Below are 522,982 nucleotides of genomic sequence, written 5' to 3' on the forward strand. Positions count from 1 at the left end.
GCTACTGGAAAATGGTCATACAGCCTTTTTTTGAAATATTTTTTTATTTTATTTAAAGTAATAAGGGAAAAGGAAAGTGTTTAGAATTCCATGTAAAGTGGGAGAACATGGTAAGAGAAAGTAGGAAGGGAGGGAGGGAGGGGGTGCAAACTAGTGAAACCGAATATAAGCAGGAAATGAAGGAAAGAAAAAAATAATATATATATAAAAAGAAAAGAAAAAAGAAAAAAAAGAAGAAAAGAAAAAAGAGATGAAGAGTAAAAATAAAATATACTGTAAAAATAAAAATGAAATGGTGACTTCCATTTAATCCTTTGGGGCATAAAGTTTGTTTCAACCATGATCTTCAAAGTAATAGCTAATAATACTAAAAAAAAATGGGGAAAAAATATACAAAAACAGAAGACTTTAAAAAATCAGATTTTTCATAATAAGTTTATATTAGTTCTGCTTCTTCATTTCTAAGGCACGATGAACCCCTAGATGTTCATCATTCCCAGACAACACAATAGTAAGGATGATGAGAGTCATAGTCCAACAGCCTAGGAAGATTACAGATTGTCCACATTTTTTCTAAGATTATCTACAAATGATGGGGTTTGAAAAGCACAAATGCCCTAAGTTGGCATGAATATAGTTAGTGACATAGTGGCTTGAAATTGGACCAGGACGGTGGCAGACTATGGATGCAATATCTTCTAGTCCATAGAAATGCACTGGGTGACATTTCAGTGTAAGGCAATAACAAATCTCCTCAGAACAAATACAACGATGAGTTTCCCATGGGGTCACCAAAAGTTAGGGAGCCCCCAGTGATGCAATGGGTTAAACCCTTGTGCCAGCAGGACTGCCGACTGAAAGGTCGCGATTCAAATCTGGGGAGCAGGGTGAGCTCCCATCTGTCAGCTCCAGCTTCTCATGCTGGGGACATAAGAGAAGCCTCCCACAGGATGGTAAAACAGCCAGGCATCCCCTGGGTGACGTCCTTGCAGACAGCCAATTCTCTCACACCAGAAGCGACTTGCAGTTTCTCAAAGTAGCTCCTGACATGAAAAAAACAAACAAACAAACAAAACAAAAGTTGGAAAGGCTTGAAACACAGAGGAATAACAAATTGGTGTATCTGTCCTGAGGCTTAAGCAATCCAATTCCAAATAGCTAGTAATTCATCATAGGCAATTACTCATGGCTGACTATGGTTACCTTGCATGGATAGAATCTTGGTGGTGGGTCTGTAAATTATTGTGAAGATCTATTATGGATCTACATGGTATTCTGCAGTGACAACATAGATTTCCAGGTAGAAGGTAGTCGTGATAAGGGTTTGCTTGACGCACCTCCCTCTTGATACATTTCTTCCTTTCATATTCACACCTCTTCAAAATTCTTAGCACTGTTGGGAACAGCTGACCTCCAGTTACAATGCTCGAGTGCCAGGGCTTCTAGCACTACACCATTAAGCTGTAACTAGTAATTCATATGAATCAGCTGAATTAGGAGACCCCAGTGGCACAATGGAGTGAACTCTTGTGCTGGCAGGACTGCTGACCAAAAGGTCGGTGGTTTGAATCCAGGGAGTGGGGTGAGCTCCCATCTGTCAGCTCCAGCTCCCCATGCGAGGACATGAGAGAAGCCTCCCACAAGGATGGTAAAACATCCGAGCATCCCTTGGGCAATATCCTTGCAGTTGGCCAATTCTCTCACACCAGAAGCGACTTGCAGTTTCTCAAGACATGGGAAAAAACAGCTGTATAGTACAGTAAAACGATGTTACATGAATTTTGTCTTTATTCATCAATCCGGCAAGAGCAGGTTGAGCTCCCATTTGTCAGCTCCAGCTTCCCATGTGGGGACATGAGAGAAGCCTCCCATAGGATGGTAAAACATGTGTTTCTTTGGACATAGGAGTCCCAACACCTGCTGTTTACAGCTGCAGCTGCTGGGGAAAACTGCTGCATGACAGACCCTCATCTTTTGCCTGGTTTATTGGGAGAATGGGGAGGAGTACTTAAAATTGTAAACACTGACTGCCCTCCATTTCAGAAATATGAGAAGGGATGTGATACAGAAATGAAAGCTTTATAGATACTTTGAACTGTTAGTCTTTGTGGATAAAAGGTTACAGTTTCTTTCATTTTAAAAATGTATGGATGCCATTTTTAGTGAGTATCCCATTCCTACTGCTTAGTTCCTCCAGGGAATAGCTTAGATTCTCTTTTACACTCAATATTCTGTTTCAGAGATCTATTTTAAGTGTATGGATGGGGACCCCACCTCCCATCTATGCATTATCCATTGCATTCTGCTAGCATAATCTCCTACTATAAGATCAAAGCAACACAGTCAAGCTATGAAAAGACATGCCTTTAGATTCTTCCTTACTCATGTATATAAAAATTGAAATAAAACAGCATTTGGCAAGAAATAATGCCAAACAGGATGTACATAGAATATTGTAGACAGAAAAAATACGTTAGAATCACACCCCACAACTCTGATGCTCCTTTTTTTTTACATCATGGTCTATGCTGAAGTCAACTGGACTTTTCGGAAGCTTTTTGTCAGTCTCCCGTTGTTCTATAAATATACGTATACATGCCATGTGAACCAGCTGAGCCTCTGAAAGCTTATACAATATATAAACTTGAGAAGTGTCAGATAAGTTTCTTTCTTCTTTTTTTGGAAGCACTGGCTTAGCTACTAGGCTTTGCTTCTCATGTTCAGTTTGAAGAGATGATGACATTTAATATACCACTTAGGGCAGCACTTTTTGAACTTTCTCCTTATTGGAAAGTTTTCCCACCTTGTCTTGCCTGTACAGATTTGGTATATTCAATTGGCACAAATCAAGCTAGTAAAGATGCTGGCTAGGTGGACTGAACTTTGCCATTGTCCTTGTGTATAAAATGTGCACTGCACAACTCGCAGTCGACACTGCAAGAAAATATATATGTATGTATGTATGTATGTATTTCATTTATATCCCGCTCTTCTCACCCCGTAGGGAGACTCACAGAGGTGTACACCATATATTTAGGCAAACATTCAATGTCTTACTTATACAACTGTTAAAACAAAACATAAAATCATTAAAACAGTAGACATTAATTACAATTTAAAACCAATAACATTAAGCATGATAAATTCAATACACAAATACCACATTGCACCGATCCTTAGTCATAATTCAGTCATAATTCAGCTGCTTCATTTCTAACCGTGTTGTGACAGGATGTTAGATTGCATTTCTGTCACTCTCCAAAAGCCTGTTTGAATAGCCAAGTATTAACTAGTTTCGTAAATGACAGGAGGAAGGGGGCTGATTTGATCTCAATTGGAAAAGAGTTTCACAGCTGAGGGGCCACCACTGAGAAGGCCCTGTCTCTTGCCCCCACCAATCGTGTTTATGACGGTAATGGGACCAAGAGCAGGACCTCCCCGGCAGATCTAAGTGCTCGAACTGGTTCATAAAGGGAGATATGTTTGGATAAGTAAGCTGGCTAAAGCCTATATTCATAGTTGTGGGCTTCTAGTGGAAATCATCAGGGCTTAGCTTGGCTGATGACTAACTGTATTGGACTGTTTAATCAGGGCTGGTTAAACTTTTCCCACTCATGACACCTTTTCATTTGAGAAATTTTTTTACATAATCTTGGGTATATAAAATAGCCATCATGCAAAATCAGCACTTTCAAGGAATGCTAAATAAGGGAGACTGATTTTCCTTTTTTATGAAGTATAGCTTCAGCATTCATTTCAAGTGGTTGCTAACAGAATTACATAAATGTCTGAAACAGTCACTAGATGACAAGGTACACAATTTTGTGACCCCAACATTCAGTTGGGGGACCTTAAATGAGGTTATGGCACACAGTTTAAGAGGCTTTGATCTAAATCACTATTCCCTTAAAACACTAAGTAAGGGTGGCCAGTTTGTGACCTTCATAAGGTGTTTGATTGCAACTTTGTTAGCCATAGCCATCTCAGCCAAGGGTAATGATTGGTGGGAGTTGCAATCCAACATTTGGAAGCCACAGATTGACCACCCCTTGTCTTTAGGAGTCCAAATGTGGTTGGCATATCCTTCAAATATCATGTCAATGATTTAGAAAGGACTTCTGATTGGAAAGCAAATATTTGTTCTATATCTTCCTCCCTGTCCCTGGGTAATGTGTAATTCAGAGATCTGAATGTAAGCATGGAACAAAGGGCTTATCTAGACAAGCCAAAAACACATCTGGGCTCATTTCAGATGGAAGGCTAGGTGTCTTCATGATGCACACCTACTTTCCGTGAGTATCCAGGGGTTTTTAGCTTTAAAATCTAGGAGTGGCAACAACATGGAGGAGGTAAGGTGAGTGTTCCTCCAGAGGACTGGCTGTGTAAACAACAGCTGTAGATTCAAACAGACATTCCAAATCTGTGGCTGCTCTGGAACATATTTACACCAGGCTAAATTTCCTGGTTAAAGAGACCCCCAAAAACAATGGCAGACAGTGGTGTTAAAGTCATTGAGATAGCAAATCTACTGTGGTTTTCATTTTGAACTTAAAACTGCCTACTCAATGTGTTGAACCATTCTCTGGAATTGTTTCAGCATCTTGAATAACTCCTTTGATGTTCAGACTAAAGCCTAGAGCAGATACACTGCCCAAGTGACAGAGAAGATACCAGTTCTCACTGCCAAAGAAAGGATGACGGTTCTGGATTTGTGAACATCTGAAAGAGGGAGAGGGCCTTTGTGAGAATTCTATGGATTGTAACTAATAATTCACCAATCATCAGTTTCTGGGTTACCTGTTGAACAGCAAATGTTCCAAATCTCTATCCCACTGGAAACCTAGCTCATAAATGAATATGTTGTCCAAAAAAGGGACCCCAAAAAGGGCTGAAGTTCCAGAATGACTGTGAGTTACCCTGCTCAGTTTGAAAGGTCAGGAGAATGATTCATAACTGGCTTCACTGAGAACTCCTCATTCACTGGCAACTCCTCATCCCTTTCTCAATAATTAAGGAATTCTGAGAAGGGTGCAGAATGCCACAATCCCACTACTCTCCACACAACAGACTTCTCCCTTGAGACCTTAAACTCATGAGGTTGGAAATATCACCTATGTCATACCATGGGAATCTTTCTCTTCGCAAGCCAATAGGAATCAACAATTTGATTATCAAGATAATCCCACCCTGGACTGATGTGCTCCCTGGGAGTAGAAAGGGGGATGTGGATACAGGAGATAGACTTCAGAATTCTTCCAATAAGAACTTTATTAGGTTTCCTGCTATACTATGTAGAAATCAAATTCTGTAAATGAATGTACTTTTGAACCAATAAGATTGTAATTGAACCAATAAGATTGTAATTTACACCAATCACAGCAAATTTCTGTGAAATGTCTATAAAAATCCATGCTTGTAACTGTGATTTATGTTAGATTTGGGAGATTTCCCCTGATATTATGCCTTGGCCAATGGAACAATACATCGACTTGGTCTCTATTGGAAGCAGATGTGAGCCAATACACTGGGAAAACCGAACACTGAGATTTGAGACATCAAATGCACAAACAAATACATTTGCCTGGATGTGAACCTCAGTAATTTCCACACAACTTTTTCTAGAATTGTTCTAGGATTGTTGTTGTTGTTGCTGCTGCATGCCTTAAAATCATTTCTGATTTATGGCAACCTTAAAGGGGTTAATTGACAAGATACGTTGGCAGGAGCAGTGGTTGATTCTTTCTCCCTCTGAGGCTTAGAGAATGTGATTTGCCCAAGATCATTAAGTAGGTTCTATAGCTGACCAGAAATTTTAACCCTGGTCAATGGGGGATGTAGTCCAAATCTCAAACCACTACATTATGTGGCTCTTACAGAGTATTGTCCCACAGTCTGAGTCACACACTGTCTGAAAATATATAGAATGTGTTTTAATATACAAACGTGTAATTGAATTCAGTGGATCCAACAATGTCAGTTTATGCTATGCATAAATTTGTGATGTACTGTAACAACTAAAATTGGATGGATATGAGAATGAGGAAACATGCAAACAGCTGGAGGAATCATTTTTCTGTTTTCCTATTCTCAAGGTTTCACAGGAATGACTCACCCTAGTATCTTTAAAAGGTTACATAAGATTCAGTGACAGAGGTATATTCACAATGGCTTCATTCAATTTTCCCTTGTGTGTGATGTTATCTTAATTGCTCTTATTCTCTCTTGCAAAGCTCAAGTTACTCAACTGAGAGTTAAATGTGAAAGAAATCACAGGGATTTATTTCTCAGCACACCAGGACTTTTGTTTTCCCTCTAGAATACTGGAGCGGTTTAGGTGTGGGATGGGACATATTGGCAAAAGTTCTGCAAGGCAGTCACAAGATGGGTATAAAAATAAATTGTTTTGTTGTCTCTTCTGACTTATGGCAACTCTAAGGTGAACCTTAGGAGTTTCTTAGTAAGATTTATTCAGACAGGGTTTGCTTTCCTCTAAGACTGAGAATATGATATCCAAGGTTACCCAGTGGCTTCCATGGTTGAAGGGCATTTGAACCCTAGGCTGGATCTACACTGCCCTATATCCCAGGATCCAATCCCATATTATCTGTTTATCCCAGATTACCTGGCAGTGTAGACTCCTATAATTCAGTTCAGATCAGATCCTGGGATATAGGGCACTATAGATCCAGCCCTAGTCTCCACAGTTGTGGTGGTTTGATTGTTGATAACATCAAATCACTACACCATGTATATTGCTGAAGGCAACCACTACATCATGTTGTCTTCATATAAAAATAAGTGCATCCTGTGTTAAAATTACAGTGTTCTGGAGCTGTTTTTCCATAATGGAATGTAACACAAAGATGACCAACCTTTTCAACTTGATCTCTCAGTCAGCTGCCCACCTTGTTCCATGACACTTAGAAAGTTAATCCTCAAATATTTCGTCTTCATATGGAGGGGTGTATTAACTATAATAATTTCTTCAAATTGCAGGATAAACTATTGTCCCTCCACTGTGTTCTCCACATTTTCAAATGTTCTAAAGCAGGGGTTTTCAAACTAAGGCCCAGGGGCCATATACGGCCCTCCAAGGTCATTTATCCGGCCCTCACTCAGGGTCAACCTAAGTCTGAAATGACTTGAAAGTACACAACAACAACAACAACAATCCTATCTCATCAGCCAAAAGCAGGTCCACACTTCCCATTGAAATACTAATACGTTCAGATTTGCTAAAATTGTCCTTCATTTTAATTATTGTATTGTTTTTAAGTGTTTTTTTGCGCTACAAATAAGATATGTGCAGTGTGCATAGGAATTTTTTTTTTTTAATTATAATCCAGCCCTCCAACAGTTTGGGGGACTGTGACCTGGCCCTTTGTTTAAAAAGTGTGTAGACTCCTGTTCTAAAGTGTTGCAGTGGAATCTTTCTGCATCAAGCCCATAGCCAAGAGGAGTGAATGGTGGGTTACGGGTTTGACCCCCCCCCCCCCCCCCAATTTCAGGGTAAAATAACCTCTGTGGTTTACTCAAGAATTTTAACTGGTGAACCAAAACCTCATGCTAAGTCTATGAGAAGCAAAGATTAGAGTTCCTCCAAAACCACAAGAACTATCTCAACCAAGTTTTGATCATTTATTCACACGATCATTGCCTACCTTTCTGCCAATTTACTTTGCAATAACAGCAATGGCCGACACAGTGGAAGCAACCACCTTGTTGACAGTCTTTTAGAAAAAGCCAGGGAGATGTGTATATAATCTGTGAAAGAATTACATGGGATCTTTGACACAGCAAGATCAGTGGTGGAGTCTATGGGTGGAGAAGTTAGAATTCTTGCATCTGTTCAAGGCAGACTTACAAAAGCAACATCCAGGCAACTTCATCAACACCAATTGAATACTATAGGCTAAATATGTACATCACATTTCTGCCATTTTTCTGCAGTCATTTTGAAGAAAGGTTTACAAGGAACAGGGAAGTAGTTCAGGAACTGCAAGGTTCCTCCCTATTAATTGTGGCCGTTTAAAAACCAACAAGTGCACATAACTTTATAATGAATGCTTTCAAGATACTGACATACTGATGGAAGAGTCTGACCTGTGGTGTAGAAAATGGAAAAAGATTACAGCAACCCAGAAAAAGATTATGTCTGCAGAAAAACCATCTAATGCACTGAAAGCACATCTTGTCTATAACAGATAATTTTTTTTAACGTGAAGAAACTTCTTCAGGTTTCTGCAACATAGTCAATGTCAACAGCTACAAATGAAAGGTTGTTTTCAACGCTGAAACATTTGAAAACACACATAAGAAGCACAATGGGGCAAGAAAGACTAACCGGACTTGTACTCTTTGTGTGTCCACCAAAGTTTATTAATGGAGCCTAATTTCTGTCAGTGTATTAACACTGTTTTCAGGTGTTTCCAACAGGCGTTTTGGTATTCTTGTGTAACCATAAAATTGCCAATTAAGAGTCATTTTCATTTTTTTTTTAGAATTGAACTTTGGATTTATTTATTTAATGTATATCCTACCCTTCTCACTCCGAAGGGGACTCAGAGCGGACTTGTAGCTAAAATAGAAATTTGATTTAATTAAGTCTCTATAAAAATATAGAATGAGTCATGCAATATAAATTATTTTGTGTTTGGGACATATTCTCCATAATTTGCTAACAAATAAAAAACGATTAGCCCAACCCCCCCCCCCCCATTTTTTCTGACTATGGGCCTGCCTCTGTCTAACTCTATCTGGCATTCCACAGCCCTGATATATGCTGCACATGTATTTTCAGATATTGTTTCAGATATGGTAAGTGGCATGTAAATCAGGATGTGAATGTGTGGTCCAGAAGTAGGAATCGTATGACCCTCCAGATATTGTGAGACTGCAGTTCTCGGTATTGATCACCATTGATTATGTTGGGTAGGGCTGATGGGCATTGTAGCCCAACAATATTTGTAAGGGTGCAATATGTTCATGGGTAAGTATATGAATGTATATCATGGTTCAAGGGACAAGTACCGATTTTGTGAAGACACCACTTATTTGGAGCTATGGTTCATGTGCATATCCAGATTCAGTCAAAGGTGTTTGTAGGGATTTTTCTGAGGAGAGAAAGCTGCAGGTGTCATCAAAATTGGGTGTATTGCTACAATATACCTGTGCAACTTTTTCTTTTTCTACACTATACATTTATATCAGTTGCACACCTCTTTAACTGCCATGGCTTCATCCTAAGGAACCCCAGAAGTTTTGGTTTGATTAGGTGCATAACATTCATAATCAGAGACTTCTAGGCATTAGCTTGAACTACACAGATGGAAAGATGAACATTAAATTGATGTTACAGGATAGTATAAGTTTATTGTTGCTGACATGTCCTGTGAACCTGATTTACGGTGAGATTATCATAGGGCAGAGGAGGTTTACTATTGCATTCCTCTAAGGCTGAAAGTGACTTGGCCAAAACAACACAATGGATTTCCATGGCTGAGTGGGAATTTGAATCCTGGTTCCTAGAGGGCTGGTTACACATTCATACCATGCTTGCTCTCTCAGAGCAACTACACCTAAGGTATAATATCATGATATAAGCTTGATTCCATTTTAATTATTAGCATCACATTCAATGACATTTATATGGTTCAGACAGTGGGAGGAAAATCCTCAAGACAGCACTAATGCAGAATCCCAGGGGTATTATGAACTCCGGCAAGAAATTATGTGGAAAGAGAAATATTTTAAATTTTAAGGTGTGTGTGTGTGAGAGAGAGAGAGAGAAGGAGGGAGAGAGAGGGAATGAGAGAACAGACAACCCCAGTTAATTAACATGGCATTGATTATAAAATTGCCTTTATCATAAAACTGATGGCTCCATGATCTTTCAAGAATAATTTATTTTATCTGAAAACATTGGAGAAATATATCTATGAGGAACATCTTTGGCAGGGATAGAAAAATGGTCAGACTTAGAGATTCTGAAAAAGCCTGGATTTTTCATATTACTGTCAAACACTTTTTACAATAATGAAAATAAAAAGGAATCTTTTAACACCTTAGTTCTAATCATACTAATACTTTAGTACAGATGTTATGCTGGAACTGCACATTTTGTGTATGAAAAGAGGACTGGTGATTTCAGAGGAAAGAGCAAGGTGGGCCAACACAGTAAATCCCAACAATAGCTTCATTAAACTCTTGGGTTTCTGAGTTTTTAAAAACTAGGACAGTAATCAATTCCAACCAAAACAATAGGTTTTGAATTAATTAGGATTTTTAAGCGTATCTAATCATTGCTATGACTTAGTTTTTTAAAAAACAAACAAACAAACCCAAACCCCTAAGGTCTGGCACCAGGACTGTCAAGAGAAGAGGTTATTATCCACTTCATGATTGCAACATACTTTTTCATCAACCAACCAACTAACCTTGGGGCAAATTTAAGTGTCCATTCCTAATACATAGGAGGTATGTATTACAGGCAGGGTTATCTTACAGGCAGGGTTATCTTATTCTGAAAAGTTGATGTACTAGCATATTATAGGAATTTACTGTTATAACAGGTCAATGAGCTAGTTGTGAAAGTTTATGCAGTATTTTATTCTCTCTATATAAAGGTCAAAGCACGTATGTATGCATGTTTGTTCGATCTACAAAGGCTTCTACATGACTTGACGGATCTGGCATACAAACCCTTCATTGTCCAACTTGAAATAATTGAGTGGTTTGAATACCCCCCATCCACATTTTTCAGACCTAGAGCTGAAGGAAAGAAAAGGAATGAAACAGATTGACTGTTGCTAGGTGAAGTGCCCCTCTATCTTGTGACTGGGAAAGAAAGGGAGCAAAGCAGATTGGCTGTTGCTAGGTGATGTGTGTATGAAGGAAAAAATAGAGGGAAAGGGGAAAAAATGAAAGGGGAAGTGAAGAAAGGAAGGGGAAGAAAGAAAAAGGGGAAAAGGAAGAAAAAAAGGGGAAAGATATGGGGGAGGGAAAGAAGGGAAGAGAAAGGAAGGGAAGAAAGAAGGGATAATAATAATAATAATAATAATAATAATAATAATAATAATAACAACAACAACAACAACAACAACACTTTATTTCTACCCCACTACCATCTCCCCAAGGGACACGGTGCGGCTTACATGAGGCCGAGCCCAAATACAACAATACAAGCAATAATAACAACAATACAAGCAATTAAAATAAAAAAACATAGACAATAAAATATACAACATTATCAATAAGACAACACACAATTAAAAACAGTGGGAAGGCCAAATGTAAAGTTAAAATTGGAAGTAATGCTGGGACATGGACGAAAAGGTGATAGTGGTGATAGTGGATGAAGGAAGGGAGGAAAGAAAAAAGGGAAGAGAAAAGAAAGAGAAAGGAAAAAGAAAAAGGGAGAAGGTGTATGAAGGAAAGCAAGGAAAGAAGGAAGGAAAGGAAATGAAGATGTATGAGTGAAAGGGAGAAAGGAGGGAAAGAATCACAATGAAAATGCCTACCCTGTATATATGTTAGTATAGGTCTGAGAGTATTTAATGATGGTGTTTTTTAATGAGTTAAACAAGAGGAAATTATATTATATGTACACCATGTAAAAAGATGCTTATACATATGTGATTCCCGCTCCGGCAGGAAGGTAACGGCGCTCCATGCAGTCATGCCGGCCACATGACCTTGGAGGTGTCTATGGACAACGCTGGCTCTTCGGCTTAGAAATGGAGATGAGCACCACACCCCAGAGTCATACATGACTGGACTTAATGTCAGGGGACTACCTCTACCTTTACCTTTTACATACGTTATTATCCCTCATCAATGTTAAGGACTTCCCTTTAACAATGGGAGCTTGTTTAGTACATTCCAGTATTATTCCATTTAATTCAACTGGGGCATACTTGTAGAACATTAAGCATAGATTGCAATTGTAACATTTTCATTTATATCTTGCCTTTTTGTCTGTATTACAGCCAATATTTAAAATTAAAGCTTGAACTAAAAGTAAATAAATTAAAATGTCCCACTTTTTCCAGATGGGTTTATTTCTGAGATTATTGCAAATTTATTGGTAGTGCTTTCAAGTGTGTTTTATCATATTTCAAAAGAGCCCATATCTTCACTCCATCTTTAAGTTGTGTTTCGGGTTGTTCATGCAGAAGTAAATTATGAAGTTTATTTGCATGACCCTTGCATGGGTAAAGAAAACATTTCCATCATAGTAATATCTGTATTTTTCTTTTGTCTTTGAAGACTTGTGGCTTGTTTTGGTTTGATCTGGTTCAGTGCTACAGTACAATTTTCTTGTCTTTGAGTTTTGCTTTGAAATAACTGCAGGTGAATCATTTTGGTGCATTACTGCCTTACCATTAATGCTATATTACCTTGGGAAAAAGGCTGCAATCTAGTTTCAAATTCAAACCTGTTTTTGAAATAATCATACATTCACTGTTCAATTTTACTGATGTTTACTCAAAAGGAACATACATTAGCATTAATAGTGTTTATTTACAAGAAAATTGATATAAGAATCCCAGTCTCAGGGGTACTTGTGGATTTCACATGCTAATTTCTACTAAAATAATGAGAATACACCCTACAAAATAAGAAGGCAAAAGCCTTAATACCCTTGTTACCTAGGTGTCAGATGTCTTGAAATGATAGGCAAGAATAAGAGGAAAGTGTGAGTGTTTTATAGTCAGCTAAAATAATATATGTTTCATAATATAATGTTTCAAATAAATAATAGGTTCAGTTTTGTCTACCATCAGTGGTTGATGGTGCCCAGCTCTATTTTTACTCCTGATGCGCCAGTGAAATCTCAGAATTTATGCCTTTGATGTGAAGTGGATTGGATGGGGCTGAATAAGAACCACAAGTTTAGTCCAAATAAGACATAGTTGATGATATTAGTATCTCAGTGGACTGGATGACTAAGGCCATGTCTACATGACCCAATTAATTCAGGGTCAGTCCAGACTGTTATGGACCCTGGATTGTGATAGTGGTCATATGAACTGTGCCAAACCCTCTGTGGTGCCAATCTAATTGAATAAGGCCAAGACTGCATTGGGCTTGCTGGCCTGTGAACTTGTCCTCATGTTGATGGCAACACTCTTCACTTGCTAAAGAGCTCTCTGTGAGAGCCTGGCCACTGTGGTTATGTCTGCTAATATCATACCCACATGATCAATAAGGAAGGGTAGAGTGACCCTCTCCTTCTTGTTGATTGTATGAGCACTCCATCCTGACCTCAGCAGATGCAACTGTGACAGTCAGGTTCTCACAGAGAGCTCTGTGGCAAATGAGGAATGGTGGTGTTGCCACAACGACAAATCATCAGTGTTGATCCGCACAGAGAAGGGGTGATGGTGGTGCTGTGTGTATGGACAATGCACCAGGCAACACAAATCCCAAGGACATGGAGATTCCAGTAAACTTCAGAGTATCTCCAGACTTTGCTTACTTAGTTAACGATTATAAGATATGGATTTTAAGTGTGTTGTGAATATTGCAGCACCAGTTTTGGATGAGTATGAGAATTTTTATTCATGTAAATATGACCTTGATTATTCTGAAAGGGGCTACATGCAAGTGTCCTACAAGTAACAGATTTCTGCTATTTCTCCTGCTTTCCTAGCTCGCATTGCTAACTTTGCTTCACAACTGACAATGGAAAGGAAATCTACTGGGTTGAGTTTCCTCAGTGAAGATAACCATTTTACATCTTCTAAGACAAACAATGGTATGAAGAAAAGCTTGCGCAAGAAATCTGTGCATGGCATTGCAGTAATACATGATTAAAGACTCTGAAAGATGCACATTCAACTGCTGTTTAAAGACCTCCAAAGAAGCAAAGTCCACCATTTTCTAAGGAAACCTGTTGTACTGTTGAACACTCTTACAATCGAAAGGTTATCCTGCCGTTTAGGTGGAATCTTTTTTCTTATCATTTCAGTTCACTGATTTGTGTTCAAGTCTCTGGAGCAGAAGGCAATTTGGGGAAAAAAATTCAGAACTACATACTAGTTTCAACAGAGAAAGAAGAAAATAACAGCTTTGCATTTTAATGGGATGAACTGAGATGAAATGAAAATGTTGGAAAGATTCTGACAAACAAGACCCCCCCCCCTCCCCCAAAATAACTCTGCTTCTAGAAGAGAGATGGTTGGTGCCATTTATGTTTTGGTGGTTTTTATAGTTGACTACCTACATGAGGCTACCTCTGAAAACAGTTTAGAAACTGCAATGAGTGAAGAATGAGCCAGCCAACTACACAACTGTGTGATTTTAACCTGAGGCTAATGTTGCAGGGGGTGGCAAGCTTTTGACAACTGGATGGTTTACTTTAGCTGTGAAGCACACAATGAACATTTCTCTTTATCCCTCAAACACTAGCTGTCTGCTGCCATAAATGAAAAATACCTCTCTAGATTTAGGGTACCAGTTGATATTGTACTAGTGTAAAGCCTCCTACAAACCTCCAAGAACTTTACAAAGATGATATTGGAAGAAATATAAACCTGCAAGTAGGAAAACTCTGAACTATTAAGGTTAAATAAATGAACTATTAAGGTTAAATAAATGGGCTGCAACCATCCTGAGAAATCTACACTGACAACTCCAAGTATGTAAGACTACTTCTTCTAAATCAGAGTTTTTCAACCTGAGGGTTGGGACCCCTTGGGGAGGGTCATCAGGGGATGTCAGAAGGGTCACCAAAGACCATCAGAAGACACAGTATTTTCTGTTGTTCATGGGGAGTTCTGTGTGGGAAGTTTGGCCCAGTTCAGTCCTTGATGGGTTCAGATTGTAGGTGAACTATAAATCCCAGCAACTACAACTCCCAAATGTCAATCCCCCCCCCCCCCCCAAATTCCACTGATGTTCACATTTGGGCACATTGAGTATTCGTGCCTAGTTTGGTCCAGATCCATCATTGCTTGAGTGCTCTCTGGATGTAGGTGAACTACAACTCCAAAACTCAAGGTCAATGCTCACCTAACCCTTCCAGTATTTCCTGTTGGTCATGGGAGTTCTGTGTTTCAGGTTTGGTTCAATTCCATCATTGGTGGAGTTCAAAATGCTCTTTGATTGTAGGTGAACTATAACTCCCGGTATCTACAACTCCCAAATAACAAAATCAACCCCCCCCCCAAACCCCACCAGTATTCAAATTTGTGCGTATTGAATATTTGTGCCAAATTTGGCCCAGGGAATGAAAATACATCCTGCAAATCAGATATTTACATTAAGATTCACAACAGTAGCAAAATTACAGTTATGAAGTAGCAACAAAAATAATTTTATGGTTGGGGGTCACCACAACATGGGGAACTGTATTAAGTGGTAGCAGCATTAGGAAGGTTGAGAAACACTGTTTCAAATCAAGCGTCAATAAATGCTTTGCTACTTTTGTTAAGTTACAACACATGGTGTGTTTCACTGACAATGCAAGTCACACAAGATTTGCTTACATTGACTTATGCCAAGATTAATGGAACTCAAGTGCACGAGAAATAGCAATTTCTATAGATTATGGTGTAGATAGGAAGTGGAGGCAAAAGTATTTCCCTTTCCCCATCAGTCTCTATGGAGACTACTATTTCCCCACAGCGGTTAATGAGAGGAGAACAGTGATCTCTTCTGCAGCATCTCTGGAGGCCGAGAAGCTTCCAGCGCTCTTACTCTGCAACAATCCCATGGGCTCCAATTGTTCCAATTTGGCAGGGACAGTCATGATTAATGCTGTGTTGTCCTACTTTTTTCGGCTGTTTTTAGAAATATCTCCTACGCCCACTTTCTTCCTTTGTCCTTACTTGCTTCAGTTGCTGCAAATAAAGTTTGAAGTGAGAAAGTAGTTCACACTCAATTAACTCAGCAGGAAAGAGAGGAAGGGAGGGGAAATTTGCCCTTCAGAGTAGCCTTGGACAGCTTTTCTTCATTAATCCATTCAGTCATCTTGATCACACTTTGGCCCCATCTACACTGACCATTTACAGGCAGTTCCTGAGTTACAAACAATCGACTTCCGAATGACTCATAGTTACAACAGGAAGTGAGAGAAATTTACCCCTCAAAAGAGAAAAAGTGTCTCCACTGAAACTTTCTCACCAATCCTTGTTTCCACAACAAGCCAAATTTGTCAAAATCCAATTATCAAATAGGCAGGAAGTGAGGTAAAATCTTTGGAATAGGGACACAGACAGCAAAACGAATATTGCAGGTGTTAACCCTTTTCTGTGCTATCCAAAGCTTGCTGATGGCTGAAGTTATACTTAACAAATGTACAAATGTACCTGTTCTGACTTACAAACAAATTAAACTTGCAAACAAACCTATAGAACCTATCTAGTTTGTAACTTGGTGTTTTGCTATGCAGATAATTACATAGGATATCCAGGAACCAGTTTGAGGGCTCGTGGTGATTACATATACCACAGAGCGCTGATGCACATTGAGGACTTTCTTTAGTGGGAGTTTGATGTCTGACCCTAGAGTTTCAAGCTAGCATTAAGCTGATTACATGGTCAGTGTAGACGGGACCTTTGATATCACTTGGTCCCATGTGTCTACGATTTCATGTGTGAGATGTTGGACAGTTGGAGAGAATGTGGTCTTCCTGAATTATTTCTGCCTGCTAATAGAAATACATGGACAACATTTTCCCTGCACCAACCATAGCATTAGCTGGGTGACAGGAGAAAGGGGAAGGGTTACACCTCAAAGAAACAAGGGTCCTTGAATCCTGGGCTGTATATACATCTATTAGCAGCTGCTTTTGAAGACCAATTACTCAGTATGTTTTTACATATCCTTCTCTCCACAAAATAAAAGCTCGTCTCCATGGTATCTTTTTTAACCTGTAGCAATCCTTTCCAAATTATAAAAGATACCTTAAGAAATGTTCAATCCCCCTTAAATTAGATTTTGATCAGTAGAGAATTCAGGCATCATAGTTTGGTTTTTTTATTTTAAAAAACCCTCAAGAGATTATGATTATGCAATTCAATGAAGAATTTCAAAGAGTGTGCAGTTGATTCTGATTATTAACTGAAAACAATGACACCATAGCAACAAAACAGCAGGCCCATCTTTCCAGCATGAAAATATCCCATATGATTTTTAAATTGAAGATATGTTATCAGCAAATGGCACTGCTTTTAAAATGCAAATAAACTGGAATCTAATCAACGAATACATGAAATAAAGTGAAACGTAATTAAACAAACATGGTTTGTTGACTCCTACATTGTATTTGAACTTTTTATCTTCTGTGTTTCCTTTAAGCAAATAATCTGTACTCTTCAACATAAGTCATTTGAGAAGGGCATGGCAGCAAAATACATGTAGGAGGCTGCCATAGCGTTAATAAAAAGGAACAACCATAAAACATCCTGTAAAATTCTCACTTATTTTATGACAACCAGTTGCATGGGTGTTTTGATAAGACTTATATAGTTTCCATGCCACAAAACAAATACAATCTTTCTTTTTGCTAATCAGTTGGTGCTGGCAGGAAAAAATATTATTATCCACTGAAGCAGCTTCTTTGACCAGTGGGCTTCTGGGAACAACGAGGTGGGAGGACATTTTCAAGCTCAAAGTCTAGTACAGGTGTAAGATGCCTGCTTGGGTAGCTCTTATGGAGCTTTAGATGGAATTAAAAACTCACAAAGATTTCAAGTTACTTTAGTAGCTACTGCAGAAAATCTCACAAGTGCTTTTGTGTGAGAGAAATACAATAATAATAAATCTAATTATTCCCCTGTTGAAACAGCTTTGTGGGCTATTGATTTGTTTCTAAGCACAAATAAAAGTGCTTTTTATGACCCATAGAGCACTCTATGACTTAGGTTCTAATTCTCTGAAAGGTTGTACAGTGGGCCCTTTGACTTTTGTGAATTTGATTATTTGCATATTTGCTTAATATGTTATTTCTAGGAATCTCTACAACCTCCAGTGCAATTCTATGGTCACCTTCCACCTTGCTAGAGAACCTAGGGAGTCCTGGAGAGAACACTTCTCTAAGGGTGGTTTCAGACAGCCTTTATCCCAGAACCATCCGTGTTTAAAATATGTGGATGTTCCTAACTTCAGTAAAGATGGAGGACTGACTATGAACTTAATAATATCCTAAGATCTGTGGTGGTCCATGCCTTAGTTACATCCCAGATAGATGTCTACACACACCCCAGAAAGTGAGCGCTTTCTGAGGTGGGTGTCCAGATGCTCTCACGGGACTGGCCCGCAAGAACATCTGGAGGCCCTACAACCCTTCCCCAAAGCCCCCAAACCCCTTTGAAATGTAAGGAAAACTTATCCAGCCTCCAGTAGACTGTAGCCAGAGCTCTCCCAGCATGTAGAAATGATGGGTCTGGAGAGGGGTGGGGAGAAGGAAAATTGCTCCCCCTCCCGCTCTCCTGGTGCGTCATTTCTATGTGCTGGGAGAGCTCTGGCTACAGTCTACTGGAGGCTTGTTCTGTCTTCCAGGAGCATAGTTTGCATTACCTTTTAGTTGCATGGGATAGCATTCTTTTGCATTTCCCCAGGGTTGCTACAATCTTAGCTGCACTCTGAAAGTTAACATTATCAGAGGCTGGAAAGCCAGTCTACAGGCCTCCTTTGCAGCTATTGGTTCAGAAAGGTATCTCTTTGTGTCTAGGGACCGCCTTTTCTCCTGGATTGAGGAAGGGAGGGGAAATTTGCCCTCCATTTTGTAATCTCCCCTGCCTTGTTCAGTTGAAAAAGAAAGCTTCAGGTGTGCTGTGGCCAGGCAGGTACTCCGAGAAAACCATTAGTAACAGGTGGAAAGGAGTGACAGATTTGGACGTCATCTGCGTACAGATAACACCTTACTCCAAAACTCCGGATGATCTCCCCCAGTGGCTTCATATAGATGTTACATAACATCGGGGACAGTACTGAACCCTGAGGGACTCCACAAGACTACGGTTGTGGAGTTGAACAGGTGTCACCCAGTAACACCTTCTGAGACCGACCCTCCAGAAAGGACCGAAGCCACTGCAGAGCTGATTGTGTTTCAATATTTAATTATCACAACTTTTTTTTTTGCTTCAGCATTTTTATAAGCTGTCTTGAATCTCATGCAGAAAGGCTTGATAAAAATGAAATAAAATAAATATAAATTTGCTCCTCTTTTATGTAGCCTCAAATCCGTAGGTGGCTGCCTCACTTTGTCTCATTATAGGGTTAGCCCCATGAAAAGATTAACTATACAGAATAATTCAGTAATTACTCTCACAAAGGTTAATGCATGGACAATGCAATTAATCAAGAATTGTTCAATTGGTCATCCCCTCTGAGTGCAAAATGAAAAGCTTACTTGAAAACGTTGTAATCTGTTTGTCCAAATGTTCATCAGTGCTGAATATTTTGGAGCTTCTTCTCTTCAGATAGGGTTGGTTCCAAAAGCAAAAGGACAACCAGCAGCAAATGGCAAATTTATCTTGAAGGACATAGCCCAGCAATGAGATAACAAATATCAGAGATACAACAATTGATTTCCTGTCAACTGCTAAGCAAGCAGGCACATATATAACTTCAATTTACCATATCAAAGATGACAAGAGTCCAATATAATTCTGATCCACAGCTGTATAAAAGCATCTATTTCACTTAGTCCTTTCTGGAGTGACAACCACCTGACATCTTGACTCTGCGAGGCTAAAAGAAAGACTCAATGCAAAAAAAAAAAAGTGAGCTAGATATCTGGATTTTGTTTATTTCCTAATGGAACAATAAAACAGACATTTATGTTTGCCTCTCCAAGTGAATACTTTCTGGATGTTGTCAGAATTTTAACAGAGTCCTCTGAAATCCCATCCAAAAGGCTCCACAAAGTCCAAAGAGTCTAATAAGAACTTCAGGTGAAAAGTTTCTCAGTCAAAGCTGATTGTTGATTTGGCCAAATCAAGCAAATGGGCTTTGGTTAGAGGTGTTTTGCTTTCTGCATTCTTTTGTGTGTGTCAGGAGCAACTTGAGAAACTGCAAGTCGCTTCTGGTGTGAGAGAATTCGCTGTCGGCAAGGACGTTGCCCAGGGGACGCCCGGATATTTGATTTTTACCATCCTTATGGGAGGCTTATGTCATGTCCCCGCATGGGGAGCTGGAGTTGACAGAGGGAGCTCAACCTGCTCTCCCAGGATTTAAACCGCTGACCTGTTGGTCAGCAGTCCTGCTGGCACAAGGCGTTAACCCATTGCGCCACAGGGCAACAGGAGCACAGCAGTCACCTATGTTAATGTTGCTTTGCTACCAGAAAGTCTGAACTCAGAACTTAGCACTGGAGGATGCACAAAAGCCTTAACACAACAGCAATCTTTATCTTAACTTTCAAATATTTTTAGTTATATGAACTTTAATCTGTTCTGTTTTAAGTTTTGTAAGTTGCCAGGACTCCCAGTACTGGGGGAAAGTGGGTATAAATAAAGTAATTAAAACAATAGCAATAATAATGCATGGAGGTGATTAAATCTAATATTCTAAACATGTGTATTATTCATATGCACGTTCTGCTAAATTCAGCAGGACATCCTCCCACATGAGTGTAGGACTGGAATCTGAGGTTTCAGTCCTGTACAAATGTAACTGGCATAAACAGAATAAACATATACCACATACTCTGCTAAATATTTTCCCATCAGCAGTATAGGTGTATTTAAAGAATACAGAAAGAAATAAGGTACAGTTGAGTTTTTGTGTGTGTGTCAGGAGCACAAGTCGCTTCTGGTGTGAGAAAATTAGCCATCTGCAAGGATGTCACCCAGGGGGCACCCAGATGTTTGATGCTTTACCATCCTGTGGGAGGCTTCTCTCATGTCCCCACATGGGAAACTAGAGCTCGACAGATGGGAACTTACCCCGCTCCCCAGATTCGAAATGATAACCTTTCAGTCGACCACAAGGGTTTAACCCACTGCACCACTGGGGGCTCATGAGATGAGTTGAGATGGAAGGTATTCCTTTATGACAATAGAGAATATTGTGAGAAACTGTTTTTATCACAATTTTAGGAAATATTTTAGCTCAATTCCTGAACATGTTTACTTGAGAGGATGCCCCACTAACCTCAATGGCATAGCTTCTAAGCAGGTCAAATTGAATGAATACTGCTGCATAGGAACATAGGAACTCTAAGAAGCTATTAGAAATCTACTGTGTGTTGCAGTGATGCCTTTTCATTCCAGAGAACCATTGCAAATTGAACTGTATTAAGAGAATATTTCTCTTTTATTATCCCTTCATATTTTCTGGTAGAAACATTTCCTCACAAAGGGATTTCAGATATAGAAAAATATACTTGGAAATACATTCACTTTTTAGTAACAATATAGACCAATGTTTTCTGCACATAGAATAGATGTAAAACACAAAAGCAAATACATCTGAATATTGCTTGACAGAGTATACATAACAGCAAGTATTACTGCTCACATTCTGTTGGCTTCACTGACTTCTGCAAATAGATACAAATTCTTTCTTAGTGTGCTTTACCACATGGTGATAGATGAAAAGATTACTTTGATCAGCCCATTCATTTAGTAATAGTGGAACATATGGCAGTGTTCAAGGTTTTGTTTAGAGCTAATCATTAAGTACATGGTTGAGTTGGGATATAATAAAATGGTATTTATATTTGCTGGCTTGTGTGATGCATTTGCCTACCTTTGTGTTTGCTGTCTTTCCCATCTATGTCTTGAAAGAGCTGTCCTCTAAGCACCTGTGCACTCACGCTGTGCTCCCTTGAGAAAAATATGATGTGTTCCCATCCCATGAGAAATAGATCACTGATGGTTTGTTGCTTTCTAAGAGACAGAGGAAGGTGTTTACAAGGGAGAGGATGCAAGAGAAATTTGTGAGTGAAGAATTAAGGATGGCATTGATTGGTGTACATGACACAGTTTGGAGATAAGGACTTGTCTATGCATTTTGGAATTGAGCAAAAAGCTATCGATGTGCCACTGGCACTTTCTGTGCCCTTGACGATATGGTGCTCCAGAGAAATGACAAGAGTAAATTGTGTTGGACTGTACCCCCAGGCGTGGTCATTTTTTGTCTAACTCAGTATTGTCATATTTGGATGCCTATGCATTTTGACAACATCTCCTATCACAACTCTTTTACAGGTAATGCCAGGGGGTTGAACACAGGATATTTTGCACGTAAAGCACATGCACTATGATAGGACTATAGAGTCCAGAGATCTCTATGACCTTTAGTATGATGAGTATTTGAACGGACATGTCAATAATACACATAAGAAAGCCCAATACTATTACACCAGCATTTAGATAGCTATTTGCCAGTAGCACATAGCAGTGGCAGCAGGTAGCTTCCATACCAGCAGGGCAATGAACCAACACTTTAAAGCAGGCCTGGGCAACTTGGCTGAAATTAAATACGCTAAACCTCTTGGGGTGACAGATAGGTTTTTAGCACCTCACTTCCCAAGTAAAGGCATAATTAATGATAAATTAGAATTGTTGTTTTGTGTCTTCAAGTTGTTTCAAATTCAATGGACTCTACACCTTCCCAGTTCTTGCAAACACAGGGTTATGGTTTCCTTGACCTAGTCCATGTGAAGTGCAGTCTATCTCTTTTTCTACTGTCTTCAACCTAACCTAACAAGATCCTTGACCAGATCACCTGCATTATTACTGCTGTGTGGTAGCTGTTTGGCACATTTATTTTGGGTCCCCAGAAAATGTGACATGCAGCCCCTACCTTAGAAGTATTACAGCCTTCAGCATGACCTTTTGCCTCTCAGGAGCACACAACCCCACTGCCATGGAAGGGTAGGAAGACTACATGACTTGTTAGAAAATACAATAACACTAGGTAAAGTGGAAAATAGTAGGAAAAGAGGAAGACCGAAACAAAGGTGGATCGACTTAAGCAAGCAAGCCATGGCTTTGAGTTTGCAAGACTTGAACAGGACTATTAATACTGTAATAGGGAATTTTTCATCCATGTCGACTTAGGACAACCCTATGAATTTCATAGGGGTTTCTTAGGCAAGGAATGCTCAGTGTGCCGTCGCGCTTGGGGGCTATTAGTCTTAATGAAGGATGGATAGACGTGGCACCTTTACCCCAAGGGATTGCTTCTTGCCCTCCTTTAGGAAACTGGAACTCCCAAAAACCCAAAACGCTGTAAATAGCTCAAGATAAGTTTTATTTATCACAAAGTCATTTCTTCAAAGCAATGAGCTGGAAAATTTTAGAGGGGTGAAGAAAAACATACGTTACAGTCTCAATTAGTCCTGGGTCCAAGGGGTTTGAAACTGAGAAGCCTCACCAAGTTTCCTCTTTCCTCAATGGCTGTGAATGCCGGAGCAAACCACAACCCCAGTTCAGATGGCCTATGTTTTGAAGATTCAGGATCTTCCTTTGGTGCCAAAGGAACTGGCTTGAAGGCGCCTGGGTCTCCTAAATAATTGTCCAGGACGATCTGGACATAAAGCATGAGTCCCAGGGGTAAAAAAACCTCAGAACTGATGCTAAGAGGTAACTTAAATCAGGGTCTTTTAGAATCAAGTCTCTTACTCACGTCCATCTTGCAGGAACTCTGATGGCAAAATGAAAGGAAAAAGGAAGTTCTCCCCTCTTGCAGGAAGAGGTGGAGCCAAACAGTACTGATTGACAGCTACAAGCAACCAATCCATACAACTATACATAAACAGGGTAAAAGGGGCAGGATTAAGTATGATACAACAGTTTAAATCTTACAACTAACAGTTCTATACATAGGTGATGCCACTTGCGCCGTCACACTCAGAAGTTATCTTTCCAATTCCTTTCTTGGAAATATAGCCTATAGCATTATTGGGTTAATGCAAATTCAACTGACTTTTCCTGGGTAATCTATCAAAATGCCTTGACAAATCTGCTGTATAATGTAACAAATGTTCTTTGTACAAGAACATTAAAACAACAGATTATAAATGATTGCAGATGTTTTAAACAATACCTTAAAGCTATGCTGATATATCTCCAGGGAGCTTAATCTCTGGAGCACCAAAAATAGTGACTCAACTAACTTTTCCTGCCTGCTTTACAGCACAGGTGAAAAGGTAAACATTTTAATAATGTGGATAACTCTGGAACTGGCATTAAACTAGCTCATCTAGAAATAAAGAATTGTGATTTCAAAGGAAACAATGTTTTCTGTATCAAAAGTAGTCGTTCAGGTTTTTTTTAAGGTGAGGCTTATGTGTTCCCATAGTAACCTTGCCTGTTTGAAAAGTTTTCTAAGCAATTATCACAGTTGGAGACTTGTTAGAAATGCCTATTGTGAAATGCTTTCTAGAACACTTAGTATTAACCGTTAAGAAATGTGATTCTAGAAGAGATGAAGGAATACATGTAACCAAGACAGCATTTTAAAGCACTTTTGATTTTCATAAAATTTTATTTTCCAGCCCTTCCAGCCTTTGTAACTGCCTTCAGGGGATGCATTCCTCTCCTAGGAAACTGAAACACAACTCTAAAATCCTTGAAAATACAGCTGGCCCCGGAGTTAAAAAAATATGACACAAACAACTCATAGTTATGAACAAGGATGAGACAAAAAGTGAGAGAAATCTATCCCTCGGAAGGGAAATTCATTCCTGAAAGTTATCATGGGGAAAAGGTGTCTCCACTGAAGTTTTCTCACCAATTCTTGTTTCCACAACAAGTCAACTTTTTCACAATGCAATTATCACAGGGACAGAAAGTGAGGTGAAATCTTCTGAACAGGAGCACAAACAGCAAAACAAATATCACAGGAGTGTTAACCCTTCCCAAAGCTTATAGGTAAAGGTAAAGGTTTCCCGATATTAAGTCCAGTTGTGTCCGGCTTTGGGGGTTGGTGCTCATCTCCATTTCTTAAGCCAAAGAGTCGGCGTTGTCCATAGTCACCTCCAAGGTCATGCGGCCAGCATGACTGCATGGAGCACCGTTACCTTCCCGCAGAAGTGGTACCTGTTGATCTACTCACATTTGCAGGTTTTCGAACTGCTAAATTGGCAGAAGCTGGGACTAACAGCAGGAGCTCATCCCGCTCCCTGGAATCGAACCACCAACCTTTCAGTCAGCAGGTTCAACAGCTCAGTGGTTTAACTTGCTGCATCACTGGGGTGTGTGTGTATATATATGTGTGTGTGTGTGTGGCTGGAGTTACACTTAACTAAAATACCTGTTTGAATTTATGTACAAATTCAACTTTCTGGAAGGGTCCATGGTTGTCATCTGTAATGAAACTTTTACAAAGGGTTTCATTCCAGATATCTGAAGTGCCAGATGACTTTTCCAAAATACCTTCCTTGTTGCTGCTTTGCATCTAAAGGCCCTTCCAGGCAGGCCCTATATCCCAGGATCTGATCCCGGGTTTTCTGCTTTAAATTGGATTACATGAGCCTGCACTGCCAGATAATCTGGGATAATCTGGGTTATATGGCTGTGTGGAAGGACCCTGGGTTCTCTGAGTCCACACTGCCGTGTATCCCAGTTCAAGGCAGGTAATGTTGGACTTTATTCAGCTGTATGGAAGGGGCCCCAGACAGGCTCTATATCCTAGGATCAGATCCCAGGTTTTCTGTATATCAGGGCAAAAAATTCCCACAATATCTGCTTTGAACTGGGTTGTCTGAGTCCACACTGCCATATATATTACAGCTCAAAGCAGATAATCTGGATTTTATATAGCAGTTTAGTTGGGGTCTTTAACAGCACCAAAAGTAACATTTTCAAGGGCTCTGTGGAAGGGCCCTGGGTTATCTGCTTCTCTGCTTTCATTCCCCCTGTTTATAAGCCTTCCTAATAGTATTGATAACTTCCTTTGCATTAGTTTTTGGGTGGAGCATAAAAACCCCTAGAGGCCAGCCTTATTTGGTCTATTCGATTTCGTGTATAGAGCTCATTTTCTGGACTCCTCCTTTTTCTTTTCTACAGCAGAGCTACTGTGATTTAGGCTTGAGATTGTCTGGTAATCCTAGGCCCAAGCAATTCAAACAGACATTCTTAGCAGCTGCATTTTTATACCAACAGTCCAATGGACAACAGAAACTTTTGGCAAGCCTAAGCTTCACAGGAGAGAAGATCAAGACAGTTTGCAAGCAACACCTTATAAACCATCGCTTTGCACCAGAGACAAAAGATTTTCAAAGATTCCAGAAAGATGACTACAACCAGCAAATGTATTGTTTTAAGTTATCTTATGATAGTCCCGGGTGGAGATAACTCTTTATTCACCCTGTTTTCAGTAAACTCTTTTGGTTATCTTTTCACTTTGCCTACAGTGCCTCTGTGTTAAAGGGTCTTAATCTTAACAGAAGGTATACAGATGGTCCCTGACTAAAGCCAGACAATATAGTAGAGGGAATGTGGTTTTAAAAAGGGAATTTTTGGAGATGTTCCCAATGCCTATAGGTCATGATTTACTGCCATATTGGCCTATTTCTGCAGTAGGCCTATGTTTACAGAAAATGCTGATTGTTTGCGAAATCAGTGCTCCAGAGAAGAAGTTACTATTCAAGGATAACAGAACTTCCAGACAAAACCAGCTAGCTGGTGGCTAGTTAGAACCCCCAAGTTTCCCAGTCGCTCTGAAGTCATGTTTGCAACAGACTAACAGATAAGATTGATTCATTGAGACAGTCATGGTCAAAGAACAATATAGCTGTGTTATAGTTGTGCCATTGTTAGGATCCCACGTGTGCTATAATGTCAATCAAAATCATAAACCACCAATGAGCAACTGTTTAGCTAGCTTAGACCAATGAAATGATTTGTCTTTGGAAGCCAATGAGAATATGTATTCGATTTACTACCAAAGTGACAAAAGCTCTGAAGCCCCATTGGGGTTTGCGACAAACCCTTTGATTGCATTCCTATATGCTTGTTTGTCGTTATTGCTGTGGCCATGCAATAAATAGGGTGGGTTTTTTTTTGCAGTTTAAAAGATTCAACTTCTGTGGTGTCCTTCATTGCCCTCCCTATTGGAAAGGGGGCTCTTGCTTTTTGGGAAATATTTTCGTTTCTTTGCTCCCTACAATAGTTTCTCCAAAGGCTCGGGAGTGCCATCACATCCATAATGCCATATATATTACTTACTTAGGCGATCTCTCATAGTCCGAGGATGATGGTCCTCCAATAGTGAAAGGTTGGTGTTCTGGCGGTAGGTCTGTAGGTGACTGTGGAGCCGTATTCTTGATCTACATCTTCTCCCACAGTGAGGGCATTGGTTTCTAGGTGGAAGGCGGTCCTGGTCTGAGTTGGCTTGATGTGCCTTCCTCTTGGCACGTTTCTCTCTTTCGCTCTCTATTCATGCCTCTTCAAATTCTACAGCACTGCTGGTCACAGCTGACCTCCAGCTGGAGCACTCAAGGGCCAGGGCTTCCTATTCCCAGTGTCTATGCCAGAGTTTTTAAGGTTGGCTTTGAGCCCATCTTTAAATCTCTTTTCCTGCCCATCAACATTCCGTTTTCTGTTCTTGAGTTCAGAGTAGAGCAACTGCTTTGGGAGACGGTGGTCAGGCATCCGGACGTGGCCGGTCCAGTGGAGCTGTTGGCAGAGGACCATTGCTTCAGTGTTGGTGGTCTTTGCTTCTAGCATGCTGACATTTGTCTGCTTGTCTTCCCAGGAGATTTGCAGGATTTTTCGGAGACAGCGCTGATGGAATCGTTCCAGGAGTTGCATGTGACATCTCTAGACTGTCCACGTCTCGCAAGCATATAACAGGGTTGGGAGGACAATAGCTTTATAAACAAGCACCTTGGTATCCCTATGGATGTCCTGGTCCTCAAACACTCTCTGCTTCATTTGGAAAAATGCTGCACTCACAGAGCTCAGGCGGTGTTAAATTTCAGTGTCAATGTTTACTTTGGTGGAGAGGTGGCTGCCAAGGTAGTGGAAATGGTCAACATTTTGTAATGTTCCACCTTTAAGCTGGATATCTGGCATAGGAGAGGGATTGGTTGGTGACTGCTGGAAGAGCACTTTGGTTTTCTTGATGTTTAATGACAAGCCGAGCTGCTCGTATGCTTCTGCAAAGGTGTTTAGAGTGGCTTGTAGGTCATCTTCTGAATGTGCACAGACAACATTGTCATCAGCATACTGGAGTTCTATAACAGATGTTGTTGGAACCTTGGTTCTGCCTTTCAGTCTGCTGAGGTTAAAAAACTTGCCATCTGTCCGATAGATGATTTCCACTCCGGTGGGAAGCTTCCTGTCAATCAGGTAAAGTATCATAGTGATTTATTTATTTATTTATCATGTCAGGAGCAACCAGGCATTTGTATTACATTTTTAACAAAAACAAACAAACAAACAAACAGACAAAACACAAAGTTTGCAACTTGGTAGTTGATTAAATGTCCTTTGACCAGTAGCTGGCCACTTGGAATGCCTCTGGTGTTGCCGCAAGGATATCCTCCATTGTGCATGTGGCAGGGCTCAGGTTGCATTGCTGCAGGTGGTCAGTGGTTTGCTCTTCTCCTCACTCGCATGTCGTGGATTCCACCTTGTAGCCCCATTTCTTAAGATTGGCTCTGCATCTTGTGGTGCCAGAGCGCAGTCTGTTCAGCACCTTCCAAGTCACCCAGTTTTCTGTGTACCCAGGAGAGAGTCTCTCATTTGGTATCAGCCATTGATTGAGGTTCTGGGTTTGAGCCTGCCACTTTTGGACTCTTGCTTGCTGGGGTGTTCTAGCAAGTCTCTGTAGATCTTAGAAAACTATTTCTAGATTTAAGTCATTGATGTGCTGGCTGATACCCAAACAAGGGATGAGCTGGAGATGTCACTGCCTTGGTCCTTTCACTATTGGCTGCTACTTCCCGGCGGATGTCAGTTGGTGCATCATCATAGTGATAAAGATGGAAAATAAGGTTGGGGCAATAACACATCCCTGTTTGACACCTGATTCCACCTTCAATGGGTCACTTTGGAGCCACTGCTATCCAGGACTGTTGCCATCATGGAGGAGCCGCAGGATGTTCACAAATTTGTTAGGGCACCTGTATATATATTCCAATTCAAAGCAGATAATGTGGTTTTTTATTCAGCTGTGTGGAAAGGCCCCCAGTTCAAAGCAGATATTGTGGGATTTTCTGCCTTGATAATCTGGATTATAGGGCTGTGTGGAAGAGTCCTAAGAGGCGCCTGAGGAAGTGTAAAGGCCAAGTTATGCAACCTTGAATGGCCCTTGTGCCATTGACTTGACCTTTGGGCTGGAGCCGCGCAGACGCAAAGCCAAGCAGCAGGAGCAGGGCTTTAATTTGGCTCTTTACTCAGGAATCCAGCCAGGTTCTCTTCGCAGAAACTTCAGTCCTGTAGGCGTGGGAGGCCCCTTGGTTTCCCTCTCTTCCATTGGCCCCTCCTCCTCCTCCTTTCCCTGCCCTCCTCGCCTATTTCTCGGGCCGCGACCAGCCGGGGCTTCCTCGCCAACAAACACCATGAGCGGCGCCCTGCTGCTGAGGAGCCCCCTCTTTGTGGGCCTGAGGCGCTTCCTGAGGCCCTGCGGTGCCAAGAAGCCCTCTTTCTCTTGCTCTTCCTTCTCCCCTGGAGGCGACTATGAGGCCTTCTTCAAGAGGTCGGTGGAGCAGCCCCAGGAGCTGTGGGCAGAAGCGGCGGCGGGCATCGACTGGCACAAGCCCTGGGCCAAAACCATGGAGAGGAGAGACCCCTGCAGCACCGCCTGGTGAGTGAGGGAGGTAGGGAGGGAGAGGCCCGCCAAAGCCTGCCAAAGCCTCGCCACGCTGCTCAACTTTAAAGACTGTGAAAAGTTACTGTCTGGGGTGTTACTGTTCTTCCCTGCTTTCCTCTCTTGATTGAAACTACAGTTCCCAGCTGGTTGGGAAATTCTGGGTGCTACAATACAAACATAAGTCAGAGGTAAAGGTTGCCTCAGGTCCCAACCTCAATCCTCTCAGGCCCCTTCCACACAGCTGAGTAAAATCCCACATTGTCAGCTTTGGACTGGGATATATGGCAGTGTGGACTCAGATAACCCAGTTAATTATTATTATTATTATTATTATAATTATATATTATAATTATTATACATCACATAGTCCTAGACGCTTGGGAAGTGTTCGACTTGTGATACAAAATCCAGCATATAGATCTCATTTGCTGTGACATACTGTGGCTTTGTATCAGTAAAATAATAATAATAATAATAATAATAAAGGCTCTGGCATAAACCAGTACAGGTGGTCCCAGTGGTGATTGGCGCACTGGGTGCCATGCCAAAAGATCTCAGCCGGCATTTAGAAACAATAAACCGACAAAATCTGTCAATTGCAAAAGGCCACCTTACTTAGATCTGTGCGCATCATTCAAAAATACATCACACAGTCCTAGACGTTGGGAAATGTTCGACTTGTGATTTTTTGATACAAAATCCAGCATATAGATCTCGTTTGCTGATACTGTGGCTTTGTGTCAGTAAAATAATAATAATTATTATTCTGCCTGTGACAAAGAACTGGTGGGATTACAAGCCGGAAAAAGTTACCGAAAATGAACACGTCAAACTCCTCTGGGACTTCCGAATTCAGACAGTGAGTTTTAGAGCACAAAACTCCTGACCTCACAATCATGTTAAACAAAGTATGGATCGTTGATGTTGCAATCCCAGGTAATAGCAGGATTGAAGAGAAACAACGGGAAAAGCTGACACGATGTGAGGATTTAAAGATCAAACTGCAAAGACTGTGGCACAAGCCAGTAAAGGTGGTTGCATTGGTGATTGGCACACTGGGTGCAGTGCCTAAAGACGTTGGCCTGCACTTAAACACAGTTGGCACTGACAAAATTAACATCTGCCAGCTGCAAAAGGCCAACTTACTGGGATCTGCACACATTATTCGCCGATACATCACACAGTCCTAGACACTTGGGAAGTGTCCGACATGTGATCCAATACAAAAGCCAGCAGAGTGGTCTTGTCTGCTGTGGACTCATCTTGTTGTGTTTCTAATAATAATAATAATAATAATAATAATAATAATAATAATAACAACAACTTTATTTATATACCACTCTATCTCCCCATGGGAACTCAAGGCAGTTTACACAAGCAAACATAAAACATACAAAGTAGCCATTAAAATATAAACATAACATATAAACAATCCAATAAACAAGTGCTTCAAGCAGACATATAGCTTGAAGCACTAAAAATCTGAAATAATTGACACAACCACATTCTTCAATTTTGCACAATGAATTACCAATGGCCCTACTTACAAGTGTTGCTGGACAGTTTAAAAAGGCTGGTTGGGGCTCATGTAGTGATAATATAGGCCAGGGAATAAATAAAGTGCAATAAGTGGACCTAATTAATGGCCAGGGTAGGGCCTGGGTCTTCTTATTTCCAGGGCTACTTGGCAATTTTGAGGAAAGGTCTGGGCCAGGGACGATACCACGAAGTTGGGGAGGAACAGGTAAGGTGCTGGCTGGGTCCTCACTGATGAGGACCCAGTCTAAGACTAATAATCTTAGCTAAAAGCATATATTGTGGGATTTTGTGCATTGATATTCTGGGGACCCTTCCACACAGCCACATAACCCAGAAAATCAAGGCAGAAAACCCCACAATATCTGCTTTGAACTGGTTTTTTTGAGTTCACACTGCCATATATTCCAGTCCAAAGCAGAAAATGTGGGATTTTATTCAACTGTGTGGAAGGGCCCTTAACTGCTTGGAAAAGTTACTGTTTGTGGTGGAGTTCTTATTTCCCCCACTGTTCTCTCTTGATTGAAAGCACAGTTCTCAGCTGGTTAGGGGATTATGGGTATTAGGATCCAGAAATGACTCTCAACCTGAGGCCTTGCACAGTTGAAGGGCCCTTCTTCACAGTGATATGACCCAGAATATCAAGGCAGGAAAATCCCACATTATTTGCGGTGAACTGGAATATATGGCAGCGTGGACTCAGATAACCCAGTTCAAAGCAGATAATGTGGGATTTTCTGCCATGATATTCTGGGATCTAAGACTGCATGGAAGGACCCTGGGTTATCTGAGGGTGCATCCAGACAGCACCTTTATTGTGGTAACTCCCGCAATAAAGAAGAGGCTGTCCAGATGACATCCTGGACAATCCCGAATTAACTGCCACAAACCAGGAAAACCCTGGTTTGTAGCAAATGAATTAGATAGTGGATTTATTCTGCACCTTCTTGGAAGGCGCGGGATAAACCCACTATTTCCAGTTCTGGACTGCAGAATAGTGCAGTTCAGACACTAAATTAGTCCAGAAAACTGTGGGAATACCCACCCCCCTCCCCACAGCCCCAAAACCCCTTTGAAAAGTAAGGTTGAGAACCCATAGTGGAAACTTAAACATATTTAGTGTGAAACAGATTCCTGAGAAGTGGTCCGTAGAGCTGCATGCACGCCCATCTAATATCAAATTTCTAGAGTCATTGTAGCTGCCAATAAAAATAGGTTCTCTCAAAGCTTTCATCATTTTAATCGCAGTCAAGGACGGACTCAGACAATGATTAACCTCAATCAATATTTCAGCCATCCTGGAATGTTACCCTTATTGTGACAAATTAGATAGGAAAATTGCTTGTTTTAACTGCCAGCTGACATTTTGTCTTTTTATTAATTACATTTATTTTTGATCTTTTCTTTTTTAAAGAGACTGAGTCTGGGCTGATTTGCATAATACACGTGGCTTTTGGCTTGAGTGTTCCAGGAAATATGTTGGAATGTTGTAAGGGAGGCATTACTGAGGAGAGATATCAGGAAATTTTGCATTGGCAGAGGTGGACAAGGTGTAGTTGCTCACATGGGAATTAGTGATGATCCTATCTGATGGTTAAAGGTCTTTTAACACTTTCGTTTTGTCTCCTGAACATGTATTGATGAAGATCAGGCCTTTTGGGGAATCATGTGAAACAAATACATTTGAAAATTACAGTGGTCAGGAGTCCCCCAGCTAAAAAATTAGTGTTTCAACCTTCTGTCTTTTATTGTGCACAGCAAGACATACCTTCCAGTTGTTCTGATTTGACAGGGATTAACACTCTGTTGCCCTGTTTTCTCAGCTGTTTGTAAAATGTTCTAGCTTCTCTTCCTTTCACTTCCCTTTTTGTCTCCAACTTACTTCAACTGCTGCAAACTGAGTTCAAAGTGTAAAAGGAGTTTACATGCAATTGTCAGCAGTGAGAAGACGAGCAGAGAAGATGGATCTTGACCCCTTCTACACTGCTATACAATCCAGATTATCCAAGCAAACAATTATCTGCTTTGAACTGGATTATATGAGGGCCATTCCAGACAGGCCAAAAATCCAAGAGAAATTGGGATTTTAAATCCCACTTTCTCTCAGGATGGGGGCCACACAGCTGGCCTAAACCCTGTGCTTTTGCATGGGTGGTGTCTAGATACTCATCCCTGCTGATCCGAGGCACTGCCAGCCTCCCTTTCCCTGTCCTTCGTTTTCCCATGCATTTACTAGGAGAAGACTCCCATGGATCAGCAGGAATGAGTATCTAGCCACCACCAATGAAAACGTTTCCCCTCCTTCCCCCCTTCCTTGGAAGAGCTGAAAGAGGATGTAGGGTAGGTGGGATTTCTCCTCCAATGCCAAGGCTCCTTTCTGGTTGGTTATTCCAGGGAGAAGGAAGGGAGGTAAAGGCTCCAGGCCAGTATGGAAGCCTTCCTCCAGTAAGTTGAGTGGGAAATGGGAGGCAGGAGGGAGGGAAGGAAAACATGTGTTTTCCATGCTTGCAGGTTTACACAGTCATTGAAAGGTACGTTATTCTCAGGAGGAATCAAGGTTAAAGGACAACTTTTAAACATACATTTTTCCGCATTTAACCTGATCCTTCCTGATTCCTCCCATATTTTGGCTAAACATCGTTTAGTCACCCCCCCCCCTTAACTCGATTTAACCCTGGACTTTAGATGGCAGTGTAGAAGGGGCCCATATCCTTCCCAGTAGACTCAAGGAAAAGTTAACCATGGCAGCCTCCTCTCGTTTATGTGGTTTTCCTCATTAATAAGTTTTGCCATTTCATCCACAATCGAATGTTGCTTAAGCAGACATGCTCTGGTTTTTATCTGAAATGTTGGAGGCTACAGGGCCCCCCTGGTGGCACAATGGATTAAACCACTGAGCTGCTGAATTTGCTGACCCAAAGATTGGCGGTTTGAATCGGGGGGAGTGGGGTGAGCTCCCACTTTTAGTCCCAGCTTCTGCCAACCTAGCAGTTCGGAAACATGCAAATGGCAGTAGATCAATAGGTACTGCCTCTGCAAGAAGGTAATGGTGCTCCATGCAGTCATGCTGGGCACATGATCTTGGAGGTGCCTACAGACAACGCTGGCTCTTTTGCTTAAAAATGGAGATTGGCTCCACCCCCCCCCCCCCCCCCCCCCCCCAGAGTTGGATATGACTAGACTTAATGTCATGGGAAATCTTTACTTTATCTTTGTCTAAGAACCAGGAATCAAAGATCTTGGGCCAGAATTGTTGTTGTTTATTTCTTGGGCTCTATTTTGTAGTTGAACTTGTGGTGATAAAGTTTCCAAAGCTGAGATAGTATGGAGGCACAGGACTTGCTCAAAACACAAATGTTTATAGTCCTGCTTCCATGAGTGAAGGGGGAATTACTTTTAAACTTGTTTTTACATTTTTCTTTCTTTTTAGGTTTGTTGGGGGAGAGCTGAATATTTGTTATAATGCTGTAGATCGACATGTTAAAAATGGGCGAGGAGATCAGATTGCTATCATACATGACAGCCCTGTAACAAATACCAAAGAGTTGATAACATACAAAGAAGTTCTTCAGCAGGTGCGTTTAATATTTTTTTTAACATAGCAAGATGGTATAATGATTTTTTTTCAAAATTACTATATTGTCCACTATGTAATGGCATTATTGCATTAGTAAACTCTGTAATGCTAGTTGCAACCTGGTTATAGATTATGTGTATAGACACCGTATATGTTGGAAAAACCTAACAGAAAACACTCCTATCTACTTTAAATGCACAGAGACTATCACTATTAAATAAAACTCTCACTTTTGATTCAGTTTGTATTGGTTCAGGTTTGTTCAGTATAATTGCATTTATTTATATACCATGCTCTTAGTTGCTATTGATCTTATTGTAATAACATATCTTCCCATCCATTTTGTTAATATCTTCTATCATGGTAATTTCAAGTTCGCCAACAGAGCCAATCTTCTCTCATATCAATTAATTTTTTCTTGTAGGAGTGTACTTGGACAGTACTATACAAATATCTGGGTCACAATGGAAAGAACTACTAGGAGATTATCTGTAATTAACTTTATTGAACTTTAAGAAAGAAGAGATTTTGTAATTAATTTGCACTGAATAGTCAGGAAAGCAAAAGCTTAGCTCACATCTAAAGCTTTGTATATGACACGTGATAATTGTATGATCGGTGGAAAATCATGTAGATCAAACAACACAGCTGTGTTACGGTTTCTCTTTGTATCTGTTTAATGGAATAGTGTGTGGCTTTGTCCCTTGATGTATTTTTACATGCAATTTTATCAGTATTTCCAGCCAACATTTGGAATATATTGCAGTTCTGTTAATGTTTCAATGGAGATAGGCTTCCAACTTCAGGCCAAGATTCAGAGATCCATGGGGTTATTCTTTGCACCCAAGGAAGGTTCAGACACACATATTATTTGAAAACCTGATGTGCCTTCACAATTATGCAAAGTGCTTTTGAAGTGAATGTGCTTTTGAAAGCAGTATGTGACATGTCATGGGAATATGCTACTGCTTAGATGAAAGAAACAAAATTTTCTGATATGAATGAACTGGCCTTCTGCAGTACCTCAACAATTATTTGAATTCTAGCTTTAGATCCGGAATCAAATGTAGCTTTGTGGCTTCTGCTTCCTGGACGGTTAAACGTATCTTTGTCTTTTTATTAACTTGATAACAGTGCTATTTGCTTTCTATGCAACAACTTTTTTTTAACAAAAAAGGAGCCCGTAAGTCTAGAAATAGCTGCTAATTTGACAAAGATACAAGTGTCTAGTATCACACATTCATAATAGCACAGCTTGCATTGCGTCCTACGTCTTAGAGCTATTATTATGTAATTTACACTTTACAGCATGTGTCTTCTACATATCGAGTACACTTTGTGAGTGTGCAAGTCTCCTGTAAAACCAAAGCATGGTTTGTGATTGTTATAGTTTAGGACCAAGCCATGACTTGAACTTTGAAATACAGGTAAATCATGTATGCTGCTTTGTTGGTTGTTATTTTCTGTCAGCACTGAGTATGATTTGTCAGTTAATTGAAGCATCATATAAGTTCTTTGTAACCTGCTTCCTTCAACTTGGTTTGTTGTAATGCCTAAATTGGTAATGCATTTGCACGTGGCAGTTCTAATTCAGCTCTTTATTCTTAGGTGAAATAATTTATTGAAGAAGATGAATTACTTCTTAAAGTTATATGCAAGGGGTTTGTTTTTTTCTCCCTCTGGATTTCATAAAAGTGAAGGTTGTCAGGACACAGTTATACCTTCATAGGATATGCTAACTCAGGAACATGCTACAACTGAAAGGTCGTTTTTGTGATTTTTGAAAATTGGTTCCTTATGAAAGCATTGATTACTGGTTAAATGAGATTTTGGATTGAGATGGACATTTTGATGGTTCTTCTATGTATTGCTTTGAGTGACTCATTGCTAATCAGATAATGAAGTTCAGAAATCTTACCATCCAATGAAGTCACTCAGTATGTTCCTCTTTTTTATTGAATAAAGTGAATCTTTGCCTAATGTAATATGAAGAATGATAACTCTGAATTGTTTATTATTATACATATCCTGATTTGTTTATGGAACAGCATTTCAGGTTACACTCAACTCTGAAATTGTGCTGATGTTCATTATAAATACTGTTTTCCTTACAGAATTTTGAACTGTGTACATTTATATATTTTTAATGATTTGAGTTTTCAGGAGAAAGTGTCATGGAGCACCAAACTGAGAAAAACTTTTCACTTTTAATTACATGCTCTTTAGGAATGTCAGCCACAAGAATGATTTAAAGGTTAACTGTCAAAGTGTGGCATCATGCCAAATCTTTTGAGTATTGAAAATAACCTTAACTGTTACAGAAAAAGCAAGAGATTTTGTTAGATAACAATATTTGACAGGAATATATTTTAAAATCTCAACATTAAACACCAAGCTATTTGAAATTTGTTTTCCTTTTTTAAACATTTTAATGCATTAGTAGTATATTTAACATTTTCAGTTATGAAAGATAAGTCTTCAACAGATAATTATTTCTTTATTAGGCTTTGCCTTTCAAAAGTCAGACTCAAGGTAGATCATAGCGGTAATAAATAAAAGAAGCGTGTAAATGTGTGCCTTCGAGTCACAGCGACCCCGTGGATTTCATAGGGTCTTCTTAGACAAGCAATACTCAGGCAGTTTTGCCAGTTCTTTTCTCTGGGCTATAGCCTTTATCATCCAAGTACTATCAAGAGCTGACCCCGCATAGCTTCCAAGGTCAGGCAGGATCTGGTGTTTTTAAACATTTAGCTAGTCATCCATATTTTCTGTTTTTCCAACAGAGCTCTAGCTTGTAAGAAATACTTTTATGTATCATATAAAATAGCTGTTTTTTAACCTATAATGTCTTTAATAAACAGATTTTGTAACAAAATAGTATCATATTACTGATTTCTTTCTTGTATATTTATAGTTTTCACAAACAGTAATATAAAATGGGGAAAACTATTGCTTGTGAGGAAACTCATTAAAATCAATAATGCAGTCTTAGTCATAGTTACTTGAGTGTAACTTTTAAGCAACTGAGTGAGGTTTACAGTAATTTCAGAACAAATGTACACTGGATTGTTCTCCAGTGCTGCAGTTACATGCCCTCGTATTCTGAGCAGACGTGTGGAGTGTTGCAGTTTAAGTAGCTTTTTAAGTTTTTTTTGCTTTTTTAGGCTGATACCCTTCAAAAAGAAGAAGGCTTTCTTGCTTTCTCGTTGGCTGCTTCCAAGTTTTGAGGGAGGCTCCTTCACTGTTGTTTGTTTGACAGGTGAAAGTTTTTGTTTTTGTGACAGCATTTTAGAAATTTATTGCCAGGGCTTTTAGTAGTGGGCTCTTTTGCTGATCTTAATGGATTTAATCCTAAGGGGTTTTAATTGCATTTTAATATTTTTTAAAATTATGACTTCATAAGTTTGTTTTAACTTTTGAAAGCTACCTGAACTCCCACCATAGGGATATGAATGAGTGAATAATAATACTCTAAGGTATTCTCTTACGGCCTATAGGATAAAGAGGATTTCTATCTCACTGTCCATGAGGGGAGAGGTCTGGGTAGAGAAGTCAAACAATGATTTGCAAATTGTCATGATGGTAATAAGAACAAAAAGAGTGCCAGAAGATCAGAGGAGGCTTGGGAGTTACAAAGCCCATTGCGGGTTGAATTTTCCAATTCCCCAAAACTGAAATCTCTGGAATCTGAAATGTTTTGCTACAAGTCTTTTGTCTTAGAGGAAACAGTAGTGGTTCTTTTACTTGTTTGTTCGAAAGGGAGAAACAGAGAACTGGTGGACTCCTTGGGAATCTCATGTGCAGTATTGTATTCCCCCTAAATATGAAATCCCTTATATCTCCAGTCTCTCAGGTCCTCTCTCTCTCTCCAGACTTACATAAAACTAGTAAATGAAAAAGAGAAAGAAATGCAAGGATCTATGAAATGGTGGGAGGTGTATTAAATTCTGAATTATGTCATTTTATAGATAGAAAACCCTCTGGGTGATCTTATTTAAGTCACATGTTTCATCCTTAGAGAAAAGCAAAGGTTTTCACCCTCTGAACAAAGAAAATTCTGTGATAGGTTTGCTTTAGGGTGGCTATAAGAGGGGGATGACTTGAAGGTGAACAACGATAATACATGCTTCTGTTTCTAAAGGGGTGTGTGTGTGTGTGTGTGTGTATGTAAATGGTTCCCAACCTTTTTTGACCAGGGACCACTTTGATCAGAGCCACTTGAACAGGGGCCACTCTCCAGCATTAGTACCAAAAGGGTTATGCATCAGTTTTTGGTCAACTTTAGCTTTGGTTTGGTTATTAGGATGCTGATTCAGAAAATTGCATTGGATAGACCACATGAACAATGGCTTCAGACTACAAGAAAGGAGATTCCATCTGAACATTAGAAAGAACTTCCTGACTGTGAGAGCTGTTCAGCAGTGGAACTTGCTGCTACGGAGTGTGGTGGAGGTTCCTTCTTTGGAGGCTTTTAAACAGAGGGTGGATGGCCATTTGTCGAGTCTGTTTTGATTCAGGAATGTAGTAGCGCTCCTACAGACCTTAACTCAGATTTTTAAAAGCTGTATAGGAAGGAGAAAGTACATAATTAGCTTGAAATAGGAAATCCTTATTGCAGGCTTGAGCAGCAAAACTACAATCCTTGAGATTTTATTCAACTTTATTAGCACTCTGCTTCTCACCTTGTTTTATGATTTGGGGGGGGGGGGGGGGGGGAGGGGAGAGGAGATTATATGCTTTTTAAATCCACATAAATGAGATGGAAAGAAATAAACAAGAGTTAATTACTTACCCAGGAGCTTTTTTTTCATACTCTAGTCATAATTTTCAAGGACTTGCGTGTTTTCCAGCAGGTAGTTTATGAACCATAGTTTATAATGAAAGTACTTCTGCTAGCTGCTTTAATGATGATCACAAGTAAACATTGAGTCACTTTGTCTTACTGTGTATCTTAATATTTCCTGTTCTAAACTCTGACTGGTTAATAAAACAAAAAACCCCACTATTTATAAAACATAAATTGTGTAATTTGTACCATTTCTTCTTCATTTTAAAATTTCTTTCATGTTTCCAGTATTCATACTGATGTATTATAATGTGATGATCCATGCTTATATTTTTTTAAAATGTCCAATGAACAAATATTCTTATTTTTACAGTTGAATTCCAGTTTTACTAGGCTAGAAATATCTATGCAGCAGTGTTTTTATCTTGATTTGTTCAAAATACTAGAATTACCCTGTTTTCTGAGTATTGTTCCTCAACCTGGCTACCACTATTAAAAACTCTAACATCAGGACAGTAAATAAAGAACAATACTCAGAAAACGGGAATTCCAGACAGGAAACAATCAGGACCAGCTAACACCTCCTAACAAAGGATTTGCCCAGGCAGGAAGCAGCCAGGCTCTGAAGCTGCAAGGCTATTCAGTGCTAATCAAGGTAGCCAATTGCAACAGTCACACATGCCCCCAACAGACAAGCGTTCTTTCTCCCAGCCTGGATATTCCACTAGGAAACTCCACTTGCCTAGTTTCCAACAGATCTCATAACCTCTGAGGATGTGGGTGAAGCGTCAGGAGAGAATGCTTCTAAAAGATGGCCATACAACCTGAAATACAGCAACCCATTCAAAATGATGGTTGAAGTATTTTGACCAAATCAAGATAAAAACACTGCTGCATAGATATGTTTAGCCTAGAAAAACAGGAATTTATCTGTAAAAATAAGGATATTTGTTCATTGGACATTTTAAAAATATAAACATGGACCATCATGTTACAGTACCAACAGTATTGGAATTTCCCTGTTTTCAAGTGTTGCTCCAACAAAGGATTCCCCCAGGCAGTAAGAAGCCAGACCTTGAAACTGCCAGGCCATTAAATGCTAATCAAGGTGGCCAACTGAAACATTCACACCTACGTCAAACAGACAAAAGTTATTTTGCCCACCCTGGACATTCCACAGATATATAATTCCTACTTGCCTCGTTTCTAACAGAGCTCACAACCTCTGATGATGCCTGCCATAGATATGGGTGAAACGTCAGGAGCGAATGCTACTGGAACATGGCCGTACAGCTCTGAAAAGTCACAGCAACACAGTGATTCCGGCCATGAAAGCCTTTGACCACACGTCATTTTGAATCTTTAAAAAATTGTAATAATAATTTGTGTCATGTGAATAACTTCTACATTTTGCCTGTTCAGGTCTCCAAGTTAGCTGGTGTCATGAGAAGCCATGGAGTAAAAAAGGGAGACTGTGTGGTCATCTACATGCCTATGATTCCACAGACTATGTACACTATGCTAGCATGTGCAAGAATAGGAGCTATACATAGTCTCATTTTTGGTGGATTTGCTTCAAAAGAGCTTTCTACGCGCATTGATCATGCCAAGGTAACATTTTTGATCCGATTTGGGGGAAATTAAGTAGCTTTTATATCTAGTATCTTCTATTCAGGGAAAGATGTGAAGAGATTTTTTAAAGTGACTAGCCAGTGTGACACAATGGTTTGAACAGTGGCTTTAAAATTTTGGTAGTCCTTGTGTTTTGGACTTCAGTTTCCAAAAGCCACAGCCAGCTTGGCCAGAAGTTAGGAATTCTGGGAGCTGAAGTCCAAAACACCCGGAGGACGAACATTTGGGAACCACTGGGTTTGAGTGTTGGACTACAATCTGGAGACCATGGTTTGTTTGAAGTCTTCTCTGGCCATGAAAACCCTATGGATTTGCAGGACAAAATTAACATTGGTTCTATGAGGTTCTCTCTTAACCCTGTCCCTGTAATATCTTCCTTTCACTATTCAAATTCCTAATTCAGGAAGTACTTTTAAAATGCAAGTATACAGTCACTGTTATCCATGGAAAATAATTGCTTTCATATCCTATTTTGGAAAATGTGCAATGTATCAGTTGAAGTGTAAGCTGAATTTTAAATAGCTTGGGGAATACTGCATAACCCTGCCATTGATGATTGTTAGTTTTTCCTGGTTAGGTGAACAGTGGTTGAAGATCCCCACTGTAATTAGTTTGCTTAATCATATGACAAGTTGCCATACACCAAATAGTGTTGTCTCTAGCTTTATATCCCTCACTTTGTAAAATGAATCCCTAGAGTAATATGTTCTAGTGCTTTAAAAGTGCTTGAAATTTTATATTCAATGGTGATAATGCAGTTTTGACAATAAAATTTGAGTAGCGGGAACCATTTAGTCTTTGTGAATTATCATTAGAAGTTTTGTTTTCCTAAGTGCTTTTCACCCATGCTAGATCCCTTTTTTTTCAAATGGAAATTGCTTTGGAATGAACTATTAGTTTGCCCATGTATTTTTATAGACCAAACACATACTTTAAAGATTTGGAATATATTCCAGTTTCACAAAAAGTTTATAGTCCCTATTTCTTTATTTAGAGCTTTCATCTTTAATAAGTTTCTCTTAAAAAGCCATGGCTTATATTAATGAGGGTTGTACCCATGGTTACCACTTGGAAAATGTAAGTTTATTTAAAAAATAAAGTAAGCACTATTTTGGCTAATTTCAGTATGGAAATACAAAAATCAGAACAGCATTCAAATCAGAAATAGAGAACACATATCCCTCCAGATGTTACTCAATTTAAATTCCCATCAGTCCCAGCCAGCTTAGCCAGTGGTGATGGGTGATAAAACATTCAGTCCAACAATATCTGGAGGCCACACATTTCCCACCCCTGATTTAAAGAGATATTCACATTTTATTATCCAGTTAATGAGTGGCATTTGTTCATTCATTCGTTCACTCAACTATAATTGCATAAAAATTATTTTCTCTCCAAAGGAGAAATATACTTACATTTGGTGTATGAATAATCTACATATGATTGGGCAGTTGGGCAATTTTTCTTGTTATAAGTTGGGGTATTAGGTACAGGAATAACAGATATATGACTAGCACTGAATTCTAGTTTTCATTAATATTTTTGGGAGCTGATTTACTTATGTTGATATATGTGACCTTGATGTAGGATTTTTCATTTAGCATCTTAATCTTAAAGAAACCACCAGTATAGTACTTGAAAGACCTGTCATGTTGCATGTTTCGGAAGTAGTGTTTGAATTTATAATTTTTGAAACATTTTTTTTAGCCCAAACTGATTGTAACATCAACCTTTGGAATAGAACCTGGAAGAAAAGTTGAATATCTACCACTTTTAGAAAAAGCCCTGGAGATGATAAAGCACCAACCTGAAAAAGTTCTAATTTACAGCCGCCCTAATATGGTAGAGTTACAGCATACTATTTTACACTTATACTTGAACTAATTTTTCTTTTGATTTATATTTTCTCTGAACATTTTAACTGGAGTATTTCATTTTGTGCAACTTAAATTGCATGTCATAATCTCTTTGGTGACCTCCTGCTGCTTTGCTCATTTGAAGTGTATAATCCTGTACATTTCAATATAGCGCCTGAAATTCTTTTGGATGAGGTAAAAGATATAGTTGATGTCTCTGCAAGAAAAGCTTGTTTTTTATTTTGCTTTGTGAAGTGCAATTTAAATGGTCACATTTTTATTCCTCCTCTGGTGTCCAGGAGCCTGCCCCTCTCAGACCAGGACGTGATCTGGATTGGCATGAGGAAATGGCAAAAGCAAAGCCGTGTGATTGCATTCCTGTTCTTTCAGACCATCCTCTTTATATTCTTTATACATCAGGAACAACTGGCACACCCAAGGTAGACAGTGTCTTTCAGTTTAAGGGTCTGTGACCAAATTATTTTCTATTCCACATGAAGGATTTAATTAAAAGGCAGAAAATGTTTTCCTTGCTTAGTGCTCATAAAAGATTGAGTATTACTGAAGCTGATTTTATTTCATTGCCCCACGTAATTTATAGTGTTTGAAATATATCATCTGTGGATGTTTGATTTGGGTTTCCTCCCTCCCATGGAATTGTTCACTGCCTAAAGTTGCATTTTTATGGTATATACTCTGAGGTGTCTAACTAGTTGCATTCTGTCTCTGATTTAGATTTTAGGTATTCTCATGGCTTTTTAAAAATTTTGTACTTTGGAGATCAAATAATTTGTAGAATATTAGTGCTATATGGAAGAACTCAATGAAATATGCTGTATGAAGAAATAATAGTAAACATTAGAATCTCACAAATAAATATGAAGCAGAAGGAATGCCCAAAACAACACAGATGAGTTGGATTTGGTAGGCAAGAATGAGCATGAAAAGACATAGTTTCCATTCCCTGAAGAAATATGTAGAGTATCCACAGATGCTAATAAGTGCAAGTAATTAAGTGTGCAAGTTAATTGCGTCGTTGATTGGTGAAAATTCAGAGGGAGAGCTCATGCTCACTTTTATGTTTTACAATCTTATTTAAAACCTTAAAAAAACAAAACAAAACAAAACCTTTCTTTCAGGAAGGCCAACCTCAGGCACTTAGTTTTTTCAGTGTGTCAGGGATTAGCACTTTATTTTTACCTCTTGATTGTAATTGTTTATGGTAATTAGCATCTGGGAAAAACTGGGTAGAAGTGAGGTAACCATTGAGAGACTGATACCAAATGGGTTCACTTCAAGGCCTGTTTCCTGCTCTTTGGAAACACCAGAATACGGTTTATATTTTTAACAAATAAAAAGAAAGGCATTGCATGCTGATTATGTGTTGTTGAAGAAAGGGCGGGTGGGCTGGGAGATGGTGGGACCCATGAAGCAGCCACCATTACAATTAAATCGGTCACAGGAAGCTATGACAAGGAAAAACATTTAAGTTATTTCAGAAGTCCAAAATAGTGCATTGGTTGTTTCCAGGCTTGGTTCAGTTAATTCAGATAACTCTGACAACAAACACTCTGGGTTGAAAATGCTGCTAGTGAATACCATGTCAATGAATGGTAATGGATGAGGCTGCTGATCCTAGTATTTATCACAGGGTCCTGGATGAATGTGACTAAGGGCCCATTGGTTGGTGAATTATCTGCCCTTCTGCCCAACAGTCTTCCTTCTTGAACTAGCTGGGTTGATCTTAGAGTTGAAGTCGGCTTGTAGTATTGGGGACTTCAACATCCATGCTGAGACTGCCGTTTCAGAAGTGACTTAGGGTTTCATGTCTCCATATTTCTGTCCTATATGGTATATGATCCCTCTCATGCCAGTGGGTGCTTTCTAGGTCTTGTTTTCTGAGCTTTGTGTGGTGTTGGGGTTCTTGGTGTGCAGGAAGTGTATAGACCTCTTATTTTCATGAATAGATCACTGCCTGATTGGGTTTAGATGGATCTGCAGGGGTAGGGTACCAATTAAGTTGGTCTCCACCAGGAGGATTATGCATCTGGTTGAATTCCTGATGGCTCTTGATTGGTTTCCTATTCCCTTGGTACTGTAAATGATTCTCTGGGATGGAATTTGGGAGTAGCAAATCGATAAGGTGATGCTTGACCATTGGTCTGTGGGGTTCTGTTTTGTTGCCCATGCAATTTAACACATGCATGAAACTGATTTTGTTCATTGGCTACCAGTATTGAGAAACACCAGAACCAAGACAGTAACTAAGAAACACCACCCAGGCACAGGAAGCCGCCAGGCAGCAAGCAATCAAGAGCCAGTGAACACCACCTGTGCAAAGAATGCCTCCAGGCAATAAACACTCCAAAGGAACAAAGGTGTGGCTATTTCTGGACAGATGCCCTCACTATTGACTATGCAATCTTCTCAGTTACATGCTAATAGATGGATCCCACCGAAACACTTGCAAATCAGGCTTGCTAATTACACCTTTCACATTTTATTAATAGACATTGATCCTTTCTCCAACCCTGGACATTCTACAGGTATATATACTCCATTTGCTTTACCATCATTAGATCCCTTGAAAATGCCAGCCACAGATGCAGGCAAAATGTCAGGGGAAAATGCTGCTAGAACAGGGACACACAGCTCGGAAACCATACAACACCTCAATAATGGATTGGCTGGGGATGAAGAAATTGAAGCTTAGTTGAGATAAGACAGAGGTGCTCCTGATTAGTCGTAAAGCAGATGACAGAATGCGAATTTAGTCTATGTTGGATGGGATTACAAATTCCTGTGAAGACACAGTTTGAATATACTCTTGGATCCAGCCATGAACCTGAATGCTCAGGTTTTTGCGGTGGCCAGGAGCACATTGTGTAATTAAAGCTAGTGCCACATCTCTGCCTGTTCCTTGGAATGTCTGTTCGCCACAGTAACTCATGCCCCAGTTACATCATTATTGAATTCCTGTAATACATTCTAAATAGGGCTGCCTTTGCAGAGTGTTTGGAATCTCAAGTGGCCACAAAACCTGCAGAGATTGCTTATAGGGCTGATTCCTTGTTGCAGCAGGTTCACTAACTGTCAGTCTGTTTCTAGGAAATATTCAAAGTGCTAGTTATGGCCTGTAAAGCCTTACATGGCTTGAGTCCAGGATATCCAAAGGACCATATTCTCTCATATGAGCTTGCCTGTTCTGTAATACATTTGTTTTGATTCTACCACTTTCATAGGAATGTTTGGTGGGAACATGGGGGAATGCTTTCTTGGTTGTTGGGCCCAGAGTATGGCTACTCCTGTTTTAGTCTAGTGATTTTTTGGGAATTGACTGATTTACAAGAGAAAGGCTTTTAATTTTCTTGTAAATTTAATACAATGTGGACATTTAAAATCCTATGTTTTGGTTGTAATTTTCTATTTTCAGTTTGATGCATTGAGTCCCAGTTTGGGAGAAGGTTGGTGTTTGAATAAAGGGATTTTTTTTTACAAAGGTTACTCATGTTTTTAAAGCAAGTTAAAGAGATCTAAAAAGATGACAGAATTACCACTCTGTTGCCCATCGGGACATGGTGCGGGTGGGTTTTTTTCCTTTTAAAACAAATTCAAAGGATTTAATGATTGTGCATATATGTCTCCAACATTTCATAGGAGGTCACTGTGCCTCCCAGTTGGCTTCCCAGTTGGCTCTCAGTTGGCTTCTGAATGAGTTATGAAGATACTGAGGAATAACAACAACAACAACAACAACAACAACAACACTTTATTTATATTCTGCCCTTCTCACTCAGGGCAGATCACAGTACACATACACTGCAAACATTCAATGCCGCTTTGTATAGACAGTACACAGACAGATGGAACAGAATGAGGTGCCATGGAAGGTTGGGGTCGAGTCCAGGGGGTGCTGTTGTGCTTTCCTCTATGACGAAGAGCTGTCAGGACTTCCTCCTTCCTTTTGGTCGCCTAGCATTTTCTGATCTTCTTTCTTTATGGCGTCATAAAACATCTCCCCTGCTATTTGGCAGTACCTAATTTCTCTAATCACAGCTAAAGTTGTTTTCGATTTGCTTAGGTAAACAATGAGCTAGGCTGACAGTTGGCAGCTCATGCCAACCCGGGGCTTTGAACTTGCGATCTTTTGGTTTATAGATCTTAGAATTGCTGATGATTTGCCAGCTGTGCTAAACCTCTGGCCCGTGCTTAACCTCTGGCCCATGGAAGTAACACGCATGTGTTTCTTGCATAGTTTCTGAGTCAGAGATGCCGGTAGCAGTCACTAATGTATATGGATTTATACCCTGTAATATCTAAAACCACCCAATCTAGTCAAATTCTGGTTGCACATGACCAGAAACATTATCAACACTTCTAAGAAATATAAATTCTTTGTCGTCTTCTCTTGGAGACATCCCAAAAGGTGACCATGACAAGCAGATGTGCCTCAGTGACTGTTCTGAACCGTGTCAGCACTGAACTGTAAGCACTTGAAAAGCTGAGGTTGTACTCTCAGAAATCAATACTTGGCTGTCTCGGTCCCCTATAGCAATGGTTTTCAGCCTGTGGGTCCCCGGATGTTTTGGCCTACAACTCCCAGAAATCCCAGCTGGTTTACCAGCTGCTTTGATTTCTGGAGTTGAAGGCCAAAACAACTGGGGACCAACAGGTTGAGAACCACTGCTCTATAGAATTTAGAAAGGAATCAATTTTACTATAGATTCCTAGAATTACTCATGAATCTCTTATGCTTTTTGAAAAATGCATTAGCCTCAGAAATCTTAGTTTAGTGGAGTGTCCCAATTTGTGTCATTAAGTGACTTTCTGTACATTATTTAGAGCATCAACCCCATTCTAAAGCATAAGAACTTTTATTTTAAAGTAACAGTTTTCCACACATCTTCATTACAGAGAGAAATTGGAGTAGTGAAGCTTCATCTGCAGTTGTTAAGGATTCTAGGAGCTAGTGGAAAATATGCTAATTTTTTCTGCAAGTTAAATGATGGAAATGCTAATTTTCCTTATGGGAGATAATTTCAGCTTGTCTTTTATTTGCAAATGATCTTAATTTTAAATTGCTTCTCACTTAGGGTGTTGTTCGACCAACAGGTGGCTACGCAGTTATGCTAAACTGGACCATGTCAGCTGTATACGGCCTTCATTCTCAAGAGGTAATTTCCATTTATATTCTAGTTCATAATTATGAAAAATGTTGTTTATACCATTTCTTTACTTGTTTCTGTTTCTGTTTTAGGTGTGGTGGGCAGCATCTGATTTAGGCTGGGTAGTAGGTCATTCTTACATTTGCTATGGACCTCTTCTGCATGGGAATACAACAGTTTTGTATGAGGTAACGGCTAATTTTAATGTTAGTTGCTTAATTATTTAGTACATTTGGTAACTGAAGAAGCTCTCAAAACAACTGTAAAATACACCACAAAATACATACATATGCTCTTTTCCAAGATTTTACTATTACTTCTCTTTGGAAGTCTTACATAGATACTGAAGCTTGGTTTCTCTCCTCCAGTGTTTAGAGCAAGTGAAAGGAATCTTAGGGTCATTGTTTGTATAATTGAGAATACACACACACATTATACATTTGTTAGATTTGATGTTTTTTATTTGAAAGATATTCTCAGTATAATTTAGGTTAATTTGTAATTGACATCATCCTGGGATGTCTCTTATAAAATGATCATAACATCTTCAGGGCCTGCCCTCTGAGACTTCACAATGGGTTGGCCTTAGATCTTAGGTTTTAACTCAGAAATTTCAGGAGGTATTTATGTGGAACAGCTGCTTGTTAAATTGGCAAAAGGAAAAACCACATGGACACCACCTAGTAACTTTATATTATATGAATAATTGGTCTCCCAATTTCCAAAATTATCTCACAATAAATCTATTTCCTATTTCTTCCTCCTCTCTGTTCTTGTTTTGTGTGTCAGGAGAGTAGACTGAACGTTTTACTTTTGATTTTAAACAGATTTCAATTTGCATTGCAAATTGGTGTCTGGTGAAGTTTGGTTCTAGAACCACCCATGGATACCAAAATCTATGGATACTCAAGCTCCAGTATATAATGGCACAGTAAAATGTTGTCTCTTGTATAAAATGACAAAATCAGTGTTTGATTTTGGGAATAATTTTTGGGGAAGGGGGATATTTTCAAGTAATAGATGAGTTCAAATTAGTTTCAGCACTTTGGATAAGCATACTCAAGGTTCTAGAGTGCATTAACTGATGTTAGAGCTATCAGCTGCATCTGGTGTTTACATGCTGTCTTGATTTAGGCTTTGTGAAAGTAGGTAGGCCTCAGCAATCTTTTGTAATTATTGCCCCCTTCTTCCATAGTATAGTAACCAAACTTCTTTGTGATCTCTGTGAAATCACACATATGGGTCTCGTGTGCAGGTGCAAGGCATGTCAGAATTCTCTAGAACTCTTAAAAATCCTGCTTACTCCCCTTGAGTATATAGACAGCTGCAGGGGCTAACACCTCAGTTCCCTTTTGTCCGCAACAGTAGCAGCAGCAAAGGAATTGCTCTTCGCTCTTACTCTAACTAAAGCAGTTATTTCACTTGGTGATCTTCCTTGAACAATTTACCTCCTTTTGGTGTTGATGTTGGACTGTTTAATAACTCTCTTCTTAATCTCTTGGACTCTTGACTCGTGGTTTGACCTGGACTCTTTGACAATGCTTTCTCCTTATCCATTGACATTATTTTAACTCTCCTGCCCTGACTACCCTTCAGGGCTTGTTTGTTCTTGTCGGTTTCTTCTGATGCTTTTTCAGTAGTTGTGAAATGGGACCTTTGTTTAAATTCCAGTTTAATGATTAAATGATGATTAAATAGTGGGTTAAATAGGTTTACATTATTACCTTTTCTATCTAAAAAGATAAATTGGATATAAATGTAGCAAATGTAGATTTTTTTTAAGAGAGCATATTAATCAGATCTGCAAACAAGCAAATCTGCCAAAGTTAAAACCATAAATCTTCAGGGCCAACTGTATTTGTATGTGTGTGTAATAATACTGAGCCATGAGAAATTTAACATTTTAGATTTACTCCTTATCTACATTTTCCAAATATACCCTGGGATATAAATGAAACAGAAATGATTTAGCAAATAATTTCCTTATTTGTAGAAAGGCTTTATGCTAGTTGCTTGTGCAGTCTGCTGATTAAGTGGAGAATACTTCTGCATTCAGGAACTGAGCTATGAAAGAATTACGGAATACTTTTTACCCAATTTCAGTTTTAAAACTAACCTCTTCATAGGGGAAACCTGTAGGGACTCCAGATGCGGGTGCTTTTTTCCGTGTGCTGGCAGAGCATGGAGTGGCTGCTTTCTTTACTGCACCAACTGCAATTAGAGCAATCCGTCAGCAGGATCCTGAGGCTACCCTGGGGAAACAGTACAATCTGACAAGGTGAGCTCAGGTTATACCAGAAGCTTGTTTTATTTACTATTGGAAATTGGAAATAAGCTTGAGATGTATGTATTCTCTTGGGTACAGTCAGTTACACTGATGCTACAACAAATAGGATACACGTGTGTGTACATGGCTACCTTCATTAAGTCATGCCTTGGACTTGCACACTTCTCCCCCCCCTTGCTCTGATTCCTTCTGTTGCTGACTGGTGTGAGCAAAACATGATTTGTCATAGTGTATATGAATTGAGTGGGAAATGCAGATTGAACCAGCCAGCTTCATGGGAGTTTAAGTTCACGCTCTTCCAAAGTGCTATCTCTTAAAACCCACCCACTCTAGATGTATTCATCAAATTATCGTTTCCAGTTTGGAAATGCTTAATTATGAATTCTGGGCATGCCATTCTGTTACTACAAAACTCAACAAAGAACCTTGCCACCTATAAAGGTTAAAGTTAGAATGTTTTATACTTTTGTTGGAGAACAGATCCCATTAAACTCAGTCTTGTGTATCACTAATTACAATTGTATAGGATGGTGTTATTTTGGAATACACATTTGTTGACAGTACTGTGCATTTGAAGAAATGTGATGTTAAGAATCCTGTGTTAGGTTAAGGTATTATGGTGTCTTGGGACATTTTAGCTATCTAGATATTCCAGAATTCAGATAATGTGAGATTTAGGACAACAGGCAGTCCCCGAGTTACAAATATCTGACTTACAGATGACTCATAGTTAAGAACGGAGGTGAGACAACAGGAAGTGAGAGAAATCTACCCTTAGGAAGGAAAATATACACCTGAAAGAGTGTTATCATGGGGAAAAGGTATCTCCACTGAAGCTTTATCACCAATCCTTGTTTCTACAGCAAGGCAATTTTTTTCAAAATCTAATTCTCACAGAGACAGAAAGTGCAGTGAAAGCTTCTGAAAAGGGGTACAAACAGCAAAACAAACACCATAGAGGTATTAACCCTTCCCTATGCTATAAAGAGCTTCCTCCCTCTCTCTCTCCCTCACTCCCCCCCCCCCTCTCTCTCTATATATGTTTGGCTGGAATTACACTTAAAGAATGTACCTGTTCTGACTTACAAACAAATTCAACTTAAGAACAAATCTACAGAACCTGTCTTGTTCGTAACTCGGAGACTGCCTGTATGCTTAATCCACAACATTAATGCATTTCTATTCCTGATTGAGCTTTATATGATTGATGCCATAGTATCTCCACGTGTCGAACTGTAAAAGAAAGTGTGGTCTTATAGAGCTTTTTTATACAGGCAGACAAAAGTGACCCTGTTCTAATTCTTAGATGTGTATAGTGGCAAAATTACCATAGTAAAGAGAGATAGTTATATATAGGTAATGTAAATGACCAAGAGGAATGTGGTTCATAAACTAAGGTTAATATGCTGAACAAACTACAGGAGCTGCATCAACACCGTATGAACACATAATTAATCACAATAAACCTTTCATATAGTCTTCTGCAAAACAAATCTGTATTTTATAGGAGTGCCTCTAAATAATTCATGTAGAATTATTGTGGCTGTTACATTGCATAACTAACTCCCACTCTCATCTGTTTTATTAAACTATTTTATTTGACAGATTTCCCCCACGTATTATTCAGATTGTCCATTAACTCTGCTCTTTTTATGGCTTTCAACTGCCCTCTTACACATATTTCTTTTTTATATGTTGTGGGTCTATTCATATTGTTTAGTTCTCTAGAATCTGTCATGGTGATTCTTTGAGGAATCCCCTGTGTACACTTCTGTTTTCTAGAGCTTGGACAATCCCAGACTCCTAAACACCTCCCCCCGCCCCCCAAAAAAGCAGCCAGAGTGGACATTAGCTTTGCTAACTGGGAGATATGGAAGTTGCAGCCAAAAACAAAAATAAAAAACTAACCTTGCCAGGCTCTCCTGTCCTAATAGTGGATAACTGAAATGGGGAGATTTGACTAAAATCCTGTTGTTATAGTATACAAATGGTTGCCCTTTTTCTAGAGTTCCACAATTATGGTAATGGAAAATATATAACAATCTGCCTTATCTGAGTAGCTTTTCTCCTTGGTGTCTTACATTCTTTATGGATGCTGCACTTTTAAACTTTTCCCTCTGAAATGACTGGTAAAGGGGATAGAAGAAATGAACTGCGAGAATTCACCCACAGAGCTAAAGTGTTACTGTGTGGAGTGGGAAAAGTTAATACTTTATTTACTCGAATCTAATGCTCACCTTTTTTTGGCTAAATTATCTTTCCAAAATTAGGGGGGGGGGGGGCATGTTATATTCACTTAATATGGTAATCTTAGTGCCGAACCAAAGCCAAAGGGAAGATGCTTCAGGAGCACCTGGAACTCCTATTTGAGGGACCTCATTTCTAATTTAATTGCCATGGCTCAATGCTATACAGGGCTGGAATTTGTAGTTTGATGAGGCATCAGCATTTTTTGGCAGCCCCCATGATCCCAATATACAGCCCCCATTGACCCTATGGCATTGAGCCATGGCAGTTAAAAAGGATTCATTCTACAGAAATTAGTGTTTAACTCATCGCACAGCTGTCTGCCATATATCTTCATAAATAAAGGGGTGGTTGTACTTCAGCAGTGGTTAAAAGGGGTAGAAATGTTGTTTCTCTTTATGTATGGATGAATAAGCTCCATAATTTTTAGGAACAAGCATGTAGCAGTGTCCTCCTAGGTTGTGTATTTCTTTTCTTTTAGTGGAAAATTATGCTAAAAATAATCCAATTGAATGTAGGTTCCGAACATTGTTTGTAGCTGGTGAACGTTGTGATGTGGATACATTGCAGTGGTGCAAAGAAATCTTCAAGGTGCCTGTTTTGGATCATTGGTGGCAAACTGGTGAGTTCTTTGCGATCAGCATATTCTATCTCACTTGAAGTTTGTTTTTCAGTCTGCCCTATACTATATTGACCATTCTCTTCAGCCCTGCAAAAGGTTTACACTTAACATGTCTTTGTTTAATTAGTTCTAAGGAGCGGTCATAACCCAGTAGTAGAAGTCATGTTTTCAGGCAGATGATCACATGAACACCACAGATTCATGGTGTATTCAAGTAGGATTGGGAAAGATCATTATCTGAAATGCTAAAGAACTGTTGCCATGCAGTGGAGATGATAATAGGCTGACCTAACTAGTTTGGTCTGATTTAATACAGTTTATAACATTCTTCACAGTGTGGGTGGTTTGCTTTCTTCTGTAAAGATTTTTGAAATGGAAGGCATGTAAAGAGCTGATCTTAACAACATTCTGACTGCATCGTCAGATTTCAGTTTTTAATAATGTTTGTAGTGACTAAATTTGTACTAAGCTGTCAACGTTGTGCCACAATGAGTTAGTTATTCAAAAGTGTGTATATATACATACGTACAAACGTACACTTATAGAGAAAGCACGAGAGCTATATGTTAACCCATTCATAACTTTCTGATGTTTTCCTCCTGCTCATTGACCCTCATGTTTCATAATTTTGAGACCACATTTTTGAATCCGTTCCATCTCAGTTTCCAGTGATGGTTGATGCGAGTTAATCGTGTATCTGGCATTTTTACAGTTTAAGCTCAGTCTCTGTCTTTTGCTTCTGTCCCTGTTAGTATCTTCTCTCTGCAGTTACACTGATTGAAGAGAAGGGAATAGTAAAATCGTGTTCAGGCATGATTGTGACCTCAGAATTTCTTTAAGATGCCCTGGAAGTATGACACTGGGAGTGCTTTTAAAATGTTATTTGCATAAGTGAGAGAAGCTGTGACAGCCGCTAGTTTTATAGATTTCTATGAAAATGTTACAAGTTGCTGATGTCATTCATGTTGCCTAGCAACGGGGTTTTTTTTCCTAGTTCAGAGACTAGGGTCCTCATTAGAGGAAAGTAAATGGTTTTACTGATGATTTGAGAATAGAGAACAGAGTTAAGCTCCGTGAGTCTCTTTTATAGAAAGAATAATCCTTTGCAAGATTTAAGGCAGCCATGATGGAGCTTTTCCTGGAGAAAGAGAAAGAAGCAGTTTATAAAACACTAATCCTTGATGCAGATATATGTATTTTGAGAAACTAAAATAGGAACAATCTAATCAGTCTCTTCCATCTTTATAGTATTAGTACGAGGAAGGGTTCTGGAAATGATTAAATTGTAAATGGATAGCAATGAAAGACGCAATTACTGTTTATGTAACATCTATTTGTGTTTATTCTCCATTGTGCATGAGTCATGCATGTTAGTAGAGGAAACAAATAGATTTGTTTGTGGCTTATAAAGCTGGGAAATACATTTGTTTATCATGGGCATTTAAAAGGGTTATAACTGCTATACAGTGCTGGATTCATATTGGCTAGGGTGACGTTTGTTAGAATTAATTTCCAAGGTACATCTTTCCCCCTTTGGCATCTTTGGCTTAGGACCAGTATTTATTTATTTATTTATTTATTTATTACTGGCCATCATCATTTTGGGATTCTGGAAATTATAGTATAACCCCTATATTTATGGAGATACTGGAGGGGGGGGGAGGGTATCGTGGAAACAGTAAACCATGCATAATAGCTAACCCCATTGAAATCCATAACTTTTGCTGAAAGTGACCACATCGTTGCCCTGGAAGATCTAGAGAATTCCCATAGAGGTGTCGTCTGTGCTAACTTCTGGCGAAAGCATTCCATAGAATCATTTGGAGAATCCAGAAAATTCCTAAGTATACAGGCTTACTTAGCTTATTTAATAGATGTATACACAGATTTCACTAATTGATACTTTGAAGTATCCTTCTGGATTAGTTAACCATAAGGAACAGACTCAGTAATCCAGGTAACAGATGTTCCATTGCTTTGCTGTATGAATCAGCTTTGAGTTTGTGTTTGGCTCTCTAATTCTTCCTAATGCTTTGTTCACTTCAACTGTACTCAGACTCCTTCCCTCCTTCCTTCCTTCCTTCCTTTTAAATACATTATTGGGCTGTTGGATCTTATGGGTACAGGAAGACATAGTGTACACAGGGCAATTTAATTCAAAATGGACAACTTGTAGCCTTCTGGGTCATGTTTGGACTTCACTGCCCACCATTCCTCACTATTAGAGATCGTGGCTGATTCTGATGGAAATTGATGCCCTATGGCAGTGTTCCTCAACCTTCCTCATGCCACGACCCCTTAACCCAGTTCCTCATGTTGTGATGACCCCCAACCATAACATTATTTTTATTACTACTTCATAACTATCATTTGGCTACTGTTATGAATCGTAATGTCAGTATCTGATATGCAGTGTGTATTTTCATTCACTGGACGAAATTTGGGACAAATGCCGATATGCCCAAATTTGAATACAGGTGGGGTTGGGGGGATTGATTTTGTCATTTGGGAGTTGTAGTTGCTGGGAGTTATAGTTCACCTACAATCAAAGAGCATTCTGAACTCCACCAGTGATGGAATTGAACTAAACTTGGCACACAGAACTCCCAATACCAAAAGAAAATACCGGAAGGGTTTGATGTGCATTGACCTTGAGTTTTGGAGTTGTAGCTCATCTACATCCAGAGTTCACTGTGGACTCTGTGAAGATCCCTTACCTTGCCAGCCTGGGTGGCAGGGCCTAGGAGAGGCAGGCTAGTTAGTTTCAGCCTTAGAAGGCCTGGCAGAGGGCAGCAGGAGCCATCTTAGTTTAGGGAAAACTCCATTCCAGAGAGGGGGAGTGGCCTAGGCCTGAGCCAGCCTTGGAGCAGCCAGGATTGGTTTGTAAAAGGGGGGCGGAGTTTGACTGTTTGGAGGGAAAGAAAGAAGCTGTTTTAGTGTTTCAGTGAGTCTGTTGATGTTAGAGTTAGAGCAGGATTATAGAATTAGGAGTTCGTGATTAGAATAGGCAGTTTGCCTGAAGTTTGCCAGCCAAGTGAGCTGTGGCAAACTGGTTACAGCTATTTAGGAAAGAAATAGCTGGGTTTTATACTTGTAACAAAGAAAGAACCATTCTCATGCAACCGTTACGCTTTTAAGAACAAGAACATTTTATCTGTAACAGCCAAGCTTAGTAAACTGCATTCACTTCATTCTGTACCTCTATCAATAAATGTTACTTGATTATTTTTGAAACTTAAGCCTGAGTCCAGTGTACATTTGTGGATTTAGTCCATTTTCCTTTTCATTCAACCTCAACTTGTTTTCCTTCACAGAAGCCTTTTAAAAGACACAGTACTAGGTGGTCTAAAAAGCCTTTTAATAGTTTAACTAGCTAGAGGGTTCCTGTTCATTTAGTTTATGGTGGCAGCGAAAGTTTAACTAGAGAGACATCCCCTCAAACGCTATATAGGTGCCAGTGAATTCTTTATTAAAGGAGGGACAGTGGTGGGATCTGTTTACCCCCCTGCCCAGACAGCCGTAAAGCAGGTCTTTATAGACTCAAACAATGATAGATCTGAACCGAACTTGGCACGAATACTCAATATGCCTAAATGTGAACACTGGTGGATTTTTGGGAAAATAGACCTTGACATTTGGGAGTTGTAGTTGCTGGGATTTATAGTTCACCTACAATCAGCGAGCATTCTGAACCATATAAATGATAGAATTGGGCCAAATTTCCCACACAGAACCTATGACCAATAGAAAATACTGTGTTTTCTGATAATCTTTGGCGAACCCTCTGCCACCACCTTGCAACCCCCCTCCCCCGGGGTCCCGACCCCCAGGTTGAGAAATGCTGCCCTATGACACTTGATGGGCCACAGTGACTCACCCTGATATAACTTTTGAAGCTGTGAAAATTATATGGATACCTTCGCAGATTAAATGAAGATGGAATTGTGTGTTTTTTATACTGGGAATGATGCAGTACAACATGAGTGCTTTTGTGCACTCTGAGTATAGTGGAAATTACAATTGATATAATCTGTCTTTTAAACCTATGTCAGAGACCCATTTGTGCTTTCTTCTATATACTGTGATGCGAAAGTATTTCACTATACAAAATATTACGGTAAGATACTTACATGTACAGTATTAGCAGGACTCCCAATGGAGACATTATTTCCAATAGTTAACAGTATTGTATTCCGGCTAGCCTGTTTCGTTTTAAGTATTTCAGAGCAGCAATCTTCTGTTGTGCAATATATTTATATATATTGATAGAGTATATGATAAAATGGTTAAATCTACTCAAAAATAAACACTTTTGAGTGTTAGAGACTTCTGGGACCATTGCAAAAGTAGACAGGGTCAAAGCAGTATTAGTTTTACTGTAGGAACTATTCAGGAGTGGCATAGACTACCTCCCTGAGCAGTAGACCTTTTTTTTAAAGTCTTTAAACAGAGGTTGGACAGTCATCTTTCAGAAGTACTGTAGTTGTATATTGTTGTATGGTAAGGTTTATATGACCTTTGTGTCCCTTGTGTCTGATTCTTACGATTCTATGCTCTTTTATTCTCTCTCTTCTTTTGCTCCTGTGTTTCCTCTTATCTGTTTCTTCCCTCGAGTGTCTGGGTAGACAATGAGCCCCATAATATTAATTCAAACAGGGCCCCTTTACTAAGGTTAATATCTGGGAGTCTGGACAGATGCTGAGAATGAAAGTCATGGGTTACATCCAAGTGCTCTGTAGATTACATACAGTATGTCTAGGTTCCTCCTGCCCTTATAAATAAATAAATAAATAAATAAAACACTTCATTTATATATCTCCCCATGGGGTCTCAGGGTGGCTTCATTTTATCTGTTTGTATAGCAGTCTTGTATTGGAAATATAATCCTCCATAAGATGAAACATACATGCTACCTGTCGAATGCTTTCATGGCCGGAATCACTCAGTTCTTGTGGGTTTTTTCGGGCTATATGGCCATGTTCTAGAGGCATTTCTCCTTAGAAATGCCTCTAGAACATGGCCATATAGCCCGAAAAAACCCACAAGAACTGAGGGATACATGCTACCTATTTATTAATTTAGAACATTTATGCCCCGTTCTTCTCGACCTCCAAGGAGGGACTCAGGATGGCTTCCAACAGGCAACAATTCAATGCCGACACAATATAGAACACTTAATGAAAAAAACAGCCAAGTACATAAAAATAGTTATAAATATACTTTACAACAGTTTGCCATTTTAAAAACATCATCCAAATCAGTCAAAATTGCGTCAAATAAAATCTTATCTTCACCAGCAAAATCAGTCTAGTCTGCAAATGCTTGATCCCATAGCCAGGATTTAAGTTTCTTCTGGAAGGTCAGGAGGGAGGGGGCAGATCTAACCTCCTCAGGGAGGGAGTTCCACAGCCGAGGGGCCACCACGGAGAAGGCCCTGTCTCTCATCCCCACCAAACGTGACTGCGAAGGCAGTGGGACCAAGTGCAGGGCCTCCCCGGATGAACTTATGGTCCTTGATGGTTTGTAGAGGGAGACACGTTCGGACAGGTAAACTGGGCTGGAACTGTTTACGGCTTTATTGCTTAAAACCAGCACTTTGTTGTGTTTGGAAGCTAATAGGCAGCCAGTGAAGCTGGTGTAACAAGGGAGTTGTACGCTCCCTGTCCCCCCTCCCGTGAATAACCTGGCTGCTGAGTGTTGGATTAGCTGGAGCTTCCAAGCAGTCTTCTGAGGCAACCCCACGTAGAGTGCGTTGCAGTAATCTATTCAGGATGTAACCAGAGCACGGACCACCGTAGCCAAGTCAGACCTCCCAAGATACGGGCGCAGGTGGCGCACAAGTCTTAATTGTGTGAAAGTTGACCCTGGCACCGCCGAGATCCTGGACTCACTGATGAGTTCAGGATCACCCCCAAGCTGCGAACCTGCTGTAAGCCTATACCCTGTTCAGCCTTCCGACTGACCAGGAGGACCTCTATCTTGTCTGGATTCAATTTCAATTTGTTCACTCTCATCCAGTCCGTTACAGCCATCAATTGCCAGTTCAGGACCTGAAAAACAACATATTCTTGGGTTTTTTTCACCTGACGAGTTTATGAGTGCGTTGCAGTAGTCTATTTAAACTGATTTGCATAAAGTTCAGTCTCATGAAAAAATGAGCCCATTCAAACAACCACTTAAATTTGTGGTATTTACTGTGAAATCATGGCTGCAACAAAAACATTTCCTGTTTTTGCTAGCTTTCCATTGATTTTCATACAGTTCACAGCAGTAGATTAGAAAATAGAGTTGGAACTCTTGGGCATCATTGCTGATAAAAAAACACATTTTAGCAGCTTCTTTTAAATATTCTTATAGCCAAGAGGATGTGTATTTTGTGAAAGAAAATTAAACAAAATCTGTTGGGATACATATCATGCATAGATATGCAAAATAATGTAAAGTTACCAGGTGAATTTAACCCAAGAGACTTCACTAATTTTCTTGTCTTCAAGATATTTTGATCATTGATCTGAGAAAAGCCTATGAGATTTCTAAAGTCTTAAATTTAGGGATTTCAATAACATATTCTTGTCTTTGCCACCAGATATTGTTTTTCAGTTGGAAGAGAGTGGGCCTTTGATCTTTTCTGGAGTTTGGTTCCAGGATACTCTGTGGGTAACGAAGTCTTTTGATGCATTATATACAATGGTGTAATAGAAGTGTGTCATTTGTATAAAATGGCAAACAACTTAAATGAGTGTTGGAGAGAGCTTGAGGATTTGTGAAATGGTGAGAGGCTTCAGCTGAGTATGTCTACATATCAGCATATTATGTAAATACTATGGCGCTTTTAATCCCTACCCCCTAAATATTTTTCAGCCAAGGTTGGTTGAATATGTGAACGCAGAACCCATGGATGTGGAGGGATGAGTGTCGTTTTCTTTGTTGTCCGCTTCTCCTGTTTCTGTCAAGCTGTCCATGTAACAAAATTGGCTGAAGTCCATGAGGTATTATGCCAATAATGATAGCTGTTCCATCAATATTTCTACTCTTAGCAATATTTTTGGAGTCAAGGTAGATTTCACTTTTCATGAAAGGAAGATGACAGCTGTCCCTAGTCCTGCTATTGGCAAAGTTAAATTTCACAGAGATATTCTCAGGTAGGCAAGACCTAACCTTGGATAGTACATATTTTAGGAAGTATTCCTTTCCATATATACTGAAAATATTTCATTACTTTGTTTTAAATTTTGTGCAAAATAGCAATATATTCCATTACAACGTATATTGGAATCTAGGCATGTCTGGGCAGCTTTATGTGCTTCTTTTCCCTCTTCCGTTTTCGGATGAATCCATGCCAAAAAAAGTAGAAACAGTCAATATCTCTTTATAAACATTTATTGTCAGTCAGCAAATTAGATATGCCATTTTGAGTTATAGGAACAAAAAGTGTTTTCGCTTAACCAACTTTGGTTCCCATACAGACTATTTTCTATGGATTTTCAACTTCCATTACAGTAAAAATGATTTTGCTTATATTGGACGGCACAATCTTTATTTAGTAAAGATCTGAGTACATCATCTGGCTGCTTGCATTCTAATTCTCAGGAGCCACTCATACATGACTTGGCTATAGATTTTCTTTTGGAGAAAGGTCATTAATTGAATTAATTTTGTTTTGGAGCAGTATTTAAATTTCACAGATTTAAGCTAGTTGTCCTCAAATTGGAAATTAACTTTGATAAATGGAAACGGGTTCTATGACCCTTCACTGACTAAAAGACTTACATTACAAGACTAGAAAGACAAATTCGCACTCTGTTTTTCAGAGAATCAAGAATCTCTTAATCCTCTCAACTTTTGACTGTATGTCAACTCTCCGTGGACACTTACTTGGATATTTTGTCATCTTTTAAATTTTTTTGGTTTCTCACTACTGTAGTCTTGTTTATTACCTGCACGTTTATTCTTATTTTTCTCACTGTTGCCCCTCCTTCAGTATGTTTTTTATACATAAAAAAACACAAAGGAAAGAAAATGAATCGCATCCTTTGGAGTGTAAGGGTTACCACTTTGTAACAGATAATGAAGCAGTTTTAGCTTATATTGAGCCTGCTTTGTTGACCCAACACTGGTGAGCTAACTTGTCTGCCTAGTTTGGAAGTTATAAATGATATGCATTAGGCAAAACAGTTTTTTCTTCATGGTATCTGTGAATACACACATATGGATTAACTGTGCCTGCGCAAGCTCCAACGGAAAGCTTTCCAACCTGTCAGCTTTCAAATTTTGGTTGTAACCCTGCTCACTCCTCCCAGAGCATAAAAGGTGCACTGGCTCCGCACTCCCCAGTTCCTTTTTTCCCACCATGCAGCTCTCTTCGGAACTTCGTAGAGATGTCAGTGACTCATTTCAAGCATTGCACCCAGTGTATGTAGAAGATCCCTGACTCTGACAGGCACGCAAAGTGCCTGCTCTGCCTTGGAGAAAGCCTTGTGATTGGCTCCTGGTGCCATTTCCAAGCTTTCATGGCCCAAGCCAGAAAAAACAGGGTGGCAAGACTGAAGGTGCTGTCAGAAATAGGAGTATTGTACTGTCCCATAGCGTGCATGATTTCCCCTGTTTTCTTATAAGTACACATGGCTTAGGCACAGTTGGGAATGGCAATAGTTGTGGAGGTGGTCACAATACGTCCAAGAATATTCCTAGTGCTAAATATTTTTTTCTCCCTGAAAATTCAGTGTAATCAACAGAATTACTCCCAATTCCTTTTCCTGTCTTTAATAATTCCAGCATCTCTTGTTCTGTTCCCCATATATAAAGTGGGCAGGTGGGAGTTGGCTTTTGGACCCTGTCTTTTGATATATCAGAAAACTGACTTTCCATTTTTTAGTTGCCTCTTGAAGAAAACAAATTCACGAGGTATAACTGCAGTATCATGTTTGCTTGAGATGTAACTAGATCCACTTATGTAGTTATTTTAAAAATAAAAAACTGGAAAGCTGAATAGTTTATGAGTACATCTAATGGAAAATCCATCTCCTTGTTTGCGGTGTGTTCAATTGTTGCATGGTTTGATGGAGGCTGCTGCTGTTTTTTTCCCTCCAGTTTCATGTTGTTAAGAAATTTATTAGGGATGGTTTCATCCATTATCATCTTTTGGAATGGAATAATGGTATATTTTTCAGCCTACATATTATCCTTGCATCTTGTGTAACTCAACCTTCAGTTCTGCTTCATTGACACAGATTGCTTTTATCAAACATCTTAACTAAAATGTTCATCCTGTTTCCCCTCTCAGCATCCACCTGGAGCATTTTAACAGTGAAATTCATTTTTAAAGGAATTTTGAAAATAATATACTATACATGTTTCAAACAAAACACACAACTTTTTCTATTTTAGGTCAGATTAAATTGGAAGAGTATCCCTTCCTGCTGTGGGAAGTAATCCCTTACGCCGCACCCTTCTCGTGCAACCCCATAGCTGTACAGCAAACTTCTGTTTGCTGTATGAGGAGACATGCATATTCCCGTATTTACTCGAGTCTAATGCACATTTGAATCTAATGTGTAGCTCAGTTTTTAAAACTCTGAAACCCAAAAAGTACCTAATATGCACCCTAATTTTGGGAAGGCAATTTAGTAAGAAAAAGTGAGCATTAGAATCGAGTAAATACGGTATTAAATTTCTCAGTGTAAGCTTGCATTTCCCTTGCTTGTAGATTTTAATTCCTTTTCATCTTTTATTCTTACCTCTCCATCCCTTCTCATGTTTTTGTGCCATTCATTCCTCTTTTCATCATTTCAAGTGTCCTTTTCAGGGCTCTCCCAAATTTTCTTAGCATAGCCCTTTCCCACTTAATCTCTTTAAGCTGTGGCATTAGCAGATTCGACTGCTCTTATCTTTCTCGTTTGAGTTGGTTACCCCTTGGGCAGCTTCTCAAGTATTACAGCTGCCCCTTGAAGTAGCCTCTAGTATAGATTGCCTAAAGGAAGGATTTGGTTTTTGATTCTCAGCTTGTCCTTGGCGCATATTCAAGGTTTTTACTTCTCATTTTCTGTGGAAACAAGAAAACAGAACAATATTCAGAAAGAACTGTAAATATGACCTCAAAACTTGAGATATGTCTCTAAATTAATATGGATGTGTGGAAATTCTCAACTTTTGGTGTCTTTTTTTTACAATTGCATAAGTGGCCATTTTCATTACTTTGGATTAATTCAGTAGTGGTTAGGGGGGGGAAATATCCCTGCCCCCTAATTTACAACATTTTAATGGATAATACAAATTATAGACTAGCTGATTTTCAGCTTGCGTTTCAATGGCAGTATTTTGACCTGTTTTTGCAATCTGGCCCTGAGAAAATTGTAGATTTTAATCTGTGCACTTTGCAGCCTTAAAATCCATTATTCACACTTCACTTTGAACAGTAGCTTCAATCCTTCTCAAAGCTTTTTAAAGCAAACATAAAGAGTCTTTTTGAAAATACCCCTTGTAACTTTAGAAATGAAATTTAAGGGCAATTTCCCCCATGAACATGCTCCATAATGCAGTAGCCATCTAGAACTAGGCTTCTTAAACTTTTTCTACTTGTGACCCCTTTCTGCCTGAGAAATTTCTATGTGACCCCAGGTATATAGGTATATAAAATAGATATATAAATCAAATATTGATAATAAATCAGCATTTGCAAGGCTTACTAAACAAACTGATTTTTTTTTTATGAACTACAGCTGAAGCCTTTTCAGAGTCCATTTGTTGCTGATGGATTTGTGAAAATGTCTATGGTGCTCAGAAACTTTTAGTGTTGCTGATTTTTCCAACCCCCTATTTTCTCTTACGGGACCCCTTTTGGGGTCGGGACACATCATTTTAGAAGTAGCTTTGATCTTTACTTTCTTTGGCAAACTTGTATACAGTTACCTGAGGAGCTGCAGTGGTGCAATTGGTTAAACCCTTGTGCCAGCTGAACTGCTGACCTGAAGGTTGGCAGTTCAAATCTGTGAGACAGATTGAGCTTCTGTCTGTCAGCTCCAGCATCCCATACAGGAACATGAGAGAAGTCTCCCATAGGATGGTAAAAACATCTAGGCATCCCCTGGGCAACGTCCTTGCTGACAACCAATTTTCTCACACCAGAAGTGACTTGCGGTTTCTCAAGTTGCTTCTGACACAAAAAAATTACCTGTAAGTGTAGCTTAGTATAGTGCATCTGATGCTACAATATACCTTTCTGTAATAATAACTGATTAGTGTAGCTGTTTCTTTGATGGTAACTAATACTGTGTTTAAGTTATTAGCAGTTCATTTACTTTGAACAGAGTAGGCTGATATTGAAGTGAATAATTTCTTTGAAGTTGTCTTTAGTAATTAGATAGAATTGGTACTATGATTTGATGCACTTTCCTGGCTGTGATGGCTGGTTGAGATGCAATCTGACATGACTGCCCAATTGTGTTTTGTTTAGATCCTTTAGATTGGTAGGTCAGGTTCAGTTAGACATTTCTTAAAATATAGTTGTCATTGGAGGGATGCCTGTTGTCTTATTTTAAACAACATGCTATTTTCTCCCTGTTTTAGTTTTACAGATAAAAACTGTTGCAGCAGTGTTAGATTTTGAGTTTTGGAAAAGATTATTAGATCTCAATGCTAGGATAGATTTCTGCAGAGCCAGTTTTTGGATCCGTATATTGAAAGGATCTAAAGAAAACCTAATGTCTTATGTTATGTATCAAAAGAACTTTTCTGTAGTCTCTAAGCTGCTTGCGTTGAAGACAATAACTGTAGAGATCTCATAAAACTCTCTCTTCTCTTGTCTTATAGAAACAGGATCTTCAATAACAGCTTCCTGCATTGGCTTGGGAAACTCTTTAAAACCTCCCCCAGGACAGGCAGGAAAACCGGTGCCAGGATACAATGGTAAAGTTATTCAGTACATGTTACTAAGATACAGTACAAGCCTATCCTCTTTTAGATCTGGGTTTATCACAAGGCGAAATAAGAAGAGTGTATTTAAAATGGAAATCTTGCTATATTTAACAACTGGTGATCAAGACATGGTTGGTTTATTGTTTCTGTTCTCCAACAACTTAATTAGATGATAGGATAAACGTTGCAGGATTATCAATTTTTCATATACGTCACTAAAGGTGCAATAACATATTTACTTCCAGCAGGCACAACATAATGTAGCACAGATTGAAGTTGTGCTATACATAGCACATTAGAATTTCATAGCAGGAGTGGGAACTTTTATTGGTGTAGAATCAGTCTTGCCTTTGAAGGAGGTGTGAGAGAGGATTGGAGGAAACAGTGGGAGATTCCCTTCCATTCTGCTCTCTGATGATGTTTGTGGTTGCCAACTGAACTTTAGGATAGCTGAGACTTGGGACTCAGCTGCTTCTGCAGACACCCTCCTGCATGGAGAAGAGACAGGACCACTAGCATTTAAAGTGATAACTCAGTGACATCAATTGTGTTGTCATGTGCCTGTTACCATCTGTAACACATAAGATTTCATGGTCCCCCACTCTTTGTTTCTGCCATGCAGGTCTCCACACTGAACTGTTTGTTCTGTGTGCATAGAAGTCAAAGAAATTTAATCAATTGTCTGGGTGCAGGAGAGAAGAGAACAAGCTACACATCTACTGTATCTTGTTTATTAACTTTCATAGGAGACAGACTGAATCTGCCTGTAGACCAGGAAAAATTGAACTATGTGTGTTACATAACCCTAAAATTTCATCAGTATCTTTCTGTGTGCAAAAAACAGTTGTCATGAATTTTCTCTCCATTGGCTAAGTCAAAGTAACTCTTGCACAAAATGGAGATGAATGTGCAGGCCTGTGCTGCATTAGACATCTTGTGTTTATGGGGATTGCCTGCACAAACAAATACAAGGAGTCTCAATATCAAGGAGCATTTGTCTGTATCAAGAGCTACATGTATTTTCTAAAGCCTACGATATAAGCGCTGAAAAACTATGCATATTTCAATTTCCTCACTTGGAATCTTTATACATTAAATAGCATTTGTGTATTTATAGCTTATAAAGATGATGCTGAATGTCCATTGTGATCAGTGAATGAACAATCATATTTCAGTTAAACTTATCTGCTATCTCCTTATATCAGAAAGGCTGTTTTCTGCAGAAGCTGATGTTTGAAAGGAATGTTAAGCACATTATCTTCTAACATTCAACATTTTTATTTTAGCTGTAGGAAATGTAGGCTTTGAACTAGCATGAAAGGCAGTAGCTGCCTCTGGTATGGAAGACATCTGAACGCAGAACTGAACGTGTGCAGTTGTAAGATTAAGAATACTGTAATATTTTCATAATTTAGAGATAAGGTTTAACTAAGAATACTAGGGATTAGATATTAGGGTTATCTTAAGGCTACTTGACTTAAATGAGAAATATTCTGTTATTTGGAAAACAGAATTGAGTGCTTTGATTAAAAATAATCTTTGGAAGGAAAATCTATGTTTTTATGGATTTAATCTGAATTGTTTTTAATGCTAATTATGTTTAATACAGTTTAAATATTTGTATGTTTGTACATTTTAAACTGTATTGTAATGATTTTAATGTTAACCACTTACGGAAAGACAAAGTGGGATATATATACAATAACAACAACAATAACAACAACAACACATCTATTTTCAAAACCAAGACAATAAATACAGAGCAGAGTCAGTTTAGACATTTGTTGTGTGCTTTCAAGTCATTTCTTACTTAATAGTGTCCCAAGGGTGAATATATTATGAGGTTTTCTTGGCAACATTTGTTCAGTGACTACTTGCAGTTGCTCTCCTTTGAGACTCAGAGTGTGTAGCTTGCTCAAGTTCATCCAGTGATTTTTCATAGCTGAGTGGGGATTCAAACCTGGTCTCTTGGAGTCAGTCCAACACCCAAACCGCTTTGGACATGACTACTTGTTAGGTTTGTCTATGCCTTGCTTTCATTTCTGCCTTTGTTGTGTCTGGTTACATTTGAACGGGTGAATGAGAAGCTCTCATTTAAACTAACCATGATCAAAGCTCCATAGCAGTATAAGGTGGAAAGAGGTGAACATAGGGGATAGTGTGTGGGTTCTGTGCTACTTCTCATTTTGATAAACTGTAGTTTTATTAACCTGAAATTGTTATGTCTAAAAGAGCCCTGTGCTGTGGGGAAAGTGTTTGGGAAGAATAGTTAGAGTCTTTCTCTCTGGTGGTGACAAACTTGTGTTCTGCACATTGGTTAGAAGTAGGATGCCATTCGCTTACTGTTTCTGACCCCATCTTTCCCTATATTCCCTGACCATGGGTCAAAATCCTGTCGAAATCTTGTCTAACTCTTGCATTAAAATCACCCAGGGGAGTCTTCCTTAGGTATTTCTGATAGGATGGTTTCCAGCTGACATAATTTTTTCCTTGGTCTCTTTGTTAGCACTTAGTGTTGGTGCATAGTCACTTATGGTAGTTCTCTGCTGGTTTTTGGCAAGATTAATTTGAAGGGTTGAAAGTCATGTTTAAAGGTGCTTCAGACAGATGTTTCACCAGGTTGTTTCTGATAGCAAAGACAATTCCATGTATTCTTCGTTCCTGTTCAGGCACTCCTTAGCAGAAAATGGTGTAGCCTCCTTTTTCTTCCTTCAGCTGTCCCTCTCCTGCTCCCATGGTCTCTTGGCGTGCTGCTACATCAATTTTAAAGCACCTCAGCACCCTTGCAATAATAGCAGTCCTGTGTTCAGAGCATTCATTATCTGTGTTATCCAACAGTGTCTGTATATTCCAAAATTCATTTGTCTTTTTTGACCGCAAGGTGATGACCCTTCTAGATGCAGCAAACTAGTAAAGGATAAGAGACTGGGACTATGTTTAGGCATCTTTTCTAGCCCTTTCCCCATATGGAGTTAGCAAAATGGTTCTTGGCCGATGCCTGTGCATGAATTTCTTTTATGTGTGGAGATCAGTGCACTGCTGATCAATACACAGTCTACACAGAAAGAGGTTCAGACCCAGTGGCATAGTTAACCTTACAACTGGTGGCCCCTCATTTATTGCAGCTTTCTTCTGCCTTCACAGCCATTGTAACATGTATCATGCCATCATCTGCCCGCTCTGCCTTGAGGAGTTTAGATTGTCCTTGATCTGGTTCCTCCCCTGTGACCTTGCTGCCTGGGAGCACATGACTATGGCTACAACTGCAGGTTCATTGGAACACACAACCGCCTCATCACGATGAGGTGATATTCCATTGAGGGGCAGGGGGCGGCTAAAGCAGTATGCTGGTTCTTCTTCACCAGAAGTTTGAGAAGTGTTGAGGTTTCAGTTCTGGTTTTTCTAAGGCAAAGCTGCATTGAGCAAAGAAATTTCAGATAAGATAAGGCCTATTAATCAAGCAGTAATTCAGGATACAGTTAGCACTGTAGATAGGTGTATGGGGAGCTGAAGCAGGAGACTCATAGGAGCAAGTGATGCTCATGTCATGCTTCGTTGTTGTTGTTCATTCGTTCAGTCGCTTTCGACTCTTCGTGACCTCATGGACCAGCCCACGCCAGAGCTCCCTGTCGGGCGTCACCACTCCCAGCTCCTTCAAGGTCAAGCCAGTTGCTTCAAGGATACCATCCATCCATCTTGTCATGCTTCAACAATGTGTAAACTGAGCCTTGAAGGGACTCTCTGCTCAGCATGTCGATCTCTACCAAATGGCGCTTGATTGTTTCAGGAGCAATGCAAGACAAGCATGTCGTAGTGGTTTGAATGTTGGACTATGACTCTGGAAAATAGAGTTTGAATCCCTGTTCAACCATAAAAACCCACTAAGTGACTTTGGGCAAGTGATATACCTTTCCTTCAGAAAACCTCATGATAGGTTCACCTTAGGGGCACCATGAGTTGGAAAGGACTTCAAGGCACACAGTAACAACAGCAGCAATAACAATGCCAGGTAAAGCATACAATTCTGTTATGTAATCAGCTGGAATCAGATGATAACCATACCAACCTCCCCTGGATTGATGTTTCATAGCCAGTGTTAGTTCTGAGGTAACTGCTTCTCTCCCACAATCTCCTCCCAAAATGAGGAGCTGGACCCCTTTCTGTCTGCTACAAAGAAAACAAGAGTAGTGTACAACGATTGAAGGTGTAGTAAAATAGCAAGTACAGCAGCTCCTTTGGGTTGTACAAAGCTTTTTAAAACAGAGCTGAAACCAATGAAAATCTGGCATTGTACACTGTTGCTTTATAAAAGCTAAGTGATGCTTAAAATATCTCAGCTGCTGTTTAGCTATTTGTATTTGTTGGTATTCATTTTCATTTTTCATCTTACATGAACACTGAAAAATCCCTTTAGGCTGTAGTATCTATATCATTTTACTTTAGATAGATAGATAGATAGATAGACAGACAGACAGACAGACACACACACACACACACACACACACATACACAACAGCTTTATATTACAACTTTGTTCAACTTTCTTCTGTTTCTGCAATTTGAAATCCAGACAGGCAATGCAAGTATCTATAATTTCTTTCCACGTGTGTGTTAAGTTCAAGGTTATATTTTTTTTTGAATGGTCTAATTAGATCTAGTGGGGCTGCACTTATTTTTGTGACTTCTTGTTATGTCCTTTTATTGCAGTGATGATTCTGGATGACAACAAGCAAATTGTAAAAGCAAAGACTTTGGGAAACATTGTGGTGAAGTAAGCAGTCAATAAGTTTGTAAGAAATATGTAAGAAATAAGTTAAAAAAATAGAGATTGAGCATTTGGGAGTTCATCCGAACATACAGATGTGATTGAATAATTGTGAATATATTGTCGAAGGCTTTCATGGCCGGAATCACTGGGTTGTTGTAGGTTTATCAGGCTGTATGGGCATGTTCTAGAAGCATATTCTCTTGACGTTTTGTCTGCATCTATGGCAGGCATCCACTGAGGATGCCTGACATAGATGCAGGTGAAATGTCAGGAGAGAATGCTTCTAGAACATGGCCATACAACCTGAAAAACCTACAACATTGTGAATATTATTGCTGTGCTAGCTAAATAAATCACCTCTAGCCAGAGTTTGGAAAAGTTACTTTCTGGACTATTACTCCCACAGTCTCCCAGCCATGCTGGATGGGGATTCTTGGAGTTGTCATTTTATAAAAAGTGTTTTTTCGAGTTGTGTATCTACTCCCTAACATGGGAAACCCAGACTTCCTAAGAGGACAAGTAAAGTAAGTCTACCCTTACAACTTACAGTTTTCTTTATTGTGCCCTGTTTAATGATGAAATGTTCTGCTTGCCAATTTACAGCTTACATGGAAAGGCATGTTTGGTTCATTAGGGAATATTGCAAAACCTACTTTCCGCTTCATTGATCTGCTGCAGTGTTTGTAACCATTCTACCGAAAGATACTCAGAAGTCAATACTTGCTTAAGGAAAATTCCCCATTGGGCTTAAGCAAAATTAAAGTAAGGGCCTATGATTTCAAAGGTTATAGATCAATGTAATTTCTTTTTGTAAAAAGCTGATGATTTAGTAATTATTAAAAAGTGAAGAAACAAATGCAAGTAATAAGTACTTGATATGCTGTCTCAATGTTTCTGAATCCTGTAGTACAGAACTAAAGTGTTTATTAGGTTCTTTCCTGTTTGCTTCTGAGAACTGTGCAGGCTGTGCAATTGTTAACAGCTAATAGCTTTAAAATAGAGGAGGTGTTCTATAATCTAACATGGTATTCTGTGTTCCACTCTCAGTACACACTTGGGATTCTCCTATGTTACTGTCTTGATGCAGCCACTTCTTCCATCTCCTACATTCATTTTATCCATGTGATTATGAGGAAATAATGGCATTGCCTTGAAGATTTATAGCTTCCTCATCTACGATGTCTACACATTGGACATAGACATCTGACAAGAGAAACATAACACCTATGTTTCTCTTCTAGACTTCTAGAACCTCCTCTCCCTGGAAACTCAGGTGTATAGAGGCCAATGAACCAAAGCTTCCCCACCATAATAACTATACTTGACATGTTGAAAGGTGGGATGGAGAGGGGGAAGACATGTGGCATTGCTGTGGTTTAGTGGCATAACCTTGCTGCCCCTTTCAATAAATGGACCTCCTTCATGTGTATAATATATGGTCAGTTGAAACATTCACACCTAGCTCCAACAGACAAGAGTTCTTTGTCCCACCCTGTTCATTCCACAGATATATAAACCCAATTTTCCTAGTTCCAACAGACCTCACTCTGAGGATGCTTGCCATAGATGCAGGTGAAACGTTAGGAGAAAATGCCTCTAGAATAAGGCCATATAGACCGAAAAAACCTACAACGACCCAATATATGAAGTTTTAGTATTTTAGGAACTTTTGCAACATGTCAGCCTTTTAACCCACTTCAAACTGGCTTCAGAGCAGGATACGGAGTTGGGACTGCTATGGTCACCTTAGTGTCCATTTCTTAAAATAACACATAGATTACACTATGTAACACAATTTTTGATCCTGGATTTTAAATGTCATTTCCTAATTAATTCTATGATAAAAACATAGGAAAGTTTATTAAACTGCAAAATTTTGTTTTTGTGGGACATCCTGCTCTATATATTGCTATAGTTTTTCAATGAATAGCTCATAGAGGCTGGATCTACACAGGTTTATATACCAGGATCTGATCCCAGATTATCCGCTTTGAACTGGCTTATCTGGCAGTGTAGACTCATATAATCCAGTTCCAAGCAGATAATGTCAATTATCTGCTTTCAAAATCTGGATTACATGGCTTTAGAGAAGGGGCCTGAATCTCCACTGGGATAAGCAGATAATCTGGGATCAGATCCAGCGATACAGAGCAATGTAGAAGGGGTCAAACTCTCAACCAGTTTCAAAGTAATTACCACATAATGATACAGGAAATAACACTTTCAACCCAGCAATAGAAAATGTTTTGGGAATTTTTCACTTTCTCCTCCATTTTTTTATAATTATGATTTATCATTTTTATAATCCCACACTTGTAATGCAAATGGTTCAGCGGGTTAAACTGCTGAGCTTGTTGAACATGCTAACTGAAAGGTCAGCGGTTCGAATCTGGGGAGCTGGGTGAGCTCCAGCTGTTAACCCCAGCTTCTGCCAACCAGCTTCTGCCAACCTAGCAGTTCGAAAACATGCAAATGTGAGTAGAGCAATAGATACCACCCCAGTGGGAAGGTAATGGAGCTCCATGCAGTCATGCTGGCCACATGATCTTTGAGGTGTCTGTGGATAATGCCAGCTCTCCGGCTTAGAAATGGAGATGAGCACCACCAACCAGAGTCGGACACGACTAGACTTAATATCAGTCTACCTTTACCTTTAATGCAAGCAAACTTTATTTAAGTATTAGCTCGTTATTTTCACATTGTTCCATATTAGCATGTGGTATTCTGATCTTGGCATCTAGACATCCACGTAGGCAAACTACCATTTCATATAACTTCTTAAGTGCTACTGGAGCACTGACCTGATTTTTTGTCTTTTTCTGCTTTCCTACTCTTCAGTTTCCACTGCTTCTGCTTAAGATCTTAAGACTAACCTTCTGCTACTGTGGTTTATGCCAATTGCATTTTTGGCTGCCTTACAGGTAATACCCAAGTTGACTGTTATTTTACTCAGCTGATTATAACTGTTTTAGCTTTAGTCCTTCCTATTTTCTGCATTCCTATGGAACTTAGCCATGACTGAGATGTTAATTCCTTTCATACAAGCTGTGAAGATAGTGCTGGATCAAAACCTGCATATACATCACCTGTTACATTTTGTACTTGAGTGCAAATAAACAACACATATTTTCACGTGCAAATAGAATTTGTGAATGTGATGCAAACTTGTTGCCTGCTTAATGATGATTCATATATTTTGCTTCATGACATATTCTGCTTCTAGCTTTGTTTATATTTGATTATACCTGGCAGTGTTTATTTTCAGTTTTGTCATCTTAAAAGCTTATGCAATGTTTGCAACAGGGAGCTTCAAATGTATTTAAAAAGTTGTTTAAAGATTGCAGAATATTAAGGCTAGAAAAAGTATCATTTCCATGCCTCACTAGGGATTTGGAGTCCTAGGACCTGTCCAAACAGTACCTTTATTCCAGGAGCTTCTGCAGCAGACAGGTGGCCAGATGCCATTCCCTGTAAACATGGAAGCAGTTGCTACAAAAGGCAAAATACATTTCCAGGTGCTGGAATGTCATGGTTTTGAGCCAAAGATCTTCGCATGTCTGTATGTTCCTGCAATTGGAAATCATGGGATTTCTTTTAACTGGGTTTGTTCCCAAATTTTATATGTTTGTTCCAGATTAGTCATTTCCTAAAAAGAAGGTGACACTTGAGTAGAAGGCAAAAACTTTGTTTATGTACCAGAAACTTCGTGAAACTTGTGGAGGGCACAGTTTCTCTGGCCAGGACAAAAACCGGAACTTTTGCAGTGATTCACTGCAGTGATTCTCCACATATCCACATCTTGAGGGTTTTTTAAAAAACGGCCAAAGTTTCCAATGGAAGTCCCATGGTGGCCAGCTTGGGAGCCTCTAAATCTCACAACAAAGCATCAAATCTGGACAACAGAGGCAGAAATCCCAGGACAACACGTCTGTATGTGGGCCTCTTCTGAAGTTCCAGGACTTTTTGCTCCTGTTTAAAACCCGTGATTTAGTGCTGTCTGGAAGCGCCCCTAGTCCAACACTCAAACTGCTACTCTCTTCTGGCCCACTATCTTTTACTCTAGCATTTCCAGTGAGGCAGGCAGAACAATCCAGTGAATGGTGAAAATTAGTAGAGGAACAATTCTCCAATATGTTGCTGTCTTTGAGCAGTTCTGTCCCTGAATGTTTTTCCTTACCAGTCAGTGCACTTTGTGTGCACTAATAGTAGAGAATCAGCAGTTTTTTGTACATTTTTGTCATTACACAGTTCTTGAGGATGACTTCCTTCTGCACATGGACAGGGAATTTTGTAAAACCCATGTCCTCCAGAATACACTCTAAGAGCCGTAGCAAACTAGGATTTTGCGAGAGCAAACTAAGCCAGCACGAACGATGCTCCGCCTCTTTCTCTGCCTATTTCCCTTTGCTAGGGTAGCGTTGCGAGCATACGCTCGTGGCGCAGCAAACTACAGGAAGCTTGCGCTCGGGCTTGCTCTGAAGCCCCGCCTCCCCCCCCCCCCCAGGCTGCTCTCTCTCTTGCTAGCGTGCCTGTTTTCCATTGCAGAGGGCAGGGATGCGAGCGTACGCTCACAGTTGAATTCTGCCAACTGCGAGAGTACACTCGCATCGCTTCCCTAGCAAGGGAAAACAGGCACACTAGCAAGAGAGAGAGCAGCCTCGGGGGGAAAAAGGCGGGGCTTCGGAGTGAGCTCGAGCACAAGCTCGCTCTCGCTTCCAGTAGTTTGCTACGGCTCTTAGAAACAGTAAGATTATACCCAATTCTGTGAATTCCATGCTTTTTTGTTAAAAGAAAAGAAAATGGATTTGCTAGGTAGTTCCATATCTCTGAAAGTCGCAGATGTTTGCAGTGCCTGTTACGTTAGAGCAACATGTTTGTTTAACACTCAGAAGGCATCAAATGCTTTGAATCTTTTCCCCTGTGCATTTAACTGGCCGTAAAACATGTTGCTTTTCCGGTATTGTTTGTTTTAGAGTATGGAAAATCTATTCCCTTTTATTGTAAAGCTTGAAATAGGTCAAGCTGCAGAATGAATAATCCCTGTTTCTTGGCTTTTTGCTAAGAAATGCTTAATGCAGCTTCAGCCTTTAAGACTGTTAATTTTCAGTTGTTCCATAAGAGATCTAAATGTCTTCATTTCAGCCTAGCAGCCATGTTAGTTTGTGGAAGGAAAAGGGCAATATGTGCAGAGAGCCAGCATATTCATTCCTCAGTAAGCAAATCAATTACTGCCACAGGAACTTTTGGCTTTGAGGTAGCTTCAAATGTTCAGTGATAGAACATTGGAGGCAGAGTGGAGACACCACTGAAGTGGAAGGAGAGACTGCATTTGAAAAATCTGTACATTTGTATGTAATTCATTATTAAAAACATTTAGTACACGTGATGCGCTAAGTACTAAACAAACCCCTTTAAATAGAAACATTTCTTTAAAGGTTTGCATTTTAAATTATTGTCAACAGTGGATGTTTATTCCTGTTGTGAGTGATGTAACCCGTGTCCAAATCACCAGATGGAATTAACTTGGCACCTTTTGTGTTGTTGTTCTCTTGCATATTAAGTGTTTCTGTTTTAGAATAGATACAGGTAAAAGCATACATTGTGTTACAATATGTGCTGGTTGCTTTTTATGGTTAACCTGAAAGAAAAACCACCATGAAGGTCTAAGAAAATCATAAATGCCTGTGTCACTGAGCATTGTCTTTTCTCTCTGTTATGAAAACGTTTTAGACAGTTGAATAAATCAGAAGTGCAGCTATGTTATGCATTGTAATATGCTAAATACACGAAAATACATAGGATAAATCCTGCTTCTTTGAGTTTTCTATTATTATTAATAATAATATTATTGTTATTATTATTATTAGATACACAACAATATTAGTACACAGCAAACAAGACCACTATGCTGGCTTTTGTATTCGATCACACGTCGGACGCTTCCTAAGTGTCTAGTACTGTGTGATGTATCAGCAAATAGTGCATGCAGATCTGAGTAGGGTGGCCTTTTGCAGCTGACAGATAGTAATTTTGTCATCACCTGTTGTTTTTAAGTGCAGGCCAAAGTCTTTAGGCACTGCACCTAGTATGGCAATCACTACTGGGACCACCTTTACTGGCTTGTGCCAGAGTCTTTGCAGTTCTATCTTTAAATCCTCATATCATGTAAGCTTTTCCAGTTGCTTCTCATCAATTGTGCTGTCACCTGGAATTGCAACATTGACAATCTATACTTTGTTTTTCCTCACAATCATGAGGTCAGGAGTATTGTGCTCCAAAACTCTATCAGTCTGAATTCAGAAGTCTCAGAGTGGGTTGACGTGTCCATATTATATTATATTATATTATATTATTTATTTATTTATTTATTTATTTATTTATTTATTTATTATTTGCACTTGTTAACCGCCGCTCTCAGCCCTAGGGCGACTCGTGGCGGTGTACAAAACATAGAAAAAACAACAATTTACAAAGAGTCAAGACCACAACACAACATCTTACCAATACAAACATCTAATTAAGCTAAAAATCCGCTTCGTCTTATTTTGGGGTCATAATCAATCTCATAGTCGTAGTCCATTCCGGTCGTCATTCCGATAACATAGCACTCAATTAAAGGCCTAACTATTATTATTATTAGTAGTAGTAAATTATTATTACTATTCTCATATTAGTTAAAGCCATGCAAATTATTTTCCTATTCGAACTGTGTATTGAATGTGTTTGAGAGAAAATTTAAACCAAGGTTTTATACAGCTATTGTGGTTTATATCCTCCATAAGCTATTGGTTATGATTGATATGGCTGAACCAAGACATTTTGCTGCCTAAGTCCAAGGAGAAAATAGTACTCTAATTTTATGGAGAATCCAACAGGCTGCTGGTTGAACACTGGTAAAAGCAGATTGTTGTGTGCTGTCCCTGAGGCTATTTTAGCAAGCCCAGAAGGAATGTGGGAGCACAGTGTATGCATATGTGTGCTTGCATGTATTTACACCACCATTGTCTGTTGCCCTTATTATTCCTAGTGGCAGAGTCAACCCTTAGAATATTCTTCCTATTGGCAAGGTCAACCTTTTGTATAATGTAAAGAATTAGAAATATCTTTGAGATGTACTCATACATGAAAGCTAGTTTTCTTCTCTTGGAACAGGAAATAGTAGCAGATAATGGTATTGTTGATGAGCAGAGGGATTTTGAGATGGTGATTGCAATTGGTTGTGGTGGCATGAACATATAATGTTCATAAATATCATAACTTTTCAACTTATTCACAACATAATGCCCACAAAGTATTCTGTGAAGAATGGAACAGCTGAACCGGTTGTATAGGGCAAATTGAGAACTAATGTGATGGGGGGAAAGAAGGAGGGAAGGAACAAGGAGGCCAGAGAAGGACGATGTTACAAGGGCTCAGGGAATGAGACAAGCTGTGTAACAGATTGAGGGGCAAGGGCCCAAGGTGAAGAAACTGGGGAAGTGTCCATTAGAAAATATAATAGAGATCAAATGGGTGTGAACTGTTAACAGGAAGAAGTTAGAAAAATAAGCTGGAAAAAAACTGCTGGATCATGACCATGGAAATAAAGAAAGCATGCCAAATTAACTTCTAGGATGGTTGATATTGGTGTGATATGTTAGTTTGCCATATTTGCTGTGCATTATCCTGGATACTTTTGTGAATATGGAAAGAATGCATATTTGAAACATCTCTCTGGTAGTACTGTAAATGAGATGGATCCAGAGGAAGCCTTCGCTCATAATAATTTAGGGATGGTTGATGTGCTCTTTAGTGCTTTGGGTTTTTTTTTTTTTTTTGCTACTTTCCATGCAAGTTCAGCCACATGTTATTGTAACAATGTTGAGAATAAGCGTTGTTCTTCTTTTTCTCGCCTCTGAGGGGGTGGCTGGCGAGGCAGATTGGGTTGGGCAATAAATTCTATAGACATGAAAGCTACTGTGGAGGCAAGTTAAAAGAATATTGATGAGATATCTGGAAGATCTTCTGAGACTTCTAGTCATTGATTTATGACAGGGCCTTAACAGTAAGGTGGATTCAAGGTGAGCAGTTTTTGTTATTGTTGAGATAGATGGGATCCTGTGTGATGCTTTCTCCTACAGACTACTAAGCAGAAACAGTGTTACTTGCTACTCAGCTATGGAAGCATGACCATTCTGTTTCATACTATGTTAAAATCTTTTATATTGTGAAGTTTGACACCCTCCCATCGTAGTGGCTTTTTTCAAACCAACATTTTGGGAATTAGGTCATGAAAGTTGGAGTTCTAATAGCATAAAATTTGACTGTGAAATCCCTGGAAGATTTCATATTGACACACTTGCAACATTGGTTCATCAATATGTTTTGATAGCTTTCCTATCTGACTGCAGCTTTGTTTTGGATGTTGCAGGGTAAAATTAAATGCTTTCCAGTGACCTCAATCTAATTATTATTCCTAGCTAGTGTAGACCCATTGGATTAAGTCAAACCAACATTTCTACGATCGAAGAGGACTATTCTAACTGGGATTAGCCATTGGATTGAGGCCTACATCTGCAGAGCATATTATGGCCATATTCTGAATTACGCATAAGATTTTTTGAAGTATTGAGGATGGAATCTGATAGACAGTTGTTTGTAATGTTTAACATTTACTATTCTTGCATAATGTAAGAGAATTTCAATCTATTGCCAGCTCTAGCACACAAATAAGGAAAGGTTACGGCCCTTCAAATAAAGTTCATTTACTGACTTCTAAGTTATTTTAACCTTGTCCTTATGATGGACTATTGACTAATAACCTTGAAAAGTGGCTCCTTAACACAAACAACTCTTGGTAATTTTGCATTTTTTTCTGTAGCAAAACTGGATTTTAAATCAAAACATCACCACTGTTGAATGTACTTCTTAGTTTTGTAGCATTTGTCATTCATCGGTAACTATGACAATCTTGAACTGCATATTTTGTTTAACAGGTTGCCTTTGCCTCCAGGAGCCTTTTTGGGTCTTTGGAAAAATGAGGAGATTTACAAGGAATTATATTTTCAAAAATTTCCGGTGAGAACTAAAAATATAATTAAATACCTCTGGTACTTTGGATTAATTCAACAGACGAGGTGGTCTATGAACTAGTGCAAGTCTATGAGCTTGGCTGTTAGTTTTCAGTGAATTTTCAGAAAAGAAAGAAACAAATGTAGCCACTATGCAAAAATATGGTACCCGTCCCTGGAAATATTTGGGAAAAATTGCAAGTACCCATGTCATAAAGCCCAAGAAGCATTTCTGAAGATTATGGAATGCTGTACTCTCCTTAGCTTTTTAGCCTAGTACCCCTGAAATTTCTTTGTTTAGTGCACCTTTGTAGCATTTAAGTTTATTTTTCCATAGATGTTTGTGAAGTGTTTTCAGTGTTGAATCTTTGTGTTTCTAGAATGGTTATATATTTAAACCATTATCATTTGGTGATTTCCCTTTGCCCACCTCTCCTTACAGCTCAGACGAGTTATAGCATTACTAAAACATAAACACATATTCATTTTGAAACATTCCGTAAAATACACATATTAAAACATACCTCCATATTATAGTAGAAAACATGTTTGTCTTGGAAAAAAAAAACAGTCTTATTTTCTTTATCTTCTTGGGGGCGGTATCTGTATAGCACTTGGGAACCCCAAATCCCCCATCAGGAAGAAAAAAAAACTACAAAATATTTTTGGTGCGAAAATATATTGGAATGTTATTTTGCTCCATCCCTATTCCTCAAAATCATTTCAAATGGCTTTTGGAAATGATTGCAATATTACTTTTGGTTCTGGGTAATGAGAGATGTGTGGGAATGGGGGAATGCAAAGAGAAAGATCTCTGGCCCTCTCTTTGTACTTGTCCATATCAGAATTGGGGATTATAACACCTATATTAAAAAAGAACATTGGGATGAGTAAAGATTATGACAAAAGGGATACTTTGGGATACTTGTACTGATAATAAATGATGAAATAAGATTCTACATTTAATGCTCTGACAATACCATTTCATTTTCCTGCTTTTATTTTCAGGGATACTATGATACTATGGATGCAGGTTACATGGATGAAGAGGGCTATTTGTATGTCATGTCTCGAGTGGATGATGTGATCAATGTTGCAGGCCACAGAATTTCGGCAGGTGCACTTGAGGAGGTAAGTACAATGGTAATACAAATGCCAATAAAATGAAAACTCTGATGAAGATTTTAAATCTTCAGTGCAATCTCCATCTTGTGACTTCTTAGAAATCTTTTTAAGGTAGATATGATGGTCAAGATTTTATTGCTGGATTTTAATTTTGAATACAACAAAATTTGTGGAAAGCTGTTTAAGCTTCTCCATATAGTGTTTCCTTAAATATAAAATCAAGATTAAATCAGCAAAAACTCACAGTGAACCTATTTAGAAAGACGCTGGTTATTTCAGTAGATGCTTTCAGATTAATAGGGATAATACTTCTTTGATACATATGATGTGGTCATATCTTGAAGTGGCCTCTCTTTGGTTGGAAGCTACAACACATATTCATTTTTATTTTAGAGAATTGGTTCAAAGTTTGCAGATATTTAAGCATGGTTAAAACTATTTTCTTGTGACATGGATAGTGTAAATGAATTGTTCATACCCTCATACCCTTTCAGTTATAGGATTCAGCCATACACAGCTTAACCGGTTGTTGTTTGATCATCAGTGACATTAGGAACGGCGCTCATTTCTGGTTCTCTCTCCCCCCCCCCCCCATTTTATTCTTGTTGTATTAGCATTAAAATTAAAATAACAAAAGGCACAAAGGACAAAAGATTCACATAAACCAAGGCAAAAAGGAAGAAAAAGGAATGAGCAGCACTGTCAAATGCAAAGGAAAGATCAAGAACAGCAAGGAAGATATTTAGAAAGGGAAAAAAATAATGAGAAAGGCTGAACCAAATGAATCAACATTTTAAAGGGAAATTAGCATCAAAATAGTCATGAAAACAGAGTTGGAAGTAGACTTAATCATGCTTTGGATAAACCCTGTGGCACAGATCAAACTGTTGGCATTGCATGAAACTATGTGAGGAGAGCCAAGAGGAAGTGATTCCTCACTTTGCAGCTCCCAAACACCCTTAATATCTTCTCCTGGAATCAGGGACACCATTCAGAGCAGACCATTGGGTGTTATAGAGAACTGGAAAAAGAAACAGTCCTGCCACAAATGTGAGGGGGCTGCTTGGGGAATCAGCTCCTTACACCTTTTCCCCCCATCAGTGTATGTACACTTATTGGATCTCGGCTATCAGAGTCAAGGGAACATTTGAGGACAAACTTATATAGTTTCCCTATTCTGGCAATCTTATTATTCACCCTATTTATACCCCGCTTTTCTTAACTCAAGGCGGCTTACATATTGGCCATTATTCAATGCCTTAGAGCTACAAACGATTTTAATGACATTAAAATTAAAATTAATACATATTAAAGAGTGAAAAATATTACATTCAATATTAAAATCATGCCATTCATCATAGTCTTAGTTTTTTAGAGAAAAATAATGCAAAGTTATAAAGTTTTAAATAAATTATATTTAACTATAAGCACTAGAAAGAGTTCTCAGACCTTGTCTCTTCTGCTTCAGGGAAAATATGTCTTAATTTTTTACAGCCTCTTAATTTTTACAGCATAATTGTGTCTTCATTTTGACAAACAGGTGGTAAATTGCTGTCAATTCAAATGTTTCAGTGAAAAGACCTTGAATCATTTCTGTATGTCACTGGCCTTAATTTTGGAATCTCACAAAATGAAAGGTGTAAAATTGCAGGTCACAAATGTAACACCATCTAACTTTGACAGTTGGTTTTTGGTAATCAATAGTACTGTGTTATGTATGGAAACTGAATCACCATAGGCACATCATAGTATGGATATATGCAAGCTGCCATGCAAACCCAACTGCAATATTAGAGCCTTTCAAATCACAGGATTTCTGCATTGTGGCTAGTTTCTTGGCTAATTTCATTGTAATTCTGAAAGCTTTCCATGGCATTGAAATTGGAAACAGGATATAACTTCTGGATTTTAAGATCCTTTTTACTGACAATGTGTTCACTATAATATGTTCATTCAGGGCTTTCTTTCTCTGTTTTTACACCAGGCCGTCTTGACCCATCGTGATGTAGCAGATTGTGCGGTTGTTGGCCAGGAAGACTCTTTAAAGGGCCATGTACCATTGGCGTTGTGTGTCTTGAGAAATGGTGAGACAGTCTGTTAATGGAGGCAAAATCCAGCTGTGTGATTGGTGTTCAAGCTCATACCTTGACATGTCTATGACCTTGAGGTGGCTAATAGAATTGTAACCATAGGAACAGACAAAACCACTTAGGAAAACTACACTCTTATATTTCTTATCAGGTGTGAAGGCTGAAGAAGAAAAGCTCTTGGAAGAAATTGTTAAGAGAGTTAGAAAAAATATTGGCCCCGTGGCAGCATTTCGGAAAGCAGTATTTGTGAAACAGCTACCGAAGACCCGTTCTGGCAAGATCCCGCGGTCAGCTCTTTCTTCTCTAGTGAATGGAAAACCATACAAGGTGAAAAGCAGCATTCAGCTACTGCAGTGATCATAGATAATACTTTTACTTAATATTGTTCTTCTGCACAGTGCTCTTTGTAAGTTTGTAGTCTTAACACCATGCTCCTAAAGTTATGTCTAACTTTTGTGGTACATTCACATGACTCCTTGTGAAGCAAAACCATTGCATTGACTCATTCAGCGATTAAAAATGTACCTTTCCATAGCGGAGGACCCTTCCACACAGCCATATAACCCAGAATCTCAAGGCAGAAAATCCTACAATATCTGTTTTGAACTGGGTTGTCTGAGTCCACACTGCCATATATTCCAGTTCAAAGTAGAAAATGTGGAGTTTTATTCAGCTCGGTGGAAGGGGCCTGACTTAATAAAGCTTAGTTGAACAACTTTGCTATTTCAGGTGGCTCATAACTTTCTCACACTATTGTACTCATCACATTAGTCTGAAATCATATTTGTATTAAAAACAATGAAGTGATGATTGCAGCCCATCGCAAGAAGGTATTTTGTGGCTTTTAAATACTATTTTTTGAAGCACAAATAGTTTGATTTCAGCAAAGCAGTTAAAATCCTAATGTCTTGATTTCTTATTTCCTCAGATAAGTCCAACCATTGAGGACCCTGCTGTGTTTAAGCATGTTGAAGAAGTGCTGAAGACTAAGCTGAAGTAACAGCTTTTCAAATGTGAGTAATACCTGGTATATCAGGTAAGTCTAATAACTGCAAAAATTATTAGACTTAGTATAATGCTACAGTGATACATACAAATGTAACTTCGTAGTGATTTTTAAATGAAGGATCTTTTTTATATTAAGGCAGTAGTGTAAATGGAAAGTTTATAGCTTGCACACAGTTTGAAACCTACGATAAATTTTAAAGCAGGAGGTGATGCCATGGGGCATGTTGTGCCAAAATTAAACACTTTTAAGTCCCATCAATCTTACTGTGTGTTTAATTATACTGCCATATTGTTATAGTCATTCCCCAAAAGAAGCCTTTTCAGTAGCTCAGTTCTGAGAAGTAAAATTACTTCCGGTGTTAGGAAAACACAAACATTTTCTATTACTGCAAAAAAAAAAAAAAAAAGACAAGAGAATATTTAAAAGGAAGACCCCTCTGCTCACTATTGGGCACAGAAATACAGCAGGATAAAGCTTTTCTAAGTTTGATTGTCATACTTTGTTCCTTGAAACCAGAGACTGGGAGGATTTTCAAAGCCTCGTAATTCCAGACTACAGATGGATAACAGCTCTGATTGGATTGGCTTTCTAGAGTTGCCATTTATATGCTAGATCACAGCTGTGCCATTTGCCTGTGATTTAGGATGATGATAATAGGAGCGGTCATTGGCTGCATTGGTTTGGCAGCAGCTTGAGTTTGTACTCCTATGTGAGCCTCAGGACCTCCTATCTTGTAAATAATTACTGCCATTGTGATTTTTCACTTTTTTATTAAAGGAGCTCATACTGTTCCTTTCCCTTCTATAGGTAGATTGTATTTTTTCGGTGCAGATGATCACCTTATGTAGTTAGAGAATGGTGAAAAAATCCCAACCATAGTATATTCACTGAATCCCTGTTAATTACATAGATACTGATTCACCAATCAAGATTGATTCAAAGAGTTTGCTGTCATTGGGACTAGCAGTAAGGTCAGGCCAGAGTTGAGACTCTTTCAAAAGGGAAATTTGCCATAGCATATGGGAACTAATTAATTCCCCATATCAACATCTTTCTACACATCAGTGGAAATATTTCCTCATGTAGCCATGCTTGGTTGTTGTCCATCTCACTTACATAATGAGTACATTTTAAAAACTATATCCCCTCTACTTATCAGAGGTCTGGGAAACAAGAACGTGATAAACACTCTCCTCAAGTGACAGGTATCCAGTTGTAAAATTCTTCCCCTTTGTAAATCACAAATTTGTAGCCAACTACTTCTTAGATATTCCGTTTGGAAACACATTACAAGAAAGAGAGAATGCTAGGCTTTTCCAGGTAATGAAACTAGATGGTGATGCTGAACACACACACCCACACACACACATGGACACACATATACACACGCCAGTTAAAATAATTCCAGTTTTGAACGTCACTTTTTAAGTTCCTTGTGTAATTTTTTGGGTGAATATGGCTGTCAGTGCTGACATTTAATGATAAAATAGTGATCTTTTCCTTTGCCTTAAAGCCACTGTGCAGTCTTGAGAAAGACCCTGTATCTTTCTGGTCTTTTTGCTGAATTAAAAAAGATGTATTATGTTTCTTGTCATTGGCTATGCTAATTAGGGCTACTGGGAGTTGTCTCTTCCAACTCTGTGCTTCTACATATTGAGGCTGATGGTTTCTTAAGCACATGTAGTTGGAGAAATAGTGCGTGGGCAGGGGTATGTATAAAAATTAACATCTGATCTTGAGGAGGTGGGAATGTCTTCCAGTGCAAATTTCAAAAGCATGTGTGTCTAAAAGGTCATTGGAACAGAAATCTCACCAGAATGCTGCTTCCCAAAATCTTTTACAGCTATGCCTAAAACTTTTGCTTTATAACTATTTGACTATTACTAAGGCTTCAATGATTACATCATTATACTGTGCAGTAATCACTGGGTGAATCCAGTGTCCTGGTGGCCATTTCTAAAATCCATTTGCACAAAAATATGCACTGGAGGATTTTTGCTGCATCTAAAGCGGCACATTCATTCTGCCACCTTGTGGCAAACTGCAACAGTGTCTTTCAGAGCACATTCTCCCTTTTTAATCAAAAATGTTATGTTTAGCATTGCTTCAGGGATGAATATAATCTCTAAAGTTCTACTTGAAACGATGGCACATGCAGCCCTATCACAGACCGAACACATAAAACAGCACTGAATTTCTTTTATTGACAACAGGGGAGAAAATCTGTCACTGTTTGGTTAACCGAAGTCTGCTTTAAATAAATAAAAAATACGCAATAAAACAAATGTACGTGCAGATGTTCAGATCAGCCTGCTGAAAGGAATAACCAAAAGACAGGCGTTAGGCTAAATCAGGCAGCAGGAGTTTAGCAAATAGTAGATAAATGACATACTTAACTAGGTCTTACTTTGGAACTTCCCATATAAACAAAGAATAAACATCAATAACACCACCAAAGAAAGCCACATCAGATAATAAGTTTCTCCTCTAAACTTTTCTACATTATACATTAACCGTTCTGTCTTTCAGTTATTTCCTCTGTTAAGTTTGACTTCAGAGAAGTCTCAGCAAGGCCATTAGATAAAATCATAAGATTAGACAAGTAACTGCCTAATACCCCTATTACAAGGAAGAAATGGAGGGCATATTTTTAAATAACAGAACAGCTGAAGATCAGATTTATTTTCCCTTGATGTTTTGTCTCATGCCAGTGCTGGCTAGCCTGTGAAGGATTTGGAAGGAAAAAAGGTGATTTATAGCAAAGCTAAATTGCTTCTTGGTCCACAAGTAGCCAATGGCAAGAATGTCTCTTGTTAATTCCCTGTCATAGTATTGGACTTATGCAAACAGTTTTTCTTCATCTTGAGTTTAAAAAGAAGAGCCGTCACAGTGCTTTTCTACAGGTAAATGGAACAATTTTGTTTGTCCTTTATAGGTCCAGGGTTTGGTTTTTTTTGGCTCAAGTTCCACGTTTTGATCTTTCTGTTAGAAATTGTCAGAGGCAGGTGTTAAGCTTCAAATATTGACAGATTCGTTAAAAAGTAGGAAGGTGTTGAAGCATCGGATAACTTTGCTAAAGATATCGAATGTACTTTGCTACAATTCAAAACTGTAAAAATGGTGGAATGGAAAGATACAAACAGCATTGTTTGACACTCTCATGTCAAGTTTTTGCACTAGGACCCCATGTACTATAGATTTAATTCTTTAAAAAATCATATTTATATCCATTTACATGAGACTTACACATATTAAAAGAAATGCATACACGGTAAATACATAAATTCTAGTATATTACAATGAAACAGATGAGACGAGTTTAAAAATGAGTGCCTCTTTTTGGTAAAAGTGAGATTTATGCACTTTGGCCAAATTTAAAATGAGACATTGGGGTTTATTTTTAAAAACTAATCAGTAGCTATTGTTTTATTGAACTATCTAATGGGTGCATTCTGTCCAGTACTGTCACTACACTTTTATTCTGTCGTTTCAGTGGGGTTTGTATCCAAAACCTACATTAGCCCCATGGAAACAAATATGAGCTGTGTGACCATAATACTTGACAGGTTGCATGTTATAACTTAATATGTAACAAGATCACCACACATTTTTATCTGATAAACATCTATGTTTTCTTCCCTATTACCCTGTTCTTGGAATAAAAAGCTTCTTTTCTTAAGATGGTGGTAGTGCACTTCAGGTAAAGTAGAAGAAAAAGGTGGCATCTAGAGAGGGAAAACATAGTACAGTCGGTTAATAAATCTCTTGGCAACATTCAATTACACACACTTATTTACTTGTAAGATTAATAATTATGGCAGAAAAACTGGAACCATTAAGAGAAGAGGACTGGTGACCAATGGAAGCATGGGCCAGAAAAGATGCACTGTGTTTTGTCTAGAGACTTATAATTGTTGATGATGATGCTATGGGACATTAAAAGTGTATGGAGCAGAATCATGTATGGCAATTACGAATGTGTAACCCTAAGGCAGTGGCTCTCCTGTGGGTCCCCAGGTTTACAACTCCCAGAATTCTCAGCCTGTTTACCAGCTGTTGGGATTTCTGGGAGTTGAAGGCCAAAACATCTGGGGATCTAGGTTGAGAACCACTTCCCTAAGGACTACAGAGGGACAAAGAATTCCCTGAACTCCACATACCAGGAAGCAGCTGCTGCAATTGACACAGAGCCTATTTATTTCCCTATTTATTGGAAAGCAGCTGGCTGCCGTCTCAGCCTCCCCCTCTCTCTAAACACACACGTGATTTCCAGTACAAGGGGGATTGTGACAAGGACCCTATTTCTGTCTCTTGCAATGCCTTTGCTCACAGGAAGCCAACTGTTTTTCAAGCAATAAAGGAACAGGTTCCTGTTGACTGCAGTAGCTGCCGCCCAGTAAGTGGAGATTTGGTGGGAGGAGCTACATGGCACCCTAATGTTGGTGCTTACACATACGAAAAGTCCATATAGGATTCTGGCCATAGGAACAACCCCTTAAGCTATCTCTGCCAACTTATTTAGATCTTTTTTATCATTCAGAGCAATAGTGTACATATTAGGAAATATAATGTTATTTAACTATCAGATCAAGACATTCTGAAGTCTATCCTTCGTATAATGTAAAACTCTAAAGCAAAGGTGTTACTGGATTCAGGGTGCAGTCCTCTTGTGTAGAATCCCAATTGAAAGAAGGTAAAATGAGACACAGGTTGAGCATCACTTATCCAGAATTCTGAAATCCTCCAAAATAGTCCACATTAGTGATTAGATAGAAACAGCTTTGCTTTCTGATGTTTCAGTATAGTTTAATATGGTTTTGTGTACAACGTTTTTAAAGACATTGTGTATACAATTACTTTCCAGTTATATTTATAAGGCATCCATGAAACAAATTAATTTCATGTTTAGATTTGGGTCCCATATGCAAATATGGTCATTCCAAAATTGAAACACTTCTGATTTCAAGCACTTTAGATAAGGGATACTCAGCTTGTATTTAGCAGGGCTGTTAATTAAGAGCTTTGGCTAATTAGTGTAAGGTTTGGGGCACAATCCAACATTTAGCAGTTGGTGTAATATTGTGTCTGTGAGGATAGGCTGCTTCCAAGGGAAAATTGTCACACAAAAAATCAACATTTGATGGCAGTAGTATTGAGTTGCAAATTACTGTCTTTGCCATTGTATTGAACTTATGGGGCCACCCATAGAACTACTCCCGTCTCATTTATAACTTGAGTCATCCTAATTCTAGCAAATTGGTATCCTGGTGGCCAGCGGACCTGCCCCTGGGTTGCCTTTAATATATTATTTTGGCCTACAGAGTGCAGTTGGGATGTTCTATTTTTGTTTTCAGATTCCCATGCAATCACGGAGTCCTTGTAATAACAGCAGATTAGGTAATCATAGGTTTGATGCCTACAGACTTGGCCTCTTTTCCTTTCTGAACCTTTAAATCCTCTAGAGACATAGAGCCTTGCACCCTTTTTGTGTTAAACAACTGCCTGTGTAGTTCTGTTTGCATGACATTCTAACCCGGTGTATTGTCTTTCTGATTTTGTTTAGTATTTCTGAAGGAAAGAAAAGCAATGATTTTAATTAGTTTGAAACTGACTCCAAACTACACATTGACATTAGTGACCTGTTTAAACAAGTGCCTTTAATCTCCCCCCTCTTGGTTTGGAGGAAAAGCAGCCATACCAGTTTTCTGTATAATTTCCCCCACTTCCTCCTAATAGCATTGGTCTCCCAGAGTACTACTGCCTGCAATGTTTCTAGGGGAAATGTGAGCCAGGCAGGAAGCAATCGTCATGCAAAAACTAGAATAAGAATGATTTGAGTAAGTCCGTGTTCTAGATGGAAACCCTGGTTGTTGTTGGTTTCCTTCATAATTATACTGGTAGAGTTGAACCACCGTTAGTTTAATATCCCAGCAAGTAGCTTTTTTTAAAATAAAAAATCTCTATTTGACAGAGACAATCCACAATCCAGATATGCTTTGAGAAGAGAAATCATGCCAGCTGTTGCCTAAAAGAAAAGGCAGGTGCTTAAAATAGCAGGAAGATAGGTCTCATTGAGAAGAAATCATGGTGAAAAACAAAACTGCTATGAATCCTGTGTTCTCAGAAATTGGATGGACAAAAGCAATCACTCTAACAAAGGTTGTGTGGAAACTCAGGCATTTGGAGAAAGAAAGGAAATGAGTTTAGAGGGAATGCATCACAGAGGCAGAACCATTTCCATAACTATTTAAACTGCAAGAGAAAATTCTCCATTGCCTTTTAAAGATGCTGTGGGGAGCTGTGATAGCATCTTTAACTCCTTTAGGAAAACCTGAGATATGCAAAATATCTGCTTTATGGATTGATTGATTGATTTATTTTATGTCAAAAGCATTGCACAAATAAATTAGTTTAAAAATGATCAAATAAAGGGATCACAGGCAGCTAAATAATTTTAGACCAAAAATGGGCAACTGCGACTGCATTGTCTGTAGCTTTAAACAGTTCTTCCTCTATGCGTGAGGCAGGGCATTGTGGGCAAGCATACAGATGCTGAGTTGTTTGTTCTGCTCCACAGTCGCAAAAGGCGGAGGATCCTTCTAGGTAGTGCCATTTTGCTAGGTTATCTTTTGATCTGCCAACTTCACTTCTGAGTCTGTTCAGAAACTTCCAAGTTGTCCATTCTTGGTTTGCCCCTGGAGGAAGACCTTCTTGGGCGCCATCCAGTTGGAATTGCCTGATTTTGCTGCCCACAGGGATATTCTTGCTGTTGCTGGAGGAACATTTAGAGGAGTGGTGGTTCTCATGAAATTTTTCCATGATTTAAGTCTACTGGGAGGAGGCTGATAGCCATTCAGTGGGTGGCTTTCACAGTGCTTTTTGGATTATTTGTTAACTTGAAATCCTGATCAGAGGTAGCCAAATTCATTTAACTCTCTGCTTAAATTAGCAGTTGAAGTTGCTGGAATAAAATAGAATAATTAGCACCATTTGAGTTGCTATGCTGAAATGTTAATGTGATTCCGGAATGCCAGCAATATTGTGTGAATAGACAGGTTTTAACATTTACTGCCTCCAACCAGCTCCCACTATAAATTATAAAATAAAGTTTAGAGCTCTAACATATCCTACAAATCAGTTGTGCTAGACCTGGTCATAGAGGTGGCAAATGTGTGGGTGCAGCTGTACTGCTTTGGACTGCCGATAAGGGCTCATGTTCCATTGTAGATTTTAAAAGTCTAAGAAGTTGCAGGCTTTGTCAAAAATTCTCAGCGGGCTGAAGATTTCCCAGTTGTTTTAGTTTCCATACAAAATTATTCATCTTCCTTAACAGAAACATGATGAATAGTAGAACATCCTTAAAACACTGAAGTGTTAGACATTTAACCTTTGGTAAACCTGTAGAAATTGAAGCAGTGCACTTTTCATGCATGTTGCAAATGGTTGCATGGAATTCAGCTATGAATTTTATGGGCTTTTGCGTAAACTAAAATGTGCCATTTCTATGCTTGATGTGAACAGTTCCAAATTGGTAGGGACAGCATTTCTCTACGCCCGTTTCACATTGATTCTATCAGCTCCTTGAATGAAGTCTTCAAATATTCCCCAATGGGAGTTTATACATATGTATGGAGGCATATTTGCTTTTGGAAGTGGTGTAGATCACAGGACTTTATCACCACAAGAAGACTTAGTCTTAAAAATCACAAAGTTCCCCGCCTTTCAGCAGAATCTGTCACTACCTGATGTACATTAGATGTTCGTTATACAGTCTCCCAATTTTCATCTTTGAATACTTACATTAGTTCAGCTCAAAGTTCTTTTTCCATGCTAGTCTTGTCAGCATGAATATGTGCGAACTGTAGAACTGTCTAACCTCTGCAACCGTGCCGAAGCAACTGAAATTACACATCAAAACATCAGTAAGTGTCTTGCAACCTGGACTCGGAGAAGCCTCCTTAATTAACTTTCCCCAGTATAGGTTTTCTGATAAAATATGTAGCTTACTGAGATATTTTAATACCTAAGCTTATTTAATATTAATTACCTGCTCCTCTTTTATATGCTGATATGCTAAAATAGTAATACATACAGTATTATTCAATCTTAAATATGAACAAACGGGTGAGTGCCAGCATGGTGCGGTGCATTGAAATACAGTATCACTCTGGAGACAAGGGTACAAATCTCCACTCGACTAGAGTAACCCACTGGGTGATGTTGGACAAGTCATATTCTAAAGAAGGCAGAGGCAAAATCTTGCCAAAAACCCCAGGATAGTTGTGCTTGTGCATTTGGGTCCCTAAAAGTTAGAAACAACTTGAAGGCATGTAATCTAACAAGTGAGGGGGATTGGGTTTTTTTCTTGGTTCTCTCTCCACTCTGAGTCAAACAATATACAATGTGTAGTGAGAGGTGGTGGCAGTAATCCTTTTATATGCTAACCATCATCTACACAAACGTCCAGAATTCAAAGGAGTCCATGGACACATGGGCCAGATTCCCTTGCCCCATGCCTTAGAACAAATCTGGAACAAGACCATTCAGGCATGTTCAACATATGGCTGTCAGACTGTTACAGCCACCCATAGACATCTAATGGGGTTGAAGGTAGGGACATGTTTGTTTAAATTATTCATTCACACAAAGGGTTATCCCCCCAACCCCATCCCCATTGACACACCATATAATTTTTGATGGAGGGAGCAAGCTAGTACAACACACTTTTGGATCTTTGTGACATCTGTGCAAAGATCCTACAGGATATTACTGAAGTGTGTGCGCTGCTCTGGCTGGTGCTTCTCCTTGTCTGCCTGCACTCTTCTGCAATCCACTACATGGCTGAGCCAGGGGACTGAGAAAAGGGTGAGCTTGGCCTTCATATGGTGGGAATTCAGTTCTCAAGTCTAGTTGGAGGATTGAGAAAAAAATGAAAGATTCTCCTCACCAGGGTTTTCAGACACTCAAGAATTTTCTCTCTCATTTCTTGTTGAGTTGTTGAATATTTTCCATTGCTAGTTGAAGGTAGGGCAGGCATATTACTCTGATGGGGAAGGAAGATGTTTTCTGGCTCCCAACCATGGCACTGGTGTGTGGAGTCAGAGCTTTTCAATATCTGATGTTGTGGTACACTTCTGGAAAGGGTGGTGTGTATCTCCTATAGCCCAGTTCATTGAATTTTTTAGAATGCATGTATTAACCACAACAACTAAAACATGGTAAAACCAAAACAAAGTGGTGTTTTTGTGACATGTAATACATAGATACATATAAATGTTTAGATAGAGCAGTGGTTCTCAACTTGTGGGTCCCCAAATATTTTGGCCTTCAGTTTCCAGAAATCCTAACAGCTGGTAAACTGGCTGGGATTACTGGGAATTGTAGGCCAAAACACTTGGGGACCCACAGGTTGAGTTGATTGTGCTTTCCATCCATGAAGGCAAGGGGGTTGGACTAGATGGTCTGTAGAAGTCCCTTCCAGCACTATTATTACTATTAATATTATTAAGACTGGATGGCCATCATCTGTTGCAGGTGCTTTGATTGTGCTTTCCCTCCATGAAGGCAGAAGGGGTTAGATGGCTTTTAGAGGTCCCTTACAACTCTAGGATTCTATGAAAGAAGTCTTAGTCACCCTGAGCCAAACATGAGCCAAGAGTATGGGATGCTGCACCTGAAAAGGCCAATGCCATTTTAGGCTGCATCAATAGGAGAAGCCTGAGAGAAAGCAAAAGGGAACTGATATGACACTTTCCCACCCTCGGCTTATACTCGAGTCAATGCGTTTTCCCAGTTTTGTGGTAAAATTAGGTGCCTCGGCTTATATTCGGGTCAGCTTATACTCGAGTATATACGGTATTCTTCTGTATTTTCCCCAGCTCCTAAAAAAGATATTTGCTGTCTATACCTATTATGACTTAATTTAATGTGCTTTCTTCCAGATATTATCTTCCAGATATTAACTCCCAGTGTGCAAATATTTTTACATGAAATGAAACCAGAAACTAAGCTGGATTTGCTATACAAAACTGAAAGGTTCTCTTGTACTGAGCAATGGAACTTTTGTTTTCAAAGTGTTAATGTCATACCATCAGTTGCCATTTTCCGTGACTGTCCTGATGTTGTAGTTAACCTGAATCCAGCTGGCAGTGTTTCTGAAGAACCAGGCATCATGCTGATCCCATGGACTTCACGTGGAGGAAATTGTCTTCGCCAGGAAGAACCGCGCCTATAATTCTTGTCATCACTCTGTTGATGCACAAGTGTTTGGATTTTACTAAAACAGACAACTGTTACAAACTCTAACAAGGCCACCAAAGTAGGCAAATGCTGACTGGAATGTTGTGGGGGAATCTACAATTGCCCATTGCTAATCTAGATCATCATTATATTATCATTTTTCTTTCTGTATATTTTTAAAGGCACTGTTTTGCTTGTCAGTAATCCAAGATTCTTATTTCTAGTACTGCTTGCATGTTAGCATTTTCATGTATGCATATGGATGGTTATATGTTGGCTGCCTAGAACTGCTGAAATCACTAACAAAAGGCACTAGAGTATACATAGATTAGCACAAGCAGTCCATTAACATCCGTTTATCGTAAGTTCTCCTTCATCTGTTCCAAATCAGTTTTGCTATATATTCTATTCTACAGTAAAGTTTGGGACCACCATAATGGTTAATTCCATCCCATATATCCTTAGTTTGATAAAACATTTATAGTTAATACTGATAGTATGCCACTCTAGTGAATAAATTATGGACATATTGGGGGGAAAAGATCTGCAGTCCCATGTGAAGACATATAATTGTTTTGGAAGCGTCAAGTTTACTAACTGTGAGCATTTTAATACTTTTTCCATACTACAGGCACATCTTTTCTAATGCAAATTGTTAATAGTCAGCACTTATTGTTATTTGCTGTTCAGAACCTGATATGTATGAGTAATGCTACTTACTTCATCAAGTCGCCTATCTGTTCCTAGTGCCAACAGGTTGTTGTATTCTCTTTCGAGGATCTGTCGTGCCTAATATTAACCAAATCAAACAACAAAAGTAAATAAATGAACAAAATGGACAAAAAATCTGCAGGGATTAATTACAATAACTTGTTAATCTGCCTACCTGTGTATTCTGTGTTGGAATCTGCAATAATAAAGCTAAACTGCTATAATCAAAGTTATCATCCAGTCCTATGAGTGATCCATGAACACCACTTTCTAGGACATTGTTTGCATATTCTCGTAGCCCAATTGCTTGTATCCAGCGTATCACCCTGTCATTACTCCACACTAGCACATCTGCAAGAAGAAAGAGAAACATTTCATAATGACTGAACTTTCGGAAGTGTGTGGCTGTAGGGAGATGTAGGAGAATAGTCAGTTCTCTATCACTTTGAGAGACAACACTGTGTAAGAAAAATGGGGTTCCATGTGGGGAAAACATTTACTGCTTATGTAATTAATTCAAACCTTTCCGTGTGGGCCTCTATAATTGCAATGAGAGGAATGCAGTGGCATTGCAATCTATACCCTGATTTAATCCACAAAATAGCCACATAACTAGTGAGAATTATGGGGGAACTATACTAACTGTCCTACTGGATTATTTGTTCCATTTTAGAGTGTAAAATACCAGCATGTTTATGGCCTAAACTCTCAGTTACATTTTGTCTTCCCTGTTAATTGGCCATAGGCCAACAAGATGATATGTCTCAGGAAATAGGTTAAACAAATGCAAACGATTTATTAACAGGTGCAGTGAATCAACAAATCAAACATCTCAACCAAAAACATAAACAGGGAAGGAGAAAGGGTGAAACCTTATGTTTTATTGATACTGTCTAATATCGTTTGCACTGAAAATACCTTTAGTCTGACTCCTGAGGCTTAAAGGGAGAGAGTTTCAGCCATTGCAGAGGCCTTCCAGAAACCATCCACTTAATATAATTTGTTTTAGCAATCTCATTTGGAATGATATCTGAGAACACTTGTACATCATACTCAGGTGTTGAACCTACAAGGATGCTGAATCCAACAGAGGGAAATTTCAGAAAATAAGCAACAGAAGACAAAATCTGTTAGCAATGCCTTACCTTTTATTTCATGCTGACTTGCTTCTCTTCTCCTTTCAAGCTCTTTTCTGTCATAATTCAGCTTCTTTAAACACATGATTCCATACTGCAGACTTGTTCTGTTATTTAAGAAAAATAAGACATTACTCAGCAGGTAAAAATAAAACAATTTTGAAAATAAGAAAAGTTTTGCCTAACATGTTTCATAAAGATTGAATATTTTCTATCTTGGTATTAACATGAAACAAAAGAAAGAACAATGAACAAGTGTGTGCGTGTATGTACACATGCATATCTCTTTCAAAAACAGTATTTAGATTTAAACATTTGGCTTCATAATTTTAGCATTTTGTCTTACGCTATAAATATACAATGCTAGCATACCGATGAAAACTGTCCACCATTTTTAAGTGAACACGGAGATCCTTTTTTGTCAAGTGGTCTAACATCCTTGCATCTACCAAGCACTCCATAAAGTAACTTCTATATTGCGGTAATCCCAGGCTGGGAAGCCATTCATTACCAATCCATTCATGGTTCATGTCACCATAAGCCAGAGTCTGTTTGGGGAGAAAAAAAAGCAAAATATAACTTCTGGCATCAAATATAACAATAAAAACAAACTTGGTTCTCTTAATTTTTATGATCCCTCACTTATATTATATAATATCCTTTATGTAATGTCTATGAAGAGAACAGTTCCAATCAATGTCTAATTTAACAAATGACAAGGAACTGGAATGAAAATACATTATAAACACATTATATGGAGAGATCTTTTGTCATGGACAGAAACACATTGTGTGAACAGAGATAAGACTGGTGGCAAAACCTCCAAGAAAAATACTGCCAAAGTACACTCAGTAGTTGCATCCAATGTAACACCAACTGAGAAACTGACATTCAAGTAACTACTGCACAAGAGCCAATAAAAAGCAAATCCAGTTTGCATGAGCATATAATGAAAGCTGTAACAATTTGTGAAAATGATAGTGCAAGGGCTGCACATTCATTAATATAAGTAGAATTGAAATATCAGATTTAGTACTTACATAAGAACAAAATCCAGTTTTAAAAGGTGATAGAAGTTTTGTGTAAAAGGATTGCAGGCTGGAAAAGTATTTATAGTTGGTCTCTCTGTAGCTGATTGATTTTGGAGACTGGCTTTCAGATATATAGTAATATAGGCATGTTGAAAATTTTAATTACAGATTAGAGCCAAACCCAGACAAAAGGAAAAGGCACAGTAAAAGCTGAAGTGTCCCCTGGGTTTCTAAGTAAAGTTATGAGCTGTTGAGCTGCCCAATCTCACTGCTTGAAACTAGATAGTACTTAAAATTACTATTCCTGCTACACCAAGCCTTCTCATTCTAATTATTGCAATTATTGGCATAATGCAATGCTATTCCATAATCTAGCACTAAAGTTGCATGCTACAAGTTGCTTCTGGTCACTTCTGTGTGACACATTGAAGACATCTGCCCTTTTGCTTTGCTATTCTGCTGCTGAGTACGCATACCCAGTATGGAACACACATTTCACTATGCTAAAACAGTGGATATGGCTCTTAATAAGACATGCCACATTATCACAGGATGTCTATGTCCTACACCACTGGAGAAATTATACTGTTTAGCTGGTATTGCACCACCTGACATCTGCCGGGAAGTAGCAGCCAATAATGAAAGGACCAAGGCAGCGACATCTCCGGCCCATCCCCTGTTCAGATATCAGCCAGCATGCCAACGCCTTAAATCAAGAAATAGTTTTCTAAGATCTGCAGAGATGCTCGAAGGAGCACCACAGCAAGAGAGTCCAAAAGCGGCTGACTAAAACCCGGAACCTCAATCCATGGCTGATACCGGATGAGAGACAGAAGGCTGGGAGACTTGGAAGGTGCTGAACAGACTGTCCTCTGGCACCATGAAATGCAGAGCTAACCTTAAGAAATGGGGCTACAAAGTGGAGTCCACAACATGTGAGTGTGGTGAAGAGCAAACCACCACAGACTACCTATTACAATGTAGTCTGTGCCCTGCCACATGCACAATGGAGGACCTTCTCACAGTGACACCAGGGGCACTACAAGTGGCCAGTCACTGGTCAAAGGGCATTTAATATAAAGCCAAAATTTTAAACTTTGTGCTTTCTAAATACATTACAACTGTACCCTCGGTTCACTTCTGATATGATAAATAAATAAATCTAGCACTAAGAATAAGTTAAGTCAATCTGGAGAATTTAATTCTATGTTAACTGCCACTGTGGTAGGGAAAAAATATCCGACCACATTCTCCAAAAGTCAATGGAGTCACATCACTGGACTGTGTCTTTTAAAACTACTTGTAGAGAATTTTTTTGGCAGGGGGAGAGAGTGACGAAGGTGATTGTGGAGCAGTAGCTCCAAGCTATGTGTGTTAATGAAACAGACAGGTCTCAGTGCCTGTTAATCCATGAAGTCGTGGGGAAATTCTGGCAGAGCCTAAGATATAACTAAAAGGATAAAGCCATTTATTCTTTAAAACATATAAATTTCTCATTTTAAGAAAGCATATTAAATCAAGCACTGTATTCACAACTGGCATATCCATAGAACAAGACACTTCACTATAGTTATATACACTAGAAAAGTGTTAAATTGGGAAAGAGTCATACCTGAGCCCAACTGCCTTCCTCGTTCTCTTTCTGGAATATAGAACACAAAAAATACAGTATGAAGAAAACAGCATTACTCAAAATTCAGGATAAAACTAGATAGAAAAGGAAATATCTTATAATCTTGTTTGTCTTTGAACAATGATATTTCCTCAGAGTTACGCTATGCAGGAATCAGGCTCTTTCAAAGTAAACAAACAATTACCCTTTAATGACCAAGCAGAAAAGAAAGCATACAAAATGGGTCTCCTTGTGGAGAGAAAAAGCAGGGTATAAATAAACATAAACTTAATAATAATGTGTAATACACAGATGAAGACAATCAGATGCAATAGTGGAGGAAAAACCTCTTCTAAAAACTAGAGTGCATTCTGAGCCTCAGTTTCATTCAGAAAGGTAACAGAATCCACCTACAAGGGTGTAATTGTTAAATAAGGTATGCCATTAATAAAACCGGGCAGATTTTAAGAAGTGTACCTTACTCCACATACATTTTCCTTCTTGGTTAATCTAACCCATGAAACAGGGACATGCAGGGCCCTGGCAGAACTGTTCCAAATGCCATTGCTGTTGTCTGCCTTCAAGTCACTTCTGATTTATAGACACCATAATGCAATCTTATAACAGGGCTTTGAGAGGCAATTTTTGTTCAAAGAGGACTTGCCATTACCGTTCTCGGATGTCAAGAGAGTGTGACTTGTCTAAGGCCACCCTAGAGCTGAGGGGATTGTGAACCTTGGTTTTCCAGAGTTTTAGTCAAACACTCAAATTACTCCTCCAGTAGTTCAACTCTCAGGCCAGCTTACCAGCTATTAGAAATTGTGGGAACTGAAGTCTAAAACATCTGGAGGAACAAAGATTGGGAACCACTGCACTACATAATGACTCTGAATTTTAAAATATATAAAAGTCCGAGTATGTATGTATGTCACAAAGGCTCCTACGTGGTCTGGTGGATCTGGACCAAACTTGGCATATATACCCTTCATTATCCAACTTAAAAGAATGGAAGACTTGCAACTGAAAAAAAAACCCCAACATCCAGAAAAAGAATAAAGTGGATTGGCTGCAGCTAGGTGAAGTGACCCTTTGTCACTTCACCTAGCTGCAGAATACCTTCATGAAAGCTGGAAAGTTAAATAGGCTCTGTGTGTCTGTCTATATATGTTGTGTGTCTATGGCATTGAATGTTTGCCATGTATAAGTACATTGTAATCCACCCTGAGTCCCCTGCATGGTGAGAAAGGCGGAATATAAATACTGTAAGTAAATAAATTTGTCATGTGACTGGGAAATAAAGGGAGTGAAGTAGATTGTCTGTTGCTAGATTATGTATATAGGGTAAGAGAGGGAGGAATGACTGAAAGAAAAAAGGAAGAGAAGGAAGGAAGGGGGAGAAAATGAAAATAAAGGAAAGGGGAAGAGCAAGGAAGGGAGAAGGAAGAGAAAGAGGAAGAAAAAGGAAAGGAAGAAGAGGAAAGGGCATGAGCGGATGGGAGGAAAGAAAGAAAAAGAAGAGAATGGAAGGGGGAAAAGAAGGGACAAAGGAAGGAAAGAAGGAATGAAGGAAGAACAGGGAGGAGGTGTATGAGGGAAAGCAAGGGAAGAAGGAAAGAAAGGAAGAAAAGAGAGAGAGGGAGAAATTGAGTGGAAAGGAGAAAGGAAAAAAAGAACCATAAAGAGAGCCTGCTACTTAGAGTTGCCAGAATGTTGCCATGATAACATTGTGATGTAGGCCTTCTCAAAGCTGGAGAAGGGAGAAAGCAGACAGGTAATTGCTCCTCTGACACCTGGGCAATGCCAGGTATATATGCTAGTTCTTTTATACATGCTTTGTCTATTATGCTAACCAGGTACATAGAACATTTTATATAGTAACAGTTTGAAGTCTAGAAAATGTTTAAACAAGATAAAGTTACACTAGAATAAGTAAAAAAATACATTGGAGAGGTAGATTGCTGACAAAATTGAACAATTCCCTGTAGAAGCACGTCCCTCTGTACGCAATGTGATTTTTTACCAGTTAAATGTGTGTAAAATTAAATGCTTTAAAAACATTTTTGTATTCGGTTTTTTTAAAAAGAACTTTGTTCACATAGCTCAAGTTATTTTGTTGGCACTGTCTATTCAGTTTGATAGACTAGGAATAATGCTCTGTAGTGCTACATATCAATTTCATCTGGCATCATGGACATGGACATTGATAACTGTGTGCACTGACATTATCATGTCCTTGTATTTCCAATACAATAAGCCTGCCTTATGGCTTGGAGCTCAGAGAGGCATGTAATACAACTCCCCCTCCATCTGATCTTAGAGGTCTGATGGCTGACTGTCTTTATGAAAACATGGGTCTCAGAGGACAGCTTCTTTATATTTCATCATTACCGTTTTACGTGGCCTTGACAAGACATTGAACACAGACTCCTTAGGAAGGCATGGTATTATATAGCCTATGCCCTGGATCAACAAAGACCTGTCAAAATTTATAAACGCAGGAAGCAACAAAATAATCAATTTGGGTTTCAGGAAACAAATACAGGAGTGTCAGACTAAGCAAAAAATATAATGGAGTCTCTTGATATTTTTAGTATCAATATTATTAAAATACAGTCCATGTATTTTTTCACAGTGAATTTTCTTAGAAAACCCATCCCAGAAGATTGTTCTCAAAGATTTTAGATATCATCATGAAGTTCCCAAATTTATTTGTGTCTGTTTTTCTTGCGGACATTTTCATGGCATAAATGAACTGTCTCACTTTATTGCATTTATAGAAAATTCTTGTTCAACCAAAACTTGTGAGCAATTGCTTTTTCAAAACCAATTATTTTGCAGCAAGATTCAGACTACTTGCATACTGGCTGTTTTATAAGATTTTATATACCTGTTTTATAAGATTTATATATACCCAGATGTCAGAGGGGCTGCTGCCTGTCTGCTTTCTCTCTTTTTCACTTTGTTTCTATGCATTTTTAGGTGGAACTTCAGCCAAATTAGGGGTGTGTGTATATGTGTGTGTGTGTGTGTGTGTGTGTGTGTGTGTGTGTGTATATATATATATATATATATATATATATATATATAGAGAGAGAGAGAGAGAGAGAGGGATAGTAGGCTTGTTTGATCCAAAAAAAATGGTTCAAAACTTGTTTCAGATGGCGGTTCGGATCAAAAGTCAATTCCAATTTTCACAGAGAAAAATGTTCAAAACTTTTCGAAACTTTCGAGACTTACGAATCCTTCGGTAATGGTTTCAAAGTGTTATTTCCTGTTTTTTTAAACACTAATCTATATTTGCACAAAATAGAAAATTTTCTCAATAAAGATGATTTTTTAAAAAAGTGTAATTTCCTGTTTCACTGGGTTGTCTTTACTTTGAAAGTAGTTGTTTTACTCCAGAAGCGGCAGGGGGAGGAGAGCAAAGGGAATAAATCCATCCACTCTGGTTTAAACCACTTCTCTCACTTAAGACTGAATGGGAGAGAAAGGAAAGGAAGGGAATCCACCCACACTGGTTTAAACCACTTCTCTGGAGGGAAAAGAAAGGAAGGGAATCCATTCACACTGTTTAAACTTCTTCTCTCACTTAAGACTGATGCGGGAGGGAAAGGAAAGGATGAGAATCCATCCACACTGGTTTGAACCACTTCTCTGGAGGGAAAGGAAAGGAAGGGAATTCATCCACACTGTTTAAACTTCTTCTCTCACTTAAGACTAATGTGAGAGGGAAAGGAAATGAAGGGAATTCATCCATACTGGATTAAACTGCTTCTCTCGCTTAAGACTGATGCTGGAGGGAAAGGAAGCGAAGGAAATCCATCCACACTGGTTTAAATCACTTCTCTCGCTTAAGACTGACATGGGAGGGAAAGGAAGGGAATCCATCCACACTGGTTTAAACCGCTTCTCTCACTTAAGACTGACGCAGGAGGGAATGGAAGTGAAGGAAATCCATCCACACTGGTTTAAACCACTTCTCTCATTTAAGACTGACACGGGAGGGAAAGGAAAGGGAGGGAATCCATCCACTCTGGTTTAAAACGCTTCTCTGGCTTGAACCGAGGCCAGGGAACAGAAGCAGGGGAAAAGCTGAATCATTTCTGACTCACTTACTGATTCGTAAGAGAAATGGCGGAAAAAGCTTCGGAAGGGCAAAGGGACTTCTGGTTTCCTTAAAAACTTCGAAATTGCTTCAAAAAGGAACTCTTTCCAAATTTATTCTGAACTAGCTGTGCCCTGCCACGCGTTGCTGTGGCCTATAGTAAAACTTATCAAAGTTGAGGTAGATATCTGGACTATTATGAAAGAGAGGTACCTACCTATTCCTTCCCCCTTTCTCTCCTTTCTTCCTTCTCTACCTCTTTCTTTCTTTCCTTCTTTCACTACTTGGTTTCATCCTTCTCTCTTTCCTTCATTCCCTCCCCCTTTCTTCCTTTGCCTTTCTTCCCTCCCTGTTTGCTTCCTTCTTTCGCTTTTTATTTCCTTTTATTTCACCACCATCATAACAATAACAATAATGCAATGCATTGCCTCTGGGACCTGACACCTCTCCCATTCCTCCTAAAAGGGTCTCATAGGAATAATAGCATCATAATAATCATAGAAATAACAACCTTTACCCGCCACGCATTGCTGTGACCAACCTTCCCTCTTTCTCTCCTTCTTTCCCTCCTTCCTTCCTTCCCTCCCATCTTTCCTTCTCCTCTTCCTTCTCTACCTCATTCCTTCCCCCTTTTTCTTTCTCTTCTGGCCTCTTTCCTTCCTTCTCTCTTTCCTTCTTTCCTTCCCTCCCTCTTTCTCTACATCTTCCCCCTTCCTTCATTCCCTCTTTCCTTCCTTCATTCCCTTTTTTCTTTCCTTCTCTCCTTCCTTCCTTCCCCCTTTTTCTTTCTCTTCTGGTCTCTTTTCTTCCTTCTCTCTTTCCTTCTTTCCTTCCCTCCCTCTTTCTCTACATCTTCCCCCTTCCTTCACTCCCTCTTTCCTTCTTTCATTCCCTTTTTTCTTTCCTTCTCTCCTTCCTTCCTTCCCCCTTTTTCTTTCCCTCCCTGTCTCTCATTTCTTCCTTCTCTACCTCTTTCCTTCCTTCCCCCTTTTTCTTTCTCTTCTGCTGTCTCTCTTTTCTTTCCTTCCATCTTTCCTTTTCTTTCCTTTTCTTCTTCCTTCTTTCTCTAACTTTCCTTCCTTCCCCCTTTTCTTTATCTCCCTTTCTCTTTCTTCCTTCTTTCCTTCCTTCCTGTCTTTCCTGGATTTTGACAGGGCGGGAAGGGGTGCGGTGGGGTTTGGAGGTGGCGTGAAGTAAAAGGAGGTAAGATTGGGGCAGGCGAGTGATGGAGCGTGAGGTTGTGTGTGTGTGTGCGGCAGCGGGGGGAGTGATGGAGCGTGGGGTTGCGTGTGTGTGTGCGGCAGCGGGGGGAGTGATGGAGCGTGGGGTTGCGTGTGTGTGTGCGGCGGGGGGAGTGATGGAGCGTGGGGTTGTGTGTGTGCGTGCGGCGGGGGGGGGGGTGTGTGCGGGAAGCGGCGCGGCGGGGCTTGGAGTGGGCATGGCTTCCGCAGAGGGAACTGTGTGCGCGCGCCAGGGAACTTGCGGCTGGGCACCAATGCGCATGCTCAGTTGTTTTGCCGTTTTGTGAGTGTGTTGTTGTGTTGTTTTTCATTTTGAGTAGATATGTTTGTACCTTATGGGTTGTGTTATGGGCATGGCAATTTTGGTTAAGTTTCGTTGGGGGGTTTGTGAGTTTTGTTGATTTGCCATTTTGTGAGTGTGTTGTTGTGTTGTTTTTCATTTTGAGTAGATATGTTTGTACCTTGTGGGTTGTGTTATGGGCATGGCAATTTTGGTTAAGTTTCGTTGGGGTTTTTTGAGTTTTGTTGTTTTGCCGTTTTGTGAGTGTGTTGTTGTGTTGTTTTTCATTTTGAGTAGATATGTTTGTACCTTGTGGGTTGTGTTATGGGCATGGCAATTTTGGTTAAGTTTCGTTGGTTTTTTTTAGTTTTGTTGTTTTGCCGTTTTGTGAGTGTGTTGTTGTGTTGTTTTTCATTTTGAGTAGATATGTTTGTACCTTGTGGGTTGTGTTATGGGCATGGCAATTTTGGTTAAGTTTCGTTGGAGTTTTTTGAGTTTTGTTGTTTTGCCGTTTTGTGAGTGTGCTGTTGTGTTGTTTTTCATTTTGAGTAGATATGTTTGTACCTTGTGGGTTGTGTTATGAGCATGGCAATTTTGGTTAAGTTTCGTTGGTTTTTTTTAGTTTTGTTGTTTTGCCGTTTTGTGAGTGTGTTGTTGTGTTGTTTTTCATTTTGAGTAGATATGTTTGTACCTTGTGGGTTGTGTTATGGGCATGGCAATTTTGGTACAGTTTCGTTGGGGGTTTTTTGAGTTTTGTTTCCTCGTTGGATGCCCCTAACAAATTTATATATATAGATTACAAAGATTCCAACCGAACCTAACCATGCATACTAGCTAGCTTCAGATAGCATAGAAAATGATGAATACCCCTGTGGTGTTTGTTTCGCTAACTGTGTCACTGTTCAGTAGATTTCACCTCACTTTCTGTCCCTGTAACAATTGGATTTTGAAAAAAAAGTCTTGTTGTGGAAATAAGGATTGGTGATAAAGCTTCAGTGGAGACACTTTTCCCCTATGATAACTCTTTCAGGAGTGGTTTCTCCTCCTAGGTGTAAATTTCTCTCGCTTCCTGTTGCCTCATCTTCATTCTTAACTTTGAGTAATTTGTAAGTCAGATGTTTGTAACACAGGGACTGCCTATCTATCTGTGTGTGTGTGTGTGTGTGTGTGTGTACTTTTGCTACACTGCTATTTTATCTTCAGGCACTTGTCTACATTTTTGCACTAAAGGAAATGTGGAAGTTGCTATTAATACTTACCGTTTTAGTTGGAGCAGCAAGAGTTTCCATTTCTTCATGGGTCACCCAAACGTTGCCTGAGGGCTATTGCCAATGCCCACAGGAAGGCAGGTAGAATCCGCATTAGGTAAGCAGTGTTAAAGAAGAAAGGCAGCAACACTGTAAGTTAACAGCATACACCATCACAATGAGCACTACCATGTCCTTGCCTCAGTTGCACTGCAGCTTGAAACAACTACAGACAACTCTTTGCATCTTCTTCCTCTTTGAAAACATGATAATTAGATTCTCAAGAAATAACTGGCCAGAAAATAATTTCTATGTACTTCTATTAGAACCATCATCTCCAGTCTTCTCACCACACACCTGAATGTGGAACGTCTCCAAGGAAATTTGCTTGGTGCCACCATAGTTTAGTTTCCATTCCCAGGTTGTTCTCCCAAGTATTTTAAATCTCTGTATATTCTGGATGGTATCGCCTCTGTATACTAAATAGTAACTAGTAGGCCTGGGTAACAACGCAAAAAATTGTTTCTAAAATCGATTTGTATTTGGGTTTTTTTTTTGTTTTGATATTTAAAATAATTACAAAATTTTCCTTTTAAAAAGATATTTACGAAATTTTGTAAATGGTAAAAAAATAACGAATTGATTTCCGAAACAATAACGAATCGATTCGTTAATGGCGGACGCGACTGCGAAATACGCTAAAAAACCTCCAAAAACTTCTGAAGCTTCCCTCTGTTCCTGACTGTTGGTGTGATATTATAATTTTTTTTCACTAATTAAACCATAAAACTGGCCCAGACATGCGGAAATAATAACGAAACGACCTCTGAACAATAACGAAATACGAAGCATTTACAAAACGTGTTTAAAAATTCGTTTTTTTAAATGATTGCTCCAGAATGGTTTGTTATCGTTTTGTAATTGGAAAAATTAACGAATTATTAACGAATTACGAATTAACGAAACGAAACCTCCCGGGCCTAGTAACTAGTTGTGGTCCTTAGAGTGAAAGCATCTCACTTTGTTTCTCAAGTAGGGCTGTGCAATCCATTTGGCCAAACTGGGGCAACGAAAATACTGTAGAGCCACTTCAGGTTCATCTTTATCAGCTCCAAATTTGGTCAGATTTGTCTTTTAAAAGATCCTGAGTGGAATGACATAGCCTTATGGGGAGGGTATTAAATGTTTTATAGTCAATCATCTGTTGCATCTGTTTTTTAATTAGCTGGATGTAGCTCTCGGTAGGCAATCAAACAGCTCTTTTTGTTTTCTTGAGCATCCCACATCAATCCTGTTTGCCTTTCTTGTGAATTTGACTAGTAATCTCTGCACTTTGTATGAATCTGGATGTCAACCCTTAAATGGCTTGTGTTATCATTAAGTATCTGATTAGAATGTCTCCATGTATTTTTAAGTGGTGTAAAAAGAGAAAATATGCTGATATAGGTCTGAATTCTGGAGGCAGTAATGTTGTGCTTGCTTCAGGGAATAAGCACTAATAAGTCTTCTTACCCTGCTTCTATTTCTATTTCGGGAAAATTTAAAAAACCTCATGAAACGGCAAGTGATGTTATATTAAAGTCAGCAGATCTAGGCTGTGGAAGTAATTAAGAATGACAACCTTAAGAAACACACAGAGGAAAAATTAGGTCATCAAATGGGTACTTCATTTTAAGGTGGAAGAAAAGAAGGCATTACCTGTTTAAGAAAGGGCTGGGTTGGGATTGGTTATTTTTAGATCTCTCAAAATAGATCTCAAAAATAGATATGTGGGCTAAGCCCAACATTGTGTGACTGGATGTCTACTTTCACAATGTAACTGGGTGTCTCCCTTTGTAACCCCTACTTCCCGCCCATCCAGGTGTACTGTGTTCTAGATCTGCGAGAGCACTGTTGATTAGAAATGCAGCTAGTGTAAAATGTTGAAGCCAGACTAATGTCAGGTGTGCATTTTAGAGACCATATAGCACTCTTGTCCAAGAACTGCACTGACTTCCAATCTCAATTCAGGGGGCTGGTGCTGATCTATAAAGCCCTAGATAACTTGAGTCTAAGTAATTGGAAAGATTGCTTTCTAACATGTGAGCCTACCAGAAATTTTGAGATCTTCAGAAGAAGCCTGTTGCAAGTCCCAAAACCTTGTGAATCTAGGTTGGTGGGTACACATAATAGAGCTTTTTCTGTAGCAGTGACTTCACTGTTATTCATTAATGGAATAGAGTAGACATGGGCAAACTTTTTAACTTGGGGGCCACTTGGTGGGCCAGGGTGGGATGGGTGGGCTGGGAGGGAGGGGGTTCTCCCCGAGTCCCCTCCCTGCCCTTTCCTCCTCTTCCTCTTCTCTTTCAGAGGCAGGAAGTAAAGGAAAGATGGGAAACGTTTGGATCCCAAAAAGGGTTAGCCTTCATGAGATGGTGGATGGGAGAGAAAAAGTGTATCCCTTAGACCCTGCATTGCTCACTCCTGGTATAGAATCCTAGAGTTGGAAGAAACCTTCAAGGGCCATCCAGTCCAATCCCCAGTCACACAAGAAGGCACAATCAAAGCACTCCTGATAAACAGCCTCTGTATGCAGAAAAGCCTCTAGAGAAAGAGACTCCACCACACTCCGAGGTTGCCTATGCCACTCTCCAGGAGGTTCTTCCTATTTTTTTTAGTCGAATCCCTTTCCCTGCCATTTGACCCCATTGCTCCCTTGTGCCTCGGTCTCTAGAGCAGCAGAAAGTCAGTTTCCCCCTCCTTTTCCTCAGTGGGACACCCTTTAAAATTTGAAATATGGTTCTCATGTTCCCTCTCTTCTCCCAGCTAAACATCCTCCAGGAGGAAGGAAAAAGGGAAGGAAGGAAGGAAGGAAGGAAGGAAGGCAGAAAGAGAAGGTTGGAAGGAAGGGTGGAAGGGAATGGAGAGAGGGATAAAGAGGGAGGGAAGGGAGAGAGGAAAGACAGAAGGAAGGAAAGAAATGGGAAGGAAGGAAGGTAGAAAGGAGAAAGAGAGAGGGAAGGAGGGAGGGGGAGGGAGGGAGGGAAGGAAGGGAGGAATGGAGGAATGGGGGAAGAGAATGAAGGGAGGGAAGGGAGAAGGAAGGAGAGACAAAAGAGAAGTAAGGAGAAAGGGGGAGAGAGGGAAGGAGGAAAGAGTGATGGAAGGAAGGATGAATGGGTGGAAGAGAAGGAGAAAGAGGGAGGTAAGGAAGGGAGGAATAGAAGGAGGAAGGAAAGGATGGTGAGAGGTAGGAGGACCTGAGAAAAGAGCTCAAGGGGCCACATCCGGCTCCTCGGCCTGGGTTTGCCCATGCCTGCAAAAGAGGAACCACATTTATGTCATGCTCCTAATGAAGCTCTACTGAGTATTAGGTGCCAGACAAGGCCTATTTTTGGCTACCTCTTCTGCTTTTCCTCTTTTCCTCTTCTTGCCTTTCCTCATGGACCACACAGTATATCTGGGATATCATGACATTGTGTATGATTCTTTTACCCACCTGTGACTGTGAAGTGTCTCTCTTCAAATGTGGATGCTCCAGCAAACAGTTCACCTTCTTGCACTTATATGGATTCTAGAAACACACCTGAACATATTCTAATTACATATACCTCTTTTGGTGTCATGCTGGCATCCATGGATACCAAACGGCTGAGGTACATCTATACAAGCTGTGTTTTTTCGTCTGCCCATATGCCGCTGTCCAGTTTAATGAGCGAACAAAGGCCACTGCTTCTGCCCACCTCCATAATAAGAAGGTCTGTGCCCATATACCAACCATAAAGAGAAAAATCTTGTGCCTTCATACTTCTACTTCTGTTTGCCTCACTAACAGACTTTTTGTCAACTGCTTGAGTGAGAGAGAAACTGAGCAATGTGCCCATGATGCTAAGGTTGCTCACTTAAAGAAATTGACCACTGTGACCTCATGCTGACATTGTCTGCCTGAAGAAAGAGTGGTCCTTGTGACCTCATGCTGATGTTGCCTGCCAGACTCCTAGGGCTGGAATAGCTTACCGTATTTATATTTCTAATTTATCCAGTGTCAGCTGTCCACAAAGCATGCTACAAACTGGGTGGGTATAGGACTAGCCTCGTGTGTCTAACAATGCTTATCAAATATTATGAGAACCTTCATGATCTCAAGTAATAAATCCATGGGGTACCCAGGGCTGTAGAGCAGTAGTACACAACAGCTTCTACCTTCTTTGCTAACGTGCTTGTGGGCTTTCCAGAAGCATCTGGTTGGCCAATGAGAGAAACAAAATGATAAACTGAAAGTATCTTCTACCCGATCCATAAAGATTCTTCATTAGTTTTTCTAAGACAGACAAATATCACTCACCGTTCTAGATGTTGGAGGGGCAGAGGGACTTGTGAGTGAAACCATCTCCTGGATTGCTAAGCGCAGCTTTAAGCGATGGAGAGGATTGCTGATTCCAATTTCTCTCTGAATTTCAGTATCTGACAATGCAGACATAATGGCTCCACTTTTCACATTTGCCCGGCAGGCAGCAACATACCATGCAGGCATTCCCAGCCACAACTGTTGAGAGAAAAGGAGAAGTAAATGACAAAATCAAACACTGCAAAGTTGCTCTTCTGGGCTAGGGACCTCATCATATTTGGAAATTTACCTATCCTAGAACACTTTGCCTACGCAGCCAGATCGGAGTCCGGCAAATCTCATCACATGATGCACAGCTACTTCTAGCAGGGCTCTGTGCTGATTGTGTTGGTGAAGTGTTCTAAGAAGGAGACTGCCCATGTTCAGATTGGAGATGTTGGGGATAGCATGGGAGCATGCTGGAAAGGTACACTTTCCAGCATGTGATGGGCAAGCAGGTGATGCAAGTGATGTGGGGAGTTAGGCGATTTTGCCCTGCCTCCTCACAATTTGCCCCACTGCCCTATGAATTCCCACGGTGTCCCCCACATCAAAAACCTTCATGTGATGAGATCCTAACTCTCTGACATCTCCTGCCAGCATGGTCCAACTGTAATAATAATATCTATGTATTAATTTACTAAATTCACATTGATTCAATGGGTCTGCTATAACTAATTAGCATTTGGATTTTGTTAATTGTTCACAAAAGAATTTTTTCCAAGTTCTGTACTAGCCCCAGTTTCTGACAATCAATGTAATTCCTCAACATTCTTAATATTCATAATTTCCCCAGTCACAGTGACATCACAATGACACTATGGTGTCATTATGATGTCCCCATCACTAGGATGACAAAGAGTTATTTGTATTATAGTAGGGTATGAACTTTAATATGGGCTATCAAGGGTTGGGTTAAACGATTCTCACTACCTATTGTGGCTCTTTAATTCTAACAATGCATATACAAAGATGGACAGTTGTCTCTCTTAGTGGCATAGTTATTTTATACATTCTATGAGAAACTACAGGCAACTGGTTGCTTATCAAAGTCTTTATCCAAAATTTGCAGGCATTGCTGGTCTGGCCTGGCCAAACATGCACATTCACCTCTTAACTGGTCCACTGGCTAAATGCAACTTCAAGCAAGATGACTCCTGGTGAAAACTAAGAACCACTAGCAAAATGGTTTGCTATGCTTTCAAAATTTACAGGTGAGACTTAATTTGCTACAAGCATTTAGAAAGGTTTTGCCATGTTTTTATCACTCCAGTTCTATAAAGCGCAGAGAGGAGAGAACTTGCTGATTTGAGCTACAGTACGTACATCATAAACAATTATGGGAAGTTTTTGGGAACACAGGCAAACTTCACTTTTCTTCCTGGACAGAAAATGTTATATTGCTGTTAAAATTATTTGCTACCTGTTTTAATCATGAATTTCAAATTTATGTGTTATGTCTACTATATTTTAATCATTTTTCTATGTATTTTAATATATGTATTTTATAGAAATGTGTTTTATACGTGTATTTTATATAATGATTATGTGTTTTAAGATATAATGTAACCCACCTTGAGCCATGAGGAGAGGCAGGTAAAAAATAAAATTATTATTATTATTATTATTATTATTAGATACATTACAAAATTAGTACACAGTAAACAGGATCACCATGCTGGCTTTTGTATTTGATCACTTTAGGACTGTGTGATGTATTGGCAAATAATGTGTGCAGATCCGAGTAGGGTGGCCTTTTGCAGCTGACAGATGGTAATTTTTTCAGCGCCGATTGTTTTTAAGTACAGGCCAAGGTCTTTAGGCACTGCACCCAGTGTGCTGATAACCACTGGGACCACCTTTACTGGCTATTATTATTATTATTATTATTATTATTATTATTATTATCGTTTTACCAAATATCCCCACACATTCAGAAGGTCTTTCTAAGACTTACCTCTAACCAAGCAACCACTGTAGGCCCATCCCATTGTGCAAAAGGCAACCCCTTCCTCCGAGCCTCCTCCAGAAGTTCATGCCTAAAAGTATGTCACAAATTATTAAAACATGCAGTGGTGTCTAGAAATGTTCTACAATTACATTGTAGAATAATGCATCAATGATATTGAAGATCAGCCATTTTCAATCATCCATCAACGTTGCTAACCATTCAGGATTTAGAAAGAGTATGACTTGATTTGTTGAGAATATTTTTCTTCTTTGGTCAAACATTCTTCTTATACTGCAATCCAACAATTAACTATCACACGTCGTTTATTACAACTTTTTTTCAAACAAGATGAAGAAGACTACATATTGAAATAAATGGTTATTAAAATGTGAGAAAGATAGGATACTTGTTTTTCTCCAAACTCTCAATTGTGGGCATGAAACCGGAAGGGGCGGGGGGCGGGGGGCTTGAGGAAATATGGACTCCATATCCCTTCTGCTGGATAGAATTAATTTTCACAGCTTGTCCAACAAGTGACAGCTTTGAGGTTCACCTTTCAAAAAAAATTAAGCTCTGGTTGTTTCACATTACTGTGAAGGCAATGGATAGAGAAGTGGCAAAAGTATTTTAATACACCATACAGTTTTGTCAAATCAATAGCTTGAAGATTTGAACCAAGCTAGAATGTACAGGCAAGTTTCAACAAAGTTACACATTTTTTGTGGATGGCTGTTGTGCAGATTTAAAAAAGAAAACATTTCAGCTTGCTGGAACAGAGAACAGCTTCACTATTTCTTTCTGAAACCAAGTTCCTGACCCTACCTATCAAACTGCTTCAGGGTATTTCTCCAAAATATAACTGGCTGAGCGTTTTCAAGTCTTTTTCTTTGTACCCAGGTTTACTGATTTGTACATGCTAACAATAATTTTAAAATATTTGATACGATTGATAATATTATCCATTAATACAAAAACATGACAGCTTTCAAAATCTGGTCTTCTATACACATGTTAAGAAATTGCAAAATGTATATATAATCACTCACTGACATGGCTTAATCTTCAGCCTGTGAAGCTATATTTGATCCCCCCACAACTCAGTGGGCCAGCTCTTTACCCTTAAAACAGAATACCTGAATATCAAAGCTGAATCTCTTGGTGATAATATTTTTCAACAAAATTTGCTAAACTAGATGGATTAATGAGCTTGTTATATAGAAACACTCTAAAGCTATTGAAGTTTACAAAAATCCCATGCTCTGCTTTTGTATGAATTTTAGTAAGCAAAAGGCTCAGAAGTTAATGCTTTGCTACAGACTATTGCCTTTATCCCCCCACTCCTCCTAAGTAATATATATTTAATAATAAATAATTGTAATAATAAATAATTTAATAATAAATAATAATTGAAATCCACAATCCTCCATTGTGTGCCATACAAATAATTAAGAGTGCCATTTTAATCTCTTTACAGGCTTCATTTGCATGAGCTTTTCCCATTTTACAAGCCTTCACCATTTTTAAAAAGTCCTGTTAATATTCCAGATGTTCTACTTCTCACATTTTATTATAATGTTCCAAACTGTAGTAAGATTGCATGGTAAAAATAAAACAGACCCACGGAAAGATCAGCATTTAACTTCAAGTGGCATAATTTCATCTCTGAAACTGAATTAACAAGTTTGTGGAGAAATGATCACATTTATGGCATTTTAGCCCCAATTTATATGCCATCAGTAGTTGTAGAGAACAAGACCTGTCCAGTGGGTTTTCATGGTTGAGTGAGTTAGCCAAAAAGATAACATGGCTGTGCTTTAAGACTACTACTGTTTCATAGTTGATCTAAATCTTTTCAATGACAGATGAAGGACAGCCAAGGACCTGTATAAATTTAATTTACATGCGCTGGTTTCTCAATAGTTTTTTAAAAGAACCCACCAGCTCCCATCGCATGATGTAAAACTACTTTCTGCAGGGCTCCATCATAAAACTATTGAGGAACGGGTGCATGCTGCCATGGCAGCAACACAGGAAGCTTCCCATGCTCAACAGGAGTCAATTGGGGGGGGGGGGATCTGGGCAGTGGATTCTTCCCCCCATGGAATGAAGTTGGGGGGAAGCTGGACAATGTGGGTCGTGGGGCGATGGGTTCCCCCCACCAGGCACCACCAGATTCACCATGATGCGTGGCAATTCAGGCAGCAAGTCTGATGAGGGTGTAACAAGTGGGTGTAATTCCCAATCAAATTAGTCAATTGCACAAAGAGCTAATTAATTATACTTTTAAATATGAAATCAAAAGAAGGATGTAATCCAGTTTAAGGTCCCCACTGAATTGACCTAAAACTTTGAATTGACAAAAACTAGTGTTTTCATTTATTTTTATTCTTTTTCTACCAGAAGGATTGTGAATTATAGAACAAGAGTAATTCTTCAGTTGCTCAATATATTTTTTCTGCATTATTTTATGGCAAAGTAAAGACATTGCCCAAAAAATAAATTTAAACCTTTTTAAATTGCAAAACTGGGGATGTTTACTCACAGCTTGCTTAAATAATGTCTGAATGCGCTTGTTAAAGAGCATGGGCTTCCAGGTGGTGAACATTAATGCTTTCACTAAAACAGTGGATTTCAACCTGTGGGTCCCCAGATGTTTTGGCCTTCAACACCCAGAAATCCTAACAACTGGTAAACTGACTGATTTCTGGGAGTTGTTGGCCAAAACGCCTGGGGACCCACAGGTTGAGAACCACTGCACTAAAAGCTTATATTAAGTCAATGGAAACAGCATTTGGAATGCTGAGCAGCCACTAGAAATAGGAAACATAACCTTAAATTATAAAAGGAAATGAGTAGTGTTAAAAATATGCTACCATCATGGCAATAAATCAACCAATCTGCATAACACATAGGCCCACAATTCACGAAAAGTTTCCTAGATACAATCACAGACCCCCCTGGAATTTTCTGGTATATTAAGCTGTATTAAGTCCATAAGTGATGGTAGCTTTTTAGTTAAACATTCTAACATAAAATCCAAAGTTCCCATGCCTAAGAAAAAGGCTTCTCAAAATTCTCCCTTTTTAATTATGAAGGTGCTAAAGTTGATAGATTTATATTTAAAAATTCTTTACTTGAAAGTGTTTGTGTGAGGGATCACAAGGAAACATTTTCCTGCTATATTTTATTTGACACAACAATACTATAAACATTTAATGAGAAATAAATCCATTTTATTTCAGTAAGATTTATTCCCATGTAAACTGGTACAGGATTGCAGCCTGAATCATTTTAGCAAAACACAGAAGAGCAATAAAATATATTTGTAAATTTGCAACTTAAGTGAATCGGTAAGAAATGTAACTAAAAGTGGAAAAATCAATACAAAACCCTGTTCTATATATATGGTTCATATAGAACAAGTGAATGAATGAATGAGTGGAACACTAGATCATACTACAAAGGCACAAGGTTTTTTGTAATTTATTTCTGTAGATCGAGAGTTTCACTCACTTCATTAAAAAAATATTAGTATACCCGTAGGCTAAGAATAAACAAAATGTTTGTCAAATTCAGAATAATGTAAAGTCCAGTTTTGGTTCAATTTTCAGCACAGATCTGCAAATCAAAGTGGTTATATATAAATAAAAATAAAGAGGAGAAAATAAATAAGAAATCCAAACATGGTGCTGAAAATGGGTATGATCAGCAACCATTATGGTTTAACTTACCCAGATGTGCTTTTCATGAGATGAAGAGAGATGAATGGAAAAGAAAAGCACACAAATATTAATGAATATATGTTAATTCATAAAAGAAATCATATGATAGAGTAAAAAATTAAAGAAGCAGCACAGCATGTATTTTATTCTTCCACAAAAATCAAACTCTCTCTCTCTTTCTCTCTCTCTCTCTGGACAAACCAAATCTATAACCCAGTGGTTCTCAACCTATAGGTCCCCAGATGTTTTGGCCTTCAACTCCCAGAAATCAGCTGGTAAACAGGCTGGGATTTCTGGGAGTTGTAGGGCAAAACACCTGAGGATCAACAGGTTGAGAACCACTGCTATAACCCCTTTTGCACAGCACTGATGTCTCATTAAATGTATGTCCTTGACAGTGTGAATTATTCAGGTCTGATCTTGAACCAAAAACTGCACACTGAATGTTGAAGGCACAAAGGGTTACAATTACAACACAACAAATATCAGGCAACATATAAGACAACATATTCTCACTATCTTCATTACTAATTGCCACACCAGCTCTCTAAAAGATTATGTTAAAAAAAATAGCAATGGGGCTATTTCCTATTTTAAATTTTTTCATATCCTCTTGAAGTCATCCCAGGTATTCAATCGTTTTCTATTTTTTTAAAATCTACCCAGTACTTCTTCAGGAATAGTGATTTAACTGGTGTAGAAGCCATGAAATATTCACAGTAATCTGGAAAACATAATATACATGGCCAAGAGCAACTTTCTAGTGCACATTTCCAGCATTAGCTACCAGCAGCACACTTTTCTGATACAATTGTGAATATCAACATCTAGAGAAATCCAATCAGTGCCATGGTGCAGCAAAAAGTTAAATCTTAGACTTCCACATATCAGAATCCTCTCCACCTTCAATGCAAACTATTCTTTTAAAATTAGCCATATCAGTTCAGACCAAGTTTGGTCCTAGGTCAAATTTGATGGTCTTCAATGTGAAGGACTCACTGCATATGAAGGAAAGGTCTGAACAAACTGTTATTTAGAGATGTGGGGATGGTTATTAACTGAGTATTGGATCATAACAGACACTTTACACATTTCAACATTCAGGGACAATAAATAGGGCAACAGAATAATGAGATGGGCAAGGTGTAGCCTGAACCTGCCAAGGCCTTTCTTGCAACTCACTGCTACTCTTTAAAGCCTCCTCTAACTCTGCCTATTTGTTTTATGCTAAAGAAAGCTGTTTTGCTATCTCTAAATGCTTCCAGGAGTGGTGAATTCATGTGTTTGGTGGTCAGTCTGCCTTAACTTTCTCAAAAGTTGTCCAAGTACAAAGGAAGAGAAAGAGAAGAAACTGGAAGCTACTTTGTTTTCATTTCTTTGGGCTGATATTTTCCTTCAAGACATATGGACTTAGTGGTGGAAAGCTAGTCCTTGAGCCTTCCTTACTTCAGTTGTCTACATTTATAAAAACACCTTCATAGCACTGAACTATCATGACTGAGGGCAGATATCTCTGTTCTTCCTTCTTAGGAGCTCTTGGCTGCACACTGAGATAGAGTGATATTGTGAAATTAGCTAAACCTCTGATATGCTACTGTTGTTCATAGGTTCCTTTTAGCAGGTCATAGGGATTACTCAAATGCAGCCTTCACCAATATGATGCCTTTATAAGTGGTGGCTAGGAGATTATGGTAACTCTGCTTGTTCGGAGGATACTATGGTGTGCCTTCAAGTCACCTGTCAACTTAAGGCAAGCCCCATGAATTTCATAGGATTGTTTTACACAAGGAATACTCCTCTGAAAAATAGGCCACAGAACCTGGTATTCACTGGCAATTTGCCATCCAAGTACTAGCCAGGGCTGGCCTTGCTTAGCTTCCAAGAGAAGAGTGGATTTGATGTTTTTTTGGTTATTTAAGTCATCTGGGCCAGACTACTCTAATGGAACTTTATCTTGTGAAAAGATTGAGCCACCATTGTTTGTTCTTAAAAGATGTGCAAGCGACCGACATTTTCCTTTTAGCTAAGGAACAAAGCTCTGATCTTGCATTGGCAACAATTACTTGAGTACAAACTGGATTCATGTTTACCCCATCTCATAGCACTTTATAGTGCCCCCTAGCTTCATTAAGAGTGTGCTTACACTCCAGAGTTATAGAAGTTATGGAAGTTTTATGCTACTTTAATTGTTGTATTTCCATCTTATGAAATCCTGGGACTTATAGAGAACTCAAGTCCCCTGTAACAGTTCTCATGGAATTCTGATTAAAGGTATGAAAGGTTATATCAGTTTAATTCTATATATTATAGAGAGGCACTAAGATAATGAAATTGTTTTCCCTGGGAGGTAAGATGGAAGTGCGTTGTTATGAGAGCTGCACTATCTTCTAATAAGTTTACTAGAGAGGGTTTAGTGTGTCAAAGCAGGAAAGCTCTTAACATTTCTTAAGAGTCTTTATGCAAATGCGAAGCAAACAGAAATTTCAAGTCATAACAGGCAGTGGCCAATAAAAATAATGAAAAATCAACAAATAATTAAGTATTTAAATGAGTTAAATAAAAATGTACCAGTTTATTGGCTATTGTAATGGATTATTTCATATAAGACAAAGAGAAAATGTATGTGGTTAGTAATTATTCATAGGTTATTGCTACTGATTCAATTTAATTTTTTTTAAAAATGTACTTAATTGCTAGACTCATTAAAACCAATACTTTATATATGACAACTGTATTTTTTAAACAACTATGAAAAAGACAAACCACTATAAGTAAACACTCAACTAAAATATAAAAAAGTATGATAGAGTTTAGGAAAAATGCATCGCCCCTTACATTTAGACTGCTTCATACAATCACATATTTAATAGTAATAATAATCACATATTTCATAATAATAATAATAATAATCTTTATCTATATTCTGCCCTATCTCCCTAAGGGGACTCAAGCACAGGAGGCATTAAAACAGAAATGGTTGCTGTAATGCCTACCCCTTATAAAATGTAGGCTGAACTCTTTCTAAAACATGGAAAGTTATTAGCTGTCATTATCCTTCCTTTCCCACTCACAAGTAGTTAGCAACACTCATAATTCACAAAAAGTATTTCATAGTCTACACTGCTGCTTTGAAATGTAATGTACATAATATTCTTTTAGTTACTTTCCAAAAAATTGAATGCTTCATCGACACAATTTCCAAAACAAATTAACACTTAAACCATATGAAAAATTCCCTCCTCTATTCAGCTACTATAAAAGGAACAAATGACTCTTGTAGACAAATTGCTGTGGTGGAGAAGCAATGTCATCAAAAGTTCAAATTTATGTTTATCATAAATTAGCATGCTAAGCCATTAGAGATTTCATGAGTTGAAAAAGCATTCACAATGATAATAATAGAAATAGCAAATGCATCACATGACAACTTTGTACCACAAGATGAATGTAACATTCAAACTAGGCTTAAATTACATATGTATCTCCAAGGAAACAAGAACAACAGCATCAATAATTAATATAAAAACACATGCAAATAATACAGAACCCATCTCAAATCTCAGCCATTTTAAGCATGCATACATGCATGCACATTTATTCCCTGGTTATTTGATTATTGCAAAATATAATTCAAAAGCAGATGCCTGAATAACTTTTACGAATTCTATATTTTGTTTTCTTAATTCAGATGAACTCAATGATAAAAGCAAAGAAAGTTGGTAGGAATTTTCTCAGTGGAGCCACCTTCAGAGAAATGTATGGGACACAGGAGGAAGCCTTTTATTGCACCCAGGTTTGGAACTCTCTCGCTAGGGAAATTTGGATGGCTTTCCTTCCAATGTCCTCCATTGAAAAGGAATTTAGGAACTGACTTTTATCATTTTAACGAGTTTGTTTTAATTTTTTTAATTTTGTAGCTGAATTAGTTATGTTTTAAAAACAACTTCTTAATGTTTTAAAACTTATGATTTTATTTGTGTTTTATTTTTATCTCTGTAAGCCATCTTGAATCCCAGTTGTTGTTATCAAGACTCACTGTTGTATCAAGGCGCACTACAGTAGAGCCTTGTAAAGAGAAAACAAGGGATTTGAGCCCCACTACAGAGCTTCAATTTAGTTTCAGGTCAGGAATGCCATTAGACAAATTGAGGTAACAAAAGCTGAGAAGTAAAAGTCACTTCAGAAGAAAGGAAAATAGAGAACATTTAAGGGAACATTACTTCCCAGATGCCTCAAAACAAAAGTGAACTTTCAAAGAACTTTGCCAAACTGGTTGTATAATGTCTTCAAAACTCTTCAAAAATGCCACAAATGAACTCTGTAATGAGATAGGAAGCTGACACAGAAATGTGAATACACTGAACCAGAAATCGCTTCATTTGGATTCTCCACAAAAATCCATTGAATTCTCTATTTTGGTGTAAATGGTTAGTTTAAAACAATCAGGATTAACTGAATTTTGACACGCATGACAGCATTGTTACTCTGCATTAAATTTGATCCTTTTACTACTTCCCATTTTATTTGTCTCAGCATTGTTTTTAAACTAAGTTTACATGCTTGCTCCTTTAAGGTAAGAGACAACACACCACACCTTGGTCACAGAACTGCTTATGCAGAAAATGACAAGTTGCTACTTATCAACTAAACAAGATATAAAACCTCTTTGAAACACCATTTACACAGGCATGAACCATGGTTTCACTTTCAATTAGTATTAAGCAAAACTGTAGTCAGAGTATATAGGTGACACAAAAGCTTATCTCAGCTCTTTGTCATCTATCACTTCTACCAGTGGAAATCCATATTGACTGATCACATGGAAAAGAACTAAATACCAATGCTGAACAGAGACCATCACTGCTTGCAAACACATGAAGTAGATATGAAAAATTGCCAACCAATCTGGGAGACATATGGATACATCAAAGTTTTCTTTCTTTTAGTATGGCTGTGAGACCATGAATAGTTATAGATACATGAGAAAAAGTTAGTGGCTCTTTCTTTCTGCTATTTATGCCAGATTTTCTGCAATTCACTGCAGCAGCAGCAGTGCAAATAAAGCTTTCCTTGTGTAACTCTCTGGCACTCTGGTTCTAAAGCAATAGTTCTTAGTGCATTTGCAAGGCGGGCCTTTGCAAATGAAAGCTATGGACCTTCCCCACGAAAATGCATGGAAAAATAAGGTATCAGAGAAAAGCCAAGGGTGAGAAATCTTAAAATAGAACATGTCTGGCTTATCTAGGGAATGCACCAAAAATTCAAGAGAAATCCACATCAAAGGACATGCCTTATAAGAAAAAGAGCATTATTGAAGAATAGGTCACCCAAGTAAACTGAGACTTTAATATAACTTTAACAATCTTTATGACTTGAGTATATAGAGAAATCAAATCTCGTTTTGTGGAGACAGAGGGTAAAGGTCTTTCAAACTAAATGAAAAAGCATTTCTATATATATTTCCACATTTTCTGAAAGATTCCACAAAAGGCAGAGAGGTTGAGTTCTCCATGCATCAGCATTTAAAATGAAGCATATATATGTTGTGCATAAATGCTACTTTAGAGAATCTTCCACAAAAATGTTATTTTTTGTCTTGCAGGTGGAGAAGAGCAGACTTAGGAAAAGATTCTTGGACCATGTAGCTCCTAAAATCCTTACAGTCAGCATGGTCATACTGAGATTTTGAGAATTACATAGGGAAGATCTAGATAAAGACTTTTGAAGTCTTTTGTCCAGTTCTTCATCCTCCAAGTAGAATTACATGATAGCATAGAACTGTCATAACCTCTTTTTATAGCTTAGTGACAACTCTTCATGTGACTAGAAAGTCCCATTCCACCTGTCATGTATTATAAGTTTCTCTATGTGGAAGGAAGCACAAAATGACTGCCTGGAGACACAAAATTAGACCTTATTTGGAACCATATGGCAAACTATTTGAAAACAGGCATGCCAAATTAGGGAGATTTTGTACTTTAACATTGCATTTTATATTCAGCAAAGCCAAGCCAAGCATTAGAGCTGTCAGTTCTCCCCTCCAGTAACTACACTGTGTCAACACACCAATGATACCATGTCAGCACTAGATTAGATGCAAACTGTTTCAGAATTAGTTAACGATGTTCACAAAAACAATTGGTTACTGTCAGTATGATAAATTTGCAAGGGATGAAATACTTCATACATATGATGTTGCTAATTTGTGGGATAACCAGTCTTTAGGAACTGATGATGAAATATCAGATTAAATTTGTTTCAATCCTTAGGCCACTTACAGTAAATGACAGAACAAGTTCAGGACACCACAGCTGACTCACAGAAGGACTTTGGTCCTCATAACGGCTGATATCATTGCTCTATGAGCTTAGAATTTGTTAATGTGGCATGATGGCTGAAGAAGTTCAGAAGATTTAATTTTCATTCCATTTTTCCAGAACTGAAAATCTATGGAATTATTGGAAATAGCAGCATACATGCTGAATTCTTTCAGAGATAAAATTGGATTGTGGAAATATTCCTGATGTCTTTCTGGCCCAATGCCAACTTGAATATGCCATGATAGCTATGTAGGTGAGCTAAGGAATGTGAAATCGTATCAGGAAAATAAAGTAAAATCAATATTCACTATCCTGGAGATGGAGAGAAAAAGTCAACGGTACTCTACAATAATAGGCAAATTAAATGCTTTAAATTATGATGACTGAAGATAGCTCCTGTTACAAAGTATGGCATTTGTGTATCACAAGCCAAGGTCTGATGAAATTAAACAATTATCCAAATTAAACTAGTATTTGCTAGATTTGAACAATATATTTCTCCATTAAAAATTCATAATTTTGTAAAACACTCTGCATAAACTTTAACAACTAGCTGTGACTACGGAAGCTCTGTACTTACGTGGGTATAGTATGATCACCAGAATAATTTCATGATGAAATATAAATGATCTAGTTTGAAATCACTTGCTTTTAACTGTATTTTTGAAAGTCAAACCTATGCCAACCTTGGCAACTAGACATGAATCTAACAAGACTTGTAAAATCAGCTATAAATGTGTTTAATTTATAAACCATGAAACCACTGAAACTGTAAATGTGTCCATATTTAAATAGCAGCTGAATATATTATTTGCATTCTCTACATTTGAGTGAGCATACACAAAAGCATTATTCAGTTATGTTTCCACAGAAGCAATACAACTTGACATAAATGCTTCAGGAAAATTATATCCTTCTTAAAGAGAAACAAGTCCCAAAGGCATGATATTACTCTGGTCTACTATACAGTTATAGCACCTGGTGCCTTTAGGTCACCAATACCCTAGAAAAAACTTTCAGTCTTAATACTTTAATCCTCAGAGTAATATCTAGTAAAAGTCCATTTGCCTTGGCCTTAAAAGCAGAACTCCATGCAGATGACAATGAAAGAACAAAGAAATGATGGAAGGTTCACTGGTTTCACATGGATCCCTGCAAATCTGCCCCCTATTTATGCATTCAATCTAATCTTCTTGTTTCTACAAACTGGCCCATACAGGATATTTAGCTTGCAAAAATGCAAAGTACCAAGAATCTGTGTCCACATATGTAGGTTCTTCCAGAAGAACGGATAAATAAACTGAGCATCAAAAGGAAGGACCAATAGATTTAATCCATACATTCTTTAATACACAGGCAGTCCTGAGTTACAAACATCCAACTTACAAATGAGTCATAGTTAAGAACAACAGAAAGTGAGAGGAATCTGCCCCTCAGAAGGGAAATTCACTCCTGAAAGTTATTTTGGTGAAAGGAATGTCTCAACTGAAGCTTTATCACCCATGCTTGTTTCCACAACAAGCCAATTTTTTCAATATCCAGTTATCACAGACAGAAGCCCTGGCCCTCGAGCGTTCTAACTAGAGGTCAGCTGTTACTAACAGTGCTGTGGATTTTTAAAGAGGCACAATTGGAGGGCAAAAGGGAGAAATGTGTCAAGAGGAAGGCGCATCAAGCCAACCCTTGTTGGGACTGAAATACAATCAGAGCATGCTAAACTGAGAACCTCATATACTTCCTGCACTGCCAAGCAAGGTATTTTTCTACTTGTACTCATTCATATAGGTATTTATCATTCAACAGTAAATTTATACTTTAGTTAAAATAGATAGACTGTCACTAAAACTGACATCTCTAGCACATGACTGGGAATCTTTTTTTGTTTTTGCAAGAAGTCCTAGGTGGCACATAAAATTATGAGCTGAATAGCTGGGGATGGAAAAATGTAAGGACACAATGTCAAATCTACACCAGGATAAACAGAAGCCAATAACCTGCCTCTCTAACTTCAACATTTCCGTTTTTTTCCAAGTGTCATGTAATTCCCATGGTTCCTTCCAGTAAGGAACAGTAAGCAAAATTTTCCTGAAGGGTTCTGCCATACTTATGGTAAACAGTAGGCGAATCTTTATAGTATTTAGTCTTCTGTTTCAAATGCTAACTAGAAGCTAAAAGAAATCCAGCAAATGCCTAAAAATACACACATTGTCTATACCTGCATCACAGCAAATGTATTTTCACGACAACTAACCTCCTATTGGAAAGACCACACTGTCTGCAGAAACAAGCATCGAAGGTGCCATACAGGATATATTTATCAAACCAAAGTTAACATTTCTCTCTTATAAAAGTCTTCAAAGCCATGCCACTTGACTTCAACATAAAAATGAAAAAGACTGAGTTAGAAGAAGGGCTGATTAATTATCAAACTGATTCAAGGTAGTGCTAGATGAATTCTCCTCGCCATGCCTTTCCTTTTTATCTCCAAATGTGTTATATTTTAATCTAGAATGAAGTGTGGATTGTTAAAAGTGGGTCTCATGAGACAAAACTTCCTTCAGTTTTAAATTTCTCAAGACGTGACTTCTTTGAACGTGGAACCATTAGATACAGCTCTTAGCCAAGTTGAAGATACTTTCCAGTGAAATGTTCTACAATTGTGTGAATTCAAGATTTCACCATTACCAGTATTTTCAGGGCATATCCTGGAGTTTTTGTAGTCTTTCTAAGAAGCCGCACATCTTCTTTGCAGCTTAGACTTTGATTATAAGAAAGAAGAGGTTTAAGAAAGATGAAAAAGGAAGATCAGGTTTAAAGGGCAGCTTAGAATGATTAATGTAGGAAATCCCTATTTTCATTCTTACTGAGGGGAGAGGAACATCTGGAGGTCTTTTTATTTGAGAAAGAAGAGGATCTAGTGATATAACACATTGCATTATAATGTGTGCTATTTTCAAAGCTGGGGGTGTTCAGGTGTCGAGTTTCTGTAAAAAAATGAAGGAAGATTGGAATCATAATTTCTGCTGAAAAGCCACTAGCTGACCACTGAGAAGACCTTCTGGGATGCTTGCAATTCTCTTTTAATGTGCTTTGTCATCCTAGAAACTGTATAAGGAGACCATTGTATTATCAAAAGTATTATGAACGGTTCAAGTAAATGTATGTGTATCTATCTACCTTCATATTCAGTCCAAGAAAATGCTCCCTAGTGTTTGCAGGATACCATTAAAGGCGATTTAAGCCTCTTATTAAAACCTTTGGAGTCTAATGTATTTCCTCTAAAATTAAAATGTACAGTTGAGTCTCCCTTATCCAATATAAACAGGCTGGTAGAATGTTGGATAAGTGAAAATGTTGGATAATAAGGAGGGATTAAGGAAAAGTCTATTAAATATCAAATTATGTTATGATTTTACAAATTAAGCACCAAAACATCATGTTTCACAACAAACCGACAGAAAATGCAGTTCAATACATGGTAACATTATGAAGTAATTACTGTATTTACAAATTTAGCACCAAACTATCAGCTGTGGATCCAAGCGAGAGGCAGACTGCGTTGGATAATACAGAACGTTGGGTGAGCGAAGGTTGGGTAAGCGAGACTCTACTATATATGCATTTAAAGAACTTTGGCACTGTGAGCCATTTTAATGTATTAACTCATTAAATATGTTTTATTTGGCTTAAATTATTTTATAGATTTATATTTTCAATTTTGTAATTCATTTTATGTCTCCCCCATCCCATGATATAGAGCAGGGCATACAGTAACTATTTAAAATGTGTAGATAAATAAATAATAGAGAGAAGACACTTTAAGCATTTTTCTGACATCTTTGTTGTCAAAAGGATCATAAGAGCTCATCATTGAGGCACTATAAATTTTGTTTTGTATGGTATGAATCAGTGAATTCTCATGGACTGAACATGAGAAAAGTGAAGGGCCACCTGAGTCTGGGCTGGAAACAGATGGGATATGAATAAATACAATATTCATGATAATTGGATAAAGTCTTGGCAGCATGATACAATTGTGATCTGTTTCTCTGGTGACTTTTATATAGTTCTAGCTCAATTCACAAACTAGCTGCCAATTTAAGTCTACTCAGTGAAAAGGAAGCCAACCAATTGCTTTGTAGATTAGAACTGCTACTTCAGGAATTTTACAAGCTGAACAATGAACAGTGAAAATACAGTTTCTTGCAGGCACACATGGTACAGAACATCAAGGCTCATACATACACTACGAAAAGAAAATGGCCAAATGTTGGAACACACCTATGGAGAAGCTGACAGTATCAAGCAGGAGACATTCCAGATAGCACCAAACAATGAAAAGAATTAGGAGAAGGAAAGTACGTGAAAACACTTTCAAGGGAAATCTTCAAAATATACCAATAAAACACAAAGAAGACTTTTAAAACATCATCCAGTATAGCTGCCCTTTGTTTATTAAATATATGCATCTCTGCATTTTTTTAAAAAAGTATTTTTTCTATGAGCATGACTTAGAATAGGAAGTACAAATACTTATATTTTATCATAGGCTATGTGCCCTGAATGAGAGCAGCTGCTGAATTTGGTTTCTAAGTATACGCAGTGGGAGAAATAATATAATTATCCTATAATTCATATACACAGAACTCCAGCTTGTCACCTTTATGGCTGACTGAAAAGAAAACAGAGTAAATGGTGCCAATGGGGAACATCTGCAATTTATAATACGCCACTAAACACAAACAGCCTTCCCTCCTGTTTCATTTACTGTAAGCACTAAAAGTGGCAACAATGCTTCATTGTGATTAGGTTTTAAAAATGCAGCTGACACTAATACTTTTTTTTGCAAGCAAATATGTATTTGTTCTTTAGTCTCATATTTATGCCATTTTACCAGTTATGCTAAATTATATGTGTATAAAATGTAAAATCACTTTGTAAATCAAATATATGTTAAAAGAGAGAAACAGCTACTGGGTATATCAAGTAAATGCAAAACCCAAGACCAAATGAATGTCCTAACAAAATAGGGCATGATATGAATGTGACCAAACAACCTACTTTTTCTTTAGTCTTCGGTCTTTCTCTGCCTGTGTTCCAAGTTTGCCTAATCCCAGAGATTCCTGTGCTGCAGCTTCTGTTTCTATGTAACCTCCTGTGTTAAAACAGCAAAGAGATTTTTCTCCCTTGTCATTATTTTCAATGGAAATAATTCTATTCATTTACCATATTGTTTGTAAAATCTTCAGATTTGCTTCCTGAAACACACACATAGTTGTGGACTTTGCAGTTAGTTTTCTGATTGTAGTAGGACGGACAGATCTGCAAATAAACCTTTTGCAGGATTATTTCACTGCCTTTTAAAATCATACTATATAGGTGTCTCACAACAATCCTTACAGCATCAAAGGAAACATTTCATTCAGCATATTTTCTTAAGAGAATAGGATACAAAGGGAAGGTGCTTTCTAATTGTCTGAGTCAATATTGAGGAACACAGCATTCCACTTACAGACAAGTTGGCTTTCTGAAAAGAAAGTCCTACAGTGATTTAAAAGTTCTGCTTAGTACTTAGTAAAACTAATCTTCGGAAGCATGCAAAAAAGTGCTTTCATCAAGGTTTTTCCTTGCTCTTTAAAGACTACCATAAAAGTTACTGACCCTTTCAAGTTATATGGAAGTACATATTATCCTGATAGATAGCAACGGTTTCATGAAAACTGATGTCCCCGTGTGTGGGAAATTTATATTTCTTGATACTTTAGAGAAAGTGTGAAATTGGCTAGATCTATTCCTAGAGCAGCCACTAGCAAAATGGAAATAAACAATGTGTTGCATTCAAAAGTTATATGAGGAGAATGTCAGTCATGCAATGGGGCTTTCTCACACTATGCTTCCTCATAAAACATCCTGTGCCTTCAGGAAAATATTCGCTAGAGAGTGTTGTACTGACACTGCTATAAGAGTAAGGAATAGCTCAAGGAAATGGAGTGACCTAAGAAAACCCAATTGTGTCTTCTGCTCATACCGCTGTAAAACCAAAGCTAGGAAAATTAATTTTTCACACTACAACCCCATGAAAGCCCCATCCAACAAGAGGATTCAGGGAGTCATAGTTTGACAAATGGAGTCCCCGGAGGCGCAGTGGGTTAAAGCCCTGGGCTGGCAGGACTGAAGACCGACAGGTCACAGGTTCAAATCCAGGGAGAGGCGGTTGAGCTCCCTCTATCAGCTCCAGCTCCTCAGGCGGGGACATGTGAGAAGCCTCCCACAAGGATGATAAAACATCAAAAATCATCCAGGCGTCCCCTGGGCAACGTCCTCGCAGACGGCCAATTCTCTCACAACAGGATGCTCCTGACATGACAAAAAAAAGTTTGACAAATAATAATAATAATAATAATAATAATAATAATAATACTTTATTTATACCCCGCCACCATCTCCCCAATGGGACTCGGGGCGGCTTACATGAGGCCAAGCCCAACAACACATCAGTAAAACAAACTATTTTTTGAAGCAGTGGATACAATCTAACAAACAGCATGGATATGTATTGCCTCCACAACCTCATCATTCTTGAAACAATGAAAAAAAAAGAATTAAAAGAACCAGAGGTGATATGGTTATACACACAAAACACAGTGGTTGCCCTCTCAAACAACTTTAATGCTCAGGAAAAAAAATGCTAGCCTTTTATAACATGGCTTTCAGCCATGAAGAAGATATTTGCTATATCATTATAATAAAGACTGAATATACAAAATTAAGCAGATCAGACACTGGCTTGTAGTCCATTTAGGAATCATCACATTTCCACCTGAATCATGAAGTGACCATATACATTTAGAACATGTATTGTGCTATAGTAATGCATCATATTTAAACATCTGTGAATCTGAAGCATTAGAAATTAGCTATAATGTTACATTTTTATTTGAAAAAAATCACAATATAAGTTGCTCACATATGTAATATTCTGTTCAACGACGAACATTACAAATGAAACAATGCAAGGGAGGCAAGAAAGTAATTTTCAAAAGCATGCTGGAAGACTGTAAAAGAGAAGCTCAGATGGGAGAACAAAAGAATAGTAAGTTCAAAGGATGGAAAAAGGGGAAAAAGAACAGAGAGAGCATGATAAAAGAATCCCATTGTTGTGTTAAATGATGCACAGAGAAAATTTACTTTCAGCCTTATTGTAAGTCATTCTGCATGAAAGAAAAGAAGCATGCCAACACAGGGCTATTCTCTGTTAACATACTAGCTGGGTTTTCCCTAGCTAGTAGCTATCCATTTGGAACACCTTTAGAGTAAAAGTGAAGGACTATATAAAGTGAGACTATTGAAGGCATCTTGCTCTATTAAGCTCTTTATGCTCTTCTGGGAAAGAACACTTTTACTAGTGATCATGGCCAAGAACACTAGCATATTTTGGCTGAAATAACTTTTCATATTCAAAGATCAAGAAAGAAGGAAAATAATGCTTGCTGTGATACAAGAAAATAAAAATAAAGCAAATGATGCTCAGTCTTAATTTTGATGGCTATGCATAAGAACTTAAATATTTAACATAAAAGAGTACCCTAAGGGATCAAATGAAAGACCAGTCTTGTTCAGTATCCCAATAGCAGCCAACCACATGCCTCATGGAAACTCAAACAAATAGATTATATCTGTAGTTTTCTCATGCTGTTGGTATGCTAGACTGGGGTGTGGGGGCATGTGGTGCTGGCTTGTTTTCTGCTGCCCTGGAGACTAGGATGCAGAACAATGGCTTCAAACTACAAGAAAGGAGATTCCATCTAAACATTAGGAAGAACTTCCTGACTGTGAGAGCTGTTCAGCAGTGAAACTCTCTGCCCCAGAGTGTGGTGGAGGCTCCTTCTTTTGAAGCTTTTAAACAGAGGCTGGATGGCCATCAGTCGAGGGTGCTTTGAATGCAATTTCCCTGCTTCTTGGCAGGAGGTTGGACTGGATGGCCCATGAGGTCTCTTCCAACTCTATGATTCTATGATTCTAGGAGAACCGAAATGAAATGTGAGGGTCTTAAAAGCAGCCATTTAACAGTTATTGCACCACGCTGGCTCCAATGCAAGTAAAAAATATTGTATTTAACCTCCTAGTAGGGTCAGAGGGAACAGAGGAGTTAAATGCTATCTCTCATAGAAAGCATTTATCTATTTAATCTGCTTATCCATGCTAGAATGTCCTTCTCACCCCCCAGTGTTAACATGCTGCCATTAAAATAATTGCTTCCTGGAACCTTGCATTCTTCTTCACCCTTTTGGGCGTATGTATAGGTACTGTCTATCAATGAGGCAAACATCTGATGCAGGCCATAAAACTGAATAAAACTTGTATTTAAGATGCCACAGGGTTCTATTTTTGGAGCAAAATTGACATAGCTACTCTCTTCAAAGTTTTTCAACTGCTATTAAATATAAAAAGAAATAAAAATATGAAGTGCATCTTTCTGTAGCACTATTACTAGTCTAAATGTTTTGCAAATAACTTTATAACATTGCTTATGTTTTTTCCATAAGTACACATTATTATTATTATTATTATTATTATTATTATTACACATTCGATTAAACTAAGAAGGATGAAGAAATTCATCATTTTACTGAAACACTTCCTAATCAGTTATTCAGCATATGTCTTTCCAAATTTTATCTAGAGTTTTTTTTCCAACACTATCCACAATGTCAAAACATCCACATATTTTGGCTGCCCATGTCAAATAAGAGCTATATTAGTGGCCGCAGTGGCACAGTGGGTTAAACCCTTGTGCTGCTGAACTGCTGACTTGAAGGTTGTCAGTTCAAATCCACATGATGAGGTGAGCTCCCGGTGTTAGCCCTTGTTAGAAAACATGCAAATGTGAGTAGAGCAGAAAAGGCAAAAAGATGCTCCAAGCAGTCATGCCAGCCACATGACCAGGTATCTATGAATGCAGGCTCCTTGGCTTGGAAATGGAGAAAGAGCACCTCCCCCAGAGCCAGGGATGAGCACTGCCTCCAGAACTGGAAATGAAAGGAGAAGCCTTTGCCTCTGTCTCTGTGTTTGTGTCTCATTGTATGTCATTGTAATAAGGCACTGAAAGTTTGCCTGTTGCTTACAGCTTATATACTGTAATCCACTCTGAGTCCCCTCAGGAAGAAGGGTGGAATATAAATAAAGTGTTATTATATTATTATTACGATATTATTTTTTGTTCACTGATATTTTCTAATTGGAAGCCAGGCATTGTGCTTAAATGTCATAATGTTATGAAATATTCACAGTAATCCATTTTTAGAAATTGCTTATGTACAAAATATATTTAGAATAAATAGTTTTTAGGAATCAATATTTTTGAAGATCAACAAGTCTACTGTAGTAGTGAACAAACATTTTATGGGAGAAGTATGATATTTCACTATAAATTAAAGGCAGAAGACACTAAGCGGTATATTAATAATAGAGATATACTGTATACTAAGACAATTGTAAAATGAAACAGAGAATTTTTTTTGCCAAATAAGTTGTGAATTAAAAGCTACTGACATGTTAGTTTTTAAAAAAACGAACCAATGTTTTGATGTTCTAGCTACCCAAGTGCATATTAAAGATCTTGAGTGTCAAACAAGATGAAGAAATAAAGTAATGGTTTGATGTGGGACCTTTCAAACCAGTTGACAGATTCATATATTTGCCACCCAAAATTTTAATTTGTGTAACGTTTAAGTATTCATGGGCAGGTAAAATATTCCATAAAAGATGCTAGCTACAAGTTAAAGTATCTTGGCCTAATCTCCTTTTCCTCATTTGAATTTTGTGACAGTCAGTAACTAGTTATGTTAACAGACATGTGGAAAATATTTCCACTGTGTTAAAAGAGAAATGAATGTTTGGAAGAGCAAAACAAAAATTAAAAAGAAGTCAAGCCACCAACCAAAAATAAATAATAAAAATAAGGGGAAAAGATATATAAATGGCTGGAAAACAGATATATAAATGGCTGGAGCCTGGTACAACTAATGTCTTACTGAGCTGTCCAAGTCGAGCCTTCTCTTTTTTACCGAACAAACGTCCTATTGAAGACTTGATTCCTTTCTTCTTGGGAGCTTTGTGTAGGGAATCCTGGCTGCTACTGATACTGCCAAACCCAATGCTTTCTGGCTCCAAGGATGCAGGCAAGCTACTACAAAATACACACAAAAATAGATAATACATTATTGTCCTTATGAGGTCTCATCCTTTCCTAGGCAGCTGTGCAAATAAATTATCTGTGATCTAATAAGAGTGTCTTCATAATTGAAAGCATTAATCATGTTACTGATAGCTTCTTTCTTGCATATTTAGAGTAGGACAATGGCTAATTTTATGCCCCACAAATGTTGATCATGATGATTCAAATCAAGAAAAAGTGACAGAAAGGAGACATAATTAATCAAAGCCTTCCAAAAATAATTTCTGATAGAAAGATAGGTTGATAAGAGCCAGACAAACTTGATTTGCAATAGGCATTGTTTTAACCCCACAAAAGGAAGACTTTTGGTTTTACCTGAGACGTTTTTATCTTGAATGGAAGCAGAATTGAAAACTTAATGAAAGATTATTTCCTCCCACCAACCTTGAATGTGACATCTATGTCCTACATTGAAGTAGCTTGGAAAAAAATATTAATGCCTTTGGAATAATTCTTGCCAAGCTCTAAAAAAAAACCTGCTCACTCTGCACAATCTGAATTATAATCTGTGACAACCATATCTAAAAGAATGATCTCAGCCAAAAATATGTTCATAGTCCTGAAATTTTTGAAAATCCAGGGCTATGGTGTTCAAAATGGTTGATAGTAGTATCAAACATTGCATTGTTACACAGTTATCTCCATAAAGTTAATTAGAAGCCAAAGGTCAAAAGCTTGTATCACACACACTTAAGTTCGCCAATATTAAACTCTATTACTGAACCGTCCTTAGATGCACCATACCTTGCATCTCAAGTAATGTTAGTCATCATTGTGAGTGCTAGAATTTACATTTATGTTTATAAAAGGAACTCACATAGCAAGGTAGTCAAAACAAAACAAAACAAAACAAAAAGTGTATTGTTTCCCTTAATATATCTTGAAATGAAAAAAAAAATCCAGACATACAAATCAGGTTAGAATTCAAGGTGATGAGGTATACAGATAAACTCACAGTTCAGATACAATGTATACATTGTTACAAGTTAACATACAGTTACCCTTGGAAAGCTCCTTATCAGAGCTTATCATGAATGGCATTCATGGCATATTGGTAGTACCTATTGGTTTCAGGATCCCCATGGATACCAAAAGTGGTAGATGCTCAAGCTACATTAAAATACAAATAGAGTAGTAAAATAATATCCCCTAGATAAAGTGGCAAACCCAAGTTTTGCCTTTTGGGTTTTTTTTAAAGTGGTGGATGGTTGAATCTATGGATATGGTGGGTTCCCTGTGCTATTAATTGGATCCTAGTATTACCCAAGCTGAAATTGTAGTTGGTAGTGTTTATAGCATGGCATGCGTGCAGCTTTAAAATTACTATTGAATGGAGTTTAAATATGTGTAATATGCTGAAGCATATTTTTCAAAGTAATATAATATAATTTTTGAAATGTTACAGTACCTTAAAATTGTGAAATTAGAATGGTTCTAGAGAAATTTGCTTCAAGCGATGTGTGCATCAACCCAACATACCTGATACTTGCAAGTCATCATCAAAAATCTCTGTGATGATTCTCCCAACTTCAAACAGGTGATTAAGTACTAATAAAAAGCACAAGTTTCACAATATAAAAGCAACTATTGCACAAAAACACAAGTTGCGTTCTCACACTCCTTGGCTCCAATATCTCCTTCAGATGCTACTCTTAAGTGAGAAAAACCAACAACCCCTTATGATTAAAAAGTGGCTCACTTTTAACTTGAGGCAATCAGACTTAACTAGCATGCAGTAAAGTTCATGTGGAAGTTAATCTGTAAGTGTCCATTCAAAGTGCTGGATTTGGCCTATAAAGCCCTAAAGGTCTCTGATCCAACTTACCTTTCTGAACGCATCTCTCTTTAGGAACCAACAAGAGCTTTAAGATCGGCTGGGGAGGCCCTGCTCTCAGCCCCACTCTTTTCACAAGAGCGATTGGTGGGGATGAAAGACAGGGCTTTCTCAGTGGTGATCCCTCAACTGTGGAACTCCCTCCCTAGTGACATCAAGCAGGTCCCATCCCTACTGGTCTTTAGAAAAAAGCTTAAGACCTGGTTTTGTACACAGCCGGAATAATAACTATGGATTTTGGAAAATGACTATAGATAAATATGAGATCAAGACTTGACACTTTATGTGGTTTATAATCTGTTTTATTGTTTATGTGTTTTAATCATTGATATGTTTTAACCTTTTTATATTTTGATGGAGTGTGTTTTATTGTTATGTCCATGTGACATTGAATTTTGCTGGAGTTTGTAAACTGCCTTGAGTCCCCTGCAGGGTGAGAAAGGCCAGGCAAAAATGAAGTAAAATAAATATATATAACCTACTGCTTACGAAAATTGTGAAATACAATGTCAAAAATAAGCTTCTTACCTTCTGGCATCATTGTGATATGAAGAAGGCAGAGTATGAGTCATTCTAATGGCTCTAGGTGTTGAAGGAGGGGAGGTTTCACACTTTATTGTGGCTTTGTCTTCATGTCCATCTTCATCAACCACTGCAATCTACAGAGAAATAATTTCCATAAAATTCAGATTATCAACTAACTTTGTAAATAGTTTTGGAAGTAATATGAACAGTATAAATTTATCAGACCTCCAAAGCAAATATAAGACTTCATGTAAATAATCTTCTACTATCAAGACGTTGAAGACAGAGAACATGTGAAAAGAATCATGGTCCTACAATGGAAAAATTCCAATCCCACCATATAATTGTTGAAGACCAAACTTGACATCCCATTAAGCATTTTCAGAAGAAGCTGCCCTGTTAGTCTGTTGCAGTAAAGGCAAGAAAAAAATTGTGGACTTTATACATTTTTTTAGCATAAACTTTCATGGACAACAATGTGGCTCATACCGCTGAAGAAGTGGGCAGCTACAAATGACAGTTTATGCCCAATAAAACCTAGGATTTAAGGTGGTGTAAAATTCTTTAATAATTTAGCATTACTACTCACATCCTCGTAAACTTGGTTTTGTGTGTGTGTAGCTTAAACAGCAAGTATCTATATGTGAATGAAGGTGCTCAATCTGAATAGGCGCAGTAGTTAAATACCCTCTCACCTACTCCATGTTTTGGAACCACCCACACCAATTCTTGCCATATCCTAAATCTTAAAGTAGTCTTAATCTTAAAGCAGTTGTGTCTACATATCCAGGTAGCTGCCATAGATTCTGGTGGTGTATACTTGTACAAGGACCCCCAGTTGGCACCGCGAGTTAAATCGCTGAGATGCTGAACTTGCTGAACGAAAGGTTCACAGTTCAAAATCAGGAAGCAGGGTGAGCTCCCACTGTTAGTCCCAGCTTCTGCCAACCTAGCAGTTCAAAAACATGCAAATGTTAGATCAATGGGTACCACAATGGCAGGAAGGTAACAGCACTCCATGCAGTTGTGTTAGCCACATGACCTTGGAGGCATCTATGGACAACGCCGGCTTTTCAGCTTAGAAATGGAGATAAGCACCAACCCCCAGAATCTGACATGACAATGTCAGGGGAAAGCTTTACCTTCTACTATATTTGTAAAGACTTTAGATTCTTTTACTAAATAGTCCCTCTAGGCCGGTCTGAGTCCCTCTACGGAGGTAGAGAAGATTGGGATACAAAAGTTTTAAATAAATAAATAAGTAAAGAATGACCAAGGCTTGTAAGAATCTAGAGTAATGTTTCTGTTTCTGTATATACTAATAAGAAAGGCTATGAGCCTATCTGTATTAGCAGCAAATATAAAAAAACGACATAACATAATTTCTTCTGGATGATTTTAAGAGTTAAAAGTCTTGCCTTGGCTTTTAGTTGGTCATAAATGTTTTGAAGAATTATAACAGCAGGAATGTGTTTATTAACATTATTTAGAAAAAGTTTTTCAAAAATTCTGACTGTGCAAGAAGCTGAACTAAGTCATGTTTCAGGTGAAAACTTGGAAGAGCAGGGGTAGCATTTATACCTTTCTCCGATGCTTCCTGAGATCACTTGGCTGGAGTTGGTCACCAAAAAGGAAAACAAAATGAAAAGAGAATTGTCAAAACATTTTATGAAAAATAAACATAGCAATTCATTTTCATTTCACAAAGCAGCATAAAATGGTACTTGCTTTAATAACAATTACATTTCATACGGTCCTTCTTTCAAAAATCTCTGGGTATCATATAAGACCTTCTTCACTCTTATATATCTTATCTTAGTATACAGAAAAATGAAGAGAAAAAGAAAAAAGTAATGATTTTTTAAAAAGGAGCATTAGTTACTGTAATACCAAGGAGCACAAAACTGTATTTGTACACTTTTTTACCAGTGTCATGATGCCCATCCGATCCATCTCCCTGGCTGGGCTACGGGGAGTGAGTTTAGGAGTTGAATGGCCACTGGGAGGAGAAGAGCTTGCAAGTGAAGAAGCTGTGATGGAGGCTGTAATAGATGTACCAGGATGCATTCTGGCCAGATTTAAGCCTTCTAGACTCACACTGGCTACTCTGTTCTCAATTTCTTCAGCACGTAATTCTGTTGATTCTTTCTCCTCCTGGATTAGCCTATCAATATGAATGAGTAGTTTAGCAGAAGGAAACAGACTATGCAGAGAGAAAAATGTTCTAAGAGTTTAAAGAGTGTGTTTATTCCTCTCCATCACATTCTCACAAAGTTGAAGTACTTCATCAGATGAAGGCAGAGAAGTGTTTTCTCCTTGCTTCTCTGTGTCCTGGCACAGAGTCCCATTAAGCCCATCACATGATGCAGGGCTACTTCCATTGGTTCTCCTTGGGCCACTGTGCTAGCAGCATTGTGGTAGTGGAGAGAAACAGAGCCCAGAGGAGTCAGGTGTTCATCTGACTCCTCATAGAAAAAACACAGAGGAGCCAAAAAGGAAATTGGGGACAGTGGAGAAATGTCATGGGAAGAGATACCACTAACTACTAGACACAGCGTGACAGTTTCCTACACTGCTTCACAATTTCCCCCCACTGTCCCGCGCTTTACAAAGGGCCATCTGATGAGGTCCGTACATGTGGCTCTTCAGATGCTGCTAAACTTCATGAGGGGAAAGAAGAGGATTGTGGTGAAACAGAAGTACCTGATTTCTTTATTGATTGCATCTAGTTGCTCTTGAAGCATCATGGCAAGTGTTTGGGCATCAGAATGTCCACTTGGTGAGAGGAGATCCATGGAGCTAAAAATTGTATCTCTATCATCATCATCAATATCTGACATTTCAGTGTCACTCTCAAATGGATGACTGCTGAGAACTGCCATTGGTTGACTTCTGTTCCACTCATGATCACCAAGGGATTTCACCTAATCAAATATTGTACAAATGCATAATCATCAACTTAATTTAAAATGTTAAATTTCACAGAAATTAAAAACCAAAGAGTTGTCTTTTGTAACAATTAACACATTTCAGCTTCTTCTCTCAGTTCAATTATACAAGAGACACTTAAACTCCCCCTCCCCTCAGCTTTATCATGACATTCTTAATATTCTGCCTTTCATGTTAACAATTGTATTCTGTAACATAGCTTTTCTTCACCTGGTGACACCCAGGTCAAGAAAGCCAAAAACTGCATTCATCTGTGTGGGGATGATAGCAATTGTGAACGGCACATCTTGAAGGGTTGGGTTGGGAAGTCTGCTGTGAAAATGTGAGAGCCTAAAATGGTTTGGACAGACTAGGGGACCTTGTCACATTAACCTCAATTTCGTAACATTTCACCTGGACACCCTTTTTCCTTCCCCCATCATACAGGAGGAACAGGACAAGTCACATTGGCCTTTCCCCCATCGGATGGGGAAAATGATAGGAAAATGTGAGTAATGCCATCAGAGCTACCCAAAACCCATTTACGTTTCCATTGTGGCAGAGGAAGTGTCTTGTGATGCTTCCTCACCACTTTGGGATAAATGGGGGCTGGACCAAGCCAGCATCATCTGATGGCGCTTGGTAGGTCCCCTCCCTGAAGAGCAGCCAGGGGCAAATTTACTCCTTTGTGATGAGGTAAAGAAGATGACCTGTCATCTTTATTGTACATTCCTGGAGGGCTTCTCTTAATAGAAACAGGATATTGGACATAATTTCAAGAAGCTGAAGGTGAAAGCAACATTTTTAAAAGGAAGATTCTTTTAATTTTAACAAGTTGTTTCAAGAATTATGAACTATACTAGAAGCTTAAACCTGTCACTGTGACACATCTGTGGCATGTAGTATAGAAAGAGGAAGGAACCTGAGGGAAGACATTGGCTGTCACAAGGACCCCCCTAGTTTTATTAGAGTCCGGCAGTTGGTGTGCTTCAAAAAGTTACAATATAGCAAAACCCATGAGAATACTACAGAGAAGGTTCAGCAATTTCTATTGCTAAAATAAGGTCCTACTTTTGTTTTGATGGTACAATTGGCTATATTTATTCATACATAATTCCTTGTGAGTTTAATAGACTTTCCAGGCAAGTATTCATATGGTTGCAACTGAACTAAGGATAAGAACAATAACATAAAAAGATAAACCTTTGGTTCATCTCTCCGGATTCCCATGCGGCCTCTTCTAGGTCTTCTTATCACTTTAGTAGACCTATAGTCTGGTTGACTATCAACTAGTGAGCCCACAGAGTATCTGAGTTCTGCTGATGAATCAAGATGGGGTCTGAAAAATAATTGTGGCTCATAAGTAAGAAAAAAGAAAAGAGCTGCAAAAGCAAAAACGTAAAAATGATTTATGTAAAGGTAGAGGTCTTGTTAGTTCTATAATCTTATTCTACAAACAATAATGAAAGCTGGGTTGTTGTAGGTTTTTTTCGGGTTATATGGCCATGTTCTAGAGGCATTCTCTCCTGATGTTCCGCCTGCATCTATGGCAAGCATCCTCAGAGGTAGTGAGGTCTGTTGGAACTAGGAAAATGGGTTTATATATCTGTGTAATGACCAGGGTGGGACAAAGAACTCTTGTCTGCTGGAGCTAGGTGTGACCACCTTGATTAGCATTTGATGGCCTGGCAGTGCCTGGGGCAATCTTTTGTTGAGAGGTGATTAGATGTCCCTGATTGTTTTCCCTCTGTTGTTTTGCTGTTGTAATTTTAGAGTTTTTAATACTGGTAGCCAGATTTGTTCATTTTCATGGTTTCCTCCTTTCTGTTGAAATTGTCCACATGCTTATGGATTTCAATGGCTTCTCTGTGTAGTCTGACATGGTGTTTGTTAGAGTGGCCCAGCATTTCTGTGTTCTCAAATAATATGCAGGCGAAACGTCAGGAGAGAATGCCTCTAGAACATGGCCATATAGCCCGAGAAAACCTACAACAACCCAGTGATTCCGGCCATGAAAGCCTTTGACAATACAATAATGAAAGCTCTACAGTTGATTTTAGAAAATACTGTGAGGGAAACAAAGCTCTGATTTATTGTAATAAAAACAGAATTATGAGTAAAACTTCAAATAAAAGGCAATTGTTTTGAAAACCAGTGTGGTGTAGGGTGGATAGAACATTAAGAAACGAAATAGAGAAGCTAGGGTTTAACCCCCAAATCAGCTATGAGGCTTTTCAAGGATTTAGAGAAAGTCCCTTACATCTCCTACTGAACTATCAGAGAAAAGTGATGGAAGGATGAAAATTGGATCACCTTAACACAATCTATGGATGCTTTAGAAATTTCATCTTCTAGAACATGGCCATATAGCCCAAAAAACCTACAACAAACCAGTGATTCCTGTAAATTCCAGCGTGAACTGCCCGGAACTACACCTCCTAGGATAATATGCATAATGAAACATAGGAATCTTTCAAGTGTTGCATCTCTCAGAATTTTGCAGTGCCATTCTTGGGTTTGTAAGGTTTGTTTTAGGAAGATACACTAAGGATTTGCTTTGTTAAATTATTCATTCCCACAAGAGAGAATGAATAGTGGGATCAATCTTTCCCCACGGTCAGACATCTTTGAAAATGATGTAATTTTTGAAGAGGTATTGTGTGGGTAGAATGTCTCTGGCAGTGGTGAAGGGGAGGTCAATGGGGTGTGTGTGTGTGGGGGGGGGGGAGGATTCAGCCAGTCAGCCAATGATCAGGAGGCTGTAAACTCATACACCCTCCCATTGTGCAATATTAAGACATGAGCTTTTTTGAGACAAGCGGAAAACTGAGAAAGAATTTGAGAAAGATATTCCTTGTTGAGTTTTTCAGATGCTTGACTCTTGTTTGTTTGCCTAGGAGCATATGAATATTCTTTACACATCTATTGTACACATTTCAAAATGCATAATTTGAAAGAAAATACATTTAGATATGTGCACTGTATTTTAAAAACTCATCTTTTAAAATTGAATTTAAAAACGATTAATGTAGAAACTGTCTTTGGAATCAATGCATGTGAAGTGATGAAGATTATAAATTGACAGATCATCCCAATATATATATAATAATTAAAATCAGCTATAGACAATAAAATTAACTAAGCAACACAAAATAATGAGTAGTACAACAATTAACACACTTTTAAAAGTCTTCCACAAACCATATGATTCTAGAAAAGTGCCATACAGTTTTATAACTGCAATTAGCTGATAGTTGTTCATTTTTAAACATGCATACAACATCTGTGCAGAGATGTAATTATAAAATCTTAACCATAACTTTAATGGCCCTTGCAAATCCACATAAACGTTTTATTGATAACTCAGTGTACACTTTCCCCAGTATTTTTAAAAAGAGACAAAAATAATTTATTTTGATATCAATTACACAGTTCACATTTTTGCAAGTTGTGTAGTTTTCCCTTTGACTGTCCCACCATTTCCACACATCATAGAGAAAATCCAGGATAGACTATCTATACTTCATTCAGGAAGTGCAAACAAACCTGATCTATATCAATGGTTTTCAACCTGTGGGTCCCCAGGTGTTTTGGCCTACAACTCCTAGAAATTCCTGCCAGTTTACCAGCTGTTAGGATTTCTGGGAGTTGAAGGCCAAAACATCTGGGGACCCACAGGTTGAGAACCACTGGTCTATATTAATCCCAATTTGAGTTAGACCCATTGTTAACAATGGGATTTTGGTAAGTATGAATTTAAAAGTTCCATTTATTTCAATGGATAAGGTTTCACTTGGGCAAACAATAGATGTAGCCTCGTGACTTCAACACATTATGATTAAAACATGTCTAAGAAAATGAAATCGGTTTACAGTATTACCTTGACAATGTGGGATCAATTAAAGAACCTGTTCTTATTTTCAGCTGATCCATTTCAACCCTTAGCTTGTCAATTTCATCTGCCAATCTTTCCTATAAAAAAACCCCAACAGATCCCACCATTTGACTTTAGATCAAGATTCATGATGTTTAAGCTCTTGACAAGAAATAATAAAATTATTATACCCTTTACAGAGTTGTAAAGGTGAACAATACATATTATTCCAATAGAAAGTATCTGGCTCAAGACAACTAAAACAATTATGCAGACTAAGAAAATATTTTTTACAATACTGGAAACTATTAATGAGAGATTTGAGGAAATTGTTTCTTTCTCAGTTAAACTAACTTTACAGATGATTCTGGTAATTCCAGCTATTCTGGTAATTCCAGCTACAATGGGATTTTGGTAAGTATGAATTTAAAAGATTGTTGAGTCTTTTTCACATTTTTTTCATATTTTCATTTTGAGGACTTAAATTTTGTTTGTAGTAGATTTTTCAAGTGAGTCAGACATAATAACCAGGAGCAAAGACAAAGTTGGTTTCCCTCCAATAAATAAATTGGCCTAGTGTAGCCTAGTATCATAACATTTTTGAATTATGATAGAATAGCAACTGCAGTTAACATATATGAAGTAGATTGGATGAAAAAACAGAAGAATAGGAATCAAGTTATGAATCTCCTATGTCTCTCACATTATAGCTCCCATATTCCTGAAGATGTTGTGCTTGAGTATCCAAGGATTTACTGAAATAGCATGTGATGAGTAATGGGGGTAAGGGCTTTACCAGGAATAATAAGATGGGAGAATTACAGAAGTCTCCCTGCTTTGGCAAGACATCTTTGGATCCAAAAATATATGAGTATGGTATATTTGCTAAATTCGGTAAGAATGTATAAGATAAGATTGTGATTTTCTGACAACAAGAAAAGACACAAATGTTGAGATAAGTATAATTGGAAAGATATACACTCTGGGAAAGATATACGCTCTGGGTACTTTTAAAAAAAGAGAGATTGTGTTTTTTAAAATATTGAAATAAACAAACCATATAATGAGAAATTTGTGAGTCATTTGTCTGTTGTCTAACCTCATCCACTCCTGCTAAAAATATCATTTTAGCAACAAAATAACAACTAAGTTAAGATATATTTGCCTACAATTTGTTCCAATCCTGTTGAGTTCTGATATCACATATTATATCACTAATTTGGCCTCTGGTCTCAGGGTTTGGCTGCGTTTTTCTCCCAGTCCTTTCCTATTGCATCTACTTCATCTGATATACCCAGTAAATTATTTTATGTTAAAGTATAAAGTAGTTAGCTCAATTTATGTTTACTACTGGCTTTAAGGCAATAAAATATTTTAAAAACAAAAAAATGACATTTGTTAGAAATGCTTATGATGAATTTGACTCGTTCATTAAAACAACGAGAAAAGAATTAAATTGTGTTGAGCAGAAAAGTGCAATTTTAAACAATTTTAGTATAGCTGTCAAGAGCCAGTGTGGTATGAGCATTGGACTGCAATTCTGGAGACCACAGTTCAACTTCCTATTCAGCCATGGAAACCCACTGGGTGACTGTGGACAAGTCACACAGTCCCAGAAAACCACATGACAGCTCATGTTTTGGCCCTGAAAAAGGAAAAGATTCTGACCACCAACAACTGAGAACTAAATGTTGCATGGGAATACATTCCCAAAGGGACTAGTATCGCCTAAGAGTTCAGAACAGGATAGCTGCATTAGAATGCAGTAGCTTAGAGAAAATTCATGTTACAAAGGAATATGCTGACCACCACAGATTTTGGTGCCTCAAATGTTACACCTGTTTCTGGGTATATTTGGTCTGCTAATTCCAAAAATGGTACCGGTTTTCCTCTATCTATTCTAGCTTTTGAGACACAGAACATATGCCATATATCAGTCTTCATCTGCTCACATATGCCATATAGCAGTCTTCATTTACCCATAGAAAACAGTGATAACCTTATTTAAGAAATTGGAGTCTATCTAATGCAATTTTCTAGATCAGTACCCCAAAATAACCTCAGGAACAGGTCTAAAAACTAAGATATGAAGAAATGTTATTGTTGCTGGATTGTGATAGTCAGTCAGCTCAAATGTATGAATCAGTCAATGTTTTGAAGGGATATGCCATGTTTATAATGGGGCTTATACATCTTAATAAGATGAAGAGCTCTCAAATCTTTTATACATTTACTTTGGAATAAATTCTACTTGGTGTCTCTTTTACCCTACAAGATTTATAATGTGAGATATTTAAATTTTCTTTCCAGGGAGCTCTAGTGTCTCACCAAACTGCAAATCTCAGGATTCCACAGAATGCAGCCATGCAATTGTTTGCGTGACATGACATAACACCCAGAGAAATGTACATAAGACTGGAGTCTATAGCTGATTACTTGGATGGAGCTGTCCTGTAGGTGTTTAAAAATACCTTATCATGTAACGATTCTTCTAGGTTTTTTCTAAAGTTTTCTGATTCTTGTATCAAAACATTCTAGAAGAGAGAAGAAATTAAAAGTTAAAATCAGAGATAGCAAAAATAATTCATCAAGGTAAGCAAAAGAACCTATAGTTACATTTGTGACTTCTCCTCATGTAATCGGAGTATCCAAAATTTGCCATTTCAAACAAATAAGTCTGCTGGTAATAGTCTTTTCTGAAATTATTACTGACTGGCATTAATATGTTGAAGTTCATAAAGCAACACAATTATATGCTAAAGGAAGCACCAGGCAACTCAACAATTTGGGTACAGCCACATGAGCAAGTTGTGCTGGTAAAAGCAGTAACATTAAAAATAGAGCTTATTATCTTCTTGAACAAATGACAGAAACTTTAAAAGATAAAAAGCATCAGCTAGCCTGAATTCTGCAGGCACAGTTGGGCATCTACAATCAGGGCTGATATTGGAAGTTGCTTTAGTTGGGTTGCTTTAGAAAGGGAAGGAGGAGAAAAGAAGAGGGGAGAAGAGAAGGACAAAAAATAGAAGGAGTGGGAGATGAAGAAAGAGAGAGAAAGAAAGGGGGGAAAAAGAGAGGAAGGAAGAAGCAGGAAAGAAGGCTGTTAAGGAGGCTGAGACATACTAATAATCAGTACTGGCCATTCAAGCAGTCACCTACTTGTACTTTCAAATTCAATGCCCCTGCCCATTGTGGTACTATTTGCTCACTAGAAATTTGATCTTGAGGAATCTACCATGACAATTGCCAACTCACAAAAGAACACTCTATGGTTGGGATAAACATGATAAAGGGCAGTGAGGATGACAGCAGAAACTTGCACCCACATCACATTCTCATAGAGCTCTTTTGGCCAAACTGATAAGGGAACACCAGTATCACTGGTAAGTCTGGCCATGAACATAGGCCCATCAACAGTACCATACTGAGGGCCTAATAGTCTTATGCCATTCCACTGTACAACTCTTCAGTTGCGTATGAGGAAAGACATCAGAGAAAGAAAGGTCAATGTGAAGTGGAATTGCACTCCCAGAAAGAGAAAAGGAGATTATGGTGTATAGTAGAACAAACTATTTAATAGAAAAGAAGTGGAAAAAATCATAAATCAAAGTCAATGTAAATATGGCAATAATATTGCTGTGTATTTGTTTTGCTGGTGCTGTCATACCTTTTCTTCTAGTGCTGCCATTCTCTCTTTTAGGTGTAGCTGTAGGCGCTCGTTAGATTCTGTCAAAAGTCTGTCCACTGTATCTGATAATCTCTTGTTGTGCTCTTCATTCATTTTTTCTCGTTGCCTAGCCTTCAGAAACAAAATGGACAATCCCTCAATTAACAACATTTTAATCAAAGACAGATGCTGCTGGTGCCGCATTACAGCAGCAAAACATATACTCCTGGAGCATAAAATGTATGAGCACTACTGCTGAAAAAGGAAACTGCATAAACGTGACAAACCTACACGTTTTTTACACTCACAGCACATATTATGTATGTATGTAAGTGAAGGAAAATGCATGAAAACTCTTAAACTCCTGGCCTCATCTCAATTTTCAGATACAATCTGTAACTACAATAAACCAAGGGTTTAGAACAATAGGCTCTTCCAGATTAAAGAAAGAATTTCCACATCAGAACTTCACAATTATTAAACTCTACCCAGGAAAACTACAATATAAGTCATCTTCATGCACATACTCTTTGGAGTTCCTGATTCTTCTCTTCCAACTGAGCCTCCAAATGCCTCATACGTTCTTCAATGTTGCCATGTCTTTCTTCTGCCTATTAAAAAAATAATATGCATTGGTCTGAAACCTATAGAACTATGTGAGTCAAAATTCTAATTTTGTTTCAAAGAAAACATAAAGCAAGCTACTACTAACTGCAAACTTAGTTTTTTAAAATAAATATTATTCAAACAGGCAGCTGAACAGCATTGCTTGAAATGTGTCAGCTACAAGGGCCTGTTACATCCAAGCATCCAGCAAAATGTTGGAGATATTTATGAGCAATGAAATCAGCCAAATGTAACATGCAAACTGTGCATGGTTTGAACACAAACCTGCCATCATAAAATTGTAAGCTCTTTAAGCACTGTACTGCACAATGGTTGATTATCAATAAAATAAATACACAAATTAAACAAAACAAGTTCTTTAAAATATGAAACAAAATCAGATGGATTCTATTTAGCAATAGAAAGTAAAGTCCAGTAGGACTACCTTCCTACGTATGGAGATCATTTCTTGGAGTTTAGCTTCCATAACATATTGATAATCATCAGATGAGGTAGAAGAGGTTGGATCAGACTAACAAGTCAAGGAAAACGAGAGGGACAAAATTGAAAAATCAGAACTAAAGACACCAACACTTAACAGAACACAGCACAGAATGCTCAAAAGAAAAGTGTGATTGCAAATTTAATACTAACTGACAAAATTTTATGTAGAAGAAACCACACTTACAGGAGGATGACATGAGGCAGTTGATGTGGATGAACTAAAACATGGAATGCTAAAAAAGCTAACAACCTAAGTATGGAAATTCCAGGTTAGTGATGGCTGGCTGATGAGAAATCACTCTTCCTCAGTAGAGGAATATTGAAATCAATTACGGAAAAAGGAAAGATCCAATTGGAATTTTGGTAAACTTAGCACCAAAGTCTCACTTTTAAAAGCCAGTGCCAGAATGTGTGTGTTTTTAAATAATCAGTCCTGTAATCTTATAATAATGAAAACAATGTGTATTATGCTACAAAATACACTAAATCATGTTAATTAAAGATCCATATCAAGATAGGTTCCTGTACAGACAGAAAATCAAACACCTTAGGGGCACGTACTACAACTATTCCAATTGACTATGGCCCCTTCTATACTGCCATATAACCCAGATTATCAATTTGAACTGGATTATATTAGTCTATACTTTCATATGATCCAGTTCAAAGAAGATAATCTGGATTTTATATGGCAGTGTAGACCTATGACAAAAGTTACTGAGTTTGCATATATCCAATGGCTACTTTAGTGCTTAATCTCATTGTGGCAGGATGAACCACAATTGAGGCAAACAAGTAATCAAGCAAGTATATCAGCATGGATTCAATGACCAAGAATGAAGCTACATAAGGGAAGAGGGAGGGCATCCCCCCCTCCCCTAAGAATACTGTCCACAATGAAATGTTTTTTCAGTCTCCAATTTCTAATATATTTACTGTTTTCACAATCACTTGGTAACTCTGTCTTCTCTTTTCTTGAAATGCCAAAACTGTATTTCAGTTTAATCAAGCCAAATCTAGTCTATTAATTTCATGCTAGGATAGCTTTACCCAATATGCCAATCGGGGATTGTAAAAGTTGTAGTCCAAAGGAAGGAGAAACCTGGGAGCTCTCAGTATAATCAAAAGAAGAAACTGAAGACACAACTCAAGATGCTCATAAAATTGGTTGTTTTTACTGGTTTTAAAGAAAGTGCCCAGGACTTATTACCAATTAAATAACCTATGTATCTTGATATATATCTCCACTTTGTTCTATGGATGATGCAGCCTGAGGGGATCAGATTGGGGAAACTTGTCCCAGGAGTAAAAAGGTACTTGTCAAAGATTTCTGCAATTGCAGGTAACAAACCCAAATGTTTATCATATATCTGGGAGGCCATCATCAATCATTTGAAGGCTTAAAAGACCAATTTGCAACAAAGAGAAGATACTGTCAATAACATATCAATAAACAGGTTTTAGAAAGCATTCAGAACAACATTAATATTTCATATAAAATATAGCTGCCTAACTAATTCAGTATTTTACAGAGCATAAGACAAAGTGACAATTTGTTTACAAGGGAACTATTTATCTTACTTGTAACTCTCGATTTCCCCATATCCACAGATATGCAGTAAGATCACATACATGTAAGATTGCAGCATGGAAAGTTACTTTTCAGAAGTAACTTGTTTATATTTGCAGTTCCAAGGATGGAACATCTCCCCAAATATCTGCCACTTAGCTATTTAAAAAGTACAGTAGCTCTTTAATATTTAGCGGTAACGAAAACAGCTACTTTCAGTTACTTTTTGAATGTAAAGCACAGCTGAATTCAACAAACTACTGCTTTGTAAATGTAAATGTGTCAAAATAGCTTTCATCTGAGTCTTTCATCATCTTTCCTATTTTCAAGAAGGGCAGTTTTTCATAAGAAGAAAGTTGCTTTTAAAACCAAACAAACACCAAACATGGGCAGAATTCAAACATTAGGATTTTCACCTGCACTGAGGTGGAACAGCTTTTCAATTCCCCATACATCAAACAGAGGTCACAGAGGATTTTCCCCTTCCATCATTTAAATGTGTGGCTCCTTCCTAGTTTAGAAACTCCTTTTCCCCAGAGCTTTCTGCAAATCTCAGTGTACTTTAAAAAATACACCAAGAATAATTTTAATTTGTTCAGAATTTGAGAGGGTAAACTAGGTCTGCTATAGGTGAATGAATTTGGTCATTCTTATAACTCTCAATTATAAGCACACACAAGTGCAGAATATAAGATTACAGTGAGGTATTAGATTAAGAAATGTTAGACCATATTGCCAACACAGCACAGTACAAGAAGTTCTTACATGAATGTGCAGTCAACAATTCTCATTTAGCTTGCTGTCTACTGATTTTTGAAGTATGCCCATCTCAATGTATCTCTCAATGACATTCATGGAGAAGTATGCTCATTCGGGAACATTTCTATGTTTTTCAGGGCCCCTTACACTCTCCATTTGTGTTATACCTGTTTCTGTTGCTACATTATGTACATCTGAAAGCTTATACTTACCCATGAACAGAAAACTGTTTATCATAAAGCAATACTGAATTTTACAATCAAATAGATTAGACTTCCATGAGTTCCTGTGAATGTTTCAAACTATATGGCCATGATTAGATTTCTGATTAAAAGAGTGCACTGGGGGATGTGTTTTATACTACCTCATCAGATGGGCCGATTTGCCCATCATATGCTGCTTCCCCTCCATTTTTGGCACAGAGCCCTTCACATGCTGTACACGCACTTCCAGTCAGGCTCCATGCTGAAAAGGGAGAGGAAGCAGTGCACACCGCTTTCACCACAATATGGGAACCTTCCTGTGTTGCCTTCCCAGCAATGGGGGAAAGCCGGGTAGTGACATGGTAAGGTGGACGATGTGGCCTGTGGAGTGGCAGCTTCTTCATGTCCTTGCCAGGAGCCTATGGATTTGGCCCAATGTGGGGAGAATTCATGGACCCTTTTGATGAGTTTTCCAAAATCTTGACTGAGCTGAAAAATATGTATGTAAATATCTACAGAAATAGCAGTTATCATTTTGCATAAAAGAAAAAAAACCCTAAGAATCAATTTTTTGTGTGCGTGGAAGTATGGAGTTTTTCATCATGGGCGATTACTTGTGGCCATGTATTATTGTCTTCCGAAGGTAGAGTCTTGGCGATGGATCTGCAAATGACGCTCTTAAGTTGAGGAAAGATTCCATCACCATTGCATTTGAAAAATCATGCAAATCTTTTGGGAAGACAAACGTCAGCATTCTGGAAGAAGCAAAGACCACCAGCATTGATGCAATGATTCTCTATCATCAACTTCACTGGACTGGCCACATTGTCCAAATGTCCGATTGCTGTCTCCCAAAGCAGTTATAGCGTTTTTATGTTTGAAGTAAAAGGGATTATTTTGATCTATCAACACAATTGTTGCTCTGCACTACCAGCTCCAGGAACATGGGTTTACATCCACAAAAGCTCATGTGAAAATAAAAACCAGTTAAAGGTGCTGCCAGAATTATTTTTCTCTTCCCTCCCCATCTTTTCTGAAATAAGGAATGTGTCTCTATTTTTAGCGTATGCCATCAAATGAGTTATTTCTGAACACATTCTATTTCTATGCATGCTCATTCAGAAATCAGTAGAGGGACTGAGTGCCAATGATGTATAGATAGGAATGCAAAGGTATGCCTAGATTAAAAAGTTATAATCATTTGATACCACTTTAACTGCCATTGCATTCTAGGCTTTATAGTAATTATAGACACCATATTTAAGAGACCTTGCTACAGTAATTTGACAGAGAATTTTAAATTCCTCATTCAACTGCAAAGCCTAGGATTCTGCAAGAAAGAACCACAACTGTTAAAGTGGAATTACAATATTTTAATGATTCAGTGAAGATACACTCTAAATTCTATGGGGAGAAAAGGAAGTACCATAAAGTGCTTTGAAATAGGCTTCTGCATGGATCTGTTTTTTTTTTTTTTTAAAAAAAAAAACTCTTTGGTTGGTTCGGTTGGTAATGGCATGAGCTCTGCTGCCAATTTTTTTGGCCACAACAGAACAGCATCTGTTGAAAACCCGGCTGGTTTCCATTTCTTTTGGTTATGGGTAGAGAAGCAGCTGCTAGAAGGGAAAGCATCCCAGAAAGAGTTATTTCTTCATCCCTTTTCTTAAGCCCAGGTCCCTCTAAATACAGAAAGGAAAGGATCACAAGAAGCAGGGTTTCTTAAGCCCTTACCTTAAACTGGGGACTCCTCTAAATACAGAGGGAAAAGGATCACAGGAAGGGGCATTTTTAAGCCCTTACCTTAAACCTGAGTCTCCTCTAAAGAGAGACTCAGGAAAGGGGGCTTCTTAAGCCCTTGCCTTAAATCTAGGAAGCCTCCCCCCCACCCACCCACCCATTGCTGCCAATGGGCTGGATTGAAAATGAATATTTCAGTTCCCTGGATCAAAAATGGATTTCTATCCTTCCGAATTTGGATAGGGTCCCCATTGAAATCCGGGGCACCGAAATGGATCAAGGTTTACCTGGAATGTACAAGTCTAGTTTGAAACATCATTATGTGTATTCTGCAGAGGAAGTAGGCATGACCCGTGTCTGTCCCCTTTTTGCTTCTCGGATAACACCCAAGCTGAAAATTTACATATTTCACAAGAGAGGAGATATGCAAGATCCAGATGTGTATCTACATCAGAGCTTATAAAAGCTACTTTTTTGGACCACAACTTTCAGAATTATTTAAACACGATGGTATTTGTGCTCTATGACAGCTTGTGGACCGAGTATCTTGGTAGGTGTACTTTATACTGAAATAGTAGGGGCAACGCACTATGTTCAATCCACAAGCCACCCACAGCTGTAGCATAAAACAGGAACATCTCAAAGCTTTATGCACAATCCATAAGCTGCTTGTTACACTATCGTGCAACACTGATTCATCTGAGCAGAGCTAAGAAAAGAAAATAGGTTGAGCTTTGTTGCTTATTTTTTTCATGAAAAGTGATCACTGTGTTTCTCTGAAATAATGTGATGTAGAAAATCATGGGAAAAAATCCAATGGCAAATAAAGTTCATGATTTTTAGCAGAACTGGATTAATCATAATTCTTTTATAATACCAAGTATTATAAAATAAACTTCTTCATAATATTGGAGAAATGTACTCAAGCCAGACAATAAATACAAAGCAATACCTCTGCCATCAAAATAAGCTAAAGCAAATAATGTTGTATGTGAAATTACTATTTATTTACGGTGCCATTAAGTAGAAGCATCTTGTCCACTCCAAAAGAGGCTTTAATTGCTGATGGTGATGCTGAAGGAAGGAAAAAGGGATGAAAATCAATGTTAAAGGAAAACATTTTTCTGAAATTAACCTGTTCCTAACTGCAAGTTACCTTTGTGAGGGCTGCAATTCTCTGAGCCAATTCTGCTTCCACTTCAGGCAAAGTTTCTGCTTTTCGCATTGTTTGTTGCAGCTTTTGCTCAGCTAGCTCAAGGCGTTCTTGCAGCTGTCTGTTTTTTTCTTCCATCTGAAATCCAGAAATTGTTTGATAATGAATACAAACAGTCTCAGAAAGAATGGAATGAAGGGGGGGGGGGGACCAGTTTGCTAAACAAGATGTAATACTAATCATCAGCTTTATTCATATGCAGTGGTCCAGTAGCCAAGCTGGATAAGAATGTTTGGAGTTATAGAGAAAAAGTAACTTTTCCAAACTTTGGCTTGATAAATGTGTGAATTTTGGCACATATTTAATCGTGGGTGCATAGACAAAGGATTGGCACAGAAGCAGGTATGGTGTTTTTTTAATTGAAGCCGGGTAAAAGCAATGCATGTCTAAAACACATGAAGACAAATAAAAAGCAAGCAAGTTCAGGACAAAATTGCAAAAAATCCCAGGCAAAGGTTTTTTTTAAAGGCAGGGAAATAAGTATTACTTCCTGCAATTAAAACATTTTTTTTCATGTCAGGAACAACTTGAGAAACTGCAAGTTGCTTCTGGTGTGAGAGAACTGGCTGCCAGAAAGGACATTGCTCAGAGGATGCCCAGATGTTTTGATGTTTTTTGCCATCCTTGTGGGAGGCTTCTCTCATGTCCCTGCATGAGGAGCTGGAGCTGACAGAGGGAGCTCATTCGGCTCTCCCTGGATTCGAACCTCTGGCCTGTCAGTCTTCAGTCCTCCCAGCACAAGGGTTTAACCCACTGTGCCACCAGGGGATTCATATTAAAACATATTCATTTATGTAAATGGAATACTAAATAAACCACGTGAAATTATGATTGTAACAGGAGAAAAGTGAACAAATGGTTTGGGTTGATAGAAATACTGAACACTAGTATCAGGAAAAATGTTAGTGGCTATTGATGTCAGATATTGCTATAATGGTGAAGATGAAAAACTACTAAGCCATCTTAGTCAAGGGCAAGAAGAGTTTCAAGTTTGTCTCTTAGCAGTATCACAAGTATGATTTTTTTAATATGCCCAACAACTCAAATATGCTATAATAAGAAAGGTCATATTGTCTGTGGCTATCATGACTTTAGAAATTCTTATCTCCATGTTTTATGGGCAGAAGTTCTATATCTCTGCAAAATATATTGTTGGCATTCTGACTGATGGCGCAGTGGGTAAAAGCGCTGAGCTGCTGTACTTTCTGACCGAAAGGTCACAGGTTTGAATCTGGGGAGTGGGGTGAGCTCCTGCTGTCAGGTCCAGCTTCTGCCACCCTAGCAGTTTGAAAACATGCAGATGTGAGTAGATCAACAGGTACCGCTTTGGCGGGAAGGTAGCATCACTCCATGTAGTCATGCTGGCCACATGACTTCAGAGGTGTCAATGGACAACACCAGCTTTTCGGCTTAGAAACCAACCCCCAGAGTCGGACACAACTGGACTTACCATCAGGGGAAAACCTTTACCTTAAACTATTTCATGTTAGTTAACAATACTTGCACTCAACAAGAATAAATCTTTTCCTGACTGTCAGTGCATATCCTCATTCTTTTAACTGATAGATGGTCTAATTTTGGGATACTGAAAATCCCAAAGCTTTCTATTACATTTCATGGGTGGCTTTTTTTTTTTGCTGTGACAAGGGTTTTTTTTCTTTTCAGGCTATCTTGCCATTGTTCTGCCACAAAGCTTGGAAATATTATTATTAGAATATAAATTCCAAAATATTTATGGCAGTTGGGAGATTGGAGTGTATGTGTATGATATTAAATCAAAACTTTCTTAATATCTGCTGTTTTGATTTCACCAAATCTGAGTATACGATCTGACTAGGAGGGTACCAAGTATATTTCTATAACCTTCTATGTCCCAACCCTCTTATGAAAATGTTCTGGGATTTAGATCTGGATAAATTAAACCTAGCCTAAATCTGATACACTGTAGTCTCATTTTTTGCTTGAAAAACATAGTAATTCTCTCAATAAGATTTTTTTTTCTGGGTATCCTCTCACAGAGTTCATTTCTGGTCTAACAATGTAGATACTGAACCTGTCTCAGGAGGGCTTCCTTGTTTGCCAGCTCATTTTCCAGTTTATCATTCATGTCATGTATCGAGGTTGATTCCCTCTGTGCACTCAGATAACGCTTCTCAAGGGTGGTAATTCTTTCTTCCATGTCTTCTTTCTGTGCCATAGCCTTTAAAGAAGAAGAAGAATATCAAACACCAAAATCACCAATTGTTACATTATTATTATTATTATTATTATTATTATTATTATTATTAACACTAATGAAGTTGCACTCCATGAGAGAATTTTGCAACAATTAGTTGGTCAAGGCAGAATCTCAGGAAAAGCTGGACATATTGATTTTAGGCTGATATCTCACAGAATTCCACAGCCAAGATGGTTGCTGGCAAAAATGGCTGTGGGAAATCTGGGAAACAGTCTAAAAAGTATTTTTATTACTTTTATTTAGCTATGCTTCCCACACCCCTGTCATTTAATATTAAATTTAACCCTATATTTTGTATTGCATGTATTGCATGCATTTTACACTAGTTCACAATGTAATAAGTATGGTTAGAGTTTGATGTCCTTCGGTATCATATCAAGCAGTGGTTCTTAACCTGTGGGTCCCCAGGTGTTTTGGCCTACAACCCCCAGAAATCCTAGCCAGTTTACCAGCTGTTAGGATTTCTGGGAGTTGAAGGCCAAAACATCTGGGGACCCACAGGTTGAGAACCACTGATATAAAGAAAACATTCTCTTTACCGACCAGTAAGTTGCCTGGACATGCAGGGACATAGGAAGCATAAATAATTTGCTCTCCTCCTTTGGAAACTTGGAATAAAAACATATGCAGCTTTATAATAAATTGATGGATGTATTTGTCACTAGTTTCTAACACACTGCTTTATAATATTCCAGATCAGGATACTGATGTGGGGTAAAATTCTCTTTGTACATTTTGAATAAGTATACAATAATTTTATATTCTGACAAATTCTAATATTTTTCTTCTTTTCCCCCATATTTCCTTTTCTCATCAACTTCCCATAATGTGGCAATAAGAACATCCACAAACAAAAACAAATGTTAAATCTACTATTATCCTAAATTTCAAAATAAATTCTACTACTTTTTTATAATGAATATTGTTGCTAAAAGGGTATGAAAGATATGATTTAAAATCTGAACTAAAGATCCAATTATGTCAGAATGGCAATGATGAAACAGAATCATGGAGAGGCATTTCTCCCATTCCCTGTAATCCTCAAATCACATGGTCTCAACATTTGTTTTTGTTTTGAAAGATAGGGGAATTCTTGCCAGCGTGACATTTGGTTTCAGCCTGAATTTCAGCACAAATATATTCAAAAGTTGCTCAATGGATCATATATTTTGTGTGGAATATAGCCTCAGAAACTGGAAATTATCTTGCTCTTTTCCCATGTCATGTCACAATTCAGTTTCCATGAAACAGCCACTGTGTGCAGACTTCTTTAGTGGCTGCCCCAAGATCTTAAATTGTTCATTTGTATTGCTTTTCAGAAGAAACCCACAGCACCACAAATCTATTTGTCTCTCTTTTTATACCTCTCGTTTTTTCTATAGATACATGAATTACTCTTCAGTTCATTTGGTACTAAAGTTATTAAACTAGTGTTGACAAATGCTAGTCTTTCAAAGACTGGTGCTAGCATGTTCATCTATTTAGCACAGTGGTCCCCAACCTTTTTTTGACCAGGGAGCACTTGACCAGGGAGCACTTTGACCAGAGACAACTCTCCAACATTAGTACCACAAGGGTTACGAATCAGCTTTTGGTCAACTTTAGATTTGGTTTGGTTACTTGGGGTGCTGATTCATAAAACTGCATTGGATAAACCACATCAGCTCTAGTTTCTGATACAGAACATATGCTATCCAGTTGTCACCTGCTCGTCCACAGAAAACTGTATTTAATAAGCCTCAGCACCATAAGAGGGTTTTGCGAGACCAGTCGCTCTTGTTGCAATGGTGTAGTAATGGTGAGGCTGTGGACCATATTTTAGTTCTACTGGTGGTCCATGGACCACAGGTTGGGAACCACTGATTTAACACATTTTGAGGATATATACAATAATATGAAAAATGAACTTTTCAAAAAAAATTGCTTAACTATATTAATAGTACACTGAATTGCTATTGTTTAGACAAGGAAATATTCTAGAACACATGTGTTAAATGCAAGACCTGCTGGCTGTATCTGGCCTGCCATATCATTCTTCATGGCACATGAAGCTTTCAATGCCAGGGCAACATAATTATATTTATACAGTTTTACATTTTCAAGTAGCCCTTTGAAGGCTGATGTGGCCCATGGCGAATGTGCTTGACACCCCTGTTCTAGAGCTTGGATTAATAATATATGCCGCTTTATAATGAATGGATGAGTAGGGAAAAGGATAGGTATGGTGTAAATACTTTACCTCTCTAATGTCTCTCTGATATTTGCTGTTCAGTTCTTCAGTTTTAATGAGGTCCTTCCTAGCTGTTTCTGCATCTTGTTCTACCTCCCCAACTCTAGAAGACAATGCAGCCAAACGGTCCTTCATCTGAGCCATTTCATAATTTTGCTTTTCAAGAAGTTCCTGCAGTTCCATCAACTGGCTGTTTTCATCAGTCGAGTCTATAGAGCCATTAGACAGACGCTGCAAACATAGCATTAAATTTCTGTTACTAACATACTGAAGAAATAGAGGGAAAAGGCTTATGAAAGTACAATGTTTATTCTGTTAGTAATTCTCCTTACAATCTTGTTTTCTGCATGATTAAACATTCCAAAATAAATCGTCAGCCCCTAGAGAAATTTATACAAAACTATCAGGTGTTTCAACAGCAACAGACCAAACAATCATTATCACAACAATGGCTTGAATCCAACTGTTATTCCCAAAAGAACTAGGGCCATTAAATCAATGAGAACATAGTAAGCCAACACTCATGTATATTTACTTGCTTCAACAAGTCTCCTCTTCAGAGCAATAAAAAGAGATTTACATCAAAAACACTTAACAATGATGTTCAAAGTCTACTGTCAGCAATGATTGTGTACATCTGATCAATGTTTCCTTGAAGAAAGACAGCACAGAAACAGGGTTCTCAGAACACATTGCCTGATCTTGAGTCTCAGGGCCTAGGTCATGTTGTCTAGGCCTGGAATGAAGGTAAAAGAATCTTAGTTTGCTACCTTTATAAAATACATTTACTGTATATTTAAATATGGTATGTGCGTCCATGTAATGTCATCTGTTAGACTTGCTGTTGTTGTGACCATCCTAGCGACATCACTAAGGGACACTCTCTGTGATATTAGAAGGGGTTGATTTTGTAGGTTTAAAATCTTAGGGTTTAGGATAGTCTTGACATGGTAACTCTACACAGAAGATTGGTTTCTATGTGCGTATGCATGTGTACATAAATACAATCCCTTCAAAAATTAATCCTTTCAAATTTTAAGTAGCAAAGAAATATGTTACTTTTTCTAGCATCCTTGGAATAACCAATGGGGCCACCATGACAGGATCTAGGGACTCCACTTGCCAGAATGATTCTTCCTAATATGGCCTTTCTTATTAATTGTTTCATAACTCAGTATTTTGGTAGTGCTATAATTCATTAGGATGACTACAGAAATCTTTTTATATACCTTGCTTTATTTCTGATGTAATTTTCTTTGACGTATTAATATTTTTCAATTTCAAAAACAGAGATACATTTACTTGCATTTAGTGAGCATATCAATGTAATTGTTTTCAGGACTGCTTGATCTCATTCTCTTTAATTTCCTTTCCCAAAACTTTCTAATGCTAACTAGGCCAAATATATATTATTGGTATGGACAATGATTTTATTATTAGGTCTGAGATTCATTAGGTCAGACACCAAAGCAGTGGAATTACATTATGTAAACTACAGAATTGAACTATACTGAATTTGTATGTTGATACAATAAAGTCCTAGCTACTCTCACGGGAATATAACTCTGGAACAATAATAACTGAAGATGAAAATGCGATTGGTTGGTTGTCTTGCCTTGGAGCAAATTCATACATTATGCTCATCAGCTCATTTTTACAAATAAGAACTTATATGAGTGGTTGACTTGTGTGAGTAATAACAGGATCTGATTATATAGTATTAGCTTTGTTAAATTAAATTTTTGTTTTAATATAAAAAAACCCGAATCTTTGCAAACATTTTCTTTAATAATTTGGTATCCCATCAAGCATACATCCTGAAAACAATTGATTAATAGATAGCTTTATTGTCATTTACCATCATTCTGCATTGAATTTCCATAATATGAAGTAGCAAAGAGAATCAGATTTAAGTTTTCATCTCAACAAGGCATTTTGGCTGTAAACAGAGATGCTGAATTGAGCCTCACCCAATTAGAAAGAATAAAAAAGTAAAAATAAGCTGGATTGAAACCTCATATTTGTCATAGTCTTTGTGTTTTCCAGTCAGTAATGACACTTTCTGAACATGTAGTCTGCTTTATGATCATCACGCACTATTTCTTAGAAGAGGAAAAGGCTAAACATGATGATGGATTTTGAGTTCAGGCATTTCTTTATGCAACCATTGACTGTAGACCTACAATATGTGGAGATTGTTTTCTTTCTGCTGCCAAGTCTAAATATGGGTTTTTGTGAGTCTAAGTTGCTTTTAAACATACATGTATACAGACTATCATCACCCCAGAACAGTTTATAGCATATTGTTTCACAAGCAACACCACCAACCAAAATGCTGCCAGAGTCAACCAAAGAGAAATACCTCAAGCCATTTTAAAGCAGCCAAAAAGGCTTTCATAGGTTTCATGACATGTAGAAAAAACATACAGGAATCCAATATCTTCATCAAAAGACAAATATTTGGCTGGTTTAAAAGGAGTATGGAAAAAAAATGTGAGCCACTGTTTCAGTATATTGCTTGAACAACTAAACTTTTCTTTCCAGGTCATTGCTATTTTTAAAAATAGCAATGTCATATCTATGATCAAGCCCAAAAATCAACAACTCCACACATGGTAGAACCATAGCAAAAGTTTTCTTTTTGTAGGAAGAGTCTTAATAGTTGTCTAAATATAGAATCAGTAGCCCAGAGGAGAAAACAGAAGAAAGATGAAAGTGCCATCAAGTAAATCTGATCTCAGGGATGGTATTAGCTACAAAAAAAGGAGGCATGCCATAGAGAAAAATAAAATTTTCAAAAATGTCCTGTGGAAAAACTGTCACAGAGAGCAGCAGAGATTAAATGTGGAAGAATTTCATAAAGGGGGAAAACTACAAATGGTTCATTGTTTGCAAGGTAGGAGAAGTCAAAAGTATGCTCATTGCTTTTCTTTCTAAAGTCTATGAAAATGAACACAAACAACTTGTTACTTGGCTACCTTCACTCTCCATAATAAAGTATAGCAGCAACAGCAATCCACTCTTTGGGTTGGCAGTGTATCAATACTGGGAAAGAGGCAAACATCTGGGATCATGCAACTAAACCATCATCAAAATACATGTAAGAAACACTAATACTGATGCTGACATACCATGTACAGGGCATGAACTGATTTACCTATTTATATTGCCTTGTATATCATGGCTTTCCAAATTTATTGCATAGTCATATTTATGACTTGATAATACATAACATTTTAATAAAAATAATAAAGTTCTCCTTCCTAATTAAGGCCTCAACTCTGTATTTACTTAGAAATAAATTCCACTGAACACAGACGGGTTTACTTGTTAATAAAATGTGGATACAAAATTTGAGTGCACATTTTGTACCCAGTTCTTCATAGATTTTAGATAGTTTTGAGAAGCTTGGCTTAATTGATATTTCCTAGACCGATCTTGCTAACCTAATATTCTCATATCACAAGACATACAGTTATCATATATAGCAAGAGAAACTATATTTATAATCTTCCCACATTTTCTCTATCATGCAATTACTCTTTAAATATACATTTCATTTTGACAGCCTAGCATTTGACTATCAGAATATTTAAACTTCATGATCATTAAATCTAAAGAGCTATACCTGTCATGGCTCCCTCTGCTGTACTCAACACTACCATGCAGAATTTTTCCCCTTCACTTTTTTTTATTTTTCCTAATTGAAAAGTTCAACAATAAAAACATTATCAGCAATCACAGTAAAATAAAGTATCATCTTATCTGTTCATACAGAGAAATCAACACAGGTAGTTTTACATATGGAAAGTTGCAGATGGTAAAACATCAAATATGCTGATTTTATAGTTGAAGAAACCATTCTCTATACTCCAGTATGAATCGTAAGCTTAAAGATGTGCTACTCTGTCATACAGTATCAGTTTCTTGTCACAATTTACAAGGTACAAATTCAGTCAGCTATATGCAACTTATCTTATTCTCACACAAATGCCTCTATCAGTCTTGTGGACCTTTTAAATTCTTGCTTAAAATGCTTAGTAACACAGCACACACCAACTTCTTCTTATCTACATTCATCTTCCTTTCCCAAACGCCTATTACATTTGGAGTTTCTTACCTCTCCTTTGTCCATTTTGCATTCCTTGTAAATCCTTTTGCCCCTTTTATGTACCAAAAAAGCAGATGTTCTGTTCTGATCAAGTTCAATGCACACATAGTTTTTCAATAAAATCTTTCCGTCATTATCCAATGACTGAAGCAAATAATTTGCAGATGAATACACTATGCACATTGTTTCCTAGATTCAAAGTATATTGTTGTGGACAGCTGTGTTTTGAGCTAGGATTATATTAATTTTCTAATTGAGAATATGAATCCTTTGAAGCCAAAGATCATGCCTTAACCTATGTTTCATATATCAAGCATAACGGGTGTATTTAATAAACCGAAAAATTGTGGCATCCAGTTCCTCAAAGCAAATTTTCTCCAAGCTACATTCAACCTCTGAAGGTCAGTAATAGCTCACTACATGTCCTTTTCATGAACTGCTTCACTTTATTTTTTCAAAGACAAACACCACATTTTTTTATTCTTTATGTCATATTCGCATTGAACGTGAAGGCACAACAGCAGGAAACATTGCCATGTGCACTGAAGCATAAACACGGGAAACATGAAGAAGAAAAAGAAACCCATTTTGATGATATCTACCTTAAGTTGATTAAAAGTCCCTTTATTAGCTTCTCTTAGCAAGGTTTATTCATAGTAAGTTTACCATTGCCTTCCTCTAAGGCTAATAGAGTGTCATATGCACAAAGCCAACCAGTAGTTCCTATGGCCGAGTAGGAATTCGAATACCGATCTCTTGTAATCCTAGTCAAGTATTCAAAGCATTGCATGACATTGGTTCCAAAACCTTTATTGAAGTGCAACTGGATAGTCACATAATATGGCAGGTATTGCTAAGATGATAAAACCCATCATGTATGCTATGTTGTCAGCAACCTTTGACATAATTGCTGAACCAAATATAATTAGTAAGGTGGTGTAAATAATTCACCTGAATCCTGAATAACAAAGTGGATGGGGCCACTTTATATGAGCTCTAGTCAGAAATGGAACAGCTATTTTCAGTTCTGAAAGTAAACTGAGTACAGGCTGAAACTTTTGAGCCAATCAAGATATCTGTACAACAAAAATAAGTAGGGGGAAAGGCAGGTTAGTTGACCTCTAACATGAACATCTAGGAAGACACAGAAGGTAGTTTGATGCAGGCAGGATGGGAGCTGAGGTTTGATCATTGACAGATCTATTGAGTAATCTTGGCTACAGAACATACCAACATTTTTTATTCTCAGGATCACATGAGGACACTGCAGTCACATAATCCATTGTTATCTTTTCCAAGCATCTCTTTGTTCTGAGAGGGCAGATTCTGATAGTGGCAAAAAGTGTTTAATTAAATTCCTTAAAGACATCAAATCCCATATTGGAAGTGAAGCAGGGTCAGCCCTAGTTAGCACTAGAATGGGAGATCACAAACAAACCTTTACTGATGTAGGTTATATTTCAGAGGAAGGAACTGGTAAAAACACCATTTTTGCCTAAGAAATTTATGGAGTCATCATAGCTTGATAGGTGGATTGAAGGCTCTGTAGCAGTTTATGAAGAATCTGATGGTTCAGAGGATGAGGAAGGGGATTTTGTGGTATCTCAGGAGGAGGTTTGGGGGGATAGAAATGGCATGGAGAAATGGGTAGTTCTCGGATGTTAGATAAAGTTAAATCTCTTCCCATGAGAATCTGCCAGAGCTTGCTCCTGAGAGGAATGTTGCGGATTGTGAGTTTTTCCCTAGGTCACAATGGCTGCAGCTGCACTGAGAGTGTGAAAGAGAGTCAGACTCGCTTTTATCAGGGGCTTTGAGAAAAGCAGCAAGGAGGGATATGGGGCTTTTAAGTGGGCTCCAAGTGGACCATTCCTTGCATTTGACAATGTTGCATTTGAGTGGAAAAAACTCGTAAGTTCTATGGTCTTGCTTTAAGTGTTCAAGTTTCTGGGTTTTAATTCCTCTTCATGTCCTCATGGTTTTTGGGCTGGTTTATTCTCTGTTTTGTTCTCAAGTTCTAGATATAACTTTGATCCAGTGTATGGAGTTTGCCTTGTTTCACTGTATTGACTCAAGTGAAGTTCCAAGTTTTTGAATTCCTGTGGTTTGATTCCTGAAACTGATTGTCACCTATACTCAACAAATTTGGAATCTCTTGATTTGTCTTTTGGATTTTTGATTCTTTTCTTTTATATTTTTATTAATAAACTTTACAGCGTGGATTCTCTCATCCCTGTGTGATGTTTGGGTGAAAAGGCGTTCCACAGCTGGGGCACAACAGGCACATGCACAATTGAATCTTCTATTTATAGTACCCATCAGTCCTATTTAATGAGTTTTGAATGTGTTTTAGGTAGAAAAACTTATTTTGTTCTCCCGTACCAACTGCTCCAGTTATTGTGATCACTTATGTCGGAATTGATAATGTGTAATCTAAGTAAAAAAAGATGAAGAAATTGTCACCCATGCACTTACACATATGGGTTATTCAGTGCCTGTGCAGAGTTTGTCAGAAGCTTCTACAGCCAAGCTAAAGCATCTTGGCAGCAGTCCTTTCCACAACGCATGTACGTGTGCATACTCAGAAACAGATTAAAAACAAGTGAAAACAACCAATATGGTTGCTAGTGAGACAGATATACTTCATTATTAGAACCTCAAAATAAATGCAAGGGTGGCAAATCAATATTTATATAGGTTTGATTGATTCAATGGGTCAAACCTAGATGGAATTAGCAGTTGGATTTTGGCTTTAATTCTATATTTTATATTGATGACAAACCTCCTTGCAGAGTAATGTGATATTGGGTTTTAGCCTTTCTCAGATGTAGTGTTGCCATTTCAATAATAAGAGGCTAGTTCTGTAGCTTAATCTGGCTATGAATTTTATATATTTCTACAGGGAAGTATTTTAGCTTGATGCATAACTGAAGCTTCTTTACAACTACATTAGATGGAGAAAATAGAGTGGTCAAGGCTATCTGGCAACTACTTAAATATACTGGTGGTACTTGGATATGTGATGGGCTGTTTTAGTCAGGCTATGATTTTCTGAAAGGCAAAAATGAACTTGGAATTTTAATAAGAACAATGAGATTTGATGTGACCTTTTCAAATGATAACGACTCTCAAAGGGTGGCTGTGAGATACCTTTTCATGAATCTTTTGCCCATGCTCCATTCCTTTGATAAGTTCCGAATCAAGAGGGACTTCTCCTGTAGCCATTTTCCTCTGAATGTGTGCATTTTGTTCACGCAAAGCTAAAATCTAGAACAGAATAAAGACCAGAAGGTTAATGTCAAAACTAACCATAAGTGGGTAAGCATTTAATGCATTTAGCACAAATCCACTCAACTCAGCTGATCTTAAATTGAGTATTTTAAATGAAAAAAACATATTTACTAGCCTTATAAATGTATTACAACAGATGTCAATGAAGCTCAACATCATGTGACTGGAAAATACAAATTCATACATGCATGTACGCAACAAGAGAGAGGGAGCGAACAGGCAAAATTCACTTTAGCACCACAATTACCATTCATAAATCCAGCATTGGATAGAGGTAGGAAAATAAAATTTACATACACTGAAGTAATTTGGTCTCATTGACCCCTGAATTAGCAAAAGGACACATGAATTTATGTTATTTTTATCCTACCTTTCTCTCAAGATGAATCACAATATAGATTAAAATAAAGTATGGCTATAAATGTATTAATAAAACATGTTTAAACATTTAAATAAGCAATTCTATTATCTGTTAAAACATGGATTCAAAACAGTTTGAATTACATTGAAAACACAGTAAAAGATAAAGGTACCACCCATTTTATTAAAAAATATTTCTGCTAAAACCAGAACAGCTGAAGGCCTCTCTAAACAAAAAGGTCTTTTCTACTGGTAGGATTAAGGGAAAATTCTTCCCTGACAATCTTAGAACTAAGTCAGGCTCATATTCTTCCACATATAATGGATGCCTTGTTGGCTGAGAAATGGAGAATTCAGGGTATCAAACTTGACTGTTTTGGGACTGTCAAATCAGTACAGGTCAAGGATGGGAGCCAGGTTCAACCTTGCCTTTGTTGGGTTTTCAACCAAGTCTGTGCCTGTGTACCACTGCTGACCTGAGACATGACACATTATGTGAGCTTCTTCCATTCTTGATCAATATTCCAACCAGGTAGGGACATTTCTCATTAATTCTCTGCCATCCCACTTTTCTAGCTGCTATACATTCATGGATAAGCTGACCTCATATATGTCAAGGGAGTCAAAATTATGACATTTGATATGACCCTTGGATAAATCAAAGATCATCCTGCTAAAAAGGGAAAGCTCCAATGCAGCCTCAGGGGAGGTACCTGCTCCTGCCAACCACTGCCATTTCCCTACCCAGTTATTTAAAAAGGCCAGAGGCAGCACCATGGAAGAGACAAAAGAGGAGGTTGGTGTTTCTTTTAGGTTCTCCAGGAATGGACTAAGCCTTGCCTTATTCCATTTTACTCAAAGAAAATAATGGTTCCTTTAAAAAAAAAGATATTGTACTCAAACTGACCTATAGATAAGATGGACCAGTTTTTTGGGCTGCCTTATACATTGGTATATAGGGTAAGTAACTCAGAGAGAGGAAAGGATGAGTCAGAATCGTGTGGTCTGCTCTTCCTCATTAATAACTTTTGCCACCTTGACCAAAATCTCATTCTGCTTGGCTATATTTTATCTTTGAAATTTTGGTGGCTAGGATTATTTATCTAAGTTAGGCAAATGTTGTGACATCATTTCTTGATCCAATGGGTGCATGAGAATAAAGCTGAGTGGGCACATGAAAATACTGAATACTTTGATATCACAGCACATTCAGCAATTTTAGAAATGGTGTGTGTATGGGTGAGAGATGATAGCTATACAGGCCTTGTAATGTAGATTGGTAAGTTTCAATAGAAGTAATCTCTTTTATTACATTTGTCTCTTCTGCATAAGAAAATATTAATATTACAAATGATAAAGGAAAAATTACAAGGAGTCCAAATTTAGCTTTGTAGGACAGCTGCTTTCCTGCTTATTACAAAGTCTTCTGAAGGAACAACAAGCCATAAAGATCTGGGAAGTAATAAAACATACTCTTATTCATGTTTTAACTTTAAGCTAGCAATATATATATATTTGCTATCAATACATACACATATATAAACACATACACACAGAGAGACAACTATTACATACATACTGAAGAGACATAGGCTGGAATAATTGAAATCTATGATATTTGCTTAACAATATTTACTAATAATAACTTCTGTGACATTTGCTAATGATAACTGGTTAACAAGTTTACTTAGCAATTGCAAATGTGTATCAACCTCCACTGCTTTGATTTGTAAACAACATTGTGTGTATATTGATAATTGCCGAATCGTTTAACAGTAATGCTGTTTGATATTGATCACTGCTCTACTCTGTACCTCACTAGGAAGTTAGTTGCTACCTCACTTGTAAGTTAGTTAGCCAGCATGAGACTTCAAAGGCACAGATTTAATTATTTGTTTCCTAAGACTTCAAAGTTTTAACACAGTGATGAGGTAGTGGGGAGAAAACTGGTTGACACAGCAAGGCCATAAATCTTCTGATATACTGATGGGAAAAAAAGAGGAGACTAATTAGCTAACACTGACACAATGGGTCTGAATATGCATGCTCACAGCAATAAAATAATGATATAATGGCAAATGGTTCTGGGGGCCTATGTACAAAAGGGAAAAGTTTCTGAGGAAATGAAAGTTAAAAATTGGCTATAAACATAGAAGCTGGATTGAGGTGTGGTGTGGTGTGGTGCTCCCCTTTTGTGTAAGTTCACCGTGTATTTTATCTGATCAATAAACTCACTATAATGGGGATCTCCTGTCTCTAGTGACTATTTGGGACTTGGAAACATGAAATTTATTATCGGCTGGCTATCTGGAAGATGTGAAACAGGGTCTGGGTAACCAAATTATTTTTCAAAGATTAAATTGATCTCTCCCAAAGTGTGCTTTGTTTTAAAAAATGTTCAGTATTTACATTTACATATTTAACTTCATGAAGCAGAAACAAAATGAATAAATGTTCAGACTTCTAAAAGTATACATGCAAATATTTATAGTTTTACATAGGGTATATCCAGTGCTACTGCACTGAGTAAAACAGTTGCAAGATTATTTTCTCCTCACTGGATTTCCTTAATGATCTTTCCATTTAAATTATAATCAAGTATTTCATTATGTCTGTCTAATTATCTTGATTGGAATTTGCTTCCAATTAAATAAATTGCCTAGTGTATATTAAAATGATTTTATTTAATTAACATTATAGCAAAAACCGAAAGAAATCAAGACTCTGTTTTAGAGTTTGTTAATGTTCACACCATTTTAAAAGCCTCTTGCACTCAATGTATAAAACACCTGCCTTTTTCCAGTCTTAGAGTTAGTTGCATCCATTTTTTACTTGGGATAATAGTTTCATTTTTGTCAGTGGCCTTATTCTACCTCCATCCACAAATGTTCTCCATCTTTAGCTAGCAAGCTCTTTTTTCTGTTGGACTGCAAAAACTTCAAGATTTTCTATACAGATGTTCAACAGCCCATTAGTAACTTAGTGGGAAACTATATTTTTAACTGCAATTAACAATTCTCAGAATCAGACTTTTTTTACCCTGTTTAGCATGGATTTTCTCTAAACAGATGCTCATGTTAAATAAAATGTCTTATGTCAGCCTTCCATCCTGCATTAAAAAAGCCTTTAATATTGAAGTAATTGAGAAAACAGTGTGATCTATCCACATATGGTCGTCTCAAGAATATTCAAAAAGTAACCTGTGAGGATGCTGAGACAGGGCAGGTACTTTTGCTTTTGTTTTGAAAACACTGGTGTAATAAATCCCTTACCTTGGCAAGCTAGCTTAGGCCTAAAGAGAGTGGGCCTGGCCAAGCTACGGCATCCATTTTAGAGAAGGGAGACAGGGAGACGCCATCTTAGGTTAGGTTTGCCTTAAGGGGGCATGTTCTAGTCTTGGAGGGAAAGTTAGACCACTAGGATTGGTTAGAATGATGGGGGCAGAGCCTAAGTGATCTGAAGGAAAAAGTGACTTTTAAACTGAGGCTTGAGTTCCCAGATTGCCAGTTGAGAGTTGGAGCTTAGAAAGGGTGTTAGTGAGAACAGTTTGGGGTTTTGGAGAAGAACTTTGGGTCAGTCTTTTGTTTAGTATTCAGGATAGCTATAGAGAAATATAGCTAGAATACTGTGGGGAGCAGCACCCCGTTAGTGGTCTGTTCTTTTCCTTAAGGAAGGCTAGTTCAGGTTTTGGCTAGATTCCTAAGGGGGACTTTTGTCGGAGTTACTTTCAACGATTCATTTCCTGAAGTAATTTTCTATGTGGCAACTTTAAGACTTGTATCCTGGAAGTTTTTAAGATCTCTTCTCAAACGTAACCACAAGTTTTGTATGCCAGATTTTTACTGAAACTATCAAGCATTTGTACCTGAAATATCCAAGTCGCTTCAATAAAAGTTCTTGTTATTTTTACCAACTTATACCAGCCTCAGTGTGAATACCTTTGTGGTAAAAGTGTTATTCAGGCCAGCTTTTTACCAGCCTCATAGAAACCTATAGTGACATAGAGTGTGTCACTGAGCAACCTCTCAATAGTACCTCAGCCTGTTCTTTAGTAATATGGTGGCAGCGGAAACCTTTTAAAGAATCATTTTTAAGCCTCTCAGTTCCAGTGGTTCCCAGTTCCTAACTTCTAAATATACAGTTGGTTTCAACAACCATTACTCCCTCTATATGTTGATGAGCTAATCTGTAAGAGTGGTGTCATTGTTATAATTTGGTAGGCTGTTGTGTGATCTTTATAATTTGGTGGTACAGCAGTATGGATCGTTATAATTGGCTTCTGTAAAAGTAAAATAAAATTACTTGCTTTGTGCTCATCAACCACTAAACAAACAACACACAATGGTAGGAAAGCCAAGATATCCTATAGTGATATAATCAGGAATGCTACCAAAGCCTATACCAAGTTCTTAGTCCTAACTCAAAGATGCTCAGTGAATAAATGGAACGTATAGAAGTTTAGAATTACAAAGTTCTCATTGATTCAGTTTATTTACTCTCACTGAGATGTAGGCATTGGAGGCCTTCATTCTTCTCTTGTTTCATTCCAATTGCTGTGATCATCAAGTAATAGTAGATGACTGAGAAGTTTTTTGGCTATGAAATGTCCCAGATGAAGTCAATTTGGCCTCCAGCCCTGGGTGAAGGTGTTATCTTTTCCTCTCCTATCAACCTCATAGCTCTATTCATGCATCCCTTTATTTCCATGAAAGGAGAAGATGTCCCTTCCAAGGGAAGTTAAGGGTTGAAATACTATGCAGAAGCTTGTTTCATGCTGTCTACTAGTCCCTGGAGCAGAATAAAATTTGCCATAACAAAATCTTTCACCTTGGGGGACGGAGCTTACCTCGGATTTTTATGCTCCAGCACTTGAAATGTGATGCCCTATTCTGTACACCAATAATGTGTGATGTCCAGTATTGCAAGTTAAATATGATATCTTGCATTATCTTTTCAATCCATATATTTATTGATTGATTTCGGGTATTTCTATGTTAATATATAATTCAATTAACATAGAGTACTTAGCTGCCTTGTTCCAACTCCCCCCCCCCCCCCCGCCCCGCCCCAATAAAATAAAGATGAAACTTTTCTTGAGCTCATGAAAAGTCAGGAAAATAAACTTGTGGTTCTAAGTTGGGCTCCAGTCCTTACGGGAATAAACCAAATAGTCTTAAACACTTCTTTTGATTACCTCATTGTATCTATTTACAATGTATTCAAATAAAAATGCACCAATATAATAAAAGAAATATTTAATTTTATTAATTCTTTATTTCTTGTTCTGTAATAATACTATTTCAAAAAAAGTAGGAAATAAAACAGTAACAGCAACACATTCTAGAAACCCCTGGAACCCTAGATAATTAAAACAGATTATCTTTATCTCCTAAAAATACTGGAATTTGTAAGTATTGTTATGGCTACCTATTATGTAGCCTGAGGCTACCAAGCATATCAACAAAAATGAAGGCACAGGAGTGGGGTGAACTCCCGCTGTCAGCCCCAGCTTCTGCCAACTTAGTTAAAAAAACATGCAAATGTGAGTAGATCAATAAGTACCGCTCCTTTGGGAAAGTAATTGTGCTCCATGCAGTCATGTTGGCCACATGACATTGGAGGCGTCTACGCACCACACCAGCTCTTTGGCTTAGAAATGGGGATGAGCACCAATCCTCAGAGTCGGATATGACTGGACTTATGTCAGGGAAAACCTTTACCTTTACCTATCTAGTGCCCAAGATTCAAAATAGAGATCTGTATGCATTTATTATCTTGCTGGGTTCTAGTTTGAAGTCATATTAAAGTCTGAAATAACAAGAGTTTCCAGCACTCAGTGGGAAAACACATAATCAAGGTATATTGCTTAAAAATACGATGCCCAAAACATATCAAATTTAAAGGTTACACAGTTGGAACTTGTTGCCTCTTTAAAGACAACTTTAAATGTCTAATCTTGATATTTAAATATATGTGCAGGAAACTTTGTTTAAAGATATCTGCATTTTTATTTGAAGATATATGCAGAGAATTCTATGTGAAAGTATTCCATATCCGTTTGGAATAAGAAAGGTATCCATGAGAATTGTCAAAGGATATTGTCTATAGTGGGGCTCTTTCTTGATCAAGCATTCATAATGTTTCCCCTGGCCTTTGCTTTGTGCCTAGGGTTAATGTGCAATGGCTCGAGGCCATGGCGTCTTGTGGACAAAATTAGTATAGACACACTTGAAAGAAATAAAGATACTTATCACAGCAATCAGTTTTTTTGTATGTGTTTCTCCATTTAAAAACTACTTCTCCTGTACTTGGAAATGAAGTGCGATAGCAGTGTGCTTTTTCATACCATCGCTGCATTTGAGTTTCACTTGCATAGGTGCTTTCTTGAAATACAGTTGAACCATTTACATCATCCTGTTTGTGCCTCTTCCTTCTCCAGGACTGGGGCTTTCTAAAAAAACTGAGATGCTATAATAGTGCAATTCACAACTATGTAATAATGCTGTTATGGAATGATCACAAACTCGCTGCTTAGACTTGGGATCAGGAATACATACAGTTTGATTTCTACCGATTTTCCCCTACTTTTTTCTCTCTGCAAACCAATATTTGCCCAGTTCTGCACTTGTTTATCATCCTCTGGTTGCATATTTGATTTTTGTTTACTCTATAAACCATGTTTGAACCTTGTGGTATCTCTTGGCATCAGTACTAAATAGTATTACATTGCAATTGTGCCATTTCACTGTCCTGCATATTAAAAAGGTAACTGAAAATAATTGTATGTGGGAGGGGACACATACAACAGTTATCTTGGGAACCCCAGTATCTACTCAGTCCAATGAACAGAAGAAATCTGGAGTTTCTTTTCTGGGAGTCTCTGGGGAATCCCCAATGAAACTACATCTATATGGCACCAATTTCACAATGAAGCAGAAATTATTTACAGCCAAAGTGGTTGCTAAAATACAAGAAGATAGGAGGGTCCTTAATGGATTATTTCAAATGGAAAAGAATAAATTTCCAAGAGGAGGGCAGCATGGTACAGCACTGGGAGACCCGTAACTTTATATGATAAACGCCAGGCAAAGGCAGACCTAACACTATGCAATTGCAGTATAATGTTATCATGTGATAAGTTTGTGAGATGGGGTGAGCTCCCATCTGTCAGCTCCAGCTTCCCATTCTGGGACATGAGAGAAGCCTCCCACAGGATGGTAACACACCCAGATGTCCCCTGGGGCAATGTCTCTGCAGATAGCCAATTCTCTCACACCAGACGCAACTTGCAATTTCTCAAGTGGCTTTTGACATAATAAAAAAGTGATAAGTTGCAAAGCAGTTATCTGCAAATGTTAGTGTCATGGGTACTAACTCACTGGTAGATCTTATTTATTTATTCATGATGCTAAATGTGTTTGCAATTCAAGGGGGGCATTTCAATTGCAAACATAAAGGAATCAATAGCAAGACCCCAATAAACAAGTCAGGAAATTCAGTTTTGTAGCAATGAAAATACCTGGATACGAATAGCCAGAAATACAGTGGGTGGTAGTACTCATAGAATGCTCTCTGAAAATTAAAATTGAGCAAGGAGGTATTGGAGAATGGCAGGAAGCACCCCTTCAGGTAAACTACCTCTGACCTAAATTCAAATGCAAGTGATAGACTGTAAGCGGACAACTTTTCTGAGAAATAATGAATATCTGGCATCACAGAAGACTGTGAAACCAGCCCAGTGGATTATATTTCTTTACAAATCACTGCCTCTCCCATATTTTAAGAATTTACAATCAAGCTTGATCTCCCATCTCTTGTTCATTTACAACTACAGTGTAAATTAATGCACTGTTAATGTGAACCTGAAATCAGATATGTGCTGTTTCAATGTGATAGGATGTACTGTTAAAACAAGCAACCTTTCTAAAGAGTATATTGATCCAAACATGTAGTTGAGATGAAATGCCATTGTTAAAAAAAATTCTCTAATGCCGAAATACTCTTATATTTCCCTTTCATGTCTCCAGGTCTCTTCACTTTCAACCTAGTATGCCTTTAATGACATAAATGCAGTATTTGAGTTATGAAAAGTCATCAAAATGTTTTCAACTATAGTCAGACACTACACTGCAGTTATGATGGCTTATACTGCCTTTATCACAACTGCAAGATTTACTTTAAGAGAACAAAAGATGGAAGAAGAAAGGGCTTTTCAGATTTTCAAAAAATTGTTACTTTCAGCAACTGCAAAACCTTGCCACACTCACTTTGGGTACAAGGGGTATATAAAACACCCACTTTTCCCCAAATGGGTTTCTCCATCTCCCATTAAGGTCTTTAAAAACAAAATACTGGTAGTCCATTTCAGGCACAGTACCGTGAAAGGCCTTTCCTAGCAGAACAGTGAAATAAAGTCCTATTTTAAACAAGACAATGTACACAAAGAGACAATTCCATCAAAGAGGAATAGCGTGTTCCTTTTAGAAAGTATAGCAGCTTTGAAATATTGTTTCATACAAAACAAAACAAAATCTTTGAATTTTCCTACTGCTTTTGCTGTGAAGGGAGAGTTCTGTAAAAAATATTTTCTGAACACTTTGTTTCTTGTGCAAGAAAATTGAATTGAGCATAAAATCATACACTTACGCAATAAACAATATGCAGATCAAAGTATTATTTGTATAAGCATGTACTAATATTTCATGGTTATTGGAATACTACTGAAAATTCTTCAAAGTTCTTGAAGTTATCCCTTCATGAGAACAGGAACTTTCAAATGTGGTTTGAAATTCCCCTGATATCCAGAAATCCAGGAAACACTGCCTATGTTCAGTAGCTTCCATCAACTAAGGGAATCATACTGGAAAGCAAGGAATTCCTTTACAGCTTCTGATGAGTAAGTCAAATAAGGTAGAAATGGCAATAAGTGGCTATTTGGAAAATAAGTACCCATTAGTTCACTATACAATCAACTTAAATGGCCAATTTGTAATTTTCTTGGGAAAGATGGATTAATTTTCAGACATACAAAGGACAGCCAGTTTAATCAGAGAGTTCTGGGCTGATTTCAAAATCCCAATCACTCAACTAGAAGGTATTACTATTTTCTGTATCTAGTGTAATTTTCCTAGTCAGGATTTTAAAACTCACTGGGGAAATTTGTGGCTTCTGGAAGACATTTCAATATTTACTCCTCTTTCCAAAGATGCAAATTTTGGGTTCATTGCTATTATAGTTGCACTTTTTTTGTAAAAAAAAGTACAATATGTAATGATCAGAGTGATCCAGGAAGAAGAAATGAAAATCCCATATGAAGAATTATGCTGAGGCAGTTATGGGGGGATCAAGACTGCATGAGGATAAAACCCATTACTACACAAAAAGACAGATCATTTAGCTTTGCAAAAATAGACTTCAAACACTGGATTGTCAGCAGGATGCTATTTTGACATTCATTTCAAACCACTGGTACACTGCAAGGTAGAGGAATATAAAAATAGTAAACCAGGTAAGCCACATGTTTATGACTTCCCTCCACTCCTGTATCTTTAGTCTCTGTTGTGCCTTTATAGCTGGATTTTACCCTTTGCTAAGAAAATCTGCAGTTCCACTGGAACAATGGAAGCAATGTTTTGAGACTGGGATTATCAAAGATAAAGAGAAGCTCCCAGAAAAAGGTTGCACTATTTTATTTCTCCCCACAGGAGTACTCTAAGCAATCATTGTAGTTTTCTGTCCCTCTGCCCCCAACTGACATATAATAGTCTATAAATATTAAGTATGCCTACTTCTCCAGCTTTTTGCTTTGGGGGAAGAGTTTGTGTGTGTGTGTGTGGGGGGGGGGGGGGGGGGAGAATTGCCCCTTAGATATTTCTTGTTAGAAGTTAACTTTTGCAAATCTTGAAATTTCTGATTCTCAGCAGCCCCCTTATTGGCACTCAACAACTTAGAATCATAGAGTTAGCTAACTTAATTGGTTAACAGGTAGATATGATGTGCATATTCATCAGATATAAGGAAGAAAGGTGGCAAAATCTGACAAAGGAGAGATTTGGAAAAAAGGAGGGAAAACGCTGTAAAACAATATTCTAGCTCACATTCATGTATTTTCAAACAATTGTTCTCAATGACAGTAACTTACTTGCCCCATCCCTTCTACAATGAAAATGCTTGGAGCCATGATTTATGTGATTTTTTAAAAAGAATACCACATTTTTGTTATTTATTTGTTCAGTTGCTTCCGACTCTGTGTGACCTCATGGACCAACCTATGCCAGAGCTTCCTGTTGGCTGTCGCTACCTCCCAGTTCCTTCAAGGTTGAGTCAGTCACTTCAAGGATAACATTCATCCGTCTTGCCCTTGGTTGGCCCCTCTTTCCTTTTCCTTCTATTTTCCCCAGCATTGTTATCTTCTCCAAGCTTTCCTGTCTTCTCATTATGTGGACAAAGTACTTCATTTTTGCCTCTAATATCCTTCCCTCCAATGAGCAGTCAGGCTTTCTTTCCTGAAGTATGGGCTTGTTTGATCCTCTTGTGGTCCAAGGCACTCAGAATTTTCCTCCAGCACCACAGTTCAAAAGTGTCTATCTTCCTTTGCTCAGCTCTTGCATCCATAGGTTACTACGGGGAATACCACTGCTTTAACTATGCAGGCCTTCATTGCCAGTGTGATGTCTCTACTCTTAACAATTTTATTGAGATTGGTCATTACTCTCCTCTCATGAAGCAAATGTCTTCTGATTTCCTGGCTGCAGTCTGCATCTGCAGTAATCTTCTCACCTATGAATACAAAGTTTGTCATGGTCTCTATGTTTTCTCCCTCTATTTGCCAGTGACCAATCATTCTGGTTGCTATAACCTTGGTTTTTTGATATTTAACTGTAATCCACCTTTTGCACTTTCTTCTTTTACCTTAGTCATAAGGCTCTTCAGCTCCTCCTATCTTTCAGCCATCAAAATGGTATCAACTGCATATCTGAGACTGTCAATGTTTCTTCCAGCAATCTTAACGCCTTGGATTCATCAAGCCCTGCATGTCACATGACACCATATTTAACTGCATAATAATCACACCTTTTCCTCTTGAAGGGAGGGGGTGTGACTATTATATGGTGGCAACTATTATATGGTAAAAAGTCCCACAAAGTGGGGCTTTCTTCACCATGTAATAGTCCATTTGAGGGCACAGCTGAGCAGGCAGGTGAGACTTCACCTGCCCCTGTGACTTTCCCTATTGAGGGCAGAGCCATGTGGCCTGGGAGCCGGGTCAAGCCCCATAACAGCAAAATTCACTCCCCCACCCGCCTGCCCTCATTCTTTGGCACTGTAGGGCTTGACTTGGCTAGGAGCTGACTTAAGCCCCATAGTGCCAAAAGGGTAGTCACACCCTTAATTCATCTTTCTGGGTGCGTGAAGTAAGGCTGACACAATTATGTGGTGAAAGCAATTCACCAATGTTGCCTTCCCCAAAGTGTGTGTGTGTGCACAACAATTATATGATGGCAACTATTTTCCAATAAAATACAGTAGGTCGGAATTGCGTGACTCATGCAAAAAATCGGCAAAAATCGTTTAACTTAATTCTTTAAAATGTCATCTCAACAGCAGTTGTGGTGGTGTGTGAAAACTCAAAGTATGAGTGAAGATGATACTACGGTGAAAGAAAGCATAAAAACAGGAACTATTTAAATTCATGGTCTTGAAATGTAACATTAGTTTCAAAATTCAGTTTTTTCAGTTTCTCTGTCATTGAAGGCAATCCCTTCAATCACTACTCCCTCCCCTCCCTACCCCCCAAATCAAAGGCTACTAGTATTTCTACAAAATTAAGCATGGATTATTACACATAAATGTAGCAAATGTCACTATATATATTAAACAAGCTTTAATCCATAAAATGGTCTTATCTTTAAAAAATCTGCAGGATAAAAAGTTCACTATGTTACCTCTTGATTTGTAGCTGTGAGTTCCTCTTCAAGTGCCGAGACTCTTTCTAAAGAAACCCTCAGTCTTTCCCTCACCTAGAAGAAGAAACATAAACATAAATTGTGCAGCAGTATATTTATAAAAATGGTATAGAACTACAGAGTATTATAGACATGTTTACTATAGACATGTTGCTTCGACTTAGTCTTCCATGATCATGCTTCTAGTGTCAATGCTGCTAAAAAATACTTGCAGCTATATAAATGATAAGAGAGAAAAGGGGCTGGGCATGTACTTTGCAAAAATGAGCTTTTCTGGGTGCATGTACAATGTCAAATCAATGCAGTTTAACATCACTTTAACTGCTCAATGCTATGGAATCATTGAAGTAGTACTTTTACAAGTCCTTTAGCCTATTCGGCAAAAGAGTGCTGGTGCCTCACCAAACTACACCGTCCACGATTCCATAGCATGGCACCATGGCAATATATTGTATAGGCACCCTTTGTGAGAAGCTTTATTAACTTTGCTGTGTGGACCCATTTTGCGGTTCCTCCATCAAGCAGGAGGACTTTTTAAAATTCAGACTCTATTTTACAACTGAAAACTGTTAATAAAGGGGTTAAAAGTACTGTATTATAGCACAGTACAGTATATCCCCAGTGATGCAATGGGCCAACAGGACTGCTGATAGACAGTTCAGCAGTTTGAATCCGGGGAGAGTGGGTTGAGCTCCCTCTATCAGCTCCAGCTTCCCATGCGGGGACGTGAGAGAAATCTCCTACAAGGATGGTAAAAGCATCAAACATCCGTCCATCCCATGGGCAACATCCTTGCAAACAGTCAATTCTCTCACACCAGAAGAGTCCTCTAGTTTCTCACGTCACTCCTGACATGAAAAAAAATTGTTTTAAAAGTTTATTGTTTATTTTTTTAAAATCTTTTAAAATATTTGATCCTAATATTGACCCTGTTTGCTTTAAATTGTTATATTTTGCATATATAAGCCTTGAGTCCCAGTACTAGAATCATAGAATCATAGAATCAAAGAGTTGGAAGAGACCTCATGGGCCATCCAGTCCAACCCCCTGCCAAGAAGCAGGAATATTGTATTCAAATCACCCCTGACAGATGGCCATCCAGCCTCTGTTTAAAAGCTTCCAAAGAAGGAGCCTCCACCACACTCCGGGGCAGAGAGTTCCACTGCTGAACGGCTCTCACAGTCAGGAAGTTCTTCCTCATGTTCAGATGGAATCTCCTCTCTTGTAGTTTGAAGCCGTTGTTCCGCATCCTAGTCTCCAGGGAAGCAGAAAACAAGCTTGCTCCCTCCTCCCTGTGGCTTCCTCTCACGTATTTATACATGGCTATCATATCCCCTCTCAGCCTTCTCTTCTTCAGGCTAAACATGCCCAGCTCCTTAAGCCGCTCCTCATAGGGCTTGTTCTCCAGACCCTTTATCATTTTAGTCGCTCTCCTCTGGACACATTCCAGCTTGTCAATATCTCTCTTGAATTGTGGTGCCCAGAATTGGACACAATATTCCAGATGTGGTCTAACCAAAACAGAATAGAGGGGTAGCATTACTTCCTTAGATCTAGACACTATGCTCCTATTGATGCAGGCCAAAATCCCATTGGCTTTTTTTGCCGCCACATCACATTGTTGGCTCATGTTTAACTTGTTGTCCACGAGGACTCCAAGATCTTTTTCACACGTACTGCTCTCAAGCCAGGCACCCCCCCCCCCATTCTGTATCTTTGCATTTCGTTTTTCCTGCCAAAGTGGAGTGTCTTGCTAGGAGAAAGGCAACATATAAATAAAAGTAATAATCATAATACTTTCTATTAATGCAGTATTATGTAAGATCTGTTATCTGAATCCACAAAAGCAAGCTAAAACTTTCAGGTACCATTTAGAAATTGGAAGGTGTAACTTCAAATAGCATTTATCTCAATAGCACATGACTCATCTCTTGCTGAATGCAGTCCAAATTCTAAGTTTCTTTTCAAATCAAATTGAAGTCAGTGGTTTTCACATCAAATAGAACAAACATTTCAAAATGTTATCTCATAATGATTCAGGAATAATAGGTGCCACCACACTTTTCTCAAAACAGCCCAGGAGTCTATTCAATAAAGCTGTTGCTAATCCCTTGGTGAGATTTTCTTTAAAAAGCAATATAATTTCTCTCAGAATTTAGAATCCTTGCTCTTTGAACAGTGTCAAGAATCTCCTAGTTAATATGCTCAGGTTTCCTCCACATTAACTTTGAGCAATTGACTTCTATTGCAACCTGTCAGACCTCAGCATTTGTGGGTTTGACTTTTATGGATTTGATTAAAATTTTCTTGCTGCGAATTTCTAGGTTCTCTAGGGTATTTTGCATTCTTTCAAGTTTTGTTCACTTTTGTGAGGATCCTACAACCCCATCCTCAGCAAATGTGGAGGGCTGATATTATTCTGGAAGTTTAATCCAGAAAACGTAAGACACACATGGAAGTGTGTGGTACATATGGAAATAGAGGTTTTTGTCCTATCTAGCAGTATAATGGTTATGGACATGGGACTCCATATGCCAATAGTCTCTAGTGATCGCAAATGCTGATTATTTTATGGTATCCTGATACATCCCTCTGTTTCTTTTTTAAAAATCTGTTTGTGGATAATATATTATTTTGCTACTTTCTGGACAGCCCCAGAAGTTCCTTTGCATGATACCTGGAAAAAACACATTTTTTCCTCCAAGGAACTAGTTTTAACCATGTTTATCTCTACTACTCAAATCAGAGCCATCCTAAAATATGTTTTATTGAGGCAACAAGTGTAAGGGGGACAAAGACATTTGATGTATATACTTAAGATTAAGGTATATTTGGTTACAAGTTGTCCACCCCACTTTTTCTCTCTGTACTTATACTTGAATATTTATATTTTTACACAGACTAGATGTATACTGTATGTTGTGTTTATATTGTGTATTTTGATAAGGCCAATTGGCTGATCAATAAAAATTGTTTTCTTTTATATTGACACGACAGCTCAAAACATTGTACTGCCAAGAAAATCCACTGCATGCACACACATACACGTGCCCTTCTTTAAGTAATCTGCTAAAACTCAGGAGGAAAAGGGGAAATCTGATGGAGGTGGCATATGATACCTTCCTCTCCACTATGCAAATTTTTTTCTTGCTCCTTGAGTTGTAACTATGGTACTAAATACCCATTTGTAGCCAAAATGGGAATCCTTTCTGAATCGTCACAGTTCTGCTGATCAACTGTTTGGATGAAACATAACTAATTAATTTAAGTTTAATCTATTTTACAGGGATTCACAAGTGTTTTACTGGATCAGGAGAAGACTGCTCAGGGAGAGAATGTATAATTTAACTTGGAGATGTAAAAATAATTTCATATTTTGAAAAAAAAATCTTGGTGCTACCATAGCATCAGAAACTTCTAGTGCAAAAATTGAATATAAACCCATTGTGTGTGTCTGCGCGTGTTTTAAAGTGCCCCATGCAAGCTACAGTTACACTGCTTACCCTTGAATGATCTGAGATTTACTTCTTGGAAGGGTCTCTTCTCATCAGTCTGGCTGGTTGTGATGAACATAAAACTTATGCATATGGTCTGTGTCATATGGAATCTGCCACTATTCAGTTCTTGAGATTTAGTGCATCTGTAATTACCTTGACAGAATGGACAACAACATTCTGGAAAGATGATGAGGACATATGCTAAAAGGAAGGATGAATTGCTCTCATACAGAGTAAAGAAGAAGAAAGAACATACTGAATACATAAGCTTTAAATGGTCAGACTGTACCTTTTCATCCAAAGCTTTGTGATGTTCAAACAAAGATTTCAGTGCCTTCAGAACCTCAACTTCACTTGAAACCCCTGAAGGGGACTGTGCTTGACGTTTCACCACTGTCATTCTCAGTGACCTTTCATGTCTTGAAACAAGGCACTCCAAATGTTCCAGCAACAGCTATTGGGTTTAACATAAAAGAACATTAGCTCATTTGTACCTAAATATCACTTCCACTATAATCCTCAATTGCAAAGTAAAAAATAACAATATTGGAAGCCTTTGCTGTTTTTGAAGTTTTGTGATGACTCTATTTACCAAAGCTGTGCAAAAATTCAGCCATAGGCCATAAGTCGTAAGTATTTCAGCAAATTTATACTCTTGATGCAACTTATGAACCAAAAGCTCCCCCTTCCTCCACTGCTGAACACAGATGAATCAAAACATCCATGTCTGAAAATTTCAGAAGAAGATCACTTGTTTTCTTATGTCCCCATGAATCAGCTTGTTTTTTGAGCACAAGCAAACTCTCCTTGAAGGTGCAGCCAAATTTGCTCCGTCACATACTCTTCTCAACCTATCAGGGCTGAGGGAGGGGAGAGGAGGTGGAACCCTGGCTGCAGGTGTTTTTCCTAAATTGCAGCAGCAGTCAGCAGACCAGCAATTATGCTGCCTACTCTCTTGTCATTCTGAGGGAGATCAATTGAGTTATTAGAAGCTTAATTCCCCCCCCCCCCCCAAAAAAAAAAAAATCAATGGATGAGTGAAACATTCAGAAACTTGGGAAGTTTACAGTAGTAAATGTATCCTACAAGTGTAGCAAGTTCCATTCTGATAGCCATAAAAATGATGGAGAAATTTTCCCATTGGTGCAAATTAATGAAACAAAATATCAACAAATTTTTGGTGTTTCGAATTGGAAACAAAACGAACGCCTCAAGATAGTTTGGAAACACTTTCAAAACAAAACAGGGGACATGCTAAGTTCATATTTTGTAACAAATGGATTTTGGCATTTTGCACAACTCTACTTGAGGTCTGCTGGTAGAGGGGGGAGGGGGAGAGGTCCTTTGGTCCTTTGGGTCTCACCAGAGAGATCAATACACTGTATATTGGTTTCATTTAGGCAGTGCGTGTTGTTTGGTTTTCAAAATGGCAACAGAGGACTGTTAATTTTAATGACATGTGGGGCTGACAGTTAGGAAGTAGAAGTATTAACAAGTTTGATTTCTATTAAAATACCAAATGGAAATATTGGATTCATTTAACATTAGCTATATATTTCTCTGTGAAATTAACATATTCTCTGCATTCAAAATGTACATATTTCTGTCTTTATGAAGAACCCAAATCCCCAGATTCTAAAAAGCATCTTCTTTCTATAAAATGAAAGGGTTTTCAACTCTGAATTAGAGGGCATCCCTCATAATAAGGAATACTTGTCAAACCTATGAGGGGCAAACTTTACATCCCACAAATAAGAGGCATTTTTTATAATAAGGGATGCCTGGCAACCATATTACTGAATGACTTGGCTGCTCATGAGAAACTATGGGTCATATTGACAATCTCAAATACCAATACACATGCATTCAAATATGATTTAATTCGTTAAGAATAATGACTTTTTATCATTTAAAACTGTTCTAACTCTTTTGTATTAATTTATGATGCAGAGTAAAGTAGAAATACTTGAAATGAATGAATAATTAAATGAACAAACTGATAAATATTTGGCTCCCCTTGACCTTGTTAGAGTGAATACAGCAAGAATTAAAACATAAACAATTAATATCTGCCTTCCCATGTGCAACATTTTTGTTATATTCCAGTAAATGGAACTAAGGAGTCCAACTAAGCCACCAAACCACACATCGCAGCTTGTAGATGATATGAAATTAAGCACATAACATGACTAAAAATTTAATACCAAAATAAACATATTTACAAAGACATTCTGAGTTACTATATTTTATTAACATTGATTGTTGACAAAATTAACACTAGAACAGCTTTATCCATCAATGAAAACGTGAATTACACCAACAGATGAAATACAGAGCAGGACGGACACAGATAAGCATGGGCAAAGACACTATTAACCTGCTGAAATGCTCTTTGTTAGCCTTATGTGATAAAATCTTACATTGGCAAGGCTGCTTCTTTTCTTGCGTATCCTTTCATCATCACATGATGGCCTTCCTATTTGAGCACATATTTGGGAACTGATTGTTTTGTATAATGGATTTTATCATACTTTTAAAATTTATGCTTTTTAAATATTTTATATGGTTTTAATTCTACAGTTCTCAACTTTTGGTCCTCCAGGTGTTTTGGACTTCAGCTCCCGCAATTCTTAACAGATGGTAATCTGAGTGGGATTTCTGGGAGCTGAAAAACAAAGTTTTGGGGAGTTGAAGTCCTAAACACCTGGAGGACCAAAGGCTGAGAACCACTGCTATAGACGTTTTAATATTTTATTTTGGGCTAAATATGGTTTCTTTCTTTTTTTTCTTTTTACTTTGCAGCGCACCTTGACATCCATTCTAGAGGGAAAGGTAGGATATAAATAAACCAATTTACTGGCTGACTGGCACTGCCTCCTTTCCTTTCCATACCAAATGAACCATAATGGATCATAATATTTGGGGCAGGCCCACATCCTGACCACAAGTGTTGATTACTTTCCCTTTCCTTAAGCCAATCCTTGAAAAATCTTCCCTACTTCTCCAACAGTGGAGCCACTTTCAGGAGAGAGCAGAGCGACTCCATACATCTTAACAATATTTCTTTCTGCTCATACTGGGCAGCTTTATTACAAAGAAGTATAATATCCAACAAGAATGACTGGCTTTTAAAGCCTTCAGCCACATTTAAATCTGGTCTGAATAACTTGTCTGCACTAAATCTTATTAACCAGATCTCTTCAATTATTGCTAATGAGCATGGAAATGGCTTAAGTAGTTATCTCAATTAAACATGGAATTGTATGTGTAGAGAGCATTGCATCTGCCCAACTGCGCATTTTGAATAACATAACAGACTTTAAGACAGCCTCATTTATTTATTATTATTTCAGGGAAAGAAAAACACTTCACCTTAAGTCTTTGAGGAGGAGAGAAGTGACCCTTTAGTTCTCCCATACTGAAATATTTGCTGAGAAGAGAGAATCTGAATGAAGGTTTTCTGGTCCACAGGATATGTGGGTCAATAAGCCCAACCCGAAAGCTGAAGCGGGGGGCGGGGGGGGGTTGGACCTCTACACAAAAGCAATTTCAACTTGATGAGAATAGCCTTCCCCCAACACATGATGAGGGACATCAGTCTACTATATATTGAGGCTGCCCCTCATACCTACCTCTCTTTAACATTTTGCTGTTACCCACTCACCCTTAGCTCAGTCTGAGATCATGTCTTGGCTAGGTAGGAATTTTTCATGCTAAGGAATTTTCTATGGGTTTTTTTGCCCATGCCATACTGTACTGCTGGGTTGTGGTAGCTGGCATTTGGGGGTGTCACTTAAACAAGTTGTCCTTGGCATGGTAAAAATCTTAAAATAGATTTGGTAAGCACCATGACACCTTCTTGTGTGTGAAGGGTGGGCTTCTGGAATGTACTTTTTGAGTTATAAGGCTTTGATCACTGGGAATGGGGCTCCCCTTTGGGCTATAATGAGGTTTTCTCACTCTTAAAAAAACCCCATGGTTTGGGAGGGAGAGCTCCCAGGATGGCCTTCCATCAAGATAGTTGGGGTGAACAACCACAATAATTTGGATTGCCTTTGGAGTTTAGGTTCTGGCCCAAGGGTGGTCTGAGAAGATAGCCTCAGGAGTGACACCTAAGCCTTCAGTTATACTCATTAGGTGAATTTAATCCCCTCTTTCTCTGTAGGTCATGGCAGTTAAAATAAATAATGAAATAAATAGCTCAAGCACTGAGCCTTTTATATCATTTTTTGTTGTTGGGTCTTTTTATTTAGTGCTGAGCATACAAATGCTCTATGGTCCAAAGCTGTGGCATGCTATTGGTCTTGGTGGCTGAGAGATCTGGAGGATTGTAGACCAAAAAAGGAGCTGTTCCAAGGTCTGAGGTGTACTGGAATTTAGTTTTGCTGAAGAAAATAGAATGTTTCACTGGCTGATTGACAAAATTGAATCAACGGATAATATTTAGAATATCATTTATCTAAAGCTTTTCTATTGATTCTGATGTCCCATCATTTAACAGTTTGAAGATAGATAATCAGAGAAGGAAATAGTGAACTGCTCAGATATTTCTTAGTAAATTCTATGGCTCAGACCTAGTAGTCCATCTATTGCTTTACTTTCCTGCTTATGTTAGCATTCTAGCATGCAATCACAGCAGGAGTTGGGGATAAGGATGTAAATATTCTCAGCTATTTTATCCTTGCAATAATTATTGTCATTTTCTCCCAGCTGTGGGAGTTAAAAAGTTGTTTCTGCACATGATTTTTCCTCTATTTGAGCATCCTAAACCCAGAGGATTATTCTGCTTTAGAATTTCACCTGGGGTTGACATTCACAGAAACCACCTTTCCCCCAAAATATGCTTTTTCACACAAAACTACTCTGTGTCATTCTGCACAGAAAAATAATGTAGAATACTTTTGAATATTTGAGTACTAGTGAAAAACTATCAGTATAGCTGTTCAATCATTCTTCTCAATAGGGTTTCCATACTAAGGTGGCCCTCCAGGGTCTTTTACCCCCTCTCGCCCTAAACGTTAAACTTAAGGTCACCCTAAGTCTGAAACAATGTGAAGGCACACAACAACATTCCTAATTAACTTGAATATCTCATCAGCCAAAAGCAGGCCCACTTTTCCCATTGAAATACTGGTAAGTTTATGTTGTTTAACATTGCTCTTCATTTTAAATATTGTATTGTTCTTTTGTGGGTTTTTGTTTTGTACTACAAATAAGATATGTCCAGTGTGCATAGGAATTTGCCCATTTTTTCTTTAAAATATAGTCCAGCCCCCCAACAGCTTGAGGAACCATGAACCTGCCATCTGTTTAAAATTATCTGTTGGGGAAGCTATTTTTCTAATAGGTGATGAATAATAGAGATCTTCTTTCAAATGAAAGTCTGCAGATCCCAGTTTTAATGGTTTGAGCTACAGAGTGTATTTATGTTAAGCATAAAAAGAATCTATATTATATTTTATTTACTGAAATAATACACGTTGCTAAATGTGTACAAAAGATGAACCTTTTCCTCTTTTTAAAAATAGAGAGGGGGAGAGAGAGGAAAAGAGAGCGAGAGAGATAAAAGGAAGGAGAGCATTGCTGGGATTTAATGGGATTTAAGCAAAGCTGAAGCTGCATAACAGAAAATAGATTTCAAAAAGCATGAGGTGGAATTTTAGAAGATATTGTACAGTTGTGAAAGTTGATTTGGAGGTCAGAGCACTGCTCTGAATAAATATAATCAGTTCAGCAAGACATGTATTGAAATTGAACAGCTAGGCTTGCTAAATATCTGCCGTTATCATGTAATATGACACATATTCTCTTCTATTTAATCTCAGATAGCTTTTGTAATGTAATGCTCACATGGCTTAGGAGTCCAACAATCAGGCCCCAGGAATTTATTTTGCAGGCAGTTTGGACCACCATCTTGGAAGCCTTCTCAAAGTGTTTACTTTTGATGACATTCTGTTTGATGCACCCAACATTAAAAACTCAGGTGAGCAATGGAGGTGCTTTTTTGCCCTCTCTACTTTTATTGTTAGCTTCTCTTGTATGCCCTATCTTTCCCCAAACTGGCCACTGTATGGCAAAATAAAAGGTAAGCCAGAAATCCCAGTTTCTGGATTTTGTGGGAATCTTTCTATGCTTTTGAAGTTTTAGTATTTTTAGTAAGTAAGACTAATAAAATTGTTCAATTGACAACAAGACCACAAGTAACAAAAACTCACACTTAATCAAGTAAGAACTCATGTTAGCAATTTCAATCTGTTTGTGATAACAATGAGAAAAGCTTATTTCTCTGCTATCATTTCATCTGCACATTAAACATTTTAAATGTATCCCCTGAAGATATGGGAGTTTTACTGTTGAGGCACCAGTACTTCTTGGAGTGTCAGATTCAGAACGTGGTATCTGGAAAGTCTTGTTCCACTACATTACTTTTGGAGTTGTGTCTCAAGTTTCTGCTTCATCTTGCCCTATGCTCTATAATATCTATGTCAGGAGTTGCAATTAGGGCTAGTCTAATTGACCTAAGAGGATGATGGATGAAGCTAAACAGACTTTTAAAAAGCAACAGATACAATTAACAAAAATCAATGAAAAATATGAAAAATTTAAATGTTGAAACTGGAAATTATATTGTATATGTTTACAACGGAATAAGCATATATTCGATCATAGACATATAAAATACATTTTCTTAGTATTATATATGGATTTAATATTAATAAATAAAAAGTATTGGATGCTTATTTTAACATACTGATTCATTTTAATCCATTAAATATTATTGTACCTATTACGATCCATTTAGAATTAAAACTAATTTATTAGGGAAACATTCAATTCATTATGGAGTGATACTGTACTGATTCATTACATAATTTTAGTCAACTTAGGAAGCCATGAATTTTAATTTATTATGGAAGAGGAATATTGACGGTAGCAAGAAGAGCAGAAACAGCAAATGAATGCATCCTGTCAATTTCACACTTGATTTTAGATTAGTTTTTAAAATATATTTTTTCATTTGATAGGGGGAGATGGGACGCACACAAACTTTGGCTCACATTTTGTCTACTCTTCATCTATGTGAAGCAACTGGGACAAACCATCTATAGGGCACTAGAGACCAAAATCGTGGCAATTCGGAGAAAGAATAAGCTCACCAACTAAAACTTACTGACTATGTGCATGTTATGTGACATTGTTTCAATGCCCTGAAATATCTGCTCCTGATAAAAATAAAAATGTTACAGCCTCAGGCACCTTCAATCTCCACAAATAGTTTTAGCTTAAAACTGGTTAACTGCCTTACCAGAAGCTCTGAGTACTTATGTCTGGCTATTTAAGGCCTATTTTTTTCCTCATTTCACCCATCCTAGTTCATCTCTGTATTAGTTGGTTTTCATGGGGTGTTGTATGGGGGGGGGGGGTTAAAATGGCGATGATTAACTAGTAATATTAGATTATTGCCCACAAAAAGAACTGTGTATATAAGGTAATAGCAGGGGGTTGCTCTCTTGCATGCCTGCATTTAAGAAATTGGGTATTTCATTTAAACTGCTATGCAACCAATTCCAACCAACTACTGGTCATTACTAAAAATCCTTCCATCTTGCTTCAATCCATTGGTGGCATCACCAGTGTTAGTTGAAAAAAAGGATATAAAAACTCCCAATAACTTTTTTTCTCTATTATATTTCCTTTTTTTACTGAAGTGCTTTTTTCCACCCCTTTCATTCAGCAATACAAACCTTTCTGCATTAGTGATACTTGTATTCCCAGGAAGCTGTCTTAATATGGGTCAGAATATGTAACCTAGTTCTATCAACCTGGACTGGTGGCAGCCTTCATGATTTTCAGACAGAATTCCCTCTTAGCTTTGCCAGGAAACCGTTTGGCGTTCATCTACCCAAGTACTAACCAACCAGGTCTAAGCCACAACAGCTTCCAACATTTGACGAGTTTGGATTTGGTTCAAGGTGCTATGTTTTTATTTCCCTATTTATACATTGGATATGTGCAAAACAAACTCTGTTAGATCCATAAGATATAAATAAGGTTTGAACATTGGGCTATGACTCTGGAGACAAGGGTTCAAATCCCCACTTGGCCATGAAAACCCACTGAGTGACCTTGGGTAAGTCATACACTTAGTCCCCAAAATACTGGGATAGGTTCCCATCAGGGTTGTCATCAGTCAGAAGTGACTGGAAAGCATATAAAAGCAACAGTCACTTAAGGCTATGACAAGAAAAGCTTGTGATGTGTGTTGGGGAAAGCATTTAATTTTGTTGTACAATGTATAATGACAATAAAGTTATTCAAAGTTATTCAAATTCAATTAAATATGCGACTAAAATAATCTTGAAGAATAAAAAGATTTAATAAAAAAAGATTTATGCAATCAACAGATTAGAAGCCAAAATTCCTCTATCAGTCTTTTGATGTTGGCTACTGTTCATGGGTCAAAAGCCAAACCAAGTGATATCCATGAAGTTAATAAGGGCCAGATGCATCCGAATTTGCATATTGAGCATCTCTTTGATACACAAAGCAGTATAAATATCTTAAGGCATTCAGTGCCAAATTTGATGTTATAACCAAACAATAGATTTGAACTTTCTGAAAGTGATTACAAAATAAAGCTGCTGATGTAAATGTATGTAGGATGTATTCTGGGTTCTGGCAACACTTGCAAAACATTTCTTCTCAATCAGAAAAACTACTGATCAACTGTATCTGATATAATGCTATGTCATTCAGAATGCTTTTAAACTTACTCTTGTGTTATTTCTTTCAGCCTTCAGTTCAGAAATTTCTTCTTCTTTTTCCAGTAGTTGTTCCCTGCATGCATTTAGTTCTTTTGTAAGTGCAGCAAATTCCTGCAACATCAGAGAATATATATAAGAAATGAAAATGAAGTATTATATTAGAACACTTTATCATTTTGATTTAATTTCCTGTTACAGAAACTCTTGATAGAATTAAAATCTGGTCATAGAACACACACAGCAAAACAAACTACACATGCAAACAATGATTTGGAAGTATATAGATTTGTTAAGGTTACAGCTATGCAAGTGGACTTGACAAGAGAAACAGATCTAGTGAACAAATCACTTGATTGAATTGGTTGATCAAATAAAACCATTTGACCCCATGCCAGGGAATTGGACTAGGCCTTAAGAAACCAATCAGGTGCACAACCCTGTCTCCTTACTATTTGGGGGTGAGACAGACCCATGCCTTTGCACTAGGTGTGACTCTGTATGTCTTCTGCCATGGCTGAATGGGACCGTTATTCAACCTTTTCCTTCCAAAACGTGAAATTGTCCATGTCACACCACACCAAGAGATGATGAAAAGAAGACTGAGATTTATAATTACTGGTCTATGTTGCTGCCAAATAATAAATGATGTTATCCAATGCAGCATTTCAATGTCACAAAAAACTACTATTATAGATCCAATTAAATGATCCTACTAAAATTAATAATAACCATAGATACAGAGGAAGCCACCACAACAAAGTAAACCATATAAAGGAAAGCTCTCTTACCAATGGATCCAATATACACTCAAGTATAGTCAAAATATATTATTCAGGGTTTACTAAAGATTTCAGAAATCTATAGTAAGTATGTGTGTGTGCACTTGGAACATATTTCTCATGGGTACTCTTTGTGTGTGTAGTTTAACCAATTAATTATTTTATTGCATTATAAACACTTATTAAATCATTGCATATTAATAATGTAGTTGCTTACTGGTACATCAATTAAACCACATTAAACCAATTAATGTGGCCTGCAGAGAATATTAGTAGTTCATGTATATTTTTTGGAGTTGTTTTTAAAGGAAGGTTAGGCTTTCATCAAACTAATAAACTATAGGTTTAATTTTTTACATTTTTGAGAGAGGGAAATTGTTTATCACTCTGATGCACTGGACATTTAAACAAGAACATTCTGGGTTTCTGCCAACCTCATCTCATAAAAGAACTAAATTAGTGTTTGGCTTAAGTGCTTTTAGTTGATGACCAGCTCATTATTATTATTAGAAAAGAACATGATTTGCATTATCATCAAATTACACTATTATATTTTGTTTGAAAATCATAAGAGCTCGAATGTGCATTTTTCTCCCTGGGATTACATAATGCACCAAAACCCTGTGTGAAAGAGCTGTGGAGGAACATTTATTTTATACTGATTGGGTTGTAATGAGTGATCTCCAATGTACCTTTCAACCTTCATTTTGCAGATACATTATTAGTTGCTGCAATAAAGAGGAGACGGCCGATAGGCCAGGGAAGGCCATGAGGGACAAGGGGCACACACAAGGCAGGGCAGTGCGATGCTACCACTGTACATTATATATTTTTTGCTGTCCCCAATTAATTATTAAGGTTTCTTATGCCACCATCTTTTATTGATTCATAGACCACCTCTTTCACTAGAATGCTCACAAAGACACATAAGCTCATCAGGTGAAATAAAATAAGAATATGTTGTTGTTCAGGCACTGAACTGGTGTTTGACGGCCGTAACTGACTGGATGAGAGTGAACAAATTGAAATTGAATCCAGACAAGACAGAGGTCCTCCTGGTCAGTTGGAAGGCCGAACAGGGTATAGAGCTACAGCAGGTATGCAGCTTGGGAGTGATCCTGGACTCATCAGTGAGCCTGGAACCCCAGGTCTCAGCGGTGGCCAAGGGAGCTTTCGCACAATTAAAACTTGTGTGCCAACTGCACCCGTTATCTTGGGAGGTCTGACTTGGCCACAGTGGTCCATCCTCTGGTTACATCCCAAATAGTGCAACGCACTCTATGTTGAGTTGCCTCTGAAGACTGCTTAAAAGCTTCAGCTAGTCCAATGCTCGGCGTCCAGGTTGCTCACGGGAGCGTACAACTCCCTTGTTATGCCAGCTCCACTGAGTCCCAATATTTTAATTTCGTTATTCCCTTTTCTTTAAAATTTCTTTCTAACCCCTTTTTAAGATTTATAGGAAAATTATTTGTTATTAACACCAGAGTTAACGGGGAGATTGGTGGTATTAGTTTTTCTTCATACTTAGACCATATTTCCAATATGTTTTTTAAGAAAAGGATTCTCTATTTTGTTATACCATTTCTTCTCCAAATTCCTAGTTTTCCCTATGAAGAAAATATATTCTAGTTTCATGTCCATGTCTTCACTCTCTTCTTCTAACCATTATAAATAATTCTGATACATAATCCCTTCAGCAATATACCTTAACTGGTTTGCTATATAATATAATTTTAAGTTTGGTATTCTTTTGTATTTTATACCACTTTTCCTTATTTATTTTAGCTCTTTTTTCCCATTACAGAAGGTGTTTATCATGTTCTGCCAGTTTTTAATTTCGCCTGCTGAGATTTTAATAGGTAGCATCCTTTAAAAAAAGTTTATTTTAGGTAATATTTTCATTTTTATTAATGCTATTCTGCCAAATTTAGCTAGAATATCCTGAATGTTTTTTCTTAATTTGATTAAATTCTCTCCTTCTAGGTTGTCAATTTCTTTAGATATATTAATTTCTATATATTTTATTGAGTTCTTTATTTGTATTCTGCCCAATCTCCCTTCTCTTAATTTCTCTTCCTCTCCTTTAGTGTAATTAAATAATAAGATTTCTGATTTATTCCAATTAACTTTAAGGCCTGTAATTTCCCCAAAGTCTGTTAGATGTGCCTCTATTCTTTTAACTGTTCTAATGGCTTTTCAAAGGTTAGTAGTGTGTCATCTGCAAATAAACATATATTATATCTTTCCTCCCTCTCCCCTTTATATTTACATCCTCTCGTATCATATTTGGGAAGGCTGAGCGAAGGAAGATAGATGCTTTTGAACTGTGGTGCTGGAGGAAAGTTCTGAGAGTGCCTTGGACAGTGAGAAGATCCAACCAGTCCATACTTCAATAAATAAAGCCTGACTGCTTATTGAAGGGAAGAATAGTAGAAGCCAAGATGAAGTACTTTGGCCACATCATGAGAAGAAAGTAAAGCTTAGAAAAGAGTATGATGCTGGGGAAAATGAAAGGAAAAGGGAAGAGGGGCCGACCAAGGGCAAGCTGGATGGTATCTTTGAAGTGACTGGATTGACCTTGAGGGAGCTGGGGGTGGAACAACAACAACAATCATATTTGCTAACATTTCTATAACTATTGTGAATAGGGTAGGTAAAAGGGGGCATCACTGTCTTGTTCCTGAAGTTAATCTTATTTTCCCAGTAAGGCCATCATTTACTTGTATAGCAGCATAGTTTGTTGAGTATAGTTTCTCAATCAGTCCTCTAAATCTCTCTCCTAATCCAAATTTTTCTTTTTTAAAAAAAAATGCTGGCTATGAAACACAATCAAATGCTTCGAATATATCTCAGGCCAGTATCCCTGCCAGCTTGTTTACTGCCTCTACACCAACCCTGTAAGGTAGGCTAATCCATTACAGTTGCCAACTGGGAGCCTGTAATGTTTAGATGTATGATGACTGCACAAGTGCATAGACTTCATAGATTCCATGCACCACTTCAAGGATACACACATATCAGACTTAAGCCTATTATTATTATTATTATTATTATTATTATTATTATTATGTTTATTTATACCCTGCTTTTTTTCTCCACCGGGAAACTAATTTTCTCTCCACTGAGAGCAATCCAATATGGAAGCTAGAATTTACCACATTATAGGATCCCACACTCTATCCAGTTCAATAATGCATATGCTAGGCAGTAGTCTAGTGACATGTTTTGAAGTGTAGACATCCAGGGCAGCAAGCAGATCTGTTACTGTGATTTTACATTTACTCTGATTTTACACCTACACTTCCCATAGCTACTTTAAATAGTAGGGATATGTGATCCATAAAAAATGGTTCAAAGCCCTTTTAGCTTTGCTTTGCTTCCTTGCACTGAATATGAAACTGGCTGTGGGGGCTTTCTGAGATTTATACAACTAAAACAAAAAAAGCATGGGGTCAGTTTCAATTCTTTTTTTTTTTTGCATGGGGCATGCCCACAAATCAGGTATTACCTCATAAGTATGAATTTAACAAATTTGATCTGAATTACAAGGACAAATGAAAAAATGCGCACCTCTATTAAATAGCATACAAGGTCACTCTGTGCTGAATCCCGGAGAACCTTGAGTGATGAGCAGTAATAAAACCAAAAGGAAATTGGACACTCTGCAGCAGCAGATATATTGGATAATAATAATCATAATCATAATAATAATCATAATAACAACAACAACTTTATTTATATTCCAACCTTCTCCCCTAGGGGACTCAGAGTGTTAACCCCCAACAAGTGTTTGGTCATAATAGTTTATGTATCTGTACTCCCAAGAAAACTTAAAAAATGCAAGCAGTGTGGAGATCCATATCAATATCTTACTTTTAGCAGTTTTTATTTCTACCAAGAGCAAGCATTTGGTAATTCCAGTACACAAATGCTTTGAATTATAATGAGGACAACATATAATGAGGATAGCTCACAATAATCACTGGGATAATAACTCTTTCCCTACCCCACAACTGTGGGGATTTGCATCTAAGCTCAGATGGAAGAGGAAAGCTTGAAGTGGGTAGCAGATGTCATCATCATTGCTGTCTGGCACTTCAACCCACAAGCCCTGGCTTCATTACATGACTTCCACCATCAGTTTCCTAGCATTCTGTAGCTTCAGTGAACATAAGAAGATTCAATCACAGCTTGGTAAACTGGGAGGATTGGGGGGATTCAGGGATAACCCAATATATGATATGTTTTGGTCATAGGAAAATAAAAGAATATAGAGAAATCAATCAATGTGTAGTAAGACAACAAGCAAAATTGCATAGGTGTCAAATGGAATTATTCCCTAGTGGCAATTAAATCAATGTAGTAATTTAGAGCACCATGTATTAAAGAGAACAAAAGCATCATTTTGATGTTTATTTTGGGCAAAATTCATAATGGGGGCGGGGTACAATGGCTGTGTTCCTTTAACAAAATCTTGTTCCTACTTGACAGTTAACAAAGGTCAGCACATCCAGGTGAATGAGCTCAATTAAGTATGTTATACCCTCTAAAACTATGCCATACAAATGTACATAGTTTGAAATCTATATTATATAATTTTATATTAAATGTAATATTACTAATAATATTACAGTATAATGTTATAGTACAATGTAATATATAATATTAATATTGTGCTATGGTAATAATATAATATATTGTATTTACTTGTAAGCCGCTCTGAGTCCCCTTCGGGATGAGAAGGGCGGCATATAAATGTCGTAAATAAATAAATAAATCTAGTAATTTATTACAGTTAGCCCTTGTAAGTTATATTTAAGTGGATAATAGCTAGCTACAATGATTTCATTGCTTGATTTTAACATCACTCTCTTTAGATTTTCGTTGTTGCTGATATATTTGGTCTATAGAATGGACCTAGTTATATCTCCTCTGTTTTGAAAATGAACAGACAAGATCTTTTGCAAGGGTATATCAGCAGGCCTTCTCCAGAAAATATCTTACTGGAAAACTGCATTTTCCTTTCATCATTACAATGAGATTATTTCTGTAATGTTTTGCTTTTGAAGGATGAGTTAATAAAAAGATAAGAGATCAGTTTATCAGTTTTGAATTCATGCTTTATAAAAACACAGCTAAATGTCAATTTCCGCTGTTAAATTTATGTCCAAGTCCGTTATGTCACTTAATGCTTATATGCACTCTGCAGTAACAGAATTTCTAATAAAATAAAATAAATGTTTCTTCACAAAAATAAACCATATAAATAGAGGATTTTGTTTCACCCAATTACGTAACAGTTTGTGATGATAATGACCTCTGCTCTGTATTTGCCTCATAGATGCACAGAAACCAAAGATATACTGTCATATAGAATTATTGTTTGCTTCAGAAATGTTACATGGTCAGTCATAGTTTAGGAGGCCTGAAGGTAGAAACAACGGCAGAATTAATACAGTTTGACAGATCTATACTCTTAAAGTTTATATAGAACCTGTCAGGTTATGACACCAATTAAAATTAATTCCTCTTTTATATTGAAATTTGAAAACTAAATGTGTACTACACATAACATCTATTTTAACCTTTTGGTCTAATGTATTTTGACTTTTGGAAATGGCCCTGAATATTTCAAATTAAATAAATACACAGATGAAAGGGGAACATCAATTAGTTTATGGATGGAGCACAGAATTCCATAGATTTTGTAACACAGGGTTTCATACCAATGTCCATGTGTCAGGAGTAGAAGAGATCAGATAGAGATGGTAAGTTCAGATAAGAGACATTGGACAAGATGATCATGCCAAATGACCTAGCTCATTTTTTCTCAGATTTGGGTGTATACATTCATTTGTCACTGTGCTGTCACACTCTGGACCTATAGCAATTGGCTTTGGAACAGAATGTGCTCTTTGTGCCCAGCGGGGAGATGAGAGGCCCTATGGATTTTTCTCTAGAGAGTCTTTAGAAACTTAAAAGTTTAACAAAGTCCTTTATTATTGCTTAAGTCTTCAACAAACAATCAAATACTTCTTAGATCTTCAACAAATTAAACAAATGCTTCAAGGCTTTGTATCAACTGGTGGCTTTCTTAATCTTGTCCACAAGGGACAGGCAACTGGCTTCGTGAACTCTTTCTTTTCTTTAAGAGGAAAACCCTTTTTAACCCCTCCTTGGGCAACCTATTTTCTAAACTTTGCTGGTGTGGGCTCTACTTCCGGCTCCAAACCGCTTCTTGGGTCCCGAGTAGACCTACCAGTCAAGGCTTTTGTAGATTCTCCAGCTGGAGTCCTTTGGAACTGTTTTCCCACGGAATTTTTCCTGGATGCTGTGAGAAACGAAGCTTCTCTACAGGTGGAGCTAATCCACGTCCTGTAGCTGAGCTTTCCAATGCAAGACTGACCTAAAATGGCTCCCTCTCCTCCCAGAGCCCTGGGGAAAGGGGCGGAACCAAAACTTAACAATGATTGATGGGTCATAGGCCCTATGATTGCAAACCAAGGGAAGCCACCTTATTGCAAAATGCATGGAACTTTGGAATACATGCAAACACTCAAATAAAGAAAAGGAAGTTGGAGTTTTTGGTACAGCTGTACCAGCACAGTCACTACTATTGAAGCAAGATTTAGCTGCCAATCTAGTCAGCTTCAAAAATGAGGGAATGCCATTTCATTTGTTGTCTAAGGCAGTAGAATGTCATGGAAACACATAACTGAAAGATGCATGGAGATCCTTTCCATTTGTGTTCTACCAACTTTCTAAAGGATTAGTAAATTGTGAAATTAAAAACTCATAAAATTACTTGAAAAATAATTTCATTTGTAAACCTACTGCAACAATTACAGTTACTTCTATGCTTCACCAAATTATATATTTTGGAATACAGTAAACTTCTGTGATACAAAAGCTGTTTCCTGTCTTCTACTCATAGGGCCCATATCCAAACAAAGCCTCAGGTAAAGTTGAAATAATTCAAGACAAAACAGGTAAACCCTGCTTTGTCCTGAATTATTTAGATACGCTATTAGATCCAGGCCTTCCTGAAAGGACCCATGTTTCATTTATTTCATACCTTATAGAGTCAGATGCCATTATAGGGACTAGGTGACTTTTAAATTATATCACCCTTAAAACAAAGGTATGACTTATCATTTATGCCTTTCTTTAACCTGCAGCATTTATTCTTCCAGATATTCTTGCCACTTGCACCAAATTATGTAAACACTTTTATGACAGGCCAAAGCCTGAGTCACCCTTAATATGACTTGAGAGTCACAGAGTGTCACCTTAGCTATTCTCTTAGATGTAAAAATAGATCCTTTCTCAGTTGTGTTATTCATACTTATTGTGTATGGACATTCAAAGTTCACGTTTTTTTTTAAAAAAAATGAAGCTACCCCAGCAGGTCCAATTTGAATTATTTTTCATCTCACAAGAACCTGTGATTCCTTGCGCTCATTAAACTTTTTAAAGTTGTAAGGAAGGGAAGGGCTGGGTGGGACAGGGAAGCCCTTAAAGGAGTCATTCTGTGACACTAGAACAGTAGTGCTCAACCTGGGGTCCCCAGATATTTTTGGCCTTCAACTCCCAGATATCATAGCGGCTGATAAACTGGTTGAGATTTCTGGGAGTTGTAGGCCAAAAACATCTGGGGACCCACAGGTTGAGAACCACTGCACTAGAAGGAGGCAATGGTAAAATCAGTCCTGTGAAAAACAACCCAAAAAAAACTACACCTATTAGTTGGTGGATAATGTATCCTTTCCTGGACAGTCTTTTTCTGAGTGACTTCACATGCCCTTTGATGAGATAGATTATCTGGATGTTTTTCTGGAGATCAGAAGACAACTAATATTCTAAGGAAAATGATTTTAAGATATGTCTACCACAGAAAACATCTATTTTTGTTAGTGTATAACTATAATAGCAAACAAATAAAATAAACAATATGTGTAAATAATACATTATTTAAAATATTTTAGCCATTAGAATGGAGGGAATTAGGTCACAAGTGTAATGGAAACAAAAGAACATAGTAGCCTGTGGACAGATTCTAATAGAAACAAATTATTCATTGGTAGTCCTGTCACTCTGCAGAAATGAAGGATGGCAAAGGAAAACAATTCAATCATATAATCCAATAAAACAAAGGGAAGGTCAAAACACAGACTGTCAATACTGTTGCTATTTTGATTTATTTAGCACGACTAACCCAGGCCATAGATTAAATCAGTTTTGGCCTGTATACAATAAATTAGGGAATGGAAGTTGAAATGTGCATAATATTTTTAAAGCAAAAAGTAATTTTCTGTTCATTGTCATATTCTGATCTAGATATTTATTTATTTATTTATTTGATGCATTTATTAACCGCCATTCTCAGCCCTTTAGGGCGACTCATGGCGGTGTACACACATATAAAAGACAATTTACAAAGAGGCAATTACAACAACATATAAACTACATAACAATTACAAAAACTACACTAAAAATCCGCTTCTTCTCATAGTGGAATCATAACCAATCTCATATTCCTTGTTCCATTCCAGTCATCTTTACCACATTGTTATAGCACTTAATTAAATGCCTTCTCGAACAGCCATGTCTTGAGGCTTTTTCGGAAGGACATGAGGGAGGGCGCCTGTCTGATGTCTGCAGGGAGAGTGTTCCACAGCCGGGGGGCCACCACCGAGAAGGCCCTCTCCCTCGTCCCCGCCAAACGTGCCTGTGAGGCAGGCGGGATCGAGAGAAGGGCCTCCCCAGACGATCTCAAGGTCCTCGTGGGCTCGTAGGCCAAGATGCGGTCCGAAAGATATCCCTCAAAATAAAGTATTGGTAAGAACACCAGTAAAGCTGTCTTTCAGCACACAAAAAGATTTGAATCTATGGAGTAATCTATATGAATATTATTGAAAAAATACATCACAGTTTATTTGACCAATTTCTTTAAGGGTTTGGGGGAATGGGGTTAGGTGAGGATTACATATGGACTTTTCTAACACAATCATAGGAAGCTTTATGGAAGGGATGGTGGATGTGTGATGCTCCTGAAGGCATTGGACTGTCAATTTATATGTCAATCAGAACTGAAGGGTGCTACAGTCCAGTAATACCTATAGAGCCACAGGTTAAACTCTTGTCTAAATAGTTCCGAAGATGCCTCAGGCCTTCTAGATAATTTGAACTGTAAATATGCAGAACTTTGTCGGTGGAACCATGTCCACAAAAAACCAGGTTGATACCATTCTTGTGGGGTTTCTGGTGGGTAGCCCAAACTGTATTATTCTTTGGTGTTTAAAACTGGGTGGGAATTTTTGTTTGTTTTAATTGGCCTCTAAAATTGTTTTGGTCTCTTTTTAAAGAATAGTTTAACAACATTCTTATAATAATAACTTTATTTTTATACCCCACTTCCATCTTTCTGAAGGGACTTGGGATGGCTTACATGGTGCCAAGCCCAACAGTGTAGTTAAAACATAACACATTAAAAAGGATATCAACAAAATAATAACAAAAATCAGTATAACAAGATAAAAACAACAACATTAAGCAATATATAAAAAATAATCAGAGCCAAAAACCAATAGCAAAATTCAATGTCTCGTTGTGGGTGGGCGGACTGGTACCACAACAATAGAGGATAGAGTTAGTGAGTAAAGTGCATATATCATATAGCAGCAATAAGGATAAGAATGATTTATCATTAAAGATTTGGATACAGCAATAGTAAAGTGCCTGAGGGCAATATTTTTGTGTCCCTGGCTATCACTTTGGAGGTTTTGCTGGGCAAAGCAAAACAAAACAAAAATACATAACAAGTAAATAAGAGCAAAATGTCCTAACATTTTTCTGAAAACAGATGTTGTATTCCAATACATCTGAATACCTTCTTAAGCTATCTGATGTGAGTGGTAGCAAGGTTTCCTCACAGTGTGTCATATCTGTACCCACTAATTACAACTGTTTCTTCCTTTCCTGGAAATTTGCTGTGGAAAAGCAGCCAACAGTTCACAGACCAGTGCTGGTCAATGGGCCACCATTTTGAGAAGCACTGCCCTAAAAGATTTTCACCAAATGAGCTCATATGTGTGCCTGAATATGGTATATGTTTTTATTGGGAAATGTTCAATTTCTGGGAGTTACTTCCAAGCTATGAATTTAATCCCCATTTTCTTCCTACAAGTCCATAAATTAATTCAACAGTGGACAAGTGCCACTGTAATTAATTACAGTGATAAAGAGAGAGAGAGAGAGAGAGAGAGAGAGAGAGAGAGAGAGTTTATAGTGTGTATATATATATGGCTTGTTTGATAAAAAATGATTCAAAACTCGTTTCGGCTGTAAGGGGCGCTGGTGGTTCAATTCTAAAGTCACTTCCTTTAAAAATATATTTTTTTTCAAAACTTTCCAAAACTTCTGAAACAGCTTCATTAACGGCAGATACAAGGCAGGGTGGGAAATGTCGTTTAACAACAGGGCCTTTTGCAATCTCTACCATTGGGGGCCTTCCCTTCACAAACTACAACAATGGCTGTGCTTAGACACAGCCACCTCATCCCTCCTTTGCATTGCCCGGGAGGAGAAGCCAAACTTTACAAAAGTTGCTTAATGCTTGTGAAAATTGAAATAATCTTGGGAGAGTTCTGAACATTACAAAATATTTATGGATAAAAAGGTAAATGGTTCAAATCGTAATTACGCCTCTTACTTTTCCTGCATGGTTCAAAATTGATTCAAAAGTCCAAATTCAATAGGTTTTAGTGAATTTAAGGTTTTAACAAAGCGAACTTAACCAACTCTGATACACACACACACACGCACACGCACACACACACGCACACACACATATACATACATATACATAGTTTCCTGCAGTAATTGTATTTTCTACAAAATGCCACAGTTCTCCATCATTTAAGTAACCTGTATTTTGCATTTAGATCCTACCAGCTGTCATAAGAAATGAGATTGTAAACTTTGGTGGCTGAACTTTGATCAAAATGAATATTTATAAAAATTAATAAAGGAGATTATGACCACCAGCACAGGCTCCACTGCTGCTAAAAAGTCGGCGCAAGCAGGGCAGCTGTATTAGCTTATACTTAGGGTTCAATGAAAAGCTACGGGAGGACACAGCCAGACTGCTGTACTAATATGTTCCATCTCATTGTGTTTTAGACGGATATAACAAATACGAACAGTCATAAATCAGGAGTAATTCACAATACAGCATGGCATGAAACATTTGTTTCATGTTTATAGAAATTCTTTAACACAGGGGATACAATAAAAAGACAAAAATTGTTAGCTATACAAAGAAAGGAAGAGCAAGGCTCAAATACTGCTACTAGCCATGTCTTTCTTCTCCTGATTTCCTGCTTTTACCATTGAATCTGGTAGTGTGTCAAAAGACTAGCAAAAAATACCTCATGTTATTGGTAAAATGAGATGCACGTTTTTTATAAACTTAGTTTCTGGGATTTAGGAAGCTAACTACAGTGTTGCTTTTGGAAGTCTTGTATTAAACCTGACTCCTTTTCTTATACTAAAGAGGAAAATTAATGTATTGAATTAAAGTCGTGCAATCATTCGTTCCATTGAAACACAGTGGAAAAGACAAAAAAAAGTAATTATTTTATACCTATGTCTTAGAAATACTAATGGTGAGCCCTAGAAGGTACAAATTTTATGGGGTAGTTCTACTGGATGGAGTAATTGAGCTGTCAATGGAAAATGGAACATAAAACAGGCAATCCTAACTTTGACATTCAGGTTGGTGCCATAGGAAAGGCAGGAAGGCAAGTTGTAGGAAGGGGCAAAAAGCAGTACAGAAACTGTAACCGATTTATAGGAACAGACAGGAAGCATTCTCACAAAGAACTTCTATTTGTATGCTTATGATAGGGCTAGCTCATGGTCCTTTGGTTTGTAAGCAAAGCCATGCTACCTCCACAAGTTCAGGAATAGGCTAGTTTATTAACTAAGGCTTGCAGAGTCAAGTTAAATACAAATGAAAAAAATCTGGCAAAATGAAGGGCATTTAAGCAGGATCCAAAAATTCCACTATTCATTTGATGGTACACAAGTTGCTAAGTATTTTGCAAACCTACATTGTAAAATATTCTTTGTCCAAGGGAAGTCTGTTGTTGAAAATACAGCATATTATATACTTTCTAAAACTATTGTGTGTGTGGGGGGGGGGGGGGAGGGGGTATTATTTTGTATATGATTCTACAATTTGGCTCCACAACAAAGTGCATTCAGCTTGTTCCCCATGAATAAATGGGTTGTTGTGGAAAACGAAGACACAGCAGTAGTACAGTCTCAGCTGTTCCCAGATCTCTGACCTCAAGAAGAAAGGAGAACCAGTTGCTGGCCTCAATTAAGGCCTCTGCAAGGGGACAGGAGCTTAAAAGGACACCAGCAAATTTTGGAGATAGGTTGGATAGAAGAAGTTGCATGATAGGATAGGTGATACAAGTATCTCCTTTGGATCTAAGCACTGGGAGTGTAATGAATGTCATGGAAAAGTGTGAACAGAGGCTTTTCAGTGCTGCCTTAGTGGGAAGGTCCTTTGAGAGGGTTGAGAGACTTGGAATGGGTAAGCCTGACTCCTAATAGGAAGGACCATCTAAGGAAACAGGTTCCTCCTCCTGCAACAATTAGCAGAATTTTGTCAAAGCTTGTATCCAGTTCTTTTAGTTCACTGAAAATTGTTGGGCTTAAATAATGTCATTTCCCCTTATTCAAAAGGTTCTGGCTATGTTTGAGAGGTCATCCAACACCTCTTACCATGGAGGCTATAGACCCTGTGAGTTGTACAAGTTATTTCTTCCACTGTTTATTGACTTAAGACCTCTTTAAATGGCCTTTTCAGGCCGTGTTGTTTTGCTGGCAGTCGCCAGCAAAAGGAAGGTGTGTGGAGTGACATGTGGCACCCTGTATACTCTCCCTCCGTCCCCTCATACTGTGGGGGCGGGACAGGGTGCGTTGGCACCCTGTACCCATCAGATGGAAGAACAGATGGCAACGCGCATTGCCCCGCTTCTCTTTTCCCTATCATATGGGAAAAAGGGGAGGAAACACAGTCCCCCCTCTGTAGTGGTGGAGGAAGCCCCCGTGATGGATTGTCACCTTGTTGTGGTGAGGGGGCTTGTAGAACTACTTAAAATAGCACACTTATGATTCATGTAAGCTTCTGTTACTTTCCGTCATATAACCAACTATTCCCTTTAATAGTGGCAAAACCTAAGAAAAAATTCTGGGTGGTAGTGAAATATTTACAAATGGACATGATAGTGGCAAGAATCAGAAGCAAAGAAGCTTTTATAAAGCAAGACAGACAGGAACTATAAATGTGAAATCCCTTCCTTGTCATCATTCATGTTATGTTACAAAGATCAAGATCAAGAATGATTTGACAGCATTCACTGAGTAGAAGTTTAAAGTTAACGGTTATAAAAATATCACTTACACAACAAAATGTTTTCAGTAGCCATACCAAGTCAGATATATCGAGGGCTGCTTGGGGAGAGGAGCGCAGCAATTTGCAAATTACAAATGTGACTTTATAAAATGTGAAATTTGAGTATATATTTGAAAATCAGACACTATCAGTGATTCCCAAAGTGGGCATTACCGCCCCCTGGTGGGTGCTGCAGCGATCTGGGGGAGGGGTGCGTAATGGTCACAGGTGCATTTGGGGGCAGTTAATAACTGTAAGCATAACTGTAAGCATAAAAGAAAGAAGGGGAGATTTAGAAAAAAATGATTTCCAGGGGGTAGGCCAAATAAGTTTGGGAACCACTGCACTAAATCTTTCATTGTGACTCTATGATCAGTTTCCCATGGAAGTGGAGGGCAGAGTCAAGTTGGAGGACCTAGAGATACCTAGAGAAAACACTTCTCATGTAATGTGATTGTGTTGGAGGACCTAGATTAATAAAGTGAGTTTTTAATTTTTCACTTCCACATCAGTCCTAAACCCTGTGAATTTGGAGGGCAGGCAGTTCCTGTGCATGAATTGTTTGCTATATACGGATAATTAGTTCCCTGTTAGAATATTGGATACAAGGTTTAAAAACAGGATAGGTATGGAATTCAAAAGCATACAGACATGCTCATTATTTAGTAAAATACTGCAAAAGGATATTTACAGTAAAATCAATATTCTGTTCCTTTATAATTTAATGTATATGCATATCTAAGTGATGGGGTAGGTTTAAACATTTGAAAATGAGCAGCATTAGCTCTAAATAATATCGTTACATATTTGACCCCCAACCACCTCTATATGCAAATAAAGCATTACAACCATAACTGAATAGTGATGTTAAATATTTAAATTATCCAGTTGTGTGGGTTTTTTCGGGCTATAGGGCCATGTTCTAGAGGCATTTCTCCTGACGTTTCGCCTGCATCTATGGCAAGCACCACTTTTTCGTATATCAATAATGCAGTTCTTGTGCAAACCATCAAACCATATATGACTATTTTTGAAATTTATTGATTCTTTTTTAATGGCCCTGTAATGACAGCAATAAAAGTAATATTTATTTCAGGAGAAAATAGTCACATGCTCTTCTGAATGTCCCTGTAATTTATTTTATTTATTTATTGAATGCATTTCTACTCTGCCCTTCTCCCCCTGAAGGGGGACTCAGGGCGGCCTCACACAAGCATCATATGTTGCTATCAGCATATAAACAATCAAAAAATTACATTTAAAACATTAAAAATAATTAAAACCACAGTATACAATTCATTAAAAAATAACTTAAACATGCCAATTAAAACCAAATCCAAGTCGTGTAAATCCAAAGTATTTGTATTTTTTTTACATATACTTAAAAGCAAATTACAACAGCATTTTAAAACAATTTAAAACAAAACACAAAATACTACCCCTTGCGATAAAAGCAAAAACTTTAAATAAAAATATGATTATGTGCTGGTGGAAAGATAGCAAGGAGAGGGCCAATGGTCCTCTTTGGAAAGGAGATCCTTAACTTGGGAGCAGCCATTGAGAAGGTTGTCTTTCGTATTCACACCAAATGTGCCTGAGATGACAGAGGGACTGAGAGAAAGCCTTCCCTTGAGGATCTTAGAGCATGGAAAGCTTCACATAGAGAGATAACAATTTGTTTACATATGCATTCTGTCTATTTCCCAAATATCTGTTCTTTGTGGTTATCCCTCCAGTGTCTCAGGCATGCTGGAGGCATACTGGGGGTATACTGGCATACTGATCACTTTTATATATTTCATAGCTATACTATATTTTTTCTGCCACAAGCCATGAACTTGTATGCCTTTAGAAGAGATTAGATAAATTCATTTTTATAAATATCTGGCACCCCCGGTGGTGCAGTGGGTTAAACCCCTGTGCCACCAGGACTGAAGACCTACAGGTCATAGGTTCGAATCCGGGGAGAGGCGGATGAGCTCCCTCTACGTGCTCCAGCTCCTCATGCGGGGACATGAGAGAAGCCTCCCACAAGGATGATAAAACATCAAATTATCCGGGCGTCCCCTGAGCAAAGTCCTTGCAGACGGCCAATTCTCTCACACCAGAACGACTTGCAGTTTCTCAAGTCTCTCCTGACACAATATATATATCTGGCAGTCAAGATGACCATATATTACTTCCAGGATCAAAGGCAGTATACCCTAGTAGCATTTGCTTAGGAGTATGTTTAAGATTGTAGAATGCTACAGCACTTATGTTTTGCTTATGGGATTCCCAGAAGCGTCTACCTACTATAAAAGCATAATTCCTGATTAATCCAGGATGATTCTTTCATGTTCTTAATTGCAGAAATCATGTATTGAATCTGCATGCAAAACATGTACTTTACCAATGAGACATAAGTTGCTTTCATAAAGCTTATGGTAAATGTCTCCAATATGATGTCACTGAACTATTTTTTAAATGTATATGTTCATTTCCTGTTAACAGAAGTATAATCTATAAAAATATCTTCCCATTTATATGGCATCTTGTTTGCCATTTGTTCCCTTAGTAAAGGAATGATGCATTTGACATTAGGCTCAGATCTTGGCTTGGTTTCTTTAGTATCGCTTATAGTCAAGCATAAGTGTGATTGAAATAACAGACAGAATTGGATAGTTGATCACAGCAAAGTCTCCCTGGATTTTTTCAATGATACATTTAAGCTAATCATTAAAAGCTAAACATTTAAAAAGAGAAAGAAAATACAGGAAAACAGTGTCTGATTTCAACAGATGTTCCTCATCTAGAAAAGTGAAGAAATTAAGACGTGCCAAACTATAGGAACAAACAGAAGTAGCATCCCTTTGGAAATACTCTAATCATCCATATCATTAGAAGAGTGTTAACAGCACAGGAGGGAAGAATAAACATTCTAGCCACTAATTAGCACCTTAGTCATCAATCGGGGACAAAAGAAGGCTGATACCAAAACTATCATCAATTTCTAAATTATAACGAGAAAGTGAAAAAACCTGGAATAAAACTATTATCACTCTTCTGCTCTTCCGAAAGAAGTGTTAAAAGGAAGATTATAAAAATAGTTTTCTAATGCTATAAAGTCCTACTTCTGCAATGTTTGGGATTAAAAAGGATGCTATACTTGTAGGCCAAACAGAATGATCCCCAGAGAATTCCAATGTAATGGAAAATGTCTTGAGTAGCAAGACATGATTTCCTGTTTTTACAAGTTTCTGTTATCCAGCAACTATATGACTAAGAATGAACATCTATGCAATATGCATTGACTCAATAATCCAGCAACAAAGGGCAACTATTATTGTTTAACAAGAGCTCTGAAATTCTAGAGAGAGGTCTTGATTGGACAAATAGAATTTTACACCAAAATCAACACCAAGAATTCCACACCTGAATAAACCAATTCCATTTCCATTTATTCAATTGATGAATGCAGTACTGTATTCACAGACATGATACAATGCAGTGGCTCAGGTGTGTATAATTAAATCTTGAAGATAGAAACAAAAATGGTGCAGAAAATATTACTTTCTCATGTGCCACCCTGTATGTTTATGTATATAAACTCATGTGTCTTCAGGTAGCCTTACTCACTATCCTAAGTGCTCATAAACAACAGATTTTTCTTCTTAAAAGGCACATCTTCCTTCCAAATATTTTTCTCCCATCTCAGCTTTCTGGTTATACTTTTTTCTGAATGACTAAGGTGGCTCAAGCAGAGGAGATTGCCAGACAGTTTTTCAATCTCTGCCTCGGTTATTTCTTTATTGAGACTTTCTCTTTGAGCATCTGAAATCTTTGGCAGTTTAAAACCACCGATATAGCTAGAAATATCTTCTTTTGAAATTTGATCCTTTGTGTAAAAATGCTCATAAAATTGTTTAAATTCTTCTAATATTTCTTTGTCTGTTGTTACTACCTTATTGTTTCTCTCTATTTTTAGTATTTGTTGTGAATGTTTCTTTTTTCTGACCTGCCTTGCAAGCCACTTGCCTGATTTGTTTGCATTTTCAAAATGCTGTTGTTTTAAGAACTTTAATTGTTTGGCTTGTTCTTCTATTTCTATATAATTTTTTTTGTTGGAGTCTTTGAATCTCTTTCACTATCGCTTTGTTTCCCGGGTGGTTTTTCAACTCATTCTCTTTTTGTTTTAAATTATTATTAATCTCATTTAAGTCCTTCCATTTACCTTTGTTCTTCTTCGCATTATCTTGTATTAAATAGCGTCTTAACACCGCTTTGGAAGCATCCCATACTATATTATGATTCATATCTGAAGTATCATTGATTTGTATATAATTTTAATCAGATTTTTATGTCTTGTGATATCTTCCTCTTTTTTATCAATTTTTCATTCAATCTCCATTTTCCCCGGGGTTTTTTGTGATTTAAAATAACTTCCAACGGGGCATGGTCAGAAATGTCTCTTGGTAGAATGTTAAATTCCCAAATTTTTGTAATTAGGTTTTTTGTGGTCCATATCATGTCAATTTTTGACCATGATTTATGTCTGCGTGAGTAAAAGGTATAATATTTTATCGGATTTTTACATCTCCAGGTGTCCTCCACGGCAAGATCTTCCTTTAAATCCAATTTTTTTAAGTGCACTCATCTCTTCTTTGGGGCTTTTCTTATAAGCTTTACTTTTGTCTAATTGTTTGTTTGTTTGTTTATTTATTTATTTATTTATTTATTTCAGTTACTTATACCCTGCCCTTCTCACCCCCAAGGGGGGACTCAGGGCGGCTTACAAAGAAAGGCACAATTCGATGCCTATGTCAAAAATACATACATACATAAAAGCAATTAAACAGTTAACAGGTTAAAAACATCAGTACATAACACAATAGTAAACAATCTCATGGTCAGTGTTCAGAGTTCCATAAATCCATTCTGCTCTGTCAATTCCTGCCCATCATCAAGGTCTTTCCTTTAGCTGCCAGAATGTCCAAAAGCCTGGTCCCACATCCAGGTCTTCAACATTTTTCTGAATAACAAAAGGGAAGTTGCTGATCTAATCTACCCGGGGAGTGAGTTCCACAGGTGAGGGGCCACTACCGAGAAGGCCCTGCTCCTCGTCCCCACCAGCCTCACTTGTGATAGAGGCGGGGTCGAGAGCAGGGCCTCCCCAGAAGATCTTAGACTCTGAGGTGGGACGTAGAGGGAGATCCGTTCAGACAGATACACTGGGCCGGAACCATATAGGGTTTTGTAGGTCAAAACCAGCACTTTGAATTGTGCTCGGAATTGGATTGGCAGCCAGTGGAGCTGACATAACAGGGGGTGGTATGCTCCCTGTATGCTGCTCCGGTGAGCAATCTGGCTGCCTCCCGCTGGACTAGTTGGAGTTTCTGAGCAGTCTTCAAAGGGAACCCCACATAGAGTGCGTAGCAGTAATCCAATCGGGATGTGACAAGAGCGTGACCACCATGGCCAGATCCGACTTCCAAGGTACGGGCGCAGCTGGCGCACAAGTTTTAATTGTGCAAAAGCTCTCCCGGCCACCGCCGAGACCTGGGGCTCCAGGCTCAGCGATCAGTCCAGGATCACTCCCAAGCTGCGAACCTGCGTCTTCAGGGGGAGTGTAACCCCATCTAACACAGGCTGTAACCCTATACCCTGTTCGGCCTTACGACTGACCAGTAGGACCTCTGTCTTGTCTGGATTCAATTTCAATTTGTTAGTTCTCATCCAGTCCGACACAGCAGCCAAGCACCGGTTCAAGGTCTGGACAGCCTCCTTGGTGACAGGTGGAAAGGAGTGACAGATTTGGACATCATCTGCATAGAGATAACATCTCATTCCGAAACTCCGGATGATCTCCCCCAGCGGCTTCATGTAGATGTTAAATAACATCAGGGACAGAATTGAACCCTGTGGGACTCCACACAACAATGGTTGTGGGGCCGAACAGGTGTCACCCAGTAACACCTTCTGGGACCGTCTCTCAAGGAAGGATCGGAGCCACCGCAGAGCAGTGCCCCCGAGCCCCATGTCCATGAGGCACCCCAGAAGGCGGAGTATTGAGTACTCCGTTAAAATCGCCTAAGAGAATTAAATCATCAAATTCAGATTTTACCACATTTTCTTTCAGGTTTTCCACAAATTTAGATTTAGGCCCATTAGGGGCATAAATGTTACAAATTATGATTTTTTGATTCCCCAAAGTTATCTTGATTGCCACACATCTACCTTCTTGATCTTTAAATATTTGTTCTGCTCCAATATTTTCTTTGATGTATAATGCTACTCCTATTTTTTTCTTCTCAAAGGAAGAGTAAAATACGTTGCCAATTTTCTTATTTGTTAAATGGGCCACATGTTTGTGTGTTATGTGTGTCTCCTGCAGTGCTATAATGTCATAATTCTGCTGTCTTAATCTATTAAATAGTTTTTCCTTTTATTTGGTGAATTCAAGCCATTCACATTCAATGAAAAAAAATAGTCGCTAATACATCATTTTTTCCATTGTCAAAGTCCAGTCCAACGTCAGCTCTTAATTCTTCTGGGATGGTTGCTTCATTATCATCATTTTCTGATTCAGAGATGTCATAATCCGGGGAGTTAAATCTGGCTCTTTTGCTATTCTTTTCCTCCCTCATGGGAGGGATTGGTTTCTTTGGTGATAGACTTGGGCCTGGTTTGTGTCCATTTCTTGTTGAATTATTTGGAGCCTTCTAAGGGTCAGTATCTTTCTGTAGATCCTCATAAAAAGCCTTGGCCTTTTCAACCAATGTAAGCCAGTATTTCTGATCTTTAAATGTGGCCATATTGCCTTCCGGTCTTTCCCATCTAAATCGTATATTCCTCTTTTTAAATTCATCAGTCAAGAAGAAGTACTGTCTTCTTTTCATTAGTAAAGTTTGTGGGAATTCTTTCAACACAACTACTTTTGTTCCATTATATTGCAAGGGGTTTTTGCTATTTACTTATAAAACTTCTTCTTTTGTTTTTTTTCCCCCCTCACAAATTGCACTATTAAATCTCTTGGCATTTTGTTTTTCCTCGAGTACTTAGTTGAAATGCGGTAAATTTGATCTAATTCTTGTTCTAAATTTTCAATTGATCTTTTCAGGGAATTTGTCAAAATTTCCAGTATAATTTGTCTAGTGTTTCCTTTGGATCTTCTTTTATATGTCTGAATCTAAGTTGAAATTCCAGTTCCTTGTATTGCATAGATTCTTGATTTTTCCCCCCTAATTTCTCCTTTTGTCTATTCATTGTATTAAATTTCTCTTGTAGATTTTTCTGTAGTGTATCTCTTTTGGTATTCTCTGATTTCAGTACCTTAATTTATTCCTTCACATGAGACATGTCTTTGTTAACTCGACCTAAATCTTCTTTAATTTCTCTATTTAACTCATCAAATTTGATATGCATCTCTTGGTGATGCATGTTTTGTTTTTTATTCATCTCTTGCAGTTCTTTTTGGAAAAGATCTTCTAAATAATCTTGTTTTTGTGACAGTTTTTTAATTTCTTTAATTACATCACGCATGTTATACTCCTCAGAGCCTTGTGACCCTCTTCATTGTGACAGTTTATGGTCCACTTTCAGGTTTGGAGTTGCCATTCTTATTGTTTTTCAATTTCTATTACTTAATTACTAAATTAGTGCCACCTCCTATTAAATATTTTTAAGTCAATCAATCCTACACCCAAAATTGATTGTTTAATACTCTGTTTTCCCCTTTATTTAATACTGTTGAGTTAGAATATTTATTTAATTATATGCCTTTTACTAAAATTTATTTGTATTAAGTTTATGAATTTACAGAAGTTAAAAATTATTATGAATTTATTGTAATTTAATATCTGTTTTCAATTTATATTAATGAATCGATGAGTTAATAAGTTCTATTAATAAACATGACATGTAAATACAGAATGAGAGGTTAACGCTTTTCTCCTAAACTATCCCCTATCTAACACTCTGCTAATTCTATCTATTTTGAGTCTGTATTCAAGTCTGTATTTCGTTGTCCTATTCTTCTATCCTGTTATCTTGAAACTTGGGTCTACTCCTTTCTGCCCTAATGGACTTTGTCCTGCACTGTCTGACGTCTCTGCCGCCGCTGGGACAGTAAAAATTGTAGACAGACATCCTTTAGCTACAATGTTAATTATACTAATGCAGTGCAACAAACAGAAGGCAGGTCCAGATAGGGTTTTAAATGACCACATGGTCAGCAGCATTCATGACTAGGCTAGTATTGGGACCTCCCTTCATGATCAAGCCTATATTTTCCCGGCTCTGCAATCACTGGGAGTTAGTCCCATTTGATTCACTGGGGCCAACTTCAAAAATCATATGCATGCATACAATTATGTCTTAAAATCTATTCCAGTGGTTTTCAACCTGTGGGTCCCCAGATGTTTCAGCCTTCAACTCCCAAAAAGCCTAAAAGCTGGTAAACACCTGGGGACCCACAAACTGAAAACCACTGATCTAGTGTAGAGACCTGAGCCTTCCTGATGCTATGAACTTCAGTTGCCAAAAGTTCCTGTCAGCATTTTGAGCCTCCAAACCATTAGGAGGCTCAAATATTTCCCATCTCTGATTTACCAAGAGAGTCTGCTCAGAGAGAACTGGTATATATGGAGGACTCTAAATGTATATTAAAATTTATGTGAGCCATGCCATTATATGGCAACATTGGTTCATTCACCCCACAGGCTTTGATAGATTTTCATTATAAATAGTGTGAGGTTTTATTGCTGTTTATGTGAAAACACAAAACTGAAAGTTCTTAAAGAACAGAGTATAGTTGATAGCAGTTACATTATGAAGTGTGAAAGAAACTAGTTGTTGATAGCAGATTGCATGGAATGCAAAAACTGCTATTGTACTACAAGTTTATGAATAAATTGTAATATTTACTACTAAGAGTACTTTTAGTATATTAGGTAATCAAGCTGAATTTGGCTGTCAAATAAACATGACATCAAAGAGGAAGCAACTCAGAAAGATCTTTGATTATATGATCACAAACATTACAAACAAAGCCACCAGATTATTAAAAAATGACTTCAGTGGTCAGAGCTTGCATTTTTTTTTAAAAAGAATGTTTCAAATTGCCATTATTTTTTTTGAAATAATTCATCCCATGGCATGTTACTGGGTGTATTAAAAGGCAAAATGGCTTAAAAAATATACAGTTAAAATGGTGGAAAATGACAAATTATTTCTAAAACAACCTCCCAATAGAAATGTTTTTAGAATCACTAGAAGATAACTATTTGTAAAAAGTAACCATATTGGTAATGACAATACCTATTTAAATAACAAATTAGAGATAACATCATTTGTTTGCATGCCATAGATAATGGGATGAATCATGAGGCCTTCCAGATGTTATTGAACTACAACTCCCAACAGCCCAGTAATGTTGAGGCATTCTGGTAATTGCAGTCCCTCAGGTTCTGAAGGGATGCATGCCGCCTCCTTCTGTTCTAAAGCATTGTTTCGAGGCTTTTTCAGTGTGAATTACTCGTTTGATCCTTTACTTGTAGTATAATATGCTTAATGTCTGAAATGAGCATGACATTGTGGGTGATAAGAGAACATTCATATAATGAGAATTTACATTTAAATCAGACAAAAATCCAAGATATGTAGCACATACATTAGGGCAGGATATGGTCCTTTGAATGTTATTCTCAATGCTCGTACCAGCAGCAACCGTCATCTGAAAAAGTGTGCAACAAAAAGTCCACTGAATTGAAAGGCTTAGTTGGTGAAACAAAACATATTTTAAAAAGAAACAAAGAAACATCAGTGTTTTTAATTTTCACTCCATTGAAACGGCCCACCATACTATAAAGCTTAGTTAAAAACCTTTCTTTGAAGAACAAAAGCAATGTAGAACCTACATGAAAATGACTATATGTTAGCAGCAATATTATTAAACAGTATACAGCTAATTTAAAACTTTTAGAAAAATCAGTGCATAATGCTTTGAGGTTGATTTGGGAGACTTAAAGCATAGCAGCTTTTCCTTTAGTTCAAGATGTAGTGGAGTTGGACCTAACCATATTCAAGCAATGGAATTTTTGATCGGCAGAAACATCATCATCATCATCATTATCATCATCTTCTTCTTCTACTCTCACTTTGGCTGCAATATTCATAGTATCTTATGAAAGAGAAAGGGGAAGGGGTGTTAGAATGGGTTTTCCCTGTCATATTCAACAGATTTAGGGATTTTTTTCCCAATGGCCATTTAATGCCTAATTTCTTTTTTAAAGACCTGATTCTTGAGGTATGAGATATGGTAGATATGAGCACTATCACAAAGTGTTTCTCCTTGGTACTAGGAAAATTAAATCAGTTTTAAGAACCTGCTTGTGACTGTGACCATGTTGTAGACTCTCCTAAGATATTATTGCATTTCAAGATTTACTCCTACATTGCATAGTCTGATAGAATGCTACAAGGCCAACTGATAACTTGTACATGAGAACACCTGTGTTATTGCACAAATTTCATTCAGCTTAAAAAAACACCAGTCTAGAGTAGCTCATGTCAAAATTCAGCATGTTCACCTATTCCGAACATCATCAAGTATAAAGGTATTTTGTGTCTCACATATTTATTAACTTTAAATATCCCAAATCATACAAACATCATGTCAAGATTTGATATGATACATTATAAATACAACTTGAGTCACAGAACTGAAAAAAATCTGGGTTTTTTTTGCCTCTTCATAAAAGTAATCTTAGTCATAATAACATTATGTAACACGTAACTATATAAGGGGGCTCCCAGACATGGTGTAAAACATCCACTTCAGTGTGTGCTTAAATCCCTCCCAAAAAAGAACGGGCTTTCTCGGTGGGGTGTCTAGATGCCATCCCAGTAATTACTGGGATAGAAACCAGCCACCCCAAGATCCCAAAAATCTACCCTAGCAACTTTTAAAAACTTACCAGGTCACCATTACAGTGATCCTGGAGTCCTCCTGGCATGTAGAAATGATGTCAGGATCTAATGGGGGTATCTAAGCAGGTTTACCTGCTTTGTCCCAAATTAAATCACTTTTACTTGAGACATCGTTTGGACACCTCAGGGAAAAGCCTGACACATCTCGCATTTTTGGTCCTATCTGGAAGTGCCCTAATTTTTATTATTTATTTATTTATTTATTTATTTATTTATTTATTTACAGTATTTATATACTGCTTTTCTCACCCCTAGGGGGACTCAAAGCGGTTTACACATAGATAATGGCAAAAATTCAATGCCTTACAACCACAATAGTAAAACCACACATAACATAAATCATATTAAAAACAATACATCAACAAATATCAAAACAGTTATTAAAACCATAAAACAATCTCATCAGTCGAGTCTAAAACACTTGTGATGTCTCTGATAGATATGCAGTTCTTATGTAGCCTGATCCAATGTTCTGTATACCTTAATGGTTCAGACACAACATGTATATGCATGGCCACTATTTCTTTCAAAATGGGATGGTGGCAAATCAGGCTTTCTCTTATAAACATACACACCAACTGTCTCCAATGAATTAAAACAAATGAAGGACAAAGTGTAAATGTTCAAATTCCCACATCCATAAGAAAATGGGAGAGAATTAATACATCTTCCAAAAGTCTTCCTCTGAAATAAGTGAAACGCACTTTAGCTGGTTCCCAAACATGTAATGTACCAGAATGTTCCTGAAGCATGATGCAACAATATTGTATTGCTCCTATAGTACTTTTCATTGTAGAAAAATTAAACTTGGTCTACAAATTTCTTTTGCATGTAGCTTCTTCCAATTAATTCATTTCAAGTTTTAAAAATATAAACCACTTCAGAGGTCTGTGACAGTTTAAAAGGGGGGCTGGAGCTCCACCTCTATCCTCAGAGATCTCTAAGAAATGGTGCCATCAACAGGCCTGCTCAGGGCTGTGTCTCCCTTGGCTAAAAGCACAGGATTCATATATATTTAAAGTCACGTCTGGTTTCACCCTAATCATCCTAAGAGAAGTTTCCATAGCTTACTGATGAGCTCAGCTGAGCATTTACTATCACATATTATTTCAGTTTAGAAAATAAACTCATCATTCTAATGAGGGGTACGCAGCTATGGAAGCTTTCATTGGCATATCCATGGGCATTTAATTGTTATTAAGCACTGCTGTCCCATGTACAATCAATTCTGGCCAAGATCATATATGTATATATATATTATATGTTCCCGAAAACCATTTGGAAATAAACTTGGGTAGAATTCTGCTATCGAAATTTTGGTGAGAGTGAAGCAATGGAATCATGTATCATTTGTGTTGTATTACCTGCACTGTCGGCCAGTTTATTTCCAAGTGCCATTCAAAGCATTAACCTGTTTATACCCTTGATAGCTTAATTATCTTGGGACCAGTCTGCTTAGTAATTGTTGGCTTCTGAGTCACAGAATCAGGTGTGATGCAAATTCTGAAAGCACAATGACCCTCTTGTCTCATATGAATCTGCCTGCTCTTTAAGATCAGTTTCTGTGCTCTTCGCTCACATGCACAGCTTTCCAGTGAGTGGGGCAAATAACCTGGTTCCAGTGGTAAAATTGGAAAGCCATCCCCTATAGCCACTTCACTCCCAAAACATTTGCTTTGAGAAAACCCCTCAGGGATTGAGACAAGAAATAGGGGAGTCCCCAGTGGTACAATGAGTTAAAGCCTTGTGCCGACAGGACTGCTGACAGATAGGTCAGCGGTTTGAATCTGGGGAGAGCAAGTTGAGTTCCCTCTGTGAGCTCCAGCTCCCCATGTGGGGACATGAGAGAAGCCTCCCACAAGGATGATAAAACATCAAACATCCAGGTGTTCCCTGGGCAGCATCCTTGCAGACAGCCAATTCTCTCACACCGGAAGCAACATGAAGTTTCTCAAGTTGCTCCTGACATGAAAAAAGTAGAAATAGGATGACAAGGGACATCTGCTCTAGTCATTGCCTTCTGAGTCACAGTTGGTGGCAATCATTAAGTTTTTATACCTCACATGTATGTTTGAATGGTTCCATTTTGGAAGGGGTATTCATTTTTTTGTATCTAACAAGGTTAATACTTTTAGTAGAACAACCTGAGACTTTCTTTCTGAACAGGTGTATACAGTTACAGCTGGTTTGACTAGTGAAAATGGTATAATTGGCATGCTGCCCACAGTCTTCTTTTACCTTCAAGATTAAAGACCATCGTATGTGAAATTTCATTTACATGGTCCTGGCATCGGACCCAGAACCAGCTTTCATTTGCTGAAAGATACAATTTATACTGCCTACTCTCTTCAGGTCCATCAAAGTTGCCTTTGTGACTGTCATGTTATCTATAGTAGTCAGCTTGTTCTATGTAGACATTATCTTTTGTTGTTAAGAGTACTGAATCAAGCAGACTGTTTTTTTTTCTGACTCCTCTTCCTTCAAAAATAAATCACTGTTTCTTTTGGCTTTTGCCCTATCGTCCTTAGCCAGCCAATTAACATTGTGGAAATAATCTCTAACCATTTATTTAAGAGGAGTGTGGTCAAAGGCAATCACATTACTGGCTATGAATCCCAGCCTTGGTGTTTCCTCCTTTTGCACACCCCACCATGTACAACTCTCCTTCTGATCTATGCTCTTCTAGTTTTCCCATATTCTTAGGAGACTCTTATATCTTAAAAAGACTCCTAGGCTTTCTCTCTTTCCACTCAATATGCTTGCATCTACCCCATAAAACTTCACTAACTTTTTCAGATATTAACAGGGAGGCTGAGTAAAATAATTATTATTTGTTGTTGTTTTTTTTTTTAAAAAAGCACAACCTTTCTGTCTCCTTAGCAAGAAATATAATCAGAATTAAAATCACTAAACTGACTTTTTCATTTTGTTGAAGGAAACATGAATTTAAAAAAGATACAATGAAAAAATGCTATTGCAGCATTACTACCTATAGGGAAATCAGGATAATTTCCTTCTTGGTTCCCTAGTCTAATATATTCAGATCTATTTTCTACAATGTGTTCAGTTGAACTATAAGTAAAAGATGATCATACACCCATGTCGACCAAGAAGGAATTTTCCAAAAGTGATTAGCTGTGCTTCACAGGTGTGCTGCAGCAGAAAGTAATAATGCACCCAGGTGCACACAGTGGGAGGCACTGTAGTACAACACATTTGTTGTGGTTTGAGAGCATCCCATTATTATGGGTAGAAAAATGCAGATTTCTAAGCTGCTTGTATCTTCTGCCACCTTTAGAAAGTATCACGAGGCTGCAGCTGGGAGATGAGCCATCTATCTGCTGACTTTGCCTGTGTCTGAAATGTATCAGCCTGGAAACAGAGACAGTTTCTGGGTTCAATAAGCACATTCTTTAAAGACCTATGATTTCATCAGTATGTACACTGTTTGACTATTCAGAATTGAGTGAAAAATCATCTGACAATCTACCTCTTTGTGATTAGTCTTTCTGTACTTAGCTAGTCTAAACTTTGGTGGCCATGGCAGACATGCTGCTGCTGGAGTTCTACGCAAAGCCTTACTAACTTGGTAGAACATTCAAAAACTTGTGCATAGTCTTTGAGAGCCCAGGTTCATTTTCATGCTCAGATAAGGCAGAGGAATAAGACTGTATGGAGAGAATATGGAGAGATGGCAGGATGGAATATGAGGTGAGGTGAGTGCATGATCATTTGCAACTAGCATTTCAATACCTCTTACTTGAGAAGTTACTGAATTCAGTTGGGCTTATCCTAAAAAAAGTAAGCATAGTCTGAAAGTTCAAGAATAAAGTGGTGGCTGGCAACAAACGAGGGAGTAATCCTTCCTATTACCAACTTGTTTGTATTGTCCTGAAAAATCATTCTCATCTAATTGGTTCATTTCCATTGGTCTACCCTATATAATTCTGTAGGTCAACTGTCTAGCTGTCTGATGTGCACACACCATACACCCCCACCCCTCCTCAGGCCAAGGAATCTTTATTCAACCATAAGGAAAATATGGGAACAATTCAATGTTTAGGAAGACTCAATTTTTACTGGGACCACCAATGTGGAGCTTCTTATTTTCCTCTTCACTCAAGATTGTATCACCATGGTTTGGGAAAAGGTCTTCCTTGGCACTGATTGGCATCTTTTCTTGGTAGATTTATTCAGAGATGGTGTAAAATTGCATTTCTCTTAGGCCAAGAGAGTCTAACTTGCCCACAGCTGAGCAAGCATGTGAATTCTGATCCCCCAGCAGTCCTAGGATCTCATCACATTTAGTTTTCTAATGCAGGAGACAGCGGGGGGGGGGGGGGGGAGGTGTTTGCTGGGCTGCCTTACCCAATACACAGGGGAATGTCACTGCCCAGATTCCCCCTGCTCTTCCTATGTTCTCCTTGCTCCGTTGTAGGATACCGTTGTAGGACACTGAGAGCACAATTCCCAGTCAGAGCCCTGCTGGAAGTAGCATCATGTGAATTGTGCTCTCAGCGTCCTATGATGGGTCTGAAAGCCTGTGTGATGAAGTCCATAGTCTAATATTAAGACCTCTATACCATGCTGGATCCCCACTGGCACTAACAGGGCCCTTTTATTATCAGAATTGTTTGTTTTTCAACAAAACAACAGCAAAAAGCAGATCACTCATTACAGAAAGAAGCCATTAGGAAAATGTGGCCGCTAGCTTAATCTTTGTAGTATAACATATAGTCCCTGGTTTCCTTAGTTTCATCCTTGTTCCTGCTGCCACTCAAACTGTTAAGGACATTTCAGGCTGCAGAGAACAATGATATTGGCTCTGATCCAGTTCCACAGACACTGTCTGTTCCCTAGCAAAAGCAAAACATTGCTAGCTGCCTCCTGCTATATGCTGTGAGGAGGAAGCACATTGAACCAGTGTAGCAGAAACAGTACCAGCTGCTTTTTTTTCTGTTGGGTTCAGTTCAAGGTGTTTGACAGCTTGATAAGCTCTTCATGGCCAGAGACTCACATCTTCCTCAAAAATCAGACTTTATTAGCTATTCAGCAAATATTAGCATGGGCAATACATGAAGAAGAATTCTCTACCACTCCTGTTCCACTCCAGCCCCCACACATTAACAAGTCTGCAGCAAGACAGGGACCATGTGTGGCTGAGTATGGTTTCATGGGCTTATGTAATCAGAGTTCCCAGTTGTGCAAAGTGCTATTGTCATGTACAGTATCACTGCAAACTTTCCCCACCACCACATGGAATAGGTCAGGAAAGGAAAGCTGTGGTATGAATATATGTCCCCATTGTCCCTCTTAGATGTATAGCCTTTGAAAGCCTAAAAGAAGTATTGTAACTTGTTTGCTTGACTAAAGTATCTTCTGCCAGTCTTCCATTTTTCCCATTAAGAGCACTGACACCAGAAACAGAGATATCACTGTACTGCTGTCCTGAAATCAGGAGGTTGTTTCTTCTTGAAACCAGATTTCACCCTCTTCTCTCCCTTTCACTTTCATGGAGCTTACAACAGTGGTTCTCAACCTTCCTAATGCTGCAACCCCTTAATACAGTTCCTCACGTTGTGGTGGCCTCAACCATAAAATTATTTTTGTTGATACTTCATAACTGTAATTTTGCTACTGTTGTAAATTGTAATGTAAAGATCTTGTATGCAGGATGTATTTTCATTCACTGGATCAAATTTGGAACAAACACCCGGTACACCCAAATTTGACTACTGGTGGGGTTGGGGTAGGGGATTGATTTTGTCACTTGGGAATTGTAGTTGCTGGGATTTATCATTCACCTACAATCAAAGAGCATTCTGAGCTTCACCAATGATGGAATTGAATCAGACTTGGCACACATAACTCCCATGAGCAACAGAAATTAATGGAAGGGTTTGGTGGGCATTGACCTTGAGTTTTGGAGTTATAATTCACCTACCTCCTGTGGACTCAAACAATGATGGATCTAGACCAAACTTGGCACAAATACCCAGTATTCCCAGATGTGAACACTGGTGGAGTTTGGTGACAATAGACATTGACATTTGGGAGTTGGAGTTGCTGGGATTTGTAGTTCACCTAAAATCAAAGAGCATTCTGAACCCCACCGATAGATTTGGGTCAAACTTCCCACACAGAACCCCCATGACCAAACGAAAATACTGTGTTTTCTGGTGGTCTTTGACAATCCCTCTGACACCCCCTTCGCAACCCCCCCAGGGGTCCTGACCTCCAAGGTTGAGAAACACTGGCTTACAAGATACATCTGTCTATCTGCAAATTCTGCTTAACCATTCTGATTTTTTTTCCTTATTAGTATAGCAGTTGAGAACAGTGATTTTTAATCTATCTGATGTTAGGAACTTGCAGTATTTCCCCCCATTATGCCACAAACCAGCATCATATTTCTGCCCATTGACTACAACTGTTCCTTTCCTGGAAAACTGCAGCAATCTGGCACTTTGCTACAAGTCACCACTTTGGGTAATACTGATTAAGGGTATTATTAAAGACAATTCTTATTCTTATTTTTTAACTAAGCTTATCATTTTTATTTTGCACTGAAAACAGGTTTGAGTAAAAAAAAAAAAAGGAACACATTTACATGCAAGATCCCCTACATATTTCTGTTTTTCTTCCAATTTACTGTCCTCTGCCCAACTTTGGCATACATCATATATATACTTTCAAAATCACAAGGTTTGAAAGCAGTACTTAGTCATAAGTAAAAACGTGACACTCTGAATCATAATAATAAATCTTGTCTTTACAAGATTTATCATTATGATTTAGAGTGTCACGTTCGTACTTACAGTATTTTCTTGAAGATCTTCCAAAAAACTATCAGCACTTATGCCCACACAGAAACCAAGCTACAAAAAGACTTACTGCATCAATTAGACAGTATTTCTTCTATTTCCACATTAGGAGAACACACAAACAGAGTTTTAAGCTTTGTGTCTTTGTAAAAAGCTCTCTTGAAAGGGAAAACAAAAATTGGATTATGTTAATAATTCCATCGAGACAGCTTTTTCCAACCTGGTGGCCTAAGGTGTTTTTGACAGTTCCCGCTTCCCCAGACAAAAAAGCACACCAGCTAGGATGATGTGATTTGTGGTTCAACACATCTGGAGAGCTTCAATTTGGAAAGGGCTCCTTTAAAACAGATATAGGTAACTGCATGGGGAACAAAGTCCAGTTTTCACCATTGCAACCCAGCAAACCCAGGATGTGAATATCAATATTGAACTTTCTCTATGCTTGTGAGTGGGTACGTGATTCTGCAATAGGGAAGCCTACATTTCTGGACACTTCAAGGGTGTCTTGAGTATTTCATGTGAAAAATAACTTGGAAGTCAGTTCAAAAATAGAATTTGGGGCAAATAGCATTTGACTACATCTGAAGACCACAGTTCAGATCCTCACTCAGCCATGGAAACCTACTGAATGACTGTGGCCAAGTCTTACTCTCAGCTTTAGAGAAAGATGAAGGCAATCCCCCTTTGAACAAATCTTGCCATGAAAACCCCATGATATGGCCTAAGTGTCAACAGACATGAGACAACTTGAAGGCATGCCATAACAAGGGCCTTTGATGTCTCAGGTTATAGAGGGAGGCATGTGGCACAAAAGTGGGATTCAGAAGCTGCATGTGGCACATGATGAGTAGACCTTCTCATACCTTTGCTTTAAAGCACTTATTCAACAAATGTGTTCGGGGAAACATATTGATAGAACAGTAGCAATCCATGCAGTCATTTATATCAAGGTGTACCATGAAGGAAGCAGAAGCAGGTTTTCTACTGCTCTGAAGCCTAGAATATATTCCTCCTTCCCTCCTCCTCCCCTCCTCCTCCCCTTCCTCCCTCCTTCCTCTTTCCTCTTTCCTCCTTCCTCTTCCACTTCCACTTCCTCCTCCACCTCCTCCTCCTCTGCCCCTTCTTCTTCTTCTTCTTCTTCTTCTTCTTCTTCTTCTTCTTCTTCTTCTTCTTCTTCTTCTTCTCTGCTTTATCTCTCCCAAAGGGAATTCAAATTATGAGAAAAGAGATTCCACTTAAATGCCAGGCAGACCTTTGTGTGTACCTGTTTGGCAAGATATTCAACATGAAATCTGTACATACAGCACTTTCTGTGTTGAGAATAATGCTGGTCAACATGTGGGGATATATGACTGCCATCTCAGACAAAGCTAAAAATGCTGTAAAGCTATTTCATAAACACAGTAAAGATCCTTTATAAACAAATTTAAATCGATTTAAGATGGTATGGGCAATTTTGGTACAATTTTCTGTTCCTGAAATGCTCCAAGGGCTACACAAACTAATGCAATAGCTACACAAATCTGAAAGTTACTGTTTTGAAAAATAAGTAGTGCAGAGGTGTGTCTGTGTGCATAAAATATATGGATAAGCTGTAGCTTCCAAATTTGGGTCCAGGCTATCTGAAAAGTCATGCTTCCCAATATGAATCCACTCTAGTTTAACATTTTATGGAGAGTGCATTCTCTTGGTTCCATTGCTATCAGAGATAAATTTGATGATCACATGATCTGTGTTGGATGTGGATCTGTATTTTTATAGTAATTTTTATATTTTAGCTGTCTTTTGAAAACTGTTTTAAATAAATGTTTATAATGTGACTGTTTATTTTTTTAAAAAAAGATTTTGTAACAGTCATGGATTTAGCAGTATTTGGTGAAAACCCACATGGTTAAATCCCTTGAGTCCCCTATTGGGAAAAATCAAAGACAAAAATTTATTAATTAAACCAATCAGCTAGAATTGGAGGCAGCTATTAAAAGCAAAGCTCAGGGAGTCACAAAAATATACTTTACCCACACAAAGACTCAAACTGGAAAAACAAAAACAATTTCACTGTGAAAAGTAGTTCAGATGGAAGTGCAAACTTCCAGGTTATGAATGTGCATATCCTTTCATAGCTATCACATGATTCACCCAAAGACCTCTTGTGAACAAAACAGTCAACACTTCTACAAAGCCAACAATGGCTGTGCACTAAAGAACACCAGTGTCTTGAGAACATATCCTGAGTCCACCTGTTTTTAGAAATGACAGGGAAGCACACTCTGAGAGAACTGCACTTTAGTGACCCACTTTTGCCAGGAGAAAAAGTTCATCTTCTCCACGCCCAAAAAAGCATCTGATGAATATATCTGTATAAGAATCAGAGTTGTGACTAATGTAAAACTCAAGTCTCCAGGGAAAATAAAAGGAATAAAAATAAACTAGACTGCCAACATTGGTGTTTTTCTGCCCATCCTTACAAAACCCTTTTTTTTCTCAGCCACAGTCATCCAAAGTTATTTTGGTGCTTAGGGCCAGACACTCAACCAAAGTTGGCTGAGTTATTTTGACACCTAAGACAGAAAATGAGACTCTCTATGGAGATAAAGATACCATGGCAATAAATAGCATAACTCACAATTTGCTGTCCTTTCATGATAGCTGAAATCGCGAATAGTTGCCACACACTGTCCAACATCTTAACCTGCAGTAGCAGATATAGTGACCTACTGTCCCCAGCAATCTCCCAGTTCATCTGTTCCTAAAGGCATCATTATAAATTTAGTCGTAAGAATAATAGGAATACATTTCACACTATTTCAGGTCTCAACTACTCCAGTGAGAGAGGAGAGTTACTGACAAACTGACTACAAGGTTCATACTGCATCCTAACTGTATACATTGCTCATCATCAATAGCCATTAAAGAAGACAACCGTAATTCGAAGATTTATTTTCCTGCCAAGTTCCTATAATGTCTAGATTATTAAGTGAAAGCTTCTGTGGTTTAGAGGTTACAGCATGCTTGACTATGACAAGGAAACCTTGGATCAATTCCTCAGTTAGTCATGGAGCTCACCAGGTAATTGTTGTGGTATGCACTCAAATAGTTTACCTAACATCGTGTTTTCTTAGCAAAAGTTCAGAGGGGTTTGCCATTGCCTTCCTGTGAGGCTGAAAGAGTAGGTTTCTTCATTACAGGGTTCTTGGGGAAATGTATTATTTAGAGGAAGTCAGTCATTGCCCAGGTTTTAATAGCTGAGCAAGAATTCAAACCTTGGTCTCCCAGAGTCCTAGTCCAACTCTCAAATGACTACATCAAGATGGATCCTCCCGAATACAAAATGCACCCACTGGATTGAATCCAGTTTAAGTTAGTGTGCTTTAGTCTTCTGGAATTAATGGGACAAATTAGTCTAGACTCATTTAAATTCTACTGTCTCAACCTCCTCATGTGAAGTGCAGTATCTTTTTATAATTGTATTTAATATGTCAATGGGGGGGGGGTCTAACATTAATTATCGGTTGTCACCCAGACATATTGAAAATGTGGGAGAAAACCTTAATGCCAACTAAGAGAAAGAACACCAATAATTTGGCAAACATGTTAATACCAACTGTGGTCCCAGCCTGCCAACTATATTATTAGTAACTCTCCTCTCTCACTAATTGTACATGACTCTCTCCCTGTCACAAAAAACTTGACAAATCAAAAATCTCACTCAGCATTTGTTTTTGTCAAATGTAACTGTTAAGTTAAAAATAAACATCAGAAATATTTCACTTGTTCCTTGACAGAGTGTATAATTCCTCTGTGATAACACTTTATCTTCTTCTATGCAGTTTGCAAAAGGAGATGTGAGACAGGTGAGAAAGAAGAAAGGATGGGCACAAATAGTGCAATGCTCATTCTACAAGGGAAAATGGATAGCTATAAAGTATGAAAGGGTGAAATTGCTTTTTAAAAACAGAAAACAGAAACAGAGCACTAAGGCTTCAGTTCCTAGGGAAAGCAAAGAAGACATTCATAGGGGAAATCAGGCAATGTGTTAAGTGAAAGCCACACAGTGGGTTGGGCTCTAGGTGATTTTGACTAGAAGTTGAAGAGAAAACAGAATATGACTCTACATAGAGACAAAGGAGGGGGAAAAAAAATCTAAAGCAGAAGGCTCAATGTATTTTAACAAGGTAATCCTACTGTTAGGCAGCATGAGATAGCAACCCTAGGCAGCAGATGGTTGGGTGCCATGTAGAAGCTGCAAATTGTATTTTACTTACAGAGCTAGGGAGAGGAGCATGTGGGATTATCTTCTTCTAATGGCAGAACACCTAGGCTGGTTTTGGGTCCTATGCACCTTAACAGGGTGAACGTACCATTTGCTCCTCTACCTCAGGCAGCAAAATATCCTGAGGTAGCTCTGCACTGTAGAACCCTTCCTGAAGATATGATAACTTCTCCAGTATTCTTCAGTGCTTTAAGAAGTACATAGGGAAGGTACTGGCAGTGAAGTGAACCTTTCTGAGACCATGATCGCTTTACCTGGAAACTTGAGCAATGATGGTTTGAGAAATAGCTTCAAGTGACTGAAGGCTTTTAACACTGTTGGGATCTTATGGGGGAAAAGAATGTACCTGTGCTTTCCATTCCAGTTATGCCAAAAAGCATAGAAAATAACATACAGAAGATGAATTAGAAAAGGGGATGGGGACCTGTGATCCTCCAGACATTACTGGACACCATCAACTCCTACCAACATGGTTAGAGTCTAACTGCATTGAAAGAGCCACTAGTTCCCACCTCTTGAGTAGAAAGACAATCAGAAAACACTAATGCATAAATGTAAAAATGGTTGAATTGATAGTTATCTGCTAGGGGACCTCAATCCTATCTCAACTTTTTGATTAATGTCTTCAAAGTGGAAAAACCTTCCCTATTTCTATGCTGTGTGTAACTGTATGATCTAGGTAAAATATCATTACAGAGCAAGCCCAGATTTTGTCATAAGAATAATTAAATACATTTTAAAAATATTTTTATCCTTTGGTAAAAACTGAGAGAAATAAAATGTATGGTAATCCTCCTTAGCAAAAAAAAAATATAGTAATGACATTCTGCAGAGCCACAGTAGATATATTCCATGAGACACCTGTCCAAACCTGACAGCTTAAAAATAGCACTACACCTATCTCTTGTATACAAGATAGTGCTCTAGACATGTATAATCAATTTCAGATAAATAGAATTTGAAGAACAAAGAAAAAAATTACTTTGAAAAGTCGCTATTTTATAATCATACAATTGGATTTCCAGACTGTTATGATATTGTAGTACACAGAAGGAGAACATTTGTTTTAGATGACAATTTACACAACCCATTAACATCTGCATGACAAATGACATTTTGATCTTTTGTAATAATTAAATGACTTCACCAAAAATAGAGGAGAAGATGGCATCAATGGGTGTGTGTGTGTGTGGAGGTGTTTCTAACCTGGAAGACAGCAATAGTATGTGGGCATGGTGAGCAGAGGCAAGGAAGGAATGGGGATAAAATGCCTTGAAATGCCATTTGTTGAAGGATAATTTTTAACACTTTATTTTCCATTTCCATAGCCTTTGAAGCCTAGCTTGGTGGAACTGAAAATATTATTGTATGGTGTGGATAGCTTTAACATAGAATGGTATATTGGAACACTTATGGTCTTATATATGACTTCTACAAATACAGCCATCTTGTGCCATCCACTTGCCAATATGTTAATTTCAAACATAAGAATTATTATTTTTGCTATTGTTAATATTGGATAAAATATGTTCTTATTTTCTTTTTTTAAAAAAAAACCCCGACAAGAACTATCTTTCTGAGCAGGGGATCATTCCCCCCAACTTTCAGAAATATTCATACATCTACTGATTTTAGGGATTTTTTTTAAGTTTTGACAAAACTTTTTTTAAAGCCACAACAGCTATCTAATTTAATGCCAATCATATTAACCAATAGAACTTTCATTTAGGGATTTATTTCCAGCCCAGGAGAGTTTTACTTACTAGCTCTCCCTTATCCTGATTGGGGCTTTCTGATGCTGAGCTGAATATTGGTAAACGTATTTTAGGTTAGGGCCTTTTGAATTCTCTAGCACAGGGCCCCTTTCCTTCCCAAAACTACATTTTCTAGAATTCTGTGCTTTCTTTCCCAGCAAACTCTGCTTTCTCTCTGATGCTTCCCCCTCCTAATGGTGAGAGGCCATTAATTTAAAGAGGAAAGGCAACCTTTTTGGCTTTGCTTTGCTTCCTTGTGCTGAAAATGAAACTGACTTTGGGAAGCTTCTGAGATGTACAAAATTCAAATGAAAAAGTATTAGGAAAGTTTTGATTCTTAAGTTTTTGGTGTCAGTCATGCTTACGCAGCAGATATTATGTTGTATGTATGAATTTAACTAATTTGATACGATTTGAAATGACTAACACAAAATTGCACATTCCTAGAAAATAGCAAGAATTCAAATCCTGTGCTTCGTGTTTCTGTACCCTTAGCAAGCTTCCCCTTTCAGCTCCCTCTTACTGTTTTGGGTAATAAAAATCCTTTTGAAGTCTTGCCTGACCCTGTTGCTGTGGTGTTTTTGCCCATCAAAAGTACAGCAGAGAGAGATTTGAGAGAGCTAAGGTTTCATTCCCCCCTTCCCTACTGTAAGACTGCAAAAATAACCCTTCTATATACGTATGTTTATTTATTTACTGTATTTGTATACTGCCCTGTAAAGAAGACACGACTTTTTAATGACAACACCAGAATGAGTAGGGTCGTCCCTGATTTGTCAGGGTCTCCTACTATTTGTAATGGATTTACAAAATTGATAACACAGCTAATAGCTTGTAATATGTTGCTGGTCTTTCTTCAATGTGTAGCACGGCTTGACTTGAAAGTATTCGTAACAGAGACTTGGCTTTAAGAGAAACTGTAACAAGTTTATTGAAGTATAGAAGAAGTTTAATGGTTTCAATGTTTTTTAACTCTTAGAGACACATTTCGTCAGTGGTTACATTTATAACATTTCATAAGACAACTCTTGAGAGGACTGTTCCTTCCACTAGACAGGTTTTAAACTTCGTTTCCTTTCACATGTGTTTCTTTCCTTAACAGATCACTTCAGGACTAGCTTATTCTTTCCCTATGTTATTTCTGTTGCAGTAAAGATGCTTACTGGGTTTCTCTCCCTTTTTTCCTCATGCACTAACTACTAATCTAAATAAGTCAACTTGACTTATCTAAACCTCACAGGCTAAAAGCCTAAACCTTCCTGGCTCTCAACATAGTAGAACCAGCCTTTCCCTGTAGTTCTCTAACTACAGACTGCTTCCCTGATTCTCAACACTGTAGAACCAGCCTTCCCTGTAGTTCTACGACTACAGACTGTTTCAAAATGCCTGCCCTGCCAAGTGGCAGTTGGCTCTGCCCTTTTCCATGGCAACCCAGCTCAGAGTGAGCTGAGCTGGCTACCATCCCCCCAGTTATGCTATTTTAAATACTTACCCTTTTAAACACCTATCTATAATTATGCATAACTGTAGGTTAAAATTCACACTTCACCACATGCCCCTCTCAGCCTTCCAGTGACTCGAGGTGGTTTACAAGGCAAAATTCAATGCCACAAGAGCACAAACACAATTTATAAACATTAACATCAATAAAATCATAACAACAGCAATAAAACATAAGTCAATAAATACTCATTAAAACGTTGTCCTGTCCATTGAATAGCTGTTCCATTTTCCTATGTCTGTTATTCAATATTTGCAAATGTTTGCTCAAACAGCCGTGTCTTGAGTTTTTTCCAAAATGTTAGGAATGAAGAAGCAATTTAATCTCCTTAGGGAGGGCCTTCCACAGCCAAAGGACCACTGCTGAGAAGGCCTGTCTCTTGTCCCCGCCAGACGTACTTACAACAAAGGTGGGACTGAGAGCAGGGCCTCCCCAGATGATCTTAAAGTCCTATATGTTGTTGTTTTTCGGGCTGAACAGACCAAAAAACAAGAAAACTGGGAGGCAGGGCTTCCTCAAAAGGGTTCTACCCCCCCCCCCTTCCAAACCTGGTTTACTCATGAATTTTAACTGGTTAACCAATTCATGAGTAAACCAAGTTTCTTTTTTTAACCTGACACATTTCAGGGCAGGGATGAACTTTTATCCCCCCCCCCCCCCCAGCTACGGGCCTGCTGGGAGGGACAGTGGGGGAGACAAGTCTTTACTGGGTGATGGCAAATCAAACAGATACATATTAAAGAAAGTAGATAAAATAGGTGTGATGGAGGTAGGAAAATCTTTCATTTAATTTCAAAACAGAGTATGCCAAAGCTTTATGGAAAATGTACTCTCCCAAACACTTGGCCTGTTCTGTGGAATGAAATGCTTTGTGTCATGTTCCAATGTGGTTTCTCTTCCACCTCCTGGTGGTACCAGAAATATTACATTCATGTCTATTCAAAAGCAAATCCACTTTAACCCAATGGAATTTGGTCAGGTACATGCAAATGAATTGTAGTCTCCCCTTCTAGGAATTTTGTGTTATGCTTGATCTAGATGCCCCCATGCCTGCTATATTCAATGGCAAGGAATCATTATCATTCCTGTAACTATATTCACAATAGGCTACAAGAGCAGAATATCATGCTCAAATGTTCCTGTCAGTCTCTCTTCTACTGCTCTATATTTGGAAATGCTTTGGTTGGCCAAAATCTATTGCATGGTTACTCCCAGAATTACAAACGTCAAAGCAGTAACAACAGAGACATTCTAGACACAGAAAAACAGACTCCTCAAACGTGGCAAACCCACAACATGGCTCTACCTGCAAAGGCTATGTTCCCTCTACAGAAGAAGTGACAGACCTTTGAAAAGAAAAAAAACCCAGGTTTTCTCTGTTAAAGAAAGCACTCGGAGAATAACAAATCTATTTGGCTTACTAAACACGTTTTTGGCAATGTTATGTATGTGCTGCACGAATATCTTCTAAACAAAGGAAATTGAAGGCAGGATAAGAGATGCATCTGAAATTGCTCTAAAATACCTTAATTTGCTTTCTTGTATCCATAAACTCTCCCAATGTTTTCTTAGTAGAAAGAGAAAATCACACTGTTAACCAACCTTGAAAACAACTGGCTTATTTTGAAAAAGCAAAGATCAGAGCAGAAAACCAAACCATCTGGATCATATCCAGAGAAATGTAGCCCACACCCACCTCTGCCAATAGTTGTAGTTTAGTTTGCACACTACCTCTCTAATGAGATGATAAACAGTACTCAGAGGAAATCGGAGTAAGTGGCAGAGGTTTTCAGAGACTAATGTATTATTTCCTGAGCCCCTTCTTAGAAGGAAAAGAAGCAGGAGCTGTCATTTCCTTCGCCGCTGCCCCCACATCACCAGGTTTACAATACTGATAGTGGCAATAGAAGTGTGTGCTACAAAATTGTCATTTCCAAAAAGTTAGCCACAGCTGTTGAGCAGGAGGGTAGGTTGATGCAAGACTTACTTCTGCCTCTCTCCTCCAATATCACAGAACAAAAGGGTATTTTTTTTCCTGCCGCCTCCAGCACCAGCTATTGGAAGTGAAAGTGTGATGGTGGGAGGGAATTACAGTTTGCAAAGCTCCTTATTTATTTAATCTACTTACTTAGTCAGTTGTAGTTCCAGGAGATTTCATTGTAGCCACCATTACAGTTGTTCACTTTCACAAAGCACTGCTCCAAGTTAATCAAGTTAATTTTTTAAAAACCCTAAACTGTTACTTTTAGTTATTTAGAGAAGGAGGAAACCGGAATGCTACAAGTCACCGTATTGTGACATAAAACACATGACTTTGACTTCATCATATGTGCAGCCAGAATTGCCACACATCATGGTGAATCTGGTGGTGCCCAGTATAGGGCATGGGAAACCCATCACCTCCTGCCCCGCATCACCCAGCTTCCCCGTGATCTCATCTCATGAAGTCATCTGATGGAGTAAATTTCAGAGGCAACATCAGTCCCTCTTTAGTTTTGTGATGAAGACCGTCTGCTTCCATCTCACAATGGGGCTCTGTTGCAAAACTAAAGAGGAACCAGCATATGCCACTGCCACAACAACATGGGAGGCTTCCTATGTTACATTGGGATGAATTGTAGGTGGGTGGGTGGAAAGTGTCCACCACCCAGCTGTCGTGGAGGCATACTCTGGTTTCTCTCTAGTTTTGCAATGGAGCCCCATCATGGGATGGGAACCAGTTCCTGTTTACTTTTGCCCATTAGCTCTCTTCCCACAATGGCACTCCATTGCAGAACTAAAGAAGAACTGGAGTATGCTGCCACCACAGCCAGGTAGTGGACTCTTCACCCCATTGATCTCAAAGTGACACGGTAAGCTTCCCATCTTGATGTGGCAGTGGTATACACTGTTTCCTTTTTAGTTTTGCAATTAAGTCTCATAATGGGATGGGAGCTGGTGGGATTCATTGCAAAACTAAAGAGGAACTGGTGTTGTTGCCAAAATTTACCCTATCTGATGAGTTGGTTAGTAGTGAAGCCCCACAGCAACTATAGGTATAAAAGTAACCATAATGTTTTACACCTCTCCCATACAGATATCCCACATTGGGTTACAATCATAATGTATATTACTTATTCCTTCTCTCTTGTGCAAAGAAACGTAATGGCAAACAATTCATCATTTACAACAAGTTATTTTCAAGGTCTGGAGAGAATTCTCTTCCTCAGCATCCTGAACAAGTAGATGGGGAAACGTATCTCAGCTATTATCTTTTGTCAGGGGAGTTGTGTGATCCAAGTTTAATCTACTTGGTGAATAAATATCTGGATTCTTTGCTGGCAGTCATGCAAGCTAGTCAAAGCAGGGATTTTGACATTCTCTTTACATAATACTTTTCACCTATGGATTCCTAAAGAAAGGGGTTTTGTTCTTGTACCATTCAAAAAAGAAAGGATAAAGCTTATGTTGGGAAAAAGCTCCAATGACTCACTGTCTTGATAAATGAAAGTGTTTTTTTATCAAAGATTTTGAGCTGTGATCCAGAGAGGTATACAACTAGCCCTCAATGTGCAATGGGACTTTTATCTTCTCACTCTCTCTTCTTTTTCTTTTCAGCTGCAGCAGAAGCATAACCTTCTTTTAAAAAATTCTAGGGAAAGCTCAGAAGAAATTCCAGGGCAACACTAAAGTGGGTGTGTGGATTCATGCAGACTCTCCTGTTTCCTAAAAGGGCATAAAATCGGAAAGTAGACCTGAGAAGAAATGCCATGCATCATTGTTTAGGGGCTGATCTTACTAACTGGGAAAGTGGAATCAAAATGTTAACCTGATGATACTTTGAATTTCTGAAGAGGGTTGATAGGCTCTGATTTTAGGTTGCAATCCTGTATCTCTTTCTTACCCAAGGGCCTTCAAGGAATATGCAACCATAGAAGAAGTCCTAGTAAACTACTTATCCATAAATAATTGTAGGATTGTGTTGTTAGCGTATTTTTTCAAAGATTGCACATGTCTTGCTGCTAAAATATTGCGGTTGAAAAGGGCAACTTTTATAATTGATTTTTGGATTACAGGTCCCAAAATCCTCTAAGTATTCTGGCCCCTGGCCATATTGGTTACAGGATTCAGGCAGTTAGTTGTAGTCCTAAAAGTAAGTAGCCCAGTACATGACATTAGCAGTTTCACTTCAAATTTAATACAGACATATTGTACTTGCTTTACTTAACAAAGTCATTTTAGGTCAGGGATGGGAAAACATGTAGCTCTCCAAATATTGTGGGACTGCAGTGTCCATCAGCCCAAGTCCACATATGCATTGGTAAGGAATGATGACACTACAGTGCCAACAACAAGGACATATGTCCAGCACCCCTAACCTGAGGTTAACATCCTTTCCTAAGATTCTCTTTTTACATTTCTTTCAGTTTAAAATAGATATATTTAATGAAAGAAACAAATATTGTTGTGTCAATTGAGTTCTTCAATTTGGAATTTTTCAATAGAAAATCTAGTGTGGATTGCGTATGGCCTCTAGACTTCATGTAATTGATGATCCCTGCTTTACACAATGAGTAAAAAACAACACTTAATCCATGATCTTATACATAATCTCACAGGGCGCACCTTATTATAAATAAATGCTGCTTGATATCATCATGTTTATTGCCATGGATCAATGCTATGAAATCATGGAAATTGTAGTTTGGTAAGACACCAACACTACTTGGCAGACAAGGTTAGAGATATTGTAAAGTCACAGCAATGTATGGAGTTATGGCAGTTAAAGTAGTGTCAAACTACATTAATTCTACAGTATAGATGCAGCTCAGGTTAGCCTTCCATTTTCCATTTCCTGGTGATGTGATGTTCCGAAGATATGCTGCTACCTCTTAGGTAATCAAAAAGATTTACAAACCTGATTACCAAAAAACAAAAAAAGCTGCATTTCTCTGAATCTGATGTACATGATCACATATCTGCATTGCTTCAATCACAGTGCATAAAGGAGTCATGCTGTGATTTGGTAAGCAGGCAAAAACTTTCACTTGGGGCCGTGTCTTAATCAATGCATGCTCGGGAAAAAAATGCAAAGCAAAGATTAGGATGAAGAGAGCAATCTCTTAAATTAATTTTAGAAAATCTCCACTAGGTGTATGGAATAGAACATGAGGAAGAAGAAGTTTGCAGAACACTAAGGAACAGAGTTGCTGACACCCCATACTATCCTATTATTTTGTGTTGCAAGGATGATAGTTAATAAATTATTTTCTAGGCACCCCTTTGAAGAGTGCTAATACTTAAACATTATCTAACTATTTTCACATATGAGGAACCTAGCAAGACAGCTTTTGCTAATAATCCTTCAGATTAAGAAACCACACTTGAATACGAATGACAGCATTCTGTATATACATTAAATTGTCCATTTGAATCATTTGATTGTGAATACTGAACATTAAATATAAAAGACAAGTCATGCTTGAAACCTCAGAGACCAGATCTATCCAATTGTTCTATACTGAGATGGACATCTTGACTTCAATCCAGCTGCAGGTCCCAATTAGAGTAAAACATATTGAAACAATAAAGTTTATATAAATTTTGACTTGTCACTTAGGAAAAAAATCTATATATTTAATTCTCAGATTTCCCCATCCAAAACACAAAACATTCAGTTCCTCTACTTTGCTCTCATACACAATTCCATGTCTCTTTCACACAAAGATATACTGCATGTTTAAAAAGTACACATCCTTACAGATTAGAAAGTGGAACATTTTTTCTTGCATTTATTTTCATGTATATGGTACACCCTTAAAATGATTCAAAATTTCAGTAACAGAGGAAAATTGCAAAATCAACAAGAGAGACTTTAAATGAGATTTGTAACTCTGTGCTTCAACAATTCGAGTGGAGCTTTATAGGGACAATTTGAACACCTTTCATAAAAGTATAATTTAAGATGAAATTTGTAACTCTGATTAAATTATTATATTTCTATTTGATACAAATGCATTTATTTAGCTTTCAAATAATCACCAGCTGTTAAAGGATGTATTGTACACATTTTGGGGCCTTCCTGTATATACAAACCCCATACTCATGCATGAGGACACCCACAGAGAAACACAAAAACATCCAATACTCCACTCCTGCCTCTTGTCCATCTCCATCTGGCCTGCCATAGCTCCTGTGACAAACTGTCAGGCACACTTTTAACTCCTCAAACTGATTAGCATTGCCACCTCTCTTTGAAATCAGCCATTTTTCTCTCAACCATTCTGGTGTCTTATCTCTGCCCTCCCCAAAAGGCCCCAATGTTGCCACCTATTGACCACAAAATCCTAATAGCTCCACACTTGCTCTCAATCTGTTAAAGTCCCTACGTAAAATTAGCTTATAAAATATAACCCAGGAAATGTTGTTCTTTGCTTGCCTAATCTATGTTCCCAGAACAATATCTTAGCAGGTTATTTGGTTTTTTGATTTCTGGATCAGAGAGGCTCAACCTGTACTAACTACAACTATTCTCTGAAACAATGTAAGAAACCATGATTTCAGAAATCTTACTGATTGAGTAGGTTTGAATATGAGCACCTAACACACTAGGTCATATGTAGACTTTATTGTACATGGAATAAATTACAGGCTTTCAAAGTAAGTGCTACCCAACTGGCATCTTTCTTTGGCTCTTAACCATCATTTAACTTAGGCATAAGAAAAACTTGTGCACATATTTACACATCTTTTAATTATTTCTTTGGTAAACATTTAGAAAGAATCAATCACAATATGGCCTTACACATGCATTTACTAGAAAGGTCTGGAATGATTCTGGTCATGTAGCAACATTTGAGGATGGATCTTATCCATGTTCCAAATAATAAGAATAAGAATAAGAATAAGAATAAGAATAAGAATAAGAATAAGAATAAAATGGCAGTTATAATGCTGCACATGAGCAAGTGAATGTCTGAAAAATGCTTATCATCTGTACAAAAATAGCACGAAGGCTAGACCAGTCCAGAGTTGTGTACTGCAAGAAACAATCATCAGGACTACCAAGTTAAGATAGGACTGAACAACTGATCCATGACCACCACAGGAACATGGAAAGATGTTTCCTCACCAATGGGACTCTCCACACCAACGAAGTTGGTGGGGGGAGCGATTTGCCTCTCCCCCTGAATGGAGAGAAATGGGAGGTTCCTATGGAACCTCCTGGAAGGAGGGCGGGGGCTGGCTGAGCTCTCGAGCCAGCCTCCTCCCTCAGTCTTTGAAGACTTGCTACCCACCACACCCGCCCATTGACAGTATAACTTTCGGTTGCCTGTTGGAGCCGGGTAGGAATTTTTTGCCCCTCATGTTCTGGGGTTTTTTTTCGCCTACCCTATACTTTTAATAGGGGCTAGCTGGGGTGGTCCGGTTTAATTAGGCTAGCATAAATAGCTCAGGAAAAAACAGACATGGAGGTACACGCAAGGCACCCCTTAAGGGTGGGGGTCATTGTGCAACAAACACTCACCTAGAGGTCAGCAAATGGGTGAGGGGACATCACTTGGCACAGAAAGAAGAGAGGCTGATATCAATAATCTGAGACAGGCTTCTCCAGACCTTTACCTTCAGGTGGCCCGGTTGGGGATCCAGGGCACACAGATATTACATACTAAATAGCCGAGGACGCTGCCTCGGTTTGCCACCAAGTTCCTAGACACATAGTTTAGTTCAGGTAAAGTTTAAATAGGTAACAATTAATAAAGTTGCCCAAATTTGAATCCATACCATTGTTGTCTGTCTCGTTATTTCAGGGGTTAAGGGGCAAATACATATTTTCTTCAAATCTAAGAAAACTTTCATTGGCAAGTTGAAATTGAGTGGGTGTGCACTGCCCATATGTTTATATATACACTTCAATCTAACTCCAGCTTCAGACTCAATTAACACAGATTTGCTGAATCAATGATTAAGTGTTGATTTACCAAGTGTTGATTCCCCCATTGATTTGATGGGTCTGTTTGAGCTGAAACTAACAGAAGGATTTTGAAATTTGTGCACATTACATGCTGTGGAAAAAAGAGAGGGGAGTTATTCCCACAATGCCTAGAGTAAATATTGGTGCATTTTAGATGGGATTATTTTCTATGAATATGTTTGTTTCAGTGAAGACCTGTTATGAAAATATGCCCAATATAAATAACTCTTTTCAATACTTAGCAATTGATAAATATATGACAAGGAAGGGTTACTTTTCCTCGGGAAAGCAATATGCACAAATAAAAAGTGGAGCCCAAATGTGGCTGCTTTATACACACCCCCATACAGCTGGTATAGAATACCCACTCTCCCATCTGTCCCAAGCCATATATAACCAAATTGGAATTGTTATGATAATTCTATTATTATCTCAATGCCTCTACAATGTGCCCTTGCATTAGTTATGATAGGCCTTTGTGTGACTTCAGCCAGATAATATAAAAGAAAAGAAAAGAAAAGGAAGAAGTCGGTGGGAAGAGTGCCTGATACTTTCCAGTGGCAAAGAGTCTGTAGCAAGTCATCTTACTAAAATATCAAAGTGTATTGCTTTTCACTTAAACTTATAATAACAGTCTTTACAATCTGGCTCTCCAAACTGTGTTGGCTATAGCATCATCATCCTTGGTCAGACAGACACTGGCTATATTGAATGTGATGAATGTTATAGTACAACACATCTGAAGAGTGCCAGGTTAGCAAAGACTATTATTACAGTACAAAAAGTTAAATATGAATTCCAGGAGTCTCATTAACAGACAGAAAATATGTAACCTTTTTCTAACAGACATAGGACTTCATCAGATGGGTAGTTTTCCCTGTCTTTGAGCGCTGTTGGTATGCTGCTGGGAAAGAGCTTGCCGCAGCCCATCAAATGATGCAGGGCTACTTCTGGCAGGGCTGCGTAGACAAAATCAGGGACAGCATGGAAGGAAGTCGGGGATAGCAAGGAAACATTGTTTACATTCATTAGGTAGAAAATTAAATATAATGCAATATATTCTAATTAAAAGGACCATCTAAGAGTGGACATTTGAATATCTCTCCTTTAAAAGCTGGATCCAAAGTTTTATCCTAAAATAGTAAAATAATTTTGGAGATACACTTTTATGATGTTCTTGCTAGCAAGCGGATATAATTTTGAGTACATGCAGTCCCTGAGCTACAAACATCCAACTTACAAATTATTCATAGTTACAAACAGGGGTGATAAAACAGGAAGTGAGAAAAAATCTACCTGTAGGAAGGGAAACTGACTCCTGAAAGAGTTATCATAAGTAAAAGGTGTCTCCACTGAAGGTTTTCAAAATCCAATTATCACAGGGACAGAAAGTGAGGTCAAATCTTCTGAACGAGGGCACAAACAGCAAAACAAACACCACAGGGGTGTTAACCTTTTTCTATGCTATCTAAAACTAAGAAGTTATATTTTGGCTGAAGTTACACTTTAAAAAATGTACCTGTTCTGACTTACAAACAAATTCAACTTAAGAACAAATCGAAAAAACCTATCTTGTTTGTAACTTGGGGGTTGCCTGTACAAAGCCTGGACATATATTGTAGATCTATCTTTGAATGAAACTTTTTCAATCAAAGCACTCAAACTAATGAGATTAAATTTATACATAAAAGATGCACTGCTGGAAGAGAAAGCAAGCAAAGCCAGGCATGATCAGTACTTCCAATTTTTCCCATTGACTGTAGTGGTTCCATTGTCTCATCCCCTAACTGAATCATCCTGTGGTTGAAAATAATTTACAATCATGACAGCATGTCTATGTTTGTTGTATTCAATTGCATGTGAGTGGGTGCACATGGAGAAAGCAAGTCTTTGGGTGTGTGGGAAAGAAGTTTAAGAGGACAACATAGTCACTACTGAAAAGCAATATGCTGCCTACTTCTTAACCCTAAGCTAGGGAGATGAACACCTCCATAGTTCATCATGTAGCCATGAAACTCATTTGGTGATAATGGACCACTGGAGTGTTTTGTGGTTTCCGGGCTGTATGGACATGTTTTAGCAGCATTTTCTCCTCATATTTTGCCTGCATCTGTGGCTGGCATCTTCAGAGGACCTAATGGTGGTAAAGCAAGTGGAGTATATATACCTGTGGAATGTCCAGGGTGGAAGAAACAACCAATATCTATTTACCAAGTGTGACGGGTACAATTATTTATTATTATTATTATTATTATTATTATTATTATTTATTTATTTACTGCATTTATATACTGTCCCTCTCAGCCTGCAGGCGACTCGGGATGGTTTACAGTTGGTACCAAGACCATAAAATACAATTAACAAGCCTGATTTGGAAGTGTTTGAGTGTGATCCACCCATTAGCACTGAAAAAACTGCATAGTGAGGGGATCTACCTGGACGTAGCCATGCCTTTGTTCCCTTCAAGTGTTTATTGCCTGGAAACATTCATTAGTTACTGTCTTGATTCTGGTGTTTCTCAATACTGGGAGCCAGATTTTGTTCATTTTCATGGTTTTTTCCTTTCTGCTAAAATGTGTTCCATGTGTTTGTGGATCACTATTTTCATTTTTATTAAGATTACAAGTTTCATTTGTGAATAAATATGGCTTCCCTTGGAGAAATTTCCTCCTTGAGCTGGATCTTTAAAGATCTTTAAAATAATGAACACAAAGCCAATTTCAGTATTTAAGGTCCATCAGTATAAAATGAATCTACCAATTGCAGTTATAATTACTGTATTGATATGCCACCTTTCTTTTAGCATGGAAATCAAATACAATTGCCAATCTGAAAACTGAAAGAAACATGGCTTCCAACAGCTTCCCTCCACCACAGAGTCCAACAGAAGAAGACAATTCCATATGACAGGTCCTGCTGTTATCTGTCAGTAATTGTGATTTTCCTCCCTTGTGTGATAAAACCTGCAGTTGTGTTCCTCATGGTGCAACCATTTGTACTTAGAATCCTTTCACTATTGGCTCTAAATCTTCTTTGCTCTGGGCTAGAATTTTAAAACTTAGTATCAAAAGTGACTTCTGCTTCTACATCAAACCAGGAATCTGTATCTTCAACTAAATCTGCCCCTCTTTGGAGGACTGGGGAGGCAAGAGGACCAAAGGTTTTGGAATTTAAAACTAATATCCTGTGTCTGTTTCTCTGTCCATCTAGCTGTCTGACTCACAGTCACACAGAGACAAATACAAACTATGCCAGTTTTCTCAGTACATGCATGAATTTATTTTTTCCCAACTTTCAGTCCTGGAGCAATGAGATTTCAATACCAATCTGAGTCAATAATAATAAAGACTCTCGAAGTCAGAGGAAGAAATTATATGGCATATGGGTTACATACACCCCCCCCCCCCCTCCACACACACACACACATTTTTGTGGCTACTGAGCCACTATTGAAGTATCTCCTCCCCAATGAAAACTGGGAGGGCAGAAAACATTACTACTCCTGGAAGCTCCCGATATCAATACTGGTTTAGAACATGGAACAGTTGCAAGCACATATTTATGCCTTCCACCTTCCCCAGGGAAATCTATGAAATGGGAAGCGGGCATAGCAGCCACTTTCAGTTTTGTCTTGGGGAAAATGTAGCCTGAAAAATGGCCTGTTATTCTTTGAGTGTGCCCACCATTACTCCAAACATATTTGGAGGGCAAGCCTTTCCCTATCCCGCTCCTTGCCATCAGTAAATAGGCATGGACCTATATAACAGATCAAATTAAGTAGCTGTATTATTTGGACAGATGGCAGGCAGTGTTTGATGACTGGCTCTTTCCTTGGGAATTAAGCCCTGGCCTATGAACAGATTCCCTTCACACACCACAATGTGCAAGAGGAGAGCAGTTTTGTTAAAATGTTTTTCGGAAAGATTGAAAGTTTATAAAACTTCAAAGAACTATTGTGCATGTACCTCTGTGTTCTACTGTTATTATTCCGTTTCAATGACATATCATAACTCTTGTCAGTGTTCCTATAGCTTTTTATCTGAATTTGTTTTCTTGGTTCATTGATTAAATTGTATGGGTACACTTGTTTCTAGGGAGCCCCTGGTGGCGCAGTGGGTTAAACTGCTGAGCTGTTGAGCTTGTTGACCGAAAGGTTGCAGGTTCAAATCTGGGGAGCAGCGTGAGCTTCCGCTGTTAGCCCCAGCTTCTGCCAACCTAGCAGTTAAAAAACATGCAAATGTGAGTAGATCAATAGGCACCGCTTCGGCAGGAAGATAACGGTTCTCCATGCAGTCATGCTGGCTACATGACCTTGGAGGTGTCTACAGACAATGCTGGCTCTTCGGCTTAGAAATGGAGATGAGCACCACACCCCAGAGTCTGACACGACTGGATTTAATGCCAGGGGAAAACTTTTACCTTTACCTTACCACTTGTTTCTACTTGGTGACCAAAACCTAAAACCGGGAGCCTGTTTACTTTTGAAACGTCTTGGAATTATCACTGTTAGTTAAACAACCATTAATATTACAGAAGACATGGTCACAGTGTTGAATGAATCTTTTAAAAAGAAAGAGAAAAAAGGTTATTTTGTTACTACAAATTGTGTGAAATCTTCTTCCACATCAGCACTGAAAGTACAGCTTTGAGTACAGCTTGAGTACAGCTCAACTACAATTAATTTAATGAAAGTGTTCACTCTAAAAGGTTGACTATAAATCTCATCTGAATGAATAAATGAATTACTTCTCACTGTATGCGACAAGCTTCTTTCACTAGCCAGTGGTTACGCCTCAGATTTACAGTGTGGAAATAGGAATAACAGGTTCGGATATGTTAATTTAGCAGAATAAACCATAAACCAAAGAATTAACATTATTTCTGTGCATTCATGCCTTGACTCAGGTATCAATGTCAACACTTGCCAGAATATAAGGCTGTTCTCCTTGGTAAAAATACAATTGGGGATTTCGGAGAACTGCATTCCCCATTTCAGAGCTTAGAGAAGTTACTTTCTGGAAGAGAATGCCTTTAATACCACAGCCAGCAAAGCCAATGCCATGATCGCTGAGAGGGTTGTAAGAGTTGAAGTCTAAGGGCCCATCCACACAGTCCTATATACCAGAATATCAAGGCAGAAAATCCCACAATACCTACTTTAGGGTTATCTTAGTCCACACTGCCATATATTCCAATTCAAAGCAGATAACATGGGATTTTCACCTTGATATTCTGGGATATTAGGCTGTGTAGAAGGGCCCTCAGTCCTCCCAAATGCTCAGTCTCAGGATTTCCATCAATAACTAACAGTGCTTGCTTGAGTGTTTTTCTCTGCCCCCCCCCCCCAAATATATTTCTGTATACTTTAGACTGAGGAAGTAATGATTTGGAGGACCAAAATGAGGCAGACCTGTTTATTCAGCTCACAGACATCTGTCTTCCACAATATATGACCAGCTAGTCGCTGCTGATCCTTCCAAACAAAATTATAAGAATGTGAACCTCTGCCTGTCCCTACAGACATCCCAGGTTCTTCATCTGCTTGTTATAAATAAAAAGCGTCTTTTAGCTGATTATAGTCAGTAAACACAGTTGTTATAGATGAGAGAGCTGAAATAGTTATGTGTTATTATTTGTCCATCAAGGAACAATTGGAATTCAGGGACTAACTCTTCAAATACCATCAGGCTTGCTTGCTTTCTTTCTGTCTACAATAGACCATTCTTGAAATTTAGGAAAATATGTTTTAGAAAGGTTTTTTTTTTTGCAGTTCACTGCATTTAGAGTTTTTTTTTAAGTGATGCATTTCTGCAAAAATGTTTTCCTTGCTAGACTTATTATTCGTAGCTCAGGCAAGAAAAGATGGCATGTCTTACAACAAAGCAGTTCAACACTTCTTTCTGATGATATCACAAAGTGCAGAAATGCCTATTTTATAAAATATATGAGGTGAATGAAAAGAAAGAAAATCAAAACTTCTGTACATTTCTCATAGTATTTTTATTGTTATGGCCAGGCATTAGATGTGTCATGTAGAATAGTACATTACATTAGTTATCTATTGGTCCTGGCTACTTATGCTGGAAAAAAACCTCAATGAGCTGGCTTCTGCTTGGTGGTCTTTACATTTATATTCAGTTCAAATATTTAACTGTCAGGTTATTGGATGCAATAGTGGTTGTGGGCTTAGTAATCCCCACTGAAGCAGTAAATAAAACCCAGGGGAGAAGAAGGATCCATAGTCTCAGTGAAGCATTCAACCATCCTGAAGTGTCAGATAAATGCTGAACACAAAATGAGATTTACACTTCATAAGATGATTTTACAGACTTAAAGGATTGACAGTGCTCTCTTGACAGTGTTAATTACCTCAGATTATTTATATCCCTGACTTTGCAAGCAGTCAATTAATGGTAAACAACAAATATAGTGTGAAAAAGTGTCACATGGTATTTGTCGAAGATATATTTACTTTTTAAAAAATATTTTATTTCTCACATATCAATTCATCTGAAATCTAGAAAAACAACCACACATAATTTAGGTTTCTTGGAGACACCAAGCTATGATTTCTAAAGGACAGATGTATGTCACTCTCTGTTTTTGAAAGAGAAAGGAATGGAAGGAACCAAACAGTTTCTTACCATCCATTCACATTGGAAAGAAAATGTGGAACTTCACTTGATGCCACATATCCTAACAGCAGAGCTTTCTCTACAGGAGTTATGGAAGGGATGCAAAAAATCTACTATTATGTCTGTATGTAGCTCAAGGTTGGTTTGGATCAGTAGTATTTCCCCTTTGGCATCTGTTCATGACAACAGAAGAAGTGGCGGAAGAGCTTAATTAATTCAGAGCTATAAATACCAAGACAATTATGTCACTCATAATGGTTAGTGTGTAAAGAGCCATGGTCTCTAAAAGAGCTATGGTCAGATGCGTGGGATGAAAAAAGAGCAGAATAGTTATACAACAGAGCATATGTTCTCAAAAAGCATAACCGAGGAACTGTGTTTCCACCACGTCTTGGCTAAATTTTGTTCAAAACACAACACAGCAGTTAATGTGAGTACACCATTACAAGGCATGAAAGGATGCTATGGAAGATACAAATTGCTCTCTGATTTTTCCAATACATCTGTTGACTGAACCAAGACAGCGCCAATTTCCCAGATGCAAACAAAACATTGGCCCTATTCTGTTCCATAAAGAGGTACAATTCATATCTTAATTCAGCATTGATGGAGGAGCAGCTTCTTTTTCTTCGCCTGAAATAGTACGCTGGTCTAGAATGGCCAAAACAGGCTATGAGGCACACAGACTTCTGAGCAAAATGTCTGAGAGGAAACAGTCTGGGGACATGGTCCAACACTTTCCCACTTTGTGTTCTTTGAAACAATGACCTCAACAAACATTGTGGTAATGCTGGCCTTAATCCTAGTGAAAGCAGAATTTTATTTTATTTTTCTCAGTGTGGAGCCACCAAAGAGGATATGTGCCTTCAAACTCTTTGCATTCAGTGCAAAGGTCAATGAGTCAAACATTTTAATTTAGTTACCAATGCTTCTATAATATTCCAGTTTTTAAATTATTTATTTTCTTCCCCACTAGAATAAAAATGGCTTGCCTTTTCCAGTCACTGGAACTTTGTATACAAGTTCAACCAATCAAACTAACAAGGCTCTACTGAGCACTCATGTTCAATGTACACCGGTCCCTAATATAACTGAGGGAGCAACATTATTTTGAAGGTAGTGCTTGTTTGTTTGCCGATATACAATCACCACTTTAGCTATAGTCATGGTAGAACAACCCTACATATGATACCCTACTCCTATACATATTTCTAGCACTATCTGTCCATTCCACCTTTCTCCTAGATTGGAATTCAAAACTGCTTACAAATAGGCCTATTATATAATATGAACACATATAGTTGAAAACCTGCAACATAGTGTTGCCTTTTAAAAGGATCAACACTTAAATTAAACTCTGTTGAACTTTTCCACATTCAGATCATCACAGCCATGTAAAGAATGTTTGTAAATATTCTCATCCTTGACAAGGAAGTGTGTCTGGACCCACTTAAGTATGCCATAGAAAAATTCAGCAACGTCAGGTTTTTTTATTCTTTATGAGAACCAAATCTCAGCATTTTTTATCAAGAGTTGTAATAATGGCAAACAAAAAACTGTCATAGGACCTCATCATATTAAATCATAGAAGCTGGGGGACGGCAGAGGAAATCATGGGGAAGCATCACGCTGCGTTTCCTACCCGTCAGTCATGGTATCCCTTCCCACAATGTTTCCTTACTATCCCTTGCTTTCTCTTTGTCTCCTCTGGCTTTGCTCTGTTTCTCTGTGCATCATATAATGGGTTCCGGGAGACTCTGTGTCAACAGCATGCCAGCAGTGCAGAGAAGCAGGAAGAAAACACTTCTTAGCCTCAATGTGATGAGGTCCATAATCTTAGCCACCAAGAAGAAAACTTTTGAAATTTATTTATTTATTTATTTACTTTATTTGTATACCGCTCTTCTCAGCCCTTAGGCAACTCAGAACGGTTTACAACAGTTTAGATATACAGAATACAAAATCATTATGCATTTAAAAACAATTACTAGTATTATATTGCATTACATTACAATATTATAAATATTATATGTATATACAATATATTATATTATAACATATTATTTGAATAGCACAGGAGACAAGGTGGAACTGTTCCCTGGCCCCTCTTTCTTCGCTCTGGCCCAGAGCGGCAGTTGGTGCTGTGGGGAGGGGTCCCCAACGGATGGCAAATGCAGGAGACAAGATGGTGCTGTCCCCTGGCCTCCCCTCTCTTCGCTCTGGCCCAGAGTGGCAGTTGGTGCTGTAGGGAGGGGTTCTTCTTCAGTGCTTAAAACAAAGGACCCACAATGGACATAGAGTTTATCTAAGCCACTTTTATTCTATTAGTAGAAAAAGCAAGGAGCCCCCGGTGGCGCAGTGGGTTAAACCCCTGTGGTGGCAGGACTGAAGAACAACAGGTCACAGGTTCGGATCCAGGGAGAGGCGGATGAGCTCCCTCTACCAGCTCCTGCTCCTCATGTGGGGACATGGGAGAAGCCTCCCACAAGGATGATAAAACATCAAATCATCCGGGCATCCCCTGGGCAACGCCCTTGCAGATGGCCAATTCTCTCATACCAGAAGAAACTTGCAGATTCTTAAGTCTCTCCTGACATGACAAAAAAAGTAGAAAAAGCTTTCTAGTGACTCTATTCTTTGAAAAGAATGTGGTATTGATATGTTAATAAGTGTTATTTGCAGCTTGATGGGTTGAATAACCTAGGGTAGTGTCTTTCAGGTCATTTAATGTATGTGTGTGTGTGGCTGTGGGGGGGGGGGGTTCTTCTGTGTGTCAGGGCACTAACTACCATTGTGCCCTCTTCCTTCCTTCCCTGGGAAACTTGCTGCTGATGATTTTCATGGGCTTAGAGATTGGTACTAATCAAAGGATCACTAGTATTACAGGCTTTTAAAGAAAAGGTGTATTTTGCTTATTGAAATAACACTAGAACAGAAAGATGAAGCAATCAAGAAACACAAAATGAGCATACGATCTTTGCTAAAAAAAATCATGACTTAGCTTCAATTGGGAAATGCTAGCAGAATCACAGAAAAGCACATGTTAGATCCAAAAGAAGTTCTCACTTTGCTAAAATCAGCCACTAAGTAAATGCAGATGACAGTTTACCAAGGGGAAATGCAATGTGTTGTTTATGTAACCATTTGAGCAGCCCAGGTCTATATCATCCACCCACATAGTAGAAAAACTGAAACCATTCCTATATTGCTGATACAAAATGTGGGTAGATGCCACAGGTGACTAGCGCCTCACATGATTATATGCACAACACAGCAGGGTTCCATTCACTTGTCATTCCACTCCATCAGAGAGCAAAGGAAGCCTTCAGAATTTCTCAGCACCTGGTATACCCAGAGACTTTACACATCATAGGATGTTTTTAACTAGCTCAGTCCTGACAGTGTGACATGTCAAACTGGGCAAATGATCTCAACTGGAAATCATCAGCAGAAAGAAAATATATGAGAGGATGCCCATTAAGAAGTACAGAGATGAAGATGATAATTTGTATTTTCATGTCTCCACACCCTGAGTGAAAGAAAATGGGACTGTAAATGGATCATAGCTTGGAATTTATCTTTAAAAAATACTTTTTTCTATGAACCTCTTCACACGGTACCTGGCCTTGTTCCATTTCTCTGAGAGTCGCCAGCAAAATGACAGGCACCAGAAAAGTTTAGAATCAATGACTGCCCACCAAACCTAACATTTAAAAAAAATCACAATATTTATTAACAATCTGTTGGAGGAGACAATGTCAAAATCCCTTCCTATAAACACTGTGATTGTAGAGTGTGGGTGATATTATTACTCAGACTGCATTATAGGGCTACCATTGAGCAAAGTGACAAGATTGAAACATGAAATACCACTAGGAGTGCTGCAAAGAGGAGGGCAAAGACTTGTTTTCTACTGCTTAAGAGGGCAAAATTACGTCTAAAAACTACAAGTTATCAAAGGGTACATTTTGATTGAAGATCTTGACAGTGAGAGCAATTTGGTAATATAACTGTTTGCCTAGAGAGGTAAACAGGTCTTCTTCATGAATATCTTCAAAAAAGCACTTCCCTGCTAGCACTGCTTTATAGTTTAGATCAGTGGTTCCCACCCTTTTTTTGACCAGGGCCCACTTTGACCAGGACCACTCTCCAAAATTAGTACCAAAAGGAGCAGGGCCGGTTAGCTCTGTGGAAAGAAGCAGAATTAAATTTAAATAAATTAAATAAATAAAGAGGAAGGAGATTCATGGCCTGAATTTTCATTGTCGTGGCCCAATGCTGAGCAGTAGTCCACAGGTTGAGAATCACTGGTTTAGATGGAGATCCTGCATTGAGCAGAGGGTTGGATGATGGCTCATGGAACTGCTTCCAACTCAAAAAGATCATATTAGGATTCCAAATCTGGGAAATGCAGAACACAAGTAGAGCACCATTTGTTCAAAAGAGAATACAATTGCTGCCTGTGGAGGTTTGTAGGGAGATCCCCAAATTCCAGAGCAGCATGATCTCCCTTTGAACATGAGCTTTTTGATTTTTTTTAACATAATGCATGGGAAGCCCTGGTTCATCAGAGCTCATTTACCCTTCTTATAGATGCCAGAGATCATGTTTGCTACAAGCTGGCAATCAGAGGCAACAAATTAGCTTGAAAATAAGATGGGACTGATAAATAAAAATGACAGTGTTTATTTTATATTATTGGATATGCAACATTGAATATTGCCATTTTGTACACAGCTCTGAGTCTCCTACAAGGCTGAGAAGAGCAGGATAGAAATAGAGTAAATAAATAAATACATTTATATTTTTATATTTCCTCAGACATTCTCTGTGAAGGTCAAGGAAAGGACATGAGACTGGATTTGATTTTTAGATGTTTGCTGAATTTCTTTCTTTAGGTTCTGTGCAGAAGCAAAAACAGGAATACGCGTGTCTAGATCTATTTCCCTGCTACTATATTCAAGACAAAACCTTTCATCAGAATCCCTGCAGACATCAGAAGAAATAAGAAATGATGTTGTTTAGTATCATTTGAAAGCTTTAAGAAATTTACTATATTGAACACTGTAAATTTACTATATTGAACACTGTAGGTAGGCAATTATAGAATGCAGGTGGAGAGATTTGTTCTCCCACTTCTTCAGATGGTTATTTTATCCTATTTATCTTTCCAGTGGAAAAAGCTACTTATTAATTAATTATAAATAATTTCTAAAAGCAGTATTTTGAGGGATGATTTTGTAGTTTATTTAGGCATACATCATGGAATAAATGTTGTGAAAATGTAGCATCTGTAAGAAAATGCCAATTTCAAGATTTTGGTTTTATCTGTTTTATCTGTTTTACAGGTACAAAAATCAGTATCAGATTTATATTTGTGGTGTTCTTATTAACTCCATTGGCAAAAATATGTGTTTTCTGAACAAAAAACAGTGTTTTTGCCCAGGAATCAGTGTTTTCTGTGCAAAATAAATAGGGTGGTGGTTAGTTCCAAATAAAGTAGACCCCTTTTTTAATGGTGAATCAATACACAGGGAAATCCAGATGATTCAATGAGACTACACCAGTCACAACCAACAATATGATTAACTATTCAAATAGATAGCTGTGTTAATTGGTATCAGCATAAAATGATACAAAAAAATTATGCAGCAACTTTGAGACTAACTTAGAGAAAGGATTTTGTGACATAAATTCTCATAGATTGAATGTATTGCCTGAGAAAACTAGACCAGCATTTAAGCTGGAAGGACACCTTGGGTGACAGTCTCTATCACATGACACTATGCATATGCCACTTCTTCCCCATAATTAACTCAACCCTCACTGTTGACAAGAAAAACCTATCAATCGCTTGTAATCCTGAAACAATCCGGTCACATAACCTATATGATTGACTCATTCCATTTCTGTGTCAGCATGACAAAAGTGACATTGGCAGTGGGTTCTCCTCCTCTCCCACTCCTCTCTCTTCCACATTAGTTGTTTTCTTATTATTTAATATTTGACAGATATATTTGATTTTTTGTTTTGTTTTGTGGCTGAAACCACACAATTGTTCAAAATAAGACTTACAAAGCAGCAGATGTGCAGGAAGGTGGAATTGTGAGGGTATGTGGAAATATGATCGTGCAACCACTGAGTGCACTATTTTTGCTTGTCCCAAAATGTATCTTGTATCTATAATTGCATGACTGCTGTGAAATAGCAGCTTGTACAAGAAAATCTAGTCAGTTGGTATCTGAAGTAGACTAAGACAATGTGATGTATGCTACAAACTTTTTTCAGTCTCAAAAAGATTCCTTTGTGTGTTTTAATAAGATTTAGGCCATTTTCTCCTGCATACATATTGCTTTGTGCACACATTTTCTGCACAGAAATAATCATGTATGTTGAAGGATAAATTTCTTCAAAGTAAGTCCCAATGTCTTTTGACTGTTCTCCTTTTCCTTGGGAACACTCTCACATCAAGGATGTGAAATTAAAAAGTATTTATTTATCTCTATCAGACTGCATATTCTGGAATCTGATCTCATCATCATGTAAAGTGCATAAGACATCAACTGCAAAGAATATACATCTCTCTATTTTCAGTGACAATGAGGACATGACTTATTCTTAGACAATCAATTTTCCTCAAAACAGAAGAGTTAAGTTATGTAATCCACATAATCGTTTATAAGTTTATTTTATGATTTTAGAAGTAATTTTATGTTATATGTATATGCACTATTTCACAAACATTCTTTAAGTCTGTATATGTTGGGTTTTTTTTTTTGTTTTTTATAATCATAGAATCATAGAATAATAGAGTTGGAAGAGACCACATGGGCCATCTAATCCAGGCCCCTGCCATGCAGGAAAAGCTCAATCAAAGTACCCTGACAGAAGACCATCTAGCCTCTGTTTAAAAGTTTCTGAGAAAGAGGCTTCCACCACACTCTGAGACAGATAGTGCTACTGTTGAACTGCTCGTATGGTCAGGAAGCATTTCCTAATGTGTAGCCGGGATCTCCTTTCGTCTAATTTGAACCCATTGCTCCTAGTCCTAGTTCAAAGGCAGAAGAAAACAAGTCTGCTCCCTCTTCCTTATAACATGCTTTTATCCAATGATTTTGAGACTAAATAAATAAATAAATGACATACTTTCACATATTTATACATGGCTAACATGTCTCCCCTCAACCTTCTCTTCTGCATGATAAACATACCAAGTTCTTTAAGACACTCCTCAAAGAGCATGGTCTCCAGACATTTAATCATTATAGTCACCCTCCTTTGGAGATGATCTAGACCAGGGGTCCACAAACTTTTTAAACAGAAGTCCAGGTCACAATCCCTCAGACTGTTGGTGGGCCGGATTATAATTAAAAAAAATCATGCACACTGCAAATATTTGTAGTGCAAAAAACATTTTAAAACAATACAATTTTAACAAATATAAACTTATTAGTATTTCAATGGGAAGTGTGGCCCTGCTTTTGGCTGATGAGATAGGATTGTTGTTGTTATTGTGTGCTTTCAAGTAGTTTCATACTTAGGTTGACCCAGAGCGAGGGCCGGGTAAATGGCCTTGGAGGGCCGCATCCGGCCCCCGGGCCTTAGTTTGAGGACCCCTGATCTAGACACTATACTTCTTTTGATTCAGTCCAAAATCCCACCGGCTTTTTTAGCTGCTGTATCAGATTGTTGGCTCATGTTGAACTTGTCAATGAAGACTCCAAGAGCCTGTTGTCAAGCCAGGCATAATCCATTTTCTATCTTTGCATTTCATTTTTTTCTGGCTAAGTGTAGTATCTGCATTTGTCCTTGTTGAAATTCATTTTGTTAGTTTTGGCACAGCTCTCTAACCTGGTACGGTCATTTTGAATTCTGATCCTGTCCTTTGGAGTATTAGCTATCCCTCCTAATTTGGTGTTATCTGCAAACTTGATAAACCCTCATCCAAGTCACTAATAAAGATGTTGAACAGCACTGGGCCCATGACTGAACTGTGCAGCACTCCACTAGTCACTTCTTTCCAGGATAAAGAAGAACCATTGGTGAGTACCCTTTGGGTTTGGTCACTTAACCAATTACAAATCCACCTAATAGTAGTATAGCCTAGCCCACATTGATTTCCTATCACACAAAGGGTATGCCAAAAGGTATGCCAAAAGGGACATTCAATATATTACTAAGAAACCAAATAGAACAGTTAAAAGTACTCAAAACATAACATGGAGCTATATCTTAAGCCACAATGTAACTAGATATTTAGCTCATGTGAAAATTCATCATGTGCCATAAATTATACGAATAAATATTTTGAATTAAAATCTGTGGTGGCATCTGTGTGCACCTGGGAACAAAGTTTTTTCCCCCTTTCCCACTTAACAGATAATCCTAAATCCTTTATCTCTGAGAATAATCTCCTTCCAGTTCTTTTCCCCATATGGATTGGAAGAACCATTTATTTTGACAAGTAATGGAACCTGAATGTTTGTTGTTTTTCATTTGCAATTCTTATAAATATCTGCAATACTAAAGGAAGCACACATAAATTGGCAGCATACTGTTTTTCTGTACTATGCTTTCTATTATGTGTATTTGCAACTCAAAGATGTTCTTACATAAAGTCAGATGTACAGAAACACAGGAAAGTTTATTAGCTAAGCCTTTAAAGTTCTGTTCTAAGCTGGCTTTGTTATTTTTATTATCACACTGTGTTTTTCAATGTGTGGTGAAAAGGGTCATTTTCAACAGCAATACTTGGGAAAGTTCAGTGGGTAAAATAGATCCATGGTCTGAGCAGGAAATATCATTTTTATATGAGCAGTAACAAGACTTTTTCTCCAAGAAAGAAAAGATAATTTGAGGGGTGATGTCACCCAAGGCAAAAGGCCTTGCTTGAGTGCTCTATAAGAAGAGTTTTTTAAAAGGCAAATAAGAGGCAAATATATGCATTTGTGTTCACTTATCTGACAAGCATGCATAATTCCATCTGTTTTGCCAGAGGCTTGAAGTGTTACTTGTTTTTGTAACTCTCAATGATCACATGTTCATTTTGATAACTGCTTGCCCAACATAGGGCAAATATTAACTTGTACGTTCTTAACACATTTCTAACAAATTTCTGAAAAACATACACAACAGTGCACTTGAGTTTCAGGCATTTATTTCTATACATGCATATCCAGTAGAGTCTTGCTTATCCAACCTTTGCTCATCCTACGTTCTGTATTATCTAACATAGTCTGTCTCCCGCCCAAATCCACTGCTTTCAATACATGGTGATGTTTTGGTGCTAAATCCATAAATACAGTAATTTCAACATAACATTACTATGTATTGAACTACTTTTTCTGTCGACTGGTTGTAAAACATCATGTTTTGGTGCTTAATTTGTAAAATCATAATGTAATTTGATGTTTAGTAGTCTTTTTCCTTAATCCCTCCTTATTATCCAACATTTTTGCTTATCCAATGTTCTACTGGCCCATTTATGTTGGATAAGCAAGACTCTACTGTAAATATAGCCATATGCAGCTAGTCCATAGCAGCAGCCAGATTCCCTGTACTGGGCCTCCGTACAGGGAGAGAACCACTCCCATGTTACGAAAGCTCCACTAGCTACCAGTCTGTTTCCAGGCCAAATTCAAAGCGCTGACCATTACCTTTAAAGTTCTAAGCAGTTTGGGCCCAGGCTATGTGGCTGACCACACTTCCACATATGAGTTTGCCCGGGTGCTGTGATCGGCAGCTAAGGCCCTGCTCTTGACCCAACCCCCGTCCCAAGTAGGGCTGGTGGGAACGAGAAAAGGGGCCTTTTCCATGGTCGCCTCCCCCTTCGGAACTCCCTCTCTAAGGAGATCAAAACGTCCCTCTCCTTGCTCTCCTTCAAAAAACAATTAAAGACCTTTTTATGCTCACAAGCATAAAGCACAGAGAGAAGGACATACAAAACATCTGGTACAAACAAAACGGAATGGAATACGGAAATGGCCTGTAACTGGCTTTTAAATTTTAATGTTTAATTCTTATTACTGTCAATTTTAAGTCTTGTTTTTAAATGTTTATTCATCAAAATGTGAATTTTTACTTGTGTGATGCCTAATTTGCTGAACTGTTTCACTGTTATCTGATGTTGATGTTTAATATGTCATTATTTGATTTATGGTTTGCTTATATGCCTTTTTGGTTGCATTTATGGCACTGAATGTTTGCTGATGTATGTTGAGAACCACCCTAGGGAGATAGGGCAGGATAGAAATGAAGTGTTGTTGTTGTTGTTATATGACCACGCCATGAGTACAATTTTCCAATGTTAAATCAGAGAAACAGAGAAAATAAAATAGGAGGGTTTTCTATATTATTGCTTGTTGTTGTTAACTGAATAAAGTCAACTTCAAGTTATGGTTACCTCATCAATGTGAAACTTCCAAGCAAAACTATAAACAACCACCTTGAAAAGTTCTTGTAGTCTCAGGGTTGTAGCTTCCTTGATTGAGTTTATACATATGGAATGCAGTCTTCTTCTCTTCCTACTACCTTCTACATCAGTGGTTCTCAACCTGGAACCCCCATATGTTTTTGGCTTACAACTCCCAGAAATCCCAGCTAGTTTACCAGCTGTTAGGATTTCTGGGAGTTGAAAGCCAAAAACATCTGGGGACCCCAGGTTGAGAACCACTGTTCTACATTATCAAGCATTATTGTCTTTTCCAGTGAGTCCTTTCTTATCACGATACAGTCTGCTGAAACAGAGTCCCATAGAGGCCATCACATGATGCAAGACCTGGTGGTTGCCCATGGGACTGTGTTGTGACAGCAAAGGGAAATGGAGGGAAGACAACAGAAGTTGGAGAAAAGTTGGAATCGAAGCGGGAAAGGGGACAAGGGGAGGACATGGGATGGATATCATCCCTGAAGGCAGAAAGGCATGGTAAGGAATGAAAGACAACAGTTCCCTGATTTTCCCTGCTTTTATTTGGTGAAGTCCTCAGGTTAGTCATCTTAGCTTTGTTAAAGCTAGGATTGCTACTGTATTGAAGCAATATTCTGTTTCATTTCAGTTGCCATGGAATGCCTTCAATTATGCAGAAACTTTTTCTCTTGCTACAACCCATACTGGCATTTGTTAATATACATCAGTCTTCCCTTTGAGAAAGTGTAAAGATCCTTAGAAAGGTAACGTGCTATTAAATAAAAATTAAAGCAGAAGATTATTCTTATTTTACATAGCCTAATAATTAGATTGTTTTTCTCTTTATTACATAAAAGACTATATGTATTGCTAATAAATAATTCTACACTTGCTTTCCTCTGCCAATATTTTGGTTCTAACATATTAGTACTTTGACCCTCATTTTTTTTTTTCGTTGTGTCTAGTCTGCTATGGATACATCATAACTGCCTTAAATATTAAATGGACGGTGAAACTTCTCCTAAAGCTAAATCAGAGAGTGAAGCACGGGAGAGTAAATAATAGGGCTGGGCGGTTTCGTTTCATTAATTCGTAATTCGTTAAAAATTTGTTACTTTTTTTGATAACGAAGTGATAACGAACCATTCTGGAGCAACTTAAAAACGAAACGAATTTTTAAATTCGTTTCGTAATTGTTTCGGATTCATTATGTATTCGTTTCGTTATCGTTTTGAAGTCGTTTCGTTATTATTTCCGCATGTCTGGGGCAAGTTTTATAGTTGTTTTTTGTTTAATTAGTGAAAAAAATTATAATATCACACCAACAGTCAACAACAGAGGGAGAGGGAAGCTTCAGAAGTTCCCCCTGTCCCATTTGGAGGTTTTTTAGCGTATTTCGCGGTCGCGTCCGCCATTAACGAATCGATCCGTTATTGTTTCGAAATCGATTCGTTATTGTTTCATAATTTTTTTAACATTTAAAAAATTTCGTAAATATCGAACTTTTTAAAAGAAAAAAATCGGAATTCTTTTTAAAATCGAAACGCAAAACCCCTCAAAAAACTAATCGATTTTAGAAACAATTTTTTCCGTTGTTACCCAGGCCTAGTAAATAATCTTCAACAAATACATGAATCAAGTTCTAAATATTTAGGAATCCCACAACTAAAAAGGAAATAGTTTTCCTTCAAACGTAGAAGTCATCTCATATTAGAAGCATGAATCTTACACATATTAGCACCTGGTATTATTAAAGACAAAAAAAAAAAAACTAGAGCAAAAGATGTTCTGACCTAGGAAATATTATCTCAGCATATCTCAGCATATCTCAGTCAGTATAGCATTTGATATAAATTGAATGCCACTTGAGACTGGCTTAGAATATTTTTGAACACTACAAATGAAGAAGCCAGGCTCCATGTTTCTTTGGAGAGAATTGAACAAGATTGCCGCTAAAAGAGACAATGTTTCTCACTTTCTCTAGAAGAAGCTACACCTAAGCAATCTAAGACAATAAAAAGTAATCCTAGTGCCATTGCCACAGAAAACACTGAGACTGGAAGAACTTCCAAGTTGTGGACTTGATCCTTTGGTGTGTGAATCCTCTTCCTAAATTGAATGTAAAATATTGGAAAATATTTTTTGTATAGTTGAAGAAGGAAGGAAGTTGGAAAAAACAAACTGATAGAGAAAAGGAAGAACAAGTATAGCTGGACAAATGGGTTACAAGCAAAGATGAGAAAGAGGGTGATAGGAAAGCATAGAGAACACAAATGTTGCCAGGATAACTATGAAGCAGGGAAGGGAAAAGATTAATATAAGATGGAGTTATAAGTTGGGGGGAAGGATAAAAAGGTTGAGAAACAGAAATAAAGAAATCAAGAGTTACAGTAAAAGAAAAAGGAATAAAATATCTAGGGAGAATGAAAGAGAGAAGGTATTTTTACCAGGGCTTTCTCACATGTAATTCAGACTGCTCAGAGACTTCAGCTATATTGGGAAAGTTAAAGATAAGAAAGGAATGGCCACAAAGCAGCAAACCTGTGGTAGAACTGTTTCTTTTTATGTGACTTCAAGAAGCCGACCAAACAAAAAAAACCATTACATAGGAATGTGACTAACTCTCAGTGTGATATTTCAAACCCTACCATAACAGTCCTCAGAGACCCATTAATATATAGTAAAAGACCTGCCTCAAAGCCAGCCTGCTTGCTCGCCTTATTTCTGTCAGATAAGTCATAGTTGAATGGATTGTCTGAAGACAAATAATCTAGGCAAGGAAACTAACAACATTTGCCATGAAAGACAACTCTTTTGCTTTATACTTCTTTCTCAAGGACAAAGTTTTAGAGCTCAGATATAATCATCATATGGCAACTGAAATTAGCATAATGAAACCACCACACCTGCTTAATTGATCATCTCTAAAGTGTACAAGACCTCACAAGTAAACTGTAATGCATGGAGAAAATTCATCAAACTTTTAAATGTTTCATAATTCTCCCCACCCCCGCACTCCAATTGCTCCGATCTGAGAGGGACATTCCCAGTTAATTCTTTGTCATTCCACTTTTTAAGCTGCTTAAAACATTTTCTACTTTCTCTCTCCTTTCATTTTTCCCATGTGGTCTCAACTTACTTGAACTGCTGCAAACTGAGTGTAAGGTGCAAAAGGAGTGTGTGCTTAATTAACGCAGCAGGAGGCTTAGGCAAAAGCAAAAAAAACAAAAACAAAACACAACCTTTGCCATCTTGACTACACTCTAATATTGCTTGGCCACATGTATCTCGATTTTCTCCTGTGAAATGTTGGATTATAGTATCAGCCTTAGCAATGTTTAGATCCCTGTTGTATTCTAACACATCTTATATTAATGAAAGAAAAGATGTACAACAAGCAAATCAACTCTCAAAACAATACTCAATATTCAGCAACATTGTGCAGGGTTTTACACACCAGTCCCCTGGCTGATCTCTTTATTTGATTTGCGCTTCTGTGATCTCTAGATTTACTCTACATTTATTCTCCAGTTAGCACTAACGGCCATATCATAGAGGCCAGGCAAAGTTGTGAGAGAAGGATCCAAGGATGCTTCCACCTTGGTTGGGGCGAAGCCTCCTCCAGAAATCACGCAATGTCATGTGATGGCTGTCATGGGGCTCCTTCCCCAAGACATCCTGGGAGCATCCTGGGAGAGTGAATTTGTGAGTGTGATGAGGTTGTTAGACTAATAGAACGTATTGCTTTTGAATACTGGGCACAATTTTGACCACAGTCTAGAAAGCTTACTTTTGGATCACAACATCCGGAATCTCCTAGCCTTCATGTATCAAGGCTCATGGGCAAAATATGACCCACTGTCATGTTCCAGGGCTCTGCCCAGTGACACAGGGAGAGTTTAACCAAAACAACACCCACTTCCCAAAAAATCGGGTGCCCTGACAAATTTGAGAACATCCTGTGGCTCCTCCATGATGACAAGATGGCAACAGTCTTGGACAGCAGTGGCTCCCAAAGTGACCCATTTAAGATGGAATTAGGTGTCAAGCAGGAATGTGTTATTGCCCCAACCTTATTTTCCAACTTCATCACTATGATACTTCATCTTGTTGATGGGAAGCTTCCCACCGGAGTGGAAATCATCTTTCAGACAGATGGCAAGCCATTTAACCTCAGCAGACTGAAAGCCAAAAACAAGGTTACAACAACATCTGTTATAGAACTCTAATATGCTGATGACGATGTTGTCTGTGCACATTCAGAAGAATACCTACAAGCCACCCTAAACAGAAATATACGAGAAGCTCGGTCTGTCATTGAACATCAAGAAAACCAAAGTGCTCTTCCAGCAGTCACCAACAAACCAATCGGCAATGCCAGAAATACAGCTTAATGATGTAACATTAGAAAATGTCCATCATTTTCACTACCTTGGCAGCCACCTCTCTACAAAAGTCAACATTGACACTGAAATACAACTCCGCCTAAGCTCTGGGAGTGCAGCATTTTTCTGAATGAAGCACAGAGTGTTTGTGGACTGGGACATCTGTAGAGATACCAAGGTGCTTGTTTATAAAGCTATTGTCCTACCAACTCTACTATATGCTTGTGAAACATGGACTATCTACAGATGTCACATAAAACTCCTGGAACGATTCCATCAGTGTTGGTTCCGGAAAATCCTGCAAATCTCTTGGAAAGACAGATGGACAAATGTCAGTGTGCTGGAAGAAGCAAAGACCACCAGCACCAAAGTGATGGTCTTCCGCCATCAACTCCGCTAGACCAGCCATGTTGTCCAAATGCCCAACCACCATCTCCCAAAGCAGTTGCTCTACTCTGAACTCAAGAATGGAAAATGGAATGTTGGCGGGCAGGAAAAGAGATTTAAAGATGGGCCTAAAGCCAACCGTAAAAACTGTGGCATAGACACAGAGAATTGGGAAGCTCTGGCCCTTGAGCACTCTAGCTGGAGGTCAGCTGTGACCAGAAGTGCTGTAGAGTTTGAAGAGGCATGAATGGAGGGCGAAAGAGAGAAGCGTGCCAAGAGGAAAGTGCATCAAGCCAACCCAGACCGGGACCGCCTTCCATCTGGAAACTGATGCCCTCACAGCAGGAGAAGATGCAGATCAAGAATAGGGCTCCACAGTCACCTACCAGGACACCAAACTTGGAGGACCATCAGCCGTGGACAATGAGGAATTGCCTAAGTAAGTAGTGTGTTGTTAACCATTTTATTTAAAGCAATAATTTGAACACCTAGTCTCTTCTACATCTGACTACAAAAAAGATAACCCATAGGTGAAGTTATGGAACAAAGTCCCAAGGTTCATGATACAAGCAAAGTTCCTAGAATAATTCTAAATAATTCAGGTAAACCAATGTCTATTATCCAGTATTCCAATTATCAACTGTATTCCAATGCGAGATTAATGCCAAGAAGTTGCTCCACATTCCAACACAGGGTTTCAGGTTAATGAGATCACACCAACATCCAGGGTTCATCAAGGAACAAAACAAGGTCTTAGGAATCGGGTCTGAGCATCAGGATCCACACAGCCAAGTTCCAGGGTTCAACTGGCTTTATGGTGTCTCAGGTTATTTAACAATATGTTAAGGAGTAGTTACATTTATACTGTCTTACAATTACAAATGGCCCTTTGAAGACAACCATAAAGTTGATGTGTACCTCGGTGAAAATGAGTTCAATGCCCATCTCCTAGCCAGTGTGAGGTATTCTGTAAGTTGTAGTCCAAAAAGTAAAATTTCCAAGCTTTAGTAATAACATTTACAAAACCACTTTACATGAAATCACGAACAATTTCCATGTGAGCCCTTCTTATGCATATTCGTACATGGAGAGTGCTTCTGGGGCCAAAGATGTAGGTCCACTCCTGATATTGTGTGACTTCTCTCAAACTCTATGTTGTGGGATGATCTTTGGAACTGTGGTTCAATCTGATTCTAAATCACAAGAAATTCATCAATTTCTGAGCTTTTTTTGGGGGGGGGGCTGTTATTACAGTTTCAAGGTCTCACAAGTACTACTTTCTATTCTAGTTGTCCAGTGGACCCCTTGGTATTCACTGAATTTGGATCCAAGACCTCCTGTGGATATCAAAATCCATGAAAGCTCATTTATATACCATTGCATTGCAAAATGATATTTCTTACATATTATGATTTTTGGAGAAGGAGTAATATTTTCAAGTAGATACAGAATCAGTGGGTACAGAGGGATTTTTTTTAAAAAAGAACAATTAACTCTTTCATTGTTAATTTTTTAGATTTTTTTTAAAAAGTGAATGCCACGAGCTGCTTGTTTATATTAATAATAGTAGTAATAATAATAATATCACTTCAACCCACAAACTCCTATAATTAATTTATTTCATGTAGAAGTAACAAATACAGTAAAATTTTATTGCAAAGGGGATGAATGTGCTCTTTATTATCTTGTGTTTATAATACAATGTAGACATGCCTTTGTTACTCCAAAAACTAATGCAAGCACCTACATTCCAGTTACTTCCAAAGTAATTACTTATTTCTTTTAGTATTTCTATAAAATGAATACAGATACCTCGATGCCTTGTTAAGATCTATCAAGAGGCATTGTTTGGTTCTCAAATGAAACAAGATAACTGGCTCTTCTCCTTTACTGCAGATAAACTTATAAACCCTTGAGGAGGATGTAATGGGAAATTCTGCGGTCTAAAAATTCAGGAGCTTCATACTTTTCTTTTTGATGAAATGTCCTTGATCATGAATTAAACTAGTAATTTCCTTTCCAGAACATTGGGTAGCTTTGTTAAGAAACTCTTCTCTTGGACAGTCCTGAAAAATGTTTTTGGTTTGTGGAAACAAAGTTACTGTCATCAGCTACATGTATTCTACCACTTTGACATTTTTACTGCTAAGAGATATCACTTCAGGAGAAAATAATCCAGCTTCCTATTTAGGAACAGCATCTGAAATGAAGTGGCTATCCTCTACGATGAATACTGATTTCATCTGAAAATCTTTACAGTACATTTTTTATCACAAGCGAGACTGGTGAGGACAAGGGACAGGGCCTTCTCAGTGGTGGCCCCTCGCCTGTGGAATGCACTCCCCGGTGAAATTAGGACATCAACATCCCTCCTCTCTTTCAGGAAGAAGCTAAAAACTTGGATGTGGGACCAGGCCTTCGGGTAAGCTGGCAGATGGACAAAAACAACCAATAATGATCAGAGTAGGAAAGGACAATGACAATGCTAAATGGTTTAAGGACTTGGATTTGGTGAACACTGACCACAAGATGTTTTTATTGCTGCTAGTATAATGTCTGATTGTTTTAATCAGTTATAACTGTAATATTATGTGGTAAATTTGTGTATTGTATATCACATTGTATGTTGTAATTGTTAGGCATCGAATTGTGCCTTTTGTAAGCTGCCCTGAGTCCCCCCTAAGGGGTTGAGAAGGGTGGGGTAGAAGCACCCCAAATAAATAAATAAATAAATAAATTCAAAAGGAGACAACCAAATAATGTTGTGTTTATGGATTTGTTTCCTCCTTTGTCCTTCAGAAGTATCAACACACTAAGATCAAAGAATACTTCCTCAAGGTCAACGTGGTGTTCAAAATAGCATCCCCCCTGTTGGGATGAAAAATAGCAGAAACAGTCATAAAGAGTTCAAGGGTTATAGGCCAAGACTGGTCCTTGGAAATGAAACTTGAAAGCAAAAACAGCCTCACCATGTTATACAGCTACTGTGAAGAAAAAAACATTTGGAGATGGTGTGTATCTACATTGCATAGCTAAACCAGTCTGATTCCACTTTAGATGTGATACTCCATCATAGAGAATCCTGGGATTTGCAATTTGGTAATGTACTTGAAATTCTTTGCTACAGAGGTCTAACACACTAGCTCAGGGAAATGCATGTGTTGAACATAAAGCTGGAGGCTTAGGAAGTATTTGCATATATGGATTAATCCTGATTTGACAGAAACAGATTTGAAGCACTTATGTGTTGGGTCTGATATCACCTTATGATGCTTGAAACATAAATGAGCATGCTATTTTAACAGTTAAAAAAACAGCAGGGATTTTTTATAGGAACATATTGTAGCACGACGAATCCGATGCTCTAAAGATCAACACACCATAGGAACCTGGAATGTAAGATCTATGAGCCAGGGCAAATTGGATGTTGTTATTGGTGAGATGTCAAGACTAAAGATAGACATTCTGGGGGTCAGCGAACTGAAATGGACTGGAATGGGCCACTTCACATCAGAGGACCACCAGATCTACTACTGCGGACAAGAGGAACATCGAAGAAATGGAGTAGCCTTCATAATTAATAAGAAATTCGCTAAAGCGGTGCTTGAATACAACCCAAAAAATGACAGAATGATCTCAATTCGAGTGCAAGGAAAACCTTTCAACATCACAGTGATCCAAATATACGCCCCAACCACAGCTGCTGAAGAAGCAGAAGTAGATCAGTTCTATGAGGATCTGCAGGACCTACTGGATAATACACCAAAAAGAGACATTATTTTCATTACAGGAGACTGGAATGCCAAGGTGGGAAGTCAAGTGACAACTGGGATCACAGGCAAGCATGGTCTGGGAGAACAAAATGAAGCGGGACGCAGGCTGATAGAATTTTGCCAGGAAAACTCGCTGTGTATAACGAATACTCTCTTCCAACAACCTAAAAGACGGCTTTACACATGGACCTCACCAGACGGTCAACACCGAAATCAGATTGACTACATCCTTTGCAGCCAAAGGTGGCGGACATCCATCCAGTCGGTGAAAACAAGACCTGGGGCTGACTGTAGCTCAGATCACGAACTTCTTATTGCCCAATTTAGAATAAAACTAAAGAGATCAGGGAAAATACACAGACCAGTTAGATATGATCTCACTAACATTCCTAGCGAATATACAGTGGAAGTGAAGAACAGATTTGAAGGACTAGATTTAGTAAACAGAGTCCCAGAAGAACTATGGACAGAAGTCCGCGACATTGTTCAGGAGGCGGCAACAAAGTACGTTCCAAAGAAAAAGAAAACCAAGAAGGCAAAATGGTTGTCTGCTGAGACACTGGAAGTAGCCCAAGAAAGGAGGAAAGCAAAAGGAAACAGGGATAAGGGGAGATATGCCCAGTTAAATGCGCAATTCCAGAGGTTAGCCAGAAGAGATAAGGAACTATTTTTAAATAAGCAATGCATGGAAGTGGAAGAAGACAACAGAATAGGAAGGACAAGAGACCTCTTCCAGAAAATTAGAAACATTGGAGGTAAATTCCAGGCAAAAATTGGTATGATAAGAAACAAAGATGGCAGGGACCTAACAGAAGCTGAAGAGATCAAGAGAAGGTGGAGAGACTATACAGAAGATCTGTATAGGAAGGATAATAATATTGAGGATAGCTTTGACGGTGTGGTGAATGAAGTAGAACCAGACATCCTGAGGAGTGAGGTTGAATGGGCCTTAAGAAGCATTGCTAACAACAAGGCAGCAGGAGACGACGGGATCCCAGCTGAACTGTTTAAAATCTTAAAAGATGATGCTGTCAAGGTGATGCATGCCATTTGCCAGCAAATATGGAAAACACAAGAATGGCCATCAGACTGGAAAAAATCAACTTATATCCCCATACCAAAAAAGGGAAATGCGAAAGACTGCTCAAACTTCCGTACAGTGGCCCTTATTTCTCATGCCAGTAAGGTAATGCTCAAGATTCTGCAAGGAAGACTCCAGCAATACATGGAGCGAGAGTTGCCAGATGTTCAAGCTGGGTTTAGAAAAGGCAGAGGAACGAGAGACCAGATTGCCAATATCCGCTGGATAATGGAGAAAGGCAGGGAGTTTCAGAAAAACATCTACTTCTGCTTCATTGACTATTCTAAAGCCTTTGACTGTGTGGATCATAATAAATTGTGGCAAGTTCTTAGTGGGATGGGCATACCAAGCCACCTTGTCTCTCTCCTGAGGAATCTGTACAAGGACCAAGTCGCAACAGTAAGGACTGACCACGGAACAACAGACTGGTTCAAGATTGGGAAAGGCGTCCGGCAAGGCTGCATACTCTCCCCCAACCTATTCAACTTGTATGCAGAACACATCATGCGATGTGCGGGGCTGGATGAATGCAAAGCTGGGGTGAAAATTGCTGGAAGAAACATTAACAACCTCAGATATGCAGATGACACCACTCTGATGGCCGAAAGCGAGGAGGAGCTGAGGAGCCTTCTAATCAAGGTGAAAGAAGAAAGCGCAAAAGCCGGGCTGCAGCTAAACGTCAAAAAAACCAAGATTATGGCAACAAGAATGATTGACAACTGGAAAATAGAGGGAGAAACCGTGGAGGCCGTGACAGACTTTATATTTCTAGGTGCAAAGATTACTGCAGATGCAGACTGTGGCCAGGAAATCAGAAGACGCTTACTTCTTGGGAGGAGAGCAATGTCCAGTCTCGATAAAATAGTGAAGAGTAGAGACATCAGACTGGCAACAAAGATCCGCCTAGTCAAAGCCATGGTATTCCCTGTAGTAACCTACGGATGTGAGAGCTGGACCTTAGGGAAGGCTGAGCGAAGGAAGATCGATGCTTTTGAGCTGTGGTGCTGGAGGAAAGTGCTGAGAGTGCCTTGGACCGCGAGAAGATCCAACCAGTCCATCCTCCAGGAAATAAAGCCCGACTGCTCACTGGAGGGAAAGATACTAGAGACAAAGTTGAAGTACTTTGGCCACATCATGAGGAGACGGGAAAGCCTAGAGAAGACAATGATGCTGGGGAAAGTGGAAGGCAAAAGGAAGAGGGGCCGACCAAGGGCAAGATGGATGGATGGCATCCTTGAAGTGACTGGACTGACCTTGAGGGAACTGGGGGTGGTAACGGCTGACAGGGAGCTCTGGCGTGGGCTGGTCCATGAGGTCACGAAGAGTCGGAGACGACTGAACGAATGAACAACAACAACATTGTAGCATCATAGATAAGTTTGTGATTTCCAAAATGTCATCTCTTTATGTAAGAGATACTTGATTTCTTTCATAGCTTAAAAAAACTCCTGGTTTGACCCTCATAATTTGCAATGCCATCCTTAAATTTCAGCTAGCCATTTTCATTTTCTCCTTTTTTAATGTTGTGCATTGCACTGGTCTGGAAATACTGGCTTAAACTGACACAAAATGCATATTTAGCTTGGTTATATCTTTACAGTTCCATTTTCAATAGTTAATCCTTAAATAATATTTTGTTGCAATATAGCATTTACTGTATTTACTCAAGTTTAATGCATACCTTTTTTGGATAAAATACATTGCCGAAATTACGGTGTGCATTAGTATCAAGTATTATGGTAATCTAAGTGCTGAGCCAAGCAAAAAGGAGAAGCTGTTACCAAGCTTGAGTGTGGATCCATTTTTAGCCATTTCCTTTGGCCAATCTGGCTTCTTTGGATTGGTTGGATGCCCGTATTGACAAGGTCCCAGCTGCCAGGGATGCCTGTCTGCAACACAACCACATGGCAGCCAATCTTGGCTCCTCCTCCCCTATTCAGCATCACAATTTAATATTTTTTATTTTCCTTTATTTTTGTTTATTTTCTTGCTTCTTTTTGTTTAGTTGGTCTTACTGGGAGTTGGGGACATATGGGATGGCTGGATGGGATATGCTTGTGTTTGGGGGCTTGGAGAGTTATTCTTTTAGTTTTTTTTCCTCCTTCCCTTCTTCTCCTTCAAATCCTTCTATAAGGATTATATTATTATTAATCCTCATTCTTTGAGAACTACTACAACCTAGTGACCTCTCCTCTAGAGTAGAAACAGCTTTAAGGAAGCATTAAGCCTGGGCAAGACCTGTAGTAGATTAAAAAGAGGAGTTTTTAAAGGAAGCTAAGGGAAATCAGAAGACGCTTACTTCTTGGGAGGAGAGCAATGTCCAATCTCGATAAAATAATAAAGAGTAGAGACATCAGACTGGCAACAAAGATCCGCCTAGTCAAAGCCATGGTATTCCCTGTAGTAACCTACGGATGTGAGAGCTGGACCTTAGGGAAGGCTGAGCAAAGGAAGATCGATGCTTTTGAGCTGTGGTGTTGGAGGAAAGTTCTGAGAGTGCCTTGGACTGCGAGAAGATCCAACCAGTCCATCCTCCAGGAAATAAAGCCCGACTGCTCACTGGAGGGAAAGATACTAGAGACAAAGTTGAAGTACTTTGGCCACATCATGAGGAGACAGGAAAGCCTAGAGAAGACAATTATGCTGGGGAAAGTGGAAGGCAAAAGGAAAAGGGGCCGACCAAGGGCAAGATGGATGGATGGCATCCTTGAAGTGACTGGACTGACCTTGAGGGAGCTGGGGGTGGTGACGGCCGACAGGGAGCTCTGGCGTGGGCTGGTCCATGAGGTCACGAAGAGTCGGAGACGACTGAACGAATGAACAACAAAGGGAATATAGCTCCAGCCTTCACTGCTCTTCCTTCCCTGGGCCTCCATAAAATGCCTTGGAAAGCTGCATGACATGCTGCAGGGAGAGAAAGAATGCACCTGCCTGCAGCGCCTCTACTCTAGAGTAGAAACAGCATTAACAAAGCATTAAACCTGATCTCCTCTTTAGACAGATGTGAAAGGATCACAGAAATATATTTCCTTAAGATCTGGATTTTAAAAAGCATCAGAGTTACCACTCTTTCTGGATCCTTCACCTTTTGTTTATATAGGAGACTGTGTTTAATGTTTTGTAAAGCTAGAGGAGATGCAGTTCGCCTGCTTTCTCTCAACAGCATCAGAAGCCATGCACCTTTTCAAGAGGCATTTCAAGGAGGCCCAGGGAAGGAAGAGCAAAGACCTGGAGCTCAGTCAAGCTAGGAGTGCCACATGGCCAGTCAAGCAGGGGGTGGGGGCAGTTATCAGCTCCCACTTGAGGGTTAGGGTTGAATGAAGAGTAGTTCCATAACACAAAATAATTTAAATAGCATGCTATATTTTATAAAGATTTAATTAAATCAAAGTTTCAAGTCTTAAAATAACTGAAAATGACTGTTAATTGGTAATTTATGTTACAAAAGAATACCACAGCGTCTGAACACTTGAAAACTATGTCAATACACTTTGACCGAAATCAGACTCCCTTGATAAACTTCAGTGGACACTCAAGAGTGCAAGTCTTTCTTGCCCCATTGTACTTCTTATGTATGTTTTCAAATGTTAAAGAGTTGAACATGACCTACACACATACGCACACACACTTTAAACTGGCATCTCTAAAAATGAAGCTCAATGACCCATACATATTATCAATTTTTTACATAAAATACCTTTAATTTTGTGCCTAATTATTCAAAGATTACTTTATAGTTTATGAGAAATTAAAGTATAAACTTTTAAAACAAGCACAAATCATCACAATTGTTATATACCTGGAAACATCTTAAAGTGTATTTAAACTTAACTTTTTCTTGTGGAGTTTTTTGGGTTCACAATTCCCCAAATGAATTAAGCTTGGCATAAGACAAAAGCACAGCCCTAAAAGACACAGCCAGGATATTCGCCATAATGAATATAAGTAATATAATGAAGATTGATTTTTTAATCTGAGTGTGTGTATCTTACCATATGGCTGAGAGAGTGTGACTGCTTAACTTCTGTGCCTTAGGCTTTGCCTGCCAGATATGGGTGGGCCAACTTGGTTGCTTCCACTATATCAGCTATTGCTGCAATTAGTAACAGTGTGATTAAATTGTCAAAAATTGCCTGAGATTGTGCTTGCAGTTCTGGATGGAATTGTTTAATTTTTGCTTCTCATAGACTTAGTCTCCTGAAAATTTTCAGGTTAAAAAAAACCTGATTTACTCAGTTAAATTCATGAGTAAACCACATTTTTTTCTTTTAACCTGAAAACTTTCTGGGGACGGGAGGTGGTTGAGCTACAGCCTGGCTACAGCCATGATAAATTCTTATTCAGAAATGGCCTAAAGGTGTACCCATACTCACAGATATCAATCAACTGATATCATTTCAATTGTTTTAATTGTCATACATCCACCCTATAAAATCCTGATTTTGTAACGTACTTAAATTTCTATGTCAGAAAACTCTAGTGTACTTAGTTGAACTGAGCAAATCCCAGGAGTCTGCAGGGAGGAACCATGAAGTTAAAATAGTATCAATGCATTATAATTGTGCAACTTGGATTCACCCCAGAACTATGTCCCAGTGTGGCTATGGCTACATCTTGGGTTCTCTGAAAACTGAATTCAAAGTCAAAGTATTCTATTCTTACAAAGCATTTCTAAATTATGATATTTGTACAAAAGCTGAGAATAAGCAGCAAGACAGAGTGTTTTGTTTAATCTAATAAATGCAGTGTCAAAGAAGTACTGAAATTATTCCTGTATTTATATGACATGACTGATGAAGAACATTCACAAAAATATCCTGCTTCCAAACTAGATGTCAAACTTCTAAAATGGGCATACATGGCACACCCAATAAGTGAGCAACAATTAGTGTGAAGAGCCTGAAGTATCCAATATGAATTTATTGGGGAAAATATTAAAAACACTTTTTCCTTCTTAAAATATGGCACAAGTTCAACCGGTTGCAACATAGCATCGACATGCTCCAATGTAGGCCCTCTTTTAGCTTTCTGCCATAATTGCTTTGATGGAGTGTGCCTCAAGGGATCATTATTTATAAAGCTGTTTGATACTAACAAGCAGTTCAATTTTTGATAAAGCAGGATCAAAAGTTCATAGTAATCATCTCAAGTTAAAAAGAATGCATGCAAAGGTATGCCAGTTTATAACAAACACACAGATGTCTAAATATAATAATAAAATGATTAGGAAATGTAACTAGCTTCCGGAACGGTTAGTGTTTTACATGAAAGGTCGAAGAATTAATAAGTAACAACATTTAATGATGCAGATAAAAAAGAAAATGCACTTGGAAGAAGCTATATTTATTCACTTTATGTTGGAACTGAAATGTTAATTTCATAAACATTGAAACTAAACTGCAGGAAACTTTCCACATTAACATATCAAGCTGTGGATGGGAGATTATTAATACTTATTAGGTAAAAGGTTTTCCCTTGACATTAAGTCTAGTCATGTCTGACTCTGGGAATTGGTGCTCATCTCCATTTCTAAGCTGAAGAGCCGGCATTGTCCATAGATACCTCCAAAATAATTTGGCCGGCATGACTGCATGGAGTGCTATTATCTTTCCACCGGAGCGGAAGTTATTGATCTACTCACATTTGCATGTTTTCGAACTTTTAGTTTGGCAGAAGCTGGGGCTAGCAGCAGAAGCTCACGCTGCTCCCCAAATTTGAACCTGCAACCTTTCAGTCAGTAAGTGAGCAGCTCAGTGCTTTAACCCACCACACCACTGGGGGCTCTCTTAATACTTACTATGGAGCTGTAATATTCTTACAGAAGTTTTACATACCCAGTATCTGAGCCATACTAATTGTATATCCTTCTTAGCTGTACACAAAACAATAGAATCATGTGACTGGTCTGACAAAAGAGAAGCAAATATGATAAAATCCTTACTAGTGCAACATTTTGCTTAATTGTATTTGAATTTTATTTCTCAGAATTATACCCAATGCAATGCCTTTGAAAATGATAGATCTCATTAAGAAACCCCAAATACTTGCAGTTTCCCATAGTGGATAAAGTAGGCTTGGTAATTCTATATGCAGAAAATATGACTCACATGACTCTCATTTCTATTTTCGCTGCATATAAACCTTTCTAGGCTAAGACTACTGAAGAATCTGCAATATGGTGTATGATTATCATAACAGTATTGCTTATTACTATTGTCACCATCACTTAAATACTGTGTTTCAGTTCTTTTTAAAAACAATGTCAGCAGGACTCTTCATGAACTTAAGGTTCTATACATATTTAAGCAATTTATGGCTACAGTGAGTTTATGGCTACACTGAGTTGCATAAAAAGCTAAATGAGTTGGATATGATACTATATATTATGCTTAAAGTATGCACATAAACAATTAAATGATAAGAAAAGTTATCAAGAATGACATAAGAGAGAAAACTGAGTATTTCTTATAGAAATATTTTCCCATATTGCAGTCATCATGATATTGCAATTCTTGCCATTCCAGTGATATGGCCAGGATCCATGAAATGGATCCAATGGAGCTACACCACTGAATCCTGGGTCCTTTTTACACTAGACCATTACAGCATCATGACTTCATTTTAATAGCTGTGGTTCCATGGAATTCTAGGATTCTCTGTTTAGTAAGTCTGAGCTTCTGTATTTTACCATACTACAAACCTTAGGACTTCATAGGAGGCAGTCATACAGTAAACTCACAGCACAATGATTATGTTCTGTGAAAGGGCCTATAGGTTGACGTAACTGCCAGACAGTTGATAATTACTCAGCTGGATGGGCACCATATTTAGGCAGGTGAAATAGGTCCATCCTTTAGCCAAAATACTTTACTGTAGTTCAAACATATTGCTTCAGCTCTGTACAACTGCATTTATAGTAACGGGAGCGGCTCAGGACTTCATGTCTACCATGGCGACCATGGGTCTGTCCCAACAAGTATCTGGCCCCACCCACAGTGCTGGACATACATTGGACTTGGTTTTCTGTCAGGGATGGGAGGAAGGTGGCGGTGTTGAGGAGTTATCCATCTCTCCGTTGCCATGGACCGACCACTTCCTGGTCAGCTTTAGACTTACTGCACCCCCTAACCTCCGCAGAGGTGGAGGACCTATTAAATTGGTCCGCCCCAGGAGGCTTATGGATCCGGAAGGATTCCTGACGGCTCTTGGGGATTTTCCCGCCACCGCGGTTGGTGATCCTGTTGATGCCCTGGTCGCTCTCTGGAATGGGGAGATGACTAGGGCAATAGACACGATCGCTCCAGAACGTCCCCTCTCAAGCAGCCGATCTAAACCGGCCCCTTGGTTTACTGAGGAGCTGGCGGTGTTGAAGCGAAAGAAGAGGGAACTAGAGAGCGTGTGGCGTTCGGATCCGAGCGAGTCAAACCGAACACGGTTTGTGGCCTTTTTAAGGTCATATGCCGCGGCAATAAGAGCCGCTAAGAAAACTTTCTTCGCGGCCACTATTGCGTCTGCAAAGAACCGTCCGGCTGAACTGTTCCGAGTTGTCAGAGGCCTTTTAAAACCCACCACTCAGGATGGGTGCCCTGATGACTCGGCTGCTCGCTGTGAAGCTTTTGCTCGGTTCTTTGCAGACAAAGTCGCCTTGATCCGCTCTGGACTGGACGCCGCATTAACGGCAGTCTCTGAGGATGTAACACGAGCATCTGCTTGTCCGATTTTGATGGATTCATTTCAATTGGTTCAATCCGAGGATGTGGACAAGGTGCTTGGAGGAATGAGAGCTACCACATGCATCCTAGACCCCTGCCCATCCTGGCTTCTAAAGGAGGCCAGAGGGGGATTGGCCGAGTGGGTTAAGGTGGTGGTTAATGCCTCCCTTCGGGAAGGCATTTTTCCAGCCAGCTTAAAGCAAGCTGTAATAAAACCGCTGTTGAAGAAGCCATCACTGGACCCCACTCAATTGGTAAACTATCGGCCTGTTTCCAATCTTCCCTTTTTGGGCAAAGTCATGGAACGTGTGGTGGCCTCACAACTCCAGGCATTCTTGGTAGACACGGATTATCTAGATCCGGCACAGTCTGGCTTTAGGCCGGGACATGGTACCGAGACAGCCTTGGTCGCCTTAGTGGATGATCTCCGTCGGGAGCTCGACAGGGGGAGTGTGTCCCTGTTGGTGCTACTCGACCTCTCAGCGGCCTTCGATACCGTCGACCACGGTATCCTTCTGGGACGCCTCGCGGGAATGGGTCTCGGAGGTACTGCTCTGCAGTGGCTCCGGTCATTCCTCGTGGGTCGGTCTCAGAAGGTGTCACTGGGGGACTCCTGTTCTACCCCACAACCTTTGTTTTGTGGGGTTCCTCAGGGTTCAATACTGTCCCCCATGTTGTTCAACATCTACATGAAGCCGCTGGGCGAGATCATCCGGAGTTTCGGGGTGCGGTGTCATCTGTACGCAGATGATGTCCAGCTCTGTCACTCCTTCCCACCCGCTACTAAGGAGGCTGTCGAGGTCCTGAACCGGTGCTTGGCCGCTGTGACGGTCTGGATGGGGGCGAACAAATTGAAATTGAATCCAGACAAGACAGAGGTGCTCCTGGTCAGTCGCAAGGCCGAACAGGGTATAGGGTTACAGCCTGTGTTAGACGGGGTCGCACTCCCCCTGAAGACACAGGTTCGCAGTTTGGGTGTGATCCTGGACTCATCGCTGAGCCTGGAGCCCCAGGTTTCGGCGGTGACCAGGGGAGCATTCGCACAGTTAAGACTCGTGCGCCAACTGCGACCGTACCTTGGGAAGTCTGACTTGGCCACGGTAGTCCACGCTCTGGTTACATCCCGTCTTGATTACTGCAACGCTCTCTACGTGGGGTTGCCTTTGAAGACGGCCCGGAAGCTCCAACTAGTCCAACGGGCGGCAGCCATGGTATTAACAGGGGCTGGGCACAGGGAGCACACAACTCCTCTGCTATACCAGCTTCACTGGCTACCGATTAGCTACCGAGCCCAATTCAAAGTGCTGGTTTTGACCTTTAAAGCCCTAAACGGTTCTGGCCCTACATACCTATCCGAACGTATCTCGGCCTATCAGCCCACCAGGACCCTTAGATCTTCAGGAGAAGCCCTTCTCTCTATCCCACCTGCTTCACAGGTGCGGCTCGTGGGAACGAGAGATAGGGCCTTTTCTGCGGTGGCCCCCCGGCTTTGGAATGCCCTCCCTACTGAATTAAGATCAGCGACCTCGCTAATGGCATTTAGGAAAAAACTAAAAACCTGGATGTTTGAGCAAGTCTTCAATTGACCTTCGTCGTGATGTTCTATCTGACCATGGATTAGCAATCAAGACAACGAATTGGATGACGATTTTAACTATGAGATGTCCCGATCTGTATTGGTGGCCCAATACTGCGTATGTTTTTTCTATGTATTCTTAATTTTAATTTTTATATGCTCAAGTGAATTGTATTTTTTAACATTGTATATTTTAACATGTTGTAAACCGCAATGAGTCGCCGCACAGGCTGAGATATTAGCGGTATACAAGCATACCAAATAAATAAATAAATAAATAAAAAAAAAGAGTGTGCAGAGAACTACAGTAATCAATTCTGAAAGCTATCATGCCCTGTTTCACTTTAGCTGGGCCTAAAGCTACTGGCATATGACTTTTGCATTTAGACTCTGATGGAGAAACTTTCTCACTGTTATATACAATGCAATGGGACAGGTTTTAATACTCTTCCAGCATGGCAAGCCTTGAACTTCTTTTGACATTCTCCTTTGCAGGCCATACCTCAAGTTCAACTCCAAGGGCTGCTTAGTGAGATTTGAAGGTGGGGAGGGACCCATATATTTCTCTTCCTCTGTCCTTTCTTAGTCATATGCATATTTTAGTCTACTTACCTTCTAATGTCAAGTTCAAAAAGAGAAACATGATTGGTATACAAAGGCATATTTGAAAATGGCGCAATATCAAACTCATGCTCCAAGATTGGTGAAGCATTACTGAAAAATGATCAGCAAAAATAAATAGTAAACTACAGTATGTTTATAAAGGACTTGAAGAATGACACAAAAATGCTATATACTTACAGTATACATAAAATCTACATAATTTCTTCACACTGAAAAGACAAAATGGTCTTTATAATGCCCACCAAGAGAAATTGTGTAAATATTACATTTCCATTCAGATTGATAGATCATGGCTAATAACATAGCTACTGATTTTTCAGTTTCGAGGATTCTGAAGCTGCAAACCAAAAAAGGACATTTTAATCTGTGGAAACAGCTATAAATGCAGGCTCAAGCCCCTTGACTGTCTCATAGGGTCTATTTATGATCACTTAAGTTCCATTTAATTAACTGGTGATTCGTTCACCTCAATTAGCTCGAAGATCATTGAAGTTTTCTTCAAGATAGTACTTTCAGATGAGTAGAACTACAGTTTTCATCACCCCACCTGACATGGCCAATCTGAGTCCCCCTCAGGGTTGAGAAGGGCAGGGTACAAATGTGATAAAAAAAATAATGGCCAAGGGTGATTGGAGTTATACTGCAATGAGGGACTATCATGCTAGAGTTGAAAGAGAAGGCAAAGCATATTCATCCTATCTGAAATCTTGTGGTTGCCTCCTGAAGAATTCTGGGGCTTGTAGTTTGGTGAGACTTAGGACCCCTATGGCTGAGCAGTTTAAAGGCCCCTTCCACTAAACTACAAGCCCCAGAATTCTGCTGGAGGTAGTAACTGCATGGGATGCATATTCTATGCATCCCATGATACCGGCCTAGCTAAAAGGTGCTAGGACTGGGAAGGCCATGTTGTAATGCTTTCCTTTGAAAAGGTCATCAGTTTTGCTTAGGACCTTTTTGTTTTAGGGAGAGAAGATGCCAGGTGTGGATAAAGTATAATCTGTAGATAATTTGAAGGACTCCATATTGAAAACCCCAAGGAAGATTTAGTATCACACCTGGGGAAGTGGGAGGAAGTAACCAATCTGTAAATGACCAGCTCTGAAACCCTCATGTCTCTGAATCACTGCCAAGATTGGCAGAACATTACTGTGAGGAAGACAGCACACTGTTTCAGCATAGCCTTCAGCTATCGGTAGATATCACTGAAGAAAAGGGCAGGATTAAAAATAGCACTGTATAATAGAGGAAAGAAATATGACCTGGAACACACACACTCAAGTATATCCAAATACTTCCAGAATCAAAGGGGTGAAATTGATTGTTTCTCATGCTGGAGCTTTTAATGCAACCTATTCCTTTCCTTACTTTGTTCTTTTTAAAGAATTCATGCTACAATGTTATATTGTCACAGACCCATTGCAGACGATTACTCTGTAATTGCCAGAACAACAATGGGTTCAGAATGGAGCACAGGGAGCTTTATTTTAATCCTGATGATATAAATGCTGAAATGAAAGAGGTATTGTCTTTTAAAATAATGAAATGTGTGGATTGCTGTGAAAGAACAGATTGCTGAAGAGCACATTTCTTATGGTTATTTGTTCCTCTTTCTTCCTGGATAATACAGTGGGGGTGTTACCTATTTTTGGTAAGCTGTCACATGAAGGATTCCATTTATTCATAAGCATGGAATGAATAAAATAACAGCTTTCTATCTCAGATATAATTTTAAAAATTAAACTCAATTTCTTACCTTTCCTTGTAGCACAAAGATTTTTCCATTCATTTTAGATGAACTTGGCTATAAACTAGAAATCCTGATAATCCAGTACTCAGGACATACTGTGCCACTGCAAGAACGCATACCTGCTCCCACCATCCAACATGACCCAGAGTTTAAAAGACAAAAAAGCAGGCATCACTGTGATGAGGATTTAAGGTTGGGAAAAATATCCCTTCCACGCAAAATGCAAACTTTCACCAAGATATTTTCATTATTTAGCACTTTCTAACTATTTCAGGAATGTTACAGCAACAAGCTAAGCACAGGAAGGGCACCTCTATCTATAACATTACCCCCACTCACTGGGCACACAAAATGAGAACACACACTTTCTAATTTCAGCAAAATTTATAGATAATCTTCACTTTACTAGGTGGCACCACCAAGCTGTTTTTAAAAATACACTACTGAACACCTTGAAATCCTGCATCTTATTTATCTTATACTTTTCTTAACTTTTCCCAGTAATCAATGCCCTAATAACTTTAGTTAATTAGAGCTCACTTACCTGGAAAGTATAAAACCGAGTCCCATTCGGGGGATGTACCTTTGAAGACCCAGAGACAGTGTTCATGTCAGAGAAAATCATTTCTGCTCACAGACACAATACAATCCACAAGGAGCTACGGAAAGAGGCAGAGCCGAGCACTTTGCTTACAGACAAATCCTTCCATACATTGCTCAGAAGCTACTGTATAAAATGACATCTGCCCCATCCATTCAGAGAGATGAGTGACCGCATGTAAATCCCCCATGCCTACATTTGACAGCTTAGTAGGAAAGTCACCAGTCAACAATTTTTAGTCCAGGGAGTTCTTAGGAAGAAAAGAAAGCGAAAATGGCAAGGGAATAAAAGCAAGATTTTGGCTTTTAAAAAAGATGAGCTAGAACAACCTACAGTAAAATGTAGCTGGTGCAGAATCTGGCACTGGTTTGGACCCTGCCCATCTGTTCTCAGTGATAATCACCTCCCTCCTCTACAGACTAGCAGAATGATTATGCTAAGCATCCCAGTTAACTGTTAACACACAGCTTAGTTGCAAGCCAGCACAGAGAGCATACGACAGGAGACCTCTTCTGACTAACCTGAAGCATATCACACTTAATACTCAGAGATGTGCATGACAAAAAACAATTTTAACCTAATAGTTTATTACTATATAATTTACTTCATAAGCTGTAGATAATGTTTCTTTCTTCTTTCATTTTACCTACCAGTTTGAATTATTATAAGAAATGATTGTGATCTAAAGACAAGACAAAATTTTGCCACACTTAAAAAAACCCCAACAACCCTTAAAATGCCTCCATAATTCCTTAAACAAAAAATAGCCTGGGAAACTATGTTATTTATATGAGTGACTTTGCCGCCCTCAGGTCTACTCATTTTCAGGACAATAGTACGTCAGAGGAGCAATGAACTGGCAACAACAATAATGTTTATTTTGATGACTGGGTGTTTGTCACCATCCTAGTGTCTAAAGGACAAGTTCATGTAAGCATGAGCATGTAGCAAACATTTATTGTGCTGCATGTTCTCTATCCTAGACTATGTTCTGAGAATAGGAAGTTAATAAAAACTTCCCGTTAATAAAAACTTCCTAGGAAAGAGCCAAAATGGCTTAACTGAAAAAAGAAGCCTATGGTAGGAAGGGTTCATAGTCACATATTTAGAATGATACATATTATTGTTTTAATGGTAGAATGACAAACAGGTTTTGAATACAGTCCACCAAGGGACTCACATCAGGTCTGATTTTGAAAATTTCAACATTTTAAGGAAAAGTATAACACAATGACTCATGAAAGAAGTTCCCATATTACCACATGCATTCCTGGGTAAATTACTGTGCTAACTTCCACAGCTGTCAACATTGTATTCTGGAATATGTGATAAAGAAGGGAAGTTTTCCAGGATTTCACTCCTCCCTAATGTTTAGCTCCTAATCCTTCAGGCCAGATGTTCATTAGTCTAATCAACTATACTTCTTCCAAAGGACCTAGCATAGTTAATGTAGTTGCATCAGAAACAGATTTCAGAGCCGGTTTAGTCTAGTGCCTAGAGATCTGATAGTTCAAATCCATGAACAATAAGTTAATATAACACATGGGATGGACAATCTTGGAAGTAATTCCCAGATGGTTGATAATGGAGGAGGGAAAATCTCCATGAATTTGGAGCCACTCATTTTAGTTCTAGTTTTTTGGGCCTTACACAACTGACCTTTACCATTTCAGGATAATGACAGGAGATCAGATAAAAACTCTACTAAGAATCAGAAGCAACTTGAACAATTAAAATACAGTGATTTCCTGGTTTTCCCATCCAATAAATCTAAGAGGCACTGAGTTGGCAAGGCTGAGATAGAGCACTGACATTGTCAGTAAAGGAGCATACAGCATAAATAATCTAACTAGTCAATTATATGTGCACAGGACACCCCCATTCTATAATAATCAGTGCAGAGAAATAAAAGATGACAGAAAAAAGTAAGAACAAGAGGCCTCTTCACAAGATCTGAGAAATCAAAGGGAAATATAATCCAATAGAAGGAATACTACATGACAAGGAGGGGCACATTACAAAATCAAGAAAAAATAAAAAGACAATGGAAATAATACATTGAAGAACAATGAAAAAGAGAGAGAATTGAAGATTTATTCAAGGAAGACCCAGTCAAAAATGACTTGTAGTTTTGTAAAGTACAGTGGAAGCTTTGCTTACAGAAATTGGGAAAATTTGATGTGGGGACAGTGGGGCAAATCACCAGGAAGTGATAGCATACCCATGGAGGTCTTTTAAGCCCCAGAGACAGAGTCCACTCAAGTTCCACTGGTTGCCAGTTTGCTACTGGGCACAATTCAAAGTGTTTGCTTTAGCCTATAAAACCCTAAACAGTTCCGGCCCAGCTTATACGTCCGAACACATCTCTCCCTATGAACCTTCTAGGAAGTTAAGATCATCTGGGGAGGCCCTTCTCTCAATCCTGCCTGCCTCACAGGCGTGTCTGACGGGGATGAGAGACAGGGCCTTCTTAGTGGTGGCCCCTCAGCTGTGGAACTCCCTGCCCAGGGATATTAGATTGGCCCCCTCCCCTCCTGACCTTTCAGAAAAGATTGAAAACCTGGCTCTTTGAGCAAGCATTTGGAACTTCAGTGTGACCAGATAAACTCAAATTGGAATATGAACACGGAACTGCTAAGATGATGTAAACAGATGAGGAACTAACAGGAAGACATTGTTTTTATAGATTCTTATAGTTTTATTGCTTCTATATGTATTTATGATGTGATTTAATTGCTTTTAACTGATATATGAATATATATATGGCATCTAATTGTTGCTAGTCTGTATACCTTCTGGCTGAAATGGGCGGGATAAAAATGACATACATAAATAAATAAATACTGAAGATAGTGTTCCTTATATTTTATGTTATCATTTCAAAGTTATTACCACATTTAAGAGTTATCTGTTTTATAATATACCATGTCAAAATCTCAGATATTCTTGACAAAACTGTAGGCACAAAGTGTTTTGTTAGAAAAATTGAACACATTTTAAATGGAATACAATAATAATAATAATTTTAAACTGTAGTTACTGGTTGTTAATTGATGAGTGGGAACTTTCATGGCAAAACAAAGTATTTTGAAATGCCTTCTTGAGCTTTCAGTTTTGCTGTATAAAAATACCAAAGACAAAATACTCTGTTATCATTTATTGATCACCCCAGAGTGCCACATGTCAACAAACTTAGAAAGGTGCATTCAGAACTTTGTGATAGATTCATATAGATACAGAAGATTATCCGAATACTGATAGTCTCTCAAGAGCCTGGATTATTCAATTTCCCAGCCCAAAGTCATATATATGGCAGAGGAAATCAAATACAACACCTCTAAGCCACTTTAAGATATCACGGTTTCAATGGGAAGATAAGATAAAAAAAGAAAAATGTTTTTACTCATAAACAGAAAAGTTGGAAATGAAACATAGCCTCCAGTCCCACAGAATAATATGATATACAGATGCAGTCTCTGGACTGCATGTAGTATCATAGAATCATAGAGTTGGAAGAAACCTCATGGGCCATCCAGTCCAACCCCGTGCTAAGAAGCAGGAATATTGCATTCAAAGCACCCTTGACAGATGGCCATCTAGCCTCTGTTTAAAAATTTCCAAAAGAGGAGTCTCCACCACACTCCGGGGCAGAGAGTTCCATTGCTGAATGGCTCTCACAGTCAGGAAGTTCTTCCTCATGTTCAGATGGAATCTCCTTTCTTGTAGTTTGAAGCCATTGTTCCACGTCCTAGTCTCCAGGGCAGCAGAAAACAAGCTTGCTCCCTCCTCCCTGTGACTTCCTCTCACATATTTATACATGGCTATCATATCTCCTCTCAGCCTTCTCTCCTTCAGGCTAAACATGCCCAGCTCCTTAAGCCGCTCCTCATAGGGTTTGTTCTCCAGACCCTTGATCATTTTAGTCGCCCTCCTCTGGACACATTCCAGCTTGTCAAGATCTTTCTTCAATTGTGGTGCCCAAAATTGGACACTATATTCCAGGTGTGGTCTAACCTAGGCAGAATAGAGGGGTAGCATTACTTCCCTAGATCTAAACTCTATGCTCCTATTGATGCAGGCCAAAATCCCATTGCCTTTTTTTGCCGCCACATCACATTGTTGGCTCGTGTTTAACTTGTTGTGCACGAAGACTCCAAGATCTTTTTCACACATACTGCTCTCGAGCCAGGCATTGTCCCCCATTCTGTATCTTTGCATTTCGTTTTTCCTGCAAAAGTGGAGTATCTTGCGTTTGTCACTGCTGAACTTCATTTTGTTAGTTTTGGCCCATCTCTCTAATTTGTCAAAATCGTTTTGAATCCTGCTTCTGTCCTCTGGAGTATTGGCTATCCCTCCCAATTTGGTGTCGTCTGCAAACTTGATGATCATGCCTTCTAGCCCTTCATCTAAGTCATTAATAAAGATGTTGAACAGGACCGGGTCCAGGACAGAATCCTGTGGCACTCCGCTCTTCACTTCTTTCCAGGATGAAGAGGAAGCATTGGTGAGCACCCTCTGGGTACGTCCATTTAACCAATTACAGATCCATCTAACCGTAGTTTTGCCTAGCCCACATTGGACTAGTTTGTTTGCCAGAAGGTCATGAGGGACCTTGTCGAAGGCCTTACTGAAATCCAGGAATGCTACATCCACGGCATTCCCCGCATCTACCCAGCTTGTAACTCTATCGAAAAAAGAGATCAGATTAGTCTGGCATGACTTGTTTTTGATAAATCCATGTTGACTATTAGCGATGACCGCATTTGTTTCTAAGTGTTTGCAGACCACTTCCTTAACAATATTTTCCAGAATCTTGCCTGGTATCGACTGGGCTGACTGGGCGGTAATTGTTTGGGTCATCCTTTTTTCCCTTCTTGAAGACTGGGACTACATTGGCCCTCCTGCAATCTGCTGGAACTTCTCCCATTCTCCAAGATCTCTCAAAAATGATTGCCAATGGTTCCGAAATGACTTCCGCTAGTTCCTTCAATACTCTTGGGTGTAGTTGATCTTGCCCTTGGGACTTGAACTCATTTAGAGCGGCCAGGTATACCTGGATGACTTGTTTCCCAATTTGGGGTTGGATGTCCTCTAATCCCTCATCCACTCCATCTTGCTGAGGTTGAAGATGACTTTCTTTTTGTGAGAAGACTGAGGCAAAGAAGACATTAAGTAGTTCCGCCTTTTCCATATCCCCTGTCAGCAATGCCCCATTTTCTCCTCGAAGAGGCCCTATTGCCTCCTTGTTCTTCCTTTTTCTACTGACATAAGAAAATAAGCCCTTTTTATTGTTTTTGATGTCTCTGGCAAGCCTGAGCTCGTTTTGTGTTTTAGCCTTGCGGACCTTTTCCCTACAGGTGTTGACTATTTGTTTGACTTCTTCTTTGGTGATTTCTCGCTTTTTCCATTTCTTGTGCATGTCTCTTTTGTGTCTTAGCACAGTTAGAAGTTCTTTGGACATCCATTCTGACTTCTTTGCACTTGTCCTATTTTTTTCTCTTTGTTGGCACAGTTTGCAATTGTGCCTTGAGAATTTCACTCTTGAGAAATTCCCATCCATCCATAACTCCCTTATCTTTTAGTATCTGTGTCTACAGAATGCTGCTCAACGTTTCCTTCATTTTTCGGAAATCAGCACTCCTAAAGTCCAAAATGCGGGTTTTACTTGTCTTAGTTTCGGCCTTCCTTTGTACCTCAAATTGCAGAAGCACATGGTCACTTGCCCCTAAGTATCCGACCACTTCAACCTCATTGATCAGATCTTCCACATTTGTTAGGATGAGATCAAGAGTAGCCAATCCCCTTGTTGCCTCTTCTACCTTCTGGACCATGAAATTGTCTGCAAGGCAAGCGAGGAATTTGTTGGACCTTGTACTCTTGGCCGAGTTTGTTTTCCAGCAAATATCGGGATAGTTGAAATCGCCCATGACTACTACATCTCTTCTCTGTGCCTGTTTTGTCAACTGTATCCCTTACAAAAGATAATTATTTTTTTCTTAGTTGTTGACTTGGAAATTCCTGAAATATGGTATTTTGTGTAAGTTTTGCTAAATCATTATGCACATTGTCATAAATATATAGATCTGTGGCGATCTTTAAAAGTGCAAATTATTCTAACTTTGTGAGGCTTACTTACTTCTTACTTACTTAGGCGATCCCTCGCTTTCCGAGGATGATTGTCTTCCAATATTCTTGTGGGTCCGTATGTGGCTGTAGAGCCCTATTCTTGCTCTGCATCTTCTTCCGCAGTGAGGGCATTGGCTTCCAGGTGGAAGGCGGTCTCGGCCGGGGTTGGCTTGACGCGCCTTCCTCTTGGCACATTTCTCTTTTTCACCCTCCACTCATGCCTCCTCAAATTCTGCAGCACTGCTGGTCACAGCTGACCTCCAGCTGGAGCGGTCAAGGGCCAGGGCTTCCCAGTTCTCACAGTCTATGCCAGAGTTTTTAAGGTTGGCTTTGAGCCCATCTTTAAATCTCTTTTCCTGTCCTCCAACATTCCGTTTTCCGTTCTTGAGTTCGGAGTAGAACAGCTGCTTTGGGAGACGGTGGTCGGGCATCTGGACGACATGGCCGGTCCAGCAGAGTTGGTGGCGGAGGAGCATCGCTTCAATGCTGGTGGTCTTTGCTTCTTCCAGCACGCTGACGTTTGTCCGCTTGTCTTCCCAAGAGATTTGCAGGATTTTCCGGAGGCAGCGCTGATGGAATCGTTCCAGGAGTTGCATGTGACGTCTGTAGACAGTCCACGTCTCACAGGCATAGAGCAGGGTTGGGAGGACAATAGCTTTATAAACAAGCACCTTGGTATCCCTACGGATTTCCCGGTCCTCTGCTTCATTCGGAAAAATGCTGCGCTTGCAGAGCTCAGGCGGTGTTGTATTTCGGCGTCGATGTTGACTTTGGTGGAGAGGTGGCTGCCAAGGTAGCGGAAATGATCAACATTTTCTAATGTTACACCATTAAGCTGTATCACTGGCATTGGAGAGGGGTTGGCTGGTGACTGCTGGAAAAGCACCTTGGTTTTTTCAATGTTCAATGACAAGCCGAGCTTCTCGTATGCTTCTGCAAAGGCGTTTAGAGTGGCTTGTAGATCTTCTTCTGAATGCGCACAGACGACGTTGTCATCAGCATACTGGAGTTCTATAACAGATGTTGTTGTGACCTTGGTTTTGGCTTTCAGTCTGCTGAGGGTGAATAGCTTGCCATCTGTCCGATAGATGATTTCCACTCCGGTGGGAAGCTTCCCATCAACAAGGTGAAGTATCATAGCAATGAAGATGGAAAATAAAGTTGGGGCAATAACACATCCCTGTTTGACACCTGATTCCACCTTAAATGGGTCACTTTGGGAGCCATTGCTGTCCAAGACTGTTGCCATCATGTCATCATGGAGGAGCCGCAGGATGTTCACAAATTTGCTTGGGCACCCGATTTTTTGGAGGATGGTCCAGAGAGCGCTGCGATTCACTGTGTCGAATGCCTTTGCAAGGTCGATGAATGCCATGGACGATGAATATTCTAACTTTGTGAGGCTATTTCAGTATGATTGGGCATTTGTAGGAATGAAAGCCCAATATAAAGCAAAAATAAAGATGAATTTTGCTTAAGTTTTATTGCAGTTACAAAATCAATGCTTCATTATCAGTGTATAAACTGAAAAGTAGTTTAGTACTTGCGTTTTTCATAATTGTATGATACATTTCTCTGAACAAAGTATACATCAGGAAAGTGCTTGAAGATGTGTCTTGAATGTACACCATTTTAATAAGAGAAGTCTGCTAGCAAATGTACATATGTGGAATTTGTTTCCAAAATGTACCCAAATCCATTTGGACAATTATTTCAGGAATTTTTTTAAAAAAAACATGCTGAGTATTTGCTTTTCTTTCTTTTTTTTTTTGCTATAAAATGCAATTTTCAAAGCCCTGTACCAAACTGATTTCATACATTTTGATTGTTTTGAACTGTACATCACAATCTACTTCTTGCCAACAATGTGCTGACACCTATAACTCATTTTTCAATTTTGGGGGATTTGGTACCTTTTGGAAACAAACTCCATATATATTTGCAGAAATGTGTACAAAATTCAAATATAATGACTAATGCACACATATTTTTATATGGAGCATTTATTTTTTAAAGTCATAAACTGATTCAGGAATGGAATAGGACAAACTGTGGTTTGAAACAATAACACAGAAAAAAATAGAAACTGACAAAAGTTGCCATTTTGCAATGTTAAAATGAAGCACAGAATGTAAAAACATTCAATGTGAATAATTTATCACGGTTCTCTTTTTCTATATGCTGTAAAAGGGAATATGGGCAATATGAATTGGAAACAAAATAACATAGAACATCAATTAACTTTGAAAGATGAAAATATTGGAGATGTTGGAATTTGATGTTACATAGACCATAAGAGTTTGAAAATATGAAGAGAGCACATTAATTTTCTTAAATATTTTTGAAATATTTTCCTCACTTTAAGTTGCAATACATAGGACAGCATCAGATATGCATTCACACCTGTGGTCATTTGTATGCTGATGGAAAATGTAGTCCAAAAGCATCACTGAGAAAAGAGCTCCGAAGAAGCATTGTTGACAGAATTAATGCTTCCTCATAATGAGTTAGCTTGCTGTACCTCCTGCTAGACTAGGTTTTATAGGACAAGTGCAAAGAAGCCAGAATGGATGTCCAAAGAACTTCTAACTGTGCTAAGACACAAAAGAGACATGCACAAGAACATGGATTTATCAAAAACAAGTCATGCCAGACCAATCTGATCTCTTTTTCGATCGAGTTACAAGCTGGATAGATGTGGGGAATGCCGTGGATGTAGCGTACCTGGATTTCAGTAAGGCCTTCGACAAGGTCCCCCATGACCTTCTGGCAAACAAACTAGTCCAATGTGGGCTAGGCAAAACTACAATGAGGTGGATCAGTAATTGGTTAAATGGACGTACCCAGAGGGTGCTCACCAATGCTTCCTCTTCATCCTGGAAAGAAGTGACAAGTGGAATGCCGCAGGGTTCTGTCCTGGGCCCGGTCCTGTTCAACATCTTTATTAATGACTTAGATGAAGGAGAAGGCATGATCATCAAGTTTGCAGACGACACCAAATTGGGAGGTATAGCCAATACTCCAGAGGACAGGAGCAGAATTCAAAACGATCTTGACAAATTAGAGAGATGGGCCAAAACTAACAAAATGAAGTTCAACAGTGACAAATGCAAGATACTCCACTTTGGCAGGAAAAACGAAATGCAAAGATACAGAATGGGGGATGCCTGGCTCGAGAGCAGTATGTGTGAAAAAGATCTTGGAGTCCTCGTGCACAACAAGTTAAACACGAGCCAACAATGTGATGTGGCGGCAAAAAAAGGCAATGGGATTTTGGCCTGCATCAATAGGAGCATAGTGTCTAGATCTAGGGAAGTAATGCTACCCCTCTATTCCACCTAGGTTAGACCACACTTGGAATATTGTGTCCAATTCTGGGCACCACAATTCAAGAGAGATATTGACAAACTGGAATGTGTCCAAAGGAGGGCAACTAAAATGATCAAGGGTCTGGAGGACAAGCCCTATGAGGAGCGGCTTAAGGAGCTGAGCATGTTTAGCCTGAAGGAGAGAAGGCTGAGAGGAGATATGATAGCCATGTATAAATATGTGAGAGGAAGCCACAGGGAGGAGGGAGCAAGCTTGTTTTCTGCTTCCCTGGAGACTAGGACGCAGAATAATGGCTTCAAACTACAAGAAAGGAGATTCCATCTGAACATGAGGAAGAACTTCCTGACTGTGAGAACCATACAGCAGTGGAACTCTCTGCCCCGGAGTGTGGTGGAGGCTCCTTCTTTGGAAGCTTTTAAACAGAGGCTGGATGGCCATCTGTCAGGGATGATTTGAATGCAATATTCCTGCTTCTTGGCAGGGGGTTAGACTGGATGGCCCATGAGGTATCTTCCAACTCTTTGATTCTATGATTCTATGATTCTATGATTCAAGAATGAGAATGCTACCAACAGTCTCATAAAATATGTAAAATATGTGCATGCTTTACAGGCATTTATAATATACAACTAGCTGAGTAGTTTATTTGAAACCACAATTATGAATTTGGTTACGATGTCTGGAATGTGTAAACCATGACAAAAAGTAAACCCATAATTTTGAAGCCAAAATTTTAAGAACAGCCAATATTTTATCTATATTTTTGAGTGTATACAAAGGAAACACTATGAAGTTACTTGTCGTTTATTTCCTTTAATTGCCTTCCTTATATGGCTATATTTTTGCAGTGCCTGTTTATATGCTTTGCAGGAATGAGGCCTCGGTGGCTTTCATTTATACATATTTTCATCCCACCATTCCTTTACAATACTTTGAGATGTTTTCTTTTAAATTATACAATAAAATACTTTAATAAACTTGACCAATAAAAGTGAAGCATAGTGGCTAAATAATGAAAAGGAAAAATAAATAAAAAGAATTGCAGGCTTAATGAAATAAAGTATTTTTATAACCCTGTATACAAGGTGGACAAAATGGGTACAATGCAACTCTAAGGCTGTGATTTGTCCCTTGAAGATGTTTAATTAAATTATTTTTGAAACATGATGGAAAATGACAGTGTACATTTAAACAATTCACCACTGCTCCTACAACAGTGATATAAGAGCAAAAAGCAATGGATTTGAAGGTGATCGCTTAATATTTAAGTGCTTTCACATAGAAATAAGTTCTCTTTAACTTAGTGCCAGAGTTTCTATGGCTTTAAATGGCATCCACTGTCTTTGAATTAAGCTAGCATGTAGCTTCCTGGAGAAATAGTGTAAGCTGTTCTGCTTGTCACAAAAATAGTTTGATGCCCACATTAAGGACCACAGAAATGTGGGAACATCTTTGCAGGTAGATTCATATGCACCAAGATATATCAGCATAGTATTAATACTCCTCATGGAAAATAACACAAATACTGGTAGAATCTCTTATGGAGATCTTTCAACAATAGTTGGATGGGCATTTTTCAGGAGTATTTTAATAGTGCATTCCTGCATTGCAAGGAGTTAGATTATATTGTTATTGTAGTCCTTTCCAACTCTAAGGATTTATGGTCCCATGCACAATTTAGTGGAGCTAGCCATGTAGTGCATTCCCATTAAAAACAGTGATTTTAAATAAGCACTAAAATTGTACAGTTCTGCCACTGTCAGACTGCAACTCTCATTGGTCTAAGCCAGCCATGTTTATAAATAGGAATGCTGGGAGTTCCCACCCAAGAACATCTGAAGAGCAATCTGATGCCCACCTTTGCTCTAGAAAGTGGTTATTGAGGTTAAACACCACTAAGTCACATCTGTTTGATTGTTTCCTTGAATCATTGATTGGGCAAATTTTCAACAAAGATTATGCATGCCAACTATGCAGCATGTTCATTAACATCCAACCTTATATTAGACATTTGCAAATATCAATATTTTTATATAGCAATCTATCTTTGGTGAATAGAGGAGGACACTAATACTCACCAAAATAATACTTCCTTAAACATTGCCAGAAAAGAGTTAGAAAGCTATATGCCTCTGAAGAAAAAATGCCATCATATTGGTGTACAAAAAAAAAAAATTATCTGCCAAAAAAAGGGGAACAAACCTGAAGAATGCAATAATATATATCATACTTCGAAGCAACCAATATGACAGTCTATTTCCACACTGCCTTTCTCCCCTTTGAATTGTAATTTTAAATGATTCATTCTTCCCACACAAGTTACAATATATCCAATCTGTAAACCATAAAACAAACTCTAATTTTATAGCTTTGGGATAGAGAAATTTAAAAACATGATCTACACAAAGAAGTTGTTTTACCTGTTCAGAGGAAAGAACCTGCTGCTCTTTCTCAGCCACATAAAAGACAAATAATGGGACATGTTTTTTTAAAAAAATGCTTTGATTTCTACAGTGATTTGTCTGTATAAGATAAAAGGAAAACATGTTTCTTTACAGTGTTCACGATATGACAGGATGAAACATCATTATCCACTAACCACCTCGTACAGAAAAGTCCTGTCCAAATAAATAAGCAAGAAAGTGAGCATTCTCAAATACTCAGACTAGGAAGGCAAAAGATGATTCAATTCAATTACTAGCTGGATATGGAACAAAAATGAACACAGATCAATACCCACTGGAGGACTCTTGACCCTTGTAACAATTAATGTAACAATGGAAACAGTTGGTGACAAAATAAATGATCTTCTGCTCTACAACTCCAGGTAGCTCTCTCCTTCTCTGCTACTAGTTTGCTACTCTTCTATAGGACCCCTTCACATGGGGCATTTTTACTCCATTTTTCTGCTTTTATGAATGGCAAGAATGGGGCCTGTCGTGTGCCATTACATAACACATAGCAGGCCCCGCCAATATTCCTCCCAAAGTGGAGAAGCGCCAAAAGGCACTTTCTTCTCCATAATGGGGAGGAAAGTGCTCTTTCCCTTCAATTTCCCCATGTGATGGCAGAAAGGGCGGTGGGGGCATACCATGTTATGCAGCAACGTGTTTTGCCCAGCGTCCCAGTGCCCAAAGCCCAAATGCAAAAGACTCACAGACCAGATAAAAGTGAACAGAAAAATCTTTACTCTTTACTCAACAGATGAAACATAAACTGGCAATGCTGCAAACAAAAACAAGCAGTGCAACAAACTTACACAGTCTTTGTAAGAAACACAAAATAAGGGATCTTCATCTTACAGCAAATGAGAGATCAAAATAAACCTTGAAGTAAATAGCTATTTCACCATAGCCTCCTTCAGAGTAGCTTCTCTAAACGTCTCCCCAGAGCAAAGACTTTGTCCATAGGTCTCCTCAGAGAAAAGGCTCTCCAGAAGCTCTCCTTCAGGATCTCTCCATCAGCATCCCTTGCTGGAACTCCATGCCTGTACTCCAGAATGTATTGAAGAAAACTCAAACAGATATAGCTCCTTGGGCCACCCCCAAGCTTGCTGGTTGACCTACATTTCCAGCTGTACATGATAATTAAACACAATAAGGTTTTTCTTCAACACAGATATACTTGGTCCTGCAAGGACTTATTGTAACAAACCACCCTCTTCTGTCATCTCCATGTGATGAGAGGAGGATGGAGGACATGTGGAGCACCACAAGCTGTGTCACATGCCTTCCCTTTCACTGGCAATTGCCAGCACAATGGGCCATGTGAAGAAGTCACATATCTCAAGGATAGAGTAGCAGCTGATGGTACTCCCTGCAGAGATGGACAACACAAAACCTATAGTGGCAAAAGCTGCAATTTTTGTTTACATTTGGCACTACAAATCAGTAATGCAGTAACTGCAACAGTGACAGCAACACTTTGTTCTTGATCCCAGAAGACCGTTTCAGCTTAAAAACAATGTAAATGCTCTCCTTAAGCTAGTTTTTGCCACTGCTGCTGCCACCACCACCATGCCACTAACTTTGTCCTCTCTTCCATAGTTAGAAGATGTCTGCCATCCACTAGAGATTTTTGTTAGCTAGAGAAGAGGCAACCCATTTGATCTGGTCTAGCCTCCTATTTTTGGAGAATATCTATTCATTCAAAGTAATCACAATTACCAAAGCTGCTACACATCCTTGCTATTGTACCTTTTTTTACTAACACCTCAAACTATTTAATTCCTTCTGACACTTGTCAAATATGGTCATTTGTAGAATGAGACCAAAAGTCTTATTCCTTCATAATGCAAGAAACAATGACCACACTATTTCATTCATCCAATGAAAAGTATTAGTTGTAATCCACAAGAATAATGTCATACCAATGATATAGAAGGCACTTAGCACACAAATAAGATGATCCATTTTAGACAATATAATATAGGTTAAAATCAGGAGTGACACTTTCAAACCAGGAATACATTTTTTTTCAAATTTTGTTACATAGTATTATCAAAATGTACTGCTATCAGTCATCACAGTGAATAGTATTTTATTTCCTATAAAATACAGCTTAAACCTTCAATGTTCCAATTTTGTAAATTAATGTGATTTCATTTCCTCGAGACTTTCTCTTTTTCTCCCTCATTGTTAAACAACATAAATGTTTCAGTGGTCATGAAAGCAGTGGATCATATCCAACAGACATAAGCAGTGACTAATGAGCCAGCAATTTAAATAAATTCCATGATACTAATATAAGGTTGTAATGACTCATCCATTCCCCACTCAGATTTGTCCATGAAATAGTCACTGGATTTAGTCAGAAAACGCACAGTGAACAGATGAATTTGGGTTTAGGTTAATTAGCATTTTTCTCAGCTAAGATATAGTACAGTATGTTAACCAGTCAAATTAATAATTGTTTATTATATATTTCATTAACCCTCAAGGGTTTACTTCTACTCTTTGGCACCTCTATCTAAAATTGGGATAATTCTCCAAAATTGATCTTTGCAATACATTTTAACACTCAGAAGTCTTAGCCAACGTAGTCAATAGTGAGGAATGCTAAGAACTGCAGTCCTGCAACATGGGAAGGGGCTGCCTAATTCTCACCTCTGTTCTAACCATGAATGGGAGAAATTGAGTTGTAAGACTGCAGACAGACCCACAATTCAGTTTCCATCTGCAGGCTTCATAAATACACAATGAACTACTTTTCAATAAAGTGTCAAAGAACTGTGTTTGGATTCCAATGAAGTCAGGTGGAATTTTAGCAGTCTATCTAGATACAGAACTGGAACCTGAAATTCCTAAATGGCTCAAGCAGGACATTGAGCTGATGTCTTTTCTACATAAGGAGTGTTCTGTATTTCACCGGTGAGAGAACTCTCTAAGGAGATACAGGCAGTGGTAGGATCAAGCCAGTGGCAGGCATGAATAGACGTAAAAGCAGATAAGACACACTACTATCTCTTTCTGCTCCTCATTTCACACCACCTTTCTAGCTGCCATTAAAGGTATGAAGTGATCACTTGAAGGGGGCTTTTAAAATTAGACCATAGACAATAAGAACGCCTATGTCTGCAGTAGTCCACCCTTTCTCTATATTGTGCTGAAGATGTTTCCCAGTTCAGATCTGGAGTGGATGTCAGATAATTAATACTTCTATAACAAATAAGCAGACATATTGTTAAAGACCTGAGAGAGGAAGGGGAAATCTGCTACAAAACACTACGGGTGAAATCAAGAACATGGAAGTGTTTACAGTTCTATTTTTTGTACAAGTGAGATAGCAGACTTCAATCATGTTGGAAGTATCTCCCATTCAAAGTATTTTCTCTGGAAGAAAGTCATTTCACTTTGATGTCCGCCCTCAATCTTTCCAAAGGACCCCCTGAAGAAGTAATGGCACAGAGGTTTTCATCTAAACAACAGTAGTTTAATCAAACAATATGTTGTTAAAAGGAACTAAAAATTAATTAACCTTTTAAAAAGAAAATTGTGATCCTGATGACAAATTATGAGGAATTAATTTTCAGTTAAATATACAGTTAATTAACAGGAGGAATACCGACATAATAGAACATGTTCCAGTTAAATGAAATGCAAAGTTCAATAAAAGAACAGTACAGGATGGAAGGGTGTAAAATGACACTGTAAAACAGACATGAGAAAATATGAAATTGAGGCTTAAATTGATCAGATTGTTCAGGTGCTCAAAATTATACAAGGAGAAGGTTATCTATTCCTGGCTTAGTATTGAGAAAATAGCCATAAGGACTTGAGTGGATGTATGACCATAATGTATATCACAGAAGATTTGCTTAGGCAAAGAACTGAATATTCTGTTTCTGTCTATGGCTATTTTCCTAAGAGGAAAAGTAGAGAATATGTTAAGCACACATTTAGAAGACGCGCTCCCTAAGGTATGAAATACATCTACTATAGGATACACTTTTCTTCAGCAACATATTTTGCATTTAGTATTTTTTTATTTTGTGATCAATAATTGCAAAGCAAATATAGGCTTAATTTGCTTAGGCTTGTACTCTGAGGAAATCCTATTTGGCAGTGTTTTTTTTTTTTTTTGTGCGGGGGGGGGGGGAGCAATTCAGGAAATGTGTATTCGCTGTAATTTGAAGTTCTATGTCCTAACAGGAAGTAATACAAAATATGAGATAGGGAGGCAAAAAAGAAGACTAATCTATTTTATTGTAATAGTTTCTAAGGATACTTTTTGAACTCTACAAACGCTAAGGTCGATTATTTATAGAATCAGCTGTCTTATTGTGGCTTTTCTTAATACAAAACTAAGTCTTGCTGGTCTTGATTTCAAATGTACAAAGTAAGTGAATCTTGTTCTGCTATAATTTGTGGACCTAGAATCTATTATTCAATCCATGGAAAGTCAATTAAAATGGATCTTAAAAGTAAAAAAAAACAAAAACAACCCAGCCCTAATACCATTATTCTATCATATTTATGACTACCAATTCTAAGGCTGTAAAACTGTTTTTTCAAAGACCTTATGTGACAAAGCAGTAGTTTTCTATAAAGTGCTGACTGTTCCTCCAAAGTCAGTCTACATTTCTTTAACTATATGCAGATTAGACTGAAAACAGCATACTTTCTAATCTCTGGGGGAAAAGCTGTTAATGTGTATCTAAAAATGTATGCTATATTTTTATGCCTGTTCTAGCACATTTTCAAGATTTATTTATATCTTATAACATTTAACATTAGGATGTGACACAAAACATTTCAAGCCAAAAAGTAGATGAGTGGGCATGCATGCTATAAAAATCAATGCTAATTTTGTATGCAAAATGTAGGATTTACACATAATTAATTTGCTTCTTATCTGAATGGGACTCACCTATTGACATTTTAAATAAAAAACCCCTGAGATGCTCTGTTTGCTCACTGTATTAATAGTGAATTGTTGGTTCAATAAATAATAGCACAAATATACTGTATGTGTGACAGATGCCACACCCAAAATATGGTTCTAAATATCCAAAATATGTGCATGCAATTGGTTTGCACCACCATGTTCCAAAGGACAGATTGTGTTCTAAATCTCCTGCAGTGATCATGTTTTGAAATCTTTTGCATTCAATGACTTTTTGGACTGCAAAACAGAATCACTATTAGAGGTTTAAAAGGTAGTCCATTGTTTTGAAAATGATGCCATTTGTATGTAAAGAGGTGGGAAACGTGGTTTGCCCAAATGTTAGTGGACTGCATCTGTTATCAGCAGCAGAGCCACTTTGGTGCAGTGGTTTGATCAAGGGACCACTGCACAAATGTTTGAAATAATAAATAAATAAATAAATAAATAAATAAATAAACTCACTGGATCACATCCAATTTTGAAAGCTAAGTAGGTCAGTCCTGGTTAGTATTTGAATGGGAGACTGCTTTGGAGACCAGGATTTGAATCTGCTTGAGCATGGAAAACTACTGGATGGCCTTGGGCAAATCACACTCTCACAACCCCATAGGTTTTTGTTGTTGTTGATTTGTTCAGTCATTTCTGACTCTTTGGGACCAGCCCAAGATAGAGCTCCCTGTTGGCCATCACCACACCAATCTCCTTGAAGACCAAGCCAGTCACTTCAAGGATAACATCCATCCATCTTGTCCTTAATTGGTCCCTCTTCCTTTTTCCTTCCATTTTCCCCAGCATCATTATCTTCTTGAAACTTTCATGTCTTCTCATTATGTGGCCAAAGTACTTCATCTTTCCCTCTAATATCTTTCCCTCCAGTGAGCAGTTAGGCATTATTTCCTGGAGGATGAGCTAGTTTGATATTCTTGCAGTCCAAGGCACTCTCAGAATTTTCTTCCAGCATCTCCACCAGCAGAGTTCAAAAGCGTCTATCTTCCTCATAGGTTGGCACTCGCAAAGCCCCTCTGAAAAATCTTGCCAAGAAAATAGAGTGATAAGTTTGCCTTTGGGTCACCATAAGTGAAAAATAACTTGATGGCACACAGGAAGAAAAAATACTTATTAGGAAAAAGGCCCTAATACCCAATTCTGGATGCTCTGTGTTGCTATATTGTTGTTAATAATGTTTGTAAATTGGTATTTTATAATTTAATGTTTAAACGAATGTTTAATTTGTGTTATATTGCTTTTGTTTGTATGTGTTGACATCTAATTGTTGCCAGTTGTAAGCCCCCCCACCCCCGGGGGGGGGGGGTTGAGAGGATGGGGTACAAATGTTTGAAATAATAAATAAATAAATAAACTCACTGGATCACATCCAATTTTGAAAGCTAAGTAGGTCAGTCCTGGTTAGTATTTGGATGGGAGACTGCCAACAAATATCAGGTTCTGTGGGTTATATTCTGAAGAAGGAACTGGCAAAACTACCTCTAAGTATTCCTTGCTGAAGAAAACCCTATGAAATCCATGGTGTTGCCATAAGTCATAAAGTGTCTTGAAAGTACATATATATTGGTTAGGGCTGGTGGGAACTACAGTTCAACAGCATCTAGAAAGCTGTATATTACCTAACTCTGATTTAGCAAGTGCTGATGAGTGAGGTTAAAAATGTATTGTGGGATTTAGGTACCATAGAACAGTTCAACAGTGTAGATAATGGCTACTCTCCAGCAAACTTCTTTTGTACATGAGTCCATGCAGAACAGCTTTCTTCTCCTATGAAACAGAATGCATCAATGTGGATTTTGTGGTATAAATTTGTATGACATATTTTCTGACTGTAAAAATAAGGAAGTCATCAAGTCCAACTTCAAACAATTTCCAAGAAGTCAGACTAGCAAAATTTAGAGAATCAGGGGCATGTACTTCAAAAGTTCAAGCTCAGGCCCTATCAGCAAGCCAGAGTCCTTTAAGAAGAAGCATCCTCCAAAGTCAGCACTCCAGAGGACCCTCTCTTTCTATGCCAGAGGCCTTTCTGTCTTTACCATGTCTTGGCAAGAACAGACCACACACCAGATAGGATAGCCTTCATCTTGGGGATCTCCACTTGTCTAGGAATACAAATCTCCTCTCCCCCCCCCCCCTTAAACATACTCATAAGACCTGATGGAGGTAATAGTCTAAGACTTTTAGAGCCTCTAAGCTGAGGAAGGCTGAAGGGTTATCTTTCCATAGCTCTCCAGTCTTCAGGAAGGGGGAGAAGCCTGGAAAACATATCCAAAACAATGGTGGGTTGGTGGGAAGCTTGTGGCCTCCCACATGTTTGTGAACTCCATCAGCCCTAACCGGTACAGGCAATGATGGAAATGATGGAAACTGAACTCAAAATCCCATACTGAGCTATGCAGCAACTGTGTGTGTGTACAATTCATCACCTTGGCTATTTAGTCATGACAACATACATAAATACATAAAGTTGCACATTCACACTCATCATAGCTTCTCTGTGCCTGCCTAGGACAGGGTGGCAATTAAATGCACTAAAATTAGGCTCTCAGTTTTTATTACCAATGAGGTATTCTTTCAGGTCCTTACTCTCAATATTTACTCTTATTTTCTATACTTTACTATACTATACTACAAATTACTAACTTTTAAGTATTAGAGATTTAAGAATATGATAACATTTCTCCATAGTCAGAAGTAATAAGTTAGAAATATTAAACTTGAGCTTTGCGTTTATAAAACACCACCCATTTCAACAAGTCTTTCCAAGGACTGCCATCCAGTGGCAAATGTAAAAGTAGCAATTCTCCTCGGCTAAATGTTATACAAACAAGTCACCTGAATTCCAAGCAAACAGGACTTAGTTGTAAAGTACACAGACGTTTTTCCACAGCTTAATTAGATTACTTTCTGCAGATTACTAGACTTTTATATTATGTTTCCTATTTCTACATTTGCTTTTTCATTTCTCCACCCATCGTTTGTTCTTTTAAAGATGAACAAGAGCAGTATAAAAAGGTACTGGAGATTGTCTCTTGAAGGGGCTACTGCATTTCCATATTTCATATATCACTGAATTCAAAAGTCAGGATTATCAATTTCTTTTTATTCAACTAAATGTTACCTCTTCCTTGGCTTGGCTTCATCTTTTTTCACTTACTGCTCTGTACACAACTGGAATTCACTCCCTGAACATTTGCAGACTGCTCTTTCCCTTGTTTTTAAATTTTGATTAAAACTGCTATTTTGAAAGCTTTTGGAATTTTAGTTTAATATTGTTCCATAATCTTTTATATTTTGCTTATATGTATTTTTTCAGTTTGTTTTTAATTATAATTCTAGCTTGGGTACCCCAAAGGTGCTCAGGTTATTTGAAAAAAGCCATTGTTTGTTTTGGGGTGTTAGGAAATATCATTTAGTTAATTAGTAACACTATTTATTAGTAAAAAGCCAGACTTTGATTTCATACATTATGAATGCTCCCATTAGAAAATACATAATGATGTGGGTGAACTACAATTCCCAGAATCGTAGGTCAATCCCCCCCACACCAGGCCTGTATCCATAGATGGCCATGTTGGGTCTGTGTGTCAAGTGTGGTCCAGAGTCGTCATCAACTGGGTACAGTGCTCTCTGGATGCAGGTGAACTACAACTCCCAAAATCTAGATCAATTCCCACAAACCCCTACTACATGTTCAGTTAATCATGGGGCTTCTCTGTGGCAAGTTTGCTTCTGGTCCATTGTCTGTGGGGATCACATTTTCTCTGGATGCAGGTGAATGAGAACTCCCACATTCCAATGGTAATCACCCCCAAACTCTGCCTGTATTCACAGTTGGGCATGTTGGGTCTGTTTGCCAATTTTGGTCCAGATCCGCCATTGTTGGCATTCAGAGTGCTCTAGGTGCAGGATGGACTACAACTCCCACATAGGTGGGTCACCCCCCTCCCCACAAACATCTCCAGTATGTCATGTTGCTCACCAGATTTCTGTGTGCCATGTTTGGTCCAGATCCATCATTGTCAGGGTTCAGAGTGCTCTGGGTGCAGGGTGAACTACAAGTCCCCCACGGGTGGGTCCCCCCCACAAACACCTCAAGTACGTTTTGTTGGTCACTAGGGTTCTGTATTTGAATTTTGGTCCAGATCTGTCATTGGTAGGGTTCAGAGTGCTCTGGGTGCAGGGTGAACTGCAATTTCTACTTGGTTGGGTCACTTCTCAAAACTCCTCTAGGATGTTCTGTTGGTCATGGGGGCTGTGTGTCATAGGTTTGGTCCAGGCCAATCATTCATAGGGGTTGTGGTGGTCTGTGGAAGTGGGTGAAGGTACTGCAAATCTCATAATCTATGGTCCATACTCCCACAACCCTCATCAGGACATAATTGCATCATAGGGAATCTGTGTGTCAAGTTTGGTCTGGGTCCATTATGCATGGCTGTCACAGTGGTCTGTGGGAGCCAAATCCCATGAAAGCATTGCAAATTGCATTCATGGTAGTACAAACTTCACCAGGACATATAGTTGGTCATGGGGGGGGGGGTCTGTGTTCCAAGTCTGGTCCAGGTCCATTGTGCATGGGGGTCACAGTGGTCTCTGGAAGTGAGTTAAGGTACTGCAAGTCCCATCATCTGTGGCAAGTTTGATCCAGATCCATCATTGGTTGGGTTCACAGTGCTCTCTGGATGTAGTTGAACTACAACTCCTATAAATCAAGGTCAATTTCCCCAAACCTGGTCATGGGGATTCTGTGCGCCAGATATGGTCACACTCCTCTGCTTTGATGCAGGGTGAATTACAACTTCCATCTTGTTGAGTCAGTCCCGCAAGTCTGTTCTGTTGATGATCAATTCCTCTCTGTTTGCTGTGTGCCATAGGAAACAGTAGGAATGGGTTAAAGGAGAGGCATTGGGCATGGTCATGCAAATTCCACACCAATGGAGAGAAAGGAACACTGGGATGCCTGTCTGTGATGTAGGAAACACCTAAAATCTAGGATGAAATTGTCCCTGAATGAAAGCATTCCTTAGTTGGTGGGCCATAGTGTTTAGGAGGACATTGGCAGGGTTTGGGCTACATTTTCATGGTGCTCACTGTAAACTTCAATGTTAGTGGAGGGAGTGCCTCTGGAGGGTTCTCAGCACTTGTAACTATAACCTGTTTGTGGAGGTGGGAGGCTGACTGTGTAAGTGCAGACCTCCGTCATATACACACATACATGATTTTCACTTTTATTATGTGTATAGGTGGATATTTTGGTAACCTATCTGGATATTTTTTTTACTATTGTTTTACATACTTTTATATTTATATAACTCCTTTACTTGTAAAAATACATATACCCAGATGATGCCATATGGTGTTGATATTTATGATTATTGAAAAAGCTGTACATTGAAAAAAGCTGATAGGGAAAAATATAATCTTATAGAGAGTTATATGAATACCACGAGCTGTCAGAAAGTCAACTATAGGGTTCAAGAATAAATCAAGACTTAAATCTCACTAGAAGCTATAATGACTAAAGTAAGACTATAGAAATATTATAATGCTTGGTATGGTTAAAGGTAGCAGGAAAAAAAGGGAAATTATAGGTGAATTGACTCACTCAGGGAAGCCACAGACCAAAACGTGTTCTCATCAAGGTATGCTTGGCAACTGCTGATGAAAGAATGGGTCTTTTCTGTTGTAACCCTTCTCATTGTAATGCACAGAGAAGTTTGCGTGGCACAAATTTTGTGTGTGTGTTTTGCTGCAATTTTCTTTGAGGAGAAAGCTGCCACCTGAGTAATTAGCAATCCAAAGTACCTGTGGAATCTATCAATGGGAATCAATCCAGGGAAAACAAGATGAATGGAGGGACTCACAGAAGAGTGGTCAAGATCCAGTTCCAAGTTTACAACCTTCACATGGAGTGACAAAAGCACTTGAAGAGTATTTGGTGCTTGCCTTATCTAGAGTGAAAAATGTTTCAGTGAGAACAGGTGGGGCAGGTGTGCCAAGCCCCTTCCAAAACATTGTTGTTTTTTTGGTATCTCAAAGGGAGGAACAAAACTGTAGTAATTAGTTTCATCACTCATTTGGTACATGAAGAGCAATTCATAAATGTAATACAACTATTAAGAATACAGTAGCTCTTCCAGAAAACATGCTGTTCAGCTTCAAATGAGCCATTTCATGGCAGAGACCATATAACATCTAAAGACGTTTCCTAGCTATGAAGCTCTAAATATAAAAAGTTACTCCATAATTATCTATGAACAAAGACATGCACAATGTTGCCCAAGCTTATTAACATCATAAATATACTTTGATTATATTTGGTGACATTTAAGTCTTAAAACAGTTAAAATAGTTTTTAAAGTAATGATTACAAATCAGATGACTGCATATATTGTAAATTCAAATTTTGCTTCCTTATTTAAAGCTTTCCCTAGACCTAGATCATACAGATCTCTACAACTATTTTTTTACAATCTTATGAAAATATAAGATCACAAAAAACGTACAATATTTTTACAATACAGATTGTAAGCCAATAGAAGAAACCCCACATAGATGGTATGGAATCCATGTTGGTTCTGAAAGGTATACAACCATGTTTAGACATAGTATGAAGCACTATGTAGCCTATATATATATATATATATATATATATATATATGTGTGTGTGTGTGTGTGTGTGTGTGTGTGTGTGTGTAGTGTATATAAAATGTGTGTATATTTATGTATGTGTGTGTGTATATATACACATACACACACACATACATACATGCATACACACACACACACACACACACATTATAACCAGTTAGAAAAGAGGTGCACAATGTTTTAAAAGATCTCCAAAGGGCACAATAGAGAGTATGCATTCAGACTGTTCAAATAAAGAATCTGAAATAAGGATAATGAGTCAATTTCTCATATTTTTGGGATTTTATGTAACTATCTTGTAGATTTTTTTTTAAAAAAGAGCATCTGTCATTAATAAAACCAAAATAGAAACGTTTGTTTTCCATAGCAACAAGGGGAAACAGTGGGTAGAGATGCTTGCTCATAAAAAAGTAATTACATAGAATAAGTATAGCCCACCCCTGGAACTCTAAGATGTATTCGAAGTAATTTCTGCACACTCAGTAGGATGAAACTGCTGCCGCCAGAATTTTTTTACTTGGAAAATGTACATCGTGACTACTTAGGGTGACCCTTGTCTTTTGTTTGACAAGAAATTTTGATGGGTTAGATATTTCAGAACATCTGTAGGATGATCATTAAAAAGTAAAACATTGGTAATAAGGTAGTCTAACTTTCCAAAAAGAAGGTGAGTCTTACAGCAAAAGTAAAACAAAGGAAAAAATATGCCCAGGATGAGAAAAGAACATCTTACTAAACAAAACCTTACTTAAAGGCAATTTTGTTCTGCAGGATTTTTCTAGATTATGCTTAGGAGCTGCTGCCGTTTGCTGTAATATGACAACCAAATCCAGATAGAGACACTCCCCTCCACAAATGTTAGTTCCAGTTCCAAGTTTTTGAGACAAGGTTACAGCCATTTCTGTTACTATTATCCTGCATATACCATGTGCATTCTACATGCAGGTGGAAAGATGGAAGCAAGCACAATATCTTTCCCTTGATACCACCTACCAGTGACATGAGAAACCAGATCACACATGCATGTTCATTACTTGGTTCGTGCAGAATCAAGTCTGCAAATACAAATTAATTAGTGATGGAACAAAACTTGAAATGCAGTCCTTTTAGAAGTAAAGCCATTTCATATATATTGGTTGGTATCAAATGCCCATAACCAAAATTGATAAATTAAATTATGTACAACAGGAGTGGACAGACTCTAGACTTATGAGATCTACCGTATTTTATTACTTTTTCCCTCTAGAACCTTTAAGTGGAAGTTAGAGCCTAATTCAAAAGCCATACTTTTGTTGTTGTTGTTCATTCATTCAGTCGTTTCCGACTCTTCATGACCCCATGGACTAGCCCACACCAGAGCTCCCTGTCGGCCGTCATCACCCCCAGCTCCTTCAAGGTCAATCCAGTCACTTCAAGGATGCCATCTATCCATCTTGCCTTTAGTCGGGCCCCTCTTCCTTTTTCCTTCCATTTTCCACAGCATAATTGTCTTCTCTAAACTTTCCTTTCTTCTCATGATGTGGCCAAAGTACTTCATGTTGGCATCTACTATCCTTCCCTCCAATGAGCAGTCGGGCTTTATTTCCTGAAGTATGTACTTTTAGAATTAAATAATCCTGAATCAGGAATTTGGTTTGTCTGAAAGAAGCTCAAAAGCTTAGCTGTGTTGAATACCACTCTTGGGAAGAAAGGCAAGCAATAAATAGTAAATTACTAAATACAGTTTGTCATTTTAAACTGAAGGATCTCATAGTTTTGCCATGCACAATTCATGGATACTCCAATAGTTTATCCCAATAGTGTAATCTAGGATGGTAGGATATATGAATTGTTATTTTGATGCTAACTGTTAAACAGTGAGGAGTCAGAAATCCTTTCTATTTTACTGCAAATCTCCAAATATCCACTATCTCTATCTCACGTATTTACACTTCTGATGTACAAGACAAGTCCTAACCAGCAGTCACAAAACACATATTTCATCTAGAGAGGAAATAGAGATAAGACACAACAAATTGATTTAATTTGAGCCATACTGATTTAAAGGAAAACAACTGTGCTGAAAAACCCACTGGGAACTGTGTTGTGAACTCTCTCTATCTCAAGTTTTGTGAAACCCACTGGGAAGGCTCTGACCCAGATGAGGAATGATTTTGCACCATGTTTTCCTAAACTAAACTACCATCATATAGCCAGACCCTCTCCTTTCATTCATTTGTCTGGCTCCACAAGTCTAAGCAGGTGAGTAAAATGAAATACTTCCTACAGGTTTCAGTTGAAGAATCTAAAAACAGAAATCTGCCAAAATTAACCAGATGTTGCTGAATGAATCAGAAAACCATCAAATGCAGATCACATAACTATTCTGTTGTATGTGACTAGTGACTACATAACCCTGACAAGTAACAAAACCAAAAGAGAAACAATATCAAAATGTAACCCAATTAATGAGAACTGCTGATAGCCACCAGAAATCATTTTGCCCCACCTAGCTCATTATGGAGTATGTAAAAATATTGACCTATGTAAACAGAGAAGGTAAAAATTCAATCTTCATTTTGTGACCTGCAGAAGCACCACAGTTCAAGCAGACTACTGACCACCTGGAACATATCCAGAGAAGGACAATCAAGATGATGGAAGGTCTACAAACCAAGCCTCATAAGGAATGACTGAGAGTTGACATGATAGCTATCTCTAAATATCTGAAGAGATGTCGTGTAGAAAATGAAAGAAGTTTGTTCATTGCTTCATGAAACAATGGATTCAAATTACAAGAAAAGATATTCCATTTAAGTATTAGAAATAACCTTTTTGCTATTAAGAGTTGTTCAACAGGAGAATAGATTGCATCAGAGAACACAGTGGACTCCTCTGTCTTTAGAAATCTTTAAAAAGAAGTTGGATAGGCATCTTTGAGGGGTTGTGTATTCCTGCATGGTAGAAGGTTGGACTGAATGGCCCTTGTGGTTCCTTTCAGTTCTAGGATTCTGTGTTCATGTGAATCATTGGAGGTATGTGCTTGCCAGAAAAAAATCCAAAGGGTATTGAAGTGGTGGGCCAATACCCCCCCTGGCCATATCTCCAACAGTCAGAGAGAGAGAATGCAATCATCCAGAGGAATGATGTCATACTTCCTTCTTCCCAGCAGCATCCTGCAATGTGGGCCAGAGGAAGTCAATATCTGATTGTCCTTCTGTCAGATATAATGGGAAACTCATCTTGCCTATTTATATTTTCCACATCATATGTATGCAATCAAATGAAGTAAACTTGTCTATTTACAGCTTTGCCTGTTAAATTAACTTGGTCCCTGTCAGATAGGCTTGACACACAATAAATCGGAAAATCTTAACACTCTTGAGTATAGAAAATACATTGTTCTCCAGCAGGTGGTGCTCATTCTTTTAAAATGACTTGCTTTACCAGAACAAAATTATGTCTAGAAAAAGACTCCTTGCTTCTCATCTGCCTGAATCATGTTTTGGAAGAGTAAGAAAACTAATATTTACATCAAAGGAAGAAAGAACATGTAGCAGTGATCAAACTGTCCAGGCAATTGTTTAAGAATTGTTTACATTTGTATTTGAAAGAAAAAGGACTTTAAAATAAAAAAAACCTCGGCATTATTTATATGTAAAAATGCACCATACTATATATTTCATATTATACTACTGAAATTTATCAAGTGCAGTTTATGCTCTTTGTGACAAATGCATTCAGCAATTTCCATTAGGAATTCTTTATCTGATTATGAATCCTTGACCGCATGAACCATCATATGTTTAAATCCCTTATCTCTTTTGCAGTATAGAATTTTAAGTGTTTGATACCACCTTAACTGCCATGGCTTCATCCAATGAAATGTAAGCATTTTAGATTCCTCTGGTATTTAGAATTGTCTACCAGAGAGCTCTAGTACTAATGAAACTGGAAATCCCAAGATTTTGAAGGATGCAACAATGACTGTTAATGTATTGTTGAAGGCTTTCATGGCTGGAATTAATGGGTTGTTTATGGGTTTTTGGACTGTATGGCCATATTCTAGAGTGGAACGGTTTCTCCTCATAGAGGTGTTCAATGTATTGCCGAAGGCTTTCATGACCGAAATCACTGGGTTGTTGTAGGTTTAGAACATATCCACACAGCCTGAAATGTATGGCTATGTTTTAAAACATGACCATACAGCTTGAAAAACCTACAACAACCCAATAACTGTTAAATTGGTGTTGAATTGCTATAATTTTATGGTGTTGAAAGAGCTTAAACTTTGTGTGCCATTCAGACAGGAATACATTTTACTTGACTTTTGTAATACTTTTGTATACTTTTTGCATAGCATTGTAAGAAGGCCCAGATCTTCCAGACTGACTGGGTTTTATGCCTTGATCCTGCAGCCATACCTCTCAGATAGAGATTTTGGTGTCCTAGAATTATATTATTTTACCTCTCCTAATCATGGAACCAGCTTTTTTCTGTTTCTTTAGGGCCAAAAAACCCCTACTTCTCTATTGGATGGTCTACAGGATTAAAAAAAAATATCTTTGTGTCTGGCACAAAAACCTGTGTGCTGCCAGAAATGTTTCTGCCATCATACAGTATTTATATGCCATTATATTAATTCCTAATTTGAGAGGCAGCTGATATACTGGTTTGAGTCTTGAAATAGGACATTGGAAGAGCAGAGTTTGAAGCCCTGTTCAACCATGGAAATCCACTGGGTGACCCTATGTATGTCACATTCCCTCAGCCTCAGAGGAAGACAAGGCAACCTCCTGAACATAGTCTGCTAAGAAAACTGTGTGAGAAGGTTGCCTTAGGGTCAGAATGATTAACAACAATGAACTATTTCTATAAATTATATTACACTGAAAAATGCAATTCCAATCAAAATAGTTGATTAGTCTACTTCTGATTTATTTATAGACCATGTTGCTACTTCTGATTTATTTATAGACCATGTTGCATGATTCATCTCAATATTATGAGAATATTCCATTTTCTCTCAATACAAGAACATTAAATGTATTGTCGAAGGCTTTCATGGCCAGAATCACTCAGTTCTTGTGGGTTTTTTCGGGCTATATGGCCATGTTCTAGAGGCATTTCTCCTGACGTTTCACCTGCATCTATGGCAAGCATCCTCAGAGGTGAGGTCAGACCTCACCTCTGAGGATGCTTGCCATGGATGCAGGCGAAACGTCAAGAGAAATGCCTCTAGAACATGGCCATATAGCCCGAAAAAACCCACAAGAACTGAAGAACATTAAAGTTTTTAAGAGACGTTATAAATAATATAGCCAGAATAATATTGAAGTATCATGCCTGTCCCTTCTCAGAGACCATGAAAGTGCATCCCCAATTGCAGCCAGTCATTTTGTGAAATAATAAAATAAAAATACACACACACTTCTTTTTCTGATGGGTAGGTTTGGACTTAATAAACCATTGTACAATGAGCAAGAAAAATGTTGTGATACCTGTGGTACAGTTGTAGCACAAAAGTGGGATTCAGTTTGACCACCCTGGTATTTATTATTGTTGCACTAAAAGCCTATAGGATTGTTGGGTAGTTTTCTACTACTCTGTAAAAAGAACACATGTATAATTTATACTACTGCTATTTTCAATTTTCTCCTGAATGCTTTTCTGCTGTAATACTTTATAAACAAGAGCATGCAAACAAGGAAAAGCAACACTCTTGGACAAAAGTGAGTCTTAGTGGGCTTTACATGTGTTTTGCAATGACTGACCAACTTCACCATCCATAATGAAAAGCAGAACAAAGACATATATAGGGATGGGTCCTTTCGTGCTTTAAAGAGTGAAGCCTAGAAAGAACAATTTATTGTGTTATGTCTATTGTCACAACTTTGTTGGATCAGTGAGAAGCATATGACTCATATACAATAGATTTTGTGCAAACAGCATTTTCATTAATGAGCATATGCACATTATAAGACCAGTGCTATTTCCATTATGGAATACTGTGCAGAGTGATGAAAACAACCTGTGATAAGTCAGATGTAGAGATTTCTGATAGTTGGTTCTCACCCAAAAATGAAAGGGAGACATTGTAGCTTGAACATTTCTCATGGCCAATTTCACACACTCTCTCCATCACATTTCTTCTAGCTAAGCTATTGAAGTGAGACTGTTGGGACATTTAAAACCATCCCAAGACATTGTGCAAATAGAACCTTATTCACAGTCAAAGTTCATAGTACCTAAAGCCAACCATAGTACCTAAAGATTTTGACATGATAATAGAATTGCTCCAAACTTAAATCTACTTGTAGCGTGTTTGCATATGTACTTTCAAGTTGCTTGTCTTAGGGAAGGAATACTCAAGGGTAGTTTTGCTAGTTTCTTCCTCTGAAATAAAGCCTACAACATCTGGTATTCATTAGCAGTCTCCCATTCAAAAACTAACCAGGGCTGGCCTTGCTTAGTTTTCAAGATCTGGTGTGATCTGGTGCCTTTGCAGTACTTAGACCCATTACTACTTGCAGTAGTCCCACTGACACAAATGAAGCTTAATTTAATCTAGAACCAGGCGATGATAAATAAATGCAGAAATCAATAACAGTTTGCTGAGTTTTCATGATATCAAACTCTCCCCATCCCCACCTCCGGTTGTTTAAGGTCTAAGTTTTGAGGTACCTTACTATCTCTAATAGTAAGAGTAACCCCAGTCATGTTTCACCAACAGTACACAGGCAGTCTCCAAGTTATGAACAAGATAGTTTCTGTAGGTTTGTTCTTAAGTTAAATTTGTTCATAAGTCAGAACAGGTACATTTTAAAGCACAACTCCAGCCAAATAAATAAATAAATAAATAAGCTTTGAATAGAACTGGAAAGGGTTAACTCCCCTGTGATGTTTGTTTTGCTGTCTGTGCTCCAGTTCAGAAGATTTCAACTCACTTTCTTTTTGTAGAAACAAGGATTGTAGCTAAAGCTTCAGTGGAGACTCCTTTCCCCACGACAACCCTTTCAGGAGTGAATTTCCCTTTTGAGGGGTAGCTTCTCCTATAAGTGTAACAACAAAATGGATCCTCCATATTTTAAAACAGTTTATCTCTAAAGACCATCTCATAGGGACAAAACCCAAGAGATCCCTATTAGAAACAGGAGACACCAGTAGATGGACTCTTGGTCTGATTTTGTAAGACAGTTCCTGTGGAACATAAATAATATCTTTACAAGTAATGCTATTATTTTCCCTTAGCAAAGAGTAAATATTAAATGCCATTTCCTTTTATATGGTTCACAGACTCTTCAACTATGATCATAATTTCAATTTTCTGCTATGAACATGTTTTAGTTCAGCTACAGAAAAACCCTCCAGCAACCTGTTAAAGACACTCTACATTTTCCTATATATGTGCAGCCAAAACATTGCCTTTTAGCAAACAAACTGGAAAGATACGAAAGCCTGAAATGATTGTATTCCAATGTTAACTATTTTCAGCCATTATAAAGCCTTGCAAAAGAAATACCAAGTTTAACTTCTTATCTGCAATCCATCTTAGAGTGAATAAAACTGTCAATGGGCCATGAAGGATGTGCCAGAACTTGTTAGGCTAAGACTTTCATCTGCTTTTTTTCTTGAGGTGGGGGGGGGGATATAAAATTCTAGCACTCCTTGGTGTTTTCAGATTTGCAAGTCACACTTCATTGCTACTCAGAAGTGACAAAGAGTAAAGAAGAAGCAAACACAGACAGCATAATCAGTGTTAGAAGATACAGAGAGCAAAGCATTTGAAGATAAACAGTCACTGAAAACTCGGGAAGAGAAAACATCAATGGCCCACGAACCAAAAGGAAATAATGTAAAATACAAGTAAGATAGAACATGGGAACAATTCCCCATATACTGTTTAAAAGGAAGGGCACAATAATATTGCAAGAAACCTAAGGAAGTATCTGGCAGCATATTTTATATCTCAGGGTCACTGACTAAAACCCACATTAAAGCTTTCTGAAAATATATGCAAAATATAAAATCAACATCTTCTACATTACAAAACAGCCTATTGCAAAGAACCCACATCTTTTTTCATGCCAAAAGAAATGAGGCTTAAGTAAAATTATTGCCAGCTGTTTTACATTTTAATAAAATAGTGTTAGTGTTAGACTTATCTGAAAGCATAACCAGAATATAATTAATGCAGCATCCAGTGGGAGTGGGATGGGTGGTAACTGAATGGCTGAAGATGTATTGCATTTCAGTCCAGAGGGACCCTACACTGTACACAGGCATACAGAGACTTTGCTGTTATTTAAGAATGAATGAAACAAAGCAAGTGGTACCAGGCTAAATCCTCACAGCATTTCTCAGATGAGGTACCCCAATTATAGGGGTTTGCATGAGTTTATTTTTGTGAACGCTACAGTAACAATTTTGCAACTGCTGCAATTAATCCAGGGGTCTTCCCAGCTAAGTGTCCAAAACTGAAAATAAAAAGATATTGGTTGGTTCTTCTTCTTCTCTAATCACTTCCAGAATCTCCAGATGCTTCTTTTACCATGAACATTTTATGCATTAGTTGAATAATAGAGTAAAAATCATTCAGTCGCATTCAAGTTGCAAGACTGTAAATGGGATCACACATGAAGATTTTTTTTGTTGCTTTGTATTGTACTATTTAATTTCTGTGACACAATCCTAGAATAGCTCACTCACATGCGCAAAGGAGACTCTATTTTGGGAACTACTCCAGGGCCTCAGCCACCTTAACCCACCCTTGTCTGTGTACGAGGAAACGTATTTGTGTCAGTGAAAAAGCCTAATAATTTTATAACAGAGGAGATGTGTATATTTCTAGTGTCAGTGTATATGACACAAAAAACCCCCCTAATAGCAATGAACAATTGGAAAATCAAACTGGTTTTCATTTAAAAGGCATCTGTGACAGCTCACCGATATGATTTAGTACTTGCTCTATGTTACTAAGCATACTTCAATCTCACTTTTGTATATTTTGCATCTTTATTGGCCAAGAAACAGAATGTCTCCAGTGTTTTACGCAATATCTATCCTTATTAAGGACTCTATCTTAAAAAATGGGGGCTTTATCTAGGTTGTAACTAAGACTTACCATGTTTAAATATGGAGTGCAGGCATGAAATACTTTTTAATTCTACTTCTGTTTTAAGATGTTCTACTCTCTATCCACATTTCATATTTGTACAGAAATTGCAAATGCTGAAGACAAACATTAGTTTTTTAAGGAAGTTTGAAAGCACACTCGGATAATACAAATAGCATTGTCACAATGGAAATATTGAAGACACAATATATCATATCTAATGAATCATCCTATCTCACCAAAAATTGAACTTATTTCTGGACAACCTCATTAATTGACTCAACCATCAAATATAGGCATAATTTGTGTGTATTTCTGTTTGCCTGTGTCTGCCTGCATGTAATCAGAACCATGGAGAGCTCCTAATGAGTGGATGCATCCCTGGCAAGGAGTTAGATGACTTTTTTTATGAAGGCAAGCAAAATCTGATTCAGGGAGAATGGTAGGCTGTGCTCATTCAAAAGGGCTGGATAAAACAGTGCTTAGTCTTTAAATACCTTTTGTACTCTTTAAGTTTTGTGAGGTTGGACAAATAGTTGTGAAGATAGGTATAAAGTCTGTCAGGAAGAGCAGAAATGAAGGTCCCAAAGTGTCTTCCCTCAGTGATGACACCATCAAAGTTCATCAAGGTATCTTCCGAGTCTTCCGCTCCGCACTGTGTATGCACTGTGTGTGCGTGTGTGTAAAACCACCATGACTTGTAGCTTCAAACTCTTTGTCTTATCCTTCCCAAAAATTAGTTTACATTCAGTCTGTTTGATTACTATACTTTGGATGTGAATACTCATCAAGCATCTTATAGCTGGGTGTTTGAGACAGAACAGTTACATTTTTAGAACTTAGAATAGCTGTTGATGGGAAAGAAAGACAAAACTGATGATCTTGACCTCTGGTTACCATTTTATTTATTTGGCAGTTTGGTCATAAAAGTGGGCTTGCAGTACAGTTGACATACATCCGTTCCTTTTAACAATACATTCTTTATAACAATGTATTCAACATCTTGGAATCACCGTTTGTTAGCACAAACTGTTAAGATGCAAATTAGCTGATATTCATTATCAACTGGTTCACCAGCTTACAGTTTCATAGAATGTGAAGAGGGAAAATTCTGACATTCACAACTTGCTATTAATAGTATAACTAATAATAGCAAAGTCATAGATCCACAATATACTTCATTATTTGAGAACTGTTCATCCTAATTGATCACCCACCCTCAGTTTAATCAGTATTTGGGACAAATTGTTTCTAAAAATAAATACGTGTTTACAGCCTTCTCAGAAACAGTTATTGTTTTATATATTTGATAGTCTACATGCCGTCTTTAATTGACATTTTCAGTTCATCTTTCTGTTCTTAATCATTACAACAGGAAGAGTATGGAATGTTATTTAAAGTTAATAAATACAGTCACTATTAGGGTAATGAGTTTCTGATGAAGTGTATTGCTCATTAAAATACTTAAATCAAATGTATTTAAAAGAAAAATTCAGAGGCGATCCCCTCCCACCTATAATCTCAAAGGCAGAATCACCATCCTAAATTTATAAATTTAAAAAATATCCTGCCCATTATACAAGTAGGTCAATGGCTACCCATTTTTGTTATTACACCCATACTGTGAGGTAAATTAGGCTTTACCTTGTTTTTGGTTATGCAGATGCTAGTCCATACAGAATCTTATGTAGTATTTAAGAGTGTATTCTGCTATTGATATATGTAGTATTTTAATGATTTATAAAATAGTCTATTTTATATTGTCTTTAATAATCTGGTTTTCATTATTCATTTGCTTTATATGTGAAAGACCAATGGTCTAAGCATCAAATAAACTTGAGCTTGAACTTGAGGTTAATTAGTCTGAGTCATTGATTTCCCTCAGGCCATCTCATGAGGGTTATGTCCAAAGAGGATTTACACTGTTCTTTCCATATGCACATCAAAGACCATGCTAGGTACACACTACTTCATTTCCCCCTTTTATTAGAATAGACTAGACTGGAATAGAATATCTTTATTACCATGGTACATCTTACACATAATTCAATGTCATTCCCAATACACATTATATATGTAGAATTACAAAAACAAAATACCCATCCTTTCACATTCTAATCACTATTGCACGCTTCCTAATGCCACATCAGTGTGAAACCATATTCATTATAGTCATATATAATACTACTTAACAATAGCTATAAATTTTCTAGACAAAGCTTATGAAATCACTTATTATTGTTGTTAACTGATATCAAATAAACTTTGTGATTTGGCAGCAGTTTACATCACTTTGCGTTCTAATCAAGTCAGGGTGGAAACTGAGTTTTCACTGTCTAGTTAACTAAACCTGGTTCAATCCTGCTGGACAGTCACCTTTTTCTTTATCAGTTTTTATCACTGTAGCAGTAACCTCTGAGCTACAGAGAGCTCCTGAACATCACTTGGCAGATTTCCCAATGTTAACAAAAACACCCATATGATTCTGGGAAAGGAATGGGATGATCCCACTTCAAATCAGGCAGATGCTTTTGCAGATATCGGAAAATGTGCTGAGCAACAGCAAGGAGCTAGTTCTGTCCCCCTTTCTGTGTGCCACAGAGAGTGGGGAAACTGAGATGGCAGCTCTGGCTTATTTGAACATCAAGGCCAATTCCAAATCAGAATTTATTCAACCATTCACACACACCCTGAAAAGGAAGGGTCATGTTAAGCAGTTGTGCCCCATGTTAGTGGTGAGATGGCTTCATGTGCCACCTAAACACCTAATTCAGGGAATATTAAGTCCTTAGAAGCAGCAATGCACATTTTACCCACAAAACAGTAGAACTTGAATGGTTATTTTGCCTTGGGGAAGACAAGAGGGTGAATCTTATCAGCCTGGAAGGCTAAGGACAGAACTGTATCAGAATTGGGAGTATTGGTTGCTCAACACTCAAGATTAACAGAATGCTTCTTGACACGTCATGTTTTAACTGCATAAATAATTGAAACATTGCCACTCCTATCAGAGTATACCCACCTTAGATAATATAGCACAGAATTCATCACAGTTAACCTCAGAAATTTCCTTTCAAAACCTTTGTTCAGTTTTATAACACATGAACAAAAAAACCCCCATTATGCCTCTCTCTTAAGCAAAAAAAAAAAAGTCACGACGTCTTTACCCACTCCTACCAATTCCCATTTGTACTCACACCTCCACACGAGTCATGGAGAATATCATGCCTTTGTATAATTGTTTTTCATGAGGGAGGAAAAACTAGCTTACACACATAAAAGAAATATCATGACATTATGACAATAAGTATTACCTCTCCTAGGCTCTTGCGTAGAGACTAGCAAGTACAGGATAATGTACCACAGCCTACTCTGCATAACTAAAGCAAACAAGTTAATGTCTCCAGCATGAACAAAGCTTTATAGATTATTATTATTATTATTATTATTATTATTATTATTATTATTATAAGAGGAAGGCACATCAAGCCAACCCTGACCGGGACCACCTTCCACCTGTGGAAGAACATGAGGATCAAGAATAGGTCTCTACAGTCTCCTATGGACCCACCACCTAAACACAACACTTGGAAGACAATCATGCTTGGACATGAGTGATTACTGATGATGACTCTGAGTTATGCCATGTTTTTTATAGTTCAACTCTATATTTTTAGGGAGGGAGGTTATAAACAACAGTGTGACAATAGTACAATCCTCATTCATTTTAGCAACAACAGTTTTCTCATAGATGCAATTAAATCCTGTTTCTTTTACTGGGGTTTGGTAAGTGTTTTGGAGAGAATAAATCCAAAGGGCGCATCCTCCTCTTCATTCCATCCTATTTTACACAGACACTCCTATCACTCTGTAGGCTAGTGAAATCAAGCAAGCATGCAAATTCCAAGTAAAAGCCATCCCTGAACAGAAGTACACCTCAGAGTCCCATCTCAACATTTCCGCTACATGTTCAGCAAATTCTCTTACACAATATCCATGTAACATTAAGCCAAAAATATTTTATAATTGTTAAGACATCAACAGCAGCTGTTCAGCTTCCCTCTAGGCATGAAGGAAGTCACATGCAGGTTTTATAGTCTACATGCAACAATTGTCAACTATGTGAATAAGCTTTCTGCACAGCTAATAGAAAGGAAAACAGTAGATAATGTGAAAACTAATATGTGAATTGAATCAAATCTATTTTATATATTTACTCAGAATAAATCACCGACATTATTTGTGCAACTATGCTCCCATTTCTATCCTAAAAGGGGGAAAATGCTGTTTTAGGGACAGAAAGAAGTCATTCTACTAGAGTTGCAAAAAGCCAAGTGTTTTGATTTTTCCCTTGCTGTAGCCAGTCCATTTGAGGAATAGAAGGGAAGCACAGCCATTCTATCAACTCCTGATTGAAAAAGAGCTAGTATGGTATAGTGGTTTGAGCACTGACTATAACTCTGGAGACCAAAGTTCACATTCTTGCTCAGCTATGGAAACCCACTCTTTCAGTAACATTCTCTCAGTCTCGGGGGAGGCAAGGGCAATCCCTTCTGAACAAATCTTGCAAAGAAAGGTAAAGGTAAAGGTAGTCCCCTGACATTAAGTCCAGTCATGTCTGACTCTGGGGTGTGGTGCTCATCTCCATTTCTAAGCCGAAGAGCCAGCGTTGTCCGTAGACACCTCCAAGGTCATGTGGCTGGCATGACTGCATGGAGCGCCGTTACCTTCCCGCCAGAGCGGTACCTATTGATCTACTCACATTTGCATGTTTTCGAACTGCTAGGTTGGCAGAAGCTAGGGCTGACAGCGGAAGCTCACGCCGCTCCCCGGAATCGAACCTGCGACCTTTCGATCAACAAGCTCAGCAGCTCAGTGCTTTAACCTACTGCGCCACCGGGGGCTCCGCTTGCAAAGAAAACCCCATGATAAATTCACCTTAGGGTTGCCATAAATTATTTGAAGGCATGCAACAACTTGCTAAAGTGCTTCCATTCCAGTTGGCTGTTTAAAAAAACCCTTGTAAGTATCAGAATAAAAAGCTGGCTTTTTGGCTTTTTATATATTTGTCCTTTTTAAGTAAAGCCTCTGGGTAATGCACCAGGATGTAACTCCTCGTTGCACCAATACAGTTTCTCTGGTGTCAAACAGAAGGTTTTAAAAGGCAGTCTTCATCAGGACAGCTGAGTGGAGAGAAATGATTACATGAAATAACCTTCTCATCTACCATAATACCACTATGGCCAATTGCAGCTTTCCTTAATAGGAAACGTAAAAAAAGAGAATAACCCAAATAGGAGTGATGCATTTAGGCTGCCATCCTACCTACACTTACCATCACACAATCTCTACTGAATTACGTGTAAATTATTTCTCACCACACACACTGGCTCATTCTATTAATGTTACATGTAGTTTCTCTCAACTAAATATATATATTGATTAAAGCTTTTCAGGTACAATAAAAAGAGGAGGAACATAACTAGAGTATAGAAAAATAGAAAATGTGATAGTAGGGAATAAAAAGGTGGATAGGGGGAGGTAGGGTAGGTGTGTGGTTTGAAAAAATAAATTAAAAAACTTTTTTTTATTTAAGCAAGAAATTGTTCAACCTATTGAAGAAATGGATATGTCAGAAGTACTCATAGAAATGTAGAATCTCTCCCACAAGTTCTTAAGAAACAACCTCCACTTTTGATTTCAGTCCTTCATATTCAAGTTATTGCTTAGACAAAAGTAGCTCAGTAAAATGTAATCCTATCATTTTGGATAAATGGTGAAACAATTCTGATATGGGTTTTGTACAATAAATCCCTGAGACTATCAATACTATTCATGCATAAACCGAGATTAGGGTTATGGCTGGTTTTCCTAATGATTGATTGTACTGTTATAGTGGGAAAATTAACAGAAGTAGTATATGACTGCTTTTTAATGTGAGAAAACCTTGCCACATTAATAAGGAAAAGTTGATTATTGGTTTTAAAATAGTATAGCATAATAAAAGACAAATAATAATATTTATCTTTCGTGGTGACAATTTTTAGCCAAATCATGATCCACATGTTATTACAAGCTGCTCCACATAACTACAACAATAGCTAACAGAGCAAATCCTATTCACCTTCCCTGAAAGGTAAATCAATGAGGCTGACTCCATTTGTGCAATGTTTAAGGTTGCAACTTATATGAAAATAATATGAAAGATCAAAAGAAGAGGAAGTGTCAAATAAATGCATTAGTAGATATTAATTATTATGTATTGAGATAGGCATCAAGACTAACATGCAGCTTTAGCTATTTTATTGCCATGAAAGGATCTCTGCATCCTTAACTAAGTAAGAAATGCAACATAAATAAAACATGTAATTTTTCAGAATTAAGAAAAATTATTATTTCCCTTGATTTGAATAATCTCTCTTGCATATGCATTTTCAAAGGGGTAAAAGGGATAAAATACTCTGGTAAATGGTATTGATAACTGTCTGGGATATTTCCAGAAGTTTTAAAATAGTGAGCGCTCCAGAGGGAACTTGACCTCAGCACAAATGAATAAATGTACTGTCCAGGTCCTAATGGTTATGAATAAAAAGAAAGAGGAGGAGAGAAGGCTTTTATGTATAATCATAGGTTTAAGCTAAGTTGCTCCATGTCTTTTATATTTAAGCTAGATCTGGTTTAGAGGTAATAATGGGGGGGAGGGGGACTTTGACATGCCTTCATGTTTTCATGGAGATGCCCCTTGGAGTATATCTATATTCTCGAACCAATGCAGTTCGACACCACTTTAGTTTCAATGACTCATTACTATTGAATCATGGGAGTTGTAGTTTAGCAAAGTACCAGCATGCTCTGCAGAGAAGGCTACTTACCATGTAAAACTACAATTCCATAGCATTGAGCTTTGGCAGTCAAAGTGATGACAAGGCACATTAATTTTACAGTACAGATGGAACTTGAGTATAACTTTGGGATCTCTTTAGCTATGGGAAGTAGTATAGAAAGTAATGAAATGATGGCAATGACAATAGTAGTTCAAGTAAATGCTAAATCTACTCTGATAACTTGGTTTCTCAGTGCTACTCCTCTGACACATATGATCACATGAAGAAAAAATGGCAGCCAATTTACACATGGATCCTATATTTTGAATTCGATTTACTGGTGTGGCCACTGACAACATTCCAGTGCTTTCAGTGTCTGAAAGAATGCAATTTAAACAAATATTTTAGAAGAATTGTTCTCAGCTGGCTATTTCTCATGATCACACACCGAAGCTTAACCCAAATGATGCACTGGAGTTTTTCCCATTCTTTTTGCTCCATACAGAACTGCTTCATCTGCATACTCCCTCCCTCCCTCTCTCACACACTTGCCTGCCACAAGGCTGTTATAGGTGCACATTTTCTTAAATACTGATCTTTCCAAATGAACATCTCTTTATTCAAAAACATTGTTAAATATGCCCTTTATATATATTAAAAAAACAATTTAAATGAACACGGTTAATATCATTAATAAGGCAATGCTTCTTTCTGCAGGTGGGAAAAACAGATGTTTGAGTTTTGACTCTGAGAACAACATAGCTGAGAGCCTGTAATAAAACTCCAACTGTGAAAACAGCATCTCACAATCAGACATCTAAATGGAGTCAAGGCCCTCTATTGCAAATAAGATTGAGATACTCATTTTTCTGCAACAGAAATTAACTATGCTCAAATAATCAGGAGTGACACATTTCTAAAATGCAAATCCAAACTGAATTTCACTAAAATGTTAATACATTTTCTTCTATATAATTTATATTTTTGGTATTAAGTCATTAGCAGAACAAAGCATCAACAAGAACTTAAGTAAATGTTCACCTTGAGAAAATACCTAAAATACTCCAGAAATAATAATAATAATAATAATAATAATAATAATAATAATAATACTGTAGGGGTTTGGCCTGTAATTGTTTCTTTGCCTCCAGCTTCTGAGGAAAATGATCAAGGTTCTGCACAGGATTCTATGTCTGAGTCTGCAGAGGTTTCAATGCATGAGTTAAATGATCAGATTCCTGGTGACTCTCAGTTGTTTCCTGCCTTTGGATTTATTAGTTCAAGTTTGCTTCTGTTTCTTCATGGGACTTAGAATTCTGGAAACCTTTTGGAACTGAGAGACTCTAATTCCTGCAGACTTGTGCATTGGATACTGGGACACTCCTGTTTCCAGTCTTGGATATTGTCTGGATTATTGCATTGCTGAATTGATTCCTCTGTGGACATGTTACTGTTACTTGTTTTAATGCCTTTTACCATTGGCACCAACAGGGAAACTGGCAAGGCTCATCTTTCTGTCATTTTTATGGCTATCAGGATGAAATTTGCCACAATTATAGGACATATTTACAACTGCAAGCCTGCCAAATTCAAATCATTTTGCTGATCTAATGATTTTGGGGAATATTAAAAAGTTTTTACCAATAATTAAAAAAAATCTGCGACAGGGATTTTTGAGATTTGAAGTTCAAAACAGCACATGCTACAAGAGGGGAGGAAAATGGACAGAACCAGCCCTCTGATTGTCTGAGAAACATGATGCAATGGGTGTGATGACTATGCTCGTTGCTCAGCCCCATCACCTACATCACGGAGAGATTGCTGCTTGTGCTTGCAAAACAAACAAATGGTCAGAATACTAATGTTGAAAAATATGACTGAATCAATGAATCTTTCCCAAATTTTTAGCTGAAAGATTAGGTGTTTTTTGTTTCTGGCGGGCTCTGAAGGGGTCCTTCCTGGCCTGTTTCCATCAGTTTGTCTGCCAGATATGCAAAATTATCTGAATTTCAAATAAACCAAAGGAATTTTACACACCTCTAGTTCTTACTCATTAATAACCCTTCCTATCTTGATCACACTGATGTTGCTTCTAAGTTTCTAAGATGCTTCTAGGTTTTTTTGTTTCAGTTTTTGCACTTTTGTGCAGCCTCAGGGACTTCCCAAAACAGACAATTTATCCTCAGGTTTGCTGAAATTGCTCATCATTGCATTACAGTAATGCTCTATATTAAGTGATGGAATACATTATTTATTTATTTATTTATTTATTACTTGCACTTATTAACCGCCACTCTCAGCCCTAGGGCGACTCGTGGCGGTGTACAACAACATAGAAAAAGACATTGGCACTTAACATTACTACACTCTTTAATGTTCAGTTATTAAATGCACAGATGACATATATAAATAGTAGAAATGACATAGGTCAAGAGGCAAGAGATTCCATCATTGATTTCAAAATTTATCTCACAACTCAAACATAACAATTATTTATTTTAGAACATGAACATTTCTAGGAATGTGTGTGTACCTAATATCTATTTTTATTGGAAAAAAATCACCAAATGCAATCCTATAGAACATCAAAATGCTAATAGAAGAGGGTTTGGCATAGTGAAAACGAAAAGGAAAAACATGTAGAAAGCAGAATAATGGGAATGTACTTCAGGTATACAGTTGAACAATTAAATCAAATGAAATTGCAGTTTCCTTAGGGGAAAGCCTCTCATCCAATGGGTGACCGCAAACTTGTTTTGCATTACTACAATCCTTTTCTTTTTCTTCTTTAGTTCAATTAAGTACAATCAATTTCAACAGGCCTCAAGAAATGCTTCATTTCCTCTTGGATATGCCCAAAGGGACAGAAATCCATATAGTTATGAACTGGAAAGTCAATTTAAATTCATTTACATGCACCTGAATGGTGAAAAATGAAATCCACTTTGATTTTTCTAAAGGAATCTCTGAAGAAATGTTAAAGGCTTCATCCTTATATCTCATTCCCCCAAGGAACCTGTTGACAAGCATTGAATAATTTCCTGTTGGTTAATATTATTAACTGGTGACTAGATTTAGAAATTAAAACATTCTTCGTTATTCTTATTTTTCAGTCAGGTATTGTTTCCCTCATATTTAGAATTCTTTAGTGACAGCAGGGCAACAGAAAAATTCAGCTTAGTCTCCCTTGGAAAAGAGTTCCACGGAGAAAGTTCCTCCCTTGGAAGAGAGTACTAAAAAAATTCTTATGACACATTTTTGTTCAAAACAATAAGAGACAAATGATCCTGAATGTTGTTTTCACAAACACCTTAAAAAACAGGCTTTCGGAGTAGTATTATAATCATAAAGATTAAAGAATCCAGAATAGGCTTTTTGGAAAGATCTCAAATACTGTAGATCTTTATAGTCACTTATGGATCCACCACCAAGTTTTTACCTCTGGAAGGCAATCATACTCAACCATGATAATCATGAAGAAAACTGTATCATGCAGCATCACAAAAACTGAACTGCTCCGAATACCCTGCCCCATGGAGTTCATGGTGGCAATGGATGGCATTTAAAGCTAGGTAGGTAAAGTTAAAGGTTTTCCCCTGACATTAAGTTCAGTCATGTCTGACTCTGGGATTGGTGCTTATCTTCATTTTAAAGCCAAAGAACTAGCATTGTCTGTAGACACCAAGATCATGTGGCTGGCATGACTTCATGAAGTGCTGTTACGTTCCCGCCGGAGCGGTACCTATTGATCTATTCATATTTGCGGGTTTTTGAACTGCTAGGTTGGCAGAAGTTGGAGCTAACAGCGGGAGCGCATGCTGACCCTCGGATTGAAACCTGCGACCTTTCTGTCATCAAGTTAAAGCTACAATCAGCTTAATATTTCGACCTTAACGCTTCAGGGAATATTTTTTCATTCTGTCCAAGTAGTGTGACCTTTGTGTTCCATTACCTGACTGTAAGTAATTTGTTATTGTTGTGTTTGTGCAACCCTATGGTGAATCTATCACAATGTTTACTTGATAAGATCTGTTCTTCAGAAGGGGTTGCTTTTCCTCTTAATGCCAAGAGAATGTGATTTGCCCAAGGTAACCTAATAGGTTTCCATGGCTGAGATGGGATTTAACCTTTGGTCTCCTGAGTTGTAGTCCAATGATCAAACCATGATATCATGCTGTCTGTTAATAGATTAGGCAAAAACCAAAATCTGTTTTATCATTAATAGACCTGTGCAAATGAATGGATGTGATCGTTGTAGCTATGAATTCCCCTAATTTCAGTTGATTGGCTGTCAGTCCAGCTGTGGGAATTGACTGAAACAGTCATCCCGACATGGAATGCCGGGGGGGGGGGGGGGAGAGAGAAAGAGAGAGACAGACAGACAGACAGACAGGACCAAAGAGCACCACATACATAACAGCCACCTGACTCAAGCTTATTTAGAGAACTGAAAAAGAACAGAAGGGTCTCTGTGTGTGTTGGAGATATATAACATGGGTTGTAGAGTGGTTGGTAGAACTGGGTTTCTTGAAATCTGAAAAATAAAGATTTAGTTTCCAGTTATCTTTATTCCTCAAGTGTTTTCCAAAAAAAATCCAGGTTCTGACATTGGGTTTAAATTACTTTTGGATTTCTTGGATTTATCCTTAATGATTCGACATAGGGGATGTTCTTCTTTGTAGTGGTACACTGGTTGTGAAAGGCAATCCCCTAACTGGCTTGTCATATTGGCAAACAGAAGTGTTAAGTCAAAACTTAGCATTTCGCTCAAGCTGTTCTGATTTTGTATTATGCTTGCTTTGTCTCCTGTTCTTTTTAATACTGGTTTACTTGTGTCAATTGTGGGTTTTAAAAAGTTTTTTTTTTAAAAAAAAGGTTTAACATTTTAAATTGCTTTAATTGCTTTTATTGTTTATGCTATCTGATTTCTGAATAGATGTATTTTGATAATAAGGATATAAAACATTGAGGAACAGCAGAAATATGTATAGAGTGTGCTTAATATTATTTGTTTGAAAATAAGTATATAATTGCATTTTACATTGTTGTCTTGTTTCGTGTGGACATTTTTCACTGAAAAGTTCTCTGTGCTATAATATGGAAATAACAATAAATTCCATTAGCCATCTGGATGGCTATTGAAGAACTTTTTGTCATGAACGTGCCAAGAAAAATGCAGATGTTTGGTCTTATTTGCATTTTGGGACCTATTGAAAGAAATGAAGAAACTTGAAGAAAATAATGGTAGCCAACTGAATCAAGACTCTTTATCTAGAAAATTAACACTAAGTGGCAGCTTCTACTTCAAATCATCCACAGCATCATCTGAGTCAGCAGGCTAGGTAAATGATTTCAGGGCAGGTTGAATGTACAGAATTCTGTATTCCAGAAGAGATAGATAGAAGATAGACAGGTAGATAGATTAAATTAATTATCCTGACTTTCTTTCAACATGGGACTTAAGGCAACTTACAACAAGGATGAAATACAATAGGGCTAACAATGATGAAAGTTAAATTATAATTTTAAAAGCTATTATATGAAATCACAATTACTTTAAAAACTATAAAATCATTCTGCAACATACCAATAAATATAAAAATATAGCACCCTCTATACAACCAATTATGTGCCAAATATCTGTGTATAAAAAATGAGGAGAAGACAAGAGAGAGGAATACAACCTTTTAGATAGTTTGAACCTAAGATGTACAGTATAAGGCTTTATAAGTCATAACCTATAACCAAATAATTGAGATATATATTTCCTGTAGTGAGCCCAAAGAACTACAGGGCACCTGCATTTTGTGTCTGCTGAAGTTTCTGAACATTTTCTGAAGTTAGCCCCATGATGTATTACAGTAATCTAAATAGGGTATAATTAAGGAGTGTGTTACCATAGCCAGATCTGAGTTCTCCAGGAATGGAATAGCTAGTACCTGGATGTCACTGAAAATTCTCCTAACAAAATATTCACCAGAGCCCTGAATACCATTACAGCTCATTTTCCTTGATTGGAAAAAGGGGTTTAACATTGCACGGTGATTAATCTTAAATTGTAAGCAAGCAATCACCAGAAAAAGGTGGTGAAACAGTCTGAGTGTTGAACGTCATCCCATCTTAACTTTCCCCTGTTTTCTTACCGTCTTTATACAGTGACAAAATTTATTTATTAATTTATTATTTGCGACATTTATAGCCCACCTTTCTCAACCATATGGCGACTCAAGGCAATGCCATGCATTCATAAAAGTGGAATTAAAAACAGTCAACATAACAATATAAAAACATATATAAAAACCATTAAAACATGTACTCACCGATGTCATCTTGTTAAAATCCGACTGTGCAGAATCCAGATAATCTGTGTCTTTCAAGAATACCTGGAGTTATGAGGCTACCACACGTTCCAGGACTTTGTCCAAAAAGGGAAAATTGGAAACAGGCCAATAATTGACAAATTGAGTGGGGTCCAGTGATGTTTTTTTTCAACAGAGGTTGTATTACAGCTTGTTTTAAGCTCTCTGGAATATTGCCTTCCCGAACCGGGGTATTAACTACCACCTTCACGTACTCTGGCTTCCTTTAAAAGCCAGGATGGGCAAGGGGTCTAGGATGCATGTGGTTGCTCTCACTTCTCCAAGCATCTTGTCCACATCCTTGGGTTTCACCAATTGAAATGAATCCAACAAAATCAGACAATTAGGTGCTTGTGTTACATCCTCAGAAACTGCCATTAACATGGTGTCCAGGCCAGAATGGATCAAAGCGACTTTGTCGGCAAAGAACAGAGCAAATGCTTTGCAGTGAGCTGCCAAGTTATCAGGGCTCCCATTCTGGGAGGCTGGATTTAATAGCCCTCTGACAACTCGGAACAGCTCCACTGGATGGTTTCTTGTAGACAAAATATTGGCCGCAAAGAAAGATTTCTGTGCAGCTTTTATTGCTGCAGCAAATACCCTTAGAAGGGCATCTAGTGTGTTCGGTTTGACTTGCTCAGATCTGAATGCCACATGCAGTCTAGCCTCCTCTTCCTTCACTTCATTGCTGCCAACTCCTCGTTGAACCAAGAAGGGGGCATTCTGGAGCAATGTATCTACTGCCCTAGTCATCTCCCTATTCCAGAGAGAGACCAGAGCATCAACAGGATCACCAACCAAAGTGGAAAAAAATTCCCCAAGAGCTGTCAGGAATCCATCTGGATCCATTAGCCTCCTGGGGCACACCATCTTAATAGGTCCCCCACCCCTGCAGAAATTAAGGGCACAGTAAACTTAACCCTGATCAGGTGGAGTCGCACAGAGGCCATCTCATGATGCACAGCCACTTCCCATAGCTGCCCGTTGGAATCTGTCTTGCCAGCGTGTGAGAGTGCTTAGAAGACTCCATTTTCAGCAGCCAGGTGTTCCCCAACTACAGATTGAAGAAAGTGGTGTGAAGAGGAGGAAAATTGGAAGAAGATGGGGAAACATTGTAAGATGGCTGGCCATCCTGAAGACAGACCTTGCCGGGGTAGGTCGGGTCCCCACCCTTAAGAATACTTAACCTCTGCTTTCTTCCGCTTTCTCCCCTTCCCTCCCCCCATGGGACACCACAGGACACTAGAGACCAGGTTCAGAACCCAATGCAGTCATAGAAAGCAACTGAGTCACGCTTTCTCGGTCCCAGAGAAGAGCCAAACCTATCTCGACAAACCTATCTCGACGTGGGCCAAGAAAACGCTATGATTGGTTCACCAAAGAATCACCATAATTTGGAAAAGATTTGAAATCACATGACAATGAAAACAATCACTGGTAAGGAAGTGTATGCAGTACCATATAGGTAGTTCACAAGAAGGAGCAAGATGCTTTAATAGAGTGGGAATTTGCTTCACAAAAGGTTTATATAATACTCTAAGACTGGGTATAACAGGCATTCAAAGATTTATATTGCTGTAAGTCAGTTGAATATACAGAAAACACATTGAAAGTCTCCCAGGCTAAACCTACCTTGCAAAGATGCTTTACTGTCTAAAGCAATTTTTAATCACAGAGAAATCCTAACCAGAACAATTATTATTGGATTACAATCTATTTTTACTTGTTTTGTGGTGATGATCCCCAGCAATCCTAAATTGAAGGATGTGTGAAGGGGAAGAAGGGAGGGTAGAAATCCATTTATCTTTTCTTTGAAAGTCAAACACTGAATGCTACCTCCAAGTGCTGGTGCAATTCAACATGCTGAAGATGATCTATAAAGCCAAGGCTACTTGAAGGACCACACTCTCCCTTATGAGCCCATTAGAGCTCTAAGATCTTCTGGAGCGGGCCTTCTTTTCGTCCAACCAATTTCTCAGCCTTATTTGATGGAAACAGGAAATAAGGTCTTTTTATTTCTTTCCCCAGACTTTGAACTGCCTCCCTAGGAAGACCTGGATGCCCCCATTCTTGCTCTCCTTGTGTCAGTAAATTAAATTAATTTTATGCCATTAGTTTCTTAGAAATAGTTGGGTGTGGATTTTTAATACTGTGCAGTGCTGTTTTAAGATTTGCATGTAGTCTTTCAGTAGATTTTAATGTTTTTAACTTTATAAAAAGGTAATTGGTTTTTTAAAATAATTTAATAATTTTTTATATTTATACTTTTACTAAAGATTTTACATAGCTTTAATTTGTATTGATTTAAAAGAGCTGTTAGCTGCTTTGATTATCATTATTGAGAAAAGGGCAGATTGTAAAGAAATAAAATAAATATATTTCCTATACTTCATCTTAAAGCTGTCATCATTGCAGACATTATGGCAGATTTGGGAATTGTGCAGTCCTCCAGATAACATTGGGCTACAACTCCCGGAAACCCTAGCAATCTAATAGTGAAAAATGCTGGGAATTGTGATTTATAACTAAAGCACATTCTTACCTCTTCCTTAGTGCTTTATCCCCAAGGCAACCTTTTTTTTTCTTCCTGCTCTCATTCTATTTTTTAACACGCTGCCTGGTTAGGAACTATCAAAAGCTGATGTATATTGAACATTACAGTATTGATTCCTTCAACTGAACTCTTTCACTCAGTTTCATCTACACCAAGGCAACACAAGTAGATTGGTGACATTTTGATTGGTTCCAATAAAGATATATCTTGACTTTGGGGATTTTAAAAAATGTATCAAAATATTTTAAATATATCAGATAGGATCCCTTTCCTTTTTTGCAAGGCATAAAGAGTACCAACATCCTTTTATAGCATGCATGGTGGAAGTGTGGCATTAATGTTTCAAGCAGGCCCTGGACCTCTTTGTTGTGGTCCACAAAGTCCGCTGCCAGCACCGTGGACATGGTCGTACTAACTGGGAGATTCTGGGAGCTGCAATTCAAAAATCAAAAACCTTTTCAAAGTCTATAATTCACCCTACTAATTTGCTTCTTTCCTCATGATTTAGGTAGGTTAGACAGTCATGCACATTTATCTATACATTAATCTTTGCTCTTGGTAATAAAACACAAGGTGTTTTTTTTTCTTTTTGAAAAAGACACACAAAATGATTCTTGGGATCGAGAAAGTGGAAGTTACTTGCTCTTATCATGGACAAAAGTACTTAGCTACCATAGCTCAAAGATCCTTTGCTCCCAAAAATTGACATCATTGATATTATTGGAGGCTTCTAGAGCAATTAAGCCATAAGAAAAAATCTACTATATCCCATGCAGCTTGGATATTTTTTTTTTGGGTGGGGGAGGGGAGGGTACATAATAAAGAGACCAGTGTTCCAAAAATGGGGAAATAGTCCATTCCATCCCTAGGTTCAGGGGTGGGGACGTGGGGGATGTCCATTCCATCCCTGCCAAGAACGGGTGACAGGAACATTACTATCAGTAACATGCAACAAGGCACATAGGTGGAATCAGATCATATAAGTGTAATGAACATTGAAAAATGGAAATAAACAAAATAACGCAGAATGTTCCTTTTTTCAAGTAACTTTCTGGGCAAACAACATTAACTTTCAGCCCATTAACTTCCAGCCTACTTTCAGTAGATTTTACTATAATTTACTACATTGTGAATGCTGATTGTGTATGCCTGTATAACTGGGGTTGGACTGGGTAGTCCTTATGTTTCTATGATTCTGTGTAGGATATTTTCAAAACAACCACTGCAAAATTTTATAGTTGTCAGTGAAACAGCACATTCAAGAAGCAGGAACTGAAATCCTTGTGTATAGCATTGTACACTTTATTGGACTTCAAAATGAATTATTATCTCTTGGTATTTGAAATGATAAACTCGCCAAGCTTTTTTTTCTATCACACCCACATTAGTTCAGTATTCCATCAGATTGATCTTAAATTATTTAAACTACAAGACATACCTAATAGCTATCATCACTGTTTTAATACTCTCTTCTGCAGGATTCCTCTAATTAAAATATGTTGGCCTAATTGATATTTTGGCATTAAAGTATAGCGATTTTTTTTGTTGTGTCAGGAGTGACTTGAGAAACTGTAAGTCGCTTCTGGTGTGAGAGAATTGGCTGCAAGGACGTTGCCCAGGGGACACCCAGATGTTTTGATGTTTTATCATCCTTGTGGGAGGCTTCTCTCATGTTCCTGCATGAGGAGCTGGAGCTGATAGAGGGAGCTCATCCGCACTCTCCCCAGATTTGAACCTGCGACCTGTCAGTCTTCCGTCCTGCTGGCACAGGGGTTTAACCCACTGCACCACCGGGGGTTCCTCAGTATAGCGATGATATATTGTAAACCATATTTCACCTATCTGCAACAGAAAAAAAAAATCAATATTCTGTCTATATATATCAAGAGTAGACAGTCAAAGTCCCATATAACTACTTTTCTTATTACTGGTAACAATACACACATAATTTATATTATCCATAAGGAAAGAGATCTGTATGGGACAAGGAGAAATTACTACCAAGGTATTTTGGAATTATCAAGGAGAGTCAGATGCTAACTTTGTTCTTTTTTGATTATTTATAAACTTCTATCTGTTAGTTTTTATTTTATTGTTGTTCATATTTTCTCTGGAATTTGTTTTGTAGTTTAAAATTCAGGTATATTCTGTCATCAGGGCAGATAACCCTAAAATTAGTTTATAAAGCTTTAAAGTGATATAACGTACGGTAAATGAAATTAATATTGTAGCATTAGAAAAGATGCAAACATTTGGGAAACTGAAGCATCTCTTCTAAAAAAACATGTTACTTATGTTTAAGGATTTTTAGTTTGAAAAGGGAAAAAGTGGATGAAGGGAAACAAAACAGAGGTCTATAAATTATATGTTATGTAGAGAAATAACACATAACTTCTAAATCATTACTTCTTTCTCTAACCTTTCTCCTTGAGCTTCGCTTTCCATGGAACAGAGGAGAGGTCAAAGTGGGAATGGGTTATTTGTAGTCTTTCAAGGGATTAGATTAGAGATGGAGACACTATAACTTTCCATATATTGTTGAATTACATCTACCACCAGCCCTATCTAGCACAGCCCAAGATGATGGGTCATAAAAATTTCAGTCAGAGAATATCTGGAAAACTATACATTTTCCATTGCTGGTCTGGAGATCTCCCACTTAATTCAGTATTAAAAGTGGTGATAGATCCAGAAGGAATCAATCTGCCAACTAGACAGACTCCTGTGGCTTGCTTTCTGACTGCATATCCCTGTGAACTGCTAAGAAAGTCAACAATGTCAAATCAAACTGAATTATTTAAAGCCTGTGAATACCCTGAAAATGTCAGTAGTAGCTTGTTATTCTGGCTGCTTCCTAGTTTCTACTCTGAGACAGGAACACATGGCCATCCAGATGTTGTTGAAATCCAGTCCCCATTAACTCCTACTTCTTTGGTCAAGGATAAGAGATGATGGGAATAGTTACTTAGAAACACCAGGGGAGCTGATGTTTTCCCATTCTTGTTTTATTGTTTTCCTCTTTTGGCTTGCTTAAACCTTTGCGTAAGCAGTACACATATTTCACAATCCTCTTTCATAGTAGCGGTACATCACATTTTTTGTCTGGGGAATTTCATGAAATGAAAAAGGCCACATCAATTTAAAATGTGCCACTATCTCCTTTGTCAATTTCTTTAACATGAAACATTGTCAGATCTTTAAAATGTCTACACAAAAAGTCCTGAGACATAACTATATGTTTTTAAACAATGCCTGAAACTGAATAGTGTTCTAATTTGACCTGAAATCCTATTGCATGCATGTTTAACCATCGCTTGTTCCACTACTGTGTATCAGTCATAAGAATGACAAGAAAATAATGGCTTTTGGACAGCAGGCATAACAGCACTTTGGATGTTGAATTGGACTGGAAATGGCTATATTGTTGTGACAATAATGCTTTTAATTTGTTTTAAATTAATGTTTTATCTATTATTTTAAATTGTTGTTATATTTGTTGCATTTGTTGGTATGTTGTGGCATCAAATTGTTGCCGACTGTAAGACGCCCTGTGTCCCCCCCCCCCCCCCGGGGGGAGGGGGTAGAGAAGGATGGGGTAGAAATGTTGGAAATATTATTATTATTATTATTATTATTAATAATAATAATAATAATAATAATAATTTTTAACTTTTTTTAAAAAAATAAGAGTCATCTAGCTATGTAGATTTGTAAACTGTAATCCCAGTCAATCTGTCGTCATCCCAGCATAAACCCTTCAATGATCTCTTTTTCTCAGTCACTAGTAAGAACTTCTAGGAGGTGCTTTTTTTAACTAATAAAGCCTTAAACATATTATAAAATTATTTGTCTGATATTTGATCTCTGTAAACCTTCATTATACCAGGTTTCTAGTAATTTTAAATGTACTATGCTAGCTCTACCTTGTCTTTTAAAAAGATTGTGGTCCTCTGCTTCTTAATTAACAGTGTTTGATGGTTTAACATTGTTTTAGGATCTCATCACATTAAGCACCTCAAGCAGGGGAAACCAGGGACAGCCTTGGAATAGCATGGAAAATCCAGCAGGAAGTGGAAAAAATTGTCTCCCCATGCCCCACATAGCCTGCATCATCCCATTCCCCATCCCATGTTCTTTGGGCTCCGTCCTATGATGTTTGCAGGACAGATCCAGGATAAAGCCAGGACAGAACCCTTCCTGAAGTAGCCTTGTGTCATGTGATGGGCTTCGGCTGGCTCTGTCCTGGCTCTGTTCTGCAAGCATCCTAGGACAGAGCCGCAGATGAAGTCCTAAAAGTGCTAAATCGAAAGTTGCATCTATGGCTTTCTGTCTGCTGAGAGACAAGAAAGAATAATCCAATGGGTTAATAAACAAATAAATCAGCTTGATCAGTAGCTTAATTAAGAGTTTAAACTATGACAACCCCTTCACTAAACTACTGAATCATTTGCTACTATTCTACATTTCTGTCATGGTAGTAATATTGAAATCACTAGTGATAATAAGAAATATTGGGGAGAGAATTCACTGCAGAAACACCACAGATGAATATTTCTTTTTAATGTTTCAATAGTTCCCAGAGAGGTTCTGTCACAAACTGGTATGTTCCCTTTACTAATAAATACAACAAGTTGTAATCATTCTTGTTGGCTCATAACATAGAAATACTTCCAGAGAGTGAAATTTGATTGTCAGCAACCATCCATTTACACTCTTAAAACAATCAAAATAATGTTTTTTCTGTGTTCTGCAGAAAAATGTAGTCTTCCTTGGGTTGCTCAAAAAGCTAAGAATAATGCCCAGTTCCACATATCCAGAAAAATCACTGTAATCATAACCTCAGGATCTTTCCACAATGAAATAAATAACATCATGCAGTGCACAGCAGTTCATTTCTTTGTCGCTATAAATAAAGCTGGGGAAAGATAGAAGATTTTTATCTGAAAAACTGACAAATGAATGCCTATTAAAATGGCCAAAGAAATAGAGTGAAATACAACGAATACATGTGCACGCAAATTAGGAAAGGGAAAGAGAGAAAGCGAGTCTTTCCAAAAGAAGAACTCAATTAGATTTACAGATATTAATGGACCAGGTCAGTTGCAGCCTGGAGAAAAAAACCACTCAAATTTGCAATGGCCTAGAGTTCATTAACCATGAATGCTCTCATGGAAGCTCTTTGGACTACATACTAAAAAGCGACTTTATACTATCTGGCAGTTTTCTTCTATTTTGTAGAGCATCTGACAGAGTTTGCCCTGGGTTTTGTAGGACCCAGTGAGATGTAAACTGCCTCAGGCAGACATTTGTAGCTCATGCACTTGATCAGTGTGGTGAGGGGAGGCAATCATGTTTGGAAGCTGGGCATTGCTCACTGAAAACATCTGTAAGAGGCTGCATCTCTTAGAATAAAAAATAGATATTTTACAGCTGTCAAATCATGGTGGAAAAGATCTTCTTAGAGTATATATTGTAAAGTTTAGAACAGTGGTTCTCAGCCTGTGGGTCTCCAGATGTTTTGGCCTTCAACTGCCAGAAATCCCAACAGCTGGTAAACTGGCTGGGATTTCTGGGAGTTGTAGGCCAAAACACCTGGGGACCCACAGGTTGAGAACCACTGGTTAAGAAGATAAAAGAAAAAAACAAATGTTTTCAGATCATCTGTATGATGAACAGACTCACTTGAAGGTTAAAATATTATAGTCAGTTTTCCAGCATTTTATCACTGAAACCAAAATAGATTTCCAGTGATTGGATTTTCATTTCATGGCAACAATTCTGTGGAGTGATCTCCATATTGTGATATTTCCCAATTCTGAGTTATTTTAAATCTTTCATATAATGTATTACAGATTGAGCATCCTTTATCCAGAATTCTCAAATCTGAAATATTCCAAATTTGTCAAAATGAATGTCTGAGATTGTAGCACTTTTGCTTTCTGAGGGTTCAAGGTACACAAACTATGCTGCATGCACAAATTTATTATAAATATTGTGGATAAGGTTGCCTTCAGGTCATGTGTATAAGGTGCATATGAAACAAAATAATTTCATGTTTAGACTTGGATCCCATCTCCAAGATACATCATTATGTGCATATGTGCAACATACAAATGCAGCTATTCCAAAATTTGAAAGAAATCTGGAATCCAAAAAACTTCCTGTCCCAAGCAGTTTGGCTTGTGCTTTCTGCTTTTATTGGCTTGTGTTACGATGCTGCTTTAATTCACCCCAGATTTGAACAACTGAGAAGAGGTTGACATATATTACCAATTATAAAGGAAAATGAAAATCAGCAACCCCATTACATGTTGGATCAACACAGTTTAAACATGAGTGATGAACATAGCAATGGAAGGCTAGGTTGTTATAAATTCCCAAAGCAACATTAATTTGTGGGGATCCAGGGTTGTACACAGTACTGAGATAAAGCCATTCGCACATCAAGCAGTCTAGTTAAGAGAAGTACATGTTATTGCAGTGCCAGACTGTAATCAGCTATAATCTTCCTGGCCACAATCCATAAAACCTATTTAAAGAGTGCACACACCCACCACAGAGTCCCAGTCCTCTTGGACAATATACCTTTTATGTATCAATGGCTATCCTGAAGATCGAAAAATTCTCTTTGTAAGTAATATTTCAAAGAATGCTGTCTGAAAGCAGGGACTAGGAGATGACATTGTGTATAGCATGCCAGACAGATGGCTCTATAAATCACTTTTGGAATAACAAATGGATGAGCCACTGCTACACTGAGGACTAGGGCTTTCCCTCACAAAGATGCCTGGCATGAAATACAATAATCATTTATATTCTGTGCAAAGCTCTATTAGTATTGGGTTGGAAAATATTACAGAAGTCACATACGTTGTGTTACTTTTGGTTACAGTTCCTTAAAAGAAATGATTAATTTCACAGTAGGTTAAACCCCTGTGCCGGCAGGACTGAAGGCCGACAGGTTGCAGGTTCGAATCTGGGGAGAGGTGGATGAGCTCCCTCTATTAGCTCCAGCTCCTCATGCGGGGACATGATAAGTATGATAAAAACATCAAATCATCCAGGCGTCCCCTGGGCAACGTCCTTGTAGATGGCCAATTCTCTCACACCAGAAGCAACTTGCAGTTTCTCAAGTCGCTCCTGACATGCAAAAAAAAAAAAAACAAACCAAAAAACTGTCAGACATTTGATTTGCTTGTCCATCCACTTCACTATAGGCTTAATTTATAACTGAATTATGGAGATCTTGCATTTAAAGATCTTCCTGTGCCTGTAAAATAGATCCTGATTAAAGACCCACTTCAGGTAGAATTCCACAGGATAAACTGTGACTGAACAGAGATGAATTCTAAAATGGTAAGTATTGAGACATTTCTGTCTGTAAATGAAATTATTACATTTAATTTGCTCTAAGTGTGAATGCACTACTTCAGTGAAGTACATATACAAAATTCTGGATTTGAGTTTCATAGCTTTCATTCTAAAACAAACTGGTTATATTGTTTTGGGTTGGTTTTTCTCTGTAGTGTTATGGCATAAAAGGCACCAAAGGGAGGAAATGGCAGTCTGATTATTATCTGGTATGCTATCTTCCTGACTCGGATGTGCTCAGCTATTTGTTTACTGACAAAGAAGGGCGCAAGAAGAACTTCCTTGGCATAATGTGCTGAGCCTGTTTTTTTTTCTGGAATTAAAAACCAAGTCCCCAAACAATTACAGAAATACACCAACTGCTTCATACACATTTCTATCATCAGGAACATGAGACATATAGTCAACATTTTAGAAAGAATGTCCATGAGGAGGCATTCTTGTCAGCACTTTTTTTCTAAATAGCTTGCCATTATCAAGGCATGGCATTGTCACGGTCACAATCTAGTATCGCTATCATCACCATAACTGACATATTCCCACTTTCATACACCTGCCATATTGTCAGAAATTGCCCAAAAACAGCAAAGTGGGTGGTAGTGAGCAGAGGCAAGATAGCACAGGGCTCTCTTCTCTCATTTTTTAAAAAGCCGCCATCATGACCTGGTGTAGGAAGAAGGCAACAGATATCTGGATATTAAGCAGAACTAAACCAAGACCAGATCAAAAATAAGAATATTTTTAAGTTCACACAGAATCCAAAGATCAGACAATCCTCTTCCAAGAAATTTATTTTTGATGATTGGGGAGCAAAGAAGCTATGCCTGCTCTTAATGGTGGCATATGGACCAGATATACTAAGGGTTACGAAAATGTGAGCCCCCACTTGTTGGAGTGTGACTGTCATTAGTCCTAGTCACCATAGCAAATGGGGAAAGAATGTTGGGAATGCACAGAATCATAGAATATTAGAGTTAAGAAGAGACCACATGGGCCATCTAGTCCAACCCCCTATCATGCAGGAAAAGCACAGTCAAAGTACATCTGACAGATGGCCATACAGCCTCTGTTTAAAAGCTTCCAAGGTAGGAGCTCCCACTGCACTCCGAAGTAGAGAGTTCCACTGCTGAACAGCTCTTACAGTCAGGAAGTTCTTCCTAATGTTCAGGTGGAATCTCCTTTCCTGTAATCTGAACCCATTGCTCCATGTTCTAGCTTCCAAAGCAGCAAAAAACAAGTCTGCTGCCTCTTCCTTATGACATCCTTTCACATATTTATACATGGCTAACATGTCACCTTTCAATTCTCTCTTCTGCAGGCTAAACATACTCTGTTCTTTAAGATACTCCTCATAGGACGTGGTCTCCAGATCTTTCATCATTTTAGTTGCTCTCCTCTGGATACTTTCCAGCTTGTCAATATCTCTTTTGAACTGTGGTGCCCAGAAGTGGACCAGTTTTCCTGGTGAGGTCTAACCAAAGCAGAATAGAGATGCACAATTACTTCCCTCGATCTAGACACTATACTCCTTTTGATGTAGCCCAAAATCCCATTGATTTTTTTTAGCTGCTGCATCACACTGTTGGCTCATTTTCAACTTGTTGTCCATGAAGACTCCAATATCTTTTTCACATGGACTGTTGTCGAGCCAGACATCACCCATTTTGTATATTCTCATTTCATTTTTTTCTGCCTTACTGTATTATCTTACATTTGTCCTTGTTGAAATTCATTTGTTAATCTTGGCCCAGCTCTCTAATTTGTTAAGGTCATTTTGAATTCTAAACCTTTCCTCTGAAGTATTAGCTATCCCTCCTAATTTGGTGTCATCTGCAAACTTGATAAGCATGCCCTCTAAATCTTCATCCAAGTCATTGCAGTTCAACAACTGCAATGGTGACATATTCTTTAGCCCCTTTTCCATTTCTCATATCAAAAACTGTTTTTTAAAATGTTTATTTTCTCAGAGGTTAAGAATAACTGATGATTTTAGTGAATTGTTAATCAGTCCTTCTGGCAATAATTAAGGAACACTACCGCATTACAACTGCAACATAAAGAGAAATAAAATGCAACTTCCATATCTGCAGGACCAGTAGTCACAATTTCACCTACCTTCAAAATATATCCTCCTTGGGAATTTTTTAGGTCTTCAGGGTGATTCTTCGGTAATTTCAAGCAGAGGTCATTCATCTGACTTGGGCCCACTATTATCTATAACAGGGGTCCCCAAACTACAGCCCGCGGGCCGGATGCGGCCTACCAAGGGCCTTTATCCGGCCCACGCAGCCTGTCCTGGCCTCTCCAAAGCCCCGCGCCACCGCCAATGGCATCCGCTCTGCTGCGCTTCTCCCTCCACAGGGGAGGGAGAAGCCTGTGGAGGGAGAAGCGCTCTCTGCTCTCCCGCGGAGAATAGAGCGAAGCAGAGCGGCTGCCATTGCTGTGTAACAGGCGATTCCTGGTGGCGAGGAAGGCGTCCGAAAATGGTGGAGGCGGCACCGGGTGGGCGTGGCCAGGCTTCCGGGCCAGGGAAGCCAGCATCGCTTGGCCATGCCCACCCGGCGCCGCCTCCACCATTTTCGGACGCCTTCCTCGCCACCAGGAATCGCCTGTTACACAGCAATGGCAGCCGCTCTGCTTCGCTCTATTCTCTGCGGGAGAGCAGAGAGCGCTTCTCCCTCCACAGGCTTCTCCATCCCGTGCTTATCTGGACCAGCAGCGGCTGCTGGAGTCCCCACAGTGCTGCTCTGGAAAGGTTTGGCCCAATTCTATTGTTGATGGGGTTCAGAATGCTAAGTGATTGTAGGTGAACTGTAAATCCCAGCAACTACAACTCGCAAATGTCAAGATTCTATTTCCCCCAAACGCCACCAGTTTTCACATTTGGGCATATGGAATATTCGTGCCAAGTTTGGGCCAGATCTATCATTGAATCCACAGTGATTTATGGAGATAGGTGAACTACAACTCCAAAACTCAAGGTCAATGCCCACCAAACCCTTCCAGTATTTTCTGTTGTTCATGGAAATTCTGTGTACCAAGACTGGTTCAATTCCATCATTGGTGGAGTTTAGAATGCTCTTTGATTACAGGTGAACTATAAATCCCAGCAAATACAACCCCCAAACGCCACCAGTGTTCCCATTTGTGCATATTGAGTATCAGTGCCAAGTTTGGTCCAGATCCATCATTGTTTAAGTCCACAGTGCTGTCTGGATGTAGGTGAACTACAACTCCAAAACCAAAGGACACTGCCCACCAAACCCTTCCAGTATTTTCTGTTGGTCATTGGAGTTCTGTGTGCCAAGTTTGGTTCAATTCCATCGTTGATGGGGTTCAGAATGTTCTTTGATTATAGGTAAACTATAAATCCCAGCAACTACAACTCCCAAATGACAAAATCAATTATTTTTAGTGAAGGACATACATTGGGTTGTTAGGTGTCCAGTGGTTTTTGAGTTCTGTTAATCCCACAAACGAACATTACATTTTTTAAATATAGATTTATTTTCTATATTTATACCCTTCCCTTCTCCCCCCCCCCCCCGCCACAAGGGGAATCATGCTTACATATTCCAAAAACCACTTTCAAAAAGACAGAAAATAGAATGCTTTCCTCATTTTAATTGGAACTATTTTATCTCCAGAAATTATTATTATTATTATTATTATTAACTTTATTTGTACCCCGCTAGCATCTCCCGTAGGACTCGATGCGGCTTACACAGGCCGAAGCCTCAAAACACAATACAATAGAAAAACATATCACAACAGTGAACAAAGCAAATCAAAACAATTAAGCAAAATAAAACAACAATGACAATACATCAAGACACTATTAAAAACTGGTTCGGCCGGCGCAGTGGGGTACAGGATTAAAAGTGCTGAAATGGCAGGAGGAATGTAGGATTAAAAGTGCGGTGTGCAGCAACATTGGTTGTGGTAAAGTGCTAAATGCTAAAACCATGCTTTATGTTCAGATTGTAACAATAAAAATACATCATGCATATCAGATATTTACATTACAATTCATAACAGTAGCAAAACAGGACATGTGCAGTGTGCATAGGAATTTGGTCATTGTTTTTTTTTTTAAAAAAAAATTATAGTCTGGCCCTCCAACGGTCTGGGTGACAGTAATCCGCCCCCCCCCCCCGTTTAAAAAGTTTGAGGACCCCTGATCTATAGTTTTTGTTTTAACTGTAAGTTGAGGAAAGTATCCCCCATAGATACAGAGGTTGTACCGTATTTGCATTCCAGTTTGCATGTATTCCTGGGCTCCAATCTGAGCCTGGATGTTGAGGTTGTAGCAGTGCCATACTGGCTCTTTTATCCTTTTTCCTCTTTTAATGTTTTCAACTTTTTTAATTTAGTATTTCTAATAAAACTGTTTAATTCTATTATCCTTTCCCAAATAGCCTGCAGTTATAGTTGTTTTAATTCATTGTTAATGTGTTGTTAAGCCACCCTATATTGCCTAACTGGAAAAAAGTGGTATACAAAGTAATTAATAAATAAATAAAAAATAAAAAATGATTACATTGTGTATTCTTTCTGGAAACATGACTCCAGTACCCTTTAGACTGTGTGCAAGTCCCTGTATGTGGATAAATGTAAGTGGACTTATTTATTTATTTATTTATTTATTTCTGTTACTTATACCCCGCCCTTCTCACCCCCGAGGGGGGACTCAGGGCGGCTTACACAGACGGCACAATTCGATGCCCTTATAAAAATACATACAAATATAAAACAGTAATTAATAATTAACAGATTAAAAACAACAGTATATATATAGCACCATAGCACAACAGTAAACAATCTCATGGTCGGTGTTTCGCGTTCCATAGGTCCAATAGGTTAGGATAGGTTCCTACAATATTTGCCCTTCATTATGGTCCTTCTTTTTAGCTGCCAGAGTTTCCGAAAGCCTGGTCCCACATCCAAGTTTTCAACTGTTTCCTGAATGAGAGAAGGGAGGGCGCTGTTCTAATCTCCCCGGGGAGTGTCTGATATTAGTCTCATTCAATTGACAAAAATGTGCTAAAATAAACTTATTCATCCCCCTCACCTCAAATAGGCAGGTAAAATGTTTTCTTATTTATCTGCATTCACTGTCTCTGGAGTTCTGAACAACTTTATATTATCAAAGCAATATCTGATTAATTCAGGTAGTACAAAGTGGTATTTTCTGGAAATTGCACTACATTGATTGGGCAATTAAGAAAGTGAACTAGATATGAAACCATTAGGGTCCCCCCCCCCCAAAAAAAAAACAAAACAAAAACAAAACAAAAACCAAAGCATTGTGTTTGGGATTCCAACTATTTTTCAAGATCTCAGATAAAAACATTCATGTTTAAGAGTGACTCCTTCCCTAACCAGGTATTAACCACGAAGCAACCTAGCCCTTTTGAACTACAGTCACCACACTGTGTCAGAACAAAATTATGAACAATTTCAATGTAGACATCAAACTGCTACTTTGACATTTCCCATTGTAATCTACAGAGAAAAGCCTGTGACCTACTTCTTGCATTAGTGCTGTCATAGTGGCCACTCATGCTCTTGCGGTAATGCATACGTCTTATCTGAAACTGACTGTAAGAACTTGGCATAGTAATGCACTCAAGTATATTTAATTTGCCACAAAAAAGAAATATAATTGTATAAAGAAAAACAATATTATTCAAGATGCATTACCCAATCTAATTTTGGATATTAATTGTTTTATCATCATCATCATATGATTCTCCATTAAAAATATTCTCAACAGTATCATTTACAATTGCTATATTATTTCACAATAGTTTTCATATATTTTCCCAGGACTAAACTGCATGTTCTATACACACAGAAAACTCCTAGCGAGAATGGCTCTTGGTGAAAAAGGTTAGGCTCCATAAAATCTAATGCATTAAAATGGAATACATTTGAAACTTAAATATAAACAAACTACAGTTTAATCCAAAATATCTGAATCTTTCATTATCTTCAATCAGCTTTCTCAGATTTCAAAACCAAAGAAAGCATCCATTGTAATGTTCCAAAATCCATGCCATAACTCACATTCAAAACATCCTTTTAGACCTGATATAGCAACAACACTTTAACATCCAGTTCTAGTCACAACAAGATCTCTTCTAATGCTTGTCTCACATGGATTAATATGATGATAGGAGGTTGTTTGACCAGTTTCTAGAAAGAATTGGAAATGTTACTTTTTTAGATAATAATTCCCAGAATATCCACCCTAGAATTGGGAGGTGTAGTCTGTATTTTCCTTGAACAAGAACTAAAAAGTATGAATTTGAAAAAGTAACAAAATGGGAACTAGGCAAACACTCTACCAGTGGTACAATTATTTGGAATGAAATTATTTATTTGCAGAAGTCCAGTCTTGTGTGATAAAAGAGCAAGAAACAACTGATGATGTATAAGGTGACACTAGTAAGGTGTTCTGGAATCACAGAAAAGTACTGTGTCCTAACACCAAATTCCATATAGTTCATTTTGACTATCATATTCATATTTAGAGCCCTGACTGGAAAGGCCTTGAGTCCCTATACTGTGAGAAAAACAGGATAAAAAAGTTAATAAATAAAACTGTGGAAAACCAAAATGTCAAAATATGAGATTCATCCATAAGGTGAAGAACCTTTTCATTGAATTTTAGAAATTCAAGAAATTTTAGTCTCCCGAGCTCACTGCAATACCGTATGGATTTGACACAGAGAAACCAATATAAGTGGCAGGTAAGGTAGTGTAATTTGCTTTCCTTCTTGACAGCCAGAATTAACTACTTTTAAAATGCTTTTATGTTTTCTCTTTTACGTTGAGTGGAAGAAATCATCCATTTTGCTTATTTGATAGCTAACTTCCTGCCAGTCCGGTGAAAAACGAATCTGTGCATCCATCAAGCAAAGCTGTGGAGACACCCTCAATATGAATGATTGGAGATGGAGGGGGAGGGAATCATCAAAAGACTTACTAAAGTGAAAGTATGTGACCAAAATTATTTTTTAAACCAAACAGTTAGTATAAATACAGATTATATCTCATAAAAGCATCTGAAAATATTATGTATCACCATAAAGCCATGACTGTAGCTATTAAAGCATATGAGAAACAGTGACAGAATATGAACCAGCTCTGAGCTGTACCTTTTGTTTCACAGATAAACAGCGATCTTTTTGTGATGCTTGTTGGAATTCTAGTGAGACAATTTGATGTTGTGTTAAAGTGAACTATGTGTGCACCAACTACCTATGTCCAACAAAAATGGTGAGTTCTCTGTCTGCTACAGCTTGATGGAAGAGAAACTATCCTTTCATCATGCTAAATTAATGAAGTTCAGAATGAGATGGAATTGCTGGTTGCAACTATTAAAGGAAACAACCCATAGAACATCTTTTTTTAAAAAAAAATCACATGCTTTTAATGGAACCAGCCCATATGCAGTCCTATTTTAATCATCACATGCTGTTTACAGTGGATTTACATTTCCTTTCTTATACAGTGACATTTCAGTTAATTTGCTGGACAGGAGCTCAGACTGGATGCATGTCAAGTTGTACAAGAATTGTTCCCTCAGGCAGAAGAGAAATTAGCTTTATCATTATGGTTGGATGCTTACCTACATTACCCTACAACATTTGCATTACCTGCCAAGGTATGTGTGTATGTGAGGGGAGATTCCTTGCTCTCAGTGTAAAGTATTCCTTGCAACCCTATGTCATAATATGTCAATTCAAAGGGAGTGCCCTCTGAATGAGCGCTTTTGTCTAATATCGTACTTCCCTTTTATCCCAGACAGGAAAACCAAAACTGAAAAAGTGAGTATCGCTTAGGCATTTCTGTCCCCTCAAAGCAACAGGGAACTAGGAACCAGTGGAAGCTAGTAGTTGAGCTTCAACATTCTCTGGCTCTCTTGACAATTCAGCTCCAAAAGATTTATATCATCCATTAGCTTCATAGAACTGAAGTCCTAGTAAAACATCTTGACCTGTCAATTGCTCTGTAATTATCCATCACTGTGGGTGCTACGTTTCACTCTGAGGTCTCACTGTGGCCAAGGAGAGGGAGTGCTGCACATCTCCCATTGAAAAGCTCGACAGCCTCAGTTTATGCAGTCTATGTCAATAGCAACAAAACTGCATTTTCTGTGCAGGAATTTATATTTCTGCATTAAAAGAATTTCGACAAAGAAAATGCTGTTTTCTGCGCAAAACAATCATGTGTAAATTTTGCAAAAAATAAGTCCCGAATTGTGAATGGCCTTTGAAAATGGTGTGATTTTTGAAGATTTTAACACTGTTCAAATTATTTATTTCCCAAGAAGAAACTTACAACCTCATCAGATGGACAAAATCACGCATCCTACAACATTTTGGCTTCACTTGAGGCACGGAGCCCACCGGCTTTCATCACACAACATCAATCTACTCCCAGTGGGGCTTTCTGCCTCAAGTGACGTCAAAGACAATGCTGGCAACATGGGAGGCTTCCTGTGTTGCACAAGAAACAACAGGGGGAAGCCAGATGCTCCTACCTCACCCCACCCCATGGGGTGAGGTGAGGGACAAGGTCAGTGATGTGGGATGCAGGGGTGCAGGTTCCCCCCACCCCCACCAGGCCCGGATGGATTTGCCACAATTGGTGGTGAATCTCCCACTCAACATGATGAGATCCTTAGTGAAGAAGCTCATCCCCAGTTAAAACTATGAGCTGTCTTGGTCCCATAATATCCTGATTCACTTTCAGGTATGCAAATCTATATTAGAGATTCAAAGGGAAAGCAGTTTCCAAGGGTTCATAAGGATTCAGCAGGAATATAATGTATCCCATTTCCCATGTGCTTCCATGTCAGATCTTCTTGGATCTCCCAACTGAATATTTAGGAGTCTTGGAGAACTATAAGTCCCAGGGGTCTTTGCTCACACATGCATATTTAGAAAATCATTTTATATTCTGAGTCAAATAATGTCTTGGGGAAATAGTGATGAACTCAAATGGAAATCAAGCATTATGAACTGAAGGACAGTGTACTCCAGTCTAGGAAGTATGAGTTTCCACATTCAGTTTCAATAAATTGAATGCTATAACAACATGAGTAGACATTATCATAACTTCAACATACATCTTGAGGCTTTTTTTTAAAAAAAACTGACCATGTAATAATATGCTGAGAGTTAATTTTAAAAGCAATTTTGCCACAGGAAAAAATACAGTTAAGCTTATTTTATGAAGTGTCAAATGTGCCTTGCACTTCTACAACACTAAATTGAATCTTGTGTAAAGAAAATAATGAAGCATGCTATTAATGTTAGAATTCATTATCATGACAGTAATGTTTAAATTGTGCGCACTTCATTTTCCCACTAAAGCTATTACATTAATTATTATTGTGTCACTGAATAAAGCAAGTGGTCTACAGGAGCAATTCTGAAATTATTGTGGTTAGGACTCAATAACAGTTTGCACAATATATTTTCACACACCCTCTATTCATTTTAGTATGGCTAAAGTACACTCTGAATGTCTCACATTATCCAGGATAGAAAAAAAGAGCATTGATCATTTGTTTCTTTGGAGTACAACATCCAGAACCACCAAATCCCCCATGCTGGCTGGAGGATTCTAGATGTTGCAGTCCAAAAAACTTTCCAATGTTTGATCCCAATGTCTGCATAAGACTAACCTTGGTTCCCATTAGGTTGGGTCTTTTTTATTAGTTGCATACGTTCATTCCATTTTTGGGTGAGGCCATTGCAGAAATGATTCTATGATTTGGAGGGCACATTTTTAATCTCTGAATTTTTATTTTTATTAATTGTAGAATTGCCCTGCCTGCAGCTCACAGACAAAGCTTGAGGCCAGGGGGTGGGGGGTGGTATTTGAAGGCCCCCATGAAAGAGGCCAGACTTGGTTGGGTCTGGTTGGCTTCACTGTCCTAATCATGTGATAGTGTCAGAGCAGCAGGCGATTTAAGGCTTCTCTGTCCCTCTGCTTATCCCTTTGCTTCTGTGTGACTTACTCATCCACACTATGGACAGTGTGAGTAGAAATATTTTCTCCAAGTATTCCTTGGGAGGGGGGCATCCACTCCACACTGTTTCAGAGTGATGTGGTAATTGGCTTGAAGGTAGAGTCACTTAAATATGTTTCCCTAAGTTGAAAAGCTTCAATTGCATGATAAAGGTAAAATAGTCCTGGTAGGCACTGTGGCACACACATCCCTTTAGGGGGTGAAGGATAGACTTCCACAACAGTCCCAACATGTTTTGGGGGTCAGGGGCCTGAAAAAGGGACTAGCCTTGGGGCTGGAATGAGGGTTCTCACTCTTAAAACTAAGAGGTTTGGGAGGGAATGACCTCAGAATGGCTTTCCAGTTATGATCAATCAAGAGGTACAGCCAAATCATTTTGTATGTTCTTTGGGCTTTTTGCTGCCCATATTTCCTCGGAGGTGGTCAAAGTCAGTGACACCTGGCCCAGGGACAGTTCTCACTAGGTGGCTAATAAACCATGAGTTAATTCTTACAGATTAAATCCCCTTAAATGTATTTTTTCTTCAAAGTTTATAAATAAATAGGTGAAGAAATGACCCTTAAGATCAATTTTCCTGTGTCTGGTCTTTTGATTTCATGGCGGGAATTCGCATAGGATAAAAATGCCATTTCATTGATAAACTATAAATCTCCATAACATTTTAAAAGAAAAGAAGGCAATTGGGAGGAAGCCTGATGACTTAAAAAAAGAAACACTTGAGGACAAGAGTAAAATCTTACACCCAGTGCTAGATATTACCAGGAAACTTGTGGAGGAGAAATAAGAACTACAGCAACAAAAACTATAACCTCGCAACACATTTGCTCCATCTGGAATTATCCACCATCCTTCAGTATTTACTGGTTAGGCTGGTAAGTATTACAGTCTAACAACAACATCTGCATTATTTACCACACCATGCTGACTTCCATTTAAACATATAGATTCACTGATCTAATTTTCAACCTCTGAATCATGCCAAGCAAATGGAGCTTATTCAATCTCATTGCTACCAACAGGGCAAGCCACCTATATATGTACTATTCTTCTGCATGACTCAGCTGAACAATAACAACAGCTGAACAATAACAACAGTTGCAGTGAAAGGGATAGATCAATGCCATGGTCATTACATTTCACTTAAGACAAAAAAAGCTACAGCACATTTGTGGTAATCAGTAGAAGGAACATTCCCAGTTTGCAGAGATTTGCCAACTGGAATTGCAATTTTCAAAAGCACCAGCAACAATAACAGAAGAAATATCCAGATTTAAACAGAACCCATGAATGTGAAGAACCCAATAGCAAAGGAGGGAAAGAGAATACATCTGAATGATGGAATGAGAAGAGTTAAATATATGGAAAATCAGAAGACAGGAAAACTTGTTTGCTATTTTGATGCCAACTAATCAAGGTAGAAAAAGATGCTATAAGGCAATGGTTTAGAAAGTGTAGCATGATGTTCTGACCTCCTTCTTGGCTGACCAAGCAACCCAACAGCCCAAAATCAGACTAACATGGCCCAAATAGTAAACTGCAGTGAGTGAAGATGTAGTTTCCCCTTTAAATCAGCCATGCTTTCCTTGGCCCACAAACAGGCCAAAGTTTCATTAAAAAAAAAAAACAAGAACTGCAAACTGGAAGTAGACTTCCAATAACTCCCAGGTCAAATTTCAGCCTGTAAAATATGCAGGAGTTGGTCTTCACTACAGTTCCCCATCCCTACTATCAGAGTTTATTAAAGAAAAAATCCAGGTTCAAAATAAAAAGGAAAGGCTGTTCCTATTGCTCCCAGTTACTCTCAACTGTATAATCCAAATATATTTCAAATGGTATGAAGATGTGGTAACATGGGTAGGGATGGGAAAATTTGAGGGCTTATCTTTTAAACCTCAGTTCCTGCTGCCAGTATGTTCCAATTTATTCTTCAGTAATAAACTCTAACATAGTTCTTTCACATCTTTACTGGCTAAATTCAATAGGTGCAGTTGCTTTCTATATAAGTGTTAAAAAATGTAGCGCTTTACAGAAATAAGAGGGAGAAATCCTAAGAGCAACTAATTTCTATGTGTGTCAGGACTGACTTAAAAAACCGCAAGTTGTTTCTGGTGTGAGAGAATTGGCCATCTGCAAGGACATTGCCCAGGGGATGCTCAGAGGTTGATGTTTTACCAACCTGTGGGAGGCTTCTCTTATGTTCACGCATGGGAAGCTAGAGCTAAGACGGGAGCTCACCCCATTCCCCGAATTTGAACCATCAACCTGCTGGTTAGCAGTCCTGCCAGCACGAGGGTTTAATCCATTGCACCAACTAAAATGATCAAATACATAGAGACATTTGCTTTCCCACAGGGGACAGACCACCATACTTCTTCTTTCCCATTTGAGCCCTTTTCTTCCAATAGCTCCTTCACCATCAAATAAAGCTGCCAAATTTACTAGACAATGTAATTTAAGATTAATCAGTGAATAGTTGTTAACCATAATACAGCTATTATGGCTAACAACTATTCACCGATTAATCCTTTCTGCCTGGAGGTATGGATCATTTTCTTCATGACTACAACCTTCTGAGAACAATGTGATAAGCCTCAATAAGACACTGAGCTAGCTAGATAGAAGGAAGAAAGAACCCACTTTTTTACAGTCCGCATGCAACTTTCTGCAACTTCACATTCCAGAGGTTGTTTGGGAGGGGGGGGAGTGAAAGGGAATCCTGCTGTTGATGTTGGGTATCACTGTTTACTATTAGATATTACCCACTGACATCCTACTTGAGTGGATAGTAAGTGTACTTTTTAAAAAGTGTGAAAGTCTGTGAGATTGAAATATGCACAGAAACACAGTTAAGCATAGAAATATGCATAGAAACACAGTTACAAGAGATGGCAAGGGCCATCCAATCCTGCCATGGAGGAATACACAATCAAGCCACTCCAAACCAATGGACATCCAATGTCTGTTTTAAAAAATACTATGGCTATTTTGACAAGAGGAACAATCAAGAGCTGGAACATATACAATGGGATCTACTTAATTCTTGAGGCAGCCAGCAATTCCCCCAGATACTGCATCTTTGACTTAGACCATTACAATCTGATTTAAAAGTCCAAATAAATTTGTACATGGATATATTAAAAACTTGAAAATTGTATGCTCAGATATACTGAAAACTCCCAGAAACATTGAAAAATGGCAGGAGTATGTCACTGAGTTTCTTTATTTCACACAAGAAAGACACTGACAGTCAGAATAGGACAAGGATGAATCATCCTCTGTGATCAGTAATAGATCTTACAATTGCCAGTTATTTCTGGCATATAATAATGTGAAAGTTTCAAATACGTCATTTAACATTGTTTCTCTGTCATCCTTTCCTCTTATATAGTTTGCCTTTGTTTGGTTAAGTGGGAGAAAAACAGCAACAAATATCAGAACATTCCTATAATTGTTACTTGCAGGTCAAATCTACCAATGCTAAGTGTGTCTTTTCAATTAATCCTCACAGGAATTGTCCAAGATTAATGTCCATACACCTACTGCGTATATGAAAATGTAGTAACAATGAATGAATGAATGAATAAAACAAGATATCAGGAAAATCTGCTGGTTTTCATGTCAGAAGTACAATGAATTCACTATGACTATTATATCTTAGCAGAAACTTCAGCATTTTAGATAAGACACAATGCTAACTTTTAGAAGACATTCAAAACACAGGTGCATTAGTCGGTGTCATTATATGCAAGGATCTGGTAACACCTTTGAGACTAGCTGGCTTTTTCTCAACTGGAGGGTTTTAATTCACCATTCTACACAAAGAACCCAGAGAAGCTTACAGTTGACTAGACAATTGCTAATAAAATGATAACACTGAGAATACCACTATGTAATAAAGTGCAATAAAACTAACAGCAAAGATTGGCATGCAAACCAGTATGGTATTTGCCTGCTCTCCAAAACATAGACAAATATGCTTTCTTTCCAAAGGTAAAGCAAAGGTAAAGGTGTCCCCTTGACATTAAGTCTAGTTGAGTCTGACTCTCGGGGGGGGGGGGGGTGCTCATCTGAATTTCTAATTCCAAGAGCCGGCGTTGTCCGTAGACGCCTCCAAGGTCATGTGGCTGCCATGACTGCATGGAGCGCTATTACCTTCCCGCTGAGGTGGTACCTATTGATCTACTCACAGTTGCATGTTTTCAAACTGCTAGGTTGGCAGAAACTGGGGCTAACAGCAGGAGCTCACCCAACTCCCCAGATTTGAACCACTGACCTTTCGATCAGCAAGTTCAGCAGCTCAGCGGTTTAACCCACTGCACCACCAGGGGCTCCTTTTTCTTTCTACTATACAAAAAAAGGGAAACAGCTGTATCTTGACCCAAAGGGTGTTTCATAGTGTATCACTATGGAGAAGAATCTGATGAGTCCAGTTTCCTATGAGCTGCATTCTTCAATTGCCTGACAAGTTGATCCTGCTTATTGGAGAGAGAATAAACTATTATCCTATTCACATGCAATATTTGAGCTGTCACTAAACAGAGATAAAAATATACAGTATATAAATATAAGCAGCACACAAAAGGATGGGCAACCAGTTTAAGGAGCCATTAAGCCATTAGCATTTGCAAACATGAATACACTACTGACTACAGGCTTTGTATTATGTTCATTTTCCCTGTACAGAAAGAAGGGTGAAAGTTGCCTTAACCCAAGCACCTGGGGTGAAATAACTTTATGCACCCCATGCTCCCCACACCCTCTGGTCTCTGGGGAAATGGTTCTGAGATCCAAATACAGGCCGTCCCCAAGTTATGAACAAGACAGGTTCTCGTTCTTAAATTGCATTTGTATAGTAGTCAGAACAGGTACTTTTTAAAGTGTAACTCCGGCCACACACAAATAACAAATCAGTAAACAAATCAGGGGCATTTTCCTCATGTAAGTAGCTTGCATAATGAATCTTGTAAAGACTATGAAAATCTTTAGAGCATGCCATATAATTAGCAGCTTGCTATGTGAACTCAGAGACCTTAAATGCATTAGTGCAACCTAACCATATAGGCTACAGATGAAATAATTGCAAGGGACTGAAATTGACTTAATTGAAGGTAATCTGATTTTACTGGCATCTATTTCAATGTGTATGTGAAAATTATACATAGGGAAACAGGTGTTGCTTCAGACTTTGCAGATTCCTGAAATCAAGAAAATCTGATTTATTCCTTACTTGAACAAGTTTAAGAGGTTAATAATTCAGCTCATTGCAGGGAAAATATGAACGCACACTACATATAGCATAATAAACCAAAAAACTCTGCCACTGCAAAATAAGCATGGAGTGAGTTTCTTACAGTATTTGGCTATATGTCAATGTGTCACACTCATTAATAGCAGAATAGCTTGTCAAAACATCCTTGAAGAATAAAACATTTGGCAAAAAATGATTGGAATGTAGAGACATAAAAAGCCACTTCAGTACTTAAGATTCCAATTGGGAGCCTCAAAATAGCTCAATAAGAAGGGAAAAGGGAACCTTAGAAAATGCACATAAGTATTTATGATTGTAAGATAGAGGAGGAATAGAAAAACAGTTTTAATTTCCTATTGAGAATGTATAAAAGGTGATTTTATAGATAACCTAATAGCTTCTCTCTTTCCAAATGGCTCTTTAATTTTCAGAGCTTTTTTAAAAAACAAACAAACAAACAAACAAAATGGATTTACTCATTTGAAAGAATTGTAATTTACACACATAGTATATAAACTATGACCAAACCCTTCCAGCATTTTCTGTTGGCCAGGGGAGTTCTGTGTACCAAGTTTGGTTCAATTCCATCATTGGTGGAGTTCAGAATTTGTTTGTAGGTGAGCTATAAATCCCAGCAACAAGAACTCCCAAATGACAAAATCAATCCCCCTCTCCAACCCCACCAGTATTCAAATTTGGGAATATCGAGTATTTGTGTCAAACTTGATCAAGTGAATGAAAATACACCCTGCATATCAGATATTTACATTACAATTCATAACAGTAGCAAAATTACAGTTATGAAGTAGCAACAAAAATAATTTTATGGTTGGGAGTCACCACAACATGAGGAACTGTATTAAGTAGTCGCAGCATTTGGAAGGTTGAGAACCACCGCACTAGAAAATGTGTACCCACATAGGTTCTACCATTCACAGTACATTATTTTGAAAGTTATTTTTAGAATATCAGAAAATCCTCAGAATTAGAAATGTTACACCACTAACTCAACTAACATTTGTACAGTGGACTCTTAACCTTGGAATAAAAGTAGCAGGTTGAAAATTTTGTAAATTGTTATATTACTGTCCTCTCATGCAATACACTTTCCTATTTGCTGTCCTATGTAAAAGATTTTAGAGAGCACAGTATGAGAAAAGGGAACCCAATGACACCGTAATTTTATTACTGTATGCACAGGACAGATGAGTAAATATGACAAATGAACAGTTCTTATCTTTATAGCAAAAAGCCCCCCCCCCCCCCACACACACACACGCACACACACTTACAATTGGAATACTCTTACCTTCTGGAGTGATTCTGACTTCGAAAGCTTTCCTTTCATATAATGTATGGCATTTGTATGGATTAAATGAGGATTTACCATGTATACTCATGCTGATTTTAATTAATGCTGTGTTTTCAAATATTCACAGAATTAGATACAAATAAACAGAAATGAATAAAAATATTATGTATCTGTTACAGTGGGCCACTGTGATTCACTGGGGTTTGATCCTAGGGATCTGCTCAAGTCTCATTATATACGAGTAATATGGCATTGTTAATTTGTATCCCTTATATAAAATAGCCATCCTCTTTAATCTCACACATTTTGTGTTTGGTTCAGTTTGCAACCATCCTTTCTCACACCACGTCCATAGCAATGGTGGGGTGTTAGGTGACATTTCATACATACGCTAAACTTTCATTTTCCTGACATTCCAATCTTTTCCCAGGCTCCCTGAGATAGATCTACACGGTAGAATTAATGCAGTTAGACATCATTTTAATTGTCATGGTTCAATGCTATAGAATCACAGGAATTGTAATTTTACTAGATCTTTAGCCCACTCTGCCAAAGAGTGACAGTGCCTCACCAAATTACAAATTACAGGATTTCATATCTTTGGGCTATGGCCAATCTGTTTTAATTCTACCGTGTAGACATACCCTTTATCAATATTTTCCTTCTGCTCATACTTTCACACTCCCTTCCTTTATCTAAATTCAACTGTTAGCCCCAACTAGAGAAGACCCATTAAATCAATTACTCAATGATAAATCCACACTTATTCAAACCCATAATGGGGTTGCTCTATTTGGAAGTAGCAATTAGATTTATATTGCTGTTCCCAGCATTGTCAGTTTCACCTCTTCTTCCATACATGTGAAAAGATGCACACAGAAGTGCATAATTTTTTTTTGTCCTTTCCATTTGTGTCCTTCAGGTTATATTATCAAATGAAATCCTGATTTGATGGTGAGATGAGTCAGGCGCTTGCTCCATTTCTTCCCTTTGTTGCCCCACACTTGCACTGAGGTCATTCATGTCCCATTCCCTAATGGCTTGTGTTCCTACTCCTTGCACCTGTGTCCCCCTCAAGGCTACTCAAAGGCCTAAATACATTAAAATATTTAGAGTACAACAATCAGAGTAGACTAGTGAGAACATGGCAAGTGAGCCTTCCACATAGTTCAACTGATTGAATTTGTTTAGTGTATGAACCTAATAATTTGATTTAGGACATTACTAGTCCACGGAGAGGCAGATGCAAACACCAGGTATGCATCCCAAATCCCTGATTTCTTCACATCCCTCCAGGGATCCTCTAGCAGTGTGAAGCAATTCTTGCTCCCTATATAAGTCTCTTTAGCAATATTTCTAAAGCCCAGGACATTTTTATAAGAAACAGAAGTGATAACCAATTTGTTCTTGTTATTTTTAGATCAATCAGCATTCCTTGGCATATTTGGAATTAATATGTTAAAGAACATGCAAAATATTGTGAAATAGATGCCTTGTTTCATATATGCAAATATATGTGTATGTGTGTGTGAATTTTGTTTCTTTTAAAACAAAAATATTCAAACTGGTTGTTAACATTCATCTTGGCACCTGCAATTTCTATTTGTATATATTTGCAGACATGAATTAATGCATTTAATTAATTGTAAATAATGTATGCTAGGGTTTTATGTATTTACTGTGGTCTTAGCTTCAACAACAAATATTTGAGCATGCCATTTTTTAAAACTGAGGGCTGGGGTGTATACCATGTTTTCAGATTTGGGACTATTGGACTGGTTTCTTTTCAAAATTTCAACTGTGACAAGCCCTGCTGTCCTATTCTAATACTGGGGTCCTGTCCTGATATAACTTTTAAATTTTAATCAAATGAATTCAAGTGACTGATGAGTTGAGATAATTCGTCTGCCACAACCGCTGGAATTTTTTTTTTAAAAAAAAAGATTTCATAGTTTTACAAAGATGTCACCTGACAAATTAATGGTTCTGGGGTAGATTGTTATTAGTTTACAAGGTTTTTTTTTTAAAAAAAAATGGTTCAACCTAAAATGTGACAAAAGGAGAAAAAGTTTTTTTTGACAATTTCTGAATACTATGTGTTGACTACAGAAAAAGCAAAGGAGAAACTGTGGCCCTCCAGATATTGTTCTGATACCCCATTTTAACTCTTGTTTAACAGAACTTGAGTTCAATATGGCTTTTCCCCATACACGCATGCATAAAATTGCAGCATGAAAAATATTCAGTTTTCTATGAAGCACAGTTGTCTGAGCAAACATTGGACTTTTGTGCCAATGCTGTTTAAAAGACAATTTGCACTTTCCTTCCTTGGCTCCCTTTTTTTCTCAAGCCATTAATCTCAGATAAAAGTTCCTTTTGTTACTTCTTTACTTGTCATTCCCCTTTATATTATACCAAACTGCAGAATTATAGAGCCATTAGTTTAATGGTTTGAGTGTTGGACTCTGGAGACCAGGATTTAAGTTCCTACTTGGCCATAGAAGCCTCCTGAGTAACCTTAGGCAAGCCACACATTCTCTACCTAAGAAGAAGGCAATAACTAATGCTATCTGAATAAAATCTTACCAAGAAAACCCTGACAGGCTCATCATATGATCCCCATATGTCAGAAATTCTTTGAAGGAATGCAACAACAAAAGTAACTCACATTTGTTCCTTGTGGTTTCTTTCCGCTCTGTCCTCAGAGACAATGAGCACCATGCCATTGACCAGTCTGGATCTATTGTTATTTTGGTTTATGTCATGAGTCTTTACAAGTTTTGAGATAATGAGCCATCAAATGGTTTATGTGCACATTAATGTGCCTGGTGCAAGTTAAAAATTACAGAAGGGATGTTTATGAAGCAGAATTACAAGTGGCGACTGGAACACACTGTTCCTGCTGTGAGCAATCTTGCCATGAACAATTTCGACCAGATATTTCTGCTTAGTACCCCCTAGGATTTTCTTCTACTGTATTCAAGAAGACAGTTCATATTATTTTACTGGAGGCACAACTTTTCAGAAAGAAATGTACATAAACTAGAGTTAGCCTAATCAAAGAGAGCACCAATGATTCCAAGGCATGTATAAATATATACGCAGTCATGCATTCGGTGGTTTCAGAAGGTTTAACATGTCGCATACTTAGTCTAACATCAGGACACAGAGAAAAACTAAAACTCCTGTTTTCTATCCTAAAGCTGGTTCTTCTCCTTTGACAATTTCTATGCACAGCCCTGTACCTTCCACACAGAGAACAATGGGTTGATCACGTAGGTACAATGATTTTTTTATTTCCTAAAGGAATGCGTTCAAAAAGTAGTTCCATAAACTGTCCCTATAAACAAGCAACTTAAATCACAGCTGTCTCTCTTTCCGTTCCACCAAGCAATTAGAAACCAGGATTTCATAATAGTGACATAGGGAGTTTGATAATGTTATTTTTAACCCTAAAGTAACATTTTGATTAATCACTTTTCAAGTCTAGGCCAATCAAGCCTCTAGGACTAAGCCAGTCCTCTACCACTGGTCTACACTTCTGACTCTGTGATATAACTTCCATACATTGAAATAAAATTACACCATATCATGTTCTGCTTCGCTTCCAAGATCAGATGGGATTTGGTTCCTTTGGGGTATTCAGGTCCTGCATTAAAATAAATACATTGACTTTTTAAAGAATGGTGGGTGTTGCATGTTGCAGATGAGCCCAGATTTATTGTTAATTTGTTCCAGTATTCAATTGATATTATAAGATATTTATAGTTTACATGCACAGTGACCGAAAGAACACAGCAAGTGTGAAGAAAAAACATCAAAGAGTAAAGCAGGATAGACCAATGAAAATACAACTTTTCTCTTATTAAAGAACCTAATTATTTTCTTCCCAGATTGCATTTCACTTCCCTGAATCAGCAAACCCTTAGTGCTCGATAGTAATCACAAAAATGTAAGACCATCATGAATGTTCTTAGTGCAACCCAATTAACACTTAATATTGATCAAATTGCGTGTACCGGTTCAACAGGGCAAGGTTATTACATTTCCTTCCATTTTTATGTTATTCTTCCATCCCCATCCCCTTCTTCCACTTAAGCCTGAATTTACAATAACATGAGACAGATAGGCCTTTCTTGCTAGGAAATATCACAAAGTGCAGGTTCCCAGCAACAGCCATGGCAGAATTAGTTGCTAGAAAATCACAGAGTATTGCTTTCCATAACTTGATGCCCTCCAGCTTCAGTGTCTATTAGCCCTAGTTAAGGTTTGATTCAAAGCACTTGAAGAACCTAAGCTGCCACAGAGAGGCCCCATTTACACTGCCACATAGTGTGGCATAGGAAACAGATTAGCCTGTGGCATTCAAATGACACTCCAGGTTAGTCAATTTTAATCTGGAATAAACCTTACAAACTTTCCAAGAATCTTTGGAGGTATGGGTGCTTGATGTATTCTTTCCTGGGTTTGCCATGCATGATCCCAGGAGGCATCCCCACAGCCATCCCATACTCCCTTGGCTCAGGCAGTGTGGGGAGGTGGGGTGGCAGTGCATTTAGCTCTTAAAAATAGAGAAACAGCTTCCCTACCAAGGTAGGACTCTTCCCTGAGCTCCAAGTCACTTGAAAATGATTCTGTGGAGCTTGGGAGGAAGGAATTCCCCCTCCAAAGCTAGATATGAGGTAGACACTATCATACAGAGCATTGACCCAGATAAATAACTTCGGCAATATTCCAAAAAGATGATAATGTTTTAATTATACCTCTGTTTCTATGAAGCTCTGAAGATACCAAGGGCCAGCAACATAACCTTGGGGTTATAATCATAAAAAAGACTATAGAAGTCTATATTGTACCACTTAAAAGCCTATTACAATAAAGGGAAATGGAAAGTCAGAAACAGAGGGAGCATAATGGAGGAAGTCTTTAAATTACATTTTTATTCACAGCAGTGATCTAAAATTCACGTTTGGGTGCCATTTTAATATAAAACCAATAAAATCTATTTCCAAGTAAAGTGTGCAAGTGGCGGTTCAAAAAGAGAAAGCAAAGCTTGATAGTGATTAAATCATAGTACTTTTCAAATTCCCTGAGTTTTACATAGTTGTGTGTATCTTCCAAAGAACTGGGGGGAAAAACTAAATTGTGCAAGATTCACAAATGAATTCGAGAGCAGACTATCAGTTTGCACAATGGATAAACTTGTTGGTTTTAACTTTCATTCAGCGCAGTCACAATGTCTCTTAAAATGTACAATTTAATCTTCTAGAGTCATTTTATTGTAGATACAGGCAGTTCCCAAGTTACGAACAAGATAGGTTCTGTAGGTTTGTTCCTAAGTTGAATTTGTTTGTAAGTCAGAACAGGTATATTTTTAAAACGTAACTTCATACACATACACACGCATATATAAATACATATACATACATACACACATACATATATACACATACATGCATGCATGAGATAGCACAGGGAAGGGTTAACACCCCTGTGGTGTTTGTTTTGCTGTCTGTGCCCCTGTTCAAAATATTTCATCTCATTTTCTGTCCCTGTGATAATTGGATTTTGAATAATTTGGCTTGCTGTGGAAACAGGATTAGTGATAAAGCTTCAGTGGAGACCCCTTTCTCACATAATAACTGTCTAAGAAGTGAATTTCCCTCCCGAAGGGTTGATTTCTCTTACTCCCTGTTGTCTCACTCCTGTTCTTAACTAGGACTAATTTGTAAGTCAGATGTTTGTAATTTGGGGACAATAAATGTAAAAATAGTATAACCAGGCAATCAATCAGTAATAACCTTCTTGTAACTGAATCCCTGTAAAACCCTGAGAAATGAAGTCTCACAAATGTTTATTAGAAAACAAGTCCTATAGAAGTCACTTTTCTAAGTAAATGTGTTAAGAATTATATGCCATACATGTACCTGAAATCAATTTGGGCCACTGTAACCTAAATGGCCAAAACATACTATAAATGTTTAAATACTATTGATATTTACTAGCAAAATTGCCTGGCTTCAAAGTCACAGAATGAAAGACAGTGTAGTGATTCTCCAGGTTAGCATTAGAATATGATACTCATTAGAATTTTGATCTTGCATTTTTAAGGACCTCATCATATAAGAGGGGGAAAGAAGGAGCTAGCATCTTCTTCCCATCGTGTTCTGTGGCATTCCATTTTGAAAGAAGACAAAATGGATAGAAAAATCACCCACATCACACAGAAAGTGTCTCTGCCCATTTCTAGTTAAAGCATGTGCATCATTCCTCATCAACAACTATCCTTCTTTTTTATAAAAAAATAATGTTGCTGTAACAGCAAAGTTGCAAACCTATTGAAATTTTGTAATTGAACATTTTTGTAAAAAAACTTTCTTAGTTATCTACTTATATCAGTCTACTTATGAATATGTACCACAACTAAATGTATTTCCACAGATCATATCTATCCTTCAGTAAGTGATTTCAAATAAAAGAAACCCATATATTATTTTTAAATTAGTCATTTATATTCACAGCAGCTCCTCTGCTAGATCTGTAATGGCAGAACATTTGCTATTTCACACATTACATAAGTAAGGTTAAAAACAGACTTTTGTAATCAACTGAAGATGAAGCTGGATAGATCAGGATCTGTATTTCCATCCCTTCTAAAGTTCAAGTGCTTGATAAATCTGACATTATATGGGACTCCTGAGAGTAAATGTAAGTGCCAAATTTGTCTCAATTGGGGTAGTATTCTCCCTATTGTATTTATTAAATACTAAATGGCAGTAAAAGAACCTTGACTATAACACTCCTCACTTCAGATTAAAATATTGCAGTACAATATTAAACCAGCCCCTGACTGTCTCCAGCTGAAGTGACATCAGCTAGGATATCAAAGCAATGCAGGTAAGGGGAGGAAGAAGTGGAGAAAATACCCCCTTCTATCTCCTCCCCTCTCTTCAATCACCCTAGTACCCCAACTGATGCCACTCCAGGTGACAAGCAATGTACACTAGGCATGTGACACCCACTAATCACTGTGGCCCATATCCCCGTCTGAGCCTGGGGAATATGGGATGGCTGTATAAACAGATGTGGCCAGTTCAGTCTCGGCACTAGTCCAACTGCTTACACAGGCCCAAGGTTTGCAGTGTTGTTAACACAATTCAAGACTGTGTTAAATTGCTTTAGTTTGCATTAACCCAAATCAGCTCCGTGCATCATGGAGCTGATTCTCCACCATCTTTGGGATAATGGGTCAGTGTAGATATCACCTTAGTCTATGAAAGCTTATGATACCAACTTAGTTATCTCAGTTAGTCTCAAAGGTGCTACAAGATCCTTTTGCAGATTGTTTGCATATGTCATTGAGTTCTGGCTCACTACTTCAATCCTACTGGTTCATTCACAGCAGCTGCTTTGAACTAAGAGCTTCATATATTCTCAGCCATTCTGATGTACTCCCATGGACTCATTCTGGCAGTTCTTATTGTTAACTCTAACTTCATCTTGACCTGGTTCACTTCAGTAGAAACCCTATCAGTACCTGCCCTTTCCATCCATTACTCACAGACAGCACACACTTTCTACATCACTCCCTAAAGCCTAGATATGGGCTATATTCTTCTCACAATTCCCTCCTGATGCTAATTCACACAGTTCCACAATGTAATCTGTCCTTACTCTGTCCATTTCCTTCTTCAACTGTTTTCCTATTTGGTTCCATCTCATAGGTAACTGATCAAGAGAATGGAATACATTTTAAAATAAGTTGGACCATTACAGGGATTTACCTCTTTCAACCAGGATTTTGGTCTTTTGAAAAACATATCTGGTAATCAAGTGATATTTGGGGGTATTTTATACAAATATATTTTAATATGTGTATTTGCAGTATGTTTACAATGTTTATGTGTTTTAATCATTCTGTAACCCACCTTGAGCCACAAGAAGTGGGTAAGAATTATTATTATTATTATTATTATTATTATTATTATTATTATTATTATCTGGTGGGATAATACACCTGCATAGGTAGTAGAAAATGAACATGCAAAAATACTTTGGGGCTTTCAAATCCAGACTGACAAAGTTCAGGAACACAATACACCAGACATCGCAACTGTGGAAAAGAAAAGAGTTTGGATTATTGATGTCACCATATCAGGTGACAGTAGAATTGATGGGGGGAGGGGGAAGGAAAAATTCACCCGTTATCGGGACCTCAAAATCAGACTGCAAAGGCTCTGGCATAAACCAGTACAGGTGGTCCCAATGGTCATCAGCACACTGGGTGCCGTGCCAAAAAATCTCAGCCAGCATTTGGAAACAATAAACACTATCTGCCAACTGCAAAAGGCCACCTTATTTGGATCTGTGCACATCATTCAAAAATACATTACACAGTCCTTAACACTTGGGAAGTGTTTGACTTGTGATTTTGTGATATGAAATCCAGCATATATCTCATTTGCTATGTCATACTGTGTTTTTGTATCAATAAAATAATAACAATTAGAAAAGTATTCCAAAGTTTCCAAGAAATGTTACCATTCTACCACTATCACAATCTCACTGCTACAAAAAGAGTCTTAAGTGTTTTTTTTTAAAAAAAGCTGACTCTTAATATGGATTTTAGTTATGTACTGCTTACATGTCTAAAATGCAAATTTTTGTGGTGAATGAGGAAAGCATTACACAAAAGTAATCACTGTTATGCAATGTAGCTATTTTGTCTTGATAGGATTAAATGCAAGAATATGTGCATCTTTCCCAGTGAGTCTTTAAAAAGAAACAGTGATGTTAACCTCTTTCAGTATTGACTAGGTGTAAAGTATCAATATTTTATATTTCAGGATAACATACAAAAATAGGGGAAGGAGATGTTGAAGGGGTCTTGTAGCACTTTTAAGATTAAACAGCATTTATGCCACTACAAACCATGTCTTCCGATGACTTAAATCATTTGCTCTCCAAAATTCTAATAGAATCCAGTTTTCAAATTCAAAATAGTGAGAAGAGAAAAGCAAAACTGCCAAGGACAGAAATCATATTACAGCAGGTCCCTGGTATCCACAAGTGTTTTATTCCTCCAGTTCCTTGTAGATTTCCTATGGCCAATCTTGAGCCTAACTTAGCACTGCTTTTCTAATGTTCTTATCTTCTAATGTTCTTATCTTTTCTGGGAACTATTATACATATTATATTAATGTTATTTATAATCCATGTTTTCTTAAAAATGTTACTGAAGGAGACCTGTTGTTGATTATATTTTATGATGATACAGAATTTAACAGTTTCCTCCAACATTCGTCTCTCAAGATCATAGCTAAATGATTAAACGTTAACACCAATAACATAGCTCTGCACATGGAGTGATTTGAGATAACCATGTGCTACCAGATTGATCAAACTTAATTTGTTTAAGCTTCTGTTACTTTTTAAATGTTATTAGGCAAAGCTTGCATTTTTTGGATGAGAAAACCATATATCATTATTACAACGTTCAGAGAAAACGCAATTAAATCACACGTGGTATATAACAGACAATCACATCATGAAACTGAATGTAATATATATAATACTAGCTGTCCCCTGCCACGCGTTGCTGTGGCCCAGTCTGGTGATCTGGAAAATAAAGTAATGAGAAGGTGTTGGTTTCTAATATATGTAATTTCTTTATGCTTGTGGGTAAACAGTATTTCTTGCTGTTTCTTTGTCCGTGTTGATGTGGAGAGTGTCTGGTTTGCCCACCCTGGAACATGCAACATATCATTGTCCTTCTTTAAGGGTCCCTTTCAAATCTATGATACTATATCTGTGTGTGTGTGTGAATCAAATATCTCTCTCTATATTTATGGCTGGATGGCTCTTTGTCAGGAGGACTTTGATTACGTTTTGTTGCCCTAATGAAAGGAGGGGGATTGGATGGCCTTAAGTATTTTCTGTTGGTCATGGGGGTTCTGTGTGGGAAGTTTGCCCCGATTCTGTCGTTCATGGGGTTCAGAATGCTCTTTGATTGTATGTGAACTGTGAATCCCAGTGACCAAATCACAAATGTCAAGGTCTATTTCCCCCAAACCCCATCTGTGTTCATATTTGGGTGTATTAAGTGGTTGTGCCAAGTTTGGTCCAGATCCATCATTGTTTGAATCCACAGTGCTCTCTGGATGTAGGTGAACTACAACTCCCAAACTCAAGGTCAATGTTCACCAAACCCTTCCAGTATTTGCTATTGGTCATGGGAGTTCTGTGTGCCAAGTTTGGTCCAATTCCATCGTTGATGGAGTTCAGAATGCTTTTTGATTGTAGGTGAACTATAATTCCCAGCAACTACAACTCCCAAATGACAAAAGCAAAAATTTTGAGTGATGGTCACTCCTTGTGTTTTGAGACATTTTGTTGCTAAATTTTGTGTGATTTTGCTCATTGGTTCTTTTGTTTTTAAGGTGCTCATTATGCACAGAGCATTTATATATAGAGAAATTGCAATGGCAGCAGATGATTATCATAAAGTAAATGGAAAAATATTATCTTGTTACTGATGTCGATCTTATCCAAATGACTTCATAGTACTGGAGGCAATTGTATATCAATAATTATTATTACACCTATTCAGTAAAATGTGTGATTAGAATTACAGTTCATCAGTAAATCATGTTTATCTTTTTAATATTCATTATATTTACAGTTCTTCATAATATGAGTTAATACAATTTCTCATTCCAACTGTTAAAGGGAATGTGCTTTGAAAATAAATATTTGATTTTGGAGTTTAAAAGTTTATCAACCATTACAGCCCTTTACTAAATCATAGAATCATAAAGTTGGAAGAGATCCCGTGAGCCATCCAGTCCAATCCTCTGCCAAGAAGCAGGAAAATCACATTTAAAGCACCCCCGACAGATGGCCAGATGGTATAACTTTTTAGAAAAACTTGTCCAACATTTCAGCATACTGATTAAATGTACATGGTTAATTTTTATTTGTACTATGGACTTTAATCTTATAATTATTTCAAATTTATTTTGTGATAATAATCAGATGCCTTTGGACTATTGTATATATTCAGTCTCATAATATAATTATCTCTTGTATACCAAACGTGTTACTTTACTGGCATTTTTATTTATTGACTTATGTTGTATGTGTATGTGTTAAATGTGTTTGTCAAGTGTTTTGATACAGTTGATGGGCTAATGAATCAAATGTGCCTATTTACTTAGTTGTTTTATGTTAAGAAGTCTTTTAATTTATGTATAATATTATTGTATTTATATTCCCTTCTTCATTTGGTTACACTAATTCCACCCCTCCCATATTTTGCTGTTTTTTTATAACTTTTATAGAAATATTTCTAATTTAAAGGAAACTTTACAACATATTGGGGCTAAGTTCATTAAAGGTAATATAACATAGAATTTGGAACAGCGATCCTTATTGTGTCAATCTGTGCTTGCTCTCAAGAGCTACAGGTTTTCAAATTATTCTTTTTACAGTCCCATGCCACTTTTATTTTTCATTTGACCATTAAGAGTATCTCAGTCCCAAGATATTCCAATAGTTCTCTGAACCTATTTCTTTTTCAAAATATCTATCTACACAAGGAAATCAACTTTCATTTTTCAAACTGCATTCCCAGGATCAAATTAATAGGTGTTCTTTATCAATCTTTATTAATAGACTCACATTTAGCAAGACTGCATTTTACTCTGCTTTATTTTATGCAGGACCTTCCTAACCACTAGCTAGAAAGCACAGGAAACATCTCAAATGCACACGGCAAGAATATTGGAGTCTGTTTTTTCTGGCAAGGTGAGGATGAAAGACAATCACTTAGAAGAGGAAGGGAAAGGCTGATCTGCTACGCTAAGGTATATAGCATGTGTTCAGTCCACTTTTCAACTGCAGAACACAGCTCAAGACGCAATCCCCATTCTTATAATGAACTGTATCACATAACTCGTTAAGAATTTGTCTGCTTACAGTAATTGTTACAATTCAAACAGACTTTCAACACTGCATTTGTAAACAGTTTTTCCCCCATGGAAAAAGTAGGATATATTTTCTGTTTTCTTTTTAATTAATAGTATCAGTCACTCACATATGTTTTGGGACCGACATTCTGCTGTTCTTGTGGTCTCAAGGATCCTAATGCTCATCTTTTCCTCCTCCTGTTAAGAAAAAAACTTTTTGTTCCTCCTACCTGAGACTGTATTTTATAGTACCTTCATTCATAGGTATGTGTATTAATTATATCTGAGTGAATATTTTTTAGATAGTAATGGACCGTCACTGGTAATTGGAAGCAACATCTACCACAATCTAGCATTTCCCAGACCTTTATGAGCCATATCTGATTTTTTTTCTTTTCAAAACTAGACTTGATCATAAGATATAGTCTGTTTTGATTGAAGGTTATTTTGGGGTTAAAACAGATGTTGGGGGCAAAGGTAAAATGGTCTTCCAGATAATCGGGGCCTTAAGAGGGTAGAATTTAGTCAATGTATAAATTGATATTTATGGGATAGGGAAGCTGGAGATTCAGGAGGAATCTGGTGGACCAGAATCTCAACTGGACACCTCAGTGGGACACATAATTCCCACCTTGGCATTATATATTGGTCACTTCATTGCATACTACAGACCAGAAGCCTAAGTTCATTTACTCATATAACTGTACAAACTTCTGAGGATGTTTGCCACAAGACAAACCTTTGAGGATGCTTGCCACAGATGCAGGTGAAATGTCAGGAGAGAATGCTACTGGAACATGGCCATACAGCCCAAAAAAACCACAGCAGCCCAGACATTCCATGTCTCCCAAATTATGTCTTAGAAGTTTTTAGTACAAGTTTTTAGTATCTCTGTGCTCACTATATTCTAGCATTGCTCCATATTGGCTCGAGCAGATTTCAGAAGTTCTTGATACCACACACAAATACACAAAAATAATTCCATAAGCATCCTCACACATGAGTCACATTCTATCCTCTGCTTTTTCTTCATGAAAAGGTACTACACCCCTCCCCCTCCTGACTTTGGAGCTGGGCTAAAATGTTCACATCTCAAGACTTGGTATTTTGACCAAATCTGTATGGCTAAATCAAGTTGCTGTTTGATCTCAAGCTACTCACAGTTTGCTAGCCAGAAACAACCATGATTAAAGGCATGGTTTATTGTTATTTTCAAAACTATGGCTTATTTAAACAAGAACTTTTGTCACTGGCTTCTTTCCTCAGTAGCCAATCCAGATACACAAATAAACTAGAAATGGGGAAAATAATGTATGGTTGTTAGACACTTTCTAGGCAACAGCTACAAAACTAATCATCTGTAACACCAACCGTATGTTACGGTGATGTGTTACCATGGCCATGGATTCACTGACCCTGTACCAAAGTGTATATAAATACATTATTTCCATTAAAGTATGCATAGAGGAGTCTCCAGTCAATTTGCCAATTTAAAATTGCTTTAAATTTTATTATATTGATTTTATATTGATCATCCCACAATGAGACTTGACAATGTAATGAAAATTATAATTATAAAGTTTACATCTTTTAAAAATAATTGAGGAATAAATGATTATTGGAGCCCCTGTTTTAGGAAAAGGTTGGCATAGGGGTTGGCTGAAATCCAATAGTAATAGTAATCTTATATAGAATCCTGTCCTACTTATGAAGCTCCATGCATTCAAAAATATGCAAGAGCTACTTAAGCATATAGTAGCTGCATCGGCACATTCAAGAGCTAGAGCTCTGGATCAAGATTGTAAGATGTTTAGGCTGAAATCTGAATGTTCAATGGTTTTCTTTCATTTTTGCTGAAATGACCAAATAGCATTAAGCACTATTAGGTCTGATGGTCAGACTGTATACAACATGTTCTACAACTGTTTACACTACATGTAGGATTAGATCTTTTAGGGACATATATATGTATTATCACCTGAGAGTCATGATAAGAAAAAAGATATGTGAGCTAAAATTAAAGAAAATGCTTTCACACCCAACATACCTGGGGCAGTGCAGAATTAAGCTGTCTCTGGAGAGAGTCTCGGTCATAAATGACATCTTGAAGTCGTTGTTGTGCCAGGGACAGACTCTCCTGCGTCTCTCGGAGCGTGTCGAGAAGACGGTCTCTTTCATCCAGCATATTCACCATGAGCTGCTCAAAGTGAGAATCCGAGTCTGACCCACTGCTCTGGGACCCCCTTTGACTCATTGGGGTGTCCTCATTTATCGTTGGCATCACTTCGCACATCATTTCTTCAAAGAAAGAAAAACAAAGACAGGAGGTAAGAAGTCTTTAAGTACACAAACATTCTGTTTACAATAAATAGATCACTGAGAGTAATGTTAGGGGACTGCGATGCTTTAGATATTCATGGACTGTAACTCTCATCAGCACAAACCAGTATAATGAATTGTGAATAATCATAGAACTTACAATCTAATAACCTCTAGAAGGCCAAAACAGTGTCACCTAGTTAAAGGAACTTTAAAAACAGGCCCATGTTACTATGCAGATTTATGCATATATATAGCCAAACTCTGATTGGCAGCCACAAAAAAGGAAGAAGTAATGCATCGTTCCATGGCTCCTACTGTGTTTTTGTTTCAGAGGAGATACATGTTTAAAGTCTCATCAGCAGATTGACAGAGACAGTGTCCTTTGAAATCATGTCAAAAGATTTCCTTTTTAAAGTTGGCATCTTTTATCTGACCTTTATCCACCCCCTCAGTATCCTGTATGTCATCTTCCTCATGTCTATATAGATGCCCATAGCTACCACAAATTGCCAAGGATAGCTCTCTCTAACACTTGTATATAGCAGAGCCCAAATTCAACTATGAACCCAGAAGTAACTCAATTACAAGAAGTAATGCAATATATTAAATATGTAATATGCCATTTGTGAGCTATTTCTTTTTCAGTTTCAATGAAGAGGCCGGATCTGCATAGGGTTCACTATGCAATGAAAGGGGAGGTTTTTGCCGTCAACCCAAAACATATTGGCAGTTTGAATTATAGAGCCATTGTAGGAATGGGTCTCATTTCGTTGGGATTACCAATAAGATTCATTTGTCATCTATTTATCAGATAGACTTCAACCTCAGATATCCATAAATAGCAATATCATTTCAAATTGGAATTATACATGTTTTCTTTCAGTAGAAGATAAAATAATGTTAAACAAAACAATACTTACTTACAATATCATTTGGCATTCAGTCATACCCTATAAAACCCACCAGGTCCCTTTAGATCTTGGAATTTAACAATGGTCATCCCTGGTTAGCACTAGTATGGGAAACTGCCAATGAATACAAGGTGATATAGTCTATCTATATTTCAGAGGAAGGAACTCACAAACCTACATCTGAATATTCCCTGTGTAATATTTCTGATGTTTTTAGGAACCCCTTTGTCAGTGGAGGCAGAAGATCTCTCCACCTGTCCTTCTCTTCCTTTTTGGAAACAGATGGCACATCCTCCCACCAAAAGCTCTCCTCCACTGTGATTGGCCAGCCTCTCAGCTGGCCTCTCAGCCAAGGGGAAGGCTGTTTCTGAGACTCTAAGTGGGGAGGGAAGAGCAGGCGTGTTCGGTGCATGGCAGCATGATGTGCATGTGTGGACGAGAGAGAGTGTGTGAGGCTGGAGGGAGGCTTCAAGACATGACGGTTATGTGTAGGATGTTTGGTCCAATTCTATCGTCAGTGGGGTTCAGAATGTTATTTGATTGTAGGTGAACTGTAAATCTCAGCAACTACAATTACCAAATGCCAAGATCTATTTTCCCCAAATTCCACCAGTGTTCACATTTGGGCATATTGAGCATTGGTGCCAAGTTTGGTCCAGATCTTTCATTGTTTGAATACACAGTGCGCTCTGGATGTAGATGAACTACAACTCCAAAGCTCAAGGCCAATGCCCACCAAATCCTTCCAGTATTTTCTGTTTGTCAGGGGAGTTTTGTATACCAAGTTTGGTTCAGTTCCATCATTGGTGGAGTTCAGAATGCTATTTTATTGCAGGTTAACTATAAACCCCAGCAACTACAACTCCCAAATGACAAAATTTATCCTCCCCCAACCCCCCAGTATTCAAATTTGAGCGTATCAGGTACTTGTGTGAAAGTTGGTCCAGTGAATGAAAGTAAATCCTGCATATCAGAAATTTACATTAAAATTCATAACAGTAGCAAAATTACAGTTATGAAATAGCAACAAAAATAATTTTAACTGTATTAAGGGGTCACGGCATTAGCAAGGTTGAGAACCACTGCCTTAAAGACTGCCATTTCATACAGAAGCTTGTATGCTAGTGTGAAATCTCTAAAACAGAGGTCCATCCACACAGCTGAATAAAATTCCAAATTATCTGCTTTGAACTAGAATATATGGCAGTTTGGACTCAGATAACCCAGTTCAAAGCAGATACTGTGGGTTATTCTGCCATGATATTCTGGGTTATATGGCTGTGTGGAAGGGCCCTTAATGTGGGAAAGGGAGAAGGGGTAGAGTTTCTTTTAAAATCAACAGTAATGGCCACTACCAATTATGAGGGATTACAACTAATTACATTTTGAAAGTAAGTTTCCAAACTCCACTATATTAATCTGTGTGTTCCACAGCCAGTGGGTCATAGATTGTAATATGACCTGAGATACAGTGGTAGCTATTCCGCAGTAACATAGGATTGGACTTCTCAAGGTATGCCAGGACATTAATCAATGAAAAGCAGTAGTTACTTACTTTTACATACTCAAAGTTTAAGTCATCAGAGTTAAAACATTCCAGTGAAATGTGTTTTGTGCTATACCTCCCCACAACACACATATGGGTAGATATGAATGTACACATACCTAAATAAAGGAGGATAGGAAACTATGACTGAAAATCTTTTATCACTTTTTCATCTACATGACTTTGAAAATGTTTTCTATGGTTGAAATCCTATAAGAATCAAATAATTGTTTTCTTCTGAAACATGCTATTCTACCAATGGTCCTAAGTGTTGTATATGAGAGGTGAGATCTTCCAAAGGACCCAGCATCGAAGAAAAGTTCCCCTGATGTTCATGAACCAAATGCTCTCCATCTCTGGACTAAGATTTAGATTCAACATGGGGTACATCTATTAATATATATTATGTACAGTTATAGTTTTGCACATAGCCTATGCACATATGTGGTTGACCATGGTACCTGTGTTTGTAACCCTTGAAAAGGCCATTGCTGCATTTAAATCAGGCCCACTGCTGTATTTCCTGTTCTCCAGATATTGTCAAACTGCAATTCCCATCACCACTTCTGCTGATGAGGGGTGATGAGAGTAACAATCCAAAAAACAAGAGGACCACACATTCTCCAACTTTATCTTAGATTGTTGATTAAGCTTTTGAGTTCAAAGGTTAGCATCACCTGCTTCGACATCCCGGTAGGGTCCCAAATTCTAGCTGGGATCATTGGAAAACATACATTTCACAAAAAAAACCCATACATTTCATACAAAAATTGCTACATATCTCTATAAAAATAATATCACTATAAAATTTATGCCCAGACTCTAAATGATTAAAAGTGACCAAGAAAGAAAAGAATATGCAACTAGCACAAACATACGCTCCTACTTCCCCCAACAATCCTCCCAAAACATGAACACTGGTGTAAGTATAACAGTTCCTGGAATAGGAAGTAATGTGGTATCATTTCTACTTGCACTGAGAGCAGCAGTCAATGAAAGTGTGAGGGTCGGAATGGCCCCTGCTTCTCCATCTGTAGATCAGTGGCTCTCAATCTGGGTATGTATGTTTGTGACTCAGAAGCCCCAGCCGGAATCGACAGTGTTTAGGGATTCTGGGAGTTAAAGTATGACATCAGCTGAAAAAAAAACTGCAGTCTTTTCTGTTCAGTCTGTCTCAGTTGGCTCTAGACTGCTATTCTCCAGGTGCCTTTGTCCCTGTTCACCAGGCCTCCTCAACAGTATCAGAAGTGAAAAGAACAAAGGAAAAGGCCAACTCCTCTCTCACCTTTCTTTCTCCTTCTAGACAGTCATGCAGACTTGCATCAGAAAGGGAAAGCAAATTAATGAACAGCAATGACACTGAATAAAATAAAGGTTAGGAATGGGAATTATTTGGCCCTCCAGATATTACTAAACTATAGATTACAGATTAATTAATGTTGAACATTCTAGCCAAGGCAGATGATAACTGGAATCCAATGAAATCTGGGAAAGGCTCACAGTTCTTATAACTGAGATCCACTTATCTGTTGAATTCATCCTACTTCCTCCAGCCACATATTCCTCTAAAATAGTTTTGATATCATAACTACAATTATTAGGAAAACCACATGGACTCTGATCCACACAGTTTTCTATTACATTTCTCCACTTTCTTCCCCAGAAAAAGAAAGAAAACATTAAACAGTATGTCAATTGATGGAGTAAAATGATATAATTGCAGTCAAGGCATATGTTTAAATGTGTTTAACAAGGATACACCAGAACCTTTTTGTTCACTTTCATTGTCTCCTTGTCTGCAGAGCCAGCCTTACCATCAGGTGCAGTGAAGCAGCTACATTGAGGTTGGAGAGAGAGAGATGATGGGTGTTATGGAAAGACAACAAGTATTTAATTTGTGAATTAGGGATTTTTGTTACCTCATTCAGCAAATTAATTTACCTGGCTAAATTGATCAAGTGTACCTTAATTTGGGTTGTTGTAGACTTTTCAGGCTTTATAGTCATGTTCTAGAAGCATTCTCTCCTGACACTTCACCTGCATCTGTGTCAGGCATTCTTAGAAGTGGTGAGGTCCTCACAATCTCTGAGGATACCTCACAGACCTCACAAACCTCTGAGTATTCCTGCCACAGACGCAGGTGAAACATCAGGAGAGAATGGTTCTAGAACATGGCCATACAGCCCCAAAAACCTACAACAACCCAGTGATTCTGGCCATGAAAGACAATACTTAGTACCTTGATTTGTGATGTTATTTGCTACTACACCCGAGCAGTGAGATATTTTAGATCAGTCCATTAAGAGGGTAATTTGTCTTTGTCTTCTCCACAAATGTTTTTTTTTTTTACTTATTGAAATCCTGAAGTGCTCTCACCCTAACCAACCTGTTTCTGTCAGTTTGAGTTTCATGGCCCCATAACATATTGCCAGAGTTTCTTAAATTAACCCTGGAGCAGAATTTCTCTGAAATATCACTTTCAAATGAGGAACAACTTATGTGAAACTCCCAAAAATATTTTCAAAACAAAATATTTACACTTGCACATCTATAAAATGAATGTGAGTTCTGCTATATCTGGACTGTAGTTTTAAAGTACCCCCTGCAATTGGATGTAGTCATTCCTGAATGATTAAAAATCTAAATATAGTAGCTTATTTCATTACAGCTTAAATCATTGTGGGGGAGAAAGATGCATGCTTATTATGATTTTCTCACAAGAAAATGTTTTACAATGAAGGAATCATTTTTAGACATATAAGAAAGATGAAAGTGTGTCTGTCTAATAATACACACACTAATTGTTCTTCCTCTGCTACAGAGGTTTTCAAAAATAAACTGCTTAACTAGTGAACTTTGGATTGATAAATACTTATAAGGTAACTGGTGAAATATGTTTGTATCAATGACCAGAAGACATCTCTACTTAATGATAGAGACTGAAATAATAAAACACAAAATTCAGAATTTAAATGGTACAAAAACTATTTTAATGATGCTGCATGGATTTTAATGTTGTTGTTTTTTTTAAAAAAAAAAATCTGTGGCTTTCTTTTTTCCTTTTGGTGCTGGAAAATTAAATTACAAAATAAGTCACTAGGAAACTCATTGTGATATGACATACAGGTTGAGCATTTGCAGTAGGTCACAAATGAACTAATCATAGGAATTCAAGACTGTCATATGAGCATCTATTCCACTCCAATTAATTTTGATTGATTGCCAATCTTATGGAGGTAATGTCTCAAGCAAATATTTAGCGTTTGGAGGCCACAGAACTTATGCTTTGGATTGCAAGTTCAGTGATCCTGAATCAAGCTTAAAATTTAGATGATACGGTTCAATTTGGCTGGATTCCTTTTACAGTGCAACATTTAAAAGGTAAGAATTCAAATTTAAAGGTCTCCCACTCCATGGTTTCTCCTGTTCTACATGAGTCAGCTATGTCATTTCTGGAGGTATTGACACTATTATAAATAGCAGTCACCAAACATTAATGTCTTGACATTTGTGAACTTTATGTTGGACAAAATCAATGGTTATGATCGCCTATACAATAACAGCAAATTTGAAGACTGCTGATTGTTGATCCTTGTGTAGTGAAAATAGCTCCTCTATGGGAAAGAGGGAACTATCAGCAAGTTTGATAAAATATAGGGCTGGGATGAAAGGGAGAATTATACACACAAAAAGAGACACCACTGGAGACTGAGCATACTTAATGGCCAGTAAACCATTGAAAATTAGAATTGAAAAACTAAAGGTAGAGAGGGAAATGGATTAAAGTGTATTAGAAGCAGACATGATTGTCAAGCTGAAACTCAAAACAGGCCCTATTTTAACAGGAAACATTTCAACTTTTCTACATTAGTGGTCCTAATTGTTCAACCAAAGGCACTTTTTCATTTCGCAAAACACAGAATGGATATGTAACAAATGGCGGGATGGTTTTGAAAGGCAGCAGATTATAGGAGCTGTCTTCATATGCCTGTCAGCAGTTTATGATATTGTAAATCATTGCCTTCTCCTGAGAAAAATGTATACTATCACAAAGGACTACCACCTCACCCACTTCATAGGAAATCTGCTACAAATCAGGAACTTTTTTGTTGAGTTCCAGGGCCAGAGAAGCAGATGATGAAAACAGAAGAATGGCCTGCCTCGGGGGAGTGTGCTTGCTTCATCAATGTTTAACATTTACACAAATGACCAGCAACTACCAAAAGGAACAGAGAGTTTCATGTATGCTGATGATCGTACCATCTCTGCTCAAGCAGGAGCTTTGAAATGGTTGAACAGAAGCTCTTCAAAGCTTTAGGTGCTCTTACTGCCTATTACAGGGGAAACCAGCTGATTCCTGATCAATCTAAAATGCAGCTGTGTGCTTTTCATCTTAAGAACAGACAAACACATCAAAGATTACCTGGGAAGGAATCCCACTGGAGCATTGCAGCACACCAAAATACCTGGGAGTTACTCTGGACCATGCTCTGACCTATAAGAAGCACTGCTTGAAATCAAGCTAAAAGTGGGTGCTAGAAATAATATCATATGAAAGCTGACTGGCACAACCTGGGGATCACAATCAGACAAAATGAAAACATCTGCCCATACACCTGGCTACTGTGCTGCTGAGTATGCATTCCTAGTGTGGAATACATCTCACCACATTAATACAGTGGATGTGGCTCTTAATGAGACATGCCATATTATCACAGGGTGTCTATGCCCAATACCACTGGAGAAATTATACTGTTTAGCTGGTATTGCACCACCTGACATCTGCCGGTAAATAGCAGCCTGTAATAAAAAGAACTAAGAAATTGGCATCTCTGGCCCATCCCCTGTTCAGATATCTGCCAGCAAGCCAATGCCTTAAATCAATTAATCGTTTCCTAAGATCTACAGAGGTACTTGCAGGAACGCCTCAGCAAGCAAGAATCCAAAAGTGGCAGACGAAAACCTGGAACCTCAATCAGTGACTGATAATGGATGAGAAACTCCCTCCTTGGCACACAGAAGACTGGGCATTTGGAAGGTACTGAACAGACTCTGCTCTTGCACCATGAGATGCAGAGCTAGCCTTAAGAAATGGAGTTCCAAAGTGGAGTCCACGACATGCAAGTGAGGAGAAGAGCAAACCACAGACCACTTAATACAATGCACTCTGAGCCCTGCCACATGCACAATGGAGGACCTTCTCACAGCAACACCGGAGGCACTCTATGTGGCCAGCTTCTGGTCAAAGGACATTTTGAACAATGCCAAGTTTAATTCTGTGTTTTTAAATACATTATACTTGTATCCTCAATTTGCTTCTGACACGATAAATAAATAAATAGCGGGAATAACAGTAACATTTCTTTTCAAAAGTACTTGTTCTCACACCAGAAGCATTTAATTCTTTGGCTGTAATTGCATCTGAAACATTCTGTAAACCTGGGCGTTTTACACTCTTTACCCCTTTCTGTCTGTTAAAATTTTATGTGACCTTCAGGTATATATGTATATAAAATAGATATAAAAATAAACATGTATTAAAAATAAACCAGAATAGCAAGACTTGCTAAACAGACTTGTGGAGTACAACTGAAGAATTTTCTGCAGAATCCATTGTAAACTCTGCACATTGTTGCTAACAGATTTGTGTCAATGTCCAGGTGGTGTTCTGAAACCCTTTACTGTTGCCAATTTTTTCATTACTCCAACACTGAACTCAGAAGCCCCTTTTTGGGATCAAGACCCACAGTTTAAGAAGCAGTGCTGTAGACCACATATGTGTTGTACCAATGAGCTATGACCCCTTTGTCAGAATACAGTCTCCCACTGTTAGTTATATGAAAGTGCAGTTTGGGATTACATTTTGGTGTAAAAGTGATTTTAATGAACAAATTGCACTTTTTGCTAAAACATTCACAGACACTTTTAGTGCAGTGTGTAACTCATGCCACTGGTAACTACAATTTAAGTAGTACTCTCATCATTATGTTCTGTGACCCAGTATACAATTCCAAATGCCTTACTCATCTGGAATTAAAGCAACTTTCATAGCTCATAGTTATTGGAATAAAGGTAAAAGTACATAATTGTATACATTCAGACAACACATAGTTATAGACTGGAATTTTTGTTCTTTCAGATGGGCTGAAGACATGGTATATGTTGTTGCTGAAGGCTTTCATTGCTGGAATCACTGGGTTGCTGTGAGTTTCCCAGGATGTATGGCCATGTTCCAGAAGCATTATTTCCTGACGTTTCACTCACATCTATGGCAGCAGCATCCTCAAAGGTTGTGAGGTCTGTTGGAACCTAGGCAAGTAAGGTTTATATATCTGTGCAATGTCCAAGGTGGGAGATTCCACAGATATCTGGACATTCCACAGATATCTAAACCTCACTTGCCTAGTTTCCAACAGACCTCACAACCTCTGAGGATGCCTGCCATATATGTGGGTGAAACATCAGGAGATAATGCTTCTGGAACATGGCCATACAGCCAGGAAAACCCACAGCAACCCAAAGTCTATCTTATTTCAGCTTGATCTTTTATCCGATCAGGGTGGGAGGGAGCATATAACCCTTCAGATCTTGTTACACTCCAACTCCCATTAACCCAATCTCATATTGCCAGTGGCTGAGAGTTATGGGACCTGCAACTGGAGTCCCATACTTTCTCCACCTGTGCTCTAAATCAGAAGAGGAACCCAACCCAAAACTTTGCTGAGCAGCATACCAAAGTCATTTTTCCCTTTGACCCCACCCACTATCTTCTCTCTGCCTTCTCCTCCCAAATGCTCCAGGTTTTTTAAAAAGTCCTGAATTCATCCTAACACCGTTAATTCAGCTCTACAAGTCAGTCCCCTTTCCTCCCAGCTGCTCTTGCTCTCTAAAATTATTCTTGTATTTCTTTTTGCAGACCCAGAAGATGGGAAGAACCTTCCAAGACCAACCCTTGACAGCAGCTCAACAAAGAGCTGCTTTGATCAGGCAGCCATTCAGACGCAGTTCACCTTGAAGAGAAGGAGGGTTTCAGAGGAGGAGGGTTTCCATGTGGATGTGCTTTCCAAAAGGAGTACTACTGCCTCTGCTATGACAGCAGCGACTTTCCCTGTGCTCTGCCTTGATCCACCCGAAAACCTCGCCCTCCAGTCCCCACCCGCGTGTGCGGAAGGCAGAGGAGACGCCTCCCAAGGCCAGAGAGTGTGCCCTCTTGGGGCCACCGCGCCTTGGCACCAGGACTCACTTAGGAGGACTGACTCGCCTTCTTTTCTGTGCTCAACCCAAGAGCATGGCTCTCTCTCCTCCCGCCCTTCAAAGCCGCATTTCCAAAGAGGGAGCCAGGCCGCCTGCTGTTCTGGCCGTGCCGCCCCCTCCCCTTCTCCATCCCACCCCTCTTTTCCAGCTGCTGTCAGCTACACCTCACTTCACCCGCCGAGAGCAATTCCAGCAGGAAAATCCGTGCCATTGTCTGCCCGCATCTTTCCCCTCCTAGTTAACTCCTGCCCTCCCGCCTCCCTCTCTCTTCCCCGCTGTGAAAAGCCAAAGGGGATCCCTTCAGGTCCCACAACGTTGCAGCCCGGCAACACCTGGCGGCACCCAAGCCCATTCGTTGCCCTCCAGAAGTTGGCTCCGTCCTCTCGCCTTGAGACCAGAGAACCCGGCTTCCCCGTTATGGGGAACTGGGGATGGGGTGGCACGGCGTATAGATAGATATATAATATACCTAAAGCTTGGTCTTCTCGCGTCTTCAAGGGAATCGGTGCCCAGCCGCAGCCTCCCGCTTCCTGCTTCCCGGTGGATGGGCGCCTTGGCTCCCTCCCTCACTCACACACGCCACGCACACTCGCGCACTCTCTCGATGGCTCTCTCACACACAACTGGGCGCTGCTGCTCAGCTCGCCTCTCCAGCCCGGCTGCCAGAGGAGAAGCCGCCTCTCCCGCCCCAAAAAGAAGCCTCAGCACCATGAGGAGCCCCTCGAAAAAGCCCCTCTCGCCCGGAGGGAGCAAGGCGAGGAGGAGGAGGAGCGGCTCGTCCTGGCCGGCACCTCAGCATTTTCTCCTCTCAGTTCCTCGCCAGCCGAAAGCGGGGAACGTCCATGAGGAAAATGGCATATTACATTTTTTTTTTTTTTTTTTTTTGCTTTGAGAAGCAGAGCTCGGTTGAGACCATTGTGAGGTGGAGGAGAGGGGGAAAGAGAGAGGCGGCTCTTAAAGCTCCAGCAGCCCTTTTGAAAATCATACCCACACACTGTTGAGAAACACACACACACACAGAGTATATGCACACACAGAGAAAGAGAGAGTGTGTACCTCTCAAAATAATAGTAGGAATGGCAATTCTAGAGAGACTAAGGAGAGATATTTTCATCGCAGAATGAACGCTTATAATAACAATTGAGAGTTCCAACTTCTATCTTCAATAGAATCACATTCACACATACACAGAGTATATGCACACACAGAGAAAGAGAGAGAGTATGCCTCCCAAAAGATATACAGGTAATAGTAGGAATGGTAATTCTAGGGAGGCTAAGGAGAGACATTTTCATCGCAGAATGAACGCTTATAATAACAATCGAGAGTTCCAACTTCTATCTTCAATTGCAATATATATAGAATTATAGAATCACATTCCTGGGAAAGACCTCGTGGGCCATCCAGTCCAACCAAGATGCAGGAAAAACACAAAGCACCCCCAACAGATGGCAATCTAGCCTCTGTTTAAAAGCCTCCAAAGAAGGAGCCTCCACTCTGGGGCAAAGAGTTCCACTACTGAACAGCTCTCACAGTCAGCAAGCTCTTCTTCATGCTCAAGTGGAATCTCCTGCCAAGAAGCAGAAAATTCGCATTCAAAGCACCCCCGGCAGATGGCCATCCAGCCTCTGTTTAAAAGCCTCCAAAGAGGGAGCCTCCACCACATTCCAGAGCAAAGAGTTCCACTGCTGAACAGCTCTCACAGTCAGGAAGTTCCTTGTGTTCAGGTGGAATCTCCTGCCAAGAAGCAGGAAATTTGCATTCAAAGCACCCCCAACAGATGGCCATCCAGCCTCTGTTCAAAAGCCTCCAAAGAGGGAGCCTCATCGTACTCTGGGGCAGAGAGTTCCACTGTTGAACAGCTCTCACAGTTAGGAAGTTCTTCCTTAAGTTCAGGTGGAATCTCCTTTCCTGTAGTTTGAAGCCATTGTTCTGTGCACAGAAAACAAGCTTGCTCCTTCCTCTCATTTATATATGGCTCTCATCATGTCTCCTCTCAGCCTTCTCTACTGTAGGCTAAACAAGACCAGTTCTTTAAGTCACTCTTCATAGAGCTTGTTCTCCAGACCCTTGTAAGCTAAGGAGGGCATTTGTATTGAAGAATGAATGCTACAATAACAACTTCCATCTTCAATTGGGATGTGATGTGTGATGGTGAAACTGGAGTCAAAGTTGCCTACTGCCCCCAAAGTTTCTGATATCACAGTGGCTGATGGAATCTGCTGATGGAATCTTTCATTTTGTTAATGGTGTCTACTTTTTAAAATCCATATTATAAAGTGTTAAGGGTGGATACATAAAGAGAGTATGTATACGTGTGTTTGTTTCTCTTTCTCTCTCCTGGGTTGGGAAAGTCAGAGGATTAAGAAGGGGGATGGCGAGGAAGAAGGGATTTCGCTTTTCTTGGAATTAAACTTTGCAGAGTGACAGCTGGAACAGCCTCTTCTTTCCCAAATGAAAACAGCTCCAGTTCTTTTAGTATCTCAACACTGTGAGGTTTTAATAATACCATAAAAAAGGAGAAATAGATATAGTAGTGGGTTGCTGTGAGTTTTCCAGGCATTCTCTCCTGACATTTTGCCTGCATCTATGGCAGGCATTCCCAGGGTTGTGAGGTCTGTTGGAAACTAGGCAAGTGGAGTTTATATATCTGTGGCATGTTCAGGGTGGGAGTAAGAACTCTTGTCTGTTTGAGGTAGATGTGAGTGTTTCAATTGGCCACCATGATTAGCATTGAAAGGCCCAGCAGTTCCAGAGTCTGGCTTCTTACTGTCTGGGGTAATCCTTTGTTGGGAGGTGATTAGCTGGCCCTTATTGTTGCTTGTCTGTAATTCTCCTGAAGCTGCAAGGTTATTAAATGCTAATCAAGGAGGCCAATTGCAACATTCCCACTTGCCTCAAGCAGACAAGAGTTCTTTCTCCCACCCTGGACATTCCACAGATAGATAAATCTCCCTTGCCTAGTTTCCAACAGACCTTACAACCTCTGAGGATGCCTGCCACAGGTGAAAAATCAGGAGAGAATGCTTCTGGAACATGGCCATACAGCCCGGAAAACTCACAGCAACCCAGTGTTTCTGGCTATGAAGGCCTTTGACAATAGATATAGTAGTCTTTAAATATATATCTTTCAAAGGATAAAGCATTCATCCATCTCTTGCAATCTGCCCAGTGTGCTGATGTTTCCTTAGACATGTCAGAAGTATCATCCTAGCACAGGTCTACCCAGAAATAAGGCCCATTTAGTTCAATGGGATTACTCACTCTCTAATAAGATTATGGGTGCATCTGCACTGTGAAATTAATGCAGTTTTACACCACATGGCTCAATGCTATAGAATCCCGGGAGTTGCAGTTTGGTGAGACACCAGTGCTCTTTAGCAGAGAAGGGTAACGCCCTTGTCAAACCACACCTCATAAAATCCTATAGTTTGAAGAGACCTTGTGGGCCATCCAGTCCAACCCCCTGCCAAGAAGCAGGAAAATCACATTCAAAGCATCCCCAACAGATGGCCATCCAACCTCTGCTTAAAAGCCTCCAAAAAAGAAGCCTCCACTACACTCCAGAGCAGAGAGTTCCACTGCTGAACAGCTCTCACAGTTCAGAGATCTCCCATGATTCTATTGCATTGAGCCATGGCAGTTGAAGGGTGTCAAACTGCATTAATTTGACTGTACCATAGCTGCACCCTATGTCGCCCTGTATTTGGTGGAATGAAACCAGAATGGGGGATGGCCAAGGATAATGACTTTACCCGGCATCCTAAATGTCTATACCACAGTGATTAAGGACCACTGCCTTTTTTGATTTCTAAATCTCTTGAGGAAAAAAAGCATGAGAAAACAAAACCCCGAACATTATGGACAGTGACAAGTGGACCAAGAACTGCTTTCATGTAGCATTTTGAGTATCCTTCCACTCTTATATAGTGAATAATTTAGCATTAATGGGTTATTGTTAGGGCCATCAAATTGCTCCTCTCCTGGAAGGACTCATGTGGGTGCCTTCAAGTCATTTCTGATTTATGATGACCTTGAAACTAACCTATCACAGGGACTTCTTGGCGGAAATTGTTCAGAGGGGTTTTGCCATTGGCCTCCTCTTAGGCTGAGAGTATGTGAATAGTTGACCAAAGCCACTCAGTAGTTTTTAGTGGGCATGCTAGAGTCCTAGTCCAAACACTCAAATAATTTAGCCTGTATTGGGTGCGTTGTGCTTGCTATGGTCAGAAAAGGACAAATCAGAGCATAAAGTCTGCTGGCCTAGGTTGCCTTGGTCTAGGACAGTGTTTCTCAACTTGGGGGTAGGGAGCCCTGTGGGGGTTGTCAGAGGGGTCGCCAAAGACCTTCAGAAAGCACAGTATTTTCTGTTGGTCATGGGGGTTCTGTGTAGGAAGTTTGGCCCAATTCTATCGTTTGGTCCAGATCCATCATTGTTTGAGTTTTGCTCTTTGATAGCTCTTTGATTGTAGGTGTACTATAAATCCTGGAGCCCCCGGGTGGTACAGTGGATTAAATTGCTGAGCTGCTAAAACTTGTTGACTAAAAGGTCGCAGGTTCAAATCCGGGGAGCAACATGAGCTTCCACTGCCAGCCCCAGCTTTTGTCAAACTAGCAGTTCAAAAACATGCAAATGTGAGTAGATCAATAGGTACCGCTCCGGCGGGAAGGTAACAGCGCTCCTTGCAGTCATGCCAGCCACATGACCTTGGAGGTGTCTATGGATAACGCTGGCTCTTTGGTTTAGAAATGGAGATGAGCACCAAACCCAGAGTTAGACACGAGAAAAACCTTTACGTTTACTTACAAATCCCAGCAACTACAATTCCCAAATGTCAAGGCCAATTTTCCCCAAAACCCACCGGTATTCAAGTTTGAGCATATCTGGTATTTGTGATAAATTTGGTCCAGTGAATGAAAATGCATCCTGCATATCAGATATTTACATTACGATTCATAACAGTAGCAAAATGACAGTTATGAAGCAGCAATGAAAATAATATTATGTTTGGGGGTCACCACATCATGAGAAACTGTATCATGGCATTAGGAAGGTTGAGAGCCACTGGTCTAGGAAATCGCCTATGCCAGCTTTCCAGCCCTGTGTCTTGAGGGCCAAAAGCTCTCCATAAGCCCGGGTCCCGCTCAGCAGAAGCGCCAGGCGCGAGGAGGCGTGTTTCTCCCGCGCTTTTCTCCTCCTCGCGTCTCTTCTCTCTTCGCCGGGGTTTCCCCTGGAAGCGGCGGCAGTGGTTTCCCCCAACCTTTAAATAAATTCTGAAGTAATCGCGTCGCTCCTCTCTGCCTCACGCACACAGACAGTTCAGTCAGTTCCCCAGATGCTGCTACTGCTGCTGCTGTGTTTCCACAGCACGCCTGGCCTTTCATTCGCCGCCATGCCCTCCCATAGGACAACATAGTGCGAGAGTTGTTGTTATTAGAGGGAAGGCAAGAAGCAGCATTCGCCAGCCCAGCGCCATGGCAATTTCTTCCTTTTTCCCCCTCCTTTCCTCCCATTCTGCTCTTTAAGTGCATCTAGAATTAATACAGTTTGACACCACTCTGACTATCCTGGCTCGATGCTGTTGTAATTTGGTTTATTTATCCTGTCGAAAGCGAATTGAGAATATTTTAAAAACCACAAACTTGGCATTAGGCTAGATTTCCTTTGACCAGAAGCTGGCCACTTGGAGTTCCTCTGGTGTTGCTGTAAGAAGGTCCTCCATTGTGTATGTGGCAGGGCTCAGGCTGCATTGTAGTAAGTGGTCTGTAGTTTACTCTTCTCCTCACTCACATGTTGCAGACTCCACTTTGTAGCCCTATTTCTTAAGATTGGCTCTGCATCTTGTGATGCAGTCTGTTCAGCGCCTTCCAAGTCACCTAGTCTTCTGTGTACCCAGGAGGGAGTTTCTCATCCAGCATCAGCCCCTGATTGAGGTTCTGGGTTTTTGCCTTCCACTTTTGGACTCTCACTTGCTGAGGTTTTGTTTTGTTTTGTTTTTTTTTTGTCATGTCAGGAGCAACCTGAGAAACTGCAAGTTGCTTCTGGTGTGAGAGAATTGGCCATCTGCAAGGATGTTGCCCAGGGGATGCCCGGATGATTTGATGTTTTATCATCCTTGTGGGAGGCTTCTCTCATGTCCCCATATGAGGAGCTGGAGCTGATAGAGGGAGCTCATCCGCCTCTCCCTGGATTCGAACCTGTGACCTGTTGGTCTTCAGTCCTGCCGGCATAGGGGTTTAACCCACTGTGCCACCGGGGGATCCACTTGCTGAGGTGTTCCTGCGTGTATATCTGTAGATCTTAGAAAGCTGTTTCTTGATTTAAGTTGTTGGCATGCTGGCTGATATCCGATGCCTTGGTCCTTTCATTGCTGGCTGCTCCTTTCTGGTGGATATCAGGTGGTGCAAAACCAGTTAGACAGTATAATTTCTCCAGGCATCCTGTGATAAAGCCCTAAACGGTTCTGGCCCAGCTTACCTGACCAAACTTATCTCTCCTTATGAACCATCTAGTACCCTAAGATCTTCTGGTGAGGCCCTGCTCTCGGTCCTGCCTTCTTCTGTCAAACTAGCAGTTCGAAAACATACAAATGTGAGTAGATCAATAGGTACCGCTCCAGTGGGAAGGTATTTATTATTTATTTATTTACAGCATTTATATTCCGCCCTTCTCACCCCGCAGGGGACTCAGGGATATTACAGTGTACACATATATGGCAAACATTCAATACCAATTTTAACATACAACATATACAGAGATTCTACTTCTTGCCCTAATTACACCATACAGGTAAGCATGCTAGGACCAGCAGTGATAGGACAGAACAATTCAGGAAAGAGAGAAGTCCATCATATTGTCAAAGGCTTTCATGGCCGGAATCATTGCGTTGTAGGTTTTTCGGATTGTATGGCCATGTTCTAGAAGCATTCTCTCCTGACATCTTGCCTGCATCTGTGGCAAGCATCTTCAGAGGTTGCTTGCCACAACCTTTGAAGATGATTGCTACAGATGCAGGCAAAATGTCAGGAGAGAATGCTTCTAGAACATGGCCATACAACCCGAAAAACCTACAACAACGCAGAGAAGTCCATCCTTTTTCTTGTTGGTCCTAGCAATCCTGGGTGCTTTTGCAGTGTATTCTTACTAGGAAATGCATACTGCTTAGCCTAATTACTTTTAACAGATTATTTGCATGCTGCATTGTCATCAAATTATGTGTTTTTGGCATGCAACTTCTCGTTCCTCAGAGCACTTGCAAAAATGGCAGCTTTCCACTCAGCAGAACTGCATGCCAGTTCAGCTTTATTAAAGAGAGCACTAGCTGAGTATTTCTGCTGAGAAGGACAAGGGAGGTCCCCTTTGTATTGGACTGGTATATTATTTTTTAACAAAAAAACTTGACCATATCCCTACTCAGGCACAAAGCTCACTTTGGGCCATCAGCTATTTTAGTCAAAATAGAAGCACAAGAGTAGGATAAAGTGGTCCTGAGGTCATCAACACCAGCACGAATTATTTCTCTTGAGATAAATTGAGTGAATAGTACATAATGTTCTGGTTTTTTTTTAAAAAAAATATGGGGGACTACAATCACTGGCTGCTAGTATTTTTCAAGTTGGTGGAGGCGTATCTCCTTCAGGTTTTAGGATGCATCTACACTACAAGTAATGCAGTTGGACACCACTAACTGCCATGGCTCAATGCCATGTAGTTTGGTGAGGCACAGGGACTCTGTGGCAGAGAAGAAGAAAGACCTTGCAAAGCTACAACTCACATGATTCCATTACAGTGAGCAATGACATTTAAATTGGTGACAATCTACATTCTACAGTGTAAATGCACCATTAGGCTAATTTTTTTCATGCCAAGAGTGACTTGAGAAACTGCAAGTTGCTTCTGGTGTGAGAGAATTAGCCATCTGCAAAGATATTGCCCAGGGGATGCCCAGATGTTTTGATATTTGTCCATCTTTGTGGGAGACTTCTCTCATGTCCCCACATGGAGAGCCAAAGCTGACAGAGGGAGCTCATCTGCACCTCCCCGAATTTCAACCTGCGACCTGTCAGTCTTCAGTCCTGCCGGCACAAGGGTTTAACCCATTGTGCCACCAAGGGCTAAATTGAAAAAGATAGATTCAAGTGACTGAACCCAAGCCCCAGAATAACTTCAGCACCTTGGATAGTTCCCTTCAAATTCAGGCCAATTCAATATGCATCATCTAACTAAATAGAACCATCAGCCACTTCTGCTGATAACTCTCACCAACCTTAGCCATCACAGCTAACTGTAACTATGGGATCAACACTACAAAAACATCTGGAAAATCACATCTCTTCTGTTATGTTTGCAAGAACAGCAATCCATTGCTTCAACATTTTGATCAAAGATTTATTTATCGTGTCAAAAAAAATCCTTTGCAGAGCTAGATTGGTGTAGTGTTTGAACACTCGAGGAATATTAAGGTTCAAATCCTTTCTCAACAATGGAAATTTACTGGGTGACCTTAAGCAATGCACACTTTCTCAGCCTCGCACAAAAGTAAACCCTTTCAGAACAACTCTTGTCAAGAAAATGCTGCCTTAGGGTCACCATAAGTCAGAAACAATTTGAAGGTGCACAGCAACAACAACAGCAAGCTTTAGCAAAAAATGAACCAGACTTTATAGTTTTGTAGGCTATATTATGGCTGATGTGGTCTTTTCTAATACAACTCTGCCAAGTTCAATAGAATTTGGGATAGCAATAGACTAATGGCAAAGGGTCATGATGGACACATCTTTTGTCCTTCTCTTTTTTGGACAGTTTCTGAATGGTTCTTAACTCCTGGAATTGAATAAAATGTTTCACTACATTCAGTACCTTTTCAAAACTGTTTGATTCCTTACCTGCCAAGGTTGTCTTTTAAAGAAATGCCTTGTTCTTTAGAAGCTACATATGGGCAATTAGTTTGACATTAAATGCCACATCTTAATACAACCAGCTGATGCTACCTTGCCTCTATTCATTCCATGGACACCACCCAATATTTCATTCAGCCATTATTAAAATATTGCATACATATGTTGTTCTAGTGATACTACTTGACACAAAGCCTAATCATGATGCAACATGGCATGACAAGGTCAGCCTACCTAATTTCCCAGTGGGCTAGTATACAAATATGTTGTTTCCCCTTTTATCACATACAAATTCATTACTAACAGTTCTGTTTGGAAGTTAATTACAATGACTTATACTCAAGGTTTCTCTGTTTTTTAAAGCATGAAGCTGGACATAAACTGTCCAGTTGGAACGCTGATAGATGTACAGTTGGAAAAGTGTAGAAAAAATGATAAATATTACAAATGAGTATTTATTAAGAAAGTTATTGTCAGACAACATTCCCTATGGAGAAATGGCCACTGATATCAACATAAGCAAAGGCCCTTTGCATGTATCCTTTTAATCAGGGGGTAGCTATGCAATTGGAAAAACAAGCATTTTCTTGACTTCAGTTAGAATCTCAGTGAGAAAATATACATCTTCCATTGCACCTTCTTTATTTCCTGGTTACATTATCAGCAAAGGAGGTCCCTTTAGCTCTATGCCTTCAGCTTTATAGCTTTTAAACAGAGGCTGGATAGCCATCTGTTAGGGGTACTTTGTGCTTTTCCTGCATGGCAGGGGGTTGGACTAGATTACTCGTGTGGTCTCTTCTAACTCTATTATTCTATGATTCCATACCCGTCTATATATGAGCAAATTTCCCATAGATTACAATATAATAGCCCCATGATCTTTCTCTTTACTTAAGAACAAACTGTACAGTAGTTTTTTTCCTTTAAAGACAGAGTCACCCCCATCAAAAAAGCTGGGACCCCACTGTCCTTAGACAGCGACACTACTGAAGCTTGTCCTAAGTCCTCTTAGCATTGAGCCATGGCAGCTGAAATGGTGTCAAACCGTAATTCTACAGTGCCGATGCACCTACAAGGGCTTAAGATACATACTCTGGTTTGGGTTTTTTTGTTGTTGTTTTGTTTTGTTTTTTAACCTTCAATAGTGTCCAGGAGTGGGATCAGACCACTTTTCTATTTCCCACAGAGGTCCTGATGTAACATGATTCTGGAACATTGTGGGCCAGTAAAAGATGTGGCCAGATTGACAGAGGTAGTAGCACTTCAGAAGACATCAGAAGACATCAGGGACCCAAAGCTGGAGCTGGCCCTATCTTTATAAAAGTTACTTTTTCGACTACACCTTTCAGAATTCCCCTGTGACCATGTTAGCTGGGAAATTATGGCAAATGTAGTCTGAAAATAATGTTCCTATGCTCTGCCTTCTGTTTTACAGTCATATCAAGAATGACTGTTTATGCAAATGTGCATGCAGGTGTAAGAGTGGGTTTGCAACCAGCCCTGCATTAACTCTCCATATTCAGTTTAAAGTGTACATGTGACTTACATTTGTTTAAGTATTTAAATAAAAAGCTCTCTGTGTATGATCATGGAGCTGTGTTTCTGATATCTGAAAGAGAGACCTGTGAACATGAAGGCTAGCTACACACATATTAGCACATATACCATTCAATGTGTAAATATGGATGAATCAATTGATATCCATTCATTATTACTCTTGCCTGTGCTCATGCACCATGGTGTTATGTATTGATTTATGAATTTATTTAACAGATATGTAAGAAAATGTTCATATATGTTTAATACTGTGTTTCAACATATTTTCTTACAAGTTATTCATTCACTCAGTCTGAAGGTGTCAATGTGGTGTATTGGTTTGAACATCAGATTAGTATTATGGAAAATAGGGTTGATTCCCTGCTCAGGTATGGAAATCAACAGGGAACCTTGGAAAAGTCACACCCCCCCAAACTTAGAAGAACCTAAAGGCAACCCCCCCTTTTGAACAAATCTTGCCAAGAAAATCTAAACAGTTTGGGACCTGCCTACCTTCATAACTGCATCTTTCCCTATGAACTGGCAAGATCACTAAGATCTTCCGGGGAAGCTCTTCTCTCACTTCCACCCCCATCAAAGGTTCAGTTGGTGGGGACAAGAGAGAGGGACTTCTTGGTGATGCCCCCTCCCCCCGGCTCTGGAACTCCCTCCCCAGAGAGATTAGACTAGCACCCACTCTGTCCATCTTCTGTAAAGACCTAAAGACATGGATGTTCCGCTGTGCTTTTGACTAGACAATTATTCTGATAACATGGCCCCAGCTAGGATCCTGCACTTTACTATTATTCAGTACTTAAAGTTATAATGCTCTTACATTGCTCGCTATCTTTGGTATTGCCAATTGATTTATGCATTTTAGCCATCAACCCTGTCCTCACAATTGATTTGCACCAGCCTCCCACCCATGCCCTAAAACTGATAATTATTGCAGGATTATCGGTTGCTGGTTGATTACTGCTTTTAGATTATTGTTATAATGTTTTATTTGTTTATGTTATTGTGTGTGTATTTTTATGTGTTTTATTTTAACGATGTTGATAGTTAAAATACATAGGGCTCATCCCGGTGGCACCGTGAGTTAGACCCCTGTGCCGGCAGGAGTGAAGACCGACAGGTCGCAGGTTCGAATCCGGGGAGAGGCAGATGAGCTCCCTCTATAAGCTCCAGCTCCTCATGTGGGGACATGAGAGAAGCCTCCCACAAGGATGATAAAAACATGAAATCATCCAGGCATCCCCTGGGCAACGTCCTTGCAGATGGCCAATCTCTCACACCAGGAGTCACTCCTGGCACGACAATAAATAAATAAATCTCTATGTAAGCCACCCTGAGTCCCCTTGGGGAGATGGAGGCAGGGTACAAAAATAAAGTTATTATATTATAAAATTATTAAATCCATTTTTAAGGTTGCCAAAAGACAGAAATGACATGATGTCACACAACTGAAATAAATCATTGGAAATTCTTATTTCCATCAAAATACACATCTTTAGGTGAATGTTTAAGCTCAAATATTCCATCTGCATTTTGCTATTTTTATGATCCAAAGGCTGCATTGAGGAATTCAAAGAAGAGGTAAAATAGAAAAAATATCTATATACTGTATTGGTCCAGGAGGTGTGCATCAGGTTAATTTGTAGTGGAAGGAACTCCTCAAGATCGAACTCCTCAAGGATTCTGATGTGAAGGTCATCCTGCTGTGTGTGTTCACTCACCCGGGACATGCCATTTCAAGACAGTGTATATGTTTGATTACACCTCTGTTAGTTTCAAATAAATAAATGAATGTATTTGGATGCTTTCAGGCTCTGAAAGTTTCTTAATCATGCTTTGATGTTCAGATGTGCATTTAGTTTCCAGATTGTTTAGTTATTTTCTGATTTCTTGAAGAACATTGGACATTTTTTTGTCAAGTTCTTGTCAAGTTCATCTGGCCACATATCCAAAGTGGGCTTCTGCTATGATCCTATGATCCTAATCCCCATATTCAAAAGTTAGTTCTGAAACTATCAAGATTTACTTTCAAGTAAACACATTAGATAAGATTGGGCTACTTATCTGAGGAAGTCATTAGGAGCAACAGACCAAAGTAGCAATAACAGTCATCTATAACTTTATAATTACTTTTGTGATAACTGTGGAATTAGGTTAGGCATCATTATAAATGCCGAATGGAAGACTTCTGTTTCTTTGCTTTATTAAAAAGACCATGTGAGGTATGAGGGAAGATTCCCCAAAGTGAACAAATGATCTCTTCTTAGTTCTTCAAGTAATAAAAATGGCTTGACTCTAGCTTGTGATTCATGGCCAAATATTACAGTACTGTTTTCTCCAGCCTAAGACTATCTGTCTGGGTATTTGCAGACTCTATCATACATTCCTTCCCCAGATTTCCCAGACTGGTGTTGTGTTAGATTACAAATTCCATCATGCTCAGGCAGGCAATTGACTATACTGGCTGGCAATAATTGGGAGGGGATATGTTTGCTTGTTCCATTTCACACTCTTCATTTACAAACTGTGTAGTCCATGCCATCACAACCTTTTGCAAAAATATACAGAAATACTTAAAACATTATAGTCACACACATGGAAAGGCAAACTTAACAGCTGATGTGAGCAAACGTTGTTAGATTCATGCTCCTGTGGAGACTTTGTCATCCTCAGAATATGAAGGAGGCTTATACCTGCCAAGGCCTTCTTCAGCAATTCATTGTGATGAATAGCTAAATCCTCGTTCAGTTCAAGAATATGGGGAGCTGGAGGACCTCCAAGTCCTAGTGACCACAGGTGTTTGACACTAATTTCCCCCCTTTAAAAAAATCCTCACCCCAAACCAACACATTTCTTCGGTAAAAACTGGGGAGGAGAGGGGATGGGATAATTTTCTCCATAACTGAAAGTTTCCAGAAATTTAACATCTTTGTCTTTCCTGCAAAAAACAAAGAATACAGATGCATGGGTCAGAGTATAAACGAGAGTTAGGTGTATGTGAAGCCACTGATTTCAGTGGTCTTAAGTGTGTCGCTTTGTTCTCGGGCTTTGAACTGCCAATTTTCATTAACTTTATGCCACAGGGAAGAAAATTAAAGGGAGAGTTTGCTTCTTTCGCCCCACACTTTTAATTTTCAGGCTGTGTAGTCTTTTGTTTGAGAAGTACTGTTACAATTCTGCATCAGTGGAATTCTTTGTAATTTAATCCAGCTTCATGCACATGAACAAGCAACCATTTCAGCAAATGGTCTCAAAAACACTGGCCAATTGCTTACCCTCTCCATTGCTCTGTCTTTGAAATGTCTGCAATAAAAATAGCAGTGATTTTTTAAAGGTTCAGATATAGTGCTAATAACTACAAAGGCTGTGATTCTGGGTGGAATCATCTTTACATAAATCCCACTAAAGAAATCACATTCTATCAATCACATTCTTAAATGTATTAAATAACAAATGAAATGCAGTAAAGGTTGAAATATGAATGGAGTTGTTCTGTTCATGATGCCAGCTATACCTCTTTCCACTCCCATACTATTCCTGCACCCCACAATAGCACTGAAGATGTTTACTTGGTTCTTTTTCCCCACCTATCTTAAGATTTCTTCCTATAGATACATAATTTGTTTTGTACTCCTGCAAACCCTGGCAACCAGCCAAGCCTGCTGATACTACTGTCTTGGGAATGGATGGTCTCAATTTGGCTACACAAGAACCCTGCCTTGTACAATGTGTTTGCTATTAGACTATCCTATGAGATCAGAATATATTCATAAAACACAGCCATAGTAATTTAATGCCACTAGAAACCCCTCCCCAAACTACAGCATTAACACATAGCACTACTTCACCAAAATACAAAACCTCAGATTTTCTGGAAGGGAATCATGATTGTTAAAAGAATATGAAATTACAGTAGAGTCTTGCTTATCCAACCTTCGCTCATTCAACGTTCTGTATTATCCAGCGCAGTCTGCCTCCCGCCTGGTTCCATAGCTGTTTCAATACCTTGCGATGGTTTGGTGCTAAATTTGTAAATACAGTAATTACTACATGATGTTACCATGTATTGAACAGTTTTTTCGTTCGATGTGTTGTAAAACATGATGTTTTGGTGCTTAATTTGTAAAATCATAACATAATTTGACGTTTAATGGTCTTTTCCTTAATCCCTCCTTATTATCCAACATTCTGCCGGCCCATTTATGTTGGATAAGCAAGACTCTACTGGATTATGGTTCTATACAGGCATATCTCAGTAAACAAAGCCTTTGACAAAGAATCTTCTTTTTGCAGACTGCTTAACCTCCTATTTTTCTCCTTGTCTTCTGTCTAACTTGAAGGATTTTTAAATGAATTGGCATTTTTATGATTGATCTGTGATTGTAGAAAGTTGATTGACTGGTTGATGCCGTCTCCACCAATTCCATGTTGCCAAAGTTGTGACTAGATAGGCAGAAACTGTATAGTTGTAAATTTTGTAATATTTTTTATTGATTTTCAGAAAAAAGAAGAAAAAACATACAACACTATAAGATACAAAGAAGAAAAGATGCAAACTAAGCAAGAATAACAGAATCAAAATAAAACAATAAATACAAAGACTCTACTTCCTTCCCTCCTTTTGAGGTAGAGGTTCTTCCTAAATCTTCTTGTGTTCCATGTGGTAAAAAAAGAAACTTAAATAGCCAATGCTTATTTATGTTTACAGAGACTACTTGGTCCTTAAAATATTTCTCTGATTTCTCCCATTCTTTCTTCACCTTGCTTAGAGAGCTCCCCTTCATTATTCTAGTTAATTTGTCCATTTCCATGGCTTCTCTTAATTTCAGTTGCCAATTATAGATGGAAGGAAATTCAGATATTTTCCAATTTTTTTGCCAACACTATCCTTGCTTTTGTAATCATATACATGATTATTCCCCTTGTAGGTTTATTGATTTGTACATCTATCACATTGAGAAGATTACAGCTGCTGTGTAAATTCTAAGTCTACTTGAAAAATATTGTTAATTGTATTATGTGTCTTCTTCCAATTCCTAACTCATTTACAATTCCATAACATATGATATAGTGTACCTTTCTCTTTCTCACATTTCCATCATAGGTCTTTCTTGGTTATATATATTTTACCTAGCATCTGTGGGGTTAAATACCAACTATAGTGGACTTTATAATCATTTTCTTTAAGACTCCTAGAACACGAAAAGTCCACCATGCATTCCCAAGATCTTGCCCACTGGTCAATGCCCATTACCCTTCCAACATTTTTTTTTTTTTTTTGCCTAAATCAGCATATATTCTTTTATGGGTCCTATTTCTTGTTCTTACTGTATTAATTTTTTATATTTTGGAAATAAAATATAAAAAGTTAGAAAAATAGAAAAAAAATAGATAATATATAACTTTATAACTTCTTTGGATTCTATAATGGGAGAAAAGTGGGATGTTAAATAAATAAAAACATAAAATAAAGAGGAAAAGGTAACTGAACTGACCAAACTGGGCATTAACAGGAAATGCAGAAATGATTATCAGTTCCCACACAACCTTTTACAAATGGAGGAGGGAAGAAAGGCAGATTTGAGTTGAATGTCAGAAGAGCAACAGGGGCCTGGCTGAAAACACTCCTTGGGGCTATAAGTGAAGCTTGAAGTATCAATATCTGTCAGGAAGAGCATCTTCCTCTCAAAGCAGGCAACCAGCCAGCTGATGAATCCCAAAAACCCAGTGCATAGGTTGCTAAAAAGACAAGCTATGGCAGGAGAAGATTGCACCTCTCTGCTCACAATGTTCACTGTGCTTCCCTGCCTGGTTTAGACTGGTTGCCTGATGAATCTGAAGACCTTTACATTTGTTCTAGAATGAATGGAATGTAGTCTTCCACATTCAAAATACAGGGAATAATCAGAAAAGAAATCACAGTATTGTAAATGGTGAAGACAATCCCTTTCCCTGATTTGAATAAGTTCCATTCAACATCCTTGGTGTTGTTGATTAAAGTGTAGTGTCCATAAGGCAAGATGTTCTACTTATGTATCAGATTAATAGAAACACGTGGAAACCTGGAACAGCACATTAAAAAAAAACCACCTCCATAATTAATTAAATGTTCACATCTCGACTGTAATTTTCCTGTCCTACGTCATCACATATGAGTGTAATTTATGTGAGTGTTAAATGAACAAGCCAATTGTTTCAATTAAAGTCAGTATATTACATTGCCTGAACTTTCTCATTCATTGTTTTTACTTTACTTTCTGGATAAATGCCCAGAACCATAAATAAAACCTCATTATGCATTCTACTAATATAGGACAGACACCTTATGTTGTCTTTCAAATGAGCACCTTTGCTTTCTATGATTTGGGGTATTCTTGTCCATTCCTTGTGTTACATTATCACTACCACCACCACCACCGTCATTATCATTATCATCATTATCATCACCACCACCACCATCACCATCTCCCCCTCAAAACCAGGGTTCTACTAAACCAAAACACAAATTCTAGTTGAGTCCCAGAACTCATGTTCCCAGAACCAGGATTTAAAAACTAAAATAACACTTCTCTGTCAAGTGGATTAGATACAGGGCTAGCCAAAGACATTTTTCTACATGAACTGCATTGGTCAGAATATAAATGGAACCTCTCTGTGCGCCAAAATCAACGTACATAGTGCCCAATGCCAATGAAGTTCTCTTCACACATGTGGCAATCTTTAAATCACTTTTCTCCATAATTAACTGCAACAGATTGTTAAGTGTTTGCTGCCTTCTATAATCCTAAAAGTCTTCTGCTTTGGGACAGGCATCACAGTATGCCTAATGGTAGGACTGGCCTTGAGCAGAGTTCCTTGGACTTTTCACATTTGTCCTCAAATAAAAAAGGAAATCTTTCTTGTTATATAGATCTCCCTGGTGGATGTATATAGGAGACATGTCATAAGGAAGGCTGAGCAAAGGAAGATAGGGGCTTTTGAACTGTGGTGTTGGAGGAAAATTCTGAAAGTGCCTTGGACTGCGAGAAGATCCAACCAGTCCATACTCCACGAAATAAAGCTCAGCTGCTCACTGGAGGGAAGGATATTAGAAGCAAAGACGAAGGATGTTGGCCATATAATGAGAAGACAGGAAAGCTCGGAAAAGACAGTGATGCTGGGGGGAAATGGAAGGACAAAAGAAGAGGGGCTGACCAAGGGCAAGATGGATGGATGGTATCCTTCAAGTGACTGGCTTGACTTTGAAGGAGCTGGGGGTGGCAATGGCCAACAGGGAGCTCTGGCGTGAACTGGTTCATGAAGTCACAAAGAATCAGAAGTGACTGAGCAAATAAACAACAACAAAACTTCATTTTTGTATAGCAGTCTACCATGCTCCTAGAAAACTAAAAGACTGAGGTAAAGATTTGATCAAAACTTCCAGAAAACTATCTGTGTTGGTGTGTTGCAGAAGGGGGAAAGTCTGGCAACATTTTTTTAAAAAAATTAGTAAACTGTTAATCATATGGACAGCATGTTACCCTGAGTTACAAATTCACACACAAACACACACACAGTTGGAGAATGCGTCAACACTGGGGTCAAAGCGAAATGAAATGCAGAAAGTACAGACAGTGGCAATTATCTTAACAGTGGCTATTCACTATGCAGTTTCTGCTGATAATACAAACATCCTGCTACAGAGTAAACCAATTAACACAGGTAATGCATTTTTTTAACCAAAAGCATTATTCTAATTCAAGCCCTAGGGACAAATCCAACCTCTTGATTAATTATATTTCAGCTATTTGGCTTTTTCCATTCAAAGCTACTTTATTCAAGAATAGCCATTTTAAGATAAATGACAGAATGTCTTGGGGAGCTAGAATCAGAGTGGTACAGTGATTTGAGCATTGGAGTAGGACTCCCTGGAGACTAGGGTTTGGATGTCCACTTAGCTATGGAAAGCCACTTGGTAATACTGGACAAGTCACATGCTTTCAGCCTGAGGATGACAAGAGCAACTCCCTGAACAGATCTTGTCAATAAAACCCCATGATAGTGTCTCCTTAGGGTTACCATAAGTCAGAAATTGTTTAAATGTACATAAAAACAACAACAAAGACTTCAAAGGCTGAAATCCTTCCCCATTCCTTTTTCACTATTACAATTTGTGATGTATGATTTCCATCCAGTTCTTTCTTGGTGCAAACTCTGGACATGGCTGACAGGATGGCATATAGCAAATAAAAAGATGAGCAAGTGAATCCTCATTGCTAATCTCTGTTAATTATGGATGGTGTTGTTACCTTCTCTTACTGTATTATTGACAAATCAGAGAGATAAAGTTGCCAATTCATTTTGTTGTCCCTGTTTCTGTATCTTTGGCCCCTTCCACACAGCTGAATTATCTGATTTAACTGTAATATATGGCAATGTGGACTCAGATAACCCAGTTCAAAACAGATATTGTGGGATTTTCTGCCTTAATATTCTGTGTTATACAGCTATGTGGAAGGGCTCTCTGTTTTCTAGTCTATGTTTTGGGCAGAAATAATGTTATTCATTCATCATATCTAAGTCATTTTTGCTGGCAGTGATAGGTGCCAAACAAGAGTGTTCTATTGTTTTCTTTGTAAATCCTCAAACAGAGACAGATGCTATTGTAGTGTATGTTCTGGGTAGATGCTGAAGGCATGGAAGTAGTAGGTTTCTGATTTAAATGGGACTTATATTTCATATAATTACAAAGTAATATCCAGAAAAGCAATCATTTCCATATTTACACAAAAGAAGTATTATTAATGTGTCTTATCATTCAGTCTGCAATGTCAGAATATAACATTCTCTTGCCTGTTTTTAGCTCTCCCTTGCCTTCAGATACTCCCATAGTTTTACTACATCTTCCATCTCTTCACCATCGTAAAGCCATATCGTTACTTGTGAACTTAGAGCAGCAAGCTCCACTGACACCACTCTTCTCAAACAACATTCTTCTTTCTTGCTTCTAGTCTCAAACTTTCCTTCTGAAACCTAAACAAGGTGGACATGTTGAGATGCTACTAGATTCCCCATAATGTGTAGGAGGTCCAAAGATAGGGAAGCAGCATAGAGGATTAAATCTCTCCTTGAGGCACACCCTGGTCTCAATAATATACACCCCAAGGCTTCTACTCAAAATGCAAAAACAAGGATTCCCCATATCCTCCACAATTGCTTTTAGTGTGTCTCGTAGTATGGAAATTAATTATCACTCCCTACTAAAGCTCAGTTTACTTATTAAAGTATATGTAACTGAGTCAAACAAAATCGGGTTAGATCTAACATTAAATATAAATAGATGACAGTGCGACTGTTATTCATGACTAACCTAAGTCTTATAGGTTGACACTAAACATAATTTAATGTGAATCCAATCTACATTCTTCCCATGTGTGCTTCCTCTTCATATTCTTTCCTATCATCTTGCTTTCCTCTTTGCAGAAGTTTAAATTGTGAGTTCCTAATAGTAGGATGTTTATATTTGACTGTGTCATTGTAGTTCTCAAAGACAAAGGCTGTGTGGAAGACACAGCTGTATAAAAGCCACATTGAATTGGATTATATGGCACTGTGGACTCAGAACCCATTTCAAGGCAGATATTGTGGATTATCTGCCTTGATATTCTGGGTTATATGGCTGTGTGGAAGAGCCCATAGTTATGATAACTTGTAATATGAATATTCAAAATGATCTTGTAGTATCTCACAAACTAACTCAGAGAATGAAGTTGGTAGCATGAGCTATTGTAGACTAAGTTTACTTCCTCTGATGTGTGTTCCTAGGCATTCCACTCCATGCACCGAGGAAATAGACTTAATCTATGAAAGCTTGTGCTACCAACCCCATTCTCTCAGCTACTCTCTAAAGTGCTACAAGATCCGTTTGGATACAATCATTGTCGTTGTTGCCATTGTCATCATCACTATCATTGCCATCATCATCTTGTCATACTTGCTAGTCTGATACTCTTGTCATGTTCTTCCAGACAAGAGAGGCTGCTACTGTTGTTCTGAAAATCACTGTGTGCGTGGAAACACTTTAGTTGCTTTGTTGGTTGGTGGGTGGATCCAAAAATACATTCATTTGAAAGCAGCCAAGCAGAGAAAAAAGTGCAGGATTAAGAAAACAGGAATACCTTTTTTCTTTCTTCAATTCAGCTCTGGAGGAAATGTGGTGAAGTGGGGAGATAACAGGAGAGCTTTTCGGTAGCTTGCAGCAGAAAACCCAGGATTGCATAGATGTGAGTGCCTGAGCTGGCAGAAATGGACCTCAGCAGCCCCTTCGGTCCCCTCTTCACCCTGCAACATATAAGATCAGGGGAGTCTTCCAAATGGGTTAAACTGTGTTCTAGCAGAAAGAGGAAATCCCTGAAAATCAACCAAAAGTAACTACAGAGGGCTTGGCAGCAAAAGAGTGGTGGGGAATTTAGTGAGCTTTCATTCCAAATTCTATACAGGTCTTTGAGTGTGGTGGATAGCTTTTAGTCAGTCAGATATGTCTATCACATAAGTCAAATGGTGTCAAGCTTCAAGTGAAACTATTCTTTCTGCTGCTTGACTCTGCCAGCTACTTCATCCTTCCAAGGTAACAGTATTTTTGCCTGTCACCCAGAAATTTCCTTTTTCTGACTGAACAGCTGGTGCACAATTTTCACAGAGATAATTTATATGAGAGTTCCTAATAGCAGGGTGTGTGGATTTTCAAGCAGAGGACACATGTTTCAGTGATATTACTCTGAACAATTATACCACTCCATATATTGATACTATAGAGCAGAGCTTCTTAAACTGTGGTTCCTGGTCCAAAATAGGTCAACCATATTCCATTTGTAATGCCGTCTATGAATCCACCTTGCCACTTCTCAGTCAGAAAGTCTAGTAAACTCAAATGAAATGTGTGGATGTGCCATTTAGACTGATAATCTGAAATGCTTTGTAGATTAAAAAATACAAGCAAACTGTATGACACATCTAAGCTCCAACATTCATTTAATTTCTGCAGACTGTGATAGGCACTGAATAAGGCCCCTTTTCTTTGTACTGAACATAATATGCCTATAGTATTTTTTAAAAAATCATCCAGCTCCTGTTATCTTCCATGCCCTTCCTTTGATTCCAAAATTATTATTCTAATATCAGGAATGCTATGAAATTTTGTTTATGGGGCACACTAGATGTTTGTATTAGCAGACATTGAAGGTGTCCTATCTGTCTTATTTTAATGGGCATGCATACTCCATATTTTAAAAAGCTTTTGTGGTTTTTGTACATATTTGATTTCTTAGAAATACACTGCCAAGGCTCGTAAATATGGGAATATCTGATGCAAGATGCACTGTGTCTAACAATTAACCTTAAGATACTGAAAAATAATTAAATTATTTCTCTTTTTCTTATTGCACCATTTTTGTTAGAAGCAAAATAGGAGATTTAGTCTCTTTACTAGGGTAACAAGATGACACTATTAGCTATTTTTTTTCTGTTATGACTTTGGCTGACTAATTTGTTATGTTGAACCATTCCCCTCACCCCCCCCCCCCCCCAAATTAGTTGCCAAGAGAACAGAGCCAAATATGTAGGCGTACCATTACCAGTAAGCCGGGTAAAACCAAAATATGTTTTTCACAGCTTTGAAGTACCTTCATATATATTTGCTCACTCAATTGTCAGAAGATAAAAACAAACAGTGTGTGGACCCCCTATTAAATGGAAGATGATTATCCACTTTAGACAGCTCCTGCAGATAATTTGTGATAACATGACAGAGGTAACATAAATTCCATCTTTAACAATTGGTGTAAACACAAAGAAATGCAAAGCGAATTAAACTGACAGCTTGCTTTATACTATGGCTAGGCCCTTTGCTTTTAAGGTAAAAAATGGAAGATGCTTTTTTAAAAAGAAAAAAAACAAAATGACCACTATAATTAAGCATAGTGGGAAACATGTTCATTATAATCAATAGAGTCAGAAGGATTCGAAACAGAAAATTCACAAGAGTTAAATAATTATTTTCATTAAATTTATTTTTAGCCTGTTCCTCAAGTAGGAGTGATTCAACTTTCATATTCAAATTTGGCAAAGGCAATTATGATAGCAGTACATGTGAAAAAGATCTTGGAGTCCTCATGGACAATAAGTTAAACATGAGCCAACAATGTCATGCAGCAGCTTAAAAAGCCAATGGGATGTTGGCCTGCATAAATAGGAGTATAGTGTCTAGATTCAGGGAAGTAATGCTACCCCTCTATTCCGCCTTGGTCATACCACACCTAGAATACTGTGTCCAATTCTGGGCACCACAATTTAAGGGAGATGATGATAAGCTGGAAGGTGTCCAAAGGAGGGCAGCTAAAATGATGAAGAACAGACCCTATGAGGGGTGGCTTAAAGAGCTGGGCAAGTTTAGCTTGAAGAAGAGATGGTTGAGAGGAGACATGATGGCCGTGTATAAATATGTGAGAGGAAGTCACGAGGAGGAAGCAAACTTGTTTTCTGCTGCCCTGGAGACTAGAATGTAGAACAATGCCCTTCTCTCGCTCCTGCCCCCGTCTCAGGCACGGTTGGCGGGGACGAGAGAAAGGGCATTCTTGGTGGTGGCCCCCGTCTCTGGAACTCCTTCCCCAGGGAGATTAGGCTGGCACCCTCCCTAGCCACATTCCGTAAGGAATTAAAGACGTGGATATTTCGCCATGTTTTCGATTGACGACGCCTATGACAAATGGCCTGTATCATGACTTGAATTGTCATTCAATCTGATGTCCTATATTATATTAACTGATCCTGTTAATTTGCTCTGTTTCCATGATTTTTCCTATGCCGTTATACATTGTCATCTACCTTACCAAACCACTTTATCCTTTAACTAGTTCACGTAGTGGTTTTCCTCCCCTCCCCCTCCAAAATTAGTCTGCTGTTATTGTTGTGACTAGCTATTTTTGGTATATTGTTTTATGCTGGTTTTATGCTGTTTTAATTGTTATTGCTTTATTTTAATTGCATTCTGCCTGGGCTTGGGCCCCATGTAAGCCACCCTGAGTCCCTTTGGCGAGATGGAGGCAGGGTAGAAAAATAAAGTTCTCCTCCTCCTCTTCTTCTTCTTCAAACTACAGGAAAGGAGATTCCACCTGAACATGAGGAACTGTGAGAGCTGTTCAGCAGTGGAACTCTCCATGCTGGAGTGTGGTGGAGGCTCCTTCTTTTAAGGTTTTTAAATAGAGGCTGGACAGCTAACTGTTGGGGGTGCTTTGAATGTGATTTTCCTGCTTCTTGGCAGGGGGTTGGACTGGATGACTCGTAAGGTCTCTTCCTACTCTATGGTTTGATGATTCTACAAAAACCTATAAACCGAGATGGGCAAACTTCGGCCCGTCAGGGGTTTTGGATGGGAGTTGAAGTCCCAAACCACTGGGGAGCTGAAGTTTGCCCATGCCTGTTATAAACACCAAAAAGAATGTACTGTAGCTATAAACCAATCCAAATAAAAATGCCACATACTGCTTTTAGTCCATAGTGAACTTCAGAATGAAGAGTAGTTCGATTTGGTTCTTTTAGATTATTTCTCTGTTCAGATTATTTCTGTGTTAGGCAACCAGGATTTAAACCTTTTAAAATAGTTCTGTGATGAACACTGCATCTCAATCATTGTCATTTTGTTTGTGAAGGTTGCCTTTATGTTTCCATGGTTATGTGTGATATCCAATAACAACAAAGGAGACCCTTCTGCAGTCAGTCTAGGTCAGATTGGTGCAGGATTGTGAATCATTTTTATGTAAGGACACAACTTAACCAGAAGAATAGCCTTGTTGAAGGACCCATTTACTGTAACTATCTTGTCAGTAGTGACATTTCCAAGAAGACTTGAACAAGGACTGTGTTTTTACTTGAGCTTGATAGGTTCACTCTTTTTGACCTCTGGTATTCCCTAATCAGTGACAGTGCAAAATTGAGTTTTCTGAAAGTCTAAAAGTACAGTATTCCTTCCATCAAAGCTTTTCTTTTATATATAATTGTTGTCAGCCCGTGAATCTTGAATATGGTATTAATCTATTCATTATAATTACACAGCACAATGTTAAAAACCATCTTACGGTAAGATTTTTATAGGGGCCAACCATAATGTTGTCAAATTATGGACAAGTTTTCTGCCTCTTCGTAAGTCTTCATTGACATGATGTAGTCATCAGGATATTGGGACCAGGTCTTAGATCTAAGTCTCCACTAAACCATGAAGTCCCCACCACACCACTATTTTCATTTTGAGCTAGTCACTTTCTGTAAGCCTGGCACATCACAAAGGATTGTTGTCAGGGGCGGCTCAACCCATTACGCAAAGTAAGCATTTGCAGTATAGTTGATTTTTCCCAGGAGCACTCTTGAGGCACTCTTGGGGGAAAATAGACCTTGACATATGCAAATTGTAGTTACTGGGATGTATAATTCACCTACAATCAAAGAGCATTCTGAACTCCATCAATGATGGAATTGAACCAAATATGGCACAAAGAACTATGACAAACAAAAAATATATATCAGTGATTGGTTGGGGGGGGGGGCGCCAAAATACTGTTTGCTTACCTTTGAAAATTACCTAGGGACGCCTCTGATTGTTGTGAGGGTGACATCAGGAGGAGCACACCACCTTGGATTCATGAAAGGAAAATAACTAATATACAAAGAAAACAATTGGATAAGATGGACAGTGTGGTGGTTAAGCTGGACAAAATGTCCTCCTCCACAACAATCTTAATTTTAAACAGGGTGAGCAAATAGAACGATTATTAGAAACTGTGATCTGAATAGACTTCAGTATAATGCAATATGTTGTCATCTGTTGTGAGTAAACATTTAGGTGCTACATTTGCTGGCAAATCAGAGGACTATTTATTTATTTATTTCCAGTATTTCTATCCCGTCCTTCTCAACCACTGAAGGGGGACTCAGGACGGCTTTCTTTTGGCAACAATTCAATGTCACAAGTTTCAACTGTGGAGGGTTAGGTATTTTGCAGTTTCTAAAGTGTTGGTTTTTCCAATGATTCCTGAGTCACTACATATAACAACAATTAAAACAATAAATAGAACATTAATTAAAACAATAAAAACAGTATTAACAGTCGTAACACCATTCCAGTCGAATTCCATATTCAAAGTGCTATTTATGCCTGCTGTCCAAAATCCTGGTCCCAGAACCACAACTTCAGTTTCTTCCTAAAAGGCAGGAGGGATGAAGACGATCTTACCTCATTGAGAAATGAGTTCCACAGGCAGGGGGCTACAATCGAGAAGCCCCTGTCTCTCATCCCTGCCAGATGTATTTGTGACGCTGGCGGGCGTGAGAGCAGGGCCTCCCTGGATGGTCTTAAATTGTAAGGCGGGATGTAGAGGGAGAGGCATTCGGACAAGTAAGCTGCTCCAGAACCGTATAGGGCTTTATAGGTCAAAACCAGCACTTTGAATTGAGTTCAGAAGTGGACCAGCAGCCAGTGGAGCTGACACAACAAGGGGTGGTATGCTCCCTGTATAACTTTGTGGAGCCATCAATTTATTTATGACTGCATAAGATCATTATTTTATATAGTTCAATTTCATTTTATATGGTTCAGTTTTAAGTTTCTATCTAAATCTTTTCTTAGGAAAAGAAATTCCATATGCTTAGAAGACTAAAGAGACCAGACAACAGAAGTAGAGTGAACTTAGGGCAGGTATGGGCAAACCCAGTCCCAGGGCTGGATGTGGCCCCTTGGGCACTTTTCTCATGCCCCTCTATCTCTCACTATCCCATCCTTCCTTCTCTCTTTCCTTTTTCCTTTCCTCCATCCCTTCCTTACCCCCCTCTCTTTTTCCTTCCATCATTCCCTCCTATCCTATCATCCTTCCTTCCCTCCCTCCCTCCCTCCCTCCCTCCCTCCCTCCCTCCCTCCTTCCTTCCTTCCTTCCTTCCTTCTCTTTTTCATCCTTCCTTCCTTCTCTCCCCCTTCCTTCCTTCCTCCCTTCCTCCCTCCCTCCCTTCCGTCTCTTCTTCCTTTCCTTCCTTCTTCCCTCCTTCCCTCCCAGATTAAAGTCAATGTGTGGAACCACCCTCGGAGTGCGGTGGAGTCCTCTTCTCTGGAGGCTTTTCTGCAGGGGCTGTCCATCAGGAGTGCTTTGATTGTGCCTTCTTGCATGGCAGGGGGTTGGACTGGATGGCCCTTGGGGGTCTCTTCCAGTGCTAGGATTCTATATCAGGAGTAGGCAATATGGTGTCTAATGGATACACTTTTTCTCTCCTGTCCACCATCTCATCCTGACCAAGGCAAGCCCTTTTAGGATCAGGTTTTTCCCACCCACCACACTCCATCCCGCCATGTGGCTCCCAAGTTAGAAAGTTTTCCCATGCTTGACTTAGGGCAACTAGAGCCCTTAACTAGTTTGATTAAACAGCACCTGTTATTCAGAACAGCTTCAAAAAATCATAGGCAACTACCCAAACCTTGTATTAATTCCACTACTAACATTAATGCCAATAAATCCGCAGTCAACAGAATAATGTAATATAAAACTTGTGTACTGAATGTGTATGTTAACACATGAATTAACAATGAATAAAACTCCTGATGACAATTGGAACAGTAATGTTAAGCCAAACTATAATAAAGCCACACTGTCTCAGCCCCAAACTGGCTGGAGACAAAATGACTGTTGTTGAAAAACCAAATGGCCATGGTCCACCCATGCCAGTAGGCTTGGACAAAAATGCAACTGCTAATTAAATAAAATAGTGTGCATCCTCCAAAGCCAGTAAGAGGGCAAGATGACCAACAAGAATAAGGGTGGGAATAGTGATCCCCTGTTTGGGTATCAGCCAGCACGTCAATGACTTAAATCAAGACATAGTTTTCTTAGATCTACAGAGACACTCGCTGGAACACCCCAGCAAGCGAGAGTCCAAAAGTGGCAGGCCCAAACCCAGAACCTCAATCCATGGGTGATACCAGATGAGAGACTTCCCCCTGGACACTCAGAAGACTAGAGGACTTAGAAGGCGCTGAACAGACTGTGCTCTGGCACCACGAGATGCAGAGCCAATCTTAAGAAATGGAGCTACAGGGTGGAATCCTCAGCATGTGAGTGCAGAGAAGAACAAACCACTGACCAACTGCTGCAATGCACCCTGAGCCCTGCCACATGCACAAGGGAGGACCTTCTTGCGGCAACACCAGAGGCACTCCAAGTGGCCTGATACTGGTCAAAGGACATTTAACCAACTACCAAATTTGCAAAATCTGTGTGTGTTTTTTTCTTTTTCTTTTTAATCTGTGTGTTTGTTTTGCTCTGTTAGAATTGTAGTACAATGGTATGGTTGCTGATGACACAAATAAATAAATTAACAGTCTGAAAACCAGACATGTTGGGCCACAGGGTTGAGGACAAACTACAGGCCACACCCCGATGGGCTGACAAGCTGCCCAAGATAGCAGTGATGCTGGGTGCAGTCAAAAATATTGGATCCAAAACATATGAAATTATGGGGCAGCTCTAATTCAGTCACACTGTCTCAGCTTTAGTTAGATAAGAGAGAACAAAAGCAAAATAGTGGACCTCAGTACAGCACCAAGATGGCTGCCACAAATCTCCAGAAAGACCTCGTATAGTCAGAGAGAACAAGCAAGGGTGGACCTAAGTACAGTAGCAAGATGACTGCCACAAATCTCTGGAAATGTTTTATAAAATGGTGGTTGAGCACACGGCCTAGGCCAACTTGAAGCATAATGACCTGATGCCCACCAACCAGCCCTCTTGCAACAAGTATCAAAGCTTCCTGAACACCTGACAACCTGGGAGGGCTAACAGGCATAGGGCTGGTTGCCCTGGACAATGAGGCTCAACCTCTTGCCAGGCAAAAGCAGCCACACTGCAGCCCAGAGGCAGACGGGGCCTGAAGCTCAGGCTCAGCTGGAGCCCCGCTATCAAAGGCTCCAAAAGCCCTGAAAGGAACTGAAAAAGGAGTCCCAATCCCACGCACCAGACTCAAAGTAATAAGAAGACTAACAAATGGGGAGAAGTGGGGTGGTGAGCTACTAAGGCACTATGGAAAAAATAAATAAATAAATAAATAAATAAATAAATAAATAAATAAATAAATGTAAATAAAATGATTAGCAAGAAGTCAGAAAAATGCTCCAATCTCATTTCCAGTAATTAGAATGCTGCTGCCTTCTACCTCCTCCAAAAAGAGTCAAAGAAGCAGATGGGGTCTGCGACTGCTTCATATTAGCAAACTCAACTATGTCCAATCACACCACCATCTGACTAAGGAAATTATGGTCTGGCTCCACTCCTGGATGCCAACAGATTCATTTCCCACACTTCCACTACTTTGCAGTGTGGGAAATGGGCTAGTGACTTTTAGTTAGATTCTACTGTGAGTTATATGTTCTTAGACCACCAGGCTGACTTCAGAAATTTGGTTCCATAATATAATGTATTGATTGATTGATTGTGTGTCAGGAGTGACTTGAGAAACTGCAAGTCACTTCTGGTGTGAGAGAATTGGCCATCTGTAAAGATGTTGCCTAGGGGATGCCTGGATGTTTTGATGTTTTACCATCCTTGTGGGAGGCTTCTTTCATGTCCCCACATGGGGAACTGGAGCTGACAGAGGGAGCACATCCGCACTCTCCCGGATTCAAACCTCCCATCTGTCGGTCTTCAGTCCTGCCAGCACAAGGGTTTAACCCATTGCACCACCAGGGGCTCCAATGTATTGATAACAAACTTTCTTACAGGGTTGATGTTTAGGTTGTTGTGAATTGAAATTTAATGCATATAATTCATCTCTTGAACTTAAAACACTGCTTTTTGAAATAGAAATACAGAGCTGTTTCTTAAATAATGTTTTATTCAAGATATCTGGGGTGACTTTCTGGGGTGACTTCTTCCTGTTATATTAGTTGACAATTCATTAGAAATTAAAGCTTGTGTGAAGCTATTCCTAAGAGTTCCCAGTTTTAAGGTCGGTTTATTTAATTTTTGTAGATGTCACAAACTCTATGTATAAATGTGAATGAAAGAAATGTCCTGAGGTTAACAGTCTTGTGCCAAGTTTCATCCCAAATCAATTTCTTCTTTTGGCATTAAGAAGTCATGAGTTACTTTGCTGAAGTGTTAATACATGTAATATCTTAGAAAGGTCATTCTGTCTTTGATTTACACTGCAGTACCAGAAGTTTAAATTAATGCTTTCAGTCATTGGTCGTATAAGGCTACAAGTTAATTCTGTCACTAATATCCAAGCAATTTAAACAAATCAAGGCTTTTATTTTCATTTTTTCAAAATACCTATTCTTTGGGACCGGGCTGTGGTGCAGCTAGTTAGTAGCCAGCTGCATTAAATCACTACTGATTGAGAGGTCATGAGTTTGAAGCCAGCCCAGGTCAGAGTAAGCTCCTGACCATTAATAGTCTAGCTTGCTGTTGGCCTATGCAACCCGAAAGACAGTTGCATGTCTCTAGTAGGAAATTTAGGTACCACTTTATGTGGGGTGGCTAATTTAATTAATTTACAATGCAAAAAAACTTTCCAGCAGTGTGCAGAAGAACGAGGAAATACACCGTCAAAGGATCCGGTGTCACAAGTGGATGATGAAGCAGCAGCTCCCCTTGTGGCCGGAACCAAGCATACCCTCATGAAACCAGAAAAGCTGGAATGTTAAATTGCTCTGTGTCTGTATATATGTTGTATGTCTAAATGGCATTGAATGTTTGCCATGTATATGTGCATTGTAATCCGCCCTGAGAAGTGTGGAATATATATATTGTAAACAAATTAATAAATTCAGCAGTCTGCTTGTTTGTGTTGCTTTATTCCAGAGCTATCTTTGCCCTGTTAAAAACCCTTTTCATTTCAGTCCACTACTAGGTTTGCCACAATGCAGGTGGCACAAGTGTATCTTCTACTTCATTCATTCCCTATTAGTTGGACACCCCAAGCAACCATTTTATGTTTTTGTACAAATTGCTTTTATATCCCATTCTTTCCCACTGAGCTTAAGGTGACATACAGGTTTTTTTCCCCCCGTGTCCCACTTTAATTTCATAACAGCCCTGTGAGATTGGTCAGACTGAGCAAGAATGATTGGTCCAATGTTATTAAGTAGGCCTTATGGCTTAATACGATCCTTAAGTCTGAGATCCAACAAAAGAATGTAATTCTTTACTTTTCAATGAGTAATTCTGGCAATTTTCGTTCTGCTGTAAGAATGTTTTGACAACTATGCGATTTTTGAAGACTGTTTGCAGTTTGACACTTATTTTGCCAAAATTCCCATGTGAAATTTTGCAGAAAATCCTATTTGTGAAGATAACATGTTGCAATGGGGGACTTCTGTGTAAAATTTGTGCAGAAACCATGTTTTTGGTGCAGGAAACCATTGTAACTCCTAAACTGTGAAGATTCTCATGAATGCAGCATTCTTGTCATTGGAGGATGGTAACATTCAAGAAATGTGTTCTTCAAACATATTCATTGTATATTTTAAATTATTCTTTCCATCCTTCTAACCACTATATCACACTGGTTCTCATTTTCAACTCTCCCTGCCATGGCTGAAGTTTTGGAGTTTCTGCCTGGATCAGAGAGGCCAGGTAATCCTCACCTCTTCCTCTAAGTATGAGCCTTTCCAATCAGATAATGGATTGTGATAGGACCTGGAAAAGGTCAGCTATATCAGCACATATTTTATATAGGAAGGTGGCATTTAGCAAAGACACTCCATTACAGCAAATTCAATAGGGCTGCAAGTGAAAAACTTATTCAGGGGCATGTACCTAATGAGATGTATGTTTATTCTTTGGTTTACAGGGAGAATAAATCAGCATCTCTCATACATTAGAACAGTGTTTCTCAAACTGTGCTCTCCCAGCAACCAACTTACCAGGAATTGTGAGAGCTGAAGCCCAAAACATCTGGGGGAGCACAGTTTGAAAAACACTGCATTAGAGAATGCAACCAATCTGAGTACTCTAAAGTGACAGGGGATTAATCTTGTCATGCTGTTGTTATTGTGTGCCTCATTTCAGATCTATGGTAACCCTAAGCAACCCTATCATGGGGTTTTCTAGAGCTTTTTTCATGTCAGGAGTGACTTGAGAAACTTGCAAGTCACTTCTGGTGTGAGAGAATTGGCTGTCTGCAAGGACATTGCCCAGGGGACATCCCGAATGTTTTGATGTTTTACCACCCTTGTGAGGGAACTGATAGAGGGAGCTCATCCACACTCTCCCTGGATTCTAACCTCAGACCTGTTGGTCTTCAGTCCTGCTGGCACAAGAACCCATTGCATCACCAGAGGCTCTAGAACTGAGAGTGTGTGATTCACCCAAGGCCACCCAATGGATAATATGGATGAGTGGGGAATTAAACTCTGGTCTCCAATGCTCACGCCACTATATCACACTGGCTCTCTGCTGCCCAACTTGACATGAACATTCTGCTTTGTTGTGTAAATGTTAGAGTTTTGAAAATGCTTGTAGTTGCCTGCCTCTGATGGAAAGCTTACTAATGCAACAGGAAACCTGTGCTGGACCACTTTTCACATATTGTTGATTTCTGGAGTGCTCAATCCTTTGCTTCTAAGTGGCAAACAGCACAGTAATACATGAGATTTATGTAGCTTAATAGATTAAATAAACAATTCACACACTTTCTATATTAAGCCAGGAGCACATCTGAAAATCAGTCAACTCGGATTGTACAATATTAAACAGATTTCACCTGTCTCAAAACACGATGGAAAATTTTGGTGATTCTGCCATTGGTTAGCAAAATAAAAATAAAATTCTAAACTGATTAAGAATTCTGTATACATTAATGTTTTTCACCCTTCTCAAAAGTCATTATAGATCAGCAGGAATCGTAGCTGCCAAATGTAAGACGTGATTAGGCATCTGGATAATTTTAGACTTCTCAGTTCCATTTTTTAAAAAAACCCCGACACATATAATAAAACCTAAGGGTATTAATGAGCATCTCCTGCTGTGATCCCCAATTAACATTCTGTTCTTTCCCAAGTTATATTTCAAAGTTGCAGAGAGTTTTGCTTTCTTTGCTTTTAAGTGTAGTGAAGCCTAGAAGATTATTCAAATGATTTATTTTTCTTTGTTTCTAATATATTTATTTCACTTGTTGATACATGAAATAGTAAATTTGTATCTGAATTGTATAATACAGTTTAACACAGAGTTTCTGTTAAAAATCAGGTCTTCTGGGAACCCATAACTGAGGTCTGGAGGGGATACCAGATTTCAGGATTCATACCCAATACTTCTGAATGTAGCAACACCTTAAAATTCCTTGGGTGGAATTTGGACTGTACAGCACATGGTACTATTTTTCATAAAGCAAAAGCAGTATTGAGAAGGATGGGAAAACCCACAATATTTATCAGGTCAAAATCAAATATGAGAGGAAAAGTGGGATCTACAATGGTACAAAACAGTATTTATAAGAACATCGCTGGACAATTGGTTCCTGGCATTCAATCAATTCCTGGCACCTGGTTATCTAGAGATAATGATCAATATTAAGAACTGCTGGTCTAGAAGTAGGTCCCTATAATTAGAATCTCCACAATGATCCTTGTTTGCGATGATTCCCTAGAATACCTTGGGAAGCCTTGCAGTCCAAAGTCAATGTAACTCAGAAGCCTCAGAAATGTTGAGTCAAGCCTGACCTGTACCATTTTCATTGGCAGGAAACATCACAACCTAAGTCAAATGTGGTGGGATTCTAGAATTTGAAGACCCTTGGGGGCTGAGAATTGCGGTATATAAGCGCAGTAAATAAATAAATAAATAAATAGCCCCATATTTTTTAAAAAAATAGAGAGAGAGCTAGAAATTGAACACCATGTCCCCAGAAGGCTCCTGTTAGCAATATTGCATTATTTGACTTTATTTATTTCAGCTTCACTTTTTTTTTTTCAAAATTGGAACTAATGCTCTGATCATATGCTTCAGGGGGAGAGTCCCCAATGATCTGAAACAAGTTTAGAACCACTAAAATAGCCTGATATTGACCAATCATGGACTTGGCAGGTTTATGGGCTGTATTGACCATTTTAACCCCATACGGATGCATTTAAGAATTGATGAGAGGCCAGATCTTTAAAAGTCTTGTAGACCTAAGCTGACTTTTGGAATTTGGAGACTCACGTATCATGAGGATACCTGGTATTGGAATGAGGAAACACTCTGGGAATTCTTTCGTGATGTATAGCACTACAGAACATTTCTCCATTCAGTACTGGGAGGGATGCCAACATGCTGGAGGGGAAAGTCCTTTCCTTCCAGCATATTGGCATCCTTCCCAGTATGGAATGGAGAAATGCTGCAGTCAGATCTGTTCTCAGGCTTTCCTCTCAGCTGATATGTACCTCAGTGTTTTGTCTTACAGTATTTTATGCTACAACATATATTTGAAACAAAAACAGACCTATAGAAGGGTGTTTACTTTTGTGATGTTATTTGTAAGTTTGCATGATTGTATAGAAGGAAATTCAGACATTCTGTTTTTACTCTGCTATGAATGACAATATTTCAGGGTTTTTTTTCCTGTTTCCTGACATCTGTCTTCAGCTCCAGTGTATTGACAGCTCTTATATTATGAATGTCTTGCAATGCTACGGCTAAACAGTTTGATCCTTTCCAGTAAATGGCTGGTTTCCTTCAGTGAGAATGAAAGATGTGCAAAATCTTTTTGATTAAACTAGCTACTAAAAAAAAGCACTCAGTCTTTGTACTCCAAATGAAATATGTCTGCATCAAACAGGGGTATAATTGAAATATATTCATTGTTGGATGGTTTCTTGTGAATTCCCCCTACTGATTTTCCAGGATGCTTGAGCAATGTATTATTTTTTTAAAAAAAGAAATGACCACCTGCTGGGATTTTGTTTGATTTGAGCAGATGAAAGACTGCAGAGAGGATGAAAAACCATCAAGATATAGATAAAGAATGACTCTGGAATGATGATACCATCCATACTTGAAGTGAGAAAAATCTTTGCTGCTTCTTTTATTCAAATGGAATATAAAGGAAACAAAAAAGAATGTTCTAGAATTTGGGAGCCACTGGTCATGCTAACAGGGAAATTTGGAAAACTGTAGACCAAAGATATATCTGTTGGAAACTTTAGTGTATTAACTAACCTCCTAATGTATTCCACTTGAACCACTTTGCTAAAACTTGCCAATATTAACTTATTGCATGCAAATTTTAATATTTACCACCTTGTTCATCTAACTAAAAAGCAATTGAATGCTTCCCTGTATTCTTTCAACATTCCCCAAAAAGACATTTCTTTTGTTTTATTAATGTACACCCTCCTTCTCAACTGAATTCCTCAAAGAAGAACAACAATTGATAAAATGCAATGTAAACATTCAGGGCAAAGCAGGTGAACTGAAATAAGAGCTAGAAGCCACCTCTATTTCCACTCCTATGTTCCTTCTCACAGAATCATGGATAGTAAAGACTACTGTAGACAATCCAGGCAAAGCTGTACATTGGGAATCATTTTCCTAAATTCTTTCACATCTTGTTAACATTAAAAAATCTGACAGTTCTATAAAACAATTCTATAGTTCAGTTACTAATGGACAGATTGTCCATAGCAGAAGCAGGAACTGAGACAGACTCAGGATTAGAGGGCAAGCAGGTGGCTGGATCATCCTATGTAAAACATGTAGTACTAGTGGTGGTGGTGGTGGTGACCTTCCAAGCACAGCCATGGCTCATATAATGAAAGAAAGTGATATGGAAGTCAGAGTCAAGGGTTTTTGATGGGCTAGTGTTGTTGCAGCCCAGCCACCCGTGTGACAACCTTTCACCCAAAATGAAGAGCTAATTAGCCCAAATATAGTACAACCAAAAGGTATTGAATCCATCGATTAAAAGTTTATAAAAGAAAATAGTGTTCTATAGAAAAAAGCTATTTCAAAAATACATTTCAAGGTAAAAGATAGAAAAGTAATTTCAAGGTATACATTGCAGGCCAAAACCAAAGTATATCCAAAGTACAGGATTCAAAAGTCATTCCAAAATATATCCCAGAGTTATAGTATTCTTTGATGCAGCAATAAACAAAGTCTAGTACTGAGAATAAAGCCAAATTCCCGAAAAGATAAACAAAGAACTGTATCCAAATGAGATTCTCTGATCACAAACAGAAAAACATGACATGAAACCAAGTCCAAAATCTACTACTGCAGAGTTCAAGGAGAAGGTGGCTTTTTCCTGATATTACAACATTGACTTCACACAGACTAACCAAAGAAGATAGCTTAAGAAACCTATTTTTCCCATGGCGACACTATTTGTCTGACATCTGGAATCCCTCTGTTTATTTTTCAAATGCTGAGAAAACAGTATTTGCCTCTACTTAGCACTATCTTGTTGTAATTGAAGCCCCTGAGTTATAGGCAACAACCCAGTGTATTCCACCTCCCTTACATTGCTCTCAGGGTCAGGAAAAGTCTCTGGCAAAGTCTCATGTGAAACATTCTTGCTAAGAGCAGATCTGTCTGTAAGACAATTTCCATCATACAGGGAAGGACTACATTCTTCCTGAGGCACTACACAAGTAGTGAGCTCCAATTCAGGCTCCAATTCAGGAGCACAAGGGTTCCTCTCTTCCTCCATATACCTGGCCTTAATAAGTGTACTGTTGTATCTATATGCAAATGTTTATTTTTGTCAGAAGCAAATTGAGAATAAAGTTATGACTTATAAAAAACCACAAAGTTAAAAATTATATTGAATTGCCTTTGATCAGAAGCTGACCACTTGGAGTTCCTCAGGTGACTCTGTAAGATGGTCCTCCATTATGCATGTTGCAGGGCGCATATTACATTGTAGTAAGTGGTCTGTAGTTTGCTTTTCTCCACACTCGCATGTCGTTGACTCCACTTTATAGCCCCATTTCTTAAGATTGGCTCTGCATCAGTCTATTCAGCGCCTTCCAAGTTGCCCAGTCTTCTGTGTGCCCTAGAGGGAGTTCCTCATCTCATATCAGCCAGTGATTGAGGTTTCAGGTTTTAACCTGCCACTTTTAGACTCTCGCTTGCTGAGGTGTTCCTGCAACTATCACTGTAAATCTTAGGAAGCTGTTTCTTGATTTAAGATGTTGGCCTACAGGCTGATATCCAAACAGAGGATGGGACGGAGATGTCAATGCCTTGGTCCTTTCATTACTGACTGCTACTTCCCAGAAGATATCAGGAGGTGCAATACCAGTTAAACAGTATAATTTCTTCAGCAGTGTACCGTGTAGACATCCTACGATAATGCAGCATGTCTCATTAACACCCACCTCCACTGTTTAACGTCGTGAGATGTATTCCACACTTGGCATGTGTATTCAGCAGCAGAGTAGCAAAACACAAGGGCAGATGTCTCCACTGTATCCAGTTGTAATCCCCAGGTTATGCCAGTCAGCTTTTGTATGATATTTTTAACACCCACTTTTTTCTTAATGGTCCCAGGTATTTTGGTGTGCTGCAACGCTCCAATGGGATTTCTTCCCAGGTAATTCTCAGAGCTCTAGATGCTTCTCTGTTCTTAAGATGAAAAGCACACATCTGTGTTTTAGATGGATTAGGAATCAACTGGGTTTTTCCTGTCATAAGCAGTAAAAGCACCAAAAGCTTCTGTTCAACCATTTCAAAGCTCCCTGCTTGAGCAGTGATGGCATGATCATCAGCAAAGATGAAACTCTTCATCCCTTCTGGCAGTAGCTGATCATTTGTGTAAATGTTAAACATTGATGGAACAAGCACACTCCCTTGAGGCAGTCTGTTCTTCTGTTTTCACATTTGCTTCTCTGACCCTAGGACTCAACAAAAAAAGCTCCTGTTTTATAGGAGATTTCCAGTGATGCAAGTGAGGTTGTAATCCTTTGTGATAGCATAATTTTTTCTCAGGATGAGGTGATGATTTACAATATCATAAGCTGCTGACATATATATGAAGACACCTCCTGTAATCTGCTGCCTTTCAAAACCATCTTCTATGTGCTGCGTCAGGTTCAACCCTTGTGCAGCTTTTCCTTTTCCTGAAACCAGCTTGCTGTGAAATAGTAAATGGATCTATTTTTTCCATATGCTGAATAAGTCTCTCCAGAACTTTACAGAGATGACACAACAAGGAGATTGGTCTATAGCTTTTTGGATCATTATGGTCTTTGCCTGGTTTCAAAATGGCTATGACTTTTGCTTTCCTCCAGATTTTAAGGGATCTGACAGGATGCAATGCCGTTGTTCATCAGCAAATGTGCAAATGTTGCCAAAATAGAATTGCTTCAGAGTACCCAGGGGAAAATATATATACAGTGGGGTTGTACACTATTATTCCTTTTAGTAATATATTATTCTCTTCAGTCATAATGTTTAGTACTTAACTTTTATATAGGACTTCTAAGTGTTCAAAACACCCTCATGCATTATCTAGTTGTAATCCTTACAATGTACATTGAAGATTAAGCCTACAAATAAACTCATGGCAGAGAACAAGTTCATATCTGAGACTTCCGGATTTGTCATTCACTCCTTAGCAGACCTAATCCAGTTAGAAATGTCTTCTGAGCTAGGAAGCACTGCAAAGCCTTTGTTAGTAACATATCTGCAGTGGTTGGTGTCTAAGAGCATTTATGTCAGCCAGAGCTCCTGGAAGAAAGATTTTTTTTTTCTAAAATCAAGTGACTTTGCAAATTACTTCCAAAATATGCCACTTCAGCTAAAACCTTATAAGGGTAGTTGGGGATTTTATTTGAGTCTCTTTCTGTCTTTCAGAATACTAATTTTGATCTTATTCCAGTAGTTTATTATAGTTCTGTATGTTTTGGTTCATTCCAAAATTTACATTATAGTGGACAATGCACTCTATTCTGCACAAAAGTACTATTCTTCTAACTGATGTGATACAAAAGTCAAATAGTGGGAGGAAGAGAAAGAGAACTTTTGCGTCCTCTTCTTCATGCAGCAGTAGAGTATCAAATAAAATCAGACTTCAGTGTGAGGTGATAGCAGAAAAATGAAGTAGAAAATAAACAAAACCATTAATCAGACTGTCTTGACAGAAGCTTAGAAGCTGATTGGATCTTAGTGTGCATTTTGCTACCAACTGCTCCTACTTTCAAGCATCATTTAAAAAAATACTGAAAGAGAGTCACCACAGTTGTATTTAAAATTGATTGGTGAGTAGGCTGTGAATCAAGAAGGTATATTATATTCCTTACGTGTGTAAAATTTTGTACCAGAACAAAATCTGCTTACAGAAGCCTTTTGTGGGCAGTAGTAAATTAAATGCTGTCATCTTATGTATTTCAGGTATCTTTCCTACAGTGAAATGACAGGAAAATGACATCTTATTATGCTATCTTACATCTGAAACACTGATGGGGAAAGTAGGATGCATGCATCCATAATCCCAATATTGCAGCTCCCAAGCCTTCCGGACAACCTTCATGCTTCCCAATTTCCAAGTATTTTAATGCTGAGAATTACCACCCCACCCCCCTCAAACTGCTGAAAAATGTGGCAAATTAGATCTGTTTCTCTCCCACCTTAAAACATGTTTCTTCTTCTTCCTAGTGTTTGTCCCACAAATTTGCAGGGTCCACTTCTTTGCTTCTTGTTCTCCATGTGTTCCTATCAGTCGTGTCTCCCATTGTGAGTCTTGCTTCAACCATCTCGCATTTCAAACAGTTAAACTAGCACATTTTAGGTCTGCTGTGTAGTCTGGCACTTGCAACTTCCATATTCAGTGCTGTTTAGCCACGGAACTCTCATCACTTCATTGCACATGTCCAAACCATCTCAGATGGGATTCCTTCATTTTATCAATGATCAGAGAAACTCTGAGGATGGAGCATATCCTGTCCTTCAAGGTAACACTAATTGACAACATGACCATCTGCATTTCTGTAGTGTGCAGAGTTTGCTCAATGGCCTTAGTGGTCAGTCAGCACTCAGTGGGATACAGGGAGACTAGTCCCACTATTTACATGCCAGTGAGCATCTGACAGTACGTCTCTGGCAGAGGTGATCTTTGAACTGAGGTATTTAAAGCTGGTCACTTTGTTGAGGTCAGGGCCACTGATATTGATGCAGCCATCTCCTACCATTGGTCCACATTCCATGCACTCAGTTTTTGAAATGTTGAGCCATAGTCTGAAATATTGCAGATGATTTTTCCACACTTGCACTTGAGTCTTCACCTCTATCCACGACTCGGCAGCTAACATAACATCGTTGGCATACAGTAGCATTCAAGGATGTGGTTACTGTATGTCTCTGGTGATTGTGTCCATGCATGAACAGAACTGTGACAGAACCGATCCTTGATGGACTTCGACTTAAACAGGGAAGTGCTCACTGATTCCTGCTCCCCATCTTACCATACTTGTCGAATTTGTGTACAGCATCTTCGTCCACCGTATGTATTCTTCAGGTATTGTTTTTGATCTCAACACTATCCATATAAGATCAAATGCCTCCTCAATATCTTGAAATGTGGTGTGGATGGTACAGTTCTTCTCTGATGTTTTGTGTTGATGGTCCCATGTCCCTTTACGAACTACACTGATTTGCTGTTGTCATGATGATATCTCTCAACCGAGCATCTAGAATGCGCTCAAATATCTTCATAGTATGACAGAGAAAGCAGATTGGTCTACATGAGGAGCAGTTAGCAACATCTCCTTTCCCCTTCCAGATGGGCACAGTTACACTGTCTGCCAGTTTGGTATCTTGCCCTCAGTGATGATCCTGTTGAAAAGCTCAGTGAGCCACTCACAGCCTTGGTCTCCCAATTGTTTCCAAATATCAGCAGGCAAGCCATCTGGACTGGTAGCCTCATTTGACTTCATTTTTGTACTATTTTGCTTGACTTCGTCCAATGTAATTTGTGGGACAGGTTCCTCTATGATGGATACAGATTGGATAGGTGGATACGGAAATACTTCTTTATGTTTCCAAGGACAGACTAAGCTTTCACTTTTTACCCTCTACTCAGAGAAAGGAATGGTTCCTTTCTGATTAGTGCCTACTTTGACTCATGGTGTCATGGACAGCTTGGAAAGCATGGATGAGGAGATGCTGGAGGAAAGCTCAGCAGTAGAGCTGGAGCCAAGCAGTGCCCAGTATCTCCCTCAGCCAAGCGCTGAAGAAACATCCATGGAAGGAGCTACTACTCAGTCTGCTGAATATGTGCAACTGAGTTCCTCTGACCTGGCTGAGGAAGAGTTAACTGTTTCAGCTTTTGTGGAGATGAGAAAAGAGAGGTCTCAGCTGCTAAGGTCATTGAGGTAACCCAAGAAGATAGCCAGCAACAGGTAATACCTTTGGATGCAGGATTTAAGGAACTGAAGATTGGTACTGGTTGCTAGCTGCAATGTTTTACAACCCCGGACTCTTGATCTTGATCTCTGAATTCTGGACTTACCTTGAACCTTGGCTTATGAACTCTGATTCAGTTTTGGACTCTGGACACTGGTAATCGGTTCATGACCCTGAAACAAACATTTGGACTCTCTCTTGTGTTATTCTGTTTGCATCTCTGTTGGACTATTGGCTTGACCTTGAACTGTTAGTGTAATTGTATAATAATCCCTCACCAAACTCTGCATAAAATGTCCTCAGAAGCACTTTATTCTCTGATTTGTGCAATAAACTCTTACCTTATCCGCCGGATCCCCTTCATGATATTTTACACTGCCCTATCTCCTAGTGTTTTAACATTTTAATCTTTGAACTGGCCCTGCCCACTGTGATAATTTTTAGTGGTTTAATGTTTTTATTTTATATTGCTGCATATTTACATTGGTTTTGTATTTATGTTATTTTATTTTCTGATTTTTTGTTGTGTTTTTGTGTTATTTTGTGTTCCTGTATTGATGGAGTGGCCTCATGTAAGCTGTCCCGAGTCCCCTTTGGGGAGATTGTGGCGGGGTATAAATAAAATTGTTGTTGTTGTTGTTGTTGTTGTTGTTGTTGTTGTTATTATTCTCTTTCACACATGGATCCATTGACACAAGTTCTTTTTAGTCAATTTGTTGACTAAAATTTTAGACTTATACATGAGTATGTAAGATAAATATAGCAGAAAGGATTATTTATCAGTAACTATTTCTAACTAATTACTTCCAGTTCTGGGATGAGTTAAAATACTTGCAGACACTGAGAAATACAGTGAAAGGATAGAGGCTCAATTTTTCATCTGACCTTCTCTTAAATTTACAGCAGTTCCTTTCAAGTCTGTAAATATTTCTCTGCACCTCTTACCTTTAAACTCTCATTGTTAGACCTATCAGTCCTAGGATTTGTCATTGGGATTTTGGGGTCTTAATTTAAGTCACCTTAACTCTGTCTCCTGGTGTAATGTTTTATAAAAACCTTTACCCCCAGCACCTGCCACATTTTGTTAGATGATAACATAGGCAATGCATTTTGACAGCAAATCAGCCACCACTCACAGCAGTCACTCATATAATTATACCCTAGAGCTTCTAATTTGAAAGTATGGAAACCAGTAAGTTCAATTACAATGTTATTTGTTCAGCATTGTTTGCAATTAATTAGTATTTAAAGTTAAGGAAGGTCCAAAGGGAATGCAGAGTGAAGTATGAGGTTAGATTTTGTAGTACAAAGATAAAGAGCCACCAAGGTTGCATTTTACATTTACTAGGGAATAACTTTCCCTACACCTAGTAGGCCTTAGTTCTGAAGACATGCAACAGGTTACCGTAATTGGAAGAACAGTTATATGTATTGTTTACATTTGTAAAAATGAAAAATATATGTTTCATGAAATTGGAGAATTTTTCAAAAAGTATACATACCTATGAAACCTGGCATGGTGTACTGGTTTGAATGTTGAAGTGAGAAACTGAGAGACCAAAGACTGAATCTCCAGCCATGAAAAGCCTTCTGTTCAGCTTACCCTATTGTCTGAGGCTGAGAGTGCGTGAGTTAGGAAAGTCACACACTCCTAGCCTCAGAAAATAGTAAACCACTTCTGAATAATAAATCTTGCCAAGAAAATCCTATGATGGGGTTACCATAAATAATAGTTGACTTGAAGATCCATAACAACTGCAATATATAGTTAGATAGCTCAGAAAATTAGTGTTTTACTCACAAACTGTAACCAAATACAAAAAGACATTTCTAAATGAAAGAGAGTAACAGCCTTGTTCTGAAACATGGTGTATTTCTGGGACAATATGCCTCTTACTTACCCATTTGCTTGGATTGCTGTTACAGTATTTGCATTCACATGAGAGTCTCTGAAGTGTAGTTGCTAAGAAACTAAATTGCAAATTCCTGCTTCAAATATTGCCTCTATCATGAACTCATGTAGTAGTCTTGAACAAATCAGGCTCCCTTTCATCCTCTGTACCATCCAAAACTGCACACAGTATTGTTGTAAGAAAGGGACTGGAATTGCATAGCCCTCAAATGTGAGCAGAGGGTGTCTGCCAGCAGCCTTAGCCAGTATAACCAACACTTCATAATGCTGGACACATTTAGAAGGCAACATAAGTCTCATCTCTATTTGGCAAGAATTGTTGAAATGCTGCAAAGTGCACTGCAGTTGCAAATGCTATATATCAGTGGTTCTCAACCTGTGGGTCCCCAGGTGTTTTAGCCTTCAATTCCTAGAAATCCCAGCCAGTTCACCAGTGGTTAGGATTTCTGCAAGTTGAAGGCCAAAACATCTGGGGACCCACAGGTTAAGAACCACTGCTATACATGGACAGTAGTGATGTGCAATTCAGGTAAACCTCATGCCATTTTCACTGTCCAATTTTTGGCTGTCCTCAAGCCATGTTTTTGGGAGTTGCCAAAATTCAGGAGGGCACTCTGCCCATGCCATTCTGTGCAAACCCGCAGTTGAAAATGTGGAATCATCTGATGCCCATTTTGAAAAATGGATCTATGCACAGCCCTTATGGACAGTTGCAAATACTATACAAATCATAAATATAATTAACCATGTTAACAAGTTCATGTATCTTCATATAGCCCATATAGTGTGCATACCACATAGTGACCATAAAGCACAAACCCATCTATGAATATGTCTCACAGAGAGAACAATACTGTCTTGGCTTCACACTCTCTCTCTGAGACTTGCCTGTGGGATTACAATATCAAATGATGGAATGAGAATATCATTGAGTCACGGCAGTTAAAATAATGTCAAACTGCATTAAATCTTTGAGGGACATTAAATGGCTACACCTCAATGCTATGCAATCTTGGGATTTGTAGTTCAGTGAGGCACCAGCATTCTTTAGTAGAGAAGGCTCAAAACCTTGTCAAATTACAGTTCCCAGGATTCCATAGCATTGAACCAAGGCAATTAAAGTGGGTTCATTCTACAGCATAGATTTATCCCAAGGTTTCTTTTTCATCTCTGGAAGCTTTGGGGTTATAACACAATTGTTTATAATGAAGGAATTCTAAGTACATATTGCAAATCTTTTCTTGGTCAAATTACAAAGAGTGTACTTTTTGCCACTCCACATTTGATTCAGCAGCAAATCCGTTTTTTGGTTTCAGGGTTTTGAAAACGGAGGTGCGCATTAGATTTGATGGTGCATTAGACCCTAGTAAATACAGTATTTGTTCTTTTAATCCATTTGAGTTCTTGTACAGAGAGCAAATATCAGGCATGATGATGTGTTTCACATATTACAATTCCAATGTAATTCTTCTGCCAAATGAAAATATGGTTATTGACTAAAGCTTTTGGAGCCTAATTGGCTTTACACAGATCCTTGTATTTACATAGTGTTAAATTACTTTAAATTATTTTAAGGGTTTCAATTTGTTTTTTAAACATGTCAGCTTCTTTATGTGTTTTTAGGCTTTTAAAATTGTATTTATTATTTATTATTTTTACGTATTTAGTTTAAATTTATTAGATTGGTTTTATTGTATGCCTCCTGGAGATATCTCTATAGAGAAAGGATATAAATATTTTAATATAGAAATAAAATGTTCATATTGCTCACATTTATAATGTACACATATTGGTAGATATAAGTGCAGATTTAAAAGGTAAATATTTCTCAAATCAATGTGGAAAAGCGCAAGTGAATGTAAGCAAGTTGTTTTGATGATGTCCAGAGACAATCCTCCATAAAATATTTAAACCTCTGCATAGTTAATTAATAGTAATAAAAATCTTTTAGACAGTAACCTAATCCTGTGGCATTGAACATAGCTAAAGTTCTAACAGAATCCTGAAATCTGATTCATGTAACCAGTTAGAAACTAAATGTATGTAATGACTTCTGCACAAGCTACATTCAGAATTATTATCAGATGTCTACATTTATGGAATCCGGGATACAGGGCACATTTTGGTTTTTACATTATGCCGCAAATGTATTATTCCATTTTATATATGCCATGTACAAATGACTGTTGTTATATGCTTTCAAATAAACTTCACCCCATGACAACTCCATTACAGGTTGTGTGTCTCTTTATCCAGAGGCGGCCCTAGGTAATTTTCAATGGTAAGCAAACACTATTTTGGCACACCCCCCCCCCCCCAAACCAATCACTGATATATATTTTCTGTTTGTCGTGGGAGTTCTGTGTGCCATATTTGGTTCAATTCCATCATTGGTGGAGTTCAGAATGCTCTTTGATTTTAGGTGAACTATACATCCCAGTAACTACAACTTGCATATGTCAAGGTCTATTTTCCCCCAAGAGCGCATCAAGAGCGCCCCTGGGCAAAATCAACTATACTGCAAATGCTTACTTTGCGTAATGGGTTGAGCCGCCCCTGCTCTTATCTGAAATGCTTGGAACAAGAAGTGTTTTGAAGATTTTGGAATACCTGTGTTTATACATAATGAGATACGAGTAACTTGAAGATGGCACCCAAGTCAAAACCCAATATACGCCTTATATATAGCCTGAAGATAATCTCATACACGATATTTTTAATAATTTTGTGCATGAAACAAAGTCTCACCAGAAAACAAAGATGTCACTATCTTAGGCTGGATCTACATAGCTCTATATTCCAAGATCTGATTCAAGATTATCTGCTTTGAACTTGATTAAATGAGTCTACATTGCCAATTAATCTGGTATAAACAGATAATCTGGGATCAGATCCAAGATTGTCTGCTTTGAACTTGATTATATGAGTCTTCATTGCCAATTAATCTGGGATAAACAGATAATCTGGGATCAGATCTTGGGATATAGGGCAGTGTAGATCCAGTCTCAGTCATCCAAGTGGACCTTTTCAGGTTTGGAATATTTTGTATTTCAGAATTCTCAACTTGTTCAGTGTTTCCTGATTAAGATTTATTATATTATTTTATTTATTATTATTTATTTAAGGCATTTATATTCCGTTCTTCTTGACCTCCGCAGAAGGACAGAACAGATTCCAATAGGCAGCAATTTGATGCCGAACATAGTATAAAACACATAATAAATAAATGCACAGATTAAAATAATTATACCTTAAACATTAAAACCAGATTAAAATTGCCAGAATTAAAATTGCCATCCAAAAAACAGTCTGAGTCTGGTTCAAGAAATCTTGTCTTCCCAGTAAAGCAGATTATCTTGTGAACGCTTGATCCCATAACCAGGATGTAAGCTTCTTTCAGAAGGTCAGGAGGGAAGAGGTAGATCTAACCTCATTAGGGATGGAGTTCCACAGCCGAGGGTCACCACCAAACATGACTGTAATGGCAGTGGGACTGAGAGTAGGGCCTCCCCAGATGATCTTAAGGTCCTAGATAGTACGTAGGGGGAGATACGTTAGGACAGGTAAACTAGGCTGGAACCATTTAGGGTTTTATAGGTGAACACAAGCACTTTAATTTGAGACCGGAAGCTAATAGGCAGCCAATGGAAGTAGCATAGCAAGGGAGCTCTCCGTTCCCTGTACCCTACTCCCATGAGCAACTTGGCTGCCGAGCATTGGACTAGCTGAAGCTTCTGAGCCATCTTCAGAGGCAACCCCACATAGAGTGCACTGCAGTAGTTTATTCAGGTTGTAACCACAGCATGGACCACTATGGCCAAGTCAGATCACCCAAGATTATTCAGAAGAAGATTTGTCATTGCCTTTCTCTGAGGCCAGCTTGCACAGAAAAACTGTGTATAAATAATCTGATTGAATGGTAATATATTATTTGATACATAACAAGATTAGTACACAGCAAACAAGATCACTATGTTGGCTTTTGTATTTGATCACATGTCGGCCACTTCCCAAGTGTCTAGGACTGTGTGATGTATCGGCGAATAATGTGTGCATATCCAAGTTGGGTGGCCTTTTGCAGTTGATAGATGGTAATTTTGTCAGCACCTATTGTTTTTAAGTACAGGCCAAGGTCTTTAGGCACTGCACCCAGTGTGCCGATCACCACTGGGACCACCTTTACTGGCTTGTGCCAGAGTTTTTGCAGTTTGATCTTTAAATGCTCATATCGTGTAAGCTTTTCCGGTTGCTTCTCGTCAGTCCTGCTGTTGCCTGGGATTGCAACATCGATGATCCATACTTGTTTTTTTTCCATAATTGTGAAGTCAGGAGTATTGTGCTCCAAAACTGTGTTGATCTGGATTTGGAAGTCCCAGAGTAGTTTGACATTTTCATTTTCTGTAATTTTTTGAGGCTTGTAATCCCACCAGTTCTTTGTTGCAGGCAGATGGTGGCATAAGTTCCAATGGATCATCTGAGCCTCTGCTTGTAGTTCGCCTGCATGATTTTCTTGCAGCAGCTGAGTATGTGATCCATCATTTTGTCTGCTTCCTTGCAGAGTCTACATTTGGAATCTGTCATTGACTTTTCAATTCTGGCTTTGATTGCATTGATTCTAATGGCTTGTTCTTGTGGCTGGTTTAGACATTTACATAAATCCAAGGGAAAAAAAGAGAGCCAAGAGAGTATATTTTGATGCTTGAAGCTACAAACCCAGCAGCTCTATATTGCAAGAATCAGGTCCCCTGTCTCCTTTTTCAAAGTTCCATTTGTGAGCCACATCCATATTATTTCCTTGTCAATTTTGTTCTCAGTTTTTCCCAGGAACTGTCCATGGAGAGCCTTCTTTTGCCAGTTTTTTCTTCTGCTCTGTATTGAATTTTTATGGTATTTCTTCTTTTAAACAATTTCAAAGTTTTTAAGGAAACCGGAAGTCCCTTTGCCCTTCCAAAGCTTTTTCTGACATTTCTGTTACCAAGCAGTAAGTGAGTCAGAAATTATTCCAGGCCTTGGCTCAAGCCTGGGAAGCGTTTTAAAACTGAGTGGCTGACTTGGAAAGATTTGGAGTCCCTGACCAAATCTGAGGGCCCTTCCACACAGGGCCCATAATGTGGAAGCTTCCACAGTTTTACTGGAGGCATCCAAACCACGTCTCCGGTAAAACCAAATTAATTCAGGACAAAGCAGGAAAGCAGGAAAGCAGGAAAGTGTAGGCTTTTGGGGCTGGCGTGTGGACTAAAGTCCGCCCTGTCTTGGGTTTTAAAAATTCGGTTCTGTGCTGACTTTTCCGCTGTGCGGAACCAGCCTGAGAGCCATGAAAAATTTGTGTAGTTTGCCACCTAGTGGCTGGTTTAGACATTTACATGAATCCAAGGGAAAAAAAGAGAGCCAAGAGAGTATATTTTGATGCTTGAAGCTACAAACCCAGCAGCTCTATATTGAAGATGTCCTGAGTAACAACTATTCAACCAGTATTTAATTCTTGTTAGTATGCACATTGGCTTTCCTTTTTTACTAAATTGTAAAATTATATGTATACCAACATTTGTTGTAAAATAAATTTCTTGATGCTTTATTATCAGCTAACATTTTCTTTCAACCCCCATTTTATATATCTATCTATCTATTTATTTATTTATTTATTTACTTGTATACCGCTGTTCTCAGCCCTTATGCGACTCACAGCGGTTAACAACAGAACAGCAAAAATACAGTACACGGTAAAAAACAGTAACATCACAACACCTAAACAATCTTATATAATTAAGACTATATATAATCAAGATAGTGTAAAAATTTCTTGGGTGAAAAAGTTCAAGACGCCCTGCTCTAGAATATAATGTTGCATAGAGAGAAGCCATACCCAGTAACCTTCAGTTTTGTAGGTTCTCACCTAAAGCAAGATCCAGATATGGTATATTAAATAAAATATGCATCATTTTCTGACACAAAGTGCACATCTTTCCCACTCCAATTTCTTCCAAAGCACATTTTAAAGGACTGCATTAGGGAAACATTTTTGCTCCTGTTCTTCCCAACACATTGCTCTTTGGACTAGATGAAACTGCAGCACTATAATGGGTGAACTGATTCAGGGTTAATAAAGCATATTAGAATCAATTGGTCTGGAATGTATTAGATAAATATAAAGAGAGAAAAAATCTGATTCCACAGAAATGGATGGCAAAGATTCAATAATAATTTAAACTGTGCATTTGATATTTTTCAGTGCAGTCCTGTGGAACAAACTGCTACAGCCTACAAGCCCCAATGTATATTGATGCATAGGTGGATCCTTCTAAGAAATCAATTTCTTTGTCCTTTGTTTTGTTTTGTTTTTTTGAAACCAGATTGCATGAATGTAGGATGAGAATAATACTAATACCCTGATCCAGCTAAAGAGACCTGTACACAGAACACTCCTTGGATTAGTGATCATGGGCATAAATATAATACATTTATCAAAATATTGATACTACTGAATGCTTCCAGTAATTTTTCCTTTGCACTAATAACAATGGCACCACCTTCCACAAAAGAATGAACACTTGGATTTACTGGCAAAAGCAACTTTGGCTACTAGGTAGAGCCCAGGATAATATGTTAATGCACCGTGGGAGTTACATGTTATGATACTTAAAATGTGTCAATCACTACATATTAGTCCTCCTTGATGGATTGTCACCTTGTCATGGTAAGGGGGCTTGTGAGTTCCAATGAATCTGTGAGCGTAACCACTGGAGTCATGCACTCCCAGGAGGGACTGCAGGGGAGGATCCAGACCAAGCACAATCCGAAGACCTCAATGGTGGACCACACGGAGGATAACATGGTACAAGTTACAACAGCTGTGAAGGCAGAAGATGACTGCAACAGATTGAGAAGCACTGTTTTCATGTTAACCATGCCACTGGTTGGGACCTCACTCTGTAAAGACTGTGTTGATTGGCTGTGAACCGACCTCCATACATTTTTTAAAAAAACCTCACACATGGGCGTCTCAAAGACCACCAGCATTGAAGTGATGCTCCTACATCATCAACTCCATTGGACTGGCCATGTTGTCCAAATTTCCAGTTACTGTCTTCCAAAGCAGTTACTATATTCCCAACTCAAGAACAGGGAATGTAACATTGGTGGACAGGAAAGGAGTTTTAAAGATGGGTTTAAAACCTTCCTTAAAAACTGTGCATAGATATCGAGAACTGGGAAGCCCTGGCCCTTGAGCGCTCTAACTGGAGGTCAGCTGTGAGCAGCAGTGCTGAGGAATTCAAAGAGGCATAAATGGAGGGAGAAAGATGCCAAGAGAAAGGCGCGTCAAGCCAACTCTGACTGGGACCGCCTTCCACCTGGAAACTGATGTTCTCACTGTAGGAGAACTTGTGGATCAAGAATAGGGCTACACAGCCACCTACAAACCCACCACCAAGACACCAGACTTGGAGGACCATTATCCTCAGGCTATGAGGCAGGCCCGTAGCCAGGATTTCATTTCGGGGGGGGGGGCTGAATTTTGGGGGGGGGGGTTGGGGGGGGCTGAGTTTCGGGGGGGGCTGAGTCTGAGTGAAAGAGGGTCTAGCGTAGCAAACCTTTTGTATCATTACCCCAATACCCCCATGCATATGGGATATATTGAGTATGGTGATCAGATCATGATATGAATAAACATAACAGCTTAAATAATGCACCAGTAAGGCCTTTTCGCGAACCACCATGAGAATTTCAGGGGGGGGGTGAAGCTCCTCGAGCGCCCCCACCCCGGCTACATGCCTGCTATGAGGGATCGCCTAAGTAAGTAAGTAGTTGTAGTTACACACCTGTTTTTCCATATGAGCAACATATATGGTTATTTGCTTCCCTACTTTAGTCTCACTACAATCCAGTGAGGTAGGTAAGGCTAAAAAAGAGTGATGAGCTCAATGAACTTCATTACAGTGTAGAGATTAGAACTTGGGTCTCAGTTAAGTTCTTCAACTTTTACAGTATTCCACTACTGCCCTGCGTATTATCCTGGCACTCACTATGAACATCCTGGCATAACTAGTCAAGATCCACAATTGTTTCCTATAAGTTTCTTCCCATCAAAGTCTTTTATTGCCAGAATTGATATAAGAGCAGAGTAAGTATTTGTGCCAGGGAATTAGATCTGAGGAATCAAATAAGACATCAGAAAATAGAAACAGAATAGTGGCAAGGATTCTGTTGTTGATCAAGCTAATTCCTTGTCCAAACAGGAAGCCTGTAGCACTCTGTTTCTGAGAGATTCCAATGGCCACCCATGAGATTTTTCTTCAGTCCTCATAATTCTATCATTATAGTACCTAAAACTTCTGTTGAACATTTAGAAATACAGCTAGGAGATCAAAACAAATAAAACTGGCAAAACCATCAAAGGAACGTGAAAGATGTATTGTCAAAGGCTTTCACTGCCTATAGTTTTTAAACTGCAAATGGAAAAGTGATATGTTAATTTTTGAATCCAGAACATACACTAAAACTTAAACTTAAGTGGAAAGATTAAATTTGGTGTAACCTGGTTCATTAAAAAGTCAGTTAACAGAAATCGTTGATAGACAAGGTCCAAAGTCTTTCTGTATTCTTTGCTTTGGGCTCATTAGACAACATACTCTGTCTGGTGTAGTGAGCAACATATTCTTTTTGTAACAGACAGCATACAATCACACACATATCTCTGATTTAGCATCAGTGCAAATAAAATATGTTTTGCAGATCCTCATTTACAAAGCTGGTGTGAAAATGCTTTTAACAAAAATTTAAACAGTGGCAGGCCCATCTACAAATCTTGTACTGAGCAAGCAAAGTCTAATCTCTATCAAGAGCATTTCATTAAGCATAAAACACACAGTGAAATCTAATTAGAGCATAACCAATTATTCTGTTTTATCTGGTTTTACTGTCCTTGATTGCACACTGAACATCTGTAGCATGAAGGCAGGGAAACTGGCACACATGGACTGCATTGTTTAAAGGTTGACAACTCTGTAGAAAATGGATGGGAATAAATCTCGAAGAGCAGGGAGTAACCAGTGCATGATGTGTTACCTTTCATTTCCCTTAAAACCTTTTCACTTTCTTACTTGTGTGAAAGATGCTTAGTTGTGAACAATTTCTTTAGCCTATTTCTTTAAAAAAATCTTACAGAACCGAAAAAACAGTATTTAATATCTTTGTGGAAATCCAAGATTTCCATATGTGTAGTTATTTGATGTACTAATACAAAGCCTACCAACACGAACTTGTGCATTTCTGTTTCTTCCTTTTGGGAAATACACACTGCAAAGCTAAGATAAACTGGATTGGCAACAGTAATAACCCAATCCCTTCACCCCTAATAATAATTAAACATCACTTGTGATAGTGACAAGCTATCACATTCCTCTTTATTTATTCATTAATTTATCAACCTTTCTACCGACATGGCATCCATTTGACTAAAAGATGGTTTATAAAGAAGAGTGGAACTGAAAGGATTTATTTTTGTTCCTAAATGTCTTGAACCTAAGCCATACTGGGAGAAACATGGGATATAAATAAAATAAATAAATATTTAACGGTGCGCCATGCAGTCATGCTGGCCACCTGACCTTGGAGGTGTCTATGGATAACATTGGCTCTTTGGCTTAGAAATGGAGATGAGCACCAACCTCCAGAGTCAGGCACGACTGGACTTAATGTCAGGGGAAAACCTTTACCTTTACCTAAATATAAAAAAGCCTCATCAGGCAACTGGGTTACAGAGAAGTGGAACCCGTGTTGTTCCAGCAATGAAAGAGTCCAAGAGTGAAGGATTTAATACTTATTGTCTTTTCCTGGACCTGAAGGTGCAGATATTTGGATAAGGGTTCTAGCTCCTGAGAATACTGCTCATTTTTGGGACTCCCCTTTTTGTGATAGCCATGCTAATTTTGGAGGAGTCTGGTGTCAAATACTAACAATACTGCTGTCTCTGGATCAATTTTAATCAAATAAACAATGTATCCTTTAAAAATAAATAAATAAAAGAATCACATGTTTCACACAAGTTTTTTTTAAAAAACTATGCATGTCATGTTTATTTATTTATTTATTTATTGTATCAGAAGCAAACCAAAGATGCAGTTGTAATGTATTTTAAAAAACACAAAGTTTAAAAACTTGGCATAATATTAAATGTCCTTTGACCAGTAACTGGCCACTTGCAGTGCCTCTGATGTTGCTATAAGGAGGTCCTCCACTGTGCATGTGGCAGAGTTCAGACTGCATTGTAGTAGGTGGTCTGTGGTTTGCTCTTCTCCACATTCACGTGTTGTGAACTCCACTTTGAAGCCCCATTTCTTAAGGTTGACTCTGCATCTCGTGGTGCCAGAGCACAGTCTGATCAGTCTGGTCAGTGCCTTCCAAATCACCCAGTCTTCTGTGTGAGTCACTCATCCGATATCAGCCATAGCTTGAGGTTCTAGGTTTTATGTTCTAGGTTTTAGCCTGCCACTCCTGGACTCTCGGGTATCTCTGTAGATCTTAGAAAACTATTTCTTGATTTAAGGTGTTGGCATGCTGGCTGATATCTGGACAGAGGATGGGCCGAAGATGTCATTGTCTTGGTCTTTTCATTATTGGTTGCTACTTTCAGGCGGATGTCAGGTGGTCCAATACTGGCTAAACAGTATAATTTCTCCAGTGGCGTAGGGCATGGACATCCTGTGATAATGCGGCATGTCTCATGAAGAGCCACATCCACTGTTTTAGCATGGTGAGATGTGATCCATGCTGGGCATGTGTACTCAGCAGTAGAGTAGCAAAGTGCAAGGGCCATGTTACAAATATCTCAGTACCATAGGCTTAAAGCAATGCGGACAGGAAGGTAAACAGCCAAGCTGGTAGACTGTCAGACAAAGAGGCAGATAGAAACATTTTTTTATTGCAGGTGACAGTTCTCTAATATTTGTGTTATCTCCGACTGCTCTAACACACTTATGTGACTGACCTACTATGCCAACTCTTGATTGCCTTTGCTTACAGTGATATCATCACATAGTCAAGATCATTGGTTATACAATGTTTTGACATTCACCTTCTCAGTACTGAAAACTTTATGCATTTTTCACAGGTGATCCAGATTTAGATATAATTTTTATGTCCACACATTGGTTAGATACATGCATCTTCTTTCCAGACACAACCAGGTTGTCTATAGAATGGATGACTGATGACCTCATCAGATGGGCTTAGTTTTGGTGGCATGTGCTGGATCTTCTATAGTTTTATGATGGAGCCCACTGGCTCCCATCAGATGACATTGAAGTACTTCCCTCAGGGCTCTATAGTGTTGTTTATTCATTCAGTCACTTCCAACTCTTTGTGATTTCATGGGCCAGCCCATGCCAGAGCTCCCTGTCAGCCGTCACAACCCCTAGCTCCTTCAAGGTCAAACTACTCACATACCATCCTTCCATCTTTGTAAAACTGTAGAAAATACAGCCACTGCGGCAACACGGGAGGCTTCCTGTGGTTGTCTATAAAACAGTGGGAGGAAGCAGCCAACGCTTCCCCCATGTGATGCGACAAACATCGTGACAGGTGATGAGGGGCGTGGAGCAACGGGTTCCCCATACTCCCACACTGGATTTGCCATGATGTATGGCAATTCCGGTGAACCATATGAAGGGGTCCTGAATCACTCATTCTTCCCATCTTGCTTCTTCTTCCTAACTATGTGGGAGAAAGTGTAGTGTATGATAACGTTAGATTAGAACATAAGATATCCAGATTCTTGGCCACACTATGCAGTGAACCTCTTAGGCTGATCTGCCTCACAGGATCCTTGTTAAAGTGGTGGTGGGGAGGAGAACAATGTTCACAGCTTTATTGTTATCACAGAAATAAAAGCATGTAGCTGATATGAATTACAAATAAATTGCAATATTGCTAGGGTAGATCCCCAGAAATGACCTCATATGCTATGAGATTGGAGTTTGGTGCCTAGTTTTCATAGACAAAGGTTTGCATTGTGATCCATGGATGATCCAAAAGTAATCATGCCTTTAACACTTTCTATGATAAAGCACATTTGGCTCTCCAGATATTTTGATCAAAGCCTGACTAGTAGTGAGACCATGTGGAAGACATCTGATCCAAGACATCTGAATGTCAAAAGTAATAATAATAAAAAATAAAACTTTATTTATATACCGCTCCATTTCCCCGAGGGGACTCAGAGCAGTTCCCAGGTAACATCACAAAACATACAAAGTAAAAAAACAACATAACCATAAGATTAACAAAACAAAATATAAGCATAAAAATTGTCGCAATAACACACATATATTAAAAGTAATCCTTCCTGTTCAAGGCAATTTAAAAATGTATACTACTTTTATTCTCAGGGACTGAAAGCCAACAGATGCCATTTGACTTCCTAAATGTCACAAGTAGGTCCTGAAACTTAGAACATATTTTTCCATCTAGAACTCTTCTCCAGCACCACATTTCAAATCAAAACTGTACTCTTCCTGGAAGATCAGATGACTTAACTGAGTCCTCATCTACACTGCCATATAAAATCCAGACTATCTGCTTTGATCTGGATTATATGGCAGTGTCAACTCATATAATCTAGTTCAAAGCAGATAATGTGGATTATTTGCTTTGATAATCTGGATTATATGGCAATGTAGAAGGACCCTGAGATTGTCATACTCTGACGATATCACTAGAAAAAACAACAAAGCTTGATAAGGTCAAAGGTAGTAGGAAAAAAAGACCAAATTACAAATGGATAGACTCAATCACAAAATACATGTCTCTAAATATGCAAGACCTGAGCAGAGTGGAAATGACTGGGTGACTTGGAGGTCTCATTTGTCGGTCACCATAACTCAAAGTCAACTTGAGGGCAATTAAGAACAAATATGATGGCTTAGGGCATTTTTTGCAGTAGAATTTCACTTTGGTCTTGGTGAAATTAATAAATACTTTCATTTCAAGTGCAGCACACACTGCTATAGAAATTGTGACTATTAAAATATACCTTCATGCCAAAAAGTGTGGCAGCTGGAGATTAAATAATGGGACGGCAGTTGCCATAATTCCCATAGCTATTATAAGGATCAGTTGATGAAAGGGTTTTCCTTGCATTGGGAATAATACATGTATCCTCAGTGATGTTTTTTACCAGACCTCCTCAGAAATTATTAATATAGCTACTTGCTGGAATGATTTTTGACAATAAATCCTCATTAAAAATAGTTAAAGCGTATTTTTTCCTTGAGAATCCCATGTTTATGACACTTGGGAGTTGTTGCCTTGAATGCATTCTTTTGCCCCAGCATTAACAATAAAGTGTAGTACATTCAGCAATTTTATTCCTTTGGCAGTTGTTAAGAAAGCGGTGAATAGCTGTATGAAATGAGATGTTCTTGTGAAGCAATCCAAGTGATGGATTGTAAAATATTTCAGTTATGTAGAATATGCAGTAAGGACTGTTATACGGTATACAATTTCTGCTGCTGGCTGGTGTGCCAGGATTACCCCGCCTGCTGCCCTGATTCACTATGGAGGCTGGTGAATTGCAATGCTGGGCCTCATCCATGTCATGTGGTCCTTAGTGAACATAGATATAATTGTGAAAAAATCTGGGTCAACAACATTGATGGGCTGCACAATTCTCATCCTGTGGGGGAAAGTCTACCCAATAACAACTTTTCAGATACTTGAAATATTGTTGCACGGTAATAATTATATAGCAGTGCATGCAATCACAGGTTCACAGGCAATAGTAATCATCACCTCATTAATATGTGGGTCAAAGGTTGAGGAAGTGAGAACTATTTCAGTACAAATAATCATCAAGCATCAAGTGCTTTCTGCTATAAATGTGTAAGTGACCTTCAGAAGAGTTGCAGCTCAAACATATCTATAATATTGGACACCTAGGCTATTCAGGGGGAAATGATGGACTGGTGATGATCCATAGGACAAGAGCAAACTCAGATGTCATTGTCAGTTGTGGAAATAGTACAATAAACAGAAATACAAGTTAGAAAACTTATGGCTCAGCAACCCACAAATACGTTAATTGAAAAAGCCTTCATGTTGCAAAAGGATTAGTCATTTAAGTGGTCAAATGAAAAACAAATACAATTTGGATTAACTTGGATCATTCCCAACACTGAGTTCCCCTGAGTGTTTAATGAATGTTTGTTGCAATGTGAATGCCTTTGATGCATTAATTTTGTCTTGCCTACCTAGATAATTTCAATTGCTAGCTGCTTATCAGTTTAATTCCATTTATATTGTTTCATTTCTATCAATAGATGGCTGTTTTATTTGACTTTTTTAAAAGCATAGAAGGGTGTTTTTTTTTTTCTTTTAAATCATGTCTTAATAATATATATATACTAACTACACAACAGGGTATTTGTCAAATAATTTTGGCCTGAAAATGATATGAAAAATTGAAATAAAAGGAACAATTTTAGCTCTTTTGGGATTGTTTCTTCAAACACAAAAGCACTGAGTGAAAATGTACAACAGATGGTATCCTGCCTAAAGCTGGCAAGTGCCCAGGTGAGCACAGCTACAGTCCACAAAAACTAGAAGGGGGAAGTCCATCCAGTCCATTGGCTTTCTTGGGTGACAAAATGAATTGTAGTCAAGTCAGTTCAAAAAGAGAAAGCAGTCCTGAGCAGAGTCCAAATATGACACGAGAATGGCCAGAAAGATTAGTTCTGAACGTGCACAAAGAAGATCTGAGAATCAGGAAGGCAAAGATGTTAGACAGAGTTGGATGAAAGTTTTTTTTTTTTTTTGCTGTTATTGGTTTGCAGCAACAGAATAGCCTAGATTGATCAAACTTGTATCTAGCCATTAATCAGTCCAGCTGAACTTACTAGCTTAGCATCCTATATTTAAAGTGGAGCAAGGTATTGCCTGACCTTTTGCTCTTTGCATTTTAATTCATGGTGCTTGAGAAGGTGAAGTGCCTTTGTCTGTTCCAGACCTGCTGTCTGGGATAGATCAGACTCTGTTATTGCTACAACAGCATTATAGCCGCCTCAAATTTCAACTGGGGCCCACCATCTTTTCTCTCTTTTTCCCTTTCTTTGTTCAAGGAGGCAGTTTCCTCATGTACTGATATGACAGATGCCCTCCATATCAATGAAGTGGTGAATTCAAATCAGGTTTCACCTTAAATTTTGAAGGAGATATCAAAGGATTATGCCCTATGCACCCTCCCCCCCATTAATTTACTTCTGCAATATTTTTCACAGCATTTAAATGAAAAAGCTGTTATAGAAACATCTATCTTTCAATTTTCCTTTTCAAATATAATATATCATAGCCAATTTATTACTGTTTCACATAAACAATCTCATTAATCTAAACCTTATAGAATCATAGAATCAAAGAGTTGGAAGAGACCTCATGGGCCATCCAGTCCAACCCCCTGCCAAGAAGCAGGAATATTGCATTCAAATCACCCCTGACAAATGGCCATCCAGCCTCTGCTTAAAAGCTTCCAAAGAAGGAGCCTCCACCACACTCTGGGGCAGAGAGTTCCACGGCTGAATGGCTCTCACAGTCAGGAAGTTCTTCCTAATGTTCAGATGGAATCTCCTCTCTTGTAGTTTGAAGCCATTGTTCCGCGTCCTAGTCTCCAAGGAAGCAGAAAACAAGCTTGCTCCCTCCTCCCTGTGGCTTCCTCTCACATATTTATACATGGCTATCATATCTCCTCTCAGCCTTCTCTTCTTCAGGCTAAACATGCCCAGCTCCCCAAGCCGCTCCTCATAGGGCTTGTTCTCCAGACCCTTGATCATTTTAGTCGCCCTCCTCTGGACACATTCCAGCTTGTCAATATCTCTCTTGAATTGTGGTGCCCAGAATTGGACACAATATTCCAGATGTGGTCTAACCAAAGCAGAATAGAGGGGTAGCATTACTTCCTTAGATCTAGACACTATGCTCCTATTGATGCAGGCCAAAATCCCATTGGCTTTTTTTGCCGCCACATCACATTGTTGGCTCATGTTTAACTTGTTGTTCACGAGGACTCCAAGAGCTTTTTCACACGTACTGCTCTCGAGCCAGGCGTCCCCCATTCTGTATCTTTGCATTTCATTTTTTCTGCCAAAGTGGAGTATCTTGCATTTGTCACTGTTGAAGTTCATTTTGTTAGTTTTGGCCCATCTCTCTAATCTGTCAAGATCGTTTTGAATCCTGCTCCTGTCCTCTGGACTATTGGCTATCCCTCCCAATTTGGTGTCGTCTGCAAACTTGATGATCATGCCTTCTAGCCCTTCATCTAAGTCATTAATAAAGATGTTGAACAGGACCAGGACCAGGACGGAACCCTGCGGCACTCCACTTGTCACTTCTTTCCAGGATGAAGAGGAAGCATTAGTGAGCACTCTCTGTGTTCGTCCACTTAACCAATTACAGATCCACCTCACCGTAGTTTTGCCTAGCCCACATAGGACTAGTTTCCTTGCCAGAAGGTCATGGGGGACCTTGTCGAAGGCCTTACTGAAATCCAGGTACGCTACATCCACGGCATTCCCGCATCTACCCAGCTTGTAGCTCTATCGAAGAAAGAGATCAGATTAGTCTGGCATGACTGGTTTTTGATAAATCCATGTTGACTATTAGCGATGACTGCATTTGTTTCTAAGTGTTTGCAGACCGCTTCCTTAACAATCTTTTCCAGAATCTTGCCCGGTATCGACGTGAGGCTGACCGGACGGTAGTTGTTTGGGTCATCCTTTTTTCCCTTCTTGAAGATTGGGACCACATTGGCCCTCCTCCAATCTGCTGGAACTTCTCCCGTTCTCCAAGAACTCTCAAAGATGGTTGCCAATGGTTCCGAAATGACTTCCGCTAGTTCCTTCAATACTCTGGGGTGTAGTTGATCTGGCCCTGGGGACTTGAACTCATTAAGAGCGGCCAGGTATTCCTGGACGACTTCTTTCCCAATTTGGGGTTGGATGTCCTCCAATCCCTCATCCACTCCATCTTGCTGAGGTTGAAGATTCTCTTTTTGTGAGAAGACCGAGGCAAAGAAGGCATTAAGTAGTTCTGCCTTTTCCCTATCCCCTGTCAGCATTGCCCCATCTTCTCCTCGAAGAGGTCCTATCGCCTCCTTGTTTTTCCTTTTTCTACTGACATAAGAATAGAAGCCCTTACAATTTATGTCTTACAATTTCTTCCACATCCAGTTTGAGTTTTACATTTAGTGTTCTTCAAGCTAAATTATTTTTAGCTTAAATTCTGTGAACATTGATCTAGGAGTATAGGTTTCAATGTATATAATAACATTACATCCTCTGTAATCAGGCATGTATAGGACTCAGCAGACTGAAAACCAAAGCCAAGGGTAACAACAACATCTGCTATAGAACTCCAATATGCTGAAGATAATGTAATCTGTGCTCATTCAGAAGAAGACCTACAAGCCACTCTAAACACCTTTGCAGAAACATATGAAATGCTTGGCCTCTCACTGAACATTGAGAAAACCAAAGCACCCTTTCCTGTTGGTGGCCAGGAAAGAGATTTAAAGATAGGCTTAAAGCCAACCTTTAAAACTATGGCATAAACACCGAGAACTGGGAAGTTCTGGCCCTTGAGCATTCTAACTGGAGATCAGCTGTTACCAACAGTGCTATGGAACTCAAAGAGGCACAAATTGAGGGTGAAAGGGAGAAACGTGTCTAGAGGAAGGTGCATCGAGCCAACCAGGACTTCCTTCCACCTGAAAAGTGATGTCCAACTCCTCACTGTCGAAGAATATGCAGGCCAAGAATAAGTCTCCACAGTCACCTACAGACCCACCTCCAAGAGACTACACTTGGAAGACAATCGTATTCAGACACGAGTGATTGCCAGTGATGATGATAGGACTGTCCTTCTGAATAGTCTTCTACACTAATCCATTATTACTATCAGAAAAATAAAATAAATGTAAACAAGATGACCACATTGTTGTGGGAAGACAATCAACTATGGATTATGACCTATTAGGATCATAACCTATTGGGGAGTATGACCTGTTAGGATCATAACCTATTGCGTAGCAGAGTTTTGGAAGTGTTCCTTTAGTTTATTGGATAATGGATGATCACTGGGCACATAAATATCTTGTTTGTATTTGATGCTCTCAGCAGACAAAGATTCATGTAGTCTTCTTTAAATAACATGTTTGTTTTACTTGCAACTTCATGTATTTAAAATATCCAGGTACATTTCTTGTCATGTTAAACTTTAAAACATTTCAGTTTGTACCTTTAACTTATAGTCTTTATCAGTCTCTTCAAAACTATATTGCTCTGTAAAGCTCTCTTTCATAGCAGTCTACTTTCAAAGGACTCAAGCCTCAACAGTTTTCCAACTTCCTACACTGGCTTCTGTACTCAAACTGACTGAAGCCTCAACTGTCATTCCTCAACAGTCATCCTTTTAAACTGCATTCTATACAGTCATTGAAACAGTCACATGGTCTGCAGCCCCTCCCATTGCCTCAAGTACAAAGAGCTAAGGAAACTGCAAACCAAAGAAGCTGGAAAACTTCAGGAAATGAATGACACATTATAAACAAACAAAACAGGAGACTTGAGAAGATTGCTATCTCCAACATAGTCCCTTCCTTCCAAATGTAGTTTACAGCACTTCGTTTTCACTGGTAGTCTTCTATTCAAATACTAACCAAGGGTTTCACTCCTCTTGAAAGAAGTCCTTTTGAATGGCTGCTCCTTGGTAGCCTCTCTGTTCTTATTTAATATTTAATATTTCTTTAGAATATTCATTTATTAACCTGCATAGCACTAGAGCCTTGAGAGAAAGGCAGGATATTAAATAAATAAATAAATACAAAAATACAAAAATACAAAAATACTGTATACCTCACATGGTATAAAGCCACTTCATATATTATATCAAATCCTGTATTTAATAACTAGCTTTTTTTCTTTTTGGAATTTTTAGCCCTGCCATTAAGTAATGCTGACACATGAGTGTTTGCTTGATTATATGCAGGCATGTAGCCGGGGGGGGGGGGGGGGGGGGGGGGGGGGGCTCGGGCGGCTTCAGCCCCCCCCCCCAAATTTTCATGGTGGTTCACGAAAAGGCCTTATTGGTGCATTATTTAAACTGTTATGTTTATTCATATCATGATCTGATCACCATACTCAATATATCCCATATGCATGGGGGTATTGGGGTAATGATACAAAAGGTTTGCTAGGCTAGACCCTCTTTCACTCAGATTCAGCCCCCCCCCCCTGAAACTCAGCCTCCCCCGAAACCCCCCCTGAAAAAAATTCAGCCCCCCCCCCCCCGCCCCGAAACGAAATCCTGGCTACGGGCCTGATTATATGCATGGTTATTCCAGACTAAATTGCATTAATTTCAGGTTTCCTTACTCCCAGGTAAGTAATCTCAGAACTGCAGCTATTGCAAAAGGATACCGGTGGTAGAATTGTTCCATGAAATTGATGATAGTAATTAGCGTTCCCAATTTGTGCACTCTCACCTCTGTATTCAATAGATAAGTTTCCAGAAGCAGGACACAACATTTCCATTAGCTTTATTTAAAGCTAAGCTTGATTACCTTCTTTACTTCTTAACATTATGACAAAGAATAATGAGATTTTTTTTTGCAGTTTGCAAAGTTCTTGCTTCCTGTAGCTAATTTTAAATGAGATGTCAACCCCATTTGGAATATGCTTACTGCTCTAATAGCAAGATAGTGAGATTCTTTAACCTTTCTTTCAAAAGTGATTTTGCATATTTTATCTAATTAGTTTTTTACTCATTATTTCAAGTTGAGGTCAATAGCATATAAGTTTACGGTGGTAAGAATATTTTTGAGTGTTATTTACATATGTTACATTTTTCAAATGAGGCATCTTTTAAAAACGTATATAAAAGAGCAGAATGCCAAAAATGGGTTCTTTCCCATTGTCAACATTACTGTATAGCATTATTAATTCAGCAGCATTTGAATGCTGCTGTTGTGTGCTTTCAACTCATTTCTGATTTATGGGTTTATTTATTTATTTACTTATTTATTTACAAGATTTTTTCAGAAGGTATTTGCCTTTGCCTTCCTCTGAGATTATGTGACTTGACCAAGATTACTTAGGGCCCTTCCACACAGCCATATGACCCAGAATATCAAGACAGAAAATCCCACAATATCTGCTTTGAACTGGGTTACCAGAGTCCACACTGCCATATATTCCAGTGCAAAACAGATAATGTGGGATTTTGTTCAGCTATGTAGAAGGGGTCTTAGTTTCATGGGATTCAATCCTTGGGTTCAAGACTAAACATTCAATGCTCAACAACTACATGATGATGGTTCTTGTGGCATTTGATATTCATTATCAAATAAGGCAAAGCAATTATGGAAACCCATCTGAGGGTGGGAATACAATGTTCCAGCTGGTTTCAAGAAATCCCAGAAAGCAACATAAATGTAGTTTGGATATTTTCAGAGAGAGAGAGAGAGAGAGAGAGAGAGAGAGAGCTAGGGCAACAAATACTGAAAACTCCAACAACTTGCCAATAGATTTGGATGAAACCAGAGTTTATTTTTAGGAAAACATCATGGATTGAATCCAAATGCTGTTCCCAGCAAGAGTATGCCCATTGGATCAATTGTTGAATAGCAAGTGTACACTTATTACATAATTATTCATTTTATTTGAATCTAATTTTCCCCAAAGTACTAGGACACAAAGTTGTCTTGCAATATTAAAAGACAATCAATGAGCCTTCTCTAATTGGTATGAACAAATGCATCAAGGTCCAATTTGAAGTCACTCATCGCTTCATCATACTGTCTTCAGGAAGCATTCTTGGATGCTCCCAGAATGCTTCCTCGATGGAGCCCACCAAATCTATCACACAACGTAATGCCACTTCCAGTGTGGCTCCATAGAGGAAATGTCCTGGCAGCATGCTAGGACACTTTCCAGGGAACGTTGGAGGCTTCCCATGTTCTCATTCAGAAGAATGGGGGAAGCTGGGTGACAACACTTCTCCCCATGGGATAAGGTATGGGGTGCAGTGGGCGATGCGGGACATGGGACAATGGTCCCCCCCCCCCACACTGCTCACCAGATTTGCCACAGTGCGTGGCAAATCCCCCTGCTGCCACCCGGCTTATTGACCTCAGTGTAATGAAATCCTAATTCTACTCCTATGAACAATGTAAGATGGTTCAGATATCTTTTACTTGATACCAAGCTGACTGTTCAAAGAAAATACTTAAACATTGTATGCCAACACTGGTAAAACCCAGAGACAACAGCTTTATCTCCTATTACATAAGCAGAGGTTCGTCTCAACGCACAAGCAGGCACAGAGCCTGAAGGAAATGGGCTAGAACTGTCCATCTGCTTGCTTTAAAAAAGTGTTTTGCAAAATTAGCAATGAAATATTCATATCTATACTTATTTGTGTATTAAAATATTTATATTTCACCCTATATCTGAAAATCCCCCAGGCAGTTTACAATAAAATCAATTTTAAAACCATAAATAATCAGAATATTTTTAAAATACTAAAATATAGATCACTTAAAAGAAGACTATTTTAAACTGGTTTCAACAATTTAAAATAATGCAAGCAAAACATATGTATAATCTGGATAAAATCAAGGGCCCAAAGATTTTAATAAAAGCCAAGTTTGATTTGGTGCCAAAGTGATACCAAGGTTGATGCCAATAGGTTCTCCAAGGAAAAGGTATTCCACAATTGTTTAAGGCTTTAAATGTTATCATCTTGAATTCAGATGGAAGTTTATTGGCAGACAATGTTTTTCCCCCAGAAATTGGGCTATATGGTTTCTTACACTAATTAGTATGAGCTAAGTAAGTTCTCTTATTATGTTTGTGGTATTCTCAAATAATTAAGAAAAATCAGAGGAAAGCTGATGTATCTGGTGTTTCCTGTCCCCATACATCAAATCAATCTGTGTTTTCATAACCTTCTTTGACATACTGCTGCCTCCTACTCAGTTCAAGATAGATATGTTTTCAAGCTTCTCCCCACACTTTTTCCTCCTGGAGGGAAAGTAAATTTCATTCCTTGACAGCTTAACTCTCAGACCTACATGACTGATGATATTCTGCATTACCTATGTGTACCATAATATAGCTGCTATGCATTTGTGTGTATGTATGCACCTTCAACTCACCGCTCAACTTACAGTAACCCAATGAATTTTTTGGGTTCCCCCCCCCCCCCATTTCTTCCTCTGAAATACAGCCTACAGTACCTAAAGTAGTATTTATTGTTGGTCTCCCATCAAAGTATAAACTAGGGCTCACCCAGCTTAGTTCTTAAGATCAGACATGATCTAGTACCTTTAGGCATTTTTTAAAATGAGGCCCAACTGGATAATGTTGGCTTTAAGGTAGAAGCCAGTTAATTTTCTATGTGTTGAAATGTTGTCAGGCTAAGGCCCCTTTCACACAGCTGAATAAAATCCTTGGTAGTTGATTAAATGTCCTTTGACTAGTAGCTGGCCACTTGGAGTGCCTCTGTTGTTGCTGCAAGAAGGTCCTCCATTGTGCATGCGGCAGGGCTCAGGTTGCATTGCAGCAGGTGGTCTGTGGTTTGCTCTTCTCCACACTCGCATGTTGTGGGTTCCACTTTGTAGCCCCATTTCTTAAGGTTGGCTCTGCATCTCGTGGTGCCAGAGTGCAGTCTGTTCAGCGCCTTCTGTGTGGGCACACAGAAAACTGGACTCAGATAACCCAGTTCAAAGATATTGTGGGATAATTTGCTTTGATAGTCTGGGTTATATGGCTGTGTGGAAGGGCCTTAAGAGATAAATAAGCAAAATTTCTAGGAGATTCTCCAAATGTGGCCCTACAACTCTCATCAGATCTAGCCACCATAACCAAAAGTGAAGGATTGTGGGAATATAATCTAAAAACGGTTTTCCACCCTGATCTAGGAAATCAGCAAGTTTAATAGGTATTCTTTGATAGCTATTAGAGCAATGATTTTTTTTAATAAAAAAAATAGCGATTCAGTTTTTGTTTTAGCTAAAGGAAAATAGGTTACCCAAATCCATGCCTATTGTAGACATACTCTTGATTTGTATTTCTCAGATTCTCAGTTTGAGACTTTTAAAAATAATAATAATTGGAATAGTTTTACCTTGCATACTAACAGGCAATGGTAAAATAAATCAGATAATAAATATTAGAAAGAGTCAAAAGTACACATTTTGTAGGTTTAACTTTTATGGATTTGATTATTCAAGTTTGTCATCAATAATTAAACAGGTTTTTTTTAGTTTTGTGGCCTGCTGTGAAAAATAGCAGATGACGCATGTAGACTAGAAAATCTACATGTTAAAAAAGCTTTTAAAGTAATTCATGAATAAATAAAATATATGTACTGTTCTTCTTGTGCATGTGTTAAATACGGCCAAACAGTATTAAGAGTTGAGGATGATCTAGAGATATTTACAGTTTTTCTACTTTGGAATGAGGGGGGTGGGGGCTGTGCTACTAACCCCTATGAATGTGAAAGACTGACAGTGTACACATTTTCCCCCAGATCATTATGATCAGAGCTAGTATAATGGAACCCTAAATTGCAACTCACAGCATTCTTAACATTTGACTAATGACATTTCCAGACAAGGCAGTTTAAGAAACCCACTTCGGTGTGAGTTTAAGTCCTGATGCCACCCACAAAAAATGGCTTTCCCGGTGGGGCATGAGGCCACCCCCTCAAAAAAAAGTCCTTAAAAGAAGAAATAAGTTACTGGGCTCGGAATAATGGGGTATCAAATTAATTTTGGAGAAAGCAGGGTTTACCTGCCTTCTCCCGAATTAATTCGCTTTTACCAGAGGTGTCATTTGGACGTTTCCAGTAAAAGCCCAAGAGGCCCCACATTTTGGTGCCTGTCTGGAAGGGCCCTAAGTTGAACTGGGGCTACCTAGAACTGTAGTCCAAGAACATCTAAAAGTTGGGTTGTGATTCCCACCTGTTTTAGAAGTTCCAGCTGTTCCTCTGTTTTGATTCTCTGAGTCATGAAAACCAGTCACTACAGATTAAAACAGGCTTTAAAAAAAACACCAAAATAGTAAGTTATGCCAATGGCATTTCTGTCACTTGTGTGATTCATTTTGGCAATTTCTTCCCACTCATTTCTTCATGTTATGAATTAAGAAAATAATTATGTGCTCCAGAAATATCAATTGTTAGACTATGTTCTTCTGTATTTGAGTTTATGACCCAATTTGGTCACTTGTTAGTCTTCATGTTATTCTGTCTTCATACACTGTGACAATAAATTAGATTAGAGTTGTAAATCACTCTGTATCTTAAAAGGTTCATTACACTTATTCACAAGGAAAATACAATGATGATATTATCATCTTGTTCTTCCCCTCAAAGAACCCCAATGTTTTCCCCCAAATACCTTTCTTTGAGCTTTAACAGCCACAAAAAATTGAGCGTTTCAGAAAGTAACACAGAATGGGTGAAACTGGCAAGAGGAAATGTAATTAGCCTGATTTTCAAAATTAAATTGCTAATCACATTTAAACCATCTGGGCTAAATAATAATAATTAAATCAAATCTATTTTGATTTAGTGAGGAAGCCTGTTAGAATGGAGTGCACTGAAGAACAGAAGATGTCTGTTCCACTTTTAAAAATCTGATATCATTGTCTCTGAGAGTCTGCCCACATAATCTGTCAGCTGGCTAAATTATAGGAATAACACAGTGCACCCAAGGAGTGTACGTGCAGTCCCCAAGTTATGAACAAGATAGGTTCTGTAGGTTTACTCTTAAGTTACATTCGTTTGTAAGTTGGAACAGGTACATTTTTAAGTGTGACTCCAGCCACATACATACACACACACACACACACACACACACAGAGCAAACTAGCCTTGGATAGCATAGGAAAGGGTTAACACCACCGTGGTGTTTGTTTTGCTCTCTGAGCCCCTGTTCAGAAAATTTCCCTTCATTTTCTGTCCCTGTGCTAATTGGATTTTGAAAAAATGGCTTATTGTGGAAGCTTCAGTGGAGACACCTTTTCCCCATGATAACTCTTTCCCTTCCAAGAGGTAATTTCTTTCACTTCCTGTTGTCTCACCCCTGTTCTTTACAATAAGTAGTTTGTAAGTCAGATGTTTGTAACTAAGGGACTGCCTGTACTTACATGATCAATGTAACACTGAAGGACATCAGTGACTCACAAGCAAACAGTTTAGTCCCCAGTTATTCCATGCCAAGCACCTTCCTCTGAGATAACACTTCTTTGAAAAAATAGGGCAATAGAGACATTATCTTAGATGGCGCCCATGTATTGCACCATTAAGGACATTTTCTTTTTCTCAGAAAGGTAGTTGTTTCCATCTGTAATGAGGACATAAAACAGCACTTTAAATATCGGGAACAAGAAGTGAACAGAAGCAGGTTCTGAAGCTAACTCTTTGCCTCTAGGCCTCTCTGGGACTACAGAGATTGGCCAAAAAAAAAAAAAAACCCCTAGTATACATGCCCCCAAAAGGGAAAACCAAAACTTTCCAGAAAGTGGAATCTAGAAGGTAAATTAGCACTCTCCAATTCTTCCAGGGGTGCTTATACACTACACAGTTAGAATTCTATTATCCCACTATAACTGGCATAGCTCCATCCTATGGAATCATTGTGGTTTGTAGTATGGTAAAGTATCAGAGGAATTCTCTGGCTGAGCATTGCTAACTAAAATTTCAATTTTTATAGAATGTAAACATAGTATGTAGTTAAAGTAGAATGAGTGCTGTAATTATAAGATGTGAAAGGGCTCCAAGGAGACACAATCCACTCTTCTTATCAGCACAGAAAGTTTGACCTGACAGCCACAAAATCAACTTCAACGGTAACTTGTAGGACCAAGATCATGCCTTTCCCACTCCCTTTAACGACTTGCACATTTATTTTGGCATAAGCTTTGTGTTCAAGAGTTCATTGAGTCAATGCCAAACAAATGGAGTATCATCTTCATTTGACAGAAATATAAACATAGTGTAAAGGGAAAATATAAACAATGGGACCAAGTTGTAATGAAATAAAAATACATAATGCCCTACAGTTTCTGACAATTCAATTAGGCTGCCATTCATAACATCAGCAATGAGTGACAATTCTAGGATTGCAAATTAAATTAACTTCTAGAGCATGACAGAAAGCAATTGTCAGTTGTGGCTAGATGGATAGAATAAATTCTCTTGAGGAAGTCTAATTCTGTAATCTTATGCTCAAGTCTTTCTCTATTGTCACTCTTCTGTAGGATTATGTTTTTTTTCCTGTGGAAAATTTCAATAGTCAAAATGAATATTACCCCTCCCCCAAACACTTTTGTTTTTAAATCATTGGGATACAATTTGGGATAACTAACAATTATCTTCCTCCATTTAATTCTATTGCTATTGTGGTTTTGGCTGTGATTGTTACTACTGGTCTACTGGTTTATGTACTCATGTCACTCCAAGCAATTTTACTCCAATGCGTAACTTCCCAGAACTGAATGATCTGGAAGCTATATCACCAATGTATCATGATGATTAAAGTTGCCACCAACCTTTTTTGGTTGACATGGTACTTCATTATATGGTTAGAAGACAGAAAAAGAAGTCAGAAATTCATGGATTAATAAAGAAGAAGAAGAAAGTGAAGTAAAGAAGAAGAAGAAGTGAAGAAAGTGAAAACAAGAAGTGTCTGTAGTGATCCTGGTCTCTGCCAATAAGTAGATTGACACTAGAATCATGGCCAGATGATAACCAGTGTTCATTTGTAATAGTAGGCCTGGATAAATTGTTTCATTTAGCTTTGAGGTTCAAAAATGGGAACTAATTGGGCAAATAAACACATAAACCTTGGGAGAACATCGTACATTGGCCATACAAGAGCTTTAAGGTCAGCTGGGGAGGCCCTGATCTCTGTCCCAACCTCTTTGCCTTCTCAGTGGTGGCCCCTTGGGTTGTGGAACTCCTTCCCCAGTGACATCAGGAAGGACCCATTCCTCTTGATTCTTAGAAAGAAACTGAAGACCTAGCTTTTTACACAGGTGTTTGGTGCATGGGAAACTATGGAATGGGACTTTAACAGCTTGAATAACAGTTTAATCACTCTGGACATTAAATTCGGCATTTTATATGTGGTTTTTAAATCTGTTTGATAGTTTGGTATGAGTTTGAATTGCTTATATGCTTAGACAGTTCATATTTTTATGAGAGGTGTTTTATTGTTTACCTGTGCAGCATTGAATTTTTGCCGAATTTGTAAACCGCCTTGAGTCCCCTATCGGGTCAAGAAAGGCAGGGTACAAATAAATAAATACTTACCAATGCAAGGCCATGCCCATACATGGAATGTTTCTCATGTGATGGGATACCTTCCAACATTTCACAGACATGTTGGAAGGTATGCCAAGGAACACAAGCATTTGGTTAAGACTGCAAAAGTATTACTGAGGAAGAAGACACCAGCTAGAAGAAGCTGGAACAGTTTCCTGCTGCTAAAGTTTACTAAAATTCCAGCCCCCTTTTCTCCCTTTCCTGACTTGAGTGCAAACTACCTTTGCACTTTGAACTCATTTTGCAGTAAGTGAAGTAAGCTGGGGTGAAGCTGCACAGAGCCCCACAGAGCCCCTCCAGAAGCATTATGTGATGGACTCTGGGAGATTCAGAGGCAGCACTGTAGAGATGTGATGTGAATGAGAATTGTTGGAGAACATTTTCTTCAACAAGTGAATATAGCCATTAACAAATATCACCCACACTGAATGGGTTTCTTTGGTTTCCGACCAACAACCCATTCCTTTCTACTAACTATGCCACAGATTGCATTCAAAAGCAATTCATCCCAAAATATATACAATAAAAAATGCTAGCCACATGAAAGCTCCCAGGCACTAAGTCTTTTGCTCAGCATGCAGGTATTGCAGATAGAATTCTTAACAGCTTTGGTTAGTGGGAAGAATATTAACAATAGAGAAGTGACAAACATCTGTCCCAGTTCGGTTAGAACTGTCTCATGGTCTTGGCGTTTTTAGTCATAAAATGCCTCTGACTAGTTTGAGTGACCTGGCAGGGGTGAGGAGGACTACGTTGAATTGGCCTCATTCAGTCTTTTCTGACAGACCTCAGAGGATTGTTCCTGAAAACATTTGTTTTTGTCAGTTGCATTCACATGTTGATAAAATACAAAACCACTTCTAGCTCTTTCTCTTCATACAGTGAACACAATTACAAGAACAAATGCTTTTAATACTTTAAAAGAATAAAGATAGAGTATAATGGTGGAATGCATTCGCAAATGTCTGACTTTATCAAGAAATGTTGCTACAATTTTTGCTTTGATTTTCTTATGCATTTTTTTCATTGAATAAGACTTAGATGAAAGATTTCCCATGGTAACATTATAGCATGCTCTAAACATACTTTAGAAATTGTCACTGGGCAACACAAACATTTACTCTGTAGTAAATATAATTCTGGACCATTATGTATTAAGTAGCACCCCAATGGGAGATGAAAATATACATGGAATTATATAACCATAAACAAAGAATGCTGGTTGAGCAAGTGGTAAATGCAGATTTTTGCCTACCTTTGTATGCTTATGTTTATTCTTTTTCTTCCATAACACTTGAGTACGATATCCTTTGTCTAGATTGCACAACAAATAAATCAGCCTGACAAGATGCTGTTTTTGTCACATAGTTATGGTGACTTAAAGGGAAAAGGTATGTTTTAGAACTTTCTTCCATATGAAATTTTGTACCACTGCATTCAGTCACCTTTTCCTATCTCTGTAGCTGTTCAGATCCTTATAAAAAGTTCTGGTATGGAACATTATGAAATACTATTTACAGTATTTATCTGAAGCAAACTAGTATTCTAGGTGTGCATCTACAGTGTAGAATCAATGCAGTTTGGCACCATGTTAATTGCCATGATTCAATGCTATGGAGCATGGGAGCTGTTATTTTAGAAAGTCAATACCATTCTCTGCCCAAGAGTGCTGGTGTCTCACTAAACTACAATTCCCAGGACTCCATAGCATTGAGTCATGGCAGTTAAAGTGGTGAAGAATATATGGCTTCTTCTATAAGTCAGCACAACTTACAATACTCAGCTGTCCTTTATGTTAGATTTCATAGTCTTCAAAAAAGTGGACATTGCTAACAGATGCCAAAACAAATTGGTATCCTAAAGTGCTTCAAGTGAGTTGAGCTCAAAACTTCAAGTCAGTGTTTAAAAACTGCTGTTATCTGCCAGTGTCCAATAAATGCAAAAGTGCTAGGAAGCTTGATAGGAAATTATGAGCAAACTCGGCATCTGATGCAAACTCTGCATCTTCGCATGCCAAGAACGATAATGAAATAAATTAACACAGACAAATTATGAACTCTTCAACAAGGAAGGGAAGGAAGTGCTGACAGGTCATGAAATGCAGAAGTGCATCCAGATGCTCATGAATGACCTAAGACTTTAAAGTTTATAGTAACACACTGTACACCTAAAACAGGGTAAATGGTGATACCCTTGAAGATGCACCCAGGTTTAGGATGTGGGGTGTGTTTATTTGTTCAGTCATTTCCAACTCTTTGTGACCTCATGGACCAGCCCACACCAGAGCTCCCTGTCAGTCATGGCCACCCCCCAGCTCTTTCAAGGTCAAGCCAGTCACTTGACCTTGAAACATCCATCCATATTGCCCTTGGTCAGCCCCTCTTCCTTTTTCCTTCCATTTCCCCCAGCATCTTTATCTTCTCCAAGCTATCCTGTCTTCTCACTATGTGCGAAGACAGCAATCGGGATTTATTTCCTGGAATATGGACTGGTTTGATTTTCTTGCGGTCCAAGGCACACTAAAAAATTTCCTCCAACACCACAATTCAAAAGTGTCTATCTTCCTTTGCTCAGCCTTCCTTATGGTGAACTATTGCTTTGCTCCACAGTTTGTGGTTCTGAATTCTTCACAAGTTGCAGTCTGAGCCCAGGTATGACAGCACTTCATTTCATAGAGATAATATAGACCTTCTCTTATCTCTCAACCAGGGACCAGCCGGTGAAGTCCTGCAGTACAAAAGGGACATGATTAAGATGGTCTCCTGTCAAAGGCAAGGGTGAAAGGATAAGATATTTTGTTTTGCAGTAAATGATACTTGACTACCAATGCTGATAAATGGATAATAACTTGGAAATATTCTATCAAGGGACAAGAAACTATCACAAAACATGTAGTGATTTAAAAAAAACATCTGCATTTAGTTGTTCTTTGAGCTCTATGTCCTAAATATTACATTGGGCAGGTGTTCCCTAAGCACCTATCCAAAAGTAGCTATCCTAAACCAAGACTTTGGTATCAAAATGAGCTGGATGCATTGCTACATTCTTCCTTTTTCTCTGACAACACTGAAACAGCCACATTTAGTGGGGAGGGGAACACTGCTGAAAAAGTAAGCATTTGAGGGTGATTTCAGATAGTTGTATAATAGTGAATAGAAATGTAATGAGGCAGCTTTACAAAATTATATTGACTGAAAAGGATACCAGCTATTTTTTCTGTACAAAAATATCAGGCTCATCAATCAACAGATGAGTGGATCAATGTCTGGATCTGGGACCCATGTGCTTGTATTAATGCTATTCACAGTTGTAAGTTATGGCTTTTTCCCATACAAAATTGTGCTTTGTCAAGCAATATGGAGCTGGTGCCTTGTCTCGTGATATGGAACTTACCCCTGAACACACTAAAATACAGGGGTCGTGGTATAATGACAGCAGAATTGTTATTGACACTTGATCCTGCTGGCAATGAAGACTAGATTATTGAGAAAAAAGGGAAGTGAAATTACTTTCTTTTTGCTGGAAAAAATTCATGTAAAACCAGCATTAATTTTATCCCATTGATGCTAAAGGGGCTTTCACTCAAGTGTTGCTAAAGCTGTTGGGTTGCAGATAGTTTGTGGACTGTTAGCTTCATTTGTTGCCTTTGTCAAAAAAACGACTCTGCCTATGATAAGTTACCTTAATAATTCCAGCTTACTTTAAAAATGCAGCTGCTAACTTATGATAGCTTACTCTAATAATGCATTTTACTTTGAACATATATTGTCTGGTGTGAAAAGCTGGTTCTATTAACACAGAATGGAGAAAAAGAGAAATGCTACCAAGTTCAAAAACTGAACTATAAGCAGCATGAAATCAGGCAAATTATTATAATATTATAGAACAATATGAAATGGTTACAAACAATTTTGAAAGAATTACATAAAGAGATTAATCAAGTGGAATTCCTAGGTAGAGAAAAGTATAAATATTAAATGGCACAGCACACTTTGAAGGATTTGGTGCCAAATATTGCAAAATCCAGTGAAGAAAACAATGGGTGAAAGCACCTCAAATCTATTTTAATAAAGTACTGAGGGGACAGGACTCTGCTGTGAAAAATGTTACTTACTTACTTACTTAGGCGACCCTTATTGTCTGAATAGGATTGTCTTCAAAGATCAGTGTACTGGCGGTGGGTCCATAGGTGATTGTGGAGCTCTATTCTTGATCTGCATGTTCTCCCGCAATGAGGGCATTGGTTTCCAGGTGGAAGGCAGTCCCAGTCAGTGTTGGCTTGACATGTCTTTCTCTTGGCATGTTTCTCTCTTTCGCCCTCCATTCATGCCTCTTCAAATTCTACAGCACTGCTGGTCACAGCTGACCTCCAGCTGGAGTTCTCAAGGGCCAGGGCTTCCCAGTTCTCAGTGTGTATGCCAGAGTTTTAAGGATGGCTTTGAGCCCATCTTCAAATCTCTTTTCCTGTCCACCAACAATCCATTTTCCGTTCTTGAGTTCGGAGTAGAGCAACTGCTTTGAGAGACGGTGGTCAGGCATCTGGACAATGTGGCCAGTCCAGTGGAGTTGATGGCGGAGGACCATTGCTTCAATGCTGGTGGTCTTTGCTTCTTCTAGCATGCTGACATTTGTCTGCTTGTCTTCCCAAGAGATTTGCAGGATTTTTCAGAGGCAACGCTGATGGAATCGTTCTAGGAGTTGCATGTGACATCTGTAGATCACATCTTGCAGGCGTATAGCAGGATTAGGAAGACAATAGCTTTATAAACAAGCACCTTGGTATCCCTACGGATGTTCCATAGGGATATCAGTTGTGTCAGTGATTATAGTCAGTCCTCTGACACCCTGAATAGCGTTTGGTTAGTAACTCGCTAGAGAATGTGGAAGAGTGCAATGACAATTTGGAACCACAATGGATTATGATTTTGGATAACCTAATTTTAATAGGTGTCTTAAGGTTTGATATGTTTTAATGACTGTTTTAATGTATATGCTTATTTTACTACATATGTATGTTCATATGGCATTGAACCATTGCCTATATATGTAAACTGACTTGAGTTCCCTATGGTGTTGAGAAAAGCAGGGGTATAAGTACACCAAATAAATAAATAAATATTCTTATTTCTCTCAGTGGATTAAGATCTACAATTCTGATTCTATTTTAACTTTGCCACCCTGCAAAGTGTATAAGGCTCAGCAATTGCTATTTGCCCTCAGATACCCAGTGAGATGCAACATTGTGCTTCAAGGCCACTGAACATCAAAAACAAACCATGCAGTGACTGACTATTATGAATGCAAACCAGGGCTCTCCTTTAGTATCTCAGACACAGAAAGCTCCTCACAAAATGAAAGGAATAAATGTGAAGATAGGCACCGATGTAAGTCCTGTCGTACTGGTTCTGCCTAGTGTTCTATACAATCTGTCATGATGGAAGAGCAACAGCTTTCTGGAGAACAGGTCCGAGTTCTTTTGTTGCTTTGTTATTATAGATCCTTTGAAGATGTCAGTTATTGAGCCCGTGTCCTCTTGCATCAAGAGAACAACAATAAAAGGGAGATTTAAGAGCACATGTGTTTAAGACGGTAGCATATCACCCCACCCCACCCCACCCGTCCATGAATACCAATTTCATTATTCTTTGCACAACATTCATTATCCCTACTGTACAAAGGATGCATATATTAATCTCCAAAACATTACGTTTAGTACTCTGTTAATTCCTGATTTGACTGACATAGTAATTTGAAATGAAGGAGCTCATCATGACAGTACCCCAAGCCACACTGCCATGAGGAATCCAAAAATGCAGATAGATATGGCAGGATTCAGATCAACAAACCAATTTGAAAAGATTTCATCTCCACTAAGAGTTTTGTAAATCTAATGGGTCTTAATAGTCCCTCAATATTTATGAGGATTGCAGCCAAGGGACAAGAAAGACCTAACAGGAATAGCAGAAGATATTATCACAGCTGCTTAGCAAGAAGTCTCTGTGCTCCCATCTTGTGAGTCCTGGCACCATTACTCCAGTATTAACAGTGCCCAACTGCCTGGAAACTACTTAGAAAGTAGCTTTGGAGGCAGTTGTGGGCAAGCTCTGGGACAATTGTAGCCCCTAGAATCTACCACAAGATGTACAAGTCCACTAAGACAAAAATAAAAACAGAAACAAAATAAAGGGATAGGGGAACAGAACTCAGCATGGCTGTCTGAAGATAAATTTTCCTTTATTTGCTCATGGGAAAAATATTAGCCACACTAAGTGGTTCGATGTGTGAGACCCATGGTTCCTGTGATTTCTGCAGACACGTATCCTTTAAAGGGAATGTTATGTTTGGTCACTAAATTGACTGAATGCTTATAGGTCAATAAAGAAACACCTTTCTCTTCCTGTGTATTCTGCCATCTCCTTTCCAACAAACAAGAGCATATCTTCAACAAATGGGATCAGGGATGAGTAAATGAATTCTCTTTCATTTATTCTGCTCACTCTTTCAGAAATTATATTCTTTGACATGAGAGCTACATCCAAGCTCATATTTTGTTAGAAAACAGGACAACTTCCTTGAAGAATGACATATTCATATAAGTGGATAGATTGAAATGCACAGCTGATAACAAACAGGGATCCATTTTTCTTTCCAGCTTTTGTGCCTAGTAACATTGAAGTGCTTCTTAAGAACTCTTTTCTGGCAGTTCATTAAAGTTGATGCCAGGGCAGCAAATCATTGTCAATTGTCCTTTAAGCTTGTTATAGATCACCCTGTTAAATAATGCTGGGATTTATTAGAATACCCAGGGGAATAAAATGGGAAGATTAAACAGACCATAAAGGACAATCTGCTTCACTGTTTATTCTTCCCCACGCTGAGCCAGGCAGTCATGGATGACACATACTTCTTTGACCCATTTCAAACCCACTTCAGAGCAGGATACGCAGTTATGAGTACAGTGGGACCTCTACTTAAGATTGTCCCAATTTAAGAATGTTTATAGTTAAAAGCTGTTGCTTGACCTGGGTTTCACATAAGAGTAGCATTTTGAATTAGGAGCTAGTACCAGAGGGAGCTTTAAAGTTTCAAGGAAGCAGTCTCCATGCCTCGTGCTCTTGTCTGCTTTGGGAGATTGCTGTCTTCTTTGTTATTGTCTGTGCTGAAGAACTTTGAGTTTGTTGATTTTGTGTTGTTTTTATTCCTGGAATGTTTGGTTTCATGAAGAGAGAGAAAGAGAGAAAGAGCAAAAGAGGGAAGGAGGCTGGAATGAGTACAAGATGAAGAAAATGATGCTTCTGCCTCTTCACTTTTTGCTTTGTGCTTCTAACATTTTAAAGTTGATCTTTTTTATTGTTCTATGTGAATGTGCATTATATATATATATATATATATATATATATATATATATATAATATAACAAAAATGATGGGTTAACGTTGATAAGGGGTATGTGTCCCTGTTGGTGCTTCTAGACCTATCAGTGGCTTTTGACACCATCAGCCATGGTTTCCTTCGGAAATGCCTGGAGGGACTGGGAATTGGAGGCACTGTGTTGCAGTATTTCTGGTCTTACGTCTTAAGCAGGCTCCAGGTGGTGGTGCTTGGGGATAGCTTCTCCTCAATAAAGGAGCTGTTATATGACATCTCACAAGGTGCCATTCTGTCCTCAATGCTTTTTAATACTTATATGAAACTGCTGGGAGAGATCATCTGGAGACATGGGGCAGGGGGCTATCAGTATGCTGATGACACTCAAATATGCCTTCAAAAACAGCCTCAGCTAAAGATAGTGTGTCTCCACTAAATGAATGTCTGGAAGAGGTAATGGGCTAGATGAGGAAAAACAAAATGAAACTGAATCTAGATAGAACAGAGATGCTGCTTACCATAAAGGGTCCTAATCTGGGGATGGAGGTATTCCGGATGGGGTTACTACCTCTGAAAGACTGTGTTCTTGGGAGTGGTTCTGGATCCGTCCCTCCAAATGTCAACTCAGATAGATGCAATGGTCAGGAGTCTTATTACCAGCTTCAGTGTATATGCCAGTTGCAGCCCTTCCTAGATTTGGAGGACCTAAAGATATATAGTGCATGCATTGGTAATACCAAAGTTGAGCTTCTGTAATGTGCTTTACATTTGGATACCTTTGTACCAAGTTCAGAAACTCCAGTTGACTCAAAATATGGCAGTCATATTAGTTACAGGAACACCTAGGAGTGAGTGTATTATACCTATACCAAAATCACTCCATTGGCTGCCAGTTAGTTCCCAGTCAAAGTACAAAGTGTTGGTGTTGACCTTTAAAGCCCTACATGATTTGGGACAGGTTACCTACAGGATCACCTTTTCCTGTACAATCTGCCTCGAACACTGAGGTCCTCTGGCAACTGTCACCCAGTGGACCTTTTCATTGCCTGTCCCATGAATGTGGAATTACCTGCCTAAAGAGATCAGACAGCTAAATGAGCTTTCAGAATTTTAAACATGTCTGAATTATATTATTATCATGCTTCAAAAGATCATTATGTACATATTATTTATGTGCCTAGGAGGGAAAACGGTTTTAAATCATAAAAGCCACTTGCCTCACACTGCCATTTTTTTATCATGTCAGGAGTGACTTGAGAAACTGCAAGTCACTTCTAGCATGAGAGAATTGGCCGTCTGCAAAGATGTTGCCCAGGGGATGCCCAGATGTTGGATGTTTTTTACCATCCTTGTGGGAGGCTTCTCTCATGTCCCCATATGGCGAGCTGGAGCTGACAGAGGGAGCTCAACCCACTCTCCCTGGATATGAACCACTGACCTATCAGTCAGCAGTCCTTCCAGCACAAGGGTTTAACCTTTTGCCCCACCAGGGGCCAATTGAGTGATTGGACTTGGCACAGGAGAAAGCAGATTCCCATCTAATGTAATAAAGCCTTAACCAAACTGAAAATTATGGGACCTCATTGGTACTTAGGTGGAAGAATTATTGTCTTCTCTATTACTGCCCAATAGCATACGGCTGGTTGAAAACACTTCAAGAAACATAGTAGTGAAGACTAATCCTACATAGTCATAACAAGGTAATTATCTTAGGCACAAGAGCTCTCTTCCTGATAAATCTAATACCTCCCCCCCCCCCCACCCCCAAAGTACAAATCCCAGAAAGCCATTGAAAGAAGCCATGACAGTTAAAGTGGAATCAGAGCACTATAAATATATAGGACTTTATTGGACTGTCTTTGCTAATGGAAACAAACTGGGTTGAGAACCTTTGATATCGCAACTGTCTTCAATTGCACAATTGTATTGATATGATAAATTGTGTTGCTATGATCATACTTCGACAAATTCTTGTAACCCCATACTTACACTATTATGTAATTATTTAATTCACAGAGATCTCTCTCCTTGCTCAGATGTAGCCTTTGTCTACAATTAAACTGGAGTAAAGATTCTGAATACCACAACTTGTTACCTGTTTAATTGTTCACCCACTTTGCATGCAGAAAGTAGTACTGTAAATTGCAGAACAGCATGGGGTTTAAAATGACTTCATTACAATGTTCAAAAGTCAATGCTCTTTCTCTTTAGTCCCAGATACAATCTGTACTAGTTGCTAAGGATAAAATCACAAAAGTGTATGCAATGCATGTGAAGGGAGGCATGGTAATCTGAATTCTATATGTTTTGACAGTTTTAAGGGGTGAAGTAAGTCTGTTAACTTCTGTACCCACTTTGCTTGGGGGCACATACATGATATTTAACACATTTTAATGTTGGGCCATAATTGTTCCAGTACCATTACAGAAGTAAGATGCTTATATGCTACCTCTTAGGATTAGACAACAATGAGTAGCATTCTGTTAATAACATATACAGGCATAGTTTGGGTCCAGTTTACCTAAAGGATTCTCCCATACAATCTGCCCCAAACACTGAGGTCCTCTGAGGGGCATCTGCTCCAACCATCCAGAACCCAGCTGGCAATCACCACCCAGAGGGCCTTTTCATCAGCTGCCCCAAGACGGTCGAAGAACTTTGACAGCTAAATGAGATTTCAGCATCCAGAGGTGGCAAAAAAACTTTAGAAAAGTATAAAAATGGGACAAGATATGGAGGGTAAGGAACCTTTAATTTAGGAAGTATGTGAAGAATGATAGGGCACCTAGGCTAATCACAAAAACTATTAATTTTGGTCAAGAAGTTATAAGTGGTACACACAGATGAGCTAGCTCCTAGTTCTAGAATGTCTTGGACAGTTACTCTACTGTTCATCACTCAGTCTTGTTGATAGTCCTGGAAAGTTCCCCTGCCTTATGTAGAAAATTGGGTAAAGGGCAGATTGTAGATTTTTTTTTAAAAAAAAGTTGGAGCTCAGCTGCTTGGATTAAAATATCATCTCCTGAAACTGCTCAGATCCCTGGCCTTTGACTTGTAGGATCCCACAAGGCTCAATTCCATGTCCCATGCTATTTAACATTTACATGAAAACGCTGGATGAGGTCATCTGGAATTTTGGAATTTGGTGCCATCTGAATGCAGATGACACCCAACTCTACTCATTTCTACCTAAAGCCAAGGAAGTTGCCTAGGTCCTAAACCAGTATCTGCCAGGTGTGATGGGCTGGATGAGAGCTAATAAACAGAGACTTAATCCTAACAAGACAGAGGTCCTCCTGGTCAGTTCGAGCAAAGGTGATCGGTGTATAGGGTGGCAATCTGTGCCGATGGGGTTACACTCCCCCTAAGGACACAGGTCCACAGCTTGGAGGTCCTTCTAGACTTAGCACTGACCCTTGAAGCTCAGGTATCAGCCATGGCTGGTAGGACTTTTGCACAATTAAAACTTGTGCATCAGCTCTGCCCGTGCCTTAAAAAGCCTGATCTGGCCACAGTGGTCCACACCTTGGTTAAATCTCAAATGGATTACTGCAATGTACTCTAGGTGGGGTTGCCTTTGAAGACTGCTCAGAAACTACAACCAGTGCAAAGAGCAGTGGCCAGATTACCAACAGGAACTGACTACAGGGAGCATACTACTCCCTGTTAAATCTGCTCCACTGGATGCCTGTGTGTTTCCGGACCCAATTCAATGTGCGGGTTATTACCCATAAAGTCCTTTATGGTTCAGGTCCAGCCTATTTGCGTGACTGCATTTCCCCCTATGAACCTACTCAGGCCCTGAGGTCCGCCGGGGAGGCCCTACTCATGGTCCCACTGCCCTCACAGGCACAGCTGTTATGGATGAAAGAAAGGGCCTTCTCAGTTGTGGCCCCCTGGCTCTGGAATGCTCTCTCTAAAGAGATCACACTGGCTGCCACTCTAATAAACTTTAGAAAGGAACTAAAAACATGAATATGGAAGCAGGCTTTTTGGCAATGGTTAATGACAACTTAAGTGATGGGTTTTTAATTGATCCCAATATTAACTGGATTTTAATTGTTTTATTAATAGGAGCTGTTTTTTTGCCTCTTGTGTATAACATGTTTTGACTATCATATATATATATATATATATATATATATATATATATATATATAGTTATAATTAATATGTCTATTACTGTTTTATTTTTATTTATGTATCATGATTTGCTGATTTGATGGTTGATGAATTTTGTTATCTTGGTTGGTTGTATACTGTATTTTTGTTGTAAGCTGCCCTGAGTCCCTTTGGGGAGATAGGCGGGATATAAATAAAATTATTATTATTATTGTTATTGTGTATTTTGCTTTAGAAATTCTGCAAGCATCACAGTATAATTTAGAAAATCCAAAAACATAAAATACCATGGCAGATTTTAAAAATTGGAAAGGCCTGAATCCTGTTTATACTTAAAAACTTGTAGAAATGTGCACTGGTTAATGCAAATATATGTACAAAAATGTATACACTAGAGGAGACTCAAAGCGGCTTAAAAATGCATTAATTAAAATAATGGAATAATAATAATAATAATAATAATAATAATAATAATAATAACTTTATTTATACCCCGCCACCATCTCCTCAAGGGACTCGAAGCGGCTTACATGAGGCCAAGCCCAACAACACATCAATAAAAACAAAAAGCAATAAACAAAAACAATAAATACAATACAATTAATATAAATCACATATAAACAATAACCAATAAACAGTACCACACAAGGATTTAAAAACCTATGAATTCAAAAGCACTCAATTGAAACTAGAGTGAGTTCTAAATTCACGCAGACATTTTGATTGTTATTGCCTCTTGGCTTCTTATATTCTCTTCCTAGCTCTGCCCAATCAGCTGTCCAGTAAAAGCAAAGATGCCTCATTTATGTAATCCAATCAAAACAGAGGCCTTAGATATGACATTATCCCAGGTCTAGTTGGAGTCTTTGGCTGCCTGTTATCCTGATTACATCAGACATTGCACTTGCTAGGAGGTGTATTCACCATTACATCTTCTCAGTGTTCAGTGTGGGATAGAAATGCAGGCGTTCTCCTCTTTTTGTTCACATTTGAACAGGCATTCTTCTTGGCATTAGACTATATCTTTGTTCCCAGTAATATACACACATATTTTTCTAATACACATAACTTTATGAATTATATATTATAATCTTTATGTTGTACTCTACAGTTTATACTTTTAATTAAATACAGTAATATCCAATATTCTGGGGAATTTTTATTACAAGATAAGTACAGCATCTGCTGGAATAGAGCATTATATTTGCATCGTGGTTTCTCACCTATGAAAATTTGGTGACTTATTATGCTTGTCATGTTGTATCAAAGCTTCAGGCTTTCATGGGGAGGGGAACAAATGCATAAAGCGCAGCAGGTTTTATTTCAAGAATGTAGACTACATTTGTAGTTGGAGCAACAACTATCTTTTTGACTGGTTTGGCTACTGTATTGGGCTTCTAAGTAAAGTTTACAGAGCTGAAACCTATCCCCTTTAATGATTTATTTAGGGATAAAACTTTGGAAAGGGCAAGAAGCCAAAACGTTGTCTTTTCTGTGGAAAACATGCAGAAAGGGAAGGGCGGGGGGAAGAAGTGGGGAATAGGTCCATCTTGCAATCCTAGGAGTGTTTTATGAGTGACGATCACTGTGCCTTGTGGATTTTGTTAAATTAGCTAGGAATTTCCTTTATGCCACGTGTTCATGTTTGTGTTCCATGCTAGATCCTTCCTCTTCTTGGTTTTTTTAAATAGTCCAGAAGTATACCAGCCAATTTGATGAAGGAAGTTACCAATTCTTCATTACAACAAGGAGGGTTCCAGCATATCTAAAGAAGGCAGTTGTAAGGACTCTATTAAATCAGCCTTTCTTGGACACTTCTGTACTGGATCATTATTGGCCAGGGTCCAACATTCCATTTTTGAACAAAGTAGTGGAACATGTGGTAGCATGAAATTTTTAGAGTTTCATTGATTATCTAGGTCCATTTCAATCTGGTTTCATAACTGATGATGGAACTGAGACAGCCTTGGTAAGCTTAGTTGATACCTACACTGAGACTGACCAGAAGCAATGTGTTTCTGTTGGCCCTGTTGGACTTCTCAGTGGTCTTTAAGTCTAATCGTTTCCAACTCTGGGGAGTGGTGCTCATCTCTAGTTCAAAGCCAAAGAGCCACCATAGTCCATAGACACCTCCAAGGTCATGTGGCCGGCATGACTGCATGGAACACCATTACCTGCCTGCCAGAGCAGTACCTATTGTTCTACTCACATTTGCATGTTTTCAAACTGCTAGGTTAGCAGAAGCTGGGGCTAACAATGGGAGCTCATCGCACCTCCCAGATTTGTGCCACCGCAGCAGGTTAAATATAAATACATATAGAAGGGTATATGTATTGATTTGTGTGGATATATCTCTTCATACTTCACTTGTATATGCATGCATAAACAAATTATTTGCAAAATATAATTCCTTTTACTTCAGAAGAAAATTTGCAATAGAAAGCATGCTTCAAAATTTCAGCAGTCCAGGTTTAAAACAATATAATAATGGTAATCCATTTAAACACATAAGAAAACAGATTTGATATAACATTTTGAGAGTCGTGGCATGACATGGGAAAAATTCGTGAACAATATAAGCATAAAAGGTACATTCATAAGTAGATCATTGTTTGGAATAATGTAAAATGCTAATCTAGTACCCTAAAATGACTGCTTGCCAGAGAAGTCACTTCAGGATTCCAATCAGGAGAGAGAAAAGCTGTCTGGCAGAAGCAGTAGGCTAGCTATTACAGCATCCCTGTTCTATTTATAGAAAGCTGTTCAAAGCAAGCTCTGCCGCTGCCTATATCAAGTAACAAAATTACAACTGCAGGACAAGCATTTTGTAGTATCTATGGCACTTGGCAGGAAGTGAGAATTGGTTCCATGCCAAGGAGACAAAGGGGGAGATATGGCCTAGGATGATTGAAGAAGCTGAGGGGAAACATGCAAAGGTATTAATCAGAGCTACACCAGAATGAATGAGAGGTAAAGGATAATTACGATCCCCAGGACATGATAGAGGCGGAAATGAGCAGGAATTTATCCAGATTTTTGTGGGAAACTACTAAATACATCATTATGTCTGTTCTGTTTGTAAAGACAGCACCATCATATTTTGTAGCCTGTTGGCATCTTGACAACCCTCAGGTTTCCAGAACCTGGAGCAGCAAACATCTTATGGATCATATCTGCTGGTTACAGGGCTTTTTTTCTGCAGGCATGGGGCATATCAAGCATGCATCATCATAGGCATATGTGACCTTAGCCTAAATCCAGTTGCTAGTCCTAACTAAAGTGGATCCATAGAAACAGTAGCATTCAAGTGCATGCTTTCTGATCCCACATTGATTTGGGTTCACTCTAGTGGAAAGTAGTAACTGGCAAGGCTCCAGGGGATATGAATGGCCACTGTTGGCCGTTTTCATAGCTTGGGTGCCTGTTTTAGTCCCAAGGTTTTTCACCATAAAAATTAGAAGTGATAATCCACATTCTGTTGAAATTGTCTCTCTCCTCTCCCCCCTAGATCTAACTTTTGTCTAAGAAACCCCACCAGTTCTCCATAGCCTATAAATAATCCCAATTTTTTCTGCTGCAATTTTGGAGACTCCTCCAAAAAATCACTTTAAAATCATGAAAACACATGGAAATGTCCCCAGTGGTTCGAATCTGAGGAGAGCAGGTTGAGCTACCTCTGTCATCTTCAGCTTCCCATGTGGAGACATGAGAGAAGCCTTCCACAAGGATGGTAAAACATCAAACATCTGGGCATCCCCCAGGCAATGGCAGAATCACACCAGAATCAACTTGCAGTTTCTCAAGTCATGCCTGACATGAAAAAAAAAAAACCAAAACCTCCACATGTAGCCATTAAATACCTCGGTTTTCCTCTGTAGTTCATTTCAAAATGGTAATGAGAAATGACATAATGACACTTCCTGTCACTATTTTGGGAGGAACTGCAGAGAAAATTGGAAATAGTTGGATGTATTGTGGGGGCAACTGCAATCTATGGGCAGTTCTTGGGGGCATTGCCCCCTTGCCCCCTACAATAGCTTCCTTCTGGTTATATTATTTATAATTTTCATTTCAAACTCCTTTTCAGGGGGATTAAGGATGTGTCCTTGGGAGAGTGTGCCTTGCACAAAGTCTCTCAATGGGTTTCCATGGCTGAGTAGGAATTTTAACCCTAGTCTTCTGCAGACCTAATTCAACCTTCAAGCCACTACATGCATGAAGGTTGCTCACTGTTAGGTGCTTAAGGAATAAATACAGTAAGTAGTAGAATAGTATGTCTCTATGTATAAATAAATACATGTTTTAAGCAGGAACATTTCTCACTGGACGGTTTCATCAAACTGAGAACTGATATTTTAAAATGCAAGGGAGTCCAACTCTCTTGCAGTCAATTTGACATTTAGCTTTCTTAAAAAACAAGAGGAGGCTGGCACATTGCCAGTGTAGGTTCTTGAGAAAAGACAGAAGGCTCATCCCCAAGTCTAAGGCTTGCTGCTGCTGGACATCTTACTTCCAAATGAACAGTATTCATTACCAGTGGGCATCTTTTTTAAGATGCCAATTCATAGTTAACCTATCATTAGCTAAAATGAGCAAGAGAGGTTGCTACAAAGGCCAAGTTATTTGTCTCACTCTTCAGACCTCTTAATCAAGGACAGACAAGAGGCTGAAAGTTCAGGAGTGGCTGCGCTTGGAGAAAAGGGCAATTGCATAAACATCAGGAATGATTGTCCTGGATATAAATAGAGGGTGAATTAGGGGGATAAAATTTCCAATTGAGGTCTTTTAAGTAATTTTTATGCCAGGCAAATTTCATTATAGATAGGTCAAGTAGTTTGGGTGATCCAACGGCATAGGAAGTAAAAAAAAAAAAACAGCTGTGAGAAAAAGAGTAGAGAGACATTTTATTTTAATTTCTGGGTGGGATCCAGTCACCAGGTTTTAAAATGATCAATTCCAGATATGTTAATATATTCATGATTACAGTGCTGGAGATGCCAAACTCACTCTCTCTCTCTCTCTCTCTCTCTCTCTCTCTCTCTATATATATATATACACACACACACACACACACACACACACACACACATACTGAAACTGTTTATTGCCTCTCAACCTATGAGCTTGTAGCTCCTAAAGTGATGCATAAGAGTTCATCAGCAAGTCGAACACTTCCCAAACTTCTAGGAGACTGTGATGTATTTTCGAATGATGCGTGCAGATCCAAGTAAGGTGGCCTGTTGTAGTTGATTGATCATTATTTTGTCAATATTTATTGTTTCCAAATGCTGGCTGAGGTCTTTTGGCACAGCATCCAGTGTGCTGATGACCACTGCAACCACCTGTACTGGTTTATGCCAGGGCCGATAATGGCTGAGGTTTTCCTGTTGTTTTTCCTCAATAAGACTGTCACCTGGTATGGTAACATCAATAATCCAAACATTTTTCTTTTCCACAATCATGATGTCTGGTGTATTGTGTTCCAAAACTTTCTCAGTCTGGATTCAAAAGTCCTACAGTATTTTTGTGTTCATTTTCCACTATCTTTGCAGGTTTATGATGCCACCAGTTCTTTACTACTGGCAGATGATGATGATGATGATGATGATGATGATTATTATTATTATTATTATAGAAATCAAGCTTCAATACTTAAAGTGGATGATATCCAACCAATGAAATTTTTTTGCCGGGGCGGTTGAGATACCTTGTTCTGCTCACCCTAGTTTGGATGAAGCTAAAACTGAGCTGACTTGGGCAATTAATGAGAATGAGATAATAAAAGTGAGAAAGAGTGAGCTATGCTAATCACAGCAGTCTGATTTAGTGTGGAAATGGCTGTCAATGTCTTCATAATTGAGTAATATGGGCAGGTCTGTAGGTCTATTGGCCATGATTTAACAGTGGTATTTTGCATAGATGGAAAGGAGAAATGTATGTCAAAGGGTTCATCAGCAATACCGTAACTTTGTCCTATGCCTAACAGTGGCAATATCTGCAGCGTGAGATTAGAGTGTTTCCATAGCAACTGTTATAACAGAACACACAGAAACAGGTGAATAAAAATGTAAATTATGAATGTAGGCAAACAGCCAATCACTTGCAGAATCTTATGTTCAAAATTGAGAAAATTCTAAGATTTGTAAGGCATAAGGAGAAAGCCACAACCCTAAATATATTGACTTTGGAAACATTTATTACTCTTGTCTGACTAGTCATTGGTACATGGTCTAAAGGCTGGCCAACAGGAAAAGGTTTCAATAGGGCTACAATTTTCTCCGTTCTGCTGTGTTAACCTCAATAGACTTGCGGAAAAAATGTACTCTGCAGAGTATTCTCCTGACCTCAAAAAACACATCTGTCATCCTAATCATTTTTGCACCCTTTAGGCTTGGAAGGGTATCAGTTATTTATCTTTGGAGGATTTCAGGGTTGCCTGTTTTGCCAAATGGGACATGACAGAGAAAATATCTTGTGAACCACATTACAAAAATTGTCATGTTGACACTATCAGAGTCTAAGGGAATGTGACATAAATTTTATTCATAGAGCAGGAAGTTCTAATCAAAACTGATTTTGTTCTTAAAATATTCGCAGCACTGTTCAAAGAATCTAAAAAGTCACTTGTTTTCCTGTCAAGTGAATGAACAAGGAAACAAATAAACCCCTAATTTGGAGGTATGCTGTAAATAAGTGCAAGAATCATATTGTTTGGAAGCAGGCCCGTAGCCAGAAAAAAAGGGGGGGGGGAGGATTAAAACAATTTTTATTTTTAGCAAATCATGAAGAATATGTCCATAATACACAATAATTTAAATTCTATGATTCATTCTATATATTTTAATAATACTTAATTGAATATTTCCAGATTTTTTTCATATAAAAGGGGGAAATGGAACAGTCGGGTAAAAAGAAAAAAAAGGAGGGTAGGGTAATGGAGTTATTGTTAGTAGGTTCACTCTTTACAAATATATAGTATGTCAATCCAATACATTTTTTTTTATCGTCACTAACCAGCACAAAAAGGGGCGCAAGGGCCCTGGGAAGGGGAAATGCAGGTCCCTAGTGAATCTCTTATTAAGAAACAGGTTAGAAAACAGTTTAAAATCTCAGTTTAAAAACACAGGTTAATGTAACAGGTATGGAACTGAGGGGGAAAGACTGATAGGAGGGGTCAAAGCACTATGGGGGCACTAAAGGAGATGGGAGGGGCACATTACAAGCCTATTAGCTTTTTAGCTGTAACAGATTGCTCTAGCTACATTCCCAACAGGGTGTTGCCTTGCAGCGGTTGATCATCATCCGTCTAATTTTAAGTGCTGCACCACAAAACTTAGCAACACTGTAAGTTATTATAGTGCTAGAGTCCAACAGCAGCATGGTGGAGTAATATTTTTCAGTATACCCTGGATATTTTAGAAGCCATGGTATAATGAGATTAGTCCTAAGGTTTCTATAGAACATGCACTGAAGAAGCACAAGCTCAGTTGTTTCTACGTGTCTGGACTCACAGGGGAATAATCTCTCCTTGAAGGGGACTTTCCAATATCTCCCCTCCAATACATAAAAATTAGAAGTTGTAATTCACTTTCTGTCTCTTGTCCCTACCAACCACGCCTGTAAAGGAGGTGAGACCAAGATCAAGACTTCCCCAGAAGATCTTAATCTCTGAGATGGTTCATAGAGGGAGACACGTTTGGACAGGTAAACTGTATCACCCTTACAGACATTACTTAAAGTGTTTAAAAGGTTACAAATTCCACATATAACAAAAAGAGGAATAGTATTGCCATCTAATTTAAAAACCTAATAGTCGTATCTTCTTATATTTTCTGTATTATTCCATGTTCTTGTTCTTGTCTTGTCCTCCAGCTCTTCTTAATTAAAAGTTAGCCTTGATTGTTCTTATTTAGATTATTTCTTTTAACTCTTATCTTTTTTTATCCAATTTTAATTATTGTCTAAATAATCTAAAGGTATAGTTTAATGTGTTAGTTAGTAAATTAGTATTGTGCAGACAAAAATTTACTATGTATCACTATCATTCTCCCCCCACCCTTCCTCCAATACCTTTAATCTGGTACCTAATTATTCAAGAAAAGCTTGAATAATTACCTCACAACCTCTGAGGATGTTTGCCATAGATGCAGGTGAAACGTTAGGAGAGAATGCCTCTAGAACATGGCCATATAGCCCGAAAAAACTACAACAACCCAAAAGCTTGATAGCTTCGGAGAAATTAAAGTATAAAGTTTTAAGGCAAGCACAAATTATCATAGTTGTTATATACCTAGAAACATCATAAATTGTATTTAAACTTAAGTTTTTCTTATGGAGTTTAACCTGGGGAGTCTGATTCAGTTTTGCTGAATTATGTCATTTTAAAGTTGAAAATGTTGATTAAACATCTGTGGCATCAAAACTTGGTGGCTTCCACTATGTCAGCTATTGCTGCTATTGCAATGTGAATTGGTGGAAAGGTGGCTAATAACAGTGTGAATAAATTATCAAAATTTGGTTGAGATTGTTCTTACTGTTCTGGAAGAACTCTATTTTTTGTTTCTCATAGACTTGGCATGGAGATTTAGTTAACCATTTAAAATTCATGAGTAAACCAGTTTTTTTGTTGAACCTGAAAATCTGAGGGGGGGATGTTGAACCGGTAACACCCCCCCCCCCCCTATACGCTGTAGGCTTTTTGGTAAGATATAATACATTGCAAGGCTCTTGAACTCCAAGCAAGGAATATGGATGTAGGTTGGGACAACATTGGGTACATAATTTGATCTCAGACTTTATTTGATAGGGAAAAGCCTTGCTAACTTACAGATTTGTAAACTAGAATTATTACATAGTATTGGAAAGCTACTGAATGACCCTGGGCAAGTCAAGATCTCTCTTATCTCAGTATTGGCATAAGCCAGAAATTTCTTAAAGACTGTCATCTATATTTCAAAGGAAAGAACTGGCAGAAATAATTTCATCCTGAATCTGGAAACATTGACATTATTGCAGTGCACTATTTAACTGAACTCAACCTTTGTTGTGACTTTCTTTAATGCACTGTATACCCTTAAATGTGTGCTGCAGCATGCATTGTCAATGTGTGTTTTGTGGCCACCAGTTTCAAGTCATCTCAAAGTCCTACTATAGTGTCAGTCTAGATGGTGTCTTTGTGGTGAATATATCATCCTCTGCAGGCATGTAGCCAGGGGGGGGCTTGAGGGGCTTCAGCCCCCCCCCCCTGAAATTCTCATGGTGGTCCGCGAGTAGGCCTTACTGGTACATTATTTAAACTGTTATGTTTATTCATATCATGATCTGATCACCATGCTCAATATATCCCATATGCATGGGGGTATTGGGGTAACGATACAAAAGGTTTGCTAGGGTAGACCCTCCTTCACTCAGACTCAGCCCCCCCCCCCCCCGAATCAAAATCCTGGCTACTACGGGCCTGATCCTCTGTAACCCCAGTTACTAGCTGAATGGGCCTCCACCTCCTTGAGGTTCATGCTGCCTCATAAAGCAGGCAACCCCCCTCCAAACAAATCTTGCCAAGAAAATAGTTCAACTTAAGGTTCATTATAAGGCAGAAAACAACTTAAAGGCACTCAACAACAAGAAGAGGTGCTGATTTGGGCTCAAAAATTGGCTAACTAGGCCATTTTGATTGGCAGCTATCCATGGTTTCAGGCAGGATTATTTCCTAGCAATTAATGGGGCCCTTCCAGACAGACCCTATATCCCAGGATCTAATCCCAGTTTTTCTGCTTTAAACTGGATTATATGGGTCTGCACTGCCGGATAAACTGGGATAAACAGAAAACCTGGGATCAGACCCTGAGATATATGGCCTATCTGGAAAGGCACCTGGAGATCTCTACTATTCCCTGATGATATCTCTCTCAAGAAATAACTAGACCTGATTCTTCCTATTTTCCAGAACCAAATGAAATCATGTATGTTTGAAGTGATAAGGATCCTGTTTAAGCACTGTCTTGGTAGTTAATTGTTTTAGCTGTGTTTTGTGATCAAGTTGGCAAAAAAGGGAACAAAATATGTATCCTTCATCCACACAAGACACAATGGCATATTTGAGTATTTAATGCCTGTGGACTCCCCTCTGTCTATTGTACTGAAGCCCTCTGTAACACCAATAGTGTGTACCAGTAGATGTCCTAGCCCTCTTTAACAAATACTAAAAGTGCATAGAGGGGTTGTAGGAGGGAGGGGGGTTAACTACATTAATTAATTAATTAATTAATGACACAAGGCAGAACTGGGAAACATTATGTCATTCCTTTTCAGTTGGTGATTTGATAAAGCCTATGAAGATGCTGATTTACAACAAATAACTTGGAAACAGGAGTCCCACAAAAAGGCTTACACCTTCCTGTCAAAGAAGGAAACATGAGACAGAATATTTCCTGCCAAGGATTAATGACTACATTAGCATTCACTTAGGTGCCCTTAGAAATTTTCCCAGCGGGTGCATCAAAGAGAGGGAAATGGCAGGTGAGAGGGCTTGCAAAAGCCAAGTGCTATCTCTCTATATTTTAGCTTTCTGCAATAAAGATTTTTGAACATACATGAGATTTTCTTGGCTCACTGTAATCAAAAGGATTGTATTTTTTTAAATCCTCCTAATAAATTAATCAGGAAGAGGAATGCATAACTGCAGGTCTCAGAATCAGCAATAGTGGTTCCAGGAATATTTTTTTTAAATGGTGAGGAACTATCTTTTGATTTTTTTATTGAATCAGAGGCAGAAAACCTATGGCTTTTCAAGATGGTATTCTAATTCACATTTCCATGCTAACATGGCCTACTACTATGGATGATGAGAGTTGTCATCCAGCAACATCTGCAGAGCCGATATTTTCCTATCCTTCCATTTAGAAGATGCAGTCCTTGGTTTATTTCTGGGACTTATACTTTGGATTATTATAGGCTAATGAACAAAGAAGAGTTCACATCTGCAGAAAGACAAGGCGAAGGAGCACCTAAAAATAGTTGGTGCCTCTCCTCTCACTAACAATTTGTTCATAATAAAACATTATACAAAACCATAACTATTCTTGTGCCCATGTTACAAAGCTCAGTATGTGTAGGTAGGTACCACACAGGAATGAATCAACTCAGAATTTAATCAAGTTGGGTGGGTGGATTTCATCAACACAAGTTATTTTGAAGAGTGGAGGCACAGAAAATGTACATATTTTCCCACAAATGTAAGTATGTATGTGTGTTTGAAAATATAATACTTGCTGCCCTATTATAACAATGATAAACTTGAATGGATTTACTTGAGTTTTTATGATCAATCTGCCTATCCTGTTGTGTGTTTTCTTTCTTTTTTGGTTTGGCTTTACTAAGTATATAGTGTTAGTTTTACAAATTCATTGGAATTTCGGCCAAAATTGATAAATCCATTTGGTATCTATATCTCATCCTTGACATATAATCTCTCATACAGATTGGTTCACTTGCTAGATCACAAACTAAAGACCCTTTCAGACAGGTCCTATATCCCAGGATTCGATCCCAGGTTTTCTGTTTATCCCAGATTATCTGGCAGTACATACTCATATAATCCAATTTAAAGCAGAAAACCTGGGATATAAGGCCCCCTGGGAGGACCCTTAGTATACGCTCAACTTATTGCTTTCAAACATACTGAAGAGATGGGCATATCCACAATCTGCATTTGGATACCACATACTTAACAATATGTACAGTCATTTTTTATGATAATGCAAACTGATAATATTTCTAACTAGATGTTCACATGGAAATGTGAGGGAGGGAGGGAGGGAGGGAGGGAGGAGGTTTTTTCCCCTTCTTATTAACTTTTTAAATGGAAACAAAAATAGAACTTTACAAAATGGTCTTCCCTTCTTGTCAATTTTTTAAAAGCACCTAGATCAGTGTTTATTATAAGTTTAGGCACTGCAGTCCATTTTTGTGTCCTTCACCTATAAAATAATGAAACCTACTGTTTCATTATTTTATGGAATCTTGGTGCTTATTGTGTACTAAAAGCTACACAAGGTACTTCTAAAATGTACTTTTGTCATTGTCGTGGCATTGCAAATACATTACTCTGTGTTGAATCTGGTCACACAATATCTCCCAGGCTCCTTTTATAGCCATTATAATGCTTGACTTCAATTTGCACGTCGATAGCAGAGGAAGAATATCTTGATATTTCATTTTCCTGAGAAACCTTTGCAAAGCTTCATTGTGTTAAAATTATAAGCATGAGACCTTGGGATAAAAGAAGGATAGAACAGTGCTTCGGTCCTTCAAAAATACACAACCATATTATCTGAATTTTGTGATTTAATTGAAACGTAGTTTTTGTAACCAAAAGACCTTTCTTCTACTTGCCTCATCAGGAAACATGTTTTTCTCTGTGCTAGCCTTTGAGTTGTTTCAGCCTACTTGAACTTTGCTTACAAATGTCTTTGGACACATTGTAGTATTCTCAGTTATAAATGCTGGTCTTAAGCAGGACACACTTCCTAGGTGCTCATAGATATTGTATTGTAATAGCAATGATGTTTCTGATGTTCACTGCCAAGTGGATGTTACAACTCAGAATGTTCAGTTTCTTGGAGAACAAAGCAGTTTGCATCCCACCTTCTTTCAGTGAAGGGGAAGTTATCAGTACAGTTGAGATGAAGGCACGTTGACTAAGCCAAGCAAAGTAGTGAAGCTGATAGGTAGCTTAGAAGCAAGAAGAATAAAGGAAGAATATGAGGCAGAGGAATGAGAACATAACAATGTAGAGTAAGGAATTAAAGCAAGAAGGCTCTAATCAGAAGATGCTGAAAAACCTTTGTAGTGATTATGACCGAATGCTGCACACTATACAGAGAAAGAAAAGAGAACTGCTGGGGATGTTTTCAGGGTAGCTAAATGAAGGAGAATATAAAAGCTGCTAGTTTTTGCATTGTAACTAGGTTACAATTACTAGGATGCCATTAGCTAGAAAACCTTCAGGTGCAGTGAATGCCAAAGATAAGTAGTTCATATGTTGATTTGACACTAGCCAACCAATATCTGGAATGGGGGCCTCCCGCGATATGCTTATCAAATCAGAAGGAATAGATAATACTCCAGAGGACAGGATCAGAATTCAAAATGACCTTGATGGTTTGGAGAGCTGGGCAAAAACTGATAAAGTGAACCTCAACATACATATAAAGTCCTACCTATGTTTACTGAAATTATTTTGCCATTTTTAAAAGTAAAAAAATTAAACAAGTCAAGAACACTCCCTGTAGAAAGAGGCAAAAACTAAAGTAACAGTACACACACACACACACACACACATATATATATATAGAGAGAGAGAGAGAGAACAGTTATATATATAATCACTTATGTGCACTTCAAGTGCAATTCTAGGCTGCTTAAACCAAACTATGGTATCCAAATGAAGAGTAGTGATAGTTGTACTCTATTCTGCTTTGCCCAGACCCTACCTGGAATACTGAGTACAGTTCCAAACACCACAGTTCAAGAAGGATACAGATAAGCTGGAATGTTTCTGGATAAGGGTGGCCAGGATAGTAAAACTTCCAGAAGCTTAGGGAATTGGGTATATTTAACCTGGAGAAGAAAATATTAGTATGTGATATGGTAGATGGCCTTAAATATCTAAAGCAGTGGTTCTCAACCTGTGGGTTTCCAGATGTTTTGGCCTTCAGCTCCCAGAAATCCTAACAGCAGGTAAACCTGGGGTCCCACAGGTTGAGTACCATTGAACTAAAGGAATATGATATAGAAGATTTTTTTCTGCTGTTCCAAGGACTAGAAATGACATGTGCTATTACAAATGAACAATTAAAATTATAAGAAAAGTGTTTCACTGAAACATTAGGGAGAATCACTTGACTGAAAGAAATTGCCTTGGAGTGTGGTAGACTCTCCTTCTTTTGACCTCATCAGACAAGCCAACTCCAATGGTGTATGCCAGTTCCTCTCCAGTTTTGCCACAATGCCTTCTGGCTCGCATCCCATAATGTACATCTGCTTCCAGTGTGGCTCCATGGCAAAACTGGAGAGGAACTCCCATGTTACATTAGGATCAACAGGGGGAAGCCAGGTGACAGACGCTTCCCCCTGTGGGATAGGGTAAGGGGGAAGTTGGGTAAAGCAGGGTATGAGGCGACAGGTTCCCACCACTAGGCACCACCGAATTCACCACAATTCATTGCAATTCTGGTGGCAAATGTGGTGAGTTCCTTTGGCAGTTTAGATGATGGCAGTTTAGATTATGGTTTAAGATTAGATGGCTCTCTCTTAAGAATATTTTAGAGGTGTATTCCTGCATGGTGGGTGTTAGACTATATGCCCCCTGTGGTCTCTTCCAAGTCTATGATTCTTTGATTCCATGGCACATCAATAAAAATAGGAACTATTGAAATAAATGTTGCAATCTGAGACCAACACAGTAGAAAACCATTTTCTGTATGTCCATGTATTGAAAATGACAACAATGCTATGATATTATTTTATTTTTCTTATCTTCATATATTGTACATACATTCTTGTCAAAATTTAAGAGGGTTATTTGAACTGTTTCCATCAGGTAGCTGGAAAACAAGTTGATATATCCTCTTCCCTTGTGTTCTGCTTCCGCAACAAGTTTTCAAATTATGTTCTGAGAGATAGGCAAAACAGTGAAGCAGATTTCTGGGCACTGTGGAAGACTGTAGAGAAGAGATGGGGAGAATTGTGTTGTATTACTGGACAGCTGCTAGCATGTTGTTAGCATGTTGCCTTCAATAAATGCTCCACAGTATTTGATCAATGAAAGTTGGGCTTGTTATGAAAAAAAATGTCATTTACAAGTTTTATGCAACAGATATAAGTAGAATTTTGGTCAGTTACCTGAAATCACAGCGATGCAAGATTCCAATGCTTTTACAAAAGAGAGGTAGAGGAGAATGGTTGCTGAAACAAGCTTGCTTTATGTTTAGAAGGAGCTTGGTGAAGACTAGAGAGGGGAGAGAAAAGGTCCCATCACATCAGAAGGGGAGGGCTTTTCTCATTTATATTATTATCTCTTCCTCTTTAGCAGATGTTATTGCAAGTGTCCTGCATTCATGTGTCATACTTGGCCAACCAGAATGCTTTTTTATTAATAAAAAAGGTTGATAGTAGCAGAAAGAGTGATTAAGAAAACAATTTCCACCTCACAGATGGTGATATTATTCCAACTGTACAGCAGCTGTAAAACTTCTTAATTTTAGAAGAATCTTTTGCTAAAACTCCATTAGTAATAATGTTTTATGAAACAGAATAAATGTATTTCCATGTGTTTTGCCCTACTTTCCTGATTAATAAGCATAACCTAACTGACATAAACACTCATTGATCTCATCATGGATTTCCCTGTTGGCATTATCCAATATGTGATGTTAGAAAGTATTTCCCAACCATCTGTAGGCCTTTTTGCACAGCCCAAACAAGTCTGCAGATGATGGGGTTAAAAAAGGTATGAGGTTTTACAAAGTGTAACTCCCAGACAATGCTAAGACCTGACTGTAGCAAGAAACAATAATGAGAGTGCTGATCTATAATATGTCTCCAGCCCCCAGACTATGATGCATTGACTCCGTCTCTTACATGCCCCCCAAGTCATTATTCTTGACGGTTACCACATACACTTTTTTACATTTGTCTGTCAGATTTGCCTACTGCTTTTAATTAAAAAAAACCCTTCCAAATAATAAAATGTGGTTGAGACTAAAATGCACATTATATGGCTAGCATCCTGTTACTGATATAGTCTACCTTACATTTCTGTACGTCATTGTTGTTGTTCAAGAAGTCAGTATTTTCTTCCAATCTTTGTAATATTCAGCATCTCCTCTCTGTATAATATTCACTGCATTACATTAGCATCCCTTCCCAGCCATTAATTTGCTGGTAGGGGTGGAGGTCGGAAAAGCACATAGCTGTGTCCCTAGAATTAGATGTAGACCAATGACATCATCCACTGAGATCTCTGGAAGACCCCAGTAGATCTTGGTGGAAGAAGTCCTTTTTCTGCATTTCTGCATTTCTGCATAGCATAAGCTACCACTACATCTATTCATGTCATGTTGAAATAATTGTGAAAGGGGGTATTTAGTATATCTTTGTACAATACGCCTCTATTCACATAGCTTATGTGCTATTTCTGGAGCATACCCCATGCCATGATATCTATGTTTTTGCAGGTAATCCAGAAGATGATTCCTTCTACTTGCTTCCAGCTGTGGAAGTTTTTGGGGTGCTTCCCGACATTCCCCATTAAATGGTTCTTAGGGCATTTCCAGGAGGAAATGTGGAATATTTGTGGAATATTTTGCTCCATCAAATTGCTGTAGGATCATGGAGAATACATTCTACAGTTGAGTAATGAATCTTTCCATTTGGAAAGTCATTTCAGAAGCAAACCCAAGTTCAGCTGGCCCTGTTTTGACCACTGCCTTTGAAAATAAAGGTGAAACAGCTCTGCTTGTGAGAGAATTATGCATATGGCATAGTAACTGTGCTTCACAAAATGACAATATACCATTTTACACATGAACAGAAGTTTTCTAATATTTGAGATGCATTCCTAATATATTTGTAGAGATCACTGAGCAATGAATTTAAACACCCAGACAACTTCAAAAGATTATGAAAAAAAATGAAAATAGCCTGCATTCAACATACACCCCAAACTGTTAATGTTTGTTGGTTTCCTCCCAAAGGTCACTTGATGCTCAGTGATTTATTTTTTGTTTCTTTGCTGTGCAACTCAGGGGGAAATAAAAACCTTAAATGTGAAAAGCTAAAATGACTAATTTGTAACTGTTCAAGGCTTCACAGATTGCCTAAATTCAATCTCATCTACAATAATTTATTAAGGCAAGGAAAAATTTCCTCTTTCTGTGGAATAATGTTAGGTGAGATCAAGCACAAGGAAAAACACTTCAGATATCTGCCTATCCGAGATATCTATAATGTCAAATTCAGAAGCACAGATACACAGGATGATAGTTGAATCTTGCCTGTTGAAAACCAGGCTATCCCCGAAAGATTCTTCATTCCAACAGGGATAGCTCAGTTAAGCTCAGAAAGAATGGTGAAGGCTCAGTAGAGTTACAACTAACATCTAGCTAATATCTACCAATCAAATATTCATAGAAGGCCAAGATTGCAAACCTTGGCTCCACTGAAACATTAATCTCAGGCATGAACTTTCATGACACCTATGACGGGATCTCTTTATGCTATAGAAAGAACCTTGCATCTATTCTGTGCCCCACCTGTAAAATTAGGAATTAGAATCAATAACAGACTAGCCTACATGCTGTGCTGTGAATGGAGCATCTTTCCAAACCACCATTCTGTAAATTCCATAAAATTAATTTGCAAACCACAAAGCCATTAAAAATGAAGGGAGAAGGAAGCATCTTAGTTTACCAAGGGTTTTAGCTGAGGTGGGCAACCTTTCAATGGAAAGCAATAAAAGACAGGCACAGACCTGCTTTAATTCTGTCTCAACTGAAAGGAAATTGCCTCTGCCTAATGAAGGCTGATCTGACTCTTTGCCTCATTCGCAGTGTTAAAAGCCACCAAAGCAGCAGAGATCCTGCAGTTAAAAGGGAATACAAAACATCACTTGGTTTTTTTCTTCCTGAACAAATGAAGATATCATAAACATGTAGGTAATTGATGTTTTAACTTCCCTTGGACTAAAATGGAAGGTGGGAGGAAGAGAAACAAAGGAAATGTGGCAGCACTTTTAAGACTAGTGGGCTTTTAGTTTAGCACTGCTTTTCTCAGCCTGGGGGTCAGGACCCCTGGAAGGATAGCAAGGGGGTGTCAAAGGGGTTGCCAAAGACCATCAGAAAACACAGTATTTTCTGTTGGTTGTGGGGGTTCTGTGTAGGAAGTTTGGCTCAATTCTATCTGGTGTGGTTGAGAATGTTCTACAAATCCCAGCAACTACAACTCCCAAAATGTCAAGTCTATTTTCCAGAAACTCCATCAGTGTTCACATTTGGGCATATTGAGTATTTGTGCCAAGTCTGGTCCAGATCCCTCACAATGCTCACTGGATATAGATGAACTACAACTTCAAAACTCAAGGTCAATACGCACCAAACCCATCCAGTATTTTCTGTTGGTCATGGGAGTTCTGTGTGCCAAGTTTGGTTCAATTCCATCGTTGGTTGAGTTCAGAATGCACTTTGATGATAGGTAAACTATAAATCCCAGCAACTACAACTCCCAAATCACAAAATCAGTGCCTCAACCCCACCAATTTTGGGCATATTGGGTATTCACGCCAAATTTGATCCTGTGAATGAAAATAAATTCTGCATATTAGATATTTACATTAGGATTCATAACAGTAGCAAAATTACAGTTATGAAGTATCAACAAAAATAATTTTATGTTTGGGAGTCACCACAACATGAGGAACTGTATTGAGTGGTCACAGCATTAGGAAGGTTGGTAAACATTGGTTTAGCATGAGCTTTAGTGGATCTAAACCTACTACTTCAGATGCAATGGTGATTGGTATTAAGGCCTTAGCAATAAAGCTTATTTTTACATTTGTGGGATAGGGGTAGAATGTAATCAGATCCAGAAAGAGGGAAATAATGACCCTTGTCCTAAATTTTCAAAGGTACTGCATCCAAAGAAATGGGCTTAAATCCACAAAAGTTCATGCTGAAATAAAATTTAAAGAAGAAACAGTCTTAAAGGTGCTGTTACATTTCTTTTTCCTCCTCCCTTCTTCCTCTTTATACTGGAAGATACTAATATAGCACCCTCGTTGAAAGAATCCTTTAAACTGTAATTCTAAAGATGTGGGGAAGAGGGACTAGGGCAACATCAGAGCTGCCAATAGAAATCAGACTGAAGTGTTAGCAGAGGTAATGTTTGGCCCTTTCCCTGTTCTGCCTCTATGACTCAATTAAACTCAATTAAACTCAATTACTCAATAAATCTATCTATCTATCTATCTATCTATCTATCTATCTATCTATCTATTATCTATAGGTCTCAATTAAACTAAATTAAACTCAATTAAACTCAATTACTCAATAAATCTATCTATCTATCTATCTATCTATAGGTCTCAATTAAACTAAATTAAACTCAATTATTTTTACAATGGTATCTTCGGAGGTACCTGTCTGCCAACAGCACATCATGGATTCTTCCTTAAGGCTGAAGGGGCAGGGAGAACTCCAAAATGGCTGCTTCTACCCTGGAAACAGGGGCGGGCCCAAAGAGCTACTCTTTGGCCAATTATTGCAGAGGGCCTGAAAACTGGCTTTCCTGCCTCTGGCTGCTAACTTTTTAGGCCTTTGCAGAGGCTGCAGCAGCCTAGGAGAAAGGCAAGGAGCAACCAATTTAAGCAACCTAAAAAGGCAATAAACCCAGTCTCCTGGGAGATGGAACAAGCAGGGTAAAATTTGATCCCCTCTCTGAAATTTAAAATTCTTAGGGATGAATCAATCTCTTTTGAAATTAGGAAGTTCTTCCTGATCCCAGAAGGACATCTTCCTCACATGAGGTCCATGATCTGGGCGATAGTGGAGGGATTCACTATGGATCATAGTGAATCTGGCATGGGGAATTCTGCTCCGTGCCCCAAATCACCCAGATCACCACTCACCTTATCCCATGGGGAGAAGTATTGTTACCCGGCTTCCCCTCATTGTTTTCAATGCAACGTGGGAAGCTTCCCATGTCACTGGTGCTGCTTCCTCATGTGAATACACCTTTCTTCAGGGATGGAGCCCCACTGGAAGTAAATCGATATCATGTGATGAGATCCGGCTGGCTCCATGCCTGAAGAGAGGTGAAAGTGTTGTAGGATGGGCTGTTTTGCCCATCTGATGAGGTGGCAAGTATTACAGCATTGAGTTTGTTGTGTCGTGTTTACAAAAGACAATCATGTACCATTCATTATTTCTATCAGAATTTTCAGGAGGGCATGCATGGAGTGTTGCTTCTGCACACAGCAGGAATAGAAATTTTACTCTTCTCTCAGGGAGCATTGCCTGATAAATAAGAATCCCCCCAATGCATGAATCATGGGATTTGTAGTTTGGTGAGGCACCAGCATTATTCAGCAGAGAAAGCTAAAGATCTTATAAAACTATAACATGCATGATTCTATAGCATTGAGCTATGGCATTTAAAGTGGTGTCAAAATGCATTAATTCTATAGTGTACATGCATCCTAAATCTTGGGAAATTAAGATTCTTATCCCACTGAGCCACAAAACTTGCAGGGTGGGTTTGAGTTAGTTCCTCTTTGCTTGATTTTCTTTGAAGGGTGTTGCAAAGATAAAGTGAGGGCAAGGAAAGCCATCAATGCTGCCTTCGATTATGGGAAGAAAGACAGGACAGAAAAGTAACTGATGAAATATAACTGGCATACTGAGATATGGGAGTCAACCAAACTGTCTTGGAATTGGGAGAAAAAGTGATGGATGGATAGATGGATGGAGTGCGAGGGCTGTTTTGTCTGCATAGTGGAAAGATACAAAGTTCATCTGAAAAGAGAAATACTACTTCTTGATTTTCTTGTTTTTCTTCTGCTCTCCTTAACTGAAATTTAAGCATAGAAAATTAGTACAGAGGTTTTGTTGTGGCCAATAGAAGTGACAAACAGAACTGGTAAGGTTGAACTGATTGGCTCCAGCAATTGTGATGGCGAGGAATAGCCCTTTCCATAAAGGTATAGACAAATGTGTTGTAATCAATAACTATCAGCTCAGACTCATAAGAGTGGAATCATTGCTGTGACCTTGTTATGAACACTCTCAGAGACACAACTACTGGAGAAAGATGTGCCTTTGCTCTGATCTAACAAGGCAGTTCATATGGTTTTATGCTGTTCAAGTAAACGTGCAGCTGGCTTGTGTGGTACATTTCCAAAGACAAAACGAAAAACGAAGCTGCCTAGCAGTGAAAACTGAATATGGTAATGAGATACTTTCTTGCCATTTAAAATGTCCATTTTTCTGTTCATCTGGGAAAAATGCCTAGCTTTCTCAAAAATGAGAAACAGATACAAGAGATAAATTGTTTTTAAAAGGGCATGTCATGGGATTTAAGAAGAGGAAAACACACATCTGTTTGAAGAACAAGACAATAAGGTATCAACGCAAAGCAAAAAGTTGTATTTTCTTTTCTATGGAAGAAAAGTCTCTATGCACCATATAATACAAACTGGGAGGGAAACTGCTCACATCAGTCCACATTTGTTGTGGCCATATATTAAATAAACAGGCTAGATGAAATTTCTTTCAATGTTTTTTGGATTTTACTCTTTTGGTGATGGTGCTGGCAGTGGTGTGCTTTCAAGTTGTTTCTTGCTTATGGCAACCCAAAGGCCATCTCATCATGTGTTTTTCATGGCAAGATTTCTTGGGAGGAGGTTTGACTTTGCCTTCTACTGAGACTGAGTGAGTGTGACTCACCCAAAGTCAGTGGGTTTACATAACTGAGCAGGGGTTCGAACTCTGGTATCTAGGGTTTTAGCACAGCACTCAAGCATACTACCACAATCAGTATCTTCTTGGTGGCATACACCAGTGTACTCCCTGGTCCCTTGTCATATTGATTTCTTTGCATATTGTAGAAAGAGGCATTCAGCATCTTCTTCTGCAATGGCCCCTTAGGCACACAACAAAAACAAAGAAGCCAATGACATTTCTCATGAGCATCTGTGGATAAAGCACCAGGCTTAAACTGGAGAAAAGAAGGAGTAGCCTTTTTCATCTTCAGGTGCTGAATGGCAGCCATAGTATGGTAATGCATAATCCTTCCATTTGCTGGTGGCTAGGAAGATAGATTGCTCTAATATTTACTGGCTTTTTTGTATATCCAGTGGTGAAAACAATCAGCTTCCATCTCCTAAAATACTATAAATTCACTAGCAATGAGTTCTTTTCTTCTTCTTTTTTAAATCATTATCATTATAAACACTGATAGAATAATGTCAATTTCAGTAATCATTTCATAGTATGAACAGCCTATTATTCACTTAATTTTCTCAACTAGCAGTGAGTTCTGTTCTTGATGTGGGATCTAATTCCTACAGCTCCAAATTTCATGTATTTGTGAAAAAAAACTAGGGGTGCGGGGGTCTCTACTTTGGTAACTAATGCAAAGCGATAGGAGAACCAAAAGTGCTAATTTCGGAATCTCAGTTTGGTTTTATATTTTGAAACAGGACAAATTGATTCTGAATTGGTCACAACCGATCATGGCCTGCTTAATAATTGCACAAGACTCTAGACTGAATCCAAGTAATCCCTGAACAGTCAATGGAGATAGATCTTATCTTTAAATCTGGATCTTTCATAAAACATCTGGAGGACTGTACATAGTTGGATTTGAAGAGAAAAAGAGATACATTTACAGAGTGCACTCAACCCCCTTGCCACTCTATAACATTTCTCCCTGGGGTTTGTCTCCTTACGTAACTTTTCATCAGGCAGGCTCTGACACTGGAGGGTCAGAACAGCAGAGGACTGCAATCCAATCTGCATGACCCCTTTGCTGTCTCCTGCATATTTGGGGCAGCCCCAGGTCTGAAAACATAGACTGACATTGTCATGTACAGTCTAAGACCAAATTGAAAGTTTGGTGTCACCTTATATTCAGTTTCTCCTGCTTTTTTAATGTTATGTGTTTCACAACAAGAAAAATAATCAAGGAAAATATTGAAACTACATTCCTTTTGTTTAGACATCTGTAATATTCTTTACCTCGCTTTAAAGTTTATGTTTATGCTCATTCTGGTATTTACAATATTCCATATCACAAAGAGTCTGAAGTAGAAGAAAAGAGGGGAGGAAGATGGTTTAGTTTTAAACATCTACAGTAAATTGAGCTCTGAAGCTTTAAATAAAGTATTGTCTGCCATTTTTACTTTTTGACTGATTTATGCAAATCTTACAAAGGGGTTTCTTGGCAAAATTTGTTTAGAGGAGGTTTGCACTTGCCTTATTCTTTAGACTAAGCCCCTGGTGGTGCAGCAGGGTTAAATTGCTAAGCTGCTGAAGTTGTTGACCGAAAGGTTGGCAGTTCGAGTCTGGGGAGCAGGGTAAGCTCCCCCTGTTAGCCCCAGCTTCTGCCAACCTAGCAGTTCAAAAACATGCAAATGTGAGTAGATCAATAGGTACCACTTCTGCGGGCAGGTAACAGTGCTCCATGCAGTCATGCTGCCCACATGATCTTGGAGGTGTCTGTTGACAACACCGGCTCTTCAACTTAGAAATGGAGATGAGCACAACTCCCCAGAAATGGACACAACTAGACTTAATGCCAGGGAAAATGTTTACCTTTACTATTCTTTAGACTGAAAAAAATAGCAACTTAGCCAGTGTCACCTAGTAGCCCTCGGTGGTGCAGTGGGTTAAACCCCTGTGCCAGCAGGACTGAAGACCGACAGATCGCAGGTTCAAATCTGGGGAGAGGCGGATGAGCTCCCTCTACCAGCTGCAGCTCCTCATGTGGGGACATGAGAGAAGCCTCCCACAAGGATGATAAAACATGAAATCATCCAGGCGTCCCCTGTGCAACGTCCTTGCAGACAGCCAATTCTCTCACACCAGAAGCTACTTGCAGTTTCTCAAGTCTCTCCTGACATGACAAAAAAAAAACCTAGTAGGTTTCCATGGCTGAGAGGGTTTTTGAATGCTGGTATTCTAGATTCCAGTCCAATATTCAAACCACTAAACATACAGATGTTGATATCGCTTGTATCTCTTCACTTGGATCTTTTTGCCCAAGCAACTGACCAACAAACCTGTGAGTTGACTAATGGTGCCAAATCACCAGTGTTCTTTTATCCAAGAGAAACCCAGTAGAGTTTATTTGAAATATCTCAATCAATAGGGAGTATGGAACAATACTTAGCATGTCTACCAGACAGCATTGGAAAGACCTTACCAGAAGCCCCAACTGCAATTTTGTGAACATCAAATTTGATACCTCAATTTTGAGAAAACTGCTAATTTGAAATCATTCCATGGAAAACACTTTCATTCCTTTATCTTTTCTATTTCAGCTGTACCAGGGCTGTGTTGTTAGAAGTTGAATGACTTGGGATGTTTGGGACCTGGAGATCACAACAGAAAGCAGGAACAAGAATTCCCTCACTTCATGATTTATAAGCTTTTAAACAGAGGCTGGATGGCCATCTGTTAGGAGTACTTTGATTGAGCTTTTCCTGCATGGCAGGAGGGCTCTGAACTAGATGGCCCATGTGGTCTCTTCAAACTCTAATATTCTATTATTCTATTTTAAGTCTTTCTAAACAAGCATGCTCTCTAGTGGTTGAGATTAGATATCTATGAGACTACAATCTCACCCCATCACAAAGCACCTTGTCAACATATGAATACACAGAGCTTTGGACGGTTTCTTTCCATCACATTCCTTCAGACACTTTCCAATATGCTGTTCATGTCTTTGTATATTAAGATGTTTTTTTTAAAAAAAAAACTATTTGTACAAAATGGTTTCTTACACAACTGTGGTACTGTGATGGTAAAAGGAAATGCAGTTTGACAAAGAATGTGTCTTTCTTAATGATGTCTTTCTTTAAAAGGAAGTCCTAGGGAGAAATGGAACAGAGGGGTTGTAACAAGGCTGGAGAAGACGTTGCTAGATTGCAACTTGCTTCAGTCCTTGCCAGCGTAGCTAATTGTGAGGCATGATAGGAGGTGCAGTCTGACAACATCTGAAGGGCCACATGTTCCTGGTATATAGGATTGCAGTATAAGCCTCTTATGAGTTTAGTGCAAGTTAATTAAACTGTGTTATGTAAAAGCAGATTAATTAACCCAGCAAAAATGGTGTTATGAAATGCTTATCAAGCTAGTCTAGGCATACCTACTTTGCCCAGAAAATTACAATAATTAGCATCTCCACACTCAGATTATGATAGAGAAAACCCAGTGTTTATGTATGTAGAGGGAAGAAATCATAAAGAAAAACAAACACCTGTTTTGTGTAACTCCCTTGGCATGGTTGCCTGAAAAATATCTCAGAACTCTATCCAAGCTTGAATTAATCATGAGAGTAAATTTATATGAGGAAGTTGGTGTGATATAAATGTACTCAAACATTTCTGAATAAATTGCAAGGGTGGGGGAGAGGGAGAAAGTGAATGCCATTCACTCAAGTAGTACATTTAAAATCATACATCTTGTTCCACTAGCCCAGTGGTTCTCAGGCCGAGGGTCCTCAGGTGTTTTGACCTACAACTCCCAGAAATCCTGGCCAGTTTACCAGCTGTTAGGATTTCTGGGCGTTGAAGGCCAAAGCATATGGGGACCCACAGGTTGAGATCCACTGCACTAGCCACTTAGCAGCAACATTTGAAAGATAGCAACTTATTTATCTCTTTTTCTGAAGAAGACAATATTGATTAGAGCAATGGTGTGATGTTGTGTCAAACACCTCATGAACTTTTAGAAGAAATTCCATTTGTTTTCATAAGTTACTGAAGGCATATGGTTTTGTCAGTTCATGTTGGGCAGCATCTGACAAGCCTAAACACCATGGAGACACCAGAACCTATCTGATCTTAGATGTTGAGCAGGGCCAAGCCTGGATAATACTGCGATGGGGAACTACCAAGAATACCAGGTACGATAGGCTGTATTTCAGAGAAAGGCAATAGTGAAAACACTCTGAGAATTCCAAGTTGGCAGATAACCTAAAGGCACACACACACACAACATCCATCTGCAAAGCCAAAGAAAATTCATTGGTTACCATACTGCAGAGAGATAAATGTACACCATCTCATCACAGATATTTTTCAGTTCGCAAGATGAGTCACAGTAATAGTTAAGTTCTCTTTTAAATAGCTTCAGGTGGGACATCCACTTCAAAGCAGAAGATTTCAGGTTTGTTTCTGTTTCCAGAAAATTAAAACTACTAGGTGTAACTAAATTAGATGGCTGCAGGACTAGGACAAGACTTGGGTGCAATGAAATCTCAGGGGTACACAGAAATAAAGAATGGATTTCCCCAAAACTCTGTGCTCTGAACTTACAACTAGGCTTGGTTGATCCAAAAGAAAATGGTTCTAAACTCAGTTCATAAGTAGGGGGTGCTGGTGGTTTGATTCTAGTCATTTCCAATTTTTTTCAAAATGTTTTTGAAACTTTCCAAAACTTCTGAATTGAATCGTTAAATAATTGGTAATTCGGAATCCCCCCACCCACCTTTCCTGCATGGTTCAAAACTCGCTTCGAAAGTGAAATTCGTGTGTCCATATCCAATTTTTCATATAATTCTGGGGGTTTTTTTTTGTTCATGCCTACTTATAACCCTACCTTTGCTTCCTTTCTTTCATTTATGTAGTAGCAGGACTAAACATGGCAGAAGAGGTAAGTTTTTTCTTTCGCTTCTTCACCTTATACTGACTAACATATTGGTAGCTGGTGGTCTGATTTCACTGGGACAGTGAATCATTTCCAGACTTCAGATTGAAGTAGAAAGAAGCTGTCTTGGGTGCTAAAGCTATTTGAGAGGCAGGGTTCAGCACCTTGGATATCTCCTTTAAAGCTTGGGCAAGAACCTGCTGCATATTCACCACTTCCTTAATATCATAGTTACAAGCTACTAGTGAACAAACCACATGCTAGAGCGGAAATGACGACAGTCACGTGAGGGCTCAGTTTTCCAGATGTTAAATTATTTTAGAAAGGTTTAGTGTTTAGACATTTTTGTGTATGTGTGTGTTTCATAGCTTATTAAGTTCGTAATTAAAATTATTATTAATAATAATAGATGTTCTTAGTGTATTAATAACTTCCCTCATTTTAAAATGAATGACAGTTTTAAGATTATTTTTATGCTGGTTTTATATTGTTTTTTGATGACTCTCTGTTGATTTTTATAGAAACAATTAAACCCATTCTGATGTTATAATAAAAGTATTTGCTCTTTCCTTCGGTGTTATGTCACAGAAGGGCAAGAGCACACAATCTTGAGGCACACTTTTAATTGTTCAAATGAGTCAAGATCCAACATTGTGTTAATGGCCAAAGATTCCCTCCTAAACCACAAACATGCCCACTGAAAATGTGTTTTTTAACCCCTTTCCTACAGGTATGGAGGCTGCAAGGAGGGAGGAGGGGAATAGCCCCTTCCAGTTATTCTAATGGAACACCAGTTAAAGATGGGCCCCATTGTATCTGGGCCACTGTGCTAAAACAGAATGTAGTGTTATGCTCAAAATGGATTATAATTTACAACTAAATTGTAAATACCCCATAAAATTTAAAATAAACTGTAATTACCCAGAAAGCCTACAGAAATGAGATTCATTTGAACTGCTTTCATTCTAGAGCAAATTCTAATTTTTAAGCCTTGGCATGTGGCCACTGGTAATATAATGCTGTAGTATTTCAGGGACAACCTATATCATTATCCCATTGGGCTAGCTTCTAGCATAAAGTCTTTCATAGCCATGTACTTTGTTTTTCAACTCAGTGATTGTCTGCCGATCTTTCTCCAAAAATGGGTTGTTGTTGTTGTTGTTGTTGTTGTTTCCTGACCTAACTAGAAGGTTATTACGTCCTTAGAAATCATGCCAACCAGTTGGGGCTTTTCTCTCCCTTGTGGTTGACGATTTTAGCTGTGTGACACATTGTGCCCAGTTAAGTCACTGAGCAAACTGACTGATAGGACTAGGCAGCACTATCATGGCAATGACTAGCTAGCATGAGATTGTAAAGAAAAAAACCCCTCAATTCCACTGCTGACTGAAGCTCAAAAAGCTGGATTGCTAGCTTTAAAAACAGGAAGATCCCAGAGGGCATATACTTCAGGCCATGGTGGCTCACATTGGTTTCCTTTCTAGATATATAAAAAAAACAAAGCTTGAAAAGGATTTTAAAAATGAAAGTTCTGGGAGCTCTGCTCCAAAACTAACTTTCCCAATTCTTCTTTAAGTGATATGAAAACGGTTTGTGTTTTTGTTTGATTACATCATTAGTTGTAGTGATAATGAGCTAAATAGGCATTGATTATCCTTCAAAAGAAATAAATAATTCATATTTCCATCCTTCATAATGATTCTTGTTTGTTAAAGTCTGCAGTTATAGAAATAAGTGCTAAAAAGTGAAGGAAACAGTCCATTCCACAGAGGCTGCAACAGGTGAGACTTCAGTCATTACCATGTAAAGCAAGACCTAATTAATTAAAATGTAATTCAGATACATTCTGCCCCCTCCAGTTAATCATCTCTCATGGCTATTAGTACTAGTATGAAAGCAGGGTGCAGATATTATGCTGCAAAAATCTTATTAGCATATATTATAAATAGCACAAGAAGACACAAATTACAGATTAAAAAGCAAAACCAAGCACATAAATTTAAAGCAGCCGTCTGGGTATGGCAGAATAAATGGAAAACAAAACAAATCTGCACAATTTAGAATATGCTTGATACATACAGGCTGATCCATATACCCCATCCCATCAGATCTAGGCCCCCAGTTTTTTCTATTTATTTGGAATAATCAGAACAGAGGAATGATCAAATGCCTTGCAGCCACAATAGCATGGTTGGCCATCTGTTATAAAACTTGGCTCTAGGAAGAGAATCCAGAACATTTTAAATAGGTTTTCCAATCAAACATGGGGCAATTGGTCAATGTAGAAAACCTTCCCTCAGTCCCCAACAGACTTTGTATTTCTAGGCACAAAGATTATTCATTTATTTATTTACGGCATTTCTACCCTGCCTTTCTCTACCCCGGAGGGGACTTGAGGTGGTGTATAAGTAGGCAACCATACAAAGACATATGATATGTACAATTACAAATATATAAATAGAGTTATAAAATACATTAAAACAGTTTAAAATCATATAAAACAATACATTTGCAGTTAATCACATGATCCTTAAATGTAGTTCGGCTGTTCCTGTTAGTCAATGCACATCAATTCCATATCTTTCTATTTTTCAAGTTCTGCAAACACTAGGTCACAAAGCCAGGTTTTTACTTTCTTACGGAAGGTCAGGAGGGAGGTGGCTGATCCAATGTCCCTGGAGAGGGAATGCCACAGCTGGGGGGGGGGGGGACCACTGAGTAGTCCCTGTCTCTCGTCCCTACCAATCGTACTTCCGAGGAAGGCAGAACTAAGAACAGGGGCTCCCCAGATGATCTTAGACTTTGAGATGGTTCATAGGAGGAGATACATTCGGACAAGTAAACTGGGCCATTTAGGACAGTGGTTCTCAACCTGGGGTCCCCAGATGTTTTTGGCCTACAACTCCCAGAAATCCTAAACTAGTAAACTAATTTAGTAAACTAGCTGGGATTTCTGGGAGTTGTAGGCCAAAAACATCTGGGGACCCCAGGTTGAGAACCACTGATTTAGGGCTTTATAGGCTAAAGCCAGCACTTTGAATTGTGCTCAGTAGCAGATTGGCAGCCAGTGGAGCTGGCGTAACAGGGGGTAGTATGCTCTGCCAGTGTAATGATCTAAGTACAGCAAGGTACTGAAACACATCTTCTTGTCTAAAAGCTATTTTATTAAACACAAATATTTACACTAGAAGCTAAGCAGAACAAAGCATTATTCTATCTCTCGCAGCAGCTACATGGTTCTTCTTCAACATGTTGAAGAAGCACCTTACATTCCATAGTGACGTGATGTATGATGTACGATGCTCTCGATGCTAGACACTGTACAGCTTACATAGCTCTCCACACTAAGATTTACAACTCTCTAGGAATGCCATTCCTCCTCCATGATACAGTTAACCCTTTCCACACAGGAATTACATCTCGGCACATTGCATTACATAGCATTTCTTAGCACACAAACACTAACTTTGAAAACTACAATACACTTAATCAAAACACACGGCAACATGCTCCCTATACACCACTCCAGTGAATAACTTGGCTGCTGCCTGTTAGACCAATTATGCATTGCAGTAATCTATGTGGGATATAACCAGAGTGTGGACCACTGTGAACAAGTCAGACTTCCCAAAGATATGGGCACAGCTGGCACAAAAGTTTTAATTGTGCGAAAGCTTCCTTGGCCACCACCGAGATCTGGGGTTCCAGGCTCAGCGATGAATCCAGGATCACTCGCAGACTGCAAACCTGCACCTTCAGCAGACGTGAAACCCCATCCAGCACAGGCTATAACCTGTACTCTGTTCAGCTTTTTGACTGATCAGGAGGACCTTTGTCTTGTCTGGATTCAATTTCAATTAGTTCACTCTCATGCAGACCATCATAGCTACCAAGCATTGCTTTAGGACCTGAACAGTCTCCTTAGTAGTGGGTGGGAAAGTGTGATAGAGTTGAACATCATCTGCATACAGATGACATTGAACTCCAAAACTCCGAATTATCTTTCCCAGTGCCTTCATGTAGATGTTTTGTTACTGCAGAAACAGATTGCAGCCATGAAATCAGAAGACATTTACTTCTAGGGAGGAGATCTATGACTAATCTTGATAATATAGTGAAGAATAGAGACATCACACTGGCAATGAAGATCCGCATAGTTAAAGCAATGGTATTCCCCATAGTAGCCTATAGATGTGAGAGCTGAACCAATAAGGAAGACTGAGGGAATGAAGATAGATGCATTTGATCTGTGGAGTTGGAGAAAAATTCTGAGAGCGCCTTGAACCACAAGAAGATCAAACCAGTCCATACTCCAGGAAATAATGCCCGGCGGCTGCTCACTGGAGGAAAGGATATTAGAGGCAAAGATGAAGTACTTTGGCCACATAATGAGAAGATAGAAAAGTTTGGAGAAGATAATGGTGCTGGGGAAAATGGAAAGAAAAAGGAAGAAGGGATGACCAAGGGCAAGATGGATGGATGGTATCCTTGAAGTGACTGACGACCTTGAAGGAGCTGAGGGTGATGACAGCCGAAGGGAACTCTGGCATGGGCTGGTCCATGAGCCATGAAGAGTCGAAAGTGACTGAATGAATAAACAACAAATTCCCAACATAAAAGAAGCAGCAGTGTCATGAACATGAAATCTCAGTTCAGTGATCTGGAGTGCACCAGAAAGCATAATTCTCTTTTCCTATTCAGTCAACGAGGAATAAATATTCAGGTCTGTAGAGGCTATAGTTACCACATGAAAAAGAAAACCTTTTATCCTGAATAAATTGTTTTCAGCAGGTAAAGCCTACACATCAAGCTATCCCTATTGAAATTCCCACTTCTACAGAACTATCAAGTTCAAGTGCCATGTCCTGTTTTATTTTTTTTAAATAGAATCAATACATTCTGATACACCTAGCCACTGAACCTGACCAGCCCACCCCCTTGGATAGACCACATCAGCTCTATATTATAAAATATGGTTTTCTGTGGGTGATCAAATGGTGACTACGAGGAGGCATATGTTCTATATCAGGTACTAGAGCTGACATGGTCTATCCAATGGAATTTTCTGAATCAGCACCCTAAATAACCAAACCAAATCTAAAGTGGTCCCTGGTCAAAGTGGCCCCTGGTCAAAAAAAGTTTTAAACTGTGAACACAAATGTTATTGTATGTTACCCTTTGATCCCTACATACAGGACTGGAAAGAAATATTTTAAAAAACAAATAGTTTCCTTAAAACATTTTTATAAGTAAAAAAGAGAACATAACCCTCTCAAGTGAATGGAATTGAAGCATGTTTAGATTTATAAAGCACTGAGTTTTTATTTATCATTCTTTTTCCTATCCATCTTTTAAAAATCTAAAGAAACTTTCATATTTTTATCACACATTTATGGAGTGCATTGTATTTAAAGCACCTATTCTACACTGCTGTCACTAATGCAGATGTGAAGGAATTTGCAGGTGTAAATCTTTCAAGAATATTTTGTGGAAGTAAGCATTTTACAGGAAACGTTTCAACGCTGCTGTTGGCAGGATGGCTCAATTGTACAGTCATCAGATCTTCATGACAAATGCATTCTGTATAAGGGAACAAAGGATAATGGGCAGAATTATAAGCATTGCACTGTTCCAGAGAATGTGAATTCCCCCTGAATATGGATAGTTTGTTATATATTTTTTCACTGAAACTATCACTGGTATTGAGATGCTATCTATTGTAATACATGCCTTGTAGTTGGGTTCAAAACTTTTCAGTTTAGATACCGAACAGCAGGTATATGGATTTTGATTAGTACAATACTGTTATTATTCCGTATTATGTTTATTGCTGGAATGTTTTTGGTATATGCTGAGCACTGAATAGCTGCCTTTGTATGTGTAAACCACAGGGTATGTGTAAACCACTCTGAGTCCCCGGAGGGAAATAGGGAGGTTTTAAAATAAAGTGCATTATTTCTTATTATTTGGGTTAAGATAATAAATATGGAGCTATGAAATCAAGCCTGTTAATGTCAGTATGTTTTCCTGTTTTGATTGGCAACAGATCTGCAACGTCTCTGGTAAAGATCTTTTTTAAGTCTGAGTTCTTTCTCACTACTGCTGTTTGAGATCCTTTATAATTGGAAATGTCAAGGATCAAACTGGAATATTATGTTTTTCCAACAGTGCAATTATATGTGGAAGTACCCAGAATGACATTCCTTTGGGACACTAAGGGGGACAATTATTCCACTGTGTAGTAAGCAATGTGCTGGATATGTGCATATGTTACACAGAAAAGACACTGCCATCCTGTTTGTGAAAGATTAGAGGTACCTTTTAATGAGGACATTCACTTCAAGTTTACTCAAACAAGTCAATAAAGTTTAAGAGAGCAGAAATGATTCAACATATACAGTTTTGGTTTATTTCTAAACTGAGAGGTGGAAGAAAAAGCATACTGAGAATGTAATTGGAAGCCCATATAATTATCCTTAGGAACTTTGATGAACAACAGATTAGAAATTAAAACCTTGAAATGAATAGTTATTTTCTCATTTAATTTGTCATGATACTAGAGAGATAGTGGTAGGCTTAGATATTTTGGTTATCCGTATTGTCTTTTCTATAATCATTACAGTAAGAATTCTCCAGTTAGGTATACTGCTTTTCTACTATGATGCTGTGCTTGAGATGTGTGTGATTTACATACATTATTGTTATGTGCACTGAGGTGTTACTAACAATAACATTTAATTCTTTAATAGTTCTAATAAATGTATTAATAAAGAGAGGAATGCTAATCTACGGTGCTGCTAATTTAATAATACATCTAATCTTAACGTTTATCCTAGATGGAAAATACAAATCTCCAAAATTAGATCTTAATAAGGAAGCACATTAAGTACAGATATCCAGTAATTCTAAGAGAGAGATATGTCACAGTGAGGGTCTCTCTCTCCTTTTTGTGGAAACATCTTGTCTGTTTATTGTTAACTCTAAAATACTTCTGTACCTCTATTCATGCAAAGCATATCCGGGCAATGAACAGCAATCAAACCAAAATGTCCAATACACATATTGAATACAATACAATGTGATACAAAACTTTATTACAGTCACTGACCAGCACAAAGCAGGGCACAAGCGCCCTGGGAAGTGTAAGCAGAGCTCCCCAGTGAAGCAGTTATTAAAAAACAGAAAGCAGAAAGTTTAACATCATAGTTTAAAAACACAGGTTAATGTAAGAGATATCCAATACAAATATACAACATACTTGGCCACAGTAGTCCACACTCTGGTTACATCCAGAATAGAGTACTGCAACGCATTCTATATGGAGTTGCCTTTGAAGACTGTTTGGAAGCTTCAAATAGTCCAACAGGTGGCAGCCAGATTGCTCACTAGAGTGCGTACAGGGAGCATACAATCTTTCTATTACGTCAGCTCCACTGGCTGCCAGTTTGCTACTGAGCACAATTCAAAGTGCTGGCTTTAGCTTATAAAGGCCTAAATGGTTCTGGCCCAGCGTAACTGTCCAAACGGATCTCTCCCTATGAACCATCTCGGAACTTAAGATCATCTGGGGAGGTCCTGCTCTCGGTCCCGTCTCCTTCACAAGGGACGAGAGACAGGGCCTTCTCAGTGGTGGCCCTTTGGGTGCAGAATTCCCTCCCTGGGGATATTAGATCACCCTCTCCCTCCTGACCTTTCATAAGAAAGTAAAAACATGGCTTTTTAATCAAGCCTTTGGAGATCTTATACAATAGATAAATATAGATTTATGTGCAATGACTATTGGAATGGCCCAGACTATGACTCTGGATAATGTGGTTAAGAGTGAAGGCATTGTTTTATATGTTTAAATGTTTTAAGGTATTTTATAATTCTATTTAAATGTTTATTTTAACTGTACATTGCTTTTGAAGACATCAAATAGTTGCCTAAATGTAAGCCGCCTTGAGTCCCCTTCCGGGGTGGAGAAAGGTGGGTACAAATGTTGGGAATAAATAAAGAAATAAACAAACATAAACTGCATATACACTGTAGAACTAGTGCAGTTTGACGCTACTTTAACTGTCATAGCTCAATGCTATGGGATCCTAAGAGTTGTAGTTTTACAAGGTTTTTCAACATATCTGCCAAAGGTTGCTAGTGCCTCACCAAACTATAAATCCCAGGAGCCCATAGCATTGTCATGGCAGTTAAAGTGGTGTCCAGCTGCATTAATTCCACAATGATGATGCACCCATAAGTAAAACATAACACTGTAAGTTCACAGCAGCCGCTCCCAGAAAAGACACAGGACGCCAATCCGTAATCAATCAGGAAACTTTTACTACTGGATACACATACACAATGAAAGCCAGGATTGGCATACAGACGCAAGTCAACCCTTATATACCCTCCCCCACATTCGAATCCCCTCTTCCCGCCGACTGAGGATCCCGCTCAATATTCCCCGCCAAACCACCAACTGCCCTTCCCAAGGCCACCAGCTGCAAATCCTTATCGGTTCTCCATGTCAGGAATCTGGTTTTTTGCGCCACCATCCAAGGCCAGGAAACCGAGTCCTGACATAACGTCCCCCTCCTCCTCCTCTTCTTCCTGGAAGGGAAACATACATCACCATCATGTCCCTTCTTTGTCTAGCGGACCTTGGTATTTCTTTAACAGGCTACAATGGAATGTTGGGTGTACCTTCCCCAAAACCTTTGTCAGTTTCAATGTATATGTCACCTCATTTATTTTGTCAGAAATCCTGAAAGGACCAATGTATTTAGGAGACAATTTCCGAGAGGGGGTATTTAGCTTGAGGTTTTTGGTGCTCAGCCACACTAATTCCCCTTCTTCCAATCTATCTCCCTCCCTCCTTTTCCGGTCCGCAAACAATTTATACCTTCGTTGGGCTTCTCGGAGTGATTTCGCCACTTCCTCCCAATTCGCTTTCACCTTGTCTGGCCACCCTTCCTTTCCCCACAGCTCTTCCCCCCAACTCGGCAGCTTTGGTAAAGGGGTTACTTCCATGCCGTATACTATCTCAAAGGGGGATTTCCCTGTGGACGCGTGATAGGCTCCATTGTACGCGATTTCTGCAAACGGAAGTAAGTCGGCCCAATCGGTCTGGCACTGGTTTGTGTATGTCCTTAGGAACAGTCCCAAAGTCTGTTGTGTGCACTCAACCCCCCCCCCCCCATTGGTCATGGGATGGAACGCTGAACTCAGGGTCCTTTCCACTCCCATCAACTGCATGAACCCTTCCCAGAATCGGGCCGTAAATTGCACCCCTCGATCACTGATCACCTGGTCCGGGCAGCCATGCAACCGGTAGATATGTTTGATAAACAGCTCAGCCAATTTTTCTGCAGATGGCAATTTGGGCAGCGCTATGAAATGTGCCTGTTTTGAGAATAAATCCATCACTGTCCATACGTAGCGTTGACCTCGGCTAATTGGGAGTTCGCCCACAAAGTCCATAGCAATTACCCTCCAAGGTTTTGATGGCTCTGCCACCTTTTGCAATAACCCCGTTGGCTTTTGTGTGGTTGCCTTACTTTGTGCACACGCATTACATCGGGATACATACAGTTTGGTGTCACCCCTCATCCTGGGCCACCAACACTGACGTGCCAACATTTTCAGGGTTTTTGTTACTCCCCAGTGTCCTGCTCCCTTATTGCCATGGCATCTAACCATCATTTTTTCCCTTAGGTTGCCTGGGATGTATAACTTCCTGTTTACAAATCCCAATCCGTCTTTCCATTCCACCTTTTCCTTATTTCTTTCCAGCCACTCATCCTCCTTGCATGCTTGCCTTAGCTCCTCCTCCCATCCCCCGTCCTTGCTCTCAACCCCCACCAGCCTTTGACTGCGCTCCGTTTGTGCTCGGGTTTGCACTGCCATGCCCCACTGCCGTTCTGAGAATATGCTCCCCTTTGGGCCTTGCCCCCTCCCTCCATTCTCCGGCATTCTTGACAACGTGTCTGCGACCACATTTTGTTTTCCCTTATGAAATCGCAGCTTAAAATCAATCTGCTGAAATACTGCCCCCACCTTATTTGCTTTGCTGACAATTGCCTGGATGAAGTGAGGTATTGTAAGTTTTTATGGTCGGTCCACACCTCAAAGGGTATGCCGCTTCCCTCTAATAAGTGCCTCCATGTTTCTAGAGCCCTCAAGACTGACAGAGCCTCCTTTTCCCACACTGGCCAGTTCCGTTCAGTTTCGCTGAACTTTTTTGAGATGAACCCGCAGGGTTTCAACCTCCCTTCTGGATCCCTTTGCATCAGGGCCGCCCCGTAAGCCCAATCTGATGCGTCACAATGGATCACAAACGGCTTGGTCAAATCGGGGTGGATTAAGACTGATTCCTCAGTGAATCTGCGTTTCAGTTCTTCAAAAGCCCTTTGGCACTCTGTTGACCAATTTAACTTTGCTCCCGGGGATCGTACCTTTACCGTTTCCCCCTTTCCCTTCACCTTCAGCAGTTCAGTTAAGGGCAGAGTCACCTGAGCAAAGTCCTCTATGAAACCCCGATAGAAATTTGCAAAGCCGAGGAACGATTGCAACTGTTTGCGCGTTTGGGGAGGGCTCCACCCCCTGACATCCTCCACCTTTGCCGGATCCATTGCTATCCCTCCCTTGGAGATTCGGTATCCCAGGAAATCTATCTGCTCCCTATTGAACTCACATTTTGGCAGCTTTGCAAACAATTTTGCCTCCCTCAATTTCTGGAGCACCTCCCTCACCAATTTAACATGAGATCGTCTATCCCGGGTAAACACAATTACATCGTACACAAAGCAAAACACCCCGCGATACAGTAATGGGTGTAACACCTCATTAATCATTTGCATAAATGCTGATCCAGAGCCTTTAAGTCCAAAAGGACAGACGGAATATTCAAAATGGCCGAGCGCACAGGTGAACGCCGTTTTCCACCTGTCCTCGGGCCTTATGCGCAGCTTATGATAAGCCTCGATCAAGTCAATTTTTGTGAACACCCTTGCTTCTGACAGTCTCGATAGCAAGTCCTTAGTTAGTGGCATGGGGTAGTTGTTGGTGGTGCTCACTGCGTTCAGCCCCCTATAGTCCACACACAGCCTCAACGAGCCGTCCTTTTTGTGCCTAAACAGCACTGGGGCCCCCAAGGGTGATTCGGATGGCCTTATAAACCCTTGGGCCAAGTTTTTGTCAATATATTTCCTCAGTTCCTCCATCTCCTTGACCGACATGGGGTATAATCTACTCCTGGGCAACTTAGCGTCCTCATTGAGTTCAATCTTTACCTCGACCCTCCTAGGAGGGGGAAGCTGATCCGCTTCCTTTTCGTCAAATACATCCTCAAAGTCTCTGTACTCAGGGGGAATTTCCTGCACTCCGCCTGCCGTGCCTTCTTCCCCCTTGCAACACTCCCCCCCTTCTTCGCTCTGGAAGGCTATGCTGCCTTCCCTCCAATTGATCTGTGGGTTAGCTTCCTTTAACCATGGCATCCCCAGTATTACATTGTAAGTAGCCATAGGGGATACTACGAAGGTTATGCCGCCTTCCCAGCTCCCACTTTACATCTCACTTCTCCCACTTCAAATCGTGCCGGGGCTCCAGCCGCCACTGAGCCATCCAGCTGCGAGAATTCTATGGGGCTTTGCAAGGGGGTTTTCTCACATTTCAGTTCGTTCGCTAATTCTGGGGTCATAATGTTTCTTGAGCAGCCGCAATCCATGAGGGCTTTGCAGCTGGCCCACTTCCCCTCCCCTTCTAGCCTGATCGGGAACACCAGCATTCCTGGGCTGTGACTCACCAGATCTCCCACTGGGGCCCTAGAAGGGGGGCTCTCCTCCGCTCTCTTCCCTGCGGCCGGTTTGAACTTTGGGAAATGGAAATCTCCTCCTTTCCTTTGTCGACATTCGGCGGCCCGATGGCCAAGGCGACCGCATACAAAACAGCCGCCCCTCTGCTCCTTGGATCCTCCGGTTGGGGCTTTCCCGATCGTGCCTCTCTCCGTCCTCCGACTCTCCTCCTTTGCTCTCGCCTGCTGCGGCGCCGCTCCTTGGTGTCGCTTAACCTGGGCCAACGTCGTCTCGACACGGCCAGCCAGCTCGATCCATCCACCTATCTCCTCCGGATCGTCGCGATGAAGTGCCCAGGTTAAGATCTCCTTCCGCAGGCCCTCTTTGAATATCTGTACCTTAGTGGTATTGGACCACTCCGGCACCTTTTCCGCTCTCAATCGGAACTCCTCGACGTATTCGGATACAGAGCGATGGCCTTGTGTTATCGTTTGCAGCCTTTCCCTCGCCCGGACCCTCTCGAGCGGATCCCTGAAGCGTGCCTCCATCGCAGCCAGGAACCGCCTCGCAGATCCTAAACATGGATCGCGCCTGGTGTGGAGCTGGACGTACCACTCCGCTGCTCCCCCTCTCAGCGCTGCGCCCACTGCTCGCACCCTGCTTGCCTCCGATCCGAAGGTAAGGGCGTTATCCTCTAGATATCCTCTCACCATGGTCAGGAAGTACGCGAGGTTCCCGGCTTCTCCTCCGAATTCGATCCTCAGCTCCTCCCTTCTGGGTTGGTAGAGAAGGGGCTGCGTCTCCCGGCTCTCCGCTCGCGGTGGCCCTCCCTGGAGCCCTCGCTGCTCCAGGGGCAATCCTGACGCCCTGTGCCGCGCCCGGCCCCGGCCGGGGGCACCAGGAACGTCTGCCGGGACGCCAGTCCCCGGGGTTGTCCCTCCTCCTCATCGCTCTCTGCAGCGGTCCTCCAACTCGTCTGTGTTTTAGGACGTGCCCCAGGTCCCCGGTCACTCCTCTCCTCCGCGCTCCACATCGACTCCCCTCGGGGTTGTGGTTCCTCTAACAAGGGGGTCAGCCGCTCCATCACCTTCGACATCATCGCGAGGGTGGTCTCCATGGATGCCAACTTTTCCTCCAAGTAATCCAACCTCTGCGGGGAGGGAAAGTCTAGCCCGCTGCTTTCTCTCGTCGCTGCCCCTGCCCCCTTCACTCGCCTCTGTGTGACTCCGTTGGGCTGGGCGTACGCAGTCGATGAAGCCAAGGCATTCACTCTCTCCAGCTCCTCTTCCGCATTCTCAAAAGGGGAGCCTGGTTCTCCCCCCTCCGTTGGATCTTCCTCTCGTTGCATAGGGTACCTCACCACAGCCGTGGGATGGCACCAATCAATCCTGGCTTAATGTAAGTTCACAGCAGCTGCTCCCAGAAAAGACACAGGACGCCAATCCGTAATCAATCAGGAAACTTTTACTACTGGATACACATACACAATGAAAGCCAGGATTGGCATACAGACGCAAGTCAACCCTTATATACCCTCCCTCACATTCGAATCCCCTCTTCCCGCCGACTGAGGATCCCGCTCAATATTCCCCGCCAAACCACCAACTGCCCTTCCCAAGGCCACCAGCTGCAAATCCTTATCGGTTCTCCATGTCAGGAATCTGGTTTTTTGCGCCACCATCCAAGGCCAGGAAACCGAGTCCTGACATAACACAGTGTTTCACATGACTTCAGGTCAACAGAACTATGCGAAGAGATATCATTTGCATTTTGAAAAGAATCATAGAATCAAGAGAAAAAGAAAAATGCATGGCAACTCATTTTTGCATGTCTTTTATTCCATAGAAACCTGTTCAAACAGATCTGTTTCAAGTTTCCTCTTTGCTTTGCTTGTGTGTTCCTCTGAGGCTCTGGATAATAATTCATGCAATTGTTCATGAGCTCTGAGACTTCTGCTTCATAATAGTCTTTCTTAAGGGATTCCAGAAACAACAAATTAATGACAAGAAACATACGTCTGAGATTAGGGTCTAAAATTTCCCCATCAGCACAGCTCTAGCTTCTGGAGATATCAACAAGTCAATAGAATCAGATTTTCTTTTATAGCTCAGCATCTATTGAAGGATTAGAGGGGAAATCTCCCGTGGCACAATTTGCCCTACACGCTATTGATGCTTACAACCTTCCTTCAGCCAATGAAAAACACAGGCTGTGCCACATTTTAGATACAACTCAAATGCTAATACCAAAGATACTGTCTAATCACTGAGCAGTGAGTAGGTCAGATTCAGATTTGAGAATTCCAAATGCAATAAGAGGAAATTTCTGAGCTCACGGATAAGAGAAGCCAGAAGTGGTTTCTAGGCATGCCCACTTAGTGGCACCACTGCCGCAATGCACTGTTCTGTTTTTAAAATGTCATTGTTAATGGCTGTGAAGTGAAATATGTCAAATGCATAATGGGAGATAAATACTGTCCACTGCACTCACTGCATGCTCATAAAGTTATTTGGATGCCAATCTTTCAACACAATTTAATACAAAGAATGAATGTCAAAAAAAGTGTATAAACTTTCCCTGAGAGATGAAAAGGGATTCGTTTTCATTGTATCTTAACAAAAATTTACTCCTCTACCCTATACATTTTTCTTTAAAATATACATTAAAAGACAAAGTGGGCAGGGGAAATCATGCCTGTAACTAAACTGGTTGTGCTAGGAGATGAAAGAGTGCCAGCTGGGAACTATTTTCTACTAACATACCTCTCGAGTTTTTGTGAAACCTATAAAATTGTATCATTTATTTATTTATTTATTACTTCATTTTTACCCCGCCTTTCTCAAAGTGGCTTACAGATCCATCAAGATTCAAAAACCAACAACAAACAGTAAAAACATATCCCACAGTTAAAACAATTAACAGTTAATCAATAAAACGCATCAAACAGTATACAAATTAAAAAACATACAAGATGCATAGTTCCATTCATCTGATAACTTTGCTCAAATCCTTAATTCAGACCATGTGGAAACCTGTAGTAATTTATTCTTCGAACACTTATGTGCAAAGCCAAGTTTTTTTCCTGAAAACTAGAAGGGATGGAGCCTACCTGATGTTGCTGGGGAGGGAGTCCCACAGTTGAGGAGCCACCACTGAGAAGGCCCTGTCTCTCGTCCCCACCAATTGCGCTTGTGAAGAAGGTGGAACCGAGAGCAGGACCTCCCCAGACAATCTTAAAGTTCTAGTAGGTTCATAGGAGATGCGTTCGGACAAATAAATTGGACCAGAAACAAGAAAACCAAAACCACAAGTACCAAATAATTTTATTCATTAGTAATATATTACCAGGAGCTGCCATGGCACAGTGGGTTAAACTGCTAAGCTGCAGAATTTGCTGACAAGAATAATAATCAAGGAAAATATCAAAACTACATTCCTTTTGTTTAGACATCTGTAAAATCTTTTACCTCACTGTAAAGTTCATGTTTATGTTTATTCTGGTATTTACAATTTTCCATATCATAAAGAGCCTGAAGTAAAATAAAAGAGGGGAGGAAGATGGTTTAGTTGCAAACATCTACAGTAAATGAGCTCTGAAGCTTTAAATAAAGTATTGTCTGCCATTTTTACTTTTTGACTGATTTATGGCAAATCTTACAAAGGAGTTCCTTGGCAAGATTTGTTTAGAGAAGGCTTGCTCTTGCCTTATTCTTTAGACTAGGCCCCCTGGTGGTGCAGCAGGGTTAAACCACTGAGCTGCTGAAGTTGCTGACCGAAAGGTTGGTGGTTCGAATCCAGGAAGCAGTATGAGCTCCCACTGTTAGCCCCAGCTTCTGCCAGCTTAGCAGATCAAAAACATGCAAATGTGAGTAGATCAATAGATACTGTTTTGGTGGGAAGGTAACGGCGCTCCGTGCAATCATGCCAGCCACATGACCTAGGAGGCATCTATGGACAACGTCAGGTCTTTGGCTGAGAAATGGAGATGAGCACCAACCCCAGAGTTGGATTCGACTAGACTTAATGTCAAGGGGAAGCCTTTACCTTTACTTAATGTATTACTAAAGCAGTGGTTTGTTTTACTAAATAAACTATTTTAGATTGCCAAAGTTGTACACATTTGGGGCATTATGTGAGTTTATCTGCCTCATTTTCTCACCAGTAACTTCTAGGAATGTGAAGTTGAAGCCCAGGGACTCAGCCTGTATCCCCACTGCAGAATTATCCCAGTTTGACACCACATTAACTACCATGGCTCAGTGCTACAGAATTCTAAGAATCTAGTTTTATGAGATATCTGTGGTATCTTTTTCTGGAATCCACTGCCTAAATTTACTTCACTTCTCAGGGCCAGTTTATTGTATGTGATGACAATCCACTACCAGCAAAAATGCTACAATATTCATATCAAATTTCTGTGTAGTTCTAGGGAAGCTGTTGAAATTCAGTGCACACTCTTTTGAAGTCAATGGCAAAACTGCTGTTGTCATTAATGGTTCTGTGAAAGCTTAGGTTGGAAAAACCTGTTAACCTTTTGCACAACAAACCACCCACCAGTTACACAAAGACTGAGATGTGTGCAGAATGCTTTCATTTCTTAAAGCTGCTCTGTTATTCTGTTTGCTCTCTGATCCTTTTATTGCAGCCTCATATTCTAGTTTCTGTTTATAGAACTAGCACAATCTTACATGTCATATTTTAATAGGTTCAAATATTTATTTTCTGGTAGCTGCAATTTGAAATGTTCTGCAACTTTTCAAACATATACACATACATACATACATGTTATTTTTAAAACCATATACATAACATTTAGGATTCTTTTTGAACTGTCAGTTTCCTGATGGTATCCTCCGATTCAGAGAGGAATTGAATTTACAGAGCTCAGTTATTTTTTAAAGATAATTGAGTGCAATTAATATCCCAGTTCCTGCATAACTAGATATTACCAACAATTACGGTTGCTTTAAAAGTAAATAGTCATTTTTCTTGTAAGGAAAATGATTTTTGTTGTGCTACAAAACACATTATCTTCCCAACACCCATTGCATTGTCACTCAACAACAGAGTATGAACAAATGTATGAAATACGGATATTTCCCCACTACCACCATTGAGTGAAGACATCCTTCCTGTGTGTGTGAGTGTTTATATTCCTTACAGTCACCTGTCAACTGACAGAATTTTATGGATTTTGCAAACCATGCAGAATACAATTAAATTGATTACTTCATTGACTCCTGAATGACATTTCTTCTTAGATTTTCATTTCTCATTCAAAATGTCCCAGTCCTGATCACTTCAGGTTGCTTTCCTGAACTATTGCAATGTTTATTCATTTCATTTCTTGCTTTCGCTTGTTTAATTATCCCCTCATAGATACTTTTCACAGTCTGTTATGAAGATGATGATGTTTGTTTATTTATTTACTATATTTATATCCCGCCTTTCTCAACCCCAAAGGTGACTCAAGGCGACTTAAAGCAGAGACAATAATTCAGTACCTTAAAACAATTCAACAAATAAATAGTTACAAATCTAAACAAGATTAAAAACAATTAAAACATTGACATTGCCACTTACAGCTATAAAATCACATTATCCACAACCAAGGTCAGGTCATTCCAGTAATGGTTACACATAAATCCAAATCCATGTATTGCACTGTATTAGTTGCCAAAGGCTTAATCCCAAAGCCATATTTTCACCCTTTTTCTGAAAGTCAGGAGAGAAGGGGCTGATCTGATATCGCTGGGGAGGGAGTTCCACAGCCAACGAGCCACCACTGAGAAGGCCCCGCAGTTAGTGGGGAAGAGAGACAAGGCATTCTCAATCTTCTTCTTCTTCTTCATAGGATTTTCTGAATAATATTCAAAAAGTTGTTACAGTATCTCCTTTTACAAAGTACTAACTCGTTCTAGCTGTGGTGTCACTGCTGTTGTTCCTGAGAGATCCTCTGCCAATGTCACGCTCCCTACAACTGCTATTACCCAATAGGTGTTTTGTGTGGCTTCTCAGCAAAAGCCTATCTGGGAGATGCTATTAGTGGCACCACTAATGTTAGCATGATCTCTTGTCTCACAGGCGCATGCAATCCCACCACCACAGAAATGTAGTACCTCATGACTTTCTGTTAGTAACAAATAATTTGGAAACAAATCCCTTTGATTCAAGTGGCTATCTTTCCAATCACAGTCTACCCTAACCATTCTCTGTTGTGACTCAATCTGAGTCTGAGTCTGAGACTGAACTGTTTGGGCCTTATGCTGGGCCTTCTAGGCCTGCTGGGCCTTCTGAGCCTGACTTTCTGCAGGATGACGAGGAGGCTGATGGGTTACAGATTTCTTTACATGTTCCAGATGGGGCTGATAGTGTGGCTTCTGAGGAAGAAACAGCAAGTCTGTTTCCCGGAGAAAGGAATGTGCCTTTAGATAAAGATAGTGAAACTCCACTACTGCAAGTGGAGACTCCTTTTGCTTCCCAGGGTGATCAGGCCCAACTGGGCCGAGATAACGAGTTCTCTAGCCTTGAAGATAATAGTGAATTAATGAGTAGACAGGATCGTTTACAGTTAAGAGTTCACAGAAGCACACGTCTTGCCAGCAAACGTGAAGCCAAAGGTCAACGCAATGTGGTCATGTCAGGGAAACTTATTTAATGATGAAGCCGACAGGCATTTTCTGTCAGTCCAATGTTGCTCTTTCCTGGTTAACTTCTGTGGAATCACCTTGGCTTTTGCGGAACGTTTCTGGCTCCTTTGAGACTTGGATTTTGATCCTGATGTTACCTTGTCTACCATGGACTTTTGTTTGACCATTGCTAAGGAATTGTACTTCATGTTATTTGCCTTTGGACCTTGGGAACTTTGCCTTTGCATTTAAGATTCTGTTTTGCCTATTGAACTTTTGCATCTTTATTTCTCTGTTTTGATTTTGCTTTTTCTCAATAAACTACAAAACCTACAGCCTTGGTGTGTGGTGGTGTCTTGAGAAAGGTGAAAACTACCCTGAGTTGCGACATTCTCACTGTTTTATGTTTGATTTTGGGTTCTATATGTTTAATGCTGTCACTAGGCCTAACTGGTAACAACAATGAAGCCAATTGACAAGAAGTTTTATATTCTGCCTGCAAAATACTCTTCCTGTCAGATAATTAAAACAGGAAGACGTGTTTATCTGATTCTAATGTTCATGGCTATACGCATTATTGCTTAATTAATGGTGTTAAGTGTCTGAACAGATGAAATTGTTTCCCCAGTACAAAGTAAACAGGATTTTAGTGTGTCATAAATTAGAAAATTAAAAACATTCTAGTAGAATGAAGGAAGGTTTTTAAGGACTGCTGCGAAGTAAATTCATCCATGAAATAGATTTGTATTTACTTGAGATGGATATGGGAAACAAGTGCTTTATTACAACCTTGCCTGTTAAGGAATGGACTCAATATTTACCGTGAAAGAAGAAAAGATATAATCTACTTCTGGCATTGTTGCCATTGTCTGACAGGCTCCCATTTGGATGAGAATGATTTCTACATGAATTTAACACATACCCAGAGATAATTCAAACATTCACTCCAGGAATACCTGATGATGGTGAGATTCATCAATTAGAAAACAGCAGGTGTTTGTCCCATTGGATGCTAACAGATGCAAAGATATTATTTTACTGTGGCCATAAAGTAAAATACAAGGAAAGGGGGGGGGGGGGGCTATTTAAAATTTATCCATTAAGCTTGACTTTATTTGTTAATGAAGATTTTTGAGAACAGCATTGGAGTATCTCCTTTAACCAAGATCAAATAGGCAAATTGATCTTTTAATTCCCTCCACCCTTTAACACAAGTTCTTTTTGCTATCACTAATACACCCCAACATGTAATTCTGTTCCTTTAGAGTTTCAAAACGTTACAGATAATATCCTAGCCATCCAGCAAAATAGGGGAAAAGGCTATTCTGTTTCTTGAAATCCTTTCTTCCATACAAGAATATATGAAGAACTTTTGTGGATCAGTCAAAGGAGTCACTGCCACTGTTGTCAACAGGTCAGTGAATTCACTGCAGGCTTTAGTGTGATCTTTAAAAGAGCTACCCAAGGTCCTGAAACATTTTGCTTTGACTGGACCCCCACCACCCAGTCTACCCTCCTTTCCTTCTACATCATCTTAGCCCCCAGTGACACAATGGAGAGAGCAGGTTGAACTCCTTCTGTTAGCTCCAGCTCCCCATGTGGGGACATGGGCACTAGAAACAATATCATACAAAAGCTAACTGGCACAACCTGGCCATCACAACCAGATGCAGTGAAGACATTTGCCTTTCCACTTTGCTGCTCTGCTGCTGCACATGCCCAGTGTGGAACACATCTCACCACGCTAAAACAGTGGATGTGGCTCTTAACAATACATGCCACATTATCACAGGCTATCTGCATCCTACACCACTAGAGAAATTACACTATCGAGCCGTTATTGCACCACCTGACATATGCCGGGAAGTAGCAGCCAATAATGAAAGGACCAAGGCAGTGACATCTCTGGCCCATCCCCTGTTCGGATATCAGCCATCACACCAACACCTTAAATCAAGAAATAGTTTTCTAAAATCTATACCTCAGCAAGCGAGAGTCCAAAAGTGGCAGGCTAAAAACCAGCACCTCAATCCATGGCTGATACTATACAAGAGACTACCTCCTGAGTACACAGAAGACTGGGCAACTTGGAAGGCACTGAACAGACTGTGCTCTAGCACCACGAGATACAGAGCCAACCTTAAGAAACGGGACCAAAAAGTGGAGTCGTCAACATACGAGTGCGAAGAAGAGTAATCCACAGACCACCTACAACAATGCAACCTGAACCCTGCCACATGCAGAATGGAGGACCTTCTTATAGCAACACCAGAGGATCTCCAAGTGGCCAGCTTCTGGTCAAAGGACATTTAATAGAATGCCAAGTTTTTAAACTTTGTGTTTTCTCAAACACGTTGGTTCGCTCCTGATACAATAAATAAACTAGATTGCAAGTCTGAGGGCAGGAGCTGTTTATTCATTTGTAAAGCACAGTGTGCAAAGATGGTGTAAAAAACCAAATGCTCCACCTATCCCCAGAGGTGACCCATGAAAATGGAGGACTCTGAGTAGTGACCTTTTGTTTGAAGAGAAGTGACAGAGTATTACTGACAGAGTATTGCAGACCTGCAAGCATTCCCTGAGTTTGCATACTTCCTTGATGAGGGATGTCCAGTTTTCAATATTGAAGTAATATTAAATTACAAAGCCCAAACTAAAAAGCAATTATTGGGTTCTTGGTTTTTAGGCCTGTACCTGGAGTTATTTGGAGCACTAATTCAGAAAATTGTGTTGAATAGACTGCATCAGCTCTAGTTTCTTATCATTATTTTCAGTGGGTGCGCAGATAAAGACTGGTACATAGTATATGTTCTTTATCTCAAAAATTAAAGCTGACAGGAAAATGCTGGTGTTATTTTTGGAATCAGCAGGTCCAATATACCCAGAAACAGGTCTAACATTTGATGCACCAAAATGTGTGTTGGCCAGTGTTATCAGTCTCTAATCAGTTTCATTGCATGTAATGGTGGTGTGGTGTGACTTTGTCTTTTGCCTTACACAACCAAACTAAATTACTTCATCAGACCAGCTTCTTCCCCAAGCTTTTACATTGTCACCAGTTTCCACTTTTCTGACAGTTTATTGCTATTTTTTTCCAATCTTATTACTCCTTTGTCAAGGTCTGTTATGCCCTTTAGGTTTGCCCTACCCATTTTGTGAATGCCAAACAAACCTTAATGAAGGTTAGCTTAACTCCAGATGATTCACAACAAAGCCAGCGAATCTGACCAAGGAGAAACACTAAACAAAATGCAAAACATTACCAACCATACATCTTGAAAATGCAGGAACCCCACAAAAGGTCCAGGACAACATGCAATACAAGTTGTAAGGCAAAATGGATTGTGATAGAAATGTACAACTGTGAATGCTAAAAGAAAAAAAAAGCACATCAATCATACCATTCAGGTTAAGCCAGGCCTGCAAGCCTGCATTTTGTAGCAGTTATGTATTTATTGCAAAGCAGTAATTTTCTCACCGAGAACACAGCATGAATTAGATCTGTAGCTCTCTGGGTGTTTTCTTGGTATTTCATAAAGCACCACCGAAATACACATGCAATCTTCTTTGGCTCCCTCTGTGGGACCAAGTCTATCACTTAGCAACGTTTGCTAAGGAGTATGTTGGTTCCCCCTCCTTCTCCTGCTGCAAATGACGTCATTCACTTGGGGAAATAAAATCAGCTAGACTATCATGGCAAGGCTGCAAAGCAGTGCTAGGAATAACTGTGTAAATGGCTTCCTACCACCATACTGCTGTTGAGAACATAGTTCCAATGGAAAAGCTTCTGAATCAAATACAGCAGGCATCTGCATTGACCATGTGATCAGATCGCAAAATTGAAAAATACCCCAATTCCAGTTGTATGACTGAATCCGAATTTCTGTTCCACCTAATGACTGTTGTTTAAATTTGGATAATGCAGCCAACAAGTGCACTGCAAAAAAGACTTGAACTTCCTACTCTCCATCTCCCTGTTCTGACCAAGAAAGTATCCAGATTGCTTCCATCCACTACTGAAATTCAACAAATCACTATGGATTGTTTATTATCTATCCAAACGACTTTTGGGACATTGACTGGTATTTTTATTATTATGAAGAGATTTTGCATGACAGATTTCCAAAGAAATAGGGAAGAGGTTTAAGAAGTTTTGGGTTCCCTAACCTTTGACCAGTGATTTTTCAAAAGGAGCTTCACAATAACTTTTAAATTTCTTGGCAAAATAAGATGAAATTTACAGGTCATCCTATTTGAGGGCACTAAAAAGAGATTGTAGAATTTGTGCAAGAACAGCGTTTAGGGTTGACAATTTTCCTTTAAAGGGGCACAAATCTATCCCCTCAGGGATTTTGTGAGCAGTTATTCTGAAAATGATATTCAGAATAAAGATAACCTAGGCTGGGCTTTAGCACAGTAGGTTAACTGCCACCTGCAGTAAATCTTGCCAATTGAAAGATTGACAGTTCAAAGCCCAGGTCAAGGTGGCTCCTGACCTTTAGCCCAGCTTCTGCCTACCTAGCAGTTCGAAAACAAATGTGAGTAGATAAATAAGTACTGCTTTAAAGTGGGGAGGTATTTAAGACACCCATAAGGAAATGTCAGAAAAATGGCGGCAATTTGATCACGGAGGAAGTTTATGAACAAAGATCTTTGGCAGGGAAGATGGAGCGACAGCACCACCACCACCCTGCCCCCATGGCCAGAACTGAGCATAAGCCTCCAAGATGCTGAATATGGGAAAGCCTATATATACCTCTATCTTTGTACAGTTGTCTGTCTTGTCCATATATAATGGCATTAAATGTTTGCTGTATATGTGTTCTGTGATCTGCCCTGAGTCCCCTTGAGGGTGAGAAGGGCAGAATTTAAATACTGTAAATAAATAAATAGGTAACCTGGAATTTTTACAGAAGCATTAATACAGAGCTTTGGACAAGAATGGAGTGTATTCAAATTTGGGGAGAGGCAATGTGATTTTCTCCCCCTTATTCTGTTATTGGCCAAGTGGCAATTTGAATGAAAACAACATATAATACAAGAATGACTTTAAAATGTCAGAATATAGATGGAAGTACCAAAGAATTATGGTAAAGGAAATAACTGTTTCAGACTCTTTCTTTATCCGATCAACATCAAAGTCACAGAACATGCACAAAAAAGACTGGATGATGAATGCAAAGCTTACAGAGGCAGAAGGAGTTGAACATCGAATGTTTCCCAAGCTCCTGATGTGACATCTATGTAGATCACACAGATTCCACCAACATAGTTCTAACATTTCTGATCTGGAAAGAAAAAACTAGCAACCATTGTTACATACTAAGTCAATCTATGAAATTATTGCAAAATATCTCCCTTAAAAATCAGAACTGGAGGTCCCCAGTGAAACTACTCAGTTTTCCCCCCTATACTATAGAGCCCTTCTTCTATGGAAAGCTTGTTAAGGTATGTATCTTATTATAGTTACTTTCTTTTTTGGAGACACAAAAATTGCACAAGCTCTTGACTTGTAGCTATTGCGTTGCATAAAATGGGAGCCAAGGAAAAACCTTAACATCAGAAAACAACTTTGGCCCCTACTGTTATGGTGAATAGAACAGTGGGAAGAATTAATCTTGGTTTTTTCTCTTATTGATGTTAGTGCACAAATGAGTTAGGAAAACTTAAGCTTTGTTGGGAGTGGTGTCTTTAAAATATTTAGTATCTATCAAGCTTCTTACCCAGTATTGCTCAAATTGTGTGTTTTATTGATGCTGTTTTGATGTTTCAGATGAAAATCACTTCCATTGCCTTGACTCCTCTCCACCTTTCCTGTGAGCTGCTTACCTGCAGTCACCTTTTAAACTACAATCACTTAATCAATTGTGCCACCTTGATATGAGATGCCTGTCTTCAAGGAGTCCTCTCATCTCTGTGATAAACAGCCAGTTGTGTATTTTCCCTTCCATTTACAAGAGGATTAACACAGAACTACTCCCACTTTGGAGCAGCCATGATACTTGATATTTTCCCAGCTGTGCTTCCATCATATAAAAAGAGAGTATTTTAAACTGCAGTATTTGAAAAAGTTATTTAAAGGAACATCAAGGGTCAAAGTACCATGCAGTTAGTTATACGAACCTGTACAAGGTTTGGATTTCTTTTAAAAATAAGGAATTTACAGTGATCTGTGTTTTAGAATAATGCTATTCAAAGTGGTGGTCTGTGGACCAATATCAGTCCATTGGCTGACTGTCAATAACAAGTTTCCAGGAAATAAATAGTTGTATTCAACAGGAACAAATATAATTCCAGTTTATTAAAAAATAAAGCCCTGTTGGTCCTCCACATCAAATAGACCATAGTTATTGGGAGATCCCACTATTTCATATGGGACTCACTTGGAAGCATGTTTGATTGCAGCCTCAATGTTATTACAAAAGTGAAAAGGTTTGAATAACATGATCAATCGAAGAGCAATAGAGCACTGGTATAATCCTTAAAATCCTTCTAATGCATCATATTATTATTATTATTATTATTATTATTCAACAACAGCAGCAGCAGTAATAACAATAATAATCTTATTTCTTACCCACCTCTCCTTGTGGCTTGCGGGGGAAAACAACATAGTTAAAAAGGGTCGGCTTTAGCACAACAGGTTGACCACTAACTGCAGCTGCAGTAAATCTTGCCTACTGAAAGGTTGACAGTTCAAAGCCAGGTCAGGGTGAGCTCCTGATCTTCAGCCCAGCTCCCTCGCCCACCTAGCAGATCGAAAACAGCAATATGACTAGATGAATAGGAACTGCATTAAGCAGGGAGGTATTATAGGCACAGGGTTTCGGATGAAGAGGTTTATGAATAAAGAAGCTCTTAGGCAAGGAGATGGAGTGACAGCACCCCCCTGTGGCCGGAACCAAGCACAGCCTCCAAAAGATAATGAATGATGAGAAAAAGCCTAAATAAACCTCTATCTGCTGTCTGTCTTGTCTTTGTATAATTGGCATTGAATGTTTGCCGTATATGTGTTCTGTGATCTGCCCTGAGTCCCCTTTGGGTTGAGAAGGGCAGAATATAAGTACTGTAAATAAATAAATAAAAACACAGCATCATAAAACATTATGTAAATACATATATTAAAATGTATTTCTATTAGATATATATATTAAAATACACAAAACAAACATTAAAATACAGTAAACCCAGGATGTTAGCTTAAACTTCACCATTAAAATTGACTGGGTAGTCCAGCTGGAAGAGATAGGTCTTTAATTGTGTTTTAAGTTCCAACAGATTGAGCTGTCATTTAGCAGTTGAATCTCTTTTGGCAGATCATTCCAGAGTCTTGCACCGACTGATGAATAGGTCTTCTGGGTGACGGTTGCCAGTTGGTTTCTGGTTGGCTGGAGTAGCCCCCTCACAGAGCACCCCACAACCTCATCACATGAGGGAAGCTCCCCTCATGCTGTTTTGCCAGTGAGCATGATGAAACGGCAGGCATGAGGGGTGATTGTTTTGCCCTGCATGCATCTCCCAAGCACCGATACTTTCCCCAATACACTGGGGAAACATTGCCCAAACAAGGGAGAAGAAGGGAAAGCTCTCATATTTCGGGAGAAGCATCCAAGGATTCTTCCATCTCATTTGGTCTGGAGCCACAGCCAGAAGTCACATGACATCATGTGATGGCTGCTGAGGGAGTCTGTACCCAAAGAAGGGTCTAAGTGTCCTAGGATTTTTTTAACAAATGTGATGAGGTGGTAAATCTCTGGGGCTGATATACAAGGAGGAAAACAACTTTTTAGAAAATAATATGCTTCTTTGTCATAGTTTCACCATTTCAATTGTTGAGATGCCCAAGAAAGATTTTCTCAATCTGGAATCATCCAGATATGTTGGGATCTAACTCTCTTCACCATGGCCAACACCGAAATGCTGAGAGTCATAGTTTAACATAGCTTGGCACAAGAGACAGGTTTGGAAGAAGACTGATCTAGACACTTGTTCCCACCAAGTTTAATTAAGGTTTGTGCAAAAAAAAAAATGTCTTGCAGGATTATGTCCTTCAGGTATTTTAATTATTATACTTTGAAACAGAAACTAGTTTTCACTTAATGTTTAGAGAGAAGAAATAAAATCAATCTGGAGGCAGCTAAATGGATTTAAAACTACATTTCTTCTCATTAACAAGTAATGTTAGAAAAAGAGATGTTTTAACTGTTATGCAGGAGGGAAATTCAATGGCAGTAATTATTGAGAAAACAGCAAGTGACAATAATACACACAAAGAACTAGTACGCAAACCTAGAATTAATGGGTGCAAATTACAAGGAAGGTAACTTCAGCTAAAGAGCTTGACAGAAGAGGGGTTTTTTTCTAATGGTAAATATAGGCTTGAGGAGAACTTGGAAAAGTTGATTTTTGGACTACAATTCCCAACTCATGAAGCTTTTATTACTTTATGGCTGGATCTACACTTTCCTATATCCCAGGATCTGATCCAAGATTATCCGTTTTGAACTGGATTATGTGAGTTTACATTGCCAGATAGTATGGGATAAGTACATAATCAGGGGTCAGATCCTGGGATATAGAGTAGTGTAGATCCAGACTTAGATATTTATGCCTGTTCACAATTTCATTTTGTATTTTCTGCAATAGAGAAAACATTCTGTTAGAAAGTGAAATAACTATGGTTTAAAAAAGAAAGTTTAATTTAGGCAAAATTAACATTTGTTTTAATTGAGGCTGTGCACCACAACCACTCCAGCAAAGGATCACCGCCTTGTCGGGGCGCTGGAGCTTGAGCACTTCAATGATGTCATGAGCGAAACCATGAAGGGCCACCCAAGACGGGATGGTTGTGGCAGAGAGGTCAGACCAAGCGTGATCCCTGGGGAAGGCAATGGCAAACCACTCCAGTATCCTTGCCAAGAAAACTAAATGGACCAGTACAACCAGAGATATGTCGGTATGCCATTGGAAGATGGGACTCCCAGGTCGGAAGATGGCCAAAATGCTACTGGGGAGGAGCAGAGGATAAGTTCAACTAGCCCCAGATGTGATGACGCAGCTAGCTCAAAGCCGAAAGGAAGGCTAGCGGCCGACGGTACTGGAGGCGAACAACGAATCCGATGCTCTAAAGATCAACACACCATAGGAACCTGGAATGTAAGATCTATGAGCCAGGGCAAATTGGATGTTGTTATTGGTGAGATGTCAAGACTAAAGATAGACATTCTGGGGGTCAGTGAACTGAAATGGACTGGAATGGGCCACTTCACATCAGATGACCACCAGATCTACTACTGCGGACAAGAGGAACATCGAAGAAATGGAGTAGCCTTCATAATTAATAAGAAATTCGCTAAAGCGGTGCTTGGATACAACCCAAAAAACGACAGAATGATCTCAATTCGAGTGCAAGGAAAGCCTTTCAACATCACAGTGATCCAAATATACGTCCCAACCACAGCTGCTGAAGAAGCGGAAGTAGATCAGTTCTATGAGGATCTGCAGGACCTACTGGATAATACACCAAAAAGAGACATTATTTTCATTACAGGAGACTGGAATGCCAAGGTGGGAAGTCAAATGACAACTGGGATCACAGGCAAGCATGGTCTGGGAGAACAAAATGAAGCAGGACGCAGGCTGATAGAATTGTGCCAGGAAAACTCGCTGTGTATAACGAATACTCTCTTCCAACAACCTAAAAGACGGCTTTATACATGGACCTCACCAGATGGTCAACACCGAAATCAGATTGACTACATCCTTTGCAGCCAAAGGTGGCGGACATCTATCCAGTCGGTGAAAACAAGACCTGGGGCTGACTGTAGCTCAGATCACGAACTTCTGATTGCCCAATTTAGAATAAAACTAAAGAGATCAGGGAAAATACACAGACCAGTTAGATATGATCTCACTAACATTCCTAGCGAATATACAGTGGAAGTGAAGAACAGATTTGAAGGACTAGATTTAGTAAACAGAGTCCCAGAAGCACTATGGACAGAAGTCCGCGACATTGTTCAGGAGGCGGCAACAAAGTACGTTCCAAAGAAAAAGAAAACCAAGAAGGCAAAATGGTTGTCTGCTGAGACACTGGAAGTAGCCCAACAAAGGAGGAAAGCAAAAGGAAACAGTGAAAAGGGGAGATATGCCCAGTTAAATGCACAATTCCAGAGGTTAGCCAGAAGAGATAAGGAACTATTTTTAAATAAGTAATGCATGGAAGTGGAAGAAGACAACAGAATAGGAAGGACAAGAGACCTCTTCCAGAAAATTAGAAACATTGGAGGTAAATTTCAGGCAAAAATTGGTATGATAAGAAACAAAGATGGCAGGGACCTAACAGAAGCTGAAGAGATCAAGAGAAGGTGGCAAGACTATACAGAAGATCTGTATAGGAAGGATAACAATATCGAGGATAGCTTTGACGGTGTGGTGAATGAATTAGAACCAGACATCCTGAGGAGTGAGGTTGAATGGGCCTTAAGAAGCATTGCTAACAACAAGGCAGCAGGAGACGACGGGATCCCAGCTGAACTGTTTAAAATCTTAAAAGATGATGCTGTCAAGGTGATGCATGCCATTTGCCAGCAAATATGGAAAACACAAGAATGGCCATCAGACTGGAAAAAATCAACTTATATCCCCATACCAAAAAAGGGAAATGCGAAAGACTGCTCAAACTTCCATATAGTGGCCCTTATTTCTCATGCCAGTAAGGTAATGCTCAAGATCCTGCAAGGAAGACTCCAGCAATACATGGAGCGAGAGTTGCCAGATGTTCAAGCTGGGTTTAGAAAAGGCAGAGGAACGAGAGACCAGATTGCCAATATCCACTGGATAATGGAGAAAGGCAGGGAGTTTCAGAAAAACATCTACTTCTGCTTCATTGACTATTCTAAAGCCTTTGACTGTGTGGATCATAATAAATTGTGGCAAGTTCTTGGTGGGATGGGCATACCAAGCCACCTTGTCTCTCTCCTGAGGAATCTGTACAAGGACCAAGTAGCAACAGTCAGAACTGACCACGGAACAACAGACTGGTTCAAGATTGGGAAAGGCATACGGCAAGGCTGCATACTCTCACCCAACCTTTTTAACTTGTATGCAGAACATATCATGCGATGTGCGGGGCTGGATGAATGCAAAGCTGGGGTGAAAATTGCTGGAAGAAACATTAACAACCTCAGATATGCAGATGACACCACTCTGATGGCCGAAAGCGAGGAGGAGCTGAGGAGCCTTCTAATCAAGGTGAAAGAAGAAAGCGCAAAAGCCGGGTTGCAGCTAAACATAAAAAAAAAACCAAGATTATGGCAACAAGAATGATTGACAGCTGGAAAATAGAGGGAGAAACCGTGGAGGCCGTGACAGACTTTGTATTTCTAGGTGAAAAGATTACTGCAGATGCAGACTGTAGCCAGGAAATCAGAAGACGCTTACTTCTCGGGAGGAGAGCAATGTCCAGTCTCAATAAAATAGTGAAGACTAGAGACATCAGACTGGCAGCAAAGATCCGCCTAGTCAAAGCCATGGTATTCCCTGTAGTCACCTACGGATGTGAGAGCTGGACCTTAGGGAAGGCTGAGCGAAGGAAGATCGATGCTTTTGAGCTGTGGCCAAAGTTGAAGTACTTTGGCCACATCATGAGGAGACAGGAAAGCCTAGAGAAGACAATTATGCTGGGTAAAGTGGAAGGCAAAAGGAAGAGGGGCCGACCAAGGGCAAGATGGATGGATGGCATCCTTGAAGTGACTAGACTGACCTTGAGGGAGCTGTGGGTGGTAACGGCCAACAGGGAGCTCTGGCGTAGGCTGGTCCATGAGGTCACGAAGAGTCGGAGACGACTGAATGAATGAACAACAACAACCACAACCAAGGCATATTGAATTGCTCCAATTGTTCATCATTAAAGAAGCATGTTATAATTTGATTAATTAGATAATTTATGGAAAATTATGATACCTAGGTGTTTTAAAGAGAAGGCATCTCTAGAAATTTCAATAGCCTAATTGTGTATCCTAATTTTCCCCCTTATTTATTTCTAGTTCAGATATTAGGACAAATGTATGAAATATGTTTAAGACTTGAGGAATTTCTCTGGGGGATTCAATACTACCCCAAACCACTGTAGGTTTAAGCAAGTAGATTATACAAAATCTCTTGTCTTTCTGAAACCTGCATCATTTTTTAAAAATGTATCTCCCATATCCATAAAGAAACAAACTTGGAAAAATTGGATTAGGTTCATTTGTTGAATGTTTTGTTCCATATGAAAAGATGCAGTGCAAAGTACCAGATTTCAAATGTATTTATTTACTCTTTCTCTACCACAACAGGGACTGAAGGCAGCTTTACAAATGGCAACAATTTGATGCCTTTACAGAAAAATTAATTACATTTGAGTTAAAATATAAAATTTAAAAATTTAGACTTTAGAGTTCAAATGCACATTAAAACATATAAAATATAATCACTATTAAAATCACACCATCCACAGCCGCAATCCAGGGCTGTTCCAAAAATCATTGCACATATTTTGTAGTTATCTTGCATTGTAGTAAGTCTCCAAAGGCTTGACTCCAGAACCAGGTTTTTACTTTCCTTCTGAAGGCCAGTAAAGGGAGCTGCTCTAATATCAGCTGAGGGGCCGCCACTGAAAAGGCTCTGTCCCTTGTTCCCACCAGATGTGCCTGTGTAGGTGGTGGTACCAAGAGTAGGATCTCCCCCAATTTTCTTAGTCTCATAAGTGGTTCATAGCAAGAGATACACTTGGACAGGTAAGCTGGGCTGGAACCCTTTAGGGTTTTATAGACTAAAGCCAGCACTTTGAATCATACTCAGTAGCAAACTGGCAGCCAGTGGAGCTGATGCAACAGTGGGGTTGTATGCTCCGTGTATGCCACTCCGGTGATCAACCTGGCTGCTGTCCCTTGGACTATTTGAAGCTTCTGAACAGTACTCAAAGGCAACCCCACGTAGAGCACATTGCAATAGTCTATTCAGGATGTAACCAGAGCATGGACCATCATGGCCAAGTCTGATTTCCAACTATAATACACAACATGGAAGAGATATCTTATTGGATCATAAATATGTTGACCTTGATGGAAACCAGACTGATCTGGAGCAAAGTAATTATGAATCATTGGCCAATATTGTCATGAATATTTTGTTATCCAGGTTTAGCAAAGATTTTCAAAATAAGACACAGCCTCTTCTGGACATTGGCATTCTTTCAAAATCAATATTTGATTTGGGTTTTTTTTCCATGTTTTAGACTTTTTTCATGAGTCTAGAGGAGCAAAACCTTTCCAAAAATCTCAAGGAGGAACCTATCCCAAAAATGAGACATTTGTTGTGAAACAAAGAATAAAGTTGTTTATTTGAGAGAACTTCAACAATACAGGCACTTAAACTTAGTGGTTGCAATAATGAGTAAAGTGTATGGTTACTTAAAAATAGATCAAGGCTTGGTTTCAAAACAACTCTCTACTCCCTCAAGAATCTAGCAGACGTCTCTCTGACTAGACTTCCTTAAAACTCCAGATGGTCCTTTCCCTTGGATCTGTCTTTACTCTAGACTAGCTATTCTCCCTAACAGCTATCTATCTTTACTAACTGACCAAATCTTGGCTTCTCTAACCCTTCTAGCTCTCCCCAAAACCTAACTTCTCTCTTCAAACACCAGACCCTAACTGCTCCTTTAAAAACCAAACCCTAACTGAGCTGTCAGATTTTAAAATGCACCTACTTCAAGGCTTTTTTCCTCTGCCCTCAAGCTAAGCTCCGGCCACTCTCTCCCAGCCAATTACACCGCTTCTGACATTTCCCTCCAGGCTGCTTCTAAGCTCCACCCCCTCTAGGAAATGGGTACTCTAAGATGGCTGACTCCTTGCACCATCTTATAAAATGGCTGCTGAACTTCCTGGGCCTACTTCCTGAGCTTTCCCTGGGCCTAAAAAGGTAGGGAATTTATCACAGGGTGCATTTACACTGTAGAAATAATACAGTTTGACACCACCTCATCAACTATGGCTCAATGCTGTGGAATCATTGGTGCTCCAGTTTTACCAGGTCTTCAGCCTTCTTTGCCAAGGGGTGCTGGAACCTCACCAAACTACAATTCCTAGGATTGCATAGTATTAAGCCATGGCAGTTAAAGCAGTATCAAACTACATTAATTCTACAGCATAGATGCATCGTTATGGAGGAAAGCATTCATTACACATAATTCTGTATTTGCAACCAGCTCCTGAAATAATGCCAACTAATATTCTACACCCTAGGTTTTTTTTAAAAAAATATATGCTGCTCTCTTTAGAAATATGTACTTTACCACGTGTTATATCCATCTCCCACTTATTACAATGTATAATGAATCCCAAGGCTAGGTAATGTGCTTTTGCTTTGTTTTTTTTCAGCCTCTTCCTTCCTACAGAGGAGGATGGTAGTGCTGTTGCTGCTACTGCTTTTTTTCACTGAAGCAGGAGGAATGATTTCAGCTCTGACCTTGAGATACATGTTTGCGTGGCTTTTATCTGTTTATCCTGTAAAACTATTCTCTGTTATTTGAGGGGTAAAGGGGGAAAGGACCTTCCTCCTGTCCTTGCTCATCCTTAATCTATTTATTGTTTAAACAGAACATTCGGTAGTTCTTAAGCATTGCAGAAGAAATGAATAAATAAATCATATTCCAAGATGATGTCAGCATAAGAAATGCTCATATTATTTTGTCCTTTGCCTCTTTCCTGGTGTTGTCAGACCCCATGTGCTATGAACATCTTTGGATCTCTCTGCTTTATTTTTTATGAGGACTGCTGAGATTTCATTGGCCTAACTTTCAAAGCAAAGGCAGCCCCATTGTTATGGTGAGCAGCAGCCTACAGCTTCCATTGTGAAGCTAAAAACCAGAAACATGCAGCATACTTCTAATGCTCTTTCATTAATAAATCAAATCTGACATACATGCTTAGAAGCATGTAGGCAGAGGCCAGTTTTGCCTTAAGAGCTTCAAGTACAAGAATAATTGCTTACTAATGGCTTCTCTTTCATGCTTTTCCTATTATTTCTATTTTTGTACATTCTCGTGGGCTTAATTATGAAATGTTTATTTATATATGCACGCACTATGAGTTTTGCTCACCTGGCATGTTCACACACCAAAAGAAGCAATGCAAAGCAACCTTCTTGTACTCTTCAGATCCAGTCTATGATACATCACAACTTATTTGTATCTTAGAAATACCCCAGCTTCAAAACCGAGCCACAGTTCAGTACTGAGTATGGCTACCATTAAAGAAAAACAACAATAACATTGTCAACAACATTGACCTTTATGCATTTGAATCAAATATATAAAAGTTGTGTTTCAAATTGTTTTAACTCTTCTTAAGATAGTATTTAATCTTAAAATACTAAGAAGCACTTACAGAAGTTCCTGAGGCTGGAGTGGAAGTCATTTTAGAACTGTCTGTGTGTGGGTTTTTTTTCTTTTTAGCAATTTTTTGGGCTTTTCCTATTTTTTTGGAACTTGTCTACTTTTTTGGGTTTTCCCTTTTTTTCTCTTTTTTTTTCTCTCTCTCTCTCTTTGGTGCTATCTGGGTTTCCTACTTTTCTATCTTCTTTGGAAATGTTCTCCCTCTTTCCTTGTGTTAATGTTTAAAATGTTTAATAAAAATCTATTTTTTAAAAAATACTATTTTGGATGAGAACTCATAGAATTCCCAGCTATCATGGCTAATGGCTAGGGGATTCTGGGTGTTGCAATTTTAAAATATATGCTGTTCTATTTATTTATTTAACTCATGCCCCTGTTTCTTATAGCTCACCTTTAGATTTATTTGTAGCCCTAAGAAGATGCTGGTAGTAACCTCAGTATGTGCTTATGGTGATAGCAATTCAAAACATTAGTTTCCACCAATATGCATTCAACTATTTAGGTACTTTCTCCCCATATATACATATGATGGAAGTCAAGACTAAGGGGCACATGAATGGAGGGAAGTTAGTTATATCTACTGTACATATTCATATATAAGTCTAGAAATTTTAGTTAATAATCAACCCAAAAACCTGGATCAATATAGGTACTGTACCGTGTCTCTTTTGAAGAAAGGAACAATCTCTGGATGGTGTAGCTAAAGACAAGAGCTTCCCCTGTTCTAGGGTCTAGGTTTACTGTATTTTTGTATGTACTTCTCAAGACTTCCACCTTAGTTTCCATTCTCACCAAATGGTTAAATGGATTAACAATGCAAATACTTGGAAATAGGATGAATACCAGGTCAGCCTTTTGTTTCTAATCTGAATGATGGGAACACAATTGCAGCTTCTGGCAAAGATCTGCAGCACCTTCTACTGAAGAAGTGAGAAATTAAACCCAGATCTTTCTACAGGCCCCCGGAATATGCTCTACCCCTGAGCTATGACTGCCCTTCCAACCTGACTATATGTGGGGCTAAAGACGAATAGAAGGGCAATCAACATTATTGAACAAAAGCTTTATTTAATCTCAAAAGTACAAAAGATCACAACAAACAATAATCGGTCAGAATACACATTACACAAGTTATTTCATGTCAGATCAGGAAAATATGGGGATTTTTAAAAGCCCATTCAAGCAATATGTGGCATAGTAGGTTGGTTCATGGACTGTTTGTGCAACAGTGTTTCAGGCAGAATCCTTGGGAGCACTGTAGCACTTTTTAGCCCTACATGTGCTGTGAAAGAATCTGCTATAGGAATCAGTTTTTGACTGTGAGGCTGTTTCCACTAGCATGCTCTAACAGTTTACCAGCTGTTAGAATTTTTGGGAGTTGAAGGCCAAAACATCTGGGCACCCATAGGTTGAGAAGCCCTGCTCTAAGGGATCTAGGTTTTTCATGAGCAGAGAAGGCTATCCCTAATGTGTCCGTCTCTAGGACAGTGGTTCTCAACCTGTGGGTCCCCAGATGATTTGGCCTTCAACTCCCAGAAATCTTTGCAGCTGATAAACTGGCTGGTATTTCATGGAGTTGTAGGCCAAAACACATGTGGATCAACATGTTCAGAACCACTGCTTCTTGGCAGGGGGTGGACTGGATGGCCCACAAAGTCTCTTCCAACTCCATGATTCCATGAGTCTATCATTCTAAGTGTTTCATTACTTCCGGCTAAAAGCACAGTCGCTTTTCCATCCTGTAGCCCAAGGGGCGGAAGAATGTGGGCATTGTACCCAAATAAAAATTCTTCCCCAGCTATGAAATTTTCTTTCCCCATATTTCTAGCATTGCAGAGAGTGAGACATTGAAAACAATTCACCCTTAAACCTTCACATTTACTGTGTTTACATTTCCTGAGGCACTTTTGCTGCCCTGCATCACTTTGCCCATTTTCTTCGTTATTTTTTTATACCTACATCATATTTTTAAATACTTAAACACGTTTAAGTAAATTCAGTATACATAATTTGGAGACTGAAGTGACATATTATTAGGGAACGAAACATGGATTTCGAGGAGTCACTTATTTATTTATTATTATTTATTTCAGTCATTTATATCCCATCCTAACATGACCTCCACAGAGGGACGCAGGGCAGCTGACCACTTATGTGGTCCTGGGACACCCAAGAGCCACATTGCCTTTTCAAAATGCCAAAAATGCCAAAATCTGGAAACAGTTCATGTCTCATGGGTGAGTGGGGGAGAAAAAGATTTAAATTAGGGCAAGAAGGCATTGTGACCTCTTTAATAGGTGAATCCACTACCAGGTGGGGTGAGGTGGGGTGGATAAGAAAAGATGTTGTCATTTTTGATCTGAAGGTATTATGGCAGGGAGGGAAACATATTTTGCCTAGTTTTATGTAGCACCTTCATATACTTTCAGATAAACGTACAAACTGTGATTGTTCTTCCCTTTTAGGATACTAAATATTTTTGGTAATGGAAGAATAATGCCTTTCTATATTTACACAGCTGAGGACAGGAGCGAACAGAAATCTAATGTGGAGGTTTCACACAATCCCCCAAGATCATTTTAACAGCCTCAGGCACATTCTGAATATTATTCTCCTGTGAGCCACCTACTTCTATTGTGGTTTTTCACAAAGTGCCTCCCCAAAGCTTTCCCACCTGTCAGATATGTTTTTAGTCATGTCCCACTGCTATGTTTATTTTTGGATGGCCAGTCTTGCATGTTTTGAGCAGCAATGCAGCCCACAGCAGGTTCTTGGGGGTGAACACTGGTATCTATGAAGTTGTCCACATCTGGAATGAGGCCTTAATTTGTCCTAGTCTTGCCATGTTCACATTCATAACATCTGAGTAGGCATAGATTTTAAAATGAGTTGTTTTCACTTGTTTGTTGGCAGTCCCTCATCTTCCCGGTTCATTAAAGTTTGCATGGACCAGGCTCCCCACTTTCTTGGCTTTGTAGTTTGTTTCTTGTCAGGTTGCAATATGCCCTCGCCACACAAGTCATTTTGCTTTGTTGGGAATAGTTAAGAACAGTGGAGTAGAGTGGCTTTCATGCCATGCCATTCTTATTTTTAATCCATGCATACAGGCTACAAATGCTTAACTGGAGAGGACAAATGCTGTTGCTCAGCAACAAAGCACTGGAAAGAGCTCAGAAACAGCTTCACAATTGTGAAGACAATGGCTCATACAGCTCAGCCATCAATAGCATTTGATTTAACGGCAATACCCAGTTTATCACACTTCCCATCTAATAACACTCAGATATATTAGAAGCCAGCTTACACAAGATGGCTCCTGGAAACATAGTGCTGTTGAATAATCTAGTGTAATTTTTGCCCTCAATCCTAAACCAATCTTGTTAATATGATATCCAGTTTCGTATGTATTATATATAAGAAAGCCCAAATGACTTATAATTTTTACTGTGATAGAAGACTGAGTGGGACACAGCTAGCCATTCCATCAAACATAGAAAATAACCGGATAAACAAATAGGTATCTATATTCAGTATGAAAGGGAATGTGGGTAAAATAAAATGAAGGAAAACAGTTGTTTAAAACACACAGGCTAATGTCTTCTGGTGGTTAAAGGGGTGATGTTGTGGAGATCTAGGTTCAAGTTACCACTGCATCATGACATTTATTAATGTAAAGGTAAAGGTTTCCCCTTGACATTAAGTCTAGTTGTGTCTGACTCTGGGGTGTGGTACTCATCTCCATTTCTAAGCCAAAGAGCTGGCGTTGTCTGTAGACACTTCCAACGTCATGTGACTGGCATAACTGTATAGAGTGTCGTTACCTTCCTGCTGAAGCGATACCTATTGATCTCACATTTGCATGCTTTTGAACTGCTAGGTTGGCAGAAGCTGGAGTTCACTCCGCTCCCCAGATTTGAACCGCCAACCTTTTGGTCAGCAAGTTCAGCAGCTCAGTGCTTTAACCCTCTGCACCACCGGGAGCTCCATGACATTTATTACTTGATCTTAATTCAGTCATTTTATTTATTTATTTATTTATTTACTTACTTACTTACTTCATTTGTATACCTCTCTTCTCAGCCCTTAAGTGACTCAGAGCGGTTAACAGCAACAGTTTCAGTATACACAATACAAGATCATTGGGCATTTAAAAGCAATAACATAACAAGTTAATTAAACAGTAAATATCAATACAACAATACATCAATATAACAAATCCATCAGATCTCATCAATAGAATCAGAATCCAGTCTCGTTATCCATTATTCCTTGTTCCGCTAATCAATCAATTGCACTGCTTAGCCAAATGCCTGTTCTAACAGCCAGGTCTTCACTTTTCTCTGGAATGCCAGTAAGGAGGGGTTCGATCTGATATCTGCAGGAAGGGCGTTCCACAGCCGAGGGGCCACCACTGAGAAGGCCCTGTCTCTCGTCCCCGCCAGGCGTGCTTGTGAAGCTGGCGGGACCGAGAGCAGGGCTTCCCCAGAAGATCTTAATGTCCTAACTGGTTCATAGGAGGAGATGCGTTCAGACAGGTAGATTGGGCCAGAACCATTTAGGGCTTTAAAGGCTAAAGCCAGCACTTTGAATTGTGCCCGGTAGCAAATTGGCAGCCAGTGGAGCTGGCGCAACAATGGAGTTGTGTGCTCCCTGGGTGCCGCTCCTGTTAACATCCTGGCTGCCGATCGTTGGACCATTTGAAGCTTCCGAGCAGTCTTCAGAGGCAACCCCACGTAGAGAGCGTTGCAGTAGTCTATACGGGATGTGACTAGAGCGTGGACTACCGTGGCCAAGTCAGATTTCCCGTGGGGTTGTTTTGAGAATGAGATTGAGGTTAGGTGTAACAAGTTTGAGCTCAGGTTGTTTTAGATTTTTCGGGTTGTATGGCCATATTATAGAAGCATTCTAGAACATGACCATACAGCCTGAAAAACCTACAACAACCCAGTGATTACGGCCATGAAAGCCTTCGACAACACATTAAGTCTGAGCTCCTTGGAGAAAAAGTGAAGCAAAGTGTGATTAATAAATAAAAGCTGGTCTTATGCATCATATTCTAGGCATATAAATAGAGAAATGACCAAGGCCTCTGCTGGTAAATGTCATGCACACACATCTGAATTGATACTTTTTGCAATGAATTACATCATATTTGTGGAAGTTACATTTCACATTTTTAAAGGAGCATGGTGACTTTCAAACTCTAAATTAATTGTACGAATAGTAAAATACAATGGTAGAATGCCGTGAGTGCTCAGCCTCAGCATTCTAAACTTAAATCAAGCAGGAGGAAGGGGAACATGATTGTTTCCATTCCCTTTTCTCTGTCATTCTTCGTATGTGGGGGACAACTTTCTGAAGAGGTGAGCCTCCTTTTTCAGTGAAAATATTCTCTACTAGTCTATGCTATTTTCTTGATACAAATTTTATTTTCTCTTAGAAAAATCAAGAAAAATAACAAACATGGCAACACGTAACAAGTAAGCTAATGAGCTACTTTTTCTAACACTGTAACAAGTAATGGTAAGTGGATGCTTTTCCATTTTTAAACATTGTAACTAATAAGAGGAGTAAATTACTTTGACACATACACATACAGACTCTTAAACCAAGTAGGTATTACGGTCACCAATTATACAACCAATTTATTGACGCAAGTCTACCAAGTTTTACAGCCCAACAATTTTGTCTGCCAGTGGATAGGCTGAGCAGAAAAAAAAATATAATCTGATCTGGCATCATCTCTAACCCATGTCTTAAACCTTTCCAGTATGTCAGGAAGGATCTATGCAATAATGGAAGATTATCATTTTCCCATCTCAAGACTTATCATCCAGTCTGGGCATTGTTGGGTTCTTTGCATCACACTAATATGCATCACCTCTATGCACAACTTACAGATGTTCCTATCTTTTACTACTATGGTTATCTGTCCCTCATATTATGAAAAGAGTCTCAAGAATGAGAAAGAACAGGAATAACTCTGTATTGTCGAAGGCTTTCATGGCCAGAATCACTGGGTTGTTCTAGGTTTTTTCGGGCTATATGGCCATGTTCTAGAGGCATTCTCTCCTGACGTTTCTCCTGCATCTATGGCAAGCATCCTCAGAGGTAGTGAGGTCTGTTGGAACTAGGACTCAAAGCAGCTTAACATAAAAGCATTTGTATACAATTTAAAATTTAATCAAAGTGAATGCCACAAGCCTGGGCGCTCATCTTATCTGTCTGGCTCCACCCACTGTAACTATGACATCCCCAGTGCAACTGTACGGTGCTTGAAGTTAGTTGATGATGAAATGCTGTATATCAGAGCTTAAAAAAGAATTGGCTCAATTGCTCTTTTGTTCTGTTAGACAATTTGTTTATCTTCAGTTTAACAACTGAATCTATGAGGCATCCTTACAGTGTTCATTCTATTGTTGAAGTTGTCCTTTCCATGGCTCTTACAATACCAAAATGATAGATGCTGCTTGACCAGACATTAAATGTAAGTAAGACAGAATTATAGAAATTACGTTGAGCAACATCAGAGTTTAGAAACAACTGACTTCTTGTAATGAATTTTTTTTCCAATAAGTAAGATATGATTGGATTGTTTTCAGTATGTTAAACAGTTGTTGTTGTTCATTCGTTCAGTCGTCTCCGACTCTTCGTGACCTCATGGACCAGCCCACGCCAGAGCTCCCTGTCGGCCGTTACCACCCCCAGCTCCCTCAAGGTCAGTCCAGTCACTTCAAGGATGCCATCCATCCATCTTGTCCTTGGTCGGCCCCTCTTCCTTTTGCCTTCCACTTTCCCCAGCATAATTGTCTTCTCTAGGCTTTCCTGTCTCCTCATGATGTGACCAAAGTACTTCAACTTTGTCTCTAGTATCTTTCCCTCCAGTGAGCAGTCGGGCTTTATTTCCTGGAGGATGGACTGGTTGGATCTTCTCGCAGTCCAAGGCACTCTCAGAACTTTCCTGTCCTAAAAATACTGTACTGTTAAACAGTACAGTATTTTTATTGTGTTTTAAAAATGCCTTTTAATGCTGTACTGTTGGTAGGTTTCGGGCATTATTTGATCAAGTTACCATTTCAGTCACAATCGTGCAAGTATTTTTTTTTTCTGTCCAGCTATTTTCCTCCTCCTTTACCTTGCTACTCATCTTTTAAGTATTTATACCCCACTTTTTCTCTGCCAAAGGAACTCTTCACTGTTTGCTAAAAAAATATCTCTGTCACTTGCTACTATCCGCTGGTAAGAGACCTTGGTTGCACCCATGAAAGCATCTTGCATGGCAAAACGATGGAATGCCTTGAGTTGAATAACATATGATTTCCAAAGGAATTAATCACATTACCAGGAATGAAATACCCACTGAAGTGTCATGATGCCCACAACAATTTCCTCTTGCACTGCAGGCCTTATAATCGAGCCATTTTCTTTAAGAATGCAAAGAACCTAAAACTGAAATTATTAACTAGGATCTCACAGAGTTGTTCCATACAAGGGAAGAAACAATTTTCCCTTCCATCTGCAGCTATTTGCTCAGCCTTAAAAATCCTGCTGGAGAGCTGGGAAACCCTCTATATTATGCTTTGGAGGAGGGTGGAAGGCTGTGAGGGGATGGGAGGGAAGGAAAGCCCTTTTGTACTAAAATAATTTTAGTTTTCAGCTAGTATCTGATACTTCTCCAGGCAATTTTGTTAAATTGCAAGTCCTTAAATCTCATTGTGTCTTAAAATAGCATTGGATCTATTAAGGCCTGGCTATTATCAGTTCTGTTGAACTTTTAAACATACATTATTTTTTTCTGTTCAAATTCAGCTCCATGCCACCACCCAGTGGGGTTTCCTCAACAAAGGATAAAAACCAGAAACCGCTGAAACCACTTACATTATATGAATCATTTAAAATATGAATAAAGATGTAAAATAGGTGTCCTCCCTACTTTTCTGCAACAGGATAATTACATCAGGAGGTATATTACAAGGAATTATGGTGTGAATGATACTTCTGAAAATAAGTTATTTATTGGCTGTGCTTGCAGTATACAAGTAAAATACCTGAGTGCAGAGATTAGATAATATTTTACACAGAGCAGATCTAAGAATCCTATACTGGGTAGGGGATTCTGGGAGTTGTTGCTCATAAGTGATAACCTTTCAGGGCTTTGCTTGAAATTTTATTAGTAAGGAACCACAATCCATGAAGTTAACATAATTTTATTTAAAGGTGCTACATCACTGGTTTCTTTATATAAAGAAGAAAAGTTCATGCATCCAAAGAGCTTAAGAGTTGTTGTCATCATGAATAAGTCAGACTACATACTACAGACTGAGATGGACCATGGAAAACACTGTGCTTTACAGAATCCTACTTAGAGATCCCACTGATAAATATCAAGACGCACACAATCTTCAGTTGAGAAATCTCAACTGAAGCATCAAACTGAAATTGACATATCTCATGTGCCATGACTAGACACATTATGTCTGCTGCCAAAAAACAGACAACTTGGGACCACCACTTTTACAGCATCTGGATATATATACTCACATCTCAACTCATATGCTACCAGTACTCTAAGCTATGTGAAGGATATAATTTTCCTGAAGAAAATACAGTTAATCTGCTACTTCTCAGAGAACATCAGCCTATCCATTATGGATGTGGAATGCCTTTCATCAACATCCCACACAAGGACAGATTATCTATCATCTATCCAAAATCCAATTCCAAATACAGCTACAGTACATATAACTATCAGATTCTGCCACTTCATACTTATTCCCAACTACAATATTTCACTGCGTATTTGGAGGGAACACTGAGAGGGCCTTTTCAGTGACTGCTCCCAGATTGTAGAACTCACTCCCACAAGAGACCAAGATGGCCCCATCCCTGCTGGCCTCAAAAAAGCAGGTCAAGACTTTACTCTGCCAGCAAGCATTTAGAAAAGGATAATGGGGAGGTTGTTGATGGATTTTTTGGGGGGGGGGGGAATTGTGTGTTAATTGTATTTATTATGTACTAATGACTGCACCTGGCAGTCATTTAACCCAGCTTTAAAGCAATGCATGGCAGAGGGTTGGACTGGATGGCCCTTGGGGTCTCTTCCAACTCTATGATTCTATGACCCTGTTGGGGGCATGACTTACCTGGTATAACACTTCCCCAGGGCATGCACCCAGAAATGTCTCCTCTACCCAATATAGATAAGTGTCAACTTCATCATGTTGCCCCATAGAAAGGAATTGCTTGAGAAGTTTTACCGGGATTTCAACAACTTTCACCATAACATCAACCTGGCCCTTGGATTAGCCACACAAGTTCACTTTCTTGACACCATGATCCAACTACACTTTTAAGTATCATATACCATCAAATTTATATTCCACTTCTTAAACACACAGGTGTTAAGAAGTGGCTAATGAATATAAAGAAGATAGCCAATTAATATAAAGTTATAAATGTTGCTGATTTTTTAAAATAAGTAATGTGATTTATTTATGTTCATCAAAACTCTAGCTGTGTGGTCATTAAAATTATATGACTTTTAAACCAACTTAGGCACCATCTACACTGCCATATAATGCAGTTTCAGAATGTTGTTTAACTGCATTGAACTGAATTATATGAGTCTAGGCTGCCGTTACATGCAGTTCAATTCAAGTAAACTGCATTACATGGCAATGCAGATGGGCAATGCAGATGGGGGAACCATCACAGAAAGCATAATATTTCTATGAGTTGCCAAAGGCTTTCATGGCCAGAATCACTGGGTTGCTGTGAGTTTTCTAGGTTGTATGGCCATGTTTCAGAAGCATTCTCTCAGGAGAGAATGCTTCTGGAACATAGTCATACAGCCCAGAAAACTCACAGCAACCCATGATATTTCTGACAAAGGTTATTTCTTTCTAGTGTTAACTGGGGGTTTTCATGTTGGGTATGCAGGAATCCACAATAGGATTTACTCCAAAGGCATCCAATGTATTGGGGGAGGCAACTACTGAATGGCATATGTTCTGTATCAGCTGATGTGGTCTATCCAATGCAATTTTCTGAATCAGCACCCCAAATTACCAAACCGAATATAAAGTTGACCAAAAATTGGTTTGTAACCCTTTTGGTACTAATGTTGGAGAGTGGTTCCTGGTCAAAGTGGTCCCTGCTCAGCGTGCTGGAAGAAGCAAATATCAGCATGCTGGAAGAAGCAAAGACCACCAGCATTGAAGAGATGGTCCTCCGCCATCAACTCCGCTGGACTGGCCACGTTGTCCGGATGCCCGACCACCATCTCCTAAAGCACTTGCTCTACTCCGAACTCAAGAACGGAAAATGGAATGTTGGTGGACAGGAAAAGAGATTTTAAAATGGGCTCAAAGCCAACCTTAAAAACTCTGGCATAGACACTGAGAACTGGGAAGCCCTGGCCCTTGATCGCTCCAGCTGGAGGTCAGCTGTGACCAGCAGTGCTGCAGAATTTGAAGAGGCACGAATGGAGGGTAGAGAGAGAAACATGCCAAGAGGAAGGCGCGTCAAGCCAACCCCGACCGAGACTGCCTTCCACCTGGAAACCAATGCCCTCACTGTGGGAGAAGATGCAGGTCAAGAATAGGGCTCCACAGCCACCTATGAACTCACCCCCAGGACACCAAACTTGGAGGACCATCATCCTCGGACTACGAGGGATCGCCAAAGTAAGTAAGTAAGGTCCCTGCTCAAAGAAAGGTTGGAAACCACTGCTTAGGGCCCTCCCTGCTCAGCTATCAAAATCATGGGGTGACTTATGTAAGTCACACTCTGAAAAAAGCTAAACAAATTGTGCCAATAAAACCTTATTGTAAGTTTTCTGTAAGCTGGAAGGCACACAACAAGAAGTTAATATCATTTAAGTGAA

General features: G+C 38.7%; 2 protein-coding genes across 13 annotated transcripts; one reads left to right on the forward strand and one right to left on the reverse strand.

Moving 5' to 3' along the window:
• The first annotated feature begins 29,346 nt into the window (after nucleotides 1-29,346).
• ACSS3 (acyl-CoA synthetase short chain family member 3) lies at nucleotides 29,347-93,587 on the forward strand. 3 transcript variants are annotated; one of them, XM_060777391.2, is made up of 17 exons: nucleotides 29,347-29,715; nucleotides 34,688-34,832; nucleotides 41,043-41,231; nucleotides 42,960-43,094; nucleotides 43,408-43,548; nucleotides 48,202-48,282; nucleotides 48,366-48,461; nucleotides 50,400-50,551; nucleotides 53,326-53,429; nucleotides 65,238-65,333; nucleotides 70,050-70,113; nucleotides 79,086-79,167; nucleotides 80,169-80,291; nucleotides 82,270-82,369; nucleotides 82,527-82,702; nucleotides 83,304-83,411; nucleotides 93,326-93,587. In XM_060777391.2, exons 1-16 carry the CDS (start codon nucleotides 29,471-29,473, stop codon nucleotides 83,373-83,375), a joined length of 2,001 nt encoding a protein of 666 aa, XP_060633374.2. In that variant the 5' UTR covers nucleotides 29,347-29,470; the 3' UTR covers nucleotides 83,376-83,411; nucleotides 93,326-93,587. The 3 variants fall into 3 exon arrangements, with proteins under 3 accessions (XP_060633374.2, XP_060633373.2, XP_060633375.2); XM_060777390.2 differs by having other exon boundaries at nucleotides 29,348-29,715; nucleotides 83,304-83,388; XM_060777392.2 differs by lacking the exons at nucleotides 29,347-29,715; nucleotides 34,688-34,832; nucleotides 41,043-41,231; nucleotides 42,960-43,094 and having other exon boundaries at nucleotides 43,421-43,548; nucleotides 48,221-48,282; nucleotides 83,304-83,388.
• On the reverse strand, nucleotides 85,569-371,080 carry PPFIA2 (PTPRF interacting protein alpha 2). Of its 10 annotated transcripts, none has more exons than XM_060777381.2 (33): nucleotides 370,681-371,080; nucleotides 360,226-360,476; nucleotides 211,355-211,417; nucleotides 187,468-187,569; nucleotides 178,983-179,147; nucleotides 175,176-175,250; nucleotides 162,730-162,846; nucleotides 155,481-155,702; nucleotides 153,056-153,202; nucleotides 150,946-151,080; nucleotides 144,938-145,021; nucleotides 144,411-144,542; nucleotides 143,215-143,277; nucleotides 140,750-140,841; nucleotides 138,073-138,208; nucleotides 136,645-136,865; nucleotides 135,868-136,105; nucleotides 135,523-135,552; nucleotides 133,945-134,075; nucleotides 131,380-131,531; nucleotides 126,407-126,500; nucleotides 115,035-115,043; nucleotides 111,310-111,391; nucleotides 109,311-109,511; nucleotides 104,999-105,061; nucleotides 98,114-98,143; nucleotides 95,843-96,018; nucleotides 95,480-95,577; nucleotides 94,510-94,685; nucleotides 94,344-94,412; nucleotides 93,473-93,632; nucleotides 91,185-91,282; nucleotides 85,569-87,109 (listed from the first exon to the last, which is right to left on the reverse strand). In XM_060777381.2, the coding sequence occupies exons 2-32, from the start codon at nucleotides 360,472-360,474 to the stop codon at nucleotides 91,224-91,226; spliced, it is 3,771 nt and encodes a 1,256-aa protein (XP_060633364.1). In that variant the 5' UTR covers nucleotides 360,475-360,476; nucleotides 370,681-371,080; the 3' UTR covers nucleotides 85,569-87,109; nucleotides 91,185-91,223. The 10 variants fall into 10 exon arrangements, with proteins under 10 accessions (XP_060633364.1, XP_060633363.1, XP_067325219.1 ...); XM_060777380.2 differs by having other exon boundaries at nucleotides 131,380-131,534; XM_067469118.1 differs by lacking the exon at nucleotides 370,681-371,080 and adding an exon at nucleotides 370,201-370,220 and having other exon boundaries at nucleotides 131,380-131,534.
• Between the last annotated feature and the right edge of the window lie 151,902 nt (nucleotides 371,081-522,982).

This window comes from Anolis sagrei, chromosome 5 (genome assembly GCF_037176765.1).
Source record: "Anolis sagrei isolate rAnoSag1 chromosome 5, rAnoSag1.mat, whole genome shotgun sequence".
In the NCBI taxonomy this organism is placed as follows: Eukaryota; Metazoa; Chordata; class Lepidosauria; order Squamata; family Dactyloidae; genus Anolis; species Anolis sagrei.

Excerpts from the sequence above, each read along its gene's own strand:
- ACSS3 (XM_060777391.2), top strand. The coding sequence starts at position 29,471 with ATGAGCGGCGCCCTGCTGCTGAGGAGCCCCCTCTTTGTGGGCCTGAGG. Across the intron at positions 48,462-50,399 it reads ATACAACAGTTTTGTATGAG|GGGAAACCTGTAGGGACTCC; the intron begins GTAACGGCTAAT and ends ACCTCTTCATAG. Across the intron at positions 80,292-82,269 it reads CGGCAGGTGCACTTGAGGAG|GCCGTCTTGACCCATCGTGA; the intron begins GTAAGTACAATG and ends TTTTTACACCAG.
- PPFIA2 (XM_060777380.2), bottom strand. The coding sequence starts at position 360,474 with ATGATGTGCGAAGTGATGCCAACGATAAATGAGGACACCCCAATGAGT. Across the intron at positions 175,251-178,982 it reads ACAAAGCTTTGGATGAAAAG|GTGAGGGAAAGACTGAGGGT; the intron begins GTACAGTCTGAC and ends TTCTTCTTCTAG. Across the intron at positions 136,866-138,072 it reads TCCGGAGAGATGAACCAAAG|GTGAAATCCCTTGGTGATCA; the intron begins GTTTATCTTTTT and ends ATATTTGATTAG.